Source organism: Scleropages formosus, chromosome 4 (genome assembly GCF_900964775.1).
Source record: "Scleropages formosus chromosome 4, fSclFor1.1, whole genome shotgun sequence".
NCBI classification, from domain to species: Eukaryota; Metazoa; Chordata; class Actinopteri; order Osteoglossiformes; family Osteoglossidae; genus Scleropages; species Scleropages formosus.
In genome coordinates, this window is record NC_041809.1 from 34,604,847 (window position 1) to 35,181,562 (window position 576,716).

Below are 576,716 nucleotides of genomic sequence, written 5' to 3' on the forward strand. Positions count from 1 at the left end.
TGGACCACAGTCCTGCTCTCCGGTGGGTCTGGGGTTCGAGTCCCGCTTGGGGTGCCTTGTGGCGGACTGGCGTCCCGTCCTGGGTGTGTCCCCTTCCCCCTCCGGCCTTACGCCCTGTGTTGCCGGGTAGGCTCCGGTTCCCCGTGACCCCGTATGGGACAAGCGGTTCTGAAAATGTGTGTGTGTGTGTGTATATTTATTCATTTGACTGATGCTTTTTTCCCCCCCGAAAGCAACTTATGATTATTTACCTGTTTATACAGTTGGGAAACTTTTCCGGGGAACAATTTTAGGGTAAGTGCTTTGCTCAGTGGTACTGCAGCCGGAGGTGGGAATAAAACCTACAACCTTTGAGTACAAAGGCAACATCTCTAACCATTACACTGACAGCTCTCCAAGCAACTAGGGTACATTCCTTTACTATTTAGCCTTTTCTTTACGGTTGTCTTTGTACAAAACATACCCAGCTGCTGCTAAATTAGGTATTTTCTAGAAGACTACTATTTCTTTACTCAAGGGCTAAAATATTAAGTAGCTGGTACCTTCACCCAGTGAGACTGAGCACTGGAGCCGGATCTACAGTAAGAAAGTGCGGGGAAAAAACTGTCCCAGGTGTTAAATTTAGACCGTAAGGGTGGGATGGATCTCTGCCAGGTGGTGCAGCTATAGAAAAGGGGGTGCGGGGGTCCTGTACCAAGTGCCAGTCTTGATGCAGTAACCCTGATCAGAGTACCCACTCTGAGTACTGCAAGAACACCGTGCTGCATAACTGGGCAAATGGCTGTAAAGTTGATCTAGATCTAGAACTAGAACTAGAACTGTCGGTCGCCGTGGGGGAAAGTGTCAGCCAAAAACAAAGGAGACCATAATACCAGAACATTGCAGTGCTTAGCTGCCCTGATGAACATGTGAGATGGTGGGATGTGGCCGTACAGGCTGCGGCGCGCTCTACGTGCGCGCTACCCGTCATTCAGGGCTGGGACCCAAGTGGCGAGGAGCTCGGGTGCGCAGTGGCGCGCAGGGAGCCGCGCAGGAGGACGGGAGCGCTCACTGGGACGAGGAAACGCGGTCGGGAAAGGGTGACCGGGACCGAAAAACAGGGAAATGATCGAGGTGGGTTCGGGGGGAGAAGGGACAACGCGGAACAATGTCAGCTTTGGTGCGTAAAGGTGTTTCCGCGCATTAGACGCGTCCTGGCTGGTGCCAGGGGGGCTCCTTCGCAGTAACGACGTCCATGTAGACGGGAGGGGCGCGAGCAGGGCGCGTGGCAATGGAGATGTCGGGCTCTCAGAATGAGTTTGGACAGTGATCACCCCGCGCGCTGGACAAATGGTTCTTCGGAACTGTCGGCGGACACCGGCGGCGTGTCGGGCTCGAGCTCCAACGGCTCCGGCACCGGGACGGGGGGCAGCCCGCTGGACCTCACCCGAGCGGTGCCCCTGGGGGTGGTCCTGGGCGCCTTCATCGTGTTCGCCGTCGTGGGGAACGTGCTGGTCATCCTCTCGGTGGTGTGCAACAAGCACCTGCGCGTCCCCACCAACTACTTCATCATCAACCTGGCCATCGCCGACCTGTTGCTGGGCACCACGGTGCTGCCCGTGTCGGCCACTCTCGAGGTGCTCGGCTACTGGGTCTTCGGGAGGATCTTCTGCGACATCTGGGCGGCGCTGGACGTGCTGTGCTGCACCGCATCCATCATGAGCCTGTGCGTGATCTCCATCGACCGCTACATCGGAGTGCGGTACCCGCTGCAGTACCCGAGCATCGTGACGGAGAGGAGGGCTCTCATGGCCATGCTGGGGGTGTGGGTGCTCGCCGTGGTCATCTCCATCGGACCCCTGCTTGGCTGGAAGGAGCCACCCTCCCCGGATGAGACGATCTGCCCCATAACCGAGGAGCCCTTTTACGCACTGTTCTCCTCCTTGGGCTCCTTCTACATACCCCTGGCTGTGATCTTGGCCATGTACTGCCGGGTGTACATAGTGGCCAAAAGGACCACGAGGAACCTGGAGGCGGGTGTGATGAAGGAGAGGATGGATTCGAACGAGCTCACCCTGAGGATCCACCACAAGAGCTCGCAGGCGCAGGAGGACGCAGCGCATCCAGCCAAAAGCTCCCTGGCCGTCAAACTCCTCAAGTTCTCCAGGGAGAAGAAGGCTGCCAAGACGCTGGGGGTCGTGGTGGGGATGTTCATCCTCTGCTGGCTGCCTTTCTTCCTCGTGCTCCCCATGGGTAGGTGGCGATCCCTCGTCCTTGGGTAGCCCACCCGCGAACACATGCCCACCGCACAAAGTTGCTAATTACCGGCTTTGCGCAATTTATAGATATATGATATTTGTTATATCTAAATATAACATTATATGTAACTAAATATATACCTGTCATATATAATATTTTTATGTACTATATATCATATTTTTCACACATACTATAAATCTAGACAAATATGTATATATATATAATTGCATTTTTGTCTTTAGGTTTGTAATATACCCGTTATATTTACTACATTCCCACTGAGAAGTATTTATAAACTTGCATAAAGTTCATCTGCTTAATCACTGTTCTCCGAGTTCATCCCGTTATTTATAATGAAGCGAAAAACTATGTTTTTGTGAAGAGTCGTGATGACTGACATTTTTCCCTGTTAAGGTTATATGAAGTCATCAGTGAGATAAATGCCTGAACATTTAAAACTCGACAGCTGAATCCAATCTAAGGATGAGAGAAATAATATTCCAGGAATGTAATAGAAAAGCACTTGGACTGGGGTGAATGAATCATTCTTATTTATAGATTAATTATGGCAGAGCAACAATTTATCTTCATTTTCTTGTCATGAACTCTGAGGTTCTTAAAAGTCCAGCTGAGAATGAAGTGCTTTTAGGATAAATATTCATAATCAATGAAGCTGCACTGCTGAACTGGTGTAAAAATGACAAGGCTGCCAGTGTAACTTTGTAAACACGGCCTGTTTAGTTGAGAAGGGGAAACACAGAGAGATAATGCAAGGGAAGGGACAACAGGTGGACTTCTCATTGGGCAAAACAAAGGTTCCTGTTTTAAATCCCCTGGAACGATACAGTAATAAAACACTGCTGTATAAATGGGTAAAACGGTGTAAAGGTGATTAACATTGTAAACTGCCTTCAGCAAAGGTGTCGGCTAAATAAGGTTAATAAAAAAGAAAAGCAATTAATAAAGACACAAAGGACATTGCCAACAGTGTATGGATAATATCAGAAATTCACTCTTTTTTTAATTTTATAACTGTTAAGAAAAAAAAAAAAAGGTAAAATGCATTAGAGCAAATTACAGCTTGTTTTGAACAAGGGCCTCAGACCCCCGGGCTGTGAGATGAGGCTTAAATCTGATGCACATTTAATCTGTGCAGAGCTTGCTTGTTCTCCCTCTGTTAGTTTGGGTTTGCTGCAAGTGCTCTGGTTTCCTCTCACAGTCCAATGATACTTGTTTCAGATAAAGTGGTGACTTTAAGATGTTCTCTCTGTGTGCACATGGTCCTGCAGTGGACTACCATATCACCCAGGGTGTACTCAGTGTAATAAGCACCCTATCTAGCACACACACAGTCTGGAACCAGTTGTCCCAAGTGCAGTCACAGCAAACCGGAGCATAACCCAGCAACACAGGTCATAGGGCTTGGGGGGGGGGGGACAACCAGGACAGGACGCCAGCCCATCACAAGGCACCCCAAGCAGGATTCAAACCCCAGACCCAGCAGAGAGCAGGACCCAGACAAACCCACTACACCACACCCCTTTCCTATCTTGCACCCTCACTTTACCCTTTCAGGATAGGCACCAGACCACTGCAACCCTGCACAGAACATGCAGTTTCCAATAGCTATTGAGTATTCCTACAACTTCATAGACCTTCTCAGACTTAAATATGACAGTGTAGTGGTCAGAAGTGCTACCTTTTGGCATAAAGGTCACAGGTTCAAATCCCACCTCCAGCTGTAGTACCTTTGACTAAGGTACTAACCCTAGAAAAAGTTCTTCACTGGAAATACCCAGCCTATAGAAACAGGTCAATAATGGTTAGTAGCTTAACATTGTAAGTTGCTTCGGAGAAAAGTGTCAGCTAAATTAATATACACACACACACACACACACATTTTCAGAACCGCTCATCCCATACGGGGTCACGGGGAACCGGAGCCTACCCGGCAACTCAGGGCGTAAGGCCGGAGGGGGAGGGGACACACCCAGGACGGGACGCCAGTCCGTCGCAAGGCACCCCAAGCGGGACTCGAACCCCAGACCCACTGGAGAGCAGGACCCGGTCCAACCCACTGCGCCACCGTGCCCCCCACCTAAATTAATATATTAAAGATCAAATTATAACATTAATGAGGTGGTTTTAACACTGTAAAAGAATTCGGTACAACAGAGTAGCAGGCAGCAATGTGACAAAGGCAAACACCTCCTCTAACTCTGCGTCTCGTGGTCCTGGATGCAGTTCTCATCCGGGCTGCAGACGGAGGGGCTGAAAAAGCACGAATGATGCTTTCATGGTGAACCAAGGGTCACATGGATGCTTCTTAAAGTTTTTATCTGGTCACACAAATTTTCACAGTGTAACAGAGTGGAATGCATTTTCTTTATTGCTTTGCAAGATTTATCGCCGAGCTGCTCTCACTCTGGCTGCAATCGCAATGCATCGCATCTTAGTCACTAAATGAACATATGCTAAATCACACGTCGGGTTAACAGATATTCTCTGTGTTAAACAATCTAGCTGTTTACCTGAACAGAACAAAAATATATCACTTCTAAATGACATTTTCACATCGCTATTCAGGTCAAGGGATTTTTTTTTTTTTTTTGCGGTTCATGTGCTAGTTGTAAACAAAGTGTTAGAAGAATAAATACTCGTAATCGGTGTTATCTCTGAGCTGCACTGCTGCAGTCTTTCAGCATAAGCTGTCATTCTGTATTTAGTATTTGAATATATTTTAATAGTTCTGTCTTACAGAATAGTAGATTACCTGGTGAATAGAGGGGCTTCTTAAGCCAGGAAGATAACATTCCCTCCACACTTTCTGGTAACCCTAACTTTGGAACATGACAATCACATTTTTTTTTTTTTTTTTAAATTTAGCTGACAGTTTTCTACAAAGAAACTTACAATTATTTACTCATTTCTATAGTTGGGCAATTTAGGGTAAAGACCTCATTTAAGGGTACTACAGCTGGAGGTGCAATTCAAACAAGCAACCTTTGGGTCCAAAGGGAGCAGCTCCAACCCCTACGCTACCAGCTGTACCAGATGATGGGACAGAATAGGGAGAGAGGACTCTGGCAAGAGAGGTGCAGGCCTGGCATTAACTGGATCTGGGTAGGAGTAGTGAGAGCAATGGACCATGTCCATTAGAGGAGTGGTGAGGATGCGTGAGGAGGTGGTGTCTCTGAAAATGTGTGACACGAAATTGCTGTTAAAAACATGTATTTGTCAAAACATCACTGTCGCATAACCGTAACACGTATAACCATAAGAGCGCACGCCAGTTTGTACTGCAAACTACCAATCTTTTCCAAAACTTCCCAAAATTTAAACATGCTTTTTAAGTCTCTGGCTCCAAATGTCTAAAAAAGTGTCCAGTTTATGGTCTTGCGTAAACCTGCTGGAGCTGATTTTTTTTTTTTGGAGGCTGAAGTTGGATGACCACAGACCCTCCCCAACCCTCCCCAACCCCCCACCTCGGTCAAGTTTCTCAACACTCATGTAAAACCAAACAAGTCAACAAAACACGAAGGCTGACAGGCTTTGAACATGAAGTCCCATATCTCATATCATACTCAGCAATCATTATAATTCACGTTTTGTTTGATAAGAAAGTCTTTTTTTTGTATTTCCTTGGACCGATGCCAAGAGATCAAGCTGCTTTTCCAATGATTCTTGGAACAGAGAATTACCACTGCAAGGGAGCTTTGATTGAATCCTTGTGATGATCATAATCTCAACGTCTCATGCCGGGAGACGGGCCTTTGGGCTCTAAGACCCAGACAGTCTCAGATGGAAGTACGGTCTCCCAGGGCTGGAGGTTGACCCTTTTCTAACTGAAGTTTTGAGTGGTTTTCTTCTTTTTTTTTTAAAGTTGAAACACGTGACCGTGGGGTGATGAGATCTGTGTTGACATGAGTACATCGCATCTCATGTCTTCTTCCTGGAGGACACCGCAGCGTACAAGTGTGCAGTGTGACATGTCACAGCGGGTCACCACCACACTGTAAAGTTAGAAACAGCCAAAAACAAGATGATCATGTTCAGATGGAGGGCAGCGTGCAAAAAAAATGCGTACGGGTTATTAAATCCGTCGGAACCGGTTTGCCTACAAAACCACGGAGAGCTTTGAATTATGGATGTCGGTGACCTTCCCGGGAGTCTGGGATGAGTGGGACGGAAGCAGGGAAAAATGCTGCTGCGAAAACACACTCCAGCAAAGAAGCTGTTATGGAGCGGATAACTTTAGTTATCAAATTCGGTGAATCCGAAAACAAAGACTTCTGAGCGGTACATTCGAGGAGTTCGGAACATCTGCTTGAAAGCACGTCGTGTGAAAAAACAAAGTAAACCTGTATCGGTTCTGTGGTTTTACATAATAGGATATAAATAACACTCATCCATTGATCACCAGGTCTCGACAGTAGATGTATCGCACCTCGTGTGACCAGAAACGCACCACAGATTTTACTTTGTCATTATTTATTCAACCAATAATAAGGTAAAGTTCACCTGGAAGTGGTTCGCGTGACAGGATGATGATCTGAAGCACCCTGGTTTTCTGCAGCTGGAAGAGAAAAGAAGGGGGGATTGGGGCACCTGGTAGTGAAGTGGTTCGAGCTGCTGCCTTTAGACCCTAAGGTTGCATGGTTGAATCCCACCTCCTGTTGTAGTACCCTTGAGCAAAGTACTTACCCTAAATTGCTCTGGTAAAATTACCCAGCTGTATAAATGGGGAAATAACTGTGAGTGACTTTGGACAAACATGTCAGAAGAAATAAATAAATGTAACGGGTCAGACCTGAACCCTGTTGAGATGTTGTGTTGGGACCTCGAGATTACTTCTTATAAACAAATCCCCAAAAAACATAACTGATCTGAAGCACTTTCAAAAAGAGGAAGGGGCCACAGTTCTTCCAGTGAGATGTAAGCAAGTGATAAACTTAAAACTTTGATGCTAAAGGGCACCAAATTATTATGGGGTAAACCGACTTTTCTTTTGCATGTTCATTTTTTCTTGATTGTTCTGTGTATAAATACATATGTACAGTGTATATACATATACTGTATATACAAGTCAACATGCAAACTTTAAAAAAATTAAATATTACACGCACGCACACATATATATATCTATCCATGTGTATGTATGTAATTTTTTTTTTTTTTTTGAAGCTCACATGTTGACCCCTGGCCAAATCTCTTGCTTCACAGTGTGTTAAAAAGCTGAGGATAGTGACACTAAAAGATGCTGCTCAGTTGCTCAGGCGTGTAAAGCTGACAAAATATATAGGTAACTTTAAGAAGGGCTATGAATATAAAGCAAAAATTTGACTCCCACGCACTCTCTTGCCCCAGTTAGTCCATTTAGTTCATTAAATTTATTAGCTATGCCTGAGAAACAATAACTGGAGACTATCTTTGCTCCACTCTTTCACCGGTGATGTTTTTAAGAAACAAGTTCTCAGCAAGAGGTGATGGTAACCATAAATGTTCATGCACTATAAATTTAAGATTATCCCAATCCTTTACGCAGCTGTAGATGTTTATATGTATCTCAAAAAAAAAAATTACTAGGAAGGTGATCGGGAATCGTCGATATTTTGAGTTTTACGCAGCTACTCCTGTGATGAACGTTGGTTCATATGGTGGAAAGAAACAAACTAACTGCACTTAAGAATCACACGTCTGCATCCAAGTGTCTCTTCCTTCTAATGTAATGAACACGTTGTATTTTCTATGAGATGTTCGTCGCTTTGGGGAAATGCGTCTGATAAATGAATACATGTAAATGTATGTAAATGTAACCAGGTAGAAGCACTTGGCTGGACTGCTGCACGGACCACCGTTGCGGCGCTGTGCTCAGACCGTGTCTGAGATGCTGTTCAAAGGTTTACAGGGAAAAGATGAAACCCTGTGTCCCTACAAGGCTGCTGCTGCGATGATGCGCTGAGACCTTAATTCTTGCCTTGGAAATTGTGGACGAAAGGATTCGGAAATATATATTCGCTCATCGGCAGGACAGAGCGCGCGGCAGTTTCTGGAAGCAAGCATAAACGCGAATGGTTACGTTTAATATCTCTACATCGTTTTCACGCGGGCCATTTCTTTTTACGACGTCCTGCTCGCATCAGGTGTGAGGTGAGCAGTTGCAGGCGAGCAGAAACACCTCTCGGCGTAGAAAGTGTTGCCATGTGTTGGACAGTACAATAAGCACGTGGATAAAGAGCGCTGTGCATTTTAACGCGGTGTTACTTCCCTTTGTTCCAGGGTCTTTCAACAGGAGTTTGCGCCCCCCGGACACTTGTTTCAAAGTGATCTTCTGGCTGGGCTATTTCAACAGCTGCCTGAATCCTATAATCTACCCCTGCTACAACAGGGAGTTCCATCAGGCCTTCGTCCGCATCCTAAGGTGCCAGTGTCGGCGAAGGAAGCGCCCGGACTGGGCCGCCTACGACCACCGCAGCCCCCGCCTGGCCCCCGCCAGCCGGCAGCACAAGGAGTCCCTGGACGAACACTCGGCCTGCCTCAACGGGAGCCAGCGGACCCTGTCCTCCGCCGAGGCCAGCCCCGGGTGCGCGAGCAACAGCCTGGAGCCGGGCTTTGAGGAAAGCGGGCTGCACAGCTGGCCGCCCTCCTCCCCCCTGCCTGGGAGCTCCATGGGGAGCCAATGGGACCCTTTCGGGGGCTCCTCGGATGAGAGCATTGATGAACACAGCGGGACAAGTTCGATTTTCCACGACGCATCCGAGTCGAGCTTCGCTCTTCCCAACGGCCAGGTCCACAGTGTAGGGGCTGAACACGGGTTGAACGGGACTGACTCCCAAGAAAAGAAAATGCGATACCTTCCTGCCTAATACAGATGGTATGGCAGCACAGCGAGTAGGGCTGTTGTCTCACAGTGCTTGGATGGTGCGGGAGGACATGGGTTCGATCCCTAATCAGTCTGTGTGGGTTTCCTCTGGATGCTCTGGTTTCTTCCCACAGTCCAAAGACATGCTGTTCAGGTTCCCCCATAGTGTATGAGTGACAGAGAGAGAGTGTGTGTTCCACTGATGGATGGATGAGTGACCCAGTGGAAGTAGTGTATCTAGCAGTGTAAGTCACCATGGTGAATAAGGTGTTTGGGCTGATAACACTACATAGAGTTTGTTGGAAGTTGCTTTGGACAAAAGTGTCTGTTACATAAATAAATGTAATAGAGCAGGGATCTTGGGTAATGGTGCTGCGGACATCACGTTTGATGTTTATGTGTGTTTTCCCTCTGCAAATGTTAAAGTTGTGAACTGTGTGCTTCCAGTTCCTGGTCACTTTCCTGGATAACACGTGGCGGGAGAGCAGAAGCCTCATCGCCATACTCTAGCTTTGTGTACTTGCTTAATTTCGTGGCTCAGATCAGTGTATCACAGCACACTTGACCTCCCGGGGCTGAATTTGCCGGTTAACATTCACAGATACCCTCAACAGAGATTTCAACTGACTGATTCATCGCTTCAAGGGACACAAATGGCTTTGACCATCTGGCCGCGATGCACCAAAACGCAGACGCGTTCGCCTTCCAGGGGGTGCGACCTTTACATTAATGAGAGCAGAAACATGTAAACCAGACAGCTTTTTCCTTATTTATTTATTTTGGTAATTTTGTGTACTTTAACGTGCGTTTCTTAAATTGTCACAGTGGACCTGGTTCATAGCTGTTGCATTCAATATTAATAAATAAAAATCTAGAGAAGAATCTGAAAGCTTTTCTGTTATTCTGCAACTTCTCATTGCACAACATCAATACTGTGCGACTGCAGCGTGTGTGTAACAACACGCTTGAGCAGAGCCTCACACTATCTGCACCGACAGCATATCCAGAACAATTTCCACGTGACAGTCACAGTAATGCTGTGAAGTAAAAAACAAAGTTAGAGCTGCTGCCTTTGGATCTAAAGGTTGCAAGTTTGATCCCCACTTGCAGCTGTAGTACCCTTGAGCAAGGTCCTTACTCTAAATTACTTGGGTAAATTGGGTAAATAACCGTAACCTTAATATTGTAAGCTGCTTTGGAGAAAAGTGTCAGATAAACTTATGACATCATAAATGTAAGATGTTTAGATAGAGGGGGTGTAGTGGCACAGTAGGTTGGACCAGGTCCTGCTCTCCAGTGGGTCTGGGGTTCGAGTCCTGCTTGGGGTGTCTTGTGATGGACTGGTGTCCCGTCCTGGGTGTGTCCTCTCCAGCCTTATGCACTGTATTGCCAGGTTAAGCTCTGGCTCCCCGTATGGGACAAGCGGTTCAGACAATGTGTGATGTTTAGATACTTTATTTCCTTATGGGAACATCAAAGTCAGCTTATTGTTTACAGCCATGAAATTATTGATATGATTCTTCCACAAGATGCTTCTCTCAGTCTTACATTTATTTTTTTTCCCCAAGGCAACTTAGAATGCAAAGGTTATAATTACAAGCTTACAATTATTTATCCATCTATGCAACTTTACTGGAGTAATTTAGGGTAAGTACCCTGCTCAAGGGTACTACAGCAGGAGCTGGGGATCAAACCTGTAACCTTTGGCTCCAAAGGCAGTAACTCCAACTACTACACCACCAGCTGTCCCATGTCCCACTCTGGCCTCGGAGCCAAATTCAGTAGAGCAGCATGTGAGTTAAAGAGAGAGACACTTAACCTGAACGTTGTGGATTCACATCCCAAGTGCGACCTTCCAGTTGTGTCCGTCAGCAAAACGCTTCCACCCTGAAACGGTACAGAAAGTCATGCAACACATTTAGCTGACACTTGTCTCTAAATCTACTTACTAATATTTAGACAGCTGGGCAGCTTTTTACCAGGGTAAGCACATTGTTTAAAGGTTCTACAACTGGAGAGAGGATTCAAACCTACAAGCTTTGGAGCCAAAGGCAACAGCACCAATCGAAGCACTACCAGCTGTCTCTGTAACAAGGTAAGCAGTGAAAAGTTGAGGTGCTTGGAATAATATTTCGATCAAACACTAACGTTTACAATAATAACTCAACGGAGGAAACCGGGGGCATCGTTTTTCTTAAGAGCCTGTTTTAGCCCATTTCCACCAATCAGGGAGCACATTTCTCTTTGCTAATTCCCCTAGGAAGAGCAGCACGCGGTTCCTTATCGGTACGCTTGGGTCATTTTTACTTGTTTACCATGGCAACATGCCGGGCAGTCGCAAAGGCTGTTTGGTCAATATGGCCTGTAATTATTTTCCATAAGGGCATTAAATGCTCAGTATGACTGAGTCAAGCAGCTGCGAAAATGAAAATAATTCTACTTTACTTTATGTTCATCGGCAGCGGTTGCATTTATTTTACTTGTTTCTCACAAATGAGTCAGCCAGGCACTCGCCAGCAAACTGCACAGTCTTACCGCATCGTGAGCCTGACCGGCTACCCGGCGAATATGCCCACGACGGCCCACGCGGGTCACATGTGTACCGCCGGCTCCCGGCACAGGGCCGCCCGGGGTTTGCACGTGGGGGCGGTGCTGTAATCAGCGTGAAATCACGGGGGCCCGTTTGCACGCTGCCCGCTTCCAGTGCCGGGCGCCCACACGAAGCTCAAATGCCCACGATGTACGTGAACAAAGTACAGGAAAATAGGCGTGTTTATGGTATTATGGGGCACATTCGTAATGCAGTGAACGCGTTAAGCGATAGGCTAATGAGTTACTAATTAGAGATCATTAATACATAAAAGCTGAGTCAGAAGAGGAAGTTGGCAACATGTAACGAACACGGCCCAAGTCGAGAAACGGACGAGAGCACGCCTGCTGCTGTTTGTCACGGTGAGACAGGCAGTAGCTCAGAAGATCAGCTTCTTCATTTATCTGAAACTTTCCTCTGAAGCCACTTAGAGCATTGAGGTACTTACCTATTAATAGAGCAGAGAAACTTTCCTGGAGTAATTTAGGGTAAGTACTTCACTCCAGAGTACTGTAGCTGGGATTCAAACCTGTGACCTTTGGGTTCAAAGGCAGAGGCATTAATCACTGCATTACTAGTTGCCCTTGATTAAAGCCCAGAAATAAGGCTGAAGGTGTTTGACGGTAAATAATTCGGTACAGGTGGTCCCCGATTTACGATGGTTCGACTTACGGTTTTTCGACTTTACGATGGCGAGCTGGTGATAGACATTTAGCAGAAACCGTGCTTCGAATTTCCATCTTTTCCCAGGCAAGCGATACGCGGAGCGATACTTTCTCGCGATGCTGGACAGAGGCAGCGATCCGCATCGCCCAGTCTGCCAAAGTGTGTATTAGGTGTATTGAATGCATTTTCGAATTACGATTTCGCGCAACGTAACCCCTTCGTAAATCGGGGACCACCTGTATTTGTAGCCTAGCTGTTGGGGTTCCAAGAGGGGTGGGCAGCGACTGGTACTTGGAACCCCAACAGGTTTAGGTTTTCTGCCCTTCTCTGTTGCTGGGAGCTTTTTGTTTTCCTCTCCTCAGCTGTCAGCTGGCTTGCTTCTCCAATGTTTGGGCATTATCGCTGCTTCCTGAGCCTTGGCTGTGGAAAGGATCATTCTGTGCACAACTCTACTCTATTTCACTCTGCTGGGAACAGGGCTCCATGTCTGCTATGCCAATAAAACTCAACTTGCAGACATATCTCTGTTCAAGATGGTTGGATGGATGTATCACAGAGTCAAGGCCAATTCATGGCAACCACATGCATGGCTTCCAAGGCAGGAGAAGGAGGAGAAGGGGTTTGTCAGCACCGCTTTCCATGCGTGTTTGGTTGGAAGGATGTTACTAGAGCTGAGCCAATGAGTTTATCCCCACTGGAGAACATTATCCAGTTTTCTGTGACTGGACGAGACGTTACATGTGCTAGTGGGTGTCCCGCAGCGCATTTCCAAATGCGTTCCGGTAAACGATTCACACGTCTGTACGCAAAATGAGATCCAGACCATAACTGGAGAGTGATTTGCGTCAAAATTAAACACAGCCAGAGATAAAGAGCAAAAGAAAGAGTTCTTATGTGGAAGCACATGGCTTTCCCCGTCCTGGTCGCTGAGCTCCTCGTGGAGGATTACCTCTGACACCCGATGAGTGCATGTCACTTATTCTGAAAGGAGGATGATTTTCCCAGCAATCTAACGGAGGACAACTTCAGCAACTGCACCGCGAGACATTGCAACAGCACGGCGATGAAGGTGTGCCTCCTGCTCGTGCTGGTGTTCATCGCTATCTCGGCAACGCTGGGAAACCTCCTCGCCGTGGTGCCCGTGGCGTATTTTCGCCCTCTGCACACGCCCACCAACGTCTTCATTGTCTCTCTGGCTGTGGCCGACTTCCTGGTGGGGGCGCTGGTGATACCGTTGAGCCTGGTGCGCTCGGTGGCCCACTGGATGCTCAGAAGACCCTTCCGCCCGGCTCACGTGCTGCTGGATGTCACATTTTGCTCTGCCTCCATCTTCAACCTGTGCTGCATCGCGTTGGACAGCTACTTGGCCGTGCGCAACCCGTTGCGCTACGTGATGGTGTCCGTCCTGGTCGTGACCCTGGGTCTGCGTGCCCACACCCTGTCGGAGAAACCGGGGGCACAAGCTCCCGCAACGTGCACCCTCATGGTGAACCCCCCCCCACTGCCAGGCTGCCCTTAACGCCGAGCTTTATCCTGCCCACATCCGTCATGGTCACCGCCTATTGGAAGATCTTCCGTGCGGCTCAGAAGCAGGCGCAGCGGATCAGCACCATGGAGAACCAAGTGCGCCAGATGGACCAAGATCAGAATCGCTCCGAAGCCCAAACGTCCCTCAGCGCAAGGTTGGAGATGAAAGCTGTTAAGACCCTAGGCATCATCATGGGAGCATATCTACTGTGCTGGCTGCCCTTCTTTAGCACCAACACGGTGTACCCGCTCCACGGATACCACGTCAGCTCCTGGACCATAGAGCTCGTCTTGTGGCTGGGCTACTCCAACTCTGCCCTCAATCCCATCCTGTACGTGTTTTTCAAAACAACCTTTCGCCGGGCCTTCGCCATCATCCTGGGTTGCGGAAGTCACGGACTGGAGCAGCAGAACAGCAATCTGTCCCCTTAAGGGAGCGGGGAGAGGGGCAGGGAGCAGTCGTGCCTGTCCTCCGGCCAAGAAACCTTGGCGTATCCGCAGAAACACAACCGGGAAAATAAAAACGGCCTCAGCTACTAATACAAGGAAGCCATTAAAATAATGTCATAAATTCTTCAAGGCATTAAACGTGGTTCAGGAATGGACATAGAACAATGAAGTGGAGATACCGGGCAGAGACCATGGGGGGGAGGTACCATGTAGCAATAAACCGAACGGAAATAACGAGAGGAACGGGAGCAATGAGAGCGTCCGGCGATTATGTCTGATAACCCTAACGAACATTTCTAAAAGCCATTTTTGTGTTTTAATGTCTATTAAGAACAAAACAAACAAGCACAATTTGGCGTATTCATGAGAAGTTCCTTATTTAATAACGCTGGCGCATACCTCAGTTAATGTGGTTTTACAAATGTGGTTATTGTGTGTCGATCTACGCCCGTTAAAGGGTAATTCGGTTTCGGCTGAAGGATAACTGCATTGTGACAGCAGTTAGACTCCTTCGGATTCAACAATAGCCAAAAATTATTGCGGCACTGGAGAAGAAACGCGAAGGGCGAAAGAGGGATCTTTGAAAATTCCCGAATGTTGCCACATTTTCCATGTTAACACATGCAATGTGGAAGTGTGTTATTTAAACAAGTCTCCCAAATTAGGGAAATAAAGAACTACTTGGGATTTCTGCAAAAATGTAGAAATAGTAGTCGTAAAATTTTCTTTACGCTGAAGCCCAACATGGAGAACTTGAGGTTTTCCTTCTCATTTATTCATTTACTGCTGTAACCTTTAGGGCCAAAGGCAGCAGCTTTAACCACCACCTCATTTTCATTATGGTTTGAAATGTTTTACAATTACCAGTAATTGCTTGTATTTACCAAGTAGTTACTTGCATGTACTTGTAACCAGCATTTCTGTTTCATGGGTTCATGAGCTACAGGTGAGAGAATTAATAATTATATCATCAAAACTGTATTCTTTACAGAGGAGATTCCTCTGCCACATTAACTCGTTTAGTTGACATTTTCTCCAAAACAACACATAACATTGATTTACGAGATGCTCTTCTCCAAAGCGGCTTCCAATGAACTCTATGTAGTGTTATCAGCCCACACACCTTATTCACCGCGGTGACTTACACTGCTTACACTGGGTCACTCATCCATACATCAGTGAAACACACACTCTCTCTGTCACTCACACACTATGGGTGAACTTGAAGAGGATGTATTTGAACTGTGGGAGGAAACCAGAGCACCCAGGGGAAACCCACAGAGACACAGGGAGAACATGCAAACTCCACACAGACTGATTAGGGATCGAACCCATGCCCTCTCACACTACCCAGGGGCTATGCACTGTTCTACCGTGCTGCACCATACCAACTAGACACTGTCGACCTATAGATATTTTCACATTTATACAGCAGGGCCGTTTTAGGAGTAAGTACTTTGCTCAAGGGTACTGGTAAGGTAGAAAACGAGCAGTGTCGACTATTAACAACTAATTTTTATAGCAGGTAATGTTTGCACTTTGTGCCTCTGTAGAAATAAAATTACTGAAAGTAGATGAACTGCTGGACAGCTCCTCCACATGGAGAAAAGACAGGTGGTTAAAAATGGATGGCAATTCTTGCAAGGTGCATTTTGTGGTTCATTTCTCATGTCTGTAATCACAGGTCAAATGTGGCACTGAAGCACAGAAAAATTCACGTAATGAAAACGCCGCCCTATGTCGTTTCTGACTGACCACGTATATACAATGTATAGTGCACAAAGCATGGAGGTTCTCGCTTCTGGCTCCGTTGTGATGGAACAGCCTTCCCCTCTCACTCAGAACTGCTGAATCTCTGTCACATTTCAAGGGTCTTAAAACTCACCTCTTCCAGACTCACTTTGCCCATCATCTCTTAAGTTCACGTAAGGTGTAAATGTTCATGCAGTATAAATTTAAGATGATGCCTGGATAAACCTTTACGCAGCTACTCCTGTAATGTAGCATAAATGTTTATATGTATCTCAAGAAATATATATATATTACTAAGAAGATGATCAGGAATAGTCGATATTCTGAGTTTTATACAGCTACTCGTGTGATGGACATCGGTTCATATGGTGGAAAGAAACACACCAACTGCACTTAAGAATCACATGTCTGCATCTAAGTGTCTCTTCCTGCTCATGTAATGAACACATTGTATTTTCTATGAGATGTACGTCACTTCGGAGAAAAGTGGCTGATAAATGAATATGTGTAAATGTAGCACCTTGCAAAACTATTCAGACCCCTGACCAAACCTAACGGGTGTGGATACTTTTGTTGAGAAATGTATAAAATCTAGATTGAATCTTTGTATTCTGGGATATTCCATGCAAATCAGGGGAAACTGGAGTAGTTTGCACAAGAAGAGTGGGCCAAACTGCCAGTCCAGAGGTGCAGGAAGCCCAAGTCATTGACTGCAGATATTTTCACCAAAGGCTGTGCTTCCAAAAATTGAGTTTGGGGTGTCAACATTTTTCCAGTGTCATTTCTTTTGATTTTCTGACTTAAAAGGATATGTAAAGTTCCAGGTCATAAGCAAAGGGTTGTTTATAAGAGGTTTGTTAATTTAAACATTTTAGAGAACATTGTATTTGCAAAAAAGTGCAAAGGTGCTAATATTTTTGGCAACAACTGCACATCATATTGGAGAAAAGCATCTGCTAAGTGAAACATTGTCAATGTAAAGTGCACAGCAGACTTTCTGGAAATGAAGCCACCCAGGGACAGTTAATGACCACCATCTGCTGGATATCCCCTGGAATGACTCTCCTTCCTCCTACCTTTTGTTTTTTATATTCCTCAAGTATTGTTGCTCAAACCAGAACAAGATTTTTATTTGCATTTCTAGACCTTTCAAAATATGCGCTCAGTTGAGGTTGAGTTTACTCATCCTGGGTACTTCCTTGTACAAGAACAGTCTTAACAAGTTTGTTAAAAGCTTGAATGGACCCTCCCCTTTACATTTACATTTATTTATTTATCAGACACTTTTCTCCAAAGCAACTTCCAATGAACTCTATGTAGTGTTATGAGCCCACACACCTTATTCACTGCGGTGATTTACACTGCTAGATACACTGGGTCACTCACCCATACATCAGTGGAACACACACACTCTCTGTCACTCACACACTATGGGGGAATCTGAACAGCATGTCTTTGGGGTGTGGGAGGAAACCAGAGCACCCAGAGGAAATTCACAGAGACACAGGGAGAACATGTAAACTCCACACAGACTGAGCAGGGATTGAACACATGTCCTCTCACAACCTTTCTTTCCAGTTTCTTTCATTCAGGAAATGACTGAAGGGTCACCAGCATTGTGCCATGGTCATTTCCTCGTCCTCGTTGAAATGACTCTATTATACACACACACACACACACACACATTTTCTGAACCACTTGTCCCATACGGGGTTGCGGGGAACCGGAGCCCAACCCGGCAACTGAGGGCGGAAGGCCGGAGGGGGAGGGGACACACCCAGGACAGGACGCCAGTCTGTTGCAAGGCATCCCAAGCAGGACTCGAACCCCAGACCCACCGGACAGCAGGACTCGGTCCAACCCACTGCCCACCGCACCCCCCGACTCTATTATAATATTATAATAATGACTCTAATAAACATTATTAAAACATTAAACGTAAAACATTATTATTCCTTGTAAAGTTCAAGGCTTCATCTCTAGAGATCGAAACGGGAAATGAGCGATACTCCGGAACCACTGTCTTCACATAAAGCAGAAAGAAAATGACTCAAAAAACAGACATTCGTGGGGGGGGGGCTGGGTAGTGGAGAAACGAGATGAGAAGATCAGGGGAGAGATGAGCATCATGAAGACAAAGAACAAAGTCGTGGAGTGGAAGAACACCAGGGTGTATTGGGAGCAGAGCTGGAGCAACAATGTGACGCAGGAGATGAATAATCATAGTTTCAGTTACAACTTTACCTGCACAACATCCTCACTGAGTGCTGTTTCACACACCTCCGTTAACTCGGACACTGTACGTTGGAGGTTTTGTCCCTTTTTTTTTGCAGTTACATTTTTGATTTAGCTGACACTTTTCTCCAAAGCAACTTACAATGTTAAGCTTACAATTATTTACCCTTTTATACAGCTGAGTAATTTTACTGGAGTGATTTCGGGAAACTACCTTGATCAAGGGTACTACAGCTGGGGATGGGATTCAAACCCACAACCATTGGGTGGGTTCGAATCCCATCCCCAAAAAAAGACAAATATTACACATTTGCGTGCTGTATTTTCATTGAAAACTCTCTATGGATACACACTTACAGCAGCTTTTAACTTTGCTCTCTTCACTTTCACAGCAGCCGATGGTGTTGAAATATTTTTGTAGCAAGACTCCATTTATCCAAATTATTTCAATGTTAAAGTGTTCCCATGCCAGGTGTAGCATGGCACAGTGGTTAATTATTATAATTATTATAATTATCACACATTATTATATATCCTTATATTATAATATTATACTGTTATACAGTATATGATTATACACACACACAGACACACATTTTCTGAACCGCTTGTCCCATACGGGGTCACGGGGAACCGGAGCCTACCCGGCAACACAGGGCGGAAGGCCAGAGGGGGAGGGGACACACCCAGGACGGGACACCAGTCCGTCGCAAGGCACCCCAAGCGGGACTCGAACCCCAGACCCACTGCAGAGCAGGACCTGGTCCAACCCACTACACCACTGCACCCCCCTATATAATTATAGTTTATCATTATTTCATTATTATTATTATTGTTGTTGTGCTAAGAACACTTTTCTAATCATCTAAAGGTTGTTGGTTTGAATCCCCCTCTGACTCCCTCACCCTGAGTTAATGCAGTAATAATATCCTGCTATGGAAATTTGTAAATTGTTATAAAGTTGATTATTTAACATTGTAAGTCACCTTGCTCAATAGTGCAAATCTGAATGAAGTGATTAATTAGTTAAGGCTTTGGAATGTCTTCTGGGAGCCAGTAGAGACACACACACACACTAACGCCAGCTGAAGAGATGCTCAGAACCCATTTTTAAAGACAGGAGACACAGTCAGTCCATAGTTCCGCATGTCTACAGCAGTGAGGGACTGTCGGTCCTTCCTCTTACCTCCCCTCCGTCTGCCAGCTTTCTCCTGACTCTCCTTTCCGTCTCAGAAGAACCGTTGGCTCCGTCCTGGCCAACACAGGGCAGTCACACACACATTCGAGGCCCCGTTTACACCTGACACAATGTATCCGGTTTTAAAATTCTCTTGGGCTAATCGGATCATTGTAGGATCAGTCGTAGGTACTGCTATTCACGTGTGCCGTTAACTAATGCGTTCATATTATGGTTGGAGTTCGGTTTCCCTCACTTTATGCAAATGAGGTAGCCTTCATGTTCCACTTGCTAAGTAACAGCAAAGGGAACTGCCTGAAATACATACCGTTTGTTCCCATTTCTCAGTTGGACGGGTGTCCTGCTGCTGATGAAATCCGTCCTTTTTCACCTTGGAAGCTGGACAACGGGGACTGATCTAAATCGGGTCGCGACGTGTTTATGTTGTGCGTGCAGCGCGCTGTGTGTTCTGTGACATTCAGAAGGAAACAGCCTCAAGGTGCTCTCAAGGCTGCTTCTGATTTACCTGCTTTTACAACGTTTTGTTCGACACATCATTTGAGGTATTTACCAAACAAAAAAAAATTGTTTTCTGGGCTGTATGGCACCTGGTAGCTGAGTGGTTAGAGCGCTTGCTTTTGTACCCCGAAGGTCACAGGTTCAAATCCCCCCTCCAGCTATATTACCCTTAAAGAAGGTAATTACTGTAAAATTATCCCACTGTATAAATGGGCAAATTATTGCAAGCTGCTTTCAAGAAAAATGTCAGTTAAATTAATAAATGCAATAGCAGGTATAAACAAGGTAACAGAGATAAAGTACAGTTCACTGATATATTAACAGTATGTATTTGTTGCGGCAGTGGTGTAGTGGGTTGGACCAGGTCCTGCCTTCCGGTGGGTCTGGGGTTCGAGTCCCACTCGGGGTGCTTGCGACGGACTGGCGTCCGTCCTGTCCTGGGTGTGTCCCCTCCCCCTCCAGCCTTGCGCTCTGTGTTGCCGGGTTGGGCTCCGGCTCCCCGTGACCCTGTATGGGACAAGCGGTTTCAGATGGTGTGTGTGCGAGAGGTGTATTTGTTGCTGTTGCTGTGTAGTCATCTAGTGTTAACACAGTAAGATTGTTACCATGGGGCACAGAGACTCTGAGGTCATTACTTTGAAAAGCCATTTGTGGAACTATTTCTTGCGGTGTAACGTGTGGGACGTGATCACACACCGCGCATTAACGGAGATCGTTGAAAAAAACAAACCACATTCAAAAGAAATGCAAAATTCAGGTTTACTGTTTTTTGTAAAGGTATACAGATAGAGAAACAAAAGGTTTCATGAGCGACCACTGAAAGTTTAGGCAGGAAACAGATTGTCCCGAAAAGCGTTCGTCTTCGACAGAGAGGGAGGGAGGGCCTGGCCAGCGGCGTCGCCGTGCCCCTCCCCCCACCCCCAGGCGTTGTCGCTCCCCTCGCTTCTCTCACCCGCCGCGCTGCGTCCGATGGCCTCGATCTCGCGCCGTCCTGCTTCCTGGTCTTTGGCCTCGGAGGGAACCACTGGGGACTCGTGTTGTTAAGCCGTGCGTCTTTCCCTGTGCAAGCCGTGTGTGTGTGTGTGTGTGTGTGTGTGCGTGTGTGTGTGTGAGACAGACAGAGAAAGAGCAGAAGCGCAACACTGTACACATGTGCTTAAATACACGCGTCTGTTGGAGAAAACCGGTTCGGGAAATGCTTTCAGCCCAGCAACAGTCAAGTCCCCCTGGGCTGCAGTCTGGAGAGGGAAGGAGGGAGGGGTCGGAACAAAGTCATCGTAAGGCTGTCTGGAGCTCAGAGACCATCTCAGCATCTCTGCATCAACAGGTGCACAAAGAAGGACGGCAACATTGGATTATTTCAAGACAACTTCACACCAAAGCCCTGTTATCTGTGACTGATTTGTTCTAGCATAGCACATGCAATATCAATTGCATCGAACGACAATTTTTCTTTTTTTATAAGTGGATTTCAAGATCACAGGAAAAACAGACAATTTTAAAAACCCTGCCATAAAACGACGTCCCGTAACGTGTTTTTTTTTTTTTTTGTTTTTTGTTTTCTTAAATCAATAGCTGTCAGAAGACCTTCCCCGTGTGCTTCTCAATATTGCAGGTGTCCCGTGGCAGTCAAACTGTCTCCGATCACATGCTTCAAACATGGATGCATACACAAGCCAGCACAAGTAAATGGTTTTCAGCATGGTGGAGGGGTACTTGAGAGGGAAGGAGGCTGGGTTTATTCCTTATAAATATATATAGTTCTTCCTCTTAAATAAAAAATAAGGATTCCGTTACTTCCGTGCCCTCGTCCCCGGATGGCTCTCCGCCAGTGGCAGTATTTGGATTCCGGAGCGATCAGCAGCCCTTCAGTGTTGCAGTGCTGTAAGAGAGCAGAGAACAGGGGGGAGGGGGGTGAGGACACAGTCACAGGTCGACGTGCCACCGCTTCCCACCGGATCCTCCACAGAAACTGTTTCTCGGCGCTCTCGGCTGCAAATACGAACGCAAGGAACAAGTGCAGGAGTGTAAGAATATTACGTTGTAAATGGAGCAAAGTTCTGGAGATCCGGGCAGAAGCGTCGATGGAGGAGATCACCTGCCTTCTCCAAGACTGCGTGTGCAACCCCTCGCTGCGCCGGCATTCCGCACAAGGTACAGCGGTGCTCGAGGCTACGAACGTGTAACCGCAACGTTGCCGGTTCAAGTCCCAGAAGACGCTTTGCTGTTACACCCTTGACAAAGGGCCTTTACTTTAAAGGCATAATAACGTGAACGAGATGCGTTGCCCGAAATGTCCGGGTACTACGCCATGGAACATTATTGCTAATATTTCTTGGCCCCCAGTACGTGGACAGGTTGCTACACCCCTGCAATTGTTTTCTTTGGTAAAATATCTAAACATAGAAATGAACGTTTATGACTCATGGATAAGAGAGGCAAGTTTCAGGGAAAAACTAACGGATGAAACTTTCCCAGCATTCACAGCACGATCTCACTGCACCAGATGTGAAGCGCCGGTACCTGTCAGTCAGGTGTTCGAAGCCACGCTTCAGCAGCTCCGCCATGTACCTCATGGACGCCTGCTGATCCTTAGAGCCGCGAGCTCCAGCAGGACCTTTGTTAGCTTGTACCGCTTCGAGACCACAAAGGTGCGGGCAGTTCCACCAAACCACCAGCACCAGGAGACGTCTGAATGAAAGGACCGTTTTTTTCCTCCCCATTTATTTTTTAAAATTTAGCTCCATTGCCTTCCTCATGCTCAAAATGTCAGGATAGTTCCCGGGGTCCTGCCCACACTCCCCCCCAACTTGGTCCACACGCACATTTAATATACTGTAGATATCCAACATTCACACTGTGGCTCTCACACAACACATAAAACTAACACAAGAGGTAGGAAAGGCCTCCAGTTTCCATCCAACGTGCACAACACGTTTACTTTCCCTCCTTATGCAGCAAGCAGCCTTAAATCATTTGCTCTCATCCCTCGTAACTTGTACTATCGGCCATTTCTCAACGTGACTTTTAAAGAATCATAGTAACCCAAGCGGCGGATTCATTTAACTGATGTCACTGCGCTGGTTATAGTAGAATATAGTCACTACATACTTAAAGTGTTTAGAAAACCCAACAATTTAAAAACTGGTTCTGAAGAAAAGATACTTTTTCCTCCAACTAAGAAAACTGGGACCAGAAACCTGTTCATAACACCATCTGTTCAAAAAAAAAAAAAAAAAAAAGTTTCAACACTAGCACAAGCAATAAAGGATTGTCTGTATCACTGTCCCTCAATTTATTCAGGGTTAGATTCTGCAAAAGTCTCAGATACAGCAATAAGGGATGCAAAACGTGTCCTAAGAGCTAATATACAAAGCAAGACAGAAGTCAGGCCTGTTAAATTCCACCCAGAGGACCAGCTTCAATCCCTGCTCCTACTGTAACACTTCTAAGGGGCCTAATTCGAATTGTTTCAGTACAAATAACCCAGCACGGCGAATATGAAAGTAACCGATAAATACAAAGCTAATTTTCAGCTGTCAGGTAAATGGATGTGTGTCATTTAAAAATAATAAACATGCCATCTTCAAACTCCTATTCAGTCCGTTATTGACCGATTCATCCCATAAACAGGAGCAGTGTTGAGTTACAATGATGAGCTCCGGTTGAGAGGCGCTACACTGAAACTAAACTTAGTCATGATGGTCTAACATGCATTGCCTGAGACACACTTAACACGTCACACACAGGAAAAACAACTGTGACAAAGATTTGTGTGGCATTTAAAATGTCTCATCTGGGGGAAATGAAAACTACAGAAAACAGCCAACATTTAATATCTGTTTGCAGGCAAGAGAAAAAGCTGTCCGATAAAATATTTTGATTAAATGGTTTCCTTTTCCCATTTCATAGTCCCTGCTGTGTCATGTTTGTTGCGCGTTACTTTTACTGGTATTGCGGGGACTACAGAGATGGGGTCTGAAGGTCTCACTCCGCAATGTGTCCCACCAACACAAAACCTTCAAACCGCTAGGCCCATCTTGTAATGTACTGCACTAGGACAGAGGATTTATTCAGTCCTATAATGAACTTATTTCTAAAAGGTAAGAATTAACTATCAGTCGTTCCCCCCAACCAAATTAAACTTCTCTAATTTTCAGAAGGATGTGTTAGGGTATAAATAATGACAACTAGGTCAGATTCTTGTAGTTAAGATTTTATTTACATAAACTTCAGCACATCAGAAAACATTTACACAATGTCTTCATTTGTCTTCCACCCCCAATAGTTTTATATTCATTATACAGCATTCTTTGATCTGCAAACAGATTCAGAGGACATCAAAATTTCACCAGAATCAGAGTTACCATTCACCGGCATTAATTCACACTTTGGAATTGACAACAATTTGTTCTACTGCCAAGATGTTTGTCTGGAGATTCTCATATATTCAACAGGCATGTGAGAGAGGGTATAACAGAAACAGACACTCTTTCCTCAGAGTCCTAAAAATAAAACTCCCTCAAATCTTACGAGTCTGGACAAGTGCAGCACTAACACTCAGGAGTGTAAATAAAATAAAAATAAAAAAAACCTGAGGTGCACGCAAGCAGAAAGTTAAAGATTATGCATACAAACACACATTTAAAAGGAGATATAGATGAGAGAAAAAAGCAAAAAAAAAAATACAATATTCAAACATTCTTCAGTGTGAGTGTTGCTGAACAAAGTGCTAGTTAACCTTATACAAAAAATAAATTTTAAAAAAAAAAAAAAAAAACCACACACACCAGAGTTGTCCGGTTTTAAAGAAAGGGGTTTGATGACGCATCTCCACTGAGACGCACACACACGACAGTTAGCCACAGTGAGTCGCCTGTCCACAGTACCTGAATTCAAGAGATATTTTATACAAAGCAGAAGCCGTTGTTCACGTTCAAGTTACAGTAAAACTAATCTTGAGCCCTTTTAGATACCAGTCGGGAGAAAGGTCCTGTGCCACCAGAGTGTGACTTACAAAACAGGCCTGAAGCATAGCATAGATAGAGTGAGCGATATGCCTCTTCTATCTCTCTCTCTCTCTCACACACACACACACACACACACACACACACTGAGCAGACTGCAGCGCGATGTTCCTCCTTCGCTGAAGCAGTTACGACATAACCGTACAAAACGGTGCCCAGAAGACTCCAGTTCGACGTGTCCAAAGAACACTTCAGTCCCAGTGCTATAGGTGGTGTAATAAAAACGTATGATTTAAATCAGGAACCATATTAAACAAACAGTCTCACTAGTCCTTATGGGCAGCCTCCCTTGGAGAAGATGCAAAGGGAAGGGGAAAGAAGAAAAAAAAATAAAATAAAAAATAAAGGTTGTGTTACATCGCCACACCAGCCCTGTACTGCAGGCTCTGTGCCGTTACGTGTGACAGAGTACGTCCACAACCGCTTGACTGGTGCGGAACGTGTCTTTACAGTTCAGTGTACTCGGATGATGCGGGGAAAAGAAAAACGGACGAAGGCGGGAAGATGCGGCAACTGCAGACGACCAATAAAACATTTACAACACATTTCAGTGCGAAAAGCAATGGAGATGTGATATGAACGTGAACCATTTTAGCTGTTCCGATTAAACTTATTTAATGATGGCTTTGTAATTATATTTAACGAACAAAATTCACAAAACCATGTTTTTTATTTCACGCTGCTAATATTCATTTACTTCTAAATCTAACATACTTTTGGCATAAAATGAATGTCAATTCATTTCAGCACATTCAGATGGGACAAAGCTATGTCGTTCAACATAAACTACAAAAACAAATGACAAAATAATGACATCAAAGCAAAGTTCACAGTACTGTACAATGTGTACATGGAGGGGTAGCTTTCTAGTTTTCTGTACACTGGTAGGTGACCTGGGACACAATGTGTGTGACAAGTGTGAGTTGGGACAATCATACACAGCACGTAACACGGGAGTGGTTTGAACATTGGGGATGGCAGAGGGCATGAAACATGGGAACATGCCAATAAGCCAGAAAGAGTAAAACAAGAGAGTGGAGGGAGAAAGGGGGAGGAAAAAAAAAAAAAAAAAAAAAAACAAACAACTCTTGGAGGTTATGGACATTTAGTCAACATCATGATGTCTCAGGCTTGATCAAGCACAGTAATCGTCACCGTAATGCTCCTTCGTTCACATAAGAGTCTGGTACTTGTACTTAACTTTGGTTTTAGTGACAGTGCTGCTATGGACGTTTGGTGTTCCCCGAACCTCTCCGAGCAGCCAAGAGCAATTCCATTGACGATCGCTACGACTACAGCCCCGTCAGTGACCCCATTCTGCATTTCCGCTCCAACGGAAATGTTGCCACCGTAAGGAAACTCTTTGCGTCTGGATGGAATTGCTCCGCTACCGGCCATCACTCCCTGCGCTAGAAAGCCCTGCCGCATAAAACACGGCATCAGAACCATATTTGCTCACTGAAGCATTTTGTACGGTCAGTCAAACAGAGCTCTCAGTAGTGCCTCTCATGAAATGAATGAAACAAAGTTACACGTTAAGGTTACCGTTAAATGGAAAATAACCGGAAATAAATTTAATAAAAAAAAAAAAAAAAAAAAAAAAAAAAAAAAAAAAAAAAAAAAAAAAAAAAAAAAAAAAAAAACTACAGGCTACCTGGTACCTGTATTTACAAACGGGTCCCAAAACCCTAAACGACAATACTGAGCCATTTCCCCCACAGCCTGCCATGATACAGTAAAATGCCGAAGAGAGCCTCTACCAAGAATAAAGTCTAAGAAATAAGACGTCCCCTCATCCTCATGTTCTCCACTAGTGTTATTGAGAGCTACAAGGAAAGGTAAAGAGGCGAGTTGTCCAGGTTGAGTCAAGTTCACGCAAGGGAGGTCCAAGCCCTACTTATATGTACATTTCCGGTTTTACAACTCACATGTTCAAGTAAAAAAGACAACAACTCTACCACCCTTATTGCAAACAAAAAAAAAAAAAAAAAAAAAAAAAATGCATATTCAAGTATTGGTTTCCAAAACCAACAGCAATTTCATTACTTTGACTTCAAATATCCTCTACAATTAATGCAAGAGATGCCAACAGCAGCAAGCAGTGTGCTTCGCCTCTTCTTCCCAACGTCTCATAGTGTTCTTTCCATCCCACTTGGAAAACAACAAGGCCACTCATTATTCTACGTTAAAGAAATTCCTGAAGTGGCCATGTTAACATTAATATTTCACTTGTCAAAATATTAATTTGAAATGTGAAACAATTATTTCACCCTGAACACAGTGCTCTAAAATAAGACTATTCCAAAAATGTGGGATATTTCAGTGAATTACAAAAAATAACTCCGCATTTTAGCACATTTTGTGTAACTTCCTGAAAGAATAAGCATGTGCAAATGCACGTACAAGGTCAGATAAATATAACAGCATTCCGCATCTGCCGTTGCACCGAGTCCCAATGACAGACTAGGCATCTGAACGCATCTCCCAAAAAAATGCGCCCACCCATGACATCCTCACTCGGCTCCAATGAGTCACGACTCTTTAAACATCGCTGTTTTTGAATCCAAGCGGTTAAAGCTGTACAGAAGGTGCGAAGACTGTACAGATGCTGTGCAGCAACACTAGAAACATTCTGCATGAGCAACCTGAATTTCTTCCATAGGACTTTTGGTTTCAATTTTGGTTCGGTTTGTTGAATTCGCTGGCTAGGCTCCGCATTGTATAAGGTACGCCAAATAAAAATAAAGTAGTAAATTTCACTGTTACGTTCATGCTAATCTGTTCATGGTATTGACAAACCAGTAAGTAGCTATAAAAACCATTTTCCACCCCACAGCTAGTCAGATAACATTAACTAACGCAGTAGCTAATTCTTTGGCTATCCAAATGCTGAATTAAAATAATTTAAAATAACTCAATTACAAAAATATTTACAAGCTAGTGTATAAAGAACTCCTGGTTTTCCCTCATTTGCTATATGAATATATATATTCAGACCAGATGTACTCTCAGAATATATAGTGTGACTGTATTTCCTATTTCCTCCTCCCACTTTTTGTGTTATTTTTATTAGCCATCGAGAAATCCACCAAATCCCCATGGTGACTATTTTATTCCAAACAGATGTTTATTCGTGCAAACTGCATGTATGAATGGAATAACATTTCATGCATGCAAACGCTCACTTGAGAATGCGAGCACATAGATTTAAGGATTCGGAATGAAAATGTATCTAATAAGATCAGCGTGTGAACCCGGCCATGAAGGAGGAGGTAAGTTTGCCATCATTACGTGGAATGGTAAAATGAGTAAATATGAGATAGCACTGTACTACAAAATTTGATTTTACAAGCATTTTAAACTCCTAACACGGAAAACTTTTCTTCCTTCGCCCGTGAAGAATGTGCTAAATTTTGGAACAGGAAAGCTGCGTCTTGATGGAAACACTGGTTGATGGGGCTGAGAAGGACGCGAGACTCAAGACAACAGCTATGCGTGTCTCCACAGAGGTAGGACACTTCTAACGGAGCATTAATGACAAAGGCTGATTCTACATATGTTCACTTTTCCCGTACTGAGAAAGATTAAGTTATTTGTTCCAACACCAGCAGCACGACAGACACCTCCTGCAACACAGATGAGAGCGGCTTAAAACTTTCAGAACCGGTTCAAACACCTGAAAAAGGTATCCAGAGAGCGTCACTCCATTGTTATTCATTCAGAGATAAATTCTTGCACTGGTACTAACCCGAAAGAAAATGAACAGAAAGACCGATCTAGAGAGGCACTACACGAACTTTATCGTCTTGGTTTTGTTTTTTTAAAAAAAGAAAAAAAAAAAAAAAAAAAAAACAAGTGATTTGTATTATTTGACAAGAACGAAAGGAACGGAGCGTAAGGAGTCGCCAAAGAGCACCAACGTAAAAGACCCGAGGTACGTTATTACAATGAATTGTCCTCGACCGCCTGACTGTCCACTTTATCCCTCCGTCGCCCAGAATCCTGAACTGCTCGCTCCTCTTCTCGCCCTCGCTGCAGCCCGTTACAGACGAGAGAACAGCAAGTAAAGTCGCGAAGACGCGCGCTCTCGCTTCACTTTCCCCTGCATTCTCTCCCTTGCTGGTGTTTCTGTCGAGGGGGGATGTAAAACTGCCTGGTTGTTAAGTTAGGGCTAAATTTCAACTCGAGGACTCAAGAATTCCTAGCTTTTGTTTCTTGCGAAAGAAGGCTCACGTCTCGAACTGCGTGAGCAGGCCACGCACTTCGGGGCTGAGCTGTTTGGCAGCCTTGGCTGCTTCAGCGATGGCTTTGCGGTACGGCCCCTTTCTTTTCTTGTCGAAGCGCGTCTGGAAGCTTTCTAAGAAAGGGGTGAGCTGAGATAGAGGCAGGCAAGAAGTGGTGGGCGAACCAAACCATGACACCCTGGCTTCCTGCGTTATTAATAGCCCGCTGTCCCTACGACTGACGGTAATGGAGAGGATGCGAGCCGGCCACCAAGGGAAGCCGCAAATTTTTGCCCAGACAATATCCCCAACGCAAACGGTCCTGCTATCGAGAGTGATGCACTTTGAAACGTTTTTGGAAAAGACTTTAGCTTTCAGGGACTTGTTACGCTTTTTGCCCTCCTTGGAAGCCGGCGAGGAGGTGGCAGCCGCAGCACAGGGGCTAGGGTGTGAGGACACCTGCAGGACACCGGGTGGAGCAAAGACAACCGTCTCGGTAGAACTACACTCCGAGTTGGAGGACTTCAAGTCATCTGCGCTATCGACACTGTAAATGGAGGCGTTAGAGGAGTCCAGCCGGTTAGGGTTTAGGCTCATGCAAACGGCGGCACCGCCAGGCTTTCTACCGCGCTTCCTGGGCCTTCCGCGCCTCCCCACACCCCCCTTCTGTTGCTCTGGTATTGCGCATGGGTCCCTGTGATCCTCAACAGTCTTAGGCTGGGGACTGGGCTCCAGTTCAGGAGGGGGTCGGGAACTGGAACGGCTGTCAGGTGTCGGGTCGGGTTCGAGCACTAAAGCGGGGCCCTCGATTTCAACGAGAGTGGCGGCCTCACCTGCGGAGCAGGAGGAAAAGGAGGAGGAGGACTGTGCAGAGGGGCAGCAGCTCAGAGGTGGATTAGGCTCTACTACACCTGCCAGCACGTTCTCTGCGCCTGCTGGCTTACATGTGGAAGGGTGGTTCTCCTCATTACGGTACCTTTGGGGCTTGATGCGGATGCGGGGCGGGAGTGGGTTGCCACCGCCTGGGCCTCCCCCACCGCTCCCACTGATCTGGTGCAGTCGCCGGGTGAAGTGGACCTTCTGGTGGGTGTCCCGAAGAGAAGCCCTTGTAGTCTTGCCATGGGCGCCGCTGGTTACCGTGTTGCGCTGCCTCTTCTGCGCTTTGGCCATCTTCAGCACCTCGCGTGCCTTGGAGTGGTCTACATTTTTGCTCTGAAGCACCTTCTTGGTGCCCAGCTGGACTCGGGACGTGCTGCTGGACATTGCCGACACCCCTCGGACGACACGGTTTCCAGCTGCTCCACCTTTCACCTGCCCAACTGCTGGCGCCTGGCGTTTGGGTGCCTCGGCACCCCGTCCCTTCTCTTCGGGCCGCGGCCGCTTGCCAGCGCTAGCCATGCTGTCATTGCGCCGGCGTTTGGCATCCTCCCCCCCGCAGGCTGACCCAGGGCCTCTCCTCACCTCACGCTTGTCGCTGGTCACCGCGCTTTTGCACTTATCACAGAGCACCTGGCGCGGCCGCAGCTTGATGGCATTCATGATAGATGTGGGCTCCTCCCGGTACAGCCTGCGCTTCGGCCGCTTGATCTTACGTGGAGGAGGCTGAGGTATTGACTGGTTGTAAGTGTCCCTGATAAACAATGGCGGTGGATAAGGTACCCCTTCCTGAAACAAGGGAGGGGGTTTTGAGGTCCACAAGTTGGGGCTGGAACTAGACAATTCAGGGGTTTGCTCAGGTTCCTTGGGGGTCATATCGGAGGAATCCTGCACTTCCCCCTTCTCCATCTCTAACTGGAATGGTTCTGTCTTTAGCTGCATAGAATCACACTTATCCCTGTAATCCCTCTTGGGAAATATGGTGACTGGAATTCCATAGGGTCCAAATCTGGAAAAAGAGAGGAAGTTAAAGTATGAAAACAAAAAAAGATGTAAAGATATTTTTCTATCATCTTTTGTTCCCAACAACATACTTCCAGGGCAAATAACTGGCAGTGTGCTTTCAGTTCATTCCATTACGCACGGCCATAAAAGAAAGCGTTAGTATTCAAAAAAAGCCCATGTTTTTCTGTAAAAAGACCAGGGAGCAGAAAGGCTGATTCAGTTAATATTTCAGGACCCGTAAAGTGCTCACACAATACATTAAATTCACCAAAAAGTGACTGCTTCATTAAGAATACATAGTACTAGAATTGAGAAACAGGGTTATTTTTTAAATAATGAATCTCATCAGCAAAGTTCTTAAACATTGTGTCTAGAGATGACAATTTTATGCTTGTGGCCATCCATGTAGCTAAATAAGCACTTCAAATTTATGGTGGCTCAATAGTAGTTCAAAGTAGTTTTAGGACACAGTATTTCAGTTATATTACCACATCATAAAACCCTGTTTCAACATTTAAGACCGACAATGAAAAACACTTTGCCACGGGAAGTGTCAATTTTTGATAAGGCCATCATGACGCACAGCTCCAGGTGGGGTTTCTGGGTGTTGGCAAATCCAGGTACCAGATGACCCCGAAACCCCAACCTGGGGCATATTGAGACGTTTACCGAAACGTGTCCAACAGCTCAGCGTGGAAACGGCGCTCTCACAGAACCGCTAGTCCCGTAGTACTGCAACACCTCACACAGTGCCCGAACCAAACCTTGCTACCATCAGGGGAGCAAGGGCACCTGCCCAACACCACTACTTACATCCCCATCATTAGAGTGCACTAAAGACAAGCTTTGTGAATCTCTTGAAAACCTGTCTCTGCTCAACACACCTCAAAAGGTTTTGCTTATTCCATGAGTCACTTAATAATCATTACAGACACCTCCACCACACCGTGATCTTACTGCACTCCTACCCCTTTGGCTGCATGGTGGTCCCACTCACAAGGGATCCAAAAAAAAAAAAAAAAAAAAAAAAAAAAAATCAAGTTGGTGAGTTCTAGGTTTTGGCTTTCATGTGATGCAATGAGTTGCTTTCCTCCTTCAGAAATGCTGAATCTCTTTCAACGTTCAAGAAGGACTTTAAAACACTCCTCTTTAAAACCCACGTCTCTTCCCATCTCCTAACAGCTCCATTAGTATCGAATCATCTGTCACAACCGCTTTTTCCATTTCCTATCAATTCTATAGGCAGTTACTGTGCATTACTAGACTAGATCTAACTGCACTTCCAGGCTTTGCCTGTTGTGCTCTTCCCATTGCTTCACATCACATTGGAGAAAAGCATCTGTTAAATTTACATCTATGCATTCTTCTAACCCCTTTCTCCAAACCAACTTACATTGTTAAGCTACCTCCACCTATTTAGCCATTTATAGAGCTGGGTAATTTTTATTAGACCAGTTTAGGGTAAGTACCTTACTCTAGGGAACTCCAGCTGGAGGTTGGATTCAAACCTACAACCTTTCTGTACAAAAGGCAGGAGCTCTTACCACTACGCTACCGGCAGCTACCTGGTAAAGTTTACCAAAATTCTGGTAAGCCACCAAAATGTCAACATCTAAATATAAGCGGGATGGTTTGAATAAATGTTTTAATTCGATGGGCTCATTTTCTCAAGACTGACCTTGTGAATGGTTGCTGTTACAGTCTAATAGGTTCACATGTCTGAACTAATACACCACAGCCCAGCTAAGATAAATTTGTCACCGCAGAGACCCTTGAACAGTGTGAAATGGACAGTGAGAAGTGGCAGTCCTTTGAGAATCTAACAGTAAAAGGCCAGTTTACGGAATCAGAATTTCATTACAATTACTTTCTCAAGAAGCTCAAGCGATCAAGTCAAACGTCCACATCCTGGCAATCCAGTTTCAAATAAAGTTTCCAGCTGTGTGCAATCTAAGTGACATTTTTATTGAACATGTACACTTTTCAGTAAGAGTGTGAACTGTGTTGGTAAAATGTCATTTTTTTAAATAAATATTTTCAAAAAAAGTTGTTTTCATTTGCTTTGTATGAATCATTATTACATCAGCTACTTGAAAGCAGCCACATTTCGAGCCTGAACCCCAACCACCACCCCGGCGCCTCTGCTACCACACCTACATGTGCTTTAACAACGCGAGTCAGCATGATGCTATGAACTCTGCTCAAAGCGGGGATTTTTTTCTGTTAAAGTACCCTTTTCCATTATTTTGGCCAAAAGACAAAAATAACATTGTCAAAAGCGTGTGATGAGCTCTCTAAGCCAGGGGTGCAACATTTGCAGTTGAGACTGTTGCCCCAAAAAAAAAAAAAAAAATAATAATCTTGTCTGAACATCTCTGGACATTTTTGTCCAAAAACCGCAGGGAAACGTAAGGGTGTTGCCAAGGTTTAAATGGCTAAAATACCAAAAGGATGATTACAAGCAAAAATAAAACATCTATAATATAAACTCTTAAACGCTACACAGTTGTATTAACTAATTACTGTAGTATTTTACATGACTATACACTCAAGCGGTTCACAAAAAAAATTAACCATAGCTGAACACTGATGCAAAAAGCACACAGTCCGCACTTAAAGTGGTGCAACATGAAAAGTGCCATTCACATCCGTTCGAAATGTTTCTAATTATAAAAAGATCTTGGGTCACATTAGTTGCCTAACAAGACACTGACTCGCACAATTTCACAGCAAAAATATACCAAGTTGCATTCTTTCACTTTTTAAAAAACAAATTTTGCAAAACTCAATTATTAAAAGAGGATAAATGTTTTGTTTGTTCAAAAACTGCACCAAATCAAGGGTTCAGAAAGTCTTCCTGATGTCTATAGATGTCACACAACTACTCCAAAACACTATGTATATATTCCCATAAAAGAAAAAACTGAAACAGCAGAAAATTCAGGCTGGAGACTTCAAAATCAACACAAATATTTCACACTGCATGAATCTGCCTGCAACCACACACCCGGCCTGGAAAGTACACACTGTTCTTTACCGGTCCCCCCTCCTTTCCCCTACAAAAACTATGGACCAGCAAACCGCTTATCTTGGGACTATCATTTATATTTATTCATTCATTCAGCTGATTCTTTTCTCCAAAGTGACTTACAACATTAAGGTGTTTAACAATTATTTACCCATCTATACAGCTGGGCAATTTTTACTGAAGCAATTTAGGGTAAGTACCTTGCTCAAGGGTACTACAGTTGGAGGTGGGAATCAAACCTGCAACCTTTGGGTGCAAAGGCTCTAAACACTACACTGCAAGCTGTCCCAGCCTATCAACAGATGAACAATGAGGAACAAATCATAATGTTGTGTTTGATCCAAAAGCGATACGGCCAACTGAAGGGCCTTGCCACCAAAGGTCAAAGGTGACTCGGAGACCATTGGCATTTCCCCAACTGCTGCCACGACACAGTGGATGCCAGTAAAGAGTAAACCGCTCAGAGAGAAGTGGTGCAGCAGAGTACGAGTCTCACGCTACTAATGTATTTTGAACTTCAGTTCTGCTAAATAAATGTAATGACCCTCCTAAGAACAGTACGTCCTTCTCTACTTTTTGTTGAGAATTATAGCTCTTACCACAAGGTCTCCCATTGTCATTTTAAAAAACACAAAGCATTGAGATTAAAACAAAATTGACCATGGATTAATAGCTATTTTGCAGGAAGTTGAAGATCCATGTGAAGAAAACACAGACAACAAAGGGAGCACACAGTGTCCAGGATAAGGACAATGTCTTGCGGCGTGAAGGATCCTAGTTTGAATCCCACTCATGCCGTAGTACCCTTGATTCGGGTACTTACCTTAAATTGTCACAGCAGAAATTATTCTGTTGCTTTATCTATCTTGCGTTTTATGCACCTACTCGAGCAACGTATGTCGGTGCTTCAAGCGGAAGGTAACAAACTAGGTTTACAAGAGTCACATGTCTGCAGCCATGTCTTTTTCTCTTAATGTAATGCACAAATTGTATTTTTGCTGAGGTGTACGTCGCTTTGGGCAAAAGCATCTGCTAAATGAATAAATGTAAGTGGATAAATTGCTGCAAAACTGGTTATTTAACACTGTGTGTTGCCTTGTTCAAAAGTGCCAGTTACATAACAGTCAATGATCATGATACGAATTTAGGGTTAAACCTCTGCTGGACACCAGGGCTGATTCAGTTCAGTACCCAGAGCGTCAGTTCACCTTGAAAAACCTCTTCGCCGATGATCCAACCTGAAGTTTTACCTACTGTAACTCAACCGAACACAGCAACACCAGTACATCTCTACAGTGACAATATACGCTAAGGTTCTGGGTTTAAAACCCACTTCTTCTGCAGTACCCTTGAATAAAGGTACTTAAGCAGCATTGATACAGTAACACCACCCTGTTGTAAAACTGATTACACTGTAAAAGGAGCTTAGACAAAGTGTCAGTTAAACAAAAGTTTAAAACAATAATAGGACGTGGACAGAAGTAAACAAAGAGAAAAGCCTAACCTTACTGATACAGATGTGTGGTGTATAAATACTACAGTACCGTGTAAGTCAAGTGTATACAGTACATACATTATATACTCTGTATATACACTGCATATACTATAGTAGGGAGAGAGGGAGGGAGGGAAATGGCCATGCTCATCTCCACCCTTCCCGTCCTGGATTGATCATATCCATAACGAGCAATGTGAACACGATGTCCAAACCCAGGCTGATCTCGCGCCAGTCTTCGGGCCCCGCGAGGTGCTCAGCCTAAGGTGGTGGGTGCGCGCGCACAGCTGCGCGCGGTTCACCGCGGTAAAGGCACAGGCGCTCAGCTCGACGTGACGGGCGGTACGGAACGCGGTACCTTTTGTTGAGGTCCATGAGGACCCCGGAGAAGACCTTCTCCCCCAGGTGGAAGGACACCACGAGCGCGTCGTCGATGATGTGGTCGAGGCACACGCGCACCTCGGACCCGGGCACGAGCTGCGCCACGGAGTCGGGCTCGCGCTCCACGACGTCCATCATGATCGCCGCCGGTTCCGAACGCGGCGCATCATCGGCGCTCGGCGGACGCGACTCGGTTGCCATGGAGTCCACGGGGAACGTCCGCTGCTGCGCCGCGGCGCGAGGCGCTCTTTCCTCCGGGGAGTCGCCGCAGGAGCCGTTCGCGGCGCTCCAGTTGTCCCGGCCCCTCCAAAGCGGGCTTGAACCCGGCTGCGAAAACGGCACGGCTCCGTCCTCCCGCGCAGCTTCGGAACTGTTCGGCACATCCGCTTCGGAAGGGGCGGCCCGGTGGAGCCGTCCGTACTGCTGAGCGGGTTCCGGCGGCGTCGCGCTCTGCGAAGAAGTCGGATCCCCTGTCGGATCCCCTGTCGGATTCCCGCCCCCCTCCTCGGGCGCTTCTGTTCCGCCAGCTCCGCTCGGGACGCGGCAGTCCGCAGCAGCAACCGCCGCCGAAGCACCTTCCGCAGTGAGGCAGCTCGCCAGCAGCGGTTCCGAGTCCCAGCCGGCGGAACCGGGCTGAGAAGAGAAGGCGCGGGGTGCCTCTGGACCGACCTCCTCCTCGTCCGGAGCCGCCGCCGCACTCAAACGGGCCTCCGCCGTGTGGCTCGACGCCTCTCGCAACTGGTGGCAGCTCGGTGCCTCCTCAGCTTCATCCTGCCCGGGACACGGCGCTCCCACGGACCCCGCAGCAGCAGTCGGGAGGGCTTCTCCCGCGGCTCGCGCGCCCGGCCTGTCCCGCTCCTCAGCCCGCAGCCGCAGCAGCCTGCGCTCCTCCTCCTCCTCCTCGGGCTCAGCTGCATCTTCACCCCACTCCGAGGGCACAAGGTCCGTTACCGACGAGCATTTTGTCGCATGCTCGCTCTCGGGTTGGACGCCCTCCGGAGCCGGCTCTGGTTCGAGTTCTGCTCCATCCCCCACTGTCGATGGTGCCCCAGCAGCTCTTGGCTCCGCAGCCACGGCCGCCATTTTCTTTGCAATTGGCAACCACTATCGGAGCTTGGCCTTCTCCTGCTGATAAGATATGAACCCGCCCACCACAACCAAAAGCACTTATAATTGGCTAGAATATCAAAATCTCGTAGTCGAGTGGTTCTCATTTCCGTCAATCACTAGATTGCGTTCTAAGAGCGTTCCTAATTGGCTGATTTTTTTTTCCTCAATAAACATCGACGTTCTGTAGAGGGCGCCACGAGGAGAGCGATACATTGTGTGTGGAAGTTTTACCTGTAAAATAACGAGGAATATTAGGTTTTGAGTTCAGACATTAAATAATAATGTTTACTATAATGTTTACACGTGTCTCTAGCTGTTTTCCTGTACTCACAGGCTCTGAAGGAAATACTGTAATAAAAATTAAAAATTCAGTCTCCAGTTGCATGTAACTTTGTTATATTTCTTATAACTGAAAGAAGAAAGCAATGCAGAGAGAGGCAGGTGGTTGCATTGTATAAGAGTATAGAGATAATTGGGTGTCTGCCCACTTCTGATTAATTGGACAGAACCAAAGGTTGCAGGTTCGAATCCCACCTCCAGCTACAGTACCCTTAATCAAGATACTCACCCTGAATTGCTTCAGTAAAAGTGCCCAGATATATAAATGGGTAAACAGTTGAAAGTAACTTAATATTGTAAGTTGCTTTGGAGAAAAAGAAGTGATGAAGTGAGTGAAGAGCGAGTAGAATGCAGGCAAATCAGAAATATGCCAAACGTAATATAGATTTTACCCATCTGGCCCTGTGCTTTGAAACTGCAGCAATGTATTTAATGCTTGAGCAGTGTGTCCTGACCCATCCATGCATGTAACAACAGTTTTCCCTGATCAACATCTGGTTTCGGTGGTCTGGAGCCTGGAAGCATGGGGTGAGAGGGAGCGTACACCCTGGACAGAACACCAGTCCATCGCAGCACAGTCATTCACGCTCTGTAAGGATTTAAAGTCACCAGTTCACCTGAAATGCATGCTTTTGGAGTGTGGGAAGAAACAAGAGCACAGAGGAAACCCACTGGAATACAGGGAGAATGTTACATTCTTCTAGCTGACACTTTTCTCTAAAGCAACTTACACTGCTAAGCTACCTACAGTTATTTATCCATTTATACAATTTGGCAGTTTCACTGGAGCAATTTATGATAAGCACCTTCCACAAGGGAACTACAGCTGGATGGGGGATTTGAACCTGTGACCTTTGGATCCAAAGGCAGCAGCTATAACTGCTACACTAACAGCTGCCCCACAGCTACTATACAGACTGAGCTGGATCCGAGCCTACATCGGATATCACAGCCCAGCGGAACCCACTGAGCGATCAGGCCTTCCCACGTTAAATTTAAATTTACATTATTTAAATTTCAAGATGTGTTTTGAATAGACAAAGTAACACAAGAACACAACATGTGGCCTGTTTTTCTATGAGTGTTTTTAGCTAACATGGACACACTTTCCTAATCAAAGGCTTCTTAGGAGAATTCACACTTGCAAGCAAATGTAATCTATACCATGAAATTTGAATAATCAGCTGTCAAGTCCCGCAGGAAAGGCAACAGGAGAGCAACATTAGAATGTAAAATAGACGCCATGGTGATGTCACCCCCTTGTCTCATCGGCAAAGTGGGTAGTAATGAGGTACATTTACTCCAGGACTTCAGAAAAATTCTACATTTCTGAAGAAAAAAATGTAGTTTAATCCATTACATTTCCGTCACCTTCTTTTCATAATTTTGGACTTTTTCACATTAATAGTTTTTCCCCTCTTTTCTTCGTTTAAAAAAAAAAAAAAAAACCTAATCTCATCAAAATGTACATACACACCGTCTGAAACCGCTTGTCCTATACGGGGTCGTGGGGAGCCGGAGCCTAACCGGGCAACACAGGGCGTAAGGCTGAAGGGGGAGGGGACACACCCAGGATGGGACGCCAGGCACCCCAAGCAGGACTCGAACCCCAGACCAACTGGAGAGCAGGAACCGGTCCAACCCACTGCACCACCGCACCCCCCTATTAAAATGTATCAAGTTGGTTTTATGGTGAAGCATGATGTCTTCTTGGCTTTCACAAGCTGTCATCTACTGTCATTCACAATCACATTTATGGCAAATCATTAACAATATAACTATGATTGAAATATGACTTTTGTGGCTTTCATTGGCCACGTCCACCGCTAGCAGCAAGGCCAGAGTTTAGAGTTGACCAATCAGAGCTAGAGGGGCGCTTCTCTGCACTTTGATTGACAGACAGTTCAGTCACTTCCAAAGACGTGAACCCAACAACTGAGTTTAAATGCGTTAAAAATGGCTTTTGCTACATTGTGAGAACTGAATAGTATAAAAGGGTCTTGTTTCCAATAAGATATTCCAATAGACAGAACATTAGGTGTGATTACAATAATAAGAATTATTGTGTGTTTAAAATTAGTGTTTAAAAGCAGCTTCTGAATTGCAGGAAGCATCTATTGCTTTACAATAACAAAGATATATGGCTTGCAGTTCTAAAGCAATTTATCATAAGTATCAGCATTTTAAAAAATACAAGAACAAAAGAACAAGAGAATCCATACATAGTTTGTCATGCAGTGTAATTGTTTATACATCGTTATGGTAAGGGGTGGGGGGGGCATTGCAACTTGTGATGAGGCCGTCAGAACGGAACCTCGTCCTAAGTCGAGAAGCCCCAGGAGATAGTATAAACTATATAGAAGTGCTGTCATTCGACTTACAAACTTCTGGAGTTACGAACCGACTGTCAGTTTTGACCAAGTTCCCCATCAAGCAAATAACTGCATATGATGATCAACCTCACCACAAGGTGGCACTGTACACCTATATTTGCATTATGTACATTTCTTCATAATGCAGGTGCAAAAATACTTTTTGGGAAGTTAACTTTCTCTTTGGTGAATTACTCATTTCCATTTACTGCGAAGGCTGCATCCAGATGTTCACTTCTGATGTCAAGATAATTATCTGAGTATCAATTCCATGAACCTCTGTGCCTGTGTGGAGTTTACGCGTTCTCCCCGTTTGCATGTCCGTGTCTCTCTGGGTTTCCTCCCACAGTCCAAAGCTATGTTTCAGGTGAACTGCTGAAAGATGTGCACTGTACAAATGGGTGGGTGTAGCTACGCTGCAATGGACTCGTGTCCCAGCCAGAGCGTGCCCTCCTCACCCTATAGTTTCTGGACTGCCACAACCCTCAATAAACTAAGTGTTGGCTGATAGTGCTAGAACCATTTAAAAATGACAGAATTAAGATTTATTAGTGTTCCAGTCATCACATCTTTATTTATGTGCCAGTTTCAGCCTATACTGATCTGTTCTGATACCTTTGGTCATCCTTCCCCACCTTGTACTGCAAGAGAAGGGTAATCCCATGGGGTGAGGGGGGAGGTAAGAATACCAAAAAAAAAAAAAAAAAAAGGTTATTTTTTGCATTTGCCAACACTGTGTGGCTTTGAGATGGATTCGTGGTTAATACTCTATTTGTCAGAGTTGGGGGAATTAAATTCACATTAAAAAAAAAAAAAAAAAAAAAAATCTGTAAAGCACATTCAAGAACCAAAACTATGACACTTTTCTTTGAGGAACACATAAGCAAATATATTTTCAACCAAAATCTATAAAGAATTCAGACTAAACTTAAACAATACTCTGAATTCACAAAAAAATATTGCACCTCAAGATTTCCTAAAAGGAAAAGTCTATTTCCATAAACAACTGTAGCAACCGAGGCCCAGTGTAACAAAAAAGTATAAATCTCAGACAGAACTAAATAGAAATGTACCACTCTACAAGAACAATATTAACATGAAGTGAGATGTACTGAAACACTAAATTATACTTAAATATACCTGGTATGAGAAACAGATGAAATACAGTAACATTTCAGCGATTTAGTAAAAAACAAAACCAAGCACAGTGAGGTAGTTCAAAAGAAGCCCTAATAGAAAGTCACTTGTCAGCAGATTGTGGAGTAAATGCTGATTGATGAGGTCAAATAAGTCTCTCCTGCAGATCCCTCACTGCCAAGATCCATCCCACCTGCCCATTAGTAGTAACTGTGTTAGTACATAGTACTCCAGGTGCTGAACACAATAGTATAGTCAATACACCCACACCCACACAAAAAGAAGTGTGTGATGAAAACATCACAACTGTCTACTGTGAGCACTACTGAGGCTCCCACTGAGACCCCAGAAGAGGTTTTCTCTTTTTTTAAAAAAAGAAAAGATTTCTTAATGTGCAGCCCATCCCACACCCCCACAGCAATGGCCAGAGTGGTTCTCTAGGAGCCCATCTAGGTACGAAAACAGCCACAAGCTTTCCCACAACTCTGCATGTGGGGGCAGAAGTGTCACAGGTGGAGGGATGAGCTGTCCAGTATTTTTAATTCTCATTGTACATGTTTCACATGTCAGCTCAGTATACAGCAGAGGGAACACAGTTCTACAGGTGGCCTGAAATTTATGGGTGGTGGTTATGTGTATACTGAACATGAAGGGAACACTTTATTAAAAAAAAAAAAAACTGATTTCATAGAAATCTACACATACTGTAAATTAAGGCCACATTTCAAGTAAGCTATTGAATAGTTCCCCCTCTGCGGAAATAGCAGGTTTCACAGCAGTATGGCTCCTCTGTTAGATTTCAGAGATGGATCCCCTGCCAGGTAAATCAGTTGGGAAGGATGCATTTACTCTTAAAAGTAGTACATCATGAAAAATTAAAACATGACAAAGAGCCAACAGTTCAATGTTAATGAATCAATTCAGTTTACAGTTTGGCAAAACTGATGACATCAGCAGGACCCAATTTAAAGGAAAAACTGATATTATGGAATGAGCAAGGTAGAAAAAAAAGGTCACTTCTTAAAACTAAATCCAGGCCAGAGGCTGAAGGAACTAGATGCACCATTCTACAGCCAGCATATACATGCTGTTACACAGAACAAAAAGCTTGAGAAATATACAAAATAAATTTTAAAAAAAAAAGGAAAGAGGTATGCAGTGGCATCTTCAAGTCACTTATCAGTCCCTGAAGTCATGTGATTTATGTAAATTGTACTATGTGAACCCACTTCTCATAGTAACAAAACTCTGCTCATGAGGCAGCAGCATTACAAAGTTTTAACAAACTGCTTTCCACAACCAGTGTCACTGCATCTTGGTTCGATGAGGGTCAAACTGAAACTCCAGGAGTCCTCATAGAAAAACAACGCTACGTTGTCAGCAAGATGGAATGTGGTACACAATGCACGAGTTTCCAACGTCAGGGCCCGACTTTGGTGTTGCTCCATTCTCCCATTTTTACCGTCAGCAGTTTCCCCACAACGTGAGACCAAGATATGACCTTCTCTCAGGAAAGGAAATAACGCCCCTCATCCATTCCACAGACGACACGTTGAACATGAGCACTGCTACAAAGTCTTAGCAAACCCTTTAGTCTTAGTGTCTACAATCTCAACCAATTCGTAAAATAGTGTTTTCTATACTTCAGAAATGGAGATAACAGAAATGTTTATTTGCTTTGGTTGTCACCAAATCTATGCTGATTACACATTTTGTTTTATGGCCACACAGTGGCCTGTGCTAAAAAGCAGGAGATACACGGTTTGGGAGAAGGTAGTTCTGGTCTGAGCTCTCAGTCACTTCACACTCTCTCTCTTAATGTCACCTGTCAAAGCAGCTTGCAGCAAAGCTGTGATGGGAGGACACATACCCTCCCCCATAGGTGACATCCAGGCAATGACGTGGCTCGGTCATGAGGGATACCTGCATAGATAGGGATCCCTGGGTAGACAGGGAATGCAGCCCTGAGCCCAATTCCGGATACGAGTGGAGGGCACTCCCAACAGCTGAGCTGGAGAACAGCCCAACCCGGTGAGACTGGAGGTAGTCTTCAGGCACCACAGGCCCCAGAACCTGTGTGTCAGTTATGTGCAGCTGAGATAAAGTCCCAGAGTGCTGTGACAGTTGAGAGTAACTGCCTGGGTGGAAGAGCAGGTGCTGGGAGTAGGTGGAGGAGGAAGAAGAAGAAGGGTTCGCAGATTGGTTTCTGGTTTGCAGTGTGGTTTGGTCCTGAAGAGGGGAGGATTTGGCTTTATTTCCCCCTTGCAAGTCATTGTCATGAGCACTGGGGGGGGGAAAAAAAAAAAAAAAAAAAGAAAACAAAATTTCAATGATGATGCAAATTTTTTTTGTTTAAATTAACCCTCCCCTCCCAAACATCATTAGCCAACTGGTCCAGTGCCAGGATGGTGTGGTCGAGAACCTCTCCTGAAAGTATAGGGTGTGTCACAGGACACACCCTGGACTGCACACCTGTCCATCACAGGGCAATCACACACTCATTCACAAGAAGATTTTAGAGTCACAAATTCATCTGAACCATGTCTTTGGACTATGGGAAGAAACCGGAGTGCCTGGAGAAAAGCCGCACAAAATGTGCAAACACCATGCAAAATGAGCCAGATTTTAACCCACTCCTGCAGACCAGGAGCCCTCTTTCAGACAAAAATATGGGATATACATGAACAACATTTATATCACAAATATGACACTTTGGACAAAAAACAGGCCCTTGTAAAGAGCCCACCTCTGCAGGTAAAGCTTACATGAGCATGAGCTCAACGCACTGAGCCAGGTGGTCCCAGGTGTAGCCAGTAAGCAGGTGCAGAGCAGCAGTCCATCCAGGGGAGATCTGCAGACAGATACGTGAGGCCGCCACGCAGGCTGCTGCTATCTGAGATGGCCGGAAGCTCAGGAATGTGTGATCTGGCAAAGGGACACGGAAACATGAAGCATTTACTCGCACAGTGGCTGCACAGCATCCCAAGAGTAAAGTGTGAGTGTACAACTCCACTCTACCCTCCTCCCAATCCCTGCCTCACCCTGCAAAGAGACCTCCAAGAAGTAGTTGCTGTACTTGTCCATGAAAGCCCGGGTCTTGGAGAGGGAGCAGAGGGGCCAGCCATTGTGCAGGTCACCCTCCTGCACAGAGACGCTGAGGTAGTAGTCGATGAAGTGGGCGGCTGTAGGGAGGCACAGGTTCCAGCCAAACGTCTCCAGCAGCAGCAGCTCCATTCGGATCAGGTCCTGTTTGTTGAGCACTAGGTTCAGGCTGCGCATGAAACCCAGGGCATTGAGCTGCTCCAACTTGGGCACATGGTCCTCTTTCTCCTCAAACTTACCTGGAGTAAGAAGAAAGTCCAACAGCTAGTGAGTAAAACACAAAATGCAAAGGTCATGTATAAAAGTTTATGTCCAAAAAAGAAGCATCTGGTTAGTAATTCTAGCATTTACATTTTGAATTTGCATTCTGAAATGTCAAAATTCTTGAAGGTCCCATCAGCTGGTTGAAATAACTGGTTCCGACAACACAAAGCAGAGGGGTGACAAAGCATTTCTGTCCTGGAAATTACTAGCTCTGAAAGCAGCACTTTGTCACCTTTTACAAATGTGATCATTCCACAGGACTTTTACTCTTTCATTAAATCAAGCAAGCATTTCATAATTCTATTTTAAGTTGACACAGAAGGCACATACCTTTATGTCAACAGTAAAAACATCTCTCCCCAGCATGATACTTGAGCAGTAAAGCAAAGGCTCAGCACGTAAGCTTTAATGCAGGCACTTGGATAACAAAGGACAAGGATTGCCAATACCTGCCAGCCAGAAACCTTTACATGTACATCAAACCTCCTTCTCACACCTCATTCAATGGACACTTTTCTCCAAAGCAACATACAGTTCACACTAAAAAGTGCATCACAACAGACAATGAGCTCTAGAAACAAACATGTTTGTCAAGGCAGGTTGTTTATAACAACCATTTTTTTTTCCAGCACACATGACAAGTAGCTGCCTATGGAAAATACCCAAAGTCCACAGGAGTGGGATTGACACTTCGAAACTTCAGACAACAAGAACTGAAGTCTGCAGACAATCGCACCACAAAGGAAACAGTCTTACATGGGTCTTCCAGGGCACCAGACCCCCGGTTGGCGTTCCGCAACTGGTATAACAGGCAAAGTTTGGGCAATGTATTCGGTGTTCACGCCTCCGCTACGGTCTACAGTGACCTACACACCACCCTTCCCCGTGCTCTAAAATACCCGCTCCCTTCCCGTGTGCGTCGTACACGCTCAGCAAACAGCACGCTCTCAGCTGTGTCAGGGCAGAGGCGGATGCCATCGAGACGGCGGCTCTCCGCTCATAGCTCTTCAGTTGTAGGCTTGCAGCCAGCTGGCACCACAACGGGACAGTGCCAGTCATTCTAGAAACAACACACTATTTTTGTCTGAGTCTCAAATCTGTCACACTGCTCTTTTTGTCCTGGCCATGAGACTAAAAATGCCAACAAGTTTATTTTTGTGCATTTAAAAATGGAAGGACCGACTATTTCAGTATATGGTCATCTGCAATTGGGATCATCTATTTACTTCAGCTTTTTCCATACCTAAAAATACTTCAAGACCTGGACATGTAGATATGTACTACAAAATGCATAAAGACTGTATATATCATGCAAGTATATGAGTATGGAAAGGATGGATGGCCTTTGACAAGAAACTGACCAACCATGAAACCCAGACACTGGCCAATTAAGGGGGAGAGAGGAAAAAATAAATAAATGACACTTTCTCCCAGATGTTATCCCTCAGCAACATCTGAGAATTGGACCAGTCCAAAAAAAACTTTCTAAACTGTACTCAAAACAATATTTGACCAATCTTTGCTTGAGGAAATGGACTGCGTTATCAATTTCTGACACTGGTAAAAAGACCTGTCATGCTGAAAGAGAAAAATCCACAGATGACCAAAAAAAAAAAAAAAAATTGAGCACGTTCTCAGCAAGTATAGTATGTGAACAGTGTGTGAATGCTACAAGGTTTTAAGCAGAAATAGTACTGGAGACTTTGGTCTGGAAAATACGGACCACACAATAGATGTTTGTATGCAGAACCAGTTTCCCTTATCTGCATATGGAAATGTCTTAATTTACTCCCACTGCACCTCCCAGCCTTCAAGGAAACCCAACCTATTCCAACTAACACTGAAAATCAACACAGGGTTCTGGGTCACTTTGCGTGGGATGTCAGTATTTCTTGTGAAACACCTGATCTGAGCAATTCAGGAGTAGATCATTCTAACAAGTGTGCAGGTAACCATCATGGAACAAGGCTTTCCAACAGATTTTAGGCATGAGAAAGGTGATCTATGCTCAGGTTTTAAGAAATTACATTTTCAGAGAACAGCAGTACTACCATGTTTAACACACACCATGGTTAAGCAACATTTATTTAAAGTAAAAAAAAAAAAAAAAAATAAAAAAAAAAATAAATTACTACTTCACACATGGAAGTCCCCACCCTGGGTGCAGAGCAATTCAATTACCTTCAGTTGCACTTACATTTTAAGTAAATTTATTTGTCCTTACTACAATTTACTACATACGTTTCATTCTGCTGTATAACTTTCATTCTTCATGTTAACTGCTTGAAGACAACATTTGCAGACACCTGCACGTTGACATGTTTAAAAAAAAAAAAAAACTGGTCAATCTATATTAATTTCAAACTATACACCACAAAAACAAGACAAACTAGTAATTTTTGCCCAACCACAAGCTATTACCATAAGCGTGGGAAGCAGGATTTTTTTTTTTTTTTTTTTGGCAGCACAGCAATTCTGATGCTGATAGAATCGGACACTACCTTTCAGGAAAAGTATAACAGCAGACATGAAGAAGTCGACAGGCTGATAGTAACAGACAGCTTTGCAGCCCACATAACTGTAGGACTTTGGCTTGTTTAGGAATGAAGTTGGCCAAGGATTGGGAGGGGGGGTTCCCACACCAAAAGGTCATGCAGAGGTGAAGGATCTGGGGTCCACCTCCCAGGTGTGCAGTTGGGACTCATCGATCCAACACATCGGGAACTAAACTGAAACCTGAGAGAACTCCTCCTGCACCCATGGAAGGAACTCCACTTGTTCTTCCATTTCATACTTTTAACATGGCTGGAAATGGATAGTTCTGGAATACTGTTCACTAGTAAAAAGAGCAGTATTGAGTAACAAACTCGGCTCTGAGTCACCTACAGGTTAAGACGACCCAAAACAAGGCAAAGCAGCCTCAAAATCCTCCAATTCATAAACTGTTCAGTAAAGTCAACAATAAGGAAGCTACTTGATATTTTTGCCTGTGACATACAGGGTACAATACATTGTAAGTTTCTTATGTCTGAACCCTTTTACACTAGTTAAACAGTACAAAATTCATTCTAAGGCAATACCCTCATGGTCTTTCAGACATGCTGGACACCACTAACTCCTCGTTTCTGCTGTCGGTACAACAGTCCTGTGACAATCCCTTTAAACCACAGCTCTCTATGGTCTTTAAGAAACCAGCTGAAGAAAATCTAACACATTCCTTTTCACTTCCCCTGGATTAGAGGCGAAAGCAGTGCACCGGGCTCCTGTGGAGTCAACCACTTCCTTTCATTTGTCTGCTCCCCTTTCAGCAGAAGTGTGAAATTGGTCACAGTTAAACTACTGGCCAAGTTGGAGGCCTCCACAATGCCAGTCCCCTGACCTCCGACCCACCATAAGACACGCTCGAGTGGTCGGGAAACATCTTCCGCAAGGCTACACCCGGATCAGTCGTCCCCTCAGGCCTCTGTTGATCACCTGGGATCTGCTTTCTTGCATTGCTACCCTGAATAACTATTTCGTACCTTCAGTGTCTATTTGAGCCCACAATTTCACAGATTACAAAATTAAGTCTAAGCAAACAATGTTACTGTGCAGTGGGTTACATTTCAGGAAATCCTCCACTTATGTCTCTCACATCTACAATACACACATCACACTCTCCACACACCCCCACTGTGTCTTGCACTGCTACTCCGGCAACTGGAGAAAAGTGTCAGCTGAAGGAACAAATATATTAAAGAGTCTGTAGATGTGGTCTCTGCTGCTCCAGTGGGGTAGGTGGGTAACAATCTCAAGGCCCTTCTATCACCCCCCTCGCTCCAACCCACAAGCAGAGGAGGCCGTCTGCTTCAATCGAGTGCGTTTGTTCAGCCTGGACACTGTGAACATATGGCAGATGCCACAGCGTACACAGCCCATCCTTCACCCAACCTTCCGCGCCACAGTGAAACGACACACCACACAACATGTCACACAGTAACCAGCAAAGCTCCTATGACAGAAACCATCTCTAAGTCCTGGAGAACCACTGTGTCCTCTGTGTGTTGTAGCTGTTGAGTCTTTGAGCGATAGATGTTACCGAAACATGGACTCTATTCTGTCCTCAGGATACATGTCCTCAGGTAACAAGTATACCCTTCCAAGAATCATATAGCAGCTTAACTTCAAATGTTAAGCTACTTACAATAATTTAGCCATTTATGCAGCTCAGTGACTTTTACTGTATCAATTCCATTGTACTTTGCTTCCCTGCAGCACAGCAGGAGGATCGATTTGCACCTGGGTCCTTTGAATACAAGGCAACATTAACCTACCCACAGCCCACAAAACAAAACAGAGCACGAGTGAACTGGGCCACAAGTGGGTTAACAGCAGAGTCTGGGGTAGTTAACACTCTCCTGCAAGCCTTGACCCATGTATAACAAAAGCTGAAACCATACAGGGTCCCACCTTCTCCAAAACATGTATGAACTCCTACATAAAAAAAAAATCTGATTACTTCAAGTACTATTAACCAATTGAAAGATTTCAAAATTGTAATAAACATCCTTGAGTCTCAAATTAGATCATAATTTTTAGGTAATCTTGTCTTCAATATTCAAGTCATAGTTCTGAGAATCACAGAATTATGCTAGCTGGTGAACATGAGTGGCAACTTAATGTAAAGCATGTTCAACACATAGTTCCAAAAAAAGAGGAAAAATTGCCCAAGTTTATCTGCTATTATAGCATATTTCCAACCACAGATGGCAACCATCATGTCAGCGAGCTGGCATGTAAAAATGATTTGTGAACACACAGATTACAAATGTATTCAACTTCCTGAAAAGTGTGACAATGACTACAAATACTTATGTTTTCATATACCAGCGGTAAGCCCTGCTGCAAAATTTTTCAAACTTAAATGTGACCCAGTGTGATGTGCAACAAGGACAATGTAAATTTCAGCTAAAAATAAATAAGAAAATTCTAAAACCATAAGTCCATTACTAGACAAACCAGTTGGACAGACACACCTCAGCCGCTCTGGCTCCTAACCCCCCCACCCCCCACAATTAGCACTGAGGGCTCTGGGGATGGGCCTTGTGCTGTAGTGCATTTGTGATAAGTTTCCTCACCCACAGACATTGAAGGGGTGGATACAGGAGAAGGCCTCCCGTATACTCAGCTGTTGGAGGAAATGACAAGCCAACCACACGCATGCCAATACACTCACAGAGAGCACAGCTTCAGTCAGATCTTGCCAACGTAAATGACAAAAAGATGCAGGCAGCATAGCGTCAGGACTAAACGTACAAGTGCTCACTTACTGGCCAAGAGCAGGCAGGACAGGGCGATGACATAGAGCTGCTTAAAAGCCACATCATAGTGGTCCATGAAGAGGTCCAGGAGGTACACTGCCAGGTGGCGTGCCGTGTGGCACAGCTGGCAGCGGTTACTGAGCATAGCGAGCAGGTCCGCAAAGTATCGCCGCATGCTGATCTGAGGGGAGTGGGCTCGGTATGCTGGCAATTTCAACTCCTAGACAATGTGGGGTGAAAAGAGAAAATGTTAGACATGTGCCTACTGAAAATGAAGATGCAAAAGCACAGTTACAAAAGGGCTGAAAGAGTTCTATTAAAAACATTAAAGATTCAAATGAATGAAATTCAGTGAAAAGACTGAACAGTTCATGGTTACAGAGTAAACTAATGACTCTTTGTGGTGGTATTGTGCATTAAGCGTAGCGAAGCATCTTTCATAACTTTATAACACTGTTGAAACAATAAGCAAATTTCATAATGTAACAAACTGACATTGGCAGCTAGCACAGTGTTCTCATGCAAAGGTCCTATTGTCTCACACAAACACGGCCATGTGAAGAGATGCATCTGGCCTGGGTTGGAGCCTGGAACGTGGACTACTCCAGAGACCACTTTCTGACATCTGCCACTGACTGAGGCCTTATCAGCTGTTCTCCAGTTACTTAAGTCCTTATACTATGACCACATATGCCTCTCTCACTAAATTTCTCAGTACGGACAAAAGACGATTACTGCAAAGATCTAACGACGGAGTGGTTGGTAGCTTGGAGGTTAGAGCTGCTGCAGATTTGAATCCCACCTCCAGCTGTAGTACCCCTGAGCAAGGTACTTGTCCTTACTTGCTCCGGTAAAGTTACCCAGCTGTGTAAATAATTGTGTTAGTTGTTTTGGAATAAAGTGTCAGTCAAATGCATGTAAATATAATTAAGTCAAATTACATTAAATTTCTGCTTTTTTATGGCTTCCTACTTCATATCATACCAAAATCTGTTTTTGGCTCTACTTTAATAAGCCAAAACTGAGAAGATTAGAAGGCTTGAGCTCCAGTGGAACAAAGTGGATCGCATCTAAATGTGCAGCCATCTGCACTCTTGGGGAATCCACAGCGAATACAAAGAGACAAGTCAATTAAACACTGAGGCAGCAGGACATTCCCAGTGACAAGGTTGACCTTTCCTGGGGGACACAGCTGCTCCCAGTGCCCGCCTACAGCCTCCCGACCCCCACAATTAGCAATGCATACACACTGCCAACCATTCACTGTAGTGGGTCTAGAATCAGACTAACATCTTCTTCAAAGACTTTAGGTTTGTGATTTTTTTCAAAAAAGTGTGACACTGTTCATCATCACATATACTAATAGATGGGTTTGCGTTGATTTTCCCTTCAATGCAACACATCTTAGCCCTGAAATTCAGAAGTTTCATAAACTGAGCAATGAATGAACAAAAACACACAGGTCAATAGCTGAAAAAAAAGATTTTTAATCTAAAATTCAACATACCAAAGATAACTCAAAAAGTAATGACTGATTATTTTTCAGGGCAGCCAGCCAATGATTATGTAATTTGTTCCATTCCCTGCATATTTCCTTACTTGCACATTGTGAGTATAATTCAACACAATTTTAACATTTTATTAGAAACACCATCACTGTTCATCAAAACAATTTTTCTATTGGTTAGAGTTGGAGCAAAAAAAAAAAATGAAAGTTCTCATCACAAAGACACAAGAATTATAAAATAGATGTAAAAAATAAAACTAGCACAAATCATTCCAGTGCCATGCCATATTTCAAAGTAAAATCAATGGTCTGTTTATATAAGCATAATAATTTCATGAACCTTTTTTAAAAAAAAAAAACTATTTACAAGTAAAAAGTGATTTAGACTAATACAGAAAGTGATTGAACAAGTTTACGAGTGACAAAAACAAAAAGCTATATTCGGGGGGGGGGTGTTACAAAAAACCTAATATTCAACAATGAAACTGCCATCACCCTACTTGACTGTTGAAGGTTCTTACTCTGAAATAACATACTGGGCCTTTGCCAGACTTTACAGGGCTCACATCATCCAAGAAGTTCTACTTTTGATTAATTAAACTACAGAACCCTCTTCCAGAAATCCTGAAAAACATCCAGGTGCTTTTCAGTGTTTCAGAGTGAGCAGTTGTTTGCACCTTGCCACTATCCCATACATCTCACTTCTGCAATGTCTCTTACAGTAGAGTGAGGAACACTGATTTGAGCTGAGGTAAGAAAGGCCTGGAGTTTCCTAGGGTTCTTTGAGCTCATTAATTATTTTACACCTTGCTCTTGGAGAGATTTTTGGTAGAATGGCCAGTCCTAAGAAAATGTACAACTCAACTGTTCCAATCTTTCTTAATTTGAAGAGTGTGGCTCTAACTGTGGTTTAGTTGAGGTTCAAAACCTTAAAAATGGCTGTGTAACCCTTTCCAAACTGACAGGCTTCAGTGACTTTTCTTCAGAGGTCTTAAAAAATGTCCTTTGTGCAAAGCATGATGTGCCTTTATGAACATGTTTTTTGACAACTTCTGTCAGTAAGGGTTTAAGTAGTAGAAAACTATACTGGACAAGGCTGGTTCTAATCAAACCCAATTATATTCAAATAGTGAATAATTACCATATTTGGATAATCTGATACTGGTGTAAATTTTTGTATTCAGGCTTCATAGCACTGATAAAATGGATCAAATTTAAAGTCAGAAAAGTGGAACAACAGAAAACTGGAAATAGACCACATATTTTTTTCAAAGGCTGCATCTAATACCTGAATGGAAACCGTGCATTTAAGCACCCAACTGTTGTAATAAGCGTTCTGAGATGTGGTCAGGTGTGATCAACAAACCAGACTGCCTTTAAATGAGAGGGGGACCCCGGCAAGAACGAAACAAACATTCAACGGAACATCAGCAACCACTCTGGGCCAACATCAAGCATCACTGGGAACTCTGCAAGGGACACATGTAAGACCTCATCCAAAAATTTCTCGGGGAGAGAGAGAGAGAAAGACTTATCTCACTACCTACAGAGCTACAGGACCAAGCAGGTGATTTTCCACGATACGACATTTATGTGCAGAACAAGACCGGGAGCCACACACCTTGACTCGAAGAGCCTGATGAATGTCTGCAGCCAGCTGGTCCTTCCACCATTCAGTCCATTGTCCTTCCACGTCCATGATGATGTTCCATCCGGAAACGAAACACGGAACCGATGATCCCAGCCCTGCGGACAAGAAGAAGAACATGCGATGGCACGGAGGACAAGGACGGAGGGCGACTGACCGAACTCGGTTCTGGTGGCTCTGACTCCTCTACTGATGGACCGAACCACCAACTGAGCTCAGAGGCGCCTTGTCCCTGGTACTCTTAGTAGTAAACTTTTGCAGAAGCGAGTTTATCCATCGAGGGGGCTCCTCTCTGCACAACTCTAAATTAGCAGACACATGATTATTATTATTATTATTATTATTATTATTATACATGACGATCAGTTAGTATAGTACCTCTCTCTTTCCACGCTGCCGCGAGCCGTACGGCTATACGGAGACAACTGAGGCGCGGTTTCACGTCAGCTAATAAGACATGATGATTAATAATTCAACGCCGCGGTTTCCTCCTACTACTACTAGTCTCCAAACTTGCGAAACATAAACATATGCAGTTGACTTGGTCGTAAATATTAGTTACTAACGCCTATTCATTGCGTCGTCAACTCGCCGGCAAAAAGCTGACGCGTGAGCCGGACTTACTCACACAGCCCGCCACACTACACTCTGTCTGTGTGGTCACTCACTGCTTCCTATTCCTAATGAGGCGTAACGACTATCCACTGGTTTACCTGTGTGTGGTAACCAGCAGTAGCTAGTACGTAGTGGTAATGACTGGTCTTACCGCTTCGGACCCCGGCGGCTTTTGTTCGCGAACTACATCCCCGAATTTATAATCCGACCATCCTGAGCCTGAGGACTCTCCGGAGTCTTTCCTCAGCAGCCGGTCAAACTGAAGGACCGCTGCGCTGGCGCTGTTGTTTCCCCTGCCAAACAATCAAACTTTTTAAGGAGAAATGTATTTTACCTTTTTTTATTTTATTTTTTTTTATTTATAATAATAATTAAAAAAAAGGCGTTTTCCCCCTCTTTCTCAACTCCGCTAGTTGCAGACCCGGAGCACGCTGTGCGCCAAAGGACGAGGTGGTCGAGTTTGTCTCCCGGGGCTGGAGCACGAGGCGCACACAAGTCGCTTTGCCTCTGGGATTTGTAGTCCTTAAAACGGCGGCCATCGACATCTGATCCGTTCACACATCGTCTGAACCGCTTGTCCTATGCGGGGTCGCGGGGAACCAGAGCTTAACCTGGCAACACAGGGCGTAAGGCTGAAGGGGGAGTGGACACACCCAGGACAGGACGCCAGTCCGCCGCAAGGCACCCAAGCAGGACTCGAACCCTAGACCCACCGGAGAGCAGGACCCGGCGGCTCAACCCCCTGCGCCACAGCGCCCCCCCCCCACCTGATCCGTACATAGCGAAAATTTACAGATCAGCCACAATACAGTACAACGGCTCCTGAACTTACGTACACGTGGAGGCCAGAAATCTCTTTGTATGCGTTTTGTTCGAAGTTTATTCGACCTCCAAAATCACCAGTCAATATAAAAACTTAATAACAAGTACACGGAAGGAACGAACGGTGCACGATACTGACACCTATCAGCTTGGCCCATAAAAACAGGTTCCGTTCCCTACGCTAATTTTAGAAACTAGAAGAAAAGATGCAGTTTCAACGAAATTAACATAATGAAACCGGGAAAAAGTTGGATGCGTCTAGAACGAATTAAATTAAAAAAAAAAAAAAAACCTACAATTAAACGTTGATATCCCATAAGCACGTGCGACTTGCAGTTTTTTCATTTCCTCTAGTTGCGGCGTCCTGTTGCCATGGATACCATAGTTACTGACGCTGTAACACTCGCAACGTGCTGGAAGTCCAGGCGCGCTGTGTAGGCTTTGTTGTGGAGGGAATCACACCGAATCGCACACATCAGTTTGAGCGCACTACACTGATACCAAACGTCACCATCGTCTTGCCCCATAAGTCGCTCTGCGTTCCCTACAACAACTTCAGAAACTTGAAGAAAATACACAGTTTTAATAAAATTAACATACATTTATTTCTGAAAGTTCATAAGGCCACACTTAGCCAGAAGAGTTATTTTAACTGTACCACCAGGGTACAAAAGTCTCTTTCATTCTAGTCCAATTTTCTGACTTAATTACCTTTGCTGTTTACATGTAAGTTAATACTGGGAAAAATACAGTTAGGTGTGGTCTTTTCTAAACACACTGAACAGGACAATCTGTTCTCACACACTAAGGCCATATAAGTACAAATATTTAAGCTGCAAAGTCATTCAACCAGGGCGCTATTTACTGTCCATCTCCTGGTGCTTGTAAGGGCAGTTTTGACAGCCTATATTTTCAATTCGAAATCATCCCAGCAATGAGCCTAAAGCTGCACATGTACCTTGCAAATTTGGCTGGAGTTAATGGAAATAGATTCTTTCTTCATTATTATTTCCACTTTAACAATGTTTGATCTCAGATTGTCCTGCCAGGGTTGAGATGATCCAAAGCCAATCCTATGAAGAGTTTGTCGCATGGTAGAGACTAAAGAGCACTGAGAGGGCAGCACTTTTTCTAAATGTGGAAGGAGACCAGAAAATGCATGAAGACTGAAACACACAACCCTGGAGACGTGATGTGACACAGACACCTTGTGGGCCATTATGCCTCAAACATTTCATTGTGATGCTGCGCTGATGACCTCAACTACTGAAGCGATTCGCTCTTTGAATTTCCCATTTGCTCCAGCAGGATGTGCACTTGTACCGTCGGGGTCGCATCGTCTAAATGGCGCTCAAAATTCATAACATAATAAGCCTATTTTATTCTTAGTCTCAAGAAAACCAATGGCAGCAATGACAAAAAAAAATCTCAGATATTTAACATTTAGTTTGGTCTTCCACTAGATGTCCACATGACAGTATAAACAAAAAGCTTTTTAAAAATGTTACTTATGAAAATATTTACTCATTTAGCTGACACTTTTCTCCAAAACAACTTACGCTGTTAAGCTACTTACAATTATTTACCCACTTTTACAGCTTGGTAATTTTACTTGAGAAATTTAGGGTAAGTACTTTGCTCAAGGGTACAACAGCTGGAAGTTGAATTCGAACAAGGCCGATCTGAACCTCCAAATCCAAAGGTAGCAGCGCTAACCACTATGCTCCCACTATACTAATAGTTTATGGGCCAACATGGTAACACAAATCTTTATAGTGCAAGTGCAGAAAACATAATCAAGAAGACATGAACTGGATTTTTCTTGCATGCAAATGTTTTTACTTTGCTGTTGGGTTTCTGCTTGAAATTCAGTCTTAGTTTTCATCTTTCGCTTTTATTCCCATAAAATGATGAGACTTGTTGTATCGGCCTTGCACCTGCAGATTAATACATTCCCATCAGATCACGCCGCGCTGTGTATTACTACCGAAAAATGCACCTACTGGATGAAATATAATTCTTATAATTCTTTTTGAATCCTTTTAAATGAAATACATTTCGTCCGTGTGAGGGGATTGTATCTGTATGTTGCACTGTTCCCGTCTTGGACTTCCTACAGTTCCTGGGTTCACTCTTGCAATGGCAGTGTGGTGTAGTGTTGAGGTTATATATAGCAGCTTTGCCTGCCAAGTCCCCAGTGGCATAGCACAGCACAGCTGGATCTGCACCTGCTGCTAACTGTAACATTGACCTCTTCCTCTCCAGCTCAGCCTGATCTGTCCTATCTGCTGCCAGGATTGTAATACTGCATTAATGCTGATCCTTTCCTGGGACTTGAAGGTGTCCTGCTAGTCCTCTTTTCACATGTTCCTGTGCAACATTCTCTGGCCTGCTTTCACCTTGGCTACGGGAACTAGAGGCGTTTTGATGCGGTAAATGGGGCTATCGCCAAACGGTCGCCAAACGGTTCAAAATAAGCTGGAGCAGCCATCGGCGCTGCTCAACTTTGCACCATGTTTACTTTCCTCCATGCCATCAGTCTGCGGTACTCAGCTGTATGTGCGTCCAAAAAAAACATAACGCTTAGGCAACCCTGAGAGGCCGACTGCACCTGCTTTTCTACAAGGCAGCTTACAGTTTTACACTGGACCCATTTGTCTGGCTATATATTCACTGAAGCAATTCGTGTTAAGAACCTCTGGTCAAGGGTCCAACGAGAGATCCTGCATTTTGACTAGACAAGGTGAAATTACGGTTAGCTACTGTGCTTTACGGCTACTGCAAGACTTGCTGCCTGCACACATCAGCTAGCGCTCCGGCAAGCGTCAAGGTTCGCTGTTAAACACCCAAAATGAATTTATAAAACCTTTAGCAAAAGTGTTGGAACATTAAACAAGGCAAAAAAAAATAAATCAGAGGTACAAGTGGGCCCTGTACCAGACAGTAGCTGGAAAAAGGGATGGAAAGTTTCCACAATTTCGGGGGAAAGCCCCCGTGGGCTACCCGGGTGACTAGGGGTATCGTGAGTGTGCGTGACAGCTGGGGAATGTGGGCTATGGCGCGGCCGCGGCGGGAGCTAGAGGGCAGAAAAAAAGCCCCGTGAGCCGTCAATCAGCACCACGAATAGAACTGCCCCCCTGCCAAAGGCGGCAGAGCATTCAAAAGCAAAAGAGCCAGAGCCAGGGATGCCAGCGGGGTTGTTGTTCAGGCCGTCTCCCCGCAACCCAGCAGCAACACCGGCAGCAGGAGCCGCTCACAACACAGGACCCACGGTATGAAAATGAAACGCGGTGGGAGAACAACAAAAGCGGACCCTTAGCAACAGCACGGGTGGTGCCACTCGGTACAAGCGACATCTCACGCAAGGACAGCAAGCCGGACAAGGCTGACACTGACTTTCAGGGAATCGCTGATCCAGGCTCCGAGCCTTTTTGCAACCTCTCAACTCTTTTTTTTTGCAACTGTCTCAACTTATATAGCCACAGCTCCATGTCTTCTACCTGTGTCTCCGAGCCTTTAGTGGAGAACACCTCCAGCGAATGGTCGGATTACCACGATCTGCACCACTCTTCACGAGCGGAGTCGTGCGAACGGGGCCAAGGGCTGGCAATGGACGGGGAAAGCACAGCGGGGTGTTTTGAGAGCGAGAGCTTCGTGTGCATTGACGTGGCGCTGGAGAGTTGGGAAGAAGCTGGGAAAGACACAAAGACGGTGCCCAAGAGACAGATCCAGCTGAAAAGGCACAGCGCTAAAGAACCGCAAGCCGATACCGAAAGCAATATCGATGTGGGGAGCATGTCTGCACGCAAACACATGAAGGATCTCTGCCTGCGTCAGCACAGTTCTCCAGCTGCCATCCAGGAAGCATCGTATAAGGCAGAGCTTCGGTGGGACAGCGGCGACAGGAAGCAGAAGCTTCAGAAGTCTCTTTCCCTTGACGAAACCTCGAGCAGGACCGAGATGGCCTCCTGCCTCATCAAGAGCGTTCTGTCCAAGAAGATGCAACACGAAAATGATCTTCAGCACTCGCAAGTACCAGAAGGAGACATCTGCCCTTTCAAGGTAAAGAGCAAACATTCAGAGAGTTCTAACTTCTTCCTTCTTAGAAAGGCTTCCAATGCTAAGGTCCCCAACGTGAATTCGAGCTTCGCCGTGCCCATAAACCATAGCGGTTCCTCACAGGAACTCCTAGTCCAAGCTAAGGCAGACCCCCTGGCTGACTCAACAAAGCAGTGTGGCAAAACAAAGTCTGGCGCAGGGAAGGCGAGGAGAGGGTCAAAACCTGGATGTATGACTACGGAAAAGCGTGATCCTGGAGAAGAGCAAACGCAGGTAGTCCCCGGTAACCAGGGAGTGAGGCCCTGCAGCGGTTTAGGAAAGGCTCGCTCAGGGAGCACACCCACCACTTCCACCCGAGCCCCAGGCATCCAGAGTGGAATGACAAACAAAGCCCTGGAATGCCACACGGGGCTGGAAAATCACGGACAACAAAGCACCGAGTGTTTCAAGCCCGAAATACCAAAAATAGCCCCCAAACATTGCACCACCAAAGAAAATAAAAGTACTTCCTTAAATGTTACTTTGTTGCTTGGACAGGAAACTCAAAGAGAGGTGAATCCAGAATTTCTCTCCACTGAAGCTACTGTAGAAAGTGGTCAACAGACAAAGGGTGGAGAACATAATGTGTTAGATCAGGCAGTTACAAGGGAGATGAGCGGGAAAAACAAAATAAAAGCCCCTACGCACAAAGTGAGAGATTTACGAAAGCTGGTTAAAAACTCCTACAATCTACAGTTCAAGGGTGCGGACACGCCAGGGCAAAACCACACGTTCCTCAACAAGCTGAGGGTCTTCGCTCAACCCACGGATGACGGACAATGTGTGAAAAAGGTGAAAAGACCAGAAGAAAGCAGACTCGATTCGGCGGCACCGCCCAACCACAAACTCAACCCTACAAAAGGAAGATGCTCGGTGTCTTTCTTCTCGAAGGAGAAGGGAAACCAGGCAGATATGAAGGCCCAGGCCATGGCCCTAGCCGTTCCTCCTCCCTCCAGTAAAATTACTCTGCCTTCCCCTGTCGCTCCCACCGCAGCCTTAAGGTGTGGATTCAATCCACAAGTCTACAGCACCTCTTCAACCCAGACCATTCAGCCGCCCGCTAAAGAGGCCCCAGCAAGAGCAAAAGATGGCACCGGCCAGTCACCGTGCACCATGGCCCTGGAGGCTCAACCACAGCACCCATCCAATTCACCGGGCTTGGCACCTTTGTTAAGCACCGAGTATGGAAATGAGGGCACCAGGATGAGCAGCCTGGTGTTTGAGCAGAGCCCCGGTCGTATGCTGCTGGATCCCACAACTGGGAAGTACTTCTACTTGAAGGTGCCCACGCAGCCACTGTGCAAGATGCTGTTTGACCCAGAGACCGGCCAGTACGTGACGGTACAGGTGCCTCAGCAGACACCGGTTTACCATGGGCTGTACTCTCCCTGCACCGCTGCCTACCCTTTTCTTCACTACCAGAGCCTCTATGCTCCTCATTTTCTGCCTTACTCTGCTGGATACTTTGGAGCCCCAGTTCCCGTAGAAAATCAACTGTAGGTCTTCCGGACCCAAGCGTGGGCCACCTACCAGATCAACATTGCTAGACAGTAGTGGATTAGAAATGGGGGAAAAAAAACCCCACTACGATACCAGTTTTGAGAGAAATAAATCTGTTTGATAGGGTGAGTAATTGAGTTACTTTGCAAACTTTTATTGCTTTTATTCCTACGATGAGAAGGATTTTCAGTATTATCACTTAAAATTACACATATATGTTTTCTCTCCTTCCAAGTTGTGTGCGTCAGTCAGGTTTCTTATTATTTTGTAGCTTTGTGGCACCTTTGTGAAAACATCATAAGCAACTTACAGTTATGATTATTTATACACTTAGATATTTTACCAGAGCAATTCAGTGTAAGTACCTTGTTCAAGGGTACTACAGCAGGGCCCCCTCCTGGGATATAAACTTGAAACCTTCGGGATACAGGTATGTCTTTTGTCACACAAAGTTAAAAAATATTTCCATGGCACTGGAATTTTTGTTGCCTTTCAGGACCACGCATTATACTACCTATTACATATACTTAGATATTACATAATTATTATTTCTCTGACAGGATTTGTACAAACGGACAATTAAAAAGAGAAAAGACCATTTAAATGACTAGTTTTTTTTTTTATTTTGTGCGCTTGCATGTATAAAAAAAGTTGTCACATGTATTTAAATAATGATTCAGCTCATTGATCTGACAAGCAAAGTTAAAATATGTTTAACTGGAAAATTAATCCTATAAAATGTGTTTCTAAGTATGTGTATGTCACAAAGCTGCTTTCTTAACATGAACTGCAAACGCTAATTTTTTTATAGTCCAAATAAAAACGTTCTATGTCTATTTAAAGCCAATAATGTCGAGTGACTTGTTTTTTTTCCCCCACATTAGAGGTACATTTACCCTAATATACAACCATTACAATGGCACAAGGGTGCAGAGGGCAATGCAGAAGCTCGTTGGGATGTAGATTCAAATAAAGCTCCGGGTGTGTGGAGTTTGCATGTTCTCCCAGGTTTTCAAATCCTGGAAGGGAGTGATGTTAAACCGCTTCCGTACCGCCCTTTACTGTGAAAACCACGCAGATGGTCGCTATGAGCTGAATTCGACTCAGTGGCGCTTACCTTAACCCTACAAACCTTACGCAGTTCGATATAACCCCTTTCTTCAGCGCTGCTCGTTCCACAGGAGGAGCAGGTAAACCGTAAAGGGCCACAAAGAGAACAGGACCAGCTAACACGACGACGTATAACGGTGAAGCTCGGCTGAGCTCTTGACCCCCCCTCCCCCCAATTGCGCTTTGCTCTCATCAGACGGAACTGATGTTATGTAAACCACTGAAGGTTATATTCAAGATTGTATAAAGTATTGTAAATATTTCTATCAATAAACTCTAGAATTATGTAAAAATTAGCATGAAAAAAATCCAGCTAAATTGAGAAGTGGGAAAAAAAAAAAAAAGGTGGTAGGATGATTAGTTTCTATACTTTGGTGCAGGAAACAGTGACTGAATCCTGCACCGTTGCGGCGTCTCCGTTGGATTTGGCCTCCTCCTCATTTAGCTCCACGTTCTCCTGTCTTTGGTGCGGGTGGAAGCCCTGGAAGGTGGGGCAGATGGGCAAGTAGCGCAAGAGGCGTACCCGGCTCACGCAGCCCATACCCACGGGAAAATCATAGGTGGTCAGGTCAACGTTAGACCCCCCGCGGGATGAGCCCTCCTCTGCCTTCCAGTCCAGCAGCCCCCTCTCCTTCTTGGTGCCTTCATCATCACATACAAGAGCACATAGACACAGTTACATCCTGCTTTCAACAACCAACAGGAAACACATTTGGGGTTTGCTGTCTTTGGTGTTACAAAAATAGATAAAAGTTTTTGTCTTCGTAATTTCGGCTCAATTTATGTCGGTAACGCTGTCCGAGCACACACCTGGGATGGTGTTATCCAGCACAAATGCCAGAAATCCTCCAACAAACATCTCCGTGGTCAGGAGCACTGTTATGATTTGGTCTAGCTCTGGAACCCCTGCAGAGATCATGACAAGCATTGTGGAGGCGCTATCAGCACCATCACCAGCACAACCATCGTCATGATGATGATTGCAAAGCTACTGTCATCCCTGCAGTCATTATCTTTCAACAGTAAGGACTTGAGACCGTTTTCCTCTCCAAAGGGCTGGAGAATCTGTTCCATGTACCTCAAAAGTCTGAACTCTTTATTGCTAGTATATTCCATACGCACCTGTACGGATGCTGCCTGGGTGAGTATCCAAGTAGTTGGGAAGCATAAGGCCAGAGAACATGGAGAATCCCAGAACAAAGAGGTTCCGAGAAGAGTTCAGGTCCACGCTCTGCAGGTTGGACAACCCCACGGCCGTGATCATTCCTACAGCGGACACGAGACACGATCAACAGGAAGAAGGTGTAGACCACGTTTACTTGGTGATGTCATTTGAGAAGAGTGACTCTTCAGTCCTGCCTTTTTCCCTGAATTTAACACAAGGGAAAATGCCAGTTGAGAACTGGACAACAACACATAACGATGATGATGAGACTTGTTTGAATTTGCAGTGAACGTATTATGGTATGATGGGATATGGGTTCTGGTAGATCACTGGTCCTACTCTGGGATTTTCTGATGTTACCGTGAGCCTTCGTGGGAGACAACCGTTTCCCTTACCAAATAAGGTGCAGAACATGCCACCTAATATGGGGTCAGGCAGAGAGGCAAACAGGGCAGTGAACTTTCCCACAGTGCCCAGCAGGAACATGATAGCAGCGCCATATTGGACCACCCTCCTGCTGCCCACCTGGGCAGGGAAACAGCGAGACTCAGCTAAAAAGCGCCACAGAACACGACACCGTCAAAGTAACCCAACAGAATACAAAACAACATGACACATGGTACAGTATGTTCAACATAAAGAAAGGGATCGCTTTGTTCATAAATGCAGTATATCTAGCAGGGGCAAAGTTACACAAAAGTTTATCGTTGTTAATGATCTCTTGGACTCAGCACACTACCTGCATTTAATACACTAAGCATTTCTTACAACACACACTGCGTCTCTGGCGATCCTCAAACTGCTCTGCATTCGGTCGCATGCAGCTATATTACATATTAATCAAGATGAGCTTGCAATGTCACCAACATATTTAGATTACATATATTTGGATCTCAGAGTCGGGTCGTTTTCAGGACCTTGATTATTTTAGATCCTTTTGCTGGACCAAGCAGTGTTTTGGTCACAAAGCCCTTCCCTTCACCAAAAGAATGCCTTCATCTGCTCAGTACTGTGCGGTCAGTGACCCCCAGCAGCTTCCTGCCTCGGCGGGTTCAGCATGCTTTACCTTAGTGATGCCCAGCACCCCAATGTTGGGGCTAGACGACGTGGAGCCGTTTCCAGTGCCAAGCAGCCCTGCGATGATGCAGCACACTCCTTCTGTGAAGATACCCCTGCAGGAACACGGACGCAATGAAGGCCTACAGACCCCACTCCTGAAAATCAACAGCCCGTCAACAGCGGTCAGCAAATACAGACCTGTTGATTGCATGGACAGGGGGTGGAGGTGCCCCGGCGAGGCGGGCGCAGGCGTAGTAATCCCCAATGGACTCCACAATACCTGCTAGCGTGGCACTGAACATGCCCAGCACACTGGCGATGGTCACTGTGGGCACCCCCCACTGACCTGGCAGGAAATGTAAAATTTAGAGTGCAAATTTTCCAAACTCTGTGATACTAAATTGTAACGCTTCGAGAGACATCTCAAAACACATTCCCCAGCGCAAAACAACAAAACGGCTCAAGGGTGTAAAGTACACAAACATGAAAAGAAGGCAGTTTACATTGATAATGTACCTTTTATTCATTGACGACAAATATAATTATGAATCGCAAAAAATGTCAAAGAAACACATGAACCAAAGGAAAGAACAGAAACGAAGGACGATGATGGTAAAATACTTTAAATTATGAACTAGAGAAAATGAATTGTTGAAGCAGTAGAGATAAATGATGTCATGAGCTGGGCTATCAATGGGCAGTAAGAGCAGGGTGGAGTGAAGTACTCAGGATTAGGGGGTCTTACAGGGGTAGGGCAAGCGGAACCAGGGAGACAGAGCCATGATGTCACCACGCGCGTCGGTGCGAGCCTTGTGCCCGTACTGAGTGGGGTCTTGGGGTAGCATGTCAGTCAGGGTCAAGATGTAGCAAATGAGCCACACCACCAGAATTGCCATAATGATCTGCGAAGAGTGGAAGGAGAGTGACCACGAAGGAATGAGACACGGTTCCACGCAGCCATGCAAAGCGTTACTCGAACCCGCGGGCGGGGGGTGGAAATCCCATATCAGTAACCTCACTCTTGGTCCTCGGAGGCAGAAAGCCCTCTATCTTTTCCATCTTTGCAATGTACAGGTGTCAGAAGATCCCAGAATGAGCCACCATAACCTCAGGTCCAGTTATTTTCTGAGAAGTGAGGGAGCCACCATTCCCACAGTGAGGGACTTATCTCCCTGGGTTTATCAGGAGAAGATCCTTCGCAGCTGCTGATGAAACTGCTTTATTATTGAGGTCAGACAGGTGTGTGAAACCTCAGCACAGACTGTTAAGTGTGTGCTGGTGCAGTAAAATGCAACCGGAAGCATCAGGGTTGTGAGGTCTGCTACCGTTATGAACAGGAAACGAGATTTGGCGGAAGACTGAGGGACGGTCCTGACCGGAAACATCTTGAAGATCTGGACCTTGGTGGTCGTGCAGCCCTTCTGCCTGGAGTAGATGGGAATTGGGAGAGACCAGTTCCTCAAGTACTGTGCAAATGCAACGATTAGAAAGATGCACCTGGAGAAAAGATGACGAAGCCATGAGATATTGACAGGAGCTCTGAGAGTTGCACGTCTTTGCGGAGCTCAAAGCAACGGGTCTAAAGGACAAAACGATGAAATTGTCGGAAAAGAAGACGAGGAAGGTGCAAAGAAGTGGGTGGAATAGAAGAGGGAGGCGGGGTTATGGAAGACAAAGGGAGGGAGTCTTACAGCAGGGACAGCCCCCAGTGTGTCCCCGCCCTGTCACCGGCGGTCTGGAACACGGACAGACCGATGAGCGACACCGTTGGTGTGACGGTGAGAGGCCCGATGTAGTTGAGAAGGAGCCCAGGTAGGCCGACCAGGCCAATGACCATCTCGATCAGGCTGGACACCATGATAGCACCCTGGATCTAGAGGACAGATATGAGACAAGACATCATGGCAGGTCACCATTCCAAAGACCAAGCAAAAAGATGGACACGCAGTCTGGAGGACAGGTACCTCTCTGATCCTCGGATGCCAGACGTGTGAGGTGTTGAGCGGAAGCGTCCAGTTCCCATAAATCTCCTCTACGGCACAGAAGTTGAACCACGTGCTCAGTTTGCAGAATCGCATTAAGTCCACCTATCAGCTACGACTTCGCTTCCTGTTATATATGAAACCCTGAAACAGTAGCAGCTGCCTTCTTGTCCAACATTTCCTGATTTACCTGTCACTTTCCTCCAAATATTATATACCTACAAATATTTCCCCTTCTATTATACACCTGGCTATTTCTTACCAGAGTAATTTCAGATAAGTACCTGGCTCAAGGCTCCTACAGCTGGAGATGGGATTCAAACCTGTAAGCTGCAAGTCCAAAGGCAGCAGTTCCAACCGCTTTGCTACCTACCGACCCCATAATAGAGCGTGTCCCCGACACCCTGGCTCGCCTCTAATGGAAGACCGCTACGGGATGGTCATAGGCTGAACGGTATCCCCTGACACGTACCTTCAGGGGGGCATTTCCACTTGTCGAGCCCCAGGATGGCCTGAGCGGGGACGAGGAAGGCGAACGCGCTGGCCTGGAAAAGAGGCAGCCTGGATTGGACCGACACACAAAGAGCAGGTTACCCACCCACGTGGTACACATCATATAGCGAACCCACTGAACAGGACGTCATCTCCCATCTCCAGATACACACAAGCACGCACCTGACCCCGAACGTGGTTTGTATGAGTGTGGTGATGCCCACGCAGGTGAAAATGGTTCCCACCAGTTGGCTGACGGCGTACTGGTCCCGACCCACACACATGGCGTCCGCAAGCAGGAAGGGCACGGCGATGGTGCCACTGAAACAGGTCAGGTAGTGCTGGGGACGAAGCGACAGGCCGTTCACATCCGTGCATTTTGAACAGTAACACACACTCACACTGGAGAGGATACAACGTGGAGCAACGGTAAAAAACAGGGCATTTACATGCCACCCAGAACACAGAGAAACCACACACTCCCAGAACCGTGCCTCTCTCCGGGGGCGGGGGGGTTTGGTTCGTCTTCTTCACACCAAGATGAAGAAAAGTCCTTCGTTTAGTTCACTAGAAGATATTTTTTATCCAAAACATGAACCACAGCTTAAGATTTCCCACTTTATTCAGTGAAACAGTTGGGGGGTTTCAGTGAAAGAGCTGAGATTGAACATCTAGCGCAGTGTCCCGGTAAGTCACTTCCCGATGAGAATGGAGCCGCTGACCTTTTGGTGTTAACTGCAGCGCTGCCCCTTGACCTGTCACATTACCCTCAGCTTCACTTCAGATTCTTAACTTAGCACCGTGTGCTCCAGTGCCTCGACTGCGATACTGTGACACCGATCTGGCAAATAGAAAAGCTTCGTGGTAAAAGTGTCTGTTGTGCCTGCAGTGTGTGTGTGACATGAGTGTGTGTACCTGGAGTCCCAGCAGGATGCACAGATACCAAGGTGGCACATCTTCTATCCTGTAGATCATGTCGAACCCCTCAGGCTGCTCGGCTGCGGATGGCTCCGCCTCTTCGGACGATGACCCCGCCCCCTGAGCGGGAAACGGAGGGAAGGAGAAAGGGGACACAGGGGTGTTACTGTCCCTCATGTGCCGAATCTCTCCTTTTACCTCTGTGACAATATCCATCCATTCACTTCCTCTGAATGGCTCACACTGCTAAACTTAATTCAGCCTCTCCTCCAAACTCTCTCTCTCACACACACACACACACACACACACACACACACAAGAAAATAGTTTTGAAAGCTTTTCCTCTCTTCAGGTGAACAACTTCTAGAGGAGCAGGATTATGCTACAAGTCAATGTCGCGAGTCCCATGGTTGCCATGGTAACCAGGGTCGCTTTTTTCCCCCTCTTTTTTTGGGACGCTACATCAGTGCAGGTCCTATGCGCCAGTCCCACTGGAAATGGGCTCCTGAAAGGTTCCTGGGGGGAAAGACCGGTGCAATTATTCCGTACAGGTACGCAGGGCGGCACATCCTGTTCGGAGCTCTGAAGGAATGTCCAAAGGTCCCGTACACCATATACCTCGGCGATGACATTACGGCGCAGGAGCGCCATCCGTGAGCAGGAAAAAGACACGAAAAGCTGAAGATTGCACTGAAGAAAAGCATCATGGCTCGAATGAAGCCTTCACACGACTTGCAGAACAAATTAACAGGTGTTCTTGGTAAGTAGCACAGAAAAAGCACACCTGAGCCACGCAGGTACCGAACAGCACAGCTGAGTGTTAAAACCATGACTCTCCACCGGTGTGAAAAACATGCACAGGAGTATAAGGGCATCCGCTGGAGAGGACTATTTGGAGCCGGCGAGCTCTGCATTGTTTATAGTGCACACAGTGAGATGATAAAGCTCGGCGGAGCAGGAAAATTATCTGGAGATCATTTATGGGATCAAAACTACAGTAACACGGTTACCTTGGAGTGCATTTGTCTGTCCTTGTGCTTCATGCGCGACGAACCCTGTAGCTCCGGTGGCCGGAGTGCGATCGAGCGTGGGTCTCCCAACTTCAGGACACGTGTGACATCATGGCGGCAGGAGCGGAGCCTGTTCTATTGGAAAAGAGGAGCCAGATCGGTCAGGTTAATCATCTCCCCCAAATGGACTTTACGCCGGGGCCGTGCTAATCAAGGAGTTAAAACTAAATGAGGAGATCAGAGGTCAGTTCTTCCTCCGAAAACAGCTTCATGTGGGGAGCGACGGCGGGGCGCGCTCATCGCACTTTGGAGAGGGAAGCGAAAGATAGCGTTTGATAGCGGGTTTAGGAGTTAACGCCTAATGCCATGCGGAAGCAGGGCTGTGGAGTCGGCACACAAAACCTTCGACTCCAGTAACCCAATAACCGCTTCTGACTCGACGACTCCGACTCCACGGAACTGCCCAAAAGTTGCACGTTATTTTGGGGTCGACTTATCCGGTGAATATAGGCCTAAACCTGTATTCCACCTCTAATTTTTGGCGGTCGATTTTTATGCCGGATCGACTTACACGGTACATTTAGTTGGGGTCGGTACATTTTTACCAACTCCGACTCCCTCTCCAGGAACCCAATAACTGCTTCCGACGCCGACACATTTTATGCCGAGGCGCCGCAAGCAGCAGCAACCAATGGTGCTGTGTCTTTACAGCCATACAGAGCTTTTATACAACGATAATAAACATGGAACGGAGTGGTTGGCCCTATTACCTTCGGATCCAAAGGTCGCAGGGTCAAATCCCACTTCCAGCTGTCGTACCATTGAGCAAAGTACTTAACCTAAGGTAAATAATCGTAAGCCTTTTAGAGCAAAGTATCAGATAAATGGGACAAAGAGAATGATACAGTGTACGGTAGATGTTTTTTTCTTAGATGAGATCAGTTGAGGAGAGCCCACACTCGTACCAAAATTTAATTCACATATTAACACTTAGCAGATGCTTTTCTCCGAAGCGACTTACAGTATTGAGGTTAAAATTATAGCCTATACCCTAAATTATATAATTTTAGGGTAAGTACCTTGCTCAAGGGTACTACAGCCAGAGGTGAGGCTCAAACCTACAACCTTTCAGGCCAAAGGCAGTAGCTCTAACCACTACACTACCAGCTGCCCCCTAACACGGGGCGGAATGTCAGACCATCAGCGAAGGAACTTCGGCAACAAATGAGCGGAAGCTGCGGTCAAACCTTCGGGTTTAGACCGACGGGTCGTCTTTCAAAGGCTGCGACCACAAGCATAAGGAGCAGTAAGTACTTTACTTTACCAATATTTATTTAGCAGGTGAACCCTCTTACCTTAATTGGTTGCCAGGGGTGTCATGACATCACACGTTGAACGTGAGCAGCAGAGCGACGATGTGCCTGGTTAGGCTGGAGACAGGGCTTTGAACCTACTGCAAACTGTTATTATTAGCCGGTGGAAAATGATGAAGAGGGTTTCGTTTTACACGATTGCTCTTCCAAAGTAAAATACAGCTTTGGTCTGCACTTTCACATGTCCAAACCGAGCATTTCTGACACGAGCAGTTCTGGTTGAGCACCTCGCCGAGGAGGGGGGCAACAGACACCAGACCTGCTGGGATGCGAACCAGCAATCTCTGGGTAAAAAGTTCATGTCACTCAGGCTACCTGCTGCTCCTGAACAAATGAATTACACGAGATCCCCCAGCGTGTGTCACATCAACCACTGGGTGGCAACAGGCTTCCAGGGTACGAGCAGCTTCCCGGACACCGATCGTGAGAATCGGACAAATTACGCAACACGCAGTTCCAGCTTCCTGTGAATTAACTTTTTTTCTTTTATTTCCTTTCAGGAAACTCCCATTGTTTGTCATGAAGAATCTGATCAACATTTAAAAAGATTGATTTCAAAAGTGCCAAAGTAATGCTATGTGGTCTGTACCGTTTGTAATAAAAGGAATTCATTATAAGGGGTTGATTTCATCTATACATCTTAAGGGATCAAGAAACTCCAAGTCGGCATCAAATCTACTGTATGTTCAGAATGTGAACACACTGCAAAGCAGAAGTTCTTGTTCTGGACACCTTTCTTTTTTCAAAATGTGACATTTATTCAATGCTTTTCTCCAAAGCAACGTACAATGCTAGTCTACCTACAATTATTTACCCATTTATACAGCTGGGTAATTTTACTGGAGCAACTTAAGGGAAGTATCTTACTTGGGGGGGGGGGGGGCTACAACTAGACGTGGGATTCAAACCGCCGCCCTTCGGATCCAATAGCAGCAGCTCTCACCACGACACTACTAACTACGCCAGCACACGTCCTGCGTTTTGTATCCAATGAGCTCCTAACAAATCGCACCTCACTTTCCATTTAATTCTCACCGTGACTAAACGCAGGTCTGGAGATGGAACATTTTCTTTCTAGAGTTGGCCATTTCTTTGGCAGAAGTTATTTTCGTGTTATTATATCCGTATTTAGCCTTTGTCCAATGTGACTCACAATGCTTGGTGCAAACACTTGTTCTATGCATTAATATGCAATCATTTCATAGCAAACCCACGAAATCCATGTTCGGCCGGTATGAAATCTTCACCGTGACCCTTGCGGTCGGAGGAACACGTGCAACGGGTGCGTTGCCAACTGTGACTTCACCTGGAGGAAGTAGCACAGACGACACATCCCATCGGAATGAGGGGGGTGATCATTTCACATTCACCGAACTGCCATTCCCTGGGGGGGGGGGGGGGGAAGGGGCACCCCGTTTGGAGTTCATCCGATGCCGATTGGTTGCGACGCCACCCCCTGCCTGGGCATACACTCGGACACGCGAACAGGCCCCTCCTCCCTCGAGGAAAATCCGCGCTCGCACCACAGTCCTGCACACAGAGCCGGGCTTTGTGCTGCCACAGGAAGTGCCGTCTGAAGGAAATGAGGAAGCTGGTCGGTGGGTCACTCTCCTCGCCTACGATTGAGGTCGCAACAGGAGCTTGAGAGCGAGCGCAGATAGCAGGGAGAGGGAACGTGGGACGGGGTGGGAGCCCCAGACTCAGACAGACACAGGCAGACAGGGTGGCGGTGCTGTTTGTGGGTGGAGTAGGCGAGCGCTCAAAGTTTACCACTCCTGCCAGCCATACGAGCGAGGGAGCGGAGCAAAAGGCGAAACCCAGACAGACAGATGCAGTTCACACTCAAGACACGAGGGACACGAGCTGATCTTTCGAACCAAGTTTATTTCTGTGTGCATGAACATTTGGTTAAGCAAAATAAATGGAAATAAGAGTCACGGCACCGTGGAGGGAAAGAGGCTGCCCCCTTTTCCAGGGTACTGGCACGGTTGACAAAAAAGCTCAACACAAGTGAGGGACATTCTCAGACTGGCAGGGAAACCTGGAGGAGTGTGAGATCGGTGAGTCAGTCTCCCGACATCACACACAAGCGACGCTTCACGCGGCGCTTGCTCTCGCGTGTTCCGTCTTCCGAAGCGCGAGGAGGTGTGTGGGCATATTTGCACACCTCTGACAGTGTGCTTAAAATATAACTTTGAATGTGTGTGTATGACAGTGTGTGTTCCTTATTGGGCCCTCCTGGACATGAGCATTTCTCTGATGTTGTCCTCTGCCTCCTTCACGCTTCGCTCCAGATAGGTCTTCTTTTGCTGAGAGGGAGGGAGAGAGAGAGAGAAAGAGAAATCAAAGCCAACATCAGATTCTCATGAAATATTCCCAAGAAAAAAGTTGCAAAAAGGCAAATCAGATAAAAATGTATCTGTTACTCGCAGACGCAGCGTATGGCTTTGTGCGAGCACACGCTTCACTGGGGGTGCGTTTCACTGTCTTCATGTGTGGAGAAGACAAGTCGTCTTTGACACAAGAAAGACTTCAACGTCTGAGAGGTAATCCACAATTTCCCAACTCGTACACCTCTAGAGTGGCACACACAGGTCACCCCCCAAAATAAAACAAGGGTGAGCTGAAGCAGGATGCCTCTGACATTTACGAATGTGTTTCTTACTGATGCTAAGCAAGAGCGAAGAGGTGACCGCCTTTTGCCACACATCCTTGGACATTTTGGAACTAGTCACACTGACAGGTGTTCTGACACCTCCACTTTTGCTCATTTCATCACCACGGTGATGAGCGCAGTCCCACCCCACTCTGTGACACTCTGTCATACTGTACATTCGCTTTATTGTGTCCAAATCATTTCCACCACAAAATACCTAAAACCTGTTACTCATCAGCTGTCTTGAATGTCATGCTCTTTATTGGCTTAACAGATTCTACATTTACATTTGTTCACTTAGCAGATGCTTTTGTCCAAAGCGACTTGCAACAGATACTACGTAGTGTTATGAGCCCCACATCTTATTCACCGCGGTGACTACACTACTAGATACACTACTTACAAGGGGTTACTCATCCATGCATCAGTGAAACACGTTCACTCTCTGACACACACACACTATGGGTGAACCATTCTATAGGTAAACTTAGCAGTATTCCCTTGTAAAATAAGCGCTTGCTTTACCAGAATTCTGACTCATAAGCAAATGTAATTTGTAGTTAAAAATTTGCAAAATGAACCATCAATTCAAAATAGAAGTACCTAGAAGAACAGAAATGTTCAATTCAAAATATGAGCCCAGCTCTCAAAAATCTCAAAATGTTCTACCGTGGTGTCAAACCACCAGTGTGGTTTTGGGGGGGGGTACAAGAGAGACAGAAGACAGAGCTACACACACAAACTATGGCACACACGCATTGTACTTGCGCACACCATGTACAATGTATCCTCTCCATAACAACGACATGCACACACATACTGTATACACAGCGTGCTCTCCAACACTGACACATGTGCAAACACCACATACAAAGTGTCCTCTCCCCATGGCGACGACAGGACCTATTATAAGAAGCCTTTTGTCCACAGCGAGGCAGCTTCCCACTAGAGTGACAGACGGACAGGGACTGGAGACCTTGAGTTCTGAAGTTTGTGACTCTGCCCGTTGTTCCGATTCCATTTCTCCCCAAGACGTCAACCAGCCTAAGAGTTCCAGAATAAAGCCCAATTGAACCCAGAAATCCTGAGTTGGTATCCTCTTATAAAGCGAACCAGGCAGCTTGTTGCAATCCTCTATCATAATAAGGAGCCCTAAAGCACAGGTTTTAAAGAAAGCACTAAAAAGAGGTTGAAAAGGCAAAGGAAAGCCTTACCTGTTTAAAACAAACACACAGAACTATCTTGAAAGGTATGGTCATTTGTCAATTATAGAGGCAGGTAGGCAGGCAGGCAGATTTTCAGGAACAAATTATACTCAATATTCAAGGGAAGTCTTCAATGTCCTATTTTTCAGACCTTTTGACCACAGGGGTGAGAGAGACAAAGCGGACAGTTTCGCTACAGCTTCCCTTTAACATGCGTGATTTGAGGTCAGAGAGGAATCCAGACAGACTCTGCGGAGCAGACGTGGTTTTACACAAAACACAGCAACACAAACTGAGTGGGTGGGTGGGGGAAGGGGGGCACCGCGGCTGCATCGAGATGCCCTGCAGCCTGGGGACACCCAATCTGATGATCAGGACAAGGTCCATTTCTCCGCACAACTGGGTATAATGCTTGTTCATTACAAACCCCTCCCTCACCACATGCCCACCACATAACATCCACGGTTTTCTTGAACTTGCCCAGATATAGGAAAGATACAAGAAGGACGAGAATAGACGCTAGAGCAGACAAACCACAGGCGAGGGAACTCCCTCCATTGCTCTAGGTCTCCATAAATCACTATTTAAAAAAGCTGATTTAGTGGAAGGAAAGAAGCAGGGCCACCGACACAGTCTAGACATGAGAAATATGGCAGATCAGCCATCAGCTACACATATGTCAGTGGAACATCTCAGTGGAACATCTCAGAAAATGTGTGCTCTTTGCACGCATGTTAAGTTTGGACCATCATTCTACAGCAGCAACACCAGTCAGACGTGTAACTGGACTTTGCCTCTTATTTGTTTAACGATTTAAGTTGCTTAAAATTTTCAAAGTGTCTTTCTTCTTAAGTTGGCATATTTTGAGAAACTTGCCGATTTAGATTTTTATATAAAAATCAAGTGTTCTGTCCACTGGAAACACATTTTTAATACTGCATTCATACTGCACTTAATGCATTGGACATTGGATTTTATGCTTCCAAAATATTCTGGAATAACAAGCTGACATTAGTAAGGACTAAAAAAAAAAGTGGCGTTTAACCAGAGGTACATTCCTTACAGTCTTAGAGTTACAAGGGGATTCCCCTTTTCTGCAGGCCATTATGCTCAAATTCCTAGTTTGATGTCCACAAAGCAGTAAAATGTACCACTAACGCTAAAGACCACATTAACGATCTCATTCTTGAGCGCACAGGTCAGGCAAATGGGTCTGCAGCACAGGGCACAATGCAGGGGGTCCTCAATGACAACCTGACATTCTGTTTGCCTCTCAGTGAACCCTTATCCTTTCCACACGCAATGTGCTCTTTGAAAGTCTTTACTCTGCCATTAGTTTCCTTTTCCAACACAAAGCTATGTTATGTGTTACTAGCTTTGTGAACAACAAACAGCACCCTCCAGCACCATACCACAGTAAAGCAATGTGATTCCTATCGATTTAAAATGCCATCAGATTATCGTGTTCGTTTTAATAAAGGGTTTCTATTTTTGGTACCTTTTCATCCACAATCGTCAGCAGAGGTAACACCCAACATGGGAGTCCTCATGCCTGAAAGACTATGAATTAAATTCCATGAGCACGCCAAGTCACAAGTGAAACTGAGCAAATGGACATGGTTTATGGCTGCGCAGGACAACTGGATGCGATGTGACGATTGAATATTTGATCAACACACTTTTACAGCAAGGCTGCAAGCAGCACAGTTCACACCCGTACTGTACGACAATCACAGATTTTGGTTGAGTGACACATTTCACGATTTTGTAGGTCGGCTGCAGCTTCAACGTTCAAAGCGAGTTGCTCGGTGTCTTCGGGAGAATGTCGCCGGGGCGTTTCCACCAGTGCAGGACAAACAGATGGGCTGGTTTATTTCAGTGAACGGAACATCAACATAAGGGTTGGGTTTAGCATTCTAAGCAGAGTTATTCTTCCCTCATCACTACACACCTGAGAAAAAATTACACTTTTCCATAATTGTTCGTAGCCTTTATTTTTTTTTTAATATGCGTTTCAGTGAAATTATTGGATTGTTTGGTTCACTGAGCAGAATTAAGATCCTCCTCATGCTTCATATTCCAAACTCAAGCCAAGGAAAGGAAAACCTCAAAAACTAAAGAACTCACTAAGCTCTATTAGTATGTTTTCTGTTACTTGTCTGGCACCTGACAACTTCTCAAAAACTACCATTTTTAAAATGCAGAGAAAAGCCAAAAAACTCTGAAGGCATGCTGCAATCTGGTCTACATTAACATAAATATTTTAAATAAAAGAAACATTACAGAACAAAGGAAAGAGTGAACGTGACCCAAGAAATCGAGAGCAGCAGGTAAACCACCACCTTACGTCATAAGCTCCAGCTTCCTAATGTGGTTCTCTTGATCATGGGACTTTCTCTGAATAAATAACCATATAAATTAGTATATAAACAATTTTAAATATCTTGATATACAGACCTAAAACTGTAGGCTGCTTTGGACAAAAGCAGCTATGAATAAATAATAATGACAAATGCTGGACATTGTTTGAATGGTGCTGTTTGTACAAGACTGCAGAGAGGAAGTGTGTTCAGACCCCCATCTATGCTGAAAAGTGGCAGTATGTAGTGAGGACGGTTTTGGGCCGGAGGCTGCATGCAGTGAACGCAGACACACAGAGCAGGTGGGGGCTGAGCGCTGTAGCCCGCGTGCTCCGCTCCCACGCAGGGCTGCAGATCGCTCTCGCCGTCTGCCGGCAGAACAAGCGGACCCATTCAGGAGGATGAGTCGGCGAGTCGGCTCTCCACGGCACTGCGCTCATCCTGCTGACCCCTAACTTCCCCGACTTGCCTGCCGCAGTGAAAAAGACACACCCTGACCACCGGGCAGATGTTTTACGGGAGAATCTGAGGACACTGATCACTCTGTGCAACTCAATCTCAAAAACCAGCTGCAAATGGGGAGGCTACAGGTCATGGTACTGGGGCCCGGGACCTCAGCTGGTTATGATCCCGCCGACCTGCTGGATGAGACGACAGCCACAGTGTTGCAAATATCATGCAGGTGGATCCAAGTGCTGCTTGGGTAGCCCTGAAAGATGCCATCCGGAGCACACAGAGGCGTGATGGGAGGCGCAAGGAGGAGCAGACCACTCCTGGAAATTATACCCATGAGAAGACAAAGAGATGTGGCATTTCCGCGGGTGAGTGTGAGGAACCCGGAGAGCAAAGGCTTCCATTGTCCAGCTGTGAATCGGTCCTCTCACGTACGCCGCAGCGCTGCCAAGCCTGGTCTCCGCCATCAGTGTGCCGATGATGAGGCAGATAAACGGCATGGAAAGTGGCCTCAAAAGGGGCCCTTGTCACTCCTCTTGCTGTATCAATATGAAATTAGCCTATTCTGAACTCTACGGCTGAATTCAGGACAATAGAAACTGCTGATGCACTGCTCTTGGTAAGAAGTCATTTAATGAGCTCATGACTACAAGAGTACAGTACTTGAATTCAAGTACTTACAATAGACAAACTACCATTGGACAATAGGTTAAAAAAAAAAGTTGTCTTTCATCCTCATTCAGACTCAGGCAGTTCAACTGTTTGCACAAAAGCACCCAAATAAAACACATATCCGGTATAATTCATAACCAATACATCACTGGGGGCATACACTAGAGAAAAATCAACTGTGTTGATTGAGCATGGAGGCACAGCGGGTAGTGCTGGTGCCTCGCAGCTCCTGAGCTGTGGGTTCAAGTCCAGCTCAGTTGACACAGCATGTTCTCCCTGTTTTGCACAGGTTTCTTCCCACAGTCCAAAAATGAAGGTGTGTGTTACATTGCTCTGGTGCAAAGATGGGTTAACAATTGTTAGCAAGTTTAGTGTAGTGTATTCAGCATCGTAAACTGTACTGGACAAAAGTGTAAATTAAATAAGAATCATTGCAAATGACTTTGGAGAAAAGCAATATTTGTAAATAAACAATCAGTGCTTCTGGGTTTGGCTGGTATGAGATGCCATCCAGGTCACATGCTGGAGATATGGCCACAATTAGCAGAGCATCAATCACCTCTATTGCAGGACCTCCCACTATCTGCTGCCAGCTAAAGGTAGCTTGGGAATGCGGTACGGCCGCTACGGATGACAGCAACTGTGGCAAGCGATGACTTCTGGCCACCTGTCGGAAATGCGCACCCAGGCATGGAGAAACATCTGGTGACGACTAAGTTAACAGGAAATGGGAATAAAGAATATGTCACAGCTCTTCAAGAAGGCTGGTCATTTCCGCATTATGCGCCCAAAATGCCTTTGTCTGGTGTGAGTCCCGTTCCTCATTTACAGTTATTTATGAAAGAAAAAAACAGAGCAGGCTGACAACAAATATTCTGTATTACATCCATCATCCACTACTCAACACTCTACAGTAGTGCAAAGATGTAAAAGAAACAGTCCGGACTCCGTCGGCACTTAAGAGAAAAGGAGTTAAACTGTTGTGTTGGACACACTTTCGGTCGCACTCTAAGTCAAATAAATCGACCGATGCTCAATTCATCAGCTGGAACACCGAAGACATCCGGTGTGAGAAAACTAGGACTGTTGGCCATTTCAAAACTCCTCCACTTAGAATACGGCAGCGGTGAAAAGAGAAGGAACTCAATGACGTGTTGGCAACCACAGTGACCACATCGTTGGGCAAGCTGCTCAAAATAAATCTGCTAAAACACGCACCGCGGAGCGGCTGCTCAAACTCCAAAGAGCGAGTGACGCACGGTATTTAAATTTACATTTACATTTCTGCATCATCTACATTTCCTCCTTATGTATTAGTGCTATTTGACACATTAGGAGAAGTGCAGTCGGATATTATTCATCAGCAAATATATCCAGAAATTACCAGTTTTGTGACAGTAGCATGGCTGAGGTGGGCCTTTCACCCCAGTACCTAACCTCGTTCTGTTTGTGCTTCAAAGTTACTGACAAGAGGAAATGACAGAACACACAAACAATGCAACTGTCTTCATGACCTCCTACTAGAAGGATAAGCTTAACTTCTTCCTTCCAAAATTAGAGAGCATGCCCCGTGATGCATTTCAGATTTAAATATAAAACGTTACTTTATCAGTTTAATTCCAAATCTATTTTGAGACATGATGAATGTCTTTACTTCTTCCCATCAACTTCTCTGTCCCGCAAATGCCACCTTGGTTGGACCTAACAATCCGAACAGCTCACCACAGCCTGCCGTTTGACACAGTGACACACCAACACCTGAGCCGATGTCGCTGTGGTGGACAGCATACGGCAACAGTGAAGTTTGGAGAGAACACAAAATTTAGAAAGAAGACACACTGCTGATAGCTCTGTAACCCTTTAGTCAAAGGAAAAAGTAATGAAACATTGAATGCAACTGCAGACTAGTTGGTGTTCCGTAGACGGAGACACTGAGGGGACCTCCAGACAGCCAGCTTTACGTCCAGCCTCTGGGGATGCTGCGGACAGGTTGAAAAACACTGCCATACAAACACCGTGAACACACTCACTATGGCACTTTGTACATACACTTTGTTTTGGTCTCTCATTACTAATGCTGTGCAAATGACAAACTGCAGCTGCACAGAGGTGGAACATGCCCTCGCCTGTCACAGACGTGAGGAAATGAAAACGCCTTTTAGGGGAAATTTTGCCTGCAGGCTCAGAAACCAAGAAATGCTTCAGGGAGGCAAACTCATCCTCTAACTCATTGAAAGCAAGAGGTTATTAAAAGCCCTGTTAGTAAACACTAAGCTGCTGCTGTTTAAAAGTGGGAACTGGCACGTTGTGAATGAACATAACCGCCAACCATGATCATCCGGCATGTTCTGAAGGCCAAACATTAGATGTTAAACGGTCATAATTATCACCCAAGTCATCATTCATGCATCGCACTTCAAGAAAGGAGAAAGGCCGCAGTGATTGGTAGCTTGCTGACCTCATGCTACCTAACAAACTGAACCCTCCGTAGCGATGAGGACACATCGGTCTGTGGAGTGATGAAATCATGCACTTATGTAGACCCGAGAAAGCAAGCAAGAGCTAAAAACAGCATGGGGAGAATGCCAGTTATGAGCCCACAGTGTGCTCAAGTGGTAAAAAAAGGATCCTCGAATAGCGACGCTCTCCTGAAGTGCACTGAGGGGTCTGCGCTCAAGGTCCAGCCCATCTCCCCCGGAAAACACCAACAAGTCCAGTGAAAAAGTCCTGCACACAAACCTTGTTGTACTGTGGGATAACACTGGCCTCAGCCTGGTCCCTCCTAGAAGCCATGATGGAGGCCCACAACAATCTCACACTCCTGGGCCCGTGCTGTTAATTATTCATTTAGAGTATGTTCTTCTGCAAAGCAATTTACAGCATTTGTATAGTATAACTAATCTACCCATTTATGCAGCTGGGTAATTGTACTGGAACAATTCGAGATAAACACCTTTCTCAGGGCACATGCAGCAGGTGATGAGACTCAAACCTTCGATTAGAAGACAATCATGGCTAAAACACATACAAAGCAATAACTACAGTAAGTGAGCAGTTGACTAACGTTCATTCTTAATGAACTACAGAGCACATGAACTAATGTTTGAATAAATAGATATAATGTCATTATTCGAAGGATTCACAAAGAGAAGAAATTTGTTTCAGCCCATGACATCACTGCTATGGACTCAGTCGCTGTGCGCTGGAGCAGTGCGCCATCATCACAGAGGATCAACAGAAACTGGCAGAGGAAAGTGAAACAGTCAGTAAATAAAACACCATCTGTTTGAAAAGGCTGTGTGGGGCTCTAAAGGTCACTGCAAGTCTCTCTGCCACGGTGGGAAGCCACATCACGACAACATCACCCGTGACATCATCTGCACCGTGTGCCGCTGAGCCGCCATGCACAGGTCTGCACAGGCTTGCGCTGCACGTTCGCACACATGGGGGGCAAAAACGCCCAGAGCGATTACCTGCATATGGGCTTGTCTGCCATCTCTCATCGCAGAACGTCAACCAGGCACAACCTTTGCGTTGGATGTTATCTTGTTTCTAACAAAAGGTTAAACAGGCTCTTCTGAACTTCAGGTGTTACCCCTTAATAATACCTTTGAGTTCATAGTCTTTCTGGAAAAGCTAGACAGACAAGACATGGGAACTATTTTTGTTCAACTGTCAGTGCTGTACATTTTCACTTATGGTTCATTCTGCAAGTGAAAATGATTTTTGTCTACAACAGTTGAACTCGGAGGAATTGATGTCTGCTGGAACTGTCAAGAATCACCCATTATTGGCATAAAGGAATACAGCCTGGTAGGATAATCTGATTTCAAAATTTATATCTGTAGTACAGTCAGCTGCATGGTATTGTCACAGGAAGAATTTTGGAAAAATGTAAAGTGTAACCATTTTTTACACCGGGTCAATTCTAGCTCATGGTGTGACAAACATCAGAGAATACCTTATTCAATATTTTGTATTGTTTATTTTCTGACATCTGAAATAAACTGGACTAAAACTATCCATATTTACAGCACAACTAAAATCTCAACATTATATTGACATTTATTCATTTAGCTGACACTTTTCTCCAAAGCGACTTGCACTATTAAGCTACTTACAATTATTTACCTATTTATACAACTGGGTAATTTTTACTGGAGCAAATTAGGGTATCTTGCTCAAGGGTACTACAGCTGAAGGCGTAAATTGAACCTGCGACCTTTGGGTCCAAAGGCAACAATTCTAACCACTACACTACCAGCTCTCTCAACGTTTCAAACTAAATTTTTTCAAATACCATAGAAAGATCTATTTACATCCATAATACTCGAAATCAAACCAAGAACAAGGAAATTTCTGTCAAAACCTTAGATGTGCACTGGACTTCAAGGAACAAAATTCTGGTCCATGAAGGCCCTTTCTGTCCCCAGTTATGCATTTGCATAACATCATTTCCTGAATTTGAAAAAAAAAAAAAGAAAATTAAGAAAGATGAGTAAATACATGCAAATAATTTCAGAAGAACCGCAACAAAATTTTCATTAAAACTATTAAGCCATGACAAGCAGTGACCTAAGTTTACATGGGATGCAAGACAAGTTTTGACCTCAATGGGGATTCTTTGGGGAGCAGCTGGAAGCTCAGTATTACTGTAGTACATTTTTTGTACATAGAATTGATGTTAAAACAATGACACATTGATACTTGCTCATATAATGAGAAGAGCTCAGATGTGCGGGGGGAAGGAAAAAAAAAAAAAAAAAAAAACACTTTTAATTATAACGTGAACAGCAGCAAATGCCTCCCGGATTTGAACCCACACTTGTGAGGTTACTAGTCCATCTCCTAGAAATTCAACTTGGGTTTAGAAATCTTGTGTTAGTGATGTCAATGTGTCCTGAGCACAGTTCTTCACGAATGACTACCTACTTGCTCATACACACCTTTTTTAGGGTGGGGTGGGATGCTGTAAGTCCCAGTACACTGCAGTGACAGATACACAGAACATTTACTAAATATGATCTGATGTAAATATGTTAATACCGGAGTAGCCAAACATTTACTAGCAACACAAGCGTATTTTGTTTAGTCTCCATGTGTGCATCCAAGTTCTCCTAGTCAACTTTAACCTAAGAGTCCTCATATCCTGTTCTATCATAGCATTATTATGCACATTTTTTTTTTTTTTTTTTTTTTTTTTAAACTAAACTTGATAAGCAGGTAGTGTAGTGATCAGAGCTGCTGCTTTTGAACCCAAAGGTCATAGGTTCAAATCACACCTCCAGCTGTAGTACCCTTGAGCAAGGTACTTTTCCTAAATTGCTCCAGTAAAATGACCCATCTGTATAAATGGGTAAATAACTCTAAGTAGCTTAACGTTGTAAGCAGCTTTGGAGTAAAGTGAATAAATATAAATGAAAGCCAAATCCTGTATTTAAAAAGTGTCTGCTGAAAAACATCACAATTGCAAGACGCTTCTTAAAGTGTTCAGGACTGTGATTAGATTCCTTTGTGGATTTTTAAGCAGGCCAACAGGATTAAACGCATACCGCTGCGGTAAGTATTTACAGAAATGTTTACCGATCCCCTGCATTACCCACATTCAGATTTACTGGTAAGAGACAATTAAAGTCGCAGTCTCACTGAAACCAGACTGAGTGACGTAAGGTGATGCTTTGTCCACAAAAAATTGTGCAAGAAATCCTCTCTCTAACATCCTGGGACAGACACAGGGAATCCTACCTCAACAGTGGTGCAATCCTCATTGAAGCATCTACACATTCCATGAGCTGAGCAATTCCATATATGCCAATTTACTATTTATGTGTTCAGAAATGTTTCTAAACCGCACCAGGAAGCTAATAACAGGGAACACCATTGACTCATCGCTTTGTCACACAATTCAGGTGGTATGATCTTCTTGTGTGAATGATACAGTACATAAGCACAATCTGTCATCCAAAGATCTGGAAGTGAAGTGTGTTAGCCTAATAATACATGTATGGCACAGCTCACAATACAAAAAGACCACTCCCCAATTCTGGGATCAAAAAAAAAAAAAAAAACCCTCATTTTGTGACAACTGTATCTGCCATCTGATGAAGGCCATTGAAAAGTTTTTTGCACTCAGAAATAAATGCTCGCTACACTGGAACTCAGGATGTTGCGATGATGTTCTCACATCCGTCTCTTGTGTTGTTGAGCAACAAGCATAAAAAACTTCTTTCACTGAAAACAATTTCAGAGTTTACACTGGAGAGCAGTACATTTCCATTACACAGATTGCTTTCACATACAGTAATGCACACAGTTCAATACTTGGAAACAGAATGATGATGACAAGGAGCAACATGAGGCATAAAGGGAGGACCCTAGAGACAGCTGGCGTCAACGCCCCTAGGGCCAGGAAACGCCAGGATGAACAACATGACCACTTCGGCCCAATGTTTCTGCACATCTGTACAGCAAAGAAAGAAAGCTGGGTGTGACTGGACTAAACCCCTCACCACAGGGGAGTTGCCCTTGCCACTGGTTGAGTATCAATCCTCTGTACACCTTCCCCAACTGTTGCGATAAGCACCTGGACCTTCTGTTCTAGTGTTTTCCTTTACACCCCACATCAATGAATATACAAAAAAATCACTGCCAAGCACTGAGGCTCCAGGTAAGTGACTTACCCCCATGAAAGAAAAAGGAGCCCTTTAAAGTCTTCCAAAGTGAGACCCAGTACAGCTGTGTCAGATGAGGTAGGACACAGGAACACAACACCTACGTGGCCTAGGGCCTGTGGTGCAACGGTTTGAAGATTTGATGGTGACTCACTGCCCACACTTCCATAATATCCCATGACCTCCTCAGAAGTTCTTCATGGACCTGCTTTTCAAAACAGTAGCTAAAGTCACACAACTTTACTTGCTAATACTACAGTTACAAAGTGGCAATGTGTACTGACGAAGTACCATCACACAGGCTTTTGAAGATGGAGGAAGAAGCAAATCAATTCTAACATGAATGGGACAAATACAGTTCATTACATAAAGACAGGAAGAAAGGAAAAAAATTAAGTGGGGAAAAACATTCAGGTTCCTTGGCCAAAAACAGTCTAATGTTCAGAATGATGAAAGCATGTACACACAAAGGCCCGTCCATAGATCTGCCACACACAGGAAGTGTGCCTCCAATTAGCACACAAATATAGGATCACATTCTCTGGGCAAGCTTTGAAATTGGGGAAAGCAGCTCGGTCTGAAAACTTTGGAAAGCATCTTGGGAAAGGAGCTCTGCGGGACTACAGACTCCCCCTGGCACTCAGTGCTGCTGAATATTCTTTCACGGGCTGGATAAGAGCCCTTGTGTTCTGATGGAAACACAAAAAGGTCCACGTTTGGGGGCCGGGTGTCATGAAATGCCAGTTGACTGGTTTTCTACCCAAGAATGACACATGGTCCTTCATAATGCTGCTCAGTTACTACTTTCCAGTGAACTGTGTACTTTTTAGTCTCCCTCCACTAAGTATAAAAACATCCATGCAAGATGATATACGCAAAACATGTCATACAACTTTAAAAACATCTTTATGTAACCTAAGTTGGCCGTGGGTCAAGAGTAAAACCGGCAGGGTTATAACTAATCAGAGGTCAAAGACCAGTAAATACTTTCATGGGTATTTTCCCTTGAGAAAAATGTTCAGTATGATGCTTCCTGCTAGAGATTTGTATGGCTGTCTGTGTGATAGAAGAGGGGTAATCATGACTAACTAAAGTTAAAAGCCCAAAGCACAGATCATACTGGCAAGGTTGCACCAGGGGAGCTTGCAACCCTTGCATCATAGGTCAGTGAAATTCCTGAGATATTTTAAAACCTGGTATAAAGACAGACAAAGCATCTGAACCCTTCAACACACTGAAGGTTGACCTGGAAGTTTTTGACAATTTGGTGCCAATATTGGGTGGGTAGAACTTTCTGGCCAAGGGATACTCCACTGAGCCTGCTTTAACATACCACTACCAAGACAGGCTTTCAACAACTCAACCAGGTCACCCCACAATCACTAGATCATACAAGGACAGTTGAAACCACTTGGAATGTTCATGTGAAAACAGTAGACAGGCTTCTCTCACCTAACAAGCCTAATGAGTTCCTGAAAATCTGCTCCTAAGGTGAATGATTGTTAGTCAATTATAATATCGACTGAAAAATAAATAACATGGTCCTAAACCTCTTTTTTCCCCCTCTGACACGTAAACTTCTGCCCTTATCTTTCAGACATGGAGAAAAATCTAATTCAAAACCAAGTCCAGAATGGAAGTGGAAAAAAGGGGGTTTTCTTCACAATTGAAAGTATTCTTCGGTCACCAACTTTCATGATCTTTTGTAGTCTACCAAGCCATTTGTTGCTGCTCAGCTCCCCAGTGAGGTCTTGCTCCTTAAAAATGTACCAAACTGTTGATTTTGACACATCAAAGCTTTTGTTTATGTCTCCGATGGACTTATGGTGATTTTTCAGCCTCATAATGGCCTTCTTTATTGGCACTGACACTTCGCATGTGGAGAGACAAAAGTAACAGATACCAAATGCAACATCTAGAATCAAGTACAAACATTTTTAAGTCTGTTGTGTATGAAGTAATGATGCAATGATGCACAGCTGTCCAAGAAAAAAACTGAGAACTCAGTCTAATTACTTTTGACCCCTTAAAATGGGGATTCCCTATATCTCTGTATTCTCTATGTAATTCATCCAATATAGATGTAAATACCCTTGAATTAAACCTGACAGTCTGCACATTACCCTCACATTGTTTAATTTCAAATCCACTGTGTCAAAATAATAAAAATTTGTCACTGTCCATATACTTACAGTCTGCATTATAATATAAATGTTTATTACACAAGGGAAACCTGTACTGGCTTTTCATTTTGAGACATATAAATACATGTGTCTTTCCACCTCCCTCAAACATTCAAGCAATTCCAGTTCCTAAACTGTTGTTTTGTTTAAGAACAATCTTGTTACCAACAGAACTGATGAAACACAGCAGAACCGCACTAAACTGGTACAAGACCTTCTAACCAACAGAGACGATGAAAGTCATTCTGAGCCCTACATTACATGCTTTGACCACAAATTCCATTTCCAGATCTTCCTCCAGCTGCACCCACAGTGGACTGGCTCACGACAGAGCAAGCGCCTAGGTGGCTTTATGACAACCTTCTTGAATGTCAGTGCTGAATGCAGCTTTTCTACTCTATCTTCCTTTTCCATTCTCCTTTCTCTGTATCCATCATTCTCCCTTTAAAAGGCACCATGTGCAGGGGGAGACAACGTGTCAAGGATCGGTCATGCCCATATCGTCACTATTTTCTTCTGAAACAGTTAACAAATCCAATAGCATCAGTCCTCTCATCCTCGCCGACCTCAAAAAAGAAAAAAAAAGTCACCAAAAATTCAGCTGGAGGTGGCTGTTTTGCCATCCATCTCTCCATCATTGTTCTCCAAATGTCAAGGCTGACATTTTACAAAATAGCTGTCACTGAGTTTGATCATTACATCCATAAATGCTCAAGCTACACATCCCAGTGCGCTATTCACAGAACCCATAAACAATTACTTTAGCTGGAGTTTAACATGTCCTTTGTTGCAGTACAGTACAACGTGTGATTGCACACAGAACCTCAGAGGGACCCTAGAAGAAAAGAGCATGTAGTGAAACGAGAAGAAAAAGGGGAGCCCTTGTTAGAGCTAGAATGGTATAAAAATGTAGTATTACTACAAGAATTACATTGCATTAATATGTTTCTATATATAATGTCACAGGTGCAGCATAATGCAACTGAGATAATAAAATTCCACATCACAATCATGTACAGCACATTAAAGAACTTCCAGTTAAAATGTTTTATTTCATGGAAATTATTATAAAAGTTATTTGTGTAATATTTCCATATTTTTGGAACCTAATTTAGGCAAATTATTGGTAGAAGGGTTCCCCGTGATTCCCCCTCAAGAACTTACTTTCAAAAATATCTTATTTTTCTGAAATTACTATGACCGAATAGTGCATAAAATAAATAGCTCAATTTTTGTTTGGTATCTCTATACGATGTAAACATTCAAATCTCCCCAGTTTTGTGGTAATTTGCCACGTGTGACAGTTGAAAAATGTGCTAAACCCTTTGTCAAAATACAAAGACTTCCACGTGAAGAAATGTGACAAGTCTATTCAGTTTTACAGATTTCATAACATTTACAGCAAAGTAGGATTATCATTTTAGGGGGAAAAAACCCTGAGATGAGTTTGGAGAGTAGTTGATTATCCAAGTCATACGCTGAACTGAGTACTCTATTCAAATAAGTAAAGACTTTTTGGGGTAAAAGAAACAACAAAGCAGAAGGAGGGAAATGGATAAAAGATGATAATCGAGTCACAAAATAAAAATGTGAGGCATTTGAGCTGTGGGGGATGTCAGAAACAACTGAAGGAAACCAAACATAATTCCATTATTCTCTGATCTCTCCATCCCACAAAGCTGAGCCCAGTTCCCAACAGAAACCTGGATGACCTGGAGTCACATGAAACAAATTCTTTCTGGCCGACCCCCTGAGGAAACCCAAGAGGACTCCACACAAGACTCATATACACAAGTCACACACCAGATTAATAATGACGTGAAGGTTTCTGTGATCACAGAAACTCTGGATTACAAAAGACTCTCAACACCTCTGATCGTAATGACTCAGAAAGCACAAAGAGCTGTGTGTGTGTCTGTGTGTGAGTATATGTGGTGTTTTATGACTTGGTGCCTTTTTTTGGTGAGAACCTGGCATCTAACCTCTAGTTCCTTGATCTTCTCATCTGCTGTCTTCTGTTTCTCTGTCAGTTGTGAGTTTATCTCACTTTTAGACTGCAGTATGAACCTGAGAGAGAGAGAATGGGAGCACAAGATTAGACACCTAGACAAAATTACTGGTACAATCAGGATAGGATTGGTACAGCCGTCATTGGCAGTAAGTGCCAGGTAGTTCAGAAGATGAGGTGTCTAACCAGGGTACAACCTGAATGGGTCACAGGTCTACTGAAAGGCAATCAAATGTGCATTCACTCACATTCTCACATACTAAGGACAAATTAGAGCAACCACTCACTGAAACATTTGTCTATGGAGTATGGGAGGAAACCCAGATTAACATAGTGAACATGAAAATTCCTCACAAGTGAAATGACACTCAACCAAAAACTGAAGTCCACAGCCCAATAGCTGATGAACACCAACACAACCTGTTACCAGGCCACCCTTCGAGAGCACTGGTGTGAACCAAAAGTATTTAATGATAACATTAATTAAATCAACATAAAATTATAGAAAAAGGAATATTAACATGAGGAGGGGAATTCATGGATTGAGAACGGTACTTCCCAAGCATTGAGAAGCTAAAACAATGACCTCGTTCACTGAGGGGGTGACAATACAGCAATAACAGCAAGTCAAAACAAAACAGGAAAAGACCATGGAAACAGGGCAGCAGGCAGGAGAGGTCCAAAGTGAAAATCAAAGACCTATAGCCCATCTAATGCTCCAAAAATTAATAGCCTGCATTGCCTCATTTTGTCAAAATGGCAAAAAAAAAAAAAAATTATATTCGCAAAGAGCTGAGACAGAAACAATTCCTCACAGTGTCATGCTAAACCTCATTCTGTTGGTTCACATCATTCACAGCATCAACCTGGATGACAGTCCTTTCCTGGCATTGCTGAAGCTGCACTGCATTTGTGCCAGTAATTCGTTTTTAAGATCAAGGCATCACCATAAACACTTCTGTTACAACAAATTTACTAATCTTTCAATGGAACCGTGCCTTTGCAACTGCTTTTTTTTTGTTAATAACGCAGAGCATATGATGCTGCTGAGCAGCTTGGACACCTCTACATGCAAGGGTCAGTCTACAGGTAACCTCAGCACTCACTGTCTGCTCAAGTGCCAAAGATTATGTCATTGCTCACATACTGGGAGAAAGAATTTTTCTGAAAGATATTGTTTTTCACAGGCAAACATAAACAGACCCACTAGATCTGGCTTAATTCACAATAAATGAAATACACTCACACATACTACGTGACTCACATTCAGCCATCAAAAAAATAAGACAGCAGCCTTATGCATAATGAAAAAAAAATTATTTAAAAAACTATGTTGAATACTAGCAGTTTAGAAATTCTGTCTGCTAATAAGTTTATTTTTCACTCTGCTTTAGAGATGTAAATTTCTTAGATTTTTACCTTTGAGTACAATAATTCATGACTTTCCCCTTACATAAAAATCATTGTGTCAAAGGACCATTGTCAACGTTGCAGATCTGACACAAAAAATATTCTGCGACTGCTGGTATTATTGCTTTTAATGATAGGGAACTAATTCCACAGATTATTTTGAAAAAATCTAATTGTAAAACTTCTCTTTGCATTCCTTTACAGTGGGAATGGAGTCCAGCTGCTGTACTATTCATCTAGACAAATGTGTGAAAAAAGTACAAAGGCTGGAAGTCAGCCACCTCATTTCTGACCACCAAGCTTGTGCAGCTTCTTCAACCATTACTGACTCTCTGAGACCACACAGAAGTCGGCAACCGGAAGAAAATGTCCATACACTCCCACCCGCTCTGGGAAATGTCAGCATGCCTTGGAGAGGTGTCAGCATGGGGTGCGGCAGGATGAACAAGGAGTCGAGAGGGGGTTTCCACCATCTCTGGAGGTGTTCCAGGTGCAGGAGTCCCATCGCTCAGATACCATTTCACTTAGGTTCATGGAGTCTTAACAAGTCAAGTCACATCCCCATTTTACAGACCAATACTGTGCAATTATACTGTTCTGCACTTCACCATCTGCTCATATCCTTCACTTTGCAAGGCCTTGCACAACCAAGAGTGTCTCACACAACCTAAGTGAGCATGGGTAAAAATGTGTGGTGTGATCAGGATATATAGGCAGTATCAGCCTCCTGATATGGAATCATGACTGATGAATCCATTGACAACACCCAAAAAAGAAGAGCAATATTGATTAATAATAATTTTTTTCTTTCACAAGCTGTATCCATTAGACTTCAGATTCACGTGCATTTTTGCTACACTTATGACGTTTGATCTTCATGTGCTGCAAAACTGAACTGCAAGTTCAAAAAGATAAAACTTCTACTCCAACCACCAAACCACAATGCATTTTTTGTTACTACTCTTTGCCTTGGTCCCGTACAGGGAAATTCTAGAGGAAAATCTGCCGCAGTCTGCAAGAGAACTGCAGCTTGGGAGAAGATTTGTTTTCTATCAAGACAATGACCTCAAATGCAAAGCAAAAGCTATAGAAAAATGGTTTCACAATTAAAATGAGAAAGTCCTGGAGTGGTCAAGTCAGAACGCAGACCTCAAACCAACTGAAATTTTTTGGCAAGACTTGAAAAATACAACTCACTCAGAGTCCCCATCTAATTTGACTGAACATAAGCAGTTTTATAAAGAGAAACTGGCAAAAAAAAAAAATGCAGTGTTGAGATATGTAAAGCTGATATAGATTTATCCAAATAGAAAAGGCTGTAATTTCAAAGCCTTTAAATGTTCTTCTACTAAATATTGACCAGAAGGTTAATATTTATTCACTGATTTTTTGTTTTATATTTGCTATTAGTTCAAAAGTGATTTGCAGAAATTTAGCATATTAAGGGAAGAACACATATCAAATGCATACTACTTCGGGAGGCTTTATTATGGACTATGTAAATATTGGTTCAAGAGTGTGCGATGACTTCAATACAAGCAGAAGTGGTACTCACATGCGCCCAACTCCCTCATACATGCGCGTGCTGTTAGGCAGCATGGCAATCTCAGCATGGGTCAGGTTGGCGTGCTTCTTGACGCGGGTCAGCTGCTCGATCTGCAGGTCTGCCAATTTCACCTTCTGCTGAGTGTCAATCATCTTGGCCTGCAGTTCTGCAAAAGCCTGGAACAAGCCATTTACTCGTCATACTAGGTCATCAGCAGAAAAAAAACGCTTGGGATGAATAAACAGGAAATATAGTAGTAAATCAAAACAAGCAAAAAAACATTATCCGAGATAGAGTAGCAAAATGCAAAGTGTTGTTCTGTCGAGACAATGTGGAAAAAATACTTCATATTTATCTTACCCTTATCTAATAATTACTGAATATGACAAATCAATTTAGAAAAAGGATGGAAACTTAAGTACAAAATACTGTTTTGTAAATTTTATAGTGCTGCATGTACATTATTGTAAAACAAAGAACTAAATGCAGCAATAGCAGACAATTACAAGAAGCGTCCCTTATTACCACAGGAAACAAAAAAAAAAAAAAAAACAGCACTGTTAAAAGACACAACCGCATAAAAACCTATTCTAAAATGTCCTTATTTGTTGAAAGTAAGTGCATTGTATTTTGAGGGGTTCTTGTCACTCGTTCAGGGAGGAGTAATCACATCTGAAAAGTTTGCATAGTGGTGCACCTGCCCATCGCATTGCAAACGATAGAATTACTAGATTTCGAAGATAAACACTTTTCGTCTCATAATCTATAATATCATCTATAACATCGTGTCATGCTTATAATATCGTGTCAAACACTTTTCATCTTAAAAAACTGAATATTTTCCTCACATTTCTATTGTTCAAAATTCAAAATTTCCATTTCAGAGGACATGTGAGCTGTTTTTAAGCAGTCAGATAGTTAACTGATAGTTAACTTTCTCCAAACCGACTTACAATGGATACTAAGTAGTGTTACTACCCCACACACCTTATTTACCAAGGTGACTTACACTGCTAGATACACTACTTACAATGAGTCATTCATCCATACATAAGTGAAATACACTCTCTCTATGACATTCGCACACTATGGGGGAACCTGAACAGCATGTCTTTGGACTGTGGGAGGAAACCAGAGTACCCGGAGGAAACCCACGCAGACATGAGGAGAACATGCAAACTCCACACAGACTGAGGGAGGATCGAAGCCACATTCTGTTGCACCACCCAGCCACTGTGAGACAGCAACGCTACTCGCTGTGCCACCGTGCTTCCTATTTAAACAATTAGCTGAAGTATTTTTTTTTACCATACTTGAACCTTCTTATCAATTTTAAGTTTCCCCCTCAGTGCCGAGACGGTTACAGCTGGAAAAAGACACACAAAAAGGCACATGAAAGGCATCTAACAATTTGGGTGTCTTAGCAAAGGACACTGACCTCTTAATAAAACGAGTTGTGGGTAACAGGTTTAGGATTCGCGCAAAGTATTTTAATCTGTGTATAAATGGGTAAATAATTATAAGTAGCTCAACACTGTAAGGCTCTTTGGAGAAAAGCATCAGCTAAAATAAATGTCAATGTCAAGTCGGAACTCACGTTCTTAACATAGTAAGTACGTGTGGTGCCCACATATTACACTGTTTCACTCATACTTCCCATTCATTCTCCCATTTCTGCTATAAAACACTTTCATCCCACAGATGTAACAAAAGTAAAAGTGTTCAAATATTTTTACTAGAAAATTACTGTATTTATATTACAGATCTCTACAGATGTGTTCTTGCCACATTAGAGCCACATCAGATACCTGTAATATAAATAATTGCAGACAACCAACCACTCCTGGAGGCCAAAGTGAAGTTATGAGCACAGCTGATGCGATGGCACTATCATCAGCTGTGCATATAATATTAACTTCACTTTGGCCCCCTTGGTAGCACCACAGCTCTTGAAAGGTATTAAAGGGTCATATTTACAGTCTCCAGTCAGTGAAAACGTAATGATAACAAATGATCGTGTTCCTGTCAGACAGGAGAGGGAGGGAAGCTGAAAGGGCTAAGGATACATTATACATTTTTTTATGCTAACGACGCCGGGAGGCTCAGCACGTTTCAACAAGCCAACAGATTTCTGAGTATACACACTAAGAAATTTAATATGTAAACGTAATTTAATATGTAAGTAAACTATACAAATCTTCCCAACAGGTAACACGCATTGATTGAGTGTCACAGTGTGACAAGACGACTCGAGTCGGGTCGGAGCCACGCTTCCAACGCACACTGCGCCGTCTATAACCCTGTTCTTCAGGGAAAAAAAATATTAATTTTACAGCATTCTAATTTAAAATGAACATATGCTTGGCGACCATGCGAATGAAGTGGTAAAACGTGTAAAAAAAAAAAGACAGTACAAAACGTCAATTACCTTCTTCAGCTCCAGATCAATGGGAGCCGCCATGTTGAGGTGGAACTGCGCATGCGCACTGCCGCCCCGCCGAGGATAGAGAGACCGGCTCGAGTGTGACGTCACGTAAGACGTCACCGCTCTACTATTTCTATATCTATAATATCGTGTCACGCTTTTTATTTCAACGACATATTTAATTTTAATTCAAATATTTTTTTACTTTTAAAAAATCAGTTTTTATGAAGTTTAACATATGCGGGCTGCTAAACTGATTCATCCAAGGCGATTTATTAGTGTTTCACAAGTTCATCGGATTCATTCAGTGTTTTACCGCAGTAATTCAGGTTAGTACCTCTTCTGAAAAAAGGAGTGAGGGGTTGAACCCTGGAACTCTTTTGTCTACGCAAGTCTGTGTCCTTTCCCTGAGATACTCAACTTTTATTATTTTGAATCAGCATTCACAGAATTATATTGCACTATGCAGAGCTGCAAAGAAGGCTCTAGAAATTGTGCTGAAGTGTTCAGAAGAATGAATTATGAAATGAAAATATGGATTTAAGAATTGGACACTGGAAAAAAAAAAAACAGGGCAGTAAAACATGGACTCCTTTGACCTATAGTGCTGGAGAAGACTTTTATGGATGCCATGGACAGCCAGGAAAAAGGAGGGAAATTGGATCAAATCAGGATAGAACTCCCACCTGAAAGAGAAATGTTGAGATTGAGGTTTTCATACATGGTTCAGGGTTGGAACTCTTGAAGGTAATGCCTGAAGAAGTTTAAGGCACAAGAACACCCAGCACCCAGATGGATAGACTCAGCCACATGAGAAATGTATAAAGCCGTTTTATCATTAAGGACACAAGTGGAGAGCAGAACATTCTGGAAATGCTCTAGTGACCAAGGGGGGGGTATGAACAACAAGCACTCTATCTGTAGAGTAAACTCTGCAACAGGAAGATCTTGGTCAAGAGAATGAGAGAAATGTCTTGTGGTGCAATGTTACCAGTGTAATTCTCCAAGTTTATTCCCTCACTAGGTATATTTGTACTGAATTTCCTTTTAAAACTGAGTGAACTGTAACATGATTATACCAGTATTTGCCTCTTTTCTAACTGCTGACATCTTGATTAGCCTTGAGCAGATACAGTTCAACTTGTAGTTGTGGATGTCCATGACACATGTACTGTGATAATGTCTGAACACCTCATCCCTCCCATACGTGGTTCTGAGTCTATTAAATTACACTTCAAAGTTTGAAAATTACATTTTCTCACTTTTCTCCAAAGCAACTTCCAGTGAGCTCTATGGAGTGTTATCAGCCCACACACCTTATTCACCAAGGTGACTTAGACCGCTAGATACACTACTTACACTGGGTCACTCATCCATACATCAGTGGAAAAGACACACACACACACACACTATGGGGGAACCTGAAGAGCATGTCTTTGTGGGAGGAAACCAGAGCACCCAGGGAAAACATCACACTCACTGTGCCATGCTGTCCTTCATTATAGTCCACTGTCAAGCTTAAGTTGTACAGTCACAGATTTGGGGTCATTAACCGAATATGACACCTTTGCCAAAGGACTTTTACCCTATTACATCTTGATGTCATTTACAAAAATTAACCAGTTTATACAGTTGACAGTTTTTACCTGAGCAGTACAGGGTGAGTACCCTGCATAAGCAAGAACAGGGTCTCACCCAGGTTCTTTGATTGGAAATCAAAGACCTCAACTTCTACACAAGCTGCTGCACCACAGCCTTCCTCATTTCACCACGCACATAAAAATAACATACAGACTACCGGTCATGCAGCTGCAGCGTGGTAAGGCAGGAAGTTCTTCCTGAGGAAGTGTCCCATCAGACATGGGATCACTATTGTGGCTGTCCTTACTATGGTACAGCGCAAAAGGGGATTTGTGCTCATATGCTACCGCAATGAGCATTAAAATTAACAGCAATGGCTCAACACCCATCTTCAGAAACTGCTCATCTAACTTGCTTCCCTCTCAAATGATCATACAAAAGCCATGTCAATATACAATTAGACTTTATTCAAAGCATTAAAAGTTGCATAAGGCAGAATTTCACATTTTGAGATTAGCCGAGTTAACATTGACGGGGCTATTTGTAGCGTCGAGACAACCTTGTGCCCAACAGTGGAACATTAAAACATCTTCCTGCACACATCTGCTTAATAGGTAGTTAATACAGACTAAGCCCTTGTATCACATAAGCAACTGTGGATGGAAGTAATGCAAGTATTAAATCAAGCAAAATATTGATAAATGAATTCTCTTCAAAACATTCAGACCAACAGGCTGTACATTTGCCTTTTGTTAAAAACTTAACATCTATATAAAATAGAGGACATACAAATCTGGTAGTGCATTTTTTGGACAAACCAAATCTAGCAGTACATAAATAAATAAATTAGACCATATAAATAGTTTAACTATAAACTGAAAACAATGACAAGTCAGGGTCGGGTGGAGGGGGGAATTTCTTCACACGGCATAAAGACCTTTCTAAAAAGGAAACCATTTTCCCGTCTCCCACATTTGCAGGAAACACAGCTGAGGAGCAGCACAGGACCACAACAGGACCTGGTCACTTGCATGACTCCACCTCCTAGCCTTCCAGGAGTCCACCACACAATGGGACAGAGACATCTTGCATGTTCTTCCCCCCCAAATCTAATGTGTTCACAGGATAGCAGTCACATGTGCTGCAGGCTCCATCTTCCCTTCTTCCAAATAAAGTTCTTGCTGGTCATTTTACTTCTCCATTTCGTTGAGGTAGAAATTCCATTTCCTTCACTAAAACAAAGGCAAGAACACGTCAAAGATCTTCGACTCATTCCACGACAGACCTTCTCAAAAGCAGTTCCTGCTTTTTATTTCCGCGATAGTGTCTTAACTGCAATTTTTAAGCCGACAGTGATCGTTCGACTTACCAGTCTCGCTTTCTCAGCCTCTCACATCTGTGTCCAGCTTCACCTTCTCCTCAGTCTCCACATTGTATTCGCCTTGTTTGTGACACCTGAAACCATGTCGTCAATGTTTGCATCCAAGAAAACCACAATGCTAATACCTTGTCTTTATGAATCCCTCCATATCTGAGGAGCTACATGCCGTTTCAAGACAGATCTACAAAAACCCTGGATATTGAAGCCCATCGTACATCCAGCTCCATTTCTGAGATCTACAAACCTGAGTGCCAGCAGGATGCCAATGATGATGAAACAAATGGTGGACAGAACAACCGCCATCACAGCCAGAGCTGTGGTCCTGTTGTAGCCACCTTTTTCAGTTACCACTGGCAGGGTGAAGAGATGGCACCGCTCTCCAGAGTAGCCAGCCATGCATCTGAGAAGGAGAAGAAACCCATCATCTTGAAGCCACAAAGATCTGCAAGGCTCACAATAAAGAGTAAAGCCAGCATAGGATGAGATCAAGTGCAGGTAATCCATCTATAAACACATGTCCAAAGGGTCATGGTGGTCCAGAGCCTGTCCCAGAAGCATCTTAAGGTACAAGGCAGGGTAAACACCCTAATCCAGTTTCCAGTGCTAAATGGAGAATGTTGACCGTATAGATCCTACTCCTAGCCTTGAGACCTGTGTGTAGCCAGGTCTTCTTGCACCTCACCTCAACAAGAGCATGTAGAATTAAGGACATCATTTCATGAAGGAAAGTTTGAGGAACATGTCACAGAACACATAGGGAACTGAGCAGCATATATTGTGCTGTTTTTTGGGGGGCAGCTCTATGGATGATACTCACATGCAGGATGGTGTCCTTAAGTCCTTCAGGTACCGGCAGACTCCATGAATACAGAAGTCTTTGTACTTTCTCTCACAAGGGTCCCTTTTCCTGCCCTTGCCCTTCTTGCCCTTCCTGCCCTTTCCTTTGCGCTCAGGGCTGAGCACCATAGACAGATCTTTGGGTTTGGTGGAAAAGGCCACTGGAAAGAACATTCATGCCTGTTAATCCCCATTTCCAACACACACTGACAAGCTCATCCCACAGCCAACCATTACCAGTTCTTCTTGAGTTTGATGTACAAGTTTTCCACCATCAAACCATTTAGTTGGTACCTTTGCTCAAGGCCCCTAGGAATGTTAATCAGCTCACAAGTTTACCCATTTAACTAATTATTACCAGTTCAGGGTAGTAATGGTCCTTCAGCAGGAGTTGAAATTTGAACCAACAGCCTTTATATGGTAAGGCAACAACCTTGAACGCATCACTGCCTTCAAGGAGAGCTAGTAAAGCTTAAAACTAAAGCAGTTACATCAGGGCCCAGAATGATTCAGTAGAAGTCACCAAGATGGGTGTGTATTAACACACACACACACACACACACACCTCTGGGCAGTCCGACGCCATAGTCTCCGGAGAGCTCATCATCATCATCATAGTACTCATCGTCTTGCTGTTGGAGCTCCACGGCCCCCGTATCCCCCGCTCCGTGTCCTCCCCGCGGGGACCACGACAGACCCACGGCGGCCGTTTGCTCCGGTGTCTCGCTCACGTGCCGCTCCAGGGAGGCGCCGGCGGCAAATCGGGACAGAACTGCTGGGGGGGGGAGAAGGGGGGAGGGTCAGTGTCCCGCAAACGACACGAAGCCACCTAGGCCAGGGTCCACTCTGAGCGGACAGTGGAGCTGGACGGCTTATTTGCGCTCAGAAGGACGGACACCTGCTGCTGAGCGCTGGCTGGAGTCCGCAAGTGACCCCCCGCGGCTAATGATACAACGACGTTCCTTTGATGTTTCGTGGCTAAAACGAGGACACGCGACTGGTGTGTGTGTGTGTGTGTGTGTGTGTGTGGGGCGACTTTCAACAACAGTCAACGATACACATGATGATGCAAAGACACTTGGTTACAGCAAAATCAGCTTTTAAGAAACTAGACGGTCTAGACGGCAGAGAGAAGCGCGACTGGTGTGTGCGTGTGCGCGCGCGCGCGCCGCTGCTCACCGAAGCCGTGCGCGATCAGAAGCACCAGTCTGAGGATCCTCATGGTCAGCAGCCAAAATACGAGGTTAAAAACAGCGTGAAAGAGAGTAAAAACGTGTGCAACTGTACTCCAAGGACAGGGTGGGGTCGAAGACGAGGTCCGCACAGTCTCCTCAGTCAGAAACGAGCCGTGTGTGGAGGGGTGTGTGCAAAAGTGAAGTCCCGCAGTTCCGTCCTCTCGCACGAGGAGTGTGTGAAGAATCCAGCAGCGCGCGGCCGCACATTTTATAGAGAGCGCGAGGCGGCCACACCTCGCCGACACCCTCCACACACTCATAGCCCCTCCTGCTTTTATCATCATCATCCACATTATTATTGTTATTGTTGATATTATTATTATGGAGCTAACCTCTTTGCCCAAGGTAACTTGCACTGTTAAATAGTTAACTTTACATTGAATGATTTACCCAGATATGTTTGTTCATACTGCGGCGGCACAGAAGGTAGCACTGGTGCCTCCTGGTCCTGCGCTCTGGTTTTGGACATGTCCTATTAGCATTTCACCATTAGGTGCAGAATATTGACTGCAAATGATTGTACATGATTGTCTCTGAATACCTTCGCTTTTTCGTTTTTTAGTTCACACCCAGTGAGAAGCTGCACCGAATCCCGCGATTTTACCGTTTTACTTAAACTTCTTTTAGCTACTAACGGTAAAAAAAAAAAAAAAGAAAAAAAAGAAAATGCAGTGGCCATTGACTGTTGAAAATGATCTTCATCCAGTAGATTTCATGAAAATATATTAAAATGCGTTCAAGTCAGAAAGAAAATGTTTATTTGGTATATTTTAATCAAGGCGATGACTTCATAAAACTACAACTGAGTAAATTATAGTACTATTCACTCAAATTCAGTGAATTTCGACACGTGCTTCTGTTTAAAACAACGTCGTCGTATTACTTAACGTAATTGAAGTCAGACATCTAAGTATGTTTATAGATTTGTACAAACTGGGACAAAGATAACTTTTTCACAGTAATTTTCTGAACGTTGATATAAAAAGTCAGTGTATGTCACAGTTAATGTAAATGTCAGTATAGCCAGTGGGTATTTGTGGTTAAGGTCGCAGCCTTGCAACTTGAAGCTTCACAGTTAAAGCTTTGATCTTACACCCCGGGGGAGCGCAAGGACGGCGGCTGGTATGTCCTCTAGCGTCCCCTAGTGGACTGAGTCACGTTTGCACTGCCCATGTGGGATCAGGTGAGGGAATGGATGTTGTACTTCATAAACTTCAAGACAAACAGCGTTTAGTGGAAGAAGTAGTAACGACCGACATAAGGTCACGCAAAAGAATTCGTGGCAGAAGGGGAGAAAACAAAATTCCAAAAATAACAGCTGTCCTTGTCTCAAATGCCATATTCCATTTGCATTCATTTATTTAGCAACGCTTTTCTCCAAAGCAACATCCAGTGAACTCTGTGCAGTGTTACTAGCCCACACACCTTATTCACCGCGGTGACTTACACTGGGTCACTCATCCATACATCAGTGGAACGAACACACACACACACACACACACACACACACACACACACACACACACACGATTAACCTGAACAGCATGTCTTCAGACTGTGGGAGGAAACCAGAGCACCCACAGAAAACCCACACAAAGGGAGAACATGCAAACCCTACACAGACTGAATAGGAATCAAGCCCCCGTCCTCTCGCAGCGCCGCTAATCATGTGCCATCATGCCGCCCGTATTAAAGCACTTTTTGAAATATTAACTATACTTCTCTTTGCAGAACTAGTAATGAGTTTAAAAAGAGCAATACATGCAAGTGTTGGCATAAAATATTTAAGGCAAAGATGGATCCTCAAACATGTGGACATATTCAGCAAAACCATGAATCCAGCCACATACAACAGGCTTGAGGATCATAGAGAATATTGGTGGTCTTCATAGGTCGGGTAGATGGTTGAGGCGTTCGGTTGTTTGCCGAGCTTGGCATTTAGGTTGCAAACGTTTCAAATCACACAACTTGCACACTGATGTCACCTCGACTGGTGATGAAACATTTGCAACCTAAATGCCAAGCTCGGCAAACAACCAGACATCTCAGAACAGGCTTGTTCAGTTTTTGATACCTACCAGTGACATTTAACCGATTGTAGGCTTTATAAGTTTTGTTTGAAAAACAGTATTCTGTGGGTCATTTATACAATAATTTGACAATCTTTTTGTTAGGACCTGACTCATTCTCTATTTAAAAGGTTAATTTCAGACAATACACAAACCCATGCATACACAGAAACAGTTTATTTACTGTGTGCGCAATACAAGAATCACAAAGTCATTTAGGAGGGATTAAAGCTTCCATTACAGAAGATACACGATTAGTTTGCGCTGCATCTCAGACATACCCTCACATCCAAATATCCTGTAAATTTATTAAAAAGGCAAATCTAACATGCTCTCACAATATAAAAAAAAAAAAAACTCATTTTCACACGAAGTTCAAGATTACTGACCTCAAGAGGGAAAAAAAACTGGACATTTTTTAACTCCAAAAACAACCATATTTACAAAAGAATATTTGGAGTAGTCTGATCTAAGTTTTTCTACTGAGAATAGAGGGTTCCAGAAAGACATATTCTAAGTCTCACCTTTTCTACCCCAATTTGCATCAGATGTACTTAATTAGATCCTACAAGCATCCTGACAGCTTTAGGTGCTGGAGCAAAAATGTGAGAATTGTGTGTGGCCCCTCCCTCTAATTTTCTCATATGTGGTAGAAAATTGCTTTTTGACAAATTTATATACAGAAACTCCACCCATCTCCTAATGCAAAGCCAAAAATAAAAATAAGAAAAACACAAAAAAAAAAAAGCAACACCACTGAGCAGCCACAGAGCCCTTTATCTTCAGTGCTGGCATCCCAGCACCACATCACTGCTGTTCCACTGTCCTACATGCCCCATCCTCCCCCCATGCCGTTCAAGCCATTCAAGCCCACAGATCCCCTGCTGCCACCACCGTAGTAACTGCTGTTCATTCCACTCTGATTACCTAACAGGAGACAGCAATAATAAAAAAATTTAGGAGCAACCAGTTCACCGAACATTTGGTGAATTTGTTCATTCTGAAGATACAAATTAAACTAGCAGAACTTCTCAAGCTACTTTTAATAATAATTGGTGTAAATTGTAGGGCTAGATACAAAATATTTCCCCCAAAATGTTAACCCTAGAGTTAACACTTACTATAGTCACTGTAGCCCCCCATACTGGTCTGGCTGCTGTAGCCCCCGCTGTAGCCAGTGTTCATTTGTTGGCTGCTGGGTCCATAAGTTGACTGATTTGCTGCAGGTAATAGAACAGGCAAAAAAAAAAAAAGAAAAAAAAAAACACAATGTAGTACATACATACAAGGTTCTTATTGATAAGGTATCTGAGCTGTACCACAAATCCAAAAAAACAATGTACAAATCAGGCAAAGCTGCAGAGACTCACCGATGGCACCCATCATTTGACTTCCATAGGCTCCATTGTTTCCTCCTGCAGTGGAATTCAGGAACAGCTCAACGTAACGGTGTTCTGGAATACGGAAACATGTTAGGTCATGAAACGATCCTTTCACAGACTATCACAAAAGACTGACAATTTAAAATAAAAATGCCTTGTCTGTAAACCACATGGACCGTTTATATAGGTCAAGGGGGAGTCAGTTCCTTGTACTCAATGAACCACAACCCACCGAACATTAACCAATCAAAACTCACGCATGTTGGCTTTGTCTTTTGACATGGCAGCCACAGCATCCTCATGAGTTGCAAACTCCACATCTGCCTCGCCAGTCACGCGCCCATCTGGGCCAATCTCAATGTGCACACGAACTGGATTCAGGGGAGAGAAGAACTAAAGAGGAGGGGGGGGGGGGATTATCTACATGAATCCAGACATCTTAACACATTTAGCGTAATGGTAGACACGGGCTTTTGACTCACACTGTAGATGTCAGTCTCTGTAGCTCGGTATGGGAGGCCCCTCATGTGCACACAGTGTCCAGTTGTGCTCTGGAAGCCAGAGCCCCCATCTCCATAGCGCCCATCAGACACACCTACACAAAGCAGAAAAAGGAGTGTTTACCACAATTACGTTCACACAAAATTAGAGGATATCCATTTTAAACACAGAAACATTAAAAGAATCTCAAATCAGGACAGAATTTAAAGTGTGTCCCAATTATTCAGTGGTAACTAAAGGCGCAAGGTCAGTCTTGCCTGCCTTCACTAAATTCAATGCAATCAGCGTAATAACAATGGCCCGAAGAACAAAGGGATCATGACATTGTTCAACACCTGCCTAACGTGTCCATTCTTCAGTCTGGCGCTTTTAACAAAAGCACCAACACACAGGACACTAAGCAAATTTTCAGGAAAAGATTCCACCAACACAGCAACCAAAATCAAAGCATATCATCCTCACTTCCGCCATAGCCTCCCCGTCGCATGCGGTCGAAGGAGCCTCCACGGCCCATGCTGTTGTATCCACGCCCTCCACCAGGCCGGTCATAAGGGCCAGGACGCTGCATGCCCATGGCTTTGCGTGGGGGCTCGTAATGTGTCCGCACCTCTGCACGGCTGCTCTTGAAAATCTCTATGTACCTGAGAGCATATTTAAAAGCATTAGACCCAGGACTCATAGCATGAGCAAGAAAGATTTTCTCCCAAAAAATTATTTCAAATTACTTCTACACCAATTGTGCTCTAGTTTTCATGTGGTTTAGCATTACTTAAGACTTAAAATCTCACATATGGTTTGTTTGCAAGCAGCATGTTGGTTTTGCTCCTTACAACCATGTATGAATCAGACTACGAATGTGACAAACCTGCCATATCAATGTGTATAATTTAATCCCAATATTGTACAAAAAAATGGAAGGTGCATTTTGCTATTGACCACATCTGAAGTAAATGCAAGTATGGTAAAATTAAACTTTTCTTATGGTTACCTGGAAGAACCTAAGAGCTACTCTGTGTCAATAGCATTTTCATCATGATGCAGTGGTATTCCTTTGGTACCAGACTGTTCACCTCAGAATTACCTGTGACTGCAGGATCCAGGTCCTGTTGCACCTCTGGGAGTATTTGCCTTGTATTTATCCTGTGTGCCTAAGGCTTAGTGTTGAGCGACTGCTATACCCTCTACATGCTTCAGGGAATTGGCACTGATGCAATAATGTATTGGATAGACTAAATTTCCTGGTCTCCAGTTTGACAATACTCAAATTTATCATACTGCGTGTTACCCGAAAGCTGAGATCCTAACAGACAAAATCTATATGAAGGTACGTGAAAGTCATCACGAAATACATGAGGCAACGAAGGAAGCAGGCGCTCAACACTAACTTGACCATTTGTATTCAGCATGTGTGAGTTTTAATTTAACCAAATAATGTGTTATTTGTGTACCGTTACGATTACCATGGCAGATGACTTGTAGCAGGTGTGTACCATAAGAAAAGCAATGTGTCCGTCCAACCATCCATCCCCACCTGTGCCCTATTCTTTCCTTGTGTTTCTTTAGAGCCTTTTCAGCTATATCCTGTGAAGCAAACTGCACGAAGGCCTCCCCCGTACTCCTCCCCTGGAAGTCCACCGGCAATGTTATCCCATTTGGCACGATTTCCAACCCTTCAACCCAAGGACAGATAACCCCAGCGGGGAACATTAAATCACATGCCTAATCACAATTTTCTGTCTATCTTCTTTAAATAAAAAAAGAGAAAAATATTAATGCATTATACATACCAGATGAGTTTCCTAATTGTGACAATTTAGTTTACCTTCTATTGACCTTAAATATATAAAAATGAAATATCGACATGGCTGAGCAAAACTTAAGGACCACACAACCTCACTATTATGATGAGGGAGAAATGTAGACTGAAGCTACTACACTTAGATTTTCAAATTGTTATCCACTGAGCAATTCTACAATAGCAACCCATTGCAGTGTCTCCATTAAGGTCCAACTATCTCAAACAGCTATCACAAATAAAACTGTCAGACCACAATGGACACTGAACTGTAGATCAAATTAAATCCACAGAAGAAAGTTAACAGCATATTTAGCTTTCAGTCAAGAAAATAGCCAGAATTTTAGAGGAGAAAAACAATCTGGATAAAAATTCAAACAATGCACAAGCTACATGCAATAAAATAAATCCTTCCACTCAATTTTGACACCATTCAATATTCCAACGAGTAACCTCAAAGAGCTGATTATGTGTTACAAACATACCTGAGAAGAACTGGACAATCTCCTCTTTGCTGCACCCAAAGGGCAGACCACGGAGCCGCACCAGGCCATCACCTTCTGTCTCTGGGCAGTTTGGACCCGTGTGCTTCATAACCCAGTCCATTTCCACATTATTGGACTTGAACACTGCAGTAGACATATATGGGCATGAGATGCAAGCAATGCCAGCAAAGCCCTCAAATAGCTGATTGTAAAGGTTAATTTAAACTATCGATTCTTTTCAATTTGTTCACTTAGCAAAGGATAAAAAACACACACCTTCCACGTATCTGTGGCCCATGGTTTCTCTGTCCTTCTTGACTGCGATTTTAAGGTCTTCCTCGGTCTCCAGTTCCACGAAAGCTTCGCCGCTGGGCCGTCCCTCACGAGTGTACGTGAAGTGAATGCTTGTGCCACCATTTGCAATTTTACAATCTACAGTGAAAGCAGTTGGAGTTCATTTGAGCACAATTTATAGAAGTACAGCAAACTTCTTTTTCCATTTAAACATTAATTACGAGCAATTTGCATCCAGGTAATAAGACGAGACAAAAATATCAAGCAGGAATGATACCCTGCAGACTGGAGTCCCACCACACATGCAGGTCCTAAGGTTTACCTGAGAAAAATCTCTGGACTTCATCCACAGAGCACGACCACGGGAGTCCCCGAATGCGTACCACATATCCTTCACCATCAGCCATTGTGAGCAGCTAGCTAGTTGCTTGCGTTTCCTTGGCTTGGCTGAAAAGAAGATGACATATCCCACAATTATAAAGTACATCTAAAAACACAACACACTAAGTTTCACCTAACTTTCACCAATACTTAATGATATTAAGTTATGAAACAGACATGAGGGGTTTATGGCCTTTGCAATCTGAAGCAGTTTGAAAGTGAAAGCCGCTCTTGTCTTGCACCAGTACCCGCCTTGGTTCAGGAATTCACCCTGAAAAGGTTTATCTATTCTCGGTGGCATAAACTTGAAAGTCATTCGGGACCTATGTGAAATACAACATAAGTAATAACTGAAAGAATAAATTAAATATGATTTTTGAATAATTCTTCAAAATACAAAAATCATCCTCTGGACCAGGTTCTGAATCATGTAAACTTACCCCCCCGCAAACAAATAGTAAATATAACCTATGCAGGAGGGCTTTTCTGACATTTCCAGAACAGTTATGAGGTGAGGGCTCGAGCGGCGCGCTCTTCGAGCACGCGAGCGGAGGACGCAGCGGTCCAGCGCCGCCATCTTTACTGAGATGGCATGGCGAGCGCGCGGACGGCCCGGGTTCTCCGGTTCTCGAGCAGCCGAACCCCTTCGCGCGCGCTTCACGACACAAGCGTCTCTAAAATCAAATGCGATCCGAATTATTTACGGTCGGTCAGTCAGTCAGTGGGGGAAAAAAAATTCAGCCGCAACATATATCATCTCCCGCTTTCAGCCTTTCTCAGTTTCTGTTTCTCCTGCCTGGCGTAGCTAGTCTAGACTAATCATAATGACAATGTTTTTGTCAAAACACAAATTTTCTGTTCGAGTCGATAGTGTTTAGGTTACTTTAAATGAACGCAGATTCCCAAGTGCCAATGAATGAGAACTAACGACCACGTCAGAAAATTTTAATATCTTTTACCCACATCGAACCATCCGCTCGAAAGACAAAGACTCGAGAGGCAGGCCTCACGAAGCACGACACAAAGACGCATTTTCTAATTGGAAACGGAAGAACATTAACAAGAAAAAAAAGAGTGTAATAAAACGTTCACATGATTGTACGCATAACATAATGACACAAAATTCCTCTAAAGTACTCCTCATAAAGTAAAAAAAAATAAAATAAAACGTTACCCTACTATTTTTGTGGCGTATTTAACGTTGCACCACTCCCCGACGGAAGCACCCTCGTCTTTTGCGCATGCGCAGTGCCGTGTTAATAACCCGCTTTTTCACTTTAACAATACGTGTTATTTCCACGCATGCGCTGATTTTGTTTGCGGGATGTACCTGAAAGTGGTGAAAATGTTATTCCTGTGGAAAGTGCACAAACCCTACATTTTACACACAGACAGACACACACACACTTTCTGAACCGCTCGTCCCATACGGGCTCGCGGGGAACCGAAGCCTGACCCGGCAACTCACACTGTGTCCCCTCCCCCTCCAGCCTTACGCCCTATGTTGCCAGGTTAGGCTCTGGCTCTCTGCGAAGCTGTATGGTATGAGTGGTTGAGACGTGTCTCGTGTAAACTGCGTTCATAGTCACATTTCATCTGCCAACCAATCCAGTTAAAATAACTGTGTGTGAGCCCAGATGGTTTATAAAGGCTGCATACTGAATTACTGACCCTGTGTGAAGCCACTTATATACTGCATTACGAAAATTAAATATATCTCGCGTTAAACGTTCCCATCTCTTATAGGTAATATTATTTCATTTAGCAAACGCCTTTCTCCAACGTGACTTCCAGCGAACACTATGTAGTGTTATCAGCCCACACTTTATTCACCGAAGGTGACTTAAACCGCTAGATACAATAAATCCTCCACATATCATTGAAACACTATGAGTGACTTTGTCACTAATCTACGATGAACAGCATAGCTTTGCACTAGTGTTAGAGGAAACCGGAGCACCCGAAAGAAACCAACGCAGACACTGGGAGAACATGCAAACTCCACACAGAGTGAACGAGGATCGAACCCCGCTATACAAATTATGTTTTGTATGTCAAACTAGGTTTCAGTATGAAAGAGAACAGATGACTGAATCTGAATAATTTCAATACGGGTATTAATAAGATGTCATTAATAAGGGGTGCATAACAAACATTATGCGAAAGAGCACTTCCTCTTCACTAAAGCTCCACCCCGGAAGTGACGACAGGAATACACTAACCGGGTGATTTGAAGCCTCGCTTCTGCCGTCAGTGGAGTAAAGGAACAAAACCGTACGGACATAAGTTTATATTAATGTCGTGGGGTTCTCTTTTTATTTTTTTATTTTTTATTTTTTATTTATTTAAAATCACAATGGCAACTCCTCCTAAGAGAATATGCTCGAGTCCAGTCTTTGACAACAGTTTTGAAAAGAGGACTAAGAAAATTTCCATCGAGGGCAATATTGGTGAGTAGAGTCGCGACAGTGAGTTACCGCACTCCTTCACAGGAAATTTCATAAACTTAAGACACCGTAACAAGCTGTCATTTGAAATGACATTTCTGTGGCAGTTATACTTAACTTAAAGTTTCTGAATTGTAGGATGGATGAATAAGCGAGTTATCGTACTACGTAGTGAGAGAGAGATCAATGAAAATTGGGCTGGTTGGCGCCAAATTCTTCTCTCTCTGTCTCTGCGTTTTCTGATAACAAATTTAAACTGTTAAGTATGGTTTCTAAGAAACTTTATTTTCTCGCCAGTGTTTTTTTTTCATATTTCATGATGAGTATACTTTTTTTTTTTTTTTTTTTTTTTTGGGCATTTAAACATGACATGATATCTGGGTTGTTGGCTTGGGCTTGGCGCCATTTTTGCCGCCGCGCGGCTCGTGATCTCATTTGCCGCTGACGCCGTGACGGCACGAGACACGACATCAAGTCAGCTTTCTACTTGAAGTCTGTCAGCGGTAACTACACTCCAAAATAACACGTTTTAATAATAAATAATTTACATTTGTCTTCGGACAGCTGCTGGAAAATCCACGCTTGTCCGTCTTCTGGAGAAATCCTCGGAGGAATGGGAGGTGATTCCAGAGCCCATCGGAAAGTGGTGCAACGTACAAACTACCGAAAATGAATACGAGGTGAAGGGCGGGCGCGTGCGTGCGTGTGTACATATATATATATATTTTATTACTAACTGTTCCTCTAGCTGTGTGCTATTAACAATACTCGCATGCTGCTTTCGTTATCCATCCGATTCCATCGACCCACAGACAGTAAATAATCTAGACGGTCACACACTCTTAGTGGTTCTTAACGTTTAGCAGGCCCGCCTTGAACCCCTTTTTGAAACCCTTTTTACTAGTTTTAGTTTTGAACACATTTTGGGAACCATCCAGAAAAAACCTTAATAAACAAAGAGAAGATATTGCCCTGGATGTGTTTTGCTGAATCCTGATTGCATCACATGCAACTGTTCTAGATATTAATAGAGTTACATCTTTATTTCAACTTCTATTTTATTTGAGTTACTTTAAATGCAAACAGTGGGAGTGTGGTGGTGCAGGGGGTTGGACTGGGTCCTGCTCTCAGGTGGATCTGGGGTTTGAGTCCTGCTTGGGGTGCCTTGCGACAGACTGGCGTCCTGTCCTGGGTGTGTCCCCTCCCCCTCCAGCCTTGCGCCCTGTGTTGCCTTGCTGTTGTTGTTAGGCTCCGGCTCCCCACGACCCCGAATGGGACAAGCGGTTCAGGTGTGTGTGTGTGTGTAAATGCAAGCATATTCTCTTTGGACCCTTGAAGCCCTTCCATAGACCTCCAAGGTGGTTCATGGATCTCAGGTTAAGAACCCTTTGCACCATGGGTTGATTTAGAGTCACTCGTCCAACTGAATCCTATCTTTGGGCTATGGGAGGAAATCTACGTGAATATGGGGTGAACACGCAAACTCCGAATGAAGCGTACTGGATTCAAACCCACATTGCTGCAGTTCTGAGGCACCAGCACTCCTTGCCACACTACTAGGCTGCTGTGCATACATATTTATTTAGTAAACATAAGTAGAAGAAATTTTGCTTTTTTTTCTTTTTCTTTCTTTATGCACTGATTCCTTCTGGTTTGTTTGAACTCCCCCAGGAACTTAGCACTTCTCAGAAGAGCGGAGGCAACTTACTGCAAATGTTGTACGACAAACCTAGTCGGTGGTCTTACACTTTCCAGAGCTACGCGTGCTTGAGTCGTGTGCGCTCACAGCTGCAACTACCCTCCATCAAACTACAGCAGGCAGAGAAACCTGTGCAGTTCCTGGAGCGCTCAGTCTACAGCGATCGGTGAGTGCAGTGCTTTCAGAAGTGAGTAAAACAGTATCCTTTCAAAGAGTCAGATGGTGATCAAATTTATAATCTGTTTTCTTTGAAGGTATGTGTTTGCTTCCAATCTGTTTGAGTCCGGGGACCTAAATGAGACAGAATGGACCATTTACCAGGACTGGCACAGCTGGCTTCTCTCCCAGTTTGAGTCGCAGATTGAGCTGGATGCTATGATTTATCTGAGAGCTGATCCACAGGTGACATTTAGTGCTCTTATTTAAAATCTTCTCAATAAAAGTGAAAAGTACTTATACTTTCCATCTGCTTAAACTGTATTTAGTTTGTATTTTATTCGATGGTAACAACTGATCATTAACACATTGTATTTATGTCTTTGCTGATGCTCCAGAGATGTATGCAACGACTGCATCTTCGAGGACGAGAGGAAGAACAGGGAATTCCTCTGGAATACCTAGAAAAACTGCATTATAAGCATGAGTGCTGGCTTTACCACCGTACAACCTAGTAAGTTCTCTCTTTTTAGACCAAATGGGTATCAGCATGACTGGAGCAGGAACTGACCACAGGGTAACAGATGGCTAATGTATTTAACCACTGTTTTCTGCAGCTTGGATTTTGAGTACCTGAAAGATCTTCCCGTTCTTGTCCTTGATGTGAATGAAGATTTCAAGTATGACAAAATTAAGCAAGTAGATGTCATAGACAAGGTGAGTATGAAATGGTGAAAAGGTACACAACATGAATGTTGGCAGTTAAGGGAGGGTAATGATACAGCATGTTAGGATGCTCTTTGGTGCAGTTATAGAAGCTGGGGGGTTGGAAGCTTTTTTTTTTTTTTTCCTCTTCCCCCCCCTTCTCTCCTTGGTCTCCTCCAGCAGTGGAGACACTTGTGACTTTTTGACTTTTGTGTGTTGAATTGGAGTCCAAGCTCTTCAATGATGTATCTTGAAGCTGCACACTAACTCCACTGCTGATGCATCAATAGACAGAGGAGTGTGGATGGCCTGCATCTTTCTGAAGTGAACAATTGCTTCCTTGGTCTTATTGACATTCAAAGCTTGTTGTCCTTACACTAGGCTACAAGACACTCTACCTCTAGGCTGATTCATCACTGATGGAGATGAGGTTCCTGTTGGTGTATTTTGTTACTGCTGTATTTGGCAACTTAGTTGCGGGTCAGCAGGGTAATGATTAGTGAGGTGACCACTCCCATCATATGAGTAACTACTGTAATGTAGTACTATCCCCTTGCTTACAACTCTATTTTTTCTAGCAATTAAGTCATTCAACACATTAATTATTCAACAGTCCTGTACGCTGTAATCAATGTTTACTCACTTTATACATATTAATTCCTTTTGGACACTATAAAATATGCACAAGTACAAACAAGTGGTTTTAAAGAAACTACTTTGACAAGACCTTTTCAGTGTTTCAAGAACTGTAAATTAAAACAAATTTAAGTTGGTGTCCTTTGCTGAACAGGTCATTATTGTGTATGTTGGGCTTCTAGCACTGGGATATTATTAAAATAAACTTAAGGTTGACAAATTATTCTCCATGTAAAAATCTGATTCAAATCTTTTTCTGAACTCTGCCCCCATTTTATATGTTTCTCATCAGTTCCTTTTATTTTAATGACAGTATGTTACTCTCTCACATTTCTTTGCAGGTAAAGGAGTTTCTGGACACCCTTTAACACCTGATCCCTATCTCAAGGGACAATGCTTAAAACTTTGAGTGATCCAGTCTCTTCAGATGGGATCTATAGAAGTGTGTGTATATACTGCAGAGAGTGGAATATCTCGTAAGATCTGCCTCTGAATACAGTTTTTTGCTGTTGTAGATAATGTTTTGTTAATACAGCTTTTTAAATGTAATTTATGTATAGGCTCTTAACTTTCAAAATTTTGAAATCATCAAATGTAAACTTTAAGGAGTTCTGGATTTGAGTAGAATGGCAGCTTGAATTTGAAAGTGTTACTCTTTTTACTTTCAGTGTTAAAGTATGTTGGAATATGACTCAATGCAGGGGGACAGACATGGATTTCAGAATCCTGAAAGAATTATTGCATATAAACTTGGAATGTAATATCTACTCATTAAATTGAGGTTTCTTTATACTGGGTTGTCTGCATGGTTTATTTAAATAAAATGCAACACTAAAATGTAGTTTTTCTTTATTTTTTAAAGTGTGTATCTGTAGAATCTCAGAGCATTCTGTTAAAATATGGAACAGACTTCAGAGGGCTAGAAAGAGTATATGATATATCAGGTGGACAGGGTTCCACTGCTTGTGAAATGTTCTTTCAGCGTGTAACTGTATACGCACGATATGGTGTATTTGTGCAACTAGGTAGCCATTGACACATCTGGGTAAGTTTGAAATGAGACTTGCTAGCTAAATAGTACTTTTATAATGGTGTCCTTGTAAATCACTTTGGACAAAAAGCATCAACTAACTAATGCTAAAATGACTAGAGAGATTAACAGAGGACTGCTGCTGTAATCATTCATATGCAAAGACACCTATCAGATATAATCTGGAATAAATTTATTGTGGGAGTGCAGTGGTGCCCTGTGTTTGGCTGGGGTTTGAGTTCTGCTTGGGGTGCTGTGTGGTGGACCGGTATACCATCCAAGGTGTGCTCCCCCCCCCTTCAGCCTTGCACCCTGTGTTACTGGGTTAGGTTCTGGCTTACCGTGGCCCCGCTTGGGACAAGCAGTTTTTGGTGTGAGTGTGTGTAAATGGACTGTCAGGCACATTGACTGTTCCGTTATTTGGCAGTAGGTGCAAGTTAAAATGTATCTCCTTTCTAGTGATCCACTGTTTCCAGAGTTGTAAAAATAAACATGTTAGAGACTAGTACTGTATCACCTGCCATGAACATAGACATTTAATACCAGTTAATATAGATCAGTAATACATCCTGGTGAGCCCTCACTGAAGGATGATATTTGACAGGGGATGTTTATCAAAGGAATTTTTCCTTACTTTTACATTTATTCATTTAGCAGTTGCTTTTTTCCAAAGAAACATGCTTGTGAGAAAACAATACAAAAAAGTGCATTGCACCAACAGAGGGAAAGGTCTAGATGCACAAACGTGAGCCTTCAAGTTAATTTGTCTCTTACCAATGTGTCCTATTTTGACCTTTCTGATCTTCTAAACTATGTGATGAATTAGTGATCTTCTACAAAAGAGACACTAAGAGGCTCTACTCCCTATATGTGTGAGACTTATGACAGATATGCCAATGTGAAATACCACGACTCGTAAAACTTACTTGCTACTGGTTTGATAAAATTGTCTTATATCTGAGGACAAAATTGTTTACTGCTTAAACCTTCGGCTATTCAGATTAGTCTGTGACAATAAAAGTGAACTGGCAGAAAAAGACATGAGTGGAACTTTAAAAATGAATCCTACCCAGGAATAAAAATGTTAGAGGATACATTTTAGAAACTGGATTGATTTTGAACTTTGATGTTTGACATTTTTTCCATTTTTAAATTCCCTAAACAGAACAAATGTAAACTTTTGCACCACGGAGAGCAGGGATCTTGACTTGGCTGCAGATAAATTTTATTTTAAGAGATCATGGTGACTTGTGATCCTGGCACCTCCCAGCTCAGCCTGTGCTGAGTTTGCATCTTCTTCCCATGTTTGCGTGGGTATCGTCCTACGGTCCAAAGACACCTCTTTCACGCTCTCCCTTTTCACGAAAACCATAAGAAGCAGCAATGAGCGAACATCAACACAACCCCAGACTTCTACATCACACCCATGTTTCTTAGATAGGCTCCTGATCACTGCAAGACTGCACTGGACAAGGGTTTATTGATAATGGATGGAGGGATGGATGCCTGAACCCTGGTGACAGTGTCTGACCACCTGCTCCTGTTGCTGTAGCTCCTCGTCTCCACTGATGATGTGACATAACTGAAAGAACACATTTGAAGTCTGCAAACTATGACAGGAGGGCGAAAGCCGACGCTCATACCTGGTTTTTACATTATGCGTGCAGATGGCGGTGAAGTGTGTAGCAGTGCCTTCTCGCAACATGCGGGTGGGGCGAGAGAACATGGGTTCGATCCCTGCTTGCTTTGTGTGGAGTTTGATGCTCTCCATGTGTCTGCATGGGCTTCCTCCCAAAGACATTCAGTTCAAGTGGATTGGTGACTCTAAACTGCCTGTAGTATGTGTGTGTGTGTGTGTGTGTGTGTGTGTGTGTGTGTGTGTGTGTGTGTGTGTGAGAGTGAGTCACTACCCTGCGATGGACTGGAGCCCTGTCCGGAATGTACCCCCTCTGTTGTACTTCCAGGATACGCTCCAGATCTCCTCAACACTGCTGAGGTCAAAGCAGTTATTGAAATGGGATGGATGGGTATAAAAACGGTGGATATTAAGTTAACATCACGGTAAACATTGTAACTAAACAGCAATCACTGGTCTCGATATTTATTACTGGACTCAATATTTCTAATATTTCACATAGTTAACAATCCTAATATATTATAGTTTCCGGGCCCAGTATTTAATACAGGATTCGACAGTCCTAACAAGTAATGATGTCCCAGTTAACCATTAACGCTTAGGTAGCTGTCAGTCCTGCTTAATATAAAGACAGTTAAGGAAAGGAGGATGGCTTGTAGATGAAATTTATCTCTGGCGCTATTGAAATGTCACAAGTCTGATTATTTTAAAAGAGCCTCCCTCCAGAATCAGTTTCCATCTGGCTGCGGTGATGCTGATGCTACGATGCCTGTGCAAAACGTTACTTTGCTGTCCCGCTGAGAACTTGAAATGAATTGGGAGGACCCGTGTCAACATCTTCCAGCACACATAAGTTCCGACTTTCTTTTCGAGGGATTTGAGATGGCAAGTAGGTGCTATACAGGTACAGGTGCTATGTAGAAAGTAACAGGATGCTGCCCTGTGCCCCCCCCCAGAACCAGCGTGACCAAGGTAAAAATATAAAGAACTGGACACCATTCCCTTCTCTTTGCAATTATGTTTACATTTTACAGTATTTATTATTATACTGTACAATATTGTATTTTATTGTATATACTATAATATGTCATAATATATTGTTTTACTGAAATATATCACAATATATTGTCTTTTATGTAGCACCATGGTCCTGGAGAAGCGTTGTTTCTTTTCACTGTACACTGTACCAGCTGTGTATGGTTGAAATGACAATAAAGCCACTTTGACTTTGATGTTATATAAAAAATAAATATGAAATATGTCAGTATTTTTGATGTGCTTTATTTATTTGCATATATAAATTTATATGACAAGTGTGAAAAGAAGAACCAATTTTTTTTTACTGCTAGAAAAAAGCTGTTTCTTGTTCTAGTCCAATAAATTAATTTTCAAACCATTTCTAAAGAATGGATTGTTTCCTGGGCTCAGAAAATCATATTTTACACCATACATCCATCATGATGACACCAAGTTCTAAAAGAATTTGTCTGAAATTACTTTACATGACTTATCAATCCAGGGGGTTGTGCTGAAAACCTAATTCAGTTTATGAGAGTTTGGGGTTACTGGCAAAGCTCAGATGCTCAGAGGAATGATGAATAGTCAGAATAAGAACATAAGTCATGTAAGTGTGGAGAAAACAGACAGACAGCAATACATTTCTTCTATTTTATGCATTTCAGGTAGCAAGACAAATACTCGTTAAGATTTACGATTCGGGTAGAAGTCATGCAGAAGTCATCCAGCAGGGGGCATAGTGGTCAGGGCTGTTGTCTTTCAATCTGAATGTCAAAGGTTCAGATTCAACTTTTGTCGATCAAGGAATTTATCCCGATTTGGAAAAGTAACAACATCCTGCTGTGTGAATGAGTAAATATTTGTAAACGTTTATTATCTGTCACTGAAAGTCACCTTGGAAAAAAGAGTCAGAGCTCAAATTTATAGTGATAATAACTGAGATGACAAGCATTCATGTCAAATAAGGACACTAACGTACACATGCCAACACTGTTGTTATATGATGTGACACTGTTGAGATTCTGGCATTTCAAAAATATTAAAACATAAAATTTAAGTACAATATTCAACCTCTATTGGGGAGTGTGGTGGCGCTGCAGGTTTGGCCGGGTCCTGCTCTCTGGTGGGTCTGGGGTTCGAGTCCTGCTTGGGGTACCTTGTGACAGACTGGCGTCCCATTTTGGGTGTGTCCCCTCCCCCTCCAGCCATACGTGCTGTGTTGCGGGGTTAGCCTCCGGCTTGGGACAAGTGGTTTTAGACAGTGTGTGTGTGTGTGTGTGTGTGTGTGTCTGTGTCTGTGTCTGTGTGTGTCTGTATTCAACCTCTCATTACAACAAGCTGCTCTTCCAGCATGCCTCAAATCCTCCATCATCATTCTAGTGCCCAAGAAACCAACTGTGAAGTGTTTGAATGACTATCGCCCAGTGGCCTTAACAGCCATAGTCATGAAGTGCTCTCACACATCAGAACCACCATCCCACCTGATGTGGATAAGCACCAGTTTGCCTACGGGGCAAACCTCTCTGCAGAGGAGTCCATCACAAAAGCTCTCCACACCACTGTGACACACTTAGAGGAGCCAAATAGTTATGTGAGGATGTTATTTGTGGACTTCAGCTCTGCATTTAACACTGTCATCCCTCACAATCTTGTCAGCAAACTGGACAGCCTGGGCCTTGGTTCTTCTCTGTGTTCATGGGTCATAGACTTCCTCACAAACCAACCACAGTACATCAGAACTGGCAACCACACCTCATCCACCTTCACCCTAAACACAGGAACCTCACAGGGATGTGTGCTGAGCCCCATGCTCTCCACACTCATCACCCAGGACTGCACCCCCCCTCCACACCTCAAACTCCATAATTAAATTTGCAGATGACACCACGATAGTTGGCTGATTTCAGACAATGAGTAGACGGCCTACAGGCTTGAGGTGGAACATCTGGCTAAGTGGTGTAAGGACAACAACCTGGTCCTTACATTTACATTTACATGTATTCATTTATCAGACGCTTTTCTCCAAAGCGACGAACATCTCATAGAAAATACAATGTGTTCATTACATGAGCAGGAAGAGACACTTGGATGCAGACATGTGATTCTAAAGTGCACTTAGTTTGTTTCTTTCCACCATATGAACCAATGTTCTTCACATGAGTAGCTGCATTAAACTTTATCCGAATATCGACGATTCCTGATTACCTTCCTACTATTTTTTTCCTTATAAACATTTACATTACATTACAGGAGTAGCTGTAAAGGTTTATCCAGCATCATATTAAAGTTATAGAGCATGAACATTTACAAAACCTTACATGAACTTAAGAGATGATGGGCAAAGTGAGTCTGAAAGAGTTGGGTTTTAAGACCCTTTTTAAATGCGGACAGAGATTCAGCAGTTCTGAGTGAGAAGGGTAGTTGCTTCCACCACAATGGAGCCAGAACCAAGAATCTCTGTGCTTTACCTTCGTACGTGGGACCAGAAAGAAGGCAGATGTGGAAGACCATAGCAGTCTGGTTGGGGTGTAGTGGATTATCAAGTTCTGTACATATTTGGGAGCAGTTCTACTGATGCATTTGTAGGCCATAACCAGAGTCTTAAATTTGATCTGGGCCGCTCCTTAACACCTCTAAGACAAAGTAGATAGTTCTGGACTTAGTGTCAACAAGGAGATAGTGTCATGGCTGGGTCTGGAAGGAAGCGGCGGACCCAAGTGCATAGCGGTAATCGTGGTGTCTTCGGGGAAATCCAAGAGAAGAGGTCAGAGAACAGGCAAATGGTCTTCGAGGTGTGAACGTCGTAACAGGGAGAATCCAAAAGGCGAGGTCGGTACACAGGCAAGAGGTCGATGATCATAAAGAGGCACAGGATCATGGTAACAAGGGATGGGATCGGGGAAGGCGTTCGGGAACAGGAAATGGCTAGAAGATCGCAAACGAGGAGGCTGAGCAAGGTTCCGCATCAGCTGCTGGTTTGACGCAGCCTTTTATGCTGCAGTCTGCGTTGCGTCCCAGGTGTTCCGTGTCGGCTCGGAGGTGTGGGCGTGGCAGACAGACCACCTCCCCCTCCACGTACATGGAGAAACAGTGTAAAGGGTGGAGAGCTTAAAGTTCTTAGGATTCTATGTGTCAGTGCAACTGACATGGACCTGCAACACCTCACAGCTGGTCATAAAAGCCCAACAAAGACTCTTCTTCCTCAGGAAGCTGAAACAGGACCAGCTCCCACAGAAACTCCTGCTTAACTTATGGGACCGTCACTGAGACCATCGTGACTAACTGCGCTGTTGGGTCGTGTGCCAGCCGTACAGCCGCCGAGGAAAAGGATCTGCGTCGCGTGGTGAAGGCGGCCCAGTGCATCGTTGGGATGGAGCTCCCCAACCTGGACACCGCCTATGCTAGTTGACTGTAGGAAGAAGGCTGGCAGTATCATCAAGGACACCACACACCCCGGTCACTCCCTGTTTGAACCGCTGCCGTCTGTCAAACGGTTCAGGACAATAAAATCCCACACCAACAGACTGAGGAGCAGCTTCTTTACCAGAGCTGTGGTCTCCATCACACCCTCCCTGCCCAACCAGAAGAAACTGATTAGAAAATCCAGCTGCCACCTCCATTAACCCTCCACATCCACCTTCCCTCCAAAGCCTGCTAAGAACTGAAGACTCCAAAGTTTCACTCTAATTCTTACTTATCCAATCCAATCAAATTTCTATAACCGCTTCTCTCGAGCGGGGACAAGGCTGAAGGGACGGAGGGGTACACCCTGGACAGGACGCCAGTCCATACCCACGCAGAGATGGGGAGAGCACGCAAACTCCACACAGCCTGAGGCGGGGCTCGAACCCACGTCCTCTCGCACCATCCGGGCGCTGTGCCACCGTGTCGCCCCTTATTTTTTTATTTATTTATTTATTTCAAGTATTCTTTCTGCTGCTGTTCTTATGAAGGTTGCCACACAAAATTACATTGTATTGCATACAATGAAAATAAAATATCTTATTTGTCAAACCCCCGCCCACAATTCCCATTAAAGTATTGGGGCTGTACAATGCTCGCTCCAAGGCCTTTGCCCCGGCCAGCAGCGCACTTAAATATTATATTACAGACTCTGACAGATTTAGTTGTTTTACACCCCTATCCATTTCTGAAGAATAAAGGTGTGTGAGCAACAGTCAAATTTCATTGTAATAAAGAGTTGCAATCTGACGGGTTGTAGTCTCTAGCACCCATGAAGTGAGTTAAGGAAAAGATGAACTTGCGATAATTCATGTTTTATGGTTAATACGCAACAGCGTCACACCCATGATTTATAAAGACTCATTAATAAGCCGAGCAGTGTATTATTAGCGCTCAAGTGTGAACCGCATACGAGCGAACTATGTGGGCGGGCACCGAGTGACGGACACTTTATTGTCCAATCACATACGAGATCTTCTGTTTCCTGGCGTTAATCGCAAAGCACCCCGAGAGATGCCGGTCAACCGAGCTTGACGTCGCGTGCTGCAGGTTGACAAACACCTCTGTGGCCCAATCGTAAGAGGGCTTGTTCCAGTCTTCGCTAATAATATTTATGATCTTGAAATTAAGGCGGGGTTTCCATAGAGACTGTACGTAGTTGTTAGGTTGTTAGAAAGTTAATGGCTGGGGGGAAAGGGATTCCGTTCTCGCTTCAGGAGAGTTTCTGGATTTTCCGAAGTGATACTTTAACAGAATAGAATCGCAACGCAAGTTTGATACAAATAACAACTCGGCCCAAATACATATTACTCAAAGAAGTATGCAGAATGCTGTAGCCGGGACGGCAATGCTGACGGACGGCTTCGAGGACGAGATTGACTCGGTGACTCCGCGCTCTCCTGCGGTAGGGATGGAGGTCGGAGCCACACCGGGGTCTGGACTCGGGGGCCTAGGCATCGGTGTTGGCGGAAAGAAAGTCCGCTTGTTCGGAGAGGCCGCGGCTGGGCCCGCTGCGGACAGACTGGATTTTAAGCTGGCCGCGGCCGCGGTGCTTTCCTCCGGCCCCGGCTCTGGCAGCGACGAGGACGAGGTTTCTGAGGTAAACTAGCCGAGTGGCTAGCTGTAGCTACACACACAGTCCGCCCTCCCTCTGTGTAATAACGATGAAAATAAACACCGTTTGTCCCCGGAAATGCTTCCTCTGAGGTAAAAATGTATATAAACTGTATAGTGTTTTGCGTCTTGGACGTATTATTTTAGGTGAACACACGGCGCGACGTGCGGCAACAGAGGCTGCGGTTCAGGCCTAGCCGGGCTCCAAGCGGCTGTCGTGTGCTCGAGTCTCCAACTTGTCCGCGGGTTCCGGCTGCTGGGCTGCGGCGCCGCGCTCACACAGACACAGCCACTCGCGGCACTGAACTCTCTCCTTCTACACTCTGGAAACATCATCATGTCACCTTCGAAAACGGCGCGGTCTCAAGTTCAGCACCTTCCCTTCCTTAGCCTAGCCGTACAGTTCATATATGGCATGCATTGTCTGATGTATTGCCCAACCCAACTATGTCTTTAGTTTAATTAAATTATGTGCAATCATGTATACTACTGGCAGAGTGTGTATGATCTCGGTTTGAGAGGATCACGAGAGAGCGTCCTAGGCTATATACGTTGTGGGTTTTATGTTATGCAGTCAGTCAGAGTGTCTGTTTTCACGCTGTAGGGCGACTCCAGTGTCTGTCCAGTGAGACAGATTCACATGTCATGTCCCATCTCCTCCTAATGGGTAGATGGGCCTGTTCTGCTAGTGTATTCTAGGCCGTTGGTGTCCTCTTATACACACACCCATTCCTTCACAGTCTTATTTGCACATTTATGAGTCTAGTGCAGCCCAACTTTGTTCTGGGTTCTGGTCTGCTGAACCTGTCGACGACCTTTTCGTGTAAATGTTAACCTTGGTATTTACAAAGAATGCAGTACTGTAATTTTTCTCCATACTGCAATAGGGCATTTGATTATATTGGATGAGTGCTTTGCAAGCATCACAAGTAAATAATTAATGTTTGTTTTTCAAAGGCCCATCATCAGTGAGGGCATTTTTTTTTTTTTTTTTTTTTTGACTGGCGTTTCCACCATCCACCTCAGGCCACCTCCAAGTCAGTGCCCCTCTTGTACTCCTAGGATTTCACACACTTACCAGAACTGACTCCATTCAGTCACTTCTGGGGCTCTCGCTATGATGAAAATGAGTCGTACTTAGCATATTCATATATTTGCATGTGCATGTATAAAAATGAACCCATGAAACTTTTAGCACACGCATTTCTCAAGAGTGACTTAAAATTGTGAGGGCACAAAAAGTGCATTCAGCAACAGACAAAAAGATCTGCAACAGACACATGACTGTCAGTGCAGTTTGTGTATTCTGCTTTAGTGTTCTTCTGGGTCTTATTGCAAATGTAATTGCTACTAAATGTAGTTAAGTACAGCTATAAATGCATGAACAACTTCATAAACCTATAATAAGATGCTGGCAAAATTGTTGTTGGAAAATTTGAGGGTTAAGACTTAAACCTTGTGACGGAGTGGTGGCTTTTGCTTAATTCTATGAGTACCATGTTTTCTAAAATATAAGATGTCAGTATGTATTGTGTGTGGCTTATGGCTTCTCACATTTCAGAAGCGAGACATCCAGGCATCCAAATGTCATATCACCAATGTTATGTACAAATTCAAGATTCAGAAACAAACTGGAGCTGGACTTCTTTTAGTTCACTTATGCTGTAGTGTTTTTCTTCTCCTGTATGGGCAGGACTGCACTATTTGCTGTTTATGGCACAGAAGGGATTCTGATCTTGTGTATACTGTTGTTTTTTTGTGGAATTTGAAGGAGCTCGTAAGGATGGACCCAGTGAGGTAATAGTCTCCAACTACTGTCCTCCTACCCTGAAATTTACACTCTGCCGAACATCCTTCAGTTTATACAGATTCCATGTGCCACTGACCTGGCAGAATAACTTACTGAGGTTCCATACATTTCTTCAATGTTTATTGAGAAGCTCGTACTATTAAATGTGCCATGTCTTTCAAAGAAGTAAGTTTTTTTTTTTTTTTTTTTTTTTTTTTTTTTTTTTTTTTTTTTTTTTTCTCTTCTTCCCCCCCCCCCCTTTTTTGTCATTTGGGTCTGGAGAGCTATGAATTGGTAGTTATTCATACCTTAAAATTACTTCTGAATCTGAGGTTTATGAACATAATAAAATAAGGTTTCTTATGAAGGAAATGTGTGTAATGATGAGTTCATTGTAGGCAAGTAGAAACTCTAATGCTGCAAAAATGTTTCATCCATTAATAATTGTTTGTCCAGTGCAGGGTTGTGATGGTCCTGAGATTTTCCTGAAATCAAAGAGATACATCCTGGAAGCAGCTTACATCCTTCACAGCGAAATGTCCCCCCCCTTTTCATTTATTAACCTCAAATTGTAGTAAAATTAAAACTTGTTTAAAATTACTGAATATAAAAATACCTTCTTAGAGAACCACCTATTCAGTCCTGTTTGCTGATTCATCACATTAGCATGTTCACTGTTATATCTATAACTTATAATACTGTAAATTGTTTTTATTAAGTTTGAACTACATTCAAAATAAAACTAACTTTATTGCCAAAAATAAAAAACCTTCTCTAGATATATGTACTTATACCCAACTTTTGACCAAAGTTTCCCACAAATGTACAGCGTTTTTCTTGTTGATCACCTACATCCATAGACACTAGAAATCATCCGTGTGCTCTAACAGCAAGTTTAATGAAGGCAGTCTTATATTGTTTTTTTGTGAGTTTTATGGCCAGCTAAATATTTGGATGCAAAACATTGTTTTGCTCCACAGCAAACAGAAATTGTAGAAAATAGAATGGTGAAGAAAATGTAATTAAAAATAAACTGAAAAAGGGTGGTACTGGAGTACAATTAGAAATGCTGGTGTCTCTCAGTGCTTGGGCAGTGTGAGAGGATGTAGATTCGGTCCCTGTTCGTTCATTGAAGACTTTGAACGTTCTCCCCGTGTTCACATGGCTTTCTTTTCAGTACACCGGTTTCCTCTGACAGTCCAAAAACCTTTTTGAAGTGAACTGGTGATTTTGAATTGCCTATAGTGCATGTGTTGCTCTGGTGTATAGATGAGTGATTCACTGTAGGTAGTGAGCTGTAGTATTTCAAGCACTGTAAGTCACCTTGGATGAAAGGTTTTGGTGAAATACTATATAGTGTTAATTTTAAGTTGCTTTGGAGAATAGCCTCTGCTAAAGATGTGTAAAAGTTCCCATTTTTCAATACTCATAACTTGGAAATTTGTAACATGTGGAGCAATTGTAACTTGGAGTTTTTCTTCAGGCCTTTAAGACCTGTAGAACGTTGGTTACCCTGTTTTTTAAATATCGATATTTGGCTGTTGTCTACTGCTAAGTTTCTGGTTGGTTGAGGCTGTGTTACGTGCACAAAAATATAGAATTTGACAGTTGCATGTATTTGTAGACTAATCTTTTTTTCAAGTTACATATGTGCCACCTTTAAATTTTGGTAAATCCTAATCTCTTATGACATTTGTGTGGCAGAGCATATGTACACCACCCAGTTATAGATATGGAACAGTTTCCATTTGTATGGAAATCAGTATGTTCAGTCATCAGGGAATTAACTAATGAGTAGATGCTTCACAGACAAATTTACATGAAACACAAAATGATGCAAAACCACTGGTTCCTACAATGGTGGAAGCTTTGTAGGGGTGCTTGGACTATTTGCACGCAGCATGTATAGTGGTGATGTTTAAGTTATGACTGTCACTCAATGCAGGAGATGGGACAAATGGTCAAGTTAATGTGTGAAAGTTCTGAATTGAAGGTTGAGTCAAGGACTTACTATTTTCAGATATGCGATCTCAGTACACCTGAGAATGTAATTTATTGGTACTTCTTCCAGCATGCCCTGAAATTTATTTTTAAAAATGTTTAATACATATATTCTATACAGCAGGCTAAGGTTTTTGTCTAATGAAGCAGTTCATGTGCAAACTCTTCCTATAGTGACAGGGCCAAGCCTCGCAAGTAGATGGTTGTTTGAAGATTTGTAAGGGTTGTTTCACTTGCATTAAGATCATGTTCATGTGTTTTTACAGGGGTGCAGGAGGAAGATTGAGCCTTTAGATGGCAATGTAAGAATTTACCTGCAGAACTGTACCTAAAGCTGTTATTTTTGGATCTGTCCATTTTTAAATTTTTCTAGTTCAAAAAAGTAACTTTAAACACCCCTGCCTATTTTATAAAACTGTAGGATAACAGGCGCATTTGTTGAAACTAATGGTGTCTAAGAAAAAAAAAAAAAAATCAGTAGTATTATTGTGCCTGGGTACACATGTGGTCACAGAGAGACGACGACTGATGCCATAGGTACAGTATGTTCTGCAAACAGGGAGGATCTAGATTTACAGGAATATTGCAGAATTAGCCAGTGAAAGTGTATCATTCATATGAGGTTTTGTTGAGGTGGGATTCACTATGACCAGAGCCAGTTCAAGAGTATGAATGTTTTTTCACAGATTATAGAGAATGGTAAATTTTGGTGCAGGAAAAACAGACGGTTTGATTAAATCCTAACATAGTTGTATTAATTTTGATGACAATGTGAATGAATGTATTTAATCCCATGAAAAATGGTCACCAATGAGTTGCAACCCTTTTGCTGCCACAGTGAGTTCCAGCCAGATGTTTTTTTAAATAATTTATTTTCTCTTTACAAGCTTCTTTTATAGTTCACTGTTCTATAGTTCTGTAGTTATAGTTCTGTATCACCCGTGTATTTGAGGGTGCTGTTCAGTTCATTGTTGCAGTATAATGAGGTCATTTTTTGAAGTTTTCACTCAGTAAACTGGTGGATTCTTGGCTTTACCATGACTCATGGCACTGTTCTGATACATACACATCCTAATGAAGATGTTGTACATGTTAATATTTCATATGCTTGGCCAAGTACAAATCCCCTTGTTTTGTGTATTTGAGCTTGTTTATACCTGTTCTTTTCTTGTCCATCAGCTTTGACCAAGTTTGAGCGTCCAGTGTGTTTATGCAACTTTCATGACTTTGTAGAACATTGGAATTTGCTGGATATGGCATTGCTATGTACACATGAGTGGTGATATGAACTAGGAAGATTGTTTTATTATTGTCTTCATGGTGAATGTAAGGATCTGCTGATTATTGCCAGTCTTCCTTCTGCTTTGTTTAAGGAGAAGGGGAAAAATTTGTCTGAGTGAAGGTTGTAGACAGGGTTAACTAGTTTTCAGTTCCTGCTTTAAGGGACATTTGACATGGACATTTTAGTTATTTTATATTTGAAATTTCCTGCAGGATCTCCAGCAGAAAGCATTTCAAGTACTTGGTTCAAGAGAGCCTGGGTTGTACAGGACTGCTATTGTTAATCTGTCACATTTCATTTTTTGTTTGGCAGATTAACGAAAATGGGGCTTCTTGGGGCAGTGTACAGGTACAGCCTTTATAGCATGCCATGTAAAAACACATAGCAGTATAGCGCAGTGCACTGTATAGCTTCTGGAACTTTTATTTGATGTTGTAAAAAACCTTTTTTCTCCCTTTTGAGAAAGTTGATCATGAACCTGTCCAGTACCTTACAGGACTTTGAAATACCCAGTTACCTTGCTCTGACACAAATTTCTCAGACTTTTCAGTCAACATGCACAAATTGTATTTCTCTGAGATGTACGTCGCTTTGGAGAACAGTCTGCTAAATGAGTAAATGTAAACATTTTCTGCACGGAAAGGACCTTGGCAATATCATCCAGTCATACTCGCGTCAAATTCAAAATATTTCAACACACCCAGCGCTTGGCCCTCATGATAAAGGTAGTGGTGTATCTGGCTCTTTTTCCACTGCTCTCAAAACTTTTTTTTGCATTCTTTATAAACAAAAAATACATGTTTCTGTTCAGTAGTCAGTTCAAGCGTTTTCACTTTTTACCCATTTTTGGGTCATTAAGCGCAAATACTGTACATGAAAGTGTTACACCACCATTATACCGCATTTGTATATGCAGACTAGGGTATTTAATTTTGTTTATTTGATTGTATGGAACATTTTTAATTGGCAAATTGAGTACTAAATACTAAGATTGGTATTCAAACTTTGGCAGAGCTAGTGGATGAATGAGTAGTTTTACAATGGGGATGAATTTGTTCTGTGCAATTTTGGCGGGTAGCACATTTTGCAGATTAATAAGATTAGACCTGTAGCTACTATGTTCTGGAGGACTGTAGTTCGTTCATGAACTATTGTGCTGTGTTAGATATTTAGTGTCCTCAAATACTTTAGATATCCACTCCTGTGCAACGTTCAGCTGGAAAGGCTTTTAAGGTCTTGCAATTTTACTTCTCAACATTTCAACCCTCAGCCACCATGTCTCACAAATGTTGGCAAAAGTTGATATTGCCGAAGTCTTTTTCCTCTTTCCTTTCATGCTAAAGGGACAGCTGGTACCGTAGTGGTTAGAGCTACTGCCTTTGAACCTGGTAGTTGGCTGTAGTACCCTTGAACAAGGTACTTTACCCCAAATTGCTCCAGTAAAATAACCCAGCTTTACAAATGAGTAAATATTGTAGGTAGACTAACATTGTAAGTTGCTTTGGAGAAAAGCATCAGCTAAATTAATAAATGTAAAGATTAAAATTTTCTGTATTGGGCCATTTGTTTAACAGTGCATTCATTGCTTTAATTTTTCTTCGTTTTGAGGTTGTTTCCAGGCAGCTCTTATTGCTGATCTTTCCTGAGGAGTGTTTCCCTTCTTCTTTGGTTTTTTTTTTTTTTTTTTTTTGTATTACTGGACCAGGGGACACTTGTGTAGCATAGACACCATGTTCACCGTGGCAGTGTTTGCAAGTGAGTTGGCACAGGTGCAAAAACCAGGAAAGCTGGTTTCTACACCATCATTAGGTATGGTGGTAAATAGCCAGACAAGAAAAAAGAAAGCCCCCTTGTTGGTGGTAATTAAGTAGAAAGGTTTTGTTGACGGAACTCGGACTTCAGTGGATGATACTGTCTTACATACTTATTCTCAAACAGAACCCATTGCTGCTCCTTTACATTAACAAATCTGTTATACTGTTTTTATTTCTTGAGCAGAATGTTTTCAGCATATGATTAAAAAAAAAAATGCTGCTCAATATAAATTTAGAGATGCTTACCCAATTTTAAAGGTTAATTTAAAGGACATACAAAGACATTTCTTGTGTAGTTGTTTTTCAGCTGTTACATTGTCACCCTAGTACTTAATATTTTTCTAACAATGTTTCCTGTTGTTCTTCACTTTTCATGGTTTATTAGTCATGTATCATTTGCCTTAAAAATCTAAATCAAATGACCCCCCATTGTATATTGTGAATTTAGCTTTATTTAGCGATGACTTTCTCCAAAGCGATGTACAACGAATATTATATAGTACTTGGCTAATATCTTTGTCCGGCATGCTATATATATAAGCATATTTGTATTTTATGGCCTACAATGGATCTACTTACATTTATATTTATTCATTTAGCAGACGATTCTCTCTAAAGTGACATGGATTGGCTTGAATCTGCTTCCCAGTATCTACAAGATCTGATCACTTGCTCTGCCCCAGCTAGCCTGCTGTACTCCTCTGCCTGCTTGATGGTCCCATGCACAAGAAATCCAAAATCAAAAGCATAGAGGTTTTTTGGTTCTGGCTCAGATATGGTGGAATGACCTCCCTCTCTCACTCAGAATTGCTGAATCTCTCTCAATGTTCAACAAGCATCTCAAAAGTCACCTCTTTCACTTCTCCTGTGGTCTTGTCTGTGCTCGATAATCGTGTATGTGCATGTTTTTAGTTTATTTACAAAAAACCTTATATGCAGCTACTTTTTTTAACATATACTGGTTTACATTGTAGAATATGACAAATGAAAACTACTCAAGAATGATCTGGATCCAGATCTCTCCTACTTTTGGTGTAATACACTTTTTGTATTGTTCTTGGAGATGTATGTTACTTTGGAGAAAAGCATGTAGTAAATGAATAAATGTAAACAGGCAAAGCAAGAATTGATTATGATGCACCAGCTCTGCCCACTCTGCCACTCTATCACCCTAAACTCAAAAACCCTTAGTGACTTGCTTGCCTTATATGGAGTAAGGTACACAGCTGTTGTTCAGTCATTTCCAAAAGGGTGTGAAAGTAACTCCTTGATCATTGTTTAGATTTCCCAATTGTTGATTGAGACTGATAACACTGAAATTAATATTTAATGATACTCTTTAATGGCTTCCATTTTAATAGCTATTGCAGTGTTAGTTAAATGTGATTGACGTCTGCACTATATTTGCAGTAGGCAGCATAGTGGTTAAAGCATCTGACTTTGGACTTGGAGCTCCCAGGTTCTAATCCTACCTCCTCCTGTAGTTATCCCTGAGCAAGGAACTTATTTTGAATTGTAATTAGTGTATCTAGCAGTGTAAGTCACCTTGGTGAATTAGGTGTGTGGGCTGATAACACTACGTAGAGTTCATTGGAAGTCACTTTGGAGAAAAGCGTCTGCTAAATAAATAAATGTTAATGAATTGCTCCAGTAAAGTTTACCCAGCTCTATAAATGGGCAAATCTTTGTGGCAAAAGCAATGGACAAAGACCGGTGATTCATGGCTACACAGATTTATCCCAGTGCCATCCTCTGAACCACCTGGAAGCCAGCTACATCGACACTGCTGGGAATGCCTAAACCGATTACGCACCGGGCACGGCCGGTTCAGGGCGCACACGTACAAAATGGGACTAGCAGACAGCCCTGGATGCCCATGCGGAGGACAGCAACAAACTGCAAAACATCTGCTGGATTACTGCCCCACACACACACGCCCTCACTAGTGGATTTGACGAACATCGATTATACAGATGTTAAACTTTGGCTACCTGAAGCCAATTTTACAGCTTAAAGCTTGCCCTATTTTGCTAAAGATTTGCTTTGGATCATATGATAAATAAATTGCAAATAGTGTAACATAAGTCACTTTTGAGAAAAGTAGCATGACAAATGTTAAATGAGAAAAAAAAATTGGTTTCATCAGCTTTCTGTAGTCTAACCTTCATTAGTGACTTCCTTCATTGTCTGTCCTTTCTGCCTCTGTTTTTTTTGCACTGCTGCAGCATCCTTTTTCTTAAAGACAGCTGGCATCTTTGAAAATATGGATGTACTTTCAGTTCAAATTGACATTTTTTCCTGCTATCTGGATTCACAGGTTTTGTCTTTTTATGTCAAGTTTTCATTTTTGAGGCATTTATTTGTATTGAAGTGCAATTTACTTGTAGCTTCTAAATGAAACAAACAAGTACAAGATAACTAGGTAATATGGACTTCTACAGACCGGACAAGTGTTGGGAGAAAAACTAAGAATCAGTGCACAACTTTTGTAGGTTCTTACTGCACCCATTACCATGTGCATCTTTTAGATTTTCTGAGGCTCTTAAACTTGGTTGTATGGATGGCATTATATTCTTTAGTGTTGCTCCGTGCTTGAAGACTGCAGACTGTATGTATGGCCACTGTCTTTTAGCCATTATTTGGTGAGCAAAGCTGTGTGCAGTCTGGATCTGTTCACCTTACATTAGCTGACCGTGGTCCAACTCCAGATAGCATATCCACTGGCAGCAAGGCAGGTGATCAGAGGTCAGTGTTGGAGGGTGCGGAAAGAGAGAAGTGCTGATTGGCTCGTTTTAGTGCTTACAGTAGACTTAATTCGACTGAAGCTCAGGGCCTAAGTGCTGAGCAGCTGTACAGCTTTTAGTCTTCAGGCCACAAGCCAATGATATTCTTGTGCAAAGTTACTTGGTGCTCTGGTGTCTGTGACAAGGTGTGGCTGCTTGAAGGCCCAAGAAGCATGTTTCTGTCACCCTTAGAGTATCATCACTGTTTAACGGGCAGCACAGCGAGTAGCGCTGCTGTCTCTCAGCGCGTGGGTGGTGCGAGAGAATGTGGGTTCAATCCCTGCTCAGTCTGTGTGGAGTTTGCATGTTCTCCCGTGTCTGCGTGGGTTTCCTCTGGGTGTCCTGGTTTCTTCCCAGCAGTATAAGTCACCTTGGTGAATAAGGTGTGTGGGCTAGTAACACTACATAGTATCCATTGTAAGCCGCTTTGGAGAAAAGCATTTGCTAAGTGAATAAACGTAAATGTAACTACATTATTACGTTGACGTGCTGAGGCTCTGCTGGACTATGTGTGATACTACCTTGTTGCCTTCGGATTTTTCTGAAACTTGCCTGTATCATGTGGTTTGCTGTTACTATAACAGTTACATGTTCACACTGTCAGGTATGTTTTTGGAAAGCTGATATTTTGACACCAAATGTATAGTTCCCTCCAGCTTAATCTTTCTGTTACAATTAACCACCTGCTTTCAGTTCATGTCTTTTTTTAAACTTAAAATTTTTCCAAATATGTGGTGTTGACTAATGTCCGAATGAATGCTCTTGTGCCTTCTCCAGGTGGAGTCTTTCATATTGGACCAGGAGGACCTGGACAATCCTATGCTAAAGACTGCATCAGAGCTGCTCCTGTCAAGTGCAGCTGATGGAGCAGACCTGAGAACGGTAGATCCAGAGACGCAGGCCAGGCTGGAGGCCTTGCTAGAAGCAGCAGGTATGTCTTGGGCTGTACTGTCTTTGCCATAAAGAATACTGTGTTATGCTGTTTTCATTAACTTTGTGTTATATTTGAGTCCATCACAGGGTATTGAAAGACTGAAGCAGACTGGCTTAACTGCCCTGCATAATACTCCAAATTCTGTTCCGATTTATTAATAATATTGACAGTTTTTCAGACCTTTTAATTATCAGTTGGACTGTGTGTTTAAATATGACACACAGTGATGTGATGTAAAATTTAATTTTCACTTTGTGACAATTTGGGTGAACACTGCATTAACTTGTCTTACTGGGGTTTTTGTAATGTTCATATCAATTTATATTATTTGTATATTTTCCATTTAGAACAGTTGGTATGTAAATAGTATGACACACAACTATTTTCTGTGGTTTACAAAATGTGCATTTGTCTGTGTTGTGAAGCAATTCAGGTTATGTACTTTGGTCACTAGTCCAGCTTCTTATAGCTCTCAACACTATACCTTATTAACATGAATTGTATTGTGGAGTTCACTTTCTGGAAGTACCCCTTTCTTTGCATTATATACCAGTGTATAATGTTCAGTCATCAATGGATGTGACAGAACACCCCTTGAGTGTGACTTCAGACCTTGTCTAAAGCTGTGGGCAGTATCTTGGTCAATGTCTTGGTGAACCAGCTCACTCACTCTCGCTACGGCTTTGCATCATCTTCTACTAGAAAATCATGCTGCTGTTTGGAGGCCCTACTGACACTCTTAAGAGCATTCAGCTATTTTTTACAGTTGGAACCAGCTGTGGTAGCAACTGTATTAAATTGTGCGTTTACCCACATCTTTCACACACACACACACACACACACACACATCATCTGAAGCCGCTTGTCCCGAGCGGGGTCGCAGCAAGCTGGAGCCTAACCTGGCAACATGGGGCGTAAGGCTGGGGGGGGGGCACACCTAGGACGAAACATGAGTCCCGTCACAAGGCACCCCAAGTGGGACTCGAACCCCAGACCTGCCAGAGAGTGGGACCTGACCAAGCCCACTGCACCCCCCCACGTGTCCAGATATGTATAAAATAGTTTCTCCTGAAACAGCGCTGCAATATTTGGGTAGTCATGGATCTGTCAAGAGCAGGGTGGACATTCAGTCGAAAAGGAAGTTTTTTGTTTTTAAATTATTTTTGTTTTTTGTATTTCTCCATCAGTAATATGGTGGCTTTTCTTTTGAATCCTTGCTTTGCCATGAAGTAATGAGATGTGAAATATACATTGAAATCCTTTAACTCTCAAACAATTCCAAAAAGTACAAATATAGATTTTTATCAGTATGTATTTGATCTTAGGTGATCAAAATGTCCCAACTTTGCACCAGCTCTGTAATTTTTGACTTTTAAGATAGTTCCTTGAGAAATGGTCTTTTAATACTGGAAAAATATGTAGTCTAAGTCCCAAGGAGTGGTCCATGTTTGTTGGGTGCCTTTGTACTTTATTCCTGGCTCATGTTCTGGAGAAAATTGTATCTTCAATATGGCAGAATGTCAGGTTAGCATTTGAAAAGGGAAGCTAACCTCAGTGTTATAGATGGAACTGGGGAGTGAGGCTGGTCGGGTCAGCAGAGTACTATGGGGAGATTAAGCGCCTGGACAGGAACAATAGATTTCCATACAGCAGCAGCTACTGTCATGACTCAGCACTGGTGCATAGCTTGTGTCTACAGTTTGTACGGTTGTTTGTGTGTGCGCATACACATGGTTTGCCTCTGCACAAGTTTGACTGCCAAGTTATCTTCAGGAATCAGTTTTTTTTTTTTTAAATAAAATTCTCTGTGTTTTTATTTTATGCAACTTTCATGAAATAATGTCAGTTTAACCTTTTACCGTTGTTTATGTAAACTTCTGTGTTTCATGGCTGTATGGAAGCTACTCGGGATTTATTGTATACCATATCTTGCTTTGAGTATACAGCGTAAGCTGTTCTTAAATAGCAGCAGGGACAGTTTTGAGGCACTATCTGAGCAGAATATATCTTAACTGTAACTGTTTCAGTAGGTGGCCAGCTTAATGAGTACTTGGTATGAACGCCATGAACACTCTGAAGTTAATGGGCCATCTCACTTATATTTATGCATCATGTATGTTTGATTACCTACAGTTCTGTACAAAAAATGAAACTAAGGGAGCCTCACATGTTTAAAACATTATTGTGAAAAACTGTACAGTCTTACTATACACTTCATGCAGTTCCATGTCTACCTTGCCAAACCATGAAGAACTCTATACAGTATAATTGCAAAACCTACTCTAAACAACTGGTTTGACTTGAACCAAATGGTTTTGTTAATTACTTGAACTTAAGTCTACTGTCCACTGATCAGTAGCTGCAACAAGCAAGTTGTGTGGTTAGGTCTTTCACTGTACTTTTATTAATTTGTGTTGGTGGCTATCTGCTTAGCTTCAAGAGAGTGTAAACTTTGTCCACACCTGCACCACTATAAGAAAACGTTTCAGTATATGCTTTCCTATTGTTGAAGAAATTATATAATTGACAGTATTAATAATTAACAAACCAGATTAATGTTTTTGCTTTATTTCCACAATGAGATCTCTCAAGTGTTTTTCCTTCTAGAAATAAACATTGTTATAGTTTTATGTTGCTATTATATAGTTTTATATCATCATTATATTCAAAGACTCAAAGTTGTACATAGCTGACATGCCCTGGTGGCATTACTGCAATGTTTGGTACACTACTGATAAGATAAGTTTGATGCAGTGTTCCCTATCCTGCACGTCTTTGTGTGTCGGACTAGGGTGCCTCTGCAGTATTTATACAGCTGTTTTATAAAACTAACAAGTGGCATGGTTTGAACACTAGTAAAACAAGCTGTTTTTTGTCTCTGTGTTTTGATGGGCTGGCACTAACTGCTTTCGTGTGGCTCGTGGTGTGGGACTGACCCTCCCTGATGTGCACTCTAACGCTGAAGGCATCGGTAAACTGTCCACTGCGGATGGTAAAGCATTCGCAGATCCCGAGGTGCTGCGCCGACTGACATCGTCGGTGAGCTGTGCGCTGGATGAGGCTGCTGCTGCCCTCACACGAATGAGGGCCGAGAATACGCTCAACGCCGGCCAGGCTGACAAGTATGTATCTCTTCTGTCCCCCCCCAGTACCTCCATGGTGTTGTTTAACTGCCTTTGCTATCAAATTTCTAACATGTTGAACCTTCTAGTAGAGCTTTCACGATATTTGAACACTTCTGTTTGCATGTTTCTGCTGCTTTATAAAATTCAACTGCACAGTCCCAGTAATTGTAGCAGTTTGGTTATTTTCAGCCGTAGCTTGGCAGAGGCCTGTTCAGATGGGGATGTCAACGCCGTGAGGAAGCTGTTAGACGAGGGCCGCAGTGTCAACGAGCACACGGAAGAAGGCGAGAGCCTGCTATGTCTTGCCTGTTCTGCGGGTTACTACGAACTTGCACAGGTATGAAGTGCAGCTTGTATTCTATCACTTATTGGTTCTCTAACAGCCTACCCTCTTGTGTTTCTGCTGAGGATTACTATAAATTCTCCGTTTCATCATGACTGCTACAGGTCCTGCTGGCCATGCATGCTAATGTTGAGGATCGGGGGATCAAGGGTGACATCACGCCCCTCATGGCAGCTGCTAGTGGTGGCTATGTGGACATAGTCAAGCTGCTGCTGGTACATGGAGCTGATGTCAATGCTCAGTCATCTACAGGTAAATGTTTTATACTATAGGTCTGCAGTGAGATTTGAATGAGTTCTACGAGTTTTATGGTGTAAAGAAACTGTACTTCACATGTCTGCATCTGTGTCTCTTTCTCCTAATGTAATGCACAAATTGTATTTCCTGTGATAGGAACCTTGCTTTGGAGAAAAGCATCTGCTAAATGAATGTCAGCTGTCTGACCCAAACACCAATGCCTTTTCCTGCAGGGAACACGGCGCTAACATATGCCTGTGCCGGTGGCTTTGTGGATGTAGTTAAGGTGTTGTTGAAGGAGGGAGCCAACATTGAGGACCATAATGAGAATGGCCACACGCCACTGATGGAGGCAGCCAGCGCAGGGCATGTGGAGGTAGCACGTGTGCTGTTGGAGTACGGTGCTGGCATCAACACTCACTCCAATGAGTTCAAGGAGAGTGCGCTGACATTAGCCTGCTATAAAGGTGTGTTGGCACAGCAGCTGGAAACATACATGACAGGCTTCAAATAGAGAGCTGTCATTTCTAGTTTCTGACATGTACCTTCAGGTCTCAGGCTTCCTTCTCACTTACACTGTCACTACTATGTACTCATCCTTATATTCTTTGTGTTACCTTTGTGTTGTGGCTTAGGTATAGGTCTCTTGGTCCAAGAACAAACTAGGTTTGCTTGAGACTTTCATGTCTGCAGCTATGTCTCCTTCTCTTAATGTAATGCATAAATTGTACTTTTGCTGAGATGTATGTCGCTTTGGACAAAAGTGTTTGCTAAATGAATAAATGTAAATGTAAGAACAGTGACATCAAAACTTGTCACATGGTCTATACATTCTATGCATTGCATATACTGTATGTATATTGTATATATAGTCTTTGCGTACTGTACATGCTCACTGATGAAGGCAACTTCCCGAACTACATCCATGCTATACAAACTAAAATATGTCTCACTAAGCTTGAATATGCTCTTCCATCTTTTCTCTAATGTTCTGTTATTGTTGTCCTTCTGTTGCTGCTTTTAGGACACCTGGAGATGGTGCGCTTCTTATTGGAGGCTGGTGCAGACCAGGAGCACAAGACAGATGAGATGCACACAGCGCTGATGGAGGCCTGCATGGTGAGACTGACAGGGGCATATTGTGGCCTCACTGACACATCTGTGCACGCAGTGCTCACCATTGCCTTGTCTCTCCACCTTTCCAGGATGGCCATGTGGAGGTGGCCCGGCTGCTACTGGACAGTGGGGCACAGGTGAACATGCCGGCAGACTCGTTTGAGTCTCCATTGACACTGGCAGCCTGTGGAGGCCATGTGGAACTGGCTGCCCTTTTGATTGAACGTGGAGCCAACCTGGAAGAGGTGAATGACGAGGGTTACACGCCATTGATGGAGGCAGCTCGTGAAGGCCATGAAGAGATGGTGGCACTGTTGCTGGCCCAGGGTGAGACTTGCTCCAAACTGTTTGACACTTGCAGGTTTGGTTCATTGATTTTCCATGAGACACTAGCATTGCCTCCATGTGGAGCAACACTTGTGTGGGTTGTAAAATCATATTCCTCAGTGTATGATTGGAGGTTTCTTTATTAATTGCATGCAAACCAAAAGAATTGTTGGAATACACTTAAGTGCATCGAATGTTACTGAGAATAAATGTTTATGCCAAATGGACAAATTTTTAGTTGTACACAATGGTCCTCTATAGAATGTAAACTTTATAGTACCTATGCTATAAAAACAGCTGCAAAAAAGTTCTCCAGCTTGGATTCTTGAGCTAAGATATGGGTTACTTGAGCAAAAGGCTTGTACTTGTCAGTTAACTTGAACAGTTTCATCTTAACCACTCTATTCCACTCTTACTCTTATCCTCTGTTGCCTCAAGGTGCGAACATTAATGCACAGACGGAAGAGACACAGGAGACTGCCCTGACGCTGGCCTGCTGTGGGGGCTTCTTGGAAGTGGCAGACTTCCTCATTAAAACTGGAGCAGATATAGAGCTGGGCTGTTCTACACCTCTCATGGAGGCTGCACAGGAAGGCCACCTGGAACTTGTCAAGTATCTGCTGGCTGCAGGTGAGCCTTGTGGTGGCAATTACAGTTGCTGGACTGTATTTAGAGGTCAGTTGAAAGGTGCCCCAAGAACTTCAAAGTGCTTGACCAAGTAATGCTCCTATTCCCAAACTTTTCCTGAACTATACATTTGGATTTTCATTGTTTAATACCTGCATTGTTAAATTGCCTTGTTACTGCTAGAATAGTTTTACTGATAGCTGTTTCATAGAGAAAAGTTGCTGTGAAAAATGTTACACCACTAACTGAACACTACTGTCCTTTAAATTTAAATTTATTTGCAGTTATTCATTTAGCAGATGCTTTTCTCCAAAGCAACTTACGATGAATTCTGTGTAGTATTAAGCTGACAGGTTTTCATCCAAGATGGGTTATAATACTAGATGCAATAGTGTCTCTCATCTGTACATAAAAGCAACACACTCTCTCACACTCAGACATACACATACAAAATATGCATTTTAGAGTCACAAATTAACTTCCCTATCTTTGGACTATGGGAGGAAACTGGAGCACCTGGTGGAAACTCTCACAAACATAAGGAGAATATGTAAATTCCACACAAACTGAGTGGGGAATGAACGTATAGCTACTCACATCTTCCAGGCACTATGAGACAACAGTGCTACTCACTGCTCCACCATGCCAAACACTGTTTAGCGAAGAAGGCTGCATAGATGCCTGAAACATGAATAGATATATCTTGGAGGAAACTGCACATAAATGCAACTTATTCAGCTTGTTACATGCAAAATGTGTGGTAGCAGTTGCATCATATTCCTTTGCTTTTGCCTCATATGTTCTGGTCAACATGACTAATACCCCTTTGGTTTACTTGCAGGGGCAAATGTCCATGCCACCACAGCAACGGGTGACACGGCATTGACGTATGCTTGTGAAAACGGACATACAGATGTGGCTGATGTACTGCTGCAAACGGGGGCTGACCTGGTACAACTGCTTCCCTCTCTTCTTACATGTGTACATCTAATCTCTGGCTCAGTCCAGTTGTTTTATGTGTACATTACCACCATAATTTATGGCAAATGCATGTAATGCAGAGAACAAAGGGAAATAAGCAAATGTATGTATAGAATTTGAGTGGCCTGAGGTTTTTTTTTTTTGGTCTTATCTTCCACAGGAACATGAGTCAGAGGGAGGTAGAACCCCATTAATGAAAGCAGCCAGAGCAGGACACCTGTGTACCGTACAGTTTTTAATCAGCAAAGGTGTGTGGGTGCTGAGTTTTTCATACTTGTATTGTTAAGAATATTATATCCAAGTTAACTAGTTACACAGGCTTGGGGATGAATTTGACACATTTGGAACAGCAAGTTAAAACAGTTGCGTTTATTTTTTAGCATTGTTTTAAACATGCTTTCCCCAAAATGCATAGAATACAGACAGTTTCCGACTTACGATAGGGTTACATTTTGATTAACACATTGTAAGTCTAAAATGCATTTAATATACCTAACCTATTGAACATCATCGCTTCTTATCGTTTAAGATGGTCAAGATTGTCGATTGCAAAAGTCCAAGTTCATGTGTAATGGCCATTACAGGCTTGCCGCCTTCATGCTTCGAATCTTGAGTTTCTCCTCAAAAGTAATTGCCTTCCTCCTCTTCTTACTAGTAGCAGGAGACACAGATGGGTCTTTCGTAGACATGATGGATGCACAAAACGCAATGTAGATACGGGAGGAGGGGTATCCAAAACAACGCTGGAAACACAGAACGTAGAGCATCGGTTATATACACTAGCGACCGTGTGGCAGACTGGGAGATGTGGATCACTGCTGCTGCTGTCATGACCATGCCTCCACCTCAGCAAGCAGCACCTAGCTCTGTTTATGCACCGGGCATTAATCAGAGCACTCTGCCACAAAAACACCTCTCGGCCTCTTCTCAGTTAGTAATCTCATTGAGACAACCTCCCCCTTTGCTCCAACGATACTCGCCGCATTCCATGTCCTGTTCTCCTTTGTTCTCGTATCCTGTTCTTCGATCCCTGGCTTCTGACCATTCGCCTCACCTCCCGACTTCGACTACTGATCTTTGCTCTCACCCTGACCGCTGATTGACTGACTCTTTGCCCGTCCTCGACAACGAGAACACATTTCCTCCCTTGGTTTAAAATAAACGATCCTGCATTTGGGTCCAGACTCCCCCGCATCTTCTGTTTGCCACGACAGCTGCCCAGCATCACGAGAGAGTATCGTACCGCATATCGCTTGCCCAGGAAAAAAAATTAAAATTGAAAGTATGGCTTTTACTGAATGCATATCACTGTTCCACCATTGTAAAGTTGAAAAATTTTAAGTTGGACCATCGTAACTCAGGGACTGTCTTTATAGCAACATTGCAAGTGGAATAGACTAACGCAGTTACACACTGAGACACTGGCAATGTATGGTTTTGGAAATTAATGTAGAAAAACCCATGAGGTAGAGATGAGAGGAATTCAATTTTCATCATAAATCCAGGAAGAGAAGAAACCAGATGCAGACAATTTGACATATAATTTGTTTGCTTCATCAAAGGCTGTGTGTTGCCTTTCCACCAGGTGCCAATGTGAATAGAGCCACAGCAAACAATGACCACACGGTGGTATCGCTGGCCTGTGCTGGCGGCCACTTGGCTGTAGTGGAGCTGCTGCTGGCCCATGGAGCTGACCCCACGCATCGGCTGAAGGTGTGCTCTCCTGTCCTTCATCCCCTTTCACCTTCTCTGGTGAAACTTATCAGAAATTTTTCCCATTTGCCTAAGATCTCTCAAGCTCATGTATGCTGTAATGTTCATGCACCATAACTTTATGATTATGCCCAGATAAGCCTTTACACGGCCACTACTCCTGTATTGTATGTAAATGTTTGTGTACCTTTAGAAAAAAAAATTGTAGGAAGGTCATCAGGAATCGTCTTGAGTTTTATGCAGCTACTCGTGCGATGAACATTGGTGCATAAAGTGGAAATAGACTGTTTACTTAAGACTCACATGTCTGCAGCTATGTTTCTCTTTCTCCTAATGTAATGCACAAATTATATTTCTCTGAGATGTACATCGCTTTGGAGAAAAGCATCTGCTAAATGAGTAAATGTAATGTGACTGCTCTGCTTTGCTACAGGATGGCTCAACCATGCTCATTGAAGCTGCTAAGGGTGGCCACACCAATGTGGTGTCCTATTTGCTTGACTACCCGAACAACATCCTCTCTGTCCCCGCGCCTGACCTGTCTCAGCTCACACCCCCTTCACATGATGCATCTCAGGTGAATGCTTCTGCCTTGATCAGACTCTTGTTATGATGTCTGTTTCTGTTTTCTGTGTCTTTGTTAAAGCTCAGTTCAAGGCATGGTGTGAATGGCTTTTCTCTTGGCCCCTTAACTGTGTGCACAGGTTCCCCGTGTTCCATTCCAGGCTCTGGCCATGGTTGTGCCCCCGCAGGAGCCCGATAGAGTACCCTCTGCCATCACAGCACCCCCTCAGGTCACCAGTAAAGGTAGGCCTTTTCTTGTAACTGCAAATACATGTTGTCCTCTTCATTAACGGGTAGGTTAAAAACCAAATAATGAGTTGGTTTCCACACCTGTGGTTTTTTTTAAAGTTGGATTTAGTTTTTCCCCCATTCTTATTCTTTAGTCATGGTTTCACCCAATACTGCTGAGCAGCTCTTTCATTTATTCATTCATTTAAACCTTTCTTTATTTGACTTTTCTACAACTTCCAACTTCTGGCCTTTTTGTCCCCTTTGCTTAGGTGCATCCAAGCAAAGGTCAAACCCCATGCAGACAAGCAGCGTCACTGCAGGTGGAACAGATGTGGATGTTTTGCCCCACTTCCACCCCTACCAGCCCCTAGAGTGCATCGTGGAAGAGACAGAGGGCAAGTTGAATGAGCTTGGCCAACGCATCAGTGCCATTGAAAAGGCACAACTGGAGTCATTGGAGCTCATCCAGGGCGAGCCCCTCACCAAAGACAAGATTGAGGAGCTGAAAAAGAGCCGTGAGGAACAGGTGCAGAAAAAGAAAAAAATCCTAAAGGAGCTACAAAAGGTGGAGCGCCAGCTGCAGCTCAAGACGCAGCAGCAGTTCACCAAAGAGTACATGGAGGCAAAGGGACTAAAGGAGGACTCAGGGCAGCCAGCTCAGGGGGCGGGGCTGTCATTGCCCGGCGCCGCCCTGCCCCTGCAATCATCGCAGCTGGGCTCTGATACAGATGGAGAGGGGAACCATGATGATGAAGACAACCAGCCAAACCCAACAGAAGATGATGATGATGATGATGAGGATGATGATGAAGATGATGATGAGGAGGATGATGAGGATGAAGAAGATGATGATGAGGAGGAGGAAGAGGACGATGATTTCGCTAAGCTGCCACAGGTGGACACTATCCTGTACAGAGAGATGCAGCAACCTCCACCACCACCCCCACCACAGACACCACCAACACAGACTGGCTTTGTGCCCATCCAGCCTTTGGCCACACAGCTGTCCACAGACTTCAGTGGTGCAGATTACTCTGGAAACACCTGTCCTGACCTTCAAAGGGCAATGGTGAATCCGCAGATGCTGGGCCAGCAGCTCCCAGGGCTTGGATCCAACCTCCTCAGCCAGGCACCTGAAGGTCTCATGGTGGCTACCCCTGCCCAGACACTCACGGAAACGTTGGATGATATCATGGCGGGTATGTTCTTATCTCTACCAGGTATTGCATGTTTGTTATTTGTCAGGTTTTTCCCCAGAATTGTCTTGTGCTTTTAATCACTATTATCACTGGTCATCCTCATTAGTGTCTTATACCAATGTGGTCTGCTTCACTGTAGGCTTTTCAGAGCACTGTGTTCCCCAGTTTTTGTGAACTTCTCTTGAAGTGCCCTGTAAACCCGAAATGGAATATATGTAACATACTTCTCTGACATCTAAAGCTACATAGAATGTTCAGTGGGGAGCTGGTTTTTGGTAATGACCCCCTTTTTTTCCCCCTATCATAGCAGTGGGCAGCAGAGTGCCTATGATGAGCACCACAGTCTCACCTACCTCTCAGCCCTCCATGCCAACACCAGGCAGTACTATCTCGCCCCCTTCTATGCTGCCATTGTACCCCTCTGTGGACATCGATGCCCATGTAAGCGCCTTGGTTTTTACTATGCTGCCCACTTAGCGTACCTCTTCAGGTAAATGGAGGATGATGTACTTTTTTACAGACGGAGAGCAACCATGACACAGCTTTAACACTGGCATGTGCTGGGGGCCATGAGGAGCTGGTGTCAGTGTTGATTGCACGTGGGGCCAACATTGAGCACCGGGATAAGAAGGGTAAGTGATCACCGGAGGCTTCATACCTATGATATAGTGAGCCAGAGAGACTGTTGAGATCATGATGTGAATTTGGTGAAAACACGAGCTGTCTCTCTTCTCATAGGCTTCACGCCGCTGATTCTAGCAGCAACGGCCGGTCATGTGGGTGTTGTGGAGATCCTTCTGGATAAAGGGGCTGATATTGAGGCCCAGTCTGAGAGAACCAAAGACACACCTCTCTCCTTGGCATGTTCTGGGGGCCGGCAAGAGGTACCTCACTGTCTCTAAAAACAAGGATATAAACTGTTGAAAGAATAAGAAAAAGTGAAATTGGAGAAAAACTGTTTAGCTCTGCATTTTGAGTGGTGCAAGATGTGGTTGTGACTCAGATGTGTTTCTTGTCTGAGGTGGTGGAACTGCTGCTGTTGCGTGGGGCCAACAAGGAGCACCGCAATGTCTCGGACTATACTCCTCTCAGTCTTGCTGCATCCGGGGGCTATGTCAACATCATCAAGATTCTTCTTAACGCTGGAGCTGAGATCAACTCCAGGTATAGATGGACCAGCTGCCTTTGAACATGCACACACCCCACTGTGCACCTCTTACCAGTTCATGTGTGTCTGCAGGACTGGCAGCAAGCTGGGAATCTCTCCCCTCATGTTAGCGGCCATGAACGGTCACGTCCCGGCAGTCAAACTGTTGCTGGACATGGGATCGGATATCAACGCCCAAATTGAGACAAACCGCAACACGGCGCTGACGCTAGCCTGCTTCCAGGGACGTGCTGAGGTGGTCAGTCTACTGCTGGACCGCAAGGCCAACGTGGAACATCGTGCTAAGGTGAGCAGAGTCAGGTGTCTAAGACAAACACGGCAGGAAGCAGAGCTGGTCTGGAAAGGGGTTTTGGCCTGTGTGGTATAAGGTACTTTAATTTTTTTAAATGATATTTAACTCTTCTGTCCTTGTTTTTCTCAGACTGGGCTCACTCCACTTATGGAGGCTGCGTCAGGAGGCTATGCTGAGGTGGGCCGTGTGCTTCTGGACAAAGGCGCCGATGTCAATGCCCCACCTGTGCCGTCCTCTCGGGACACTGCGCTCACCATTGCTGCAGACAAGGGTCATTACAAATTCTGTGAGCTCCTCATCAACAGGTGAATCCTCTTTTCACAGACTATCAGACCTGTTTTATGGTGTGTCTTTGTTTTACTGTTCCTTCTACCTCCTTCAAGTTCTTTCACTTGTTCTACTGGTGACACTGCTCTTTCCTCACAGGGTAGCCCACATTGATGTGCGCAATAAGAAAGGGAACACACCGCTGTGGCTGGCAGCCAACGGGGGCCATTTTGATGTGGTACAGCTGCTTGTGCAGGCGGGTGCGGATGTCGATGCTGCGGACAACCGCAAGATCACGCCCCTGATGGCTGCATTCCGCAAGGTAGGACTCTAGGTTCTGTATCATTGTGCCTTTCACTGCCCTCTTTTGTGCTGGTAAACACCAGTCAAATATCTGAAGAGTCTGCTATCTACAGTTAACTTTCAGTAAACCTTTTATCAAATCTCACTCCTCCCTGTGTACAGGGTCATGTGAAAGTGGTCCAGTATTTGGTGAAAGAAGTAAATCAGTTTCCCTCGGACATTGAGTGCATGCGATACATTGCCACCATTGCAGACAAGGTGAGACTTTGAGTTGATTGATAACCATTTTTTCCTTTCCTCATGAGCTTGACAATCCTATTAGGAGTGCTGGTTACATTTTTAGTGGGTGCAGCTGTGTGGCTGCTCAGTCTTTCTCAAAGTGTCTGGTGTATCTAGGAGTTGCTGAAGAAATGTCACCAGTGCATGGAGACAATTGTCAAAGCCAAAGATCAGCAGGCAGCAGAGGCGAACAAGAACGCCAGCATCTTGCTTAAGGAGCTTGATCTTGAGAAGGTGGGTAGGCCTGTTCCTGCAACTTACTGTCTTTTCCCATACATTCCTGGCAGTGTAGGATCCAGTGGATTTTAAGATGTACAAATTGTCCCTGGCAGTGTTCTGATGCGTGTTATGGGATTTTTGGTTTCACAGTCCCGAGAGGAAAGCAAGAAGCAGGCTCTGGCAGCCAAGCGGGAGAAGCGCAAGGAGAAGCGCAAGAAGAAGAAGGAGGAGCAAAAGAGGAAGTTGGAGGAAGAGGAGGCAAAAATCAAGGAGGAGTGCACAGAAATGCAGGACCAGGGGAAAGATTCAACAAAAGGTAGATCTTTGTCTGTGAGCGAGTATGTCTGCTTCATTATAAATGTATGTGCTTCCTGTGCTTAAATAAAGCTGATGTGTCTTAAGATTAAGCATTTGTTTTGCTTCCTTGCCTGCCTCTCCACAGAAGCTGAAGTCCCCATTGAGCCCCCAAGCGCCACCACCACCACCACCATTGGCATCTCTGCCACTTCTGTCACCTTCACAGCCGCTTTCAGTAAAAAGCGGGGCAACGTAGTGACAACACCTAGCACCAACCGCAAGAGTAAGAAGAACAAGACCAAAGAGGCACCAAGTGAGCCCATTATCTTGCAGGATCCCCAGGTGGCATTGGCACAACAGAAGGCTGACAAGAACAAGATCCACGGGGAGCCCCGTGGTGGTGGGGCACCCGGAGGGAACAGTGACTCCGACAACTTGGACAGCACTGACTGCAACAGTGAGAGCAGCAGTAGTGGTGGCAAGAGCCAGGAGCTCAGCTACTCACCAGACGTGGCTCCCTCCAGTCACACCCAGACCCCGCCTGCCCCGGAGAAGAGACAGTGCCCCTCCTCACATGGCTTACGTGACGAAAAGGTCACTGTGTCTGTCTCCAAAGCACAGCAGAAGTAAGTTTTCTCTGGTTGATGTATTGTGTTGCCATCACTTTGTACAGGTTCTGAAAGTAAATCAATATGTATTTACTATGTAATTGTTAAAAACTGGCAGTTTGCAAATGAATAAAGCAAAGTTGAAATTGATGAGCTCACTGTATGTATTTACTTCTCTCACCAGGGTACAAGAGTGCATCAGTGACTTGAATCCCAATCCTGTACCCTCCACTTTCAAGACTGTTTCATTGCCGGTGTCATCACCAAACAGTAAGATAAACCTTACCAGCCCTAAGAGGGGCCAGAAGAGAGAAGAAGGCTGGAAGGAGGTGGTCCGCAGGTAAACATCTTCAATAAGTAATGTTTACTTTTTGAGAACTGACCCATTAAATTGCCTGCAGGTGGGAATGAACTTTGCTAGAAATTTGACTTTGGATGTGACCCATCTATTGTTCAAAGCAAGTTTAGGCTACATTTGTTTTGTACTTGAGCTATTGGGTGTAAATGTAAATTTTAGGGATAAAGAGTAACTTGTGCTATAGCTTTATGCCTTGTGAATTCACATGTTAGTTTTCCAATTTTTTGTTCCTAGGTCTAAGAAGCTCTCAGTTCCAGCCTCTGTGGTATCACGAATTATGGGCAGGGGTGGCTGTAATATCACTGCCATTCAGGATGTGACGGGAGCACACATTGATGTGGACAAGCAAAAAGACAAGAATGGCGAGAGAATGATTACCATCAGGTTTTTATCTATTTCCACCATTTTCTTTTTCTTATGCTGTTCACTACTGATGTGGTCTAGGTAGCTTTTAAGTAACTTGTGTGTTAAGGACTCAGGAAAGTGTAAGAGTCATTCTGTCTCTGAGGGAGCTATTTTTTCCCCCCCTTTCTCAAGGGGAGGCACAGAGTCAACGCGACATGCTGTGCAGCTCATCAATGCGCTGATCCAGGACCCCGCAAAGGAGCTGGAGGACTTGATCCCCCGGAATCACATCCGTACTCCTGGAACAAACACCAAGATTGGTTCCACCTTTACCACGTCCACTGGAGCCACCAGCACCACCGCAGCTGGCTGCAAAGGCCCGGCATCTGTCGTGCCATCCTCCACTGTGTCTTTCCAGCCCTCTTCGCCTTCCCCATCACAGCAAGGGGGCAAGATGGGGAAAGGTCTGGCTCCTGGAGTCAGGCCCCCCTTTGTTTCACTTCCTCTGGCCTATGCCCACCCACAGCTGGCACTGCTGGCAGCCCAGACCATGCACCAGATCCGGCACCCACGCCTGCCCGTGGCTCAGTTTGGAGGTACCTTCTCTCCATCACCTAATACTTGGGGCCCCTTTCCGGTGCGGCCTGTGAGCCCCGGCAGCACTAATAGTTCTCCTAAACATAATGGAGGTGCCGCGACACGCCCGGGCACCTCTCAGGCAGAGTATGCAGCGGCTGTCTCCAACTCCACTCCTACCAGTACTACTGTTGCCTCACCCCCATCTACGGCTCCAGCTCTTGCCAGTTCGGGGACCCCATCCACTGTTCGCAAGCAGCTGTTCTCCGCCGAACCTAAGTCCAGCAGTGTGACCCCGGTGGCCAGCACAGCTAGCAACATAGGCCCAGCACGACCTTCCAGCTCTCCACCACCCCCGCTATCTGCTCCGTCTGCACAACCTAGCACCCCTCCCCCTCCTGCACCAATAGCCCCACCCACACAACTCCCACAGTCCAAACCAGAGCCTCTTACCTCTTGTATCGCTGGAAAGGAAAAACCCCCTGTGGAACATCCAGTCACGCCTGTTCTGGGTGGAGCTTCTGAAAACACCACTTCTGTTGGCGCATTGCCCTTTTCAGCTCCACCTACAACCTTGCCCTTGGTCCCACCTCACCAAGAGGGGCGACAGCAGCTGCCTATGCCCTTCACCTCCAGTGCAGAACCTGGTCCATCTGTAGCCTCGCCTTGTGTCAGCCTGCCCATCTCTCGCCCTGCCCCTGCCTGTGGCAGCACAGTCGCACACACCAGCAGCACTTTACCTCACTTTGCCGCTCCTGCACCCCGGGTGTCACCACGCATGCAGCCTGCTGCTCCATTTTACCCTCTCGCTCCAGGGGGAGCTTTGAATGAGCACCCATCTGTGTTCACATTGCAAGATCCTCTCAAGCAACAGCAGCAGCCGCCCGCACAGCAACAACAGCAGCACACGATGCCAACACCAGGCATGGCCCCACCGTCGCTTCCAATGTCATCTGCCATCAGCATGATGAATGGCTCCCAGATGCACATCCACGCTGGCAAGGCCCAGCTGCCCCCAAACTTTGGGCCCACTGCCCTCTTCAACCATTTCAGCAGTATCTTTGACAACAGCCAGGTGGGCAACAACCATGTGTGGGGCACGTGCCACTTGCCGACACGGACCCCACCTGAGCAGGCCTATAGTGCCCCGCCCACATACATGAGCAGTATGGGTCAGATGGAAAATGTACTACCACCTCCTGACAGCTCCAAGGCACCCGGTTACCGCTGTACCTCCCAGAGGATCGTATCCAGTCCCATCGGTGAGGAAAATCAGTTTTCACTACTATTCTGGTTCTACTTGCCAGTTCTAGCAGCCGTAATATTTCAGTCCCTATTGCTTTGGTGATGTGCAAGCAGTCTGACCAAGCAGTTTGGTTTAATTGGTCTTATATTTTTGTCCAGCACCTTTGCAACCTTTCCTGGCAGGTTAGAGACAAAAATCCAGGTAGCATTAGTGGTAATACACAGTCTAGTGCATGTCAAAGTGGCCCTTGTCCATATGATGGAGGAACTGGAATACTGAACTGAATTGTTGTATATGTTTATACCTTGGCTAAATGTAAATGTTTTATCATCTTTGTCTCCTGCATGTTTCAGGCATGCACTCGATGGACCCCTCAGGAAGCTCCCTTTCCTCTTCCACTGCGCTGACGAGCTTTGCCACCAGCATCTCTGGCAGTCCGGTGTTCCTGCCAGGCCCAGCCCCCATGGGGACACCCTCCTTCAGCCGGCAACACTTCTCCCCTCACCCTTGGAGCGCCTCAACTTCTTGTAAGGAAGGAGGAGGGAACGGGTGGTGCTGGTGACAAGGTCTTTTTACTACAGTACTAAGTTTGCAAACCTCTTTCCTAACCTCCCCTTTTTCGTGTCCTCCCCACTTCCAGGTGAGTCCCCAGTGCCCTCCGTATCTTCAGGTGCCTCTTCCCCGCTCTCGGCATCCACAGCAGCACCGGTCCAGTCCAAGCCCAGTAGCTCCAGTCAGCAGGACCGTAAAGTGCCCCCACCTATCGGCACCGAGCGCCTGGCCCGCATTCGGCAGACTGGCTCAGTCAACCCTACAATGCTCACTACCAGCTACACTGCACCTGTTGGGCAGGGTGGCATCTGGTCTTTTGGTGTGGGCAGAGCCTCTGGTAAGTGTTTGGGGAACAAGAGCAGGTGCTGGAGTAGGATGGATTTGGCAGTGAACTTTTTTCACTTGTTTTATTGGACCACTCAATAAATTTCAAGGTCTCCGATCAGAATGTGTGGAAGAAACACATTTCTACTTGTAAATGACAAGGTGGTGATGGTGTAATTTTTATCAGCTTTTCAGTGAAACATTTAAATTTTATCTCAAAATTTATATTTTTTAAAAAGATCAAGAGATCTACTTTAAGTAATTAAAAGAATGAGTTTGGAAGGTCTTGGAAGTTAAACAACCAAATGCACTTGGTCATTGTTATGAATGCTCGAGCTACAAATTTTAAAAGATGCAAACATTTTTAAATGAATTTATTTAAATTTTACCTGTTTTAAAAAATTTTTCTTTACGAACCGAAGGTTACCAGTGTTTCTGGGCACAGGTTTTAGTTGGAGGCAGAGTACATCCAAACAAAACAGTATTGTGAAACCAGATTAATTGTTAACTGCAGTGTTTACAGCTCATGTTTGCAGTTTGCCAGTGGTAATTAAGATGAGGAGGCTGTTGCATCTGTTAATGGAATCAATCATTTGAGTCAACATTGAATCGAGCTTTGTGACAATATTTGAGACAGTCTTATTTTCTGAATTTGTAATTTTAACATGGCTCAAAGTGAAGTCTTCCCACGTATTTATTATTGCCATATCCAAGACATTCACAGAACTTACCCAGTGAATAAACTGCCTTATTACGCTTTTATTGATTGTACAGAGAATATGCCAACCAAATTTGTCAACTATCGAATGCACTCTAAAATGCTTGTGGGAGGAACTGAATAGGAGATTAACTTTTTCCCCAGTAATTTTAAAAGGGACAATTTGAATGTTTCAGGTTAGAAGTATTGTGACTAACTTGTCCCATTTGTGGTGCACCCTAACATGTGTTTCCAGGATAGGCCTTGGAACAGTGACCATGCATAAGATGAAAATTTAGCTAAATTACCTAATTCTTTATTTATTATAGTTTTATTAGTTTTGTAAAAACTTTGAGTGATGTCAAAGTTTTTATTGATTGTGATCTTCCTTCTCGTGATTGTCGTGGTATATGACTCTGAATTCACAAACAAATCGAGTTACCAACAGCCTTATGGCACCAGCTGTCTTTGTAAGTTGAGCACCTAGTGTGCCCACATTGGTTACTTGCTAAGCAATATATTTAATTTTGTTTTAATACCGTTTGAGGGGTAGATATATGCCTGTGTTCCGTCTGGTGCATAGTCACAGTTAGCAGTTGGTAAGACTGCGTCCCTTTCATGTTAAGGGAGATGAGAGGGGAAAGGAGCAGTGGCAGATTGCTATTAACACTGTGTCCAAACTTTGCTGTCCACAGAGGCCATGTCTGGCTGGTCACAACCCCTGATGAGCAGTCACATCCTGCACCAGCAGCTGCCAGAGCCGTCAGCTTTTTCCCAGCACCAGCCAATGGAACGGGATGACACGGGCATCGTGGCCCCCTCCAATACTTTCCACCAGCCCGTGCCCAGCAACTTCATTGACTTCCCCAAGGTGGGTGCAGCAAGAAGCTGTAAGAGCATACGTTTTCTGTTAGGTCTGTTCACAGCTGTCGTAAAAATTAAATAATTTGCATTGCTGACCAATGATGATAAGATCCTTCTTCAACTGTACTTTTTGTGTGCTGTTGAAGGGGTTGCCAATGTCGATGTATGGCGGAACAATGATCCCTCCCCGCCCTCCACTGACTGAAGGGCCAGGGGGCCCCATGTACAATGGCCTCCACACTGCCGACCCTGCCTGGAACCCCATTCTCAAGGTTGTTCCCAATTCTGCAGAGAATTCAGACCCCCAACAGGTAAGGAAGGATGGTCTCTCTATTGCCGTTTTGGTCGCACTCATTGCTGTAGCTGACTGCAGCCCCTCTCTTTTCAGGTCTGGCCTGGTACTTGGGCTCCACATGCCGGGAATGTGCATCTGAACCACGTCAACTAGACAATGTGATGATCAACACATAGGACCAGTAATTTTTTTTTTTTTTGTTTTAGAACATTTACCATTTATGACTTTAACCTAGTAGTGTCCTACAAAGTAAAAATTGGAAGGATGGACACTATTTGATGTGCCTAACTAAAAAGATGGATTCAGTGTGGGCTTTAACTTGTTTACCACGGTCTATGAACAAATCGATTACCTGTCCAACAGGATACATTCTCTGCTTAGTATAGCCATTTTGACTTTAAAACCAACATGAAGCATTCTTGGTCTCCAGAGCTTTTTGGGACTGTGAGTTGTTCTCCACCAAGAGCTAGATGATTGCATAAAGAGAAATCAAACCTTTTAGAGTGGTAAATACATGTATAATTGTTTACATACTAAAAAGGGTTAAAATGAGAGTAAATTTCATGTCGTATAGTGGCTCTACTTTATGTAGCCTGTATTAATGTGAAATATTTACCTTAATATTCAATAAAAAGATGGAACTGTACTAGTTTCTTGTCCTTTTATGCTCAAGAATAACACCACACCACTCACCTGAATATCTTGACATCTTCATTTAATGTTGTGCTGAACTTGTCAGTATGTTCCATTTCGTACTTAATGCTCTTAGGCAGATCCATTCAAGACTGCTAAGAAGTCTGAGTCATCAGACAACAGATGTATAGATTAATACCAGTCTTTTTAAATTCCTGGATGGCAAAGTGTGATATGAAGAGCCACACAATGCTACTCAAAGGTTATTTCCTACCCTTGTGCGCTTTCAAGTTGCTGTTAACACGTACGGTTCTGTCTGGTGACATAGCTTCTGTTACAGTGGTCCCTGTCTTGGAAAAGATATGTCTAGAGCATAATGTTTTCTGATGAAACATTTGGACTTCATGAGCAAGACCACTGCTGGAGATGGTAAAGTGTTGAACTTTTTTTGAATACACAGAAATATGGTTGAATGCTCAGGAAAATCTGAAAAATAGAAATAGTAAAATGAAGAAAATGACAGCCTGAGCCAGCAGGTGGCATAGTGATTAGGACCATCACCTTCCTGGTTTAAATTTCACTCCTGCTGTAGTAACCTATTTAAATGTACTTACTGTGATACAGTAAGAATACTGTATAAATAGCTAAATTGTAATTCACCCTGGACAAGGTAACTTACGGTGTTTCTGAGAGGTGCTGTGTATGAATTAAAAGTTGTTTATTCATTTACCTGGTGCTTTTTCCCCCCAAAGCAACTTACAATGTTGATCCACCTACAATTATTTACCCTTTTATACAGCCAGGTAATTTTACTGGAGTAATTTAGGGTCAGAACCTTGCTCAAGGGTAGTACTGATAAAGGTGAGATTCGAATCTGCACCTTTTGGGTCCGAAGGCAGTAGTTCTAACTTTTTACGCTCCAACAAGGACCGGGGATGAAATCATCCGCTGCTGTAAAAATCTTAGTCTGTTCATCATGCTATTCATAATCTTAACAGTCATCCATTCTGTCCGAATAGAAGCTGAACAATATTCTCTTTCCTTCCAGCAGCCAGAAGTGCGGTAATTGAATGCACATGTGAAAATATGTATGTCATGCTGCTGTTTATTATATTTTTCAACAACATACACACCCATTTCATCTCGTAAGTGCTGGGGCGAGACAGAAGAAGCCCAGCTCCCCTCCTGCATTTCAGACATAGTGGAGACAGCAGTATATCTGCCAAAATAAGGAGACATGGGGGATGACCCTTTCTAAGAAAAGCCCATGGGAGGGGGAATATGCACTTAATGTCTTGTGTGTCTGAGGAAGGGGTGTTTTCCTTGTAACCTAGAAGAAAAGTTACTGATTACGAACAGAAATGTGAACGAGAGACACATCCAGCGCAGCAGATCCCCTTGAAAGCAGTTCAGCTGTGGGACGCGATCGGTACTAAGAGCTGTACGCCTTCTCTGTAGGGTCCTTGATCCTTTATAATAGAAAGTTCCTGTTATAATGCTAGGACTTGCTAGTTGTTTACACCGACCCCCCCAACACCATTGTCTGCCCCCGATCCCATGGTTGCTGTGCCAAACACTGCACCCCCAGGGACCTTACAGGTGAGAAATGAACAATCTCCTCTCACGTTCTTGAAGGACTCTTTTCACATAACAGCCTAATTCACCAAAACAGTTGGTAATGTTGTTAGAGCTGCTGCCTTTGGACCCAAAGGTTGCAGGTTCAATCCTTACCTCCAGCTGCAGTACCTTTGAGCAAGGTACTTACCATAAATTACCCAGCTGTATAAATGGCTAAATAATTGTAACTTAACACTAAGTTGCTTTGGAGAAAAGTGCCAGTTAAACAAGTAACTAATTCCCACTAGGGACCTTTGGTCACTTTATTAAAACAAATACCTGATGGATTATAGAGACCGAGTAACACACTATCATTGTAAAACCACATTCTGAAATTAATTCTGAATTTTGTCGCATGCCGGTCTTTTAGGAAATGCCTTTCTTCTTCTCTGCTTCAACACAGTAAAGTGTTTAAAGGGAATGACATTTGTACAGGGCCAACAGTCTTTCTTCGCATTTTCAGATGCACTCAGAGGCATTTGGAGAGGTGTCTGAGCTGCTTCACTAAGTGCACTTTGTGGTACCTTTGGTGAACCTTCCAGTGTTCTGTAGTTAACGTGGACCAGCTACATGAGGTCTTTTTAGGCTTAAAACCGCAAAAGTGAGACCTCTGCAGCCGAGGACAGTGAGTTTGTGATGGACATGAACCTGTGCCAGTTCTCAGTTCCTCTTTTCTCACACTTCCGGAGGACAATACTGACATCTCAGTGCTGTGGAACGGTGCATGTGGTCTTGCGCAAAAATCCCTTTGTAGCTTTAAATGTCTCCGTAACACATTTGCTCTTGCAGTTTTACAGCAAAAAACTGCAGGTCTTATTAATAGAAGATTCTTATTTAGTTATTATACTGGATCTGTTTTGAATGGGAAAAAATTATCAAAAATGTCCTACTTAAAAGTATCTGTCTGCCTTGTACAAATTTTTTAATACTCCTATTACACAATATTCCAATTGAATTATTTTTCCTGGATCAAAGTGTATGTTGTAGGGTTAATGATAAAGCACATAATTAGGTGTATTATGTGCATGAGATATGGAATAGATTGTACTGATACACATGGCCTACATTTTAAGGCATTTAAAGTGAAGGTATGAGTGACCCACTTTAATTCCATTTTAAAGATAAGCGTATTTTGTAGAATTAGCGGAATGTATAGAAGATTAGTGGTAACTGGGACAGCAAGGTGTTGTACTGGCAATACTGGACCAGCGGCGCTGACTGGAGAGACAGGAAATGAGCACGGAAGTGGAAATGCAGTTAGTAGTGTACTGCTTAGAGCGGCTGTGTTTAGACCCAAAGGTCACAGGTTTGAATCCCACCTCCAAGTGCAGTATCCCTGAGAAAGGTACTTACCCTAGAATTGCTTCGGTAAAATTACCCAGCTGTATAAATGGATAAATACTGGTAGGTACCTTAATGTTGCAAGTTGCTTTACAGAAAAGTGTCAGCTAAATAAATAAACGTAAAATGCTGTTACATGTAGTGAGAACAACTAACCTGAACAGGTGTGCTGTTTATCTGACTGGAGAGTTGCAGCATTTCTGGACAAAGCTATCTTTTAGATAAGTGTTTGCTGTAGGTCAACTAGAGCCAAAAATGTCTGGTGAAATGGCCTTGTTTTGCTGCTTAATTCACTCGAGTCTTGGTTCTACACCCCCCCCCAAATCTTGCTGTTTTCTACCAAAGCGAAATGCAATTTTAAATAAAAATCACACAGAATTTTGCCCCCTCCCTCTGTCAGATGTCAGCAGTTAACATTTGAGGCCCCCATCCAAGGCGAAACACAAATCTGTAATAAGACCCCCCACCCCTCCGGAGTTCCTTTACTGTACATCCAGGAGACTGGTACCTGGTGACCACAGAGTAAAAAGTAACGACTAAGGGTTGGAGTCATTCACACACTAGTAATGCACTCATATCAAATACAGCAGTGGTGATTTAACACACTTGGCTCTAATTAGAACAAGCTAGACTTAACCAAGGCTAAAAGTGTATAAATATCTGAAATGAACTCGGTTTACACATTAACAAATAAACTGAATGTCATTCCAAACCTATGGAAAAGACTCCTAATTTAAATATAAACATTTACTACTGGTGGGGGGTGGGGCAGCGGCACAGCGGGTTTGGCCGGGGCCTGCTCTCGGGTGGGTCTCGGATTCGAGTCTCGCTTGGGGTGCCTTGCGATGGACTGGCGTCCCATCCTGGGTGTGTCCCCTCCCCCTCCTGCCTCACGTCCTGTGTTGCCGGGTTAGGCTCTGGCTCCCCGCGACCTGCTTGGGATGAGCGGTTTCAAACAGCGGTGTGTGCGCATTTACTATTGCCTTGCTCACAGTAAATTATCTCAATATGTTTTTTTTTTGGCAGCATCTTCAAAATGTAAAAATTTATTCAAATTGATTACAATGGAAATAGGTCAGAGTAAATAAATTATGGTGCTGCATCAAGGCCCAGCAAATACAAAGAAATGTAACACAGTATGTAAAGTTACAATTGTTACAAAGGGTGGCACAATGGCGCAGCGGGTAGTACTGCTGCCACATAGGTCAATTTGGACGTGGGTTTGCATCCGGTTCAGTTAAGCAGTTTCTGCTGATGGATGGATGAAAAATGTCAAAGTATGTTGGCCATCTGGATGATGTGATGAGGTGCGAGTGTGTGAGAGAGAGATAGAGCGAGAGAGCGCCCCACACGCACACTCTATACGCGGACAAGCACTTCCGTGCCACCGCCCTTTAAGAGCGCCTCCTCTCCTTTAAGAGTCCATGTTGCCGGAAGTGGTCCACCGCAGTCGGCCAAACTCCGCCGAGACCCCCCAGAGTAGCGCTCCTTAGCTTAGGCAGGTGTTCGTGGTGCTGACCGCGCGAAGTGGGATGCCTGGATTTGCCTACACCGACATCGAGGTGAGAGAAGCAACAACGCACTCTCTCACAGCTCTTTGAAAATAAATAAAATAATAAAAAACAATAAAAAGAGAAACACCACTAGTTTCAGCTAACTAAAGTTGACCGACGGTTGGTGCCGTAATAATGGCGAAGGGCAGAGAGCTCGGCGAGCGACACTCCGTGGCCGGACCTTTGACACGCGTGAACTCCGGTGGCGCGGACCGATCCGAAACCTTGTGACCCGGTACCACATTTTAGTGCTGGCAGTTACGTAACTGTTGGGAGAATCTTCCAGACAGACTGACTGAGGGAAGGGCGAGCTACACTTGCGCGGCGGAGGTGGAGACGCTGCGAAACCGCAACCCCTGGCTGGCGCGCTCGCGCTCCCTGCCTGCGCCGCCAGGTTCACGCGCCCAACATGCTTTGCGATAATACGGCAGCGACAGGAAACAACGGTCGCGCTTCGGGAAGCGATAGTGTCGCACCACATAAACGATAAACAGAGGAGCGAACCAGTGCGGGTCCGCGGTCCGCTCTTGGGCTCCACGCAAATGGACGGCAGAGACGTGGAGCTGCGCATCCATTTCACCCCCGGACACGTAGAGCTGCTCCAGGTAACAGGAGGAGGTCATGATGAGTGCGCTCACGAAAAACAAACAAACATACACATGACATGCTGCTTCAGTGCTTGTTGTTGTGCGTGACAGCTGACTTGCACTTACTAGCTCCTCTTTCGGTGTGTGTTTGTTTTCGACTCGAAAAGCCTGTTGAATAATTTTACTGAACACGCCGGGACAGGACCGTGAGTCCGGCATCACAACAACAGCTCGGTTTTGTTATATTCTGTAACTAAATTGAAGTCAGACTCTTTCTTTCTTGCAATGTTGGCGACTTAAATTCAAAATTGCTTAAACACAGATTATGTGCGGCTTAAAAACACATAATTACGATTTCCGTTCCCCGAATCCGCAGGACCGCACCGTATCGGTGTTTGGTTCGTGGTGGTGGTGTTCTGGGAGAAGCGACTGGCAGTTTGTCCCGCGGCCCGAAAAGGTCTCGAGCAGTTCGCGTGACGTCACGACGTATGACGTCCTTGAACGTCCGGTATCACGTGCGTTGAGTCCGACTTGCAATTGGCCCGTTTGACTCACGAAGAGCCATTTCCTGGTAAACAGTTCCTCGATGTGAAACCGAGGCATCATAAAATTAAAGATGTTAAAAGCCACGTATAACGAAAATATAGAGCAATTAATTAGCCTCGATTGAGCTTTTGGTCCCTCTTAAGGTGCTGTAATCTTTGCTTGCTTACATATACTCTGGAGCCTATCTGATACTGGATTATTGAATATTATTATAATATTATCAAATCTGTATCAATCAGGCGGTGGAAAAATGAAGACACACGATTGAATAGCCTGTCAATAGATGTGAGGCTGATCCATTTCAGAGGACTTATCCATGAAAATTCCTACCTGACTGACAGGGACAGCTGGTTCTGTAGTGGTTAGAGCTGCTGTCTTTCAACCCAGAGGTTGCAGGTTCGAATCCCATCTCCAGCTAGTAGCCTTGAGGAAGGTACTTTACCCTAAAATTACACCAGCGAAGTTCCCTAGATTAAGTGGCTAATTCCTTGTAGGGTAGCTTAACATTGTAAGTTGCTTTTGGAGGAAAGTGTCAGATAAATGTACATTTCTGAATGTTATTATCATGGAATAGATGCAGGGAAAAGCCCTGGTACAGATGCTGAAGTTGTCAGGAGACTTGGGTTCTAGTGATAATTCTCATGTGTGTGCAGTTTTCATTAAATTATTGTTAAAATCATTCGTGACTTTGAGTCGACGATGTCCGTGGCTTGTAGGTGTAGAACTTGGGGAAGGGCATGGAAAGTTAGAGATGTTTGGCGCACCATTGTTTCACATCTGAAAAACCTGACCAAAAAAAAACTGGAATTATTAGGGATAAAATATTCTGCGTGTTTCTATATATTAAAAATATTGTGCACAGAGATTCCCATGGAATCTGCAGGCAAGTTTTGCGCAGCCTTAGGAGTTGGTTTGCAAGTTGCGTTTTTGGGCTTCTCTCCATTTCATCGTTTTATTATCAGCAAAGTTTAGCATTTGATAGAAAGAGCATCGATAACGTAACCCGAGACGGCTGGATTTCTATCCCAATTTAGGAGACGGTAGATGTGCCGTTTCGGCGCGTTCTGGTGACCGGTGCGACCGGGCTGCTCGGACGTGCGGTCTACAGGGAGTTTCAGAACAACTCGTGGCACATTTTGGGATGCGGCTACAGCCGGGCTCGTCCTCGATTCCTCCGATGCAACTTAATGGATGAGGATGCGGTTCGAGAAGTTATCCATAACTTCCAGGTAATCGCTGAGAGGAGGACGACAACCATTGTCATCAGTCCTGTCGCTGCAGTTTGTTTTGCTGATGGCGTGCAGTGTCGACACTGTTGTCCCCTGCGCTCTTACCCTCAGCCGCACGTGATCGTGCACTGTGCTGCCGAGAGAAGGCCAGATGTGGTTGAGCGCCACACGGAAGCAGCCATGAACCTGAACATCCACGCATCAGCAACTCTGGCCAAAGAGTCCGGTGGGAGGACGCTTCATCGCTTCTTTTTTGCGGTTTTCTTGTGTCATCGGCATTGCTGTAAAGTTGATTTCATGCGCTGTGGTGGTAATGAAGTCTCTTAACGGCTTTTGTCTGAAAGGAGTGTGAATTTGAGACTTCCTGTTTTACAACCTTTTCATTGTGCGCTTGCTCAAGCCTGAGGTTACCCCTGACCACCAGGAAATTCAAAATGTTTTTTTTTTTTTGGGTTATTTCTTATGTTATACATACAGTTTCTGTATAATATATTTTGAAAGCTTTGGAGACAACACAGTGCCTCTTGCTGATAGTTGCTAGGGTGTGTGTGTGTGTGTGTGTGTGTGTGCGTGTGCGCGTGCACGCTGTGTCTATTCATCGTCTTTTATGCAGCAACAGCTGGGACGTTCCTGATCTACATCAGCACAGACTATGTGTTTGATGGGCGCAACCCCCCCTATGGGGAGAATGATGCACCTAATCCTTTGAACCTGTATGGCAAGTCCAAGCTGGAGGGGGAGCGAGAGGTCCTGAGACATAACCCAGGTGTGCATCAGCATATTTGTATGTGTTGGTATATGAGTGTCACGGTCGTCTCCTTGTTCAGTGTTTTTAGCCCAGGTAACTGGCCAAACCATGTCTTCGCTCATCAGGTTGTAGCTTATGGTTTATACTTTAATTCATATTCAGTATACAAGAGGCTCTGCAGCTTAATGGCTTGCGGTGTCATTAATGACGTACGTAAAGTGTGTTCAGGAGTGCAATTGCGGGCCTGCCGTTTGCTCGCTCCCAGGAGCAGAAGTGTGATTGTCACTCCGCTCCCAGGTGCCGCCGTGTTGCGTGTGCCCGTCCTGTACGGGGAGGTGGAGCGTGTGGATGAGAGCGCAGTGACGGTGCTCTGGGACCGTGTGCAGGAGAGCTGCGAAAGCAGCACCGTGGACCACTGCCAGCAGCGCTTCCCCACCTACGTCAACGATGTAGCACGCCTGTGTCGACTGATGGCCGAGCGTAGGCTGCAGGTGAGCCCTCAGCGCGTGCTGCTGACCTAAATTACCCACGGGGCAATATAAACACAGATACGATAACTGAACAAACTTAAAAAGAATAACAACGGGCTGTATTTCAGATGCAGTGACATATACTCGTGATCGGTCGATCGTTGCATTTTAGGACAGATGATTAATTTTAGATACATGTAACTGGGACTGGCCAGAAGGTTAGATTTAAATTTTTTTTTTTTTTTTTTTTTTTTTTTTTTTAAAGGAAGGAATTTCAAAATTTCAACAATGTGGTAACATTGTCTGAAAAAGAAGGAAAAAGGAAGTTATCAAGTGTAACAAAAACTGGGTCCTAAAACGAGCTGGAATGTCATGTTACAGTGACTCTACTGTGTCTAACACCATGTCTGGAATCAGTCATATGCACTGTGTTAAGCTGGACAGCTGGCTGTCTGGGACCCCATCCCTGCACCAAAAAGTGGCTGGAATGGACTGTACATGCTTGAATTGAACAATGGAAATTGAACAAGCATATTCACAATAACTAGTACAGAAATCACTATGCTTTTTCTGAGCCCACAACCTACTGTTACTGTGCGTGTGCTCCTTTCAGGACTCATCCCTGCGAGGGATATTTCACTACTCTGGCAAGGAACAGATGACCAAGTATGAAATGGCCTGCGCCATTGCAGATGCCTTCAACTTGCCTAGCAGCCACCTAATTCCGGTGAGAGAGGGTGGGGGCACAGGGTGGTGGGGTGGGGTCGGGTGGGGTGAGAAAGAGAGAGATAGAGAGAGAGAGAGGACAGCTTGCAGCCTTATCATCCAGACAGCAGCAGCTTGGGATGGAGTGTTTGTGCTGCACCTTTGTATGCACCCAACTGATGGCGTAACGGTTAGAACTGTTGGCTTTGGATCCGAAGGTCGCAGGATCACATCTCGCGCACTGCTGTAATACCATTAGCAAGGTACTTTAGTGTAAATTGCTCCAGTAAAAAAAAAAAAAAAAACTCAGCTGTACAAATGGGGAGAGAAAAAATTTAGTAGCGTAACATGTTGCTTTAGAGAAAAGCATCAGCTAAATGAGCAAATGTAAATTTATTTACACTTAAACACTTTTTTTTTTGTATTGTGTGGCGTAACCATTGCACAGTACAGAATTCTGGTATTTTTGGCTTTTTAAGAAAATCATCTTCAGACTTGTCTTTAACCACCAAACCCTCACAAAGACAGAGATGATCAGTCAGCTGTCTGATGTAACCTGGAACTAACAGGTAAAACTGTGTATGATGGGTAACATTGAAAGTTCTGATTAAGTAAGTTGATTTAGTTAAGGATAAATAGCATTCATGTCTACACACACATGTATAGCGCTAACTAGCACCATTTTGCCATTAATCACTACTGTTTCACGTGATCTCCTGCTATTAGAGAACTGATATCAGGCTGTAACTGTGGTGTTACTCCTGATTTATACTAGTTGCTTGTTTTGGTAATTTTAACATTTAATACTTGTCATTAAATAGTGTGAATTGCTATCCCACAGTGTTGTATTAATTTTATCTGCAATTTTCCGCTTAAACGTAGGGGAGCGAGCAGAAGGTATATTTAATTTCTCGCTTTATTCCATGCTACGGTAAACAGCTCTTTGAACTCAACTCTTTATGGTAAAACTAATTTGTACCTCCACATTATGCTAATGCTTCAAGTCCATTAAAGTGGCACAAGAAGTGCACAGTGGTTGTATTGTACATGTGTACTGTATCTTGGCTCTCGTTAATCTGTAATGGTTTTCTAATGATCTTATGTTAAACTTAGTCTTACAGTAATTTTATCAGTGGTCTGATTGACTTCTGTGCCACTTATTGTATATGAGAGAGAACAGTTTCCTTAAGCTTTCTGCTGAGCTCCTGTTACATTGCAGTCCATCACTGTCTTCCTGCAAAGTTTTATTGAACTTTCATAGTAATATTATTGATGACGTACTTATGTGTAACTTGCACTGTCCAATGGATAATATTGTCGTGGTTTTAGGTTTGCTTTCTCTTGCAGCAGCATCAATAATACCCTCCCTGTGACTCTTCTTGGGTTTAACCCTGAAAAGCAGTAAAGTGATCCTTTGACCTTGACTCTGTGTATCAGTGATGTCACTGACACTGCTCTTCCCCTGCTTTCGCTGAACCTCCTCCTCACACAGCTGACCGAGCAGCCGGCGGGGGCGGGGGCTCAGCGTCCTCACAACTCCCAGCTGGAGTGTTCGCGCCTCGAGTCGCTGGGGCTCGGCGTGGAGCCCACGCCCTTCAAAGTCGCCGTACGCGACAGCCTCTGGCCTTTCCTGTACGACAAGCGCTGGCGGCAGACGGTCTTCCACTGACGATCAGGGTGGGAAAGTGCGACTCCCAACTGAGCTCGGTGTGATGGTTTAACATTAACCCGCTCTCTCCCTCAAATCATGTGGCTTTTTAAAAAATTTTTTTTTTTTTTCTTTTTTCTATGAACATGTTTTGTTTAATCATTCTCTGTGAACCAGATGTCTCACGTTCTCTTCCCTTTTGGCACTAGCACACAATACTTATGTCCGACCGAAATGTTTTTTCACTCCATTCCTCATTTCCATAGTTTCGGATCAACGGTATCTTTTGTCTGAGTTGATTCACTCCCTCCTCCTGTTTAGCTTTCTGTGCTGTATTTTTTTTTTTTTCTTCTTTCAGCTTTTTGGGTCCAGTTCATTTCTGTGTTGTACTGTTGTAATGTCTTGGACATAAATATGATCAGGATTATTAACAGACCAAGCTTTACTTGTTGTGGGAAAAACAATTTTTGCCACTTTAAAGTGTGATTATTGCAGAAAAATTAAGGAAATATTTTTTTGGGTGGTAGTTTGACCGCTTGCCCTTTGCAATCAGTGTAATTCTGTTTCCTGTCCACACCATGCATTGTTTTACATAGAGTAGTTTAACTGAAAGTCTAACAAAAAAGGGGTTAAAAGCACAAACGTGGTGACTTGTTTTACCGTCCAGAAAGCAGGCAAATAATGGCACTTCAAGCAAATGTGTCCTCCTTCGGTGTCAGCAAGGCAGCTCAGTGAAGAAGTGGATCAATTAAATAAATGTATAAAATGGTCCCAATGTGTAAAATTAGACCTTGAAGTTGTGTCACAGGTGCATTTGCTTATTGAAAGTGTACTTGTTTTAGTGTCATGCCACTATTATTTTCAGTCTCTTGTGTTAATGAGTAGGAAACACTGGAAGATTGTTTCTGTTGGTCAAAGACTTTTTTTTTTTTTTTTTTTTTTCTCCCCCCCTCCTTTTGTCTTTTAATGGACACTGTAGGGTCGAAAGCCTTTAGTTTGCGACAGGATCACTGATGTTGGTACCTGCTGCTGATCGAGCAGAGCGGCGCAGAGCAAATGTTTGGTAGGAGATGTGTAGAAACGTTCTGACCGATTGTGAGAAGGACGCAAAGCCGTTAAATAAAATTTTTTTTGCTGTTGCACAATGTTTTTGTGCCTCTTATTTGAACAGAATGCCACATGAATAGCAATGTTACCTATTAATGGAAGAATGAGCTTAAATAGACTTTTGAAATATGAGTTACACAAAGAACTACCTGAATCATCCCATAATTGGACACACCCTGTGGTTGAAAAGTCTGTTTCGCTGTTCCATTTTGCTGTTCCCTGCCTAATCCCACACCTGAAGTCAACCTTTCACCTTACAGGTGGTGCCTTCATGAGGTGGCTCCATGATGTCATTTCTGTCTGAGCCTGATGGGGTTGTGCGAATCGACCAATCACAAGGCACTCGCTGGCGAATGCCTCCCCCAGGCCTGGGTCCCGGTAGTGCAAATCTGGGCTCTTCGTTGCATTGTTTGTGTGTACTCATGAAGGTCTTAGTGGGTTTGCTGTGATACGCAAGCCCGGCAGTGATGCTCCGTTGATGGAGACTATGGGCACAAATGTCTGAAATGTGGTTTCTCCACAGGATTGCTGTGCTCGTTCTCCATGACAGGGTGAGGAGCTCTGCAAACCTCTGCAAAAGAGGCTTGGAGTCCCTGGTCCTCTAGATCGAAAGGAGACGGTTGAAGCGGTTCGGTCATATTGTCAGAATGCACCCTGGTCGGCTCCCGATGGAGCTACACTGGGCACATCCCTCTGGGGATTGAGAGCCTGACGCAGACCCTGGACACGTTGGATGGATTCTATTGCAGGCATGTGATTCTCCTGGAGATCGGCAGGAGCTGGAGACTTGTTGGGGAAAAGAAGGTCTGGGCACCACAGTAAACTGACTTGTATTTGAAGATGCAACTCTTCATTCTTACTGTGCTTTTATGGTGTGACCCAAACAAGATGAAGTGCTTCCTGTAGTAGGTCCTAACGCTGCTTTCGGCCTGCGTTTTGTTCCCACTTGTCGACTTGCCATTTTGCCTTCCCTTGCATTCTCTGTATTCTCCCCCCTGCCTGCGTTGTCGATGGCACGGCTGCAGATTCCCTTGCTCGTGGCTGTTGAGGAGCAACTCGACGCTGCAGGCTCCCAGGACCTCCCGTGACCTTCCGTCAGCGTGGGACTGGTGCTCGGTACACCATGTTGCCTTTTACGCAGGATGATGGGCGACCTTCTCGGCAGCTCCGCTTGAGTTCCGTTGGAGCTGCCGAGCTTGATCGTGCCGAAGACCACTCGATGGCTGCCGTCACGCTCGCGCGTCAGTGGCACGATTTACTTCACGGAAGGTTCGACAGCCTTGCACAAGCCCCCAGGTAGCGCCTTCCACCGTCCGCTTCCTTTTTTGCCGGGGCTGCCGCTGTGTCCCTTCCGTCTCGATCAGCACTCACGGCGTTTGCTTTTCTCCCAACTCCCGTTATCACATATCGCTGCTCAGCATATGCGGTTTATTTTCCGCTCGAGCGTGTTTCAGCCCAGCGGCACTCTGGGAGCTGTGTGCTTCACTAGCTTTTTATTTCTGGTTCTGGTTCTAGGTGCATGTTTCCTGCTCAAATTGCCATACAGGCAACCTATGGCACGCTGGTGGATGGAGCGTTACCGCTGCCCTTTTCCAACGTAATAACTGCCTTTCTGCCCCTCCGTGAACCGCCACCTTACCGTGGTGGAGGGGTTTGAGTACCTGAATGAGTCCAGGAGCTATGTTGTCTGGGGCTATATGCCCCTGGTAGGGTCTCCCATGGCAGACAGGTCCTGGATGACAGACGAGACAAAGCGCGGTTCAAAAACCCCTTATGAAGAAAAAATCAAGGCTTTCGTTTACCCCGCCCGGTATGGGGTCACCGGGGCCTCACCCTGGAGCCAGGCCTTGGGGGGGGGGGGGGGCTCGCTTGCATGCGAGCGCCTGGTGGCCAGGTCTATGCCCACGGGGCCTGGCCGGGCTCAGCCCGAAGCCATGACGTGGAGCCGTTCTTCGGTGGGCTCACCACCTGCCGGAGAAACCGTAAGGGGCCGGTGCATTGTGATTTGGGCGGTGGTCGGGGCCGAGTGCTCGGCCGACCCAAACCTCGGGGGCCAACTCTGGTTTTTGGGACTTGGAATGTCACCTCACTGGCGGGGAAGGAGCCTGAGCTGGTGCGGGAAGTTGAGAGATACCGTCTAGATATAGTCGGGCTCACTTCCACTTACAGCTTGGGTTCTGGAACCACTCTTCTCGATCAAGGGTGGACTCTCCGCTATTCTGGCGTTGCCCAAGGTGAGAGGCGGCGGGCGGGTGTGGGCTTATTAATAGCCCCCCAGTTCAGCCACCATGTGTTGGAGTCTACCCCGGTGAATGAGAGGGTCGTCTCCCTACGCCTTCGGGTCAGGGAACGGTCTCTCACTGTCGTTTGTGCTTATGCGCCTAGCAGCAGTGTAGAGTACCCGGCCTTTTTAGAGTCCCTGGGGGCGTGCTGGAAAGCGCTCCCACTGGGGACTCTGTCGTTCTACTGGGGGACTTTAACGCCCACGTGGGCAGTGACAGTGATACCTGGAGGGGCGTGACTGGGAGGAACGGTCTCCCTGATCTGAACCCGAGCGGTGAGTTGTTATTGGATTTCTGTGCTAGTCACGGTTTATCCATAACAAACACCATGTTCATGCATAAGGGTGTCCATCAGTGCACTTGGCACCAGGACACCCTATGTCGGAGGTCGATGATCAACTTTGTAGTCGTTTCTTCTGACCTTCGGCCATATGTCTTGGACACTCGGGTGAAGAGAGGGGCTGAGCTGTCAACTGATCACCACCTGGTGGTGAGCTGGATTCGATGGCGGGGGAAAGAGCTGGACAGACCTGGCAGGCCCAAACGCATAGTGAGGGTCTGTTGGGAACGTTTGGCGGAGGCCCCTGTCAGAGAGGTCTTCAACTCCCACCTCCGACAGAGCTTCAACCGGGTCCCGAGGGAGGTGGGGGACATCGAGTCTGAATGGACTATGTTCCGCGCCTCCATTGTTGGGGCGGCGGTTCGGAGCTGCGGCCATAAGGTCTCCGGCGCCTGTCGCGGCGGCAATCCCCGAACACGGTGGTGGACACCAGAAGTAAGGGATGCCGTCAAGCTGAAGAAGGAGTTCTATCGGGCCTGGCTGGCTCATGGGACTCCTGAAGCAGCTGACAGGTACCGACGGGCCAAACGGAGCGCGGCTCTGGCAGTCGCCGCGGCAAAAACTCGGGCTTGGGAGGAGTTCGGTGAGGCCATGGAGGAAGACTTTCGGTCGGCCTCAAAGAGATTCTGGCAAACCGTCCGGCGACTCAGAGGGGGGAAGCAGTGTTCCGCCAACACTGTTTACAGTGGAAGTGGTGCGCTGCTGACCTCAGCTGAGGATGTCCTTGGGCGGTGGAAGGAGTACTTTGAGGATCTCCTTAATCCCTCCGACACGCCTTCCGTAGAGGAAGCTGAGGCTGGGGACTTGGAGGGGGACTCGTCCATTACCCTGGCTGAAGTTGCTGAGGTGGTCAAAAAACTCCTCGGTGGCAAGGCTCCGGGGGTGGATGAGATCCGCCCCGAGTTTCTCAAGTCTCTGGATGTTGTGGGGCTGTCTTGGCTGACACGCCTCTGCAGCATCGCGTGGAGTTCGGGGACGGTGCCTTTGGACTGGCAGACCGGGGTGGTGGTCCCTCTTTTTAAGAAGGGGGACCGGAGATTGTGTTCCAACTACAGGGGGATCACACTCCTTAGCCTCCCTGGGAAAGTCTATGCCAGGGTACTGGAAAGGAGAATCCGCCCGATAGTCGAACCTCGGATTCAGGAGGAGCAATGCGGTTTTCGCCCTGGCCGTGGAACACTGGACCAGCTCTATACCCTCACTAGGGTGTTGGAGGGTTCGTGGGAGTTTGCCCAACCAGTCCATATGTGTTTTGTGGACCTGGAGAAGGCATTCGACCGTGTCCCTCGTGGCATCCTATGGGAGGTACTTCGGGATTATGGGGTTCGGGGCTCGTTGCTACGGGCTGTTCGTTCCCTGTATGACCGGAGCAGGAGCTTAGTTCGCATTGCCGGCAGTAAGTCAGACCTGTTCCCGGTGCATGTTTGACTCTGCCAGGGCTGCCCTTTGTCACCGATTCTGTTCATTATCTTCATGGACAGAATTTCTAGGCGCAGCCAGGGAACGGAGGGTGTCTGTTTTGGTGGCCGCGAGATCTCGTCTCTGCTTTTTGCGGACGATGTGGTCCTGTTGGCTTCATCAAGTCAAGACTTGCAGCGTGCACTGGGGAGCTTTGCAGCCGAGTGCGAAGCGGCGGGGATGAGAATCAGCACCTCCAAATCCGAGGCCATGGTTCTCAGTCGGAAAAAGGTGGATTTCCCCCTCCGGGTTAGGGGGGAGTTGCTCCCTCAAGTGGAGGAGTTCAAGTATCTCGGGGTCTTGTTCACGAGTGAGGGGAAAAATGGAGCGGCAGGTTGACAGACGGATCGGTGCGGCGTCCGCAGTAATGCGGTCATTGTACCGGTCTGTTGTGGTGAAGAGGGAGCTGAGTCGTAAGGCGAAGCTCTCAATTTACCGGTCGATCTACGTTCCTACCCTCACCTATGGTCATGAACTCTGGATCATGACCGAAAGAATGAGATTGCGGATACAAGCGGCAGAAATGAGTTTCCTCCGCAGAGTGGCTGGGCGCACCCTTAGGGATAGGGTGAGGAGCTCGGTCACCCGGGAGGAGCTCGGAGTAGAGCCGCTGCTCCTCCGCATCGAGAGGAGCCAGTTGAGGTGGCTCGGGCATCTGTTCCGGATGCCTCCTGGACGCCTCCCTGGGGAGGTGTTCCGGGCTTGTCCCGCTGGGAGGAGGCCTCGGGGCAGACCCAGGACACGTTGGAGAGACTATGTCTCCCGGCTGGCCTGGGAACGCCTTGGGGTTCCCCCAGAGGAACTGGAGGAGGTGTGTGAGGAGAGGGAAGTCTGGAGGACTCTGCTCGGACTGCTGCCCCCGCGACCCGGCCCCGGATAAAAGCGGAGGAAGATGGATGGATGGATAACTGCCTTTCTGATGGATGCTTCCTGAATCGATATTTTTACAGTTCTTTGTATATTTTCCGAAAAGGCCTTTCCGTACAGTCGATAAAAGGAAACGCTCGCTGGTGTACTTCCTTCAAGGTTTCTTGAAAACTAAGATGCACCGATAATTTCAATAACAAACGACTACAGGGTAGCGTTTCATGTTGTTTATTAGAAGTAAAGCGTTACACTTTATAGTAGTAATTGGCAACTATTGGTTTGGACATACCGTAGTAAACCAGTTCCTGTCAGAAATCAGTGCACAAAACTTTTTGAAAAATGTTCTACTGTGCAGTGTATAGATAGCGCTACACACTTTACATAACAGTTATATTTAGAAAAACAAGTTTCACAGTTTCAAAGACTTTATTGAAAGTATAAACAATTTAAAACACTTTACATTTTTTTTTTTTTTTTTGTCTGTGACTATAATTTGCTTGGCAGGAAATTAAACTTTTTAAAGAACAATTCATACCTTTCCAAAGAAAAATCCATCGATCTGGCTCTGTATATAAATTAAAATGAAATATTCCTCAGTGATTGTCTTAGAGTAATAAGAAAAAATAAATAACAGATAAGCAACATAAGATTAAAAATCTAAAAGGAATTTTAATTTCTCGATTCTTGATTGAGATTCTATTTCCTTATTAACCTGTGAACAAGTGTTCAAATACGAACAAAACAAAACTGACCTTATTCACCGGAATAAAATAATGTTGTTCTGCAAATATAGCCACAATTTTCTGTATTTCAGTTTAAAAAAATGTTTTTGCAATGAATTTCTTTTTAACGGACAGAAGTAGTTTACAAGTCGACAGAAGAGCAGTTAATGGTTTTAGGTCATTGGATGAGCAGCCTGAGATGAGATTTTTTTTTTTTTTTTATTATGATTGACTCTTCACACCATGTATTTGTAATGTTTCGTTTTCTTTTCATTCAAACCAAACCAGTTTTAATTCTTCTTATTTACGGTGTAACTGGCTGTTCCTGCAGACATACGGACCACAGTACTGGTGTGACGAAGCCGCTGGATACTGGATTGATTTATTGATTTATTACACCGCTGTCTTTTCCATCACTTTTTACACTGTAAACTCCAACCACTGGACTCTAGAAATGTGTGTGATTTTTTTTTTTCTTTTTTTTTTTTTTTTTAAACTGATGATGTCCCTTGGCGTTCCGTCACATGTTCTTTTAGACCAACTCAGAATTTTTCATGCTTTTGGTCCCATCCAGTTCAATGTTACATCCAGACTACACCGAAGCATCTGAGCGTCATCCACTGGTTCACAAGCCCCCAAAAAGGGTGAAAATATTTTATTTTTTTAAGAAAAAAAGGGCTTTTTTTTTCTTGTTTTTAACATTTTGTCTGAAAAAGTTTTGTTTTGTTTTCAACATTTCAGTGCTTCTCGAGTGCTTTGCCTGTAACAAAGCTTGTTAATTTTTTTGTTTTTTTTTTTTTTTTTTTTTTTTTTTTTTGCCAGTGGCAGTCAGTTATTTTTTTTCCTTTTCAGAAGTCCCTGCAGCTGTCACTGTGTGTCCCCATGTGTTCTCCTTAGGAGAGGAAAGTGCGCGGGAGCCTGGCATCTGTTACCTCCTGCCCATCTCATTCTGTCGCAGGAACTGGATGTTGGTGCTGCTGTCTGCCAGCTCGGGGTACTGCTCGGCGGGCAGCACATAGTACCCATCATAGCCCTGCACCCTCCCCGTGGAGAGCAGCTGCTGCCGCTCACTGTCGGTCCAGAGTCGCGTGCCCTCCCTGGCCTCCCGGGCGCGCTGCTGCTCTCGCATCCAGGCCTGCGACAACGCCCTCTGGCGAGCGAGCTCCAGGAGCCGCGTTCGCTCCCTGTCCTCCACGTCCGGCGCCTGCCCGTAGCGCACGCTAAGGGACAGTGCCGCGACACGGAACTCCACGGTGGCGCCGCGCCGCGACCGTCCGCTCACCGTCACGTTGACGCCGCTCTCCATCGTCCTGTGTCCGTTGGCCAGCCCCAGTGCCAGCAAGTCCCCGTCCGCAGAGCCCACTTTGACAAAGAAGTGGCAGTCGCGGCCGTCCTGCGTGTAGTGCGTGCCCTCCAGGTAGATGGCGTTGTTGAGCACCAGCGCCACTTTGCGGCCGTCCTCGCCGGCCATGCTGGTTACAGATGTCGTCACGACGCCGTCCTTCACCGCCAGCATGATGCCGCGCCCGACAATGGGGACGCCGGTGCCGTACCAGTGACCGGGTCGGTCCCGCTTGGCTCGGTGCTTTTTGTTCAGCAGCCGCCCCTCCAGTGCCATGAAGGCCTGGTTGTGTCGTTCCGCTGCCTGCTGCACCCCCGTCATCAGCTGCAGGGAGGTCACAGGATCAGGAAAAAGACACGGCCGGCGTTTGAGATCGCACAGCGCAATGTGGAACGGAACACAACCAAAGAGCTTTTGCTACAGACGTTTTAAAAAAATGGGGCAACTGGTAGCGTAGCGGTTAGAGCTGCTGCCTTTGGAGCCAAAAAGGTTGCCGCTCTGAATCCCACCTCCAGCTGTAGTAGCCTTGAACAAGGTACTTACCCAGAATTGCTCCAGTAAAATTACCCAGCTGTATAAATGGGCAAATAATTGAAAGGAGCTTAACGTTCCAAGTCGCTTTGGAGAAAAGCGCCAGATAAATGAATAAACGTAAATAATTGAATCTGTTACACCCATCAGAAATGTCCTGGGCGTATTTCACCTTTGACGCCGTCCGGCGATCACGCCTGCCGGACAGCGCGCTCGGTCGCTACGGCAGCAACTCACCTGTGAGTTCTCGCACTCCTGAGTGGCCAGCAGCTCGTAAGGAGGCTCCACGAAGTAGACGGAGTGCTTCGGGAATCCAGGTATGATGTTGCTGAGCTTGAATCCAAACATCACCAGCCAGCTCTTCACATCTGAGGATGACATTATGATGACAGTGAAACATCTTGACCTAAATTTATGATGTCACAATCGCTCACCGTTTATTCAGAATGGCAGTCGACGGGACAGCAGTTGTTACCCATGTCAAAGGTCATCGTTATCCCACGTCAGCCTGAGTCACGACACAGCATTCCGTGTCAAAAACATGGTACTGCTGCACGTGTCATGATCACAACGATGACTGGAAACACAGCAAGTTTTGTAATGAGCTCCTTTGTTAATATTGGGCCTCAAATATACTTATGAACAGATGCTGAGAACTCGGTGAGATCTGACTACATCACATACTGTGTATGTTGTCTGGGATACAAAGCCAATGCTGTTCAGGCCACTTTGCTCACTCTCAGTAGTGGTTAACTAAACGATAACAAAGAACTGCCCTTTACAGCAAACGCATATCTCTGGGAATTAATAGCATTCATAAAAAGAGAAGATGTAATTGGGGCAACCGAACAAAAAAAAAAATTAAAAACAGAACTTGGGTATGGCTGCCTGTAATGGCAGTTATTGGGTCTAGAATTTAAAAGGAACGGAAACAATGATAATCTTTTCATTTATATTTAATGATATCCTTGACAACACAGGTCTTCGCAATACGTTCTGGCAAATGACACTTATGTTTATGTTTGGGAATTAAATTATCTTAATTGGACAGCTTGCTGACGGTGGCGCGTACTGATTTGGTTTGACTTTGTCATTCAGAACTTGCGTTCCCTGAAATTTAATATTTCTGCTCCGGCGCTGCTGTCAGTAGCTCAACAACACGTTATGCTATCGGAAGAACGAGCCCGTTGTATAAAGCAAAACTCAAGAAATACATTGTTATGTCATGTGGGGGGAGAGCTGGTGCCTTTGGACTTGTGGGTTTGATCCCCACATTTTGCTGTAGTACCGTTGAACAAGGTACTTACCCTAAACTGCACCATTAAAAATTACCCAGCTGTATAAATGGGTAAATTAGTGTAGGCAGACTAACGTTGTAAGTCGCTTTGCAGAAAAGCATCAGCTAAATGACTAAATGTAAATGTGTGGTTGCTACATTGTTCGATTTCTACATCAAGAGCAGAGCAATAGGGGCTACAAATGTGACCATGTTGCCAAACTCATCTATGATTCCGTTGCTGTGTGAACCCTCCCGTCGTCGGTTTCACGGTACGACCTCGCCCCCGTACATCTCTCAGTACCTGTGACGTAGTTCTTGATGTCCAGCACGTCGCTCAAGGGGTTGTTGTTCTTGAACATGTACAGGTTGATGGGAGCTGGCTCTTTGCCGATCCTCCGCCAGAGGGTGTAGTCCGGCGCCGTCCAGCGGCCAGCCAGCACGTCGTAGTCCCGCTGGGTGAAGTGCACAAGCCTGGTGAGGGGGTCGTACAGCCCCCCGTGGAAGCCCACCACCAGCTGGAACTCAGGGTTGGAGTCGTGGTAGATTTCGCCGTAGGCCGTGTACTGCAGCTGCTTGACCATCTGCCCGTTGCTGCTGAAGATGGCGAGCGGCGTGCCGGTGTTGTCGGAGGCGATGTAGTACTCCTCCCCGCTGCTCACCTCCATGGCGAACAGGTGGCCTTGCAGGTCGTAGTAGAGTGAGGTGATCTCTGAGCTGGAATGGTTGAACACGTGGGTGACGCGCGTTGGATTGTTCAAGTCGGCGTAGAAGAACTGCAGGTGCTGGCCGAGGCTAGATTTGCTGGAGACGCGGCGGCCCAGGCCGTCGTAGTTGTATTGCACTTGCCACCCTCCGGGGGCGCGGCTGTAGGCACGCACCAGCAGGCCTTTGGAGTTGTAGTCGAAGAAGTCGGTGCCGCGCTGGCTGAGGAAGCCATCCTCGTCGAGGTGGTACTGCACATCGCCTAGGCGGGTGATGCGATCACGTAGGTCGTAGCGCAGGGGCAGCAGGCGAGCGCTGTTGCCCGGGTTCAGCAGGTGCAAGTTGCCGTTGAGGTCATAACTGTAGCGCCAGGCAGACCAGTTGTTAACCTTAACTCCGCTAAGCTGCCCGTCACCGTCATACTCATACCTGTACTGCGTTGTGTTGGCGTAAGGGCCGATTTTAAGCTCTCGTTTGATCACGCGGCCCACGCTGTCATACTGCACAGTCATCCAGTACATGAGAGAGCGGAAGATCTCGTACTGCACCTCCTTGATGCGCCCGTGTGTGTCAAAGTGCTTGGTGAGAGTCATCACCGCCGTGGTGATGATCTGGTTGATGTCGTAGTAGATGACGCCAAACTTTCCGAAGTGTTCCACCTTGCCCGAGATCTCGTCATAGCGGTACAAGTCCACGGGTAGCGGTGTCTCACTGATGACGGGTTTCATGCTGGCGATTCGGAAGCTGTTGTCGTGGTAGGTGTAGTCGAAGCGGGCGTTGACCATGCCTTCCTCAGAGAAGCGGTAGATCTGTTTGTCGACCAATGGGCCCATCTTGCGGTAGCGGATGGTACAGGAGTATCCACCGCTCTGCAAGCTGACCATCTTGAGAACGCCGGAGGTGTCATCGTACCCGAAGGTGACGGCCGTGCTGTCGTACAGGACCTCGGACAACTTGCCGAGCCTGCCGTACTTGTAGAGGACCCGTCTACCAGTGCCAAGAAAGAAGGTGGCGCGAGGGCGGCCGTCTTGGCTGAAGTCGTGGATGACGGAGGCGTTGCTCTCCGGTGGATTGTAAACGTTACGAATGTAGCCTATGGACACGTGGGTGGACATTGTGTGTCTTGCAACGCTGGGCATGGTGACAGCCGTGAGGAGGCCAGAGGTGTCAAACTCAAAGACGTACTGTCTCTGGGTCTGCAGGAGCAACACCATAGACTGCAAAAAAAGGAAATCTTGACAGCTGAGGTGCAAAAGTACAAGTGAGACATTACCAGCTTACTATAAATCTCTCTTTGGTTTTTGATTGACTCGTCTTTGAGGAGCCAACCCACCTTATCCAAGTAGCTGAAGCTCCACACCTTGCCATCCACAAAGGATCGAGTCAGGATGCGACCCAAGGAGTCGAACTCGATCTTCTCACTCATGCTGCCACGCTGCAGGCCCACCAGTTGACCGCTGGCAGCGTAGGACACGTTGACCACGGCCAGGCTGCTGCTAGGTAGCCACATGGCTGGGCGGCCCTGGGCGTCATACATGACGCGCAACATAAACTTGCGGTGGTCGTCGTAAATCTTTTCAGTGCGCGTGTTCCGGTCGAAGTCGATAGAGAGCAGGTTCCTGCCGTGGGCCTGCCGCATTATGAGGGGAATCAACGTTATCGATCTTTACCTTGCCATCTCGTTGACCCCTGTCCCACCCCGGCATGCTAACAAATGAGGCAAAGGGCTTCTGTTGTCGAGAACCCCTTAAAGTGAATGTACACATACACATTGGTGTGAGCGAGACACTTGATTCGCTTTGAAACCAACATTTTCAGGCGCGAAACATTAAGAAAAGTTGTTTCTGAAGTTCTCTCTCACAGCGTAAGGAGATGTGGCTCGAGTAGGCAGGTTGGAAAGGACAACGTGGCAACGAAAAACTCGGGTGCAGAGGTGAGAGCGCGACTGGACGGAGGTCTTTCTCACCCGCAGCTTCCGCCCGAAGACGGTGACCTTGCCCTTGTTCTGCTCCTTTCGGAGCCTCCACTCGATGGAGTTGAGGCTGTTGTCAGCGGGCAGCGTGATGTTGCGGCGCCCGATGGTGGGGCTCACCGCACCCACCAGGACGTGGGGCTCCGTGTGGAAACTCATGCCCATCCCGTTGGCGTACGTCACCTGCAGCGAGCCGTTGCTGCATAGCTGGTAGGTGTTCCGAACCTGGTCTGCAAACGGCACAACTTTACTTGACCGAAGAGTTACAAATGATGGTAAGACCACGACGGTCTGGCATTTGGAGAAAAGCGCCAAAACCACACGCTGCTTAGACGCAGCAGTTACAAACTCGAACTGCTCTCCATCGTCCCAATTTCACTGTCGATTAGAATAAATTCCTAGTAATTTGAGGTCCAGTTCAGCACAGTTAATTCGCTGCAGGAATCCCGAGTTATTGATAAAGGCGCCGAGTAAATTGCTTGCTTCTGAGTTTTATCCACTATTTCGTCTCTCTTGCAAGTTGCTTAGGTGGTTTTATAAATATTTCTACGCTTATTGTATTATTTTACTTATTTTATAAGAGTATAACTTATTTTCTATTTTATCATATTATAACTTACTCTACTATGTTGGGGCAGTTGGTAGAATAGTGATTAGAAATGCTGCCTTTGGCCCTGAAGGTTATAGGTTCAAATCCCACCGCCAGCTGTAGTACTGTTGAGCAAGGGACTGACCCTAGTTCAAGTTTGCGGTTTATTGCCATAAGTACAAAGTACTATGAGATTCTCGCATGAGTGCTTCTCCGCAGACTGTAGACAACACAATAGATAGTGCTACGCACAAAAAAACAATAAATAATGTCAATAACAATAAATAACCAGAATATTTAAAAGTGACAACGCAAGTGATGTGCTTGGAGGGATCAGTGCAAATTCTAGGTGCAATAGGTGGCACACTGGTGAGTGTTGAACTCTCTTACAGCAGTGGGGTAAAATTACTCCAGTAAAATTACTCAGCTGTATAAATGGGTAAATAGCTTAACAGTGGAAGATGTTTTGGAGGAGAAAGTATCAGCTAAGCGAGTAAATGCGACGTGATAGAGAGACGGAAAGGTGTGTTTTTCTCGCTATTTAAAATCTTTGTTTCCCACGTGTCGAGCAAAACACACCATCCAAAAGGACGCACTTAAATTTAAACACAACGTCAAATACCAAGTATTTAAAATACAGAGCAAACTGATCAAAGCGGTAATATTCTCAACCGCTATATATAAATATATATCATGCTCTGTTTCGTAATTCTCAAAGCCATTAAGATGCTTTGGTTCGGCGCCCATGTGCTTGAGCTACAGTCCATTGACAGCGAAGAACGAAATGAGCTGTTGGAAGCTGATGCCCTCGTTGCTATTCATTATGTGGCGACAGACAGTTATGTTCACCACCGACGGAGCTGTCAGCGAGTGAGATACCGTGGTGATGTAACGCACTCGCTCTATTGTTCTCTGAGATGTGCGTCGCGTTGGAGAAAAGCGTCTGCTGAACAAATTAATGTGAACGTAAACGGGGGCAGCTGGTAGCGTAGTGGTTCGAGCTGCTGCCTTTGGTTCGAATCCCACCTCCAGTTATAGTACCCATGAGCAAGGTACTCACCCTCAATCCCTCCATTAAAATTATTACCCAGCCTCTTTAAATGGGTAAAGACTCATACAAGTACCTTAACATTGTAAGTCACTTTGGAGAAAAGTGCCAGTGAGTAGTGCTGCTGTTTCACAGCACCTGGGTGATGTGAGAGGTCATGGGTTCGATCCCCGCTCAGTCTGTGTGGAGTTTGCATGGTCTCCCTGTGTCTGTGTGGGTTTCCTCTGGGTGCTCTGGTTTCCTACCACAGTCCAAAGACATGCTGCTCAGTTTCACCCATAGTGTATGAGTGACAGAGAGAGTGTGTGTGTTTGTTCCACTGATGTATGGATGAGTGACCCAATGTAAGTAGTGTATCTAGCAGTGTAAGTCACCGCGGTGAATAAGGGGTGTGGGCTCATAACACTACGTAGAGTTCGTTGCAAGATTCTTTGGAGAAAAGTGTCTGGCAAATAAATGTAAATGTGTTTGACGAAGGGACGCACTTACCCTGCACCACGGTATAGGAGGCCTCCACAGAGGACAGGTTGGTGACGATGCTGACATCGCCGTCTCTGTTTGAGCTCTCTACGTCGATGTTGATGGAGCGCTCGATTTCGTAGTGCAAGCTCACGACCACGCCGGTGGGGTACGTCACGTTGGTGAGACGGCCCTCGCTGTCGTACCTGCAGGAAGACGACACAGCGGTGGACGTTCTGCCGTGGGGGGGGGGCCGCGCAGGCCGGTGCTCTTCCTCGTGAAGAGCAGCCGACTGTCACGCGGTGTGACGGATCCTTTGCTCTCAGGATGCACAGTGAAACTGTCGGGAAACTTATAACGATGCGTCGGAGCGGAGATGAAACATTTGACGCAGCCGCGAAGGAGCAGCCGTGGAGAAAAAGGACACAAACTTACTAGTCTACAAACATGAAGTCAGGAATATTTATATGTCTTATATTTATAATTATTGGGTTCATCTAGTGCAAAATCTGGTTTAAAACGAATGGAATTTTTAACAAGTCCTCAATTGCCACGTTACCGAACTGTGTGGTTTGTTCAGTTTATAACTCGGGTACAAGCAATAAATTATGAGCTCAGTGTGAATAAAAAACAGAATTACAACGGGGGGGTCACTGGGGGAAGGAATGGGAGGCTCTGCAAAGAGCAGTAAATCTCAGTCATTTACTAGTATACTATACCTTCGTAGGGGCGTGCAGCATACTGTTTACTGGTGTACCGGAAATGTAAACGTGGTCCGAAGTACATCTACAGGGTGGCAACGAACAGCAGCGAGCGTAGTGGTTAGAGCTGCTGCCTTTAGGCCCAAAGGTCATAGGTTCAAATCTCACCTCTTCCTGTAGTACCCTTGAGCAAAGGTGCTTACCCTAAACTGCTCCAGTAAAATTATCCCGCTCTACAAATGGGTAAACAATTGTAAGGTACCGTGGTGAAAAGTGTCAGATAACTGAACGTTTTGGTCTAAAAGAAGAATCCTGACCTGAAACATGCGCCAGCATTTTAGACTGTGCCACATCCAGGATGTATGCGTCTGGTAGTACATCGGTTCGCACCCTCTTGTTCTTACCAACTCCCCCCCAACTTACTCGTAGAACGTGGTCCATCCTGTCTCGTCCGTCTTGGACGCCAGCAGGCCGGTGTTCCCGGCATAAGTCAGCAGCGCCACCTCCTGGTTGAGCGTGGAGATGGCGCGAAGCCTGCCAGCGGGGTCCAGTCCCAGAGTCACGACCTGGTTCTCGGGCAGCAGGACAAGGCGCAGCAGCCCGGCGCCCCCCTGGCCCACCCCGTCGCGTCGCACCCGCACCGTGTTGTTGCAGTTGTCTACGACCGCGACCAGCTCGCCGTCCGGCCCGTACGAGAAATTGTGAAGCGGTTCCCCGGTGATCAGGCTGACCGTCTGCACGTGGAGACCCTCCTCGTTGAACACGTAGAGCTCCTGCTCGCGGGGGGAGGCCACCTGGTACCGTCCGGCCGCCGCGGGCCTCGGCCGGTTGGCGCGCACCGCCCGGATGCGGATATTGTTGAGGTCGGCGACGAAGACGGTGCCGTCGGGCGACACGGCCAGCGAGGCGGGCGAGTTGAGGCCGGCGTCCGTGGCGTAGCCGTCGTCGCCCGCGAAGCAGTTGCAGTTCACGTCGTTTTTGCAATCGCACTCGGACGCGGCCCCCGCCAGCAGGGAGATCTCGCCGCTGGTGCTCACCTGTCGCACGCGGTTGATCTTCTTCTCATCTGTCTCGGCGATGTAGAGCACACCGGCGTGTGAGATGGCGATGGCGGTGGCGCTCTCCAGAGCCGAGTGGATGGCCAGCTTGCTGAGGGAGTAGTCGATACCAGGCACCTGGCAGTGCATGGGCCGGCCGGCGATGATGCTCACCTGGTGGTTCTCTGTGATACGCAGGATGACGTTGTTCTCCAGGACGTACAGAGAGTTGTCCATGGGATTTACCGCCAGATCGGTCGGCCACTCCAGGCGCACCTGAACGGCGGAACGCAGACCATCGCACGTCCGCCGCGTGACCCCGCCTCCCTCCCCCCAATTAATATAAAAGGTTTTACATTAATATTCCCCCGCGTGAGAGCAGCAGCTTACTTGGCTCACGTCCATGCTGGCGTCGCAGCTGAGCGGTCGCACCGCGGTAAGGTCGTTGGTTCTCAGCAACGTGGAGATGATGCCGTTCTGGTCCACTTTGCGGATCATGGTGGCGTCCACGAAGTACATGAGTCCATTTTTGTCCACCGCGATGCCTGAGCGAGGAAACAAAAGCACCAGTTACCTCCCTTACCACGCATGTACCGTGTATTACCATGTTACCTGTGCTTTTTTTTTTTTTTGGGAAAACCAATGAAAGAAGAAAACGGCGGATGCCACGACATTATCATGTAGTTTGTTTACAGCTACAAATCTGATATTACACACACACCATCTGAAAGTGCTTGTCCCATACAGGGTCATGGCGAGCCAGAGCCTAACCCGGCAACACGGGGCTGGAGGGGGAGGGGACGCGCTCAGGATGGGACGTCAGTCCGACATAAGGCACCCCAAGCGGGACTCGAACCCAGACCCACGGGAGAGCAGGACCCGTTCCAACCCGCTGCGCCACCGCGCCCCCCAATCTGATATTATTTACAGTAAATCTAATCTTGTTCGTAATCACAAATCTGATATTGTTTACAACTACAAATCTGATTTTGTTTATAACCACAAATCTAAATTTATTTACAGCTACAAAAGTAAAATAGCGACCCAGAGGGCGCCAGGAGGGTCCCGTTGCACACAAGTCGATGGCACCTACATCAGACATAGGGTCTCGAGTCGGAACATTCGAGCGGAACAAAGCGTGTAACCGTGGCGTATTTTTACCCCGTGGACTCATGAGGGTGGCCTCCACCGCCTTGCCCCCGTCCCCGCAGCGGGCCTCGTCGAAGGGCACGCACTGCTCCCCCGTCCCCGCCACCGCCTCCGAGTTGTCCGACAGCGGACGCGCCCCGGTCGGCGAGCGAACCCGGAAGATCTGCCTCGAGTTGGTGTCCGACAGGTAGAGCGCGCCGGACACCGGGTCCGTCGCCAGGAAGTACTTGTGTGCCGGGTTGTTGCTGCGGACAAAGCAAAGGGATGCGACCAGCGGTTTTTTTTCTATTCTCCACTCTACTTGCGCCTCTGAGCCAGAGCGTGACCCTCGAAGTCACATTAATTTTAAATTGTAGTAAATCTACAGGGCATCGACACAGAGGGACGAGTGCAATGTGGTTACGATGGCTAGATGATCCAATGCAGTGAAGAGAGAGACACACACACACACACACACACACACACACACACACACACACACACACACACACACACACAGACAGACAGACAGACACGGCCTGCTTGCCACATACCCGAATGGCACAAATGAGAGCTACGTTTTTACAAGCGCAGGTGATACGAGTGCGGAAAACACTCAGCCTGTGGAGAGTGTATTTTACCTGTGTCTGAAGTCCTTATTCCTTGAAGCAGGAACGAAAAAAAAACACGAGAAACGAAAGTGAGACAAAGGAGAAAAGAAAAGCCAGCGGTTCGAAGTACAAAATATGTGTCCCGGGTGACGTATGTACTGCTCCGGGGACTCGTACTGTATGTGACCAAGGGACGGCTGCTACCGTAGTGGTTACAGCTGCTGCTTTGGACACAAAGGTTGCAGGTTTGAATCCCACCTCTAGCTGTAGTACCCTTGAGCGAGGTACCTACCCCAAATTACTCCGGTAAAATTACCCTCCTGTATAAATGGGTAAATAATCGTAAGTAGCTTAACGCCGCAAGCTGCTTTGGCGAAAAGCATCAGCTAAATGTAACCTCAAAGTTACCGTGTTCGTGAGGCCAAGACACACGTGAGATAAACAACATGATGTGTGCTCATCTTCGTCACACGTGTCTAACTGAGGTCCCGCTTCCTTTCCGAGAGTACCGCGGCGGGCGAGGTGCTTCTCATTGTCGGCGAGCTGCCCTGCCCTCCCTGTTACTCCCGTAGTTCCACCCGCACCCCTCCGACCGCTCCTTCTGCCCACCTGAGCTCCAGGATGGCGGTGGTGTTGAGAGAGGGGTACACCCTGCGCACAAAGTTGAGGTCTCCCACGTAGAGGCTGCCGTCGACGCCCACCGCCAGCGCCACGGGGGCGAGCAGCTTGTTCCCGTCCGCCACGCCGTTGCAGCTGGGGCAGGAAATGCTGCGCCGGCGTCCGTTACCCATGACGCTTGTGATGACGGGCGGCTGCTGCGACACGAAGACGTTTTCGCCGCTGCCCTTGTGCAGGATCCCTGTAGGTGAGGGTATCGGGGGGCATATTTTACTGCGAACAGGAAACGATGACCATTCTGGATGCGCACCGAAGCGGTTAGGGGCGCTCGTTACTCACACCTCACTCATTACTGCGCTTTCCGGTAATTCGTTATCCCAACATCTGCATTCCCTTCATCGCTCCTGCCGTCATACTTGAAATGATATCGTGACCACATTCATTAAAATTAAAATCTAATATTGCCATGCCAGCTTTCTTTGGCAGCTGTCGAAGAAAGTTCATTCGGGAAGCGGGGAGAGGGTAGACCGAGGATGACCGTGGATGACTGAGGATGACCACAGCGGCCTCTGTTCAGACACCAAACCCACGAGTGTTGATTTTTCACTGCTTCTATTGCACCTCTTTGCCCTTCTTTTGATTCTCCATGTCGACTTGGAGGCAGGCAGTGTTCGGGATCAAGGCTTTTGATATTATTTAACACTCTATATATATATATATCTATATACGTATATGCAGTACTGTGCAAAAGTCTTAGGCACTTAGATGTTTCACAAAAATATTAGTTTTAGACAGTTATTTAATGTTTTCTGCATTACTGTCAATGGGAAAGAGCATATTTTAGACTTCCAAGCATTCCTTTTGCAAAAAGTTACAATATTACAGTAAGGGTTTTGTATGTTGTTAAAGAAAGAAAGCACACACACACACACACACACAGAGTCTGAAACCACTTATCCCAAGCGGGGTTGCAGCGAACCAGAGCCTAACCCAGCAAAACAGAGCGCAAGGCCGGAGGGGGAGGGGACACACCCCGGATGGGACGCCGGTCCATCGCAAGGCACCCCAAGCAGGAATCGAACCCCAGACCCGTCGGAGAGAGGGACCCCGCCAAACTTGCCACGACCCTGATTGGGATAAGCGCTTGTCGACGATGGATGGTTAACTGAGCTTTGTAGGAAGTTAATTAATTAACAGCATCATTTTTGGAAGCATTTTCAGTTTACAGCTTTTTCCCCCAAGTGCCTAAAACTTTTGCGCAGTACTGTATGTACACACACACACACACACACACACACACACACACACCGTGGGAAGTGAATAACACCATGAATGATGACGCTCTGTAGTAGGGTGGCATCCACCGCACTGTGAAATAACAATGTGAAAAATGGAGGCGCACTTGAGCGCAGGACTGTCTTCCGGCGCCCCGGGATACAGCTGTGCTGCTCGCAATATCTTTCAGGGGGAAAATGATTGGATTTTTAAATTGCAGCCCTACTTCCTCCCCACACCCTTCCCTTCCTTACACAGTTCAGTCAGAGTCCGAACACTTTTAATTCGGCCGCGATAACTTTAATGTTTACTCATCCCCGTTCCATCCGAAGGCGGCGAGAGGGCGTCGATGTTGGAACCGCGGCCCCCGGCGACTTGGGCGGGCGTTCGTACCGCTGCGGATGTTGAGGATGTGATGCTTGTCCAAGGACCAACCCCCCAGGTGCGCGGGGTCCAGCTCGTAGCCCTGTAGCACGACGGTCCTCTTCTCCCACAGGATCAGGCTGGGGCACGTCTCGTACTCGTAGCCTACGGACACTGGGGGGAAAACGACACACGGGTTGTTCTCCGCGCTACGAGGAGTTCGCGGTGAAATTCCCAACACCCGCTGCAGCAAAACTGAAAATCATGCGAAAGCTGTACAGATTCTCCTCGACTTACGATTTTTCGACTTTACGATGGTGTGATAGCGATGGACATTCAGTAGAAACCGTACTTCGAATTTTGAATTTCGATTTTTTTCGGGCGAGCGATACACGGTACGATACTCTCGTGATACTGCGCAGCGGCAGCGATCCTCATCTCCCGGTCTGCCAGGCAGTCGCTATACAGATACCCCCCTGTATCTACATTGTGTTTTGCGCATCCGTAATGTCTACGAAACACCCATCTGTGTCTCCTGCTACTGGTGAGAAGAAGAAGAGGAGGGCAATTACTCTTGAGGAAAAACTCTAATTAGTATGTTTATATCTATAGTATTTATTATTATATTGTAATATCTTCTGTTTTTTATTGTGTTTATTGTTTCTTGTTTACTAATTACTGTATCATCTTGTGCCGTTTTGCACGCGTATATCCTGGGTCTGGGCTCCTGCCCTACCAACCCCCGGTGAGGACCCTGGTGGGTAACCACACACACCTTCTCCCTTGATCAAGGCTGTTTCATTTGGCTGAGGTGCCTCTAAGTTGCCCACTGCTCTGCAGACCCCCGGCGGTGAGGCCCACGCAAGTGGACACGACAAAATTCTTTGCGTAGGAATCGCCCAACACACAAGTTTTAGTCTTCATGCAAATATTTGCGGATCGAATTTTGTGTAATATGTGAAAAAACAACATCTGTCGTTCCAGAACTGTTTCAAAGAGAAATTGCAAAGCTAACCAACAGCCTCCGCCAGGCCATAGACCCTCTGGCCATAGGCGTCAGTCTTGTCCCAGATGAATGTGTAGGCCAGGTTGGGGGATGAGTGGAACCACTTCTGGAAGAGGTGACCTTCCACCGCCACCATTAGGTGCACTTTGATGAGGCTGAGGGGCACGAGAGCCTGGGTCATGGTCACTTTCAGCAGGGACTTATAGCCTGATGCACGTGAGCTCAGGTAGCACAGCTTCAGGCTGGTTCCTGGGATCTCCACCTGCTCGTGAAGAACCTGCAGATATCCAGGAGAGGAAAAAGCAATGAGAAAGCTATGGAAGAGGGAGTTTGGTGGGAAGAGGAAAAAAGAGGAAACAAAACGATAGAGGAAGGAATCGTTTAAATGTCTTCGTTAACCTCTCGTCCACAGCGAGCTGCACTCATTACGCTTCTAATACAATGTGGTGGTAACTTCAGTGCACCTGGCACCTGAGCGGATCCCTTCAGGTTTCGGATCTTGCTCCCGAGCAGGATTTTCTCACGAAAAATCGCGCCGTAACGCTGCGCCTAAAACCACGAACTCATTTCCGAGGGCGAGGAAGGAGAAGGGCGGAGGGCAGAGCTCGGACCTTCGTACCTGAGTCTCGGGAACTATGGGCCTCTCTCCTGCGTGGGAGCTGAAGAAGGAGGAGAGGGGTGAGGCCACCGCCACGGGGTCGGGTCTTGCGAAGCCGCTCAGGTCGCAGCCGGGGATGGTGTTCTCCTCCGTCTTCAGCACCAGCGTGTCCATGGCGTAGAAGCTGTTCCAGGGCAACCACACGGTGCGCTCCTGGCTCAGGAATGGAGCGCGTTCGAAGTGCAGCGTCAACGAGGCCCCGCCATTGGCAATCAGGTCAAACCTGCACGAGACGAGCGGCAAACGACAGACGCGGGGCAACGTAAGTTCTATCTCACATGTTTTATTCACAAGCTCGCATCTTAAAAACAACATTTTCATCAATTTATTGGCATTCAGATGATCGATGGAAATTCGGCAGGTGCTCTTTTTAGTCCAGCACTTCCACGCAACACCGAAAAGAGTTCAGGTCAGGGTGCACGTCAAGCTTTGATAGATTACTAAACTGGATCAGATCCCCCCCTATGAAAACATCAGGCTTACTACATCACGCAAAAAAAAAAAAAAAATACCATTCATTAACTTTATTTTTGATTGATTCTTTTTCAAATGCCATGAACCATTTATCATACGATTAGCCGTTTGGCATGAAAGGTGAAGCTCTTAAAAAAGTTTCATTATTACTAAAATATTCAACATTAATCATATACGTACATGTATAATCCATAGCTGAACAAACAACATTAACCATCTAATGGCATCCACAGATGCATTAAGGGGAGTTACAATAAATGCAGCCATACATCACTTTGACTCGTCTGCCCATAAGTCATAAAGACAACTCATACATCACGCCGCTGATGTCACAGACAATATTTGCAAGACGTAGTTTCCAGCGAGTAAAGCTTTAAGCAAGAATACTAAAGAAAATCAATATTTAGGTTAATTCCATTCATTATTTTTAGGACTCGTCATTCTGCACAACCTTCTTTTCTGAATTACTCAGAAAAATTAAAGTTATTTGTTCTTTAAAATCGCTCACGTCAAAACATCTGTAAATGATGAGCTGTAGTTTAAATGACGAAGAGCACGCGAACCAGGCAACGTGTCCTGCAGGTGAAGACTCCTCGTCTAATAAATGTGCTGCTGAGCTCCGTTTTGCTGTATTACAGTAAATATGTTTGTTAGTGTGTCTGCACTGCTGTCTTGTTGCATTTATTACACTACAAACATCTTGAAAAAAACAAATAGGAATTGCTGACATTTATTCATTTAGTTGACACTTTTCCCCAAAGCGACTGACAGTGTTAAGATACAATTATTTACCCATTTATACAGCTGGAATATTTTACTTGAGCAATTTAGGGTAAGTACCTTGCTCAAGGCTACAACAGCTGGACGTGGGATTCGAACCTGCAACCTTTGGAAAAAAAACAGTAGTTCCAAGCACTACGCTACCAGCTACCCACGTTGTTTAGTTGGCTCTGACCCCTCACTGTCGATACCGAACCGGTATTTTCAGGGTGCACTTGAGTTACGTAGTTTGGACACTGGAGACCGGCAGACAGGAAGAGTCACTCACATCCCATCCTGTCTTGTGAGAGTGTAGCCATACTGGGGGTGTTTGACAAAGGACACGTTGACTCCCACGAGAGGCGTCCCATCTTTGGTGAGAACCTGGCCTCGGATCAAAGACGCCAGGCTGCGGAGACAGAGAAGGAGCATCCAGCCCGAACCACTCGCTCCTCTCATCAGCGCTATCTTTTAAACCCGACCAGTCGATCAGATCAGCCAGGTTACATATGAAGCCCCAGCAATTCATCGGTTCAATTTACCATCATCAAAAAATGCATCACATAATTGCTACAAAATCTACATAAATAATCCAGCGAAAAACAACAAAACAATCTGCTATAGGTATTATTTGTAAATTTCAGTTATGATGAAACTATTGAACAACAAACAACACACATCTCAAACAGCCCTTTGAAGATTTTATTTTTAAACCTTCCTCTGTTACTCTTGAGGTCTCCCTGCATGACAGGGGTCAGACCAGGACAACTCAGCAGAAACACATTGTTTATTTAAGGCAAACACAGAAAACTTTGTCTTACTGAAACTTCACCGTTGGTGCATTTTGAAGAGTAAGAGAGTAAGCGGCGAGTTGCGGTTCATTACCTGGCATTGAAGGGGTTGTCTGCCGGTACGGTGTGTGTGCCGTCCCTGCCCACCAGCATTTTGACCCTGTCGTAAAATGACCTCACTTTCTGAACGGGGGTCTGGTTCTGCTGGATGGTCTGCAGAGGGTCCCGGGAGCCCAGACACAATGGATTGGTCTGGCAGGGACCCTGGAGGCAGCAGTCGGGGTCCATGCAGTCTGTGAGCCCATCTGCAGGGTGGGACCAGCAGAACACGGCTGTCCAGTGAGACCCACAGACACCGCCCCCAACTGAAACATTTTTACTCATTGTCTTCATTTTGAACGATGAGAAGCATATTACGCATGTATAAACTATATTTTTTATTATTTAATCATATTTTCAGGTCTGTTTACCCCAATGGATTGTGATAAATGAAACTTCAGATAATTTTAGGTATAAAAAAAACCAACCAGAGAATGTAAATACGCACTACTGATAAAACGGCTCTCTTCTCTCATTCTCTCTTTCAAAGCTACGCTCTCCTGGAGCTATAATATGTTGTTGCTCTTGGAGATGAAGAGAAGCCGGTGTCAGACCCTCCTTTCAATTACAGAAAACTCATCCAAGTCAAATCAGGACATGAGGCAGAGCCTATGAATTTGTGTGCTTTTAATGTCTCTCCCCATGGACGCCTCCGCACTGACCCCCTGTCCACCACAAACCCCTCTCCCTGGTGGCAAAAACAAAAGAAGATGTGTTCAAGAAAGACGTTAAGAAAAAAATGAGAGAAACAACAATACACTTTTGAATTTGATCCAAGGCATTCTGCTGCTCAAGCTCAGACAGAACAAAACTTTTCAAATAAATGAGGAGATGCAGGGACAAAGACAGGAGAAAGGGTGAAACTTGACACACCGGAGATGCTGAAATGGGTAGCTGCTTAAAAGAGGTTGTTTCTTGGGAGGCGTGACTATTTATTGAACGCGTACATTGAAACCGACAGAAGCCTACGGCAATGTCACTCCATCCGCAATGTGTGGGATAGATGGCGGGAGCAGACAGGTGCTGCGCTGGTCAGCTGAGGATTGGCACCCGGTGCCAGACAGCAGCCTCCCTAGTGAGACAACATCTTTACTGCTCCGGCGGTGCCTGCCCCACTATGTCCATCCCCTCTCACCTTCTTCATTGTCCTTGTTGTCCGCGCAAGAGGTCTCCATGGCAACACTGCAGCCGGAGCCTCTCCATCCTGTCATGCACTCGCAGTGCCAGCTATTCTGTCCCAGGATGCACTGACCATTCCCGCTGCACAGGTTTGGACATCCGTCTGGACAGCAGGGAAAGGGAGACCAGTGGGGAATGGGACAGGGAGAATGGGGTGGGGAGACAGCAAGAAAAGGGAGGAGAAACAAGGAAAAAGGGGTGGAAAGAAAGTGAAAAGGGGAGGAGAAACAAGGAAAAAGGGGTGGAGAGAAGGTGAGAAAGGGGATGAGAAACAAGGAAAAAGGGGTGGAGAGAATGTGAAAAAGGGGAGGAGAAACAAAGAAAAAGGGGTGGAGAGAAAGTGAAAAAGGGGAGGAGAAACAAAGAAAAAGGGGTGGAGAGAGTGAAAAAGAGGAGGAGAAACAAGAAAAAAGCAGCGGAGAGAAAGTGAAAAGGGGAGGAGAAACAAGAAAAAGGGGTGGAGAGAATGTGAAAAAGGGGAGGAGAAACAAAGAAAAAGGGGTGGAGAGAAAGTGAAAAAGGGGAGGAGAAACAAGAAAAAAGGGGCGGAGAGAAAGTGAAAAGGGGAGGAGAAACAAAGAAAAAGGGGTGGAGAGAAAGTGAAAAAGGGGAGGAGAAACAAGAAAAAAGGGGCGGAGAGAAAGTGAAAAGGGGAGGAGAAACAAGGAAAAAGGGGTGGAGAGAATGTGAGAAAGGGGAGGAGAAACAAAGAAAAAGGGGTGGAGAGAAAGTGAAAAAGGGGAGGAGAAACAAGAAAAAGGGGCGGAGAGAAGGTGAGAAAGGGGATGGGAAACAGGAAAAAAGGGCGCAGAGAAGGTGAGAAAGGGGTGGAGAAACAAGGAAAAAGGGGTGGAGAGAAAGGGGAGGAGAAACAAAGAAAAAGGGGTGGAGAGAAAGTGAAAAAGGGGATGGGAATCAAGAAAAAAGGGGAGGAGAAAAAGTGAAAGGGGAGGAGAAACAAGGAAAAAGGGGTGGAGAGAATGTGAAAAAGGGGAGGAGAAACAAGAAAAGCAGCAGAGAGAAAGTGAAAAGGGGAGGAGAAACAAGGAAAAGGGGTGGAGAGAAAGTGAAAAAGGGGAGGAGAAACAAGAAAAAAGGGGCGGAGAGAAAGTGAAAAGGGGAGGAGAAACAAGGAAAAAGGGGTGGAGAGAAGGTGAAAAAGGGGAAGAGAAACAAAGAAAAAGGGGTGGAGAGAAAGTGAAAAAGGGGAGGAGAAACGAAAAAGGGGTGGAGAGAAAGTGAAAAGGGGAGGAGAAACAAGAAAAAAGGGGTGGAGAGAAAGTGAAAAGGGGAGGAGAAACAAGGAAAAAGGGGTGGAGAGAAAGTGAAAAAGGGAGGAGAAACGAAAAAGGGGTGGAGAGAAAGTGAAAAGGGGAGGAGAAACAAGAAAAAAGGGGTGGAGAGAAAGTGAAAAGGGGAGGAGAAACAAGGAAAAAGGGGTGGAGAGAAAGTGAAAAAGGGAGGAGAAACAAGAAAAAGGGGTGGAGAGAAAGTGAAAAAGGGGATGGGAAACAGGAAAAAAGGGGCGGAGAGAAGGTGAAAAGGGGAGGAGAAACAAGGAAAAGGGGTGGAGAGAAAGGGGAGGAGAAACAAGAAAAAGGGGCGGAGAGAAGGTGAAAAGGAGAGGAGAAACAAAAAAGGGGTGGAGAGAATGTGAGAAAGGGGAGGAGAAACAAAGAAAAAGGGGTGGAGAGAAAGTGAAAAAGGGGAGGAGATTTGGAGACGGGGTTGAGAAACAGGGAGAGGGGAATGAGTAAAAAGCTGATTTCATGGTTTTCAACGCTTCTTGGAAGAACAGACAGGATTAAAGTCATTGCGGGGCTGTAGGCACCGGCTCCTACGTACACCGAACCACGTGCTTCAGCAAACACATCTCTCAGCTCGTGCAACGCTGTCCTTGTCCTACAGCACACAGAGCGTTTCGTCAAGACAATCTGCAAGGTCAGCAATGGTTCGGTGCACCAATGGGCTCTGCTGCAGGTGCTAAAGCGACGTTTCAAAACTCATCTGCGGCAGAGTGTTTAATGGGGCGATGTACAAGGTGACGGACGATTCATTCGCGGCGGCCGGTTCGATTCCGAAAGCCGGGGCCTGGCGTTCCCCTGTGCGGGAATGCGGTTCGGTGGAGGTCAGGAGTCAAGAGGCACGCTGACACCTCCAGGGTGGAAAAGAGCAACAGGGAAGGTGCCGCAGGTCGGTCCACAGGGCAGATGACAGCTACAGGACGTAACGTTGCCCGAGCTGCATTCAACCAACCCCCGCGATCACAAGGAATCAGATAAATGAACATTATCAGCATACTGAATAAACTTTTTTCTGAAATGTTGAACAGCTGCGTCCAAACCTTCGACCCGACTTGTCTGATTTTGCTATACTCGCATTCTGCAATAGATAGATGTTAAGACGAAGGTTGTTTGTAACGAAATGCAATAATTTCATTAATTTATTTCATTAGGTGAAATAATTTGAATAATTTAAAATAACTTGTGATTTCCCAATCTAGTCTCTATTTTGCGTTGCCTGACGGAGTAAAGCTCCGTGGACGGCAGCCCGTACGGAATAGAAAATCAATTGAGCAATAACTGCTCCTCATCGGATATCCAGTTGAAGTTGAAAAATTCTCGCGAAGAATTTGTGCCCAAAATCCTCAGCACACAAAGAACGTTGTCCTTTGGGTCGGCCCGGGTGCCCCGATTTTGCGCCAGAGGCCACTCGGCTTTCTGTAGGCCGACTTGAATAAAGTGAGATTTCGGAAAAGTATTAAATCATCTCTCCGTGGCAATGTTTTCTCACTCAGTGGTAATCGCTTAAAAAAAGAGGGGAAAAACACTGCCGCAGGTGTCACACCGGCGGGGAGAATGCGCTCCCGAATTTACATTCAGCCGCACGCCCGAGCCGCACAGCAGGCTGCCGCGTCGACTCCACGGTTATTGGTCTTTTAGGGGAATAGCCACTTAAGAAGTCAATTTGGAAAACTGCAAGAGAAAATTATAGAGTCAAGAAGATAAAGTGTCCTGCAGGTAAATCTGACTGCCTCTTTCCAACATTTACTTCATCCAAGAAAAAAAACTTTTTCAAAAAGTTACTGCGTTTATTTGTGTATCAGACACGTTTCTCCAAAGTGACATCCAATGAACTCTGTGTAGTGTTATCAGCCCACACACCTTATTCACCGCGGTGACTTACACCGCTAGATACACTACTTACACCGGGTCACTCATCCATACATCAGTGGAACACACACACACTCTCTCTGTGACACTTACACACTATGGGTGAACCCGAACAGCATGTCTTTGGAATGTGGGAGGAAACCAGAGCACCTGGAGGAAACCCACACAGACATGGGGAGAACATGCAAACTCCACATAGATTGAGCGGGTATTGAACCCACATCTTCTTGCACCAAGTTATAATAGTATAGATAAAAATAAGTCACATGCTGCATATCTATATGTGTGTGTGTGTATGTGACCTATTTTTATCTATAAATATAAATATACAGGTGGTGGGGTGGTGGCACAGTAAGTAGCACTGCTGTCTTACAGCACCTGGATTGTGCGAGAGGGTGTGGGTTCACTCCCTGCACAGTCTGTGTGGAGTTTGCATGTTCTCCCCGTGTCTGTGTGGGTTTCCTCCGGTTGCTCTGGTTTCCTCCCATAGTCCAGAGACATGCTGTTCAGGTTCCCCATAGTGTGTGAGTGACAGAGAGAGAACGTGTGTGTGTTCCACTGATGTATGGATGAGTGACCCAGTGTAAGTAGTGTATGTAGCAGTGTAAGTCACCGCGGTGAATAAGGTGTGTGGGCTGATAACACTACATAGAGTTCACTGGAAATCTCTTTGGAGAAGAGTGTCTGATAAATAAATAAATACATGCAAATATATGTACAATATGTATATGTTCAAAGTGATTTCATATATATGGACATGTGTAAGTGGATTTGTACGTCATCATTTTCAGTGATTAAAATATAGTACTAATGTAGGAATTAATTAAATGAGGGAAATTAAAGGGTGAAATTTGCAATATTCTTACTATGTTTAAAACTCTTTGTATTTCACCTTTCCTTCCCGCAGCGACTGCACTGCTGCTCTTACAAGCATTCTGAGCTCTCTTCAGCCATACTGTACCTTACTGGGTCACCAAACACAGAGTCGCAGAAAAGAAGCACCGCGGTGATATAAAGGCTTAATTGTAAGAGCAGCGCCGGCGGCTCGGCCGGGACCGGCAGCCAACGCCGGGTATAATGACGTGGCTCAGCTCACGACGGTCTTTCGTGCAGAAAATTAAGACGTGCTGCCAAATTTGTTTGTATGCCCGAGAGTTCATAAATTGGAGGTTCATAAATCAAACGCTAAATACACACGCTGAAGCTCAAAACTGTATATCTATTGCTGGGTCCAGCAGGCAGAGCAGCGCACTTGTAACCTGGAGAACTTAGACTGTACAGCGACAGCAGAAATATCCAGAGGTACAAATAGGCCAAACGGTGTGAGACACTTTGGATGAAAGCAACTCGGCAAGAAAGTGAAAAAAATGTCGAAAAAATGTTGATTATTAACATGAGCAGTTACAAGTATTCCCCCCCCCCTCCCCTCCACCATGAAATTATGTATGAGAAATAATAAAATCAGACGCAAGTAATAAAGACGGTGAAATTTAAATAGAAAAACTTTGAATGTACAGCAGAATTTTTAAGGTAAATATTGCCAGTTGTTGGAATGTACATTCCATTAAATGTGTTCCTTAGTGTGCAACAGCAACACACACGCATCTCGTCAGTTATTAGCGAAGTCTGGAAATGTGCGTTTGCTCAGCGTGAATCTTGGTACCATTGCATAATAATTTAAAGAATTAAAAATTATAATAAGAGCAATATTTTTCTTTGCTTTTGCAACCTCAAAACAACAATTAACCTGTTTTTAACACACTGACCGGTGCAATTTGCCTTCATTTGTCTCACCGCAATCCAGATGGGTCGCTATATTTGCCATGCAAATCTGGGGAAAAGACTGCAGTCGCCAGCGGGTTTTGGATGTTAAATAACAGCGCAAACACACCTGCGCGCTGGCCACTGGCTTCAATAACTCTCGTCATTTCTGAATTTGCAAGCGTCGGCCCGTATTTTGCACAACCGGCAATTTCCACGTGTTATTTACACGGGCAAAAGTTCAAACGGCCATTAAACAAGGATCATTCGATCACATTTTGTACAAGTAGTTTTGCGGATTGCTAGCAAAAACAAGTCCGTGCAGAAATTATTTTAGGAACAGTACCTGGGACAAGCAGATTCAGACAGTGAGAGTGTGTGTGTGTGTGTGTGCGCCCTAGTATGACACCGAAATAATGATTCAGTATTGGTGTATAACTACAGGCAAATATTTTCCTGACACTCTTAATTTTCAACAGATTTTTTTTTTTAATACAAATTTTGAAATAAATTTTGAAATTTTTTTTTGAAATTTTGGAATTTTTCAATGGGGTGCAATGGCGTACTAGTTTGCTACTGCCTTTGGATCCAAAGGTCGCTGGTTTGAGCTCCAGCTGCAGTACCTTTGAGCCAGGGACTTACCCTAAACTGCTCCAGTGAAATTACACAGCTCTTCAAATGGGTAAATAATTGTACCCTTAACAATGTAAAAGTTGTTTTGGAGAAAAGCGCCGGATAAATGTAAATAGATCAGATTTTTTCCTATTAGAGGAAAAAGCTTGGCGGCGCAAGAAGGCGGCCAGCCCTCATGTCCTTGTGCCTCTACGGTGAAAACGAAATCCAAACGGCTTCTCGTGCGCTTTCATATTTTTTCTTTCCCCTGAGCCGACGACTCCCGATCGCCGGTGTTTTTCCTCCAGCTCTGCCAACCGAGACGGGATTGCGTCCGTTCTCCCTTCGAACTGCGTGCGGTCAAGGCAGCGCGATGGACGGCAGCGCGCGATAATCGTTAGTTCGTTCGCTGCAGAGGTGCGCGTGCATCCGACGGCGTGAGAAAAATCATCGGGCCTCCAGCCCTTAGGGCGACGGGGGCAATCGCAGCGCCGGGGATCAGGGCATCGGCGCTCAGGGAACACCTGTGGAATTGGGGTCCAAAATCTGCTCTCCCAAGTTGTATATAACTTGTATACACACACACGCACACGTGATCACACACACACACACACAACCCACAACATTATATACAACCTCTGCCTGGACCAAATCTGGTCTCTTGCTCTTTGGGAGGCTGCTGCAGAACAAAGGCCGTTCCCCGAATTTCCAGGTGCGGGAGACGGGAAACCGCAAGGAGGGTTACCCAGAATGCCGTGTTCATCGACACCGGGCTCGTCGGCACATCGAAACACAGGAACTAAGTACAAGCAGTCTAGCTACTGCGCACAGAACGGGACACTCCACAAATACCAGACCACAGCATCATCATCATCATCCACACTCTCGCCGTGACGGAGAGAAAGCGCACGGCGGGTGCCCGGCTGAGTCAAAACACAGAGCGAAACAAAGAGATACAGTACCTTTGTCAATCTTATCCAAATAGTCTGCATTAAAACAAAACACGCAGATTTTGAGAACACATTTTGCACAAAGAAGAGGAGGATGCAGGGGGCATTTATGCAAGTGCGGAAAGGCGGGTTCGGAAACACGGCGGCGAGTCCTATATGGGCGCCGTGCGAAGTTGGGGAGCCGCGTTCGCTCGACCCGGAGACGCCGTCCGGGGTCTTGGCGAAAACGGACGCGTCGTACCGGGAACCGACTCGACGTGCGCGGACGCCTCTCCGTGCGGCGGGAGGAAGAAATGGACGGGTGGAACCGCGAGGAGGCGAACGCGTCCGGCGGCCCGGAGCGCTCCACGCGCTCGGGAGTCCAACTCGAAAAGGTCGTGACACTTTTTCCGGATGTTCTGGCCTCCACCAACATGCAGACGCTTTTTTCCCTTCCTCCCAACCCACCTTCCTCCTGACCCCTTTTGCTCTCTATAGAGGACATCGCCGTTCCTCCAACCTGCCGAAAGTTCGCCGTGCTCGGCGGGGAAGGTGCCCCAGGAGCAGGCGGCGCCGTATTGCGAACGGTCACGACCGTTGGCTGTCGATTCAGCCCTTCATCTCCCGTGCCCCTTTGCTTTTACATTTATATTTTACATTTCAAAACATATTTTTAATTTAGAAAAAAAACCGCTTGCTGTTACGCGGTCAACATCCTTCCTAATTGAATAAGTCGCCCTTCGGCTTGATTCAACCACCACATTCTACCGCGCTTTTCAGGGCCGATGGTCGATGACGGCACAAGCCGCGCACCGCTGATATTTAAATAATTTGGAGGCGCTGCCTTTGATGTATAAATCATAACGCCAGCATGCACACATCTGATCACGTGCGAATGTAAAGAACTGCTCCTCTGCCTCTAATGCACGTAGGAACACGAGGAGCGTCTTCGACGTGAGCGGGGATTAAATTGTCTTTAAAGGGCTGCCACGCGGAGGAGCTCCTTCTCCTCATCGATAACGGATGTACGTTTACATACGTTTGCAATGTAGGAGCGGAACCGCGATCGAAACGGCCGAGCTTAACGGTAAACGTGCTCTAACTAGTTCGTTGCGTACAACCGCCACTGACTTGCTCTTGGGGCGATCGAGCGGTGGGCCGGAGCGCTACTTTATGGACTCGCTTCACACCGAAGACGATTTAGGTTCAGTCGCTTCAATTTAAATGAGAAATCTGGATCGATTTGAAAAAATACAGCATAATGAATTTCATTACAGGTGAAAAATAGGGCGGTGCCTTCGTTTATGGGGGCGACGGCGGTGGCGACCTCCCGTCCGGCCGTGCGCACAAACCGGCTGGGTGTGGAGTTGCGGTGGGTGTGGCGCGGAAAAGGGGCCTACCGATGGTGCAGTGCTCCCCGTTCCAGCCCCGCTCGCACTGGCACCGGCCATCTTTACAGGTGCCGTGCTTGACGCACTGCGGGTTGCAGACGCGCTGGTCGCAGGCCGCGCCCGTCCAGCCCTCCTCGCAGCGGCACGCCCCGCCCATGCACGCGCCGTGGCTGCCGCAGTCCACGGAGCACACCTCTGTGGAGTAACCGCACACGTAGAGGCTCTGAGAAGCACCGACTGACCAGAGGAAGACGAAGAGGCGAAGGACACGGCATGGCGAGACAATGAGGGACACCGGATGGGGGACACCACACCACATGGGGGACGCCACACGGGGACACCAGACAGGCCTTTCAGCCATGCGAGAATGAATCGGCCCAAGCGTGCGAGAGCGAAGCCGCGGCCACGTGCTCTCCGGGTGAAGGAGGCCGCCGTGCGGACGTGACGGACCGCTTGACGCCGAGACGTCCGAAATGCTTAGGGATGAATGAAGAAAACGGGATGACCTTGCGTGAGACGGCGGCAAAATACCGTGACTGAGAAGGTGCGTGGTAAATGGAGGTGGGCTCACGTCCGGTGGGTTGGGCGTGGAGGGGAAGGGGTGGGGTGGGGTGGGGTGGGGGTTGGCACAGATGGACGGACACCCACCCACAGAGCAGTCCGGGCCCATCCAGTTGGAGTCGCAGCTGCACGCGCCGGTGTCGGGGACGAAGGCGCCTCGGCCGTGGCACTGATCGGGACACTGGGACTGCGGGAGCTCGCAGAGGGCCCCCCCCCAGCCCGACTTGCAGTGGCATTCGCCGCTCACGCAGATCCCGTTCCCGGAGCAGGTGGGGTCTAGGCAATCCGCTGGGACAGGGAGGCACCGAACACGGTCAAACTACGGCAAAAGAAACGAGTCCTTCAGCAGCGACTTGCACAGCATTTGTAGGATTCTGGAAATGAGAGACTGGGGAAAAAAAAAAGCAGGTTTACACCCCTCGGAAGGTAAAAGGCCGCTCAGCCGGAGCCGCTGAAGGAATCCGGCACAGGAATCGATTCTGACCTCCGAAACGACAAGGGCATCTTCAGCCGCGTGTCGAAGAAAAACGACCGACCCCCCCTCCGGCCCCCGGCCCCCGGCCCGACTCCCTGTCCAGCACTCCTCGCTCACGCTGCGTTATCGGGCTCTGACAGAACACCCCCCGTGCCCCCCCGACCCCCACCCCCACACGCTTTCACAGCTGTCCACAGCAATGACTTCTGCTTACGCTGCAGAACCTGCGGATCGCAGGTATCGATTTTGGTGTCGCCGGCACTTCAGGTAAATTGGCTGAGTGACTCTGAGGTAATGAATATCGGGTTCGAAAAACTAGACATAGCAGGAAAAATAAATAGTGGGGGAAAAAAGTGCAGAGCCCAGATTTTTTTTGTTTCGCCCTCTACATTCCACCTCCTCTCCTTTCCCACCCTTTAGCCGCCCTTCACCTACGTCCGGAAAGCCTTTTTTTTCCGACGAGCCGAGCCGATCGCCAACACCGGCGGCGAATAAAATTTCTCGGGTTAATGAAATCGATAATTTAATTTACGGCGAATAATAAAATTTCTCAGCTGTTTTGCTGCGGTGCCATACTTCCCGCTCGGCGAAGACCTCCGATTCGCAGACTTACCGCACCGCCGTAAACACTACGGCAAAAGGTTCGAAATAAAGCGTCGCGCTTTACCTCCGGCTCGCTCGCCAGGGCCTCACCTTCGGCGCAGCTCTCTCCCTTGCGTCCCGCCGCGCACACGCAGGTGCCCTCGGCGCAGGTGCCGTGCCCGCTACACAGGGGGTCGGCGCACTGGCCCACGGACAGGTCGCATTCGGGCCCCTTCCAGCCACTGTAGCACAGGCAGACCCCCTTGTCGTATTGACCGTTTCCGCTGCACAGCACCGGGCAGGCCGCTGACGGAACAGGAGGGGTGCGGGGAGGGGGGGGGACAAAGAGAGGTGTAGCCCAACGGGGGACGGGGGACAGTGATGGGGGCAAGAAGAAAAGACGCAACGGGGTGATGGAGACAGAGGGAGTAACGGGGACAGATGGGATGAAATAAACGCCGCTGTGAGCGCAGGTGCTTTCCCACCTTTCGGGGGGGGGGGGGGAGGTGACGGTAACGGCGCATGTCGACGGCTCCGCCGGCAGGCTGTGCCAGACGCGGCTGTGCGGTTAAGCGTTTGAACGCCACTTTTAATGAGCGTGCGGAGACGGGCCGGCAGGCGTGCGGCGGGCTGTAAAAACGGGCCGGGAGGAGGCGTGTTCCGCGCTTTTATGTTTCAATAAAAATGAAATAGAGGAGCACACACTTGATGGCACTCCCCGATGGCCGGGGAAGCTCATTATGACAAGTGCAACGGGGGCTGCGGGACACGGGGATTTACATTCCCGCTCTGCCGCCGACGCTTAGGGTCGCGGTCCTGCGGAAGGGCCCGGACCTCAGACGGAGTCGCCGCGCCTTATTTTTTACCCTACGACGGCTATGACGCCGTATCATACGGCTGGGCGAGAACCGCACGCCGACGTCCGACAAAGTCTGAACTACGTGCGGGGCTCTTCTTGGGTACGTGCTGTAGCGTAGCGACGTGCGGCTCGGTTTGCGGACGTTCTTCTCTTTTCGGGCACCGAACCAGACTGTTTGCCCTTTGCAAAAAAGAACAACCGAAAGCCGCTTCTTCAGAGCTTTTAATCGATGCTTTCCCTCAAAGAGACTTATGTGAGTCAACCTACAACTATTTACCCATTTATACAGCTGTTTACCTATACTGCGGTAATTTCAGGGTAAGTACATTGCTCGGGGGCAATACAGCTAGAGATGAGGATTGAACCTGTGACCTTTGGGGCTAAAGGCAACAGCTGTAATCGCTACACTCCCAACCGTCCCCAGGTGTCAGGCTACTCATGTATGTCAGCTACCGTCATATTTGCTAGTTGCTCACTAACTGGGACAGCTGGTAACATAGTGGTTAGAAATACTGCCCTTGTACCCAAAGGTTGCAGGTTCCAGTCCCAACTCTAGTGTCTTTCAGCAAAGTACTTAGCCTAAACTGCTCTAGTAAAATTACCCAGCTGTATAAACGGGTAAATAATTGTAAGTAACTCAACGCTGTAAGCTGCTTTGAAGAAAAGCATCAGCTAAAGGTAACAGCATTGACTGGTTCATTTCAGTAAAAAATGTGTTATATAGCAATATTAAAAACTCACAATGCACGAGTGTGTGTATATAATATATATATATACACAGATAGTGTGTTACTGGACCACGTGCAGTTTGGTCAGTGCTCTACATATGTCCTATAGACTGTTTTGTATGGAACAATCCACACTGGGATTCAATCAGAGTGCTTCCGTTTGACCTTTCAGTGTCAGGTATCAGCTCGATGCTCAGCTCCATGCTGCTGCCCCCCCCCCCGCTGTATCCGTGTTCGAGCCTTCGCACACCTTGATCATGCTAAAAAGGTACGTTACTAATCACCAACAATTTTGGTCAACTGCAACCGATCCGCGAAACGGATTTTAGAATCACGGCGGAAAGAAAGAGATCAAGCCGCAGATCCCGTCAATGCGTAAAGAAACTGCACTGCGTGTTGGACTGTGCCCCCCCACGTCGGTAGAGCAAGCGCACCATCGGGCATGGTGGTCCCCCTCCCCCACCCGTCATCGTCGACCTCACCCTTTCTCCCCTTGCAGTCGTCAAGTACCTTTGGAGCAGTCCGTTCCATGAAAGCCCGGGAAGCAGTGACACTCGCCGGATATGCACTCCCCGTTGCCATGGCAATTTTGGGGGCATTCTTGCACGGAATCTGCAAATGCACAGCAAAAAAACGAGTCGGACAGTAACAACATGATTACTGTAGCTGGAAGACTGAGTAATTTGTTGTCGCCTCGAGCTACGATCCCATTTCTCCCTTATTTATTTGTCAGTTCTCCCTGTTCCCCCGTCACTCGTCACCCTTCCCGTTCTGGCAACTTCGCCCTCTTTTCCCTCCCAATTAAGACTGCAGTTTATTGAAATTTACAGCGCTCTTCATTCCGGGGCATTTCGCAAACCTCCCCAGTCGCACGCGAGGCCACTGTAAGGACCATCGACGCACCTGCATCACTTGGTTACAGGTTCGAATCCCACCTGCAGGTGTAGGACCCTTGAGCGAGACACTTACCCTGAATTGCTCCAGTAAAATTACCCAGCTGTATGAACGAGTAACTAATTCTGGGTAACTTGACATTTTAAGGCGCTTTGGAGAGCGGTGTCAGATAAATGTACGGGAAAGAGTTTACCTGTCTGTACAGGTAACGTGGTACTTTGTCGGAGTGTGACACCTCTCCCACTGCTGTTACGCAGTGATCTGGGGGTGCCTGACAAGCCCGCAGGAGATGCTTACACACCAACCGGTGCTTAGATAACCAGGATGACTCAAAGTGCCCCCTGTGCCAGACCGATGCCAATTATGTCGCAGGGACCTTGTACCGCGGCGGTACACCTCCACCCCCGGACTCCGACTCCCCGCGTGCCCCTTCGCCGCACCTTTCGAATGCGTTCTTGCGCCGCGGCCCCCCCGGCGACGCCGATCTCTGACCGCTGTCGGTTAGTGACCGAATATCCGAAAGCAGCGCCGCTACGAGCAGCGGGGAGCCGCGGAAGGTTCGAGAAGCAACAGGGCCGGGAAAAGCTTCCGAACCCTTGTTATTACTTTCTACGCTTCCTTTCAACGGAGCCTTTCTCGGACCCCGTTTTTTACAGCTGCGCGCGAACGGTTTCGTGTCGCACGTCGCACTTGGCTCTTCGCAACAGCTCCGTGACCACCAGAGGTGCGAAGGCAGCTGAGATTTACCGGCCGCTTCAAAACGCTGCCAACCCCAATTTCTTTTCGGAATCCGAACGACGTTGCACCGCGCGGGAGAGGGAAACCGCGCCATCGACACCGGGACCCAGCACCTCGCAGGGGCCGGCGGAGAGAGCGTGATGACCTCGGTGGGACGACGCCAATTTGTTCCGCTACCTACGGTGCCCCTCGTCACCGACGACGCGACCCAGCACCGAACCACGACCGGACTTGTGGAATGCGGTACACCCTCGGGTAAAGCGGAGACAGCTGTAGTGTAGTGGTTAGAGCTGATGCCTTTGGACTCCAAAGGTTGCAGGTTTGAATTTCACCTGCAGTTGTAGTACCCTTGAGCAAAGTACTTAGCCTAAACTGCTCCAGTTAAACTAACCTGCTGTACAAATGGGTAAATAATAGTTACTTGTACAATATTGTAGGTCACTTTAGAGGAAAGCATCAGCTAAACGAAGAAATGCAAATTTTGTGATGTTTAAAAAGCAGCGGAGGGGGAGCTGGGGAGAAGCAAAGAGCTTCGCGGCCGCCGACGTGAGCACGGCCAGAGGGGCGGAGAAGGACGCGTGGCCGGAGGACTGACCGAGCACGGCGGTGTTGAAGGAGACGATTTCCCTGTCCTTTCCGTCATTGTAGAAGGCCAGGTGCCAGCTGCCGGGGTCCAGGTGCTGCACGAAGACGGCCTCGTTGAGGACCACCGTCTGCACGCTGCGGCGCTCCCGAGGGGACTCCACCACGCTCCACTTCTCCTTCCCGTCCAGGCGCTCCATGTAGTCGTACTGCTCGGACAGAGAGAGGAGGAGATGCCGTCTTCCTGCACCGCCGCCCAGGCACAGAAGGTGAGACGCTGCTACCGGGACCGAGAGGGGTTACGTCTCAGGGCGAACGGGATCCGCTGACCGAGGGGTTGCGATTTACACCGGTGACGGTCTCTTGAAGGACAGAGGACTTCAGCTGTCACGTATGAGCTGGGCTGCGAAACTCATCACCTGCCCTTTGTACATATTAACCAATGTGTTCGGTTCAACTGGCGGACTTAGTGTTCCATTGGACGAAGCACCAAACATTTTATGATGTCAATTTTCTTTTGCATCTTCCATTCAGTTTTGTTAGATTTAATCGTAATTTTGCCGTTAATTTGTACTATATGTCAGTTTTTCGAAAAACATTCCACATTCTTGAAATTACAGAACTTTGGCGAATTTTGGCACCAAGTTCCAAACCACCGAATATTCCAGTACCTTTGAGGATCTGATGCTTTCTACAATGTTTTGGTACTTTCTAGAATGTTCTGGTGCCTTCGACAATCATCCAGTGACTGGAAGATTCTGTGGCTAAAAGTGACACTCTAGAAGAACTAGCGGTATTTTTATAATCACTAAACTTTAACTAATCTGGTGCTAATCATGTAATGTAATGTAAATGTAATCGAAATCACCAACGGAAAAACCGACATAGCTAAAAACTTTGAAATATTATATTACGTTGTGATCAGCCTTTGAGTGTTCAAAACCCTGTACAGGTTTCCCCCTCTATCCGAAAGCAGAACGTTCCCGCAGAACTTTTCGTAAGCCGAAATGGCGTAAAGCGAAGAAGCAATTACGATTAATTTCTATGGGAAAAATTTTCGAGCGTTTCCAGACCCAAACAATAACCTAGCGAATCATACCAAATAACACATAAAACCTAACAGCATGAATGGTGGACGCAGCGCAATGTCTATATTTCGTTCACCACGATCAAAAGGCTTAATTACGTCCAGTTTACGCTAAGCGTAACACCCTTACGAGCTCTCATAGGTTTTCCCGACGCCTTAGGACACATCTTGCCAACGGATCCACAAAATAAATCAAGATAAAGCAGAGATGCTCACAGATGCACACAGTTCAAAGCTCTGGCACATTGATGCCGAGATGCTGAACGTAGTTCCCGGGGAAGGAGCTCGGCGGTGCCGCTCTCGCTGCTCGGGGCTAGCTGCAAAACGAACGCTCGACGCTATTTTCGCCTTTTTTCGTAAAAGCGAAATCCTCTTCGGATTTCTTCGGTTACAGGTACTAATGTAGGTGTTTCGTACAAGCGAAGTGGAGTAAAGCGAACTTTCGAAAAGCCGGGGATACCTGTACTCTCTCAGCGCACAAACAAAAATAGCTAGAGATCACTTGAGGGAGCTCATGCAATTCCACCGCGGCACGAAGAGCTTGGAGCGAAACGTGCACGAGGTCCAGAGCGCAGGTTGATCCTGATAATCAAAGGAGGAAAACGATGGGGTCGGCAAGGATCGGTACCTGTGCGTGGGAAGGCGGCAGCCCCTTGCGGATGTAAACCCCGAACAGCGCATCTTTGCTCAGGGAGATGTTGAACTTGAGGAACTGCGACTCGCTGAGGTGCAGCAGGGACCTCCAGAAGACGCCCGGCGGGACCTCCTGGGTGATGCGCCGACCCACCTCCAATTCGCCCGTGTCGATACTAGTGTTCCGCAGCGGCCAGGGCCCTGGAGGAAGAGGTTATGGGACAAAGAGTGCCGTCTTAACGCAGAACATCCTCCGACAGCTGGAGAGCTGGCGACGTAGTGCTTCGAGTCAGTGCCTTCGCATGCACAGGTTGCAGGTTCGATCTTCACTCCTGGCTGTAGAACCCTTGAGCAGGGTACTTACCCTAAATTGCTCCAGTAAAAATTACCTAGCAGTATAAATGAGTGAATACCGGTAATTGTAAGCCGCGTTGGAGAAAAGTGTCGGATAAATGATCGGAAGGTTGGGTGACTCAGAAGGACTCGCCCAAATTTCAGCACCTTGTTTTCCTTTAATTGCACAACATCCCAGGCCACTTTCAGAACGGTTCATCATAAGCGATGATAAGACGCCTCGTAGGCAGCGTCACAGGAATCGCACGTCAGCAAGACCCGGCGCCAATCGGTAGCGTAAGTCTGTCGAGAGTCCGGCGGGGGCGCTGTGGGCTAAAGCGCAGCATCACGTGTCGGCCTCCTTCCGTGTGGGAGGTGGGACGTGAGACTCTTGGCGGAGGCCGTGGAATTCCCAGCAGGGCTGCCAACATAACAGCAGCGACACTATATATATATTCTGACTCTTTGACCCCTTCGCCCCGCAAAGGAACTTCTCTTTTATACGACTAGTGACGTACGTGGGGACTTTCTCAAGGGAGTTTCTTTTTTGCTTCTTTTACCTAATTACCCAGCAATCTTGCTGCCTTTTACCACGGTTGTCTTCACATGCTTATGAAAGTGCATGCGGTTGCATCATCGTACGGGGGGTTGCAAGGTTCCCGCTCCTATTTCTTACTGCTCTTCCTGGAGGAGAGAATGACAGTGAAGATGATGTCTCTGATAGGTCCCCAGTTACCGTGTTACGGTGACACTTTCCTTACGCTCCGATTTGGCCAGCGATGTGTCTCCAGTCTCTATATTGAGAGACCTTCTTTCTGACTCGCAGTCCTGTCTGTAACAACGGGCAACGGCCACTTCGTGCGGCAAAAAAAAACAACACGCTGACAACTTATCGTCATCAAATTTATTGACTCCCTTTTTGAAAAGTGGGACATTTACTTGTAAAAAACCAGCGAAAGCAGCGTGTTGAGTAGTATGACGCCCCAACTTCCGTAGAAGCTGATTCTACAGGAATTCTTCAGGTCCACGTTTACCCAGGAGACTGAACCTCGGGCAAAAAATGTGAAGACACCAAAAAACAAAAAAGTAGAAACTCATCTAAATACATGGCGAGATGAGTGGACACCCCATCACAGGACAGCCTGACTCCTCACCACTGTAATACATGGATACATGTACAATGCAAAGAATACAATACAACACACAATATGGAGTTTGCATGTTCTCCCCATGTCTGTGTGGGTTTCCTCCAGATGCTCTGGTTTCCTCCCACAGCCCAAAGACATGCTGTTCAGGTTCCCCCATAGTGTGTGAGTGACAGAGTTCACTGAAAGTCGCTTTGGAGAAAAGCATCTGCTAAATAAATACATGTGAATGTAATACGTGAAATTTGGTGCAGTGAAAAATAACGGGAGGAAATGCAGTGAAATGTCGTGTCGCCCTTAAATCAGAGTATATACCATTTGGCACTTGTTCCCAGCAGCGTATCGACTCGGTATGCTCTCAGCGGTCCGATCCTGTCATCGATGCCGTGACCAAACCCACCAAGCACCCTCTCTAATGTTCAGTACTTGGGATTATGAAACGTTATACTCTACAGCGCTAATACAAAATCCCCACATAATTCATTTAACAAAAGCTTTTCTTTGTCTTCCCTCCAAGTCGTGGAGATACAACACCTGCACCTGCGCTTCTCCTCTTTCTTCCTGCACGACTGACGGCGGTGAATTGCGTTGCTCTGTACTTTGCCACTGATTACACTGGTAAGTAGAGAGTTACCCTGTGTACAGTGAGCAGTTAACGGAATGACCCAGAACGACCAGCCCAGACGGTCTTCTGAGACTTCTGCGACGGGACGTACGAGCAACCACTTGCCGTTCTTACCTCTGCCCCCAGAGGGCAATGTTGCCACGTAGCTGTTGCCTGGCAACTGTGTGCTGAGCCTGTTGCTGATCAAATGGCCATCTGCGGGCTGCAGCCGCCAGTTGAGTCCGAGCAAGTTGATGGCTGGAAAGAAAGAGGAGACGTATTACTGCGCCGAAGCTCCAGAGAAGCTGCATTCTACCGCACGCTACCCTACTCGACCGCACTGTACCCCACTCTACCGCACTGCCGCTTCACAAGGCTCTACTACACCCTGTTTTTCTGTTCCAAGAGAGCTGCATCAACGAACCCATCGTCGCCTCTTGAGCGCCTTGGTTCCCCGACTCCGGAGGCGCAGTGGGGAATCAGCGGTTCGGTCTACGAGCGTCTGAGACGTGATGGCGCGCCGCGAGAAACGGGGCCTTCTCAGACAGGCAGAAACGGCGCCGCACGCCGATTCCCAGAGAGCCGGCGCTCGTTCCCTTTGCACAGGAAATTGTGTGCGGGCGATCGGGGAGTTGACCGCAGACGGAGACTGCGATTTACAGAGAGAGGTGGAAAAAGATGACACCTCCCTTCCTTTAGTAAGGAATTTGTAAGGGTTCCAAGTAGTGAATTAAGAGAAGTACGACAGAGACAGCATCAACTTCGAAAGCAAGGCATTGTAATTCTCACTTCCCATTTTCCTCACCGTAGGGACCGGAATAACACGTATCTGCTGCACGTACGGCAACTTGCCAGGGCGTTCTAGTGCCGTGGAGCGTGAGCGCCGAGTGGAAAATGTCCGAGCGCATAGAGCGCGGCGACGGAAACGTAGCAGCCGCTCAGATTGAAAAGAAGCAGAGAACTTGTAAAAAAAAAAAAATAAAAACCAGAGAGCCTGATTTACAGTAAAGTACCTGAGACATCCTGACAAGATACCTTCCCTTTAATAGAGATGAACTCTGAGCAAATGGGGTAAAGTTGAAAAGTGTGTGTGTGTGTGTGTGTGTGTGTGTGTCGCTTTGCGTTCGTCTCCCGTTTCCGTCCTCGCTTGTGGAACTGCTCAATCAAGCTGTTGTCTTGGAGGCCGTTGCTTACTTTTCACATGGCTTTTCTCCTCGGCTCTCTGTCAGCTGCTGCCAAGTACATTTTACTCTAACAGTGAAACAAGAGGAGAAGACAGACGATTTCTACAACTTCCTACAAAATAAGTGAGAAGGACACAACTTTTGCAGACAAAATCATGGCAGAAAGTGGCAGAGCCTCGAGACCTATAGGCTGCCGGTCCGGTTTAGGTTCCGAGGGGCCCTCTGTCAAATTTATGGACATGTGTTGCTTAACGACGGGGTACGTTCTGCAAAATGCATCGTTAGGCGATTTCGTCGTTGCGTGAATATCATAGAGTGTACTTATACACACCTAGATGGTATAGCCTCGAACACAGAGTGTACTTACACACACCTAGATGGTATAGCCTCGATCATAGAGCGTACTTATACACACCTAGATGGTATAGCCTCGATCATAGAGTGTACTTATACACACCTAGATGGTATAGCCTCGAACACAGAGTGTACTTACACACACCTAGATGGTATAGCCTCGATCATAGAGTGTACTTATACACACCTAGATGGTATAGCCTCGATCATAGAGTGTACTTACACACACCTAGATGGTATAGCCTCGATCATAGAGTGTACTTATACAAACCTAGCTGGTATAGCCTCGATCATAGAGTGTACTTATACACACCTAGATGATATAGCCTCAATGGAGTCAAGAGATGAAGTAAACACGAGATTTATGACGCTGCTGCCGGCGTAACACAACATTCAATTTTACAGTGAAGTTTTTTATAAGTAGAAAGAGTACACTGTAAAATATGGATAAAAAGTACAGTACAGTAAATACATAAACCAGTAACATAGGTGTTTATCATCATTATAAAGTATTATGTACTGTACATAATAATATGTGCTATACTTTTACATGACTGGCAGTGCAATACGTTTGTTTACAGCAGCACCACGAACATGTGAGGAACACGTTGAGCTACAACGTTACAATGGCTACGGCGTTGGTAGACAACAAGAATTTTTCAGCTCCATTATAATCGTATGGGACCGCCTTCGTATATGCGCACAGTCGTTAAGTGAAACGTCGTTAAGCGGCGCATGACTGTGCTTAGAATTCACTAGAATTTCTCCTCTGTACAAGTGTTCCAGTGAAAATATCCTCTCGTTTAAATGAGTAAGGTCCTAGTTCGTCAGGGTGACAATATTGACTAGGCGACGCAACCATGCTGCATATGGAGTGTGATATAACCTCCTACCATGTTACTACTGAAATGTGTGAGGCAGGAGGGGGCTGTGTGTGAATTTGGGAAAGGTGAGGCAAAGTCACCCAAGGGAGGCAGCCGCACAATGAAGAAAGTTTGACTTCGAAGAGTCAACTGGAGCAAACCTCTCGAGGGAGGTAAATCTGGGCTACGGTCCCGAAGAGGGCAAAGTCAACTTCATCGGATGAAGGAAAGCCCGAACTCCATGACACCGTTGCCTTTCTCAAATCCTTCACCATGAAAAAACACGCCGTTTGGCTTTTCGCCTCCTTCTGGAACCTTCTCCTCGATCGGGTCGCACTCGTCCTCCCAGTCTCATTGACCTCCCGCCCTGCTTCCAGCCCTGCGCTTCGCCCCTTCCCCTCCTTCCCTTTCCTCCCCCAGCTCGGTCCCGCACGCAGTCAAAGAGACAGAAGCGTGAAAGTAACACAAGGTAAGGTCGGCAGGCCATGAAATGTGAGCTGACATCGTTGTCAGATATACAGTGTAAGCGATAACCGAAAATTCCCAGCGTGCCCATAACGCAAGAAGACAGTGAGCAGCACAAGCTCCACCCTTAAGCACTAGATGGGGTACTTTCACTCGGCCCACGGCACATAAAAGGCCTTTATTCAGCCGCGGGCGTCTTCTCGTTGAGAGGAGCGGACGAAGCCTCCGCTCCCCGACAGCACCCTCCATCGCGTCTATTTCGGAGGACATCTCAACCCTTTCCGAATGGCTCTTCCAAAAGCTACCCACAGCAGGCCACTCGCCGAGGATCGAACTCTTTTTCGAGGGGGCGGGGCCTTCAGTTGTTCTGAAGAAGCCTCCGGATTCCTCGCTTTGCTCTCCTATTTTTGGAAGGGAACACAACACTCTGAAAGGTGGTCGTCACAGAAGCTCCAAATGCAGCCTCTCAGCTAAAGGTCCTTCCTCTCGTTGGAAGAGAGAAGGGACACTGTGCAGCGGGTTCGAGTCCCGCGACAACGAACAGCAACAGTCCGGGGCTCGGAACCGGACGGGGTCCTGATCCGCTAGGGATCCCCGAAATGGACCCGGTCCATTTGTGAAAGCAGCATGATGAAGGTCCATTACCTCACCGAACTAAAGCTGATTAATCAGTAATCTGTAGGACTCCTCCAAAAATTCATACTCAGGCCTGCATCAAACATGAATTATTAATTGAAAAGGTGTTAGATAAGAAATTCATGAGACAGCACATAACGCTTTATGTAATCTTTATGTATAATTTATCTTCTCAAAGTGAGGTATGATATTACCGACAAAACATCTGAAAGACGTCCACCTTCTTTAGTTATGCATGAAGGGACTTTGCGGCTAATGAACTCCCCAGCTCCAGCCGGACCACGCGGTGATTCCGACACTTTTTCACACCGTTAGTCGTTTTTATGCAGATGATGGGACGTTCTCAATTTGGCAAGACTGGAAGCTGCTGCGGTTAGGGACAGGTTAGCATGCATTTGTTCCACGGGAGCACCTGCGGAGGTACGCCCTCCGTGAGGCGAACCCTGATCCACCAGGAGCACCTGGAGACACCAGCTGTCCGCTTATGATGTTGCCAGTCTTTGTTCCAGACCTCCTGCTTGTGGTATACTGGGGTATGGTGGGGAGAGCTGGACAAGCTTCTGGGGGAGGAGAGAGCGAAAGGGACAGAAGTGTACAGAGCCGCATCACTCCGGCCCTTCTTGCTGCCTGAAAGGCACTGCCCCCAACCCCCCAGCTGGACCTTGTGGATGCTGGGCCCACATGGCCCCCCCACGTTGCCTTTTCGGGCTATGCCTGGCCGGGTTACATGGGCCGCCTGACCATCAGACGCTCGGCCTAGGAACACTACTCCTAGGCGTTGAGAGGAGCCAGTTGAGGTGGTTCGGGCATCTGGTAAGGATGCCCCCTGGGCGCCTCCCTTTGGAGGTATACCAGGTACAGCCAGCTGGGACGAGACCTCGAGGTCGGCTCAGGACCTGCTGGAAATATTATATCTCCCAGTTGGCCTGGGAGCGGTTGGGAATCCCTCGGGTTGAGCTGGAGGAAGTTGAGAGGGACAGAGACATCTGAGCCTCTCCGCTCTCCCTATTGCCACCGTGACCTTAGAAGGATAAGCAGGCAAAAAAATGGATGGACGGATGGACGGATGGATGGATGATTGGACAGATGGATGGACAAATGGATGGATGGATGGATGGATGGATGGATGGACAAATGGATGGATGGACGGATGGACGAATGGATGGATGGACGGATGGACGGATGGATGGATGATTGAACAGACGGATGGGCAAATGGACGGATGGATGGACAAATGGATTGATGGACGGATGGACGGATGGATGGTGGAATATTCTTTTAAGCACAACCGGTGTTATTCTGTGATGGACAGCTGCAGACACACCGCGAACAAATTTACCGAGCCCATTCTGGTCCAAGATGAAGGCCCTTGAACGCCGCACTCCTTACACACCTAATGATCTCAAGACAAACACTGGGAAAGGTTGCCAAGAGGCCAACGGCACTCGGTCCATCTCCCGTTGTACGTTCATAGGGAGGAATCCAGCTTTTTCAGTCTGCAAGAACATCTCCACGCTCATCGCCACCTCAAACTCTGCGAGCGCTTCCCGATGCCTTCCCTGTGAAACACACACGCTGTGCTCTTGCTGAGAACTTCCCACGCCTCATACCTATCACTTACCATGCTTTTACCCGACATTCTCACACCCACCTGCTGCAACACGGGCCAAACTCAAGGTGCTCACACATATATCAGCCAGCACCAGTGAGAAAAGTTCAAAGTGTGCTGGGGAGAAATGGCACACAGTTTGTTCTCACACAAAAAACACACAAATGTCAATATTTTCAGCTGCCGGTGCTGTATATTCCACCTCAAACTTTAGTTCCAGCTTACAGTTGTAGTGGTGAGATTTTTGCAGCACTAACTCTCTGTGTTTCCAGAAGGCGAGGCGGCGTATGCGAGTCAAAAAACAAGAGTAGTAATTCGAAAAAACCACCGACATTGGGACAACAAGACCTTGAAGTCCTTCATTTTACACCAAAATCCAACAAAGCAGAACAGAAACAGTTGAGTTACACACACACATTATCTGAAACCACTTGTCCCATGTAGAGTCATGGGAAGCGGGAGCCTAACCCAGCAGCACAAGGCTGGAGGGGACACACCCAGGACAGGACGCCAGTCTGCCACAAGGCACCCCAAGCGGGACTCAAACCCCAGACCCACCAGAGAGCAAGACCTGGTCAAACCCACCGCACCACCGCATCCCCCACGGTTGATTTATCTGACAGTTAATCTTTCATCGACGCATTTCCGGTTCTGGCTCCGTTGTGGTGGAACGACCTCCCCCTCTCACTCAGAACTGCTGAATCTCTGTCCACATTTAAAAAGGGTCTTAAAACTCACCTCTTCCAGACTCACTTTGCCCATCATCTCTTAAGTTCATGTAAGGTGTAAATGTTCATGCTCTATAACATCAAGATGATACCGGATAAACCTTTACACAGCTACTCCTGTAATTTAACATAAATGTTTACATGTATCTGTTTAAAAAAATAAATAAATACAAGGAAAGTGATCAGGAATCATTGATATTCGGATAAAGTTTTATGCAGCTACTTGTGTGATGAACGTTGGTTCATATGGTGGAAAGAAACGAACTGCACTGAAGAATCACACGTCTTCCTCCAAGTGTCTTTTCCTGCTCATGTAATGAACACCTTTTACTTTCTATGAGATGTTCGTCGCTTTGGGGAAATGCGTCTGATAAATGAATACATGTATATATATTAAAAGTATTCTTCATAAAGCTGTGCTCTCTTATACTACATGCAACCCCAGCTGTCCGAGTCGTCAGTCCTCAGGTAAATGGGATTGATTTATTGCGGGAATAATGTCATAGAATAGAAAATGTTCTCATTGGCATATAAAATTATGAAGAAAAAAATTATGTGGGACAGCTGGTAATGTACCTGTTAGTGCCTTTGGACCCAAAGGTTGCAGATTCAAATCCCACCTCCAGGTGTAGTACCCGGGAGCCAGGCACGTACCCTAAACTGCTCCAGTAAAATTACCCATCTCTACAAAATACAGATAAATAATTGTAAGGTACGGCAAGTCACTTTGGAGAAAAGTGTCTGCTAAATGAATAAATGTAAGAAGAAACAAATAGGAGGCGGTCATGTCCATCAATACTAATAACTGTAACACACACACTGTGAACATACGCGCTGCAAGAGGGAAAAAACTAAGAGCGAAAGCGGATCTTATTCCCACTGCGTTCGCTGTGCTCCAGCCCTCGGAGTCTATCAGCGAGACTGTCTAAGTGCCGGTTTCCCACCCAGGCGACGCCTTCACTAGAGAATCTCGGACTCGCGGCGGTGCTGTACAGCTCGCAGACGGCCAATATGGCCATTTAATGTGTGACACGGGGCCCCGTCACCCTCCCGCACTTTGCCAGCCAGACGCCGCCGCCGCCGCGCCCCCGTCATGACTCCCTGCCGGCTTTCCTATCATCAGAAGTGCAGACCTCCGCCTTTTCTCCTCCGCTGCAGTAACCTCGCTCCTGAGGAGCGCCAGACGCTTGCGCTAGATGAGGCGGGTCGATCGGCCGCCTCCGTCGCCCTACCCGCGTTTTTGGCGAACTTGAAGGGATTCGCTGCCGAGTCGAGGGGTCAGGGCAGAGGTTGATCGATGTGCCCAAAAAGATTTCGATATCTCTCCGTTTTTCCTTCCCGTACATTTACGTTTATTCATTTATGCGGTGGGTTCGGCTGGTGCCCGCTGTGTGGCGGGTCTGGGGTTCGAGCCCCACTTGGGGCGCCTTGCGATGGACTGGTGTCCTGTCCTGAGTGTGTCCCCTCCCCCTTTGGCCTTTGCAACTGTGTTGCCGGGTTAGGCTCTGGCTCGCCGTGACCCCACTCAGGATGTGCAGCTTCAGCCAGTGCGTGTGTGTGTGTGTATTCACTTTATTCATTTAGCAGATGCTTTTCTCCAAAGCGACATCCATCTCATAGAAAATAAAACGTGTTCATTACATGAGCAGGAAGAGATACTTAGATGCAGACGTGCGATTCTAAAGTGCAGTTATTTTGTTTCTTTCCACCATATGAACCAATGTTCATCATACGAGTAGCTGCATAAAACTCAAAATATCGATGATTCCTGATCAGCTTCCTAGCAATTTTTTTTGAGATATATAAACATTTACATTACATTACAGGAGTAGCTGCGTAAAGGTTTATCCGGCATCGTCTTAAAGTTATAGAGCATGAACATTTACAAAACCTTACATGAACTTAAGAGATGATGGGCGAAGTGAGTCTGGAAGAGGTGAGTTTTAAGACTCTTTTTAAATGTGGACAGAGATTCAGCAGTTCTGAGTGTGAGGGGGAGGTCGTTCCACCACAACGGACCCAGAACCGAGAACCTCTGTGCTTCACCTTTCGTACGTGGGACCGCCAAGCGGGCAGATGTGGAAGAGCAAAGCAGTCTAGTTGGGGTGTAGCGGTTCATCAAGTCTTGTAGATATCTGGGAGCAGTTCTAGTGATGCATTTGTAGGCCATAACCAGAGTCGTGAGCTGATCCCCTCATTAGCTCTCGGCGTGCTGCTTACGCCCTTCCATCGAAGAATGTGTGTAACAGCGTTAAACGTTCGCACCTGTCACCCAAGCTACTTCCTCTGCTTCATCGCTGCTCTCCGCAAGGCTGCTGAGGAGGAAGCCCTCCGCAACTACGCATCGCCGCACCGGCAGCTGGCTGCCAACCGGCGGTTACGCGCCGTGTTGCTCCACAGCCGTCAAACTCCACACAAAGGCCCGAACGGTGACTAAGGACGAGACATTATACAATCCAGTGCCTCCGCACAACAGAGGAAGCACAAAAACATTGATGAAAGTCCCTCAAAAGCCTTGTCTATTTTTAATCACGAACAGACTTTCTTTCTTCGGGATTGATGGCATTTTCTTTCTGCTTGAGCTCGAGCAGAGAAATGTCATGCGTCAATGACAAAGGGGACGGGGGACGGCGCTGATCAATAGAGGCGTGATAATCGCTCTGGCTGTACGGGAATCCGCAGGAAAATTCATCCTTGACGTTGAGACGTCGCCCCATTTCATTGGTCTCTTCATGTGCCAGGAGATTTCTAGGTCACACATCTCAGGATGAAAAGATCCAACGGAAGAAGGCAACACAATGGCGTCCAAGGTCTGGGCCTCCCGGTTCGAAGCGGGGCGATGACATATCAGGGAATGAAATTAACTCCGAATGAGAGAAGCTTTGAGGTGCAGCCGGCGGCGATTTTCAAAGTACGTTTCTTGCGAGGCCGCGTAACCACCTCGGTTAAAACAGCTGATAGCTGTCCTTCACGCAGAATACAGCGTGGTCGATAAAGCGATATGATCAAGATCTCTGGCTTGGGGAGATTAGTCATAGCCCAATTACAGCGAAGAGTACTTTATTATTTGAGAAAGAGGATGTCAGCGTAGAGTTAAATATCAACAAGCACAGCATTTACGCTCCAGACCCTCGTGCTTTTCGAGTCCCCCCAGTAGCGGAGATTTAAAATCCTAGGCTCAAATTTTCATCTTTCCTTCTCTCTTTGCCGTAGCCCCACCCTCACGAGCCACGCGCGCACCGGTGCGGCAACCTTAGCGAAACGGCGGGAGAGCGAATCGGTTGGAATTCGGAGCCGGGGGGGGGGTGGGGAGACACGACCGCGGCCCTGCGAGATGCTCGTCGTTCACCGTTCCCTTTCTTTGCGTCCCTTCAGTTAGGAGGAATGAGTCACGGTGTCCTTACAGGAGACGACCTGCGGGAGGACGGCGGGAAGGGGCACTTCATTCTTCGACACCGACGATGCCGGGCTCGCTACTCCTTGCATCAGGACCGCGCACCTGTATCCTAGCAACCAGGCTCCTCTCAGCCTGAAAACGCTCTTGGTCTGTGTCTCTCTGCAGAGTTAATGCTGGGCGAATGAAGGAATGGTTGTTTGAACCTTTCCCTGAGCGTTTCGAACCAGCTGGAAAACAGGCAAATTATTTCCCGAATATTCCCCTCTCCTCGCCGAATGCTCATCGTTCGCAAGAGTCGGTTCGCAGCTCAACGGACGCAGTTTAATAAAGCTATCCGGTTGTATTTAAAAAGAAAACAGCGGGTTGTAGAAACCTCGAACGCACCTGAACATGTGAGAGACAGTGCAAAAGCACATGAACGATGAGCCTCGTAACGTTCACCCGGAAAACGATGTTACAGCTCTTAATTTAGACATCTAAATGGAACCTCGATTTTTGAACAATACAATCAAATATTTTTACAATACAATAATACATTATTGTAATAACATATCCATTAAGAACTTCACATTTATCTATTCAGCAGACACTTTTCTCCAAAGTGACTTCCAATGGACTCTATGTAGTGTTATCAGCCCATACACCTTATTCACCGCGGTGACTTACACTGCTGGATACACTACTTGCACTGGGTCACTCATCCATACGTCAGTGGAACACACATACACTCTCTCTGTCACTCACACACTATGGGGGAACCTGAACAGCATGTCTCTGGACTGTGGGAGGAAACCAGAGCACCCAGAGAAAACATGCAAACGCCACACAGACTGAAGAGGGATCAAATCCACGTCCTCTGACACCACGCAGCTACTGTGAGACACACAGTGCTACTCCCTGTACTATCGTGCCTGTTCATGTTACTACTGCTGTTACTTCGTATCACTTATTACTTCACATTACTACAAAACAATATTTCCCCACTACGCAGCCTGGCACGAGTGCCCTGAATGCATTGACTTGACTCAAGGAAGGTTTCCTCAGCCGAATTGGTGCGTGCGTGCGTGCCTGTGTTTGCCCGTGACTTGTGTACAGACCTCGCTGGTGTGTGTCACCAGGGTCTCCGAGTGACCGATGCTCAAATTCCCGGAGCGATGGGGAAGGCTTCTATGCCCGGGTGTCACAAGCACCCAAAACTAGCGGCTACACCCTCCGCCGGGCCGAGTCGACAAACTAATTCTTTTCCCGGCCTTTAAAGGAGGACATGAAGAGGCAACAGATGATTTTTCTCAGAATATTAGAAAATCTCTGGGACAACAATGGCAAATTCTTAAACGAATCAGTTGTGAATTTTGGCAGCTTTTTATTTTTTTCATTTATTTATTTATTACCCTGCGATGGATCGGCTTCCTGTCCAGGGTGTACCCTCCCCTCCCCCCCACAACCTCAGCCTTGCGCCCGAGGCTCCGGTCCACCGCGACCGGATGAATGGATTTGCTCACTGCAACATCAATGACTATTAAGACGCTCAACCGTGAGCAGTAGGTAACAATGACACGATAAATTCCGAGCGCTCGACACACCGAACGAGGAATGTAAAGGACACTCCGGTGCCTTAACAACGCGAGCGTCTCAAGTGTAGTCCGACGCCACTATATTCACATAAAAATGCTGAACCAGCTACGTCGCGGCGCCTTTCTGGCGACCTTGGCCTTTAAAGTACGGCGAATTTCCCCGCTCATTATTGGCGCGCGAAAGCGTCCGGAGCCACCGAGCGCCACGTGTGGGCAACTATCATTTCTCCTGCTGGACTCGCACGGGCGCACATAGATGAACCGCTCGAGGGAAATCAGCTCGCAGAATGTTAACTGTACCCAAAAAGGATGCGAGCAGAACAAATGAAGTCTCTCGCAGCCGATTTCTCCGCGGCCACCCGGGCCGATGCCACCGTACCGAGAGCCGATGGCATTAAGGCAGGAAATGCGGCGGAGGGAGGGACCGCCGAGGCCTTTTCCCCCGAACGTGCCTCTGGGGAACCGTAGGGAGAAGAAGCACATGGCGGCGGCCGCCCGGAGGCGACAGCACACCCACCTACGAAGTAGGAGAGCAGGACGGCCAGCAGCGTGGCGGCGGCAATGGCGGAGACGGCGGCGCATTTCCAGCTGCAGTACTTGGACGGCTTCTTCAGCTTGAAGGAGCTGCGCGAGAAGGTGTTTCGCGACAGCAGCCGGGGCGGGGGAGAGTACACCGTTCCCGAGGTGAGCGGGTACCCCGGCGAGGAGCTGCTGAACAGCGGCGTGGTCCCCGAAGATGTTTTGAAGAGAAAGTGTCTGGAAGAGAGCGAACAACAGAGAGAGAGAGAGAAGGAGGGTCAGAAGAAGGCACACGTGCGGTGGCGTGAAGATGGCACCAAACGGGCACGCGCTCGGACGTCTCTGGGCTCCGGAGACCAGGAGAAGTCGCGCCTCGATCCGAGGCCCCCCCCCCCCCGCGAAGTCCGTCGTGCCCTGCGGCGGTAACCGCGGTCCGAGAGATGTGGCGTCAGACACGATGACGCCGCCCTACTTCTGAGGGTCGGCGGAGTGAAACCACAGAGGGAAACTCCCTTCTTTATTGCCCTGTCGCGAACGCTGCCCAGTCAGGCATCTTAACCCAGAGTGCAGCCGGAGCCGCTGCCGCACACCTCCCAGGCGGCTGATCCCAGATCGGCAGCGGCTCTTGGACCGAAGCTCTACGCATTCCATCTGACTGCTGGCAACTGATGACTCCTGTATACTTGGTAAGGAGCTACATAAAGGGGCAGCTGGTCATGTAGTGGGTAGAGCTGCTGCCTTTGGAAAGAAAGGTCATAGGTTCAAGTCTGAGCTCGAGCTGTAGTACCCTCGAGCAAGGTGCTTACCCTAAAATCACCCGGTTGTGTAAATGAGTGAAGAATAGTAAGTTTCTTTGAAGAGAAGATTCAACTAAATTAAAAACACACTTTAATTAATATATTTGAACGATGCCACAGGTTCCCTCTGAAAATATGTGGATGAGCGAAGTGTCTAAATTTCCTCCATTTGAAAAATAAGCATTTCATTTGCATAGCAATTCAAAGGAATTCTGCAATGTCTGCAGACCCTTCCGGAAGTTATTGAAAAGTGCTACGTGAGCACATCTACGATATGTTGGAACCTTTTGACCTTGAGCTCTTGCTATATGTAAGGGGAAATATGAGCAATTTCTTGAAGTATCCTCTCTACCTGCCCCATCTCTACCTGTATGTTGCTGTTACGTGAAAGTGATAATAATGAAAACCTGCCATTAACCCTATTTATACAATATATTTTAAGGTAATTAAAAAGAAACCTAAAGAACTGCCCACGTCATATGAAAAAAGTTTGTAGGAGGTTGCGGGAGCGGGGAGGGGGGGGGTAAGGTAACCGCATGCTAAAGAGAGCCAGGAGAGCGGTGGATCTCCCACGAGCCTCTGATTCCTCCTTCTCTCACGTCCCGATTTGGAGGCATTTTTGATGAGACCCCCCCGAGCCGTCAGCGGAGCACCAGCGTGTCGGAAAACCAGCGAGCCGCATCACGACGGTCACGTCCCAATTACACTCAGACTGGGCTTGTCTTACATGCAGCTCCCCGGGTTGAGAAAGACCTCACTTAACGGCGTCTAATTGTTTTTCCCCTCGTTTCCTCCTCCGCTTCCTGCCCGTGTCGGGCCGTCTGTCCGTGGTGCTCAAGAGCACGGTACACACCCGTCGAGCTGGTAGCTAATCTACACACCGTGCCCATACAGCGCCGTGCGGGACGGCTGGTACCGCAAGGAACTGCTACAGGTCCCAGTGCTGTGCTCGAGCTCCTGCAGATACATTTGCCTCTACTTTTACTCACTAACCCGATGCTCTTCTCCGAAGCGGCTGACCGACAATGAAGAGGTACCTATAGCTATTTACCCACAGCTGGGAAATTTCACTGGAGTAATGTAGGGTAAGTACCTTGTTCAAGGGTACTACAGCTGGAGGTGGGATTCGAACCGGCCCCTAACAAGTTTGCCGAAGGCACTAATGCAACGGCTAGCGGAAACCCCACCCCCCAACTCCACGCCGGCCCGAGTCAAAAGTTTTCACCTGCAGCAAAACAAGGCTTATGTTGCGCATCAGAGAACTCCAGGTCGAAGAGCACCCAGCCTCAAAGGCGACTCCTCTTCTTAAGGAGGGATCCTTAGCCGTTTTCACCGCAGGACTATTTGTGGTTTATGAAAGGTTCAGTTTCACAGCATTAGAAAATAACCACAATGTCAGCGTGAGGGCAGCGGGTGGTGTATGGTGGCACGACGTGTAGTATTGCTCACTCACAGTGTCTGGGTAGTGGAAGAGGATGTGGGTTTGATCCCCACTCAGCCTGTGTAGGGTTTGCATGTTTGCCCCTGTCTGTTTGAGTTTCCTCTCACAGTCCGAAGACATGCTGTTCAGGTTCCCCCACAGTGTGTGGATGACAGAGAGAGAGTGTGTGTGTGTGTTCCACTGATGTATGGATGAGTGACCCAGTGGAAGCAGTGTATCTAGCAGTGTAAGTCTTTGGGTGCTCTGGTTTCCTCCCACACTCCAAAGACATGCTGTTCAGGTTCCCCCACAGTGTGTGAGTGACACAGAGAGAGAGTGTGTGTGTGTTCCACTGATGTATGGATGAGTGAGCCAGTGTAAGTAGTGTATGTAGCAGTGTAAGTCTTTGGGTGCTCTGGTTTCCTCCCACACTCCAAAGACATGCTGTTCAGGTTCCCCCACAGTGTGTGAGTGACACAGAGAGAGAGAGTGTGTGTGTGTGTGTGTTCCACTGATGTATGGATGAGTGAGCCAGTGTAAGTAGTGTATCTAGCAGTGTAGTCTTTGGGTGCTCTGGTTTCCTCCCACAGTCCAAAGACATGCTGTTCAGGTTCACCCACAGTGTGTGAGTGACAGAGAGAGTGTGTGTGTTCCACTGATGTATGGATGAGTGAGCCAGTGTAAGTAGTGTATCTAGCAGTGTAAGTCACCCGTTGAATAAGGTGTGTGCGCTCATAACACTAAATAGAGTTCACTGGATGTTGCTTTGGACAAAAGAGTGTGATAAATAACATGTGTAGTAATGAGTGCTGCTCTCTTTGGATCTGAAGGTTGCTGGTTCACACCTCACCTACTGCTGCAGTACCCTTCAACAGGAGACTTAGCTAAATTCATCCAGTGAAATTGCCCAGCTGTATAAATGGATAAGGAGCTTCAGAGAAAAGCGTCCCCTAAACAAGTGTAACAACATTTCGTTCCAGGACAGAGGAAATAAAATCATGGATAGAAAATTCCAGCGGAAAGCAAGCAAATGATTAAGAATCTGTAACCCAGGACAGTGGAAACTTCCAGAAAAAAAAAAAAAAAAGATCGTGTAACTAAGGATAGAAGTGATTAATTTGTCACGTAAGACAAGGTGTCACCCTTTACTCGGATCCCAAGCAGCGCCTTGTTGGCACATCTGCTCAGCGACGGACACTCTGCTCGAAAACGGCATTAGACTGATTAATTCCATGGCTGATTCAGACAGCTATATTAGAGGCCTCAGTAATCCAACACTTTTGAAGAACATTCAGAGAAGCAAGCAGGAGATTAAAAAAAATCAATTTCTTTATAATAGTGCTAATTTCTCAGTGAAATTGTCACAGCACCGCTTGTACGTCACAAACAGAAATAACTGCAATAAATTACATTAAACTGCAGGATGTGCGCGAGCATAAAAGGCAGAGTAACTGGATATGATCATTGCCTTTCTTGTTGAAAAGCAAAAAAAAAAAAAAATTAAAAAGAAAAGCGAAAGAACGACGACTTTTTTAAAAACCCACAAGTTATTTTCGAGCACAAAATTTCACATGTATTTCATAGTATTTCATATGCGTGAATAGGGCAGCTGGTGATATAGTGCTGATAATGCTTTTGTAACCTTTGAAGTATCTCTAGTGAAATATCAAGTTCTATAACTTAATATATGGTTGTATACCTTCATACACAACTATTATATTTTTATTATAATAATAATAATAATAATAATAATAATTTTTTGCTACTAGTTAGTAGGGAGGTGCAGTGGGTTTGGCCATAGCCTGCTCTCCAGTGGGTCAGGGGTTCGAGTCCTGCTTGGGGTGCTTTGCGATGGACCAACGTGCTGTCCTGTGTCGTCCCCCCTCCCGCACCCCACATTTCCAAGTTAGGCTCTGGTTCACCGCAACCCTACTTGGGACAAGCACTTTCAGACTGTGTGTGTGTTAGTTAGTAGTCGGTCTGTGTGGAGTTGGCATGTTCTCCCCTCCCTGCCTACATCCTGTCCTGTAGATTTATTTACCCTCTTGTACTCCTGCTCTGTGGTGCACCAGGGTCTCCGGAGAAACAACATTTTGTTCCATTGTATTCACTGTATACAAGCGACATAGAGGAATGACAATAAAAACAACCTGAACTTGATAAGATATTGATTAGAATCTCTCGATATATTGACACTTATTTTAGGGGTAGCTGGTAGCACTGAGAGGGGGTGCGGTGGCGCAGTGGGTTGGACCGGGTCCTGCTCTCCCGTGGGTCTGGGGTTCAAGTCCCGCTTGGGGTGCCTTGCGACGGACTGGCGTCCCGTCCTGGGTGTGTCCCCTCCCCCTCCGGCCTTACGCCCTGTGTTGCCGGGTAGGCTCCGGTTCCCCGCGACCCCGTATGGGACAAGCGGTTCTGAAAATGTGTGTGTGTGTGTGTGTGTGGTAGCAGTGGTTAGAGCTGCTGCCTTTGAACCCCCAGCTTATAGGTTTGAATCCCACCTGCAGCTGTAGGACCATTGACCACCAACTTTACCCTGAATTGCTCCACTAAAAAGTATCCAGCTATAGAAATGGGTCAATAATTATAAGCTGCTTTAGAGAATTTAAATGTAATGTAGAGAGTGACAGAGTCAGAAGGACAATATTAACAGTATGTAATGTGGTTAAAGCATATTTCCTACATAAAAGATGACAAACATATTAAGGTTCAGCCTTGCAGCTTAACGAAGGAGCAGCAGGTTGGTGGTGGTGGTGGGGGGGGTATAAATGGGTAAAACTGTACTGAGGTTAAAAAAAAAAAGCATGAGTTCTGCAATATTTACATATTATTTACAAATGACCACATGTATGTGCATGGATACACGTGGATTGTTGGTTAAATGTGAAATTTCTTTTGTTTCATTTTTCATAAAATTATTAGCTTTTTCTTTTTTGGCATTCGTAGTAAATGTTAAAAAAAAAAAAACCGGCGTGGCTGATTCCTCAATAACAAAAGAGAAAATGTCAAAAACAAGAAATACTGTTCATCGCGCAAAAAAGTTCAAAAAGAGAACGAAAGAAGGTTGAAAAAGAGTGAGAAACGCCGGCGTTACGTAACGCTTTTAAAATCATGTTATATTCGTAGGAATTGTCCGGAAAGCCCCATATCATATCATATCATATCATATCATATCATATCTTCCGCATTCTTTTGATGGTTTTCGGAAAATTCGGAGTAAAACGCAGTTCGAAGGAAACGACTAATATTTAAATACACAAACTTTTCAAAGGTTTAAGCTGTAGTTTAGCGGATCCAAAGTGCATTAACTCAAAATATTGGGATTATTCATTTTTTCTGACTGAAATGTAGGGCAATCAAAGGATGTCAAAGCCAAACATTCGCAAGTGCGGTAAATATAATGATAATAGATGGAAAATATATGTCTTCTAAAGCGGAAAATCAGACCGGTGACTCAGGGCTCAGATGGAGAGTATTTGGAGCTGAGTCTCGTCACTCCTGACAGCTCCCATCGCACCCAGGCAGCACGGCTCGGCCCAGCCCAAATCCTTTGTGTGTGTGTGTGTGTGTGTGTGAGTGCGTAAATGTGTAGGAGGGATTTGTCTATGCATATTTAAATTATTCACATTAGCCTGTGTTGGTGTGCCGATGTTTATCCGCACGACGCAGTCGACGGCCACGAAGGAACAGCGCTGACCCGATCGGCACAGCAAAGCCACTGGAGGCAAATCCACGCGGATCCCGGGTCGTCGCGAGCCGCACGAGAAAAGCCGCACACGCTGACGCTCGGTCGGTGCGAAAGACACCGGGGATCTAATTGTACTAATTATCGAGCGCCTCCCTCTATCCCTCCTTCGCTTGCGCTCTCGACCCGCTCCACTCCTGCTGCAACTTTAATCGGGGAGGCGACCGAAATACGCAGTTCGTCACGGCACCAACCTCACGCACTTATTAATTGCCGCACCGTGGCTTCAGGAGCTCGTTATGATTACCTGTACCGCCGGTGCGCCCCGCTTTATCAGGCAGAGGCAAAATTCCCATTTTTTGCCGCATAGCCCTCGGTCTTATAATGATCAGAGCGTGCGGCTGAGAATATAAATGTGTCATATTGGAGCACAGAGCCCTGGCAACAGCTGAATGAAAGGAAGAGGACGCTCAGAGTCGTGCTTTTAACCGCCGTGCTCCCTTCTCCTCAATGTAGGGACACACTGCTTTTGCGCTTAATGAGTGAAAACAGCTTTCGCTGGATGGAGAGCGGGAACTACTCGAGGGTTCTGCCCCGTTCTGGGCGCCGTCAGACTATCAGGAATGATGTACTTGTGAAAGGTGAACCCAGCACCTACTTGTAGGGAGAGCAGCTCAGGCCCTTTGACACTGTGAGATACCACGGTAGAGAACGACACAGGGACTCAGAACGTAGTGGAACATTGGCATGGTGGAGTAACGCTGCGGTCTCACAGCGCCTGGGTGGTGCGAGAGGATGTGGGTTTGATCCCCACTCAGTCTGTGTGGAGTTTGCATGTTCCTCCTCTATCTGTGTGGGTTTCCTCTGGGTGCTCTGGTTTCTTCCCACACTCCAAAGACATGCTGTTCAGGTGTGTGTGTTCCACTGATGTATGGATGAGTGACCCAGTGTAAGTAGTGTATCTAGCAGTGTAAGTCACCGTGGTGAATAAGGTGTGTGTGGGCTCATAACACTGCATAAACTTCATTGGAAGTTGCTTTGGAGAAAAGTGTCTTATAAATAAAAGTAAATATGGTCCAGGAGGAGGTAGAATGACAGCATCTACAGTATGTGGTAGAGCTGAAATCTGAGACCAGTGCATCTGTTTGGTCTCCTCATGTTATTCAGCTTCCCACTGTCAGGCATGGGCTGAAATAGCGGAGTCATGGCAACCAGGTGTTTGTTTAGTGCAGGCAGGTGTATGTGTTAGGGAGGAGTGGTAGCCTGTGTTAGGTTTGCAAGCACTGTTGTGTGTTGGTGCGTGTAAGGCGCCCCCCCCCCCCCATACACACCGTCCCTGTTAGGGGTTTTTCAAACGTGTCGTCGGCACGGAAATGCGACCAAACCTCGAGGGCATCGCTAGCGGTCAGATGAATCAGGGCCTCGGTGTTGGGAACCACAGACAACCGCATGCAGCGCCCCCCGGAGGCCCGGCAGGAAACCGCAGAGGGGACTTTGCCCGCACGTCATCCGAGCCCCCGGTCCCGCTCACGCTGCTATTCCCTTGTTACGAGATGCCGCGTGCGTGTCGGCGGCCAGCATCCGAGGTCCCTGTCCAACACGGTCGTTCCGTCTCCCTCGCTCCTCCGACGGCACAAAAAACATCTCGGGGGGCATAAAGCAGTACAGCGTACTCTCTGAGCTAAGTGGATATAAAAAAAGTCACGGTAGGATTGCTGTGCATCCTTGGCAATCGTAACTCTCTGACGGCTAGAAGGGGAACGGGGTCCGGGTTAGGGGGACGGGACGGGAGCCAAGAAAGCTACGGGGCAGTGACGGTACGCAGCGAGGAAAGAGAAGTGCGGCTCTGAAGCCTGAGCGGAACCACCGGCGTTTGTGTGCCAATGCTGCCTGTTTATGAGTGTCTGTTAACCACCTTTCTTACCTGCCAACCCAACCCCCCCCCACGCCACCCTGCTGCTCCTGCACACATTGGACGATTGCTTGGATCGCCGTGGCATGCGCCCCGGCCAAATGTTCCCGTTTTATTTAATCAACAATCGAGGATGCGAGAGTCCTGCCAAGGAGGCAACTGTGCGCGCGCGCGCACGCACACACACACACACACACACACACACACACACACACACACACGCTCATTGAGATACAAATATGTACTTATAGACAAATAGATACACACACACACACCCATATTTTGCAATAAGATTCTGTCCTGTGGTGTTTTCTCCTCCCAGATTTAACCTGCTTCCACCGTTATTAGCTTCGCTGTTTTCCTCTGGCTCATTATCTCTGACCAGCGCCAGACACGGCTTTCGGGGACTTATTCATTAATAGGCAGAGCGGTGAACTCTGAGCCGCGATTCAGCACGCTGCCTTTGAGACAGGTGAACAAGTTGCCATTGTCAACGATGAAATTAAAGAGGAAAACTATTACAGCTGAATTTTCATATGCAAAATTTTAGGAGCAGAACGGCACCGCCGATAACAGTGATGCCTCATAACACCAGGGATGGTTTTTTTTTTTTTTTTTTGTTGTCAAGGGCAGCATATAAAACAGCGGTAGAGCCGCCGCTTTCAGACTCAGAGGTTCGAATCAACCTGCCGGATGCAGTGCCCTTGAGCAAGGTACTTGCCTTGAATTGCTCCAGTAAAAATTACCCAGCTGTATGGGTAAATGTAAGTAGTTTAGCATCGTCACTTTAGAGAAAAGCATCGGCTAAATGAGCAAATGTAATATAAATTCCGCATCACAACTGCCTGCAATATTAATCAGTGGCTTGAATGCTCCTTAAACCGAATATAACATTTCTATATCACACTTTTATGAGTTAAGTAAAAAGCTAAATTAGGCCAGTACATCCATTTGTGAAATATTAAATGCAATAAACGTTACTGCACTTGGATTCTTGTGAATTCCTTGGCATAATCACACACACAGTCTGAGACTGTATGTCCCGAGCGGGGTCGCGGCAAACCGAAGCCTAACCCGGCAACGCAGGACGCAGGGCTGGAGGGGACGCACCCAGGACGGGACGCCAGTCCATCACAAGGCACCCCAAGCGGGACTCGAACCCCAGACCCGCCAGAGAACAGGACTCGGCCAAACCCGCTGCGCCACCGCACCCCTACACTGCATTAAATAAAGAATTTGGTTAAAAACATTTCAGGAATAAGGAGTCACAATTTCCACCAGTGTGAAAGTCATAACTATTGGTTATTTACTTGTGCAAACAATGTATATCAGCTACCTGGTTTTGAACGTAGTTCTCTATTTCCCATGGTGTAATGACTTTATTTCCATAAAATGGAAATGAACTGATTGTTCCAACATACAGAGGGAATTTAACTATACAGGTTAAGAAAAATACAGGTATTGCCGAACAGTGCTGGAGTCGAAAGCAATTCTGGAGTTACTGGAGTCGGAGTTGGTAAAAATGTATCGACTCCAGCTAAATGTACCGTATATGTCGACCCCCAAAAACTAGAGGTGTAATATGGGTTCAGGCCTATGTTCGCCGGACAAGTGGACTCCCAAAATAACGTGCCACTTTCGGGCGGTGCTGTGGAGTCGGAAGCAATCGTTGGCTTGCTGGAGTCGGAGTCGAAGGTTTTGTGGCCGACTCCGCGGCCCTGATGCTCGGCGACGGGACGGAATTATCCAAATTAACACTTTCAATTAAGTACGTGAATTTAGCACGACGCATCCGTGCATCCCGAAGGTGCGTGTGAGCGAGCGTGTAAAACGCGGCGTGGAACGAGGGCATCCGCACGTCCGCGTGTGCGGCGCGTCAAAGACGCCGGGTGGTTTTGAACGTCGGCTCGGGTGTTGCGAGACGGGCGGGAGGGTCCGTGAACGCGGGACGCGGAGAGTGGGCGGACGAAACAACGGAAACGCCCACACGAAAAAAGCGGTTTAAATTTGTGCCGAATTACAATGACAAACGGAGCTGCAAAGGTGAGCCATAAGCGGTTGGCTGCCAATTAGCAGTGTGTGTGTGTGTGTGTGTGAGCCATAAAGAGGCCTGACAATTAGCACTTTGATATGGGAATTTTCAAAGCAACATTAGGCAACTAACAGAGTCCCAAAAAGGTCAAATGCTTGGTGCCCGAATTGCCGGTGCGTGACTCACGAAAATAAAAGGGTGAAGCTTTAGCCTCAAAAATGACCAGAGGACTGCACGTCGGTGACCCGGTCTCAACAAAGACCGCATGTCGTGAGCTTCGCGCGGCTGCCACGCAGAACCCGAGGCCGACGCGCGACGACGCAAATCCCGGCGTAAGGAGCGCACGGCCTGGAGCTCCGAGCGAAGCGAAAAACGCGACGTGGTCCGATGACCGACGTTTCACCCTGTTTTTCACATCCAGACAGGTTCACATTTGGAGAAAGCCTTCGACCGTCCGTTGCCAACTGTTAAACGCGGCGGGGGGTTCCGTAACGGTATTGGCAGCCACCTGGTGGGCGTCGTTAGGTCCGAGGGTCGCTCCGCGCGGTCGAACGAAGGCTGAGGAATACGAAGCTATTTCGGAGGACCGGGCGCACCCCACAGCGCGAACACCGTTCCCTCGTGAAGCTCCCACGTTCCACGTTAGCGACGTACCCATTCGCGCTACTAACTCGGATGCCTTCCACGGCCTCCCCGCTCACGAGACCTAAACATCGCCGAACGTTTACGGGAAGCTCCGGAGTGCCGAGCGCAAAGGAGATTCCGCCTCCTTCGTCCCCGAAGAGCCGAAGGCCGTTCTTCGTAAGCGACGGCGCGCTATCCTGCTGGAGACGAACGGGGACGTTACTGTAAGGCGGCGCTCCGAAGTGCGCCGAAGCTCTTCCGGAGACAAAGGGCGGCCCCGCTCCTCGTCGAGCTCTCCATACTGATGTGTCGTCGTGCATCGCTTCCATCGTTTCGTCCGCTCCCCGTAATCCTGCCTTGAGATTCTCAGCGCCGCGACACGGAAACGGGGTAAAACGGATCCTCGTGCGCAGCGCAGTCTTTTGCGTGAGGGCGGCAGTTCGCGGCACATTTTTACTCCGCACTCCTCCTTGGCCGTCACGTTATCATATAATTAAAAGCCTGTCTTGAGAGACAGTTGAGAGTGTAATCTATGTCCACTTTGAGCTGAAAAAAAAGGGTGCATTTTGAGCTTACCGTGGTGTGGGCATCAGGGTATTGGCTGCATACAATAGCTCTTTCTCTCTTCCCACAATGCCGCCTCGACCTTTTCTTTTCTTCCACATTTAATTTCGGAACTTTCCAGCAGGTATTGACCGCTAAAAGACGGCAATCAATCTGCTGGCTGAGTAAGAGCTCCGAGGCGAGCGTTCTCTAACAGGGCTGCAGGGAAAGGGCCGCCCCCACCCCCACCCCGCCAGACGTCCGGTCTGTCAGCCAGGCGGCCCGGAGAACCGGGCACGGGTTCAACACACCTCACCAGGTAATCCACTTTATTAAGGGAAAATGAATGAGATGTTGCCAGCGAGCATAAAAAAAATAAATAAAAATAAGCAAGTAATTCCCATGATAAGGAGCCTTCTGTTTTCATCGGCCGCTCTCTGGAGGGAAATATGCAGAGAGCCGGTCCATTCCTGGACCCGCATCAAGAGCCCCGACTGCATCCTAAACAGCATTTGCACTGAGAGAGCGACGATACTCGACCGACTTTCCTCACACACGGTCACTACCAGTACAGTACCGCGGCACGGTACCCCAGTCTTGTTCTAACAGCTGCAACTGGCAAGCAGTCCACTCTTACGGAAAATAAATATATTAAAAAGAAAAATTGAAATAGATATCATATATACATAAAACATAATTTGCTGTTTACTGAAATATGTTCTCTTTTGTACGGGATACAGTCACATGTCTCTGCTTATATGTCACTGATGGATGATACACATTATTATTATTATTATTATTATTATTATTATTTTTCATAAAATATTTCCATAATCAGTGTATAATGTTTTCTCAGAGGGCAGCACTGGTGAGGTGGTGCACGTCATGGAAATGGGTGGGAAGCAACTTTTGGGAAGCACCGAGATTAAACAAGTTCATAACTCAAACGTGTCGTCGAACATTTCCATGTAAAGCACTTTGCAAACAGCTTGGGGCCACGAGGAAGAACGCTGGATGTGACACAGGTCACGAACTGTGACAAAGACCCGTTTCCCGGAATTGTGTTCGCTGCCATATGGCGCTGCAGCTGACTTCACTGAAATTGTGCTGGAAGTTCCATGTCAGAGGGGGGTGCGGCGGTGTAGCGGGTCGGACCGAGTCGGACCGAGTGGGTCTAGGGTTCGAGTCCCGCTCGGGGTGCCTCGTGACGGACCGACGTCCCGTCCTGGGTGCGTCCCCTTCCCCTCCAGCCTTGTGCCCCGTGTTGCCGCCTTAGGCTCCAGCTCCCCGCGACCCCGTATGGGACAAGCAGTTCAGACAATGTCTTCCATGTCAGCTCTAGGACCTTAGAGTGTAAGTCATCGTAACAGCGCGGTAAAATCATGTACGATGTCTTACTCCTATTTACTATGATCATTTACATTCCGTTACTTGTGAAACGGAATGAGTGCTAGTGTAACACAGATTATCTGAAATGAACATGGAAAAGTATGAATGGAAATAAATTAAATATCAAAATATGGGATTCTGAAATTACATGGGCAGCACGGTGGCACAGCGAGTAGCACTGCTGTCTCGCAGCACCTCCATGGTATGAGAGGACGTGGGTTCGACCCCCGCTTAGTCTGTGTGGAGTTTACATGTTCTCCCCATGTCTGCTCGGGTTTCCTCCAGGTGCTCTGGTTTCTTCCCACACTCCAAAGACATGCTGTTCAGGTTCCCCCATAGTGTGTGAGTGACAGAGAGAGAGTGTGTGTGTGTTCCACTGATGTATGGATGAGTGACCCAGTGTAAGTGTTGTATCTAGCAGTGTAAGTCACTGTGGTGAACAAGGTGTGTGGCCTGATAACACTACATAGAGTTCATTGGAAGTCCCTTTGAAAAAAAGTGTCCGCTACATAAATAAATGTAGATATGATGAGATCAATGAGACCCTCTTTGGCACTAATGTCGATTTTACTCTAAAGCTTTAGTAGCAATTTGTAGCTTTAGAGCAGTTCTAATACTTAAAGCGCATATAACAAGACAGTTTGACAGCATAGTGATGAGCGCTGCTATATTTGGATGCAAAAGTTGCAGGTTTGAATCCCACCTCCAGCTATAGTACCCTTGAGCAAGGTACTTACGCTAAATTACTGCAGTAAAATTACCCAGCCGTATAAATGGGTAAATAATTGTAAGTAGCATAACATTGTGAGTCGCTTTGGAGAAAATTGTCAGATAAATGTAAGAAACCCAGATTACATGATGTTTAGGGGCTCTCAGCACACACACACACGCGCACACACACACACACACGATATTCCCTCTTCTGTTGCTTGGACTCAGCAGCTATGTGCCAAACAGTGACAGCAGAGACACAAAAGCCTTTCCCTCATCCCTGCAGAGCACAGCCATCGACCATCCGGCGGCGAGGTGATAAATGCGTCCCCGAGCAGCCGATCCGAGGGCAGGAAGAAGACGCCAACGAAGGGGTCAGGTGTCAAGTAGCTTATCAAAAAGCAAATGACGTGGCGTCACTCAGAGCAGCCTGATGGGCGCTATTTCGGAGAGGGAAGATTTACACCGCAACAAGCCGGATTCAGGCCGTAAATCCCACGGGTGTCGCCGAGCTTCGGAAATGCGGGAACGTCCCTTAACCGCGCGGCGACGCTGGTCCGTGAAACAGTTTATTAACACGTACGTGGGGCTCGGGATCTCTCTCGCTGTTCTTTCTTCATTACCATCGTCAAAGAGTAACTTTGTCACCGAGGTCACCTGAACGAGCGAGGGGTTACGTGGAAAAAGACAAATGGCAGAAACGCCGATGCACCACAACCAGTCTGAACCGGTCCGAGGAGCACGGAGACTGCCGGATCGGCGGCGGGGCAATTCGCACTGTATTTAGCGTCCCTGGAATTCCCTCGTGGTTCAGGCAGATCCGGCAAGACTAAGTGTTCGTACATCACGGATCTTCCCGGTTTGCGACGCCACCTGCACGTCTGCCGCACATCCAGCGATCGGACGCGTTTTTTTTTCCGGGACACGACGTCTGGGATGATGGTCGCAAGCTGCAAAACCTCATTTTATTCATATTATTATGGCAATTAAAAGCGTTTACGCTCGACGGAGCCGAGCGCGGGAACGTCGGCGTCATCCTGGCTTTCTCCGCGCTTGGATCTTGACCAAACGAAACAAAGCTCGTGAGCCAACGCTCGCTTAGCCGTTTTGAGGAGCACAGCTGGCTGCTTTTCCATCCTCCACCTCCTCCTCTCGGTGTTTCCATCTCCACTACTGGCAACACAGCTGGGCCTCTTATTTGGGCTCCTCCTGTTTATACAGTAGTGGATTGTGGGCTTTTCAGGGAAGGAGGGAAAAAGAGCGAAGCCAAACCCACGCAATCCCGCGCTCCCGCTCTTCCCTCGGACACGAGCGCCGTCTTTCCCTTTCTCTCGCCTTTTCGCTGGAAATTCTTAAGACGACGTCACGGCTGAGAAAACGGTAATGAATTGTAATATAACGTAAACCGTTATGAAGGTTAGCAAAAATGGCAGGAGCTGTCAGTCAGTAAAAGCACTGATTTAATGTGACACGGACCAACCCTTCCGACCAACGTTGGCGCGGTCGTCCGTGAGGTCCGACGGCGCACCGGCGTTTCGACAGCCCCGCCCGCTGTCCCGGTGAATAAAACATTTCAGCGGCGGTTTGTGGTCTCGTGCATGAATTGTGCATGCCGTACATTAAGAATGCGACGAGGAAACGGGAGGTGTGTGGGGGTGGAACCCGGCAGGAGCCTCAAAATCAGACTCGCCAAGAAATGGGGCGTCTTAGAGGGAAATCGACAAGGGCAGTCTTTCACACATTCTGAAGAGCAGCACATGGCATCAGTTTACACGCTACACGTTTCGGTCCGGATGTGCGTGCGAGCAAGCGCTATCGGCATGAACACAAGTGTTTTCTTCCTAGGGAAGTCACAGTGTTACGTGTCTTACAATTATTTACACAGCTGGGTAATTTCACGGGAGCAACTTAGGGTAAGTACCTTCCTCAAAGGTACTGCAGGCGGGATTTAAACCTACAACCTTCAGGTCCAAAGGCAGCAGCTCTAAGTGCTACGCTACCAGCTGCCTCAATTTTAGTGGTTCAGTAGATTTTCAGTTTTGCTGCATGTGTGTATACACTATAGTCAGATATGTTTAGGTAAGATTACACTATTACTGCATCTTTTTACACTGTCTTACATGTTTCCTTACATAAGTTCTATTCTCTGTGTGTGTGTGTGTATGCAAGTAAACCCACCTGGTTTCCAGTGGCACGCTGCTGTTGAGGGCCCAGCTGTCTTGGAGCTGCACTGACTCAGGTGTGGTGGGACCATCAGGGGGGGGAGGGACAGGTGCGTGGCTCCGTCGACCACTTAGGGAGTTGCGCCTCAGCGAGTTGCCAGTGGCGTTGTGGTGCGAAAGGGCCTGGTGGTTGTGGGAGGGAGGCAGTGGTGGGCGCAGGCTTGGCTGGTTGTGGTGGTTGGCAGGACCTGGAAGAACACGAGGGGGCAGACAGGAATTATTATTATTATAATAATTATTGTTATTATTATTGATAGTTTTACAGCCAGTTGTACCTCACTTTAAAGAAGTGTATGCTACAAGAATAAATGTAAAAAGTAAAATGTGGTAATAATAATAATAATAATAATAATAATAATAATAATAATAATATTTATTCATTTTACTGATTCTTGTCTCCAAAGAGACCTTGAATGTGAGGCTTGATTTCTTAGCTGCTTACAGTGATTTACGCATTTACAGCTGGGCAGTTTTCACCGGAGCCCTTCAAATCCGGGAGATTTTGAAGCCGACGGCTCAAACCGCTATAACACTGGGTGCCCCATTTAATCACACGGCCTGCACTTAGCAGGGCTCGGAACTTGTTCGGACAAATGGAGCGCGGTGCGGCCCGAACAACGCGGTCCAAACCAAACATCGCGCATTTTCCCCTGGCTCCTGTAGGTGTTTCTCCTCGTTGCTGTGTAGAAAGCTGACAATACAAGAAAGCATCTACTGACAAAACAAAAGGTTCGCAGAAAAAGCTTCTAGTGACAGCGGGTATTTGCGATTGCCATAATAAACGGCCTAAAAAGCGCAGGCGTATACAGAAGTGGCATTCAGCTCCACCGTACCGCAGTATTAACAAAAATACCACGCACGGCGGCCTTGCCAGTATTCTTGATCAGACAGCATTGATAATATAATTGCGCCGAGCGACTGTTTCAGGCTTCTCTAGCACCACAACACGCATGATATGTGGACCCCCGAACTGTCTCTGAGTACGACATGACTCTGCCACCACCAGGCAGCAGCAAAACAGCTTGTTTTTCTCCAAAACGACTCAGATCTGAGCACATCTGCATCTCCGCCGCAGCTGGAACTGATCCAGGCGTACAACCGATCCTAAGTGATTTGAACTAAAACGGTTGTGGGTTCCAGTTTCAGGAGGGGCCGCTCGGCCTGAATTGTTCCGGAAAATATCCAAATGGGTGAACTGAAGAAGCAGCGAGGGCAAAACTGTACAAAACCGTGTGCTAAGCAAATAAATAATGTAATAACAAAAATCAATTTCCCCGAAACTGGAAAGCGAAACAGAGCACTTTTCCCTCTGAAAATGCAGCTCATGATTCCGTCAAGAAGAATGATGGATAAGGAAGATTTCTGACCCCGAATATAGACTGGAATACAGAAGAGACGTGGCCCTCCTTCTCCGCCAAGAGAAGCTCACACTCCTGCTCTGGTTCACCAGTAAAAAAAAAAAAATCACAAAACAAAGTTTTTATCAGACTTGCTACAAATTTCTGTGTCGTGCTCAAATTGTTGAGATGGACACACCACCAAGTGAACGCGGAGCAGCGAACGTGGGAGGATCTTCCTTGTACCTGCGCGCGCGCGCACACACACACACTTTTTAACTCAACCTCACTGGTGCATGCAAGCACGTGTGTGTGTGTCCCTCGTACACTGGTGGAAACGAACACGTGCACCAAGGCATACTGTAACTGCAGAAACAGCAACACATGCAGAGAAACACTTTCTCTCACACACACACACACACAGGGAGCACAGAGCCCTGTCATCGTGGACGGGGAATACTGATGAGGAAGAACAAAGAGGTGCTCATTCTCCATTCCCCACTCAAACAGCCTTCCCTCCTCACCGCCAAGCTGAGCCCAGGGGTTGGGGGTGGGGGGTGAAATATGTGCAAGATTTTCCGTTTCAAGGCCTCAAATATTTTTACGGTGTCGCTGCTGGTGGTTACTGTACACCGCACATCCACCGACCCCCACTGCGGCTTTTCTCGTGGCCATTCGCTCGCTTCCCTCCGCGGCGTCGATGGAACCAAACCGACTGGAGAAAAAAAGAGGACGAGCCGCTCCTGAGCAACCCCCCCGACCCCTCCGAGTCATAAATTAAAAGTAAACGTGCGCAAACCTCATTACCAAGTTCTTCTGAATAATTAAGAGTCAGAATCCCAGAAATCAGGGGAAAAAAAAAAAAAAACAGTTACGTCACATCGTCTTCGTAATTTCTTGCATCTTTACAATGCTTTGCGTTGCAAGAGGTTACTTTCTTTGCACGTTCTTCACACACACAAACGCACACATGCACACGCTCGCTGGCAGTATGACGTTTAAATCGATTCTACTTTGTTAGCCGACACTTGTTTCGCTGCATTAAATGTGATTCCTCTTTGTGTTTCCAAGCACTGGCAGAAAAATGTTTCCATCACTTCATCCGTTCACTTTTCAAATATTGAGTAACTATTGAACACGAGGCTTCACATGACGACGACATTGATTAAAAGCTCATTAATAAATGACATGTGTTCTTTTAATGTAAAAAGGAGTAATTATGAGGAGAAGAGACTGAAAAACTGTTCTGCTGCTCTGCTCAAAGAGGATGTCAATCACATTAAAAACGATACAAATATATATCGCTATACAGGACTTACGCACTTCATCTACTAACTTCCACATAATATTTCTGCGTTGAGTTCTGTATTCCTTCCTATTTATTGATAGGAAATAAATTAGCAAATTAGTCCCGTTCTGAATTTTGAATAATTTACTTGAGCATATTACTCTGCTTAACTGGTTCATTTTCAAAGCATAAGCAATGTCCAGTTAAGTATAAGTGAATGTTTAATTATACATATTTTACTGTATGCACTTCTGTTCATTTTTTAAAACATTCTACTACTGAAGCTTTTTAAAACTAGATGCTGATTTCTCTTTTAATTTGATTTTGATTCCTTGTAAAAAAGCACAATTACTACCTTTGCACTAATTAATAAAGCAGAAAAAAATTCAAACGTTGATGATACAGATTTTCAAGGCCAAGATTTTGTCGAGGTTATTTAATCTCAGCGTTTTATAATTTTGCAATGTTTTTAGAATGCATATGTGTACACACACACACACGTTGGGTTCTGAACCTTTCGATGAGAACTGCAGGGAAAACATCACTCGCTATTGTAATTAAAATTATCGAAAGCACATTTAATGCATAGATGTGTTTCATTGTTTGCCCTCCTTCAGCATAATTCTTTGTATCTCCCTCTGTGAAAAGGAGCATTAACCCTGGTGTTTCATGCTAACATGTGAGTAATGTGTGCTGTAATACTGCAAAGCTCACATGAAACAGTCTCGCGTAAACAAAAAAAAAAAAAAAGAGAGAAAAAAGTAATCTCAAAGAAGACGGGCATGAAAGACGCCGGTCCCATACGCTGGGCCGTGTAATTGGCTGTGCCGAACTCGATCGGGATGTGAAATCGGCGCAGAATAAAGGCCAAACTTCCAAAAGATGGGCTGCGAGAGACGAGCACTGGGAACTCGGCGGGAATCCGGGCGCCACGGCAAAGCGGGACAAGCGGATTATACCTCTGACATGTTCGTCAGATGTCCCGCCACACCAACACTTTACGCCGCGCCGGCATTATGGGTAACGCGACGCGACGACCCCACCGCGGCTGCGGTCGAGAGGCCGGGGGCCCCCTTGTGCTCTTCGTCGCGAGCTGCCGCCGGGGAAATGAAAGTGACAGCCATGGCCGTCCGGGGGTCCCCGCCGCTAAATGGGCTTACGAAAGCAAACGCTTCGAAACAGCCTCGCCCCGACAAAGAGCGGCTACGCCGGGACGCGCTCTCGAACCCGCGGAACGGCCCGCTAGGGTCCTGCTTCGTGTCCCGAGAGACCGGCTAAGGCAACGTAGGGCGCGGCACCTGGTTAACACGGAGAGCGCCGGACTCCGGCGAGATGCGAGCAGGACGGGGAAAGTGGCCCTAACGCACAGATTAGAGGCGGTCGCCGCGCTCCTGCGGACCGAACCACACAATGACTTCGACACAAAGGTCTCTGCTCCGCGGTGCGCCCACCCCCCCGTTGCGTCTTCAAAGGGACAAGCTTGTCAACCTCCCAAAAGCCAGCTTCGCGGGAGCAAAAAGTTTAATATTGTTAGCAGACCGTTTTATTGGTCGCCGCAGGTCGCCTGGTTCCATCCGGCCGACTGGGGGGGGGTCGTCTGAGGCTGCGGGCGATGTGTCGCACTGAGCTTGGAATTCGGGGACGCGTGGAGCAAAGCACCTGGTCTGCGTTCCTGACGCTGAGCTCAGAGGGCCTCCGAAAGATCAGTTTTACCCGTCCGGTGCCTTCCCGTCGCACAGACACCTCCCCCGCCAAGAAACACACTGCGCCTTAAGGTGCGAACACACACCGAGGCTACGCACACAGACAAGCAGAGTCCCGCAAGGCGCATCGAAGGGGGAGGACCTTGACGCACGCAAAGACACAAACACACCTGCGCCGACGCAAACTGACGCGCGTCGCTGTGAGCGTACACACCTGCACGCACGGGCAGAGATGCGAGACTCGAGCACACACACGCAGAAAGAGAGGGACATGGACACACACACACAGCAAGAACTCGGAGGGAAATGAAAACTGTGCACATGGATGCATCCATGGATGCTTGCGCATGTGCACAGTTTTCATTTCTCTCCGAGTTCTTGCTGTGGGTGTGTGCGTGTGTGTGTGCGTGTGTGTGTGCGCGTGTGTGTGCGTGTGTGCGCGTGTGTGGGTGTGTGTCTGAAGTCCCATTTCCTCTGAACATTTCACTGGATGCGAGGGGAAAAAAGGCATGAAAAAGTGTGGGAAAAACAGCTCCAGAACGTCTAACACGACAACGAGTGATCGAGAAATGGTGTTTAATACACTTATTTAATTTATTCAGCCAAATAAAGTAATGAAGATAATCGGGCTTCTATAAACAGAAACGGCACAGAAACGGGGAAGTGTGACGGCGTGTGTCGGTGTTCTTTTATCCCAATCTTCTCACATTCTTACCAATTTATACAGCATATATATGTCTTTTTTAAAGTCATCCACAAAAGAGAAAAAGGAAAACATTAAAGTTATTAGTAAATGTTTCTTCCCTCCAATATGTCTTATCATGGGTGAGCAGAAGAGACTAAGAGCCATGTGAAGGAGCGCAGCGCTGCCATCGTCTTATCTCAGAGGAGCAACGTGCCGACAGCATCGCCACGAAACGGGCTCCTCTCCTCTTTCCTTTGAGCAAAAACGTTCTTTTAATGGGTGCAAATTAAAATTTCATATTCCTCAGCAATGACCTCTCCTGTGACATCTCAGGTCACGTGACCTTTCTGGGCTGCGAGTGAGTCAACAACAATAACCAGTATTTTTGTTCGGCCGTCAATTGTTATTTATTGGTTGCTGAGTGAAGTTGTTGCTTAAATTGACATGAGTATAAAAAGTCTATTTACTGTCTTCAAATGGCCTTTGCATACAGTACCTGTCTGCACACACACACACACAAACAAAACTCTGCAGTCACTTCTCCATCCTCAATAAATAGTATTAGGTATATTATGATACTGTAATGTTGGAACTTCCATCTGCTGAATAGCAGAAAAAATGAACAAAATATTTTTCAACCACACATTTCACATTCATTGTATTTTGCTAAAGATCCCGAGAATAAATACTTTTTTTCCATTCCGAGTAGAAAGCTGATATTTATCTAAGAGATGACAGATAAAAAGATAGAAACAATACATTTCTGGGACAGATAAAAACAATCTGTTCTGTATTTACCTTCTATGTCCAGCTGTACGATTTACAGATCTAGTTGTGTGAACAAAATCACATCCAGAAAAAACTGATTATTTTCTTTTGCCATCATTAGAAATGTTAAAGGAAGATTTAAATATTTTTTTCCGACAATATAATGTGAATACATAATAATTCTCCATTATAAACCATTTCCAAATAAAATATGTTTAGCGAAAAAATATAGCAGTAAAACAAAACTGACAAAATAAAAAGAACAAAAAAAAATAAAATAGATGATGGTGAAAATGCAAAAAAAAAAAAAAAATCTGAATGGAGCAGAAACACAGAGCATTTTTCCACAAAAATTTACAGTAGTTGCCAAAAAATTGAGGTAGCACTGCCAACTGCCAACTGTATTTAAGTGAAAATTAAGAGAAAGCCATTAAATGTCAAAAAAATGATGTTTTTGTGCCCAATATATCTTCCATTAAGATAGAGAGTACATAATTACATTATTGTATGAAAGTTAGAGGAAATCTACTATTTCACTTTACAATCTAGTTATTTCATGTAATTATTCTAAATCCAATCATTTCACTTCAAAAATGAACAAGGTTAACCGAAACGACTGTATTAGCGCTCTTGATAAAAACACCACAATAAATACCGCAAAAAATTGTTTTCCTTTTACAAAATATCTTCGTGTTCCTTTTGAGAAAGCAAAACTCAGATATTTAACACTTGAATATTTGTCAATGTGTAACAACAATACGAACAAAAACCCTGTAGAGCCTCAATGTCTCTCCATACCTTGCTAGCATTTCAATATTTTCAGCACTTTATGTACGCAATGGAAAGTGCGTTTTTTTCCCTCTTTTGCCTTCTTTCATTTGGAAAGAGCAAAACGAGCTCAGCACAGCATGCCTCGTTTTATTTGAACAACAAAGCGTCAACAAGAATTTCTCGCGCGACGCCAAAGAGCTCGTGCAGATTTTCGAAACCCGGATTTTAATTCCGCAAACCGTCGAACGGAGAATAGAAAAATGAGCAGAAAAACACAGAGAATGATTCGGAGTGGAAGAATAAAAGGTTTTTAAACAGGTTCGCCCTGGAAATACCGCAGAAGCCAGACTGCATTATTAGTTTATTATTACATGGAAATACTGAACGTAAATTTGAAGGACACATACGCTTTCCTTTCATAGTGTAAAGGGCCCTGTGATTTGCACGTGGTTCTAACGGCAGAAGATGTGTTAAAATGATGGGTGGGGGCACAGCGGCGGTACAGCGCTCCGCACGCAGCGCGGTCGACGCGCACGTCCGGCCCGGGTGCCGCTGGTACGCAACTGCGCCTACAAACACGCTTCTGCGGCACGAGCGATGAAACGATGAAACCCCCCCGCCTGCACGCCCGCCCGCCCGCCCGCCATAAAGCATCGCGGGTGACACCGTTAACAAAGCAGCGGTCCGTGGAGCCGGGGATGAATCCCCGAAACCTCCGAGAGAGGCGGGCGCCTCAACGGCGCGCGTTTTTCACGTTGGAGAAGAGCGCCGTAACTAGGCCACGGGACGTCAATCACGGCAACGCGACAAGCTCCGCTGCATTATTTATACGTTTGTCCACTAGGGTACAAATGCCCAGCAAGTCAAGATTACTGTGAATTATTCATGTACTGATAGAGGTATGTCGGACCTTTACCGTCGCCCCTAAATCATCAATAAACAACCCGTCTCGTAGAGGGATGCAGTCCGGCGGAGCCCGACACCTAAACGTACCGGTTTCTTTTGTCCCCTTGTTCTGTACGGACGGTATTAAAAGTCACGACTTCGCAGCCTGCTGGGTTGAGTGCTTTTAGTTACATTCATTCATTTAGCTGACGCTTTTCTCCAAAGCAACTTACAATTATTAACCCATTTATGCAGCAGGGTCATTTTACTGCAGCAATTTAGGGTAAGTACTTTGATCAAGGCTACTACAGCTGGAGGTGAGGCTCAACCCTGCAACCTTTGGGTCCAAAGGCAGTAGCTCCAAGCACTACGCTACCAGCTGTACTACATGTAGGACCTCCACCTCACACCAGGCTGGCTCCCCCCACCCCCCCAAAAAACAAGAGAACTGGAGGAGGGGCTAAGGGAGGACAAGCAATTGTCGGAGCGGAGATAGGACAAAGGGCGGATGACTTAGAGCTTGAGACACTGGGCTCGGGTCAGCCGGATACCTGCAGCGGTACGGCGACGAATGGAGAGGAACGGGGCCGGTGCGGTGGGGGCCGAACCCAGCGCGCACTCCGCGACGTGCGGTCGCGCCTTTTTCCAACGCACGCGGAAGACGAGACGTGCCGGAACGGTTGCCGCTTGAGCGCGCTCCGGGTTGGCGTCGGACCAGGCCCCGCATCCGCCCCCGGGGTGTCGCGACACGCCGATCTGAGGAATTCCGATCCGGGGGGACCCCCGGACGACGCCTCCCCGAAGGCTCCGATTCGAATCCTCCGCAAAGCGCCGCTTCGCCCCGGAAACGTGAAGCGGCGCACGGGCGACGCAAATCGCGGAAGCCATTGCCCTCAAAAAGTGATGCTCGGCGGGAGGAGGAACGGAGAAAAAAAGCGCGACGTTTCTTCCAGAGCCCCGCATGAGTAAACCCATTTATCGATAAATCTGCAAGTCACTGCAAGTACGGGGGGCTGGTTGGGGGAAGAAAGACCTGCACTTCATGCCAAACTGGATCAAGAGAATCTCTCCACCATAATCCTCTCTTTAAAGAAGCAGCAGTTGTGAGATAGCTGGAGGACACCTCAGTTCTGAGAGCTGCTACACTTGGTTCCCTTGATCTTTTCTCTTTGGAGATTTACTTAAATGCAGGACGGGGACAGACTGGAGGAAGATGCACACAGTAAAATACAATATAGCCCATATATAGGTTATACAGTATATATAGGTTATATATAGTCTCATTTTGTATATATTATACATATATAGGCTGATTTTAAAAATATATATAATTTGATAGATTTAGTATAGATTGTATAGTCTATATATGTATATACAGGCTGATATACTGTATTTTGAAAATATGCAGTCACGCATATAGATTATAAATATAAATATATATAGACTGTATAGTCTGATTATATGTGTATGCACATATATATATAGAACGAGAGAGAGAACGAGAAAGAGAAATCTGAAAACATAAAGGACACGACTTCTATGCTTGTATATTTTCACCTTTGTAGAGAGAAGGAAAAGTGACACTGGTTCTTGGATGTACATTTACAGAACACGCAAACACTCTTGCTACTAGTGAACCCCGTTGAATTGTGTCAGTGTGAGGTTAGCGACCGAGGACCGCGACAACTTCTGGAACCTTCCTTGGCAAGAATTCATAATGCGCAAAAACGGGAAGAATAGCAAATCGCGACATAAATAATTAAGCAACCCCGCTAAGAGCTCGGCTCTTTCGAGGAGGACGCAGCTCACGGAAAGTTCTGGAAAGACTGACGCATGCCCGACGAGCTGCTGCCAGAGACGGCCTCCCTCCCCGGGACTTCCAAGGAGCAATCCGCTTGAGGAGAGGTGAACTGTTTGAAGACCTGGGCCTGGATTAGTCCAGCATGACCGAGTCACAAGTAATGTGTGCCAGTGAGAGACACACACACACACACACACACACACACACACACACGAGCGTAGTAAACGGCACGGTGAAAGGCCAGGGTGGTGCAGTAATGAGGCGGAAAGTAGGATGGGGAGCTCGAGCTTCTCTGCCAACTCTCACTGGCTGCCCTTTGAGTGGCACAATATGTTACCAAAACAGTAACTCGACATACTGGGAAAAGACAATAGAATAAAAACATAAAATGTTTTGGGAACTTATAACACACAGGCCGGCTTTTATAGACATAATTAACGCTGCATTTTTCTACGTAAATATTTACAGTTATAGAGAGCCTGCCAACTGAAAACAGCAGCACTTATTGCAACAGACATGTATTAATAATATCCATCCATCCATCCATCCATCCATCCATCCATCCATTACCAATCTGCTCTACTGCAGAGCTGCGGAGTATTAATAACGCTATGTTTTTAATAATTAAATTTGCAAGAAGTTCTAAGATGCCACAAGATGTGTCTGGGATACGAGAAGGTCTTCATACGAGTTCCTTAAATAATGCTGGCACCCAGGGCGCTGCAGAGTCGGGACTATGGAGGTACAAGGCGTAGCTCACCACGTACCTGCCGTTCCCCTCACTGCTCCGCAAATGTTGCTCGTATTTATTTTCCACCCTGGGATAGAAAGCAAAAATGACTAATGCCTGCATGCATCTACTCTGCTCCAGCTAAACTGCCTTTTATGCTAATTACACATATTCACGACGATTAGGAATTAAAAACAACGGGTGTTTGTCATGTGCTGCATTTTGTACTATGAAATATGAATTAATAAGTGAATATATAAATTTTATTAAATGAACAAATAAGCCACTTTTACTTCAGCTAATGAGGAGGTGATTCAGCAAATAATGAAAAAAAAAAACATATTTATGGAAAAGGTCTCTCTCTGTCACTCTACTCATACATACACACACACACACACACACACACACACACACCTTCCCCTCCTGGCTGTGAAAGGTTTCTGATGTTGAAAAAGCACATCTATGCACATTTCTGGCTGCAACCCAGCAACATTCATTACGACAAAGGCTCTCTTGTTTATGTGCGCATTATTTCAGCGGTATGGCTGGTGAGGCTGAATATGAGTCACTGGGCAGATAAACGATACAGAATAATTATTTTTCATAATTTGGTTTGAATAATTACACAATTAACTCAACTGAATTTGGCTAGATTTTAATTTTAAAGCAGTTATCTACTCATCTTAATAGGTGCCCAATTATGATTTTATACTATGTATATTTTATTATATAACATACAGTTACATGGGAGTACAATAATTTTATCAATATATAAATTTACAGACAATATCTAAATATATGAAAACAGCAGTTTTTGCTGATTTTATGAGTGATTAGCACTGCGGTGTTAATGTTAGTTACCAAACAATCAAATCACATGGACACGCAGAAGTGTGTCCACGGGACCGCCTTTAGCTAGCTGGGGCCGTAATTTATGAGCACTGTAGCATGTTCTCTCCATTAAATTAATTAATGCCATAACCCTCACACAATTTTTCAAAATATGTAATGAATTTGAATAACTACCGCAATAAAAACTCTAACCTTTCATTGCCCCTTGATATTTAAGAAAAAAATGACCAGTCCTTCCAGATGTTGCCAGAGGTCTGGAATTTGCGTTATGGTGCATTTTCCTGCTTGTTTGCAGAAGGATCATAAGGAGCATTATTTCATAATCAGTATAAGAAAAACTTTAGTTAAAATGAAGCTGGGGTGGTGAGAAGGCCCAGGTCGCTGCTACCGTAGGAATTGATCAAAATTAATTAAATATTCAAAATAAAAATGAAGCAAAAGTGAGTGGAGTAAAGCATAAATCTGAAAAAAACTGATATACATTTATATTGTCATTCAAGCTTCTTGTGGCTAATTAACAAATAATATTTTAATAACATGACATTTTCTTTTCTAGCAAAATAATAACCCTAAAATAACACACGAAACTCTTAATATAATGATCAAACTGCATTTCTGAACAAAGACTTTGAGAGACAAAGTTCCGCTGAGCTGAAAAGACTGCAACTTAGAGACACGACACGGATCCAGATGCAGCTAAAAATCCGTGATTAGGAAACGGGACCAAAAGTTCACAAAAAGGCCAAGTTTTAATTGCACGCTGTATTTTGGAGCACAATTTACTCCTAATGAATTACACATATTTAACGCTACATGTTTAGAGGTGATGATCCCTCCTGTTACCTCCAGAAATAATTCACATCAACTAATTATGCCACTCAGGAAATTAACTATTTTATACTAAATTGCAAAAACGCCAGTAATGTCGACTTAAAAATTACCGTTCCAAAACCATGTTAAGAAAATGCATTTTAAATGACTGCAAATAAAAACGTTAAAGGTAGCTTTAAAATTAAGAATTAAAATTTGATGAGAAATGATCTTTTATATAACGTTATCTAAAGTCCTATATCCATACAAACACTGTACATAAGCAATAAAGCTGGCAATTTACCACAAAAATTCTGCTAATTTTTTATTTATTTACTAATGTATTGCCGTCGAGAATGTTTGTAACTTAAGTTTATTCTTTATTAGATGTAGTCTAATTTTTTTTTTTAATTAAAAAAAGGAAAATAATAATTATAATTGTTAGTGGTGTTTCTGAGACAGTTCTTTCACCGCACTGCTTTTTTGGGGGATTTCGGAGACTCACTTTAGCACACAAAAGTCCGGTTCAAAAGACACCAGTTCAAAAGGAACATGTGACAAACATGCAAATCCGTGTCAATCCGTCCCAAGAACCCAGAGTTCTGCATAGAGAAGCACGCCTGTCACACACGGTCACTGTCCATATGACTACAAAGGAGTGGAGAAAAACCGAAATGTTGGAAAATTATCTGCTCTGCGATAGGAAAAGGTGAATGAACATTTATAAAACTACAGGGGAAGCAATATCCATTAAAATATAACATATTACACTAATGATTATGTTTTTTCCCTGGACATTAGCTCAGTTTTTTTCAACGACTTCAATCCAAGGTGCATCCAAGCACCGCAGAAAATGGTATGGATTTCAAAATAAACATGCAAGATTAATAACGGACGTGGAGACACTTTAATTTCCATTTTAATTTCAATGGTTTCTTTGGCGTTCTTTTTCTGGAGCAATTACAGTGTCCATGTTGAAGCTGGAGACGGTTTTACTGTGCGGTTACTCTGTCTATGATTGATGTCGCTCTACCAAACAGTAAACCAATTACAACTGTGATGTGAAGTCATTTTAAAAGGGTCATAATCATGTTGCTTGCCAGCTTGGAACCATGATTAGCTCTAATAAAGATTTATAGAAGATTAAAGGAGCAGTTAATGGCATCAACAATAGATTGTATTCCAACAAAAATTCTATTATCTGATTATTTCAATCAGATTCTCTTTTACTAAATATAACTTCCATTTACTGAGGTACAGACGACCCAACTTAAGCAAAGGCTCCTCAACCGACGCCTTCATCGTTGCGTTTCGTTCTACATTCCCAAGGTCGATGCAGTTGACCTCAGTAATGAAATGCTTTGAAATCTGTGGTTTCAATGACAACCTACTGCACCTCACCCGAAACTCACGTCCACGGATGTATTTTCACCCGTACTGGGGAATCTGAGTGGCCCTGAGTGTGTGCGTACGTGTGAATGTGTGTGTTACATTGATTCGCTGTATGAAAGGTGGAATGACTGTAGGTACTCTACTTGCTTAGTACGTACAGCATTGCAAAACGGGACAAAAATAGTCAACGAAACATTTGTTTCCGGGACAGCTGGTAGTGTAGTGCTTAGAGCTGCTGCCTTTGGAGCCAAAGGTTGCAAGTTTGAATGCTGCCTCCAGCTGTTGTACCCTTGAGCAAAGTACTTATCCTGATTTGCTTCAGTAAGAAAAATTATCCAGCTGTATAAATAGGGAGGGGAGTGCGGTGGCGGAGCGGGTTTGGCTGGGTCCTGCTCTCTGGCACGTCTGGGGTTCGAGTCCTGCTTGGGGTGTCCTACGATGGACTGGAGTCCCGTCCTGGGTGTGTCCCCTCCAGCCTTGCGCCTTGTGATGCTGGGTTAGGCTCTGGCTTGTTGCGACCCCACTCAGGACAAGTGGTTTCAGACTCTGCGTGTGTGTATGAATAGGTGAGTAACTGTAGGTAGATTAACACCCTAAGGTACTTTGGAGAAAGCATCAGATAATTGAATAAATGTAAATTACACACACACACTGATTGAAACCACTTGTCCCAAGCAGGGTCACAGTGAGCCAGAGCCTAACTCGGCAACACAGGGCATGGGGGGGAGGGGACGCACCCCGGACAGGACACCAGTCCACCGCAGGGCACCCCAAGTAGGACTCGAACCCCAGAGCCACCAGAGAGCAAGCCCGAGCCAAACCCGCTGCACCACCGGACCCCTTAAGTGTAAATTAGTCAATAACAATTGTCCATCACTTCAGTAAGAAGAGAATGAAGACTCACATCAGTGCTTAGCATCTACAGGCCTTCTGTTGTGAGCACCAGGATAAAGGAGCCGACGAAAGGAACGCAGAATAACTGCAAAGGCCCTCTAAGCAACGCCAGCAAACGACAAATAAGTGGGCCATAAACATTTCACATCATGCTGCAAAACAGGCCCAAAACATTTATATTCTATATTCACTTACATTTTTCTGGAACAGCATCACCTAGAAGTAACATTAAAAAAAAAGTCATTACACAAAACCTTCCCCAGTTTTATAGCAAAAGCATATAATATTATTTTGTTGCTTAGCAAAGACTTTTATTGAAGGAGCTGTAGCTGTAGTATTCATTTTGTCCTTGGCTGGATCCTCCGAGCAGTTTGGGTAAAACACCTGACTCAACAAATAGCATGGGGGACGTGAATTTACAAAAAGTCAGCACAAAATTATTTAGAATCTGACGAAAATTTCATCATTTACCGTAGTTTTAGACAAAAAAAAAAAAAAAAATCTGAACATTACATATAAAGCTATGTAGTTTTTTTATGTAAATCATTTAAAACGATAAGTGTTACACACATTTCAGGAAAGATCATAAAAACTACGTGCCAGGAAAATGGAAAACCTTTTTAAAAATATCCCTAGGAACCAGTTTTTCAGTTATGTACCTATCTGTGTTGGTAAAATGTCACTTGAGTCTTATTTTTCCAAGTGAAATGATTGCTTCAGCTTACAATAGTTCACCATAGTCGTCCCTTAGTGCTCCTTTGCTCCCTGTAGTTTAGTTTTCATGAAAACAACAGCAAAAGACGGTAAAACATTGTTTGCACCAGATAGCTATGCACAAAAAAAATAGATTTTTTTAAATCTTTTATTCTAAATCACCAAAAAACCCCTTTTATAAATAAAAAATATCTAGAAACATTATAAACACAATGATATAATAAATATTATTTTTTGTAAATAAAAAAATAGTTTCATACCCTTTTAGACAAATAATTACTACATATTAATACAGAATTTCAAAATTACTTTAAACTGACATTACGAATTTCATTTTTAACGAGTTTGATTTCAAGGACATACATTATGTTAATTTGCTAATGTTAATACTGTTACTATAATTTCCCCAGGCAAAAAATTAACATTTATTATTAAAATGTGATCATACATAATAAAAAACAACACATTCAGAGTTATAATAAATAATGACAGTGGGGCAGCAGGTAGGGCAGTAGTTAGAGCTGCTGTCCTGCACTCAATGGACCAGGTTTGAATCCCACCTCCTACCGTAGTACTTAAATTACAGAGTAAAGATTAAACAGCTGTATAAAGGAGTAAATAATTGTATCTAAACAACGTAAGTCATTCTGGAGAAAACTGTCTGCTAAATGAATAAATATTGTTTAAGTGATAAAAGAAACACTTTGATTTAATGGAGTTTTATGTTATAAAAAGTAGAACTCAGGCAAATGAAAACAAAGTATTTTTGAAAGGTGCAAAACTTAAAAAAATGCGACAAATAAAGTCCGAAAACAGCTCATGAGGCACAAGAGGACGTTGCAGTTTCTCCTTTGTTACGAACAATCAGTCCAAACGGGACACAAGTGACACACAAGACCGCCTCTGGTCAAACCCCCGCACTTCTCCAGCAATTCACGATCGGACAAATAGCGCTCGTCCGACGGATGCGGGTTCACGACCCAGAGACACATCCCCACAAAAACAGAGGCGACAATGCAGATGCGTGACAGCGGTGCACAAACTCACTCACACACCTCTAGTATCTCTGTGGGATGGAGCACCTACTGAGGTATGGAGACCGTACCGGGGGGGGGGGGGGTGGGAGCAGTACAGCGTCCCCACAGGAGACTGTTGAGGGTTCGGAACCAATGGATGTGAGAGAGAGAGAGAGAGAGAGAGAGAGAGAGAGCACGAGTGGGCCGGTTGCTGAGGGCTCTTACCCGTTGAGGGCGACTGGGCAAAGGGGGTACAAGCCTGCAACAGATAGGAGTTGGGGGAGAACTCGTCGTCGGCGTGAGCCTCCAGCGTGGGGCGCGAGGAGCTGCTGTTGAGCAGGGGCACCTGGCACTCCCTGACGGCCGGGGGCGCGGGCTGGTGGGGGCCGGGGGGCGGAGGAGGGGCAGGCGGGAGAAGGCCGGACGCGGGAGCGGGTGGGAGGGGGCCACCTGGGAGGGGCGGACAGACAGAGGGGAGGGGGGGAAGCGCACGTTACAAGCTGAGGACAGGAGGCTGCAAAGGGAAACGTGCAAACACGCACGGCTCGGACACACACCCACAGGTACGCACACGCTCTCCCGTTGAGCGACAACGCGAGAAACACACGGTCGAGAGGCTCGATGTCCGCAGGGTCGAAGGAGGGGAAAAACGGTCCCGAACGCCGCGAGACGCTTACACACACGTCACACTCTTTGGTGACTGTCATCGACTGTGTTGCTGAGGCCAGAAAGCAGCTGAAACCGAAAGAGAAGTGAACCTTATGCCGCCAGCTGACAACATCCTTGCAGCTACAATATACTGAACTCCTTATTTATGAAACAGATTGATTGGAGGAAATTTTTGGATGATCCCCAATAAATATTGTATGACTAATAACGTTAAAGGGGTTTCATGCAAATGACTACTTATCCACCGAAGTCCCTTGTTGCGCAAAGACTGAAGACGAATATCGACGATCAATGTCCTTTTTGCGAAAGCTGCCCTGAAACCATTGAACGTTTACTTTGGTTGTGTCCCCTGGTAAAAACTCTGGGTTGAACTGGAATCTTATATTAAAGAAGAGGAAAACATTGATACTGATTTAAAAAAAAAACAGATGTGACAAACTTTAATTACATTGAAAATAACAGAAGAAAATTTGCTATTGACTCAATTCTCACAGTGGTACATGACTATATATGCAAAATGAAACGGTCAGGGAAGAGTCCAACCTTTAAGTTATATGTAAAAGCCTATTTTCAAGTAATTTTGAAAATATAAAAGTATGAAAGCGAGGTGGACTGTATCCCTCTTTACTGTTTAATCTCCTTTCATAATGTGTGTTTGTGTTGTAATATGTACCACTGATGGTGTCCTTTTCTTTTTTCGACACGGCTGTGCAGCGCTATTTGTGCTCTTGTTTGTATCGTGTTCTGTGTTACTGTTACTTGCTGCTTCAACGAAAGGAAGAAAAAAAAACGTGTGTAGAGTAGAAGTAGGTCAGAAAAGGTGGATGCTAGACTAGACAGGGTAAATGGAGCCATAAAGAGGGACAGAAGGGCTGTGGAGTTGCGGTGAGAGAAAATGCCCCTCTCTTGTCCCTTTGAGTGACGAATGTCACTTTTTCTGGAACAAAGCGCTGCTGAATAATAATGAGAGAAAAGTGACGTATGATGCGGTAAAAGGATCGCTCCGGGTCAAGGGTGCGTACAAGCCAAAGCTTTCAGTGTGTCGGAGACCCTTCCGTGCGGGGAGAGGTCAGCTGACAGCCCCCTCTGTGGCCGAGGGCTGATTGTCAGTGGGGGGGGGGGGGGGGGGCACCACGTTCTAAAAGTCACTTTAATTCACAAATGAGAACACAGTTACTCTGGGCCCTTTCCTCCTCTTACACTTCTTCTACTGCATCAATGGCAGAGTCCTGCGGTTGTCTTGACTTTCCATCGTCCCTCTTTTCCACAACAACCAGAACTCCCTCGGCACAGAGCATCAAAGCTGAAAGAAGCTCCTAGAAGCTTTGACCGCAAGGTAAAAGGGGGGCTTTTTCCACCGTGTCGCAATGTATGACCCAAGTAGTCAAACTGCATCCAGACCTACTCTTCTCGCTCTCTCACTTCTGTTAACCGCCTGTCCTTCTCGGGGTCCCCGTGGTCTGGAGCCCATCCCGAAATCCGAGGACACCAGGCTGGGGGCGAGGGGGGAGTACATGATGATCCAGGTTTGTAGCTGCTGCTAGCAGGAATGAATGAGAAGAAGCCTCTCGCTGCTCGGCCTGGGACCGACTACAGTGCTGCAGTCACACCTGTAGCCGCCGATGTTCTGTGGAGCTGCACGAGCACAAATGTGTTTAATGGTGTGAAACGTACCGTGTTCTCAGGTCCAAAGGAGGCCGGCGCGCGCGCACGCGCGCACTCCCCCGCCACTCAACACTCGACACGCCGGTGGCGAGAGAGCGGCCCCGGCATTTCTCCCCGCCCACGCGCACGCGGGAGCGACCGCGAGCGCGGGCACGCGCAGAGAGTGACGGGAGGGGGTTCTCGCCGCGGCGGGCGGGGCTCCTCTCGTGGGGGTCCCACGCCGCTCGTCCTGCTGCTCTCGCAGCCCGATCTCCCCGGGAAACGCAGAGCGCGCGCGTCCAGCGCTCGAGCCGCTAGGCAGTACAAAGAGAGACGGAAGATCAAAGCGCTCGGACGGAGCCCGAAAGTGTCGAAGTTCCGGTCACCGCTCCGTACTACTACTAGTTACCGACACAGCGAGTGACTCGTCCCTCACGGCGCCCGAGTTCGGAACTGCGTCCCAATTATCACTTGCAAACGGTTCCGAGTGGAGCGCTGTCTGAACTGACTGGACTGCTGGTCCCGCTGCGCGCCGTCAGTCCCGAGTCCGGTTCGGCTTCGGGTTCGGGTTCGGGTTCGACGGGGTAGCGGCGCAGACCGGGAGTAGTGACGCTCTCTGGTGGTGTCAGCTGGGGGGGCGCGACGAACGGAACCGGGAGCCCAGCTCGTTCGCGGCGACCTCGCTGAAGACTGAACTCCAGAATGAATCGGTGGCCCGAAGCGAAGAATTTGTTCAGAAAAAAATGTTAAAAATCTTGACATGTTCAAAAATGATCAAACTTTGATTTTTCAAAACCGTAATAACACACCTGTAGTGTAACATTGTTTTGCACCTGTTACAGTGTAAGATTGTTAAAAAAAAAAAAAATGCCGCAGACTGAAAGTGACACTTTCTGCATGTTAGAAAAGTGCTTTATTTTTTTTAACACATAAAAAACCCGCCTTTACCTTTTCGAGCCGAAAACAACGTTTTACCACCTCTAGTGCGGCTCAAGTAACTTGTGCGTCACGAGACACAACTGCGCTGCTTTTCCAATAGAAACTGAGAGCGGATGAAAGCAGATCATTTGCATTCTTTACCTCACTATTACAATGTGAAAAAATAAAGTGCAACAATACATTTAAATGTGTTAAAATATTTTACAGTTCATCTTTCATAATATTTAATCATATCTATCGCAAGAAAAAATAAGTTAAAAAGAAAATAATTTCAAGCTAAACGGACATATATTTTTGAATTTATTACCTCAACGTCCATACATGCTTTAAATACAAAATTTCTTATTTTTCCAATAAAATGAGTTTACCAATCATTTAACAGATATTCTAAGATGGAATAATTAAAAATAGTAAAATAAAAAATAATGGAGCTCTACCATTAATACTGTACTTTTTAAAGTTTAACGTTGAATTAAGTGTAAAGTGAATGTAGGTTGAAAGGATACATGTAGGACAATCACACACAAAAATAGCAAAACATAGACAAGGTCTGTTTTCACTGCTCCATTATTATGACCAGGATTTAAAAGTTTTTTTTTTTTAATTAAAAAAGGGGTTTTGATTTTATAAAAATATATCCTGGAAAAACAAAATATAATAAACACACTGTAAGGGGACTTCATTTAACACAGTGACTCATACAAGGAATCTGTTGTGTGCTTCCAATTAGCACTGTGTATCTGTGTGTGTGTGTGTGTGTGTGTGTGTGTGTGTGATTTCTCCTGGAGCCTTCAGTATATGTCTGATCATAATGATCATTCTTATTATTCTGTCACTCAAGTGACAGTTTAATTTATAAACAGCAAAATGTTTTACAGAAACAATTAATGACAAGTGTCTTGCTCGTGGGTCCTCGAGGGACGTGAAAAAGCTACGCTGAGGTCCCAAGTCCGTGCCCTCAATCTGCTCGACTCACTGAGGTGTTGTTTTTAAAGGCCGCCTTGTCCTTCTCCTCAGTGACTGTGTGGAAAACTCAACTAATCAAATAATGAAATAAAATCTCACTTGATACAGTCTGGGAACCTCCATGTGGGCTTTTTTTGGCTAGTGATGTGAAGGACACCGTCATTACTCTTAAACGATCACTCTTATTGTTTGCCGTTACGTAAAACTCTGCAGATCATCCTGCCCTTTGGTTCGATTTAAGCTGCCGATTTAAGCGGCTTTTCTCGTGAACACTGAGAAGTGTCCCTGCAGGGATGGTCCGAGTGATCTGTAAAAACCGCGACCAGAGACGCGCCACCGTAGGGCGCCGGCCCAGTCCCCTGATCTACTGGTCGTGTTTGCAGCCCAGCTGCATCATCATAGGGGTTTGGATGGCGGGGCCTGTCCAGGCGCTGCTATGAAACAAATGCGGAATCAAAGAGAATACAGGAGTGCGCACACGCACACACACACACACTGTCTGAAACTGCTTAACCCCAGTTGGGAGGGGGTTTCGTGGTGAACTGCAGCCTAACCCGGCAACACAGGGCACAAGGCTGGAGGGGGAGGGGATACACCCAGGACGGGATGCCAGTCCACTGCAAGGCACCCCAAGCAGGGCTCGAACCCTAGACCCACCAGAGAGCAGGACCCAGCCAAACCTGCTGCGCCGCCGTGCCCAGAATACATAAGCATTTTGGAAAAATATGCCGATCAAAGTGAAATTCCAAAAGTTATTCAAAAATGGAGAGAGCAGTAGCAGCAGCAGCAACAAGAACAAATCAGCGCCACATTGTGAACAAGGGTTCGTCCTGCCTTAGAGCCCTTAGAGTGACCTCACACAGCAGGAGCTTTCACTGCAGCGCTGGTCACTTCCACAGGCTCTTTAAATGGACATTTTTTTTTTTTTTTTTTTTTAAAAAGACACATTAAAAATAACAGCCTTGACATTTCAAGAGCTCCGGATCATTTGCCTTTCAGCCACAGCCAGACAGGCCACAGGGTGACATCTCCAAATTAGTGTCGCAGGGACGTCGCCTCTTGCCCACACCTCACCGAACCGCTCCAGGACTTTGCTTTGCCTGTGAGATTGCTGCTCGAACCCCGTGCCGCCTTCACACCACGATCCGCACCGTCTTACTGTGGTAAGACGTGAACGCCGGTACATGTGAACGCGGCTCCGATTCGCCGCATGACCCGACGAGAGGTCGGCCCTGTACCCGTGTCTCCGTTTACAGCGGTATTTCCTCAGCTCAGACGGGACGTTCTTTCTTTCCCTCCACCTCACTAATTATCTGCCCATCATCACCGCGCTGCTATTAAAACCTGGAGAGGCCGCTTGAGAAAGCGCTGACTTGGCTGTCTGCAACGAGACGCGGCACAGGATTACATTAGTGTTTGCATTGCTGCGCTCAGCTGTTGACTGCTGACAGATGGATAACACACACGGATATAATTATATTCCAATATCTGCCTTTGAAGTTTGCCGTTTTGTGCGAGAGCTATTTTTATCTTCTTGGGCAAAAAAAAAAAAATTCTACTGCCCTACTTTCTTCTTCCTGCTTTCTCTCCAGTGCCCCCCACCCCACACACACACACACACACACACACACACATACACACAGCCTGATCATCACTGCCACCCTCCCTCCACTCCCACAATTCCCCATCTGGAGCCTTTAGAACTCCTCACCCTCTCAGAAGATCAAAGTGCAGAGAAATTAAATTCCTTTCCAGACGGGCGAGAGCGCCGTTTCCCCTGACAACACACCCCGTATCAAGTCACAAACATTTCTTTGCTTCGCCTCCCCCAGAACCCGCGAAAGCGCATGCTCCGCCCCTTCCCTGGCTCCACCCCCCCACCCCCCACAGGAAGCCCAACCCCGCCCCCTCTTCCCAGCGCTACCTCGCCGGCGTCCCGGGGAAGGTGACCGCGCCGCTCCCCAGCCGACCGAGGTTGCGGTCGAGACACGGGCGGTTAGAGAGCCCGGCCGTTTCCTGCGGAGCGTGTGCCGTTTGGTGACGGACGCACCGCGTCGCTCGGCCTTTTCGAAGCAGGCCTCGGCGGTAATGAGTTTATGAGTCACCGGCCTCCGAGGAGAACCTCTTCTTCATCATCAGCGCGGCGACATTATTTATTCATGTCACACCCTGCTCTCCATCTATTTATCTCGAAAGCCTGAAAAAGGCCGTCATTGTGCTTATAGTCCCCGACTGGCAGAAAGTGGTGACAACCGCAAGAACGGCGGGGCAACACACAGGCGCACAAACCCCACACACACACGCGGAAATAGCAAATTACGAGTGGGGCGAAACATTCGCTGGGCCTCGTGTGCCGCGTTAAAGCGACACGCGGGGAGAAACACACACTCGTTATCGGCGTGTCGTGCTGTAAGCCCCGAGGGGCTGGGAGACGGGCTGTCAATCAGCTGTCGCGCGGCTGACGGGCTGCTCGCACGCGCTCCCGCAGCCCTGCGGGCCGCGTGACGGGAGGCGGAGCCTCGCTAACGAGCACGGAGCCGGCGGCCGCCGGCGGTGACATTTCCGTCCGCGTAGCCGCGCGTGGGGACTGCGGGCCGCGGGGCCGTCCTGGACAGCTGCCCTACAGACCCCGGGCGAGAGCGTGTGTGAATTAATACTCTGCAGTGAAGCCAGTTCTCCCAACACCTCCCATCATACACTAATACAGACAACAATGGATGCACACAAGTACAAGCAAAAGCACTGTTACATACAGACTCTGTGTGTGTGTGTGCGTGCATGCGTTTGCTAACTCCCCACAGTGGAGTTGCTGTCCCACCTCAGGTACACATATGTACCGCACATTGCTGTCCACAGCTTCCCTTTACTCCCACTGCACAAGTGGATTAGTGTGTGTGTGTGTGTGTGTGTGTGTGTGTGTGTGTTTATACAATGCAGACTAATGCACGTCTCCAAACAAACACGCAAAAACACATTCAGTGAGATGGATACTGCCGTTTCGGTGTACAAAGCGATGAGTTTTGAAGATATAAGAGAATAGAGTCCGTATTTATTTTCTTCTTTTAAAAGAAAAAAATTCTATGTTTTAAATTTGGTTGATTGTACTATTGCCTTTAGGACATTTTAGCACATAACACAAAAAGATGAGTTGCGAAGAGCTCCTCTCCCTACTAAGTTTACACGCGCACGTTGACAGCGTCACGGTGGCCTTGAACCTGTGCAGGGAAACCAGAGCACACAGCTTCCAGAAACCAGTCACAGCACATCTGCTCAAGTGATGCCAAAGTGGACGCATGACTGCGCAGAGGAGGAGGAGCAACAACAAGTGTGAAAAGCAGAAACGCAAACAAGTAGTGATCACTTACAAGTTTAGGAAAGGTGTTAATGACTGCAACAAGAAGAAAGTAACTGAAAGGGATATGTAAAGAACGGGGTTTAAAGATGAATGTGTAGATGATGTGTAGAGAAGGATCTTGGAAGAAGGATGTGTAGATGAAACATAAAGAAGGATGTGGGGATGACGTGTAAAGAACGAGGTTTAAAGATGGATGTGTAGGTGATGCATGAAGAAGGATGTATGAAAAAGGATGTGGGGATGATGAGTGGAGAATGAGGTTTAAAGATGGATGTGTAAAGAAAGATCTTTGGAGAAGGATGTGTAGATGAAATGTAAAAAAGGATGTGGGAATGATGTGTAAAGAACGAGGTTTAAAGATGGATGTGTAGATGATGTGTAAAGAAAGATGTGAAGGTGATACGTAAAGAAGGATGTGAAGGTGATGAAGAAGGATGTGTAGAAGAAGAAGGATCTTTGAAGAAGGGTGTGTAGATGAAACATAAAGAAGGATGTGGGGATGACGTGTAGAGAACGAGGTTTATTGATGGATGTGTAGGTGATGCATGAAGAAGGATGTATGAAAAAGGATGTGGGGATGATGACTGGAGAACGAGGTTTAAAGATGGATGTGCAAAGAAAGATCTTTGAAGAAGGATGTATAAAGACGTGTGAAGAACGATGCTTCGTGGAGACACCACATTGTTGTACCGTTGCTTAATCCACCAGTGACATTCATTTAGAAGCAATGGAATAATATTAGCTAATGATCACACTGCATCAGTCCTCAGACAACAGAGACCATCATCTGTGGACCACACCCCCCTCCCCCAATGAAAAGGTTAGCATTATTTATTCTGTCTGTGTGTAAAAACCAGGATTTGAAATACATAATATATATACATTATATGCTTCACTCTAGATGCTTATTACATTTTCTAAATTTCTATTTTCTTTCATATTGTTCTGTAAAATATTTACATGCAACACAGAAAAAATTTGAATTTTTTACTAATTACTAATACATTTAGTATTTTTGCTTCCTCAAATTTTTTTTTTCATGACGTTCAATCTTTTGTTCACAGGAGTCTGTGGAGCGCTTCTCCTGGGTCTACCGCTCATCGGCACCGACTGACACCGCGGAACCACAGAGCACATTCCTGCAACATGAATTCCTGCTCCCGTCTCCTGCGCCGTACAACACAATAAATAGCAAGTACGCGGCACACGTTAGACGCGAGGCCACGCAGCGGCGTGTCACCGAACTTTCCCCACGAGGACACGCGGAACCAGCGCGACATCTCGCTCTAAACAGGCCCTTCGGCTCCTGTGCTGCACGCACGGAGTCCGGCGGTGCTCCGGTCCCTTCCGAGGGGGATGGGGATCCTACCTGTCCTTCTCTCCATGCTGCGTGTGCTCCACGAAGCTCCACGGGAGGCGAGCCGCACGTCGACACGCCGCACGCCGCCTGGGTGCCACCAGGACTCCGGCTCCCCGGTCCCCCCCGGAGAAGCGGTGCTACGGAGACTATTTGGCGTGAGCTTGCACGCGCACGCACGCACGCAGATATGCAGCCCCTGCTCCTCTTCTCCTTCTCTCTCTCTCTCTCTCCCTCCCTCTCGCTCTCTCTTCCGCTGCTCTGCTCCTGCGCTAAGTGGCTGAAGGGGGCGGCGGAGCCACAGGGGGGCTCCGTGGGCGTCCAGCGGAAAGGCGTGCGCTCCGAGGTGACCGTGAGCTCATGGTCTGAGACATGGAGGCTCTGAGCTCAGCGCTCCAACGCTCTCCTACTCTCCCTCTCCCCCTATTCATCTCTCCCTCTCTCTCTCTCTCTCTCTCTCTCTCTCTCTCCCTTGCTCTCTCTCCATCTCCCCAATACACCCCCCACCCCCACTTCTCTCTCCTCTCTCCCCCCGTCCTGCTGCCTCGCAGCCGCCGGCCAAGAGTCTCCGAAGGACAAAGTAGGGTCTTCTACGTGTGCTCGGAGCAGGCCGGTCGCATCGTGTTTCTGACATTTCCCTCCGCACCCTGGGCTCTTTAAGACCCCGTCTTAATTATGGACACACACAGGTACGCACAAATACTCACACGCTCCTTCAATCCCTGGCCGCCCGTATAACGTGTGTTATCGCGGGCGATAAGAGTAATCGCCGGTTTGCACCGGCCAGCTTATCCCACCCTAATAATCGTTAAGGGATTTCGGAGGGAGACGCGGCGGGGTTAGGGTGGCGTCTCCGCCGCGCTGGACCGAGGTGAAGCGCGAGAGAACATGATGAAACACGGTTGAAAGGACTCAGGGAAAGTGTGTTTGATGTTGCTTATCCTCTCCTTAACAGACATGACCAGAGAATCCAATTCGCCGCCAACCTGGAATTTGCACAAAAACAGCAAAAACTCATATTTACTACTTTTAGGAAGTAAATTTCTACTTATATTTATCTGACACTTTTCTCCAAAGCAACTTACGCTGTTAAGTTACTTAGGAATATTTACCCGTTTACACAGCTGGGTAAATTTACTGGAGGAATTTAGGGTAAGTACCTCGCTTTAGGGTGCTACGGTTGGAGGGGGGGATTCGAACCTGCGATCTCTGGCTCCACACACAGCACTTACTGCTACGTTACCAGCTGTCCCCCGTCTTAAAAGCTTTAAATTCCGGAAACACCTGGAAGCATTTTACAGGCACAATTCACAGAAACATGCATCGCTTTTAGGCCTCTGAATATTAATATAATAAACCAAAGTTGAATAAAACCAATTGAATCTTTTTGTCTAATACGTAACATTTAGTTGCCAGGTATCATGTGCTGCGCTGTGATTTAAGTACTGTCTCAATTTAACTCCTCCAGAAAACTAAAAAATGAGGCCAGAGTGGAAAGGCAGAAAAATTAAAAGCATCTTACGCTGATATTCAGGAAATATTCAGAAAAGAATAATGCAGAACAAAACTCTCATGTTTTCATGGGTCCCTGCTTTTTTCGTGGTATGTTTTACAGGAGAATTTAGTCGAACTGCTGCAGCGTCTCACACGCTCGTTTTGGACAAGTTGCTGCAGTGAAAGGACACACACTGTAGAACACACACAGTGTCCTTGGCAAACTAATGTTTTCCCTAATTTCTGTGTCTTTTCACTTTATTCCACTTAATTAAATCCCACGGCACGGGACTCTTTTTTTTTTTTTTTTCTAACTGCTCCGTGTTCTGTGCGTGAGGATTACGCGTCAGGGTGCCAAATCTGCAGTTCCACTTTTCGGAAAACAAAGCTGTTGTTTTTAAAGATGCGAGTGATCTTAGTCCTCTTCACCCTCGCCTTTTCTTTTTATTCTCTTCGGAATTTAATAAGGTAGCAAAGTTCTTCCGACGAAAGAGGCCTCTTCAAACCCGCGGGAACACGAGTTAGTCTGGACGTCAACTTTTTATCGTTACAAGGACAAATCCCCTTTCTGATGATCGGATGTTACGCGACGCCCAGCTGCAGGAAACACGGTAATATGTCCAAATGCGGTACAGTGTGGCAGAAGTGATTTAATTAGCTCTAATTCAGAATGAAATGCCTCCTTCCTTGAGTACCGTTGTTACAGCGCAGCTGTATTTACCGCGCGGCAGCGCGGTGATTGCGCCGAGGAATCGCGTCGTAGGACGATAGCGCACGCTGTCGCTCGACGGCTCTTCATCCGAGTTGGCCGCAGCTGGTCTCGCCAGCCGGATCCCGCGAAGACCCCCCTGCAATCGCACGGGCGGAGCCGAGGGACGGATACCGATGAGCTCAGCGGAGTGTGTGTTCTCAAGTCACCGGAAATCCTCGGGACCACGTCTGCCGACAGCGTGCGTCCGCTCCGAGGTCGAGATGTCGGATTTTTTCTCCAAACCGCAGGGTAAAATCCAAGACGGCGATGCAACGGATACAACGGGCGACATACAGTGCTGTATCTGGCACCCGGAGCCTCGCTTCGCTCTGCGCCGCCCCACCAACGCACCGGGTCGACGGCGGCTCCGTGCTGGGTCGGGGGTGAGCCGGGAGTGAAAATGCGATGGGGGACGGGGATGGGGCTGCTGTGAAGCACTCTGCCGACACTCTTCTCACTTGTTACCGCAGGGATGTGGAGGCAACAAGGCATAATGTGTCCTTTGTACACGGAACCGCGACAAACCGGAAATGGAGTCATACTAAGCGAGCGGAGTGCGCAGCTGTGCGGGAGAGTGCGTCTGCTGTGGTGTAGCATAGTGTAAAAACTTACACCGATGTGCTGGAACGCAGTAATTACGAACGCACGGAACTGGCGGAGAGGTCTGCAGACAGTACAATGATCCTGATCCTTTTCTCCAAAGCAAAGTGCAGTGATTTACACATTTATACAGCTGGGAAATTTCACTGGAGCACTTGAGGGTAAATACCTTGCTCAAGGGTACTGCAGATGGAGGTGGAATTCAAGCCTGTGACCTTTGGGTGCAAAGGCAGCAGCTTTAATCAACAGCAACCACCTCGCTTCGCACTCCCGCCGCCACAGTCTTCACTCCGCACTCTTATGGGTTCCTACTCTTCCCAATAACAGCCCGCTTGACGGAGGGAGGATCCACCACAGAATGGCCTTCTGTGTCCCACGCAGCCGTGGACGGATTTGCTCGCGGGCCTCCGTCTCCTCTCGCCGGGCGCCTTCGGGAGCCAGCGGAAGCGGAGTCGAAACGCAGTCACAAGCGCTTAGCGTCCGGACGCCGCCCTCTACATACTAATGCCAGGCTATTCAGCTGCTGTCCCTCTCGGGAAAGCAAAGCAGAAAATTGCTTTGGACATCAAGATGCTGCAGAGACGTTCCTTGCGTTCGGTAACAGGCTGCAACGTTCGAAGGAGGAATTGAGGAACGGCGCTTTTCATTACGCGCCCCGGATGTCGCCGCTTTCCGAAATGACAGCACTTGTGCGAGGGGTCTGGCGAACCGCTGTTCGAGGCTTTACTCATATTCGATATTCGTTGTCACCCGATAACCATCGAATAGGGACAGCTGGTTGGGTTAGGGCTGGAGCTGCTACCTTTAGAGCCAAAAGTTGGAGGTTCGATTTCCACCTCTGGCTGCAGTGCCCTTGAGCAAGGTACTTACGCCAAAATTGCTCCAGTTTAAAAGAAAGAAAGAAAAAAAAAACTAGCTATAGAAATAATAAATAAACTCATAAATCACTTAACATTCCAACCGTCTTTGAAGAGAAGTGTCAGTTAACTAAATAAACAAAAATAAGTAAATAAACTAAAGCACAGAGACCATCTACTATGGAGCTACACTGCTTGGAGAACTGAGACCTGCTGCTTTTGTACCGAAAGGTCGCAGGTTTGAATCCCACCTCCAGCTGTAATACCCTTGAGCAAGGTACTTACCCCAAAATTGCTCAAATGGAAAAAAGCTAGTTATATAAAGACAGAAATAGTTTCAAGTAGCTTAACATCTTCGAAGAGAACCGTGAATAAATTTAAATGAAGCAAAAGCTAAGCACAGATGACCATTTGCCAGGGAGCTACACTGTTTGGGTAGCTTAGAGCTGCTGCTTTTGGACCCAGAGGTTGCAGGTTTGAATCCCAAACCCAGCTGTAGTACCTTTGAGCGAAGTACTTACATTTATTTATTTATTTATCACACAGGGGGGTGCAATGGAGCAGTGGGTTTGGCCTGTGTCTGCTCTCTGGTGGGTCTGGGGTTTAAGTCCCGCTTGGGGTGCCTTGTGCCTGGGTGTGTCCCCTCCCCCCTCCAGCCTTACGCCCAGTGTTGTCAGGGTAGGCTCCGGCTCACTGCGACCCCATTTCAGTCAATGTTTGTGTGTGTGTGTGTGTGTGTGTGTGTGTGTATTTATCAGACACTTTTGTCCAAAGCGACTTGCAATGAACTCTATGTAGCGTTATGAGCCCACACACCTTATTCACCGCGGTGACTTACACTGCTAGATACACTACTTACACTGGCTCACTCATCCATACATCAGTGGAACACACACACTCTCTCTGTCACTCACACACTGTGGGTGAACCTCAACAGCATGTCTCTGGACTGTGGGAGGAAACCAGAGCACCCAGAGAAAACATGCAAACTCCACACAGACTGAGTGGGGAGTGAACCCATGTCCTCTCACACCACCCAGGCGCTGTGCCGCTGTGCCACCATGCCGCCCCCTACCCCTAAATTGCTCCAGTAAAATTACCCAGCTGTATAAACAGGTAAGTCACTTTGGAGAAAAGCATCAGCTAAATGAATACATGTAAATAGGGTGTGAAGTAATGGCTTGTAGAACTTTCTATTCCAGCCACTGAAATGAACTGTTGCTGAACTTTTCAAAACTTTTTATTTTCACTTTAACTCTTTTAAATAATTAATCTGTTTTTAGACTTATGGAAAGGAAAAGCACACGACACAAAAATGCACACTGCACCGAGGCAGGGTGTGTGTGTGTGTGTGTGTGTGTGTGTGTGTGTGTGTGTGTGTGTGTGTGTGTTTGACAGTGTTGCTCCCCTCTCTGCAGACACCTTGTTGCCGTGCAACTGAAACTTTGTGGATCCAAAGGAAATGAAAAGATGAATTGATAAATCAATAGATTAAGTGCAAACGCAGCGACACCTCAGTACGTCTCCTCCCTGGAGGAAGCCTCTCGTACCGCCTCTCAGCACTCTGTCCGTCATGTCGCCGGAACGTTATGCGCGGGAGGCCTCTCAGCGCTGACCTAGGAGGGCGGTTGCGCATCGCCGCTGTCACGGAGATACGAGACGCACAAACGCCCGCACACGCACACACACGCGCACACACACACACACGCCACCACCCCGGTTCCCCAGCGACACATATCGTCCAGCAGCCTGTGTGCGTCCATGAGTGGTGACGTTCGCTGCTCTCTGAACCGGAGGGTCGAGGTGGAAGCGTGGCGTTCGCAGCTGGGCGCGTCCCGCATTTTTCACCACATTCTTCATTGACATGTCAAACGGCAACATTGTCATACGTGCAAAGTGCAAATGTCTTGCTGGTATCCCCCCGGTGTGTATGTATGTGTGTGTGTGTGTCTGTGTGTGAGACGGCTGCATCCTGAAACATGCATCTGAAAGTAGGGTCTGTAGGTGGATGCACGCAAAAACGTTTACGCTGTCGAAGGGGTGTGTGCGAAAAGGTACGTGTGTTTGGGACTAACGTATGTGTGAAAACCTGTACAATATGGCACAGGTGTGGTGTGGGGTTGGGACACCTGGTACCGTAGTGGTTAGAGCTCCTGCCTTCGGCCCCGAATCCCACCTCCAGCTGTAGTACCCTCGAGCAAGGTACTTACCCTAAATGACTCTGGTAAAATTACCCAGCTGTATAAATGGGGAAATAACTGAAAGTATCTTAACTTTGTAAGTCGCTTTGGAGAAAAGCGTCGATAAATGTAACGTAGGTGACCTCAGGTGTGGAGGGTGGATAATGTTCGGCTTGTTGCTGAGCAACTGGAAAGAGGAGGTTTAACCCGTGACAAGGACTGAATGGGATGAAGATAAGGAGCCGGCAGTAATTGGTTGAGCTCCTCTCTCCTGGACCTCCGCATCATCTCTAAGGTCGAGCCTCTTCCGAACCACGTCTGCTCTCAGCTCACGCACATGCCCAGTCGCACCCCGGAGATGGAGCTGCAGCCCCCCCCCCCCCCGCCCCCCCGATGCGCGTCGCCCTTCTCAGCGTGCGCCTGTCAAGCAGAACTGAAGGGCCAGAAGAAGAGTGAAGCCTTTGAGCATGTCAATAATTCATTTTCTCAATCTCTTTTTCCAGAGAACGAGGCAACGGAACGAAATAATAAAAAGTTGGCGTGTGGGCCCACATTCCTCCGAAACGCGTCCCCCGCAGGTTCGTCTGCCCGTTTTCGAATCGCAGCTCAGTGTCTCCGCCGTCTTTACGGGATGATTTGCCACGCTGTCTTTTTCGCGAGCTTGTTTGTTTCGCACGGAAACCTCCTGCGGCGTCAGACAAACTTCCTTGCTGTGAGCTGCTCCTGAAACAGAAGTCACCGAGATCTGTCCGCAGAGCGGCGTTTAAAACGAAACGTCTCCAAACAACTGCGTTACGCAAGTGGCCCTCATGCGTGCGTTTCCCTGTAGTTTTAGTCTGTGTGGGTTTCCTCCGGGTGCTCTGGTTTCCTCCCACACTCCATAGACGTGCTGTTCAGGTTCCCCCATAGTGTGTGAGTGACAGAGAGAGTATGTGTGTGTGTGTGTTCCACTGATGCATGGATGAGTGACCCCTTGTAAGTAGTGTATCTAGCAGTGTAAGTCACCGCGGTAAATAAGGTGTGTGGGCTGATGACACTACATAGAGCTCGTTGGAAGTCACTTCAGACAAAAGAACAGCAGGTAGAGTAGGGGTTAGTGTTGTTACCTTTGGACCCAAAAGGTCGCAGGTTCAACCCCTACCTCTGTCTCTAGTAGCTCTAAGCAAGGTCCGTCCGAACCACAGGGAACCGGAGCCAACCCGGCAACACAGGGCGTAGGGCCGGAGGGGGAGGGGACACACCCAGGACGGGACGCCAGTCCGTCGCAAGGCACACCAAGCGGGACTCGAACCCCAAACCCACCGAAGAGCAGGACCAGGACCAACCCACTGCACCACCGGACCCCCTTCTAAGGGAGGTACTTACCCTAAAAATTGCTCCAGTAGAATTACCCAACTGTATGAATGCGTAAGTAATTGTAGGGAGACTAACATTGTAAGACACTTTAGAGAAAAACGCCAGCTAGATAACTAAATATATAAGTGTACTAAAGGCAATCTTGAATAAATTATGAAAAAAAAACGCTAAAAGACTGCAGGGAGTTTTGGCAAAAACGGGATATCAAAGGCAACGCTGAGATAATCTTAGAGAAACAGATCCGCGTCCGAGTTTCTCACCGCGCTTCGGCTTCTGGAATAACATATTGTCCGTCCGCAGACTGCGCGTAGCCGAATTCGCACGACGCCGTCGCCGATAAACACGCAGCGCGCGGCGTCGTCGCACGTCGACTCGCGTTCCTCTCGCTCCGAGCGGCTCGGGAAACGCGGGCCTGGCGAGCGCCGACCGCGGAGCTACAAGTGTGATAGTCGGGGAGCCAAGAAATGCGGGCAATGCAGCCGCAACTCAAAGACAAAGAGACCCCCGACACACGGCGACACACACGCACAGACACGCACACGCACTCAGCACATCACTCCTCGCGCAATGACGGGGCCCCGTTCCAAATCCGTCCAACTGGGAACAAAACCGCTCCCCGGCCGGCGCAGAAGGAACGCGTCCGTGTTTCGCCCGCAGCCCGGGAACCGCTCCAACTTTCTCGCCCCCCCAGAAGACGGGGGAACGGATACCGCTTCCGCACCTCCCGCAAGACAAGAGGCGCCACCGTTAGCAGACTTGTTTGGCTTTAACGTGTTTCGCCGCGCGTGTCTTTGTGAAGATGCGCCCAAAGCGCTTTTTGTTAGCGGGCAACAAAAACGTTCCGCCGTCTGCCGCGGCGGGGAGGTAAAACGAACCCTCCGGGAGTCCAGTTGGACTAATGCCGCTGCGCACAGCTGCCGGGCGTCCCGGCGGACCGGGCCCCGAGGGCCACCGCATCGCCCGCCGTGCCCCAAATCTCGCCGTCACGTCGCATTAGAGCGTTTTCCGGAGACCCCCGTCCGTACCCAGCGTCCTCTTCCGGGGCTTGCGTTTCCGCACCGAACCCCCACAAAGCGGCCATCCCCCTTCGTTAGATTTCAATTAGCAGGCAAAGAGGCCCGGCGACGCGGAGCGAAGCGCTCTCGGCCGGCCGCCCGTGCGGAGCGGGCCGAAGCGGACCGTGGAGGAGGACCCGGCTCAAGTCCTGTCGCCATGGCTTTTGCGGGGAAGGGGAAAATTGAGGAATGACAGATGAGCGGAACGGGACAGAAAGTCGAACGGATGGAGACCTGTGACGCGAGCGAGCGAGCGAGGGAGCAATCAAAGCGCTCAGGTTGAGCGGAAATGAAAAAAGAAAGTGATAAAACCAACAGTTTAGACGGCAACCGCAGCAGAGCCTCTTCCTTTCTGTTATTGCGCCCCGTCTCAGCGAAACACGCACACGCTTCTTTTTTCTTTGCTCCGAGCACACCGAGGTTCCTGAGATGCTGGAAATCGTGGCAGAAAAGAGACCGACTGCAATTATAGGTGAGGCTGCGGAGGTGTCAGGGTGGCACAGCGAGTGGTGCTGCTGTGTCATAGCAGCTAGGTGGTATGAGAGGACATGGGTTTGATTCCCCCTCAGTCTGTGTGGAGTTTGCATGTTCCCTGTGTGGGCTTCCTCTGGGTGCTCTGGTTTCCTCCCACACTCCAAAGACATGCTGTTCAAGTTCACCCATAGTGTGTGAGTGACAGAGAGAGTGTGTGTGTTCCACTCATGTATGGATGAATGACCCAGTGTAAGTTGTGTATCTAGCAGTGTAAGTCACCGCGGTGAATAAGGTGTGTGGGCTGATAGTAACACTACATAGAGTTCATTGCAAGTTGCTTGGGAGAAAAGTGTCTGATAAATACAGTATAAATTTCGTAGGTTACCCTCATTTCTGGCAGCATGGTGGTGCGGTGGGTTGCACTGGTACCTCTCAGCTCCTGTTCTGTGAGTTCAGCTCTAGTTCACTGTGTGTGCTGATTGCATCCTCTCCCCATGTGTGTGAGGGGTTCACGTTGGTGCTCTGGTTTCCTCCCACAGTCTAAAAGACACGTTTCAGGTGTATTCGTGAGTGAACGAATGTGTGCGCGACCGCTCTGAGACGGACTGGTATAATGCCAAGGGCAGACAATGGGAACACACAGCTGGTAACACAGTGTCACATTTGAACCCTGAGGTTGCAGGTTTGAATCCCTCCTCCAGCTGCAGTCCCGTTGAGCAAGGTACTTACCTTAAATTCCTCTAGTAAAATTACCCCGGTAAATAACTGTAAGTAGCTTAACGCTGTAAGTCGCTTTGGAAGAAAGCGTCGCCGAAATGAACAAATGTAGATGCGGAACGGCTGCGGTGTACGATACTGCACCGGTCAGAACCGTTAGAATCAACACTACGTACAGTAAACATCACGGGAGCGTTCATAAACGAAGCTGCATTCGAGAGGAAATAACAAGCGCCAGAGCTGTCGGCTCAAAGGAACAGTTTATGAAAATATTTCCAATTTATGTAAAAATATGCACATGTGCCCCACATCTATAGGCAAATCTGAGCTGAATCCCAGCTAAACCATTAACTCATTTTCTTTCTTAAATACCACAGAAAGACAACTGTCCTTTTCCATCTCAGAAGTGTCGATTTCAATTAGTGTCTTCCGAAGATTTAACTGAACTTTTAAAGAACATTATTTTATTAATAGACAGCATGTGACTTCATCCGTCCTCCTTGGCCCAGTAAACCGAACACGCCGTCATCTCTACGCCTCTTCAAAAAAAACGGGACTAATGTTTGCAGAGGTCGTTCGAACAGTGAGGTAAAGACGTCGAGGACGACCACGGTAAACGCCGCAATATCCACCATGATCAGCAATGTGACGGCTAGAGAAAACTTGACCAGACCCACTCTGCAGCGCAACAGGTTGCAGCCTTGGGACGTGGACGCCTCCACCTCTGCTTTCGACGTCAACGGCGGGATGAGACACAATACACACCCGGTATGTTTATTACCATCATGCATTTATCCATTTACCTGACACCGAAGTGACTCAGTTATTTACCCATTTATACAGCTGGATCATTTTCCTGGAGCAATTTATGGTAAATAAAATTTATTCAAGTACTAGTATTGTTGATATTTAATATTTTTTAGTGTTGTTGTTTATTGAAAATGTTTTTTTGTTGTATTTCATTTTGTTTTTCTTTATTTATAGTGTGATTTTAACATGATATTTGTGGCAGATACCGAAGGTCATGAGCACTTTGTTTGAATCGCTGATATTGTGCAATTGTGCTTTTGAAAAGATCAGTCGTGGAATTTTTAGTCGGACAACGATCGCGGTGAACTGAAACAAAGTTGTCACGATCGGCATCTGATGTTTTAACTGGCGTTCAGTGTTTGTTTTGCGTTGAACGTTGTTCGTACCATCTTGTTTTTTTGAGCGTACTGAGTTGTGGTGGTATCGCGCTTGTTTTATTTGCAAATGTTCAGTGGTGTATTTCTATAGCCTTTCTATCTTTTAATTGGACTTCATAAAGGAAATTAAAAAAAAAAAAAATACGGGAAGCACCTCGTTCAAGGAGGTGGGATTCAAACCCGCAACCTTCGGCCCGGAAGGCAGCGCTTCTAACCGCAACACGGCCGATATCCAAGAGTCTATAATCATCACTCGGGATGTGTTGTTTCCAACCAGTATTTCTCACTGCACTTCGTCTCCCTCCTTCCACGCATTCATTTCCACTTAATGCCCCATTTAACCATGAGCTCCGCTCTTAAGGCTAGTTGGCCAACGCTCAGCGGCGTGTTGGGAGGAACACTTTTGCTCCAGAGCGCTTGGCCTCGTATTTGCGGCTCCCCGCTCATCCTCGGACGAGTCGCCGTGCCGCCACGACCGATTCCTGGAAACGCTCCTTTCATTCGGGCAGCGCGGACCTGGCGGACCCCTAGGAGGCGAAGATGCACGGCGGCTGCGGGGCCGCAGAGCTCCGGTCGCCGCTGAGCGGAGAGATCCGGATCCGCGCTCCCTGACAGCGGCAATTCTTTGGCTCATAAGAACCGGAAATAGTTTGGCCCGAAGCAGCAGCGGCTGCCCAATTAAAACCCGGAGAGAATAGGACTCATTAGGGGGAAAGTGACACCCGACGTTGGGGTGGACGGGGGTCCAAGAGCAACATGTAAACAAAACGGAGAGGAGGAAGCCGGAGCCGCGCAGGGACGCCATGGAAACGGCGGAACACAGCAGACCGGAGACAGAGATTTACTCCTAGCGCGGTAATCCAGTTGTTCACTACAGGGTATTAATGAGGATGTGCGACAGGCCTTGTTAGTGAGTAATGAGCCTGTTGCACTGCTGTTGCCTTCAAGTGCGAGAAAAGAGAATACATCTCCTGCAGCTAAAAGTCTGAGCTGCCCGGGTTTGTCGCCGCGTGCGAAAGGCGCCGTACCCGCAGGGTCCTGGGGGCGAAAAGGGGCCGGCAGCGTTTGTGCTGAGCGTCGGCGGACGGCTCCTAGTGCGTGCGTGCGTGCGTGCGTGCGTGCGTGTGTGTCCGCACCCCGTACTCTTCCGTCTTGCCATTCAAACACGGTCACGGCAGGATGTCTTGGCACAGCTGGTCAGGTGTGCCACTGTGACCGATAACGGTCCGCGCATGGCAACGGCTGCTTGCAAGGGGACTGCCCGCGCTGTCGAGCTACTATGGCAACAAGTAAACAATCCCCAGGTAGAAAGACACAAGCAAACAAACAAAAAACCGCACAACTGGTAGGAACAGGGAACCTGACTGTGGGCCCATTAAAAAAAAAAAAAACATGAATGAATGATACAAGTAATGAAACAATTTGAATAACAACGATACACAGGGACGGGGGCTTTTCCTTCCTGTTTGGTGTTGAATATTTATGCTAAGAAGTATTAATTTATATATTTAGCACTTGGGGGCGTGATGGTGCGGTGGGTAGGATGTGGGTCCTGCTCTCCGGTGGATCTGGGGTTCGAGTCCTGCTTGGGGTGCCTCGCAACAGACTGGTGTCCTGTCCTGGGTGCGTCCCCTCCCCCTCCAGCCTTATGCCCTGTGTTGCCAGGATTGGCTCTGGCTCCCTGCAACCCCAAATGGGACAAGCAGTTCAGAAAGTGTGTGTATTTAGCACTTTTCTGCAAAGTGATATCCAATGAACTCTATGTAGTGTTATGAGCCCACACACCTTATTCACCGCGGTGACTTACACTGCTAGATACACTACTTACACTGGGTCACTCATCCATACATCAGTGGAACACACACTCTCTCTTTGTCAATCATACACTATGGGTGAACCTCAACAGCATGTCTTCCGACTGTGGGAGGAAACCAGAGCACCCGGAGGAAACCCATGCAGACACAGGGAGGACATATAAACTCCACACAGAGTGAGCAGGGATCGAACCCACATCCTCTCACACCACCAGGTGCTGTGAAAGAGCAGCACTATTTGCTGTGCCGCTCGTACCCATCAACGCGTACTCGTAATGTGTCACTTGGACCAGTCCTACAGACACTTAAAGACAAGCACCTTTTCCTGTATTAATGTAACAACGTTATTACTGTTTTCGTTCTCATCATTTGTAACAGCAGGAGTCGAGGTAAGTAATACCCTGGATAAATACCGCGTGCTGCCGAAACTCCGGTAAATGTTTTATACCTCTGGCCACTCGCAGAACCTTTCAGAATGAGAGTAAATGAACTGCTGGGATTATTTATGGAGCGCATTTAGTGCCGCTCGTCCGCTGGGCTTGGTCCCAAAGCAAAAACTGAGCAGCTGCACAGAAATCCTATTACTGTAGGTCACTTTTAATACTTTAATGCTATATTTTCACGGGGGTGCGGCGGTGCGACGTTCTCTGGCAGGTCTGGGGTTCGAGTCCCGCTTGGGGTGCCTTGCTATGGACTGGTGTCCCGTCCTGGGTGTGTCCCCTCCACCTCCAGCCTCGCACCCTGTCTTGCCGGGTTAGGCTCCGGTTCGCTGCGACCCCCCTTGGGAAAAGTAGTTTCAGCCACTGTGTGTGTGTGTGTGTGTGTGCGTGTGTGTGTGTGTGTGTGTGCATTTTCATATCTGTCTGCGCATCCATTCAACAATGCTCCCCCGTCTTCTCCGCAGAGGGGGCACCGTAGGTCTGGCTTTTTTCCACCAGCATATTTTTATTTTTTAACAAGTTACTGTCACTGCGTCCACTATGGATTCTTTGCTGTTTTGCCTACTTTAAATCTATTTATATTTAGTTCACTCTACTGTTTATCCCCAAACACAACGGCAGCAAACAAAGAGGAATACCGCGCACAGATTTGCGTGTACTGATTTATTACCACATTTTACGTTTGTTTATTTTGCATTCAGTTCAGCAAACGTTACCAAATGCTTCGGTTCTTTTGATTGCGAACCATTAATATCTTCTCAAAATGTCATTAGCTGATGTGAGGTGTACACGTATTGTCGGGACACACGTTAGATGTGGTTCCAATCATTCTGTCAAATTGCCCAGTTTTCTTCCTAGACAGATGAAAAGCAACAAGGTTTTTTTTTTTTCTTTTTTTTTTTGCATAGAGTAAATCATTATATATTCATAGCGCATCTGCTATGCTGATTGCTTCGCTGTATGGAATAATGTAAGCGGCATGTGAAGATGGATTCTGACTTAAAAACGGCATCGATCCCATGAAAAGCTCATTGAGAAAATGACCCTTTTGAAGCCAGAGGAACCGATCGGGCTCCAAATGCTGCTTTCTCTCCCCAGGACAGGTCTAGTGTATAAAGCCTGTGGCTAAAGTACACTTTTTCAGAATCTGAATCAGAGTCCAATTAATTTGGCCAAGTATGCACACACACACACACACACACACACACAGGGAATTTGGCTTCGGTTCCCAATGGCTCATAGTGTAGAGTAGACCAAAAAAAAAAAAACCACGTTCACGATTTTCCCCGCCCGTCTCCTGACTCTGGAGGTGTACAGATTTTTAACGTGGAGCTTGCGAGGTTGTCACATTGTCACAGTACAATACAGTCATCGGTCCTCCTCATTTACCAGCTGCCCCCACAGAACGGCACAGCCGGGAGAACGGGTGCAGAGGCCCTCCTTCGAACCCGCAACGACACGAGCGCGCCGCGTCGTGAGCCCACGCGACGAAGCGCTTCATCCTTCAGCTGGATGGGGGTTCGGGGGGCGGGGGGCAGAAATGGCGCCGCTCGATTCAAGGGACCGAAAATGAAGACAAATGGGGAGAGACGTATGAAAAAAGACGACGACGTCACGCTGGGGCTTTGAAATGGAAGCTGCCCGCGCACTTTCCAAACTCGTGGTAGGCGGTGTGTGAGTAATAGCTGGCCCAAGGTTTTCAGTGTGGGACTAATCCCTGGTGTGCTCATTTAATTCCAGCCATTTAAACAGATGAACAAGCCCTGGAAATGTAGAGTGTAATGCGCAGCATCCCCAGCATTTGCTCATACCCCCTTGTGACAACGCTCCTTAGTTAAAACACTGGTAGAGTGTGACACGCTTCCTTAGGAGAGCGCAGGCAACAAATTCCGGGATCAAAGCAAAACAAGCCATTAATTTTCGACGAAAGCTCCCCGAGTCCCTCCTGAAACCAAACGGCGAAAACGTCAGAAAAACAAAAAACAATACTGCATGTTAAATTCATTTTCATGTCTTATTGTTATACATAATTGATGACATGACGGTAAAAGTCACGATAGCAGATTTAAAAATTAGAGTCACAAAAAGTGCAACCCCAAAACTCAGGGGCAGAGTTGGAGGAAATGTGATTCCTTTCCATTAACATTACATTTACATGTATGTATTTATCAGACACTTTTCTCCAAAGCAACTCCCAATGAACACTATGTAGTGTTACTATCAGCCCACACACCTTATTCACCGCGGTGACTTACACTGCTAGATACGCTACTTACACTGGGTCACTCATCCAGACATCAGTGGAACACACACACTCTCTGTGTCACTCGTACACTATGGGTGAACCTCAACAGCACGTCTTTGGACTGTGGGAGGAAACCAGAGCACCCAGAGGAAACCCATGCAGATACAGGGAGAACATGCAAACTCCACACAGGCTGAGCAGGGATCGAACCCATGTCCTCTCGCACCACCCAGGTGCTGAGACAGCAGCCGCTACTCGCTGCACCACATTAAAAGAGCGCACAGGGAACTTTACAAGTGCATAATGTAACATAGCGCTTTAAACTCCGGAGTGCTTTAAGTTTTACCCTGGGGTACAATACACCGCTGCCACATCCCCGTGCAAATTGCAGACGGACAGCGATAACACTCAACACCAACTCACCGTGTTCCCTTATCCTCTACAAATCATCCTGGTCCTAAACCAGTTAAATTATTCATTTTGCCATCTTTTAAAGGCAGTTCAATTGAATATTCAACTTACTTTAACTTAAAGTTAACTTTATATCAACTTGCCTTTATTTCTGGCACGAGGCTTCAGATAAAATAGCCACATCATCGCAATAATCAGAGCTCGAAGAAACTCCACGTACAATACTTACCGCAGATTAATCACATTAATGGCCCCCATCGCTCCGTCTCGCTACTGTGTTTGTTGCTAAGCGATACACGAGTGTACTGTGTAAAACGGAAGGCGGTAAGAGTGCTGTAAATGGGAGAACAGGAGACATGTAGTGTTCAAGTGATTGGAAGTTTCAGTTGTGCAGAGCTCAGTACGGCATGAAGTCTCAACAAATAAAATCCAGAATGCTAAGAAAGGAGCCACTGATTGTCGTTGTGCAGCTTTTCAGAGGAGCGCGATTTAAAGACAGACTGAAGAGCGAGAGTGTGGAATAGTGGCAGCAAAGGGCTGATCGTGTTCCAGTGAGTCTGGTCGCAGCTAGGGGCCCTCGGTATCCTAATTGGGTGGCACAGCGACTAGTGCTGCTGTCTTACAATGCATGGATGGTGCAAGTGGGCATGTGTTCAAACCCCACTTAGCCTCTGTGGAGTTTGCGTGTTCTCCCCGTGTCTGTGTGGGTTTCCTCTGGGTGCTCTGGTTTCCTCCCACAGTCCAAAGACGTGCTGTTGAGGTTCACCCATAGTGTACGAGTGACACAGAGAGTGTGTGTGTTCCACTGATGTCTGGATGAGTGACCCAGTGTAAGTAGTGTATCTAGCAGTGTAAGTCACCGCGGTGAATAAGGTGTGTGGGCTCATAACACTACATAGAGTTCATTGGATGTGTCTTTAGAGAAGAGCATCTGATAAATAAAAAAATGTATTTGTGTAGAAGGGGGTGCGGTGGCGCAGTGGGTTGGACCGGGTCCTGCTCTCCAGTGGGTCTGGGTTCGAGTCCCGCTTGGGGTGCCCTGCGATGGACTGGCGTCCCGTCCTGGGTGTGTCCCCTCCCCTTCCAGCCTTATGCCCTGAGTTGCCGGGTTAGGCTCCGGTTCCCCGCAACCCCGTATGGGACAAGCGGTTCAGAAAATGTGTGTGTGTGTGTATTTGTGTATTCTCCTTACACCCCAAGCAGGACACGAACCCCATACCCACCGGAGAGCAGGACTTGGTCCAACCCACTGCACCCCTACTCTCACAGTACTAGTTCAGTGAAAAACAATTCTTTCATTCCCCGCCCCAAACAGGCCACTACCAGATGGACAACACATTAGTTTGTACGAAGCAACCCTTTTCACGTGAAAAATTTAGCATTTTGCTTACGGTTGTTGCTAGAAGACAAATCAGTGTACCCACTTCTGGGATCTCATCTGAGGTCCAGTCCTGTAAACAGCATAGAACTTGCTACCCTGAGCTGTCCAGCTCTAGCGATCAGCAGCAGTTCCACAACATTTCAGCACTGCTCTTATTAGACAATGAGTGAAGTAGCTGTCACAAGCCACACCCACATTTCTTGGAAATATTTATTGAACCGATAGACAGTGCATGAGCCTAAACTTGATGACATGACACCAGTGTGGCTGCACAACTCAAACCGCTTCAGTACAAGGACACAAGCACAACATGGGATTATATGTCATATACATGTGTGTTCAGAGTCACACTTTTATTCAGGCCCAAGGATTCTATATTTATTTGACACTTCTCTCCAAAGCAATTCATATTATGTTATTGCTTTCAATTATTCACCCATTTCTACAGGTGGGCAATTTTACTGCAACATTCTAGGGTAAGCATCTTCCTTAAGGGTACTACAGGTGGAAACGGGATGTGAACCTGCAACCATCCGGTCTAAAGGCAGCAGCTCTAACAACTGTGCTACCACCTGTCTCCACATGCCATTCTATGGAGAAAATATTTAAGCGGACTGCTGTCCAGAGCTCTGGGACACCGGGACGCAAGTGATCGTCAGCAGTCGATGGACACCTCGTGTTTCCTACGTTCGTTTCCATGCGCATATTCATATTCCCAAAGCAGGGGGCATCACTCTCTGAAAAGTTGCACAATGTTGGCTATATTGTGTTCTAATATACTACACGCTGTTGGGTGAGAAATTACGTATTAATGATTTTCATTGCTTGGATGATTAAGAAGCCAGACGGGTGCTCATCAAACCTGATACGTCACACGGATTGAAAGAACAATGCTATTTATAATTTGATTCACACACACACACACACACACATTAATAGACTGCACATGATTTGTTGAACATACTAACTTCTTCCTTCCTTCATCCATCCATCCATATATACATATTATATGTATATATATATGTATATAGTTTATTATTAACCTGTGTTTCAGTGAGCACAAAAGTCATTACAATGGGTCCATACAGGGGAGAAATATGCACCCATCCCTACCATAACAGCGTTAATTTGAATCACGAAATCACCCCCATATGCAAGTTCCCGTTGTGAGGGGATCAAACTACCATTATTTCTATTTTCTACCAAAACAAATGGTACCCAGGCACAAAATATGATTTTTAATATCTTTTAATTTCCCCGGAGCCTTTTGCATATCTTTTCCACCTTTTCAGGACACACTTTGATAATTCGACCACAGATGTTTATGATATAGCCAAATAAAGTTGTGAAGATGAGCGCCTGTCATTGTGCAAAGAACACAGACGCTGTGCTGTCGGAGATGCCGTGTCGCGTTAATAAGAAATATTTGATGCCTGATGGTCTTCACTTAATTATGAGATTAAGGCTTTATTTGCACCAGTGGCCATTGTTTCCAGGGTAATTCGAAGGTTTATACACTGCATTCGGCCAGAAAACAGGCAGAATGATAACAGCGAGGGATGAAAACTGCGAGGGTTTGAGACACCAAGTGTCTGATACAGCAACGATACTGTTACTGAGAACAAAATACCCACTTTCGAAGTAAAATGAGCACGAAAGCAGGCAAAAATGGCATTGCACAGAAAAAAAAGCCTGTTGCATGGAAAAGGGTTTGTGTTGTAAAGGTTCTGTAGAGTTAAGCTGTCCAGCTTTGGTTGTATAGAGCTCCTGAGGTTGCACAGCAAGTAGTGCTGCTGTCTCACAACACCTGACTGGTGCAGGAGGATGTGGGTTTGATCCCCCAGTCAGTCTGGGTGGAGTTTGCATGTCTTCTCTATGGCTGTGTGGGTGCTCTGGTTTCCTCCCATAGTCCAAAGAGATGCTGTTCAGGTTCCCCCATAGTGTGTGAGTGACAGAGAGAGTGTGTGTGTGTGTGTGTGTGTTCCACTCATGTATGGATGAGTGACCCAGTGAAAGTAGTGTATCTAGCAGTGTAAATCTTTGGGTGCTCTGGTTTCCTCCCACACTCAAGACATGCTGTTCAGGTTCCCCATAGTGTTCGAGTTACAGAGAGAGTGTGTTCCACTGATGTATGGATGAGTGACCCATTGCAAGTAGTGTATCTAGCAGTGTAAGTCACCACGGTGAACAAGGTGTGTGGGCTGATAACACCACATGGAGTTCATTGGAAGTCACTTTGGAGAAAAGTGTCTGCTACATACATAAATGTAATATATAAGGAATGTGGGTATAGAAAAATAAGAAAATGCCTTTCGTTTACTCTGAATTGTACATTGCTTTGGAAAAAAAAAAAAAAGTCAAAAATGAATAAATGTAAAATGTAAATTGGGCCCCGAGTCCCGCTGCGAGCCTCCAAATGGGCTCATCGGCACGGTCTGCACTGTAGCCGTACTGGGGGTTCAGCATCGCCGGCGAACCCCTCCCCAACTGTTGATCCCCACCCAGATAGTGAGAGAGAACTCTTGTACCAGGGGACACATAGAGGGGGAAAAACAATGGAGGGAAAAAAAAAGCACAAAGCCCAGAATCAGATGACAAACTGCTGGCTATTTTCTGCAGTGGGGATTTATGTACTGTCAACATTACCGGCGCTGTTAGCGACAATCCAATTATTCTGTTTTAGGGGAGGAACGGCGGCACTCAGCTGCCAGGGACCAAGGACGATTTGTTTGCCTTCCCCCCAGAACCCCCCCACCACCACCACCACCACACCCACCAAAGAGAGAACATGTCACACTGGGACTCCCTGTTGATTTAATCACATCCACGTTTACATTAAGTGTCGCTCGGTTACGCGTAAGAACAAACAGTAACATCGAATCACTGAAACAGAAAAATGTAGGAAAGTTTCTTAAAAATTATCTTGATATATATCTACATTTGTTGATTTATCTCATGCTTTTTTCTAAGTGACTTATAATGTTAAGGTATTTACAGTTATTTACCCATGTATACAGCTGGGTAATTTTACCGCAGCAATTTAGGGTAAGTACCTTGTTCAAGGGTATAACAGCCGGAGGTGGGATTCGAACCTGTGGGTCCGAAGGCAACAGCCGAAGCCACTATGCTCCCAGCGGCTCCTATATATGTGCGTATCGTGTGTTTCACCATGGGCTGGGTCGCATCTGCTTCGTGAGGACAGGAAGAGAGTCTCGGTCCATGACCAGGGGACGGGGCGACACCCGACGCTCCCGAACGCGTCCACGGCTCCCTGCCGCCCGCAGTTCGCCGCAAGTGCGTAGCTAACAATGCAGACTGACGCCGAGACGGACCGGGGCTGAGAGCAAACACAATGGACTAAATTCGATAAGCTCTCGTCTCAAAGAAGGCTGGACCGCATCTAATTAAGCGGCACGACATACCCCAGCGTGGCTATGTGTGATAACAGGGGGTGGGCACATGCAAATTAACTACTCCCGTGTCTGTGTGTGTGTGTGTGTGTGTGTGTGTGTGTGTGTGTTTTTGTCTTCCCTTCCAGTTTTAAAGACAGGGCTGCAGGTGCCCTCCTCCTCCTCCTCGTCCTCCTCCTCCATATGGATTTCTATTCCTGAATCTTTCTTGCACGGTGTCGACCTCCGAGGACTCAGGAGCACTGATGCGAATGCAAACACCCAAGGCTGCAGAAACTCGCGGATGTGGACTCCGTACCAATGAGCTCCAGCTGAACATCAGCCCTCGGGGGGGGGGGGGGGGGGGGGAGCAGGACCGACACACAGCACCAGGGGCCTTCTGCACGCATCCTTACATAGCACGATTGACTGACGCTGGACATTGGGTCACGTCTCCAAATCGCCGCTTCCATTGACATTATTCTAATTGCAGCATTTTAGGAGGATCAGAGTCACGGCCGCTTTTATCCGCAGCACCGTAAACCTTACCGCTGTAAATTTCACAAGCACGCTTGCTGTTTCTCGGCCCATTCGAATGAACGAATCTTTTTATTTACAGCTGAAGGTAGAAACCTGGAGACTTTAGAAAGAAGACCGAATGTTTCTCAACCTCTCAAAATTTTTCACAAAATTTACTAAAATCTAACACGCGGCAAGTCAAAAACAACGAGCAGGGCAAGTCCTAAAACAGGTTTAAATTACGACATAAAAAAGTGGCGATATACTGTACTTTCATTGAATTATTCCTCAGTGTACAGATTGTACAGATTATTAGTGAACCGTTGATGGACTAAGACTGGAGACTGGAGATCTAGATCCACTAGTCCAGTCCATCAAGCGGTGGGATCACAGAAATTTAAAAGGAATGTTTTTTTTTGGGGGGGGGGGGGGGGGGAGTCCTGAAAGACAATTAATGAGAATAAATAAATATATTCATAATATAAAGGCAGTCCCTGGATTACGAACGAGTTCCGTTCCTAAATCTAATGGTATCCAATGTCAGTAAGTCTAATGTTTGACTTGGTATATCATGTACTGTGTACCTTTCTATGCATAAAAAACCTTAAAGAAACACTTCCGGATACAGTAAAACATCATTAATATAACAATACAGTAACAACAACAATAATACAATGTAATGATAATAACAGTAACGATAATAAATGTAACTACAGTATTTATAAGCGAGAAAGACATCAGAACGGAGCCGTTTACACGCTTTATTTTTTTATATTTGCACCATTATTTCGCTTTGTCCTTTAAAATCGCCCCGATCGTTGACCGACCGCAGCCCAACGCTTTTCCAAAGTTCGTTGGCATTTCGCCTTTTTCCGATCGCTGTATTTCCACTTTAGTTTCAATCATTTCCCTGTTATGATTACATTTATTCATTTAGCAGATGCTTTTCTCCAAGGTAAAATACATCTCAGAGAAATGTACTCACATTTACTATTCGGTGCCATGGTTAGGAGGGTAAAAACAAAAATAATTAAAGCCAAATACAGGAACACACGAGACACTGTTAACGGCGACGTGGTCCGACTGAAAAGAAGCAACTATTTGTCCAACCTTGCGCTCACGTGCCCACGGGCGGACGATCTGCTCTAAACGCACAACGTTTTGATGCGTGTTGCAAAGTAGCGCCGTTTGTTATTATGTATCGTTGTATGTAATTGGAACTTTGAATATAGTAGGCTTTACGGAGGGTGCTTCGTAACTACAAGTTGTATGTAAGCGGAACGTTCGTAACCCGGGGACCGCCCGTATGATGAAGAATACATTCGCTGGCCAGTCTTCTGCCCCTCAAATGTACTACAGTGATGAAAAGGCTGGTATTTCACTACGGTGAAAGTACACATTGGAAAGCAGGATTGTCCCAACATGTTGGAAAGAAGCATGAAACAGCTTAAAGCAACTTGCGAAGAAACCTCTTAACGTATCCAGGTAGGTTTTATTAAACTTTGTCTCATGCAAGAGGATAAAAACAGAGGCACGCACAGACACACACACACACACACACACACACACACGGACAACTACTTACAAACACAAACAGACATGTCATTAATGCCAACCGTGAGCGTTATTGAGAAAATCAATATATGCCAGATGGAGAGGTCTCCATTTATTTTAATTATTCTCTCCTGAGGCTTGTGATTTAGGGGCGTGGGGGCTTAAGGTGTGTGTGTGGGGGGGGGGGGGGGGGGGGGGGTTGCAACTGAAAGTGAGACAGGAACAAGTTTACGGAAGAGGGAACCTGGTAATCAGCGAAAAAACCTCGCTGCTTGTTATTCATCGTCCTAAATCAATACGGAAATTTCCATTTTATTAATCTTTGTTTCAAAGAAACTCTTTGAGAGCGCAGATGTATATTTTTAATAGAATATTGCAGAACGGCCAACGCGACGAAGCCCAAATATTCCTCGTCTCAGCATCTTCTCCCTGGTTTTGGCCTCTTTTTTATTTTGACACCAGGCCAGGTGTTTGGTGAGATTCTGGCAGAGTCAATATGCTGTAAAGGAGCCTGGGCTTGTCGATAGTAACTTTTCTAAAGGTTATATCCCTGAAGGAGCATTAAGAAGGATTCCTGAGCGTTAACCGTCACAATAAGGGAGCGGAGAGCCTTCCTCCTTTTTCCTGCCAACTCCGTGTAAATTGGTTCGAGCGCCGAGTAACACGGACGCTTCGGCGCGCCACTTGACGAACGCAAGAACATCAAAACCGACGTAATTGAAATTCCTTCCCGCCTAATTTGACCGCTGGCTGTCGGCGCAATTGAAAATTACCAATACGATTACAATTAAGCTGTTTTCTTGTTTTATGTGCGACGGAAACATGTGCAGAACAAATTATAGAGATTACTTTTTTTTATGGCTCAAAATGATAACGCTTTCTTCATCTGTCAGGGAAAACGTGCAAAGTGCATAACCACAGGTGGCTTGATAAATTAACTTATGACTTAATTTGCATCTTTACACAATAAAGCTGAGAAGCGCATATGCATAATGCAGAAGTGCGCGTGCACCAGGGCAAATGTGCAAAGGAACATTCCGCTACTAATCTATAAAATCGCTGCATCGATAATGCGCGTCAAAGCGGTTTTGCTTGCTTAGTAAATATGCACAGCTTACAACGGCAGTTTTGCAACTATCAGGCTTCCCGGGAGGACGGAGGTTTCGGTTTCTGGTTCAGCAGCATGAAAACCCAACTCTTCCTATTTTGCTCCGGTCTATATCAATTCTTCCTACACTTTCAACAGCTCACCATGTAGTTGACACCAACATCTCTGGGCCTCTCGGCCCGTTTGGCTCCTCCGCGATTCTCCCACGCAACAGTCTGCATTTCCACCCATCACGCGTGTTGCGATTTAAATGGACGCGAGGAAGGACGAGACAACTGTAACCGCTGGCCGGGTCACTGCCAAGAAGGTCAGGTTCTCTGGCGTCGCGTTCAGATCCAGCCGTGCTTTTTAATCGCATTCATGGTCCCAGTTTGTTTAAAATGGTTTACAGAAAAATTCTTATCGATAAGCATGCTAATGTTACCAGTAGGAGTTAAACGTATTCATTTATCTGACACTTTTCTCTAAAGTGACTAAGAAGGTTAAGCTACTTATGTAGCCATCTGGGTAATTTGAGCAGAGTAATTAAGAGTAAGTACCTTGCATAAGGGTACTGCAGTTAGAGGCGGAACTCGAACCCCCAACCTTCGGATCCCAAGACAGCCGCACTAATCACTACGCTACCAGCTGCCCTGGAGTGGAAGAAGAGCTCCACTACTGACCGGTATTTGGACAAATGAGGTATGAGCACTATTGTTGTCAGGTAACTATTTACTTTTCATGCTGGTAGTTACTTACCTTAAGAACACGGTAGCTCTGTAACTTCCATCGACTCGTTCGGCATACAGCAGCTGTGATTTATGATGATCGCAAGTTCAATAACTTTCCCTCGCTCTACGAACACCTTAACGGCGCGATTTCGGCGAACGGGCCCCGGGTGAGGCTCTCGCAGCGGGAAACGGCATCGTCCTCCCGTTCGCCGTGACCCGTCTGAAAGCGGCAGCCAAGTTCCTTCCCGTTCAGCGACGGCTGGGAAAAAGCTTTATGACGTTACGCCAGCAGTTAATGCCTCGTGAAAAAGACGCGCACGCGAGGTCCATTAGGTAACGCCAAGGTTGTCTTCGAGGAACGGCGCATCTCACGGGGGCTCCGGGAGATGTTCTCCGGCGCGCTCCTCCCGAACGAGCCGTTTAACGGCCTTGGAAGGCGGGTTCGCACAGAATGCTGGAACGGGGTCCTTCACCTCGCTTCATTTACTCTGTTCTCCGGGACACGCAAATGGACTTCAGGTACCTCCGTTCATTAATTATTGATTCACGGCGGCACATCTGTTCCTACACGGAGCGTAATGCTCATGGCGCTGATATCATGTGAGAGCGCTACAGTGCTGAGGAATAAACACATGCCGGACCGTACGATATCCACACGGAATTACACCGCTGCGGGTCCCCTTGCTGACTGTCGTTACTTGTATATCTTAGCAACAAATAGCATACCGTACAAATTGTTTTTCTCCATTCACAAAAAAGGAATAAAAGTTTAATCGCGCTGAATTTATTTTTGTATTTTAATATGAAAAGACTTATTAATATTCATATGTTAATTGATGAATTCATGTTAATGCGCATATGTATAGGGAATAGAGACCCATTTCTGCGTCGGTAAAACCACTTTATTGGACGGAGATATTAAAGTACTATTTAACGTTTGTTGACATGATATGAAACAAGACACAGAACTCTTAGGAAAAAATGACATGCTGGTTATTGTGAGGTATTTTGGCCTGAAGAGGGATGGGATACTGAAGAGTTCCTCTCTCTGTGCCACACACACACACACACACACACACACACACACACACACACACATACATATAACCTCCAGCCGTGCTTTCAAACAATTAGCACTAGAGAACTAAAACTGGCCCAGTGCAGGGATGCGGGAAATGGGAGCATTATTTTTGAGTGGGTAAGAAGAGCACTATAACTTGAGTGGACACGAACAAACACATGTGCAGAATTAAGAGCTGCATTCTGGACCTGGCAGCATCTGGCACGAAGAGGGTCCAGATTGCTGCTGGCCTGGTAGCCATCAATTGTAGGGGACCTCAGAATGTAAGAAGTGGCGCCCGGAGGACAGGCAGAAAAGCTCGTACGCGGCGCTCCGGCGACGCTCGGACCGCTTTCGCGACGCACCCGACGTCCCTTTTCCATTCCCCTTCACAACAACCGGTCCAGCGAGGAGGAGAAAGCCACTTAACCAGATCAGCACCGCGATGCGAATTCACTGTTGGAACTTGCATTTAATTCACATGTTCAGAACATGTCTCTACTTGTCCCTTTCTTTCTTTTTTAAACGATAGTGCGCTCGGAAAACATGGGGAAGGGGCTTACGTATTGTCGGTCATTTCGGGGCCTTAGTTGGCAAACATCGTACGCACCGAAGAAGGGAAATGCGATTCATGCTCACATTTACTTTTATTAATTTACTCGATGCTTTTCTCCAAAGCGACTTACAACATTAATCCACCTACAGTTATTTACCCATTTATACAGCTGGGCAATTTTACTGGTGCAATTCACAATAAGTGCCTTACTCAAGGGTGGAATAGATGGAGGAGGGATTCAAAACCACAACCTTTGGGTCTAAAGCAGCTCTTAGAACTACAAGCTACCTGTGACTGAATATTAGATGCACTCCCAAGTGGCATGACCAAAGTACTTTTATGATACCAAACCAATATAAAATAAAACCCTATAGGCAATATAGGGTGTTACGTCTAACTTGTCCAGTAGACTCAACCTCGCAGGTCTGTAAATATTTCTTTGGTTTATAATCGCAGGAAGTGAATTAACTGTGGACCATGCTTTGCTAACCCTGGCAAGAACATCGTTTTGCCATTATGTTGTCATTTTGCTGCTTTCTTCAGTGGAAAATGATGCCGTGAGCAGCCAGGTATCTGGGACAACCTGTGGTTTCCACTGTTTTTCCCCTAAAAGATGACCAAGAGTGTTAGAAGATGTCCGAAAATTAAACCTCTTCCTTGCGGAGGAGAGAGCAGACAGCCAGCAGTCTTTGCGAACAACTTTACTTTTACACTAAACCAACACTTGTATCGTCCGTATACTGCACAGCACATCACGTTTATTATAAAATGGTTTATCATAGCTACAGTTAAAAACGAGATACAAAGAAAACCACAGACACACATACACACTGATTTACGCACCTTCTGAGAGAGGGTGAAAGGACCGCCGTTACCAAAATAAACATATCTCATAGCCACAGACGTGCTTTGTTTCAGATACACTGCTATACAAAGAGGAAAGGTTGTTGAAATAGCCTGGGGTCCCTTAACCAATAGCGCATTCAAAATGTATAATTTGCCTCCATAATTTTTTCTCTCACCAAAGCGAGATGGAACATCAAATTCCTTCAAAGCCGAGCTACACGCGTACAAAGGCATCGATAAGATCCGTTTAATATTTCTTTCATTTATTGTTTGCACCACGACCAAAATTGGCAGTATGAGATTATATTACCTGAACCTTGATGAATTTAAAAAAAAAGGCAAGGATTTCATTTAAAATGTTTACCTGATTCTCGAGTGCCTTGTTTTCAGGGTTGGCTTCATATGCTTGCAACCCTTTCTGAATTACACATCACTGTTACAGAAATGGGCTCTAATTGAGATTTCTGAGGAAGAACCGACCCCTCGTGATCCCGTCACATTAATTTCCTGCTTCCGCCTTCTGCCGAGAATTAAAATAACGCTGGGCTCTGTGCTGCAAGGCATCAAAGCCAGAAAATGGCTTCAAGGGGTGTGAGCGCAGTGTTTCCGATGTCACCGCAAAAATGTGGCTCATAAGAAAATGCAACACGTCCTCGTAATAAACAATGGAGGGAAGACAATAAAGGTGGACATGGAGTAGAAATTGTAACAGTGAACCAGCTGTGATTTGTAGGACTGGCTGTACCGAGAGGTTTTCAACAAATTTGGCGTTTTCTTTCCGAAATCAGGTATCACTTACCCCATAGCAATTGAGGCCACATTTAGACAATGTTAAAATGTACAGTCCTGTGATAGCCACCAACAAGTCAGTCCTACGGGGTCATGCGGGGCAGCCAAGAGGAGGAACCCACATGCAATTCGATGTCTGACAGGTCTAAAGGAATCCGTTTTTTCAGCGGTGCTCCTTTCAGCCCTCTCTGGTGGAGCCATGAGGAGCCAAGGCTTGTTGTTGACCTCAAACCACTGTCCTCAACTTGGTGTGTGGAACAGAAGTCATACAAGAATCCAAAACGTTGAACTTTTTGGCTCAAGCATAGCGGTCAATCTTCGATTGGAAAAAATCGGAATTGGGACCCGTGGGTGTTATTACTATAACCATCATCATTGCTTTTATCGTCAAATAGCTTTGCGTTGTTGAAGCACAGAGTGTAACTCAGTGAAAAAAATCAATTTTTGAGCAAGTTTACTAGACACGACAGCGAAAATTTGCAATGCTCGTGCAGAAATGCGAGCCGCGATCGCTTTTGCGAAGCCATCACGTGGGCCGAGTATGACGCTCATGTCCGAAAGCAAGCATCCGTACAGATGATTGATTTAAAAGATGGATCGGAGAACAGCGTGCGGGTGGCGGTGGTGGTGGTGGTGTGTGGTGACTTTTTTATTATTTGTTTCGTTTATTTTTTTGTAAAGCAGAACTTAACAACAAAAATCGTAATTTCCGTTCTCAGTGTTGAAAATCGGAAAAATTCCAGGAAAACCGGAAGGCTCGTGCTATGCCGAAGGAACGGTACCGCTTGCACGCGATCCCAATCTCCACGCTAGACTCAGGGGTAACCGAAATGAGGACATCTCCACCGGGCCGGGTCACGCCCGTCACGAAAGCGAACCCGTGCTCGGCTCCTTCGGAAACGACCGACGGACCATCGCGTCGACGGGCTTTTCTGCCGCGTCTATGTAAGCGCGAGCAACAGACTGTGAAACGAGCTCCTTTCCGGAAAGCACGAGCTAATTGGGTACGGCCGAAACAATATAGGTCCCTACTGTACCATGAACACAAAGGCCCTCATTCCTGTTCGGCGGGAAGACAGAATATTCCGCATTCATCACTCCTCATTAACAGTGCCTTAAGCAATACTAGAAATGTTGCGTTCTTTGTTGTGCACTATCACAGCATTTATGTCACTGAAAAAACCTGTTTAACTTGCATGCTCACTATTAATTAAGCGGATAAATGAGCGCAGATGTTACGGTGCATATCCGGCTGCCTTCTTTCTTCCGCCTTCCTCTGACGCTCGCGCGGGAAACCGGCTCGGTGCGGAAAAGCCGGCGAAGTGGCGAAGCGCAATTTATTTACTGCACGGCCGTGTCGTTACGCAACTGAAAAAGCTCCGCAACGTCGCCCTTCCGTCAAACGACACCTTTCTTTTGTGACAAGCTTGTGCCAGTTTCTGTGTGAAAAAGCAGAATTTGTTCTGCTTTTCAGGTCTGTTGAAAATTTTGAAGCATTTTGAATGGATTGAGCAATTTTTCACTAAGCTGACACTTTTCTCTAAAGCAACTTTCAATGTTAATCTCACACACACACACACACACACACACACACACACACACACACACACACACACACACACACACACACACACACACAGAGAGTCTGAAACCGCTTGTCCCGAGTGGGGTCGCGACGAACCGGAGCCTAACGCAGCAACACAGGGCGCAAGGCTGGAGGGGGGCACACCCAGGACGGGATGCCAGTCCGTCGCAGGGCACCCCAAGCAGGACTCGAACCCCAAACCCACCAGAGAGCAGGACCCGGCCAAACCCGCTGCACCACCATACCCCCCTCAATATGAATCAACCTATAATTAATCACCCATTGATACAGGTGGGCAATTTTACTGGACCACTTTAAGGTAAAGTACCTTGGTCAAACCTACCACAGCCACAGGTGGAATTCAAACTTATGATCTTTTGGGTAACTCTAACCACTATCCTACAAGGTATCCTGGTGACTCTATTGCTTGTATTTTAAACATACTGTACTAATGATTATTTATTGCTGTACTGTCATTTATCGGTGTCCTGCAGTGATGGAGTGACTCTAAACTGGACTTGGGGTCATCGGACTACTTAACAGCAAGTGGCTGTGCGCTGCGACACTTATTACTGACACTTCATTACTTCTCTTCCAGAACCCTGCACATTACTACTCAGTGTTCACCGTTTACTACTTATTTACCCTTTATTGTACTTGTATTTATTTGTACCTGCCCTTTTATACCTGTTATTTGTACTGCCTTACGTATCGGCACATCCTCGCCTAAATACATGTTTGTTCATGTCTGTTCACGCCTATATGAGCCTCGTGACAAGCATTTCAGTGCCCGGTGTACCCAGTATAACTGTGCAAATGACAAATAAACGACTCTGACTTTTGCATTCATTACAATACATATTCATAAGTTTCAGCAGTTCCTCTGAAAAAATTAAATCAATTCAATTTATTCAATTCATTTTTATAGAGCGCTCTTCTCACGCAGTGACACGAAGCGCTTTAACACAGGCATAATGCAATAAAAACAGATACAAACAAAGAAGACAGTCAACTAATGGTTACCATAATGAAGTACTTTTATAGAGCTATAAGTATGCCTACTGGCCACTGGGGAAAGGAACAAAAAGTCCCAACTGAAAGTTGAGGGAGAAAAAAAAAAAAAAAAAAAAAAAAACCTCTGGGGGTCCACAGGCCAGTGGTTGCCCACCCCTCCTGGCCATTCTAGATTAAGTAACAATTGTAAGCTAGTTTAACAAGTAATAATGATATTGTTGCTAAATGGTATCTTGGATCCCCAGCTCAGCATGGAACGTCTTGTTCATCATGGCATGGGATTTGTCTGTCACCACCGGCCGGCCTCCTCAAGTCTTACGTAGCGAGACAAATCACGATACAGATATTAATGTTCTACACTTTTCAAGATACAAACATTTTCTCGATATATTAAATAATTCGGGCAACACGGTGGCACAGCGAGTAGTGCTGTTGCCTCACATCTCGTGGGTGGTGCAAGAAAATGTGGGTTTAGTTCCCCCCACCCCACCCCCCGCTCAGTCTGTTTAGAGTTTGCATGGTGTCCGTGCGGAACACAAGGATGCAACGTTCCTTCGCACGTATGAAACGCTAATATTGTACCGCGCTGACAGGCGCTGGAAATGAACAATCCACCCGCTCAAAGTATTTGCACATCTGCAGTGGGGCTTAATGGCATCGCAGAGCTGAACCAACTGAAAAAGAGGACTAATTCCGACTTTTAACGGCACGAGTCCATAGAAATGAAGAAGAAACAAAGGTACGGAAGTGCCCCATGGTGCCTCCACCTCGTCCCTTCCCTTGGTCTGCTCTCGTCTCCAGGCACCCGCAGATTTCTGGCCCCCGGCTCAGGCGAGAGCAAGTAAAGCGGAAGATTTGTCGAGGTATTTTGAGGAGCTTCAGAGCGTTTCCTTTCCTGACCCTCTTTCCCCCCTTCTTCTCTCAGTACCTAAACCCATGTACCTCCTCACTCTATCTGTGGTCACAAGTTTGCTTCTCCCTGCAGCATGCTGACGGCTTACCTTCAGACATTCACTCCTGTTATACCTTTTCTCAGCGATGTTTGTCTATTTTACTGATTTTTTTTTTTTTTCTTTTTTTCAAAATTCACATTCATTAGTGACCTGGGTCAAGATCCACTGCAGAAGTTAATACAACTTTTAAATTGGTTAAGTGTCCGAACACCTTTGAACAAAACCCTCAAAGCACCTTTTCACCAGCTTAAGGAATCCCAATACTTGCCTAAACTGAGCTCAAGCTCCTAGCACATGTGTTAAGTAGTTCTCGGCTGGCAGCACTCACTCATTTACCAACAGCTGGTTCGAGACTGCCTACAAATTGAAAGGCAATTGAAATGTTGTATCGCACTGCATATTGCCCAGGTAGGTGTTTTAATAAAGAATAATGTCTTACTTTACCTACCAGTATATTGCATTAGAGTATAGTTGTACCAGGACTGACTGCCGATGTAGACTGTTCATTTGCGCTTGAATTTTTTTTTTCTGCCCGGCAAACAATTAAACAGAAGCAAATGCACGAGAAATGAATTGTTGGACTGTCGCCTCGGTCTGAAAAGCGTCTCGTACATAAAAACGGAAAGAGATGCATAGGGCTGCAGCGCTGCAACGTTTTTAGTTTAGTAGGTAGTTGTTGTGAACTGTACTGTAGTAGAAAGAGTATATGTTGTAGAGGTGGTCCCCGACTTACAATAGGGTTACGTTCCGCGAAACCCATCGTAACTGGAAAATATCGTAAGTTGGAAATGTATTTAATACACCTAATACACACCTCTGCGTGGCAGACTGGGAGATGAGGATTGTTGTCGCTGCCCAGCATGGTGAGAAAGTGTCATACTGTGTATTGCTTGCCCGGGAAAAAAGTCAAAATTCGAAGCACGGTTTTTACAGAATGTCTTTCGCCAGCTCACCAGCGTAAAGTCGAAAAATCGCAAGTCGAACCATCGTAAATCGAGGAGCATCTGTATACGCTGTCCTCTGCGTCACACCGTGGTCCAGGAGAAACGCCGTTTCACTCCGATGTATGTTCTAAGCATAGCGTGGAACTGAGAATAAAGCTGACTTTGAACGTTCCGACATGTAGTACTACTGCGGGATCGATTCCTATTCCACCCCACCCCACCGGGACACTATCCTTCAGCACCGAAAGCCCAGGCATCACCTCATCTCCTCATCACATCGACTTTCACACCTGTGTGGAGTCGGGCCATTAACGCCCCTCCCCGACTCTTTTGCCTTCGTCACAGTCGGCCGCAGCTGCACCGAGAGCCCTTGTCCGACACAGCGTGACAGCCGGCTCGGCTCGGGTAATTAAAACCATTTATACAGCTGCCCAGGATCAATAGTGCCCTGAAAACCACGCCGGAGAGCTGATTTGGGTAAATGCGCAAAATTAGGAGCACGTGAGACAAAATGCGGAGCTTCCGCACAAGTGGACCGAGCGGACGAAGTTTTAAGAAGGCGGCCCATCTCTGACAAAGGCAGCACTCAGCCTCAACGAGACGGAGACAAGACGTGTTTTTGGCAGATCAAATATTCCCTGCCTCTACTATTCAGTCCTCAAGGCAAAAGACCTTCTAACTAACTGCTCTTGAAATAAGTGAGATGGAAGGGGACAAGAATGGCCCCTCCGTAAGCTCATTCGCTGCCCAGGATGGGTCCTGGATTGGCCCTATTCTGGCATCAGTGGGGTGCCAATGGTGTCAAGGCGAACAAGGCGGGCAGCAGGGTTTTTAGCACAAATTGCCCCTAATCCTTTTTTGCACACCCTATGGAGCCACGGTGGATTACGCCCAGCCCGTGTGCGCTCAGTGCCCACCGCTGCATCGCCACCCCCGAGTGTGCCCCCCCTGCCCTGCCACCTACGGACACTGTACAATGAAGAGAGTTCTGCTGGATCTAAAATCAAAGTATGAGTGGGCTAGCAGAGCAGGAGGGTGTTGCGGTTAAGGAGCGTAACTCTTGGCTGTCTATCTACCCCCTTGCCATCCACAATCTGCTGAAAGGGAATAATAGGGGATAAAAGGGAATAATAATAATAATAATAATAATGATAAAAATAATAATAATTGCCTGGAAAAAGGAGTTGTGATCTGTGTTCTCCAACACAAAACACAATTACCCAACCCAGTAAAACCAGTGAAGGAACCCAAAACGGATCCAAGCATCTCCGAAAACGGCAGTTACAGCAGTGTGCATTTAGTCTTTGCCGAAGGAGCCGCCAGATGCATAATTAACACTTACAGCAACAGTTTTGTCAACAATGCAGATGTGAGTTTTCTGGGCACCTGCAGCAGCTGGCACACGCATGGGGTCTGTTTTGCTCTGAGCTCTTTAAAGATGAAGCGATGCCAAGTAGACGAAAAAGCTGCTGGTTGAAGAAACCCGAGTCAAGTTCCTACCTGTGACACCGCTGACACGGATCCCTCTTCCACAGAAGAAACAACCAGGATCTTCATTCGCTCATGCGAAACTCCACCTTGAACGGCGGTGCTCGACCTCAGCGTGCCACTATTAAATCCATCCAACGACTGGAAATACCAAGAGTTCCACCTCATACTGGGTCATAATTTTGGCCACAGCTTTCTGCAAATTTCTGCAGCTTTTCTGCAGTCAAGCAGAATGAACCAGAACCAGAGCAAAATTAGTAAACTTGCAAACTTACGACTTACTTCTGAGTAATGCACTTGACAGCAAAATCTTTTCAAAGAAGTGTTCAGTACTGGGGGGGGCGTGGTGGTGCAGTTGGTTGGTCTGGTGGGTCTGGGGTTCGAGTCCTGCTTGGGGTGCCCTGTGATGCACTGGTGTCCTGTCCAGGGTGTGTCCCCTCCCCCTCCAGCCCTGCACCCCGTGTTGCCGGGTTAGGCTCTGGTTCGCTGTGACCCGGCTTAGGACAAGCGGTTTCAGTCAGTGTGTGTGAGTGTGTGTGTGTGTGTGTGTGTGTGTGTGTGTGTGTGTGTGTGTGTGTGTGTGAGAATTCTGTATGATGTGTGGTGTAAAAGAAGGGATCGCAAAGCTGTAGGTGAGCAACAGCACTCTGGTCGAGCCCTGAGCCATGGTTCTTCACTGGCTTTTCTTATTTACACAGTGCCCCAAATCCTCCTGCCTGGGAACTCAGAAAGCGAAGGTGCGTGCACAAGCTGTTCCTGCTCACCTGGACGGTTGGGCTGTCTTCCCCTCACCTTCCACAGTCTGCTCAGCGGGAGAGACAGTGTGAATAATCCCGCTGTTACCTCCCATCACACAGAGATGCCTGAGTTGTTCACATTCATTTAGCGCACACTTTTCTCCAAAGCAGTGTACAGCTCAGGAAACAGAAGTGTAGGAGATAGGGACACAGACATGTTATTCTCAAGGAACAGCTACAATGTCCAACACCACTATTGCTGCTGGCTCACATTTCACAGGTAGTTGAATAAAGAACCGATAACAAGCTTCTAACCTGCCCCATGTCAAATGAATTTTGAGCTTTTCAAGTAATGGACCAACTCCTGGTTCCAGTTTAAGTTGGGGACCAACGATACTGAAATGAACTGTGATGAAGAGCGAAGCCAAAAAGGGGGTCCGAGTCAACAGCACTGGCCAGATTTAGAGCCCCTCTCAAGGCAGAAGTAGTCCTGACAGCAACTGCTGTGCAATGTTCGTAATCTCAACAATGAAATAAAATGTGTTTTGTTTCTCCTTCTTTATTCTTCCTTCACAAACTTCGTCCTGGTGAGGCAAATCACACTGAAAGATTATGAATGAAACCACAAATCCTTCTGTCCATGAAGTTATGCAAAATTGAGCTTTTAGAACCATGAGCAACAAAGTCTTCTCATGTTCCTTACAGGCATGCAGGCATTAAATTATCATTCACGCAGTACTTAGAGTATGGTACTTTGTACAGGTACTTTATGTACGCATACACAGACATGCGTCGGTTAAAGACGGGGATACTTTCTGAGAAATGCGTTGTTAGGCAATTTCATCATTGTGCAAACATCATAAAGTATACTTATACACACCTAGATGGTATAGCCTCGAACATAGAGTGTACTTATACACACCTAGATGGTATAGCCTCGAACATAGAGTGTACTTATACAAACCTAGATGGTATAGCCTTGATCATAAAGTGTACTTATACAAACCTAGATGGTATAGCCTCGATCACAGAGTGTACTTATACACACCTAGATGGTATAGCCTCGATGCAGTCAAGACACATGGTAAACATGACATTCATGATGTTGCTGCTGGTGTAACACAGTATACTGTTTTACAGTAAGCAGTTTTTTATAAGTAGAAAGAGTACACTCTAAAATAACGATAAAAAGTACAGTACAGTAAATACATAGTCCAGTGTTTATTATCAAGTATTATGTGATGTATATAATTGTATGTGCTGTACTTTTATATGACTAGCAGTGCAGTTGGTTTGTTTACAGCAGCACCACGAACACGTGAAGAACACATTGAGGTATCACATTACGACGGCTACGGCATTGGTAGCCAATATGAATTTTTTAAGCTCCTTATAATCTTATGGGACCACCGTCGTACATGCGCTCAGTCATTAAACGAAACGCCATCAAGCGGCGCATGACTGTATTTATGTTGCTAAAGGCAACCTAATGGGTAATGACAAAGAGTTAGCTTGAAGGTTGTTCATGTTACATGATGGGTTCAGTTTTTTTCCATTGAGCACAGTTCAAAACCAGAACTGTTTCATTAAAACATGGAGGTCTTTAACAACTGCTAAAACTGCATGCTTGTAGCAGTAGTGCTGAGTTCATATGTGCTTCTGTGTGTGTGCTTAGCGGCCTTGTGATGGTCTATTTCAACTTTTCGGCTGATGGACTATTCGGTTTCTATTGTCTGTGGTGGAGCGGCCTTGAGTCGTGTGGATGGCTGCTGAGTGGTTTCAGCACTACAGAACGGGCCGTCTGCAGCAGCCCCGGTTGCCAGCTCTTTGGCAAATTACAACAGAGAGAGCAGGGCAGGTTCCTTCCCTTCTCCTTTCTTTTAATCTCTTCTGTTCTCTTCGTAGAAAAACAAGCTCAGGTTACTGCATGGCTTCATTTCATCAACAATCAGACGTCCCAGGGCAAACTCCTGGGCTATTATTTATTTTCCACACACACACACACACACACACACACACACACACACACACACACACACAACTACATCAATCAATACAGTGACATCAAGTAACTACTATGGAACTGGGGCCGTTATAAGAGCATCAGCCCTTGGAATGGATGGAAGGTACATGTCTTGAACTATATGGAGAGGGATAGCTGACAATAAGGGACCAAGAAGGAAAACCGTGATGCCTTTGAGGAATGAATGGAGTGGAAAGAAATCTGCTCCATACTCAACGTTCCGAACTTCCCATTAAGCCACATAAGTGTTTGTATCTGGCGAAAAAGCTGTGGAAGGTATTTGACTTCCTCTTGGTATCTGGAAACCGCTCTTTAATCCATTAAGCAGTCTTTAGCAGTGTTTATGGAGGTGTGATTGTCTGAAATATGGAAACATCATGATAAGAGTGCTATAGGGAGAACCTGGGTGCCTAAAATTGCATCGTATTATTTGGCAATTGCCTAACTATACAGAGAGATGTAACCCAACAACTCCAGTAAGATAACTGTTTATCTCATTACAGATCCATTACCATTTGTACTCCAGAGAATGATGCATTTTATCATTGGCATTGAATATAAGCAATTTCCAAAGCTTTTTTTTGTAAGCTCCTTTTTAAATTAAGAATTGCCCACTGGGGAATTAGTCTACATACTGTAATACAAACTTGTGGTATTTATCCTGTACAGTATTGTATAAGGTCAGAATGTGATGAATACTATCACAGGTAGGAAGCTTCAGGCAAACGTTCTTCATCAGCGAAACCAACAAGTGCAGCCCATGCCGTGTTATGCAGAACCTATTGTTTTCAACATACTGAAAACCAGCGTCCTGGGAAAAAACTCAGGTGCAGAAATCCATTACCTGTCATGTCATAAATGGCTCTATAAGATGATGTAAAAGTCAGCACAACTGAAGAGGCATGTGAACAACTCAACATATGTCATTTTAAGAAATGGGGCAGCCACACCGCAGATGCTCCTCTATTTGCGATTTTTCGAAGTTACGATGGTACGATAGCGATACGCGTTCGGTGGAATCCGTGCTTCAAATCTTGAATTTCCCGCGTTCCCACGCTTGCGATATGCGGTACGATACTTTCTCCAGAAGCTAGGCGATGGCAGTGAGCCGCAGCATCCACTCAACCACGCTCGCATTCTCTGTAGCGATCACTCCAATGAGTGTAAGCAACCACAAGTGTAAACAAGCGATACTGTGCTGAAAACGTTTTTTTTATTTTATGCTTCTGCATCCCATCATGTCTACTAAACGACCACGTGTGTCTCCTGCTTAAATTTGCCCAGCTGTAGGCTATGGTAAGTGTTCTGATCACGTTTAAGGTCGGCTAGGCCAGGCTGTGATGTTCGGCAGGTGCGGTACCGTGTTCTTTTTCCACTTACGATTTTTCCACTTACGACAGGTTTATGAGAACGGAACCCCATCGTTAGTCAAGGAGCATCTGTATTTTTATCAAAAAGATATGATCGAAACTGACACCTGAAGGTAGGTAGTTGTAACATGCATGTATAGCAGACAAAGAAAGTGTGAAATTTATGTCTTTTCTTGCTGTACGTGAATGTTATTTTTATTTAAAACTTCTAAGAAAAATTTGACAAATATTTTGTTTACATTTTAAATAAATAAATTTACTTTGACAATACTAATAAGGTGGCCGGTAACATAGTGGTTAGAGATTCCTCCTTCTATCTGAAGAACCAGTTTGAATCCCAAATCTTGCTATAGTCCCATTAGCAAGGTACTTATCCTAAATTGTTAGGTAAATAATTTTTGCTTAAAACGATAAGTTGCTTTGGAGAACATTGTCAGGAAATTCATATAATGTAAATGCAAACAAAGCGCAGTATACATTCAGTAACTGTATGATGTTGACCTCAATTATTATGAATGCCACTCTTTAGTGAAATTAATCAGAGACTAAGAGGACTAAAAATGTTTTAAAGCTTGAGGTGATTTTCAACGTAACTTTGATCAACCCAACACATACAGGTGTGTGTTGAGTGCTTACCTGGGTCAACCATGTCAGCCATGAGATTGCCTGCTCCTCATCGATCTGTTTGATACCCTGGATCCACAGGCTCTAACCTGCTGGTCAATGGCTTGAACGCTATTGCCATCCAAGCCCGGTGTTCCTCTAACAGACCAGCAGAAAACTGTCATCCGTCTTATATCCTCATTCCAACATCTCCACCGTCTATCATGGGTGACTGTGCTAAACCCCGTTAACCCCGACCCCCTATGATAAAAGAATCCAAGATACCAAACTCTGTGTGAACATGTAAGGACATACACAGTTAAAGTAGAATTTTGACAACAGTGCGTGCCAAGGACACTTAGTTGAGGAACTGTAATGGTATCGAAGTATCTCAATAATGTATTCAGAACAGGGTCCATCTGATAAATTATGTGTTACAAAACAACAGACGTTATGATCTATCTATCTGATGACCACCAAACTGGCCCATGTAATAGAAGGCAGACGGAAACCAGTATTGTATTCACATTGCTAACTGAATGCAACCCCTGCCCCCAGCCAGAATACATGCTGTTATTCAGAAGAGTTAAAGTACAGGCATCCCTCAATTTACGAACTCTCTCTCTCACAGACACACACACACACACACACACACACACACACAATGTCTAAAGCCACTTGTCCTGAGTGGGGTCGCGGCAAACCGGAGCCTGGCCTGGCAGCGCAGGGTGTGGGGCTGAAGGGGGAGGGGACGCTCCCAGGAGAGGACACCAGTCCATTGGAGGGCATCCCAAGCAGAACTCAAACCCCAGACCCACCACACAGCAGGCCCTGGCCAAAGCCGCTGCACCACCCCCTCTCCCGGACCATGAGCTCTATGTGAAGTTACAATATAACGGTTCATTATATAGCTTAATTCAATTCAATTCAATATATAGGTTATATATGTAGTACACAGTTATTTCGCAGTGCTCTAGTGAAATCTGGGAAAATTTGTCTGGGGTTTTCGGGTGGGCTGGGAACGCATTATTATTTTTCCCATTGAAAACAATGGGAATTAGCCTTTCAGCATCAGAAATTTTGATATCAGCATCATTTACAGGAACGGATTAATTCTGGAACTTGAGGGATGCCCATATTGTATGTGGTAAAATTTAAAGGTCATCTTTAAAGGTTATTATTTAACAAATAACAGAAAATTAACAACAACAAGAACAAAAGAGCTTCGCCCCCTTTGTTATAAGAGGCCGAAAGTAACAGAAATGCGGATGGACACGGCGGTAAATAGAACGGCCATTTCTTTACCAAACACAGACGATGTACATGTGGGCAAGAAGGAGATAAATACACGTTTTCGGCCAGATTGGGGGACATGGATGTACACCGCCGCTGTGTATATTGGCAGAAAAATCCTCTCTAAGTCCAAGTACCGCCCCAGGAGTCCTTTCGGCAGTCGCCCCCACTGGACCACGCTTTCGAAAACAAAGGAGACGTTACAGCTCCTCACCCATTTACACTGGTTCCTGTTCCACTTTAAGTCCCATTATGGGACAATTACAGTAAATCGCACCGCATTCCCACAAATGCACAACGGTTTGTGTCATCCGGCCGCGGTGACACGTCGCTTTCGAAACTGGCGCCTCCGAAAACCAGACAGTCCAAGCGCTGAAATTATTCCGCGAAGGCCAATTCGCTGTTCTATTTTCGGGGGACATTTTCAAAGCACGGCTTGCGGAGACGCGAAAAGCGGCGAATCCCGTGAAACGCGAAGGGGCCGCACCTTTTTCCCTGGCTAACAAGGGGGGATGCGAGCGAGCTTCCCCGCGCTCAACGGACAGCGGCAAGTCATTTTCACCCGCGCTCTCGCCAGTATCCCCGTCACGCTCGGCCGGTACTACCCGCGTGCCATAGAGACACGGTGTGCCGACGGTTGGGGGGGGGGGGGGGGATAGGGAGAGCGTGCCGAAATGCCCCGTGCCGATGAAACGGCTGAGCGGGCAGCCAGTCCACTCATGCGCGAAGCCTGGAGGAGAGCCAGACGCAGTCTACCCCCCCACCCCATGTTACCGCACACATAATTAATTTACTCATCCATCACAAGATGACAACCCAATGGAACACAAATGAGTAAATTACATTCACATGCAGCACGAACACACATACTGTACACACACAAATAGAGCACATCAGCGCACACATAATTCATGAGGAGAGCGACGGTGCCGCTCTAAGTGCCACAATGTTCTTCTAGTGACCACGAGCACATCCGCAGTTCAGCTGCTCTCAAATCCACGTCCGCCGCAAACCATCCGCAGAGCGCGTTCTGCGTTTTCGGTCGGCAGCGGCGCGGTAAGTCACGCTGTCTTTGAATCCGAAGGCTGCTGGTTCAAACCCCACCTGTTGCTGCAGTACCAGTGAGCAAAGTGCTTACTCTCCATTTACCTGATGCTCTTCTCCAAAGCAACTCACAGTGCTGGCCTACGCTTATTTACCCATTTATACAGCTGGGTTGCATTTTTACTGGAGCAATGCAGGGTAAGTACCTTGCTTAAGGGTACTGCGGCCAGAGATCAAACCCGCAACCTTCGGGTGTAAAGGGAACAGCTTGAAGCACTACGCTACCGGCTGTCCCAAATACTCTGGTAAATATTACCCAAATGTAGAAAGGGGTAAATGATCGTAAACCACTTAATATTACGAGTCGCTTCGGAGAAAAGCGTCAAGTAAATGGATAAATGTAAAAATTCTGTGAGAATCTGTGGGACTGAATTCAAGCAGGAACACGTGGTCTTATGATTCCATGCGACACCCAGATAAACGCTCTGCACGCGCAAATGAGTGCGAAAGCACATGCGCGCACACGTACACACGCTTGCACAAACGCAGAAACGCTCCGCCTGCATGCGCAAATAATCGGATTCGCACGCAAAGCGCTCCCATTAATTCATGGACACGCCGACGCCACACGTGCACAAATGCACACCAATACGCCACAGACACAGGCAGGCGCACGCACGCACACGCTGTACACAGAGTGAGGCTCGTGTGTGCGACAGTGCACTGCGAAGGTGCCCTTGAGCAAGGGTTTCCCCACAGGCTGCCGTGTTTTCCAACCTGAGCCCAGAGCGATCGGCACGGAGGGAGGAGGGCGAGCTAAAGGCCGCACGGGGACGTCGGGGCCGATCCATCGCGGTAACGGAGCCGGCGCAGCGGGCCGCCGCACTAGTCTGGGGACACGCTGGACGTGCTCATGGCCTTTGCATGGAATCAAGACTCGTGTAAGAGAACATCCCAAAAAACGTTTGAAAAAATCAATTACGTTTATTCACTTACAAGACACTTTCCTCCAAATCGACTTCCAATCAACTCTATGTAGTGTTATGAGCCCACACACCTTATTCACCGCGGTGACTTAAACTGCTAGATACACTACTTACACTGGCTCACTCATCCATACATCAGTGGAACACACTCTCTCTGTCACCCACACACTGTGGGGGAACCTGAACAGCATGTCTTTGAATTGTGAGAGGAAACCAGAGCACCCACCCAGACACAGGGAGAAAATGCAAGCTCTACACAGACTGAGTGGGAATCAAACCCATGTCCTCTCACAACACCCAGGTACTATGAGACAGCAGCACTACTTGCTGTGCCACTCACACACTTCAAAACACATATTCCAGGGTGTCACCTTGCAGGGCTGTAGCACACAACCTGTAACGGAGAACAGCCAACTGTCTCACCCCCCCCACCCATCTGTGGGGTTAGACACCGCATTCTTGCATCAGCCTTTCAAACTCGTGCATCACTCCACCAGCAACGACCAACGAAGCGCATTTCCCCGGGTATTACGGGTCACCGAGCGATTTACTTCGGCATCGCAATTCGGATTCACGACGCTTGTTTTAACATGAGAAAATCAGCTGCGAAAAACAAGCTGAGCTTTTGGGATAAGGAATTGTTTAACGTCGAGTAAAGAGCTCACGCAACACGGCTTATGGCGATAAACAGTATAATTTAATAACGGATTCGTTTGGTCAAAGACCAATATCGAGTCAAGTTGGAATTTCACGGGCGACCTTTTGATGAAATCTTAATTTTGAGCTGCAAAGCCTGTTTACATGCTGACCTACTTGCTGATACCTGCTTTTACCAGATACATGTCTGACTGAAAAATTACTGGGGATACACAGCAGGGGGATCTAGTGCCAAAACACACACACACACACACACACACACACACACACACACACACACACACACACACACACACACACATTTTCAGAACCGCTTGTCCCTTACAGGGTCACGGGGAACCGGAGCCTAACCTGGCAACACAGGGCGTAAGGCCGGAGGGGGAAGGGGACACACCCAGGACGGAACGCCAGTCCGTCGCAAGGCACCCCAAGCGGGACTCGAACCCCAGACCCACTGGACAGTAGGACTGCGGTCCAACCCACCGCGCCACCGCACCCCCATGTGCCAAAACATAGTTTTAAAATAAAAAACAACAATCAAAAGATGTACATTTTATGTGGTAAAATCTGCAGTCTTCAATCAGCGCTCGGAGTTATAATGGTCCCCACTTGGGGGTGCGGAATAAAATAACCACACGGGATTAAATGTCCTCCTGCATCCACTGCACTATTAACTGTCTCACTTTCTCAGAATCCCACCAGTTTCTTTACTCTCGTGGTGAAAAAACTGTAAAACTAAATGCAATAAAAGCAGTAAATCAAAGCGCTGTTCCTTTCCACTTCACATGTCATTTCATGGATGGTATGATGAGTAGCCCGGGCTTTGGGTTTGAATCTTACTCAATTTACATTGCCTTTGCATGGGTTTCCTCTGGGTGCTCTGGTTTCGCCCTGCAGTCCAAACAGCTGTGTTTTAGCTGATGTCAAAATGAGTGCGTGTGACTGCCCCGTCATGGACCGGCCTCCTGTTCGGGGTGTACCCTGTTGCATACCCCGTACTTCTGGGAGAGGCTCTAGACCACGATAACCTTGCGTTAGACAGTTGGTCATGGGAAATATGGAGGGGTAGATGTCATAGGAAAAGTCAGAACTGGAAAAATATCAGGAAGTGATTGCAGGCACAACTCACACACACACACACATGCACGCACATTGGGTGAATCTGCTCGTCCTAAGTGGGGTCGCGGCAAACCGGAGCCGAACCCGACAACACGGGGCGTAAGGTTGGAGTGGGAGGGGACACACCCGGGACGGGACGCCAGTCCGCAGCCACAACCCACGGTGACCAAACTCAAACACAGAGCCCGACAAACCCCATCTTTTTAAAATTTAGTCACAGCAGTGAGGGACCACGGGGTACAGATGATATACACACACACACACACTTTCTGAACCGCCTGTCCCATACGGGGGTCGCGGGGAGCCGGAGCATAACCCGGGAACACAGGGCGTAAGGCCGGAGGGGGAGGGGACGCACCCAGAACGGGACGCCAGTCTCTCACAAGGCACCCCAAGCGGGACTCAAACCCCAGACCCACCGGAGAGCAGGACCCGGTCCGACCTACTGTGCCACCGCTCCCCCACAACAGATGATATAGTTACCATTAGTCATTTAGCTGATGCTTTTCTCCACAGCATCTTACAATGTTAAAGTCACAGTTATTACAGTTACAAGCTTAAAATTATTTACCTATTTATACAACTGGGTAATTTTTACAGGAGCAATTTAGAGTAAGTACCTTGTTGAAGGGCACTACGGCCGAAAGTGGGGAGCAAACCTACGATGTTTGGGTCTAAAGGCAGTGACTCCAGCCACTACTGGACCAGCCCTCCGAATGAGTCACATCCCGTCAGAGGCAGAGCTGTGCGTTGCATTTGCTCTTCTGTGAACTAAGAAGACTGAAGCTCCATTAGAAAAATGTGCTTTCCCACACTAGGAAACCGCCAGAGCCTTCAGCGGGCTTCGTGGGCCTCAGACGGAGTCCACAAATCGACATGTGCGTTTAGAGGCGGTGCGGACAGGGATGACTCATCGAGCAGAATCGCACTCCTCCACTGTCTGGTAATAGGCGGCCTGCACTTCTCACACTGCCGTCCCCGCAGACGACGACGGGTCGGCCTTACGCTCGGTCTCTGCTCACCATCCCACCCGTGGCCACAAGAAGCTCCGAAGATGGGTGGCACAGTAAGTAGGGCTCTTGGCTCCCAGCACCTGGGTGGTGCAAGAGGATGTGGGTTCACTCCCTGTTCTCCCTGGGTCTGTGTGGGTTTCCTCCAGGTGCTCTGGTTTCCTCCCACACTCCAAAGACATGCTGTTCAGGTTCCCCCATAGTGTGTGAGTGACAGAGAGAGAGTGTGTGTGTTTGTTCCACTGATGTATGGATGAGTGACCCAGTGTAAGTAGGGTATCTAGCAGTGTAAGTCACTGCGGTGAATAAGGTGCGTGGGCTGGTAACACTACATAGAGTTCATTAGAAGTTGCTTTGGAGAAAAGTGTCTGCTAGATAAATGAACGTCAAGAAGTCTGTCTTTCTGCCCCAGTGTATACTGGGAAATCAGGAAATACTGAATATATACCTTGCAACTGCAGCTCCACATTTATTGCCTGTATTGCCCAGGTTGGGTGTCAGATGCGAGGGGACAGGAGCGCTAAATGAGAGAGAGAATTGGGCAGTAAGATCATATAGTATTAGTTACCCTATGGCTAAACACTGACACCGAAAAGAAAAAAAAAAAAAAAGGTTGGAAAACGGCTTGGTGATCCTTCAGTGACAGTGACATAAAAAGATTTCCACTTCACCTGCATTTTACCTTAAAGGCAGCACTGTTTCCGCGTGAGGAAATTAACAGGTCTCTCCTTCTTACCCCTCTATTTTCCCAAGGGGAAGAGGCGATATGATTACCACAAGATGGACCATTATCTTTCCGACAATTAAAACCATTAACTCGAAAGCAGGACAGCGGGTACTATAGTGGTGCCGCTGCCTTTGGCTCCAAAGGTCGCAGGTTCAAATTCCACTTCCAGCTATAGTACCCTTGAGTAAGGTACTGACCCTAAATTACTCTAGTAAAAATTATCCAGCGGCGTAAACAATTTTAAGTAGCTTAACATTGTCAGTTTCTTCGGAGAAAAGCATCGGCTACATGAATAAATGTAAACTTCAATTATCCGATTTCTTTGTCACACGTCTCGAAATTCAGGCTCGGTCCTCAGACACCGAAGGGGCAAAGGTGGTGAAAACGCCATTTATTTCTCCTTTTGAAAGCGCATCTCAAAAAGGTTTAAAGAAACGTTCGGGGCGGAACAGCAAACACCTCAAGTGACTGTATTGTGGAACATAAATAAAAAGAAGTATATCCTCTTCTAATATCGTATGACATCCGCTTGTTCTCCACTTCCCTCCATTTCCCTGTGAAATTTTTCCACCTATTCTTCAAAGAAAATGTGTTATAGAGCTGAGGGCTCCGTACCGTGACACACGAGCGAACGCTAAAAATATCACAGGACTAATCCGGAAACGGCTCCTCGACGTCAGTACCTCCGGCGGCCATCGGGGGGGGCCGGCGCACGAGGCAAGGCGCCGCGCGCCCGCTCGGCGGCTCGGCCTCGTCCTCAGGGCGCGACCGGAGACGAGAGGGACGCCGCGGACGGACCGAAACGCGCGCCGCTCCGCTTCCGAATCCGGCGAACCGTCATGCGGCCCTCGCACGCGGCCCTCGGAGCGCCATCCGCCTAATTAAACTCCGCGCTTTTGTACGCGTTTGTCGGGATGCTCGTTACCGGCGGAACGTCGACCACCTGCCGTTCACTCGCACCCTTGTCCTGCCCTTGTTCCTGCGTGACCTCGGCCCGGGAGCGATAAACACCTTCGCCGCCAGATCCGCCGGTTAAATAACATCCCCTCTGTCTTTGGTCTCAACAGCGGGACCGACTCTGATCAACACACCTACTAACAAGATGCCATTGAGAGAGTGAGTGAGTGAGTGAGTGAGTGAGTGAGTGTGTGTGTGTGTGTGTGTGTGTGCACGTGCGTTCTTCAGCGTCAATGCCTTGCTCCCCGTCTATCAGCTTTCCTACATTCCTTCTTCCCGTGCTGATTATACTGAAGAATTTTAGAAAAAAGGGGGAGAAAAAAAAAACAATTTAGAACCTGCAAATTATAAATTGTTACCCATTTAAAACAATAATAGAATTTCTTGTGTTCTTTAATTGTCTTCCCCTCTAATTAGATTTTCGCAAGTGGCCCTTGGCTGCAGGGTTAATGGAATCCATCGAGTTTTTCCCCGCCTGAAAAGGGGGCACGAGTGACTGTAATTGGGCCGCACTGTCATGGAGAGGCTTAGCGGACTGTGGAAAACAGAGGTGCTCCATTAACTCGTTCGAACCCGGGCGCGAAGGCGGATTAGACGACCGAGCCGAGGATTCATAACGAGGACGGGCGAGTCGCAGATTTAAAAGTACGCGATGCCACGCGGCGCGACGGCCGCCGGAATGTCGTGCGCCCTGAGCGGGAGAGGGACCCGCTCCTTTCGCCCGTGCGCAACGCACTGGAACTCCTGTCTCAGGTGTTCCTTAACCGTTTTCTGCCAGCGAGCCTAGCAGCGCTGGGCAAATTGAGCAGTTTGTTGCCGGTCACGTTTCGGTTTCGAACGGCCCTCCGGCGCCGGGATGCGCTGCTCGGGTTGCGGTTCTCCGCGTGCCCGTTCTCCCGGCAGGGTGACGTCCCGGAGGGTCCTCCGCTCTGCGCACGTGGGCTGATGGGTTGGACGTACATGACCTCTGACCCCTGTCAAATCAGCGGGGGCCAGAACGGCGTCTCGCAACGGCACCGCTCCGCCCGCCGTCTCTCCCGTCTCCGTCTTCTCCGCGGCATCGGTGCCTTTAGCGCAGCGGGAGAAAAGGAGAGAAGCGAGTGACTCTGCGCGTTTTTGTCTGACCGCCAGGCTGCGAGCATCTCGAAATCACCGCCATTATGTGATCCCCTTTGCGTCTTTGTGTGTGTGAGAGAGAGTGTAGGTGCGTGCTTCCCAGTCTCTCACACACACACACACACACACTGAAAGGATTCACTGGGACGAGAAAGTGGGTGTGGCATTTGCACAGAAATACGCGCACACACACAAACCAGTAGACGCACGCACGCACACACACACATCTTGCTTGAATGTCATTGACTGCGTGGTGCTCTGTGACAGACCAGTGTGTCTCCTGCTCTCTCCCGCTGTGTCTGTTCTTCCAGCCAGAACGGTACCGTGTGGGTGGTGCTTCACTGCAGTGACTCATGAAGATGTGACCCCCCCAGAGGGACAATTAATACACTGACCACCAAACTCCCCGCTCATTTAACCCCCCACACACACACACACCCATGTGCCGACTCTCCTGGAGTCGGCGCGTGGTCCTAGGGTTCGAGGCCAGCGACCGCGTCCGCTCAGACGGGGGCTCATTCTGTTGCCCCCCCTCCCCCCAACCCCGACGTTTGTTCCCATCCGCCACCCCCGTGACTCTCCGCGGGCATTGCCCGTGCTCTCGCTGTGCTCCTGCGCCGCCGCGCACATCGGCGTCAACACAGACGCATCTCCCCTGCAGCAGCGGGGCCAGGCAGCAGGAGCGAAGGGCCAAACGCGCACCATCATCCCGAACGCACACCATCCAGGGCTGCGTATCTTAAAGAGCCCGAGCTCGTAACGGCACAGCAAATGAAGACACTTGTAGTAAACAGCTGCGTGTGTCGCAGCACAGTGAGTGATCTAGGCACAGGTGAAGAGGTGCGTGGGTGAAAGGAGCGCATCGTATCTAGGTCTTCCGTCCTAAAAACGTCGTCGGACACAGACCGTGTGAAATTATTTCACATTTTTCCTCTTACAAAGATTACGAAAAGTACATTTCAATTACTTAATATATATTTAATAGCATTTTTACACACACCTCCTTAAAAAAAAAAACACTGAAATGTCTGTGTGTATTGATGCATCTTGAGGAATTTTGTGCCAGGTTTGAAAACTGCTTGACGTACAAAAGTGTCATTTTTCAGTGTTTCCCTTTTGGAAAACTTTATTTTTTTTTTTTAAACAAATACTTTCACATACGAACACCACGCAGAGAAAAACGAGGAAAAAATTCCTTAATAAACCAAATGAAAACGACTTTGGCACAACGCAAAACCAAGATTTAAATGTATATCTTGGAATGAAAAACGAGCCAAGTTCACATTATATATCCCCAGCATCGCGCCCGAGCGCCTGGCCGAATTAATTCCCGGCGTCACCCATTAACCTGGAGCGACATCACCTCTCCCCAAAACGCACAGACTCGTCATTGTGCACGTTTTGCTCCGCCGACGCTCCGAGCTTCTCTTTGCGGTCCGAGAGCCGCGAAGCCGTTAATGAGCAGAGGCTGCTGTCACCGCGACTATGTAAACAAGGTAGTGAGCGGTGCCCCCCGCGCGCCGCGTCTCGCTCGACCCCGGGGCAGCCCCGAGCGCGCTCCTCTCGCGCTCCTCTCGCGCTCCTCTCGTGCCGCCTCCCTCGCCTGCGCTGCCGGTGCTTACCTGGCTCACGAGCGAGCGCCTTCGCTCTGCTGGCGCTGGAGGGATGCATCGGTGCGCCCTGCGCTTCGCTGCTCTGGCTCCCCGACACACAAAATCCCCCAGCGGCACGCAGCCAGACGAGCGGCCAGAAGGAGTGAAGAAAAGCAAAAAAAAAAAAAAAAAGCAAAAAAAAAAAAATATATATATATATATATACAAATATATATATATATACAAATAAAAAACACAAAAGAGGAGAAGAGAAACCAAAGAGAGGGAAGAAAAAAAATGCACAGCTGCTCTCCGGCGGTTAACTTCAAATGAAGGAAGAGATCTTTCCTTTTCGATCTTAGTCCGGAGCCGAGGGGGCGAGTGAGAATTCGGAGGGAAGGGAAGTGCGCGAGGCTGAAAGGGGAGGAGGAGGAGGAGGAGGAGGAGAAGAAAGGCGGGATGGATGCTCGGAAAGAAAGAGCTCCTTTCAGCTTCTCGCCTCGAGTGAAGAGAAGGAGCGGTGAGCTCTGCGCTCCATCCTTGAGCCACACATGGCTCGTGGCACCAGCTGGGGGTGTGTGACTCTGTTTGTGTGTGTGTGTGTGTGTGTGTGTGTGTGTGTGTGTGTGTGTGTGTGTGTGTGTGTGTGGGGGGGGGGGGGGGCAAGTCACCAGAATGTGACAAAGCACTCTCATCACAGGGAAAGATGAGAGATGGACAACATAAGTGGGAGAGTTTGCTTCACCACGAGCTACTTGTCTGGCCGATGTTTACGCTTCACGGCGCCACCCGGAGACGGCCGGCTCACGTGCGGTGCTGTCGTTTCCTTCTGACAGTTGATACCACGGTTATGATGCTGCGCGACGACGGTAAACACTTTCACGTTTCCGGGGCTGTGGCGGCATGACGCGCCGATCGGGGCAGACCTGTGTTGGGGAGATAAGGGGGCGGTGCGGGAACGCCGCTGGCTCGTCCGTATGCCCCGGATTTGCCGGAGAGCGCCGGGGGGGGGGGGGGGACCGCGGGAGCACCGGCCACGTCTCCACCTCTCGTTACGGCCGCCCCCAGAACGGGGCCCGCGTCTCCCCTTCCTTGCTTTGAGACGGCACGCACCGGGTCCGACTATTTGCCCCGGCCAGAGCCCGGGCCTTATTATGCGGAGGTGGGCCGGAGGACCGGTAGGCCGGGAGCGAAGAGGACGGAACGAGAAGGCCCGATCTGCCCAACTCTGCCCAGCTCCAAGCCGCCCTTCTGGTGGTTTCGTGCTCGGGGGAGAACAGGTTTCCAAGTAAACACATGGACGGTCCCTCCTTTCCACCTGGGCCAGTTCTGAGTCCAAAAGCTCTGGACCCGAGATGGCATATGGGTCCCGTTCTATATTTAACAGTTCTGTCCTCGGTTTTGGATCCGACAAACTTGCTGAGCCCTCTTTTATATTTAACTCATTGTCTTCTGATCTATATTTAACTGGACAGCCTCGAGTATTAGACCTAAAGGAACTCATTAGGTTCTATTCTATATTTAACAGTAAAGGCTGGAGTTTTGGACTGGATCGAGCACGTTGGCTCGTGTTCTGTGACTAACAGCCCTGTTTGGTGCTTTGCACCTCAAACCAACTCTCAGGGTTCTCATTTATACTCAGATTCATAAAGGAAAAACAACAAGGTTTTGTTCTGAATCTCGGAGCCACGTCTACAAAGGCTTTTATTTGTTCATGTGAAATCTTAATCCAATCAACAGTAAATACAGTACACAGCTCCGGTGCCAAGAAGAGCAATTAGTAAATCGTTCGATGATATCATTTAAGGTTCAATTCATTTTCAAAACTAAAAGAAACTCCGGTTCGTTTTCCCGAACAAAACAAGAAAAAGACATTCTGTGCTTCTGTATTCTTTGTAGGTATGCTCTACAGTGGAGAACAGAGATCGGGCTTTCAACGGAGTTCTATAGTATTTTTATTCCTCTAGCTACAGCTAACGTTTTTTTGTTAGACTTTTAGAGAAATAGGCAGGAAACGTAGGCGTCTCCTTGGGTAAACACAATGCATTAAATCGACATAAAGGATCAAATAAACATGCTTTCTTTTAGATGTAACGAAGGTTATTTGAATGTAGCGACACTCCATTTGTTTGTTCCTCAGACAAAGTTTCTGGATATTGTCAAATTAAAGTTCGCAGCCCCCTCCTTCGACGTGTGGGTGGGTGTCCACGAAGGGACGGGAAGAATGGTCAATTACCCTCGGTACCCCGATCGACAAATACAACTATCAGCAACGGCTTACAAAGCTTGCACAATATTGTCTGAAATTGCTGGCAGTTACGTTGAACTTTATTTGACATTAGCTACTATTATCTGTTTTGCATTTACAAACTTTTTTTTTTTCAAAAATGTGTTTTATATGCATATGCAAATTCTGAATCGGGCACCGTGCAGCATTACTGTTTCTGAAAAGTTTAGTTGACTTACACTAGTAAAATGAGTGTCTCGGCTAATCGTTCCCGACAGACGCTGCAATTATTTTCTGAGAAAGGAAACAATTTATAGTTTTAATCCAAATGCGACAGAAAAAGATAAATTTGTCAGTGAATTTTGGTTTTCATCGAACGTTTTCTGTTTTTAAGAATGAACTCTGGTGACGATAAATGATCAGATAGAGGCCGGCTTTACCGAACGCCCCGCATTAACGGCCTCGCTTGTAACACGAAATAATTACGAAATAACGTTTTAGCGTGAAGGTTTAGCAGCTCCGAGTTAACGGCCCTAATAAGTTCCGAATATTGGCAGCCAAGAAGAGAGCGTGTCGTTCCGAGCTTCACATCCATGAACATTCCCGCAGACCCCCGGCGGCCTCTTTCACGTCACTTGTGACAAGCAGAGTCTCAGCAATCAGCCGAACAGCACGCAGCTGCCTTGGGCAGCCGTCACTCATCCGGCCAAGCTGTGGCTGTCAATTCGTTAGCCCCCCCGGAGGGGGTGGGCAAGGAGGCGGTAGGTGGTGGTGGTGGTGGTGGGGTGGGGGGAGGTGGGGTAGACAGCAGACCACCGCTGAAAGAATCAGACCTGAGCTGTGATAGCCAGTCTGCGCCAATTACGTGAGTGACGGGCGGCGCGCCTCGGATCGGGCCCCGGCGAACAGGCATTAAAATTCGTGCGCGATGAATCCCCCCGCCTCCCCCCCGCAAGGCCTCGTTTCGCAGCCCTCCAATTAGCCGTAAGGCTGGGGAAAACACACACTCCGGCCCCGCGAAGCCGCCTCGAGGTGGCTGCTCTCCCGTGCCGAGCTCGCCACCGGGCACCCGCTCGACCGCCTTCTTACGGCCCACGTAGGCTAATTAACCGGGGGAGCGTCGCTTTAATGCGCCGCTCGCCGTGCGCACGCATCGCCGGGCAGTTTTTCCGGGCGGCTGCCCACATCCTGTGAAATATCGCGGTGCATGTGAGAGTGATTAAATGGCACTTGATTGAGAATTAGTGTGTGCCTCATCTGAAAAGGTTCCGCCGCACAGAGTAAGTCAGAGAGATAAAATCCACCAGACACGATGATGAGCAGAGCTATACAAAGCAATGGGCACAAGCCTGCAGAAACAGTGTAAAGAACGATACCACACGGGCAAAAACAGATCTTTCATACAAGGATCAAGCCCTCTGTCCAGAAAAAATTCCAGTTGTATCAAAATCATGTAAAAAAAAAAAAAAAAAAAAAAAAATCACTGCTTTCAGTAAACACAAAACAATGAAGCCATAGCAACAACAACATTAATAATAATAATACAACAAGGTGGACAGTACCACTTCTTAGCCTGATTTCCTCATACATGTATAGCATATTTTTTACCACCCATTGACTAAGAAAAATAGAAGCAAGTGGGTCAGTTTGACATATCTGCCAGTTTAAAAAAAACACTCAAAAACAGAAAGTAAACAAGGTAAATGTACGACACCGCCGATGGGTACGGTCTTAATATTTCCTCAGTTATGGGTTTGAACGGGAATAGTGGGTCCCATCCTCAAGCACACGGCTACAGGGGTCCGGAAGACGATGCCAACGGCACGGAGCTCACAGGCCGGACTGTAGGCTGCCAGCGGAGAGAGCCAGAGAGCCAGGTGGGGAGGGGGACAAGAAACCAAAGGGAAAATGTGGGTGGGTGGGTGGGTGGTTGGCTGGCTGGCTGGGAGGGGAGGGGAGGAGAGGAGAGGAGAGGGGGTTCGTGTCGTAGGTTTCGGCAGTTTGGATTCCAGGTTGCCAACCATCTGTACATTTACAGACAGCCCATGCTAAACAGTTGAATTGAAATGATGCACATGAAACGAGAGATGCGGGAAGATAAGTAACTGGCAGCTGAAGCTCTTCGTGGACTCAAGGGAAAGCTCATGAATTGTATTGTCTCATCGACTGCTGGCTTCTTCTTCGAACTCCTGGATAAACTAAGACAATTACACATGCAGTGCTAATAAGCTTTATTAAAAGCCAGAGGGGCACAATGTGTACGTGGCTGAAAGGCTTTCAAACTAAAAATAAAGGCAACCTTTCTCTTACAGAAACGGACACGTGCACAAAGAAAACACAGTATCTGCGTCGCGCCACATCCTGCGCCGACGCCTCCTCTGCCGAAAACTTTAAATATCCTTTTGCTGAAAAGTAATTTGGCTTCACCTCTGGGAAGTGCGCTTTCTAAATTAAATGCAATTGAATGTCAGTAATTAAAGCTGCGCAACTGTGTCAATGGTGCCGTGCTTTTAAACGGCTGAAATAAAGCGGGATATAAAGCAGCCTCTTTCAAGTACGATCGCCGAGAAATGGCGGGAGATCAGGTGGAGAATTATTACGACCCGTGCGTTTGAGAATACGCGCATTCAGGCGGATGCGGTGTTGCGGCAGGTTTGGCTTGTGCCTGCTGCGTGAAAAGGCTGGGGTTCGAGTCCTGGTTAGGGTGCCTTCCGATGTACCGGCATCCCGTCCTGGGTACGTCCCCTTCGGACTTGCGCCCTATGTTGCCAGGTAATGCTCCGGCTTGCCTCGGGACAACTGGCTGGCTGGTTGGTGCTCGGGGGTGGGGGGTCCTTGCACACACCATAGCGAGCCCCGGCCCCATCGAACCCCTGGCCATCATGTCAGCAGCCAGCGAGAAAGGTGGCCGCCTACCTCCCCATTCCTGTCTTTTTCGCCATTTGCAACGGCTGCTCAGAGCGAAGCGTTGCGTAGTGCGGCCCCCTGCGTTCCCGTCGCTCTGTGCCATCCCGCCACACAGGCCCTCATCCCAAGAGTGATTAATCTTCTAACACTAATTAGATATTTGCTAATTAGCATCTGATGTGTGAAGAGAAGGGAAACATTTGCATGCTGATGTAGATGTAGATGGCTGCAGCAGTTAGCACTGGCTGAACCCCACAACTGCTCAGCGGTGACTAAGATGGAGATAGAGAGCGAGGGAGAGAGAGAGAGAGAGAGAGACACAAAGAGGAATAATATTAGCGTGAAGCACTGAAACGCGGATAGGAGTGTATTTATTAGAGCCGTGTACGCAAAGCTCTCGTTTTCAGAGGATGGTGTCACATCTTCTCATCCAAAACAGAACCACTGTAACCACAGCGCAAGAGACCGGACTTCTCCACATGCTCACGGGAGTTTTATTGGCTCAGCCAGATCCTCCCACCGAAAGTGTCACCGCAATATTCCGGGCTTATCGTTTCGTCGTCTTCTTGTTTTCTTACAACGCCCATCGATCGGTCCAATGTACCTACAGAGACGTAAACGGATGCAGGTCCCACGGTGCCCGTCTCGAGACCATCGTTCTCTCTGGGGCTGTAAGCGCTTACTCTAAATACTGGGAAAAAAAAAAAAGGCTACAGATGAGGGTGAGTCAAAAAGCATCCACAGTGGAAACTTTTTACAAACACTACTGCAGATCTTTTTTCACTTCTCCTCGTAGATTTCATTACGTGATGGCAGTCACCCAAAGTGTGAAGAAAAAGGTATTTACGTACACTGTTAAACACTGCAAAAACCGCAGGGTTGAAAAAAGTGTATTTCAACCGAGTAATGAAAATGTTGACAGTTGTGCAGAGGCTGTGATTTAATAGGTTTGGCTTCTCCTTCTAATAAGAATAACTAGTTAGTTATATTAACCCGTTTTACTTTTACAGCTGGGCAATTTCAGTGGTAGAACACAGGGTAAGTACCTTACTCAAGAATAGTACAGCTGGAGGTGGGATTTAAACCTGCAACCATTTTGAGTTCAAATGCAGCAGCTCTAACCACTACACTACCACTCACCCCTGTGACACATAATTTAGTCTAAGAAACATTAGCAAAAGAAACTACAGATGCTCCTCTACTTACGATGGTTCGACTTACCGATTTTTCGAAGTTACGACGGTACGACAGCGATATGCGTTCGGTAGAATCCGTACTTTGAATTTTGAATTTCGATCTGTTCCCATGCTCCGCTCTCCCGATGCTGGGTGATGGCAGCGAGCTTCAGCATCCACTCAACCGCGTTCGCAGTCAATCACGCCAACAAGTGTAAAGAACCGAAACTGTGCTGAAAGCGTTTTTTGATTTTGTGTTTTCGCATCCCATCATGTCTACTAAACGGCCATGTGTCTCTCCAGCTTAAATTTGTCCATCTGTAGGCTATGATAAGTGTTCTGACCACGTTTAAGGTCGGCTAGGCCAGGCTGTGATGTTCAGTAAGCGCGGTACCGTATTCTTTTTCGACTCACGATTTTTCCACTTACGATGGGTTTATCGGAACGTAACCCCATCGTTAGTCGTGGAGCATCAGTGTAACAAACCAGCGTTATTTTGCATGAATTTTGCCATATGCTAGTAGAGCCGCTGTGATGGAGAGCTCTAGTGTCAGTCCACCTCCCGTAGTGTGCGACAGTCAGCTGCCCCCCCACAACAACGTTAATACGGCCTTTTTAAACATCTCCGCTGACTGCGAATAGAGCTTACTTGTCTTGAGCAGGAGAACTCATCCATTTCATTTGCAAACTTGCTTGAAATCTTACCTTACATGTACAACACATTAATCTAATGAAATTTTTAAAACTTCATTTTATTTATTTCATCACACTGAACTGAAGATATAAGCAGTTTGTCTTTGGTGGATTTCCCAAGGTACCTTGGAGAACAGTTACAATGAGCCATGCTACCTACCTCATCCTGACAGCCCCATGACATCGAGACTACAAACAGAAATTAAAGCATTTTCACAACGACGGTAAATAAAGACAAAGGCTAAAACAGACGCTAGTCAGCATTCAAAAGGTGGACCAACACATCTGCTGCGTGCATGAATAGGTAATTAGTTGTTGCTTGATTCTAAGTCTATTGCATTCAAACGGAAATTATTCAGAATGAATAATGCATGAGCTTCGATTATGAACAATCCCGAAACACAATGTTATCCCAATAAAACGAATTAGCACTATAAACTTGGAAATTAAAGTTTTAACGATTCCGGTGCGGATGTGATGTATTGATCCTTTAGCCAAAATTTGGAGAAGGCCTTGCTTTTACACATTTCTACCAATACATCTTTATTTGATTGCTTTCAGGTATGCTGGGCTCCCTGCTCACGATATCTCGCCGAACTCCAGAGGTCTTAAGTGGAAAACGATAAATATCACCTTATTAGGTTGTACAGCAGGTTTGAGCCGAAACCCATGCCGTGTATAACGGTGAATCTCCGAGTCACCCGAGACATCAAATTCAGCTCTCGAGCCAATATTTGTGAGCGCATGCATAGCTTTTAAGCAGGGCTTCTTCACCTGCACATACATCATATACCAGGTCTTATTGGGCTCAGCGACACACAGCTTCAAATACATTGTTCGCACGGCGCATACTGTTCAAACACTAACGCGAACCTTATATCCGTCTCGGAGTGAACGGATTTTCTTTAATGATTTCTTTAACGCCATCCCGAATAAAAAGAAAATGGATATACAGACATCAACAATCAAAGAGGAGATCTACAGATGGGAGATCAGGGGAACAGAATGTGCGACATCATCAAAAATATTCTCTGAAGGCTATAATGTATTCATCCGGTGCCATGTAATTGTTCAGATCTTTATTATGATTTCAATAACTCGTCAGGAAAACTGGCGATGAATCTGTCGGGAAAGAGCTGAAAGTTTAAAGTTCATTCTTCTCAATTTCCATTTGTAGGGCGTTATTACAGGGGGAATTGCTTTGGCTGCCTTGTCAATAAACCTGCTTGGGGAGTTTGCTGAAAATATGCAGGGCCGCTTTTTCTTTTTTTCTCTCCCCGTGGAGCTTTCGGTGATGCATAGAAGCGTTTGCAGGAAATGAAGAATAACTGCACAAGTGTGTGAAATGTTTTGTTTCCCTTCTGTCCAAGAGATACAGCCACAGCCTGGTTGGTTCTAATTTATTTCGGCAAAGAAATGCAAATTACGCAGCTTATTTACACTGCTGCGTAACGTAATATGTAAACGGCGGCGGAGCACGCGACGGTTCGACTGGACTGTACTATTTGAACGGCTCTCTTCCGCAACAGAGCTCCGTCCCCCCAGAGAAGCCACAGCCCACCCCACCCGAATCCGACATGAACTTGGATCCCAAGGGAGACTTTTAACACCTGGGTGACCGATCTAAACTTGGAGATAAGGCAGTAAAGACGGTGCCAGAAATTAAATATATGAAGAAAATAAATGAAGGGCTAAATGAATAATTTCTCTGCATAGCGAGAAGCGTTAATGTGTACAGAGGTAAGGTGGGAACATCACACGTCACATTCAATCCTCTTCCCCAAGACGGCCAAGGTGGGTCTTCTTGCAGGGCCTGTCAAAGTGCACATCGATCCCGAGGCTATAATATACCCAGTTACTGCGAAAACTGCTAAAGTGACAGAGGGTCACGTGAGGCTGGGGCGAGCGGGACCGTAGTGGCACGATGGTACCGAGGAGGCCTGTCCGCGACCTGCGCTACAAGGTGGACGCTGAAAGCAGGGAAAAGGCCTGAGCGGTCCATTTAGCAGCCTTGGAGTTGCTGCTCCTTTGGGTGGAAAGGAGAGCGTAGCAGCGGATGGCTGGTAGTGTAGTGGTTAGACCTTCTGCTGTTGGACCCAGCTGTTACAGGTTCAAAGCCCACCTCCTGTGTCCTTACACGAGGTACTTACCCTCAATTGCTCCACTAAAACTATTCAACTGTATAAATGAATAAACAATTCTAAGTGGCTTTGGAGAAAAGCATTACCTAAATGAATAAATACAACGTAAAACATCTGACATCAAAGAAGCTACATTAGGAGTTACTTTAAGAAGAAAAACGAGCTGCAAACATGGCTTCGCAAACACCGACACGCTCATCGGTGTATATAGTTGATCCGATTCTCTCCTCACTTCTATCGTGCGATTGGTGACGCACGAATGACTTGAATCAGTAGAGATGTCTACACACCGCATGTCCTTCCCTTACAAAACATTTTTATATTTTTTCACAGAACTTCCTGCTCAGAGAACACCTGTCTGACAAGGTATATGTCCAAAAACATATATAGAATATACCTGAATATAAGGATATATACAGATGAACCTTTAGGCAGCTACTTGTGTGATGTAGACTGGTTTATACCGTAGTATGGAACAAATGAACTGTATTTCAGAATCATGTGCCTGCATCCAAATCTCTCCTGTTGATGTAATGCGCTCCTTGTACTTTTCTCTGAGACGTATGTCGCTTTGGAGAAGAGTGCCTGCTAAATGAATAAATGTGAATCTGTATATCAAAAAATATACATTTGTATACGCACACTAGTTCAAGTTCAAGTCTATTGTCATAGGTACAAGTACCATGTACAAGTATCATGAAATTCTCCCTGAATGCTTCTCCACGGACTACGGACAAAGACAGACAACAGAAATACTGCACAAACAAAACAATGACAATGACAGTGAGTAGTGCAACAGCAATAGCAATAAATAATGGTAACCGTAATAACGGTAATGCCAGCTGACAGCCGGAGAACTCAAAACGTGAGAGTGAGAATGCTTAAGTGACAGTGTAATTTACCAATGTGCCTGGGAGGAGCAGTCCAACTCTACTTACTAAAGGTGGCACACTGGTTAGTGTTGTATACTCTCAGCTGTTCCTGTACCTAGCTGTGTGGGTTCGAATAGACCTGAGCCACTTTGCAGAAGGCAGAGAAGAGAAAAGTGCCCGTGCGGGGTGACTATGATCTTTCATGATGCGCATCGTCTTTCTGAAGCAGCATGTGGCGTAGGTGTCCTCAACTGCTGGTAGCTGTGTGCCGATTATTCCGAGCCGTTTTGACCACCCTCTGTAGGGCTTTCTTGTCTTGTACAGAGCAGCTGCCACCCCAGGATGTAATGCACCCTGTGACGACGGACTCCACAGCACACCTGTAGAAAGTGGTGAGGACTGCAGCGGACATCCTGGCTTTCTTCAGACTCATGAGGAAGCGGAGGCGTCGATGGGCCTTTTTGATGGTCGATGCTGTGTGCTCAGTCCATGTGAGTTTGGCAGTGAGGGTGACCCCGAGGAATTTGAAGCTGTTGACCCTCTCTGCAATGTCCCCTCCTATGTAGATGGGTGCAGGAGCCGTATCCTGTTTCCTGAAGTCAATGACCAACTCCTTAGTTTTACTGACATTGAGAGACAGGTTGTTGTCCTGGCTCCACTCTGCCAGGAGCCTCACCTCCTCTCCGTAGGCCGTCTCATCGTTGTTGGTGATGAGACCCACAACGGTGGTATCGTCAGCAAACTTTATGATGGTGTTGGAGCTGTGACTGGCTACACAGTCATGTGTGAACAGGGAGTATAGCACCGGGCTCAGGACGCTTCCCTGTGGAGTGCCAGTGTTGACGGTCAGCGGGGAGGAGGTATTACTGCCGATCTGCACACGCTGGGGCCTGTTGGTGAGGAAATCCAGGATCCAATTGCACAATGCGGCACTCAGTCCCAGCCCTAGTAGTTTCTGGATCAGCTTGGTTGGGATGACAGCGTTAAATGCCGAGCTATATTGCATAGCAGTTTTTATTGTCCAGGTGAGCCAGAGTGGTGTGAAGGGTGTGTGATATTGCGTCTTCAGTGGATCTGTTGTGGCGGGAGGCAAACTGCAGTGGGTCCGGAGTGTCTGGGATGGTGTCCTTAATATGTCCCAGCACCAGCCTCTCGCGATAGTCATTAAGGCAGCTCACTTTGTTTTTCTTAGGAACGGGGATAATGGTGGTGTTTTTGAAACAGGTGGGTACAGCTGAGCTTTTTAAGGAGCTGTTAAATATGTCCGTGAACACAGCAGCCAGTTGTTCGCTGCATGTTTTTAAAACTCGCCCTGAAATTCCGTCCGGACCAGCAGCCTTGCAGATGTTGACACGGCTGAAAGTTTTTCTCACTATGTAGGTATACGTAATGTAACATACGCATGCACACTTTTGTCCCACTGCGACCCTGACGGATTGCAAAAGGGAGCGAGTGAGTGGGTGGGGGGGAACACAGCCGAGGCAAAAGTTAACTTTATGGATTCCATACACGAAAACTGCCTGCAGACACAGACTTCAAAGCACACAGAAGTACAACATGATAGAGGGATGGGCTTTCGAAGAAGCCCAGCGTGTGGCTTAAGTCCATATAGGACGACTGTCTCCGACTGTCGGATTTCCTTACAGGAAGGCTGTCTCCTAATTCCTGGATTTCGGAAGGCAAATGTGCACATCTGCAAATCGTGAGACCAACAACGTTGGTCAAAAGAGTATTTATCCTCTGTCTTACTTCAAGAGCTATGCTCAAATAGCACATGTTTTGGACAGGATGAGAGAGCGATATTGAAAAAAACAAACAAATAGTCATGTGGCAAGGGAGGATACAGAGATCCGCAACAACGGACGGAGAATGTTCTAGTATGTGAAGCTGCCTTGGAAGTAAGAAGGAAAAAAAAGAGTGGAATCCAAGTGCTCATAGTCATTAGTTTGTACAGATACACACAAAGGCGACTGGATGAGTGTTAGATGGAGTTCACAGAGCATGCCGTAGGTGCGTCCGAGTCTCCGTCCTAAGTACTGCCCCAGAGGAGATAAACTCCTGAGGCTGGAGCCCATGACACTCAACGGTCAGGGACCGAGAACCTGCGTGACCCACGGTACAGGTGTACGGGCCGCAAACTAATAAAGCTGGACAGAAAGAGTCGGACCTTCCTTGATGCAGGGCTGCCAGAAGAACGGTGGAACAAGACGAATAAACAGACTTCTCATTTCTCCATGGTATACAGACACCCCTCTACTTCCGTAAATCCGGATTTCCGTAAAAAATTCCCAGCATACGCATTATTTGAGTAGCGCTTTTATTTTTCGCAAAACGTCTGAAATACGTTACGCGGAAATCGGCGTAGCTATACAAGTCAGGAAACTGCATCTTCCCAGTACCTGCGTGTTTTGAGCCGTAAATGCATCTCCTCTCGTTAGCGTAGTGCTTTTTCCCATATTTTTTTACCGATTTCCTTATTCACAACGCCTGGTGGTAAACGTGCACTTGAAGGAAAATGAGAAGCGTCTTGTAAGCGTACAGCAATCGATTTGGAGTTGAAATTGAAAATAATAAGGAAGTATGAAGGTGGACAAAGATTACGGTCTACAGACGGGAACCAGGTTTGGCCGTATCGACTGCGAATACGATAGTGACGGATGCCGAACGTAAAAAGGAGCAGGGAAAGGAACAGCTAGCATGAAAACAACAATAATAATGAAGAAACGTCAAGGTGCAAGAACTGAGATGGAAAAATTATTAATGTTATATTGAAGGTGGAGGAGGATGGGGAATCCGACATACGTAACTTTTGACTTACGTAAGGGGTCGAAGAACGGTCTATTTGCGCAAGTCGAGGGCTGTCTGTATACGGAATCGTTAACTACGACGTCAACGAACAAGCGACCGCAGGACACTTCCCTCAAAGGCTTAATTCGGATCTGACAAAATGAATAAAGTAAAGCTGCAGAAGCTCCTACTTCAACGAGGAGACGATTCGCTGAGCCGCAGCTCGAAGGGGAAGCGAATTTTACACGCGCAAAGATCAACTGATGCGGATCCCTCTTGAGCTGAATTACCGCTCACCTTGCGTTCTGGGGCGTATCCAAAAACACTATATTTGGACCGCGAGAAAGGTCCACGGATCAGGTCACGTACACCGCGCTCAATCGCACGCTGAGGGGACTCGGGCGCCGCAGAGAATTTTCTCACTATATTTAGTCACTTAGCGGACGTCTCGCTCCAAATGGACTCGCGGAGCTTTCCGTTTTTACGCCTTTCGCAGCCGGAGGTTCACCGAAGCAAGCCGAGGTAAGTACCTTGCTCAGGGGCACGAGAGCAGTGCTCTACTGCCGTTAGGTCCGGATCCAGACAAAAGAGCTACGGAGGAAAAACAAACACCGCGCTGATTTTGCCTTCATGACAGGGGCTCACTGAGCATTTCTGAGCAACCGAGCGCTTCTTTTGGCTCCGTGTGGGCGCGAGCGTTTCTGCTCCACGGTTCACGTAAGTGAGCCGAGCGTAGCGATATAAAAGTTGCATCACGGTTTATTCCCAAACCTTGTAATGTGAAGATTCCTGGGGCTGCTGCGCGTATCCTTAAGCGAGGTGCTTCACCTGAATTTATCCGGTGAAACACAAACATTGTGTAAATGGTTAGAAGTAGAACATTTTCGGCAGCTGGCCGCGTAGGGCCCAAAAAGTTAGAATCCCAGCTCTAGGTGTAGTACCCATGAGCAAGGTACTTACCCCAAACTACTGCAGCGGTATAAACAGGTAACTAATATAAATAGCTGAACACTGTAACAGGGCTGTGGAGTCGGAACACAAAACCTTCCGCTCCAACTCCGTCCGTCCACACCGCCCACCGGAGCCTAACCCGGCACACAGGGCGTAAGGCCGGAGGGGACACACCCAGGACGGGATGCCAGTCCATCGCAAGGCACCCCAAAGCGGGACTCGAACCCCAAACCCACCCAAGAGCAGGAGAAGGACCAACCCACTGCGCCACCGCACCGCTCCAACTGCAGTAACCCAATAATTGCTTCCAACTTTGACCCCATGACTCCAACTCCGCAGCAATGCCCAAAAGTTGTACATTATTTTGGGGGTCGACTTATACGCAGCGATGACGTATACACCGGCATATACGGTACATTTAGTCGGAGTCAGTACATTAGTACAGACTCCAACTCCAGTAACCCACACATTGTTTCCGAACCCGACTCCACAGCACCGCGTTATAAGTTGCTTTGGAGAAAAGTGTCACATAAATATAAGACGCATTTATTGCGCCAATAATGGTACAAACCTATACTAAGTGCTGGACACTAAGAAGGTTATTTTGCCCCAAATTTATAAACACGAGCAAGAAAGTTCAGCTCTGAGGGACTTCGTGAGAGTTAAGAACATCAAATACCGCAGGCAGTTTGATACTAACTGCGGACACAAGGAAGAGGTCAAGGGAGCATCAGTCTGCACCACTTCCTCTACTTAATGGGATATTCATAGAGTCCCTGTCCTCCTGTAATTCTCCATTTGTTCCAAATATCCTCAAACTATTTTGCATGGCACTAATTATTTATATCGCTGCGAAGACGTGTTTGTCATCGGGAGACACCGTGGTGACGAACCGCAAACCTTCCGTGAATCGCGCCTAAGCGTCATACGGACGTTACCAGAGCACGGGCGCAGAATGAAGTCTATGAGCGGTGCCGGTTTGCAGCAGACATTGTTTTCTCCTCTGCTATGCAGCTACCTTGTAAGTGGTCTCTTCAGAAAGGCACTTTCCCCTTTAGTAACTTATCAGCATTTCCTTTAAGAGCCTCATTCTTATGCCAATGAAGGTGCCAAGCGCAGACTTTGAACGTCATCATGGAAGGAACTGACCTGTAAAATTTCATTCCGAGCAAACCGTGTCATAGGTCAATGTGCGCGCGCAGACACACACACACACACACACACACACACACACACTCCCAGACTGACCGCCTCCAGTTTCTGCACAGTCCAGGTGGTTAGAGGCACCTTTCTGTTCTCCATCTGACTGCACAGGCCATCAATACACCGATGTATCAATATTACTAGTGGAGGAGTGAAAGAGGTGTGTGTGTGTGTGTGGGGGGGGGGGGGGGGGTGTATTGATTTCTGTCACTTGCAACGGGGTGGCAGGGTATGTGTGTTGGGGGGGGGGGGGGGCACATTAACTGGCTCCGACCCGATCAGGGAATCGATGTCTATTTCCATTCCGGCTTCGCGAAGGGTTAGTTCCTCATCCACCGGACAGCAGGCAACCGCAACCCTGCGTTTTTCCTCTACCATATGAACGAGGAAGACCGTGCTTCTCTCGCAGCTGTTGGTAAACAGACAGCTGTCTGCAGATGCTACTGAATTCCAGCGGTCTGGATGGGGGTGGAATGGTGGGAGCTATAGCGAGCACTTCCCGAATTAGTACAAGTAGGGTAATTCAAGACAAACAAACAGAAGAACAGTCATGTATAATTTAAGGAATTTTAGTGGTTAGAGCTTCTGCGTTTGGACGGAAAATTCTCAGATCCAAATCGCACCCGCAGCACCCTTGAGCAAGGTGCTTACCCTAAACTGCTCCAGTAAAATTACTCAGCCGTATAAATGGCTGTAAATAATTAGGTAGCTTTAAGTAGCTTTAACAATGTAAGAATGTAAGTCGCTTTGGAAAAAAGTGGCAAGGAAATCAATAAATGTAATGTAAGAATTCAAAAGGGGGGCGCGGTGGGTTGAACCGGGTCCTGCTCTCCGGTGGGTCTGGGGTTCGAGTCCCGCTTGGGGTGCCTTGCGACGGACTGGCGTCCCGTCCTGGGTGTGTCCCCTCCCCCTCCGACCCTACGCTCTGTGTTGCCAGGTTAGGCTCTGGCTCCCCGCAGCCCTGTATGGACAAGCGGTTCAGACAGACAAGAATTTAAAAGGGTTAAGGTAAAAACTGCTTGTACCTTTGAAGACAACAAACCAATTTTTCACGAAAACACCGAAACCTGATACGTGAAGTGTTCCGTACGGGAAATGCATGCGTACCGTGGCCACGAGTCCCGAGCAGCATTACCTTCGGCGAGATGCAGGGCGCCCGAGGAGCTGAAGAAAGAGCTCACAGACCGTAGTACACTCCCCCCATGGGAATACTCCGCTCTGGAGTTTGCCTCGTCACTTAATCATCAATGAGTCGAGAGCAGGAGATATCAGCTCTTCCTGGAAAATGAGGGGGGGTTCGACTGTCAGCTTCCTGCTCCCGACAGTCAGCACCTTCAGCGGAATCAGATGCTGAGAGCTCATCGGTATGGAGAACCACGGCCTGCACCAAACAGCTGTTTCCCTGGGATGCGATGCAACAGAACGACACTGATTGCCCCTTGTGAAGTTTTAGCTGTATCCATGGAAACCAGGTGACATTTGATTCCACTTTGCTGGCTTTTTAGAATATTAGCGGCCGAGCGGAATGGGCGAGGGCACGCCAGAGCCGGGGATGCTGTCGCACCGACGAGCGCGGAGGGCCCCGTTCATTATGGAAATGCAAGAATGACGCCTCGATGGGGTGCGTCCGACGGTCCGAAATTAATCAGACACGCTGGAGTTGCTGTGGTGCCACACGATCACACCAACTATATTACACACTCATTGTACTAGTGGCACCTTTTGTGCGGGGCTTCACTGACAAGGCTATTTCGGGATGTTACATTATATAACAGATGCTCCTCTACTTATGATGGATCGACTTAACTGTCTTAGCAGAGGAGCATCACGTCTACTAAACCACCACGTGTGTCTCCTGCTTAAATTTGCCCAGCTGTAGGCTACGGTAAGCGTTCTGAGCACGTTTAAGGTCGGCTAGGGCAGGCAACGATGCTCGGTAGGTGCGATACCGTATCTTTTTCCACTTACGATTTGTCCACTTACGATAGGTTTATCGGAACGTAACCCCGTCATTAGCTGAGCAGCATCTGTATATATAATACGTAGAGTATATATACAGAGTAGACAAAGCATGGCCGGGTACCAGGGTACCAGGAGGCTCCGCACTGACACTTTGGACCTTTGGGCAACATAAGGCAGGTAGAAGTAACAGCATAATGGATTAAAGGAGAGAAATGGCTGAAGTCAGGCTTCCACAGGAAGGGTCTGGCCTACTAAACCACTCAGGTAAAGAGCTCCCACCACCACCGTCCCCTTTTCCCAACGAGCTTTCCAAAGTATGCAAAGCGATGGAGTGGTTCGAGTCACCGGTCAGCTCGCCTCTGCACCTCTCCACCACTTAGTAGCTATTTCCATCGACAAAATCAGAGTTAATTCCAGCTCAGGGGCCTCTTGAAATTATCATATAGTGCACATGACTGTATCTCTGTCTGGAATCTTCCCCTGCTGAGCGTGTTGGTTATAATGTCACTCCAATCAAGTAATTACGCCATGAGTGAAAAAGACACATGAACTGACTCAGCCAGGAATAAGATGGATGTGTTGCAGTGGGATTCCACCTTTGCCCTCCCTGACATGCTTACCCTTTTATTGCCACGGCCTCCCGTGGAGCAGGGAGCAGCTGAAAAGCAGCAGGTTTGGCGCGTACTTGTCATCGGCGCGATGGGGTGTTCGAGAGCCGAGGAGGGAACGCTGAGCACAAGACTTTGCGTACGGTGAAGGTTCGATAAACCACCCCAAGCAAGTGTCCCTTGACATACGTGACCGTGACCAGCAATACAGCTGTGTTTTTTGTGCCGTTCAAAACTGTTCCCTGTCTTATTACCAAGACGTTTATTAAGAGCTTACCATATTCATTAGGACAAAATACATTGTATCTGTACGATGACGCTGCAAAATACGATCGGTCAATGCCTTACGTTGTGCAGTAACGTTACGATAAAACAGAATTCTAATATTTTTTGATAAGTGAGCAGAGGCAGCTGGTAGAGTGTAGTGGTTTGAGCGGCTGCTGTTGGACCCAAAGGTTCTGGGTTCCAATTCCACCTCCAGCTGTAGAATCCTTGAGCAAGGTATTTACCCTACATTATACCAGCAAAATCACCCAGATGTATAAATGGTACATTACCACTATAAATTGGAGAAATGGGTTGGACAAATGTAAATAATTAAAATGGTCTGTGGGGTATTTTATCTTGAACCCACATACAGGATCAGGTACTCTGAAGAATATGAGGGCACGTCAGAATATTACTATGGTCTCAATTAGACTGAGTGTCTTATATTACATTGCCATGTGGGCATTAATCGCTAATAGCTAGACAGTCTTCATTTGTATCATTGCTGCCAGCTTCACTTTGCCTTTTACATCAGAAAACTGACACAACAACTGAAACAATCTATCTATTAGTGATTAATGCTTACATTCATATTAACGAATAGGTAAAGTGTATACGATGGACCACCAGTGGTTACTGTTAGTTTTAACAACTGTTTGTTCCAAGCAAGCTGCTATAATATTGATGATTTTGAAACGTTAAAGCTTAATTTTTTTCAGACAAAAGTTAGAAACCCCTCTAGCTCAACAGGAAGGAGCACAAATTACTCCCAGATGGATCTTGCTGCTAATCTTGGCAAAAAACTGCAAATCTTGGCTTCGCCTCATATGGAGCGGGAGAGTCCGTCTACCCATGCAGGACTGCCATACGATAAGTTTTATTAACTTGTTCGTACTCAAGCTTTTATGCTAAGTGACACACTGAGGTTATAGGTTTATAGGTTTACTCTCTGCCCATATACTGTATGCAGGTGAGCACTCAATTCAGCTCAAGGGTAAAAAAAGTAATATCAGTGCAGTGCACTTGAACTGGCTCCATGTTCCCATCAATAACATCTACATATTGCATTGCCAATATTATATGTCACTGCAATGTGCAACAAATGATCAGTTTAAGCATTGATTTTATGCAGTTTTCAATCAGCTGTAACATGTTCTTAGACATAGATTTTGGAAGAAATTCTGCATGGGTAGACAGGCATGTACAACAATAACAACGATGACAATAATAATGGGGGGGGGGGGCGTGTTGGTGTGGCGGGTTCAGCCAGCGCCTGCTGTGTTGCGGGCTTGGGGTTCGAGTCCCGCTTGGGGTGCCTTGCGATGGACTGGCGTCCCGTCCTGGGTGTCCCCCCTCCCCCTCCGGCCCTGCACCCCGCGTTGCCAGGCTAGGCTCCGGCTCGCCGCGACCCCCGCTCGGTGGATGGATAATAATAATTTCAGTATTAAAGAGTACAGAAAGTCTTCAAATAGCTACAATTGCAGTTGTAGCTCACGAAGGGCCTCTCACACGGATTCGCCTGAACTGTGATTGTGTCAGCGTGACGGCAATTGCTCTCCCATACTGCTTTAATAACCACACCGCTGAGGTAATTTTCCCGGTATTTATAAATCAGAGACATAAATCTTTTGGCACATCTTGTTCATTTTTGACCTTACTTTGTGATGGAAAAAAGTTTTTAATAGTCTGTGATTTTTTTTTAAACTTAAAAAGAATTGAATACACGGTCGATTTTCCACAAAGTTACTTCCTGAGAGTCTCCGCTTTTAACATCTCCTCTGCATACCGTTTATACCAGTTGTACTGTTTACACTGTTTACACTGTTTCCATACCATTACTGTTTCGGGGGCAGCTGGCAGCGTAGTGGCTAGTGCTGCTGTCTTCGGACCCAAAGGCCGCACGTTCAAATCCCAGCTATAGCACCCCTGAGCAAGGTATTTACCCTAAATTGCTCTAGTAAAATTACCCAACTGCATAAATGGGGTAAACAATTGCTAGAAGCTTTGGAGAAAAAGATGAGGTGAATGTCACTTACTGAACAAAATGAATATTTAAACTGAAGAATATTCAACAGTTTGAGAAGGGGTAAAAGAAGTGCAAGTATATAAAAACAACAACATTTAAATAAGGTGCCGTGCAGCAGCTTTTCGGAGGCCGTTCTTACAGCTTCGAGAAACGGCGTTCCGTCCCGAGGAGATGAGAGCGTTAATGGTTGTGTAATCTGTTGTATACTGTACGTCTTTTCTCTCTCCCTTGCCTTTTCCTTATAATCCCTGTCTGTTTAGTCAGAAGGCGTGTGCGTACTTGGCAGATGCATCAAACAGAGCTTTATGAAGCAGCATGAAAGAGAGACTGCTCTCTGTTTGATATGCAGGAACCCAGTTGGCTGAAGCTGTGCCATCTCTCTATCTCCAGCGCGCCACATTGCTGGTCGTCTGCGTAACATCCTTCGGAAGCCCGTTGGAGCGGGCCGGGTCCGTGCGTTCATTTATTTTTGTACGGTCTAAATAACGCAAAGATATGGCGGGGACAAGCCTGATCTACCTCGGATCGGCTCGGGAGAAGGTCCTCTTGCAACTCGCCGTCTCCGCTGTTCCCCTGCGATGTTTACAGATGAGCCGTACATATTATGCGGTGACAAATCAAAGTTCATCACTCCGGGGCACAGGAAAGTCCCGCTTGTGTTTTCGACCTGTTGTGTAATCCCGAGGAGGGACCTCATCTTGAGCAGGATTACGTTTAGCTGATACAGAACGCTGCTGCCCAACTTGTGTTTGACTTGCCAAAGCGTTCCAATGTATCTCCTCTACTCATTTCTGTGCGTCGGTTTCCTATAGCTGCCCGGATCAGATTTAAGACCCTGGTAATGGTCGACAAATGCATCAACAGAACTGCTCCCAGATATCTACAGGACGTGATCATCCGCTACATCCCAACCAGACTGCTACGCTCTTCCACATCTGCCCGCTTGATGGTCCCACGCACGAAAGGTAAAGCACGGAGGTTCTCGGTTCTGGCTCCCTTGTGGTGGAACGACCTCCCCCTCTCACTCAGAACTGCTGAATCTCTGCCCTACATTTAAAAAGGGTCTGAAAACTCACCTCTTCCAAACTCACTTTGCCCATCATCTCGTAAGCGCATGTAAAGTGTAAATGCCCGTAAGGTAAAAAAAAAAAATGTCCATGATAGTGCTCCTCAGGTCAATCCTTTACACAGCTACTCCTACAGTGTAACATAAATGTTTATATGTATCTCAAAAAAAATGACTAGGAGAGTGATCACGAATCACTGATATTTGGATAAAGTCTCGTGCAGCTACTCGTGTGATGAATGTTGGTTCATACGGTGGAAAGAAACAAACAAACTGCACTTAAGAATCACACGTCTGCATCCAAGTGTCTCTTCCTGCTCATATAATGAACACATTGTATTTTCGATGAGATGTGAGTCGCTTTGGAGAAAAGCGTCTGCTAAATGATGTATGTATAATTTCAAGAGCACCAACCTAAAATGATGCAAAATCATTTTTTTTCCCTCTACTTACTTCAACATTATATAGGCCTTCACAAATCATACGGATGCAGCTTAGATTGTTTGTTTCCCAGGTAGAACTCAGGTGGTGCTGCCAAGGCCAGTACGACACACAGGAGACTGCAGAGTGTTTCCTTCAGCCGTAAGAGCGGAGCGGCCAACGCAAACGTGTGTGGAGCAGCCAGAGCGAATGTTTGGAGAAAGCCTCCGTCAAACGGGCGCGCGATCTAATGAGGCTGCGTGGACGGGGTTCTTTTTAGAGTCTAAGTTCTAACGGGCTGACGTGCCTCCAGGTTTTCGGAGACACTGCTGCACAGTGGCCTGCCTGGCATCGCCTGAAAGGACGTCTAAAGAATGGACCCGAACGGCTCTTCGGGAGCCTCTCCATTTCCATCACAATGGCTGTCCATTCGCACGGCCGCTGCAGGAGTCATCGGACGAGGGTGCCGAGCGATCGGCTCCGTCATCCATGTTAGTCTGGCAGATGAGAAAACGGGCATTAGCGGGGATCCAAAAAGCCCCCGGCTGCGCCAGTCTTTCGCGATACGCTGCTTAAACCAACCCACCTCCCGCCCAACACATCCTCGGATTGCTCTCTAACATCTCCTGCCGACGGGATCATTAGGCCCCAATTTTCTAATTTGTCCCTTTAACCCGTCATTAGATCCCTCCTCCAGAGTGAGGAGCGATAAGAGAGTGTAACATTGGCAGAGGAGGCCCATCAATCATCGCCCCCGTCATGTGGAGGACTGCTCCCCGTCGCCCACCGAGCAGAGCTCCCAGGAGGGTGGGGGGTGGGAGGACGTCCAGCCACCAGACCTTTTCTAGTGCTCCTCAAACCTTAGCTTCGGTGTGACTGCATGGCGAATTCTGCAACCTCTGACCCGTGCCCCTCTCGTCTATATGCCTCGGAGGGGAGGGAGGGAGGGAGTGTGTGTGTGTGTGTGTGTGTGTGTAATCCATCCACTGCAGCATGAGTCTCTGCTACTTGCCTCTCAATAGGCGCTTAACAGTGAGTCAAGCACAAGCGCACTCACGAGCAATTAGACGTTTTTTTCACTACCTCATACATTTCTGTTGCCATCGCATCCCTGAGCAGTCTAAAACATGGGCTGCAAATGAAATGCCGGGGCACTAAAATAATGGAAAGGTTTAAAGCGGCTAAACGTGGTAATAACTCCGAGATATAAAGAGGACAAAAAGAGGCTTTTCCAGAAATAATGATTTCACGTTGGTTCCACAGTAAAATATTGTTGCTTTGCCAAGTGTAAATTAACGGGTCTACGCCGAAAATGTGCTTGCGTTCGTAAGCTTACGTGTTCTTTAGGCAGAATTTTGACTTTCTCTTTAAAAAAAAAAATCACTTACAAAGGAACTTGTAAGTGAAATATACAACAATCTCGGTAAGTTTTTATAAGTAAATGCACATACTGTAAATATGAATGATGTGATTGCTTAGGACAAGAGGCCAAATTGAAAAGGCCCCATTCAAAAGGTATTGATGAACGGTGAAAGACATCTTTCAAAGCCCATCCACACAGATTGCTTTGCCTATAATGAATTTTTCAAAACAAGTGACCACTTATTGCAGACTGACCTAGATTAGCCTCCTTTCCCCATGGAGCTGAAATGTGTTTTTTTTATCCACTCCCAATAAAGGTCTGGGTTAATATTTTTGGTAATGGAGCAGAAAACATATGGAACAATAAGAAAAGATTAGATATTAGAAACCATGTTAGCAGCTGCTATTTTAGCCCACAAGGACATAACGAGTAAATGATCTAAGTAAATCATGTGTTCACCTTGTAGGTTCAGTAAGGAAATGTTTATCATGGACAAGAAATTATGCTGTGAGTCTCATCTGCTAGTGATATTCTTGAATTGATTCTATAATACTGAGAAGACGCATGTAGGAGAAGACTGGTGTCTATTTACGGTTCAAAAGCAGAAATGTTCGACAAAAGTCCTGACCATAAATACAGCTGTAGATTTGTACCCAACTTGTAAAATGTGGCCTCAAAACATGGGACCCACAGTGCTTTAAATAGGTGTGTAACTGTATCCTAAAAAGACTTTTCAAAGCCTAGTAGCTATGGAGCGGAGTCATGGAGTTTCTCAAGATATTTCCCATTTAAATACCATCCTATACAGACATGTGTCACTTAACGACAGGGGTGCGTTCTGAGAAATGTGCTGTTAGGCGAATGTGCGAATATCATAGAGTGTACTTATACACACCTAGATGGTATAGCCTCGATCATAGAGTGTACTTATACACACCTAGATGGTATAGCCTTGATCATCAATTGTACTTACACAAACCTAGATGGTATAGCCTTGATCATCAAGTGTACTTACACAAACCTAGATGGTATAGCCTCGATGCAGTCAAGAGATGCGGTAAAGAGAACATTTATGATGCTGCTGCTAACATAACACAGCATACTGATTTACAGTAAATGTTTTTTATAAGTAGAAAGAGTAGACTGTAAAATAATGATAAAAAGTACAGTAAATACATAAACCGGTAACATAGGTGTTTATTATCATTATCAGGTATTATGTACTGTACATAATCGTATGTGCTATAATTTTACATGACTGGCAGTGCAGTAGGTTTGTTTATAGCAGCACCACCATGAACATGCAAGTAATACAACCTGCTGATATCTAAAACAAGAGTTTGAGTATCACACAGAAATGAACAACAAAATGCAGGTTCTCCCAAATTTTACTGGAAACACTTGAAGAACCGGGAAAAGAGCATCTTCAAAAATAACCCCGCTGTAACTATTTTAACCTCAGTTTTAACCGTTATTACAAGTATCCTACTGAGGAATAAAGAAGAACACAGAAGTGTTAAAGTAACTTCCATGTTTTTTCGCTGCCCGCACTTTATCTGTTTTAGTACATGGCTACAGCTGATCTTCAGTATCGAGCCCTTCCTGGTACTCGATCACCAAAATGCTTCCCCCAGCTTTCAGGAACAGACGACACATTTGCAAACGACATTACCAAGGGAGAAGAAAGCAAGCAGGAAATTTAATGTGGCCAAAAGCAGTCCCCGACTGCCTCTCTTCCCGCTGAGAGCCACCGGTACATTTAAATATAGAAAGGGCACCAACAGTGCGGTAAAAGGAAAGCCTGGGGAGGAGATATTGGTTTGAAAGTTGGCCACTCTGCTGTAGTCCATTGCCTTTAGCATGCCCTGGTCTGATTCCCCGTCTACCCGCGGTCTCAGATGTCACTTTGGAAATGCAGAAATTCTCCACAGTGCTTCACAGTCCATTATGGGGGTAATTTTATTGTGCCATGTAAAAATATTTTGATGAAACTGAAAAGTATCAAGATATGGCAGCAAAAATGCAGTCAAACTACATATTCGGTACAGGTGTGTCGTGCCACTGGAGCATTTAGAAGAAGCTCCCTCTGGGAAACCGCAGAATTGACCTGAAAATCAGTCAAGTCGGGCTTTCCGATACCTTGTTGAGCAGAGCATAATGTAAAACCAAACTGAACTGAAAATCTGCAAGGATTCTTTAAAGGAAATGGTGTTTTCAAGTGAATTGTAGCTGCGTAGTATTATCACGAAAACACTGTGGAGAAACACTCAAAATATGTTTATTTGCCAAACTGCACTGTCTGGGAAAGGAAGGAAAAAAAAAAAAAAAAAAAGAGGAACACAAGGAAGTTGTCCCATATGGTAACAGTAGACTGCAAATTACACTGATAGGTGGTACTTTCCCCTTAATACCATGGTGAGTGCTTTAAATGATGATGTGCCAAAAGAGTGTGCAGCCTCCCACGCATCCTTAAATTTTCAAAGAGCCGTTAGAGAATTGTTACAAGAGAGAGATGCACGTAGGGCTCTGAATGACAAGGAATGGAGGAGCCTTCCGGAATGTCAATGGTTCAGGGAGCCATAGACAATCAATTATGTGCTAGGAGAACTCGGAATATTAGATTAGCCTAGAAAACTTACTCTATGACCAAGCAGATGGGAAGTCCTCATTGTGCACACCCATTAAAATAAGACTTAGAAGACAGCAACGCGACCACTGCAACCCGCACAAAAGTGTATTTTCTGTTTAAAAATATCAGACGCGAGGAACATCTCACTGAGCTGCAGGTCTGTCCTTCAGACAAGAAGAGGTTTTAAAAAGTTCCTGTTCTCACCCTACTTTCTATACCACATTAGAACCTAAGGGCTTCCCCCAGCCCACAGCTCCAATCTGATGCACCGGAACGTCCCAACCCCAGGTCAAGGACCACTCCGAGACACACTGCACGCATGGCAAGGTGCCCCCGCCGTTTTACTAACAGACGGAGAAAGCGATGGGAAATAGTAGGGTTAAAAAGAGCACCTTTCACTCCTCCGTATGCCTCTTCTATCCACCGTAAATCTATACCGTGTTCCCTCCATCTCTCAACATTTCATCTGGCCTCCGTACCTCCTACTAATGTCTATTACCCAAGGTTTTCCACATGTCTTTGTCCATCTCCCGTTTTCTCCGTTTCTCTCACCTGCTTCTCCTCTTCTTCTCCCGGTTGGCTTTGTACGCTCACCGCCCCCCCCCCCCCCGGTCTTCATCTTCCATCTCTTCCCAAGTCCCTGTTCTATTCAGCCCTCTCCCCTCCACCCCAGCCTTGTCCTCCTCCCACCATGTCCTTCTGTCTGCAGCAATGCTTCAGAAGGCACTTAGCTACAGCCCGAGGCCTTTCTTGCTGTCAGGTTCAAAAGTAGGCCTGTTACGCATCCAGCCGGACTGTATTTCACAAATTTTGGGACTGTTTCTCAGTTACACACGACTGATCTATAGATATTTGCGTATATACGCTTAGAAACATAATCAGAACAACACCCATTAATGATTATGAAAGATTTTACCGGATTCTTCTCATAAATAACCTTCACATTTACATGTATTCATTTAGCAGATGCTTTTCTCCACAGCAACGTACATCTCAGTATTAATTAATATTAAATATTAAATATTATTAGTATTTGTGCATTGTATTAGGAGAAAGAGAAACAGTTGCAGACGTGTGATTCTTATGTAAACAGTTTCACTTTATATGATATTATGAAGGTGGGACAATTATACAGACCATTAAAATGATGCAAACGTAACGCAAGAAACGTATTCAAATGCAACTTTCTAAGGCTTAATTTGGAACACTTGGTCATAAAACCCTTACAGGACTTCATGAGTAAGCCGTAAATGGGTTATAGTTAAAATAAAGGGCGACATAGTGGCACAGCGAGTAGCGCTGCTGACTCACAGCACCTGGGTGGTGCGAGAGGATGTGGGTTTGACCCCTGATCGGTCTGTGTGGAGTTTGCTTATTCTCCTTGTGTCTGTGTGGGTTTCCTCCAGGTGCTCTGGTTTCCTCCCACACTCCAAAGGCATGCTGTACAGGTTCACCCATAGTGTGTGAGTGTCAGAGAGAGAGTGTGTGTGTGTGTGTGTGTGTTCCACTGATGTATGGATGAGTGAGCCAGTGTAAGCAGTGTATCTAGCAGTGTAAGTCACCGCGGTGAATAAGGTGTGTGGGCTCATAACACTACATAGAGTTCATCGGAAGTTGCTTTGGAGAAAAGCGTCTACTGAATAAATAAACAGATATCACAGTCTTATATAGGGCCCTTCACAGAAAGTTTTCCTACGAGGGTTTAATCCAAAACCTCTAAAACAAGCCCCGTTGTTAAATTCTCGCACCCGTCTGAGCATTCGCAGCATCTTTCCCCTCGAGCGCTTCTGCGACAAACTCGGGAACCTCGGAAGCATCAGCATTGCGATCACACCTGTTGTAAAAGGAATTCAAATTGGTCCCAGGCATTTTTGACTATTCTGTCTTTCATGATCAATGATAAGCTATGGCTGATAGGCGCACATTGACAGCGGTCTTCCATCTTGTCAGAATGTGCAAATGAAGTGTTTTTCAGAATGCTTCAAGTGAGAAGAAGTCTACCAGACAATTATTAAGTGTAAATAGGAAATGCCTTTCGAAGCAGCAGGCCTTCTGAAGTTAGCGGGGACCATTCCCCGATATTGGCCTCGATTTGCTCTCCGAAGAGCGATTGTAAAAAAAGAGATAATTTAACGCGCTTTTAACACGGGCACAAAATCCAGCACGTGTAAATGTCTGCTTCACTTTCACACGTTCCAAAGAGGCGGACTCCGAGTGTCTGACGTACCACAGCTCCCTGTTAGAACATTAAGAATGCGCTACGGGGGTGTTATTACCTCCGAAATTAAACGGCGCAATGCAATACGACAGCGATGACCAGAACCAGTCCTTGGGAGCGGCGGCTGTGTATTGTAGCTTTCGATTAATTAAAACATTTCATTTAAAATGTTTCAATTAGGGGGCGCAGTGGGTTGGACCGGGTCCTGCTTTCCGGTGGGACTGGGGTTCGAGTCCCGCTTGGGGTGCCTTGCGGCGGACTGGCGTCCCGTCCTGGGTGTGTCCCCTTACGCCCTGTGTTACCGGGTAGGCTCCGGTTCCCCGTGACCCCGTATGGGATGAGCGGTTCTGGAAATGTGTGTGTGTGTTTCAATTAGTGTCTGTTCTGCACCTGATACACAAGGTGAGATGTGTTCCCATCCAAATAATTACTATAATAAAGCAATTAAAAGCTGAGGTAGCCGAAAAACCGGCACCGGTGTCGGCCACTCGCCGATAACGCGCCTCGTTTTTGGAGAACGACAATTTAAAACGTCGTACGTGTAGCTAGGGCTACGTGAACAAACGGCACTATTTTTAAACACCTCTTTTTGGGCACAGCGATTGCTGGGCACGAGTCAGCGGAACGGGAGTTTGCCGAAAGCGAGTTCGCCGACCGCGGTTCGCGCGTTGGCCAGCCAGACGCGAGATCGCCCGACGCGAGTTTGCCAGAATGCAAAACAGCACTCTGAGCAAGCGGGAAGGAACAAAGCCAATCTGAAAGCACACTGATTGTAATTATCAGATTGCAGCATGTCATATTGCACTGTGCATTGTAATTCTCCGATCCCATATTGCATTGTACATTGTAATACTCTAAACACAAATTGCCATATTGTATTGCACATTCTAATTGTGGCGCTAATCAGCGGCCCTAACCCCGCGTGCATTTCACCTTTACGCTTTCCAGAAATTGTCGGTGCACCAAGAAATGGAGTTCAGAGCGTGCCGGGGGGTGAGGAGTGCCGCCGTTCGCTGGCACCCCGAAGCACGGCGCCGTCGGGGCGATAGCCGGGGCGAAGGCGCGGGCGCAGAGACGCGCGAACGCGTGTGGCCGCGAGCGGCTCGGGGAGGGCCGAAGCGCCTTCTGTGCGGCGCGGGAAGCCGAGCGGCGATCGATGCTGCCCGGCGGCCTGTTGATGGTGAGGATTACGATCCTGGCAGGGAGCGTGCCGGGGGCACTGTCAGCCTGGGGGGTGGCAGTGGGAAGAGGTCTCAAACACCAAGTGAGGCTGGCCTGTGGGTTTAGGAGGCGGGAAAAGAACACGCCTGTCGCGGGTAATGGGGAGTCGAGCCGACGCCATCCGCGCATTCGTCTCGCCTGCCGAGCCGGCGTACCGAGCTCACGCGCCGGCCGCTGGGCTACATGGGTGCCAAGGGTCCGCAGTACCGCGCTGAAAGCTGGATGTATCTGACCGTCACCGAGAGATTCGGCCCGAGACTTATTTGTAAATTACTAGCGATCGGCGGAAGCGTCACTGATCAATTCAACGGCTGCCAGGACGGATGTGAAGCATTGCCCTTGGATCGGAAGTATGAACCTGGTCTTAAAAAATACGAAAAGCGCTGATTTGTTTGTCCGGTGCCTGCCAGATGTTTCTGTTGCTTTCAGCCAGATGTCTGAAGAACCCCCTCTAGCAGCATACAACCAAGCATAGAAATTACTCTGTTAAACGATCCCTCTTTGGCACAGCAAAATCTGCATCGTGCGACGAGAAATCGAAATTGGGAACATGACGACGATGGATTATTTCAAAAACACTCGAGTAATTAAAATACGGTTTTCTGAGTATCTCGCCGAGGTTCTGTTTCGACTCGAGAGAGAAGCACTTACTATGTCTCGGGTAAAATATTTCCAGTAATTAACAGCGAGACAAGAGGAACAACGTGAACGGTGTCAAACATCTGTACTGCGGCCGGGAGTTGCACAGCAGTGGGAAATAATTGCTGCCGGTTTGCTGCCCGAGGCGCTTGTGCAAGTCGGTCAAAGCATCTCAACCGGCCGCGGCATTAGCATCTCCAACAGGCAGGTACACCTTTTCGCCGTCCGCCGAAACATGGATTCTAGTGATCGTGTTAGCGGGGAAAGAGCTGGAGTGACAACCGCTCCGCCTCTGATGAATGGGCTGCATCGTGGGGGGTGCAACGGACACCGGAGTCTGACGCCCCGGGATGGGCTAAACTAGCAGGATGGACGTGCGAGAAAAATAATAAAAATAAATTTCTAACCAGGAAGACAAACCAGCTGTTTAATTAGCTTCCCCACATTTTCGTCGCGATCCACCGGAACAACAGATTGACTAATAATTTCAAATTTGTGCTTAAATTGCAAGAAAGTACGTGCGCTGGTTAGAGCGGTTGCGTTGCGATCAAAGGACCTGGGTTCGAATCCTGCTGCCGCTGTAGTGCTCTTCAGCAAAGTACACCCTGACGAATAACGTAAAAAACACCCAGCTGTATACAGATGCTCCTCGACTTGCAACGGTTCGACTTACGATTTTTCGACCTTACGACGGCGCGATAGACATTCAGTAGAAACCGTACTTCAAATTTTGAATTTAGATTTTTTTTTCCCGAGCAAGCGATATGTGGTACGATACTCTCTTATGATGTAGCGGCAGTGATCCACATCTCCCAGACTGCCACGTGGTCGCTAGTGTATACAAGCGATACTCTACAGTGTTCACCGTTGCCAGCGTTTTTTTGGATACCTCCCCGTATCTACGTTGTGTTTTGTGCATCCGTAATGTCCCAGAAACACCCATCTGCGTCTCCTGCTAGTGGTGAGAAGAAGAAGAGGAGGGCAATTACTCTTGAGGAAAAACTCTAATTAGTATGTTTATATCTATAGTATTTATTATTATATTGTAACGTCTTCTGTTTTTTACTGTGTTTATTGTTTCTTGTTTGGTAATTACTGTACCATCTTGCACACGTGCACTTTATGTGGTCCTGTGCTGGTAGCTTTGTGTTTTATGTAGCACCATGGTCCTGGAGGAACGTCGTTTCGTTTCGCTGTATACTGTATCAGCTGTATATGGTTGAAGTGACGATGAAGCCACTTCGATGAAGGCGACAAGCCCGTAACGGCCATCGCACGTGAACTTGGACTTTCGCAATCGACGATCTCGACCATCTTAAAGGATGAGAAGCGATGAAGTTCAATAGGTTAGGTGTGCTAAATGCATCGTCGATTTACATATTTCTGATTAACGATGGATTTATCGGAATGTAACACCAGCGTAAGTCAGGGGTCGCCTGTAAATAGGTATGACCTTAAGATACAAATCCAGCCAAATGAATAACACCGTTATATACAGGATAAGAGAGACACTTTCTATAAGACAGCCACACCAGACATCCCCCGACAGTTACATTTTCCCAGCTTTACCTGGACTGATTTAAGCCTCCCAGCCCCTGCCAGGAAAGAAGAGACTGCCTCTGAAATCAATTAGTCCAAAAATGTATTGACATTTGTTATTAGATTACACGTAAACATGGGAAGGACACGCATGTGCTAAACTTAGCACGGAGAACAAATGAATATGTTTCACGTGAAACTGACTGGCACGCGGCGGAGGATGTTGTCAAAAAAATATCTCTACCAAATATCTGCAGAGCAAATAATAACACGAGATCTCATCGGCATTCCTTCGCATTACCCATTGCAATAATATTAAATCGAACTAATAAGCCTGTCACTGATTAGTTTCTCATAACTAACAAGAATAAAAGGATACGTCTCATATTATTCAAAACACAAAGCATGATCAAGGCTCACTTTTTCAAAGGTAATTGTTCAAATAATTGTTTAGTATCTATGATAAATGGACTCGAAAAACTAGCTGTTCCGAAACACTGAGACTAATTGGCTTTGAAGCTAAAAGGAATTGTGATTAATGAAGTTCATAAAGTGTGCTTTATGATGAAGAGAGCAATCTTCTTGCCTGCAACACAAGCTGTCAGCAGGGAGAAGGGGAAACAATCAATCAGCCTGGACAAGGCTGGATGGTAACCTTGGCCGCCAGACGACAGACTGCGCCGTACACCGGCTCGCCGAAACGGTCTGCACTGGCGTGCGGGGACGAGGAGCGCCCGGGTGGGCCCTGCTCTTTCCCGTTCCCACATTCCTGAGGAGCGAGCGCAACCTGAGGCGACAGTTCAAGCCTTGAATTCGGTGTGTTGGATATTTAGCTTAACTTGACATTTGTGCTCTTGGATACGCAAGGGTACATCCCGACATGACATTCTGAACACTTTGGACAAGACGTTCTGGCCTTAAAAGAGGGCTACTCTAAATCTAACCCAACCCTAACTCCATCCTTTCACCCCTACCCAGCCCTTATCCCAGCCCAACCTTAGCCCAAACCCAACTCTAGATCTAATACTAACCCTAACCCTACACTAACCCTAACAATACTCCTAACCTGAACCCAATCCTAACTCTATCCTTTACCCTAACCCTAACCTTAAATGTAACATTAACCATAACCCTAACTCTAACACAACTTTGACTCCATCCTTTACCCTTACCCAGCCCTTATCCTAACACAATCTTTACCCAAACCCAACTCAAACCCTAACTCTAGATCTAACCCTAACCCTAATAACCCTAGCCTTAACCCTAACCCAACCCCTTACCCTGGAAATTGCAGCAGCGAGCTTATCCTTGGTGTCGAAGGCAAAAACATCTACCACTGCAACTGTTGCTCAGTGATCTGCAGTAAAACTAGTTAAAACAGCAACGTGCAAAACGGTGTGCATTATTTTTACCGAATGCAATTTTAGCAGATCAGTGTAAAACCCTGTAATAGCAGAAAATCACTTTGTATTTGGTAATAGGCCGCTATGCGCTGTTTGCCTCTCGCTGCACATTTATTCTTTGTTACATGCTGGCTCTTCACAAAAAAGTCTCTGCTGAAGAATGCCAGCTGCTTAACGAAAGCATCGAAAGCAAAAACTCTTTTTTCCTGCTTAGAGCGGCTCCGTACATTAACGCCGGCCACCTTTTTCTTCAGTACTAATTGAAACAGATTCGTTCGAGTTTGAGAGGGAAACTAAGAGTAAAAAAAAAAAAAAAAAATTATTCTATTTCCTACCAAATCTACGGAGTCAACGAGTCCGAAATACAGGTTTCGCCTACTTAACGGACCTAATTCATTCTGTGAAATCGGCTGCGTGGGGGACTGTTGTGCCACGGTCGTACAACATTTATGTCTTAGAGCACAAAAACGATGCATTCACCATCCTGCAAAGTTACAACTAAAAGTCACTGAAATAAATTCATTACAAGCAATAACATGATCACATTACAATATTTTACCATACCGGGGACAATAACTATTCCCGAGCACCCACTTATTCTGATTTCAAACAATACAGCTAATGTACATACAAATATATATAGAAATTTGTTTGAATAGTGAAACAATCGCATCCCTTTGAGCACATATTCTGTGGTTTTAAAGTCAGGCGTAAAATTAAATGTTTCATTTGGCCAAACAAGATCAATCAGCGGTGTTTGCGACAAAATTCCTGATGTACCGAGTTATTTCAGGCCCAAGGCCCATTATGTGAGCCGAGGGGTTCCTATTTTCAAATACAGATGCTCCTCTACTTATGATGGTTCAACTTACGATTTTTCAAAGTCACAATGGTACGATAGCGATACGCATTCGGAAGAATCCGTGCTTGGAATTTCAAATTTCGATCCGTTCCCACGCTCGAGATATGAGGTATAATACTCTTTCCCGATGCTGGGCAATGGCAGTAAGCCGCAGCATCCGCCCAACCACTCTCGCAGTCTGTAGCGATCATGCTAACGAATATACAGAACCGCAAGAGTAAAAAACCGATACTGAGTTGAAAGCATTTTTTTTCATTTTGCGTCTTCGCATCCCGTTATGTCTACTAAACGGCCACGTGCGTCTCCTGCTTAAATTTGCCCAGCTGTAGGCTACGGTAAGTGTTCTGATCACATTTAAGGTAGGCTAGGCCAGGCGGTGATGTTCGGTAGGTGCGCTACCGTTTTCTTTTTCCACTTACGATTTTTCCACTTACGATGGGTTTAGCAGAACGTAACTTCATCGTTAGTCGAGCAGCATCTGTACCGCCGTGTAAAATTCTTGTTTTTTGGGACTCCGTTCAAGATGTGTGCATTTGTACTGAAAATTATTCCGGCGAAGCAATAAAACAGTCCATCAACAGAATATCGCGCACACACACACGACATAAACAAGAAAGGGCAGGAAATGAGAACGAATTTACTCGCAGGCATGTTCAAGGGGTGCTCTCTGAAGTAAAGCGGAACAGGAAACAAAAGCACACTTAACCCCTTCCCTAACAACACACGTCGAGCCACTGACGCCGGGGCCATTTCAACGGAAAAGATTAGACGCGGAGAGATACCGTTGGGCGTCACGTCTAGCGCCGGGCTAGTTTACTCATTTTTTTACTATATTCATTTATGCCTTCCACCCTTCCTGGAGAAAAGGCCACCAGCAAGGGCTCTCCAGGCATCGCCGTCCTCCGTTTTCTTCTCCATCTGGCTCCGGGTGCATCCCAGCATCCTGGTTTCAGCTTCGAGATCCCTACGCCAGGTGTTGCGCGGTCGTCCCCTTTTTCTCTACTTGACTAAAGCGATGTTGATTTATACCGGAGCTGACGCGCTACTCCGCACCGCGCCGATCAGAGCCCTGTCGAGCGAGGAGAGCAATATTCTATCCCGTATTATATGAAATAACACGATGCCTTGCCGCTTTCCTGGATGTTCACACATGCAGTCGGGGGGGGGGGAATTCATCACGACTCCAGGGGCTGCGCACCGTGGATCGCAACGCTTCGCGTTGAGGGAAGCCGAAGGGTCATATCTGCCGCCGCCGCCTTTTTCTCTTCAGCGCAGAGCCTGTATTGCAAAGGCATCCGCATGACACATTTGCGAAAGAAACGGAATATTTTCGAAACAGCTATTCTGTACACTTTCCCAGTTATTTACCATCAAGGACGACAATTATCCTCTTGGCCAATTCAGTAACGTGTTACCGTGCGGTAATCTTGCATGCGCTTTTTAATTGCGTGAGTCCACCTGAGTCTGTGGAACACCTGTCTGAGCGCGTAGCGTAAGAATAACATCTGAAAAGCAGCAAAAAAAAACCCTGAAAAGTATGTCAGCTATTGCTGAATGTCCTTCACGTGCAAAATGTTAATTACGGGGGCGGATAACTTGCGAGACACTATAGTACAGAACTGACAAAACGGTGCTTTTTCAACTACGGCATCCTCACCAGTCATTCTCTATTATGCGCTCGGTTCTGGCACTTTCTGTCTTGCAGTACAAAGAAGCACCTGTCTAAGGCAAGTGACACAGTGTTTCGGCAAATTACCGCACATCAGTCGCAAGGTAAACAACGCTGGCGATGACTCTGAAAAGTATCAGCCACCTGCGAATGTTCATAATGCATGTAGATGGACAAGAAAGTGTGGGGAACCACACACACACACACACACACACACACACACACACACGCTCAACTAGGGACGTCCCCTGGGCATGGCTACAAGGACTGAAGGGACACGGAAGGTACTAGAGAGAGCACTTACTGATAAGGATGTCGCTGTACGGGTCGTCGTCATCAAGGTATGCTTTACATGAGAAAAAGGAAAGAAAAAGAAACAAAAATAAAAATCTGAAAGAAGAACCTGTGAGAATCTTAAGACACATAAAGCACATGGAAGCTGTTCTTTCTGCGGGTCTCTGTCTCAACAGTCGGGGAGCTATTACCATATTCACAATCATACCGCAATTTCCATTAATATAAAGAAATCACATGTTCACATTTCTCCGAAGTAACACGAAATATTACACCACATACACCGATTCACCATTTAAAAAAGCAAGGTAAACTATGACGAGGGTAAATACCTTGCTCAAGGTCACGGCATCAGAGGGAAGGACTCAAACCAGCAAAAGCGCAGAGGCAGGGACTTCAATCACTACCCCACCTGTTACCTCACTTTTACTCTTTGCCACAAATCAACACTGAAAATTGATTTTTAAAGACACGGGCAACCTTTCGAGCTGCCTTACACCATTACTCTGTATTCAGTGTAATGCGACAGAATGCAAAGAACAGTAAATAGTATAGTAAACAATAAGTAAACGGTAAATTCTTGGGGAAACGGCTTTCATACTGTCACTTCCAGTCTCCAGTGACACTTCAGAATCGTATATGTTCTTCTAAACAATTAAACAGACTTATGAGACAGGTTGCTAATAAACAGAAATAAAATTATGCATAATTATTTTATTTACATTTATTTATCAGACACTTTCCTCCAAAGCGACTTCCAATGAAATCTATGTAGTGTTATGAGCCCACACACCTTATTCACCGCGGTGACTTACACTGCTAGATACACTACTTCCACTGGATCACTCATCCATACATCAGTGGAACACACACACTCTCCTTGTCACTCACACACTGTGGGGGGACCTGAACAGCATGTCTTTGGAGTGTGGGAGGAAACCAGAGCACCCAAAGACTTACACTGCTAGATACACTACTTACACTGGGTCATTCATCCATACATCAGTGGAACAGTGGAACACACACACACACTCTCTCTCTGTCACTCACACACTATGGAGGAACCTGAACAGCATGTCTTTTGACTGTGAGAGGAAACCAGAGCACCCAGGGGAAACCCACGCAGACACGGGGAGAACGTGCAAACTCCACACAGACTGAGCAGGCATTGAACCCACGCTCTCTCGCACCACCCAGGGGTTAAGAGACAGCAGCGATACTCACTGTGCCACCGTGTCACCCCATGTCGATCGCTCTGTCAGGCAGAACACTTTTTCGAATCTGTCTGAGTGACAAAGAAATCCTCCCTTCTGACAAAGTATTGTTGGGAAGAGTCAGACACATTCGAGGACGTGTGACGGAGCCCAGCGCTAGAGCTATTTGAGGAGGACAGATTCACAGGGGACAGCGGGCGACAAACCGGGGGCCGACCGCGCCGATGGTTTCTCGCCGACTTCCCCACACAATATTTTCAGCCCTTTGGTATAGTGATAGTGATGAATTACGTAACTTCTTTGAAATAGTAGGGATGAAGATGAAGACTTTTTCTTCTTTGCAGCAGCAGGGCTCTGATGCATCATGGCGCGCACCACAAACGGACCTCTGCCATTTCAGTTATCTATGTGCCATTTCCAGACATCGATGCGGATGCGCTGCTGCAGGACCGATATCATTTCCCCCGCCCACTATAGTCCCAGGTGGGCCGGCTGCGCGTCGTTCCGCCAGACCGTCGACCGGAGCCAATCGCTTGCGGTTCCCCCACGTCGGTTGTGAAGGTCAGGTGCGTTGTCTGCAGTGAGGGCTGGGAGTGGTGCGGAAGAGCAGGGGGGTAAACGAGAAGGCCATGAAGAAGCAGCCGGTGAAAGAGGCTGCAGAAGGAGAACATGCTGCAGAAGGAGACCGCCAGGACCGCGGGGTTACAGGTGCAGGGGAGATGCGATGGGAATCTATAACCGCTATGCTGCACTGACACGGGGTCGGGGTGGAGGGGAACGAAGGGGCGTCGATGGCTCTGGAGAGACGAGACACACTATTGAGAACAAAGGGGCTGACAGCCTGGGGCCGGGGAGGGAGGGGCTAAGCAGAGCCACTCGGATTCTGACATGAGGAACTCTCTCTCCGTCTATCTCGTAGCAGAATGTCCAGTTGGCACCATCTGCAGAGAGAGGTGGTGGTCACACTACACTCGAAAGCCGCAGAAGGATATGGACATGGACAGCAATTCCTCGGCCCTCTTTGTGCACAAAGCTCCCCTCGCTCCCGCACTTCCTAGCGTTAAGACCAAAGTCTCGGCAACCGCATCTGGAACGGTCTATAGTGGTGCGAGAGGACGTGGGTTCAATCCCCGTTCTGTCCGTGTGGAGTTTGCATGTTCTCCCCGTGTCTGTGTGGGTTTCCTTTGGGTGCTCTGGTTTCCTCCCACACTCCAAAGACATGCTGCTCAGGTTCACCCCCAGTGTGTGAGTGACAGAGAGAGAGAGAGAGTGTGTGTTCCACTGATGTATGGATGAGTGAGCCAGTGTAAGTAGTGTATCTAGCAGCGTAAGTCACCGCGGTGAAAAAGGTGTGTGGGCTCATAACACTGCATAGAGTTCATTGGAAGTCGATTTGGAGAAAAGCGTCTCCTAAATAAACAAATGCAATGTCTATGGAACGGTTCCAAAGAGCGGTCCGTGGAGCGTGACCGAGTCACGAGCTTGTGGGCAACGCAAGGAGAGCAGCGAATGGGGCCGTGCGGCGAACCACTCGTTCTGCGGGATGACTTGTAAACCGGAACTCGGCGGCGGTTCCCCGGCTTCCTCCGTCCCTGTCCTTCGCCACGTAACTAACGCCTGCAGACTTCATTAAGCGGTAAACTGCTGTCTCGCAAATTAGTCAAGCCGCATCAGCATTATGCAAGGGAACACGGGAGAAGCCATTATTGCGGAATCAATTCACAATTACCTCTGCGCTGTTCGCAGTCGCCGCGGCGAATAAACGCCGGGAGCTGTCGTGGTTATGGCCCCCGTGGAGGTAACCGTGGGGAGATTCACTGCCGACCGCTCAGCTGCTGTGCAAACACTCTCAGACAAAAACGAAAAACGGGTACGAGGAAAAAGAAAAAAAAAACACAGCACTACGGAAAGTGCTGGACTTGGACAAAGGACTCCTTAGTGATCGTCGCACCTGGACAGAAGCGGCACTAAAAACCCACCAACATCTGCAACCGCATGTCCTGAGCAGGGTTGCGGGGAGCCGGAGCCTGAGCCTAACGCGGGGCGCAGGGCCGAAGGGAGAGGGGAAACACCCAGGACGGGACGCCAGTCCACCGAAAGGCACCCCAAGCAGGGCTCGAACCACAGACCCCCCACCCAGCAGGCACCGGCCAAACCCACCACACTACCATGCCCCCCAGCACTAAAATGGTTCCGATTATGCAAAGTGTACATATTGCAAAAATAACGGTATCTGAAACAGTCCATCACTCCTAGTGTGAAAACACTCATTTCCCTCGCTTCGTCCCGTGGCGTTTACCATTACTGGGTTTCGACTTCACTCTGATGGTGAACTGCTATGAACAGGGCTCAGCATGGCACCGGTCTTATTTTTTGTTCTCGCTCATAATGCAGATGGGAAACATCCAAAAGGAGTCATTTTTAATGGCCAGAAGTGTGACGGCGAGGAGACGGCTAAATAAATAAATGTAAATGTATGTAAATGGAAGGGGGTGCGGCGGTGCAGCGGGTTGGACCGGGTCCTGCTTTCCAGTCAGTCTGGGGTTCGAGTCCCGCTTGGGGTGCCTTGCTGTGGACTGGCGTCCCGTCCTGGGTGTGTCCCCTCCCCCTCCGGCCTTACGCCCTGTGTTGCCGGGTAGGCTCCGGCTCCCCGCGACCTTGTATGGGAGAAGCGGTTCAGAAAATGTGTGTGTGTGTATGTGCTGTCAGAGCAAACAACGTGTAACGACTGGGAATACAGTATTGTCTCAAAACGGCGATAAGACCCACGGTTACACCCTAGTACCATGGTCTTTAGTGACATTTGGTCAAACCCACCTGCCCTTGCTAGTCTCCATTTTACATGAATATTGCATTGAGTGTCCATGACGGTATATACCGTACAGGTAGTCCCCGATTTACGACGGTTCGACTTATGATTTTTCAACTTTACGATGGTGAGCTGGCGATGGACATTCAGTAGAAACCGTACTTCGAATTTTGAATTTTGATTTTTTTCTCGAGCAACCGATAAGCGGTGCGATACTCTCTCATGATGCTGGGCAGAGGCAGTGATCCACATCTCCCAGTCTGTCACGCAGAGGTGTGTATTAGGTGTATTAAACGCATTTTCGAATTAACGGTATTTTCGACTTACGATGGGTTTCGCGGAACGTAACCCCATCCTAAGCTGGGGAACACCTGTATGTGCAAACAAAATATGGGCAGCATGGTGATACATCGAGAAGTGCTGCTGTCTCGCAGTGTCTGGGCGGGGCGAGAGGATGTGGGTTCAATCCCTGCTCGGTCTGTGTGGAGTTTGCATGTTCTCTTTGTGTCTGCATGGGTTTCCTGTGGATGCTCTGGTTTCCTCCCACACTCCAAAAACATGCTGTTCAGGTTCCCCCATAGTGTGTGAGTGACAGAGAGAGTGAGTGTGTGTTCCACTGATGTATGGATGAGTGACTCTTGGTAAGTAGTGTACCTAGCAGTGTAAGTCTTTGGGTGCTCTGGTTTCCTCCCACACTAGACATGCTATTGAGGTTCACCCCCAGTGTGTGAGTGACAGAGAGAGAGAGTGTGTGTTCCACTGATGTATGGATGAGTGACCCAGTGTAAGTAATGTATCTAGCAGTGTAAGTCACCGTGGCGAATAAGGTGTGTGGGCTCATAACACTACATAGAGTTCATTGGAAGTCGCTTTGGAGAAAAGTTTCTGATAGATAAATAAATAAATGCAAATGTAGGAGGGGGGGACCAGCTGAATGGTATAACTAGAAGGCTGAGCTCTTGTCTCCAAGCAAATTATTTCAGCTGTTCTACAGCTTGTCAGTAGAGGGTGATGCAGAGATATTGAATTAGCTACCACCATCATCATCTTTCCTGTTTCGGGTCAAGGGTGTCGCAAATATAGGCGTTACAGCGAAACACATTCAGCCCAAACATGAAATACTTCAACATTTGATGGGTCTCTTATTCAATGCACTGGAGAGCAAGCAGCCAAACTGAGATTTGCAGCATCGGAGTTGATTAATGGACCAGAAAATCTTTTCTTATTTATAAACTGAATATCAGAGAAAAAAAAGAAATAATTTACTATCCATTACATACAGTATATAAAAACGACAGGTGGAAATATATCAGGTACAATAAACTACCGCAGCTACGTCTGTGTTTCATGTCAAACGTAAAAGGTCTACAGATGTTGCTCATTCACGGTTGTTATATCTCCAACCCTAAACCTGGTGATGTGAGCTGGGCCGCCCATAAAGAAGAACAAAACGGCATTTCCAGAGGTTCGGGAACTTAAAATATCAAGGTGCAAAAATGATGTTTCGCATGAGCAAAATAAAGAAAGTCTGCAAGTGGGAACCACACAGCAGGTTCGTACAGGACAAAAATAGGCCCGATGGAAGACGACGCGTGCCTTAATAGTCCCGTTAATGGCGTGCAGGGAGCGCTGGTGTAAAGATGCATGCGGTCGGGCTCGAGGCGCTGGGGAATTACGACGGAGACGGCGGCCCTAGGAGCTGCGCGTTCCACCTTGTTCCGGATGTTTCCCACCGAGCAGTTCCTTGCAACGCCGATCCGCTCTTTCGGCCGAATCGCGGCAGGCCGCGAGACGCGTTAAAATATTTGCGCACGACACCTGCCGGCTGCCTCCACGGCGTCCGCGTTTCTCCCGCAATGCCGGCGACGCGTCTTTACGGGCCGAGCGCAACGGAATTCGCTCAAATTCGCTTACTTCCCTGTTCCCTTTGCCTGCCGTTGCCGCACAAAGGTGCGTTTCCCAGCACGTCGCTCCCAGGGCCTTGCGCCCACCTCGCGCTCCTTCTCTCATCCAGCTGGAGCCGAGCGGCCCGACCGCCGAGTCCCGCCGCTCCCGCATCTGCCGCTCCTCCAAGGTAACTTTTGTCACTCAGGGGGAAAAACGAATGTCCTAAATCAGGCCGAAAAGCCTTTTGGCTTTCAAATGAGCACATGCTAAATGAGGTAAATTCATATGGCTCGAGGGCTGTCGCAGTTGCTTTCCTGGGCAATTTGTCATCGCGCTCTAATTTCGTTACAGCGTTATGGAGGTCCTCGCACGGCATGCCGCGGCTACCTAACTCGATCAGCGGGAAAGGGCAAAAACGGGGCTCCCGCAGCAATCCGAGGCCTTCGCTCATCCCGTCGAGCCTCCGCCTCCCGTCGCCTTTCGGTTTCGCTCGTTTATTTCCTTCTGCTTCGCTCCGGCGTGCCGAGAATCCGCCGTCGCTCGGCTCGAATCCAGGAAGGACGTCGCCTCGGGGAAGCCGAACAGCCCCCCGCGTAGAGCGCGCTCGTGCCGCTTCGACGGCATCGCATCCCCACGAACGTCACAGGATCATCGCTTCGCCCAAATACCACCCAGACGCTCTACAGTCGTTAAAAGTCGAGATGAGAATTCACGTCGATCCGTAGACTTTCACCGAAAGCACTTCACCCCCTTTTACAGTTATTCGGAGAAGCTGATTGAAGACCCTCGCTCACGAGCACAACTGCTGCTCCCCGACGGGGATTCGAATCAGCAACCTTTTGCTCTTAAGCGCAGCCACTTCATTTGCAGATTGCTCGACTAGGACACCAACTCAAAGTCTGCTGAAAACACCGCAGTTTATAAAAGTGCACATAAATCTGTTGCTTCATGGACTCCAATAGTGAGGGAGGGAGAGAGAGAGAGAGAGAGAGTGTGTGTGTGTGAGACGGCAAAAGAAAACGCGCCTAATTGACCCACCTTTACCGTATTTAATTAAGGGATTAATGCATTTTGTCATACCAGTCAAAACACATCACGGATGATTTATTACCCTGTCTGCGGAACACATTCCGCACCGAGGAACCGAACGCAACGTCTAAACACGAAACAAAAAGTCTCATCGCAAAGTTTACAAAAGTGGGTGGCGGAACGCGGCACGTGTTCCCGCGCGCGCTCGATTAATTCTTTCGTTCGACGGATAACGGCCAGACGTCGTAGGAAAAGGACAAGTCTCACCGCAGTAATGGATAAACTCCACTAAAGCTGATCTTGGGGCGATCCGTTTCAATCGACGTCCACTCGTGCGCCTTATTTCCTCTTCGGGCACGTTTTAATAATTCTTCCCGCTGATTGATGCAACGCCTCTTTGGAATTCAATGTTTGCAGCTTCGACACAAATTTACAAGGGCTCTCCTCTCCCCTGCAGCCGGTACTGTACTGGCTGCTGGATGGTTTATGACTCGTAGCCTAACGTGACTGTATATCTGCATCAATGTACGGTCGCGTAACTGATAGCGGCCCTGCGCTTTTCTGTCTTCATCCGTCTGTGTTATTCTTTCATCGATATCAAATAGGGAAGAGGCGGGCGGGATGGTCCTCCGACACGACGCACCGGAGTAATTCCCTGAGATTTTAATTAGCCATCATGTACATTTATTTATCGGACACTTTTCTCCAAATCGACTTCCAATGAACTCTATGTAGTGTTATCAACACACTCTCTCTCTTTGTCACTCGCACACTATGGGTGAACCTGAACAGCATGTGGTTGGACTGTGGGAGGAAACCAGAGCACCCGGAGGAAAAAGCTGGAAGAAACCCACAATGACAGATGAAAAGCAGATCCGAGCGATCCCTGTGCAGAATCTTTAACGTGTTCCTGGTCCACATGGCGGGTGACAGGCCATCACTCAGGTCTGTCAGTAACGCCCCTCTGGGAATCATGTTACGCTCTTTTCGAGCAAGATATGCAGCCCTCGCCAAGAGAGGGAATAGTGTTTTGTATTGCTTGTACGTGCTTCTCCCTTCTTCCGACTCGCTGAAGAGCCACGGTCTCCGGAGCAACACCCTGGTTCTGCTTGTGCCACGAGAGTCAGTCGCACAGTAATGACATGTGCATCAGGAACACCCCAAACGCAGAAACTTGCCCTGTATTTGTCCCTGTGCCTCACAGAGCGCTATCTGGTATATTAATGTGGTTTCCGTTCACGTGCCGGGGTCTCCGGCTCCTCTCCGTTGCAGTCTCCGCGAGTGCACGTCCGCACCAGAAAGGAGGAGATCGGCTCAGGTGCCTCGGACAGGGATCGCGTCCACGTCCGTCCGCGCATCGCGGATTACGAGAGGATCCGGTTTCCCAACGTAGCCCATCGCACGTTTCGTAATTCCCAGCCAGGGCCGACCCCCAATACCGTGTCGGTTCACAGAAAAAAAAAGGACAGGTGGGCGAGTCACTCCGAGTGCAGCGGTGAAAATACGGTGCCATTCTATCCCACGCCCTCCACAGAGTCTGCGCGGTCCGCTGCATTGCGCTGCGACGGGAAGCCACCGAACGGACTGTGACATGTGGGGCTGCAAGTCAATTCCCTCTTTAATTAGCTCCTATGGTGAAAATACATTATTGATGGAGCCTTGCTGCGCATACATTTAATTCAATCTACACCAACTCTTTGTGTACCGATCCTTAACAAACACAATTGTGCTAAACGCGGAGAACAAGCGGCCGCTTGATGTTACATTCTGATTAGGCTCTAGAATTACCCCGCGGACAAGGCTTTTGAAAGATTTATTTTATTTTTTTCTTCTACGACTTTTCATTATTAATCACACAGAAGAGAAGAAGGTTATTTGGTTTCCACCACCAAGCTGCTGAAATGCATACTGATGCAGAGGAAAACAAAATGTCTGTTAGCGTTAAAAAAAAGAAAAAAAAAAAGAAAAAAAAAAAATCAGCGACGTGCTGCTCGCAGCATGAGGCCACAAACACTTTTCTTGGTATGAAGCGACGGGCGATGCCAACTGGGAGACCACAGAGAGCTTTGAAATGTCCACAGGCTCCAGATGAAACTCGGTGGGAGGGGGTCAACTCTAAAATATTACACTGAAACACTCAAGCAAATAAGCACACTGTTTACAATAATTGCCAACTGCAAAAAAAAAAACTGCAGAAACAAAAAAAAAAAAAAAAAAAAAAAACAAACATCTGCAGCACAATTCAGTCTGAAATATGGACCTCTGTGTCCAAGGAGGACTTACATGTACATTGTCTCATTTAGCTGATGCTTTTCTCTCAAGCGACTTACAATGTTAGGCTGCTTACAGTTACTGACCCATTTATACAGCTGGGTAATTTTACTGGGGCAATTTAGGGTAAGTACCTTGCTCAAGGGCATTAGCGCGAGAGGTGGGAACCGAATCCGTGACTTTCGACTGTAAAGGCAGTAGCTCTAACCACTGCACTACCAGCTGTCCCCGGGAGCAAAGGAGCAAACTCAAATGAGCTCATCGCCTTCCCAAGTGCAGCCCTGAGAAAAAGGTAACGACCAGTCGAAGTACCAGAATGGTTCTGTCAATTAGTTTCTTAGTAATGAGCTTTTAAGGCTTTAGAGGAGATTTTACAAATACGCACATACATTGTCTGAACTGCTTGTCCCATACGGGGACGCGGGGAGCCGGAACCTAACCCAACAACACAGGGCGCAAGGCTGGAGGGGACACACCCAGGACGGGACGCCAGTCCATCGCAAGGCACCCCAAGCGGGACTTGAGCCCCAGACCTACCGGAGAGCGGGACCCGGTCCAACCCACTGTGCCACCACGCCCCCCGTGACTTTACAAATATTGGAGGGTATTTGAGTGTATGCACCTGGGTGTCTCTGTGTGAGTTGGTACGGCAGTACAAGTTGGGCGAACAGTGGCACAGCGAGTAGTGCTGTTGTCTTACAGCACCTGAGTGCTGCGAGAGGACGTGAGTTTGATCCCCGCTCAGTCTGTGTGGAGTTTGCATGTTCTCCCCATGTCTGTGTGGGTTTCCCCTGGGTGCTCTGGTTTCCTCCCACACTCCAAAGATATGCTGTTCAGATTCACCCATAGTGTATGAGTGACGGAGAGAGTGTGTGTTCCACTGATGTATGGATGAGTGAGCCAGTGTAAGTAGTGTATCTAGCAGTGTAAGTCACCGCGGTGAATAAGGTGTGTGGGCTCATAACACTACATGGAGTTCATTGGAAGTTGCTTTGAAGAAAAGCACCAGCTAAATAAATAAATGTAAATTTATGTGTGTGAGCATGGCTAGAGGTCAGAGGCTACAGACAGATCAGGAGCAGGTGTAGCCGTCTCAGAAGGGTAGAAAGGTAAGCTCCGTCTGCGCCGGGACGGGTGACAGAATCATTGCACTAAGAGGAACTGCACCAATATACCCCAAAAAAAACCACGTCCACCTTGGTGCGGGAAGGGAAATTTGAAGAGAACTGTCCATGGAGCTGAACTAGTTTCACACCTGCCTGTATCAATGCATCAGCACAGCAGGAAGACCCAAAAATACACAAAACCAGTTTTGTAAAATTAAACCTAATATGTCAAAAGTAGCAACATTAACTTGGCGACGTCAGCAGAAACCCAGACTGCGTTCCTGTAAATGGTCCGACATAAAACATTTAGCTCAAAACGAGTTAGTTTAAACTGACACAGTAAAAGCAGTTTAAAATAGTACAATATAACATAAAATGAAACCATTTACACATTAGTAGGTGTTTACTCCTTACGATAAAAATGTATTGGGGCAAAATGTCTGTTAAAGCTTTATTATTTGCATTTATTAGGCATGATAAAAAAGAAAGAGATGCTGCAATTTCAGCTCTACGATTTAAACAGCACTGATAAAGATGACTAAATAAAAGAGATTTTCCTGGTGAAGTCTTTCAACTAAAAAGGGGGGTGGGGGGGGGGGTGCCCCTAGTCTAAGCCCATCACCCAAGGAGACTATTCATATTATTTAGAATTGTTTCCGTCTTTGTCTTAGTTGCAAAATAAGAAACCGTTAACAAGTTTCCTTCTATTTTTCTGTAGCCATTTAAGAAACTTATTGAAAAGAATGAATAAATGACAGCGATTACTTAAAGTAAAGCAAAGTAATAATCCTGCATCACAGCTGCATCCCTAAAACATTTGTCTGAATTACAGCAATCTGGCTTCTCCGCTGCCCTTTGTGAGACGCGACATGGGAACAGCCTCCTCCCGCAGCAGGGAGGGAGCGAGAGAGATGGGCGGAAGCTGCATCAAGCGCTCGCAGCCAAGAACAACGCACAGATTTACGATGGTCACAAAAAACGCAGTTTGTCGTTTTCTTTAAATCTGGCATCTGCTTCGTGCTGCTCGCAGAACTTTACATCGCGCATGCGTGTTTCTCAAAGGCGCGAGGAGGTTATGTAGGAAGCGTCGCAAATATCGTAGTGTCGTGACAAACTGCAGTGAAAAACTACAATAAAAATAAAAATCCAAGACGGCAGCGTCCACCGTACGACTGCAACGAGAGGTTGCCTACGGATTGCGCAGCGTCATGGCGTTCGTCTCCTACCGGATCACGCAAAGCCCTTCGACACATATGAAAACCCACTTGGTGCTCGTTTCAAGTCCTCGGTCCACTGCGAGCACGGAGTTCCAGTTCAGCGCCGCGAATGCCAGTTCAGCACCATGGACAGCTGCTAAGCCTCTGCAGCTCACATGCATTAGTCGAGCGTAGCGCCCTGTTGAAAGCTGCAGCCCATCTGTACACCAAATCTCAAGGCAGAGCAAGCCCAGCAGCATATATATATGTGTGTGCGTGTGTTCAACAAAATGTCTTTCAGATTCTTCCCTCTATTAACAAGATTAATATCAGAAACCGTGTGCTACACCCGTAGAAAGTGGCTTGGGTTTAAGTCCCTCATGTGCCTCTCAAGCCATCTGTGGAGAAGAGGCCCATGGAAGAAGAAAAAAAAAAAGCTGGCCCATGTTTCTTGGCTGTGCAGGACAGCTAGGGATAACACTCAGAGGAACATACAGGGAGAGCTAGGCACGCACGGAGCTGCAGGTGGAATGGGGAGAACGGAGCGTCACCTTTTGAAGTCTGAGATGCTACAGCGGACAGACGAGGGCTGCTCACGGTATCGCGTGACACGGTAAGGTGCACAAAAAAAGATCAGAACTCTTATGTTTCCATTATGACAACAGAATCACTATAATAATGTTATTATTGATTTAATGCTCATTTCAGGGCGGGAAAAACAACAAATGAACAACGGAGATTTCTTTTTCCAATGTTTGCCTAATAAAAATTGGGTTAAGACAACTGAAAACTGGAGGGAAGCCTTAGTTAATGGGCTCAATTCAAGCTTATTTGAATCCTCAAATTCGTCCAACAAACACCTGAAACGAGGCCAGCTGATTAAAAGCTGAGCTGTAACATAAGCCAGTAGAGCAGCTGGTTGGCCGGGACCCGGACCAGCAGATGCTGCTGCGGAAGACGATACTTAATGTCTCTGCTTGGTCCACAGTCCGTCGTCTCTTCCTCAAACATTATGTTTCTTTTACCGTTTTCAACTTCCTTCTCAGGTTTTGCCGGTGCAAGGTCATCAAGGTCATCAATCCCCAGGTGGTGCCATGGTACCCAAGACCCAGGTATTATATTATTTTATCTACGCAAAATGCAGCTTGATGTATATTCTGGAAGAGAGCACACCATTTCGCACCCGAAGGTGAACCGATCTGAGGCTGGAAGAGAGAAAACAACTTCAATCGTACCTAAAAATACAGCCAGATGCAGCCAAGCCAGATGCAGAAGGGATTCATATCAAACAGGTTCCGTGCAACATCACAACCTGCGCAAACGGGAAAAAATGTAACTCCTAATAACACTGCCGTATTGATATTTTGCGGTACAGAGCAACTTCGGTCCCTCATAAAACAGGCTGAAAGACAAAAAACAAACACCTACATCTCTCTCATGGGGGAAGCGGAGGCACTTTGAACTGAATCAGATTCCTGTCTGTTTTATTTCCATTTCGTAACCTGTGGCAGCACAACGCACTTAATAAACCCGTGTCCGAGTTGACCTATACACCGTCCCAGGAGCTGACGCTTCAAAGCACTTATTGTTTTTTATTAAAGCGACGGTGAACGGACAGACAAGGAAGCAAAGGAGAGCAAAACAGTAGAACCGTGGCCATCCTGGGGAAGAAGACGGGCTGGAAAACGAAACCAAGCCCAAAACAGTGACAATTTCCTCAAATTTCATTCTGGAAAATGTCTCTCGCTTTCCTTACCCCGTTGTCCACCAGCGAGGGACCGGTCACCCGGCGGCAGAATTCCACAGCAAAACACAGAGAATGTCGAGAGTAGCAACACGTTGCGGCATAATGCCATTCATTCGCCGCGCCAGTTGAGAGACACACATAGGAAGCTATAAAGGAGATGAATGTAGGAAACACCTGAGGAAATCAGGTAAATTAACAGTGTTCTTGTCCTCAACTGCTAGTCATAAATCAACTTAGATTACCTAGATGACCAGATCCATTTCTGCTTAGCAAAAGTAGACAAGCAATAATATGGTTCTGCTTTAAATAAATCTGATTTTGAAACATCTGCTGTTCTTCAGCGGTCTTATTACAGTCCTAGGAAAACATATAATGAAATTTACACAGTAATTGTAGATTTCTGTAATGCTTGTCCATACTGCTGTATTTTAACTGCACATTAGCATGCTGTAATTTATCAAAATATACCTACAAGTCAGTATAGCAAAGAAAATTACCTCCGGAAAGTACGCTAATAATAATGCAAAACAAGCATAAAACAATGCTAAACAAAGCGACATATTTTCTATCAAATGTATAATTTTCGGAGATTGTATAAAAAGGTCACTAATATCACGCTGAAAACGATAAAGCTAAAAGCGTCCATGTCATTTTCAGACCAGTTGCAATAATTTAGCAACACATCTGTTTACAACAGAAAAGATTTTTCCTTTATGCAAAATAAGCACGGTTTCATTCAAATAAAGCATGCTCTGAATTCCAGAGACAACTAATCGGCAGACAAACGCAAAGTGATTTATGCAAAAATGCGAAGGTGTTTCGAGATTCGAGGAACAAGCAAACGATATTCCGAATTAAAAGGCAAATGAAAAGATTTACGGAATTAAGACATAACGGCGCTGCATTATTTAAGCAATGATTATGCCACACTTGCATTTTGGCCGATTTTCGGCGGAGGGCCTTTCCCAGGTGACCGTCCTACCGCACCGCTAGCGAACGAGCGGCAGAAACCTCACCGTTCGAAAACAAGCAGAAAAAGGAAGAAAAATACGGCAAAAAGTACAACAGCAGGCTTAGCTACGTATAATCCGGCTTTGCGTCCGCTCCAGATTGAAGTACGCTCATCCAAGTTTACCTGCAGCTGAAAACAAAGAACACAGAGAACTAAAAATTAATCGACTCGTAAACTGATTAACGCAGCACGACTGCTTTCTTACGTAAGCTATTACACGCCCGCGATACTCGCGACGGGACGCAATTCTCGGAGATACACGAATGCTGGGCGAACGGTAAGGCGAACTTGTCGAATTGCGAAAAGGGCTCAGCTGAAATGCTCATTTCCGACACCGATAACCAGTGCTGTGGAGTCGGAGTCGTCGAGTCGGAGTCTGAGTCAATTACCGGGTTCCTGGAGTCGGAATCGGAGTCAAAGTCGGTAAAAATGTACCGACTCCGACTAAATGTACCGTATATGCTGGCGTATAAGTCGACCCCCGAGAATTAGAGGTATAACAGGGGTTTAGGCCAATATTCGTTGGATAAGTCGACCCCAAAATATCACGCAACTTTTGGGCAGCGCTGTGGAGTCGGAGTCGCGGATTCAGAAGCAATTACGCGGTTGCTGGAGTCGGAGTCGAAGGTTTTGCGTACGGACTCCGCAGCCCTGGGCCTGGCGATCGAGGAAAGGAACCCAAAAGCTGGCAACTCGTTTTTTATTTTTTCGTTCCGACCGCCCCGCGCATCGTGTCGGACAGAGATGTCGCTCGACAGCAAGGTGACCTCTTGGAACCGAATCAAAGTCTATCCCAGATTAAGGCCTGGTTGCTCTGTTGGAAATCGCCCCTTCCCCCGGTTACATAAGGTTATAAGCGCTATTTATTGGACGCGGTGTGAAATACCAAGCCGTAAGGGACGTGTCAAGTTGGGCCACGATTAAGAATCGGCGGAAGCTCTTTGGACGATACTGTATGTTTGTACCGCGCAGCTGTGACCTTTACTCACTTCGGCAACACTCTGCTTTGTGTTGCTTCCGCTATATAGTTGATATTCAAAGTCATTTCCCATTTAAAGCGAACACGTATCAGGTGTTGAATCAAACTTGAAAAGATTTATGAATTTGCCCTCAAACACCCGGTTTTAACTTTTTGATGTTATTCTGACGGTTTACTTCTCGGAGCCAAAAGAGTTTTAGAAGGAGCACTGTTTGTGTATTAATAATAATTCATTTTTCATTCAGGCTCTTCTGTACCTATCTGGGGGAGAACTGACAGTTGAAGCAGCTCAATTCAATTTTACAACTATGAATGTCAAAACTGCTGCGCTGAAACTGTCAGTTTAAAGGAAACTGCCAATTGTGATGAAAACGGTTAAGAAATACATCGCCACACTTCGTCTTTCTTATTACATTTAACTCGTCCAGAGAACGCATAGAGAAATTAACTAGAAAGCAGTAGGAAGGAAATAAAGAGGTGAATTAATATTACATAAATATTAATTCGCCTCTTAACTGCGAATTAATATGTCTAATATCCTTGATGGTTCTGCCACAATGCCATGTTACACCCACGTGGTAAACAGCAAGTGTAAACAGTCCTTTGTGTCACACGGTGAACGATGGGAATTTTCTTTATTTCACACAAATAAATGTTTTGTCTCTGATTATGTACTTGACTAATTACCGGTCAGTTCATGGAGCTGCTTCAGACTGACAAAAACATGGTACAAGCAGAGATAAACCCAGCAGTCTACTCAAGGAGGAGAGAGAACTCAAAGTTTGCAATGTAGGAGAGAGTGTGTGTGTGTGTGTGTGTGTGTGTGTGTGTGTGTGTGTGAGACTGTTGTTCCTTGCTCTCTCTCTCAACCCAGCGCTCCTACCTGACTCATTGTCGGACTTGCCGTCGTTGTCCGAGTCGGTGAGCGTAAGGACGGAGTTTTCCTGGCTCGAGAGCCCAGAGCTGCGGCGGGACTTGGTGTCGCGGCTGCTCCACAGCTGCACGGCTCGCTCCGGGGACACGGCCTCCTCGGCGTCGACGTCCGAGTCGGCGTCCGAAGCCACGCTCGGAGAATAGCCTCGCGGCGCCGGTCCCGCGTCGGCTTGGTACGGGGCCGAGCGCGCGGTCGCGTCGCGCACGCCCAGCTCTGCCAGCGTGAAGTTCCCTGCGTAGAGCGGTTAGGCGAGTTAGACCGTGCCGTACCCCTCCGGAGCACCGAGACGCGGAAACGAGAAGGGGGAGCGGTCGGGAGGCGGACGCGGAGGAAGGCGAGCGGGCCTACGGGTCACAAACCGGGTGTCAAACACGCAGAGAGGGATGTACGTAAACCGGTAACGCAAAGAGCGGAGCGATAGCGTCACTCGGTCAATTTACCCCACTTGTCACCGTGGTGCCCAAACCTTCCTTCCCCAACAACAGTCTCCAGCTCCTCCTGATCCCCAGGCCGTTCGCGCGTCTGGAACAGATCTCCTCCAACACGTCCAGGGTCTCCTCCCCGCGGGATGCGTCCGGTACAGCTCCGGCAGGAGCCGACCGGGAGGCATCCCGACACGAATGACCCCGGACCGCTTCCGTCAATTCGTTTAGCCGACACTTTTCTCCAAAGCAACTTACAGCGATGGGGTATTTACGATGATTGACCCGTTTATGCAAAGCAAGGTAATTAAACTTCATGCTAAGTAGTTTTAGTGGTGCAATTTAGGGTGAATACCTTGCTCAAAGGAGCTACAGTCAAAGGCGGGAATCAAACCGTAACGTAACGACGTGAGCGTTTCGATTCGATCCAGAAGCAGCATAGGTTAATAAAGTGATTTTACAGACCGAGTTTGAGCTGTGGCCAACGCGGCGTGTCTCGCTCGCGGCCGCAATACGGTGCGGCGCATCTGGGGAAAAGGTGCGCTCCACCGAGGAGGCGTTAGGGGACGCAGCCACGGTCAATGGTGCACGTAGTACGAGAACTTCTTCGGCGGCTTTGCGCGTCTCGCGAAAAAGCAGCTCCGATCCGGTCAAGAGTTAATGCTGCCTGCACTACCTCCGCGTATTTAGAGATGACAAACTGTGAACAAACCTTCGCTCTCTGGGGCAACAAAACCAAGCAACCTAATTAAGGATGTATTCATATGTCCTAGTGAATTGTTAGAATTTACCCAGAGATATAATTAAAGCACGAGCTGTCCACCGGCCTCCACGAAATAAGGACTGACGGAGGTACTCGGATGACTGTGATTAACATCATCGCCTAAGGGGAGCAACAAGAGGAGTAAACTCCCCCAAAGTCGGCAAAATTTATGGGAATATTACAAGCAAAAACACAACGTGATGATGTGACCCGAGGAGAAATCTGTCCTCAACCAGGAGAACGTGTCTCTCGCTCTCAGGAGGAGGCACCAATAAGCAAACACGGGTGGCACGGTAGCACAGCGAGTAGCGCTGCTGTCTCACAGGGCCTGGGTGGTGCAAGAGGATGTGGATTTAATCCCTGCTCAGTCTGGGTGGAGGTGGGTTTCCTTTGGGTGCTCTGGTTTCCTCCCACACTCCAAAGACATGCTGTTCAGGTTCACCCATAGTGTGTGAGTGACAGAGAGAGTGTGTGTGTTCCACTGGTGTATGGATGAGTGACCCCTTGTAAGTAGTGTATCTAGCAGTGTAAGTCACCCTAGTGAATAAGGTGTGTGGGCTCATAACACTACAGAGATTTCATTGGAAGTCACTTTGGAGAAAAGGCTCTGATAAATAAATACATGTAAATATTGTGGGATGGAAGATGAATGAGCAGCTACAACATCCCTGAGCTGTAGTGCAGCATTCAAATTCCAAAAGAATTACTCTGCTTTTTAAATAACCTCGTGTAGAATCCAGAAAGAAATCTTTTTTTTTTTTTTTTTTTTTAACTGAAACAAACAGAAATGTGAAACACACTCTTCCGTCTCAGGGCAGGTATATAGAGGCATTCGCAGTCCACCGCTTGGAACGACTCTCGCAGTCCGTACACGGATTAGCATAAATAGGACACCAGCGTCTGACCTAAATATGAAAAGGCTGTAAATGTGTCAAAACAGAGGCGAATGCAGATACAATGCAATTTACTGTGTAAACAGCAAAGCAGGGTGGCGATATTAAATGTTACTTAAAATATTTCCTCATGGTTATTTCAGTTTTATACACACACACACATTGTATAATTGTAGCTGGCCAGCCATCTCCCTTATCGCACTGTATATATAACACCATATATAACTATACCATTTATATATATAGTACATCTATAGTATATACAGTACACATGCAGTTACATATACATATATATAGTGAGTGTGTGCGCATATTATATATATTTGTATACTCTAAATATGTTATTTATTCTGTAATTCTGGGTCAGCTGTTTGTTTGTCTGTAAACACTGGAGGCATCTAGAATTACAGCAAATTCCTTGTGTGTGTCAGCACACTGGCCATTAAAACTTATTCTGATTCTCTCTCTCGACACACACACACACACACACACACACACACACACACACACTTTTTGTTGCTATAACCTCGTGTACATATTTTTTTGTTAACAAAAGCTTCCCAAGTATCACAAGTGGAGGCTGCTAAGTACAGATGCATGACCATTCGGGTACCTGGAAGACAGACGGATGACAATGCAGAGGACTGCGAAGGGGAAGGGTTGCAATATGTACCGGATCGATGTTCGCGTGTTTACGGCACTGAAATGCACAAGGGTGCACGGGAACGTACGGAGGGGTGGTCCAGTTGTGTATTTAGGGCTGTTTTTTAGGGCACAGATTAAGCTTAGTCTTGGTCTAAACTACACAGCGAACATAAAATCTCTGCCGAATATCCTCCCGCAGGTCCGAAAACCCACTCTTGCAGCGGAAGGGTGTCGTAACGTAATGGATGTCACACAACCTCACGACCCTCCGTTTAATGCATTAAACAACAAGGAAGCATGAAGAAGGAGAAAAAAAAAAAAAACAAACAATGGGGATAGTTTGTGGATAAAAATAAATATATAAAATAATGTAAATCAAACAATCAATGAAACGATTCAATTAAATTCAAGACGAGGAAAAGGCAATTAAAGAAAAATGCACACACAACCAATTTGTTTTCTGCCCTCATTAAAATAATGTTGTCGTGGCAATCTCTCGCAATCAGCCGAAAACAAGAAAGGGTCTAATTAATTAACATTTCCAAACAAAACTAACATTTAGGAACTATAAATTCATTTAGTAAAAACAACAAGAACAAATGCAATGGCAGATTAATTCTTTATTCGCGTGTGTATAAATGCAATGAAAATAGGAAACAAGAGCACAGTTTTCTTGGGTATTTGCACACCTGCACACAGAGCACGTGTTACATGTTGACTTCGTAATGACTGAAGCCTCGTAGCCTTCGTGCGTTTGTCGATGCCATTGGTATGGGATCCAAAGAGGAAACACACACACGCACACACGGAGTTACACAACAGCACAAATGCTAAGTACAGCACTTCACGCCCACTGCAGACACACACTTTTGAGAGACACCCACACCGTCCTCCCTCAGAGCAGAGGTGTCTCCGCATGGCGATATACGTGGGGGTGGGGGGTGCTGCGGCAGCCCCGCCTTTCCGCCCCAGTATATCCCGCCCACATACCTGTGTACTGCACACCTGAGATGATGTAGCTGATGCCAATGGGGGCCAGCTCCACGTAGGCTGGGTGAGCGGAAACACAGGACGGATGGGAACGTGACTCCCGTGTGACTCCCGCGTGACTCCCACACGCCTCCCGCATTCTCGACCTCGACCTCAACGCCAGTGACAGTTGACAAACCGCATAATTCGTGGGTGAACAACATGAAAACGAGCAGAGAACAAGACAGACCCCAAAAACATGCATACGTAAACATGAAAGCATGAAAATATGGAAGGAAAAAACATTAAAACAGCAGACATACACAAAGAGCACCATTAGCTAATACTCCATATGAGTATAACAAAACAAAAAAAAAAAAACAATGAAGATGACTAAAGCAAAGGGAGCTGATTAGTTTTATTCAATTAATGTTACTTACCACTCATCTATAAGTAACTCAGAGAGTTTACCATGGTTATTCAGACTACTTAACATGTTGCACTCAACAGGTAGAACGGGAGGGGCTTCCATACAGAGTTCAGGGAAAATTGTTCATATACTTCATCAGATAGTGTTTAACATTGTGAAATCTTCAGACGTTCCATACTACATGTCTGAAAGTTGTAAACAGTGTCCCCCGGTTTAACAGTAGGATAGCTGCTAGTGTAGCGTAGTGGTTAGTGCTGGTACCTTTAGACCTGAAGGGTGCAGGTTCAAGTCTTGCTTCCAGCTGTAGAACCCTTGATCAAGGTACTTACCCTAAATTGCTCCACTAAAATTACCCAGCTGTATAAACTGGTAAATAATTCTAAGATGCTTTGGAGAGAAGTGACAGAAAAATGTAATATGAATCATATAATGAAGAAAGGCAAAACATCATGACCAGCAAGCAACATCTGCATGAAGGTGTTGTGGCTGAGACACAGGTGCAAAAGGGAATGGAGAGGCCAAAGTGCCCCTAAAATCAATCCCAACACCCCCCCCCCCCCATGGCCTGATCTTCTGGGAGCTCCTAGGATCCATGGGGAGTTTTGGGGGAAACGATTCTAGCAAAACAATAGAGAGGGACCAGGAGATGCAAGATGGGATGACTGGTGAAATGAAGGAATGGGGTGCAGGGGGGGTTGTTCACTAACAGGTACAACAAGGCTGAACTGCTATTAAAGAGCGGGTTATTTCTCGGTGTTGATGCTACGGAAACAATTCCACCCCGTTTCATATCCTTAAGATGACAAGCAGGTGCTGACGGTACGGAAGAGCAGCCCCCATCGCATGTGCAGGTAGACCTGTGTCATTAGTGTCAATAATACTTTCCTGGCTGCAAAAATTTAAGGGGAGGTTATTCATTACAGGAGTTGTTACCATGGGAACACTTTTTTTTTTTTTTAAATATGCAGGTAGGTACACAAAAGAGACTAAATTCTAGGAGCAGAAATACTAGAATTACACGAAATCCCTTCAGCCTAGAAACCATTCCTTTCCAAAATACTTGACACTCAACTTAGGGGGTCCTGTGTGTGGTTTTAGAGTGACCTACGTAGCACAACGAGGATCACGAAGGCGTCCACCTGCCGCGCTCTCTTCCAGGTTCCAGCACATGGACATGATCGGAATCAAACACATTTCTTGAAGCTCTAAAGACACGATGTACATGTCTACATATGACCCATGCAAGAGTACAGCTGGAAGCGTAGTGATTAGCGCTTCTGCCTTTGGACCCAAAGGTTGTAGGTTTGAATCCCACCTGTAGCTATAGGACCCTTGAACAAGGTATTTAACCATAAATTTCTCCAGTAAAATCACCCAGCTGTATAAACAGGTAAATAACTGTAAGTTGCCCTGGAGGCAAGTGTCACATAAATGAAATGTATGCAAATAAAGAGCAATATTTCCACAGTAAAATTCAATAAACAGAATTAGAAAAGCAAACGTATATAAAACGTTGAGCGTAAATTAACGCCCGGATACTGAAGTGCCCACGAAAGGGTCAGTTGTATTACTTCCGATACCACAGACGTACCGGTCTCTAGGAAGCTTTTCATTCAATGCTTCGGGTTCCTAGTTGTACAGAAAACCTGGATTTACACGGATGTAACAAGGTGTCGCTCTCAAGATCGGAGCCTTTCTGACTGCGAACCGTCACACATCTGCGAGCCGGAAGCGAGAACGTTCACGAGGTGTTTCTCCTCACTTACACGTGGGCTGTGGGGCTCAGCGGTGCTCAGACAGTGTTCCATGTACCTCTGACCTGTAGGGGCTGTTTACCCGCATCGCCCCGAGTTACCGCGCTCACCTTCCCACCGCAGTCCTTCCAACATCTCGCACCAGTATAAAGGTAAGAGTGAGTTTGGTGGTGCAGATGAAGGTTCACGTGCAAACCACGAGTACATTCCCTGCCGCTGTTTCACTGCAATTCACCCTGGTAATGACGTGGGAAGTAGTTCTGGGTAAAACGTCACCTGCACAACTACTACTACTAGTTGTAGTACTATGGTTATTTCTGCTACTACTAGTACTATTACTGCTTCTGCTACCTTTACATTTATTCATTTAGCAGACGCTTTTGTCCAAAGCAACGTACATCTCGGCAAAAATACAATTTGTACATTACATTAAGAGAAAGAGACATGGCTGCAGATGGGTAAGTCTCAAGTAAACCTAGTTTGTTACCTACCACTTGCTGTGCCGAGGTTCACTATTAATACTACTATTACTACTACTAATACTACTACTATTATTACTGCTACTGCTGTTATTACTACAACTATATTACTACTATTACTATTGCTGCTGCTAAAAGTAGTACTATGGTTATTTCTGCTACTACTAGTACTATTACTACTAGCAGTAGTAGTACTAGTAGGAGTAACAGCAGCAGTATTAGTAGCAGTAGTAGTAGTATTAGTGTTAGCACAAATAACTGTAGTAGCAGTAGTATTAGTAGTAATACTACTACTGTTATTACAACAACTATACACACACACACACACACACACACACACACACACACACACACACACACACACATTATCTGAAACCGCTTGTCCCATACAGGGTCGCGGGGAACCGAAGCCTACCCGGCAACACAGGGCGGAAAGCTGGAGGGGGAGGGGACACACCCAGGACGGGACGCCAGTCCATCACAAGGCACCCCAAGCGAGACTTGAACCCCAGACCCACCAGAGGGCAGGACCCAGGCCAACCCACTGCGCCACCACGCCCCCCTATTACTACAACTACATTACTACTATTACTACTGTTACTAACAGTAGTACTATGGTTATTTCTGCGACTATTAGTACTATTACTACTACTACGAATACTACTGCTACTACGGTTATTTCTGCTAATACTATAACTACTACTACTGCTACTAATACCACTATTGCTATTGCTACTGCTACTCCTACTAGTAGTACTACTGCTGCTTTTCCTACCACCACCATCGCCATTGCTGCTACTACTAATAATGATACTTGCCAGTGTAACTGATGTGTAGAGATAGGACCAGGGCAGATTTACTCAGAGTCCCAGGGTTTGTGCAACACTGGCGGTTTGAATAGGCACATTTTATGGTGCGTCACAGTGAGACGAGAGAGAAGCTCAACCCGGCAGAGTTCTTTCTGCCGTCAAGGGAAAACGGTCCGTCTCCGTCTCCACCTCCCAGCTGCGGCCGTAAGTTTGCCATTTCAAAGCGATATCTCTAAATGTCAAGGAGCGATGCTTTCACGGCAGCCGGGTTAATGATGAATAACGATGAACGCCGGGCAGCGGCACAGAGAAAGGCTTTTGGCGACGGGGCCCAGGTGGAGTGCAGGGTGTTCCTATGCGGCTCTTCCAGAATTGGGGTCGCAGCACGTGCCGCAGCACAGCGGACGAAAGGGATTGCGGAGGTTCGCCTCCGGAGCCCGCAGGCGACGCGCCGCGAGAGCGTCGCTGGCGCACGGAGATTATCGAGACGTAATAACGCCGATAAATGCCACAGTGTGAAGCGCGGGAAGAAATAAGCAGCCAGGTGAGAGGGCCAGGTGCCGGCGACGGTCGCTGAGCGACGTGGCGATGGCGAGAAAGAGGCGGTAGTAGAGGTGTCCTCTCAGCCCTCGTACGATGGGGGCCCATGCAATGATAAACCGCCACAGTGGCTTATGGAAAATATGCACCCTTATTCATACCACTTATTATTCAGTACAATGGCATTTCTGCCCACTCACAAAGTCATTCTACTTCCACAAAGAGCATTTTATTCCGGACGATGGCTCATATCCGACACTTGTATGAGCCATTTTGGAGCAGAGATACACACTTGGTGTCTGAAACCCAAAGGGTTTTTGTCCCTCGGCGTCAGCACTCTGGCTATTTTCTGGAAAAATCTAGGGTAGCGACCTCAACGTTACCCTAGAAACAAAGACCGCTACCGTACAAGCGATCCTCAGATGGAGGCGGCTGGACTTTTCTCTTTCAACGATGGCCTTGAATGGAGACAAATATTCCTCCAAGTAGTTTATTAATATGCTCACGCTTCTCATCCTCAGCCGATCACATCGCTTAAGGTAAAATTAATATCTTAACCGAGTCGATGCTCATTTTTATTATTAACAAGAATTCATTATCTGCTTTTCCCCAGAGAAACCTAAACTCAAGGTTTTAAGATACTTAGTTACTTAACTATATGTACAGCTTTGTCATTTTACCGCACGGACTCATGGGAAATTACTGTGCTCAAGGGTACGACAGCAGGAACGAGGACCATTTGCTGGGAAAGCCACACTCGGATGGAGTAACGGCGTCCGTGAACCTCGCAATGCGAAAGACACTCTGATCTTGGGAGCTTTATTTCTTTGAATCATAAACATCTGTGAGTCAAATGATCAAAATATGTTCATCCAGGGTGAAAATGTCTCACAACCTAGGCTTCTTGGGTAGGCTCCGCACCTCCGTGACCCTCAGGTGGACAAGCGGTTATTGAATGAATAAAATATGACACATATCAAAAGAATATTGTTACAAATATTATAAAATGTGTTTGGATTATCACACATAAAATACCTTTTATTTTGAAAGTTTATTTACAGTTGACATTTTTTTTTGTCCACAAACTACTTTTCTCCCCCAAAAAAATAATGAATAATAAATAATTTCACCCCCCTCACACTGGGAATTTCCCTACCTGGGCGATTTCACTTAAATAAACCTTGGTTACATTGTTGAGGACATCTCTTCAAACCTTTTTCTTTAAGTATCTGCAGTGCACATTTACATCATGTATTCATTTATCACACTTTTCTCCAAAGTGACGAACATCTCATAGAAAATACAGTGTGTTCATTACATGAGCAGGAAGAGACACTTAGATGCAGACGTGTGATTCTAAAGTGCACTTAGTTTGTTTCTTTCCACCATATGAACCAACGTTCATCACACGAGTAGCTGCATAAAACTTCTTCCAAATATCGACGATTCCTGATCAGCTTCCTACTATTTTTTTTCTTATAAACATTTACGTTACATTACACGAGTAGCTGTGTAAAGGTTTATCTGGGGATGATCTTCAAGTTATAGAGCATGAACATTTACTCCTTACATGAACTTAAGAGATGATGGGCGAAGTGAGTCTGAAAGAGGTGAGTTTTAAGACCCTTTTAAAATGTGGACATGGATTCAGCAGTTTTGAGTGAGAGGGGGAGGTCGTTCCACCACAACGGAGCCAGTACCGAGAACCTCCGTGCTTTAACCTTTCGTACGTGGGACCGCCAAGCGGGCAGATGTGGAGGAGCACAGCAGTCTGGTTGGGGTGTAGCGGTTGATCAAGTCTTGTGGATATCTGGGAACAGTTCTATTGATGCATTCGTAGGCCATAAGCAGGGTCTTAAATTTGATAATGGCAGTGTAGACCAAAGATCCATGCTGTATAGAAATTATCTACATGATCTGAACCGCTGTGACACATTTTTTAAGAGCAAACAGGAGAGCACAATTGAGTTATTGTGACTTTGCATATTGTACTTTGCCCAGATTTTTTGCTTTAATGGATGAGAGCGTCTACTTAAGTAACTAACCAATAGAATAATAATAGTGTAATAAAAATGTGAACTTGATTTGATTTCTCCTCTCTTTCTTCTAAAGATTAAAATGATGCTCTTGTTTCGCCTAACAGGCTGTTCTGTTCATAGTAACACTTGGAGAAAAACCATCTTGTGTGTGACCTACATTACTATATAATGAAAAAATCCTCTATTATCAGTCGAAACCTCTTCAGTTATTCTGGACTGAAAGAGAACACATCCGATATTTATCATAAACTCTCCGGGAATGGTCAAACATTGCATGTAAATTTATTTCAAGTACCATTCTTAGGAAAAGCTTTGCAAAATGCGTTGTGTGTTAAAAATAAGAAAATTAGCTTAAATTACGAAAAAAAATACTTTGCATTTAATTTACAGTTGAATATTTAAAAGTGGTACTTAAGCAGATCGTTAGAAAAATACTCCACATATTTATCTGGCTAACTGGTGTAGCTTTTAAAACATAAATCCAACACAAATAAAAAATAAATAAAATAAAGATAAATACAAACACGCCCTTAATAGTTATCATAAGGAACACTAAGGGGAATCGTGTCTCTGTAAGCGAATGAACTCCTGCGTGTGGGATGTGAAGGAACGGACAACCTGCTACCAGTCTCCAAATACCCACAATCCCACTGCGATGCCCCCAAAGTCTTCCTTTCTGTATTTTGTATACTCTTCCCACCAGACCTCCTCTTCCCTAAATCCTGGACAGAGAGCATTTCCATCTGGTTACTCCACCATATAAAAACCACATCCAGTGTCACAGCTTCCTATAGTTGGCATTTCATTGCATTTTAACAAACACAACCTGCTCTGTCATCATGTGAGATACTCTGAAGATCCAGAGCTTTTATTAGAGCAAGCCGAAATTTTTAATTTCCATTAGAGTTCAATTTTATTCATTATTTCATCAAATTTTCCCAGCTCACAGAACCGTACGACCCAGAAGGGAGCCTAAAGGTCATTCCATCATCACCAAAATTCCAGTTTAAACTCTCAAAAACAAGAGGGAAAAACGTTAATCAACATCGGAGGAGCTCCTTATCCGCACACAGGGACCTGACACTTTTAACAAAGAGACGGAATTCAATCCGATCTCTTTATTATCCAAATCAACTAATCATTGTCGGATTCCGGTCGCGCCGCTCCGACCTCACAACTGCAGCTACGAAGCAGCTCCGTTTGTGACGGAGGAGAGGAAAGAGGTGCAAAACCCTGGCCGACAGGGGCGGAAATGCAATCGGGAGCATCGAGGGGGTGCGAAGCGTGGAGCGGCGGACCCGCGGGGTTGACGACCGATTAAACCGCGCGCCATTTGGCGGGAGGGCATCTCTTCGGGCGCTTACGCTCACGGATGCGAAACGACCAAGTGACGAGCGGCAGAGCAGGGTGCCGACAGCACGGCCTCCTCATTGCCGCCGAGGCTCCGCGAGGGGACGGAATCCAGAGCGTCGGAGAGCGCAGGTGTGACAGTCAGGCGAGGGCCCGGACCGGTGTTCGAGAAGCGCCGGTACGGATCAGCTACTCGGAACGACTTCCGGCTGGCCGAGAGTCTCGCTGTAAATTGTGCCACGAGAAAAAGTGCCACCGCAAACAGCAGCGAACGGGCACCGCCGAGCACACCGAGAACGTTACAATGACGAAACGAGCCGAGCGATAGTTTGACATACTTTAAGGTACTTTGGCCTAAGCTCCGACATCACTTCACCGCATGTGGCTCAAGGGCACCGACATCGGTTCTGTGCGCCATGCCGCTCCGTTCAACGGACCCCCTGGGATCTCACTAGTTTGAGATACAGTACTGACAGCGGACCAGGTCACTGGAAAAGTAATTCATAGAAATCCATACACCTCTACCAGCTCCCTCCTCTCTGATGATCATGGCCATGACTTATTGCAGTCCCAGAAAATACCACGATGGACAGACACACCGATATCATTTCAAAAGAGCGGGCATGGAAAATAGTCCACTAACTGATACTGTGCTGAAAGAGGGTGCAAGATAGGTGGCAAATTGCACCGGACAGCTAATAAAAATACTAAGATCGGGGAGGGGGGCGACGGCGTGGGGCAGCCGGTAGGGTAGTGTTTAGCGGAGTTCTCCGAGATGTACGTCGCTTTGGGAAAAAAGCGTCCGCTATATGAATAAATGTAAAAATAAATGCAGAGGATCTAAAGCACAAGGTTGTCACTTTGAATCCCACCTTCAGCTGTAGCATCCTTGAGCACGGAACTCACCCTAAACTGTTCCAGAAAAATTACCCAGCTGTAAAAATGAGTAAATAATTGTTATTCGATTTAAAGTTAAAAGAACACATGTACCGAACTTAGATACTGCAATTTATATGAAATTAATGTAAAATCTGAGCTAGTTCTAGAAATTAAAGAGTGTTTGGAATCATATTCATGCTCCATTTACTTCACCAATGGAGAAAGTTGCATTGCAGTCATGCATTTTATCAGTTTGTTTATTGCTTCTATACATTCGATCTTATTTAAAATTTTCCTGATACTTTAAATGCTGATTTAAAGCCCGATTTTGCTTTGATATGATACTAGATTCAGTCATATTCATTGTAACATTTTATTAAAACATACTAACCTCAGGATGTGTAACAAAAACACCTACGAGCAGTGATGGACCAATGCATTTTGTTTATAAAAAAAAAAAAAACACGCATATAAACACACCCTCCAAAAATGGGATTTTGTGAGATTTAAATAAAGAACGAAATAATGAAGTACCTGCAGCACAAAACAATTAATTACTGAAGTTTAACAAATTCCCTCAGGTATGTTTGCACTTTATTAACAAGACACACAAACAACATTAACAAAGACTTTGTGCTAATGATGATGCAAGTTCCCAGCAGTCCTTGCACCTGGAATCGTACCGGTCTAGGCTGTCTGGTCAGCGGGATAATCTGAGAACGCGACTCGATCCCGCCACAAACGCGCACGGCCCGGACCCCATCGGCGCAGGAGGATTGGGCTGGAGCGGAACCCGCGGACATGGAAACCGGTGGACGGGTGGACAGGACCACTTCCAGAGGACCACCACTCGAAAGCAATCTCAGCACGGAGGCACCGTTCGCAAGAAAGGTGGTACGGGAGCGAGCGCGAGCAGAACGATGGTCCACGAGAAGGAGAGGCATCTGTCTGAATGTACCGGAAGGGAGGAGGGACGGAGATCAAAGCTGTCTGGGTTTTTGTTATTATTTTTTTTTCTTCCAGCTGACGTCTGGCTGCGAAAGAGATTTTCGGATTGCAGCTCCATTAATGAAGTTACAAATCTTTACACAGCGTGCAATGAAGCTGCGCTCTTTCCGGTGTTGCAACATTAGGCTTTGAAATTGCTTTCTCTCAAAATCCCTTTGTGTGGTCTTCGCAGATAAATGGAAATATGCATACCTTTGAAATCCCCCCCCCCCGCCCCCAGGTCCGTGCTTAAAAAAAAGATGTATAAGGAAAGATTGTTGAGCGTGTGTAACGTGGGAATGGTGCCCTCCAGAGAACCTGTAGCTCCCTTAGCTACGTGAAGCACCAGCGAGTGCGGACCGTGCAGATGAGGCGTATGGCGCATATATGGTACCGCACCCTATTCTCCCGTCATCCCGAGCAGGAAAACAAGCCTCCGCGTTTGCGGGTGACGCGTCCGAGTCTGGAGCCGGATGTTCCGCCGAACCCTTTAACAGCCGAGCGTCAGCTTTTACTCCAGTGGTGCGACCCCGGGGTTGCCCCTTCCTCTTGCCACAAAGGTTGGCTCTTGAAACATTCAGAGATTAATCTTTATTCCAGCAGCCGAACAAGTGAACAAGATCAACCGCGAGTCTAGTTTGACCGAGAGGCCATTTCCGCCCTGAGACAGGTGAGCCAAAGGCCAGAGACGGAACAAAGGGTCAGAGACAGAGGTCGAACGATCTGGTATTCGCACAAAACCACGGGCACCTAAACACAGCCAAAGCAGCGGCGAAGATATTTAAGGAATTTTCCTTTTCATGGTTTCGAGTTTTTCTAACATTACTTTTAGATAACGCATTCATTTCAACTCAATTTAATTTATTTTTACAGAGCGCTTCTCGCACAGTGACAGAGAGCGCACTAACACAGGCATAAGGCAAGAAAAACAAATGCATCAAATGAAGAAACACAGAAGACAGTTGACTACCGACCATCACGATACGATGCTTTTATAGAGCTATAAGTATGCCTACTGGCCACGGAGGAAAGGAAGAAAAACTCCCAACTGAAAATCGAGGGAGGGGAAAAAAAAGAAGAAAAAAAAATTTAAAATTTAAAATTTATGCAGAAAAAATGCCAAGGTCAAACTACACCACAGTCATCGATATCTAATCTACAGCCACGGTCATCATTATCACATCATAACAACGAAATAAATTTTTATTTCTGAAAAGGCACACAGTTGCACTAGTATTGATATTTAGTACTTGATTTCTGAAAATACGTTTACATTTATCCATTTAGCAGATGCTTTTCTCTAAAGCAACACAACCTCGGGACAAACAAACGTGCATTTCACAACAATATTTAGATGCGGGCACGCAACTGTTGAAGCACGACGAGCCTGTCCGATACCACGGGCACACATTCGTATCGCCGTTTTTGCGGCCCACGTTGCAGAATAGCTGCCTATAGAACTGAGTCTGCCAGGAAATACAAAGGTGATTGTGACAGATGGTAAGATGCAAATATATGGAGCTGTTAAGAGATCAGGAAAGAAGTATGAATTTTCAGACCCTTCTTTAATGCCAAATAAGATCCGGCACTTCTGAGAGAGACAGCCGGCAGTACAGTGGTTAGCGCTGCTGCCTTTGGACCCAAAAAGCTCACCGGTTTGATGCCCACCTCCAGCTGTAGTGCCCTTGAGCAAAGTACTTACCCTAAATTACTCCGGTAAAATTACCCAGCCCTATTAAGGGGTAAGTAATTGACAGCACCCTAACATTGTAAATCGCTTTGGAGAAAAGTGTCAGATAAGTGAACAAACGTAAGGAAGATCGTTTCTCCACATCGGAGCCAAGGTTGAGAACCGACCGACCTTTGATTCCGGACCTCTTGTGAGCGGACTGGCCAAGTGAGCAGAGAAGTATTGAGGCGCTGCTAGGATGCTTGGAGTGTCGAGGCCCAGCAGATACTGGGGTGCAATCCTTCGACTGCCTCAACAGTCGTAACCGGAGAGTTGAATGCGATGCGGGCAGCTACAGCAACCGGCGGAGAGAAACGAGACGGGGAGATCCACGAGAGCACTCGGGCAAGACGAAGGCAACCTGAGCTTCAGCATTCTGGACAAGCCGGAGAGATGAAACGTAAGAGTCCAGAAGACCAGACGGGGATCAGATGTAAGTTTCCACCAGAGAAGGATTAGTAGATAAACAGTTCGCTCAGGGTTACTGCAGCTGGAGGTGATACACAAACCCACAACCTTTGGGTGCAAAGGCAGCAGCTGTAACCCTTATGCTACCAGCTGCCCTGTATTTACTGCAGCTACCAGTGAAGGTCGATCGCTGGCTTGTCTTTGAATAGAAAGTTCACCCTTTGAACATACTGATGCTACAAATGTCTTCCAGTTGCCTCCTTCCCAGCTGCAGATGGGCACAGTGTGTTGTAAGACATGGGAGGACAATAAAAAATGTTTTATTATTCTGTCAATTCAGAGATAATGCTTTAACTAATATTAAAACTACTGCAATCAGTAAAACGTGAGATTAACCGAAGAAGGGCTTTCCAGCACCACATTACTTTTGTAAATCGGGGTAATCACACTAGTATTAATGGGGAAGGGAAAAAAAAAAAAACAGATACATTCCCATTCAGATCTCTGAACATAATCAGGCATAGAGACAACAGCGATTAAATATGCCGAATCCCGTTGGAAGACAAAAGCGAATTATAAGCACGGTGGCATTTTAGGATGGTCATAAGCACGTACTAAAGCGATGTGCTGAGAGAATGAGAACAGCAAACTCCTCTGAGAAGCGATGACATGTAGCTCACTCTTCGGCGCGTCTTCAGCGAAATCGCGCTTACCCTCTCGGCACCGGTACGTACGCCAGTTCCTCGCTAGAAAATGCCAAATCTACTGCCCACTTACAACTAACCCCCTAAAGATCCCAGATACGGAGCTAAGAGCAAGAGATGGTTATTATTTCCATGTTTGAACTAGGTTTCCTGGTGTTCGGTAATGGCTGGTGCTGGGACTGCAGCACGTAACGCCAGATGCTGCCAGGAGATAAACTGCTCTTAAGAGGGAGGTTTCCGCTGCTTAAGTGCCCGAAGACGTCACGTTTCCTCATTACTACGGGACCACTTCGGGAAGCCTTTGGAGTCTCATATTCCCCCCGACATATGGCTTTACCAGGACCTACACAAGTGTTTTGTACCCATGAGCCCAAAGAACACCCGCGGCGCCGCACGAAGCAGGTGACGCATCACGGAGAACCGTTTTCATTAGTGCCGTCAGCGTTTAGCTGCTTCGCGAGCTATCCGTTATGAATCGAATTAATTAACATTTCTGTTGTAGTCGTTCAGCTACATTTGCGCGTGCCTGGAGTGCGAGCGACCACCATGCAGTTGCTCTCGGCAGCTAATTCAGGATGCAAGATATCTGCGGATTAATCAATTGTCAATCATGGAAGTGTGAATAAAGTAAATGTTTCTCCCATTTCTGACATTCTGTCATCAGGGCATGAACTGACACCTTATTGCCCTCAATAAATGACAATGGAGATGTCAAACATTCACGTATTTATCTGCCGCTTGTCGCCAAAGCGATCGACACTTATTGAACCAGTCGTACGGCTGAGTAACTTTTAGCGGAGCAAATCCGGGACTACAGCAAGAGGTGGGGTTTGAATCTCCCGAGTCCACAGAGAGCACCTCCGACCACTATAGCGGCTGCTGGAAGAACAGAGGCAGACATGCATTTACATTTATTCGTTTAGCCGACGCCTTCCCCCCCCCAGAGTGACAACAGTTATTTACCCCGTGATACAGCTGGGCAATTTTACCGGAGCAATCTTAGGATAAACACCTTGTTTGGGGGTAATGGGGCTGGAGGTGGGATTCAAATCTTCAAACTTTGGGTGTAAAGACAGCAGCTCGAACCCCTATGCTACCGGCTGCCCCTTATTTACTATAAGTACCAGCAAAGGCCTCGATCGCTAGCTTGTCTTCGAATAGAAAGTGCCCCCTTTGAACAGACTGCTGTTGCTACAAATATCTGCCAGTTGCCTCCATCCCAAGTGTTATTCGACATACAGTACACTTAATAAGATTTAAAGATCTGTACAACAGAAAGCGCATACTGTTTTCAACAGTAGCTCTCTTACATTAAATATGATCGCACTTAGTCCTTGTGCTGGAAAGTATTTGAATATTTATGCTGGCGTCTAACAATTTGCCGAAACGTTTTAATACCGTGTTCATATTATCGATACGGACACATCTGGAACTCCACACGCTGCCTTTTCCTCTCTGCAAAGGGTAAAATAAAAACACGATCTAGGAAGAGTAAAGGCTTTAAGCGAGTTGTTTTTTGCCAAAATCACAAGAATGATGCAGAAAGTCTACTAAGTTGAAGGCGTTTTGAATATATTATACAGGCTGCACACGTTTTCAGTTTTTGGGTTATCTGTGAGCGATGGTTATAACCTGAGATCACATCTATTAAACCAACTAATATTAATGGCCTGCTAGTTGCCTAGATTTTATTTGTCTGCTTCCCCGACCTGTGCTTTCAGCAAGCGTATGATTTAGACTTGGCCAAAAGAAAGAAGGTCACGCTGCCGAGGGAACGCCGGGCATTGGAAACGCGAGCGGGTCGATTCATTATCTGGCGAGACCCACGCTGCTCCCGTGAGCGGTTCAGACCGCAGCCTTGAAATGACCTCCGATGGAGCGGATACATGCTTCCCGGTGAGATACCTAGAATTTGGCAGGAGTCTCGCTTCCGAACAAGGCCCCGATCCTCTGCTCCGCAGCGGAGAGGGATTCCCCGCTTAGCGTGGTCTCGTCGTTCGGCTCCTGCCAAGACATCGCGGAGCCTTAGCTAATTAAACATCACTTCAGCCACATGGACAAAGGTGTACCTCGACTATACCTGCCTCTCTCGCTCTCCGTCACGGAGCAAACGTATCATGACGGACGGGGAACAAGCGGCTACAAGGAAAGCAGGAACGCGATCTTGGACCGACGAGACAAGGCACCTGGTCTTTGCTGCGGGGAGGCAAAACCCGTCTTTGCTAGGCATCACCATGGTGATTGGAGAAGAGCATCGCAAGTCAAAGAACATTTATTTTCAAACACTCGCCCCCCAGAAGTCTCATTGTTCCCTCTTTGATTTTCAGCTTCTGTGTCTATCTGTCCTCACACAGTAATCTAAACACAAAACAAGCCAGTGTCTGATCCGATACCAATTCTGTTTGAAATCAAAGGGGAGAGCTATGGAGGACAGAAAGCATGTGGGCTTTGTCTCCAAACTGTGGGACAGCCAAGCGAAGGGAAAATAAGCTCCTGTTTTAGAGGAAGCAATTGCGTGGGATATGTGCCTTGAAAGCCCAGCTTGTCCCCACAACAGCTGGGCTTCTTTGAACTGGCGCAAGAATGGAGCCGGAAGGGTGCGGAAGATACGCAGCTTGAGACGGTCGATGGAGTAGAGGGTCACTGCGTGAGCCTATCATCTCTGCTGGCAGCTCCTTGCCGAACAAATCCAGGCAGGTCTCGGATCAGAAAGGCCAGGAGGAGAGATGGAGTGGTGTCTCCATCCTGGATCGATCCATCCATGTCAGCTGTTCTAGAATTACATTTTTTTCTTTTTTTTTTTTTTTTTTTTTAAAAATATGGCCTTGGCATTATTTATAACGAAAAACAAACAACATAAGCAACACAGACCAAAGCAAGCGCTACGAAAAACAATATTCAATGTTAACACAAGAGGAGGTCTGTTGAATATCCATCTCTTTTTTTTTTTTGTTGTTTTTTTAACACATTTTTGGGTCGGATTTTTGCCACTAGTCCTGGAAGAGGGGGGAGCTGAGGTGTAAGCTCTGATGAAATGCGGCCGCTACGCTGCCCACAGCGCTCCTTCCGCCGTGGCTGGTAGCACCTCACCTCCAGGCTCCTGCCGTAGCCATGGAAATGAGGACCCGCCGCCGATCGTTAGCCCGGAGCCGAGACCTCGTGCCAAACGGCCGATCAATGCTTCCACGACAGACAAAGGTTCATTCGGATGCCCTCCCGAATCCCATTTTTCCGTCCTTTCAAAGCACACAGCAGCTTTGAATACGGTAAACGTCGTTGTGAGCAAACCATTTCGTAGACGGCACTTCATCACTTCATAGATGGCTTCGTTTCTCCCGCCTCTTCATTAACCGAAGCCTCACGCCGATGCGGCCGACACGTGCCGCCTCTTACAGTAATTGGCTAAGCTGAGGGCGCATAGATGTTTGGTCGATGGTACGTACCACCCTTCTCCCAGCGCAAACCATTAATGAGAGTGTAATTACATTAATCAAGTAAGTGAATCTGACAGATTTTGTGCACACCGCAACGCCGGCGCATTAGAGTAATCACAGCTTTTACGGCTCCACGAGAACATAAGCATCCAGCAGAGCCGGTGCAAGTCCACCGTGTTCCAATCTACACGGCTCACTTCTGCCGTTATTTTCATTCTAATGAAGCAAATTAGGTCTGAATTAAAGGTGCTAATTTTGCCCGTCCACGGGTAAAAAATATATGCAGTAACAGCCAATAATTTTGTTGTTTTTGACGCGTTCGGTTAAGGATCTTTCTTACATTGATTTCGAACTTGGTTCACGATGCTGTAGATACAGTTTGAAGGGAAATCTGTTAATGTTAACGAAATATGCCATAATATATCAGAACGCCACGCAATCTGTGATAATATTCTTTTTAAACCAATAAAATGAAGACATGCAGTTTTATTACGTTCGTAATGAAACCTAAGAAAAGCTTCATAAGGGTTTAACCAGGGAAAAGACAAGAACTATACGCAATTGTTCCTTTTCTGTCAAGTCAGAATGAAGCATCTAACCCTCTGAAATCATCCACAGAGTTATGTGCTGCAACATAATAAATCTGAGAACAAAAAACAACATTCTTGTTAATTGAGGCATCTTCATGATACCCCTTTATTAACTGGAGAAGAATATCGGAGTTTACATCTACATCACAGGCTAAGTTTAGAGGAAGCAAAATTTGATACCGTGGCCTAATTATTGAGTATAAAAGTAGCCTCGTCTCTGCTCAGTAAATACCATGAGAGAACTTGCAGGTCCTGAACACTGTACAAACACCTGGCCTTAATGTCAGCAGGATACGGCAAACATTCATTATAAGGGGTTTAAGGTCTAATCTGGTCTTCCAGTCTCAGTAGATACTCGCCTGTGATTGTATCTCTCTAAAGATATTCTCTTGCCTTTGTGTGCATAATGCCGGTATTCAATTTACGGATAATACTTTGATGAGAGAACCCAAGGAAAAGTACAACATATGAGCACCGCTATAGGCGGGCACAAGAAGAAAGCAGTGGAACAAGAGAAATAAACCTAAATCTAAATAAATAAATGGATGGATGGATGGAAATGCTTTGGGTTGCGATGTGCAGACGACCTCAGACAACCTCGGGTCGATCCCCGCTTGCTCGAGGCGCCGCTTTTCCTCCTCGCGGTTACTTCATGTCCGAAGTGTTGGACCGGCTACATCAATTCTCAACCGCCCCTCATTCAGAATATCGTGTGGCGGAAGGGAGAACGTAAATGAGGCGATGAGGGAATTAGCTGCATGTACAACATGGTCTGTTGTCATTGTCGTCTTTACAGCAGTGCTTAAATCAAATTCCCTGAGTAAGTTACTCTACACTATGGAGAGGATCATGTGCTGAGTTAGTAATAAAATAATGGAACAATCATTCTGATGTGTTTGCAGTTAATTCCTGCAATTCTACAGTTCTCCAAGAAGAAAAAAGACTGAAATAATTCAATTAAATCCATTCTTGGTTGGTATCCTTGCCAGCAGGCTGTGACACGCAAGGATTCGCATCACTCACTCACTCACTCACTCACTCACAGCCGCGGGGGTCCGGAGACAACCCTGCAGACTGCAAGCATGGGGTTAAGCAGCGTACACCCTAGATGCAATGCCAGTCAATTGTAGGCTTGCCAAGGACACTCATTCATCCACATGGTACAGGCAATTTGGAGTTTTCAACCCACCTATAAAATGTTTTTGGACTGCGGGAGAACAAGCAAACGTCGCAGAAATGAATTCGAAAGGATGCATAAACAGTCCAGGCACTGTGAGGCAGTACTGTTCACTGCGGCATTACTGTGATGCAAATATATACACGCACAGACACACACACACACACACACACACACACACACACACACACACACACACACACACACTGGCTGAAACCGCTCGTTCCAAGCAGAGGTCGCGGCGAACCGGAGCCTAACCCGACACACCCAGGACGGGACACCAGTCCGTTGCAAGGCATCCCAGGCGGGACTCGAACCCCAGATCCACCAGAGAGCAGGACCCGGCCAAACCCGCTGCGTCACCGCGCCCCCACCCTGCAAATACGTAGTAATAATGAAAAAGTGAATGTGAATAAAATGAAAGTGAATAAACATAAATCAAAATATAATAAGAGTGAAACTGTGTTAATTATCAGAGAGGCATTAACACATTCATGTATTAACATATTTTTGTAAGACCTTCATAACATACGATATAGTATTCTCTTGACAGGCAAATTTCTCCCAGGTGACCAACAAAAACAGGCAGAATAAGGAAAAAAAATTTACATATGTATACATTCATATTTTCATGTATTCATTTATTAGACGCTTTTCTCCAAAGTGACGTAGATCTCATAGATCAGCAGAACGGTACCGTGTGTCTTTTTTTTTTTTTTTTTTTTTTAAGGACCGAAATGGGTTGGACCACTCAACCCCGCAATGTGCGTTTTATTAGATACGTTCCGTCAGCTGTCAGGATAATGCGTAACGTCGAGTGCGCGTTCCTATGGATGTGTATAAGTGGCCACACACTGGGACCGCGGACTCCGTCGCAGCATCCTACAGCGCGCGCAGCAAGGACGGCTCAAATAAGAGCATAGAAAACATCACTTGTCAAGTACTTCCGATAAGCGTAGAGCTCGTGGCAATAGTGCGTCAGATGGGAAAACGCATTAACTCTTTCCGATTTACCAATTAGTCCTCGTGGCCGACGGTCTGGAGCAAAAGGACGGCAGCAGCGGCATTTAATTCCTGCCACGGCGATTCCTGGGTATCTGCTAGCAACAGGCCCGAACACTCCGAGGTTACATCCGGCGCTCACTGGTCATCAATTTACACGCAAAAGTTTGCCTGTTGTTGCACATAAGGTGCTCATTATTTTCCGAGAGGAAAGTTAGGAATGTTCTAGAAATTAATTCCTAATTGTCACGCTCCAGCGCATTCGGTAAAATGCTTCCCCCTGGGGCCAGAGTTTCTTATATTAATTCTTGCCTGGATTTGATTACGGGCAATGAAGTTTCTGCCGTCGTTGTCCATGCTGGTGCTAACAAGAATAAATCCTGGCAAGATGAGGCACTTAAGAACTTTATTTCAGTACGCAAAAAAAAAAAAAAAGTCACAATTTACGTCCAGCCATGTACCAGTGTTGCTTAAAAGAAACATTCTACAGTAGGTTACACACCTCAAGCTGATGGCTGCAGACTTGGTTTTGATCCAGACAGTTTTTGTTTTTTTTTTAAACGAAAAATTGGAATTATGTTTGAAAACAGCATAGCTACCGCACGAGAGAAATTCTCCATCCAAACTAGAGGGCACGAATGTCTTGTTCAAGAAGCACCTGGACGACACACTTGGGATATTCCATTTCGGGTTGGCCGTGTTCCCACGGATAATTTACTAGTCCAGGGAGTGTGGCATGGGGTATAACTCAAATTATATAAGCAGCGAGTTTTCAAAAGCAATGGAAATTCTGAAAGTACAGAAATGATAATTAGCTGTAGATTAAATTTCAGTTATTGCATTCTTACTTACTCATTTTGCTGACACTTCTGTCCAAGGCAAATTACGACGGGTTTCTGTACTGAGTAATTTAGCTATTTACTGATGTATACAACAGGGTCATTTTCACTGGAGCAAGTCAGGGTGAATACCGTGTTCCAGGGTGCTGCAGCAGGAGTGGGATTCAAACCCCGGTAGTTCGGGATCAGGGTGACAGCTTTAACTGCTGTGCCCCCTAAATCCACCATCGGGGAGGCGACTGGATCAATCCGTTTAATTTAGCACCTCTGAAACCTCTAGAAACAATTCCACTGTATTTGCAGGTCTCTGATGTGTGCACTATTTAGTACTTAAATCAGGTCTAGATACTTATTTGAAATACCAGACCTGATCTCTGCCTGTTTACAGAAACGGGGCTTAAACGTTCATATTTCGAGAATCAGCCTCATTTGAGTTTGCATTTTAATAGAAAGCAACAAATTTCGTGTACTAAAAAAGATCTGGGTGAATTTTAATGTACTGAAACCAAAACTGTTCTCTCACCAGTGTAAGAAAACCCACTGGAAAATACTGTCCGTTATTCCAGAAATGAAATTTCATTCACATATAACTATAGATTTGATACAGACAGTTCCCGGGTGGCGAACGTCTGAATTACGTACAATCCGTAGTTACGAACCACCAGCTGTAAATTCCATTATATTAAAAATTTGAGTTACGTGCAACGATTCGTAGTAACTAATGGGCGCCGCTGTGCGATGCTCATCAAAACATTGCGTGTCTACAGAGGTTCGTCGGCTCGCGATCCCGAGGTAGGACAAAGACTTCCTTCTTTTCAGTCGGACCACGTTACTGTTAACAGTGTCTAGTGTGTGACTTCATTTGGCTTTAATTTATTTATTTATTTTTTGCTTTTACCCTCCAAACCATGGCACCAAACAGTAAATGCGACGCAAGTGATGAATCAAAGAAAAGGAAAACGATCACGACCAAAACTGAAGCGGAAATAATATATCAGTCGGAAAAAATGTTACAGTCGGTCAAGGATCAGGACAATTTTAAAGGACAAAGAGAAAATAATGGAGCAGGTAAAAGGCTCCATCTCGATGTCTCCATCTCTTATAAATATTGTAGTTACATTATCATCATCATCATCATCATCATAATCATCATTATTATTGTATAATTACATTAAAGATGTTTTAGTGTATTTGGAAGTGTTTCTTTAACTTTTTTTATGCATAGAAAGGTACACGATACACTGTATACTAAAGACAAACATTTGACTAACCGACGTTGAGACAAACCGTACCGAAGTGTTCCGACTTACGTACAAATCCGACTTAAAGACAGATTTAGAAATGGAATTCATTCGTAATCCAGGGACTGCCTGTACTAACACTGATACATTGGGACAAATTAAATAAAAAAAAAAAAAAAAAAAAAAAAAAAAAAATACTCCATGGCTTTTCGATTCAGCGGGCTTTTAGGAACGTGTGACAATCACAAAACCATACACTACACTTATCTCTGTACGAACAAAATATTACCGTGACAACTGTAACTGCCAATTATTGCCAGCCCCCCCCCCCACAAAAATTGCCCACGGACAGAATTTAAAGACCAGGCACCTTAATGGTGTTCTTTCACAGCTCTGTAACTTAGAAAGGACCATATTTTACTTCTGATGTTAGTACTAATTAACTCACAGCACACTACAATACACTTGAAAGACAAGCCTTGAATGAAGAGGCTCTTGTGAAAAGTAACGTTCTCAGAACTGACAGACACCCTATTTGTTCACAAAACTTGCTAAGAAACTGGATGCGTAAACAAATCTGCGCGTCTTCCAGCACTGACATCATATGCCTGGAAAAACAGTTCTTACACTTTGCTGGTTATTACTCTAACCCAAGACGCATTTCTTTTCTAGTTCTGTCCCAAAACTGACCGACTACAAGTTAGATCTGAATATTAATATTAGAAGCAGTGATTTCCTAGATTTTTTTTTTTTTTTTTAAATAGAAAAAAATTAGGGAATCCATTTATATAATAAGTGCACAGTGTGTGTGTGTGTGTGTTCCACTGATGTATGGATGAGTGACCCAGTGTAAGTAGTGTATCTAGCAGGGTAAGTCACCACGGTGAATAAGGTGTGTGGGCTCATAACACTACATGGAGTTCACTGGAAGTGGCTTTGGAGAAAAGCATCTGCTAAAAAAACAAATGTAAATAAAATTTCTTTAAATAAACAGAATTCAGATCCAGAACCACGAATTAAGTGTAGAAAGGCACCGAGTTACTGTACCCTATGGGAACAATTCTCATGTCATTTCAGGATAGTTAAACAAAAAGTTCAAGAATTCAGAACTTCGCTATAGACGATTAACTTCTAATTACAATTACATGCTGGGTTCCGTCCATAGAAATCGGTTTCAGGATTTGCTAGTACTACTTACTGTGCCCATTCCTCACACGATTAAAGATCTTTATCGATGGCCTTCGTCTCCAGCTCGTGTGATTAAGGTGGCTCTACTGAAGAAGCATAACTTACATTGCAGTGCCCAAAAAAGTACAGGCCTGCCTCAGTTTTTTTATTTTAAAAAGTTCTTGAAAAGTAATAACCTTAAGACAAAAATATATGTACGGAAGTATTTGGAATATGTGGGGGGTGCGGTGGTGCAGTGGGTTGGACCGGGTCCTGCTCTCTGGTGGGTCTGGGGTTCGAGTCCCGCTTGGGGTACCTTGCGACGGACTGGCATCCCGTCCTGGGTGTGTCCCTTCCCCCTCCGGCCTTACGCCCCGAGTTGCCGGGTTAGGCTCCGGTTCCCCGCGACCCCATATGGGACAAGCGGGTCAGAAAGTGTATTTGGAATACACTAAACACATTTCTCTGTTTTCTCACACACACACACATTTTCGGAACCGCTTCTCCCATACGGGGTCGCGGGGAACCGGAGCCTACCCGGCAACACGGGGCGTAAGGCCGGAGGGGAAGGGGACACACCCAGGACGGGACGCCGGTCCGTCGCAAGGCACCCCGAGCGGGACTCGAACCCCAGACCCACTGGAGAGCAGGACCCGGTCCAACCCACTGCGCCACCGCGCCCCCCTCTCTGTTTTCTCATTTAAATTTATTTATTAAGCAGATGCTTTTCTCTTGTTTGCTCAAGGTGTTTCACAGGATGTGGGTTCAATTCCCACTAAGTCTGTGTGGAGTTTTCATGTTCTCCCCGTGTCTGCGTGGGTTTCCTCCGGGTGCTCTGGTTTCCTCCCACACTCCAAAGACATGTTGTTCAGGTTCACCCATAGTGTGTGAGTGTAAGTCACCGCGGTGAATAAGGTGTGTGGATGATAACACTACATAGAGTTCACTGGAAGCGGCTTTGGAGAAAAGTGTCTGCTAAATAAATGTGCATTTCTGTGTGTTCTGGAGATCCGATCGCAGCGTTTGCAAATTCCGTACAGTTTTCTGGAAAAAGGTGCCAAGGTGCAACAGAGCATGTGTTCCCAGAGCCCAGTCTCCCGAACCCGTTATTAATGGCACTATCTGGCCATTCCATAACCCTTTTCTTCTTCTTTTCGAGCCATTCTTTTGCGGATTTGCTTGAGTGTTTTGGGTCATTGTCTTGTTGCAGGGTCTACTTACGGTTCAGCTTTTTGACAAATGGCCCCACATTCTTCCCAAGTACTCTCTGCCACAATTTGAAATTCATGGCTGACTCTTTGACAGCAAGCACTGATGGGCCCTGAGGGAAAAAAGCAGTCCCAAACCTTAATGCCTCCACCACAACACTTTTCAGTTGGTATGAGGTTCTATCGGTCAAAGGCAGTTTTTGCCACACATTTTGTCCCATCTGTCCAGAACGCATTCCTTTAACGGTCCTCATCTTCACCTGGGTGTTATCTGGCAAACTTCAGTCACGCATCTACATTCTTTTCTGAGCACAGATGCTTCTCCCTTCCTAACCTCACATGAAGGGCAAAGTTGTGCAGTCGCTCTTAGATGGTTGATGCCCTTTGACATGGACCGAAGCAACACTTGCCTGCAAATCCCTTGATGTCATCCTGGAGTTCTTAGAGACTTCCCGCAGCATCTTTCCCTCCGCTTTCGGGCTGAATTTGGCAGGGCAGCCGGGTCTGGATAGATTGCCAGTGGTTTGAAATGTTCTCCATTCGGACAGTGGAGCGACTGACTACAAATTGCTTGGAAATGGCTTTAAAACCCATCCCAGACTCACAGACATCAACAATCTTTCTTCTGAGGGCCTCAGACAACTCTTTTCATCTTGGCATCATGTAGCCATACAGCTGAGTTTATAAGACCAAACCAGACCAGAGCCTTCTTTCATATAAGGCAATGTTCTCAAGTTACTCTCTAATGATGTTCATGCCCATTTCACCAGCTTTGGAGCACCTCATGCAGCAGTAAAAAAAAAAAAAAAAAATACGGGTAAATCAATTCTTTCTGCACAAGGAAACTGCATTTCTGTGGACTCAAACAGTACTAATGCAGCAAAATGTGATTTTTCTGTGTTATTCTGAAAAATTAGACAACCCTTTTCTCTCAGTACTAATGAAAATATAATCCAAATTTTTTTCATCCAAAAAATGTAAAGATGACAAACTTGCTCAAGTGTATACACGTGGTCCCCAATTTACGATGGCGTTATGTTCCACGAAACCCATCGTAAGTCGAAAATACATTTAATACACCTAATACACACCTCTGCGTGACGGACCGGGAGATGCGGATCGCTGCCGTGGCCCAGCATCGCGAGAGAGTATCGTACCACATATCGCGGTACGAAATCAAAATTCAAAGTACGGTTTCTACCGAACGTCTATCTCCAGCTCACCATCGAAAAGTCGAAAAATCCGTAAGTCCATCGTAAAATTCGAAAAACCATCGTAAATCGGGGGCCACCTGTACTAACTTTACACTTTTGTATGTACGGCCGCTCATCCAAAAGGCTCAGACAGAGGCACATAGTTAATTTTACTCTTATATTGAAACAACAAAATGCCACAGCAGTTTCCTTTAGATTAAAAACTGAATTAATGAAAAAGTGTCTGTACCTGGGAGAAACAGAAGCCTTACTGCATGGAGGAAATAAAATAGATAAGAGTTTATTACTATCAGCTTATTAACTCTGAGTTTAAACTAAAATTGCAGAATCAGCTTTGAGTACAGGCATCATTATTAACCATCTCTCCTTTAATACTCTGTCCTTTAACATGAATTCTCTATATAAGCTTTTTCCATTTTAGGAACACTGCAAAACGAAGACTTCATTTGGATCAGGACAGAAAATACAGAGACCTACATTCCTCTACAGCAGACTTTAACTAGTAAAGTGTTTTTCTCAGGCAGTCCGAACACCATTATTGGACAAACAACGTCTACAAAGGTGGGTCTTCAGTACGTTTCAACTTAGACAGATTCCCTAAAAGACTTCTATAGAAATCACCAAGGAAAACCATGGTAAACAGACACATCTCACAATGAGTCTGGTGTGACTGCAGCCTGCCAATCAATCCAAGAGTTATCAAATATTGACTGTACTTCTGTAGAAAATCCCATTTAGCGAAGCATTTAGCGTCGCAGTTCAGCACAGCCAAAAAGAAGTAAATATTTTTTGTTTGTGACGGGAGGGGTGTTTTTCCTCACACTGGAATTTGGGGCCCAGGGACTAAGAATCAGACTTAAGATTAAGAAGAATATTTGGTTGGGCTTGAAAGGTAAGGAATCAACCGCAGCGCTGCAAAAAAAAAAAAAAAAAAAAAAAAAAAAAAAAAAAAAAAAAAGAAAAACAACAGCTTGAATAAAGTCGTAAAACATGTTAGGACACGTTTCGAATGCAAGTACGAAAATTTTGACGACAAGAGCAAAGCTTGCTTCCCCCCCATGTTGTATTACACAGATATAAATTTAAATCAGATTTTATTCTGTACAGTGCCCTTTGCAATATGTCACCTCAGGCAATATACCAGAAAACAATTTAAGTAGAAACAGCACAGGTGGAGGGAAAATAAGCTCGGGAAAAAACAATCGAGGCAAATATTTTAAGACAAGTGTGGAATCGGAAGAGAGAGAACAACGTAAAAGAGCAAACGAAATTCCAAAGGCATTTAGAGGAGAATAAGGACCTTTCTGAGTCCAAGGCCAATTGACTTTCCACCCCGAACAGGCATAAATAGGACTGAGGGTGGAAGTAAGATCTTCTTCGTGAAATACAGGAGAGTCCCCATTTAAGATGATTCCACTTACGATTTTTCGACTTTATGATGGGGTGAAAGACATTCAGCACAAACTGTACTTCGAATTTTGAATTTTGATTTTTTTCCCGGGCAAGCGATATGTGGTGCGATACTCTCTCGATGCTGGGCAGTGGCGGCAACCCCGTGATGGCCATCGCATATGTGCTAGGCTATGACGTTCAGTAGGTTAGGTGTAATAAATGCATTCGACTTACCATATTTTCGACTTGCGATGGGTAACCAGCACTGTTTTTGTGAAATATTACTCATTGTTTGGTATCCAAGCACAAACCTTTGTTTTCCAACTGGGATTTGGGTCCAAAGTGTCAGACCATGTAATATATGGTTTTGTGTACTTGCAAATTTACATGCTTACCAACCGATGCTTCCTGTTTGACAGTTAGAAACCACAACCCTAAAGGACATCACTACAAATAATGATTGCTACATGTAAAGATGTACAGGCAGTAATCACAGTTTTTCAATGTTGGAAATAAAGATTTCACAGGAAATAAAGATTTTCCACTAATTTTCCGGTGCTTTATTGCAAAAACTAAAATTCGTAAAGTATAAAGAAAATACTTGCACTCATTATGAATTTAAGAAATTTAAATGCGCTTTTAAAGATTAAGATTGTGGAAATGAGACATGCACCTTGACATTAAAATAAGTCTCTGATATGAGTTCTGGATGGAGTCCACGGAGTACTCACATGATTACATTGTAGTTTTCTTAATGCAAGAGTCTAAAATAAACTGCTGTGTTGCCTTCGGATTCTCCGAACCAGTAAATGCAGTGGAACAAATTGGGAATGGATTAAATTTGAAGCGCATAAAAAGGGGGGGGGGGGGGGGTGAACTGGGAGGAGATATTTGACCACGTAAATAAGGGATTCTACGTTATACTGGATCTACAGGGCAGAGCTGTAGAATATTCACTTTCCCCTTTCAACACCCCACTAATACAGTTAAATAAAACTTTTAAAACGCACCTTTCCAAAGAAAACTTCAGACCTAAAGGCCACAAACAAAGTACGTAACAAAGGCCTTTGACTGATTCCACAGAACACATCAGCAGGACTCCAGAACCGGTGAACTGAATTTTAAATTCATAGGCAGAATTTAGAGAAATATGAGTATTAAGGAAAAGGGTTCAATACAAAGCACATTTATTTATTTAGCAGACACTTTTCTCCAAAGCAACTTCCGATGAACTCTACGTAGTGTTATCAGCCCACACACCTTATTCACTGCGGTGACTTACACTGCTAGATACACTACTTACACTGGGTCACTAATCCATACATCAGTGGAACACACGAACACACAAACAAACACACACACACACACACACACACACACTATGGGGGAACCTGAACAGCATGTCTTTGGAGTGTGGGAGGAAACCAGAGCACCCGGAGGAAACCCACACAGACACGGAGAGAACATGCAAACTCCATACAGACCGAGCAGGGATCGAACCCACGTCCTCTCACACCACCCAGGCGCTGTGAGACAGCAGAGCTACTCGCTGTTCCACCATGCCGGCTAATAGTGTACGGAATTACTGTTACTTCCGTGCACCGCACTTAACTGTGTAGCTGCGTGTAGCACCTGAAACAGGTATAATCACTGAGAAGGAGGAGGACGCTGAGGACGCTGAGGATATGGGTGATATTTCTCAAGGTAATGAAGTTTAGGTGCAGGTTCAAGCAAGGTTTGCTGAGACTGGTGAAGACAGATACACTTTCAATGACGCACAGATGAATGTATGTGAAGAAATCACACAGGTAACTAATAATGTGGACACTTACTGTGCCTGGTGAACTCCTCAGACTCCCGGTGCATGAGGTTGGCCACACAGCCCCCGTAATGCAGACGGGAATCGTGGTCGTAGGCCTTCAGAGTCTCGCTGGAGCTGTAGGACTTCTGGGTGGGGACGTGGCAGTCCTCGCTGTCCAGCGACGCGGAAGTGTAGTGGAACTCCTTCTCGTGACGGTTCTGAGTCAGCGAGTGGTGCCTCCTGTCTCTCATATCCATCACCGCCAGCGACGTGATCCGATCCGACTCTGGCTCAAAAAGCACCGACTTCTTAGAGGTTCCCCCCTCGTAGTTCAGGTTTGTTACCTGCAACCAGGGGAAAATTCACATCTGTGAACGGTGAATTCTGGTGTACTGCTTTAGTCCTGGTGGGCAGGTGAAAAATTACATGAGTATTAAGAGAGTCTAAGGAAGATGCACTGCAAATGCCCAAAGTAACGAGTTTAGCTTGACCAGCTGACAGTCGCGGGCACCAAATTACGGTGAAGACAAACATTCACCCAACATTACAGGAAAACAGTGCCCAGACAACAACAAATCATTGGATCCTTTGTTGGAAGCTTAAATAAGACACTCGGTGTGGCGTTTGCATGTTCTCCCTGTGTCTGTGTGGGTTTCCTCTGGGTGCTCTGGTTTCCTCCCACACTCCAAAGAGATGCTCTTCAGGTTCCCCTATAGTGTGTGAGTGACAGAGAGAGTGTGTGTGTGTTCCACTGAGGTATGGATGAGTGACCCAGTGTAAGTAGTGTATCTAGCAGTGTAAGTCACCGCGGTGAATAAGGTGTGTGGGCTGATAATACTACCGAGAGTTCACCGGAAGTCGCTTTGGAGAAAAGCATCTGCTAAATATACTAATATAAATAAGAATTAAAAAAAACCCCCCACTAATTACGTGTGTAATTGTGCACGGCCGTACACTTAATAATGCAAATGTGTGGGGAAATGAATCGGCCCAACTCTTTTGCTGCTGTTTTTTAACGGACCTCGAATCCGCTGCGCTTCTCAGAAGGGCGTCCAGCGAGTCATGAACCCAGCTTCTGAGGAGCGGCTTCTGCGAAAGGTTCCCGCCATCGTCACCTTCTAGCAAACCTCCCAGGACAAAGAGCTCACCTTTGTCTTCTCGGTCGAAGGTCTATCGGAAGTTCGCTCTGGTTTCCGCACCGTGCGTATTCCCACCAAGTCGGAGCCAATTACACGCAGCGGACGGGCTGCAAACGCGAATCGATACTTATAATAAGGATTTATTTGAAAAGTTTTGCAAGGTCAAAGCAAGCGTTTCGTCGCTGCGTAGGCTGATTAAAAGCTGAAATTAGCCCTCATAAAGGCCTCATTATGTGGAACCGTCACTTAACCAGACCATTAGCCGTTCAGCGTACGTGTTAGTAGTAATGTGGCGAAGAAAAGCAGCCGGAACGACAGCGACGCGGAGCAGGTGAGGACCGGGGAGACCGAACGAATCGACATCTTGAAAAGGTGCTCCGTTTCTGTCTCGCTGTTTGCGTTTATGGATGCGAGACACCTGAAATGCAAGGGGTTGGGGGTTGGGTGGGACGGAAGAAAAGCACAAGCCATCGCACGCAGCTGAGCTTCCTCCAAGCATATAAATAATGAATTCTGAGAAAAATAAGAAAAATCGATTTGCTGGCCTGACCTGGACCGACTGCGAGGGACCCGGGGAGAGCGGGGCTTTGGGACACTGCTGGACAGATCATACATCAAGCGCACATGCAAGTGTGCACCTCAAGGTTAAAGATTTCATCTGCTCTACATGCACACACCACCGCCCCACCACCACGTTTACACCGAAAACTGAAATTGACGGCACAACAGGTTGTATTCCCAACACTGAAAGAAAAAAAAACGTACTAATAAATTCTAAGATGCCTTGGATGAAATTATGGGCAGAATAAAGAACAACAATAAATAGCACTAACAGCAGCAACAAAAGATAATAATAATAACAGCTGATTTAGGCAGGTTCAAGCCAATTTAATTTTGGCTGAGAATAGAAAGTTATCTTGACCTGTAGTTATTTTGGACTTCTAGTGTTTCTTTTTTAAGGGAAACCCAAAATCTAAGTGGACAATACAGTCAGTACTCCAACAACAGACTGTATGGATGGAGGCAGTGAGTGTTGCTTCAAATATTCCCCATGCTTTGCATTTTTTTTAATATACACACATGCATATGAAAAAATGAAAATAAGAAAAACGAAATGGATATCAGGCGTACAGGTATGTGCATATGTACATTTCAATGTTTGCACATATGTATTTACACATTTTTAAAATATTTTTCATGCTTGTTCAGTGTCCTTTTTACATTTAGCTAAAAAAGTCATTATTTTTTCCATAAACAACTATACAGTATATATAATTTCTTTATGGAAAAAACAGTGTGCAAATATATACGTATAAATGGCAATATGCTATATATACAGTATTATTTATATAATGGACATTGTCCGTTTTTCGCAAAATCCATTGTTCCGTGGATGGACTTTGTATCTCATTTTCCAGTATAATTTCAGTGTTATTACTGTGCATGTTGTTATAAGAAACAAGCCAGGTGTAAAGGGAAAAGTACATGAGAGGAAGTCATGCCTTCATTATGAATGACTCCAGCAGTCTGGAACTTTCCTCTGTGCCCACTGGCTCATATCCCATAAGGACCGACTCCTACGGAACACTGCATCCCATCTCCTTTCTCTCTGTGCTCCGTTCCTATCCACGGCTCAGGGGTAACTTTCTTATTCAATCACAGTGGCGGAACGTGGCTACACCGACCACATTTTATAAACCATTATAAATAAATGGTTTCTTGTACAATGAGTATGTAGAATAACTGAGCAAAAAAAAAAAAAAAAAACTGTAATAAGGAACAGTCTTTACCTATTCTTTGAAAATTGGTGAGCAGGAGCTTAACCAGACATACAGACTCATATATAGTAGTTATATTCCTGTATTTACATTACATTTACATTTATTTATTTATAAGACACTTTTCTCCAAAGTGACTTCCAATGAACTCTATGTAGTGTTATCAGCCCACACACCTTATTCACCGCGGTGACTTACACTGCTAGATACACTACTTACACTGGGTCACTCATCCATACATCAGTGGAGCACACTCTCTCTGTCACTCACACACTATGGGGAACCTGAAGAGCATGTCTTTGGAGTGTGGGAGGAAACCAGAGCACCCAAAGACTTACACTGCTAGATACACTACTTACATTGGGTCACTCATCCATACATCCATATTCCTAAACAGCAATGGCACGGAGTGTCCCAGAATTCAACCTGGCCTCACCCGACAAGGTACTCATCACTTTACCTGGTATAAAATAAGAAACGGCAGCGAAAACAGTTCGTGCAAGAAAAACACGCACAACCCAACTGTCGCACTAAATCTCTGCACTGTGGTTCAAGGGTTGTGCAACTGAATGCCATTACTGGACTGACTCTGTGGAGTCAGTGGCACTCAGTCATTATATAGACAGCTGGTAGTATAGTGGTTAGAGCTGCTGCCATAAGAAGCAAAGGTTATAGGTTTAAAATAATGAAGCAATGATGCACACACACACACACACACACACACACATTTTTAAGAACCGCTGGTCCCATACGGGGTCGCGGGGACCTGGAGCCTAACCCCGCAACTCAGGGCATAGGGCCGGAGGGGGAGGGGACACACCCAGGACGGGACGCCAGTCCGTTGCAAGGCACCCCAAGCGGGACTCGAACCCCAGACCCACCGGAGAGCAGGACCAGGTCCAACCCACTGCGCCACCGCACCCCCCCTTGAAGCGATGATATTTCAACTCAAATTGAGTGTTTAACACACACACACACACACACACACACACACACACACACACACACACACACACACACACACACCAGTATTCATGCTAAAGCCACTGGCGGTGCAGAATCAGGTGGGTGTGGGTTTGATAGCTGCTCTACAGGAGGTAGTGTAATGGTTAGAGCTGCTACTTTTAGACCCAAAGGTTGCAGGTTTGAATCTCACTGCTGGCTCTAGGATCCTTGAGCAAGATACATACTGTTAAATTGCTCCAGTAAAATTACCTAGCTGTATAAATGGGTAAGCAACTATAGGTAGATTAACACTAAGCTGCACTGAAGAAAAGCATCAGCTAAATACCACTGTGTGCTTTCCAGCAGTTAGAGTCACTGTAGTGAAGGACAAACAGACACACACTGGCTGAAACTGCTTGTCCCAAGCAAGGTTGAGGCAAACTAGAGCCTAATGGGGCACAAGGCTGGAGGAGGAGGGCAAACACCCAGGACATGCCACCAGTCCATCAGAAGGCACCCCAAGTGGGACTTGAACCCCAGACCTGCCAGAGAGAAGGACCTGGCCAAACCCACTGCACCCCCACCCAAGTGAAGGGCAAGCTATGATATGCAATATTTATTCATAGCAACATCTCACAGAACTAATTTGAATTAAGACATGACTCCGCGTCACACGACCACATGGCTCATTTTGCATCGCGGGCACATTTGCATCGCAATTAAACACAACCACTATCTGCACTGCATCCAGTGACAGGGTGAGATGCTACTGGAGCCTAAAACATGAATGGTTCATCATGATTTATCCTTTACATTACACAATCCCCCCATTTTAATTGCAAAACAAGTCAGTACATGTGTATCATACAGCAGCATTTAATGGCATTTATTTATTTATATGTTTATGGGGCAATAATTTTAAAAAAGTTGTTCAGTTCCCGTTTTCCTTTTTTTTTTTGCATATTGACAATAGAGTTATACAGGTATTAACATCCAAAATGAATTAAAACAATAATAAATGACTTGATCCAAATGACCTGTTTATGTTAAATTTCAGAGAAAGCTGGTAATGTAGTGGTTAGAGCTACTGCCTTTGGACCCCCAAGTTGCAGGTTCGATCCCCACCTCCGGGTGTAGTACACTTGAACAAACTACTTATCCTAAATTGCTCCAGTAAAATTATCCAGCTGTATAAATGGGTAAAGGATTGTAAGCATGTAATAACTGTGACCTTAACATTATAAGTTACTTTGGAGAAAAGCATCAGATAAATGTAAATGGTTACAGCTACTACCTCTGGACCCGAAGGTCACAGATTCAATTCCTACTTCCAGCACTAGTATTCTTGAGCAAAGTACTTACCTTCAAAAAGTGCTCAAGCAAAACAACCCTGCTGTGCAAATAATTTTAAGTACCTAAACATTTTAAAGTTGCTTTGGAGAAAAGAGTGAGATAAATATACAAATTAAAATAATGTAAAATTGGCCACAGTTGTGTCTCACATGTAACAGCTGCTCTAGAATCGCCTCATAAAAAAGGATAAATGAAACACCTTAAATATTCATTCTCTACCAAACCTTAAAATCCTCAAGAATATTAGTCACCTTGGGAATATTTTATATATTCCCTTCTTCGTACAAGGATGACTATTTACTCATTCAGCTGATGCTTTTCTCTAAAGCAACTAACACTGTTAAGGTTACGATTATTTACCCATTTACACAGCTGGGTAATTTTACTGGAGTAATTCAGGGTAAGTACCTTGCTCAAGGGTACAAGAGCTGGAGGCAGGGATCAAACCTGCAGCCACTGGATCCAAAGAAAATAGCACTAACCACTACATCACCAGCTGTCCATACACACATGGGGACTACATAGAAATTTGTTGTACCAAACACTTGAGGGCGTCTGTTTCATGTTATTTAACAGATAAATGCCTTTTGGGGGAAAGTTCCTGCTTCATCAGCTTCCTTCAGCTTAGGGAATGTGCTGTAAATCAGGAGTAGCTCCACACACGCTACCGAGGACCTCTGCCAGGTATCACCACCCTGGCCCATGTTGAAACTTAGCACACTCAATCAAAGCCTTTTCGTCAAAACCACTTCTGGCCAAAGAACCGTTTCACCCCCGATATCTCGGTTGGCCTTTTCTTGTTGCCAATCCATTACAGACGCCATAAAGTGCCGTGTGAAATAAATGCATTTAAAGCAGAAAGAGGGAAACGGGCTTTTTTGTTTTTGACCGATTAGAAGAACACAAATAGGAGGCTCTGCAGTGATTTATGATATTAAAACCACTTATTTTCTGCCCGGGGCTGAAACGAAAATTGAAACTACACACTGAATCGGGAAGATAACCCAACTCAATCTCTCAGTCGCTGCTTTGTTGACTTTTTCTTGATGCCATTCAGTGTCGGCCACAGAAAAATGTCAGCCTAAGTACTCAAGCCTTTCAAACAAAGTGTACCGTACGTACATACAAAACAGTGCACCATATGTACATAACGGCACTCCGAGCCGTGAGCTGAAGGATATAGCTCTCTGAGAAGGAGAAGGAAATGTGCAGTGGAAAGAAGTCATGGGTTTAGCTGCAAAATAAAAACAACAGACTCGTTCAGGGTTTCAAATTTGTTTTGCCAAAATTATGCACGTACAGAAGGACCAGGGAGCTCAGCTGGTGTGCAGCCCAGGAGGACGTTTCAGAAGCTCACTCCAGAAGGCGAGCGGGGGCAAACCACTCCATTTACACGTCAGGCCGGGGCCAAGGACGAGCCAAAGACTCTAGTCAGGGGCCGGGGAGGGGACGAGGAGAAGATCAGAAGACGTGCCGAGGAGCGGCGACACCAGGAGGGACGCTGAAGACGGGGGCACGGGTTCGCTCGGCCCCCTCTCGTTCCGCGCGCTCTGCATGGTAATGAGCTAAGGCCCATCTGCCACTAGCAGGTTCACAATGAAGTGCAAGAAACCACACTGTTTATTAAAATAATCCCACAATCCCATGTTCGGCAGACCTCTCGAGCTCCTTAATCTGCCTCGAAACAAACGGAATAGAAAACGGCTGAGGTGCAACTTTGTGACGGATGCGGCACGGCAGACGGCGGAGACTGGAGCGGCAAAGCAAAGACACGTGTAGAATATTCATTGTTCCGCTGCTGATACTACTGACGGGTAAAGAGCCTGCGGAAAAGCAGCGAGGAGCCTATGATGAATCGGAACAAGATGAAGACTGCTTGCGGAGAGATAAATACACCCTCAACATGCAGTAAGAGACTATTACTGAGAGCCCAATGAAGGACATCCACTCAGTGAAGACATGAGCAAAGAGTGACACGGTGCTAAAGGACGTAGACTCAAGTCATCTGGGCCCTGAATCGACTACGTACGGAAGTCTGGGTCTAGTACCCTTCAGGAGGGTACTTAGGGTATGAGGCAGCTGGTAGCGTAGTACGTAGCGCTGCCACGGCCTTTGGATACAAAGGTTGCAGGTTTGAATCCTACTTCCAGCTGTAGTACCCTTGATCAAGATACTTACCCTGGAGTGCTCCAGTAAAACCACCCAAAAATGGGTAAAAAAAAAACTGTTAATCCATTAACGTTATAACTTGCTTTGGAAAAGAATGTCAGCGAAATGAGTAAATGTCACCAAGAACACCCACTTGTACATATTTCTACTGACTTACTATTATGATTATTATAGCAACAAAATGATGTGAGGCCGACTAGTTTGGCAGGTATCTGAGGGTGGACCTGGTATCATACTAACAACTCCCAGCATTGGAAGTGTCCAAAGAGAGTGTGCGGGACCACAGTTAAAAATACAAGTGAATATGACAAAACAGCAGGTCCAAGGAAATGGGAACAGAGCAGGCAGGCAGACACACACACACTTGTCCCAAGTGGAGTCGCAGCACAAGGCTGGGGAGTGGACGACACCCCAGACAGGACGTCAGGCTGCCGCAAGGCACCCCGAGCGGGACTCAAACCACAGACCTGCCACACAGCGGGACCTTGTCAAACCCGCTGCGCCACCGCGATTAGACAGGATAATACAACACAAGTATGAAAGAGACACAGCGCCTCACTGACCCCCGGTCAGCACTAGGCAGCAAGCAATGAGGACACCTTGCAGAGTAATGGGAACGCGCTGGCAACACAACACGCAGCCAACAAGACTGCTTTCCACTTGGGGGGGAAAGGGGTTATAGATTAATAAACCAGTGTCACGGCTTGACATTCCCACCATCTGCCGAATGAAATATTCATGTCAGGCGGTAGACATCACCGCCGCACCGACTATGACACTGTGAAACAAGCACCTTTACGCTGTGAAATTAACGGCATTACAAAAGGTAATTCGGGAAAACACCGGAGAGGACGAGACACGAGGGGCGCGGTGTCCCCGACACAGCCGTTCTGCCCCAGCACCTCCAAAGTAAATAACAAACAATGATTGAGATGCCTGGCCGCGGGATAGCACATAAATGCCAGAGAACACCGATATCCCCGGCTCAAATGTCAGCGCCCAAATAGTGGACAAAATGCCTCTTTCAGGACCTTATTAGAAGGGGCTTTTTCTTCCAGCACTGCACCTTCATTTCCTTCCAATACAGTCATGCGCCGCTTACTGGAGTTTCGCTTAACGACTGAGCGAATATACGACAGTGGTCCCATAAGATTATGATGGAGCTGAAAAACTCTTATCGACTAGCAGAGTCGTAGCGCAACGTGTTCCTCACATGTTCATGGTGCTGCTGTCAAGAAACCTACTGCGCTGCCAGTCGTATAAAAGTACAGCACATACAGTTATGTACAGTACAGAATACTGGATAATAATAAATACCTGTTACTGGTTTATGCATTTACTTTACTGTTCTTGTTATTTTACAGCATACTTTTCCACTTATAAAAAAAAAAAAAAACTTTATTGTAAAACAGTATGCTGTTACGCTAGCAGCAGTGCCATAAATCTCGTTTACCACGTCTCTTGACTGCATCAAGGCTATACCGTCTAGGTGTGTATAAGTACACACTATGATCGAGGCTATACCATCTAGATGTGTATAAGTACATTCTATGATCGAGGCTATACCGTCTAGGTGTGTATAAATACACTATGAAAGAGGCTATACCATCTAGATGTGTATAAGTACACTCTATGATGTTCGCACAACGACAAAATTGTCCAACGACCCATTTCTCAGAACATATCCCCGTCGTTAACTGACGCATGTCTGTGCTTGTGTTCCTGGCCCACATCTCATATTTTAGTTATAGTTCTGTATATTGCACTGAAGGCATATTCCTCCACCTTTTGATCATCAAGGAGAAACAATATTTGAACAGAAGCACAACAGGACGGCACCACACACTGAAAGGTCGTGGAAGAAAATTTTGCAATCACTACTGAACCGTAAACCACTATCTTTAACATTAGGGTTTGAAAAATGAAAACAGTTCGCTGTAGGTGACTATATAGTGACTATACGGGTGGTCGCCGATTTACAATGGTTCAGCTTCCGATTTTTCAACTTCACGATGGTGAGCTGGCGATAGACATTCAGTAGAAACCGTCCTTCGAATTTTGAATTCTGAATTTTTTCCCCTGGCAAGCGATACGCGGTGCAAAACTCTCTCGCGATGCTGTGCAGCGGCAGCAATCATCTCCCAGTCTGTCACACAGAGGCGTGCATTAGGTGTATTAAATGCATTTCCGACATACGATGGGTTTCGCGGAACGTAACCCCATCAAAAATCGGGGACCACCTGCATACAATATACAGGTAAGAGAAACTTACTGACTTTATTAACAAGGCCAAATGAAGCAGGAGTTCTTGTGAGCGCCGCTCTTCCCTGTCCACTGGCGCGCTCCGTCGGCCTGTTCGTCTGTCCATCCGTCCGTTCGTTCGTCAATTTAAGGCAACGCAAGCTGAGCCAGGGTCTTTTTGTTTTGTGGGCTGGATTTAAATTATCCGGGAGCGAAGGAAAGCCGTATCCAGGGCTGTTACGTATCGACGGCGCTGCTTCGCTCACGAGCAAGAGGACTTGGAGTGCGACACTTTGCTCCTCTTGATTCTGCAATTTATGGATCGTTATAGATTTGTTCCCTCTCGGCGGCGTGCGAGAGGTTTCTGCGTGGAGCATCCGAGAAAAGCGTGAAAGTGGTGGGAGTTTAGTGGCCGACTGAGAGGGCTGGGGTTGGGGGCGGCTCTGCACTCACAGCTGTGCCAGAGGACTGCGGCACAGAGCACTCCTCTCTCCGGCAGCTCCTGATGTATAATGAACGTGCTCCTCAAACGCATTACATTCCATATAAAATCCCCTCCATGGAGAACAAGGGCCTGCGCTCTCCGTGTATAAGCACTCTACAATTAGCATGCAAACAGCATGCGTGGCCATCTTTTCCTCCGTCTCCCTCACGGGCTACCGCGATTACCGGGAGGCTCTGCCCAAATTGTTTCATTTCGATTCTGTTCTTTCTGGGATTATCAGCAAGAAAGTTGAGTTTTGCATGTCGAGAAGGAACACGGAGATGCGCCTACAACTGAACTGAATGCCGAACGCTGCCCTCTGTAGAAAGCGCCACCGGCCGACGCAGCAATGGCACCAATCATATAGTTCACTGCCCCAATTAAGTGAGCTCCATTACAGTCATTAGCAAATCTGTGTTTCGGAAGGAGAATCATCCGGACGAAAAAAAAGCTGAGCAAGAGCGATTTTCTCCTCGGGGATGCTTGGCACCCATCCAGGCTTGGAGGCTTCCTGTTCCTGCTTGCTTACAGCATCTCCCATCCCCCTTCCCTGGGAGTTTAGACTCTCAGGAGAGCTCACAGTCAGAGTTTGCCAGTTGTTCTTCAACAACTCGGTTCTCTCATCCCTTCCTCGATCCGGTACGACTCCAGTGTTGAAAACATACGGTCACGAGAAGCTTGGAAAAAAATAATTCTGAACCTCTAAAGTGACGTTAACTCCACCATGGACTTGTCCCAAGCCCGGCTGAGAAAGGAGGAGGGTTGGGAGTGGGGTTGGCTATCCCACACCGTAAGACCCTTGCCAGCTACAGAAACGCCAACAAGGAAACGTCGTGACATCTCAGCTCTTAGGGACACCTGGAGAGCCCCTGATGGTGGCCTATGCCCCGAGAGGGCCGGAAGGCGTAAGAAGAAGAAAATGACGTTAAGTTGCTTGTGCCCAAGGTGAAAGTATTAGAAGATGTGTGATCTGCTTGAAGAAAACTGAGCAAATACTTGTGGCAGTGGCAAAAACTGGGAAAACGTTAATATTGACCTGTGCAACACTCATCAGTTCATATGCAGTAGCAGCAATTTACCCATTTACGTAGCTTTGGGTCCAAAGGTAGCAGCCCAAACCACTACACTATCAGTTGGCCCTTATTAAAGAAGAAATACTGCGGTAAAGCTGGTGACTGAGTTCCTGAGCTGCTCACTCGGTGTGGGGTTTGAGTCCAACTCATAGTTTGCCGAGATTACGCGTTTCTCGCTGTGTTTACACCCCACAGTCATACAAAAAGACCGCGGTAAACCACAGAAGTAGCTGCTATGAGTTGTGATAGACTTAATGGTAAATCCATCATCACATTTTAAAGCACAGGTTTTACTAATTGAAACTCATATTTAATCCTTAGCTACTAACAAACAACATGCTGCTCTGTTTTAGACAAATTAGCCTTGAATTAGTTCAGATAAACCCCTATGGTTTTACTAAGAGGTATAATAAATGTATACCATTCATTTTTGTGATTAATAATTATGAGCTACCGAATAATAAATTGCATGCTTGTTTTTAATCTGTGACTGAAGTGAGATTTTGTTTTCAATTATGTTTAGTCTGTATTTAATATTTTCACTGTTTTTATAGTCACTGGAATTATGGAAAGTACATTGAAACATTTTTCACACTCATTCAGCTCTGTTTGGCTGCTCCATGTCATCTAAATTAATGAGCTAAGAGTCTCGTCCAGATGGCGTTTTTGTTTCACTATAAAAAAATCTTTAAAATGACCCACTGACAGATATACAGAAGGAGAGAGGACATTATTCAGCACAGTAAAAGTACATTCAATACTTTCTAAACAACTGGCTCTAACACAGGCCACTCATTTGACTGAGCTGAACTGTTTCTATTTTTTAATTTAGCTTTCGTTTTGAGTTAATATTCGATTGAATTCCCAGCCTATTTTCATACATCTTGGCAGTTAAAAATCTCCGCATTTGATATTAACAAGGTCAGACTCACTGCCTTTTCTACTCGCTTTACAGTTGGAAGCACGGATGTCCTGAGAGTAGATTTAAACACTCATTGTATACAGAGTTTATCGGGTCGCTGTTCTCCAAGTACAATTCATGTAGCGTTGCTTTCATAAAGACGTAATGTCTGGGAATAAAAATCTGTAGTCTGCCAATGTTGACTATCTTGAACCCAATTGTTGCTGAGATTCTTCTTATCATCATCATTATTCTGCCAAATTTTGCAGTATCTCAAGGACCACTGGCTCAATCTTTCCAAAAATTGGCAGACTGCTAGATGGCCAACAGCTAGAAGACTGCACCAAAATTCATGCATATTGGACAAACAAAGCTGCCTGACATTTCAATGCCATTGAAGAAGAAAAAAAAAAACAAAAAAGAGGCTTTGCTGTCTTAAAAGACCCAAAATATTCAAAGACCTTCTGTATTCCCTTCTCACACTGAAACACGCCTTCTAGGACAACCTTACTGCCAGCTGCACGGTCGTAGACTGGACAGTCCTAGGACTGTGGTTTTGTACAAAAGTCATTAATTTCACAGTAGTCAATATTCAGCAAACACAAATTTCCAATACTAATGATCACTGAGGATAAAACCCAACCACCGTTGTAGAGCACTGAGGTCCAATGGGACCAAGACACTGGAACCGCCACGCTTTAAAAAAAGAAAAGGCTATTGCCGATAGCGCTGGGGTCTCGCAGCTCCTCGGCTGTGGATTCAGACATGGGTTCGAATCTGGCTCAGTACGCATGGAGTTTGCGCACCCTTCCTATGTTTGGATTTCTCCAGGTGTCTCCACTTTCCTTTCATACTCTGTGGACATGTGTCTCAGGTGAACTAATGACTGAAGTGCCCTAAGTGAGGGTATGTGTATGTGTGTGATACAGTGCTCTGCTGTGTGGATGGGAATGTTATAATACAAAGCCTACCATAGAGTATCTACCACTGTATGGAGGGTATAGCTGGTAGTGTAGTAGTTACAACTGCTGCCTTAGGACCCAGAGAGCACAAGTTTAATTCCAACCTTCAGCTACAGTACCCTTAAGCAAGGTACTTACCCTAAATTGCTCCAGTAAAATTGGCCTGATGTATAAATGGGTAAATAGCTGTAGGTAGACAATCACCGCAAGTATCAGCTAAATAAATAAATGTAAGTACTTTGCTCAAGGGTACAACAGATGGAGATGAGATTCGGAGTTGCAACCTTCAGGTCCGAAAGTAGCAGCTGTAAGCAGTACGCATCCAGCTGCCCCAGTAGGGTTTAATGTCAGACATCTCAGTATATACTATAAGATATGTGTGACTTTATACTTCACTGTTGTTACCGATGAGGTTCTCTTTATAGGCTATGATTTCAGCATCAGCTCAACGAATACATGCATATCAGCTAAATACAAAAGAAACTTTGTGGCAGGTTACAATAAGGTTGCGCTCTGCCGGTTCACTTTCTTACCATTCGTTCTGTTTTAATGCATTAATATCTACATACTTATAAAGGTGGGAGCAAGCAGAGTAATAGTTAAGAAGAAGCTCATAACCTGAAGCTTTCTGGTTCACGTCCCTGGAGCGCCTTCGCCGCAGAACTCCTGAGCAAGGTACTTAACCTGAATGATGCCAGTAAACATGAATTAGTAAAACTGTGTAATTTTGCTGGAAACAGATTGCTTTGGAAATTTCAAACAAAGCCCCTTCAAAGATGTCACATGAAAAGAACGCGAGGAGTTCCATTTGAATAGACGCCGAACGTTTATACGGTTACACGAGGTTTACGTCATTCGCTGTGATTCTAGTGTAACCCTTCTCACCGCAAAAGGTCTCCAGCCCTAATTCTCAGACACGCTGGGGTTTAAGGCCCGTCAAGGCGCAGCTCTCAGAACCGCTGATGCTGGGTCACAGGGGACTGTGAGAGAACCACAACTTCTCTTCTGTTCCTTCCTTTCTCCTCCTCCAGATGTGAGTTTTTGCTCCACATGTTCCAGATTTCTGCAACATCTGCCAGCTTGCAGTGCCTCTCCACCCACACAAACTGAAGTAGTCAACACATATTTGTACTCTAATTTTGTGGAAAAGTGTGCTTTTTGTTTTCACTCAAGACATACAGTTGTATCAAAGTGCGACTATAACAACTTTCCAAAGGGCGATTCGGAAATTTCCCTTCACCACTCAAGTAACTGCCAGTGTTTGCATGAAGTCTTCAGAATCTCAAGAACCTCCATCTGTAAAATAATTAATTATCACATCATCATTTGGTTGCTGGACAGATGCCCCTCCACGAGATTTAAGGCAGCTTACAGTTTGCACTGCATACACTGATTTATTGAGACTGAAATTTCTCTGACATTTTGGGTCAATTACCTTGTTTTACTTGGGACTAAAACCTGTGGTCACTACACTTCTTTACCAACTCTGCTACCTGCTGCCTGACCGAGGGAGTCTGAAACCAACAGTGACGACACTTGATGTACAGACGGTCCCTGAGTTACGATGGTCCGACTTACGATTTTTCAGTAGAAACCGCAATTCGAAATTTGAATTCCGATTTTTGTCTCGGGCAACAATATGGGGTACAAAACTCTCTTGCGATGCTGGGCAGCGGCAGTGTGCCCCGCGGTCGCTAGTGTATACAACCAATACTCTACAGCGTTCTGTGTTGCCAGCATTTTTTTGGATACCCCCTGTATCTACATTGTGTTTTGTGCATCCATCACGTCTACGAAACGTCCATCTGTCTGTCCTGCTACTGGTGAGAAGAAGAGGAGGAAGGCAATGACTTTTGAGGAGAAACTCAACATAATTGCCCAGCATGAAGGCGACAAGCCCGTAATGGCCATCACACGTGAACTTGCACTTTCGCAATCGATGATCTTGACCATCTTAAAGGATAAGAAGCGACAACTTTCGGTAGGTTAGGCGTATTAAATGTATTTTAGAATTATGATATTTTCAATTTATGATGGGATTATCGTAACATAACCCCATCGTAGGTCAGGAACCATCTGTACTTCCCATGAGTTCATCTACAGATAGACTGGTTTCTTGGAGAGAATGGTGATCCTTCCATTTTTGATGCCCAAAACACTACTATTAAAAATCGAGGAAATCAAAGAATCCGTTCAATTGAATAAAGGAAAAGAACCCCGTCCCCATTATTTTCTCCCTTTCTGAAGCATCAGATAAATCTTGTAATGTTTCTTTTTGACAATTAAACAGGTTCACAGATGGAGCAGAAACCTACTCAAAAAAGGCTTCATCACATCTGCAACTCAGTTTCATCTCTCTGTGATTTACCTCCTATTTCAAACCCTATTCCATCTTATCCTTGTTTCCTGCCATTTTCCGCCATATCATTTCTCTCCTCCAAACTGATCTGGCTACGGAACATACACCGTCCGCTTCACAGTATAGCATCGTGGTTCTAACCCTTAGACAACACCATCTTCTGATTTCATCACATCCATCTCTTCCATGGACTTCCAGCTTCCACTCTGTTCTTTCCCACCAGAATCCTGACGTGACCTGACAATCTTTACGATCCTCTCTTTCCTTCACTTTCCCCTTAGAAGTGGCGTGCGGGGAATGGCCGTTTCAGTGCGTTTCAGGAAACGTTCACGACATGTAGAGACAGAAATTCCAGTCCAGAGCAGATCCCAGAAGCAGTGGGTGTGAGGCAGGGTACACCCTGGACAGGATGCCTCTCCACTGCAGGACCGTCTCACACTCATTCACATGGGAAGAACACGGAAAATCTGGTGAGACTGAGCCAAATTTGAATGCACAACGGAGCCCACAGTCCAAGAGCTCAGAGGCACCAGCACCACTCTCTACACTTTCATGCTGCCCCAAACTGTAATTTTTTTTTTGCAATTGGTGAGAACGACTCTTGCGTGCTCTTATGTTAAGAAAATTCATTCTGCACAGGTGATAACTGACTACAATAATGGTGGTATTGAATGTAAGTCGTGTTTTTGTTAAATTAAATTGAATAACAGATTTTCAAAACCTTTTTTTTTTTTTCCCCCTTGAAAGCTGAAATGAAACAGGCTGCATCATAAAATAGGAGTCTAAAGATTTAGTGCTTTCTGCAAGCAAGCGTAGCATTATTCCATCAGTCATGCAAACTGAATGTTTACAAAGTAAACAAAATATCCATAAATGATGATTGCCAATTGCAAAAACATGCATTAAAAGGGATTATTCCTGAACAGCAATAACGTCCGTCATGGCCTGCCACAGCTCCTTAGAATAACCTTCGCTGTCTCTTGTTACACCTGACCTTTTGGTGTTCGACCGATCGGTCAAAGTGTTCTTTACTCTTCAATATCGAAACCCCATTGTCAGCTGTCGCCTCTTTATTGTTTTAATACTGGTCCTCTCAGGACAGAAAACAAAGACAAGATGTGGAAAAAAAATGTCAGAGAAAATGTCAAAGCCATTATCGATCTATCTGATTTACTGTTGTCCTTTAGCAGCGAATACAAGCAGTAGTTTGTACCAATTTTAACACGCACTAAAGTAACAAAGAAGTTGAGATATTGTATTATTACTTTAGTGCTTTGGTCTAGGTCAAAGATCTAGGGGTTGCGAGAGGTTTAAAGGGTTTATTGGATATGATTAATCATACGTTGGTCACAATGGCAACAAGCATAGTAAAAATTAAAAGAACAAAAATACAACGGAGGCGAGGGGGGCGACGGGTTTGGCCGACGCCCATTGTGTGGTGGGTCCGGGGTTCGAGCCCTGCTTGGAGTGCCTTGCGATGGTCTGGCGCCCCACGGTGGGCGTGTCCCATCCAGCCTTGCGCCCTGTGTTGCCGGGATAGGGTAGGGCTCCCCGCGAGCCTGCTCGGGACAAGCGGTTGTTGACGTCGGGTGGTTCGACAACGGAAACGTCCCATCGTAAAGCTCAGAAAAGGAAGATAATATGTTAAACTAAAAGAGAATCTCTGCAGAGTTCGAAATGGGTACCATAAAGGCTCCGTGGAGAAGAACACGTACCGGATCACGTAAAAGAACGGCTTCTTCACACTTTGCGTAGGAACAAAATTTCCACCTGTCAAGATCTGAGACGTTTGTTTTGGTTTTCCTCCAAGTGACTGCTGTGAGGCCACATTCAGTGTCCTCGCCTCATGGCAGGCTGCTCGGTGTCTGCTGCGAATGCGCAAGGAGCAGCAGCGCAAACGAATTACTGCAGATACCCAGGGAGTACGGGGATATGAAGGGGAATATAACCACATCTGAGAAGGAGTAATTACTTCAGCTTAAGGTTATCACTGACAAATCACTTGTAATACAAATGTCAGAAATGAATTATGTTGTTTGGATATCTAACACGTGGGTTCCAGGCTGTAGAAATTCAGATGGAGGAGGACTTACAGGGTGCCTCAAGTCAACTTCAGACCTCAGAGTCATTAACCTCAGTGAAACACAGGAGAAATATCATAAATTGTACTGAAGGGCCAACACTTGAGACACGTTGCAGTTCAGACTGAAGAGATACACGATGCTTCATGCAATTTCCTCACTTACCACAACAGAGTCATAAAGTGAACACTGGCGCTATAGGAAAAAGCTCAACAGATTAATGTACCTCTGAATGAATTTTACAGATTTTACCCTAATTATTTATCATTGTTCGAAGCATTAATACAACTTCAAGAATAATAAAAGAGAAAGAAAAAACCCGACATTTTTGATATCCTTACATTGCAATGTCTAGACTGGTGCATTTCCATTCTCTGGGTTTAATCTAGTAACTAAAGGCCTTTGTTATGCCAAGAACTAATCAAAACAGCTGCTCAAATAGAATTAAGACAGCTGCATAACTAGCTGAATTATTTCAGAATTTCCCAAAATGATAATTTGTACATATTTACTGCTCTCTCAATTATACTGGCTTATTGTTGTGATCTACATAAATTTAAATATTCACGGTGCAGACTGTTTTTGTGTCCTTGTGATTTTCAAAAAGTGAGGAAATTCTGCAGTTGTACCGGAAGTTATATCAAAACCCCTTTTGTTACTTTGTTCCCACAATCCATTGCCCATGTGAAGATAAGGCAGATGGCTCATCTCTCAATCTTGCATTAACCCTCTTTAGCATAAATCTTTTTTTTTTTTTAGAATTCCTTTCTGCAGGATCAATGGAAAACAGACTTGGCGTGTTTGTTGCTTGTTAAGGCTTGTTTGTCGCAGCTGTTTCTCACCAGGCTGTCGGAGGACTGAAACACAATGAATTAAACAGCAGAGGGAAGGCAAAGATAAAGAAGCACACAAACAAGCAATATATACATGCTTAACAGACAATTTTATGTTGCACTTGCTATCGTACAGTTTAGCCGTTTACACAGCTGGATCGTTGGACCGAAGCACCGCAGGCTACTCATTCGGTTACGTTCATCGCTACAACAGCCAGACTCTCTTCCGATTTCGAACGTGACCTTTATAGACTCAACTGCTCTCTGTCCTTGGACAACACTTCTGCAACTGGAGTCTTTCACTGCAACGTTGGAAAATCTCCTCAGCCAAAGGCAGCGGATTACATCTGAGATGGCAGCTAATAGAATAGTCCTGCACTGACTAAATGAAAGTACTGATTTCTTGAGACTACTCAGAATACATACTGCCAACAGGTCTTGTGCGTCCTGGTGTAAAGTACGTACTGCCGGTCCGCAACAAGGCATTGTATGATCTGAATGGAAGAAATTTAAATCATATAAAGACATGCATTGCTTAACGACATGGATACGTTCTCAGAAATGCGCCGTCAGGCAATTTCGTTGTTGTGCAAACATCATAGAGTGTACTTATACACGTCTAGATGGTATAGCCTCGATCACAGAGCGTACTTAACATTTACATTTATTCAGTTAGCCGACGCTTTTCTCCAAAGCGACATCTCATAGAAAATACAATTTGTATATTACATTAGGAGAAAGGGGTATACAAACCTAGATGTTATAGCCTCGATGCAGTCAAGAGACATGGTAAACACAAGATTTATGAGGCTGCTGCAGGCGTAACACAGCATACTATTTTACAGTAAAACTTTTTATAAGTAGAAAGAGTACACTGTAAAATAAGGATAAAAAGTACAGTAAATAAACGCCTGTCTTACTGGTTTATGTATCATCATTATCAAGTATTATATACTGTACATAATTGTATGTGTTATACTTTTATATGACAGGCAGCGCAGTAGATTCGTTTACAGCAGCACCACGAACACGTGAGGAACACGTTGCGCTACGACGTCCTGACGGCTGCAACACCGCTAGTCAATGAGAATTTTTCAGCTCCATATAATCTTACGGGACCACCGTCATACATGAGTGCAGAGGGGAAAAGGGACTTAAACCCATACAAAAGACCCTCCGACAAAGGTGCGCTCACTAGCGGTTGGTAGTTTTTCCCCGAAAATGGAAACATTGGGCACCACTGCTGTACAGGTAAGAAATCAGCAATATCAGGAATGTGAGAACATGATTAAATAAATTTTTAATACAAGAACTGATCAGAAGTGACAGGGCTTACTTTCCAGATCCTCCTGGACATGAATTTCTGGCATCTTGACCCAAATTAGCCAATACCTCTTGAATTAACTAAAGATGGTGTGGATGATGCAGAAAAAAAACAGAAAAAGAGAGAGCAAAACCTACAGACTGAGAGCCAGGATGCCAGTGCTAACTTTCTTTCCTCTGTTTTCCTTGATACAGCCGCATAAGAACTTCTGAGAAGAGACACAGAGGAAGCCCAAGCTGAGTAAGCGGCTCCTAGGTGTACAGAGGAAGAGGAAGAAGAAAAAAGAAACAGGGTTTAAAAGCAACCAAACGCATTCGGAAAAGAAGGAGGAAAATCTGGAGCGTTTATGAATCCTTTCACGGGAACTGAAAATGAAAGCAGTTACACCCATGTCAAAGATGTTTCGCTCATCACTTGTACTTTCTTCATCAAAACATGCACAGCTGTGCAATTTTATTTTACAGTGACTTCACTGTGCGCATTGTGAAAGATGAGCAGAAAGTCAAGTGTACCTTTGGGACAGCTGGTAGCGTAGTGGTTAGAGCTGCTTTGGAACTGAAGGTCACAGGTTTGATTCCCACCTCTGGTTATAGTACCCTCGAGCAAGGTACTTACCCTAAATTGCTCCAGTAAAATTACCCAGCTGTATAAAGGGGTAAATAATTGTAAGCTAAAAACCGGAACACCTGGTAGAGCAGTGTTAGAGATCCTGCCCTTGGCCCCAAAGGTCACAGGTTTGAGTCTCACCTTAAGCAAGAAACTCACCCTGAATTGCTTGAGTAAAACTACCCAGATTCATAAAGAGGTAAATAATCCTAATTACCTTAACATTGTAAATTGCTTTGGAGTAAAGCATCAGCTAAATGTACTTATCTATTTTTAAGAATCGCACATATGCATCTATGTCTCTCTTCTTGTTAAAGTAATGCACAAACTGTACTTTCTACGGCATGTACATCGCTTTGGAAAAAAGCGTCGGCTAAATGAACAAATGTAATGTGCATATAAAATAAGGGAACGAACTACGTAAACTGCGTTAATGAAATGACGACACTTACGTGCAACGTGAAATTATATTTGTTGGCAGGAGATCTAATCACAGGAACATCTCTTTTACATGTGCGAGGCCAAGTAATGATGAATACCGCCGGAAACGCGCAGAAGGCCTAAACATCATATTGCTGCGACACAAATATTTACTGAATTGACAGTACCTTGATCCCAAACAATATTGTGATCAGTCAAAATCAAAGGGAACTCATACATGTTTGTTCCAATGGGAAACATGTACATAATATAGCATGAACAAAAGCAGCACTGCATGGCACTGCCTTCAACAGCTCACATCCATCACTAAGCAGTTTTTTTTTTTTTTTTTCTTCTTCCCCTTTCTGTGAAAACAGCCAAGGGAATTAACATTTGCCTGCATCTGTCTGGATTGGTTTTTAAAGCTGGAGTCTGAGTAGGAGGTGTCAATGAGGACGGTTCCCTGATAACATCTCCATCACAGACAAATTTCAACCAGATTTACAAGAAATCCACTGTTGATTGATAAAGCCAGGAAAGTGATGTCTTCTCAGCTTAGGGATTAATGGGATTCAACAGCATTCGCTGATAAACATTAGGTGTTTCTGCGTGTAGAATTTGTATTTATATTATGTTGTATGTATTGTGCGTGTGCATGTGTGAGAAGCAAAGAGAGGTTGAGTATATTTCCTAGAAGAAATATATCAAGATGACAGCACAATTTAGAAAGAAGAGCATGAAGGAGGAACATTTTCAAAATTACATTCAACTTATATTACTGAGAGTATTTTCACAAATTTAAAAAAATTGTACAAGGTAGGGCCATTCTTCCAGGAACGAACACAAAGCCATTAAAATACACTAACATCCTAAAACTAGGTATTCCATCAAGTTGAAGGCAGATACTTTTCCTCCTAGGGGCATTTTACAGAATCATTTACAAAACAAAGCCTTTTCTCTGTAGCACTAATGTCAGGCACGACCAGTTTTAAGTGAAATGTCTATCATACCATATTACTCCTGACACTAAACATGTTCAGCTGACCTTGTTCAACAAATTAACTCGAGACAAGACAACTTTTACAAAACAGTAACGATGAAACCAACAGTTTATGCTGAACTGAAACTGACACCGTTACATTTTCCCTTTCCACTTCACTTACCTCGTTGGCAACACTTTTTGCAACCATTTCACCTCCATATTTTACGTAGTCTTTGGAAAGAATACCTCCAGCTGATTCCCCAAAAATCCCGTAAAATGTACTCAAACATATCAAACACCTTGGCTATAAAGTCCCAAAAAGTACTTTTCCAAGCCCACTATAATTAACACTCTTGCCATAAATGCAAATTACCCTTTTATAGACACCCAAAAGCCAGAAGTCATATGAAATTTGAAGTAAGAACATGAGGTAGGTGCAAATTTTAATAAAAGTAACAAATAGTAAGCGGCCGAGCTACTATAATGTATTTGGTTAAAAGTGTATAATGATTTACGAAACAAAATATTCGGACAAATATATTTGACTCAGACTTTCAGTTTTAAGGTTGTGGAGCAACAAATAATGTACAGTCATGTAAAAAAGAAAAAGTCCTCCTCCTTTCAATGCAAAGGTTTAACAGATGAGGGCATAAATCACTGCTTGGTCCTCACCACCTTCTATGAGCAGACAGATAAAGCCTCAGCAAACACAAAACAGAAGCCAAAATGCAGAAACCACGTGGTATAAATTAAGTACAACCTTACCGCTTCCGCAGGAATTAAGAAGGTAATTTTCAGCCCGGCGCTGCTAATGAAATGCACTTGAAAAGCTGATCATCGGGAAGTTTGACCAGCTGCATTAAAGCGGAACTTCTGGCATTTTGGTGGCCTCCTCACAAATAGCAGTAGCATGTTCCCCAAGTGCACCCTCAGGTGTGTACACACACCTCTACTTCCACTTTGTCACTGATCACTAAATGCAGCGAACCCCTGGACCTCCTCCAGTCCACTATCATCTCTTCTTTGAGTTTTGAGCTGCAGTTTGTTCTGTTTTTACCACTCTGTCCTTTACCAAGCCTCTGTATTCATCCTCCTGCTTCTCTGTGATACTCAAGATATTGGTTTATCATCTGAGAACTTCTGCTTCTCTCTCTCTCATTTCATCCCTGGTTGGGACATAAGGCCACAACAAATTGTTGCCATCTCGCCCTTTTACCTGCAACACGTTGTGCTTCGCCCCATGTAAGATTCATCGCCTTTAACTCAGATATTACAATCCTTCTCCAAGTAGTCCTTGGCAATACCTGTTTTCTCTTTCTCTTTCCTGCCGATGTCCATCTGAGGACAACCTTAGGGACACACTGCCGCTCCATTCTCAGTAGGTGCCAAAGCCATCTCAGTACCTGGTCTCTTGAACTACGCGATAGCACTGGGTTTTCTTATATGGTTCTTCATTAGGTATCTGTAGTGAAAACTTCTGTAGATGATATAAAACACATCATCACTGGATTATGCCCTCTTTCAAAGCCTGGCTCTGTATGTTCAGAAACAACAAACCATCGCTATCGTGTGCCAATGGGACCTGCAAGTCCTCATTCACATGGATGTGTGGTGGCCGTACATGTGATCTACAAATACACTGGTGTGCTTTTCTCTACTCTTTAACGTTCTGAACAGGCACAGGATAATCTCTGTGTGAATGACCCTCCTCTATATGGGGCCTGACACCGATAAATGTGTCAGAGGCAAAGACAATAAAAGGGAGGGCAGCACACTGACACCCATTTCTGGGTGACACAGATACCAGAAAGTCACATTTCTGAAATCCCATTAGAGAATAAGTAAAATACCAAACCTCTCTATAGTGATAATAAGCAGTCCCTCTGCCTGGCATAAAGGACGTGTGCATCCATCGTCTGTTTAAAGCGACACATTATAAAAGTATTTAATTAAGGTGAAACTGCAAAAGAGAATACATTTAATTACACAATTTTAATGCTAGAGACATTTAGCAAATTTATATCATCGAGATAGCATCTTATACTGTTCAGAAGGGCTTTTATAATTTTTCAGTTGAGCATCAGAAAGTCAATGCATGGTACGTACGGTAAGCGGAAGTGTGCACGGTATGGACATCCTGTGTCTTCACCACTGACCCAACGGTTGAGGACTGGGCCAATTCAACTCCCATCAAATTGTCTATTCGGCATGATACGCAGTAACGAAATTCTGTTATGTTATGGTAATGGGGAACATGCCAAACAGTGTGTGGTCACTTGGCAGCCCAGGAAACGCATGTTTTATGCTTTTCTCTTCAGCTTGCCCCAGACAAGCGCCCCGCATCTCTGCAAACTACTGCAGAAGAGCCGAGAACACCTGGCGACTCACTTCATGCTCAAAGTTTTCAACAAAATCCCTCGGAAAAAGAAAATTTGATTGCTGCTATATAAAGTGCATTAACTTCTGCTATTATGTCTGCTGGTTAGCCAACTGTTTATTGCAAAATATCTAAAATTGTTGCCATAAATTTGTTATAAGTTTATTTTTTATTGGAACATGCAATGTTTTCTACCTTGTCCGAAGATATTACAGCAGTAACCGTAAGTACTGGGTAGGGAACAGGTGCTATATGTGCTGCCCTACTATAATGATATTGCAATAGTTACACCCCCCACAGCTCCATCACTACTTCTCCTATATAAATTAAATAATTTCATTCCTTGGACTCAAAACAAGTCCCATCCGAGCAGAATTAGTTTTAAAATATTCATCATGTTTAAAAAAAGAAATCGCATAAAACAGACCCCAACAACTTTGTCGTCGACAGCCTTCTCTCTCCTCATGAATAATGAAGAAACAAATCCAGACTCTATGATTATCCTAGCAGAAGAATATTGCTCTCCGGTATTGATCAAATTCGATACTCTAAATAATTAAAGGCTTTTTGCGTGATGCAAATGAATAGACTACAGCAGTTTCTCAGCTGAGACTGATACTGACGCATCTACAGTTTGTTTCAAAGGGATATAATGAAAGCCTAAGGATCATAAAACTAAGAAAGACTGCGTAGAATATGGGGTCAAGTTTCCTCCTTGATGTGTCACACAACACTGTCACAAAAGCAAATCTTGTTTCCAATTTTAAAGGTGGGAGACTTGTGCAGCTAAGCAATAAGTGGTCTAAGCGCATCGTGACCTTCACCACATCATCTCCAGCACTGCAGGATGGTTTCGTGCAATGCGACAAACAAAAGGTTGAAGGTGCGCGGTCTTCACTTAGCAGGATCTTTAGAATTTATACGTTCTGCCACATTTTCACCGATTTATTCTGGGAGGGCAAATTAGAATAAGCAGTCCCAGCTTAACTTTTGGTTATCTGATCATTTTTAGTAAAAACATCAGGGTCACAAGACTGGAAAAACAATCGACTCGTTCTGTGGGACAATCCGATCTTTTGTTTACTAATAATTTGAAAAAACTCCCATTATAAGGGTCAAAACTGTAAAATAAATCCCATGATTTGTTTCAACAATGAATTTTTATCAATATGGTTATGAAAGTTGACCAGCTGCGGAGGGGATAACAGCATACTCGAGGGCTTTACAGGTATATTAAATCATTCATTCATTCGTCAATAAGTGCTCTTTAGGGCAGGGTCATGGCAGTCCGGTGCCCATCCCAGAAACATTGGCTGTGAGGCAGGGCACAGCCTGGATGGGATATCAAAAAAACCCATACAAACAGAACAAAATTTCAACAACTAATATGGATTTGAACCCAGGAGCTGTGAGGTACCACCGTACCGTGCGGTTCGACAGAAAGTGCTGCCAAAAAACAAACTCTCATAAGTTGAAGACATAACTGCAGATTTATTTTTAAGGGTAAATGTTTTAATGTGTCCCTTCGCTCCAAAGGTAACACCCATTTATGCTATATCACCAAATACTATTAAAATGGACACAGCTGTCATTGCAACAACGCAACGCAACAAAGCAGCTACATTTCATTACTATGTAATCAACAATATATTATTTTCATGTATTGATGCTTTAACGTAATGTCTAAGGATGAGCGCTCCATCTGCTTTATGATAACATTTTTAGGCTGCACTGCCGCTTTTCTTATTGACTCAGTTTGTCTATCAGCGATCACCTTTATTTACAAAAAGCTTCTGTTAAAATGTTTTGTGATTCAAGATTTTTTTTTTTTTAAACAACTAACAGGTGAAAATGTGAGTATTCTGGGTGCAGAAAAGAAAAAGCAAAAATTTAGAAATGAAAGTGAAACTGATTCTGTACTGTGTTTATACAGTGGTATTTCTTTTTTCTACAGTACCATTTTAACATGAACAATGTGCGGAACTAGTGGAGAAATAAAATCCTATTACACAACAGTTCTCATGCATGACAACTGTTTATATTTCCTTGTTGCTCACATAATACAGCACGAAGGGTTTTGCGATTTACAACGAAATTGACTAACGAGGTTGTGGGAGCGGAACATCGCCGTAACTCATGGACGAAGTACAAAATATCACCATTCGTGACATTGAAAGGAGCTACATAATTTCTCCGAGTACATCACGTACACAGCACATCCTTTCCTCTACACTGAGATGAACAACTGTCCTATAATTAGCAGAAGGTCAACTCATAGCGCAAGGTGTAAACATAGAGGAATTCACTAAATAAACATAAAATTCAGAATGTAATTGAGTTATGAAAAATCCTGTTTACCAAGCACTGAATCTCATTGAAATTGAATGTCTGGGTTTGCGGTTTACTATATCTATACCTGTTTGACCATGTGACACAGCACCGTGTGCACACTGAGCGTTTATTATCTCTGAAGGCGCGTGGTTTTTGTGCGTTGACCTTACAAAAGCAGTACATCGCAACTTTGATTATTTCGGCTGCATAGCTTGAAAATGCAGGAAAGATCTCCAGCATCTTTGGCATATATGTAACACGATGCACTAGTCACACATATAGTCTGTTTACCCCCTGACAAACATGTCTTATGCTCTGATAATTGATTTATTTTTCACAACCAGTATGGGGGGGGTTTACAGAAGTCCTAGTTCACCTGTTCAGTTTTTTTCTTCTTATTCCTCACTTATGCTTATATATTTAGTCTTCCACTCAGCATTTCCATGCACAGACAAACACAAACATGCACCATATGTAGACATTAATTTTCCCCTCCTTTAAATTCCTTCCTGGATTCTTGAAAGTGGTTGCATTAGACCACAATACATAAACATTGCAGTAATTACCACACAAAATCAAACATCACAACAAGACGGATCCATTGCTGGTTAAAATGTGGCCACAAAAGAGCCTTTTTATATTAACATCCTTTACTTTCACCACAGATGCTTATATAATCGGATTTAATTTTATTTTTCGGAACTGAGGAGCTCAGGTTATATACACGACACAGTAAATAACACATTGCTTTTGATCTATACCCACCGTGTTTTCATATAACAACATAACTGTTTTCTGTACTGACTGCTGTAGAATACAGGCTCATTGCTGAAATGCATGAAATTATGTATTTAGCTTTAATTTACAGTATTTAACTTTCAATATTAGTTATGTGAATAATTTGTGTATTGAGTACATATCGACATTAAAAAAAAAAAAAAAAAAAAACTTATTTCAAAGCAATTCAAATTGAAACACTGCATTTAATCTCTAGCAATCCTGATGTTCTTAACCATTATTCTTCCATTTCACCACAGTACCAAATTCACTACACCATACTGTGTTAGTTACAGGCTCCACAAATATTAGCTGGAGGCAATATGTAATCCTTTTGTGGACATTTTGCCTTGAAAATAAATTCCAAAAAACTTTCCCATTCAAATATAGGTTTTGTGTATTTTTACTGAAGTTTTCCAACCTTCGGGATTTCAGATGATAAACTACTGAGTACATGTAGTGTGTTTGCCGATTGGAGATCGCGTACACAAACAAACCCCCCCACCCAAAAAAAAGAAAAACACTTGAAATTGGTGAAAAATTAATTTTACAAGAAAGCTGGACTAGAAGGACCGTTGCGTTTTCCACCCGGTTACTGAATACAGGGTTAATTATAGCTTCGGTCCAAACGGTCCAGCAGCCCATTTGGGGGGGAATCTTTAAACAAACTCAAACTAGAGGAGGCATTGCTAGAAGCAAACAATGAAGGAGATTAGATAGACATGGCCAGACGAAAGGTCATCTGGGTCTTTGCTATACACATTTATATTAGAAATAAACAAAAGCGGCAGAGATTCTCACTTTATTCAGCCAATAACTCCGATTCAGATCATAGTAAGTGCATTATTTCCTTAAATTCAGTGCAGCTATGATCAGGAGACTACAAACGAGTGATTTTGCTTTACTTTTTCTGTTCTTGATGCGTGGCTGTTGTAGCTACTAACCCCGATGTCAACGCAGTTTACAGGAGCGTACGAGCTTCCAGAAAGATCCTCTATAAATACTAACATTCGTGGCACAATTGCAGGGATGCGACAGGGTAATTACGAGGACGCTCATGCGGACGACCGCAAGCCCCTCTTCCTTTCCTCGTGGCCCGAGACGGCCATCGGCATCGTTGCTATAAGGAGATGGAGGGTGGGGGTTGGTGCACGGGGTGCTGAAGAAGTGATCCTTTTCCCTTTACGTGATGGATACATTCAGTCACTCTACAACACATTTGACCACCGATCATTAGGCAAAGCGGATGCCATCGGGAACACAGAACCATTAAGGCATTAGGAATGATGCTGTTTAAAAACACAGCGTTGCCTAAAAAGACGTCAAAAGCTACATTACTTCTAGCAGACAGACAGGACAGAAATAACACAAAACTAAATGAGGAGGAAACTTTCAACGGATATAATGTGGGAAAGCTTCATTTTCCTTTCACATTAAAAACTCAGCCATACTGCCTACGAACAATAAACAAATGGTCCGAAACCAAGTCAAGTTCTATCTTTGAGCAAAAATAATAGAGGAAAAATATACCGTGGCTTTTTCTGGGATAGAGACGACAACATGGGGAGTACAGAGGTTTGTAATGGCAAGTTTTCCCAGTAAACTACTATGCTCCCTCTCAACGAAAGGCGGGGGAAAAAAAAAAAAAAAAAGGAGTTTGTAGGTTAGCTTTTGGGTTATTTGGCAAGGAGAGCATCTCCGCAGCAGTTATTCCAAGGCTTCGTCGTGTTAATAGTCTTCAGACAGATTCAGCCACTTATCCTTGTCTTGACTGTCTACCTAATAGCTGGAGGCTGGTCTTCATTACCCCGAAGGCTCAGTATGGGGTAGGCCCCTGGGAGCTGTCCATTAAGAGCAGACCGTGCCATGTTTCCTGCTCCCACCGCATTACAATAGATATTGTTTAACGAATATCTGCTGAAAAGTTATGATTCATTGCAGGATAACGCTTTCTCAGTCTGCACAATAATGATACAGATGGACATCTAGCTTCCGCTATTTTTGGAGCCTGTAACTGCTTGTTGAGAAATACAACTAAGATGAATCATTATAAGGGATGTTTCACTCAATCCCATTTCTCTGTACACAGTCAAGTGTCAATGAGCCATGTAAAGCAGCGACGGTGCTGACATTTGCACGGCCTTTATCCTCTTCCAGTGTTCATGGATTGCTGGATGGGGACAGGCAGCTCATGGCATTCAGCAGCTCTCAACCAAGTCAGCCAAGCTGACAGATGCAAACAAAACAGAAGCCGGCGTTAAAAAAAAAAAAAAAAAAAAAAAAAAAAAGGCGGGGGGGGGGACGGGACATGCTACATATCATTAGCTGATCGTGACCAGGAGTTCTTCGTAGTGCTGGGGTGTAATTGGCATCGTTCCGCCATCTCTGTCAGCCAGCGTATTTTGGCTGCCCGCTCCATCAGTGCCTCCTAGGGACTTGTCATCTGACAAAACTAGAGTTGACTAAGCAGGGATTTAAAAAAAAAAAAAAAAAAAAAAAAAGGGGGGGGGGGGGGGGGGAGACGACGACAAACCACAACGGTCGATATAAACACATGACTATGCTCATTATGTCGCTGACCATGTGAGTCATTACATACTGCACCTATGATATGTAAATAATTATTAATGTGCATCTCTTTCACCGCCTTTAACGTCTGTACTAATTAAGCTAATTGGACAGATTTTTTGTGTTAGTCTGAGCTGCTAATATTTTCCTATTTTAATATATAATAAGTTATTTTATTTGTTAATATTTATATTAAAATAGACCAGATGTCTTTGTCTTCATTTCTTTAAAAACCTCTTCATTTATTAGCAAGTTCTCACAAATACCTGTATTTCTGTAGACAGATTCCTATCTGAACGTGTGTATTTTTTTGACAAATAGTGTAGATGTTGTTTGAAAGAATGTTCCGCTTTCACCTTCAAGCAGCACAACACATTTCTGCATTACTACTTTATAATCTAGCGTTTTTATTAAAAATTAATGCTAGAGATATAATGACTGCCTTGAGTGGTACTTCTGTTAACTTTTTATGACAAACAGATTTTAATAAAAACAAACAATATATACCCGCGAACCTCCATTAATTACCCGTCTTCTATTATGACCATCATATATTGCTTCAGTTCCAATAATGAAAATAAAATACCTACTTACTAAAATACCTTACAGAAAAAAACTGCACACATTATACAGACTCATATTCACCTTTATGAGTAGGTGTCTTTCAACCAATACAATATTAACATTGTAGAAGACAAAAAGAAATGAAAGAACATGCAAACAGAAGTAATGTAACCGTTCCAAATGTTCATTACACAATGTATATTTCCTCTTATTTTCCTACTGCAAAGACCTTTGACATGAATTACAACTTTACAAAGTAACATGGAAATAATAATTTTGTTTTTCATAGAAATTACCATATTCTGCAGTCCTTTCTTCAAGTGACTGCTCCTAATGGAAGGGCAGTTTTTTTGGTTAATGGCTTCACATAATTATTGGATTACATTTTCTTTAATCAGAAAATAGAAATGAAAATGATTGTGATATTATGATACTCATGCAACGGCAGTACAGTTAACAAGAGACAGACATAGTAAAAGCAGTGCAATACAGCTTATGCACTAAAAATTTTCTAGAAAGGGAATGGCCACAAAAAAAAAAAAAAAAAAAAAAAGAAATTTTGCATCGATCTGTTGCTTTGGTCTTAAGAACAAACACCAGCAGAGATACTAAATTAAAATACTGTAATTACTGGTTCACCTTAATATGTTATTGAATAATCTCAGTAACAACAGATTAGATCTCCTTCAGCCGATTGTCATAATCCTCTTAACTGCAGACAATTTAGCACAAGAGACATTTTATTATTACTAGTTGTAAAAGTCATTGTTAAAACATCCACATTCATAACTGATGCAAATGTTTTGTGTACTAAAAGGTGCACACACCTGAACCCTTACACTGCTAAACTGGTCCCCACATTTTCCTAAGTACACAGTTCTATGTTTGAATACACTTCTTCTCGATGACATGTCAACTTGTCATACTTTGCGACTGGTGGTTTGAAATACGGGGAGTGCCCATAAATTTATAACATGGGCAAAACTTTTAGAATCAATAATTAAACCCGAGGAAAAGAGAGCGAATAAATACACACTTCAGAAAAGTATTTGTTCACGTGCTGAGACACCGTTCAGCAAGAAATCTTGTTCTGCCCACGAAATCAGATTCTCTCTAAAATTAAAGAACCCACCATCACTATAATACCTCTGGAACACGAGTTATTTCTACGCGGATTAATGTGTAGTTGTGACGAGAAAATCACCCAAGTACAGAAACCACATCAAACGGAGAAGCGGAGCAGTAGGGTCCAGATAAGGCTGACATTTTACCTTTAGGTTGATGTTAATTGCTCATCTACATACAGAACAGATTATCGGGAAGATTTAAATTAGGGCAAAATTGGTGAAATTCTTCAATACCGTCCCAAAAACTGTGAATCCTTATTAACCTCCCCAGCATGCAAACGATGCACTGAGAAGAGTCGAGTCAAACCGGGAGAGCATGACTTGGGTGAAATTGCTTGCTTTATGAGATCGTGAGGTCTGGTAATAAGATCTTCAACCTTTTAGAAGGAGAGGCACCGGGCGACTGCATGAATGTGAAATTCCCCTGCTGTGCTCGTTTCTTTTTCTACAGAGCTCTCCTTATCCAGATTTCTCTGCCTTGTGGATCTACTGCGCCGAAATCTTTCCAAGGCGTCACGAAGTCTACGTTTCAACATCGTTTCATACCTAAATCCACCTTGCCGGCACGCGTTGCCTTCGTTTCCCAACAATCCCGCAACGTTCAACGCAAATCCCACAACGAACGACCGAAACGCCCAGCTACGATACTTGTATGAGCAACAAACCTTTCAAGAGCATCAAGCCTACAGTCCAAAGACGCCATATTTTTATATTTGCATCCGTTTCTTTACTCCTCATTCCATCTGGGTGCGGGCAGAGACGTGCCAACATTACTTCCTACGGAAGGTGCAACTCCGAACGGGAAACGCAGCAAGTCCAGCTGGTCAAATCAGATCAACGAAATTCCACTCGGGCCGAGAGCCACTTTCGGGAGCGGCTGAGACCGTGGCCACTCAGACATGATACCGGTGTGCGCTGAGAGAGGAGTTATTCCAATGCCATTGTATTACCTACCTCATTTCACACCAATAAAGGATCCACAGGCTGAACAAAAACAAACCAGCCTTCGTTACACAGTGCTTTTCACTCACTCAGATTGCTAATGCTCACATTTGGAATAACGTGATTTCCAAACAATGGCTTCAGTACATTTCTGTGTTGGGGAAAAAAGAGCAACAATTTAAAGCAAACCAGATCTGAAAGAATGAAAATTAATAACCAATGTCCAATACATCAAAAGGCTCAGATGTAAAGAGGGATTTGCAGAAGAAAGATTGTGTTTTAAGCTTTCAGTTGCCTCCTTTTTCCAGGAACAGTTAAAAAAAAAAAACAGTACTTCACAAAAGTAACAACAACATCGATTTTTTTTTCTTTAAACTCTGAAGTCCGTCTATTACCCTGTTTTTATTTGAAACAAACATGGCACACACAAAGAACACATTCACAAGAAAATTGTAATAAACTCTTCGTACTGCAAAAACGAGGTTTGTACCACAGTTATACGCTACTGTTTCAATACAATACAAAGTTGTTTTTGTATTCAGAGATGAATTTTCATCCAGGGTTCACAAAGGCATTTTACTGTATTCTTTGATCCGAAGAGAACAGAGCGAACGACCGTTCTGGACGGCCTTGGAGAGGATGGAGAGTAAAATGACCCAGATGTCCAAAGGTTCACATTTCTGTCTGTTGATGATAATTCTGGTGCACGAGTTTTGTTATATTTAGAAGAAAAAGGTACACGTCCATTCCCTGTACACCACACCTTCATTTGGTATTTTCTTGAAACTTTTACAAGAAACTCTTTTCTGACAGATTCATACACACTTCACTGTATGTTTTCACTCATATAACATTAAGTACAAGTTAAATAATAGAGCGGTGTTTAGTCATCAAGCCGTAGTCTACCGTGCTGTTGTCTAAACAAATCAGTGCATTATCAACGCTCCGTCCTTCCAATCACTGCGAAAAGGTGAAGTCAACAGAGGCAAAGTGACGGAGAGAGAATTATAATTTACATAACGCCACTTATATGCATCACAGAGCACCCAGGAGCACAGGCAGAGCCCCAGTGTCGATTACGGTCTCAGAAAGCGGTCAAGATCTGTCATTCAGACCGTCATCCAAGTCATCCGAAAAAGAACAACATTCCTTACAACAACCCATTAGCGTCTTTGATTCTCCTCTGTCTCTCAACAAGCATTAGTCAGTCTATGTTAAATATTGATCACCGCAGATCTCGGTTGCAAATTGATTAGCATTTGTTGCAAATTAAATTCCTGAAACATTATCACTGTTCACTGACTGCAGCCTTCACTTGCTAATAACATGGTCAATATTCACATCCCGTGCTTCCTACATTTCTGTAGGTACAAATAAAAACAAATGTTTGACGAAACACACACCATTTGTCGATTCCACCCTAAATTAGGAAAATTGTACACATGAGCTGTACTTTGCCCCACTCACTGTACATTTACAATTTATTCATTTAGCTGACACTTTTCTCCAAAGCAACTTACAATGTTAAGCTACTTGCAATTTTTTCTTTTTTTTTTACCTGTTTATACAGCTGGGTCATTTTTACTAGGGTAATTTAGGGTAAGCGCCTTTCTCAAGGTGGGAATCGAACCTGTAACCTCAGGGTCCGAAGGCAGCAGCTCTGTCACCAGCGTGAATTACCAGTCAGAAGCTCTCCTTTACACCCACTCTGAACTGGTCCCACAATGACTCAGGAAATCAAGTGCCGAAATATTCAGAGCATCCATCTGATCAGAAGCGACTGTACTGGGAACAAAAACAACACTCTGTTCAATACACATGACCTCATTCTGTCATAATGTGCCAATAACTTCTTTAAAGAAGGCATCATACGTACCCCAATTAAATTTCTGCCACAAATCAATCAGCAGGGCCGTTCCCTAAAGAAATGTGACCTGGCTGAGGAAGTTGCGGGAACTCCACCTGCAGATCACCGGTTTACACAGTGTGACCAGTGTCTTGGGTCAAATCAGCCTTTATACAGCAACACACAAGGTAACAGGTGAAGACTACAAGAGCGTGAACCGTTAATATCCTACAGAGCTCATATACTGAACTGAATGACATGAAAATTCCACAAGTCCTTTTACATAAGAAGTACTTTTTAAATGAAGTCACATTTTTTTTTCCATGAAAAATGACATTTAGCAAAGTGTAATATATTAAACTTCGACCTAGCATGTGTGTATCTGTGATATGCGTGCGGGCTGTCACTCAGCTGCCGCTCATCAGTATGCCCACAGACAGGTAAAATTACTTCTCTATTACTGTACAGCACATTACCGCCCATGTAACAGCGAGGAATGACCGATACGGGAGTTTAGACAGCATCGTGTCAAGCAAGGCCTAATTTCAGAGAGCTAGAGGAGAAAACAAGTTTTTTTTTCTTTATTTAGCTGCACACTGGTAAATATCGTGCAAGGTTATTTGTTCCATAATTCATCCAATATTAAATGTGAAATATTGCTCGTAATCACAAATAAATTAAGACTAAAAAGCACAGCTGAAAAGGGTGAACTACCCTAAATCTAAATGCACTGACCAATCAAAACTCTGAGCCATTTCATCTACACTTGGAAAGAAGAGTGAAAGCAAAACAGCCCTAAAGACTCCTACGTCTCCGAATTGATGCAGAAGAGCTGGGATGAAATGCCAGCTCGTTTCCTGATGGAAGTGACCAAATAAATAAGCAAATGCCTGACTGGGGGAGAAAGGGAGGGGGAAAAAAAAAAAAAAACCCTTTCAGAACTATAATCAAACTTTTCACTGGTACTGCATATTTATTTTTAGACATCTAAATTTAAGGACGGAAACACAAATATGTTTAAGAATAAATAAAAGCACACCCACTGTATGTCAAAGATGAACGAAACGTAAAACATCACATGCTGTCGGGACTTTGCTTCCATCCCCCGGCCCCGCGGGCGGTGGGGAAGCCCCGAGAAGTCCCACGGATACAGCGCACCCATGTGTCACGCGCATATTCGACAGTTTCACAGCTACAGCGCGTGCAGGCCGGCGGACCATCTGGCTCTTAAAACTCGGCGTCGCAAACGGAGAAATTAAGTTTCGGGCTGCGCGCGGACCGAGGACGGCGCTTACCGCGCGTACGTCACAGAGAGGCAATTTTCGAGCGGAGACAAAGGCGAGAGACACAAATCAAAGGCACCGGGCCTGACGGTCAGTAAAAGACACAGACTAACACTTCGAGTACCAGGGTATGCTTTCGTACCGCATCCACGAGCAATGTGCTCCAATGAGCCGCACCAGTAAAACGCTCTGCATCTCGATGGGTAGAAAGTGACGTGCGGACAGGTGTGTAAGTCAAATCAAAGATGTTGCCTCCCTCTTGCAATATAAGCTCCCGGTCCAGCACGTGCGCTTCGAAACGAGAATTGCGACACTCCTTTCAGCTAGGGCTTCTTAGCAACCGTGAGCGAAGATGGTGCGATGCCCCTGAGGTTCAGCCATCTAGAACGTACGGAAAGCAGAATGACTCCGAGTACCTTTAAGACAAGAGTGTTTGTTCTGCAGGAGCTCAAAATAAAAAAAAAAAAAAACCCAGCATATTTTCCACATCTACTGGTCAAAAAGGTCTATGAATGTGTTTAGGGATTCCTCTCTCTCTCAGTCCCAACATAGCAGCATAGCATTAATGCCGGATGTCCTAAAACATCCGTTTGATGTTTCTGTGGTAACGCACGCTTAGGAATTTATAGAAAGAAAAGAGAAAAAAAAAAAAAAAAAAAAAAACAGTGCAAGAGTGTTCCGCACGAACAAACAAACCAACGGATGCACTTCAGAAGCACGTAAACAAGAGCTGTATAAATAGATATATAAATAAATAAATGGCCTTTTCCAAGGAGCCTATACCTGCGTAATGAGTTGAGATATTGTCTCGCAGGCCGCCACGCCTGAGCGGGCAGCCTTATTACTGCAGCTGATAAGGTGTCGGTTCCGCGCCGACACCTCCGGAGCCGAAACGCTTTGCTGCAGTTTTGTGACGCCCTGGGACGACGCGGCAGGAAAGAGCAGGCCACCACGGTACGCCGGGGCAGCCCCTGATGGCGGCACGCTGCCGGGATCCACATATAGTAAGAAGGAAGAGTTCAGCAGGGGGTGACGTGACGGGATGTAGGAGTCGGGGGGGGGGACCGAGGAGGATGAAGGGAAGGCAATGGGGTCAGAGGCACGGCCGCAACACAATTTCTCCAGACAGGTCGTCAGGACCTGCCACACGTTGGCTCATTTTGAATATCGCTAAGAAACATATAAGTATAACTTTTGCTGTGCTTGCTTTCATCTTCAACAATATTTCTGGCACAGCCCTCACTACACACAGCAAGTGGGGGATACGAAGAACAGCATTCCTCTTAAATGATGCACTAAAGTTTTATAAATAAACAGCTTTAAAAATTCGAAGGTTAAAAAAAAAAAGCTCACGACCTCTAAGGTAGTTATAGATGTGCGGTAGCGGTTTCTGTTTGTCATAGAAATGATTTGGAGTGTGGGTGTGAATTCAAAGAGCTGTGGGCAAGTGCTGAGTTTCACAGCACTGACAAAGGCTACAGCGTGGGTCACTTGGCTGAACGCGAGCCCTTGAAGGGAAAGACTATTCACGGTCACTTAGTGCCAGCATCCTACCGCAATCGCGGAGCGGAGCTGCCGGAAGCTACCTAGAGCAAATGCGGACAAAGCGCAAATAGCAGAAAGAGAGCGGCATACATGGAAGTGCACGGTTAACTGAGGTGTGCAAAGGAATGCTGTGTGTGAGTGTGTGTGTGTGTGTGTGGCAGAAGGGATGCAGCAGGGATTCATTAGAGACCCTGGACTCCGTGGGCTTCTGCGGAACGCTACCGGCTGAGCCGACACAATCAGCTATAAGATAAATCATTACTGCAGTCATATTATTAAATGTTAAATGTCCAACTGGGTTATTGTGAAATAATTACATTGATGCATGTGCAATTACATGATCCGCAGGCCCACATATCTATTATTGGAACACTTCAGACTACAACACATTTAAAGTCAACAACGCACGCTCAAAATAGGTGCTTCTAAGATGTTCAACGCAACGCAGTTGGGTCTCCAACTTCCGAACCGATTTAGCACCAAGAGTTGACTTGTTACTCAAAGTCTGATACAGTAATACCTCTCCCTACGTCGTTAATTGTTTCCAAAGGGCGAGATTTAAGTCAAAAAATGACGAAAATGGAAATAACCCCTAAAAAAATGATTTACACATCCTATAAACCCCTAACAGGCATTCCCCTTAAGTGTATACACTTCAATCAATGCCAAACTAAAGAAAAAGGGGGGGAAAAAATTTTTTTTAAAAATTTACGAGTGATGTCTACGTTGCTTTTCACCATTCTCATGACGTTTTATTATAGCCACTTTATCTTCCAATGATATAGCATGACGCTTACCACTAGCGCTGGGAACTATCTTCGTAGCCATGGGGGCAAATATTAAAGTCACAAATGCAACGAAAATGAGACACTGAATAGCTCAAACACAAAGAAGTTTGAATTGACTGGCGGCAAACAACAACGACGCCACGTGGCGGAACTCGACGTTATCGGCGCCGAACGGCAGGTAAATAAGACCATCTTTTTAAGCTTTTAACTGATTTTATAGATTACGATATGTTTTCTATATTTTAATGTTTATTTTTATTTGATTTTACACTTTTTAATTGTTTTAAGTGATTTTTAATTCTAACAATTTTTAATATTGTCGGTTGACCGACGTAAAGTCGCGTCAGCCGACTGAAGACGAATTCCATTTTTCCATAAATATATTTAACAAAAAACCGACGTAAAGTCGAAATCGACGCGACACAAAACGACGTGGTGCGAGGTATTACTGTGGTCGATTGTAAGGCAGAGTGGGCGAGGGGCTCGAAAGCAATACCACATGTAGCTAACGTGCATCAGCAAAAACCGCGCCACCGGACCAGGTGTCCATACTCGGGGAACCGTACGTCTGCAAGCGTACCTCTGTCCGTTGAGCAAATTAACCTCCGTTTACTCCGAGCTGTACTTTACTTTGCAGAAAAGCCTCTGTTAAAGGAATAAATGTAAATGTCAATAACCTGGACAGCTCCAGAGGGTGGAAGGCAACAGCACGTTTTTTTTTCTTAGCACATGAACTCCGGCTCATTAAGAAGACCGCAGAGACCAAAGAGAAGATAGCCCCTCATCCTGGTGGGCCAGGTCGGCTCACGAAGGGGCCTAGGCATTCCGAATCCCCAGGCAGGAGAATTTACGGCGCAACACGGCGCAAATAAGAAAGCCCAATAAAGAACTGCGGTGCCGAGCTAGAACGGGGCGTCGGTGTTCACCTGCAGCTCCTTGATCAATTCTTTTACCCCACGGCATATGAAATGCACCAATACCCCATACAAAACAAAACGCGAAAGCAGAACGGTAAGAAATTTAAAAGCCACTGCCAGCTGAACATTATTTATCCTGAAGCGCAGACAACTGTGCATCAACTTGAAGCCGGCGGTATTTAGACTGGAAGATGCAGAAGGCATAGGATCACGCAGAGATGTTCACCTTCGCTATCCTTCTGAAAAACGTCTGGCAGCGCTTACCGCGTTGCGATTACCGTTCGCGATTTCGGCCTCGGTACTTCTCAAAAAAGTTTGCGGCGGCGAAAAGTTCATTACTCGGAAGTTCTTAAGTCAGGGACCGACCGTACGCATAACCAGACTCCATCTCTGCTTCATGACATAACTTGGCGGAACAGACGCTTAAAATACGTTCGAAGACAAACCCAGAAACGTGAAAAGAACATTCGTTATGTAACCATAAAATTCATAGTGTAACTAAAATTGATAAATAATAGATGTGATGGTAAGAACAGTTTTTTGATAAAATTTCCAAGACTGCGAAAAATTTACATCGGAATAAATTAGGAAAGCAAAGTGCCCTCAATGCCCTTGGTTCGCAATGCTGCCACGTAACCCGAAGAAAAATTTAAAGCGTACATGGCGCTGCACGGAAAAGCTGCCATAACCCTTCATCTCTTCGCTCTCGCTACGCTTTCAAACAAAAAGGAAAATAAAAATTTAGAGCTGAAAGAGTAAACAGGAGGATGGACTGCGGGAAAAGAACAAAAACCTTACAGGTGATGGTCTTTCAAATGACTGCCAGGGCATCACGGTGCAGCGGGAGACAGGAGCCACAGACGGACCCCCGAGGGGAACTTCTGAATGGCCTGCATGAATTATTAATACAAATCAGACATCCTGTAGCCGGCTGGAGTACCGACAATTCGGAGCTCGGATGGTCCCCGCATGGCATGTATTTGTAGGATCCGCTGTCACCCGGATTTGAGAGCGAGCTGTAATTAGGGGTGATGGAAACGCCAAGTTCGGGCTTCAAGAAAGTCGTGGGAACTGTGGGAAACACGGAGGTTTGTTTGTCATCCGCCGAAGCCTGGCTGCCAGCAGTGTCCCCCGGCACAGCTGCCCACTCCGGAATGGCATCGGAGGACGAGGCGTCCTGACCTCGCTCCGCACTTGAGATGTTTCGTGAGATTTGTGCTGTCCTTCCTCTCATTTTTAAAGTTATTCCCTTATTACTATTATTATTCCGCTTTCTCAGTCCACGTCCTCCTTCACTTTTCCAAGCCCGCCATTCTAGGGAGGCAACTAAAGCTTGTTACGCATTACATTACGCTCATCCCTCAGCAGACACAAATCACTCCACAAAATACCTTCATTAAGCAGAATACCTATTAGCACTCACTTCAGTGGGGAAAACCATAATGCATTACTAAAACTTAAAAAAGCTCCCATTTTCACCCAGATTTTCACCAAAAAAAAAAAAAAAAGCCGCCAAATTAAACAGCAGGAATAACTGCAGGTTTTATTCAACTGTCTATACTTTCATTTCACCACTGGCCAGTTACCACCTACGTAAGACATCCCATTGAGATAAAAGATGAGGACGACTAGAGAGGAGCACAATGACAGCATTCTACCGCGTACACGCTGGCGCGGCGGCATCGACCGGCTCTCGCCCGTTCACGCTCGGTTCGTATTCCTCCGCGCGAGATGCTTCCTGCTGACTTTCGACGAGCCGGCCCCATCGTTTTCCTGCCAAACCGCAGCGTTTTGTGCCGAGAAGAAAAGCGGCTCCAAATTAGCACCGCGCACTCATCCGTCATCAACAACTTGTCAAAGTCAGGGGTCCGGAGGTTGCGCTGGAAACGACGCGTGAAGCAGGGACCACCCTGGATGAGATGCCAGCCCATTGCAGGGCGATCGCTCCCACGTACACACAGTACGAGCAATTTACGGTCACCAGTTCGACCGAAACACACGTCTTTGGACTGTGGGAGAAAACCAAGGCACCTGTAGGAAACGCACGCAAACACAGAGAGACCGTACTACACGCTATGCAAATCATGCCTCCCAACGCTGTCCGCTATTTCAAAACTGATACTCGAATGTCCACTTTTTAAAGTGTAGCAGTATATTTTGCAAAATGGAGAGGCTAAAAAAAAAAAAAAAAAAACAGTACTGTAAGAACTGATTTGTTACAATGTGACACCTGAAATTCAAATATCTTTCAAGCTTCTGTTTTCATTAATATGAAAGTTGCTGAATTAAGTATGGGCTTTAGGGTTAAACTGCAAAGCATGGCGTCATTATGTATATTTTACACCTCCTGTTGCAAGGCGCACTGCTGAAAATGGTTTTTGGCCTTTAATGCAGTCTCGGGAGAAATGAAAGAGAGAGCAGAATTTGTCGTCCCGCAGGATTATGCCTAATGCCCTCAGTACAAAGCTTAATGCTCTTGTCGTCCAGACCCAGAGGCTAAACAATAAACCCAGTGCTGGAGCTACAGGCTAAAAATACTTTTTGGTTGCTGTGTGTACTTGTTGTTTAGCAAGCGGACTGCACCCTACGAGTCCCTACTGTCTGGATGACACTGATAATAACAGTCATGCATTTAAATCTGGCAGATTCCCTCTGCTCCCTTGTCCCCTATAAATTTTCACTGCAGCTCCAGAATCCAAGATAATCCCTCCCTTAATTATTCTACATTCTCTCCTGAAGTATATATATATATATATATATATATATATATATATATATATATAAAAAATAGAATTAGATGACAAAGTTTTGCTCTGAAACGTGTTTTCTTAATTTGGAGGTTGGATTTTACTATTCAAGTCACACAGAAGACGACAGAGTAATCAGTACCTTTTTCCCCCAAAGATATCGATAAATTTAAGAACATTATCTATAATTAGCAAGTGTACATTGAGGGTGTCCGTACATAAGCGCTCGATAAACTTGTGTTTGTGTTTAATAATTTCTCATAACAATTTGTTTAATAATGATATAAGCCTATATACCAATACTTGTGTTGTCTACACTGGTCTATACCAGGTATGTGACAAATTGACAGTACTCAAAAATCACGTCACCGCATCCAAATCTGTTCTTCTGTTGATGTAATGCACTAATTTTATTGTTTTCTGAGATGTATGGGGCAGCTGGTTGTGTCCTGCTTAGAGCTGCTGCCTTCGGACCCAGCGGTCACAGGTTTAAATCCCACCTCCAGCTGCAGTACCTCCGAGCAAAGCATTTTCCCTATATTGCACCAGTATAATTTCCCAGTTTCTTATATGGGTAAATAATGGTAAATAGCTTAATATTGTAAGTCGCTTTGGAGAAAAGCATCAGCTAAATGAATAAATGTAAATGTACCGTAGAGATGGGCATGTCCGTTCCCCCACCCCCACATAAAATAATGGGAAAGGAGCTCCCTGGATTACAGGCTGCTTTCAGGAACAAATCGGATCTGTATAACGGGAGAAACCTGCATGTATATATAATAAATTTAAAAAAAAAATAAATAAATAAATAAATACATGCTTAACACTGGCACGGACCAGCACTAGACATACTGTGGTCTTCCTATAGATGACATTCTCTTCTGTCCCTTTCAAACGTAACACCGTGTTTATACAGCACATCATGGGATACATTTGACACCGGAACATGCCCTCGCACACAGATGTTGATTACTTTCCTCTAATCTGTCTGACAGCTGTAAATGTTACATTTGTATTATCAGGAAATAATTACGGCAGCATGGCGGAACAACAGATAGTGTTGCTATTCCTCCAAGAACCCCACAGCCCAAAAACAAGTGTTTCAGTTTTGTTTCATGTGTTGCTCTCAGAGGGTGGCTGTGTGTGGCTACTGTGATGGACTTGCATCCCGTCCAGGGTATACCATACCCATTGCAGTGTCCCGTGCTTCTGACGCACGCTCTCGACCTATTCTGCATTTCGTAAATTTGTCCAAGAAGACTTGCTGTACACAGGGGGCACGGCAGGTTCAGCCGGGGCATGCCGTGTGGCGGGTCTCGGGTTCGAGCCCTGCGGCGGACTGGCGTCCCATCTAGGGTGCGTCCCCTCCCCTTTCGGTCCTTGTGCCCTGTGTTGCCGGGTTAGGCTCCGGCGCTCCACGACCCCGTTCAGGACAAGCAGTTGGAGACATCGGAAGGTTGGGACTCGGTGTACAATTTTGTAGTCCTACTAGAGCAATTCATGGAAAACGCCTTGAATAAGGGTACTAGAGCAGGGGTGGATTTCAAACCAAGGACTTCCAGATTACAAGGCAATGCCTTTAAACAAGACAGTTCCTCTTGACCAGATGGGTGAAGAAGAGTGAAAGTGTGGAAGAAGCTGGATTAAGAGTCTGAACTGGATTAAGAGTCTGCTGGAGGTTGACTAATACACAACTCTAGGTGGCCAATATGCATACAATCAATACAAGGGACTCATGTCTACATAGCAGATGTAAAACCGATACTTGGTTTAATCCTTGCTCTGCTCCTCAGCACACACAAGCTCGATGCATCCCCCCCGTTCAAGGGCAACTAGTTATATCTGTAGGACGTGCCTAATGAATTTCAGTCCCACTTTAATAAATACCCACAAACTCGAGCCTGAATGCTGGCATTCGTCTACATTTCACCAGCTGCAGTGAGGATTCCTGCAAGTACGAGCAAACTTCTTCCACTGAGCGTAAAGCAAAAAATCATACATTTCCATTCGCAGTTTGTCTCTTTTTAGGTTCAGAGCCAAATTAGGGATGAACTCAAGACTGCTTCCTTTAGTAGTCTGGTTTCAGCGTCTCCTCCAGTACACAGCCACCGCACCATTCTAGGAAGACACACAAACACATCCTAAACACATCAACTGCACATAAACAGTACAATGAAAGCTAAATATTTGATAAACTGCCAGAGATACATTTTACATTTACATATTTAGCAGTTGCTAAAAAGCAACTCAGTGGTTTAAAAAAATATATATATATTGCCACACAGGCCAAAGAGAGACCCATAAAAAATTGAGCCATAAATAAGAAAACCCACGAAAAACAAGTCATTTTGTTTTTTTGTGTGTACTGAACTGTTACTATGGGGGTGCGGTGGCGCAGTGGGTTGGACCTGGTCCTGCTCTCCAGTGGGTGTGGGGTTCGAGTCCCGCTTGGGGTGCCTTGTGATGGACTGGTGTCCCGTCCTGGGTGTGTCCCCTCCCCCTCCGGCCTTACACCCTGTGCTGCTGGGTTAGGCTCTGGCTCACCGCAACCCTGTTTAGGACAAACAGCTTGTGTGTGTGTGTGTGTGTGTGTGTGAGAAAACTGTTACTACTGTATTTATGCTGTGTTCGCTTGAACTGGTTCAATTTGGAATACGGGAAATGGTAATATAAAACCATTCAAACCGGACGAGGCTCTCAGTAACGTAGAATATCAAACACACGTATGATCAGCACAGACAAAAAGAGAAAAGAGAAGAAGATAAAGGAACACTTGTCAGACCATATGGCACTCCACCACTGCTCAAGAGTCCGCTCCCCTCGCTCCTCGGATGACTGAGAAATTTATCGATTCGGCCAGGTTTTGACAGCAGCATGCGTGTAACAACTCAGTTGTGGTATCCAGGCACCAGACATCCTGCGCTTTCTCCCGATGATCCCATACAAACGCTGCTATGACAACAGACCAACGAAGACAGAGAGTCTTCTTTCGAACATCACCGCTAATTTGTTTTATTTGCAGCCCCATGCTGCATATTTGTCGTGCCAAATTTCAAAGTGTACTTCAGAAGGTCTGCTTCTATGAAGTCGACAAACTGATTCAACTGACTGGGCGATTCTGATGAGAAACAAGAGCGCAGAAAACAGCCCCTCTCATTCTGGGCCACAGATCAATATCTTGCATATTTAGCCGAAGAACCGCGCTGGCAAGGTACCGTGAAAACTGCGGAGAAAAGTTTTTCATGTAAAATGCATTCCCACGGGAGTCCCAGACATAATCAATCCTTTCTTAGCTCACGGAGTCATACGTGGCCAGATTCTCTCTTTAAAGATCTGACATTTGAGCAAAACCATCTGTCCCCACAGACCGTTTTCGAACCAGTATGAGCTGAAGACACTCCTCTCCGTTTTAACAAAACCGCAGAAACTCTGCAGCACCGGAGATGCCCGCTCTTCATTTCTAGTCCCCCTTCATTAACGTCTTGTCCGGTGCAGGACTACGGCAGGTTGGAGCTCATTCCAGAAGCATGCGGCCAAAGGTAGGGTACACCTTGGACAGGAGAGCAATGTAGCATAAAACAGCAGTGACTCACACTCACTCACACACACACACACACACACACACACACATCAATGGCTATTTAGAGTCATGGATTCACCTGAAACAAGCCTTTGGATGGTGGGAAGAGATAGGAGAAACCAGAAGAAACCCACAGAAACATAACGAGGACACGCAAACTCTACGTAGACCGAGATGGACTCGAAACCACACGGAAAGCCACAGCCCAGGGTAAGGTACCAAAACTTCGTGCTACGCGCCCGTGCCGCTCAGTCTTAATTTCATTATCGCTAATTTCTTTTCCCTCTTTCCTCAAGGGCCGGTTGCGAAAAACTTGACGGAAAACAGTAAACGTATTTTCTTCGAAACCGAACAATAACTTTTGCATGCAAATAGTGAGAAGCCAAGAGAGCGGATCACAGTCCCGGCTGGCGATTCTACCCGTACTCTATATCACCTACTGGACAGGGTCTATGAGGCATCTCAAAAACAACCAGGAAATATGCTCAGATGGATGATACTTAGCACAACACTTCACACATGTGGAAAGATTCATAACAAAGCAATATCGATGTGTAATAAATAACTATATAAGGTATTTCAGCAAGACCAGAGGAAATGTACGAGACGGCATGAGAGAAAATGATTTTTCAGGATGTTAATCTAGCAAGTGTGTGTGAGAGTGAAATATTATGTTACTGTTTCAGTCACTTTTATATTACGTTTTCACAAGGTATTTTAATACCGCTCTTTATTATGAGCCCTTCATATTTGGGACGGATGGAGAGGAGAGAAATGAAAAAGCGTTTTCCTGAGGGAACATTTAGAAGATCGAAAATTGAAACCTTTTGACAATATAACATAGCTCGCAGTACCGGATCGATAAGAGACTATGTAAGGAAACAAGAGGAGGCATCAGATCTATAAGGACAGTTCAGACAGCGAAGCCAGTGGAAGAACTGTGAGGAGTTCACAAGAGAAAGGCAGCCTCACTAAAATGCTTGAAGGGAACCTACCGGAAGCACTTGGGCTCCCTAAGCCGATGACCACATCTGCCTACAATCATCTTCGGTCTCGAGAAGATGAGCGATGAGAAGACATTCCTACACGTGCCCAGAATGCCATGTCAGAGAGCAAGCGCAGTCTACAAGCGAGTGAGAAACACTGCATTTGCCTTCTACATCCACGATGACGACGGAAGCTACCACCCCTGCGACGTTCCGCACCCGTGAAGCTCGGGGAGAGAAAAACAGAAGGAAACCCCTCCGACTCTCGTAGACTTCTGAGCGTAACGGGAAAGAAACCGAGAGGTTCCGAGGCACAACGTCCTTCTGGCGAAATTCGGTCAAGTCGCGAGGCAAAGCACGTGCGAGTTGGAGAAGTCGCCCCACCGTCGGGTGGGCTGGGGGGTTACGGCGGGCTGGCTCCGAAGTCGGAAGGTCTCCGCACCATGAAATCCGAACGAACCGACAACTACAGCTAATGCTTTACGGACAATAACCGCGAGCGGGTGAAAGAGGATGCGCTGTGATTTACCAGAGCAACAGATGAGTTTTTGCAGTCTGAAAGAAAGAGGTTTTTGGCACTTATTGTTGTACTAAGAAGAGTAAAGCACATCAAATAACAACTAATAGAGCAGCATTTCTAACTGATACTGAGGGATGGTGTTTGGTGGGCAGCAGCAGCATAATGTTTACCATACAAAGGTTCAAATCCCATCTCCTGCTGTAGGACCCCTGAGGAATATACACTGAATTGCTTGAGTTGTGAAAAATTTTTTTAAAAAATTAAATTCTCCAAGCTGTATAAATAATTATAGTTAGCCTCTTCTTTAGAAAAGTGTCAGATAAATGCACGAATCAAATACTATAGAGCACATTTTAATGAAATATAATATTTGGTCATAAAACTGAATCCAAATTTTTTCCCCTCTAATGTCAAAGGCGAATTTCTGCAATATACAAATATGTCCGCTGTGCACGGCTACTTATTTAACAGCGCGAGATGGATTTGCGACAATACTTCCCTGTAGATACCAAACGTAGCGCAGCACTTCGACGCAAATTCTGCGTACGAGTTAATTTAAGACAAAATGTCTTAACTACCGTGCGGGTCAGCTATTCATCACAGTATACATTTAACGAAGTCAAAATGACTCGGTAGCCTTTGACAGCTCACTGATTACTAACTGCAGGCGAGGAAAGAAAGTCAAGCTGATGAAATTAATTCAAAAGAAGCCTTGACTACTGAAGAAAGACTTGCCAAAGAATGCTAGGGACACGTTCGCCGAACGCACCGGATGAGCGCCATCAACAATTTTACAGCACCGTGGTCTCCGGAAATGCAAATGCGAAGACTCGAGGCTGTATTTCCGGCTTTGCCTCCGACAAGTTTACCCCCTTCCTCGCGCCAATCAAGCAGTGCGCAAATCCCATCTTACTCAGTTTCTACTGAGAAATAAATGGCGCTAATCCCCCCCGGCTCCCACCCCCACCCCTTTACCACACTGACTCCACCATGAAAGCTGCTCGGTGTCAACTGCGTGCGGTTAAGAGGACAGCAGAGCTGCATGACCCTGACAGAGGGGAAAGTCCACACTGGAAAGCGTGCCCGTGCGCGCCCACACACACACACACACACACACACACACACACACACACTGGAGAAGACAACCCATCCAACAGTGCTTAATTACACACCTGACATCCTCACAATCAAGCTTGCGCGAAATTAGAAGCGAGCTGATAATGTGATGAGCCAATCAAGCAGGGAGAGCCGCGGCGCAGCATCAGCGGCGCACCTGGCCCTTCCCCTTGGAGAGCCGACGAACTTTCTGCACGTCTCGAAGGGTCAGCTTTTCACGCGAAGGACGAGATCCACATCTCCGGCGCGGCTCCGGTTAATAAAGGTCTCCTGAAACCCAGATACTTGCGGAAAATGTAATGCGCTTACCGCTATGTGGAAACGCTACATTAAACGTGCCCTTGCGCACACACGCTGTCTGAAACCGCTCGTGGTGAACCGGAGCCTAACCCGGCAACACGGGGCGCAAGGCCAAAGCGGGGAGGGGACACACCCAGTACGGGATGCCGGTCCGTCGCAAGGCGCCCCAAGCGGGACTCGAACCCCAGGCCCACCAGAGAGCAGTATATACAGGACACAGAGGCACCCTTTTTTTGAAAGCTTAGCTAGTATAATGACTGGAATTGAAAGGCCCAGTGATGCAAAAAAAGGACAGAGCAGAATGTGACACTGAGCACATTCCTTTGAAATGAAAGGGGGCAGCAAATGGGACACTGGATACTTACTGAACAGTGTTGAGAGCTCAAACACCAGCTAAGCATCTCTCAACACGTTGGGATTGCTGAGTCTGTAGCGATGGCATACATGTATTTTGTGCCGAGTCACTTAAAAAAAAGTTGTGATTTCCAATTAATGAGTTAAATTCAACACACTGTGTTTTCTTCTAGACAACTGGTAGCGTAGTGGTTACAGCTGCTGCCTTCGGACCCAAAGGTTGCATGTTTGAATCTCAACTCTAGCTACGGTGCACTAGAGCAAGGTACTTACCCTGAATTGCTCCAGTAAAAATTACCCAGCTGTAGGAAGGATTGTTGGTAGATTAACATTCTAAGTCTCTCTGGAGAAAAGTGTCAATCAATGTAGATAAGGTAGTTGAGCAAGATGAGTACATGACCGCAACCCTCACAGCATTTACAGCCAAAGTGAAACTTTCATCTCGTTTCCTCACCCTGTCCTCCATCCTATTCGGGGAGTAAAGAAGTTCTGAAAAGAAGGGACGGAGAAACGGGAGAAATTCTTACGGGCAAACGGCCTAGAGCAACACTTCTGAAAGGGTCTGTTCTGCTTTTCTATGTTTTATGTAACAACTTTGCTAAAAGCGGCACAAAAACCAGTTTCAAAAGCTTTTACATAATTGCACGCTGTCCAGTCGGAGGAGAGACTCGATGAGAGCTACATGCTGCGGTTTTACCGCGACTGCGGCGGTAGCTGGACTCCCCCCGAATGCTACTGTGTGAAAGTAGTTCATGTCGCTTAATCGTATTTCAAGGTAAATGTCTCCCTCTTGACTTCTGGAAGAAGATCAGACCATTTTGAAGGATGAAAATATATGTGCATATAAAACACCTGTCATGGTGGGTAGCTAATTATTTTGGGATCAATCCTTGGAGCTACCCCCATCCTCCAATTTAACTACTTGACGCAAATGGGTGCTTTTTAAGCACGCACGATCATGAATAATGTAATTGACCGTCCTAGCCCGTGCCATCTCAGTCGCATCCGAGCGTGCACGTTTTGTCATTTGCATTCAGCTCAAGCGGGAAAGAAGGCAATAACAGGTGTAAGGTATCAAAGAATAAAGAGCGTTTACTGCCAAAAAGTAACGCTATGAAATTATTGGTATGAACACAAACACGTTTACTCGGTGAGACCGAACGGGTTTCCGATGCGTTTTTTTATATCCTTGGTTTTGTTTTTTTTTCTCCCTCCCAGTGAAGTCGTACATCGTAAAATGTTCCCAACAGAGATGGATCACATCACGCTAGCATGCGGCGTCGGCTCAATTAATCATCAGATCTGCCACCCGCTCCGGCACGATAGCTGGGGAACTCCTTGGCAAGACGAGGCCTGCTCGACACACCGCTGCACGAAGAGAACGGTGAGGACGGCGTCGCGGCGTCGCTCTCGACCTTGTGGAATGAAGGTCATCGCTGTTGAAAACATCCGTTTCCAACGTAAAATAACGTTCACGCTCAACTTTAACAACTTCGTTAAATATTTTTAAAATTAAAAAAAAAAAAAAAAAATCACTGCAGCAAATGCATCAAACTACAAACAAAATCTTTCGCCTTACTTGTAATAGCCTTTAGTATTATTGTGTACTCATACACCAAGAACCAAACATATAGGATATTGTGAAATAACTGACAGATTCACACGTGAAAAGTTTCAGCTTCATCTTCATTTAAACTCCAACGGTTCTAATTACAGGTGCAAGGTATACTAAAAATTAGAGGATTTATGGTGTTGAAAAGCATAACAGGGTGGCACACGGGGGGCAACAAGTAACACCGACGACTTCGAGCTCTAAGCTGTGGGCTCACGCTTGAGTTTGAATCTGGCTCCGTCCGTGTGCGTTTATATGTTCCTTCTGCGCTCGTGTGGGTTTCCACCTACAGTCCAAAGACATTTCAGGTGATCTGGTAACTCCCAGTGTGACTGGCCTGACATCCAGTGAAATGCTAGAGAATGTACTGAAAGGGTACAATACCCCAAAGAAAAATGTTGTCATAATTCACATCATTGATTTTTACACACATTAAGCCATTTTCCAGCAAAAATTAAAGCTTTGCCCAAAGCTCTTGATTACATCATCGCAAATCGGGTCAAAATGTGCAAATTTGTATACAGTGCACAAAATGTGGTTCATCTGAGATATTTCAGTCCTTTCAATGCGTGTCGTCGTATGCTTTTATCTCAACAAAGCTTGAGAGAGTTGTCCCAAATATTAAAATACTGGACAATTCAAATTGCAGATCAGTAATATAGTGTTTTTTTGACTTCATTGCTTCTTACTGCATAGTTAAAAACACATGATACCGCATCCTCATGCATTAAAAAAACACCCTAGATTCATGGTGAAAAGCTTGTAGGCAAAAGACACAATTGATGTACTGCACCCTTGAAATGTGAAGAAACCGGTTTTGAGATAAATTAGATGAGGACAGCAATTAGATCAGCATGTGACCTTCTCATACAATGGTACCGACACTTAGTGCAGAGTGGATACGGCGCTTATTTATTCTTGACAGGAATACAAAATTTAATTCTACTATGTGGCTCATTTAATTTCCTAATCATTGCAAAATGGCATTTAATAGTGACTGATGGCATTTATAATAATTTAACCCAGATATATTTATACTAGTTACGGCATGTTTCTTTTTCATTTTCCACTTTTATTAATTCTTTTTGCAACTTATTATGCGAAAATTACTGAAGGACAACAAGCAGCATTAACCCTGGACTCTGCCGTCTTTAAATGAACTGACATCTCTTTACTCAATTATTTCTATATATGGGAGGTGCCCGTTTCATATGACAATTACACATTTTATATACAAATAGTGCAGGATTAATCAACAGTGGCCCTCGAGACACACTACTTTAGCTCACAACTGCTTTATTAAAGTAATTATTTGAGTAGCATGTCAACACACCTTGGTTTTCGGGTGGAAATCAGGCACTAATTAACACTTATTCTCTAAACTGTCCTGCAACACAAAGCCTGCTGGTTTAAAGAACGAGGTTTATCCACCTCTGACACAGTTAATTCACAGAAGTAAATGAGGGTAGTACTTTGCTTCGGGGGGTGACAGCGCTGCCACTAAGAGTATTTAAAGCTGAAGTAATCTCTTCCTCTTTGATTTATAAAGTGAGGTCAATTTGATAATTAACCATTAATTAGGAGAACCTCCGTGACAGTTCTCCATTAAGAACGTCGGGTGTTTATCTCTCACTTTTGGGCTATTGCATGCTTGGAAAAATGTTTTTCTTTCTTCCTTTTTACGTAGCTCGAATTACAGGTTTGTCACAAACAACTTAATAGTTGACAAAGGCCCATTTGATCGCCAGCTTGTTAACTCGGTTAAGTTCGAACGTTGTTTTCTACCTTCACACCTACGAAAAGGAGTTGTAGGTGTAGCCACCCTGCAAGCAGCACCTAACAAGATGAATATCGCAAAGGTGAAAAACGGTCATCGATCCCTTGATGGTGATGATGTTACGAGGAGTGGCGGAAAAAGACCGACGTAATCACTCCCTCCACGTCGGAGCTCTGCCTTCTGCAAACTCCCACTGTCGGCTGGCAAACGATGTAAATCAGACCCGGAACGTGACCGTCGGGTGCCTTTGAAGTCGTACCACCGAATAACGTATAACCGACAGAGACAATAGCACTACTAGTCATTCTGACCATAATCAAGAATAGAAATATCACTGTAGCCCTATACGGCCTCATGTATTTAAAAAGAATTCTAACATACAGACATGTCTAAGGTCAGAACACGTAACATGTTACATATACATAACTTGACACCAGGAGCCAGCAGAAATACATGGCATGACAGACCCTTGCAATAACAGGGCTGCCTTTTGGTGCATTTGTGAAATTATATAAACCATATCCCTTAATCCCCTAATCTGCTGAACCTTGAAGTTCCCCCCTGCATCTGGCACACTGGGGGACAAAAGACCAGCGACGGTTAGCCTGTCCATAGCTGCTTGTTCTGGTAAACATGGATTTGTCATTACATTAAAAAATCTTGTGGGTCAATAGCATGCCAAAAAGTCATAAATGACAAATATCTGTGCACAGCTAGAACAGAGAGGAGAGAGGGAGGAGTGGAGGGGAAAAAAAAAAAATCAGTTCAACCAGTATAAGCAGATTTTTTTTTTTCCCACACAACAAAATCTGCCACTACTTAATACACCATATATGATGAATTAATTACTAATTACCACACATGTATTTTCTGTTGTTTTTTTCATAAATAATATGATCCAAATGTGAAGCAGCCAATATCATAGTGAGGGGAATTATTTCCCAACACCTGCCTGCAAGGTCAGAGTGATGTGATCTGCTTAGATCATGGCTACATTAACAGCGTGGCCGTTTTTAAAAAAAATTGCTTACGTCTTACTACTTTGAAGGAAATGTATTTAAACAATGTAACTACTCTGTGGCAGGGTACTATGCCTCATCTACTCAACTGACAGGCACATCAGGGGAGAAACAAAAATAAATGAGGCCATTATACTGGCAAGGAAATTCTGTTTGAAAGTGGTGTCCTGAGAGCAAGGAAGAAGAAATTTAGTAGTTTCCTGATCTATAATTGACATTAATATGTAACAACTCTGAGTTCTGTTGAGACCCAGCAGGACTTTTCCTTCCTTGAATCTGTGAATGCCTACGGTGACAGGCCAGTTTCTCTTCTTTAGTCGACGGAGTGTTGATTTGGGTTTTTTTTCCCCCCCCATTTTATTATGGCCTACTGTATATAAGTAACTATAATTATAATTCCACAGTTTGAAATTAACGCAATTTTTACTTCTGAAATGTCTGTATATTTATATATATATATATAGCTTTTATTTTATAAGCACATCCATGCTATTTCACAAAGTTAAAGGGCTAGAAAGTTTAAAAAAAAAATACACAGCAAAACATCTTTCTTGTTATTTCAGTTTATCCAGATAGAGTTTTCTTACAACTTAGTGCTAAAGTGTCAGACAGCCAATGTTTTAAGGGCTCAATTTAGTACAAGACTGCACAGTATTAGGGAGGAACATAAAAACTCGGTCCTCTTCCAGAAAGTCACAGTCATCTGTACACACGTAGTGGTTAGCGTGACTACCTTTGGACCCAAAGGTCACAGGTTTGATCCCCACCTCCAGCTGTAGTACCATGGCAAGGTACCAACCCTAAAACTGATGTAGTAGAACTTCTGCAGCTGAATACATTGGTAAATAATTATAAACAACTGAACACTAAGTTTCTTTTTGGAGAAAAGCATCAGCTAAATGAAATAATGTCAATGTGTTGTACCAATGGTATTTGCTAAAAGGTAGAAGGTTGGTGCTACGGTTTGGGCTCTTGCCTTGTACCCTGATGGCTGCTTGTTTGAATCCCACTCCTGTTGTGGTACCTTCAGTCAAGCTACTTATCCTGAACAGAAATAGTAAAAGCACCCTGCTTGAGTGTGAAAAGTGATGAGCGTAAAGTTGACGCAAACTGCAAGTTGCCTTTAACAGCGATGTCAACTAAATAACTGTTAAAAATGTTAAGTTACACACAAGAACTGATGTTGCACTTCCAGTAACAATTTTTATTTGCTTCATGTTTTTCTCCAAAGCAACTTATCTACCTTTTTCATTTTTTTTTTCTTACAGGAGCAATTCAAGGTAAGTACCTTGCTGTAAGGTACTACAGCTGGAGGTGGGAATCAAACCTGCGACCGTTGGGTACAAAAGATGGGTGGCGTGCTGGCACAGTGAGTAGTGCTGCTGTCTCACAGTGCTTGGGTGGTGTGAGAGAACATGGGTTCAATCCCTACTCAGTCTGTGTGGAGTTTGCATGTTCTCTCTGTGTCTGTGTGGGTTTCCCCTGGGTGCTCTGGTTTCCTCCCACACTCCAAAGACATTCTGTTTAGGTTCCCCATAGTGTGTGAGTGACAGAGAGAGAGAGTGTGTTCCACTGATGTATGGATGAGTGACCCTAAATGTATCTAGCAGTGTAAGTCACATTGGTGAATAAGGTGTGTGGGCTGATAACGCTACATAGTATCCATTATAAGTCGCTTTGGGCAAAAGCGTCTGCTAAGTGAATGAATGTAAAAGCAGCAGCACCAATCACTACGCTTCTTACTCACTGCCCTTAGGCATACTATGGAAAGACACCGTGTGAGGACCTAAGGTCTGAATGTCCTGCTCAGCGGGCTCCTGACGGCCCGTCCACGGTTCTCCGACCAGTACTGACCCGTGACCGCACAAACGCTGCCGCCACTCTCACATGACACGTAACACACGTCGCTCGCAAGAAGAATTCAAAGTCGAACTTTTTTTTTTTTTTTTTTTTTTTGCGCGGGACACCACGCGACCACGATCGGTGGCGTCAATTACACCGCGCTAAGTGGCGGCGCGCGCCACGGAGCGGGACTGCGGCGAGCGAGCGAGCGAGCGCGCGCGCGCGCGCCCCCCCGCCCTAGCGCGGCGACTGCAGTCAACCGAACGCAGACGAAAGCATCCCGCGCCAGGAGGCAAGGCTCGCGCGACGCAGGCCGCGCAGTCACGCGCCACACGAGTCGTCCGTGGAAGCGCTCTGCGTGCGAGGGTTCCTCTCCAAACGTTCGTGCGGGGCCATTAGACGGGGAAGCATCTCGATGATATGGCATGCCATTCCATTCGATTCGACGTTCTTCTCGCAGAGTGCTGTGCCTGCCTGTGTGCGTGCGTGCGTGTTTGCTCGGTCAGTGAGGGACGCTGCAGAATGCGCGAACGTCCGTTACCGCGAGCGGTTCTCGCGCACAGCGGAATGCAGCAGCAGCAGCAGCAGCGCGCGCCCAGCCGTCCGGCGGGAACGTGAGCGACCTGCTGCTACGCGGCGCTGTGCGTGGCGCTTCTCCGCTTGACACGCAGGCAAAGAAGCCGACAGTGTAACACACGACCACACGCGACGCGCTGCTCTTACCTGTTCCGAAGATATTTTTCTCCCTCCTCTTTGTATTATCCTTTCGCCGCGGAAACTTTTCCTTCCATGGAAATTTTTGACTGGTTTTGACTATTTGTTCTATTGACTAGAACACAGTGTTTGACTTTTTAAGCTGCGCAAAAGACAAAATGTGAATAAATAGTAATTAAACGGGGAAAAAAAAATGTGTTAAACGTTAAATGAAACTTAGGTCGGACGACTCGGTTCTCTCGCGTCCTCTCACTTGAACGACATCGCGTGGAAATCAAATCCCGCCGCTCGGCTGCAGTCTCTTTTCTTTTTTTTTTTCCCCCCTCCGTCCCCTAAACTCAGCTCGGGCTGGGAAGCGGTCCGCACGAGAGCTCCGCGCGCGATCCACGGGCGAGCACCGCGCGCCGCCGGAACGAGGCAGATTGGACGCTACCATTCGCGCGAGGGAGAGGCGGGTGTCCGCGCCGCTCTTCAAGGGCAGGAGCGCGTTTCGCGTTTCCTCGCAAATCCGATTCATAAAACATCATCATCGGAAATGTTAGAATGATATCCTTGACTGCGTGCGAGTGGTTTCTGATCGAGCAAATACCCACACATGCAGATGTACAATTCTCTGTGTATGTATGTTGCATGTTGACAAGTATCAATAATTATTTAAGATGAAAGGAATTAAAATGACTTGATACAAAGTAAGTTAAGAGGGATCAAATCAGTCATGATTTATTTAAGAAAAAAAAAATGTTGGTCAAAGGTATGCGGTATGGATGGTCAAAAATGCTGTCGGATCGCTAGATGTTGTCAGCTATTGAGAAACCAAAAATATGATCAATCAATGGTACTCAGAGGAATTATTTCCAAAAAAACTTTGGGGGGGGGGTCTCTCTGTCTTATTAAAACCCACATTTATATTTAACCAATAATTTTATCTAATAATTTTTTTTGACACTAAACTATATTGAATTATGTACTATTTGTGTAGGTGGGTAATTTTTCTGCAGCAGTTTAGAAGTACTTTGAACAAGGGTATTAGAGCAGGGGTTAGGATCTAAATCTCAGTCCTTCAAGTCCAAAATCAGCCGCTGTAACACCTACTTCGTCGCCTGGTGCCCCCACCCCACATAAACTGATCAGCAGTCATTTCACTTGTGGATTCTGACCAGTCAGCGCCAGCACTGCGGATAACATGTAGTGTCTTACCAAGCAAAGGAAACCATTGCGAGATCCATCATTTACATTTATGTATTTAGCCAACACACACACTTGCTGAAGCCACTTGTCCTAAGCACGGTTGCAGCGAGCCAGAGCCTAACCCGACAACACAGGGCGTAGGGCTGGAGAGGGAGGGGACACACCCAGGACAGGATGCCAGTCAGTCACAAGGAACCACAAGCAGGATTTGAGCCCCGCACCCATCAGAGAGCAGGACCTGTCCAACCCGCTGCACCACCACACCCCCTATTTAGCAAACACTTTTCTCCAAAGCGACTTCCAATGGACACTATGTAGTGTTATCAGCTCACACACCTTATTCACTGCTGAGATACACTACTTACACTGGGTCACTCATCCATACAGTGCTGTGAAAAACTATTTTCCCCATCCTGATTTCTTCTGTTTTTGTGTATATCTCATACTAAATTGTTTTAGAAATTAAAACACAATCTAATGTAAAACAAAGGCAACATGAGTAAACACAAAATACAGTTTTTAAATTGTAATGTTACTTAATGAAGCAAAAAAGTTATCCAGTACCAACTGGGCCTGTGTGAAAATGTATTTGCCCTGTAATAGATTTCCCCAAACCTATGAAACTGCTTTCATAATGGGGTTCAGCTGGACTAGATGCAACCAGGCCTGATTACTGGCAGCCCTGTTCAATCAAACCAACACTTAATAGGACTTTTGCAACAGTATGAAGTTGGTTTAAAGGCCTTACCAAGTAACACAGTTTGTGAAAGTCAGAAGAAATTCCAGACATGAGGAAGAAGGTGATTGAAATACAGTAGTCTGGGAAGAGTTACAAAGCATTTCAAAGGCTCTGAGATGCCCAAGAACCACACTGAGAGCTATTATCTCCAAATGGAAAAAAAACTTGGCACAGTATGAACCTTCCCAGAAGTGGCTGACCTTCCAAAATTCCACCAAGAGCACAGTGATAACTCATCCAGGAAGTCTCTAAAGAGCCAAGGACAACATCAAAGTAACCACAGGTCTCTATTGCATCCATAAAGGTCACTGTTCATGACTCCACTATCGAAAAGCCATGGATGCCATTTTTGCCTGCTGTAAGAGTGGCGAGGTGAAAACCACTGCTAACCCAAAACATTAAGGCTTGTCTGAATTTTGTAGAAACATACCTTAATGATCTTAAAACCTTTTGGGAGAATGTTCTGTGGACTGATGAGTTGAAACTGGAATTGTTTGAAAGACAGGGGTCCCGTTACGTCTGCTCTAAACCAAACACCGAATTCCAAAAAAAGAACATCATACCTAGGGTCAAGCATGGTGGTGGCAGTGTGATGGTGTGGGGATGCTTTGCTGCTTCAGGGCCTGGGCAACTTGCAATAATTAAGGGAAATATGAATTCTGCTCTCTACCAGAAAATGCTAAATGAGAATGTCTGGCCTTCAGTCCATAAAATGAAATTTCAGTGCAACTGGATTATGCAGCAAGACAATAATCTGAATCATAGGTGTATGAATGGCTGAAAAACAGCAAAATTAAAGTTTTGGAGTGGCCTAGTCAAAGTCCTGACTTGAACCCAATTGAGATGCAGTGGCAGGACCTTTAAATGGGCAGTTCATGCTTAAAAATCCTCCAATGTGGCTGAACTATAGCAGTTCTGCAAAAAAAAAGAAAAAAAAGAGTGGGCTAAAATTTCACCACAGTGCTGTGAAAGACTGATCTCTAGTTATTGGAAGCATTTGGTTGCAGTTATTGCTGCTAAAGGTGGCACAACCAGATTTTAAGTTTAATGGGGCAATTAGTTTTTCACATGGGTGATAGGTGTTGGATAATGTTTTCTACTTAAAAAAAAAAAAAAAAAATCATAACTGTCTTCTGTGTTTACTCAAGTTGCCTTTGTTCATGTTGTATTTAGTTTGAAGATCTAAAACTATTTAGTAGGGGATATACACAAAATCAGAAGAAACCAGGATGGGGGTAAACACTTCTCCAGAGCACTGTACATCAGTGAAACACTCTCTCTCACGCACTATGGGTGAACCTGAACAGCATGTCTTTGGACTGCGGGAAGAAAGTAGAGCAGTCAGAGGACAGCCACACAGACTTGGGGAGAACATGCAAACACCATGAAGACTGAATGGGGATCGAACCCACGTCCACTTGCATCACCCAGGTGCTGCGAGACAGAAGCGCTGTTCACTGTGCTGCCCGATATTCCTTGATGTGAAACTTATAAACTGATATGATTTTCCCAAAAATCATTCCGCCTTGTGTGTCATTTGTGTGTCTGTGTTGTGTGCTACTTGAACCACTACAGCTGGAATGGGCTACACACCTCATCAGACTGTGAATCTCAGTTGTACGCATTTCATGTAAAGGTTAAAAAAAAAAAAAAAAGTGCATTTCATTCCACTTCCCCAGCAGCCTTCACATGGATAGAAAAGACTTTGCTTTTGTTCTCCTTCTCCTACTGACATAAAACTATAATTTATAGTCTTCATTATGGACCTCAGTGATAAGCGAGTGTCGCAGAACCAGCATAGCTCTACGTCATTCCTCTGGCCATGGTTCTAAATTGAAAACACATTACAGGGTATTGCTACAGGATTTATATCCTCATGGCTCCTGGTTATAATTGGCTACATACCATGATTGTCGTCTTGGGTCTAAGGCTTCATGCAAAATGGGATGTAACGCAGGAGAGCCCTTTGTTTTATTGCTGTAGCGTTTGGGGGAGAATCCTATTGCGATTGCACGATCTGTACCAACCTATTAGTTTCACTATGTTAATGTGCGAGTGTCTCTTGCTTTTACCATGTATTAAAAATAACTTGGATGTTATGACTGAAATGCATGAGGTTATGAAGTTCTTTGAGATTTTAATCACTGTAGACAGTCCCACCTTTCTCCTCCGTGCCCCTGTAGATGTTAGCTCATGAGAGATGATAAAGCAGCATTTATGGTAGTTAATTTATTAATTTAGCTGACACTTGTCTCCAAAGCGACTTCGCAATTTCACTATTTATACAACAAGGTCATTTTTATTGGAGGAGTTAAGGTAAGTATCTTGCTCAAGGGTGCTACAGCTGGGATTCAAACCTGGGTCCTTCCGGTGAAATGAGGCCGCTCAAAACATCATGTCTCCTGCTGGTAGTACATTAAATGAAGCTGCCGCTTAGTCGTTTGGTTAGCAGGGGTATGTTTGTGTGGGAAAAGTGAGGGAATTTTGCAGGTAGACACGGCTAACCTCATCAGCTGATTGGTGGTGTGCATGTGTGCGTTGGGGGGGGTCGGCAGACATTCACCGAAAAGATGCGGATGAAAATGATCAATGAAGCAGAATACACTGGCGTACTACACCCCCCGTGCACGGCGGCGAACACGAAAAGCACTGATCTCCTGCTTATTCACAGCCTTTTAAAAATTTAGTTGAACCCCTCAGCGATGCTCCTCCAGCGGTTTGTACATCTCTGGATACTCAGTGGAAAAATGCACTCCCGCTACCGTCTTAAAAGGTGTTTGTGCTAAAACTAAACCAAAGTAAAGGTCAGAATTAGATGTCACATAAAAGCTCACCTGATTCTGAGTAATCAGATATAATTGGCTGATTTATGTGCTAAACTAAGGATACCGATAAGAAAAATACACACACACACACACACACACACACACACACACACACACACACACACACACACACACACACACACACACACACACTTTCTGAACCGCTTGTCCCATACGGGGTCACGGGGAACCGGAGCCTACCCGGCAACACAGGGCGTAAGGCCAGAGGGGGAGGGGACACACCCAGGACGGGACGCCAGTCCATTGCAAGACACCCCAAGCGGGACTCGAACCCCAGACCCACCGGAGAGCAGGACCCGGTCCAACCCACTGAGCCACCGCGCCCCCCCATAAGAAAAATAATTTATAAGAAAAAATAAATAAATGTTCTTTATACATTCCCATCAGCTCTGATATATCTGAGCAGCAGGAAGCATAATGGGGCACCAGATAGTGTAGATTATAGGGCTGTTGCCACTCAAGTCGAAGGTCCCCTGCTGTAGCAACTATGAACAAGGCACCTGCCCTGAATTGCTCCAGCAAGAATACCCTGCTGTACAAATAACAGAGTAAATTGTTGTTGCACAAACATTGTAAGTCACCTTGCACACAGACAGTGGCAAAAAAAAGAAAAACCCATTTCAATAATAATTGGATAATAGTATTGCCTCCCACACTGGGAGGACGGTTGTAGAACCTCAATAGGTTGGGATGTTTAGAGCAGTGAGGGAAGGCTCCAGGAGGTATGGGTCCAGCGTGCCTATCTCCGACCTCCACATGTCACTTCTCATCGTAATGGGCCACTGTCGCTAAGGTGATCCATAAATTCAGCATCGTTTTACCAGGCCACACTGTGACACCTCAAGCTGTGGCGGTCTGAGGAAGCCAGCTGCTTCTTTGATTCCGACACATTCCGCCTCAGATTCGGGTCGGGGGGAAAAAATGTGTTGAAACCTGAGCCGAAGCATGCCCGCTTCAAATCGCTTTTCCCGTGCTCAAATTCAGACCGTCCCTGGCGGGGATCCAAGGTGCTGCTGAAACCGTGGCGGACGAGAGCAGGGATTCAGAAATGAGAAGAAGGGATATCAAACTAGATCCACGGCAAAAGGGAAAATTTTTTTTTTTTTTGAAAAAAAAAAAAAAGAAAAAAAAGAGAAAAAATTATTACTGATGACACTTCCAGAAATTTCTGGGACATTTCAACCCAAAATGGACTTCAGAAAGCCTCGCAGGCTGAGGAGGACATGGTTTGGAAAGGCCCCAGAGATTCCCTGGAAGGAGAAACAGGAGCGGTAGTATCCAAACACATTCAGAATGAATGAATGAAAACGTGACAATTTAAGAAGACACCCAGGATAACATTGATTTTGCGAGGCTTCAAGATTTTTTCTCAGTATAATTATGAAATATATTGTCATGTTTTCAAGGATTCAACACCTTTTAACCACGGCTCTTTGTAAATTTCAGTAGAAGTAGTTTGTCTGTAACATTCTTCATGCTGTTGTTCTTTTTCTGGATGCCTTCTCATGTATAATTTTCAGGAAAATAATACAGGTCCACAATCCCTCATCCAAAACCGTTGGGGCCAGATGTGTCACCGCCGAGGCCAGGAGAGGTAGGGATTGGACCCAAGTGCAGGTGCGATTGCAGGGACAGGCAAAAACAGAGGTCGTGGACAGGCGTGGGTCTTCGAAGCGTCGACGTCGTTTCCGGGGCGAAGCAAAACTCGGTAACCAGGAGATGAAACAAGGGTCAGAAACCAGGAGAGTCAAAACACGAAACAGGGAACTGGGTACAGGGAAAAGAACGCTGAATGTCACGAAGTCACGTAAGGAGGTGTTTGCAAAATTCCGCACCCGGTACCAGGACGGCACTGCCTTTATACCTGGCCGGGCTGATTGGTACCAGGTGTAGCCGTTGCGCTCGCAGGTGTGGGCGTGACAAGATGTGTGTGAGAATTCAGATTTTTTTTGGATATAAGAACGGTTATACAGTGCATATGCCGTTTGTTACCCAGCTGCAGCAGCACCCCATAATCAAACACATTAATATTTCTACAGTAAAACTTTGACTCTTTACCTTAAATGGGATATAGAAAATAAATAGTATTATAGGTGATTGAGAGTTTATTTATGTAGTAATAAACAGGTAAATTAAATAGTGGGATAAAAATAGACTGTAAATATTATAATGTGTTTTATTTATAAGAAAAAGGTTCAATAAAACTCCAAACACACACAGGTTCAACTGAGCTAAGTAAAGTACATGTACATACTGTATACACACAATTAATGTTCATTAAATCTGACTGCTTGAGGATCTTAGAGAAGAGGGTACCTCAATGTCATGACCACCGCTATCATCACCATCATCATAAACAACATCAGGTTTTGTTTTTACAGGTTTGGCGCCAAAATGGAAAAACTGATGGTTTTCGTACATTTTTGGATTTCAGAATTCCAAACAAGGGATTTTTTTTTACAATGGAATTTTCCCCATTGCACCGAATTTACGATCCTGCTGCATGGTAAAAGGGTATGTATTTCCACAAGCCGTTACAGTGATTTTTCTTTGTACGGTACCCTGTTCTGCGAGAGTGCTCAGTGCAAAGGGTCATGTAAGCTCCACCGTGGCTGCTTTTGAAAATCATTTTAGAAGCACTTATTTTGCTTGAAAGTGTAACATTTTATGAATTTCTTTTACATGCACTGCAATCAAACAGAACGCTGAAAAAACTGCTTTGGTAAATTACTAAAACTTTTCCAAGAAAAGGCATCTAGTTATCTCCATCACTAACCAATGAGGTAGAGCCAGCACCATGATAAAAGACATGCATTTAAAGCTTGTCCATCCCGTGGCACAGATTTAGTTTGGCATAAACTCTGGTTGGCTATAAATCGATGGACATTACAAGAAACTCTGGAAGACTCTAAATGTCGAACTGCTCTATCACGGCCGTATTGTCGTTTAAGAGATACGAGTGAAACACATTCCCTAAATTGGAAAACGTGGACAATGCGCTGCATTTTTTTGTGTCATCAATCAAAGTTGTGGGAAGAAACATGTGTTTGTCAGCTTGTACCCTTGTTCTGCCATCTTTCATCCCCAGCAATTGGCCGGTCCTGGCTACGACAGAGACCAGTGGCGAAGTGTTGATTACTGGATTTTAAATGGATTCTGAAGAGAATGAACATCATCAATAATACACACACATACACAATCTGAAACTGCTTGTCCCTTACAGGGTTGCAGGGAGCCAGAGCCTAACACAGCAACACAGGGCATAAGGCTGGAGGGGGAGGGGATAGATCCAGGACAGGACACCAGTCCACCAGTGGGCAAACCCACTGTGCCACTGCACCACAGCACCCCCATCACTAATTTAATAAGTGAAAAAAAAAAAACGGTGACTGCACACCGAATTGCCAAGATTACAGTTTCCTGTAATGTAACAGAAATTTTATAATAGGGATTTTAAAAAAAATTCCATTCAGTTTTGTTAGATTAAACATACTTTTTTTTTGCGTTAGTTCGAACTATATGGCATTTGCAAAAATATTCCACATGCTTGAAATTAGTGAACTTTGGTGAGTTTTAGCACCGGTTTCCACACACACACACACACACACACACACACACACACACACACACACAGTCTTAAGCCACTTGTCCCACACAGGTTGGCAGCAAGCCAGAACCCAACCTGGCATCATAGGGTGCAAGGATGGAGGGGGAGAGGACATACCCAGGAGAGGTCTGTCACAAGGCATCCCAAGCAAGACTCGAACCCTAGACCCACCAGAGAACAGACCCTAGCCAAACCCCCCACACCTCCACACGCCCCTCACACCAGTTTCCAAGCATCAAATATTCAAGTACCTTTGAGGATCTGTTGATTTCTAAAATGTTTTGGCACTTTCTAGAGCGTTCTGATGCCTTCTAGAATCTTCCAATGGCTGGAAGATTATGTGGCTAAAAGTGACAATCTAGAAGAACTAGTGTTGTTTTTGCAATCACTAAATTTCAACTAAGCATAATCGACACAAAAATCAACATAATTTAGAAAAAAATGTTATATTGTGTTATGTATGGATAAAAGCACAATCTTCATATTCATTGTCTTTCAGAGCAATTTGTTCAGAGCAATTAATATCCATCTGCATTTTAGTAAAAAGTGGACATCGTTAGTCCTGCCAATAGACAGGACTTGACAAGTCTCACTTATGTTGCAAAAATATCATTACAGTAACATGTGATGTAACGTGTTTCTTGTAACAGCTTGATGTTCTCGGGAACTTAGTTTCATGGTCTCCAGCCTACTTGATTCAATTTTTTCACATGTGGCAAAATGATGGCCTGCATTTCTACCCAATTTTAATTTCATTCATAATCTTATTTAAGATCTCAGATGTTATCCGGACTTAGTCGCAAAAGCGCAACTGTCTTGTGCAACTGTTAGTAAGTCAGGCCATAAGATAGTTTGTCAGACCTAATCTGGACTTTTGGGAGCACAGTGTGTAGCGCTGCTGTCTCGCAGTGCCTGGGTAGTGTGAGACGATGTGGGTTTGACCTGCACTCTGTCGGTGTGAAGTTTGCATATTCTCACCGTATCTGTGTGGGGTTCCTGTGGGTGCTCTGGTTTCCTCTCACACTCCAGAGACATGCTGTTCAGGTTCCCCATAGTGTGTGAGTGACAGAGAGAGTGTATTCCACTGATGTATGGATGAGTGACCCAGTGTAAGCAGTGTATCTAGCAGTGTAAGTCACCGCAGTGAATAAGATGTGCAGGCTGTTAACACTGGAGTTTTTTGGAAGTCACTTTGGAGGAAAGCTTCTGCTAAATAAATGCAAATGTAGTGAAAGCTGCAGTTTCAATAGGGGTTTCCTTGAGCCCTTAAGAAAAGGGCTTGGATATTCTTTCAGTGAAATATTTGCATCTTAAATACATTCAGAATAATGCTGTATTCTGCAGCTAAAACTGTATTATTATTGTAGTAAGAAACGCTGTAGTTCCCAAGGACATTTTATGAAACATTAATTTGTAAATCATCTGCTCTGTCATGCTTCCCATGACCAGCTGCTCGGTGTTTATCTAAAACTCCTTCATTTGGGGGATTCTGTCTTAATGCATATTTACTTCTTCCTGTAGTACTATGCTCATGTAAGTAACTATGTGTAAATAAACATTGCTGTTTTGGGTTCTGCTGACTGTGAGCCACCGAACAGTTTATTTCGGCCTGAGCCAGGCCAACTCCCGGGCTCGCTGATACAGACACAGCTGCAGTGATATGACCGCACCAGAGAGTTAATGTGCTAGTGAACATTGGCAGAGGATGGGTAGTGTTATGTTACAGAGGAAGCCAATGTGGCGAAGAGGCCATTGAAATTTAAGTGCTGGCTGTGTGCAAACTCCGCCGCGACCTGATATTCTTGACAGGCAGAGTTTCCCCTGTTTAAGGTCTTCGCCGGATCAACCTTGACCGCCCTGTAAACAATAAAATCACGGGAAAATCTGCAAAACCAAAACACCCGACAGCATATGGATGGCAGAGCGTTGTCTTATTATTGTGCATATATAGTATCTGTTTAATATTTGCTCTGTGTTTTTTTATGCATGTAAAGTAAGAGCTGGCAGGGAGATGAGGGGGTGGGACAGGGGAGTCAGATGATTAGAGGGACGGAGGAAATGGGTGACAGGATGTTTGAGGAAGAGAAGAGAGAGGCAGAGATCCAGGGAGATACAGAGAGAGGGAGAGGTGCTCATTAGGAGAGGAGGGAAGAGCCTCTCTCGGGGTGCCAGCAGGCAGCCTGACCGACTGGAAAGAGCACTACTGTTGTCCTTGTGCTTCCCTTCCATGTCGAGCTCACTCCAATTACAGAGTAAAGGAAAAAACCTTGGGTAGGAAATAGATAGATAGATAGATAGATAGATAAGTACACTCTATGATCGAGGCTATACCATGTAGGTTTGTATAAGTACACTCTATGATCGAGGCTATACCATCTAGGTGTGTATAAGTACATTCCATGACATTCGCACAATAACAAAATTGCCTAACGACGCATTTCTCAGAACATATCCCCGCTGTTAAGTGACACATGTCTGTAGTTAGGTAGATAGATAGACAGAGACAGACAAACAAACAGATAAATTTACTTACAATTTATTTTTAAGTAATAAAGAAGATTTTTTTATCATTTTTAAATTTATATCTCTATCCCTATTTATTACTCATCGGTGGATTTTTATGCAACTGTTATGCAGTGAACACACAAATGTTAAAGCTATGTGCGAGCATCAGTGCCAAAGAACTTCCAGCCATTGGTTTTTGCCATCTGGGCAAATGTGGTCTTTTAGCAGAGAAAAATAGGGCATAACACACAGATTACATATAAAACTGGTGTAATGTCATTCTCATCAAGGTTATTACGCTGCAAGCGGCACAAAAAAACTGAAATATTTATTTCCATTGCAGAATGTCATGCAGTATTTAGTGTTTGCACATTTTCTCGTTGTTACAATGATGAAATGTCAAATATTTGAAGTATTGAAGTGATCATTTTTTTATTTCGTTCATTAATTTTCCGCAGTGGATCTGAGTGGACTATGAAAAAAATTTGTTATGACCCTTTTTGTGCTTCTATGGTGCATTGAATTCCACTGGGAGAGTAAGTAATATAAAGAGAAGCCCTTTGAAGATGTTTAGCTTGGTGAACTGTGAATAAAAGAAATATCTAAAAAAACATATGTATTATGTTTAGATATTTTCCTCCATTAGTACAACATTGACTTCTCACATCATGTGTTACTTCCCTGGATTCCACCTTAAAAAAGGGGAAATTTTTAATTCTTAACATCTATTCATTCAGTTAACACTTTACTCCAGAGCAAATTAGAGTGTTAAGCCACCTACAGCTATTTACAGGGCAATTTGGAGTAAATTTTATAGCCAGAGGTGAGATTCAGAACCGCGACCTCTGAGCCCAAAGGTGGCAGCTCTAACCACTACACCTCTCATGGAACTGACTGCAAAGAAAAAGAGACCTGAGCAGAGGAGTATCATTGTTCCCCAGCACTTTTTACATTTATTTCTCAGACACTTTTCTCCAAAGCAACTTCCAATGAACTCTATGGAGTGTTACTATCAGCCCACACACCTTATTCACCGTGGTGACTTACACTACTAGATACACTACTTACACTGGGTCACTCATCCATCCATCAGTGGAACACACACTCTCTCTCTGTCACTCACACACTATGGGTGAACCTGAAAAGCCTGTCTTTGGACTGTGGGAGGAAACCAGAGCACCTGGAGAAACCCACACAGACACAAGGAGAACATGCAAACTCCACGTAGATAGAGCAGGTATTGAACCCACATCTTCTCATACCACCCAGGCGCTGTGAGAGAGCAGCGCTACTCGCTGTGCCACCGTGCCACTTTTTCTTTCTGTCTCTTATCGCTCTGAAAAACAGAAGTGATTCTGACAGGTAAGGTGGGAAGGGTTAAAATAATAAATTAGTTTTTTGCTGCCAAGGCCAATTGGAGCATTAGCTCTGTTAGTTCTGGCATGTCTGTGATGCTGCTGGAAGGGGGTCCACCTCCCCAAGCGGCGGGTGTGTGCGGGGGGTCTGTGCTACAGCCAAGGGGAAGGCAGTGTAGTGATGTGGTGGGGGGGGACGTAGCACAGCTGGTTTCTAATTGAGTATTTTCTGCTGGGTCGTTTCCCAGCTGTACCGCCAAAAGGAATTAACGGGGAGGAATGAGCTCCCCCTCCCCGCTCCCAATAGCCCCTCTGTCTGGCTGCCCTGCAGACACAGCTGCACCAGATAAATTTCAGGACCACAGACAGTGGTCTCCTCTAGGACTCCCGCAAGATGCTGCCCGAGACTGGGAGTACGCTTTAAAGCTCCATCTTCTGAAGATTCTTCCTTGAGGAACTTCAGCGCATCGCTGCCTAATTTTATACATTTTCATTTCTTCACACACACCTACCTATAGCTATCTATTCATGAACGTGCAATTACATGAGAAAATAATGCGGCATGGTGGGTGCTCTGGTTTCCTCCCACACTCCAAAGACATGCTGTTCAGGTTCCCCCATAGTGTGTGAGTGACAGAGAGTGTGTGTGTTCCACTGATGTATGGATGAGTGATCCAGTGTAAGCAGTGTAAGTCACCGCGGTGAATAAGGTGTGTGGGCTGATAAGACTACACAGAGTTTATTGAAAGTCGCTTTTGAGAAAAGTGTCTGATACATAAATAAATGTAAATGTAATGCAAGATTCAGAGCAAATCTTGACATAACTGAAGTTACGGGATTCAACGCGGTTTGGAGCTGTTATGAAGAGCAGTGTGACTCTATACTGAGAAGCTGCACAGGTGATATATTCCCAAACGAAAAAGTGAAAAAACATTCCGAAACCGGACGTGGCCAATGGCCGACGTGTCACATGTGACTAGATCGCTAGAAGGGCTGACAAATACAGAAAAGCTACCAGGCACACAGTTATCAACAATATGTAAAGTTTTATTAAAGGTGACACAACAAATAAAACCATTTATCATCCTTTGCTCACATTTTAATTCGTACAGCTGTAGCTACACAGAAAGTGGGAAGCGAGCACATTCAGGATTAAATAAAAATTTAAATCAAGTCTGCATTTCGTTCTCTGGCTTTTTGAGCAATAAATTATACATAAAGGTTCAATGTTATTAAATTTGAGAAGACTTCAATGGATTTTCACCTTTTTTTTCTTTTGGACAAAGCTTTAATTTTGAATTTGTAATCTAATTAATTCATTTTTTTTTAAATCAAAGCTATTTTGTGAGACCACCTTTTAAAGGGGAAAAGCAACAAACAAGTTCACAAATAATTTCTTACTTGTAACTGCTTAGGTTCTGGCATTTTTCTCAAGCATTTCAGACTTTGCAAAGTCAGCGGTGTTATGTGATTTCATTTCGCACAGCAAAAGGAAGCCCAAGAGCCCCACAAAGTCACAGCAGTCCCACACAGCTGACACACGAGCGATGCCACCGAGTGCCGTGGATGCATTTTGCCCCCCGATCAAATGAATGTGTTTTTTAAACCCCAGAAAGCACATTCAAAGATCATTTTAACAGGACCGTGTTGTTCTCCCTGACAGGTGCCTGATGGACAATTAAGAAACATTGCGCTCATTGTTTCATAACATTTAAAACTCACAGAATCAATAACGATAAGAAACACACAAGCAATAACCTCCAAACCAAGGATGATTAAATTCAACTGAATGTTCACATATTCAATGTGTTCAGCAGGCTGTGGCTGATCCAGTGTGTTAACTTGTCAGAAAAATCAATGTCTTTTGTCTGGAAAAATTCCAGCGTAATCATTCTTGGACAGGGGCATTGCGTTCAAACTGTCTGATAATGTGAGACGCAAGCGGTGCGGGAGAGGGTACGGGCGCCGAGACGGGGTTTAGGGTCCTTGGCGCTATTCTGTGCATAATCTCCAAATGAAGCTCATATTTTTCCTGACAAGAAATTGATTTAGGGTCCCCTCTGGAAAAGCTCTGGGAATTGGAACGCTGTCATCAATAACTACGTTGGGCAGTCACGTACAGATCACCTTGTGCTCGAAATTCAGAGGAAGCCTCAGAAATTCACTGATGTCTGATACTTTCCTGCAGAACACCGACTCCGTTTCTTCAAGAAAAGTTCTGGGTATTGCATTATTATTTCACGTTAAAGGTATTATATTAGTGAAGCTGCACCAGCCTGGAGGGGGCGCGGCGGCGCAGCAGGTTTGGCTGGAGCCTGCTCTGTGGTGGGTCTGGGGTGCGAGTCCTGCTTGGGGTGCCTTGCGATGGACTGACGTCCTGTCCTGGGTGTGTCCCCTCCCCTCCCCTCCGGCCTTGCGCCCTGCATTGCCAGGTTAGGCTCCCGTTCCAGCCTGTTCATTCTGAATCTATGCGTCCATCCAATTTCTATTGCAGCTTGTCCCAAGCAGAGTCATGGTGAAACGGAGCCTATCCCAGAATCACTGGGCGCAAGACAGAGTTGGTGGAGTTCATTAGAAGTCACTTTAGGGAAAAAAACATCTGTTAAATACATGGCATGGCATAGTGGCACAGTAAGTAGCCCTGCTGTCTGATAGGGGACAAGGTGGGGACGTGGGTTTGATTCCTGCTTGCATTCTATAGAGTTTGTGTGTTCTCCCCATGTCTGTGTGGGTTTCCTTCCACAGTCCAAAGACATGCTGTTCAGGTTCCCCCATAGCGTGTGTGTGTGTGTGTGTGTGTGTGTGTGTGTGTGTGTGTGTGTGTGTGTGTGTGTGTTCCACTGATGTATGGATGAGTGACCCAGTGTAAGTAGTGTATCTAGCAGTGTAAGTCACCGCGGTGAATAAGGTGTATGGGCTGATAACACTATGTAAATGGCTCACAGTAAGCAGAACCTAAATATAAGATAGAGGAGGGGGATCCCTGAATGGGACTACATGCTGGCCACACACACAGACCCATTCACACACTATGGGCAGTTTACCAACCTACCAATTCCAATAACTGCTTCGCCTCCACAGGGTCACGGGGAGCCAGAGGTATCAGGCACCCCGGACAGGATGCCAGTCCATTGCAAGGCTGCAGCCAGGTAAAAGTACTGAAGCAACAGCAAGGCAAGTACCTTACTGAAGGGCACTACGACCGGAGGTGGAGATCGAACCTGAAACCTTGAGAGCCCCAGGCAGCTGCTCCAACCATAACACCACCAGCTGATGGGCAGTTTAACATCAGCAATTGGTCATAACAGTACATTTTTTTTCTATTGTTTTTGTTACTGAAAGATGTAACGTGAGTTAACAATGGTACAAATACTTTTTTCTCTTTTTTTAATGTTCCCTGTCCTCAAATTTTCATCTAACACATTTCTGTGAAATTCCTTCAAATCCGAGGACAGAGGTGGACAAACCTGTACAGTCCTAGACATGAGACTGTCAATCACAAATCAGTGACAGATTAAGTTCACAAAGAATCCTTGCTGTGCTAAGAAAAAGTTTTTGCTTCCTGTAATGATTCTGCATCATTGTCCTCTTGTGGTCTTGCAAAGCACTTGGGGATTATTAAGACGCAAATGGTAATTAAGTTTTTAACACGTTTCCCTTCATGCAGCTCTGAGGTCATCATTTCAAGAACACGCCTCCAATGTATGGCTTAAGTAATTCCTTCACTGTAACACACACACACACACACACACACACACACACACACACACTATGAAACCGCTTGTCCCAAGTGGGGTCGTGGTGTACCAGATCCTAACCCAGCAACACAGGACACACCCAGGATGGGACACCAGTCCATTGCAAGACACCCCAAGCAGGACTCGAACCCCAGACCAACCCAAGAGCAGGGCCTGCCCAAACCCACTGCGCCACTGCACCCCCCTTTTCACTGTAACACAGAAGCTGTAAGAAGCGCTGGAAAAACGATCAGACAAAAAAATAACAATGATGGCAGAATTTCAGATTTTGTCTTTTGAGTCCAGAAATCTCCAGTAATTAAAAACAGGGACCCTTTTAAACTAAAATTTTAAACCTCACGTCCCAGTGAGACAGTTTATAATAAGCTTGCGGCTTTCGTGCTCAAGGACAGGTGCAGATGGTGTCAGAGTCAAGTTGTGCACAGATTTCTAAATGGATTTTTATAGGTGGACTCCTTCAATAAGTGCAACCCAGACTGATATGCAAGCTGTGCGCAGAGTGACACGGGGACACAGTGAGTAGCGCTGTTGTCTCACAGCGTATGGGTGGTGTGAGAGGACATGGATTCAATCCCCACTCAGACTGTGTGAAGTTTGCATGTTCTCCTTGTATCAGCGTGGGTTTCCGACGGGTGCTCTGGTTTCCTCCCACAGTCCAAAGACATGCTGTTCAGGTTCACCCATAGTGTGTGAGTGACAGAGAGAGTGTGTGTGTGTGTGTGTGTGTTCCACTGATGTATGGATGAGTGAGTCAGTGTAAGTAGTGTATCTAGCAGTGTAAGTCACCGTGGTGAGTAAGGTGTGTGGGCTGATAACACTACATAGAGTTCATTGGAAGTTGCTTGGGAGAAAAGCATCTGCTAAGTAAATAAATGTCAGTCAGACCTGAAGGTTTTCCCCAGGGAGCCCAAAATTTCAAGTTTTTCTCTCCCTATCCACACTCATTTCCTTTATTTTCTGTTGGAATAAGAGAAAGAGTTGCTGTCTAGCAACCATGAGACGTCTCTTGAGGTCACATTACATTCATTGCAGTGACAAAAAAAGTCAGTGTAACTCCGCTTGTCAGACGAGACATTCCACCACATCTGCCTTCATGTCTGTGTAAAATTATGACAGAAATTTGCTGGAATAATTTATAAAAGAGGAAGCAACAAGCAGTCTGGGTCGCTTTATCACAGCCCACGGGTAAAAGGTGACAGTCCCTTCCTTGGAAAAATGACACCAGTCATGCTCTGTCATGGCATAAAAAACATAAAACTGAAATCATAGCATATAAAGAGAACCTCATCACCCACAACACACACACACACGCACACACACACACAGAGTGGCCGAAACTACTTGTCCCGAGCGGGGCTGTGGCAACCTGGAGCCTAACCAGGCAACAAAGGGCGCAGGGCTGGAGGGGGGAGGGGACACACCCAGGATGGGATGCCAGTCCATCTCAAGGCAGCCCAAGCAGGACTTGAACCCCAGACCCGCCAGAGAGCAGGTCACCCACAACAGTGAAGTCTAAAGTCACACATATATTATAGTATATACTGAGATGTTTGACATTAAACCCTACTGGGGCGGCTGGAAGCGTAGTGGTTAGAGCCACTACTTTCGAACCTAAAGGTTACAAATCTGAATCTCACCTCCATCTGTTGTACCATTGAGCAAGGTACTTACGTTTATTTATTTAGCTGACACTTACAGTGTTAGTCTAACTACAATTATTTACCCATTTATACAGCTGGGTGGGGGGGGCGCGGTGGCGCAGTGGGTTGGACCGGGTTCTGCTCTCCGGTGGGTCTGGGGTAGCGTCTGGGGTAGGCTCCGGTTCCCCGCGACCCCGTATGGGTCAGGCGGTTCAGAAACTCTGTGTGTGTGTGTGTGTGTGTGTGTGTGTGTGTGTGTGTGTGTGTGTGTGTGTGTGTGTGTGTGTACCTTGTACCTTGCTCAAGGGTACTGCAGCTGGAGGTGGGATTCAGACCTTCAACCTTTTTGGGTCCAGATTAATCCAGTAAAAATACCAACCTCTGTAATTTGGAAAAATAATTGTAAGTAACTAAACATTGTACGTTGCTTTGGAGAAAAGTGTCAGCTAATGAATGTCTGTGTTGCAGCATCTGAAGAAGGAAATTTGTGAAAAATTATTAAGGCTTGAACTTGCTGAAGAACGGTCTTTTTGCCTTAGTATTTAAGATATGTTTTGTACTACAAATGTGAAAACAGTCACAGTCTCCGTTCATGTGACCAACCCTGTACCGAACACAATCAGATGCTGGGAAACGTGAGCGCAGAGAGAATCTGAAAGCCTTTTTGAGCTGTACTCAAGACCTACACATCCGTACTCTTGTGCTCCCTCGGAGAATTGTTGGGCACACTTGTAACTGGGGTGACCTGTTTTGATCATTTTCTGCAAAAGTTTAACCTTTGTACACCAAACAGTTGGGTGGCACGGTGGCACAGCAAGTGGCGCATGGGTGGTATAAGAGGATGTGGATTTGATTCCCAGCTTAAATGGTGTGGAGTTTGCATGTTCTTCCCTTGTCTATGTGGATTAACTTTAGGTGCTCTGGTTTCCTCCCACAGTCCAAAGACATACTGTTCAAGTTCACCCATAGTGTGTTCCACTGATGTATGGATGAGTGACCCAGTGTAAGTAGAGTATCTAGCAGTGTAAGTCACCCCGGTGAATAAGGTGTGTGGGCTGATAACACTGCATAGAGCTCATTTGAAGTTGCTTTGGAGAAAAGCGTCTAATAAAACTAAATGACCTTTAACAGTTTGGTTGGTGGAATTAAGTCGAAACCATAGAAATCTCATTTTAAGGAAGAGCTGGGACTGTAGCGTAGTTAAAGCTACTGCCTTTGGACCCATAAGTTGCAAGTTTGATTCCCACCTTCAGCTGTAGTACTCTTGAGCAAGGTACTTACCCTAAAATTTCCCAGCTGTATATATGGGTGAATAATACTATTTGGGTAAATACACTAACACTGGAAGTTGCTTTGGAGAAAACAGTCAGATAAATGTTAGGTTGTTAGTATAAATTTTGGAGGATGCTGTTAGCCAGCAGGAGTCCATGAACTGCTTTAGTAAAATGTCTCATCATGTAATCTGAGCAAATCTGTTGTTTGATAATACTTTCCTATAAATGACTTAATAATAAATAATGAAAAAGTACGTTTTCATACTCCCTTAGAGGAAGACTGAAAGAGAGTTATCTCTGTGGCGTTAATATTGCTGTGCTGGACATTTGCCCAGGATTTAACAAATTTATTCCTTCTCATACTTTTTCATGAAGCTCACTGAAGCTGAACTCAAATTACAGTATATAGTGAGTGTGTCTTAAGGCTTTCTAATAATTTTCCACAGCGCAGTTCTTTTGATGATTTTTCTACTGTATATGGGCTGTGGTGACACAAAGAAAACAGTAAAAAAAAAAAAAAAAAAATGAAATGGTATATGAAAATATTTCCACCCACACTCTTCCACAGCAGTTGCATAATCTAAACCACAGGAGTGAAAATAATGCTCTTAACGCGACAACACTTTACTTGAACTAAACTAAAGCTGATGCTCTTTGGAGACGTTTAATCAGTTACGTTTTCACATTTATCAGACGCATTTCTCCAAAGCGACTTCCAGTGAACTCTATATAGCGTTACCAGCCCACACACCTTATTCACCGCGGTGACTTACACTGCTAGATACACTACTTACACTGGGTCACTCATCCATACACCAGTGGAACACACTCTCACACTATGGGTGTACCTGAACAGCATGTCTTTGGAGTGTGGGAGGAAACCAGAGCACCTGGAGGAAACCCACACAGACACTGGAAGAACATACAAAGTCCACACAGACTGAGTGGGGATTAAACCCACATCCTTCCGGACCGCCCAGGCTCTACTCGCTGTCCCACCGTACCACCCACTTAGAACACAAACACCTTTGCCGATCTAAGTGCCTTCGTTTTGTGATTAGCCTTTTGGGGATTACCCTTAGTTATGGTTTCGAGAAGTTGAAACCAAACAAGGCGAGCGGAGGGTGAGCCAACACAATTATCCAGCAGACCTGGCAGGTCCAAGAGTTAGAATCGGTCTGCCAGTGTTGTGAGACATAAAAAGAGCATTACCGTCAGAGCATCACACACACACACACACACACACACACACAGGCGCACACACACACACACACACACACACGCAGGCGCACACACACACACACACACGCAGGCGCACACACACACACACACACACACGCACAATGGGAGTCAAGCCAGTGCAGAAAGCACAGAAAAACCTCAAATAAACAAACAAACCCACAAACCCGTTGGCAGAGCCACGATCCCGGCTACAAAGACTGTCTGCCACAGAGCTGGATTACCAGCTAACCCTCTGTCACGTCCAGATTGAGTGTCACGTAGAGACCTCAGCTTCCACGGTACTCTAAAGCCTCGCTCAAATTGGCAGGGAACTCAAGGATGACTGACTACTAAAGCTGAGTTTTTTTTTTGGTTTCAAATGGGAGAGGAGGGCAGCTGGTGACGTCGTGGTTGGAGCGGCTGTCTTTGGCTCCCACCCTCGGGCTGTGGTGCCCTTGAGGAAGGTTCTCGCCCTGCAATTGCTCCAGTACCGTTGCCCAGCTGGGTGCCTGGCTACCCAGTTGTGGCCCTGCGATGGACTGGTGTCCTGTCCAGGGTGTGTGCACCCCCTCAGCCTTGTCCCTAATGTCTCTGGGATAGGCTCCAGCTCGCCATGACCCTGCTCAGGACAAGCGGTTATTGAAGTTGGTCGGTTTTTGCATAGAAGAAAACATTTTTAATTTTTCTCCTTTATCGACCAAATGTGTTAAGATGAACATTCAAAGATACATCTAATCGAAATTGCATGTACCATGCATGTCATCTGAACATGACTGTGACAGGTCATCACCTGAGCAGTCTGTCATATTTGTCCGAGGTGCAGAGAGTCGGGTACCGTAACCCTAGACAGCTCTGAACTTAACCCCTGAAATGAACACTCCTTGCATCTGGTTAACCTGCGTAGAAAAACTTGGCTGTGTGGAAGAAGGCTGTGTTCAGAAAACACACTCAGAAAATACCCAGGTGCAAGTTACACCTTTGTACCACCTTGCAGTCAAGATAATAGTAACAGAGCTTCGCTTCGCTCCCCATCATATTGCCTTCAGCACTGTATCAGTCAGTTATTTATGTCAATTTCCCTTAAGGTCTTTTTTTTCCCAAAGCAACTTGACTTTAACAGAGGCAAATGCTGAGGTTTTGGGTTTGCCTCTATCAGTGAATGGGTTGTGCACTTGAAGTTTTTTCGCAGTTTACATTAATTCATTTAGCTGTTGCTTTTCTCCAAAACAGCTTACACTGTTAAACTATCAACAACTATTTTAGACGGTAATTTGGCAGCATAAACGAATATTGGGCAGCATGGCAGCACAGCGAGTAGCACTGCTGTCTCACAGCACCTGGGTGGTGCGAGAGGATGTGGGTTTGATCCCTGCTCAGTCTGTGTGGAGTTTGCATGTTCCCCCTGTGTCTGTGTGGGTTTCCCCTGAGTGCTCTGGTTTCCTCCCACAGTCCAGAGACATGCTGTTCGGGTTCCCCCACAGTGTGTGAGTGACAGAGGGAGTGTGTGTGTTCCATTGATGTATGGATGAGTGAACCAGTGTAAGACACTGTGGTGAATAAGGTGTGTGGGTTGATAACACTACATAGAGTTCATTGGAAATTGCTTTGGACAAAAGTGTCTGCTAAATGTGTTTTCCCATTTATACAGCTGGTCAATTTTCCCAGAGCAATGTAGAGTTAATACTTTGCTCACAGCTCCAATAGCTCCAATAGCTGGAAGAGAGATTTGAAACTGAGACCTTTGGGTCCAACGGCAGCAGCCTTTACCACAATACTACCAACTGCTCCCCATACCATACGTTCTGACTTAAAATATTTTGCAGGGGAACTGGATCCTTCCTGCTGAAAATGTCTGAAAAAAGGGTTATAGATACGTTTAAAGCACATTTGTGATCCTGCTTTGATAATGACATAACATTTAAGTTAATATAAGTTTATATAAGAAATGTTAACCACCAAGTTCTGCTCTTCTCTCTTGGAGAGCTTGACACAGAAGGAACGGCACTAAATGGATTGAGTTCTACCTGTCTGGTAGATGTTATCAAGTGGTCTGGCAAAGCTCCCAGTTATCCCTTCAGCCACTCTTAGCTGGTGTTCCACAGGGCTCAGTGTTGGCCCCCTACTCGTGTCTGGCTACACCTCTTTCCTTGGACCTGTCAGCCTCCCACAGATTCTCCTTTCACTGCTACGCTGATGAAACCTCGCCATTGCTCTCTTTTCCCCTTGGAATTACAGATGTTTTGATGGCGTATCGCCACTTACCGCTTGGATGTCTGGTCAACACCTACAACTCATCCTCTACAAAACAGAGATCCCTCACCTCCCACGTGATCTGTCCTCCTATCAAGAACTCTCGATCAAACTGGACAACTCGCTCATTCCATCTACTTCCTGGGCCAAGAGCCTGGAAATAATGATTGACTCAAGCCCATCCTTCTCTAAGCAGACGCTGAATAACATCTGCAGGGTGTGCTCCTATGTCCCAATGGGCTCTGTGCACCTTCTGGTCCAGGCCTTAGTGATATCCCACCTGCAATTCTCTCCTGTCTGGTCTTCTGGGTTTTGTCATCAAACCTCTCCAGCTGATACAGAATGTTGTTACAAGAGTTATGTTTGACTTGCCAAAATTTTTCGACATATATCCCCTCCTCATCTCTTTCTCCTGGCTTCCTGTAGCTGCTAGCATCAAGTTCAAAACTGGTTATGGTCTACAAAACATCAATACCTCTGCTCCCCAATGTCTACAAGACTCGATGACTTGCTATGCCCCAACTAGACTGCTGCACTCTTCCGCCTGCTCTGTCTACCTAGTGGTCTCACGTACAAGAGATCTAAAAGCAAAAACACAAAGGCTTTCAGTTCTGGTGCCAATGTGGTGGAATGACCTCCTTGTTTCTGTAGTGCATGCTGGTTTGTGAGGTGAATTTTGATCTCTAGATATATATGCTGCACCTCTCCATCTGTTTCCACTTCTGTATTGTTTTCTGAGATTTTTCTCAGTAACACAGGAGACTGAGAGACCAAGAACCATGGTGGAACAAAAACGTTTTCACAACAGACGTCCACACAGTCTAGTGAGACTCTATGGCGGAGATGCATTCAAAAGGACATGTTTTTGATACAAACCATAGCATAACAAAGTAAAGTACACAGTATCTTAATTATTTGGTGCTTAATTAATTATTTCTTACACGCTAAGAAATACGGCAGACAGAAAAAGTTTCTTTATCAGTATGCACTTAAATTATTGAGCTTCCAACAAGGCACATTTCTGCAAAATTGAGTTTAGTAGTTATTCATGTTACATAAAGCTCTGTGAAAGAGCACTTGAGACCATGGGATTAAACCTGGTCAGTCAAGTTCCTTTGTTATAAAATGCCTAATACATTTATGGCCAGTTAAAATAACCTTGCTGCCATTATGTAAGTTTGATATTCTGTATTGTAACCTTTAAAAAACACAAAGCAAAATGTGCAAATGTGTAACAATTAAGACTCCAGCATATAAATAAGGCTCACAGAGAGAAAAAGTGAGAAGTGTGGGCATAATTGGCATAAAAAGGCATTACTGGAAAGCACCAAAAAGGCAGATATCACAAAGAAGAGGGGAAAAACTATTCACGATAGATATTCCTTATGCCTCAGTAAAAACTGTTGCTCTACAAATTCTGCTGTTATTCATTGTGCATGAAATTGTGCAGTTTTTCCAATGTATGGAGGTCAATACATTTCTGATGCTTGGATATTATAACATGTATGAAGAGGGAAGTCAAATATCTTGAGCATAAGAAGTAACTGGGACAGTGGGAAGCATAGTGGTTACTGCTTTTGCCTCTGGATTCAAAGGCTGCAGGTTTTAATCCCCCCCCAGCTCTAGTGCTCTTGAGCAAGGTACTTACCCCAAATTGTTGCAGTAAAAATATATATAAATGGGTAAATTATTGACAGTTGCTCTGGAAAAAAAATCGACAACTAAATGAATAAAGGGGTGCGGTGGCGCAGTGGGTTGGACCGCAGTCCTGCTCTCTGGTGGGTCTGGGGTTCGAGTCCCGCTTGGGGTGCCTTGCGATGGACTGGCGTCCCGTCCTGGGTGTGTCCCCTCCCCCTCCGGCCTTACGCCCTGTGTTACCGGGTAGGCTCCGGTTCCCCGTGACCCCGTAAGGGACAAGCGGTTCTGAAAATGTGTGTGTGTGTGTGTGTGTAAATGAATAAAACTTGCAATTACAAGTCTGGTGGAGACTGAAAGGACAAGTAAATAAGGAAGGTACTGCAGCGAATATAGCAGATATATATTCCACATTGGGTTGGATTCCTGGCTAGCGTCTGAAAATGGGGAAAAATCAGTGTACATCACATAACAGCAGCAAGCAGGCTGGTAGGTGTGTTAGCTGTCACACCAGCGCTTACTCCTCGTGATCCAAAAACGCACCAGAGACTTGAGTGTTCCTTGAAAAGTGCACACGCACACTGACTGAAACCACGTGTCCCAGGTCGGGTCGCGGCGAGCCGGAGCCTAACCAGATGTTTTTTTCCCTAAAGTGACTTCTAATGAACTCCACCAACTCTGTCTTGCGCCCAGTGATTCTGGGATAGGCTCCGTTTCACCATGACTCTGCTTGGGACAAGCTGCAATAGAAGTTGGATGGACGCATAGATTCAGAATGAACAGGCTGGAACAGGAGCCTAACCCGGCAATGCAGGGTGTAAGGCTGGAGGGGGAGAAGACACACCCAGGACAAGACGCCAGTCCATCACAAGGCACCCGAAGCGGGACTCGAACCTCAGACCTGCCAGAGAGCAAGACCCGGGTAAACCTGCTCCGCCACCGCACCCCCCTATTCTTGAAAAACAGGGGGCTATAATAATGAAAATAAAAAATATGCTTGAAGGGGTCACTCCTGTCGTGAAGAGGTGGCTCTTTATTTTGTGACAGTGTTCTCTGCGCCTCCAGGCCTAACGCAGTTTTTATCTATGGACAAAGGAGGACTAGAACGGTGCGACAAGCTAAACAAGTCCAATCGCTGTAAGCACCCCTCAGAGGTAGAGAAAGCAACTTCCAGACAAACAGTGCATGAAAAATTTGTCGCATTACCACCAATACAACTACAATATGTGGACTTTTCTCACAGCCATTAAGGGTCCCCACAGCCTGGAGAAAAATCAGCCACACTGGCCTACTGGGGCTTGAGACATGACACAGTAAGCAGGAGAAAATCAGTTTCCCTGAAAGAAGCTGTGCTTTAAATTTACCACTGACTGCAGTTGCAAGGTGTGAAAATATATATATGTTTTTTTTTTTTACAAAAAAAAAGAAAAAAGTCTGCACAGCTGGTTATTTACTAAGAATCCATACGGTATTACTCAGGAAACCTCACACTAATTTCAGTCTGACAGTTTATACACTTAGCAACCTCTTGTAAAATGCGAACATGTGCCCCTTGCTGATTTGTACACAGCAGGTTGTGTCCTCTTTCAGGACCAGATGCAGACTTAAGAGCTGAATCCTTTCTGGTTCTGGTATTGGACCCTTCATCTTAAACCAACTGAAACGGCATTTTACACACACACACACATTTTCTGAACCGCTTGTCCCATACAGGGTTGCGGGGAACTGGAGCCTACCCGGCAACTCAGGGCGTAAGGCCGGAGGGGGAGGCGACACACCCAGGACGTGACGCCAGTCCATCACAAGGCACCCCAAGCAGGACTCGAACCCCAGACCAAACCAGAGAGGAGGACCTGGTCCAACCCACCGCACCACTGCGCCCCCCCTTGAAACGGAATTACTCCAGTAAAATTTCCAGCTGCAGTAAAAGGTACAATTGGAAAAAAACATTTTGATTACATTTACTCTTACATTTACACTCGTGTGATGAAAATAGGTTCATATAGTGGAAAGAAACAAACGAACTGCACTTAAGAATCACACGTCTGCATCTAAGTGTCTCTTCCTGCTCATGTAATGAACACATTGTATTTTCTATGAGATGTACATCGCTTTGGAGAAAAGTGTCTGATAAACGAATACACGTAAATGTAAATTTACTTTTACATGTACATTTAACAAACACGTCTCCCCAAAACAATGTACAAACCAAAATTGCAGTTAACCAATCATCAAAGTAAAAAGAAAGTGATTTATGTATCAGCTAAGCAAGAAGACTATAATAAAAACACCCACTATAATAACATTTCCGGACAACTAATATTTGCATTTTTGCTGGGAATTTTGTGTAATACCACAGTTCAAAATCAAGTCCACAAAACAAATATAAAATTAAGGCGGTATGCAATTATGCAAATGCTCTGTTGTGGATATGCAAAGCCCAGCGAATCGTTTTGACTGGTCCTTTCAAATGGTGACTTTCTAGTAAGGTCAGTAGAGCACAATCACAGCCTCCTGCTGTTCCACTTAAAGTGCTTTCCGGAAAAGCATGTCAGGCCCGCTATAGTCTTTGCAGTTAAACATTAAGTATTATTTCTTTTTTCTTGCCGTACAATGGTGTCCCACTGACGCCTTGCGGCCATACGTCAGATGCATTAAAGTGTCTCCATTAGGCCGGTGGGGGTTCGCTCCTGTTTGACTACGCCTGTGGAAGTCTTGGTGACAGCGAGCCGTGGAAGATGGAACCCGTGCCGTTTGCATTAATACCGGACTGTGGGCTTGCTGTCGTCCTCCACTCCGGCATTTTGCCGAACCGCCGTCACTTTCAGAGTTCCACCCACCGTTGCTTGAGGACAACGAAAACCCGCTATTTTCTAATCGTGCAAACCTATAATTATTAAGAGATTTCTGTAGTATCAGAGGGATGACTTTCCAGTAAACAATGCGTGGCCGTTTGTCAAAATAACACTACTTAGACTGAGGCAGAGTACATACTCCAGTTTTAACATTATCCTTGAATGTGGACGGCTCGTGGAGGACTGTTAAAAGAAGGTATTAATAGATGGACCGTAGACAGGGGTGATAATGAACGAAAATTTTTGTTAAAAATTGTCTACCGAAATCTTATTTGCTTCACATGGAAATTTCACATGGATAAAAATAACAGAAAAAGGTCATGACAAAGTCATCGGGTTGTTTGTTCAAGGCTCAGAAAGAGACTTTGGAGTCTGCAGGTCTGCGTCAAAGGGAATCGTGTTCTTCGGTTCTTCAACGGCAGGGGTTTCGGATGAGTTCAACGTCACGCTGGCACTCGGCTGATCGCGGTGTGATGTAACGTGCAAAGTCACGATATATACAAAAAAACGAAGAATCCGAAGCATCGAAGTCAAGATCAGAATTAAGCGTAATGCATAAAATCTAAATCATTGGAAGAAATAGAGCCGGGTGCTGTGGGCTGTAGTATTAACTTCAGTTTTCACCTGTACCCCCCGTGATGTTCTGTCACCATTGATGAAGTAAGTGCGAGACACAAAAGCTCTATGAATATTTCCTGATTATCTGTAGAAGAGACCCGGTTAAAAAGCACAAGCCGCCCCATCTTTCTAGAACATTCTTAGCGTATCAGATTATTCGTACTCTTTAGTCATGGTACTTTACCTTTTTGTTCTGTAGCTTATTTGGGCCATTGAGATATTCACAGATACAAAAATTGATGAATGTAAAAGTTTTTCTTGTTTGGGGCATTTCTGGCAACAGTAATACCTGCTAACACGACAACACACAGCACGTTCTTCCAAACACATACATTTTTATCAACGCGCTGCTGTCGTTGGAACAGAAATGAGCCGAAAAGTTTCACTGACGAAAAAGTAATGAAAAACAAAACTTCAGATTATGTTCAGTTTTCAGTCGTCTTAATTTCGTCACCGAACACTATTATGAAACATAACGTTTCCCATGACAAAAAACACATTTTTTTTTACTTCTCTGTCTGACTTCAGGTTTTTGATAAATACTACTCGGAACAGCACTGAAATGATTAATTAAGTTTTTGCGACATATTGTGTCTAAGCCTACAAAAATATGTGAATATTAGATGCCAGTTATCCTGGATTAAACTAAGCAGCTTCTGCAATATACACTCGAGTGAAATCCATAATGGGGTTTTTCCAATCAATCCAGAGACAAGAATAAAGCATGGCCATTACTACTGTAAATGGAAATAATCACCAACCTAGAGTTGCCTGGAAAATTTATAGTTTTGTTATTACTCTTATTTTCCTATTTTTGTTAATGTGCAGTGCCTGCAGAACACATTTTACCCCCTTGGAATCCTTTACCTTCTGTACACCTTTGTTACACCTTTAAGTTACTTATATTTCATTTATCTTGTATATGTTCTGCTTTTGTGAAGAAACACCTCAATATTTCATGCCCGTTTTCCTATGCCTACCAACATAAAAACAGTAGTAAAAATATAAAACAATATAAAAAAGTCCGTGGAAGGTTTTATCAACACTCGGCCTCTGACGTTCTCATCTAAAATCTATTTGTCAAAGAAAGCCATGCAAACATTTCTAATGACAGTAGAGTAACCTTGTAGGTGTCCAAAAATATGAAGAGAAATTGAGTGGGTCAGAAGTAAAATATCACATTAAAGAAATGAAAGTCCTTGAATAAAACAGAAGGTGTCTCAAGGTAGCTGCTCCTTTCCACCTCATTACAAAATAACACATTCTGTATCTTTTCGCCGCACCAACAATTTGTCCATGTTCACAATATGACAGCGCAAGGCTTCTGACATGCTATCTGGGAAATACTGAAGCACGAGGTCCTGCAACATTACTTGAAAGACAGCCTTAATAAAACACCACAGAAAAATGCAAACTTACTGGATTTTAAGGAGGAAAAAAACAGTTACATTTAATTATTTATCAGATGCTTTTCTCCAAAGCGACTTCAAATGAACTCTATGTAGTGTTGCCAGCCCACACACCTTATTCACCGCGGTGACTTATACTGCTAGATACACTACTTACACTGGCTCACTCATCCATACATCAGTGGAACAAACACACACTCTCTCTGTCACTCACACACTATGGGGGAAGCTGAACAGCATGTCTTTGGAGTGTGGGAGGAAACCAGAGCACCCGGAGGAAACCCACACAGACAACGGGAGAACATGCAAACTCCACACAAACTGAACAGGGATCGAACCCACTTCCTCTCACACCACCCAGGCGCTGTGAGACAGCAGCAATAGTCGCTGTGACACTGTGCCATCTTATTTAATATAACAAATCAATCTCAGCACCTGAATACCAAAGTCAGACTATGGCGATGTGGAGCCAATCCTGGGAGCAACAGGGTGTAAAGTGGGATAGGACCTGTTGGATGTGTAGATTCATCTCGTGGCAATCTCACACTCATACACCCATTCACACGTCCACACGTTCACACGTTCACACATTCAGGGGGTCATCAGATCACCTGAACAGCATTCTGGGAAAGTGTGGAAGCACGCTGAGATGGGGAGGAGGCCACTCCTCTGCTCTGGAGCTGCGGGGCAACAGTACTTTTCACAGAGCTACTGTACTGCTCCCAAATGAGCCACAATTAAGAATTCATTATTACAGCACAGCGTAAACTCTGTGTTTCAAATGCATTGACATCATAAGAAATTATGATTTGCTGCACATTTTCACTGATTTGTGGACATGTGTAGTAAATTTGAAGAGGCCAGGATTTCCTTCTTAGCTACAATTTTACATTTATAGATCCTCCTTGACTTACGATGGTCCGACTTAAGATTTTTCGACTTTACGATGGTGAGCTGGTAAAAGAGATTAAGCAGAAACCGCACTTTGAATTTTCAATTTTGATTTTTTTCCCAGGCAAGTGATACACGGTACGATACTCTCTTGTGATGCTAGGCAGCGGCAGCGATCCTCATCTCCCAGTCTGCCAGGCAGTCGCTATACAGATACCCCCCTGTATCTACGTTGTGTTTTGTGCATCCATAATGTCTACGAAACACCCATCTGTGTCTCCTGCTACTGGTGAGAAGAAGAAGAGGAGGGTAATTACTTTTGAGGAGAAACTCAAGATAATTGCTCAGCATAAAGGCAACAAGCCTGTAATGGCCATCGCACGTGAATTTAGACTTTGACAATCAACGACCTCGACCATCTTAACGGATAAGAAGCGATTATGTTCGGTAGGTTAGGTATTAAATGGACTTTCGACTTACGATGAATTTCGGGGAGCGTAACCCCATTGTAAGTGGGGGCCCACCTGTATTAATTTTGCTGACACTTTTCTACGAAGAAACTTGCAATGTGAAGCTACCATTTACACCGGTGGATCAATTTTACTGTTGTATTTCAGAGTAAGCACCTCGCTCAAGGGTACAATGGCAGCAAGTGAGTTTTGGACCATTAACCTTTGGATTTAAATGCAGCACCACAAACACCTGTATTACCATCTTACCTCAGGTATATAAGAGAAATATTTCATCACTTTTTAAAGATGTAATAACAGCAACTGCGAATCTGACAGCGCAGAAATATACTGTGCTAAGTTTTTCATTGTGCACAATTTTAACGAAGAAAAACTGCACTGTGTTGTGTTGAAAGTTAAACTGCGGCAACAGCGTAAAACATTTTTCTTACTCAGTTTAAATAAATAACTTAAAAAAATGAACAAATTGGTGATGTGACCTGGAAAAAACTATTTTTATCCGATGAAAATTAGAGTAACTGTAATGTAAAGATGTGGTGTAATTCTTTTTCCTTTTAATTTGTTTTTATTTCCAAGCTGTCAAATACACGACCTATTATAACCAAGGATATGTGCCTGTATGCTGCAACTTTGGCTGTTATTTCCATTTTAAAATGTCGAAAAACGTTATCTTTACAGTTTGCACCTGACTGGATCAGACATTGTCTGCTGTGAAACCCTTTGAGATGCTAAACGTGAACAAATCCATTGGAAAAAAGTACATGAGGTGCTTAATGCCATGCTTTCACCATGTCTAAAAAACATCTGAAAAGAAACAACTGAAAGGTGAATATTAAAAGTTCAGTGTGAATTTAGGAAAGCACATAATACATTTTTGGAAACAAGCATCTGAATTCAAAAAATAGACTCAAGTTAAAACAGCTTCCTCTAGTCATCATATATAAATATGTACAGCATATGAGCAACTTGTATAGGATCAATCAACTTTACATTTATTTATTTATTTATCAGACACTTTTCTCCAAAGCAACTTCCAATGAACTCTATGTAGTGTTACCAGCCCACACACCTTATTCACCACAGTGACTTGCACTGCTAAATACACTACTTACAATGGATCACTTATCCATACATCAGTGGAACACACACACTATTGGGAAACAGCATGTCTTTGGAGTGTGGGAGGAAACCAGAGCACCCAGAGCAAACCAATGCAGACACAGGGAGTACATGCAAACTCCACATGGACTGAGTGGGGATTGAACCCATGTTCTCTGGCACCACCCAGGTGCTGTGTGACAGCAGTGCTACTCATTGTGCTACCATTAAAACCTGAACTTTGAGACTTTCCTCCTGTTCTTTGTTGACACAGACCTGACCTGACCTGACCTGACGATTCAAGATGAGAGTGACTGTAAAGAGAAGAGTAACTGTGCAGCACGAAATACACTGCAAGATGAAGGGATAGCAAAAGAAGTGAAACACTCTGTCCAAACTGATGTCGTTTCACATCTGCAACATTCACATGAACGTAGAAGAATTATCGTATAATGATAATTCACGAGGGGGGCGCGGGGGCGCGGGGGCGCAGTGGGTTGGACCGCAGTCCTGCTCTCCGGTGGGTCTGGGGTTCGAATCCCGCTTGGGGTGCCCTGCGATGGACTGGCGTCCTGTCCTGAGTGTGTCCCCTCCCCTTCCAGCCTTATGCCCTGAGTTGCCGGGTTAGGCTCCGGTTCCCCGTGACCCCGTATGGGACGAGCGGTTCTGAAAATGTGTGTGTGATAATTCACGAATGAGGGTACGTCCAAGCAGGGTTAATGACGAACAAAAGGGCTTCTCAACAACAGCACAGGACAAAGTTTTATATTTCTTATTCTATTTACAGATGCAGATCTGGGGCAAGTTGTTGATAATTTTGTGAGAAATCTTACTGTTGCAAAAAAGTCAGTAACACTGGTTAAAGTCAGGGACCACCAGCAGAGGAACACACAATTTGTACAAAAAAAGTGATGCTAATATTTTTCGGCTGGTAGCATTAGGGTTAAAGCTGCTGCCTTTTGGACCCAAAGGTTACAGGTTCAAATCCTACATTTAGTTGTTGTACCCTTGAGCAAGGTACTTACCCTAAATTGCTCCAGTAAAATTAACTGACTAACTAAATAACCTATAATTTTTTAAATAACTAAATGCTATATGTTGCTTTAGAGAAAAGCGTCAACTAACGTAGATATTAGATGCACCCACACCCTTAAAACCGCTTTTGATTTTCTGAAAATGAGTGTGATATAATTTATTTAAACTGCTATTAGTTTTATGCTGTGGAAAACGTTTAATTTTCGAGCCCCGGAGAACACCTCCGTGTGTCTTTGGGGCGCTAGCAAAGTGAGTGAGATTGCAGTGCAGTATTCGTTCGTTCCATTTATTCATTTAGCAGACGCTTTTCTCCAAAGTGACGTACATCTCAGAGAGTTATATCAGCAAACAGAGTAACGCTGCCCCTCCCAGGGATGCTGTGTGAACATGGTAGAGGCATGAACTCAGTGGAAATGTACTCAGGAAAGTGTGAGTCAGTGTGTTTAGGCCATCTTGCCATTTAACAATGTGGGGTAATTTTTTTTCACCCCTCTGGCACTTGTTGCCACAAAATTTTTAAAGCTTTGGAACTTTTAGGTATCTGTCCCTATTTTGGCTTTACTACCTTGCTGATATAAGGTCATGTGACTAAAATAATGACACATTTCCTCTAGGCCATTTTTGTTGTTATTATCTCTAAGATAATTTGCAACTCCGATGTGGTAGAATGACCTTCCCCTCTCACTCAGAACTGCTGAATCTCTGTCCACATTTAAAAAGTGTCTGAAAACTCACCTCTTCCACACTTATTTCACCCATCATCTCTTAAGTTCATGTAAGGTGTAAATGTTCATGCTCTATAACTTTAAGCTGATGCCGGATAAACCTTTACAGCTACTTCTGTAATGTAATGTAAATATTTATATGTATCTCAAAAAAATTATTACTAGGACGCTGATCAGGAATCACGGATATTGTGATAAAGTTTTATGCAGCTACTGGTGTGATGAACATTGGTTCATATGGTGGAAAGAAACAATCTAACTGCATTTAAGAATCACACATCTGCATCTAAGTGTCTCTTCCTGCTCATGTAATGAACACATTGTATTTTCTATGAGATGTTCGTCGCTTTGGAGAAAAGCGTCTGATAAATGAATAAATTCAAATGTAAATGTAAATTTCTTTTATAGGCGAGGAGGAGTCTGGATGACTATTTGCACAAAAAGGGCTTGAGAGTGAGGTTGTGATAAAAGACTAAGCAGGCAATGTGGACAAAACCACTTTATTTTCATTCCCAACAAAACACAAAATACAGCAATGGGCTGTACGGTATGATGATAGTGAGCAAGGGGGTCACTGGAAAATTGGGCTGTTTTCTTGCATTTTTCCAACTCTATTTGGAAAGAGACAAAGAGAGAGCAGCTGCCGACAATCGAATAAATCGAGTAAATAAGTGACCGAACCGCTGTTTCCGTTTCGCGCCTGTTTTCGAAAGCGTTTACAGGGATTCAGCTGTCAGAATCCCTCACTGGTGCTCCACGAGCGATTTTATTTCATGCAAGCGAGACAAATTGCCTTTGTGAGTGTTGCTAATAGAAAATACGCCTTTGTTCTTGTTTATCGCCGCTAAATTCGGAACATTCTTGACTGCCTTTCAACATTCAAACAAAAAACGTTTTCTGCTCCTCTAAAGGGCAAAATCAGTGGGTTGAACAGCCTTTAAAACAACGGCTTCCAAGGCTCCTCTTGATGAATGTATTTGCGTTAAGGGTTACCGTATTTTTAACGTACGTCCTCGTTCATTCATTACGTTTTTATTGGCCGAGCGGTTTGTTAGCTACCCCCCCAACCCCAACCCCAACCCCAACCCCAACGCCATCAAACATACCCTCTGGTCAGAGCTATTTGTTTTGCAAAACAGCAGACAGACTTGGAAGACAAAACGTCTGACAGGCCAGCCGCGACAAAGCATGTTTACTCCGGCAGATGAGTGTGACAGATTTTCTTTTTCACTTTTCATCTTTGCCACGCAGCAGTTTTACAGAAAACGGTGACAAGCTTGTAAAGATGCTTGTGAGTCAGAGCAGAGGGAATCATTTCGAGGTGCCTTGCGACGTGGCCTGGACTGTAGGGACGGTCAAACAGTCTTCCTAGGATGAGAACTGTATCACCTAGAGAAACACATGAGCTTTTTTACCTCTTCTACTCAGCAGTCCCAACATCACCTTTATTCATTTAGCTGTTGCTTTTCTCCAAAGCACCTTTACAGTGTTAGGATAACAATTATTTACCCAGTTATACAGCTGGGTAATTTTTACTAGATAAACTCAGGGTATGTACGTTGCTCAAGGGTACTACAGCCAGAAGTGGGGATCAAACCTTTAACTTTTGGATCCAAGAGCAGTAGTTCTAACCACTACACTACCAGCTGTCCCCATTATAAGGGCATCCACATTAGTGCCGAATGACCATTTTAACCAAGTAATTTACCAGGGTTAATACATATGACACTTTTTTTCTTTTTTTTTTTTTTAGAGCGTATCTCCCAAATATTACATACTGCAATTTTGAGTCCTGCAGTCCCTGCTCTCCGGTGGGTCTGGGGTTCGACTCCCGCTTGGGGTGCCTTGCGACGGACTGGCGTCCCGTCCTGGGTGTGTCCCCTCCCCCTCCGGCCTTACGCCCTGTGTTACCGGATAGGCTCCGGTTCCCCGTGACCCCATATGGGACAAGCGGTTCTGAAAATGTGTGTGTGTGTGTGTAATACATATGAATCATACAGTTGTTCATTTACAGAACAAGTGTAAATGGAAAAACAAAGCTGACTAATCTAGCTGCTTGGCTGCAGTTCCTTCTTTTCCAAAGAGCTGGTCCAAAATGTGGAATTTAAACCAAAACATGAAATTCTAAACAGAGATTTTTTTCAATTTCTACAAAAACCAATATAAAAGGTTCCCGAATGGGTTCAGTTAGTAGCTGAGAAATGTTTTTGAATTCTGTTTTTTACTGTATTATGACCTTACTTTGAGCTAATTCTGAGCATGACGTTTTGCTCTTATTTTAAAATGTGTTTTATTTGTTCGTACCTCCATTCATGCAAAAACCTCTGTGGAGTTCACTCTCACTGACTCAGTCGCTATTGATAATTGGTCATTTTATTTTTTTTTTTTAAAAAAAAACCTAAACTAGACTACATGGTTTCGGCAATTTTACGTTCTAGAGGCCAATAACCAAAATGTAAAAATCTGAGAAATAAATATTAAAAAACATGAATCTCCAATGTGTGAACATGCCAAAGAAAATTCCTTTTTACTTTTACTTATAGAATTCACACGCTGAGCCTTATAACATCTTAAAAGGAAAAGAGGGCTTCACAGAGATGAGCTGCACCTTGTGAAGGCGCCTGGAGCTTAGTGTGTCGCTCCTTATCTGGGTGGTGTGTCCAGCGAAGGAAGGGAGGAACAGGGGCCGCAGAATGGTACACCATATTTCCTAAATATACCCTTGTTTTGGGGCAGTTTACTCCTAGGATGCTAAAAAGCAGAAGGAAGGAATTACCTGGAGCCCATCGCCAAGGCAGCAGCCATGGGGGGGTCTTTTCAGAGAAGGACCGTCTTCCAGGCATGTCTGAAGTATCAACCAGATTTTTGTCATAGACTGTATCACTGAAATTTAAAGCATACAGGTGAAAGCAGTTACCACATACATCCATGTCCAGGGAGAAGCAAAGATTTCTGTCTCATAATTTATCTGTGCCATTTACCATCTCATTTCTCTCCACCGCAATCTGATAGGAGTTCATACTATTACTGATCCCTTCAGCTGACAGAGCCTGTCAGATTAAAAAAAAGGAGCCTCTGTGGCTGGAGGGAAAGATTTCAGGCACAGATTAAGTGGGAGAGCTCACCGTTCACGCCGAAGCTGGGTCACACGCCTGGGAACGGTTTGCTTCCCACAAGCCTCTTCTGCCAGATCGTATTCAGACAGCGGAATCGTGACACACACTCTGCTTGGATTCCTTTACATCTCCGCTCTTTTAATGAAATACCAGAGCTGTATATTAGAATAATAACGGTCACGCTGGTGAGAACTCTTTACAAGATGCTAAAAAATCCTGACATACCTACCTGCATCTTTAGCATAAGTCACTGAACTTTCACATTTATTTATTTGTCAGACGCTTTTTCTCCAGAGCAACTTCCACTGAACTCTATGTAGTGTTATGAGCCCACACACCTTATTCACCACGGTGACTTACACTGCTAGATACACTACTTACACTGAGTCACTCATCCATATATCAGTGGAACATACACACTCTCTCTCTGTCACTCACACACTATGGGTGAACCTGAGCGGCATGTCTTTGGAGTGTGGGTGGAAACCAGAGCACCCAGGGGAAACCCACACAGACACTGGAAGAACATGCAAACTCCACACAGACTGAGCGAGGATCAAACCCACTTCCTCTCGTACGACCCAGACGCTGTGAGACAGCAGCGCTACTTGCTGTACCGCAGTGCCCCTTTTCACCACTGCAGCCCTACCATAGTAAATCCCCAGACATGCCTGCTGACCTGAATGCAGCAAGTGAACGGATCTTAAGAACGCTTACTCTTCCCTTTCATGGTCAACTTACAGAACAGAGATCTGTCCCTCTGACAGGTCCACTTTCCGGTGGAGGTAATATCTTTGGTGTGATGTGTATGAGCGCCGTTCATTATTTATAGCAATATTCATTATTTCCCCGTTACTATATTAAGCACGAAAACTGAAATGGCGCAGTGACTTTTTCTGCTTTATGAAGCAAGGAACTGTGCATTACTTGCATTTAACCTCAGTTATGTCTTATTATATGAGATGATCATGTGTGAATTTCTGGAAGTTTCTGTGCGTTCTCATGTCTGCATGAGTGTGTGGAATTTGAAAGAATGAAATAAACAGGCCAGGAAGACTAGAGGGATTCTCCATGACACATTAATGCATGTATGCACGGACAGAGAAGCTAGCCTGACATCATGAGACAAAGCCATCGTGACACGTCTCCCGGCGCAGCAAACCTTCCGGTCTCGTAATGGTCTGAGGGTGTAAATTTCTAACACTAAATGGCACTGCGCTCAACTTCCAGTTGTTTGTTGCTTTACGTTTTAAGCCAAACATCAGTTAAACACAGCTGGCTGTACAGCGGTTAGAGCTGCTGCCTTTGGAGCCAGAAGGTCAGAGGTTTGAATACCATCTCCATGATGGTTAAAACTGTTGGGTTCATCGTATCTCATTGAGGTTCCACTCAACAGCAGATTCTGCTTCGTAAATCAAACATCCAGGTGCAGAGATGGAAAAGTCAAACTCTTGGAGGCCAGTGTGGGGTAATTTTTTTTACCCCTCTGACACTTGTTGCCACAAAATTTTTAAAGCTTTGGAACGTTTAGGTATCTGTCCCTGTTTTGGCTTTACTACCTTGCTGATATATGGTCATGTGACTAATATAATGACACATTTCCTCTTGACCATTTTTGCTGTTATTATCTCTAAGATAATTTGCAACTCTGATGTGGTAGAATGACCTCCCCCTCTCTCTCAGAACTGCTGAATCTCTGTCCACATTTAAAAAGGGTCTGAAAACTCACTTCTTCCAGACTCACTTCACCCATCATCTCTTAAGTTCATGTAAGGTGTAAATGTTCATGCTCTAGAACTTTAAGATGATGCCGGATAAACCTTTACGCAGCTACTCCTGTAATGTAATGTAAATTTTTATATGTATCTCAAAAAAATTATTACTAGGAAGGTGATCAGGGACTATTGGTGTTCAGATAAAGTTTTGTACAGCTACTGGTGTGATGAACGTTGGTTCATATGGTGGAAAGAAACAAACTAAGTGAACTTTAGAATCACACGTCTGCATCCAAGTGTCTCTTCCTGCTCATGTAATGAACACGTTGTATTTTCTATGAGATGTTCGTCGCTTTGGAGAAAAGCATCTGCTAAATGAATACATGCAAATGTAAATGTAAGATGGCAAGAAGGCTTTCTGCTGTAGAAGCTACAAGATTTTTACATAGTGACATTTAAAGTGTTGCGTTTCATATTAGTGATGTCCAAACTGGATTATTTAGAAAATTTATCTAGAAAAACAGATTATATGAGGACAGTGATTTTGCTGAAGAATTACCCATTGAGAATAGAGACTGCTATGTTCACCTGTGGTTCAAGAGAAACAAGATGATGCCTTTTTTCTAATTTTGTCAACAAAATAAATGGAGTAACTAAATGAAGTAACATGAAACCACTAAACGGCGTAAAATAGAACCACAGACACAAAAGAAAAGTTCAATTGCTGACATTGTCTAAAAACCTGCTGGCTGTGCTGCTGGAACAGAGCAACAAGATTGTAATCAGGATGACTGTGCTGACACTTGATCTTGTGCAGATCCAAAACGGAGAAAATTGATGCTCACCATTGTGCATTTACATTCGTTCCTTATTTGTTCAGTAACCCGGGGATTTAAAAATTCTGCCCATGTTATCTAGTACATGGTTTTGAAAATGGGGTTCGTGTCTGCCTTAAGATCATTCTGGATTGAATAGCCTCCTTAGTAATTTATTTATTTACATTAGCGGCAGGCGGATGTAGTGGGTACCATAGCTGCCTCACAGATTTGGTTTTCTGGCTGCTAATCTTGCCATCAGAGGACTTTGTATGTTCTCATCATTTACTCTGGCCTGGGGACTCAGGCATCTTCTTACTGTTTAGAGGCTTGGCCCTAGCTGAGCGCGAGCTTGTGCCCAGGGATGAGCTGGTGTCCCATTTATGATGTAGTCATGGCTTGAAAGAATATCTGCTGGAATGGAAAAGAAAGGACATGCGGTGACCCTTTATTTATGAAATCATTCATGAAAATGAATGTATAGAGGAACGCAGCTGTTCATGGTTAGAATCAGAGAGCTGATAACAAGAATGCTTTATGTTCTATTGCTGTGTTATGCATGATCCTCTTGCATTATTTGACATTCAGCTGCACTCATTTTTTGCTTTTGCTTTTTGAAGCATTAATCATAAGAGTCCAAAGGTTCCCCAATGAATATTATCCACTTGAGTTTGGAAGGTTAAAGTCCTTAAGTTTAAATGTGCTTCTTTTCATTTCATCAAAAAGTAGCAATAGTAATAACAGTACAATGTAATACCCATCATCCATACATTGTCAATGACACAATGTAACAGAAATTTTATTCTATCATTTTTTTTTGCATTTTCCATTAAGTTTTGTTAGAGTACACATTAGTTCGTACTATATGTCAGTTTTTAGAAAACTATTCCACGTTCTTGAAATTCGCAAATTTTGCCGAATTTTGGCACCAGGTTCCAAGCACCAAATATTCCAGTACCTTTTAGGATCTGATTAATGTTTAGTACTTTCTAGAATGTTCTGGAATCTTCCGATGACTGTTATGTTTCACTGCTTTTCTAGAATGTTCTAGTGCTTCTAGAATGTTCTGACACTTAGAATATCTTTGTATTTTTTTGTTAATAAATGGCATTTAAAATCTCTCAACATACAGGTGGTCCCTGATTTACGATGGTTCGACTTTTCGACTTTACAATGGTGAGCTGGCAATAGACATTCAGTAGCAACTGCAGTTTCAGTTTTGAATTTTGATATTTTCTCGGGCAAGCGATACACAATACGATACTCTCTCGCGATGCTGGGCAGAGGCACCGATCCTCATCTCCCAGGCTATCACGCAGAGGTGTGTATTAGGTATATTAACTGCATTTTCGACTTACAATATTTTCGACTTTTGATGGGTTTCGCGGAACGTCACCCCATTGTAAGTCGGGGACCACTTGTAATGTTCCTAATATGAGTGAGTAAGAATTCTGGTAAAATCTTGAAAAATTTCATTAAAAAAGTGAAAGCTAGATTCTGTGGCTAATACTGACATTGTAGAAGAACTAGTGGTATTTCTACAATCAGCAGACTTTAACAAATCATCATCACCGCAAAAATCAACACAACTAAGAACTTTTGTTGTGCTGTGTAACTGCTCATCCAGTGCAGGGTAGTGATTGGGGCCTATGCTTCCAGCACTGGGTGTGACACAAGGTACACCATGGCCAGGTCACCAGTTCAGCACATGGCAATCATGCACACACTCTACAGGAAACTCAGTCATGACTTCACACTGAGCACATGTGTTTGGGCTGTGAGATGAAACCAGAGCACCCAAGGGCAACCCACGCAAACTCAGGGAGAACTTCCAAGCCCCACTCAGTCTGAGTTTGGGTTGAGCTCACATCCTAGACACTGTGAGACACCAGCACTACTCACTGCACTGCCATGCCACCCAAGAACTGGAGGAGCAGGTAAACAAGCGGTAAGAGTTTCACCTTTGCAGTACAAGGACCCAGAGTCAAATCCAACTCCTGCTGTCGTATCACTGAGCACAGTACTCACCCTAAAAAATACACAGCTGTACAAACAGCTAAATAGCTGGTACCATAGTAATTAGAGCTGCTGTTTTTCGACAAAAACGTGACAGGTTTGAATCTCACCTCTGCTGTGCTATCCTTAAGCAATGTTCTTACCGTATATTGCTCCAGTAAAATTACTCAACGATATAAATAGATAAATAATTGTAAGCAGCTTTGGAGAACAGCATCGGCTAAATGAGTAAATTATAGTGAGTAGCTTTAGAAAAGCATCAGGTAAATAAACAACTGCACACATTAAATGTGTATGAACGGTGTAGATGGTAGTGTAGCGGGTGGAGCTGTTGCCTTTAAATGCAAAGGTCGAAGTTTTGAATCTCACCTACTGCTGTAGTACCCTTGAGGACGGTACTCAATCGAAATTGTTCCAGTAAAATTACCCAGCTGTATAAAAGGACAATCATTGTAAGCAGCCTAACATTATAAGTAATTTTGGAGAAAAGTGTCAGTTAAATAAGTGTAAATTTGAAAAGCCACAACAAAAATCTTTTTGTGAGGACCGAATGTACCACAATACTGGAGTCAGGCTGTTTGCTGATGCTTAAAACTCCAGATGTTATTTTCCAGCTGTAAACACAGTATGGCAGCTGGTACTAATGCGTCTTCATTATTGTCCTCCGAATACTATATACACCCTCATGTAAGATTACTGTGGTGGAAAAGCTATGTTGCAAAATATGCACTAATTTTGGGTTTTGCAGCGTTGTACTATCTGTGAATTCTGAAAACGGAAAAGTCTTCAGAAGACAAACTCGTTTAGCGGAACAGACATCTGGGAAAAAAAATCCCAACACCAACTGAGAAAATTGTAGCTGATCAGCACTTGTAGCTGATGTAACTGATCACCCTTTAAAACATATATGTCTATATGACAATTGGACTTGCTGTGTCTGCCTTCCCTGAATAAACAACCTTCAAAATAGAGAGAGCCCTCGACTTACACATATAGATCATTCTTCAACCCTTTACGTAAGTCAAGAGTTACGTATGTCGGATTCCCTCCATCCCCACCATTCAACATAATAACATTAATTTTTCCATCTCAGTTCTTGCACCTTGACGTTTCTTCATTATTATTATTATTGTTGTTTTCACACTAGCTGTTCCTTTCGCTGCTCCTTTATACGTTCGGCATCCGTCACTATCGTATTCGCAGTCGATACGGCCAAACCTGGTTCCCGTCTATAGACCGTAATCTTTGTCCACCTTCATACTTCCTTATTATTTTCAATTTCATCTCCGAATCGATTGCTGTACGCTTCCGAGACGGTTCTCGTTTTCCTTCAAGTGCACGTTTACCACCATCAGGTGTTGTGAATAGTGCAATGGGTGAAAAATATGGGAAAAAGCACTATACTAACGAGAGGAGATGTGTTCACGGCTCAAAACATGCGGAAACTGGGAAGATGGAGCTTCCTGACTTGTCTGGTTACGCTGACTTGTGCTTCACATATTTCAGATGTTTTGCGTAAATTAAAAGGGCTATTCGTAAATAATGTGTATGCTGGGAATTTTTTACGGAAATCTGGATTAACATAAATCAAATTTACGTAAGTAGAGGGGTGTCTGTATACTCTATTTCCAAGTCACTCGCCAGTTTCACAGTTTCTGTTTGGGAATGACTTTAATCGCAGACCAACACTGGACCTTCATATTCTTGGGAGCTTTAGAGCTCCAGTGTGTTGGAGTTGTAAACCTCTTCTGCATCCAGATCTTGCTTCACTTCGCAGCTGCATGTAACACAGCTGATCATCATTGTAACAGCTTTTCAGACAGGTGCCCTCCTGAGCTTGGTGATCGGACATCTCTACCCATCAGCTTTGTTGTCACTGCACCTATTTTCTCAAATTGTTGCTACACCAAGAACACCCAGCTGTCTTTTCTTCTCACTTCTCTGACTCACAGATTTATTCTTGGATAAAATGTGTGATTACGTAAAATAGCTCCAATCAGAAAAACAGATGGATTTATAATTATTATTTATGCATTGGGTAGCTTGAGGAGTGCAGTGGTGCAGTGGGTTTGGCCTGGGCCTGTTGTGTGGTGGGTTTGAGGTTCGAGCCCTACTTGGGGTGCCTTGTGGTGGACTGGTGTCTGGTCCGGGGTGTCCCCTTAGCCTTGCGCCCTGTGTTACCGGGTTAGGGTCCAGTTTGCCGTGCCCCGTGAGAAGTGGTTGTTGCTATTGTGACAATATACATACAGCAAGTAGTGCTGCTGTCTCAGAGCACCTGGAGGGTGTGAGAGGATGGGGGTTTGATCCCCACTTAGTTTGTGTGAGGTTTGCATGTTCTCTGTCTGGGGTGCTCTGGTTTCCTCCCACAGTCCAAAGGCTTGCTGTTGAGGTTCCCCCACAGTGTGCGAGTGACAGAGAGAGTGTGTTCCACTGATGTATGGATGAGGGATAAGTGACCCTTTGTAAGTAGTGTATCTAGCAGTGTAAGTCTTTGGGTGCTCTGGTTTCCTCCCACACTACAAAGACATGCTCTTCGAGTTCCCCCATAGTGCGTGACTGACAGAGAGTGTGTGTGTGTGTGTGTGTGTGTGTGTGTGTGTGTGTGTGTGTTCCACTGATGTATAGATGAGTGACCCAGTGCAAGCAGTGTATCTAGCAGTGTAAGTCACCGCAGTGAATAAGGTGTGTGGGCTCATAACACTACACAGAGTTCATTGGAAGCTGCTTTGGAGAAAAACGTCTGCTAAATAAATGTAATTAAAATTGGTGTTCGTTAGAATCGCTCTGATTGTACTCACAACCCGTCACAGAGCTTCTGTCTGCACTTTTATACGGAACGAATGTGGCTGTGAGTCATCCGTTCAATTAGTAACAAGCTCTCTTTTTTGACGAGCAGTACGGAACAGTCCCACACAGAGTCCTCGGTATTTCTGCAAAACCCAAAATGCGGAAAACAAAGTGTTCCGAACTGTGGCTGCAAGTGTCTGATATTGTGACAATCAACATACTTGGCTTTAGTTTCGACTCATGCAGCACGACATATTCAAATACGCAAGCATTGTTCCTGCCTGCTTCGGCAACTCGGTATCTTAAAAACCCACCACTTTTTGTGTAATAGTAGCATGTCATTTGTATTTTCATGGCAAAACTCAAAGCCTTTAAGAAAAATTGAGTAATTTACTTCAGAGAAATGTAATATGGGAACGAAATGCTAAATTGCAAATGCCTGAATTACATCTTTTGGAAAACACACATATTATGTTAATGTATGCAGTTTCTGTTTTTTGTTTAGAAGCCATTATCATTTGTTCTACTTGATGCAACGAGCTAATTGATGTTTGTGCCTGTAATGCAGAGTGTTTCATTAAGACATTAAAGAATACAGCTTTAATTGGAAATAACTTTAAATTCTCTCTACTGTTTCTTCAAACACCCCAAATAACAATTTAGTTTTAAAATACTGAATACAGGCTATTTATTTCCATATAAGGTGACGCCGGATTGCGCTTCTGTTCTGTCTGGGAATAAAAAGTATAGCTGCAAGATTTGCCTAATTGATCCACTGTTACTATTACCTTTCGATAGCAACGGTGCCAACAGGGTAAAGCTTACTGGAGGACCAGCTGTTACTTTAGATGATTTTTTTGAAGCATGTTACTAAAGATGGAATAAAAAAACTCCAAGATTCCTTACAATTTAAACTGGGCCCTAGTCTATATGTCGTAAACTCTGCGGACATTGCCCAAGAATGGCACAGGAGGGCGTTACCACAGTAAAACTTAAATACATACCACACACGTGCACCTTACTAGAACATGCATCAGAAGAAGGTCCACCCATAATGGGGGCAGAATCTCACTGAGACACTATGCTTGTCCTTGCGACCAGCCTTTTTCCTTATTCGTTGGATTATGAGCCTTGCTTTCGAACCACGACCCTTCTGATCACGACCTCCACGCTTTACACCCACGATCAATCGTCTTTCTGATTACACCCCTCGAACTCGACCTGTGTCTCGGACCTTCGACCTGCGCTTCAGATCTTAACCCGCTCTTTGGACCTCAGACCCGCATCTATCTCCTGTGTGCCATGCCCCACATCAGACGTTCTTAAGTCCCGTCTCGGATCCTTTCAAGGTATACCTCACACACAGCTTCAGTTCCCTGGTGCACCTATGCACTGTGTTACGAGAGGACCTTTGCACTTGAGTTCTGAGAAATACACACACACACACACACACACACACACACACACACACACACACACATATATTTTCTGAACCGCTTGTCCCATACGGGGTCACGGGGAACCGGAGCCTACCCAGCAACACAGGGCGGAAGGCTGGAGGGGGAGGGGACACACCCAGGGCAGGACGCCAGTCCGTTGCAAGGCACCCCAAGCGGGAATCGAACCCCAGACCCACCGGAGAGCAGGACCCGGTCCAACCCACTACGCCACCCCGCCCCCAATCTGAGAAATAATAAACGTAAATGATCTTCTTGCAAGTTTTTTATTCAGCAGATACTTTTCTCCAAAGTGACTGACAGTGAACTCTATGTAGTGTTATCAGCCCACACACCTTATTCACAGCAGTGACTTACACTCCTAGATACACTACTTACACTGGGTCACTCATCCATACATCAGTGGAACACACACACACTCTCTCTGTCACTCACACACTATGGGGGAACCTGAACAGCATGTCTTTGGACTGTGGGAGGAAACCAGAGCACCCAGAGAAAACCCACACAGACACAGAGAGAACAAGCAAACTCCACACAGACCGAGGAGGGATCAAATCCACTTCTTCTCGCCCCACCCAGGTGCTGTGACACAGCAGCGCTACTTGCTGTGCCACCGTGCCGCCATAACTGTAATGACGTTTCACACATGTGACACCGTGTTTTGCACAAAAGACTCACTGAGCAAAACTTACATCAGTCAGCCTCATCATGTTTTTCCAACATACTCAACAGTCAAATCGGGCAAATTCAGTCGTTGAAATATACTGTAAACACACCGTTCAGTGAACTGGAATATCATGTCATCTGTCACCCTACACAGACTCCACAGCACTTGTATTACTTGACATTACTGCATTACTCACTTGTTTACCTGCATTAATGAGCTAAGTGATGTAACAGCAGACTGTACCCTAAACTGTAGTTTGTGCTTTATTGTGCACTGTACACCATTTTTAAATCATCAATAGTTCTGACAAACTCAGCAGCTGTGTACGAAGCATCTTCTAAATTAAAACTTTAATTCACTGCTTTTGGCATCTAGGGTATTGTGAATTACAGTAAATGTAGTTCATGTGAGAGAATAAATGGTATGAAGCAAAACTGCTGTTCAACATTTGCTATGAGCTACTCATGCAAAATGCTAAATTAACCCCATGATAAGTTGTAATCTGCACCTTTAAGTTATAAATAATATAAATTATGTCCAGGAGACAGTACTTACCTAATATGAGATGATTTTCGTTCTGTCTTCATGCATGCGTTTATATCAAAACATATTCAATCATAATTCAGGAATCCCTTTGAATCAGTTGTTTCCATATTAGCTATCACCCAGAGCGTATTTGTACTAAAATAACATTTTCAATTATTCTGTTTAAGTTCCCCAAACAGTTTTTTCCCCGCATTACGATAACCATCCTTTATCTTTATCGTTGTTTTGCACAGCAGTACAATGACAATAAGGTCTTCAATTCAGTTCAGTTCATCTTGTATGTGGACATTAAGGCAAAATGTATTCACATATTTTAACAATTAATTTATACATAGAAATATATCCATACATACACACACACATATAGTAAACACATTGGAGTGCTGTTGGAAGTTTTTTCCTTTTTTGTTTTTTACATTTTTTTTAGATTATGTATGTATGTATGTATGTATGTCTGTATGTATGTCTCTCAGGGGGGGCGCAGTGGTGCAGTGGGTTGGACCGGGTCCTGCTTTCCGGTGGGTCTGGGGTTCGAGTCCCGCTTGGGGTGCCTTGCGCTGGACTGGCATCCCGTCCTGGGTGTGTCCCCTCCCCCTCCAGCCTTACGCCTTGTGTTGCCGGGTAGGCTCCGGCTCCCCGCGGCCCCGTATGGGACAAGCGGTTCAGATGATATGAGTGTGTGTGTGTGTGTGTGTGTCTCTTCTAATATGAGGCTAAACACATCCAGCAAGGCAGAAATCTTGTTTGCTGATAACCTCTTGAAATATGAATTAAGCAAGTAATTGTTTGAAATTTTAGTAATTTAGCCAGAATGACACCACCTCTGATGATAACAGTGATAGTCAGCAACGTTTTTTAGTTTTACATAAGCACTCTGAGGTTATCTTCTACTGTTTACTGTGTTCTATTGTATTGCACTGCACTGTATTGTATTGCATATACCGTATTGTCTGTTTTGGGGGATTACATCCAGACATGCCACAATGACTTTGCATTAATCTGACAGGTTGACCCTTAACATGACGTCTTTTAAGAATAAAGGTGAATTGGTACTGTGAAAGAAGTACTTTAACAGTTTAGTGAAGTGATATTATTAGATAATTACAGACCAAACATTTGAAAAACAAAAGTTTCACTACAAAAAGAAAAAAAATTAAGCATGAGAATTTTTGTTATGATTAAATTATGCCTTTAAGCAAATACATAGGTTAGAGGTCTGGCTTTTGAAAAATTTTTGATACTGGGAGAGACAGTATAAAAGCAGAAAGCTTTTAGAAAGCTTTGCTGGTTGCAAAGGCAAGATATAAAGACAGAGGCAGTCTTTGCCTTTAAACTGGTTGTTTGGATATATCCATTTCTGAAAAGCTATATTTTAAATCCCATGCAATCTGTACTTGATGAAAACAAAATTTAAGTTAAAAATATCTTCTAAACCAGTTTATTCACGATTAATCCTGCAAAAACAAAATTATTATACACAACGGCAACTTGACATTTAAGACCGTAACTCATCAAAAGCACCCAGAACAGGGGAAGGACACAGTATATCTTATGCTAACCTTTCAACAATATAAATGGCACCTCTCGTTTTATTATTCTTTTGTGGAGACAGTACAAAATCAAAAGCATTTCTTGCTCATCGTCAGTGTTAATTCCAACTATGGCAGAAGAAAAGACTCAAGATGACCTAAATAGTTAATGACAGTATAGGGACTGTTGTAGATTAATATGTGGTCACATTTGACTGAAATGTGCTTAAATACAAATAATAGATCACAGGTGTTTTTTCTTCAAATCTCTGACATCCGGCACATGATGAAAACAGAAATTTGAGATGTTACACACAGAAAACATCTTATAAACCATTCCGATGGTTGTCGTGACGAATTTATATCTTCAATTATATGTATTTATTCTCTATCCTGTTAAAGCGGACAGTTTTATTATGGTGAATTACATAATATACAATTCGAGCTGTAAGGAATCAGAGATGGATTCGGAATGTGAATCAGAGCCAATCCGTTTAACATCCCATAATGTAAAAAACTGCGGTGAGAGCAAGAGGTCTCTTAATGGATATGGTCTCTTGGTATCCTAAATGCTGGATTAATCAGATAGGCAGCACTGCTAAATGACTTCCCTTCCATCCATTTATTTTCAGTAACCTCTTAACCAATCAGTATCACCATGATCTGTAGGCTGTCTAGGAATCCTCTGAAGGTCTGAAGTAAGGCTGGCACAGCCGAGATGAACACCGATACGTTGTAGAGCACTCGCAGACACACACACGTACAGACATAGACACTCTTACTGAGGTAAACAAACATTTACCGCATTTCTGTGGCTGGTGGAAAGAAACCGGACTGCCAAAAAACACACACCACCTTTGAAATCCACAAAGACAGAAATGGGGCTGTGCTACTGCACTACCCTAGACATGGATATTAGCTGAAGAAACTGTAATAAAGCAAAAATGCATTAGAAAAAAATATTTTTTATTGATAGCTGTCTTCACTGTATCCTCTTAAATATTAAGAAATTTTAATATCTTCTTAAACATAGGTTGAGTTCTCTAAAAACATGATGTAAAGTTGTAATAAATAAAACATACCCTGTGACACTTTTAGAGTAGGACGCCAAACAAACCTCCGGCCGGGGCTGTGGAGTCGATACACGAAACTTTGGACTCCAACTCAAGTAACCCAATAATTGCTTGTGACTCCGATGCCACAGCACTGCCCAAAAGTTGTGCATTATTTTGGGGGTTGACTTATCCGGCAAGTATAGGCCTAAACCTATGTTACACCTGTAACTTTTGGGGGTCCACTTATACGCCGGATCGACTGATTCGCTGGCATACGGTACATTTAGTCGGAGTCGGTACATTTTTACCGACTTCAACTCCAACTCCAGTAACCCAATAATTGCTTCCCACTCCAAGTGCGACTCCACAGCACTGCCTCCACCCATCACGGTCAATGACTCTGACCATCTGCACACACCCTGACTGGAGAGGAGCACATTGAACAACGGACCGCTTATGAAGGAGGGAGACTGATCAACGTGACTTTGTTCCATCATCTTTGAATCTATGGTCAGTAACCACTCGCCCAGTGCAGAATCTAACCTAAACTGGGGAAGTATAGATAAATTGAGGGAAACTTGCATTATTAAGTCTTTATTAAATCTGACTTTGTGGCAAAAGAAACAAATCAAGGGGTGTGGCGACATGGCGGGTTACATCAGTGCCTGCTGTTTGGTGGGTCTGGGGCTTGAGTCCTGCTTGGGGTGCCTTGCGATGGACTGGCATCCCGTCCTGCGTGTGTCCCCTCCCCCTCCAGCCTTACGCCCTGTGTAAGCTCGCTGCGAACCCGCTTGGGACAAGCGATTTTTCACGATGGAGGGATGGATGGATGGAGGTAAAATACATTTAAAAACTACAAACAGCAACTCCTGCAAAAGCTGTATCACAGCAAAACATGTAAGATCAACAGCCTAATGAAAAAAGAAAATAGATTTTTATGTGCTAACAAGCTTTAATAATCAGCATTATATCTAAAAACGCATCCCTGATATCTGATTCTAATAATTTGCTTTGTATTGATTAGCATTGCTTTTGTGTATGTATTACAGAGCGCCACCGAACACTGTACATTACATTTATATATACATGTATTCATTCATCAGACGCTTTTCTCCAAAGTGACGAACATCTCATAGAAAATACAATGTGTTCATTACATGAACAGGAAGAGATGCTTAGATGCAGACGTGTGATTCTTAAGTGCAGTTAATTTCTTTCCACCATATGAATCAACGTTCATCACACGAGTAGCTGTATTAAACTTTATCAGAACACCAGTAGTCCCTGATTAACTTCCTAGAAATAATTTTTTACTTACGTTACATTACAGGAGTAGCTGTGTAAACGTTTATCCGGTATCATCTTAAAAGTTATGGTGCATGAACATTTACACATTACATGAACTTAAGAGATGATGGGTGAAGTGAGTCTGGAAGAGGTGAGTTTTCAGAACCTTTTTAAATGTGTACAGAGATTCAGCAGTTCTGAGTGTGAGGGGGAGGTCGTTCCACCACAATGGAGCCAGAACCGAGAACCTCCGTGCTTTACCTTTCGTATGTGGGACAACCAAGCGGGCAGCCGTGGAAGAGCGTAGCGGTCTGATTGGGCTGTAGCGGATGATCAAGTCTTGTAGATATCTGGGAGCAGTTGTACCGATGGATTTGCAGGCCATAACCAGGGTCTTAAATTTGGTCCGGGCAGCTATGGGAAGCCAATGCAGAGAGATGAGGACGGGGAGATACGTAGGAACACTTTGGCAAGTCAAACACAACTCAGACAGCAGTGTTCTGTATCACCTGTACAGCTTTCATGGCAGTAGCTGGAAGGCCGGACAGGAGAGGGTTGCAGTTGTCCAGATGGGACTTTACATGAACTCTGAATGAAACTATTGCAGACAGAGAGCAATACGGCTCCAGTGAAGAACACAAAGTGGATAAGACCGCTTCAGCCGGGTTGAACCACTGTGATATTTCATTCCACCATGAGGGGCTTTTTCCTACTACAGAGGAGGTCGACGCTGCTCATTTATTTCCAGTGTAATCCCCCAGCGGCTCCCGGTCAAGCCCCAGTCGGAGCAGTGTGAGAGTGCTTTTTTTTGTTGTCTGCTAAGCCTCAGCAAGATTAAAGCTGTTTACTAAAAAAAGGCCTCCAGTTTATCGGAACCAGCCATTGCATAATGTCCTGTTTAGCAAAGAATGAATTTGGAGATTTTGCATTAATACGCCCCTTGACCTTTCGGCGACATTTTCAGAGATTTAATTTCAGCTCGTCAATGATTTCAAATGTCTGATGCCTGCGGCATATATTTTACGTGTATTTGCTCTTACCAGTTCATTTTCATGTACTTAAGTAATACAGTAATACACAGGGTAAGATGTTAAACCCTTTGCTAAGATGATGGGGGCTGGACACAAACTGCTAACCAAACCACCAGTGCCTACTTCCTCAATCCACCAACCATTAATCTAACTAGTTATCCTTACTACCCAAACCTCTTCACAATACCTGTATACACCTGGACACCAGCACATATAGCCATGGAGGCTACCCACCTCACCGAGGCTCACCGCAAGAACCTCGTTGGGGTTGTCAAGTGGGCACCTTCCTTCATCGGTGTTGCATTGAATTGAACCTTCTGGAGGTGGCGTGGGCTCAGCAGTGAGATCTGGCATCCCAGACCCACTCCCCTCCATGCTCACAGTGCAGTCCCAGTGACTCAATCTGCCAGAAGCCTCAATCAACATACACTTCAATCCCCACTGCCACCCATTCCAAGCACCCACTGACCACCCTCCAACCAGCATTCAGCCAACCTACAACATAAGCATATGGAGGTGACAATAAGATCTAACATTCAACATTCACATAAGTGAAAACCCACAACGTTAGGTCTGCTCCCCCCCTGGCTAGATCTTTCTGCTGCCTCAGACAAGTGTTTTAATGCTGTCTTTAACGACCAACCCCTAAAACCGAATACCAACAACAGCTGATTTAGCAGCAAACTCATTACATTTTCCCATGTATCTCCTCTACTCATTTCTTTGCACTGGTTTCCTAAGACCCTGGTTATTGTCTGCAAATGCATCAATAGAACTGCCCTCAGCTATTCACAAGACTTGATCAACCGCTACACCCTAACTAGACCCCTTCGCTCGTCTACTTCTGCTTGCTTAGTGGTCCTGTGCATGGAAGGTAAAGCACGGAGGTTCTCGGTTCTGGCTCCGTTGTGGTTGAATAACCTCCTCCTAGGGGGTGCGGTGGCGCAGTGGGTTGGACCACAGTCCTACTCTCCGGTGGGTCTGGGGTTCGAGTCCTGCTTGGGGTGCCTTGCGGCAGACTGGCGTCCTGTCCTGGGTGTGTCCCCTTCCCCCTCTGGCCTTATGCCCTGTGTTGCTGGGTTAAGCTCCGGCTCCCCGTGACCCCCTATGGGACAAGTGGTTCTGAAAATGTGTGTGTGTGTGTGTAACCTCACTCAGAACTGCTGAAACTCTGTGTACATTCGAGAAAGGTCTGAGAACTCACCTTTTCCGGACTCACTTCGCCCAAGATCTTTCCTGCTCATTTATGGTGTAAATGTTCATGCACAGATAAGCCTTTACACTGCCGCTACTCCTGTATTGTATGTAAATGTATGTGTACCTTATAATAATTAAAAAAACGCTAGGAAGGTTACCAGGACTCATCTATCCTGCCTTTTATGCACCTACTCGAGCTATGAACATCGGTGCATCAAGTGGAAAGTAACAAACTAGTTAACTTAAGAATCACAAATCTATAGCCAAGTCTCTTTCTCTTAATGTAATGAACAAATCGTATTTTCGCTGAGATGTATGTCATTTTGGAGAAAAGCGTCTGCTAAATGAATAATGTAAGTGTACATTTTTCAATTACCGTAGTCGAATGTCAGTCAAGGACTAACTTGACCTCGTACGAATTGGAAAAATTCTGCTCTCAGATATCTTCCTTCGGTCACAATAGCATCCTGTTGCTGACTGTCTTCACTTCGGACTCTTTGTTCTTGAAGCTGCACTGACTTCTGTGCTCGCCTTTATCTCCAAACAATGCTTCCTATTAGCTTTCTTCCCCATTCTCTCAGCTCATCTCCTTTTCGCAAATCCTTGTTTTCTTCCCCTTTCTGAATCACGTCTTTCTTTTTTGGCTCCCCAGTGATGGGATGAAATACCCAACTACATCATCCCTTAAAGACAGACATGTTGATGCTAAACCTGTCAACTTCTTCATTGCATCAGTATGCAGACACTTTGAATTACAAACAGACCAAACTTATCCTCAGCAGGAGGGAGAATTTAAGTTCCAGGCCCCATATTTGCACTTTGGAAAGTGTCTCCCAATTGACAATGCTAACATTTTTTTTTTTTATGTATAACTCCACATTCATTCTTATAAACTGCTACTGACAAAAGCACTGCTGCAATAAAATATTTGTATATTATTGTATATTATTGCACTGCTGCAATAAAATATTTGATATTTGTTTTGTTTCAGCCCTTTATTTTCTATAGGCAAAATTCAAGATTGCAACATGAAGCTTCTTGAAGCTACCCCAGTTTCAATTTTTGAATTATTTTTGTAGTGGTCAGAGTGTTTTTTCCTGTAGCAGGCCTGGTATTTATTGATTGTTCAATTACATCACGTAAGTAATTAATACACAATGATATTTTACAATATTTAAAAAAGCATACAATCCACACTGCTCTTTGTTCAGAACATAATTTACATTTTTTTTTTCATTTAGCTGATGCTTTTCTCCAAAGGAACTAACAATGTTAAGCTACCTACAATTATTTGTCCATTTATACAACTGGAGCGAGAGAGAATTTGCCAATTCCACCCGACACCAAAACAGCTCAGGAGCTGTGTGCACCACCATATATTACTATTCTTTATTTACATTTTTCACTTAGCAGATGCTTCTGCTCAAAGTGACTTACAACAGATACTATGTAGTGTTACTAGCCCACACACATTATTCACCAAGGTGACTACATTGCTAGATACACTACTTACAAGGGGTTACTCATCCATGCATCAGTAAAACACACTCACTATGGGGGAACCTGAACAGCAAGTCTTTGGACTGTGGGAGGAAACCAGAGCACCTAGAGGAAACCCACACAGAATATGCAAACTCCACACAGACTGAGCAGGGATCAAACCCACGTTCGCTCGCACCACCCAGGAGCTGTGAGACAGCAGTGCTACTCGCTGTGCCACCACACCACCATACAAATAACTCTCTTACAACATTATTTCAATAAAACAAAGCAAAACACAGTTAAAACATGTTACCTGTACGTAGTGAGATGTGCATTCTGGGATCAGATTCAGGGTTTTCATAAAAGTGTAAACCCTACTGGTTTTTTAAAAGATTTAAAGAAGTGTAAAATATTTAAAGACACGTCAAAGAAAGAGGGGGTTGTTTCTGAATAAAACTTTAAAGATTTATATAGTAAAAATGTAATTAAAGCACAGGAAATTTCCTCACTCTGACCTATGTTTTAATCTTAACTGTCTGATCAAGGCATTTTTTGAAAAATCTCCCAAGACCTGGGTCTGCCAGTCTATAATTAATAAAGTATATAAGCCAACGTACTCATTATATCCTTCGCACTCTTTAATGTCTATGCAGATTTATCTCCCTAGAAACCAAGAATAAGAAGATTAATGTTACAGTTGCACTGATATATCCTATTTTAAGCAGTGATTATATAAACGTAGGAGGGACCTTATGTAAAAGTGGGTGTAATGGAAGGTGGGGCGAACAGGGACATCAAAATGTCTTTAGTTTTCCCTCTCGCAACTGTGGCTTTTGAGGATATGGATTGTGAGTCTGTTGCTGGACTGGTGACATTTGGGAATATTTTTACTGGTAGAATAGCATGCAAATGCTACTCAAAAAATGTGACAAGTCCATTGGGAATTTCCTACTATTCCGGTACTTTAATATCTCTGGATGTTTTGCTATTTCTAAAGTGAAAATCATCAATGGCTTATACTTTTATATTTCTGGGGCTTGTTTTTACAAAAAAATAATCTCAAATGAAAGAAAACTGAATAAAAAAATACCCTGGTCCCAAGAAAAGTTAATCCAGGACAATCACTAAACAACAGAAGCAAAAATAAAGAAATAATGGAGAAAAATAAATAAATGTTATGTAATGGAGCTGCTTTGAAGAAAAGCCTTTAGAACCCGGATGTAGTGGGATATCATAAGAAAAAAAAAAAAGACTTAAGCAGATTGCCCAGGGGTAGCCAGGAGATACAGGCTGGATTTCATGGGGAATTCACCGGGCACTGGGCTACAGGGAACTAGGAGAAAAGAAAACTGTAGAGATCCAGCCTGAGTCAAGGATACATTATCATTAAGGAGCGGGAGCTTTGAATAGACTAAATTTGAAAAAGATATTTATTTTTATTTGTTTCTTCTGCTTGTGTCCATAGGTCTCTAAGTATTTCCTCAGTATAATAGTGCTTGGCAAGATGCAGAAGAGTTCAGCTGCGGAGTTTAGTCTGGGAGTTATGGAATTCGCCTGAGATACCACAACCTGCAATGAATAGGACTGGGGCAAGGTAGCAGGGAAGTCTTCTAATAATGAAGTGAGAGTAAAAGTAGCACGCTGAAAAAGATCTGGCACAAGAAAGGACTTGCTGGAACCAAATTTGATCTGTAGATTTACATTTATTCATTTAGCTGATGATTTTCTCTAAAGTGACTAAAAATGTTAAGGTCACAATTATGCTTACAATCATTTATCCATTTCTACAGCTAGGGAATTTTACAGTAAGTACCGTGCTCAAGGGTACTGCAGTCAGAAGTGGAGGATAAAATCTGCGACCTTTGGATCCAAAGGCAGTAATACTAACCGCTACGCTACCAGCTGTCCCAGCTGTACATAGGTGCTGTTAGAAGAAATGAAATTATTAAGAAAGAAAAGTCACACCTACGAACAATTTGCAAAACTCCTGAAGATGTAACATGTTAACAGTGAAGTGTACATCTCTATAGAGAATTTTAGCTGTGATATATCCCTGGTGAGTAACTCAGCAGAGTACAACCCGTATTGGGGCCGCAAGATTGTTAGACAAAACTTTTGAGAAGAGCGGTGATTCAGATTCAGTTACAATAACCTTCTCCTCAGTGCTGTTCACTCAAAATTTTGGAGGAAACATCCAGAAAAGACCCTTCCAGATTGCTAGCTGGGTGGTACGGGAGCACAGCGAGGAGCACTGCTCTCTCACAGCACCTGGGTGGTATGAGAGGACATGGGTTCGATCCCCACTCAGTCTGTGTGGAGTTTGCATGCTTTCCCTGTGTCTGTGTGGGTTTCCCCTGGGTGCTCTGGTTTCCTCCCACACTCCAAAGACATGCTGTTCAGGTACACCCATAGTGTGAGAGTGTGTTCCACTGATGTATGGATGAGTGACCCAGTATAAGTAGTGTATCTAGCAGTGTAAGCCACCACGGTGAATAAGGTGTGATACCGCAACCTGCAATGAATAGGACTGGGGCAGGGTAGGTTGCTTTGGAGAAAAGCATCTGATAAATAAATTATTGTAAACGGTGAACTGACCTGTTACGAAATGGTGATCTACTGGTCACATGACTTTGATCTGGTTAATTGAAGACCCTCTGACAGAACTGTAAAAATTAATATCTAGCCTAGAAAACAGTCACAGACAGCTGTGCAGTGACGTTAAACAATTAAGAGCTTATCTGACTAGGTAACTTTAATAATTTACCATTGGTAACCGAGTGAAGAAACCAGAGCAGTAAAACATGGCAATCCTGAAGTATGCACTCCTTAAAATACTGAACCTCTGAATTCTAGGTGTGCTTAGTTAAGTTGTCTCCAGAAATCACCAGTTCCTATTATCTTATAACTGAGAAAATGTGCAAAAGCATTTTTATAATATGTCAGATGACATTACCCGACTAAACGTTAATTCTTCATACAGCATATCGAGTGCACGGACAGCACATAGACTCATCGTAAAGACAGCGCCTCCAGCAGATAGTCTTTGCTTTCATGCTTAAATGTGAGGTTAATTTTCACTGGAATAAGAAATAATTTTATATTTGTGTTATGAAACGCATCGCATTATTCCGGCTGAGCAAGCATAAAGCACACTCTGAAATCCCCTCTCCAAATTGTGGGCAAATGCAGGAGCCACTCTGGGCTGAATACAGCACTAAATCTTGTCCACGGTCTGTATTGTTATTGTGTGTATTTTTGCTTAGTGGACTGGTTTGGAGAATTATTAGGCCCATGATATATGTACTAAATCTCAAACACATTAAAGCAGTGAGAGATTTGGGAAATTTGTGCAGCTGTCAGCACGTTTGGCCCCAGAATGGTGTTTTCCGATGGGAATGTGCGAATGACGGTGGACTCGGACTTGTTAGTGCCTTATTTTCCCTCCTGCTTATATTTCAACTGTTTTAACATGACAGGGAAATGTGGCCTTCCCTAACTGCCCCGCCAATGATTGCAAAGTCATGGCAAAATAACTCAGAAGGAGAAGCAATGAGCATCCTCCTGTTGCAAAAAAAGAAAAAAATGCAAGCGAACAGATAACTGTAGCAACGAAATATACCGCAAAACATAATAACGGGGAATATGTAATTATTTCAGCTCCTGCTGGGCCTTGTTCTGCCACACAGGGGATTTCAAACCAAACCAAAGTGTAAATAAACCTTTTGATATGACACACTAATCATTTTAATTGGACGGCTTAACCCCTGGAATAGTGGGACGGCCTGCGCGTTTGCACCTGTTTAACCACTGAAAGACCGGAGAGAACGTTCTGGAATTTTCCTGTACGTGTGCTTATCAGTCTGTCAGCTTGCAGTTTCCATGGAGCATGTGATGAAGGCTCTGCCGATATCCCCCGGCTGGTTATTACCGCACACAATGAGCAGGCCGGTTGTCAGGAAGGCAGGCATCAACCGAGAGCTTCTCCCTCAGGTTTCGGTGCAGGAATATTTCTTTGTTAATATCTGCAATGTGTCTTTACAAGATCAACTGGCACATCTGCGAGATTGGACTACCCTCCGGAGACAAATTGAATCTGGCCATTGTTAAAAAAAACTGTTTCCCATCTGCCACACACGGAGACCCGGGGCACTCGGGGCCAGAGGCAATGCACAAAGCTAATATGATTTGGATTTATTGACGGCTGCTGAATTGGACAGGAGTTAAAAGGAATTAGCGCAAGTGCAGAACACGCACATCGGACTCTCGTGCAAAACTGCACTGTGATGACCGCTGGAGGAGGAAGCGGCGGCGACAGGAAGAGGGAGGCACCGCGTTAGAAGTACTGCAGTTGATAGCACACCATCGCTCATATCCCCACGCTGCAGCTCGCCGGAACTTTCTTTGTCAGCCCTAGTCGCACACCTGGATCTCAGTGGATACGAAAAAAATATTTGCAGACATTTCTGTAACACCTGGACCATAAGCTGCACGTTTTTCTAAACAATTGCCTCCGCCAGATCCTGCACATCGAGCGACCGGAACGAATTTCTAACCACGAGCTCTGGCAAAGGACAAAGCAACAGCCCATTGTTAATACAGACACTCCTCTAATTACGTATAGGGGGTGCGGTGGTGCAGTGGTGCAGTGGGTTGGACCGCAGTCCTGTTCTCCGGTGGGTCTGGGGTTCGATTCCCGCTTGGGGTGCCTTGCGATGGACTGGCGTCCCGTCCTGGGTGTGTCCCCTCCCCCTCTGGCCTTACGCCCTGTGTTACCGGGTAGGCTCCGGTTCCCTGTGACCCCGTATGGGACAAGCGGTTCTGAAAATGTGTGTGTGATTTATGTTAATCCGGATTTACGTGAAAAATTCCTGGCATACACATTATTTACAGATAGCGTTTTTGTTTTACGCAAAACACCTGAAATATGTTAAGAGCAAGTCGGCGTAGCCAGACAAGGCAGGAAGCTGCACCTTGCCACTTCCCACCAGTTTTGAGCTGTGAACACATCTCCTCTCTTTAGCATAGTGCTTTTTTCCCGTATTTTTTACCCTTTTCATTATTCACAAAGCCTGGTGGTAAACTTGCAATTGAAGGAAAACGAGAACCGTCTCGCAAGCGAACAGCAATCGATTTGGAGATGAAATTGAGAATAATAAGGAAATATGACGGCGGACAAAGATTACGGTCTATAGACGGGAACCAGATTTAGCCGTATCGACTATACATACGACAGCGAAGGATGCTGAACGTACGAAGGAGCACGTGATGATGTTGAATGGTGGGGGAGGAGGGGGAATCCGACATAAGCAACTTTTGAATTCCGTAAGGGCTTGAAGAACGGTCTTTTTGTGTAAGTCGAGGGCTGCCTGTACAATCAAGAGAAGAAAATGGGTCGGGGACACCTTGAGCAGACAAGAGACCAGCATTCCAAGGCAAGTCTCGGAACCCACAGGGTAAACAGAGAAGAGGAAGGCCACTCCTCACGTGGACAGGGTACCAGCCGGCTCAGTATTTTTACAGGTAGAGGTGGGATTCAAACCCACGACGTTTGGGTCCAAAGGCAGCAGCTCTATCCATGATGTCCCCTGATGTAGTTAAGGCTCCAGTTAAGACTCAATATTCGATGTACCTGCTGAGACTTGGATTGTGCTTCAGCAGAGTGCTGTTACTGCCATCTCTTCCGCAAACTGAAGCGACCATTTCAAGTCCACACGGCGCAGAAACTCTCGCGGTAAATACAACCATGTATTGGCTCCATTTAATAACACCTTGAATTTTGGCACATCTTCAAATGCGCACCAACCGAAACTCTTCGTTTTCACTGCCTGCGCATCAGCGGGGACAGAAGGCGGCTTTGCGGCGATGCCCAGTCGCAAGGAAAGGCGTCAAGCGCCGTCACAGCCGGACAGGATCCACGCGCAGAGTCAAAGAGGGGAAAGAAAGCAGGTGTTACATGCGGAACGCTGACAGTAGCCGTAACCCGGAGAGACACACGCATCGGAGGCAGGGTTCTGCGCAAGGCCCCGACATCTGACACCGCAGTTCATTGGTATTCAAGACACCTCGTTGCGGCCGTGTTGCTCCTAAATTACGACTGCATCCCAGGGCTCTTTACACGGATTGCTTCCTTGCTATTCAAATAAACGTCGTTGTTTTATTTAATGGACATTTTACAGCAAACGGCGGTCAATTTGCTTAATGAATTTATTTTCTTACATATTTAAATTTGCATGTTTATTTCACTTCATTATTTGTACGGAATCTCGTGTGCCATTAGATTTTAAAAAAAAGAAATAAATAAATAAAATAAAGACCGAATACAATGAAGATGCAAAAAGTCACAGATGGGAGCAAGGGACCGATTCTAATTACATCTGAAGCACGGCGACACGAAGTGCACTTATTAATACATCTTGCTAAAAAGGTGAGACCTGAAACACCAGTGCAATTAGCAAGTCTGCACGCCTGCTGAACCTGTGGGCAATTCATTATTACACCAGACGCACACACCTTGCTACATTTAAACACAAACAATGAAACACGCAAGCAGGAGAAAAAGTAATCTATGTAAACTTAAGTCATCATCCATGCATCAAATTATTACTTATTTAAAAGCACACATAAGATCACATTGTTTCTCTCTCTTGTTTAAATTTATTCTTTCTCCTTTCGCCCGGAACACGGTTTGGAAAAGCCGTCATCGCCGCCGTAGGGACAAAGTGACTACGTCACGATCAGAAAAGGATTGCCCCTGCAGATCTTAGGGAAGATTTCTGCTTATTATTTTGCCCCTTTTACATTAACTTCTTTAGTAGAACTATATACCTGTTTTATTAAGTTCATGTGATAATGTGGTTAAATTGTCAACTCAAAAGTCTTAATATTAATGTCTTTCAAATATGATGGTGATGTGATTAAATGTATAATAGTGTTATAGAATGATTGGAAAAACAGGTCAGTGAAAAATACCAGACCTTCTAAAATAAATTTTTTAAAAATTAACAATTTATTTTCTTTTTTGTCACAAATACCAACAGCAATACTACAGACATTTAATTGAGCTTTAATGTTTACAGTTGCTGCCTTTGGATTTGAAGTTCAAATCCCACTTCCATCTATAGTACTCTTGAGGAAGGTACTCACCCTTACTTGATCCAGTAAAAATTACCCAGTTGTGTAAATGGCTACATAATTTATAAAGCTTTACATTGTAATTTGCTTTGGAGAAACATGTCAGTTAAATGAATGGATATAACTCAAAGCAGTGATTGAGATAAAACTGATTTTTTTTTGTTTATTTTATACTCCTGTGTAAACATCGGGTGATAACATTTGTTTTGGAAAAGTCATGTTTGAACTCCGGAGGAATTCAAAATTCATAAGTGATGTTTCTCCAATCAAACTGTGTTCTAATGCATCTCCAGATCTTCTGCTAAACAGCAACAGAAATCAAAAATCAACTGCCTTTTGGAAGGGCAACCATTTTTCCAAATTTGTCTGAGGGATTTCAACATTTTAAAAAGCATGGCTAAAGTCCAGAAGATAGATTTCATCATATTAATATTTTTTCACAGAAGGACAACTTCACAAACCCATAAGCAGTGCAGTCCATGCTTTGCATGTATGTTGGAGCTCTATAAAGGAGCATGTGCTTTATTTCTCTGGTGTCAATGCACACAGTTGTTCTTTCACCTGTTCTACAGCTGATGCTATTGACCAAAAAAAAAAAAAACATTTTGTTATTTGAAAATGTCAGTGTACTGGACATAAAATAATTTTATTTTTTCTTTTTCCTAGATGGATAAAATATAGACTCATTTTTGGTGGAATGTAAGGCATTTGGGGTTGCTGATTTACATGTATTCATTTTTCAGACACTTTTCTTCTGACTAGGTAAAAGTATGAAAACAATTCTGATACATGACATTTATTCACTTAGCAGACACTTTTCTCTAAAGTGACTTACAATGGATACTATGTATTGTTACTAGCCCACACACCTTATTCACCGCGGTGACTTACACTGCTAGATACACTACTCACAATGGGTCATGCATCCATACATCAGTGGAACACGCTCTCTCTGTCACTCACACACTATGGGGGAACCTCAACAGCATGTCTTTTGACTGTGGGAGGAAACCAGAGCACCCAGAGGAAACCCATGCAGATACAGGGAGAACATGCAAACTCCACACAGACTGAGCAGGGTTTGAACACCTGCCCTCTCGCATCACCCAGGCACTGGGAGACCGCAGCGCTACTCATTGTACTACCATGCTGCCATGATAACATGATAACTTTTTTTTTCTTTGGGAGGTTTTGGTACCAGTCCAGGTCGAACGCTCTTTGTTACACTTGTTAGCAACAGTGTTTCTGAGACCAGCGGTGCTCCTCATCACTCCTCGTGGCACAGCAGCACCTCGCTACTCCCTGGGAGCCCCTGGAGGGCAAGGGGAAGCTGCTCTAATAGGAAAAGAGGGTCTTTGCAATAGACGGGTGGCGAAATGTCACTGGCTGCAACAGTAAGAGGACCAGATGTCATCCTGGTGCCACCTTAGGGAGGAGAGCGAAGACGGTTTCAGTGAATAAAGAGGCCAAGCCAAGCATTTGGGAACAAAAGATTTAAAGTATTTCTATTGAAGCATACAGTCCGGAGAAGCGACGTCCCACAAGGTGAACTCCTCCTTAATGAGATCCTTCCTAATGAGATCCACCTTTTATTTTGCATTCCTCTCCGGGAGGATAAGACTGTATGAAGTGTGGTTTTGCATTTGCTTCAAAGAGTTCTGCTCCTCAGAGTCCCTGGGTTCAACAATTAATGTTGACATTTACTCATTTAACTGACACTTTTCTCCAAAGCAAGTTACAGTGTTAAGCTACTTACAGTTATTTACCCATTCATACAGCTCTGTAATTTTACTGGTGCTATTTAGGGTAAGTATCTTGCTCAAGGCTACTACAGGTGGAAGGAAAACTCAACCCTGCAACCTTTCAGTCCAAAAACAGCAGCACCAACCTAAGCAGTTTGTAATAATATTAAGAAAAATGCAGTTCAGTCGCCCCCCCCCAATCTGCGGGGATATGGTCCAATACCCCCAGCGGATGCCTCTAACTGTAGATAGTACCGAAGCTTACACGTACTATGTTTTTTCCTATAGAGAAGAAGAAGAAAGGAAAATAAAGACCAATGCCAAGGTTCTCATAAGTCTTGATTTTTTTAAATAAAGTTCATTTAAAAAAAAAAAAAAAAAAAAAACGTTATTTGAACACAAACACTGCGATAGCATGATAGTCAATCTGATAATCGAGATGCTATTAAGTGACTAACGGGGATGAGTCACGTCCCGGGCGGTGCGGCGCGAGATTTTATCACACTCTTCAGAATGATACGCAATTTAAAAATTACGAATTGTTAATTTCTGGAATTTTCCATGTAATATTTTCGGAGCGCGGCTGACTAACTGAAACCACGGAAAGCTGTATATGATATTCTTTCTTCCTAAAACAATCCCAGTGGTGCCCTGGAATATTTTCCAGGGCCATCATCTTGTTTCCCAACTCACTGGAGGGTTTTGCTGAAGGGGAATAAATGTGAGATCCCTCATCATTCAGCAACACTGTTGTTCAAGCCTTGGGCCTCCGGTTTCTCAGCTGTGTGCTGCTTGTGATTTCTAAGATTAAACCTTGCACTAACGCTACATTTCACAAGCGCCAAGGTTAGCAAGTTTCGTAATGTGTCATCTACGTACGCGTGGTGTATCTGAAATGGGCGTATCTTCGAAATTCTTTTGGCACGGCGAAGGTGTCAGGAGGAACTGTCACATTGTACCGAGGCCCGCAGGCAACAGGTCTTAACAGGAGTGGGAGTGCAAGACTTGTTTGGACAACTAGTTTGTCTGTGATAGAAAAAAAAAGTCTGAAAGTGTTTTGTGGATGTGACTCAACTGAAATGTCAAAGTAAGAAAATGATGTAAGTTGCAATTATTGCAGTGAAAGAGAATTCTTCCGCACCATTCAAGACGGGCAGCTCAGTTCCCGCTGTTGGCGGCAAAGGGGTTCGTGGAATTACATCTCTAATACCAAGGCTATTCTTGGTGTTTGTGAATAACGGCTGAAGTGAAAATGTTAAAAGCGAGTATCACGTCCAAAAGGTCCTTGTTTCATTCAGCAGCGAAAGCAAGTAAGAATGGACATGAGTGGAAAGCGGAAGAAAGCGCTGAAATTTTCAGAAGGCTTACTGAACATAGTAATTTCTGAAGTCCTGCAGCAGCAAACTGCTGTTAAAGCTGCTGTCTTTGGCTCCAAAGGTCGTGTGTTCAACTCCCTCCTCCCACTGTCATATCCTTGAGCAAGGTGCTTACCCTCAGTTGGTCCAGTAATGTTACGCACCTATATAAATAGGTTAATTAGAGGTGGCTTAACATTGTGAGTCACTCTGGAGAAAAGCATCGGCTAACTGAATAAATGCAACATTATATATCCATTTCTGTCCGCCATGCAAATTTGATCAGCCATCAAAGAAGAAGGCGAAGGGCTCAGTTCCACATTAAAAAGGCACACAATCCATTACAGCACTGCACTAAGTGATGGATTTGTGTACCATTTCAGTTTGTCCCATTATTGTGAGAGGATGTTAATATTGCAGCAACCTAATTAAGACAAATTACTTATGTCTTCAGCACCAAAATGTATGCGAACAAGAAGAGCAAAAAGTGTTAATTTACCTCTTATGATAGTGGAAGCAGGAATATGTAAAACCTATTTACTAGTATTGGAAAACTAAACATATTTTAAATGGTGGCATCTGTAGTTGCCGAGCGTGGAACAGTTAAACTGAAATAATTTACGATCAAAACAAAACAAAAAAAAATCATAAACTGTTTACAGTTCTGTCATGAGATCATCTTGAAGCACAGTTGGGCAAATAATGGCACGGTATAAAATAAACTGCAAAGCAGGTCCTTGCGTGAGGAGCGTTTCCAGCAGAATCGATTCCAGAAAGCGCACGGGCTGTAAAAGCTACTGGGAATAGTGGACCTTGGCTTAGCGGCTACAGCCTTGACACTTCATGTGGTCATATGCAGCATTTCAAAAGTACACCTCATCTAGAGCTCATAGCAGATGCTTGCCTCTCAGTAGGCAAAGTAGGCCACTGACCTTTGTATGAATGTCACATTCATTAAGTCTGCCTACATCAACATGTTATCGGTGGGCTGCTGCTTTCCCATACTCCCCTGCATATTAAACACCGCCTAAAAATATTCCAAATCGCTCTAGCAACAGATACCGGGAAGTGATCCCTGATAATACCGCCAATGAAAAGCCCTAGCCCTCATTTTCACTGATTATTCTTATGTACATTTTTTTTTCGCTGCACTGACGCTTTTTCCAAAGCAGCTTATAACGTTCATCTACTTACAGTTATTGAGACATTTATAAAGTAGGGTAATTTTTACTCAAGCAATGATAGGGTGAATACCTTGCTCAAAAGTACTAGAGCTGGAACGGAGACTCAAACCTGCAACCTTTGGGTCCAAAGGCAGCAGGTCTAACTACTATACTAGCAGCTGCTCATATCACTGCAGTCTTATTCTTTAAATGAACAAAGGTGCTCAGTAGGTGATGAAATAAATAAATAAATAAATAAATAAAATAAATCCAGCACACAAACATAGGTATTGTGCATCCAAAAGTTTTCCATTACTCTAACTTTTTTTTTCCTGTGTGTAACTGTGTTAACGGTCGCATTCTGGCTTATAGCGCAGTATTAATCTCCCTCCCTGCTGTATCTGTCTTCATTAAGATAGCAGCAATCTGCTGTACATTATTTGCTGAGTGGATTTCCTTCCTCCTGAGGCATTGTGTTGACTGCATTAAGATACCTGGCTGCAGACTCACACTATTTTTCAGCATTAACTTCTGCGAGAAGCTAAAGCGGAAAGTAGAAAATACCACGCATCGGGAAAATGTACCAGTGTAACGCTTCCGCTGGCGTGCAATGCTGCTGCTGGGACGAAAAACGTGAAAAACGTTTTTACTAGATGGAGTGACAAATGGAGTGCAGCACAATAGTGATCTGTAATTTTTTTTTTTTTCTTTCTTAAATCTACACAAAAGCCAAAAAATACTGTCAAAAACATCAGCGTTGAACAGCAAACTGGCACTGAAGGTATGAAAGGTGACACCGTACCTGGGAAGTGTCCCAAGTAGGAACATCTCTGTGTGTTTACAGCCACTCAAATGTGGCAGGACCATTTTCATCTAATAATTCTCATAAATTCAATTCTTGGCAGCTAATCATAATGGAAAGACACGAGGTTATTCAGAAGATGCTTAGCAAGTAATTAAAATAAAGGGATTTTTACAAATGACAGAACATGATTTAATTATAAATGCTGTATCAATTACAGGCACAAATATTTTCCATGATGAGATATTACCATCATCAGCGGAATGAAAATAAATGATTCCCGTCCGATTCAGTCTGCCAAAGTACACAGCTTCTGCAGCCGATTGTTCTGCGAGGGCTGCTGTTTCAAAGTCGGCTTTACGTGGCGACACAGACACGCACGTACACATAATGTGGTGGGAGGGACTAGGCTTCCTTTTGCCCTGTTGTGATTATCATATGCAATACTCATATGTCAGTGGTGAGGATCTCTCCACTGGATTCCTTGAGAGATCTTAACAAATGGATCCAAACCCACAAATACTTTTAAAACTAGTTGACACTTTGATCCAAAGGAACTTACAATTACTTCCCCATTTATACAGCTGGGTAATTCTACTGCAGCAATTATAGGGTAAGGACCTCACTCAAGGGTCCTACAGCTAGAGGTGGGGGTCAAATCTGTGACCTTCAAATCCAGAAGCAGTAGTTCTAACCGCTGTGCTACCAGCTAATGCATAAAAAAAATGCCTCTGTGAATGCAACCAACAGCTGATCATATTAAACCCCTAAGTTTTGTCATTTTGAGTTTGATTCTTCATATCCCAAACACAACGAGCCACAGATTTGCTGCCATGTCCTACAGAACTCCAACTGAGACGTCCGATTCCGATGTAAAACCCTCGGCAACAGCGACCGACTTTTTTCTGTTGATAAAATGCTTCCTAGACAACCACTCATGGACAAAAGGACAGAACTGCAACATTTATGTCGTTGACAAATATACCGAGCTCTATAAATGGGTAAATAATTGTAAGTCGCTCAACACTTACAAGCTGCTTTGGAGAAAAGCGTCAGATAAATGAATAAATGAAAAAAAATATTAAGCTTTAAGTTTTCTCCAAAGCCCACAATTAAGGTATTATTTACAATGTTATTTACCCATTTATACAACTTTAATTTTCCTGGACTAATTCAGAGTAAACATCTTGTTCAAGGGTACTGCAGCTGGAGGTGGGATTTGACCACATCTCCTAAGGTTACTTCCATGACTTTTCTCCATGTCATCATAATTTCTGGAATGTGGGGCACTTCTGTTCATGAGGCCTTAGATGGCTTGTTTCATGGGTACAAATAGGTAAAGGACAGTGAGGGGTGTAAAGGACGATGAGGAGATGTGTGGTCAGGTGACCAGCTGCGATGACAAACTTCTTGTGAGATTTAGGCAGAATTGTAATAAACAATGTTTTAGTTTATCTGTGCCTTACTACAGAGACTCCAAACCTGAATTGTCTTTAAATTGAATTTATTTCTCAGACACTTTTCTCCAAAGCAACTTCCAATCAGCACTATGTAGTGTCATCAGCCCACACACCTTATTCACCGTGGTGACTTACACTGCTAGATACACTATTTAAACTGGGTCACTCATCCATACATCAGTGGAACACACACTCTCTCTGTCACTCACTCACACACTATGGGTGAAACTGAACAGCATGTCTTTGGACTGTGGGAGGAAACCAGAGCACCCAGACGAAACCCACACGGACACAGGGAGAACATGCAAACTCCACACACACTGAGCAGCGATCGAACCCATGTCCTCTCGCGTCAGCTAGACACTGCGAGAGAGCAGCGCCTGTCACTGTGCCACCCTGCCGCCTTTGAAAGCACAATCCCAACAAGTACGAGGCAGCAATAACTGCACTACCTGCTACACACTGTTTTGCACGGTCACTAAACATTTGCACAGCATCAAATTTGTTTGTTGGATTAAATTTCTGTATGTGTGCACAAAACTGAAAAAGTGGGAAGGCTGACAGCATGCAGCGTTTTTAACAAAGTGTATAAAGAACCCTTTTATTGAATAAGCCAACAGGAATTCAATGTGACATAAAGGGGGTTACGGCAAATAACCTTTTCATGTAGACGAGTGTTTTTATATTTCCGACTGAATTTGTACACCGAAACCAACAGCCTCGCTATTCACAATACATTGTGAATAGCACGTCTCTTACCACCTATTAAAAATGAGCAATTTTCGTCAACAATAATTACAGTTAAGTTTATTCTCCAGAAATTATTTTTGAATAATAATAATGCACTTTTCATTGATGTGTGATTTGTCCAAATTGGCGAAATGGTTATAGTTTCTGAAACAAATAATGTGAATATTCATACACCAATTCCGTTTTTATGGCCTGTCATTGAATTTAAACGTTATTACGTGATTCACAAGATGTTGACTTTAGAAGATAGAAAAATCAAAGCTGTCCCACCAACTGAGGCAGATGACAATGTAGTGATTAGACTGTGGCCTTTGGATGAAAAGGTTGCCGGTTCGAACCCCCCTGCCGGCTGTAGTACCCTTAAGCAAGGTATTTAACGTTCAATTCCTCCAGTAAAATTACCCACCTGTTTAGATGGGTAAATAGTTGGAAGCATCTTAACATTGTAAGTTGCTTTAGGGAGAAGTGTCAGATAAATGATATTTGACATTTATGTGCCATGCAAAATTTTTCAGGATATACATTCACTCAAATTAAAGTTGTCCATTCAGTTGACGTCTCCATGCACTGGGGCAGGTTGGAAGACTCTTCAGCTTTTTTAAAAATTCTTTTCTCATTTTTGTGAGGACAGAGAGGGCAAGGGGTCATAAGAGGCAGGCGTACACATGTCAACAGTTAAACATCAGACGGAAATGCAAGAACATTCAGGCAGGACATTGAACGATGATGCCACCATGTGGAGGAACGGTCCGGTGGACCATACGAACCACAACTCTACAAACATCTTGTACACGACAGAAAAAAATCATTTAAGAAAATGTAACACTGCGGTACAGGTGTACCGTACACCTCACACCTACTGGGTACAGGTGAGGTCCACAGCCTGGAATTTAGTTATTTATTTACCTGCCTATGTATTTCTATAGAATGATGCCTGTTTCGAAACTGTAAAGGAAATTGACCTGTGAGTTGAACGCTGGTTATTGAGGTTCGAAGAAGAGCTGCGCTACAGCCCTGCTGAATGAGGCAGTTATACCCAAATAGCTCCAATAAATCACCAGGCTGAAAAAAAAGGCAGAATTGAACCCTTGGATTAAAGCCTTGGTTGAGCAACGTAATAACAATAACACAGTGTTGCAAAGAGTTTCAAAGTTCTTAGTTATATAAATCGTTGCGCTGATTATGATAATGATTGATAATTGCGTATATATACATTACGTGAGGTACATATTGTCATTATAAATTATTTCTGTCACTTTTAGTTTGGTACGTTACACTATGAATATTCACATTATTTGTTTTAGAAATTATAACCATTTTACCAATTTGTACAAATCACACATCAATAAAAAGTGCATTATTATTATTATTCAAAAATACACACACACACACACACACATTTTCAGAACCGCTTGTCCCAAACGGGGTCGCGGGGAACTGGAGCCTACCCGGCAACACAGGGCGTAAGGCCGGAGGGGGAGGGGACACACCCAGGACGGGACGCCAGTCCATCGCAAGGCACCCCAAGCGGGACTCGAACCCCAGCCCCACTGGAGAGCAGGACTGTGGTCCAACCCACTGTACCACCGCACCCCCTTCCTGCTGGAAAATAATCATTATTAATTATTATGACTGATGATGAGAATATGTACCTCGCACATATATATGCATTGGGTGTAACATCATGTCCTGTGTATCTTGAATGCAGTGATTATAAAATTACCACTAGTTCTACTAGAGTGTCACTTTTAGTTTGGTACTTTACAGCCATTAGGAGATTCTAGAAGGAACCGGAATATTCTAGAAGGCATCAGATACTGAAAGGTACTGAAATATTCCATGCTGGGAACACAGTGCCAAAATTTTGCTAATTTCAAGAAAGTGGAAAATTTTTCAAAATGACAAATACAATCTAACACCAAAAGTATGGTTAATCTAACAAAACTGAATGGAAAATAACTGACATTATTAAATTTTTTTGTTACATTGTGCAATGTGTGTTTGTGGCCTTTTTCCTTAGCATTCATATTTCTACGTTGATAGGAAAAACATTCTCTTCCTCGCACTTATAAGCTACATGATTGGTGCTGCTGAACGGGAACTGACAGCGGACTTTCCTGCTGCCCTCTGGGATGTGCTGTCTAGTGATCAAATTCTCTTTATCCCATCATCTCTTACACAACATATGCAGTGCCAGGAGGCCCACATCACTTTCTGCAGGAAGGCTTTAATATTCCTCTCTTCGAAAAAACAAAATAGAATGTACCGGTATAATCATAACTTTGAAGTGGACCGAAAATGCAAAACACAGAAAATTTATCTGGAAATGCCTTAGAAATAAATTTTGAACATTTTACATCAGTTGTCAGGGAATCATCCATCTGTTACCAATAACCTCTTGTCCATGCAGGGTCTCAGTGGTCCAGAGCCTAGTGTGGAAGCATATGGTATGAGGCTGGGCACATCCTGGATGGGACACCCGTCCATTGCAGGGCAATCCGACACACACACACACACACACACACACACACACACACACACACATAGAAATGCTCATTCACACACTAAAGGTAGGCTGCAGTCAGTAGTGCCCCTGAAATGTAGGTCTTTGGACTGTGGGAGGAAACCAGAGCAGCCAGAGGAAACCCAGACGAACATAGACAGAACAGGCAAACAACATAAACAAGAGTCGGATTGAAGACCCCATCGAAACTCATAGTGTAGAAAGTTATTGGCATCTGCTATATAAAACCTTACTTTTTCCTTTTCGTTTTATCTTTCTCCGCCTTTTTGCAGACTTGTCACTGTTCCTTTGGGACTCTCTTTTCGCCCTCGAGGAGAAATTTTGATAATTTAGCTCACGGATGTTTCTGGTATAAAGCAATAAAGTTCACAAGATCACTGCCCATTTCTTTCACTCTGCAGCTTTACTAAAGAATGTCTGATGCCATAAACACCTTCATTTGTTCACAACATTGAGGCTTTATTGAGCTAAGCAGACACTGTTTCCAGGGTAATGTAGAGGTTAATATATTATATTTTGCTTGAAATTAGCCAGATTGTGAAGGACAAAAACCTTTTGGGTTTGAGACACCAAACGTGTGTCCCTGTACCAAAATGTCTGATTCAAGAACTGGATACCATCCGTGGTAGAGAAGCCCACGAAGTGTAAAGAAATGCTATATATTTTTATATATTTTCACCAGCCACTGTTGCAGTCTTGCGCTGTATGTGGAATTGTTTTTTTTTGTGTGTGTGTGTGTGTGTGTGTGTGTGTGTATGTATACAGATGCTCCTCGACTTACGATTTTTCAACTTTACAATGGTGTGCTAGCAATCGACAATCGGTAGAAACTGTACTTCGAATTTTGAATTTTTCCCGGGCAAGGGATATGTGGAGCAACACTCTCTCGTGATGCTGGGCAGTGGCAGCAAGCCCATAATGGCCATTGCATTGATGGAAGTTACACAATCGCACCGTTTTAAAGCAAACTCTTTCTACCCAGAGCAACTAATCCTACATTTCCCCACGCAAATGTTTTCCTTTCATTATGAGCACTTCAGCGTAACCCACCATATCCCGTGTAAACCCCTAAGTTTACATTTATTCATCTAACCGAGAACATCGTCTCAGAGAACAATACGAAGAGTGCATCGCATCAACAGAAGGAGAGATTTGGATGCAGACACGTGATTCATGAGGACAGTCCATTTGTCACATACCGCGGTATAAACCAGTACACATTACACAAGTAGCTACATTTTTTTTTTAAGCAGATAACATGGTACATGTTTGTTGAGCTCTTAAGAGATCAGGGGTTTCGATATAACGTATGAGCAACATTGTCCCAGAGATGTGGTGGGACCCTCCAAAGGTTACCGATATCGTCAAGATACAGAAACAAACAACAGTCTGAACAGTTTTGTCATGTGAACTGTATGCATATTTTGGTGTCTAAAAATAAAGTGTGAAATCAAGTGCACCTATTTCAGCAGGAACTAGGTGTTATACTGACAATGATGACTCACTTCATATGATTTTCATCACATTACTTTTCACTCCAGAAAGGAATGGCTGGAGAATACAAGTCAGGTATGTCTGGAACTGGAGCTCCGAAGATAAAGTGCTGTTAGAAAAGGACTGACTGTCCCCATTTATGAAATGAATTGCATCAGGACTATTGATATTGAAGATAAAGATAATTAAGACTTTTTTTTAAGTCACAGACTCTTTGTACCATATCATCTAAGATAGAATGACAGAATAGTTTTGATAGTGTCATGAAAATATATTAACTTTAGACACCAGTCAGAGTGATTTAGCATATTGCTAGAATTATGCAGTAATATGTTACCGTGCATGTGCTTCTCCCATTGATTCATTTGGGTCAGGGTTAGTGTAACAGTTGCAAACTGTACCCGTGTATGTTACCGCCTGACTTGACTCATACAGACGGTCCCCGACTTACGACGGGGTTACGTTCCGATAAAGCCATCGTAAATTGAAAATATCGTAAATCGAAAATGCATTTAGCACACCTAACCTACTGAACATCATTGCGTCTTATCCTTTAAGATGGTCGAGATCGTTGAACGCAAAAGTCCAAGTTTATGTGCAATGGCCATTACAGGCTTGTCGCCTTCATCAAAGTCAAAGTGGCTTCATTGCCATTTCAACCATATACAACTGGTACAACAGAGGGTGAAACGAAACAACGTTCCTCCAGCACCATGGTGCTACATAAAAAACACAAAGCTACCAGTAGTACAGGACTATATAAAGTGCACATGTGGTGTGCAAAACAGCACAAAACAGTACAGTAATTACGAAACAGTGAACAATAAACAGTAAAAAATGGAAGATATTACAATATAATAATAAATACTATAGATATAAACATACAAGATTTTCTCCTCAAGAGTAAGTTCCTTCCTCTTCTTCTTCTCACCAGTAACAGGAGACACAGATGGATGTTTCGTAGACATGATGGATGCGCAAAACACAACGTAGATACAGGGGGTTATCCAAAAAAACACTGGCAACACAGAACGCTGCAGCGTATCGATTGTATACACCAGCGACTGCGTGGCAGACTGGGATTGGATCACTGCCGCTGCCCAGCTGCCCAGCATCACAAGAGAGTATGGTACTGCACGTCGCTTGCTTGGGAAAAAAAAAATCTAAATTCAAAATTCGATGTACAGTTCCTACTGAATGTCTATTGCTATCGCACCATCGTAAAGTCGAAAAATCATAAGTCGAGCCATTGTAAGTCGAGCAGCATCTGTATAAGGAAAGAACAAAGACTTTAGGTGTGAAAGACACATTTGATTGTTCTAATTCTGTCCTCAGGGAAGATAATGATTGAACAAGTATTTGCCAAATTATTGTTTTGTTTCTAATAAAATTTTAAGTCTGTCTTTGGCAAATTGTCTTCATGTTAATTTTCCAGACAGTCGGGCCGGTTTAGATGGGTACCGTACCGCGTTCTCCTGCGTCCTCACTTCTTCATTCACTACTTTGACCAACACATCTCAAAAAACTTTGTAAATTGCTTGACAGGTCCATTTAACTTTTCATTTTTAAGTTGTTGAACCCCTGCTGGGATAAGGGCTGTTAGACAAGAAAATTTGAGTTGGAAATAATATGCTGCCTCAACAGAGTTAGAGCTGAATGGTATTTCTTTTCATGCACTGACAGTAGTAAGATAATTTTAAATATGCTTCAATGAAAAAAAAAATAATTGTTTCTTTCCTTCATGGCTATTTTCTTTTTTAACCCAAAAAAATCTAGTTTAACAAGAAGAATATCCCATGTTTACACATACAAGTGCAAAACATTTTTGATATGATGTACAGTATGTACATTTACAAAATAAAGGCAACGCCATTCCTGATGGTGAGAACTGAAGAGTTTCACCTACTGTGAATTAATCATTCTTGGGTGTGGCAAAGCCAGCAGGAGAGCCTGCATTTTTCCCCAGATTTTCACTACAGTTACTACGATGACTTGCCAAAATGTTGCTACTGAAGGTCTGATGTCTGATGTTTTCGTCACCCACTAGATCCCTACTTCTCTTTGGTCTATCAAAGAAAAAAGGGGGGGAAGATGATCCTTTAGTTTTGATCCAAACTTTTTCAAGTGTATAACTGTATAAATGTTCATGCTCTTTAACTTTAAGATGATGTCTGGATCAATCCTTTACGCAGGTACTCCTGTAATGTAGTGTAGATGTTTACATGTATCTCTTTAAAAAAAGAAATACGGGGAAGGTGATCAAGAATCGTCGATATTCGGAAGAAGTTTAATACAACTACGCGTGTGATGAACGTTGGTTCATATGGTGGAAAGAAACAAAGTAACTGCACTTAAGATTCACACGTCTGCATCTAAGTGTCTCTTCCTGCTCATGTAACGAACACATTGTGTTTTCTATGACACGTATGTTGCTTTGGAGAAAGGCATCTGAGAAATGAACGGATGTACATCTAAGTAAATGTAAGTGGTATATAATTACATCATTATAGCATTAATATTTATATTTTTTCCAGATCCCTTTTTCTCAATTTAGGAAAGTAGTAAATTTTTTCTAATTTTACGTTGTCCTGAATGTTCTTCGGTGCTAAATCCTCATGAAACTAAACAAAAGCTACTGGCTTCACAACTGAAAATTTTACGATTTATTGACTTGTATAATGTGCTGGATTAGCTATCTTGTGAAACGAACATGTTTTTTAGCTTCACACACCTGAAACATTTTGTCTTGCAGTTCTCACACAGGTTTATATTAGAGGCCTAGCTATCCAAAACCGCTCTTGTGACACTTTTCCTGGTAAAACCACGTTTCCGTGGGCAGTAGAAGATTGTGACAATTTCTCATGAAACTTGCTCTCCATCAGCAGAATACCCATGACACACCAACGGCAGAAACACCACGGTACGCTGACAGCGGCGCATTACAGAATGTGTTCACCAGGGAGTTTGCAGGATGATGCTGTAGTGGGATGTAGACTCTTCGAAATCACACAATGTCAACGATATATTGGCCAATTCCACACTCTTTTCTGTTGCCTTGTACTTCATAAAAAGAAACGCCTTGAGAAATTTTACTTTTGATCACAGCAAGATTCCAAAAAATGGAAATAATAGAAATCTGCAGCTTTTTAACCTTTAATTGCAAAATTCCAGCAGAGCAACACGTATTCTTTAACAAAGAAAAATCTAGTGTGAATAAAATAATCCACAGAGCCATAGTTCCTTAAGAAATCCCTCCAGTTTCCTTGATTCAACCCATCAGTCCTTAAAGTGTACAGTATTTCAGATTACACTATATTTAAAATTTGCATTTGCTCATTTAGCTGATATTTTTCTGCAAAGCGACTTACACATTAAGCTACTTACATACATATACATTTACCCATTTTGCAGACACTTTTCTCCAAAGCGACCTACATCTCAGTGAAAATACAATTTGTGCATTACATTAGGAGAAAGAGACATAGCTGCAGACATGTGATTCTTAAGTAAACCTAGTTTGTTTCTTTCCCCTTGATGCACCGATGTTCATTGCTTGTGTAGGTGTAAAAAAATGCAGGATAGATGAATCCTAATAACCTTCCCACAATTTTTTTTTTTTTTTAAAGGTACACAAACATTTACATTCAGTACAGGAGCAGTGGCTGTGTAAAGCATTATCTGTGGATGATCATAAAGTTATGGTGCATGAACATTTACATGAGCTTGAGAGATCATGGGCAAAGTGAGTCTGGAAAAGGTGAGTTTTCAGACCCTTCTTGAATGTAGACAGAGTTTCAGCAGTTCTGAGTGAGAGGGGGAGGTCATTCCACCACAACGGAGCCAGAACCGAGAACCTCCGTGCTTACTTTTCATGCGCGGGACCACCAAGCAAGCAGAAGTAGATGAGTGAAGGGGTCTAGTTGGAGTGTAGCAGTTGATCAAGTCTTGTAAATAGCTAGGAGCATTTCTACTGATGCATTTGTAGACAGTAACCAGGGTCTTGAATTTGATCCGGGCAGCTATAGGAAACCAGTGCAGAGAAATGAGCGGAGGAGATACATGACAACGCTTTGGCAAGTCAAACAACTCATGCAGCAGTGTTCTGTACTAGCTGTAGAGGTTTGATGGCAGTAATGGGAAGGCCACACAGGAGAGAGTTGCAGTATCCAGACAGGATGTCACCATGGCCTGGACAAGTAGTTGGGCAGAGTCAGTTGTACATATATACAGCTGGATAATTTTAGTAGAGAAATTTAGGGCAAGTTCCTTGCTCAAGGGTACTACAGATGGGATTCAAACCTGCAATCTTTTGGTCCAGAGGCAGCAGCGCTAACCACTATGCAACCAATAACCCCCTGAACATTAAAAAAAATAAGAAAATTTCTTTCAGATGAAAGTTCCATGAATTTAAATGTTAGCAGTATGAAAAGGGAAGCATTGGGGAAAAGAAGCTTTCTGACAATTAGGAAAATAAAAAGAGCAGCCAGGTCAACAGCACTCCCTCCTCACCGGATCTCCAAAAAAGTACGGCCACATTCTTACCTTTAAAAAAAGTTAATTAAATGTTAATTGCATTTTTAATTGCCTAACTGGCAAAGAATGTTTGAGTAGGGGCAGCTCTTCCATACTAAGTGGTGAGCATCATGGGGTCACCCAACCTGTGGGTTTAACACCAGCTTCACACAGACAAGGATCTGAACCGCGCTCTGGGCCGTTAGGGAGCCCGAGGCAGAAAATGCACAGTGCCGATGCTGATCACCCCCTTAGCTTCATGCATGCTGAAGAAGAGAAATTGTCCACTGAATGGACTACAGGGAGTAGCCATGCTTGTGAGACCAGGGACTGGGGAACACATGGTGGCTCTGGAAAACTGCCCAGGTTGCATCTGGCCAGTGAAGTGGAAATAAACCATTGACTTCATAGAGACAAGGTCCCTGCGTTTCGTTCGCCAAATTTGGGGGAAATGCATCTGCCATGCATGCGTATCACATCTTCAGTTTGTGATCAAACATACATTCCACCATCTTTCTGAGGTTAACTCAGTATTTTATTGTGTCCAATGTGTATAACACAAACATGCAGCGATACCTTGTTAGGTGCACCAAACTGATACATGATGTATATTCCTGATTTTTCAGCAAGCATCTCAGACCCTATCGATAAATTGCTTCATTTACCTAACACTTTTCTCCAGGACAACTTGTAATGTTAAACTACTTACAATTATTTATCCATTCAGACAGCTGGGTAATTTTACTGCCACAATTTAGGGTAAAGTACTTTGGTCAGCAGTACTACAGCTGGGATTTGAACCTGCAACCTTTTGGTCCAGAGGCAGCAGTGCTAAACAGCTATACCCACAATGCCAAGAGCTGCCTGCATTTGCATTGAATATGCATTGCCTGTAATCTTGTGTTTTTCATGGATAATAATCAAGTCAACCTCACAATGTAACAGTGTACGTTAACGTAAGTGCAGTAATAATACAACTGTACATCGAAACCTAACCCAAACCTAGCAGCGTTCTGAATACTTGCGCCGCTTAACGATGTTTCACTTAACAACTGACTGCATATACGACAGTCGTCCCATAACATAATAAGAGAGCTGAAAATTTTTAGCAGCGTCCTAATGTCGTAGCGCAACGTGTTTCTCACGTTTGTGGTGGTGCTCCTGTAAACAAACCTGCTGCGCTGCCACTCGTATAAAAGTATAGCACATACAGTTACGTACATTGCATAATACTTGATAATGATGATAAACACCTGTTATTGGTTTATGTATTTACTATACTATACTTTTTATCGTTATTTTACAGTGTACTCTTTCTACTTATAAAAAAGTTTACTGTAAAACAGTATGCTGTGTTATGCCGGCAGCAGGGTCACAAATCTGCTGTTTACCACATCTTTTGACTGCATCGAGGCTATACCATCTAGGTGTGTGTAAGTACACTCTTTGATCGAGGCTATACCAGCTAGGTTTGTATAAATACACTCTATGATCGAGGCTATACCAGCTAGGTGTGTATAAGTACACTCTATGATGTTTGCACAATGACGAAATCACCTAACGACGCACTTCTCAGAACGTATCCCCGTCGCTAAGCGACGCATGTCTGTACTGTAGAAAACACATATTCAGACGGTCAGCAGTGAGGGCCTACTGCACGATCCCCCACGCAGACCGATGCTGAGAATTGGGCTTCTTGTGCACATTACACCCACAACACATTACACCTGCAATCTTATTTCATACCGCAACAGAGTGGACCTGAAAAGCAGTATTAACGTTGCGAGGGTCTCTTCTGAGTCCGCTCCGGTGAGCTCGGACTCCTCGCTGAGTTTGACCAGTAAGTATGAGCAATAAAAGTTAGCCTGTGAATGACCTCCCACCACTTTCTCCCCGACACAAAACCACAGTGTTGATTTTCCTCTCGGAAACACCTCCAAAGTGCGCGATGCTCTGTTAATAGCAACGACGCCTCTCTGGCTCACATCCCGTCTCCCAGCTGATGTGCGACCTGGACCGCGAGCCTCCCAGCTGAGGCCCAGCTTGTTTTCCTCTCTCCCAGGAGGTCGTGTTCTTCACCACTATCTTGGCGTTTGATTAGATCTGTCTGGAGCCTCTTCTGCTCCCCCTGCGATGTGATAGCGAATGGAAGCACATATGCCCAGTGCTATAATTTATTTGGCTCAGAGGCTTCAATTTTTTTCTCCCTCCGCTTTAGATTTCCTAACAACACAGACTGCTCACATCCTGAAACAGAATTTTATCTGCCACTGACTGCAGGCATTAATGAAATATGTACCTAACGCTGGAGGCGCAAAAACATTACACACAGAGGCAAAGAGAAAGGAGGGCAAGACCTGCTCGGTGGCCGCGCGCTGAAAAAGGAGAGGTTTCATCAGCATGCAAATGAAGGAGAGTTTCAAAATCACACAAAGTAACCCGAATCAACATCGACAGCCTTGAACAGCAGGGCGGCCAGACTCGTCCGGCAAGGCGGCACACTGCTTGTATATTTTTAAGCCTTGTCAAGCGTGGAAGCGGAGATGTACAAGTGATAGCTTGCCACGAGGAACCTTCCAGACTTTTCATTACATTAGCACAATAGAGCTGACGACAGGGCTGCCCAATATGTGTCATATTTCCTTAAACTCGTTCTGGAGGGTAAAGATTTCCGTTACCTGTAAGGTGCAGAGCAGCCACTGCTATTTCCCGCCAATTCAAGTAAAGGAAATGCGCACATGTCAGCTGCCACGTTACCGTTTCAGCTTGTTCAAGCTGCGTTTGAAGAGTTTTAGGGTTTTACGTTTCTGTAAAGTAGCTGTTTATGGTAATTTAAACCCGTTTTGTTTTAAAACTTCCTATCGCTACACAATAGTTTTAGACTCGGTGTCGAGGGGCAGCTGGTAGCGTAGTGGTTCGAGCTGAAGGCTGCAGATCCGAATCTCACCTACCTCCGCAGTACCCTTGAGCAAGGTACTTACATTAAAATTACCCAGGTGTACAAATGGGTAATTAATTGTAGGTCACTCAACACTACTATCATCTTTCAAGAGATACCTGGTGCTCTTTTTTTTGATGACAGCAGTTTGAAACTGCAAAATCTCGCTCTTACTTTGAAATATTCTGGCCATTGATCACTTGTCTGACAAGACTTTTAGCTCCAGTTACATTAAACAAAATTATTTTGACTCCTTTCACTTTCACTGTATTGATTTTAAGAAATCCACTGTGGCCATGACTGACACCCTCTAGCTTTGAATAACAATGCAACCTTTATAGAAGCTTAAATTATACTAGGGATCAATAACACATTTTGCCTTATCAGTAGCCAAAGAAAATGCTTCAAACTAATGATTTTAATAGAAGACTTTGAAAGAGAAATATAAACCTAAATGTTAATTTAATATGTATCAGTTTGTTTTGACATAAAATTGGTGGTCAGATGGCCGTTTAACAGTGGCTTAAAGATAAAGGGCATAAAATACAAATGAAACAGCTATTAGAGAAAAAAATATTGTGATGTATCCAACAGAATTCCACTTTTTTGTAGAAGGTATGTCATCTCTAGGTTTAAAACCTTTTCCCTCTGCATATATATAGTAAACTATGCAACATGAAAGAAAAGGATTTGAGTACAGTTTTTGCGTGAAAATTTAACTTTTGTATGTTTAACTTTGGGAATATTATATGTGTTTTGAGCCGTGAAAAATGTCACATGGACAAGCATGTTTCTTGTATTTAAATGGAACCATAAACTTTTTTAAATGTCTATCTCTTCCATATAAAAGTAGTCAGACGTCTCATTGGTCTTTCATTGCCCTGGAGGCGTAAAAAGAAGTAATGTAATTCTTTTTAATTACACTTTGGATGGGCTACATATTTTTGGCTTAAAATTACTTTAAATGTAGATTTATCTACCTACTGTTTGCATATTCATATATGCAAATATTCCCAGCTCCCTGCAAATAACCCCTAACTCCCAACAGCAAGTAGTGCAAACAAGACCAACAAGTGACCACCACCTGAACCCAGCATGTAGCTTAGTTAAGGGTCCTGAAGTAGGAAGATCCCATCATAAAGACTGTCTGAATTGCTTCCTTAAAATTCCCAGATAGGTATATAGGGACAAAATTTTTTCGGGATTTCTGAAAATGTGATGGCCAAGCAACATAATAATAACCATAACCACTTCGCTCTGTTGATTTTTAAAATTTCTTCCACTGTTCCTACAGAGGTCAGCGGTATTATGCTGCCACTTACATGGAGGTATTATACAGAGGAAAAAAGTATTTATGTATTCTGAATAACACAAAAGGCATACAAACTGAACAAATCGGATTGCAATAATACTGCTTAGCTCCAAGGCGTATAAGAACAGCTAAACCAAACAAAGCCAGACAAAGCAGATGCCTAATTTACACGCTGGTCTGGGGAACCCTTTTAGTCCGTTTCCTGACGACACTGTGTACCTGGTCCATTTATCCTGGTCACCTACCAAAACAAAATACGGCGGGGAAATTTTTTAGACAAGGCTTGATGGTGCTAAAGTGCTGATATGGAACCAAAAAAAAAAGACAAAAAAATGACCTTGGCCTGACCACATCTTGACCTTTTCCCATGCCCTGCCACAGAATATCTCTTGAACCCCTGGTTAAAAATCTGTTAATATGATAGGTATAGCAAAAGCCACATCTATTGTTAAAGACCAGCGCTACATGCTACAGCTCAGAAAACTGAAAGGTAAATCTCAGTTTCACAGCTTTTTGCCCTTATGATGATTGATGAATAAGAACAATGTGCTTTAATTTCTCTAAAGTCAAGTGTTGACAGAGCTCATCCTTCTGTGATTGAAAAAACATATTTTATTGAAAGACCTGAAAGTACAAAAACACTGTACCCAGAACAATCCATCTGAACGCTGTCTGCAGACTTGGGGTTATGTAATGTTAATATAGAGCCACATACATTACGATAAATCAGGACAGATCAGTACAAAAATGTATCTGAAGGGACTGAAATTTGTAATTATATCTAAGATGATTCAAAAATTTATTTTAATGGTTTCTGCAAGGCAAAATATTTGCTGAATATATGGTATAAAATATTTAATTCTTCAGCTTCTGTGGTTCTACTTTGCTTTTGGGTGAAGAGTGCACCTTCTCAAATGACTGCTTGTATCTGTATTCCACCTAGCAGTGCACAGAATGGGCAGTCTGGCTTTTGAACTTCCTTTGCACCGTAACCCCGACCCCCCCACTGCCAAATCCAGGCTCATTAAAGTAGATGAATTCACAGATTCTGCAGTTTCTGTCATGCCTATATGCCCATATTTTCTTCTAGGGTAACCAGGGGATTTAAATTTTAAAATGAAAAATCAAGCACATTGCTCAACGTGTAAGCTCCTTCTTGAATATATAAAGTTAGAGTTAAAAAAAGCTTTCTTCTTTTTACATCTAACAGAAAATAACAAGTATTTCCATATTTTCACAACATCAAAAAACACTGGAAAATATATTACAGCTTAATATATTAAAATACTATACACCGATAAACACGCAAATACTTTGCGAAACAACACAAATATGTTGAATTTTTGAATTGACATAACTGATTCCTAAAAACCATACTCTTCAAAAAAATACTGTAAATATACATGGAACATATCTGATAAATTGTAACAGTAATACAAAGCAGTACAGAAGACTGGAAAATTATACAATAGTTGCTATTTATACATCTTATTATAAAATACACTACACATTTGAACACATAAAAATATTAAGTCTAATATATGGTCAAATAGAGGGGCAACAATAATAGAACCACCCAACAGTAGTAATGAGTACAGCAATTTATATTCAGCATCTATCTTCCGTGAATATTTTCATTTTAAAAAAAAAAAAAAGAACATTCTTTAATAAGTTAAGCCTCCAGCTCTGTGAAGGACACATGATGTGAAAACATGCAACCCACTCAGCGCTCCAGAAAACCCTCTATAGGCAAAGCAAAGGTAATATCTAATTTTTGTAGAGGCCACAGAAAATTTTTGACTCCATCTTGGTTCATAAACCACTCCTGAATCTATTTAGCACTGTGTAAGTGTGTGATGTCATCTGAGAATGGTAACATTGTAAGGAAGCAATAAAAATTTTGCATTAGACTTCACCCCATCAAGTAAATAACCGCAAATCCATCTACAGCTTCCTACGACCACGACGCAATCACTGCACATAATGGACCCTTGCGATGGCTGTCCACCAAGGTGCTCCGAAGACATCTGTTATGACCCCTTGAGTCATCCAAAAAAAAAAAAAAAAAAAAAAAGTTACAAGATGAATCAAAACACCTTATTGCTTTTTCCACAACTCAAGTTTTGTGTTCATTACTCAAAGCTACTCATTCATTGAACACAAGCCTTGTACACGACTGGCCTCCTAATGGCAGTTTAAGTATTTTGACAAGTTTTCTTTACTAGAGCTGCTGTTGAGACTGCATCACGAAACTGTTGATTCAGTTCTCTGGTCATTTCCAAGGGTGCTCCTTTGTGGTTTTTGGCAACTATTCTCTCGGCATATGCTGTCATGATTTCTGACATTTTCCCCTTTGCCACATGAAATCATTTTGCAGTTTTGTCACCAGTGCAGTAGCAATTCACTCACAGACTCTTTGGTCTCAGTCAACTCTACCAGCTGTCTAATGTTGCTCCAGCAAGTAATGGGCTAAAGCACTGATTTACAGACCTCTTCATAGCTATACATGTTAGTAACTGGTATTCCACTTAAAATTCTTTTTTACATTCCAGTCCTGTTTCATCCAGACTATTTATTACACAATGTAATACTTTTTTTCTAAGTTCTGTTATAGTCCTGTTGACTTTTGCGTTGCATTGCGTTTAGCGTTGACTTCACAATGGTGAGCTGGCAATAGACAGTAGAAACTGAAGTAGAAAACTACTTTGAATTTTGAATTTTTTTTTCCCAGGCAAGCGATATGCGGTGCGATACTTTCTCGCGATGCTGGACAGCGGCAGCAATCCACATCTCCCAGTCTGTCACGCAGAGGTGTGTATTAGGTGTATTAAATACATTCTTGACTTATGATTTTTTTCGACTTACGATGGGTTTTGCGGAACGTAACCCCATCGTAAGTTGAGGACCAGCTGCACGTAATATTCACGCTTTAACCTCGCGTATTTGGGGCTACAGGTTTCGAGGTTTAGAGACTGCGTGTTCTCCCTGCGTTTCCCTCCACAGTCCAAACACATCCATTTCAGCTAAATGTTTGACACTCTCTGTTAGCGTGTAAGTGTGTGATTGAAATACTGTGTGCAGTCGCCCTACAGTGAACTGGCATCTCCTCCTGGGTGTACCTTGCCTCGTGCCCTCTGCTTCTAACATGCTCTGGACAACCACAACCCTGCACTGGATAATCAGACAATAGTAACCGATGCGTGGATACTTTAACATACAGTACATACATAATATTCCTGTTAACACCATTAGTGTTTAGAGAAGGCAACTGGATAAGTCGTGTGTCTAAAAGCTATTGCAGAAGGTCATGGATAAATTATTTTTTGTACAATGGGTAACAGCAAGCAACTGAAAACGCACATGACTTGCCACTAAAGCCTGCCTGCACGGTTACAATAAATAACCCCATTCTTTATTTTGAATATTAAAAAATAATAAAATATTCAGCACTACGGCCGTGCTCAGTTAAGACTCTTTGACTCAGTAACGTCTGCTGAGTATCTTTTAATGTAAGAGGGACAGTAAGGAAAACATTTGCAGCTCATCACACTGCAGCTAACACTGGAAATGGAGAGAGGAGGATAATTTATTCTCTAAGTATGCAATCACTTAAAACTCCAAGCTGACTGAGTGAAGAAAGGTATATAAAAAGCTTGGTTACCTCAGCTCTAGTTCCAAGACACCTATTTGAATTACAATGGGATCGTAGGTCACCTCGCAGCTGAAATATTTGCCCCCTTTTCCTCGAAGAGAAAACACACTTTGAAGAAAACTCTTTACTGGAGACACCCCTCCTCGGTTCCAGTTGATAAATGCAGAAAACTCTCCATTTACCATCACATATTTTGTCATTGCAAATCTCTTGCCTCATTATTACCTACTTGTGCTTTACCCAGTTTTTCCGCTCTATATGTTTTTCTCATTTTCTGTTTTTCTTTTTCCAAGTGAGAGCAGAACACAGAGTCTGAGAGTTCTTTATAGCCCACTTCCTTTGCAGAGCAGCCTCTCCACATTTCGGATTATTCTCCTGCCATCTCCTTGGGAATATGCATGTAAATGAAATTGTTTTCTCACAGTCAAGGAGGAGGAGGAGGAAGCACACTGGTACTTGAGACCCAATAAACCGAAATCACAGAGATGAAGTTAATGTATGAGAAGCCGAATGCAAATGGCACAATCTCAAACCAGAGCTTCCGAGGCTGTTGTCAGAGAAACTGCAACATATCAAAATGTATCATTTTGCGACATTTATTATGTTTCCGAAACAAGGTTAAGTCACCAGACAAACATAAATTTGTATAATGTGTTCTTCTTTTCTTTCTTTCATTGTGCTTGAAAGACTACAAAATTAAATCACTAAGAGAAATACTATATGTCTGAATTAATATTTGTTGACATATCTGATTCTGTGAGGTGTCATGTATCTCTTCACCGTTTAGGAATTGATACAGTTAATAATGTTTTAATTACGTATGCTTTCTAAGTGTACTTTAAATACATTTTGAAACATGTCTTGAACATTTTGATGCTCACACCTAAAATCTACTCATCGACACTAATCCTGCGTGGTCCAGTCAATAACTTCTATGACTGGCTGATGTGCTGCAAGAATGAGTGCCCACATGGTGGTCAGTCTTAGAAATTATTTACTGTGCCATACATATCTAAGTCAGCGAAAGCTGAAGGCTTCTAAGAAACTAAATGTTATTGCCTTCCCTCTGAATGACAAACTCATTGGGTGCACTATGCTGAAGCAGAAAAGAAAAGACACAGTCAACAAGATGTCTCGCCGAGTTACTCTAGTCAATTTGATCTGCATTCTTTGCGCTACTGTTTTTGCACAATGCGGAGTACTGAAGGGTGCATTCTTTGTAGATGTAAAATGCCCTGTAGTAGCTTTATTTTGGTCATAAATATTTTGCCCCATATTTAATAGACACTTCAGTAGTCATCTTGCCTTAGGGGTAAATCTCAGCCATTTCAAATCAATTCAGTTCAATTCAATTTATTTTTATAGAGGGCTCTTTTCAACAGGGTAACACAGTGCACTGAACTTCGTTCCAAGGATCGGTAAAATAAAGAAAGGAATAGTGCAATGCAGATGTTTGCTTTCTAAGGTGTCAGACACAGATAACTACTTGGACAGGTCAACTGGCAACAGAAAAGAGGAAAACAAAAAAATCCCAGCTCTGAAGAAGTGGAATAAATAGACCTCTGGGGGTTGTGTACATTTAGTAAAGAGCACAGCACCCACCGAATCGCAACAGCGAGCCGAGCACTGACAGATGAGTCAGCGTCTGAGGGACAATGGAATTCTTATTTAATGCGATTTCCATCATGCTCTTATGTGTTGTGTGTCCTGTAATATATATTGCTTAGTTGCTGATACTGTTGATAATTTTACTAGCCTGAAATGTGTTACAAATAATGATTTGGTGTGGAAAGTCTGTGATTTAAAAGGGCACAAAGAATTTGATTTCTATTAGAGAGACAGAGAACTTGTTGGACTCGATGTGTCCTGATACTTTCATGGTGTCAAACACGGCGTTGGCCATTGCAGACCCAAGTACAGTTAACGAGAGGCTTGGTACCCCAGAATGTTCTCATGACATCTGGATTGCTATGAGGAGGAAGTCGGATAAAGTTAAGCTTCAGCCACAGGTACCCGATTCTGATTCTGCCATCCAAACCCAAAATGGATATTCAGTTCTTAGCAGTTCACCTGCTGAGCTTGAAAATAATAATAATAGTAATGCGCTTATTGTGGGAGAATACAGCAGAATGTTAAGGTTCAGGGGCTTGGGAATCAAAATGCAAAGTGAAGTGTTTCCCACACGCTTGTGTGTCTGACATCGAGGCCTGATAACAAGGTGTCCACTTCTTTACTGGTGCTTGTTGGCAGTAATGATATTCGTTGCCAGCAGCTGAGCTGTTTGAGCCGCTTCATTTGTGTGTAATAAAGCTATAAGGAAGAGTCGGAATGTAATAGTGCCCAGTCCTTTGCCAAGACTGTTTATGGCTCACATAGTCTACAGTAGACTGTGTCCTTTAAGGGGTGGTTGGAGACGTGGTGCTGTCCTAATCACATATCCTTTGTTAACAACTGGAATGATTTCTGGGAAAGGCCTGGGTTTTTCAGGTGTGATGGTGGACGCTTGAACTGGAGGGGTTCTTTTGTACTTTTCGATCCTGCAATTTGCAGGGTTGATTCATCTATAGATGATCTCCTTTAGTGTGTTTTCTTGATGGATCTCTTATTTTTTCTGGGAATAATAGACAGTTTCTGTTTGATGGGGTTTTGTTGTGCCTTGTTCTGTGTGGACCCTAGTACTGTAAATGAAAGTGGTAATTTTAGCCAAAAAAAACACTGACTATTATTAGACCACGGTGTTTAATTAGGCTTAGCAACAGGAGTGCTTACACCGGTAACCTAAGACATATTAAAATTAATAAACTCAACTCACCACCAATGCCAAGTAGTCTAAAATACTGCCCGTTAAATATCTGCACACTAACTAATGATGCTGCTTTGGTAAACAATTTAATACTAAGTTACAAGCCCGATCTCTTCTTTCTTACAGAGACTTGGCTCAGTGACTCCAATATGATTCCGCTGATTGAAGCCACTCCAGACTCCAGATTTAATTATTTCCATAGAAATAACCCCCAGAAATCTTGATAACTTTACAAGTTCTAGATCTCAGCTCTAAACTTAATATGATTATATTTCTTCTCTACTGTCCACCTGGGCTGTATTCATCTTTCCTTGACAAATTTAGTAACTTCACAGCCGATTTAGCCATCACTCGTGACAAAGTAATATTGATGGGTGATTTTGATTATATAGAAGTGTTGTCGGATACTCTTACTGAAAGTTTTGTCCCTTTTAAATTCGTCAGTTTTACTCAGGTTGTTATGGTCTTACACATCCCTGAAAACACACGTTCAACCTCGCCATGAGTTCTGGTGTAGATATTCATAATGTAACTGTTACTCCTTTAAACAAGGCTATTTCCGATCATTACTTGTTAACCTTTTATTTACACCTGCCACTGTCTCTTGTAATAAAACCAAAACTATACAATATCCTGATGAAAATAGTGCCACTAAATTTATTGATTTACATGAGCAAATCTTATTTTTTAATGAACATGGATATACATCAAATGGTTCTTGATCGGAATACCGTGGTAAAACTTACCTGTGGCTCTGCCTAAAACTGTTTCACCTAATTCCTGTTTGCTGTGCTGTTCTTTTCAGTATAAAACTTTCTGGATTGGTTATCCTGTCGGTTAGTAACCCTTTCTTTCTTGTTGAGCAGTGTTTCCCCACGATCGGACCCGAAGAAGCCGGTCTTTTTTCTAGAATGTCCAGGAGGGGTGGGCAGCCACTGGGACCTTAACCCCCAGAGATTTTTTCCTTCCTTGCCTTTCAGTTGGAAGTTTTTTGTTCCTTTCCTTTGTGACCAGTAGGCTTCCTTATTGTTTTAAATATTAATTTAATTATTGTTGTTATTTAATGTATAGCCACCGTTTTATTTATATTATGTCTCTGATCCTTTGTTCAGGGCTCTGCATTGCTGTGTGCGAAGAGCTTTATAAAAATAAATTGAATTGTATTGAATAGAATAAAGACCAAATGTCTATCAACGTAGAGATATAGACTAAGGTTGTTGTAGTTACTGTCAAGACCCAAGGTTGCTGATACTTTAGTTAGTGGAAGACAGTCATGAGCTCCTGACCACAGAACCCCATGGTCATTGTCAACAGTCATCAAGTTGCTGTAGGAGTTGCTGTAGTCAAGCCTGCTGGTAACGAAGACATGAACCAGCGTGTTGCGTGTTGGTGTCTGATCCAGAGAGGTGTCTACATTAATTTGGTGATATTCCATAGCTACAAAAAGAAGGTCTTCATAACTGGGTTGCTGTGGTATATTAAACCGTTCTGAGTCAAACAGAACTTTGAGATGCGTTGCAAGTGATGCAACGAAATAGTTCAAGTCCTTGAGGTCCAGCTGCAAGAGTTTGATGCTTGGAAGTTTGTGTCCCTGGAGTGAGTGTGTCTGAAGGCTTGAGGTAATACGTAGATTTGAGTATCATCAGTGTAGGAGTGGAAAATGACATTGTGTTTTCAAATAAAATAACCTAAGGGGTAGCATCAATAACAATAAGAACAATGGCCCCAGATCAAACTAAAATCTCTCATCCACAGTTATGCTATTAGTTTCAATGTGAGTCTGTTCTCCATCAATGTCAATATTCTATGACAACTTCAACCAAACCCTCCTCATCCCTCCAAAATGGGTTTTAACATGTTCTGTTACCAATCGAGTATCTCAGAAAATGAGGGTGGGTTACGAGAAGGTGATGCTTTCTGTGGACCTGTTTGGTGTACACATGTACTGTAGCTTTTCCAGTAGCTTTCACATACAGTACATCTAAGTATACCTGACAGGCTCAGCTGTCCCTTTCCATTTAAACACACAAAGAAGTAAATGTGTTCTGATGAGCGATGTCTTAGCGAGGTAGCCAGCAGAACAATCAAACCTTTTTAGTCATCATCCTATAGCAGCCCTAAAAGGGCTTCAGGACATGGCAAGTTTTGCAGGACCTGGCTGATTAGTCATCATGACAGGTCTCATATCCATCAGTCAGCTGGCATAAATATTGTTTTTATGCAGAAAAAAAATAATAAAAACCTGCACTTCAGTATCTAGATCGACACTATAGCAACAGTTACCATGGCTGCAGTAATGAAAGTGTCCTGCTCTTAGTCACACTCCTTCACATCCACTGCTCATTATTTTCCTCTACCTGCTTCTTTTGTCTCACTTTTCATTTCTTTTTTTCTCCGATGTCATCTCAGCGGTTATTCTGCTGAGATATATCCCACCTCAGAAACACATGCTTGGGCAGAATTATACACACAGTTTCTTCCATATGGATGGGTTTATGTCCAACTCTGTTTTGTCTTCCAGCAGCTAGCAGAGTACGGAGAAGGACCCTGTCTTACCCGAGCAAAGAATTTAATTACACTGAAAAATTGTGTGGATACACACTACTGATTTTACAGCACTCTGAAAGCTGATGTGTCTTCATATCCTGAAAACATTCTGTAATCCATTTTTTGAAGAGAACACTGCGATATCCTTCATCGCTTGGTTGTTATTTTGCTATTTGTTACCATCTGAATGACACTAGGAACTGGCAGTGAACCAGTAACACAATAACAAGAGCCTTGTACATGTATCTGAAGTGGTATCTACACATCCTAAACTTTACTTGTGAACACTCGTTCATGAGAAGAAATACAGAAGAAAAAAAAAAAAACGAATAATCTTTTCAGAACAAAAAAAAAGGGGTTTAGTTTGGAACGGTGCTCAAGAAACAGAAGCACATTTATTTTATTTATTTAACAGACACTTTTGTCCAAAGCAACTTCCGATGAACTCGGTGTAGTGTCATTAGCCCACACACCTTATTCACCGCGGTGACTTACCCTGCTAGATACACTACTTACACTGGGTCACTCATCCATACATCAGTGGAACACACACACACTCTCTCTGTCACTCACTCACCATGGGTGAACCTGAAAAGCATGTCTTTGGAGTAAATTTGAATCACTTAGGTGTCTAACTTAGTGGAGTCTACAGTTGTGAATATTTCATGAAATAAGACGACGGAAGCCGGGTCTGCTGTGAAATGAGAGCATTAACCACAATGCAGAACTTGAAGATGGGAGAAGAACACTGACACCTCTAGTGTCATCTTCAGTATGGGTCCAGACTAGGTCACTAAGCGCCCGCTGTCAGGAGAAGTGTAGGAGTGGTGAAGACAAAGAGGAGGTGGCAAAAATGATGAGAATGTCCAGAGGACAGGTCAGTCACTGTTAACAGAATCATGACGAATGTCGTCACAGCTCTCAAAAAGACGTATTTGCCTTTTATTTTTCTAACAAAAGGTAATTAGCTAATGGATATTTGAGAGGCAATGGCAATTTCAATGCACATTCAGCTTTATTTTACAAAGTAGCTATTTCATAGCTCGTTCAAAAAAGAAAAATCTGCAGAAATGGTTAAGAATATATACTTTTAATTTGAAGGTTGCTGATTCTAGTCCCACTCCAGCCAAACTGCTTGAGCAGCAATGAGCAATAATCTTACCATGAATTACACCAGTGAAATGTCTCAACTGTATAAACTAGTTGAATACAGCAAGTTGCTTTGGATAGTACTATGTCAAAAAGCAAATTAATAATCACCAAGTAAATGTATGCCATTTCCGGCAGCCTTAATTGTCTGCATATGAACTGCGGAGAAATAACAGTTAAAAAAAAAAAAGGAGAAAAAGAAAAAACAATACATTAAATCTACTAGTGGAACACAGTAAGCAGATTTTTAAAAAATCATTTAGAGATGCACTTTGACATTATGCTACAGTGCATTACTTAGAAGAGTCCAAGGATTTATTAAATATGAATGGTTTCCATTATCCATAAAAAAGATAATGCGGAGGACATTAAAGTAAAATGATTTGTGTGGCTTTACGTAGTGAACTGGGCCAAATTTTAAACAAATGAAAGCCAGTTCTGGATGCAGCTGCTGGACCGAACTGTCTGCATAACGTGACCCTGTGTTCTGTCGCTGGAATATGAGCTCTGTACTTCACTGCACCAAGCAGCGTTTTATTACCTTTGTTTTGCTGCTACAACGAAGATTGTATAGATACATATTGTACACACCCAGTGTGTATGGAAGTGCCAGACAATCAAACCCTTAATGAAGCAACATAATTGTAAAACTGACTCTTTCAGCGCAAGGGAGGAAGCGGGTTGCCAGTGCCTTTCTCTGTGCATGTCTTGGGTCTGAAAACACAAGTAGAAACATTCGAACCTCGTAGAGCCTGAGCTCAACTCAAGCCGCTGCAACCACCACACAGCTTAGGAGCTGTGAGGCACCAGCTTTACCCGCTGTGCCACTGTGCCCTGACATATACAGCACAGGTGAAAAACTGAGGTTAACTGTTAATTACTCAATTCCACCCCCATCCCTGATATGATATAGACTGTAAATTTGGCCAGATGCAATTCATATGTTTCCAAACATCCCCCCCCGCACACCCGATGATACCAAACTAACAGCCTCTCTTATAGTTATGTGCTCTTTGCTGCACACCTGGGGCTCTTTCAGGGACATGAAGAAAGGTGTGTGCCACCTTTGAGACAGCTAACATGGACTGCTTTCCCACGGAAACTCGTGACACGGGCAAGAAGGATCAAAGGCAACAAATTGAATTGTAGCCCTACACCGTTATTACTCTTACATCCAGTGCCGAGGTTCTCCGAGCTCAAAGGAAAATGAAACCCTGTTGATATCAAAGGAAAATGGCATTTTTAGTTATCTGTACAACATATAACTTATTTGCTACGAGGTGCTGGCCATGCAGTCTGCAACAATTTTCTTCATTTCAGTAAACTACAAACACAAGTCTCATCATAGACATAAATCCTATTTTATATAAGCTAGCATTACATGCCATTATGATATTTTTCAGTACCGTATACTGAATTGCTTTAGTCCTGGTCGTCTTGGTATTAAATGTCATACACCTCTGAGTTCCGTAATTATGTTAATTATGTTTTATTAATTCTTATTATTCACTATGTTTAATTGTTTTATTTAATTATTCTGTTAATTGTGTAGCTACATGTAGACCAGTAAAATCTGGTGGGTAGAATCAGAAAACAAAGCTTACCTATTATTTAGATGTCCTCTTTACTTGTTCTGGCTGGAAATTGTTGGAAATGGATATTTTTCTTTCTCTTTCTATTCTGAACAAATAAGTGTTGGATGAAGAAACTTGGCTGACAGAAAGGTTACATGTCAAATTATCTGAATTTAGGTATATAAATTGCATTACTTATTTATTTTGCATTTTATAAGGCGAACGAGCTATAGAATCCTTTGCTTATCTTTTTTCATTCAAAGGTTATTATATGACTAAAAAATAAACAATCAAATGAAATTAAAGTAGCAGAACTGAATCATGGCAACCATTCAATGAAAAGTTATATCAAAGCTTATTAACTGCAAGGTCTCAAGCAAAATCAATACACAGAAAGGTTCAGCAGAAGAAGAAAGAAGTTTGAGAAGGCCAGCCCCCCCCTCACCCCAATCAGTTCACAATAGGGTATGTTTGCAATGCAGGTGCAGATGCTTGCACATTTACTGGTTTTTCATATTTATCATTACATTTACTGATTGCATTTTTGACACAAACACAGAAACCTGACATACGCAAAATATGGGCAAAACATTTGAATGTTGAAGAAATGTCAGAAACGTTGAACAGATGGGATTTACAAGAGCTAAAAATGCAAACATATTACAATGTGTGTATAACAAAAAGGAAAATAAATGTTTATCTTCACCTGAAATATAGTGTAGAAATCTAGACGATGCATTCTGATATGCTATACAATTCACGAAAATAGCTTATTGTAACAACAAATTGCTTAGTCTTTGTTTTGTTTGTCTCTTTAATTATCTGGTTGCTCACATTAATATTTTCCTAGATCACATTACTCAGCCCTATTTGTAATGCATTAAAGCTGCATATGAAAAGAACCTGCTGTTGCATGTTATGCCATATAATGTGCTATTGTATGAATCAGTGATTCATTCTGGTTGCGGTATACTGCGTTTAATCAATGCATAGTACTTTTTCTATTACTTTTTAATTGCATATGGTCAAATTAATTTTCTCCAGCTTAGGTGGCCTTTATTAAAAAGGAGAAAGAAATAAATGAGTGCAGTTGCGAACACACTGTAGCTAACAAGCTGGCCACCTCTTTCACTTAAATAACTTAAAATGCTGGAGAAAAAAAATCAAAAAAAAAAAAAAAAAAATCAACCAACATTGAATTGAACTGCCCCTTAGGAGAGAACAATAATAATAAAAAAAAAGGTTCCCAGAATCAACTTGTCAAAATGTTTCACTACATTTAATTAGACTGCAGTTTAATTGGTTTCAGGGAGACGTGTTTTTTTTTTTTTTTGAGAAGAAGGTTCATTTTAACTCTGTAAACCCTCGAGTATTGTTCAAACTCAGCAATGTTTCACAAATTGTTACAGAGGCGGAAGATCTTAGGAAGATGGTAGAAGACAGTAAAACAGCCATAATTCTGGTTCACAATATAAGGGGTTATAACCCTGGGCCAAAACCACAACTGGGAATTGTGGAGAATTCCTGTCTGCACAAGGTTTTAGACGAGGGAGACGGACCCCTTTTTCCTAGCACACTCCTGAAACTGTTTTAGGTCACTCCTTGGCCTCCTGCCACTTTCTATCTGCCCATTTCCCTATTTGCACATCACGTCTATAGGGAGATGGTGTAATATGAACTCTGTGACAATATCGATATCGAAACAAACAAGCTGCGCTCCCATAATTTTGTGCATGTGCCTAAGCCACCAATGTAGTGGGATGCATTTTTATTTACTCTAGTTGTACGTTGCTTTGGAGAAAAGTATCTGTCAACAAGTGGAAATATGCACCAAGGACAATTCTTTGTCGGTCACTTAAAACAATGTCATACGAGGGAGGAAGCGAGAAAAGGACAGTGCTGGCTTCAAGGAGATGGTGACACAATGGTAAAGCAAGTAGTGCTGCTGTCTAACAGCACCTGGGTGGTGCGAGAGGACAGGGGTTCGATCCCCGCTCAGTCTGTGTGGAGTTTGCATGTTGTGTCTGTGTGGGTTTCCTCCTGCAGTCCAAAAACATGCTCTGAGTGCTCTGGTTTCCTCCCACAACATGTGTGGGCTGGTAACACTACATAGAGTTAATTTGAAGTCTCTTTGGAGAGAAGTGTCTGCTAAACACATAAGTGTAAGGAGAGAGAGACTGCTAATAGCTTTAAACACAATCATGTTATGTTACATAAAACAATCTCAAGGGCGGAATCTAGTGGTGTTCAGATTCGAATGTAGATTCGAATCCAGATTCGAATCCAGCTCAGTCTGTGTGAAGTTTGCATGTTCTCCCTGTGTCTCTGCTGCTTTCCTCCCACAGTCCAAATACATGCAGAGCCGATTCATTGGTGACTAAACTGCCACTTGTGTGTTAATGGGTTCGTGTGTGTGCGTGTGTGTGTGTGTGTGTGTGGTTACACTGCAATCGACTGGCATCCCATCCAGGGTGTAAACCCCTCAGTCATGCGCACAGTGATTCTTGGATAAGCTCCAGACCTCTGTGACCCCGACCAAGACGGACACTACATTAAACAGCTTCGAGGTTAAAACAGGAACATGATTTGCGTACGTCTGAGAAATCAGACATATTTGCTGGCCAACACTTTCTTCCTTGCAGAAGAAAACTTGTAACAGCATGCCAGCACTATAAAGACATCTGCAAAAGGACAAAAATGTGCAATCAGAGACTTTTTCTTTACAGTACTTGGGTTTAAGATACAGTCTCTCTCCCCAGAGCACAACAATGAGTGCACATATGCAAAAGGGATATACTGGAACTGGAGTTTCACATCCTTCCTAATTGGTTGTGAGCAGGAAACAGAAAAGCAGACCTCATGGAGAGTTTGCAAAGTCCTTGCTGCTATGTCAGATGCTGATTTCCTCATAAAAATGTGGGTACACCAAATCAAGAACTTGAATACTGAATTCAAATGAAACGAAAACTCTCCTGAAACTCATTACACATATATATCTCCGTAATGTATTCAGGTTCACATATATCTCACACCATTTCAGAGCACTAATAAATGTCTTGTGACCACTCTGCTGACAGCTGTAACAGATAAAGGCAATTTTATCTCTTTACCCTTAAGGCCTTTGACTCTTTTACCAGCCCAACAGATAGATGCTTGGAGAATATTGCCAAAATCATGTTTCTCCACAGCGTACTTGCTGGTGTGTCTAAAAAACACTTCATAGGTTTCCTGAATTCTCTCGAGTCCTGACCTGGATGAGGCTTAGATTGTCTTTTGCATCCATAAAGTTCATGGTGTTCATTAGTTACCTTGATACAAATGATACAGAAAATGCTATATGACTATGAATAAATTGTTTTTTATGTACTTAAATTTGCATTTATTGCTATTATTATTATAATATGCATTCATTTAGCAGACACTTTTCTCCAAAGCGACATAGAAAATACAAAGTGTTCGTTACAGGAGCAGGAAGAGACACTTACACGCAGACATGTGATTCTTAAGCGCAGTTGGTTTGTTTCTTTCCACCATTTGAACCAACGTTCATCACACGACTAGCTGTAGTAAACTTCTTCCGAATATCGACGATTCCTGATCACCTTCCTAGTAATATTTTTTTGAGATACACATTTATGTTACGTTGCAGGAGTAAGTGTGCAAAGGTTTATCCGGGCATGATCTTAAAGTTCTAGTGCATGAACATTTACACCTTACATGAACTTAAGAGATGATGGGTTAAGTGAGTCTGGAAGAGATGAGTTTTAAGACCCTTTTTAAATGTGGACAGAGATTCAGCAGTTCTGAGTGAGGAGGAGGAGGTCGTTCCACCAAAACGGAGCCAGAATCGAGAACCTTTGTACTTTATACTTATATAGCTATATAGATACACTTATTAGAATGACATTCACTCCTGGAGGGTGACAACACTTGTACCATCCAGTAAATTGAAATTATATTGCCTTGGCATAGAAACATTTGGTTACACATGTAACCCCCTCATCCTTGAAGAGCCAAAGGGAAACAGAGTTATAAACATGCAGGCAAGACTCCTCCAGCGATGACCCTGAAACCCAGGGAGAGACAGCCAGGCTGTTCCCACAGTGTTCAGATTCAGTGAACAGAAAACCACGACACCTGGTACAAAAACGTGACAATAGGGAGAATCGGGAAACATCTAATCCCTGCAAGCCCCTGTCATGGGTACTCTCCTTCGGGGGGCATTCTTGCCACTAAGGCACTTGTTAAAGGCTTCATAGGTCTTTTATACCACAGGTTACCACCAGCTCTATTTTTCTCTGTATTAAATATACTCGTTATGTTCACAAAAGTCCAAAGAAATACATGTATATGGGTGTGAAGAAAAAAATTCTCCCACTCTCCAGTGCCTTAGCATAAATACTAAGCAAAGCAACGAATGACTGAACAAATCCTCAACAGTATGTGTATTTTGCCCTTTATGGAATTTAATTTTTTATGTTGCTTTTCATACCACAAACTAGACCGGTTCAAATGGTTAGTGAAAATAACTGAAATGGAACATAGGATTTTACTTATTTATCAATATTTAGAGACATGTGCTCTCCCTGTCTGTCTTCTCTCTCTTTCTCACTCTCTCACCCAAACATAAATGTTAAGGCAACGTGGGCATGAATACTGCATGGATGTGATGGAATGTACTTGCAAATAAAACACATATGTGCAGATGCGTTTACATAGCATCTAAATGCTTTGAAATAACTTGCAGAGAACCTTATCACTGCCTCACGGTCGATGGTTTGAAGCAGCCGAGATGGATGAGTTGTATGCTAGTGAAAGGCACAGCCATGGGTGATGGCAACTCCCTCGTCGAGTACAAGCACCGCATGGAGTCACGACAGGAAACAAACCGGCGTGACGCTCCATCTGTAATCCACGCGAGCCAAGGCACAAGCTTCTCAAGTCATAGTCCTGCATGTTCCTTAACCCTCCGTTTTGGACCTGCTGTTAAATACACATATTGCAAAGCAGTGCTTGTAATAAATGTGTTACTGTTTATAAAATACATAATTCAACACATATGTTAAGAGAAATAAGCTTGAACAAGAGACCAAAGCAATTAAATTATTTGGCCTCAAAGAGCATTGATGTATTTATGTTGCCGTAGAAACTCATAAGAATGTTCGGTGCATGTTTCCTTACTTTGAGACAGTTGCTGTCCTCTCGACGAACTGAACACGTCGCAGTGGGTTTTGCTACGATTCGGAGCACTAGGAAATTTCAACTAATTTCTGATTATATGAGTTATGACAGTGCGTTGTTGAAACTGACATTTTATTTTCTTCTTAAAAAAAGGACACAAGGGCTTGAATTGCACAGCTGAACGTGGTGCTGCGACTGATGTACCAATTTTTGTACTACAGCTGTATGGTGGTTTTCCAAAACCTAGCAAAAATTTTGCAGTTTGCTGTGAAGTCAGATTTTTAAAAATATCAAGCTTTCAGGTTCCATACACAAGTTTTAGAAACTTCACAGCGGTGACACCTGAGTAAACACGGCATGTTGCCAAGCGATCCAAGACATTTGTTGGAGCAGAAATGGTACTGCATAATGATGCACGCCCAATGGGTCTGGTATCAGTGTGACTGTCAAACGTCAGTCTAACCGTACCGAGAGTGACACCGTTTCTTTTTTATTTTTGTCACTTTTGTCATTCTCCCTTTAATACATGTAAATAATTCTGTCAAAAAAGTGCTTTACTCTTAAATAAAAATGAAAATGTCAGTTTTGACGGTACTGTGTCCCTGGAAGCACTGAGTCATTTGTCTTCCTGATAGAACCTTCAATTTGTTTCTACACTTTAGACATTGCGTCGCAACATCCAAAATACACAAATATGTTCAGTCTCATATTCATCCTACGATCACTGCCACAGGAACAGAAGAGCGGCAGATTACATTACAGTACATTTTATTTAAACCAAGATGTGCATGTGCTGTAAGTCGCCAAGATTTTGAGCTAAAGTAATAAAACTAAACTAAGTTGGAAAAACTGAAAAAGTAGATAATTAAATCCCGCAATATCTCTCGTTGTGTTTTTCAAGTAAGAGGTGTTGGGAGGATAAAATAATATGGTTGTTTCACTTTCGTCAGTTGCCAAAAAAACAGCTCTCACAGTAATATCATATCCCAGAAGACCACAAGATAAAAACAAAACCTAACAGGCAGATTCCATGCATCAGACACCCTTTCTTATTTATACAACACATTTAGTAATAGAGCCCCTGCTGCATACAGCAGGCAATCGTAAAAGAAGACTAGCAGGAGTACTAATAAATGATAGGAAAAAATATTTGGAGCGCAGGCACTAGGCCTGTGTTGGAGGAACCCAAGAGATACACACTGGAGGCAGTAGGGCAGTATGAGGCCAGCAGGGCTTTTATTTTGTCTGCCAGAATAATCAAAAAAAAAAAAAAAAAAAGAAAAAAAGAAAGAAGGGTGAAAAAATAAATTAAATCCCCAGATCATTAGGTTCCAGCCATTTAGAAGTCCACCCACAAATTGGCCAACTCTCCAGGCCCACAAATATTGGAGGCACCTTCTTTGAAGACAATTGCAACATTAGTTAGGGAACTGTCACCATGCTGTAGTTGCCCTGCTAGGGACCGAGGCTGATGTGATCTGAGGTGCCTGCATGGTTTCATATCCCGGTCCATGTGAAAGAGAAAAGCAATCGTGTAACCTTGTAAAGGTTTACGGTAGGTTCGACTGAGCGGGGCGCTGTCCTTGGTCCTGAACTCCCTTAACACAGTCAACATGCTGGATGGAGAAGCGAGCACAGTTTCATGCTCTGTATCTTCACTGGCGACTATCCCTCACGATTAAGCATGTAACTGATTGATTTTTACTTGCTGTTTGAAGAAATAGTACAAAGTTACACCCACCCATGCAGTTTACTGTAAAATACAAGCATTTAAAGCTGGTTTTCTTATCTAGCTCACCCTACGTGAGGCCTCGGGGGGTGTGGTGGCACGGTGGGCTTCACCAGTGTCTCGCTGTGTGGTGGGTCTGGCGTTTGAGACCTGCTTGGGGTGTGCAGCAGCTCAGCGTGTCTCTCCTACACGTGCCTCCCCCCCTGACATCCGGAAGAAGGACCTGGTAACCCACCTCCGTTCCTCCCTTGCCTTGGAAACCATGCGAGTGGTTGCTAGGAGTCGGATTTGACTTGATGGCATCAGCAACAACAAGAAAGACGTCACTTTCTGAAAAATGAACATTTAAACGTTGAGCAAAAACAAATTTAAAACTTAATCTCATGGATGTTTCAATCACTGATGAGCTGCCAGCTGGTTGTGTTAAGAAATGCTGGCCTTCCTCAGTGCATGCTATAATATCTTTAGAGAGAAACAAAAGTTATTAATTTCTGACAGAGGCCCTCGGTACTTCCTGGCCGAATCAGGTGGGGAAGGGCTGAGTAAGAGGCACTGTGGACGAATGGTGGTCTTGCACCAGCTGAGTGTAAGAGTCATAATTGGAAAAGCTTACCCAAAGGATTAGAAAGAAAATAATCACCGTTTAATATTAATATTCGTTAATATCATAACTATTTTTTCCAGTTAATGGCTTACTGAGGGGATTAAGTCTCACCTGTATGCGTGAGGTTTTATTTCCAGGAAGTCTGTCTTCACATGTACCCCGCTGGGTTATTTCAACTGTTATTACTCATTATTTAATTTCCCACAATCCACAGGGTGTCAGGACTCCCACTGCTTCCATGCATGTTTCACCCTGCTTCATATCACTGGTACTGATTCATTCCTCAGGTGTCCCCCATATATATGAAGTTTCTCATGACTAGGAGCTTTATTAAAATGTACAGTCACTCCAATAAAAGAAAACCCAAAAGTACAAATTATGCCCATTTCCAGCCCTTGTTCTCCATCTCTGAATGTTTTAATACACCATCTAGCCAAAAAAAAAATGCAATAGATGGCTTTTAAACCATAATATACCTAAAATCAATTCTTAATTATTTTCACTCAAACAGTTTGTGTGCATAGTGTTGCTTTTCTCATGACTTCTAACCTTCTCCTCTTAAAGTATAAGGTCAGACATTTATTCATGTCAAGAAATGCCTGTGTCACATTATTTAATTTTTTTTGTATGCATTTTCCTGTCAAAATCTAACATCAAGGTCATAGCAGTGAAGTTTCAGAAACCTCAGAAGGAGATAAAAGGCATCTTCAGGCCATTTAAAATAGCAAATATTTTAGAAGGCAGAGTGAAAATCTGAAAGAAAAATGTAAGGAAGGAGGTCGTTGCTTCTTTCCACTTCAGATATTTTCAGAGTAGTAAGGCTAACATCCTGCAGATTTTAATTCCTCCTTTTTTATTGAACATTTTATAAGTGTATGGATAAATTTGGAAATTAGTTATAACTGTTTTCTGTTTAACTCCTCTAAAAAAAGCAGTAGCTGCAGGAATCATAAATGGTATAGATTCCATCATTATTCTTCTTCTGCAGAATCAGTCACTCTTGACTGAAACATCACCCTCTATCTTAGTGAACACAAAACTTGGCACCCAAACTGAAGTCAGGTTTTTGAATTTGTACAACACAACACAAATATGTCTATATTTTACTTTCATTCAGCAAATGCTTTCCTTCAAAGCGACGTCCAATGAACTCTATGTAGTGTTATGAGCCCACACACCTTATTCACCGCGGTGACTTACACTGCTAGATACAATACTTACACTGGGTCACTCATCCATACATTAGTGGAACACACACACTCTCTCTCTGTCACTCACACACTATGGGGGAACCTCAATAGCATGTCTGTACTGTGGGAGGAAACCAGAGCACCCGGAGGAAACACACCCAAAAAAGTTGAACAGTTTTGTGCTATAAACTGTTCATTTCTAGCAGAAACAGAAAAAAAGTCTGACAATGAGATTGTCTCTGGAGTTGTCTCTCACAGAGAAATTATAAGATTAGCAAGACTCTACGGCAAGGTTAAATGCCACCTATTCAAAGTCAAAGTCAGCTTCATTGTCACTTCCACAATATTTTTAGAACATACATCTGAGTGAAATACCATTCCTCCTGGATCACGGTGTGGGACAGAGGAAAACATACTATTATAGTACAATAACTAAGTACCACATTTATTATTTATTCATTTAGCTGATGCTTTTCTCCAGAGCAACTTATTCCCCATTTATACTGCAGGGTAATTTTTTTACTGGAGCAATTTGGGGTAAGTACTTTGCTCAAGGGTACTACAGCAGGAGGTGGGGATCAAACCTGCACCCTTTGGATCCAAAAGCAGTCGCTCTAACCACTATGATACCAGCGGTCCCTATACTCACTGCACTAAAAACTCTATGGAATAAAGTGCAGTGGTGTGGACGGGGGACCCTACCCCCCCCCGTATTTTCTGTCAAGGTCAATAAGTTAATGGCAATGCTTGTGAAATAAATATTGGCTTTATAATACAATGGCTTTTGTGAAAATCACAGATATAATATGCACTCTTCATCCTACTGGCCCAGACATCCTGCTCTATTTATTCTCATCCCATTGTTGCCCAGGCTCTGAAACATGAATGAGAATAAGAAATAATGCCTTGTTCCTTGAAACCAGATGAATCTGAATAAAGAAAAAAGGATTCATGATCTTTTTATGTTTTATTATTAAAATTTAAACAGAAAGTAACCTTTTTCAGAGAATAGCTGTGACTTTTGTTTCTTTCATATAAAAAGTAAAAAGTTAATCATTTTATTACTCTCAGAAAAACAATTTTTGTAGAAGTGATCCTTGTACCATGTTTTTATTACATCCAAAGGACTGTACACTCTTCTTAGCAACCAGAGTGACAGGTAGTGTAGTGGTCAAGGACAGAAGGTAACCTGAAACCACTAAACCTGGAGTTAAAAATTAAATTGATTTGCAAATGTGAAATCACAATTCTGCAAGACGTATCTTAGGGTTTCCATGGATATTTGAACATTTTAAATGTTATGACATTGCTTTATCACAATGCAGCTGATAATTATATAGTTCTAGCAGTTTCTCCAACCTGAACATGTCGCCCAAGTTCTGCACTACTATATAAGGCACATTCCCTAGGCGGATATTCTGTAATTTTCTTACAGTCAATTAACAGATCCCAGGCAAGGGCCCAGAATACTTTAAAAAAATGTATTTGCTGTTTTGTAGGCATAATTCTTACCTTTTCTTTAATTTCTTTAATCACTTTGAAACACTCTGAGGCTTCTTGACCTCTACTTAGTAGATACCAGTGGAAATGTTCTTTTAGGTACATTCATCATGCTTGATGAAATGTAATGAAATCCCAAGTGTATATGGATTTTTCATTTATTTAAAAAAATACAGTACCTGTAATATTGAATTTTTTCTATTACTGTATTTTTCAAGCTGTGGGGACTAATTAGGGGGCCATACAGTAGCATAGGCAAGGCAAGGGTAGCTTTCCTTCAGCTGAAGGATGTTTGGGGATCTAGACCTTTCCATCACAACCTTTTGATGGAACACTAATGTGAATTCAGTCTTACTCTATGCAGAGGAGACATGGGAGGACCACTGTTACCGTCATCATACCTTTATTAACACCTGTCTGAGAAGGTTCCTCTGGATTCACTGCCCTGACACCTTCAGCAACCAGGAGCTGTGGCAATATACAAGACAGACATTGGCAATGGATAGACCACACCCTTCAAAGACCAGTTTCCAGCACTACTAGTCAAGCCCTCACACGGAACCTCCAGAGGAAAATGAAAAGAAGTCATCCAAGAAACACTTGGTGCCATAACCTTGACAGCTGCCTCCAGAAGATGGGCCATACTTGGGGGCAGCTAGAGAGATTGTCTCAGGACAGAGACTCTTGGAAAGCTCTGTTTGGTGACCTATGCCCCAGGAAGGGGTAGTAGGAATAATTAGCCATTATGAAAAATTAGTATGTTGCAATATTTTTGCATAACACAACTATAAGTGACCAAAACAGAGTAAACATCTACATAAAACACTTGATATGTGATAGAAATCAGTCCAAATGCCAAAACTGAGATTTCCTCCATTTAGTCTATTTTACATTTCATTTCATGTGATCATATCTTTCGTATGCTCAAGTAATAAAGCATATGAATGTAACTTGAAGAGAGAAAGTGACACCTGAATTGTTTGTCATTTTCTTGATGAAAAAGATAATGAAGGGTACAGTAGCAAGTACACACACACACACACACACTTTCTGAACCGCTTGTCCCATATGGGGTCGCGGGGAACCAGAGCCTACCCGGCAACACAGGGTGTAAGGCCGGAGGGGGAGGGGACACACCCAGGACAGGACGCCAGCCCGTCGCAAGGCACCCCAAGCAGGACTCGAACCCCAGACCCACCAGAGAGCAGGACCTGGTCCAACCCACTGCACCACCACACCCTCTTCAGTAGCATATATAAAAAAGTAATTGCCTCTTAATCATTATGAACTTGGTTATAACCTTCAGCTGCAATAACTGCAACTAAGTGCTTCAAGTAGCTGTAAACCAGGCTCTCACATTGCTGTGGTGGGAATTCTGGCCAACTCCACTCTAAAGAAATTTTTCAACTCAGCAAAATTTGCAAGTTTTCAAGCATGGACTGGTTTTTTCCCCCATGTCTTGCCATAACATCTCAATCACACTCAGGTCAAGACTTTGACTAGTCCATTTCATAATGCATTTTTTTCCTTGTCTTTCCCGCATGTTTGAGATCATTGTCTTGCTCTATGACTCAACTGCACTTCAGCTCAGCTCACACACTAATGCCCTCACATTATCCTGTGGAACTTCGATACAAAGATTCATTTGTGGGTTTTTCCCATGACAGCAAGGCGCCAAGGCACTGTGGCAGCAAAACATCCCCAGACCATCACCCTGACACTACCATGACTGACTGTTAGTAGAAGAGTCTGACTGTGAAATGGAGTGTGTGGTTTTCACAACAGGGCCCCGTTGTTCAAAAAGTTATGTTTTTGGTACATCAGTCCACAGAACATTCCTATAGAAGTCTTGAGATATCCAGGTGCTTTTCAATGAACTGCAGACTTGCTTTCATGTTCTTTTTAGTAGTTTCCACCTTGCCACTTTCTCCTGCATCTGATTTTTGCACAGTGCCTTTATTATAGAAATATGAACACTGAGTGGAGGTGAGGCAAGAAAAGCCTGTAATTTCCTGGGGTTCTTTTTGAGCTCATTAACAATTTTATGCCTTGCTCATGGAGAGGTAACCCTTTCCAGACTGATTGACTTCAGTGATTTTTCATTTGAGGTCTTCAGAAAAGTCCTTTGCACATAGCATAGTGCGCCTCTGACCCTGCTTTGCCAACTTGACTTTGGTGAGGTTTTAAGTGGCTGAAAATTATATTGGACAGGGCTGGACAAATCAGGACTGACTGCATTCAAAGAGCAGAATGAATACCCTCTCGCTTTTATTACAGTTATGGAGTCGTTACATTTTTGCACCCATTGTATTTTTCATTATTGTCCACAAAAAGCAAATAACATAGAAACAGTAGTAGTGCCATTTTTAATGGCTTTGCCTGTATTCGTTCTACTGCCATAAAAAGAGATCTGATTAAATTTAAGGACATAAGTCACAGAAATTAGTAAAACTGGAAAGGATTGAAATGTTTCCGCACTATAATATTTCATTAAATTATAAATGTACATTGTCTTTCATATGAGGATGTGTCTTAGTACTATGATGTGTATTTTAGAAACTAGATTTCTTATATTATTCAGTTACTTAAAATTGTGTTTTTTAGTACTATGTTGTGTATTTTGTCTGTACACTCTGAAGTCATTAAGAAAGCAGTCACCCCACATTGTTTAGAAAACCTCACCAAGAATGGGTTCCTGCAACTCATGACATGTGAGATGACCACCTTAGTACTGAAGATATTAAGTTCTGCTCTGAAAAATATTACATGCAGTTTCAAAATGCTTGGATGTTGGGTTACAGATGTAACCCACAATATTTTTTATTTCACATCTCATGAAAATCTTGTGTAATGATTTGCCCTTGTGAATTGTTTTTCCTTTAAGATGGCCTTATTTTATTCTTTGTACACATTTTTGATACCGGTGTTATGTGATATGGTCCAAAAAAATTGACTATGCGACTGAATAGTAAAAACACGAGGTCAAGTCAAGGTTAATTTGGATTTAGATAGGATGAAGCACCTACAGCTACAAAAAGAAACTTCCACATGCATGGTTGCTCTAACGTCTCACTTGCATAGCTTAGTCTTGACAGGGTCAGTGGATAATAAATGGGTCTTTGCTTCATCATGCATTATTCATAGTATACACAACAGATCGACAAGGAAAATAGCTCCAGAAGCAGCCTAGTATTTAGTTTAACCTAAAGAGTTCACACTGAAGGTGCAAGGAAGGTTATCAGAGCAATCTCTGAAATGTAATGTTTCAGATGGGTAGTTTGTAAACCAAACCACAACAGAGATTCATTTGCTTGACAGATTACAAGTCTCTGCTCTGAAACAAAACATGACATGTTTTATCAAATTTAAATGTAAATTGGCAGAAATACACAAAAAAAAATTAACAGGAACAGGAATGATCATGATGTGATGGAAAAGTTGGAAGAATGATATGCACATCAAAGTGTTTCAGAAACATGGCTATAGAATTAGAAATGGATGAGAGTTTAACTAGGCAAACTCTTTGATTTCTTATAATCAATTTTGGATGATGCTGTTATGCAGCAAACATCTAACAATGTGTATACTGCCATAGATCAAAGACCATTTATAGGACTTGGACATGTTGCATAAGAAATTTGCAACTTGTGAGAAAATGTCAGTCTTAAGATTATACCCAACATGTTCAAACATGGCCTTCAAGCCAAGACTACTTGAAAAATTCAGGCTAAAGTAGGTGAGCGGAATTTGTTCATTTTTTTTTCCTCCTCCAAAACTTTTGATTTTTCCTTTTGTAATTGAGTATGTGTGATTAATTTTTGACAAATTGAGACCATGTTTTGAAGACTATTGAAATAGAGGAAAAATATTTAAAAAAAAAAAAAAAAACAAAAAGAAAAACCTACTAGAATTCCAATAGTAAAAACTTCTCAGTAATTAAAACTAAACACCTGGTATCTCTAACAGCATATATTTTGTTTTACACTGAGGGGTACCACACACATACACACACACACACACACACACACTTTCTGAACCGCTTGTCCCATAGTGGGTTGTGGGGAACCAGAGCCTAACCCAGCAGCTCAGGGCATAAAGGACACACCCAGGACGGGATGCCAGTCCATCACAAGGCACCCCCAGTGGGACTTGAACCCCAGACCCACCAGAGAGCAGGACCCAGTCCAACCCACTGCGCCACTGCACCACTGTGCTCCCCCCTTGAGGGGTACCATTCAGTTGCAAATCTGATTTTGGAACTGTTTACAAGTTTTAAAAACAGTCACCTAATGTTGCAGACTAAACATTAAAAATGTGAAAAACATTGTAGAAAGCCAACTTCTCCTCTCAACTGATGAACACAGGCAGTTGACTCATTCTCTCACTTTCAGTATCCAGTTTTCAGGGTTGTGGTGGTGCAGAGCCTATCCTGGAATCACCAAGGTGCTGGGCTAAGGGTACACCCTGGACAGGATGCCAGTCCATCTCAGGGTAACCACACATGCATGCACGCACACACAAACAGTACAGGAAATTTAATTTGCCATTCTTCACTATTTCACCTGACCCACGTGTCTTTGGACTGTAGGAGGTAGAGTACCCCGATGAAACCCAAGCAGATAAAGAGAATAGTTAAACTACCTTCAAACTTGGGCACTGCGAGGCACCAGAACTACCCCTGTGCCACCATGAGGAAGTTGACTAAACATTTTTTCTTTGCCATCATCTCTTCATGAATATTTCACTAGTAAGTATTTGTCTGTTAAAGAGGGATGAAAGAATCTAAATCATATGATATTATACATGCAGAATGTGCCAACTCTGCTCCTACTGAACAGGTTTTTCAGATGACGGTTGCTCAGTTTTCCAGTAGCTGTTCTTTTCCCACAATTCAGTCACAATCTGGCTCACTGCAGTGGCCCAGGGAGCACCAAGGGCCTCTGGAACAGTCTGCTTCCTTCTTTCCAGAGAAGGGGGGGCGGGGGGGAAGGTTTATTTCAATCTTCTCTTCTCCTCTTGGATGCAGAGAACATACCTCCCTCATTCACCAGTCAACAAGCACAGGCACAGAAGCTGGGCATCTCACATTCCTCCATCAAAAGTTCGACACCCAAACCAAGCTCAACATGGCTCAGTCTCAGCACTCTGTCAGGAAACCGTTGTACTCACGAGTGCTCAATGTCACTCTTCCGGAGTAACATACCAAACATGGTAAAAGAAAGAAAGTTCTGAGAATTAGTTATGTAGTAATTAATGCGAAGGCAGGGGGAAGAGCAGATGGTCATAGCCGCAGAAACAACACCTCAATACCCAGACCCACAAATACCAGAGACACCCCAGGCGATGTAACAGTCAGTCCTGTATTTCCTCCACCTCCTGTGGGTTAGAAAACATTAGCAGTACAAAAGCTCTGGTGGTGCAGCAATTTGCAAAACACTGTCTGACGTCACATTTCTCACATGCTGATAAAGAGGCAAGCAGCAGTTGTCTGCAGCCTTCAGGGCTGCATCACTGACGTGGGACTTGCCCAGTTGGCTCCTCTTGAGAAGTTAGAGGAGAACTCTTGGCCTCTGTGGAGGCAAGATCAAAATCAAGGGGATGGGCTTGGGGAGGCAGTTCTACATCCTGCTGTGATCAAGAGGCATAGATTAACTTCTGCTTTGTTAAGGTACCGGTCTCATTACCCAAGCTATGCAGTCAATAATTCCTTGAAAAATAAGACTGAACATCAGAGGAACTGAAGCTGATGTCACTGGCACATGCACCTTTTCCCTGGAATCTTGCGATTCCCTTTTTTGGCCAGTTGAATTCATCATTAGAAAGAAATTGTGACTGATTATATATTCAGTCACTTAATTCAAATGCCACAATCAATCCAATCACATACAAACACGCACAGCTACATTCTAATATCCTAAAACAGAGCAAAAAGACTTGCATTTAAGAGGCCATAAACAAAATTATACATCACTATAAAAAGTTGTATAAGTAATACAGATAATCAGTTTCAATTTAAGAAGTGTTTACATGTTAATAGTCAGGTTTTTATTACTGAAAGTTCACGTTTGGCCATTTGTCAGATGCAGTGATATCTTTCAGGAAGCACTACAGTCCACAGATTTTACAGCTTCATCATTCATCTAAATTTTTATCTGATATTCCAAAGGTGAATTTGACTTGCCATTGCTCTGTAATTTGTAGTGACGTGACAAAGCTTTCTTCTCTGACGTTCAAACATAAGAGTACTAACTCACTTGTATTGCTGTTTGTTTTATACCTTACGGAATATCCCTAATGTCTGTGTTGAGCTGGAAAAAACAAAAAGGGTATTCAAAATTCAGACTAACATGCACAAAAGTCACCTTCACTCTTTTGCCAACAGCTTGTCTTGGTCAGATTCCCGGTGGTCTGCAACCAAACGTGGAAGCACTGGGCGCAAGGCAGGGGGATACATTTCAACATAGAGATTACTTCTCTATGGTTTGTGTTAATTTAACAAAAAAAAAAAAAAAAGTGCGGTGGATATTCTTTCTGGACACAGCCACCCAGAAAGGTTGTAATTATACTATTGAAAATTACTAAATAATTTCTTGATATATTTCTGCTTAAAATTGATTTGCACAATTGAATTAAGAAAAGTCAAGTGCTTAAGCTACTTTAAGTTTATTGAAGTCAGACTTGTATAATGAAAATGGCCAGGTCTTGGGGACACAGAGGGGGGGAACCTTCCCAGCATTTCAAGGCTTATTTGAATTTAGCAAAATACCTTTTGGATTATGCAATGCATCTGCAACTTTTCAGGAACAGAGTTTTGTGGAAGTCTACAATTTTTTGCCTTTTTTTTTTTTTTTTTTTTTTTTTATAAATCTTCATCTCCCTTCCTATGTCCACGTATTGAAACCATTTCAATGGCAAGCATTACATGTATTACAGTTTAAGAATCAAAGGAGCCATATTTTACAGCTAACTTTACAGTACTTCAGTTCATAATTATTTCAAGGATGAAGTGATCCCCATAGAGATGACTGTCAGCATTGACTTCATAAAACGACAGTACAAGAACTTTGTTTCTGGTTCTGTCAAATAATGCTGCTTGTTCCTTAATGACATCTTTACTGAAATGATGTATTTCCCAATTTCCTGTTATGTCATTCTAATTGCTTTCAGTATGTCTTAGCCACACAATCAGTATATTTATTAATACAGCTGACAAAACATTATACTACTCAAATTTAAAAAAAAAAAAAAAAAAAACTGGCCTCCTTTCTGTTATCTGTGTACACAATAATACCGGTCACAACCTGTCACTTATTTTATGAACTGTACATAGCCATGTCTTGACATATGAATGCAAGCTGATGAAAACAGCCAAAATACAATATTGTGTGAAATGTATTCATTAAATCCAACAGCAGCGCTTCCCTTTCATTCCAAAAAGGAACTTATATATATATTTAAATATATATATATATATATATAATATTCACAGTATGAAAACTTGAGCAGAACCTTGTGAGAAAAGTTTACAACAGGTGGAACAAACTACACTTGTACTACAGATGAAATAGCAAAGAAATAACCTCCAGGGCCTATTGTATGAGTGCAAATGTATTTACAGTGAACTGACAAGAAATAAATGCAAAGACTGCCCCACTTTAGGAACATAAGCATTAGTGGTAAAAAGATGCCTTTAGTGTCATCCCTGGACTGCTCAGCTATTCATGCATCAAACGGTAATAATTAATTTGATGAGAATCTGACGCCATCTTTAATTAGAGTTTAAAAGTTAGATTTCTGGTTCAGTGAGGTGTGAAATAAAAAAATATTTTGTGTACCAAGTTCTGCAGCCCTCTACAAATAGCTTAGATCAATTATTCATTATCTACGCTCTGTAGGTAACTCTGCTCTTGGCAGAGTAATAAATCATTATTTTTTGTATATACATTGCACTGTTTAATCAATACATTAATCTGTGTTTATTTACAGTACAAATGTGTAAATTTATTCTGTCATTCCTGCAACAGATATGAACATATATTACTGACTGCAAAGCATAAGACATTCTCTTCTCCAGAACCAAATTTCCATAATTTAAGGAAAAAAAAATTTAAATAGCTATTTTTTTCCCAAAAAGGGGGTGCGGTGGCGCAGTGGGTTGGTCCGCAGTCCTGCTCTCCGGTGGGTCTGGGGTTCGAGTCCCGCTTGGGGTGCCTTGCTGTGGACTGGCGTCCCGTCCTGGGTGTGTCCCCTCCCATTCTGGCCTTACGCCCTGTGTTGCCGGGTAGGCTCCGGTTTCCCGTGACCCCGTATGGGATGAGCGGTTCTGAAAATGTGTGTGTGTATTTTTTTCCCTTTGCCTAAGAGTGGAACTGTAGTGTAGGAACTGCAGAATATTTTACAGTTGCTCTAATGACAGACCAGGTCAGGTGACCAACAGTCCAAATGCAAACTTGCACAACACTGGCCACTTGTTTTTAAGATTGGGATGTGAATGATGTTCTACAGCAAACTATTATAAATGTACAGTGCTGCCTGAAAGTATGCAAATCCCTTGTGTCCCTTAGTTTTACCATGAAATTTAATGAGAAACTTTCCTATGTGACAACAGGTGTCTAATGATCAATTTCATATGTTGCATTAGAGGAAAACCATGTTTCTAATACACATGAAGTAGTGCAGATGCAAAACTCAGCAAAGTTGGATTGGTTAAACCAAGTATGTTAGTAAGAATCACTTGTGTAAAATCATTTATTCTTTTTATAATAGTTAACACTTTAAAATGATATTTTATACAAGAATGATGATCATTCATATAGGCTTCACATACATTCAAGCACCACTGTGTTTTCCCACTTGGTAAGGAAGGGTTGCAACATATACACCTTAACGTCACCTATACATTCAGAAAAAGCATAATTATCAAAATTTATCACCATACATCATTGGACAGTCGAGAAGAACGTTTATAAAACAGACAATAAGGTGTGACTAATCTCAGGGTAAGGCTTATATTTAAGAATTGTGGTATGCTGAAATTCATTTAACAGCACTATAATTCAGAGCTACAGTTACTGAGCCCTGCCGCAGTTAAAACGTTAAGTTTAATATTTGAGTCTCGCCAAAACAAAGAAAAAAAAAAAAAATTGAAAACCAACCTTCAGCCTTTAAAGTTGGTTTTACATTTACTTATTTAGCAGATGCTTTTCTCTGAAGAATTTTTAATGAAGCAATTCTGGTTACTTTGCAATACCAGAAGGTAGTAGGTTGTGAACATGCAGGTTACAGGCCATTAACCATTGTATTACCTCATGTATGAATTTTTCCATCCATACATGTTGTCCACAAATGGACAACACATCAGCCTATTGTGATGTATTAGAATTTAAGAATTAGATCATTCTAACCCAGGATGAAATTTTGTGTTGCACCTGACTTGGGTCTAGACACACAATGGAGAAGAGCTAATGAATGCAAAAAAGCAATAAGTAATATCAACCCCAGGGGGTGCGGTGGCGCAGTGGGTTGGACCACAGTCCTGCTCTCTGGTGGGTCTGGGGTTCGAGTCCCGCTTGGGGTGCCTTGCGACGGACTGGCGTCCCGTCCTGGGTGTGTCCCCTCCCCCTCCAGCCTTACGCCCTGAGTTGCCGGGTTAGGCTCCGGTTCCCCGTGACCCCATATGGGACAAGCGGTTCTGAAAGTGTGTGTGTGTGTGTGTGTGTGTGTGTAATATCAACCCCCATTGGCGGGTTCAGCTGGTGCAGGCTGTGTGGTGGGTCTGGGGTTCGAGCCCTGCTTGGGGTGCAGCAGACAGGCATCCCATCCACGATGTGTCCCCTCTCCCCCTCTCGGCCTTACACCCTGTGTTGCCGGGTGAGGCTGCCACTCGCCACGACCCTGCTCGGGACAGGCGGTTGCCGACAATGGATGGATCCCCTGACCGCCCCCCCCCCCAGAATAGCACAGATCCAAGCCTGTAAGAGGTTCACTATGAAAATGGAGCAGTTAAAGAAAAAAAGATGTCTGCTGTACAATTCACGATGGATAAGACCACCTGCTCAGCAAAAAGATAATGCATAGACGCATCTTGATTCGCATTTCATTTTGTGCACAGATTTTAAACAAATTGATCTGAAGAGCTCAGTCTCACATTGCCCAGTGGTGCATTCTACAACAAAATATCTAATAACCTCAACTCTCAAAATTCTCACAGGTGGCCAAAAGTTGTAGGGGAGAAAACTAGAAGACGTGCACTGTGCGCCACTCAAGTCTTCAATAAAAAGCTTTCAGCACATGCAGTTTGATCAAAATGCGGTCTTTAAGCCACCCAAAAGAGAGATGAAACTACTAATCGAGCTTGTCAAGCTTTTAACAACCCAACTGTTTAATGAGGCTTCTGTCATTAAAAGGCAAACACTAGAGCACCTTTAATTTAATTGTGCCATCATCAAAAAGAAAAGGGAGAAACACTCTCACAGTTAAAGTACTGCATGTTTAGAGAGCATTAATGTCCACTTTGAACCCCTGGGTACTTATCTAGTTTCCAGTATTAGACTGTTAAATAACGAGAAATTCTCACAATTGAGGTGAGCCTCAGACGCCTGATCCAATCCCACTTTTTACTGCAAACACGGGTGTACAAAAAAAAAAAAAAAAAAAACTGTATATACATACAACAGAGCAGGTCTGCCACAATTAGGGGTAAGGAGAAATATTGCTCATTCATATGCAAACACTCAACACATACAAACACACAAGACACAAGCAGCTCTCCCCCATATGTCTGTTATAGATCTTATGTTTGTGTTTCACTAAAACACTACTTATGCAACAGTATTGCTTTCATGGCTGGCAAAAGACCTGCACAAAGTTTTAGGTGGCCTTAAATACTGGTTTTGTGGTGGCTCATGAAAATGGGGGGGGGGGGGGGGGGGGGGGAGTGCTACAGACATTTGTCATAAATTGAGGTACTTTAATAACTGCATGTTATGAAGATTACAAGGAGAAATGTAAGAGAAAGTGATATTTCTTGTGAGTAGAGTAGTAAGTTACTTTTGCTGAATCAATGTCCATCACTGTACCCCTTTTTCAGTTGAAATAGTTAAATCTTCCTTACAAGAGCAAAATTTGATGATTTAAAGGTCTTGTTCAAGGAAGGAGAGGTGTGTGTACACACACACACACACACACACACACACACACACACACACACACACACACACACACACAGCACTCTGGGTTCGGATGGGGTGAAGAAGGACACACGGACAGTGTTCATTACTGATGGTTATTAGAACACCAGCACGCAATGAAATGATGCCCTCGGTCCGAAGACCTCTCTTTCTCAAGGACCTGTCTCTCAAACCAACCTTCACAGCCTGCTTAGCATCCCTCAGGCTTCCTTCCCCTTTTCCACTAACAAACACAGTCACCCCTTTACAGTCCCAGTAAGTCCTCTCAGTGGTTGAACACTTAATTCCATTTTTCCCCACAATTCATCTATTTACAATCAACCGCTTTTTCCGCTCAAACTCCCGGTAACACAGATCAGTACAGCATATACACGATGTGTATTGCTGATTGGGCAAATGAAGAATATTGTGCACTTCTGTAAATATTGTATATAGTTTTTGTTTCTCACTTACCTGGGTACTTTAATAAACATTTTTTTTTTTTTTTTTTTTTTTTTAAAAAAAAGTTTGTTACTGCTTACCACTGTTTGAAGAAAAGAGCCAGAGGAAACACATTCACGCCACACCAAAATGCGAGGTGTGACAGCATATGTAGAAAGAGAAGCTTGACATGCTCATCATACTCCCAAATCAACCTGCTTAAACATGTTGTCCAGCTGTTAGTTATTTGTGACACACAAGAATGTTTCTGATCTGCAAAAACAGCTGGATATGAGGCCCCAATGGCTGCACTTACAGTTTATATTAATTGCATTAAGAAGCTGCACATCATTAATTAGTTAATACAGTGCAAACATTCAACTAAAGAAAATGTTCTTGTGGCTTCAGATGCTTAAAACACAAGGAAAGGAAAAGTTCTAGCAGATGTTAACAATCAGGACTCGTTATCTCTTGGTTGGGTTGGGTCAACTGAGTTGACTTGCTGGTGCTCATTTTTCTGAACAACCTCTGAACAGGTGCGGCTGTTCATCTCGAGGAGGCGGGTGTGGCTTTGGATACCGCCTGCCATACTATTACACACCTGTCGTCACAAAATTCTGCATATACTCGGTGAAAATAACAAGAGAGGGGGAAGAAAGACTGTTAAACTTGATTTAAACTAAGTGAGAGTTACATGAAGTGGCAAGACTTAGAAGTTGAATTATTTTAAAACTGGAAATAAATGGTGTTAAAAAATCAATCGTATTAACATTATTAAGATCCATCCATGCATGCATTCAATTTTAATAACCGCTGGTGCTGAGCAGGGTTGCGGTGATCCAGAACCTGTCCCAGGAGTACTGGGAGCAAGTCTAAGGGGTGTACACCCTGGATGGGATGCCAGTCCTTTGTATGGTAGCCACTCACATATGCAGTCACTCCCCTATTCATATGCGAAGGGAAATCACCAGTCCACCTGACCTGCATGTCTTTGGACTGTGGGAGGAAACCAGAGCACCCATAGGAAACCCTTGCAAACTCGGCACATGCTGAGTGGGGAGTGAATGTTGAATGTCGTCTCGCACCACGCAGGCACTGTAAGGTGGCAATGCTACCCGCTGTGCCACCATCCCGCTCTATTATTGTTATTATTTTTTATTGTTTTTAAAGTAAACACCCTTCAGCTTGTGTGCACTAATTCACTGGAAGCAGTGCCAAGAGACTGGGCATCCTGCCTTGTATTGACTACATCATTTTCTTGTGTAATGAAAGGTTTTGCTCCCCTTCGCTTTGCCCGTGGGCTGATGCTGATATTGGAGCCGACTGACAGGATCTCCAAAGGATGGTGTCAATGTATTCATTTTCCTGCCTGCTTTCATTAAGTTTCATTACTACTTATATCACAAAACAGCACTGGCATGTTAACATAAGTCATATATAATTAATGGCTGGAAAATAATGCTGCTGGAGTCCTGCACTTGAGGATATGATAAAGCATCCACATCCACATCCACAAGGCATATCACGCACACTTCACACCACTCTGGCTCACCTGGACAATAAAAACTGCTATGCAATATAGCTCGGCATTTAACGCTGTCATCCCAACCAAGCTGATCCAGAAACTACTAGGGCTGGGACTGAGTGCCGCATTGTGCAATTGGATCCTGGATTTCCTCACCAACAGGCCCCAGCGTGTGCAGATCGGCAGTAATACCTCCTCCCCGCTGACCGTCAACACTGGCACTCCACAGGGAAGCTTCCTGAGCCCGGTGCTGTATTCCTTGTTCACACATGACCGTGTGGCCAGTCACAGCTCCAACACCATCATAAAGTTTGCTGACGATACCACCGTTGTGGGTCTCATCACCAACAACGATGAGACGGCCTACAGAGAGGAGGTGAGGCTCCTGGCAGAGTGGAGCCAGGACAACAACCAGTCTCTCGATGTCAGTAAAACTAAGGAGCTGGTGACTGGCTTCAGGAAACAGGATACGGTTCAGGCGCCCATCTACGTAGGAGGGGATGTTGGAGAGAGGGTCAACAGCTTCAAATTTTTAGGGGTCATCCTCACTGCCAAACTCACATGGACTGAGCACACAGCATCGACCATCAAAAAGGCTCATCGACGCCTCCACTTCCTCATGAGTCTGAAGAAAGCCAGGATGTCCACTACAGTCCTCACCACTTTCTACAGGTGTGCTGTGGAGTCCATCCTCACAGAGTGTATTACATCCTGGGGTTGCAGCTGCTCCATACAGGACAAGAAAGCCCTACAGAGGGTGGTCAAAACGGCTCAGGGAATAATCGGCACACAGCTACCAGCAGTTGAGGACACCTACACCACACGCTGCTTCAGAAAGACGATGCGCATCATGAGAGACCATAGTCACCCTGCACGGGCACTTTTCTCTTTTCTGCCATCTGGAAAGCGGCTCAGTTCGAACCCACACTGCTATAGGTACAGGAACAGCTTTTACCCCGCCACTGTAAGAGTATACAACACTAACCAATGTGCTACCTTTAGCAAGTAGAGTTGGACTGCTCCTTCCAAGCACATTGGTAGATTACATTGTCACTTTAAGCATTCTCATGTTCTGAGTCCTCTGGCTGTCTACTGTTATCTATTGTTATTATTGTTACCGTTATTTATTGTTATTGTTTATTAGCAGTACTCATTGTCATTGTTATTGTTTTGTTGGTGCAGTATTTTTATTGTTTTTGTTCAATAGTCTGTGGAGAAGCGTTCAAGAAGAATTTCATGATACTTGTACACGGTACTTGTACCTATGACAGTAAACTTGAAACTTGAACTTGAAACTTGAACATGCATCATACCATGATTCATGCGATAACTTCATGTTGCAGTTTGCACTGAGCTTTAAAAGTACCCCGATGTGGCCTATAGAATAGACTTGACTATTGTGATTTCATCCAAGGTTGTCCCTCCCAATTAAGATGCTCAGACGTAATCCTCCCAGACTGCCCTCTGCAATCCCTCCCCAGCTTGCCTTAAAAATGAAAATACATTTCTCATCATGAACCATAACAAGCATCAGAAGTAACTTAATAGCTGGACCAGAGAGGAAATTCAAAGAAAATCTCTCTTGACGGGTGCAGTGCTGTTTTATTTAAAGAAAGTGACACGTGCAAATTGATGTTGATTAATGCTGGTCACCGGTGGAAGAAAAGCAGAATGGCTGTAGTAAAAAGAAAATATGGGCACCACTGCAAAAATGTTAATAAACAGTGTGGCCAACGCAATATTGCAGCCCAGCTTCAAACAGCAGTACAAATCTCTGTTTAGTGAAGGGTTTCAGAAAGTAAAAACACAGTGCATCTGTGAGATCATCTGCAAATTAGGTACAATTGTCAGATATAAAATACAATACAGACACCGCTCGACTTACGTAACTTTTGACTTACGTAAGAGGTTGAAGAACGGTCTATTTGCGTATCTCGGATTCCCCCTCCTCTCCACCATTCAACATAACAACATTAATAATTTTTCCATCTCAGTTATTGCACCTTGACGTTTTTTCGTTATTGTTGTTGTTTTCACACTAGCTGTTCCTTTCACTGCTCCTTCGTACGTTCAGTGTCCTTCACTATCGTATTTATAGTCGATGCGGCTAAACCTGGTTCCCGTCTATAGACCGTAATCTTTGTCCACCTTCATATTTCCTTATAAGTTTGAATTTCATCTCCAAAGTGATTGCTGTACACTTGCCAGACGGTTCCCGTTTTACTTCAGGCTTTTGTGAATAACAAAATGGGTAAAAAAGATACGGAAAAAGCTCTACAATAACGAGAGGAGATGCGTTCATGGCTTAAAACATGCAGGAACTGGGAAGATGCAGCTTCCTGCCTTGTCTGGTTACGCCGACTTGAGCTTAACGTATTTCAGATGTTTTGCGTAAACGCTATCCATAAATAATGTGTATGTCGGGAATTTTTTACGTAAATCCGGATTTATATAAGTAAAATTTACGTAAGTAGAGGGGCGTCTGTACTCCAAATATTTTAGTAGTGAAAAAAGAGCCTTTAAAGTACAGCGCATAGAAATAACAAGCCCATTGGCTCCTATCAACCACTTGTCATAAGTCCATATGGTAATGAGAGTCACCTACTCTGGATGCTACTATGACGTCAGACATTTCGATGCGTCACAAAACTTCCTGAAGACATGCGTTTCCAGGTCACTGACACACAGAAATCAGCCCATTGTTTGGGACAAACGACACTAATTACTATTGTCTGTGGCTTATTTTCGCCATAAAATCGATGGCTTCAGGTACAAAAGTAATTGATGGCAAACACCCTCATCACTGGCAGATAACTTGCTATTGTTGCTGTTATAAACAATGAAATCAATTAACACACTAGGGTTAGGTTTTCTGGCAAACTGTGACATTAAAAAAACAATGAATAAATAAATTGGGAGCTCATAAAGTGAAAAATAAAAACTTCTCTGTGACCTGGAGCGAAGCAGTCATCCAGGTTAAATTACTAAAATGGCTCTACTCTATCTTGGGAGGGTTTCGTACTCACAAATTGAATAAATTCTTTAATGAGCCCAGTGTTTTCTGTTTAAAGTTACTTTTTTCGGCATTTCTAGCTTTAGGGTAATGAAAAAATAATCTCCCATTAAAACAGATCGCCTCCTTAATTTCCCTAAAGGGCTGGGAGCAAAGAAGCAACATGAAGCTGTAAAAAAAGGGAATTGTTCTACACTGTAATTATTCTTTTACAATGCCTTTATTGTGTCCACTAATTTCATCTTAAATGTCTCAGAAATAATTAGTCGTTAAACCAGGAAGAAAATACATTAAAAAACATTCCTTGTCCAGGTTGTGAATTTGTGCTTTAGAAGTTATAACTTCTGAATTAAAAAGGAAAACTGAGGTTGAAACTGAGATTTTGGTTCAAAATTATTCGTTGGCAAATCTAGTGCTGTTTTCTTCACCATCTACACAGTGGATCTGGTTCATGAAGGGTTTCACTCTTTCTCCATTTTTACAGCGTGCCAGACATTTATTAAGTGCATAAAAAATTATTATGGTTAAGATATATTTAAACATGCACTGTTAACGCTGACACTGAATGAAGCAAGAATGTTGAGATACAGGCTTTGAAAAAGAAGCCCACATCTGGAAGCATTGCCTTTCTTGTACCTACATTTACTTACTTGTTTAGCAGACACTTTTGTCCAAAGCGACTTCCAGTGAACTCTATGTAGTGTTATCAGCCCACACACCTTATTCACCGCGGTGAATTACACTGCTAGATACATTAGTTACAATGGGTCACTCATCCATACATCAGTGGAACACAGACACTCTCTCTCTGTCACTCACACACTATGGGTTAACCTGAACACCATGTCTTTGGAGTGTGGGAGGAAACCAGAGCACTCAGAAGAAACCCACACAGACACGGGAGAACATGCAAACTCCACACAGACTGAGCAGGGTCGAACCCACGTCCTCTCGCACCATCCAGGCACTGTGAGACACCAGCACTACTCACTGTACCATCATGCCGCCCTGTGCTGTACCTTTACTCTTACTAAAAGGCGAAGGTATCAGGCCTGCCCCTCTTCGCTTCCATACTGGAACCCATGCGAGGTGACAGGTCCACTTTGGGGAGAGGTAGTAGCTGGCTCCCAGAACAGCATAGAGCCTGACGTCTGTCCGACCACGAACATCCCAGCATCCCGTCACTGAGAGTGACAGCGCTTCTGTTTATTTGCTCAGTGAATCAACATTCCAGGCCTTTCAGTGTGTCCTGCAAAGCATGTAGACTGCCAAGCGCATCTCTGTTTTGAATGGAGGTGTATCTGGAATACCTGAAGAAAACACGTATCGCAAACCCTCTGCAGACAAAGTCACCCTCATGGTGTTCACACTTTAAATTAAAGCCATAAAAGGCATATGTGGCAGAGACTGACCTTCAAAAACTCTTTCTCATTACAGAATGTTAACTGCACTACTGAAAACACAAATAAAACATGTTTCATGTGCAATATATCTCACACACACACACACGAATGGCAGGGAGTATGACAGGAAAAGATTATTTTCTGAACTGTATGTTTTAATGCAACTTGGGGAGATTTCTACATGTATTTCTCAAATCCATTTTTTCTTAGAATAAAATATTATTACTTTAACCAAAGACAGGAACTGGGATAAATGTTCCCATTTTGAAAATATTTTGCATATAAGTTGAAAGCAAACCAGGTCACTCGCCCCACCTTTCCCAAGGTAGGGACACAGCAGTCCAGAGGCTATCCCAGAAGCACAGGGTTTGAGGCACGGTGTGGACTCTAGGACAGGGCAGTCGAACAGACTGATTCACTCAAACATGCACATTAAAGGCAATTGGAAGCACAAAATCCACTGGAAATCCATGTCTTCGGACTGTGGGAGGAGACCAGAGTACCTGGCGGAAACACACGTGGACAAAGGAAAAACATGTAAAGTCCACATAGACCCAGCAGGGATCACACTTGCATCCCTCCCCGAGATCAGGCACAGTGAGAGATTCCTGCGATGTCCTGCACCAGTGCTCCACCTCAAAAATAACCACACGCGTATAAATGAGACAAGTACAATGACATTATATTTAACAGATATAACAATGATTAACACCATGAAACAAAGTATAATACATACGAGCCATGTATAGTTATTTGGTTGTTAAAATCGTTCTGTTTTCTGAAAATAACTGCAGAATATTCAAAATGGAATGATTATCAAATGACTTTTAGAAAGAGTGCTGAGATTCAAACAGTGTAAAAATGACAGTTTGGTGAGATGTTCCATCGAGAAATAATATGAAATTCAGAACAAGAGTCCAGCTGGGAGGGCAGAGGGAGACGCAAATTTTCTGGGTTTTGATGATTTGATCAGAAGGATAGAAAAGCCCTGGATCGACTTCCTTCTCGTTCCCTTTCTGACTGCTCCTGAGCTTCCTCTGCGTCCTCGTGGATTTCTGGAGCAGCGGCCTTCTGCGGCACACGCTCCGGAGACACCGCTGCTTTGATCCCCTAGAGAATGTAGCCGTGCCCCATCACTATGTGCACCATACAAAGGTCTATTTTAGGTAAAGCTCACCTGTACAGTGTTCCATTTTAGGACGGCTTAACCTTGGTTCTGCCCTGATGCTCTACAGTTTGAGCCTAAGAAGTACGGCTCACTGTGTACTTTCAGTTTTCTAAAGTTAATTTTATGGTACTTACTGTATTGTACACCGTATGATAATTGCACAATGTGACGGCTACTTTTACATTTACATGTGTTCATTTAGAGGGGGTGCAGTGGCGCAGTGGGTTAGACCGCAGTCCTGCTCTCCGGTGGGTCTGGGGTTTAAGTCCCGCTTGGGGTGCCTTGCGGCGGACTGGCGTCCCGTCCTGGGTGTGTCCCCTTCCCCCTCTGGCCTTACGGCCTGTGTTGCCGGGTAGGCTCCGGTTCCCCGTGACCCCGTAAGGGACAAGCGGTTCTGAAAATGTGTGTGTGTGTGTGTGTTCATTTACATTTATTCATTTAGCAGACGCTTTTGTCCAAAGCGACGTACATCTCAGCAAAAGTACAATTTATGCATTACAGTAAGAGAAAGAGACATGGCTGCAGACATGTGACTCAGGTAAACCTAATTTGTTACCTACCGCTTGCTGCACCGAGGTTCATCGTTCAAGCAGGTGCATAAAACACAGGATAGACAAATCCTGATACCTTCCTACCATTTTTTTTTCTCAAATCATTTTTTTATTAGATGCTCTACACCAAAACAACATATATCTCATAGAAAATACAATGTGTTCATTACATGAGCAGGAAGAGACACTTAGATGCAGACGTGTGATTCCAAAGTGCACTTAGTTTGTTTATTTCCACCACATGAGCCAATGTTCATCACACGAGTAGTTGTATACAATTTTATCAGAATAGCCATGATTCCTGATCACCCTCCTCGTTTTTATTCATTTATTTTTTAAACAGATACATGTAAACATTTATGTTACGTTACACGAGTAGCTGTGTAAAGGTTTATCTGGCATCATCTTAAAGTTATAGAGCATGAACATTTACACCTTATATGGATTTAAGAGATGATGGAGGAAAAGAGTCTGGAAAAGGTGAATTTTAAGACCCTTTTTAAATGTGGACAGAGATTCAGCAGTTCTGAGTGAGAGGGGGAGGTCGTTCCACCAAAAGAGAGCCAGAACCAAGAACCTCCGCACTTTACCTTTCATACACGGGACCACCAAGTGGGCAGATGTGGAAGAGCTACTTCTGTACTGTACATTGATGTACGTATAAATCCTTTATTCATTTAACTGGAGTGTTTCTCTGTAAAGACTTACAATGTTAAGCTTCCTACACTTATTTAGCAGTTTATACATGTGGGTTAATTTTCTTGCAGCAATGCTGACATTTACTTATTTATCAGACACTTTTCTCCAAAGTGACTTCCAACGAACTCTTTGTAGTGTTATCAGCCGACACACCTTATTCTTACACTGCTAGATACACTGCTTACACTGGGTCACTCATCCATACATCAATGGAACACACACACACTCTCTCTCTGTCACTCACACACTATGGGCGAACCTGAACAGCATGTCTTTGGACTGTGGGTGGAAACCAGATCAGACTCACACAGCCATGGGGAGAACATGCAAACTCCATGCATACATAATGAGTAGGCATCAAACCCATATCTTCTCACCCTGCACAGGCACTGTGAGACAGCAGCGCTGCTCACTGTGCCACTGTGCCACCCAGTGTAGGGCAAGTACTTTGTTCAAGTGTGATACAGCTGGAGATGGTGTTCAAACCCACAACCTTTGGGTTCAAAAGCAGCAGCTCCAAACACTATGCTGCCAACTTCCCCTTATAGCCCACTTTTGTATCTCACTATCGTGGATGCAATAATTCACTGCAGATTATTCGAGTAATAATTGCTTCTCCTAATAAACATTCTAAAACAAAGTGAAATTTAAAGGGTTGAAGTTTTTTTTTTTTTAAATCAATGGTAACTAATGGCATAATAGCTTGAGAATTACTGATTCTTTTATTGCATAGAATGCACGCAAATGCATTGCAGTACCAAATTAAATCTGGATCCTCAACTCTAACTGTACAACTCTTTGGTTTTGGATTTATTTGTGCTGTGAAGGAAGGTACCGTGTGCCTGACTGTGAAAAGGCACTGATTTGGTTCTAGGTGGATGTATTTTCATGCTGTGTCTATTTTGGAGGTTGTACTTTTCCCTTGTACTGTATACACAAAAATCAAATCCAAAAAAAAATCAAATCCTTTTCTAACTGATGTTAGAATATCCACAACTGCAGAAGGAAAGTGTCAAAGCACACAGACAGACACATTTAGCACCGTGGAGAATTTTTACAGCTGTCAAACATCTGGCAGTATGGAAGCAATTCATCCTCTGCCTTTAATGGCTCATGTATTTACAGCACCTAAAGATGGAAACATGGAAAACAGAGTACATTTGTATACTAACCCAGATGATAAGAACAGGTTTATGCATGTCAAGTAAAATATATTTTATTCATCAGAAATAACCTCTTTCTGGTTCTCCAGAGCCTATCCTGGAAAAATGATGTGTGAGCAAGTCCATTACAGTCACACTCCAACACTCATGCATGCATACAGTAAGGGCAAATTTGAGCGAGACGTCCACCGGAAGCATGTCTTTGGGCTGGACTTTGGACTTCTTTTGGGAGGGACCTGTGTGGACATGGGAAGAACATGTATGCTCCACGTGGATGAAGCAGGGCCCAAAGCCAAGGCCAAGGAGCTGTGAGGAACTAATGCTTCATGCTGTGCCACAGCACCAACCTCCCAAAATATATTCAGTTTGTTAATTAAATTACATGGCAAAGTATTGCAAATAGATATGGCATGTAACTGTTATCATGAAGACTCTTTAATGAAGAGACACGGGGCGTCTAGACTGATTACAGCTACATTCCAGTGCGATCCCTTCAGTAAATTAAGTTGTCCGTTATTGCAAGTGGTAGTAAAATATGGATTTTATGTTTATATGCTGCGTGAATAATGCATATCTTTAAATAAATTTAATGTAACAATGCAATGTATCATTACGGTACAGCCCTAAAAAAAAATCACTAGAAGCAAAAATTGAAATGCGTATGAAAATTCGAAAATGAATGGTGTCTTTTGCCAATCAAAAGAGCTTCATTGTGGGTCATATAATTTTTTTTACCCAACGCTTTAAAACGATTTTAGCATTTGAGCATCGTATGTCTTCATCTCTTTAGCTAAACGTTTATTAATTCTTCAACTTTCTTCCAGCGTAATTACTTTTGATGCAGTTGATATTAATCCTGTTCATGTAAAATTGAGAAAATAGTGTTAATATTGGTTTAACCTCTAATTAAATTCACAGACTAAAGTCAGCAATGGAGAAAATTGGAGCACAAGTACCAGCAATTTAATGTCCAAGTGTTCTCCTGGTAATACAGAGACACCTGGGAGTAGGAAATCAATTGACCTTAAAGCATCATTACAACAGGAAAAATGGTCTCCTTGCTAAATGTGTTTATCAGTGTGCCATTCGTCTACCTTGCAAATTACAGGATCCTGGAACAGTGACTATAATCTCAGGTTATATCTTGCATTAAATTATATTCAGCTGCATCTCTGAAGATGTAAAATTAATGTAATCTTTAATGTTACTGCAGAGGGTGGATGTGACGCTAGTGCTGTTACCACAAAATATGTCAGTAACCCAATCAAGTAACTCGCTCCATTTTGGTGATATGAGCATTGCCATTTATCAGCAGCTCTTCACTTAATTTTTGTCAAATATGTCTGAAATGGGTGCGGTAAAAGTGTTTTTTCTGGAAAATAAAATTGGCCAGATTTTTCCCTTTGACTGCCATGGCTATGGTTTCTATGGCAATATCCATGGTGATGGCTGAGTCCGAATCTTGCTGCCGTGAGAAAAGAAGAGTCAGTTGACTTTGGCCATGAAGTGTAAGGCCAGGTGCACTGGCATTCCATACAGGGACAATTTATTAATTTAAAAATCATGATCACGATCAAGATTATTACATGGACATTTATTTACATTTATTTATTTATCAGACACTTTGTCCAAAGCGACTTCCAATGAACTCTGTGTAGTGTTATGAGCCCACACACCTTATTCACTGCGGTGACTTACACTGCTAGATACATTACTTACAATGGGTCACTCGTCCATACATCAGTGGAATACAAGACAGACATCATTGTCGAAGCCATTGATTTTTGAAGAGTTGTGTGCAAAGGTTAATGTTTTTGGCTGTCCTTTTTCCATTTGATAATTTAATAAATAAATGAATAACTTAAAATGTGTTTAAAAAGAGAACAAAGGGTAGCATCCGAAAATGTCCTGTTTTATTAGGCCATGTATGTAAATATAGATCAAACCACTGCTGTCCAAAAACACCTTTACCGAATTCCCTTTCAAGGCAGGACTCTGGGAATAATTCTGAATCTTATATTTTCTTACTTTGAACATGTAACATTATGGCCGCTCTTGTGTAGTGTGTGAAAGCAGAGGTTTAAAAATCACTAATCCTGGACACTAAGTTACTCTGCTCTCATTTCCAGTGTCATGCTGGACCTCAGTGTCTCTCAATTACACGCTTATTCCTTTAGGGTATATTGATTGGATTTTAGACACAAATTAAGCTAGTTTTGGACTAAATAAAGGGATTTTCCAGCGAAAATCGTTTTAGTGTTCTGAGTTTGGGTCTGGAAAAAAAATATATATCCTAAGTAATCAGGATCTCTATTTCAAATCCTACATTTCATGTTTGATCACATATTTTATAAAAACGACATTAGTTTGAATTACCGTGTACTATAATTAAAAATAATATGATTTACTTTTGTTAAAATGAAAACCATCCATTTTAAGCTACAATTTCTGGCCTAATAAAATAAAGGAAACAAAAAATTAATTTTTTGGATAGAAATTGCATTCTTATTAAAGAAATTTTCTAATCAAAGCAAGCATCTGAAATGTTGAGTAGGTTGCTTTTAACACATAAACAAATCTTACTAATTAATATTTATGGGCTCATTAAAAAGTCATCTTAGTCTCAGGAAGTCGAAAACAGAAGATTATGCAGCTGGTCTTGTATAAGCATATGTGTAAGTATATATTTATAATGTTAATAAAGATTTCATCATGCTAATTCAGAGACAGGAAGAATAGAAGCATGAAATTTCATGCAGTAAAACACTCGTGGAGGATGGCCGTTTTACATTGCTTTGTCCTCTACTTGATTTGTCCTGGTTCCTCGGTGTTTACTTGTCTTGCTTCTGATCCTGAACGCATGAGCCAAACACCTGTCAGGTAAACAGTACATTCTGACACCTGGGTGACCCAGCCAAGCGTTTCATCTCACCACATCTAACATGTTCACTGGGGAGATGGATTGGTTTCCATTTTATATGACTCAGTGCTGGGCTTTTTGCTTCGTCTCACTAGGTTGAACAGTGCTTCAGGTGGAATGCAATAGCAGTCTGCAATCAATATTTCTGAAAAGGTCTGTGGTCCATTATTTTTTTGACTGAAAAGCAAAGAAGACGTTCAAGTTTTTTTTTTTTTGAAATTGTCCTTCACCTGTTGTCTCCTTTGAAACACTTAGATATCGAGAAAATGGTTTGAATCTTAATATCCATATTTTTCCTGTCCTGGGTGTGTCCCCTCTCCCCTCCAGCCGTATATCCTGTCTTGCCGGGTTAGACTCCGGCTCGCCGTGACCCCACTTGAGACAAGCAGCTCGAGCCAATGAGTGTGTGTATCCTTATTTTTCTGAATGATAAACTTTCCCTTAAAAGCTAAATTTCAATACCCGTCGATGCTTTCAGCACTGTTTCATGCTTTCCTGAAGTTTCCACTCACAAACTTAAGCTTGTCGTGGGTGGAGATGAGAAAATTTTGCCTGGAGGTTCTAAGCATCTGACTTCAGTCCTGGTAGTAACTCCTGACAAACCTACATCCATTGACGTCATATTAAAATTTTCCGGTTTGTCTCAATTTTACCAGCCACCTCATCTGGAATGCAGTTGTTCTGGTAAGGAGATCGAGTGGGAACACATCCATTTATCAGTCGATTGATTGTGCCTGTGGATGGATCTGTCTGAGGAACGGAAAGAGATGCAATGACCTTTGAAAACCAATGACAACCTAAGGCCTTGTAAACTACCAGTCGAATTCGATAAGCTTCCCCTATAAGCAACGTTGCCCCATTTCTGTACTTGACCTTTTTAAAGGCAGAGCTGTCAAAACAACAGATTAATTTCATGAAAGCGTGAAGTGAAATGCGGTATGTGGGTTCTAAGGCTGCAAAACAGATTACTTTTATAGCTTGATCATGGCTTCTTCGTGCCTTGTTCACCCATGTTTCTTTTCGTTTACAGACAACCACTTTGAAGAGATACACTTGCACACCATTATCCTTTGACTAATGTCTGATTTCTTCAATTGACTGTTGGACTTCCTTGTTTTTTCAAATGCTAATGGAAAGCAGAGGTATTCCTTGGCTTAAGGGAGTATGACTTACTCACTATCTTCTGTAATTTGATGAGGCAAAGCAAATGAACGGAAACATTTTCCAAGTTATTTAGTTTTCATTAAGACACATTTTCATTAAAAGACAAAATGTGTTTTTACTTTGAGACAAGCCACCAGGGGCAAAATACAAATATGAGTCTGAACTGGAGGTGAACTGAAAATATTGTGGTGAGCGGCGCTCTGGGTTTGGATGGGGCCCACCAGTCCCCTCAGTGGTTGCACGCTTTATTCACATTTTTCCCATAATCCAGTAATTTACAATAAACACATTCCCTGCTCGAACTCGCAGTGACGCGGGTCATTAGAATATGTTAAAAGGCTAACATGATGAGAATGAACATTGATGATGAGGTCTTTTAATGTCTACCCTTTGCATTTGGAAAAATTACTGTTAAGAATTAGCTTTAACCTGTGTTTTTCGGAAACATAAGTGTTAATGTGCAGTGTGATCTTCAGCTCCTCTATATGTATACACACACACACATTTTCAGAACCGCTTGTCCCATACAAGGTCACAGGGGAACCAGAGCCTACCCGGCAACACAGGGCGCAAGGCTGGAGGGGGAGGGGACACACCCAGGACGGGACGCCAGTCCGTCGCAAGGCACCCCAAGTGGGACTCAAACCCCAGACCCACTGGAGAGCAGGACTGTGGTCCAACCCACTGCGCCACTGCGCCACCGTGCCCCTGCTGTCTATATGTATATATAACTGAAATTAACTCAGCCAAATTGGTCTTTATTAGTGTAGCACAAAATGATAGAGACAAATAGTTCTGAAGCCATTGCATCAAGAAATAGTAGAATAAAACAGCAAAATAAAAACAATTATATGATAATAGGAAAATTATATAATAGGAAGATAAATAATGATGGGGGAAAGGTATAGAAAAGATGAAGGAAAGAAGAAAGGAAAGAAGGAAATGTGTTATGTGAAGGAAATTTTCAAAATATGGGTCTGAAATCTGGATTGTAAAGTATGCTGAGAAGATCTGATGGCCTGGGCTTGGTTTTAATTTGAATTTCTCTGTGTTTAAACCAAAGTCTGAAGTTTTGCAGCAGGGTGGACTGAGACTGACAGAATCAATCCCATCACAAACTCCATCACCCACAGTCCTCCTCATCCACAGCTGCAGAGTACACTTCTGGTTGTGGTCTTACAGGCGAACCTTCTGTGGTTTGGGTTGCAGAATCTGTTTTTCCCATTTCAATTAATGGTAACGAAGAGTTCTTTTTACAAGTGTTCATTTTACAGGCAGATCATACACAAAGTACGGAGGAACAAATTACGCTCATTACATGACAGAAGGCTAGAAATACTGCTCTGTTATTTACATTTCCTTATTTAGCAGATGCTTTTCTCCAAAGTGACTTCCAATTAACTCTTTGTAGTGTTATCAGCCCACACACCTTATTCACTGCAGTGACTTACACTGCTAGATACAGTACTTACACTGGGTCACTCATCCATACATCAGTGGAACACACTCGCTCTCTCTGTCACTCACACACTATGGAGGAACCTAAACAGCATGTCTTTGGACTGTGGGAGGAAACCAGAGCACCCGGAAGACACCCACAGAGACACGGGGAGAACATGGAAACTCCACACAGATTGATCCCATGTTCTCTGACACCACCCAGGCACTGTGAGACACCAGCGCTGCTTGTTGTGCCACCATGCCACTTATGTTACACCGAAGTCCAATGACAGCAATCTGTAGCAAAGAAACTAGTACACAACAATTGGAACAATAATCAAATCGATTGTACATTGTAGTGCATGTGGGAGATACTGTAAATGTCTGTGTGTGTTAGGCATTGATAAGGTACTTTAATTCTGCCTGCCAAATAATGATAACAGGACTTGCTCAAATTGCATTTTTGAAAAACAGCTTAATTTGTTTAAAACATCCAACACTCAAGCCTACTTACATTATTTCATCGGAACATCACATATGCCCATCCATTTGTTCATTTAGCTGATGTGTTTCTCTAAAGCAACTTACAATGTTACAAGCTTGTAATTATTTACTGATTTATACTGCTCAGTAATTTTCCTGGGGAAACTTAGGGTAAGTATCTTGTTCAGGGGTACTACAGCCAGAGGTGTGGATCAAACCTGTAACCGTGGGCTTCAAAGGCAGTAGCTCTAACCACTACACTACCCACTGTCCTTAAAACTCATTCTTCTCCTCTTTCCTATCATCAGTATCTTCCAACCCTTACCAGGAAAGGGGAGACGACCCAACCGTCACTGCCAGGTCTATGGCTCCTCAGTTTGGACAAGTCCAGCCCTTCATTGGCAAGGCTTTTGCTACACAAGTTTAATTCAAAGTCTTCTACAATAAATTCCAACAACAACAGGGCAGCTGGTAGTGTAGTGGTTAGTGCTGCTGTCTTGGGAACCAAAGGTTGTATGTTTGAATATCACCTTAAGCAAGGTACTTACCCTCAATTGATCCAATATAAATTACTCAGCTGTATAAATAGGTAAATAATTAAGCTGCTGTGGAGAAAAGCACCAGCTACCTGAATAAATGTAATTATTTCCACTGCTTTTAAGAATTCAAGTCTTAATATCTGAGTGTCGGAGATTAAGAGAATGAACAACTGTAATGGAAACCAAAGATGGAAGTTCTTTGCGGTGTAGGGAACCGGTTAAAGAGGTGTGACAGCTTTAGGATTTTCAACTAGATTAAGACACTGGAGAACACATGTGGGGAAATGATGCACAGTAGAGATGATAGGATTAGTTGTCTCAATGGTGTGCTTTATTGCTTAAGTCAACAAGGCAAGGGAACTTAACAACATATTTGTCCTGCTGGGCATAGAAATTAAATCAGAAGTCACGTTAAAGACACGGTGGTTTTAATTTGAAAGCGATGTTCTCTTCATTGCACCCTACTTCCTTAACCTGAATTTTAAAACTTAATTAGCTATAAGTCTAATACGAAAATTTTACTGTACCAATATAATACGGATGGTCACAAAAAGAATGATATGTACTATTCCTTTGTAATTTACAATCTTATTTGTAAAGTATTTATTTTTGCCAAATTGGAAGTTGATTTGACGTAAATGGGAGACGACTAAAAAAGTCCAAGACTAAGAAATATGAATGTTGGTGCATGAAATAGATATTGCACATGCTGAGTTTAAACTGAAGGTTTTCTAGATAGGTCTAGCTGTAGTCGAGTATTTAACCTTAGCTAGACATAGCTGATACTACGAATGAAACCACTAATCGGTGACATTATTTGGGACGCAAAGTCACGGACACTTTTTGCCCTGTAAACCTCTTTAATATCTTGCACTGTGCATTCAGAGAGTTTAGAGGTGTACCGAAACAGAACATGTTTGGTCATTGTTGAGCTGGTCCAAAAGTCTGAGAATGTATGGAAAACAGAAATGGACCTCGGGGTGGGAGGTCATTGCCCTGTGCCAGGAGAGGCTGCGTGACTCAGGGAGAAAGATGCCTTCGTTCCAGTGATCCTGCATCTTCAGCCTCTCTGCCCACGTGATGCAGCTGAGAAGAATAGAGAGTCACAAACACATCTCTCTGTCTTTTACTCTTCTGTAAAACTCCATCTCCATTGGGCTCCCAGTGGAAAACCGGAATACAGATTTAAACTATCGCTCTGCTCTCCCGGAAACAAGCAGGCTGAAATACTGAATTAAATGAAAGTGCAACGAACAGAGTTAAATTACTTTTCCTTCAACTCTCTTATCAGGAAGAGATACACCAAGGAAAGAACATGACAGGAATCCAAACAATTATGTAAATTTTAGGCTCATTCTTTCTAAGTCTCATCTGATCGTGAAATTCTCCCAGGATAGAAACAAGCAGTTTCTCAAATATGATACTAACTGGAAAGGTGAAATGACATTTGACATATTTCAGCTAGATAAAGCAATTACCTTCAAAGAAGTCATCTTCCGCTCCATATAGGAACTGCTCAACAGTCCATGAACGGTGTTTGTATATGATTTTCTAGCAAAGCCAATGTTCTTTAATACCAGGTGACCCTTTAAAAAAATGTTTCCTATGAAACTGGACTGCAACGTTTATCATCTCTGAACCATCTGTAACGCTGAAACCCTTTATTAAATCCAAGATGGTGAGATGAAGCAGGTAGTATGATGAACTCATATGGATGGAAACCATTTGTTTTTCTCTTTCTTTGTCAAATCCATAAAGTATGGGCCTTACAGCTTCCACAATGAACCGAAAGACAAATTGCAGCAATTTCCCTCTTTTGGCTATCTTTTAATCCATCACATCAGTTTTATGTAAATTCAAACAGAGAGCGTCACACCGGGGCACAAAACAGCTGTATTATTTAAAAGATTTTGATCATGTGTAATTTAGTTATGTTAAATTATTTGATACTGAAGGAGGGCAGTGGAAGACCATGCAATGTTCCCTTTAGATCCAAAAACCATTTCTTGAATATATGCAATTTATACACCCTGACTTTTATGAAGTATAGAAACTTACGCATTAAAATGAATATTATTTGTCATACATTTGTATTATATACTGTATTTAGTGAGATGAATAAGGTAAATATATTTACCATAGATACTCTATTCTCAGATGCAGAAATATGGATGTTATTGTGTCTGTGGAAACAGTTGATTCGTGACTTGCAGGACCAAAGAGTGGCTGAAATACTAAACTGGATGTTTCTTGCAAGTCACATCACGGAACAGCTGGGTGACTTTTACAAAAAGGAGAACGTACCACAATGACGGTACAATGTGCAAAGTGCCTTTGCTCCAGCTTTCAGTTTTGCCTGAGTACACAAGCTGCGCTACTGGTGTCCAAGTTAATCATCCCTGACAAAATGTCGCTGTGGGAAATGATGCGTTCCTATCAAATCGGAGGAGCGTCGGGCGCCTGTGATTTCCTTGTCAGGGTGCTCAGTCCTAATTAAAACAGGTAAATGGCGAGCAGGGCCAGAGTGTGTTCAAGGGTGGCTTTCACAAGCCCACCATCTGCATCCTGTTTATACTCAATTGCCCACCATTCAAACGTGTTGCCGGTAGCGTCACTAGGGTAGGTGTCACCCGGTGTGCTAACTCAAGGTGTCACCCCCCCCATGGAGCTCCTCCTGTACCAGACCGTACAGAATCCTTAGTAATGCTTTGTGTATTAATGTTACTCGCAAATCCTAATTCCCCTCTATCACTGAAAGTAATGGCAATACTAGTGACACAAACAAATAGCAAAATTAAAATGACACCTTTACGTTACAATATCACGCGCAGCCTAAATGTATTTACATTTATATAGTTTCATGTGGTTAAAGTAAAAAAATTCGGTAAGAAAAAAATGGAATTCGAAGTAAAAACATTTAAGAACAACATCAAAAACATGTTTGTTTAACGATATTAATGCAGGTTCACAAATAGTAACACAGTATTGTAGCTAAAACACCTGAAAGTGTGACAAAATCAGCAACTATGAAAACAGCAGTGGCGACAGAAAAAAGTGCGCATGGAGACAAAACCACGTGATTCGAAGCATCACTGTAATTGTAATTGTAATTGTAATTGGGTAATAATGAGAGCTCTGAGCGGAGCGCATTAGAAGGTTCTAAAAGTCAATGAGCACAAAGTTTTACCACTGCAGGCCTTCAGTAAGTTTTTAATTCAGTCAAGTTTCCTATTTTTGTTCCCCTTTGGTTACCATGTTTTCTTTGAAAAATAAGATTATTTTTTCTCTTTGTGCATGTCAATAGCAATGTAATAAAATGCAAAGAATGTTGATTTAAAGACATAACACAAAAATTCAACATCACACAATTCAACAAACACCCTTAGAAGTTTTTAGGTGCAATCCTGATTCCCTATGATGCTAACCATGAAGTATTTATCAAAATAAATACAAAATAAAAATTCAGTTTCTCAGCTTTGAAGAAGTGGTGTTGACCCATCTTAAATCAGTTTTGTTACTTATTGTATGAGGGTAAAAATGCCATGAGACGTGTTTCTTTTTATTGATGCTATAGATGAAGCTGAAAGAACTGATAATTTTATCCTGTAAAAAAGGGTTAGATATTTAATCAGAAGAACATTTTGAAAATCTTCATGCTTTCTATTTATTTGATTACATTTAATATGAGGAGAGTAAGAGGTGGCTACACTGACTGAGAAAATGAAAAGGCAAAGAACGAGTAAAACTGTTCTCATTTTATTACTTATTAAAAAGATGATTCAGTCAGAAAAACATAGACAAGCCGTTTCTATCAATAATGAGAGTGTTATGCAACGATAAGTAATTTGGTGATTCGCTGCGAGGCTCGATCAGTCAGTTTGAACGCAGCCTCAGCTTTGTGTGACACGTGGATGTTGTTCACAAGGTTGTGCATGACATTCAATTATATATTCTCTGATTAATTTTAAACATTCAGTGCTAAATGAAAACTTTAAACATACAGTGCTGCACAACTGAAAAGGAAATTAACAAAGAATTAATTAGGAAATTTTATTGTTTACTAAGCAACTGTGTAATAAGAACACATAAACATATGAAAGACACATGCAATACATTTACATTCATGCATTTAGCAGAGTTAAGAGTTTCTGAAAGAATCCAAAAAGCGCATTAAATCAACAGCAGGAAATATTCGGCTTCAAACGTGTGATTGTAGAGTATAGTCAATTTGTCACATACCATGGCATAAACCAGTGCACATCACACTAGAAGTTGCATATAGGGTCTCCCATTATGATTTAAATTGTTATTAAGAATTGCTAAACTTAAAGGTTGAGAAAGATTCGGCAGTTCTGAAGAGTGTGTGTCAGTGTGTGTGCATGGGGGGGGTGTCACTATTATTTTTAAATATAGGTGTGAGATGTGTAATGTGGAACCTGTCAGTGCAGAAGGAGAAGCTGAGACCTGAGAATGGACGTGAGAAGGAAAGGACTTGTCGGAGGTTGTTTTACAGGGTTTCACTTGCAGAGGACAGGTGGCTGGATGGTGGGACAGTTCAGAAGGTTTAAGGTTTTTAGGGACTGGAATGAAGGAAGAAAAACTCTTCTTGAAGGGTAGCGTAGCCTGTCAAACTATCCAACTCTGGCTGTTGATGGTGGAACGAAGTGGGATCGAAAGTCTTCCGTAGTAAGAGAGGAGGTAACGAAAGGGTCTGAAGAGAGGATGGGAGGTAGAAAACGTCTGAGAGTTATTAGCAACAGACTGGAAATATTTTGAAATTCAGTTTTTGGCATATTTTGGAAGAATATTACTTCTGCAAGAGACTGCTGACTAGGAAACAGAAAATCGGTTCTGCCAGGCTGCCAGGTTGGCTTTGGTTATAGATTCATGCCACTTCTAATCTGCCATGACCATCTCGGTTTTGTTAGCTCAGTATCTTGGTACCAAGGGCTGGGTAATGATCGTACTTGTCTGGAACTAAAAGAGCGATTACGTTGAAGTTGGCAGAAAAATACAGACATGCATCACTAAACGAAAGGGATACGTTCTGAGAAATGCATTGTTACACGATTTCGTTGTTGTGCGAACATCATAGAGTGTACTTAGACACACCTAGATGGTATAGCCTCGATCATAGAGTGTACTTATACACACCTAGATGGTATAGCCTCGATCATAGAGTGTACTTATACACACCTAGATGGTATAGCTTCGATCATAGAGTGTACTATCCATGGTATACCCTGAATGCAGCCAAGAGACATGGTAAACACAAGATTTATTATGCTGCTGCCAGCATAACTAACACACACACACACACACACACACACACACACACACACACACACACACACACACACACACACACACACACACACACATTTTCAGAACCGCTTGTCCCTTACAGGGTCACGGGGAACCGGAGCCTACCCGGCAACACAGGGCGTAAGGCCGGAGGGGGAAGGGGACACACCCAGGACGGGACGCCAGTCCGCCGCAAGGCACCCCAAGCGGGACTTGAACCCCAGACCCACCGGAGAGCAGGACTGCGGTCCAACCCGCTGCGCCACCGCACCCCCGCTCCAGCATAACACAGTATACTTTTATATGACTAGCAGCACATTAGGTTTATTTACAGCAGCACCACAAACACGTGAGGAACACATTGCTCTACGACAGGATGATGGTTAAGACGTTGCTAGTCGATAAGAATTTTTAAGTTCCATTATAATCTTATGGGACCAACATTGTATATGCGCTCAGTTGTTAAGCGGCGCATGACAGTAGGACAGTAGGAAGGAGATAGACTTTTTTTTTTTTCGAAAGCTGGAAATGAGGTCAACGGGATGGACAGAAGACATAATTACGAAGAACAGGGATTCAGTCGGAACCTCGGCTCTTTCCTGGTATAACACTGGCATAAGGTTCAAAATGAGTGATTACTCACTCTCTGCTGTGTACCGTGATTCCAAGCAATCCTCCACTGCAAAATTAAAAATCTCATCTCTTTCTGAAGGCGTTTTGAAAACACTGGGGCTTTGTAGGTGTGAGTAAATGTCATCCTGTGCAGACTGTAGGTCACGTAGCATCATACTAGTTTTGGACAAATCTGCAAGTAAAGTCAGACATTTTTCCTTCTCCAGCGTAGGAAGCAGAGTCATTATGGCGTTTTCACTGATCTCCTTTTCTCACTTCTCACCTGAGACAATCAGGATAATGAAGGGCAGCAAGACTAAGATCATGCTGCTTGGATAATAATAAAAGGCAGTAACCACCAGTACTCACACATGCATAATGAACCTCAGAATGGCACTACAGGCAGGGATACTTAGATGCACAAAAGATACTGAAGGTCCTCAACAACAAAAAAAAATTCCTTTAACGGTTAACATGTGCAAAATTCAACCATGATACATGAAAGCTCTCGCTTTTAACCACAAGACACTGAGAGGTCTTTT

At 44.6% G+C, this 576,716-nt stretch overlaps 11 protein-coding genes across 26 annotated transcripts; 4 read left to right on the top strand and 7 right to left on the bottom strand.

Annotated features, from left to right (window-relative positions):
* Positions 1 to 597: 597 nt before the first annotated feature.
* Positions 598 to 9,924, top strand: adra1ba (adrenoceptor alpha 1Ba). The gene is made up of 2 exons (XM_029250839.1): positions 598 to 2,232; positions 8,518 to 9,924. Exons 1-2 carry the CDS (start codon positions 1,293 to 1,295, stop codon positions 9,102 to 9,104), a joined length of 1,527 nt encoding a protein of 508 aa, XP_029106672.1. The 5' UTR covers positions 598 to 1,292; the 3' UTR covers positions 9,105 to 9,924.
* Positions 9,925 to 20,632: 10,708 nt separating this feature from the next.
* On the bottom strand, positions 20,633 to 37,423 carry LOC108934152 (PWWP domain-containing protein 2A-like). 2 transcript variants are annotated; one of them, XM_029251452.1, is made up of 3 exons: positions 36,029 to 37,423; positions 30,243 to 31,151; positions 20,633 to 21,898 (listed from the first exon to the last, which is right to left on the bottom strand). In XM_029251452.1, the coding sequence occupies exons 1-3, from the start codon at positions 37,132 to 37,134 to the stop codon at positions 21,874 to 21,876; spliced, it is 2,040 nt and encodes a 679-aa protein (XP_029107285.1). In that variant the 5' UTR covers positions 37,135 to 37,423; the 3' UTR covers positions 20,633 to 21,873. The 2 variants fall into 2 exon arrangements, with proteins under 2 accessions (XP_029107285.1, XP_029107284.1); XM_029251451.1 differs by lacking the exon at positions 20,633 to 21,898 and having other exon boundaries at positions 28,992 to 31,151.
* A 3,009-nt stretch (positions 37,424 to 40,432) lies between these two features.
* Positions 40,433 to 61,566, bottom strand: LOC108934425 (cyclin-J-like). 4 transcript variants are annotated; one of them, XM_018752228.2, is made up of 7 exons: positions 54,278 to 54,518; positions 53,597 to 54,056; positions 52,804 to 52,928; positions 49,685 to 49,895; positions 44,051 to 44,350; positions 43,775 to 43,934; positions 40,433 to 43,293 (listed from the first exon to the last, which is right to left on the bottom strand). In XM_018752228.2, exons 3-7 carry the CDS (start codon positions 52,879 to 52,881, stop codon positions 42,831 to 42,833), a joined length of 1,212 nt encoding a protein of 403 aa, XP_018607744.1. In that variant the 5' UTR covers positions 52,882 to 52,928; positions 53,597 to 54,056; positions 54,278 to 54,518; the 3' UTR covers positions 40,433 to 42,830. The 4 variants fall into 4 exon arrangements, with proteins under 4 accessions (XP_018607744.1, XP_018607747.1, XP_018607745.1 ...); XM_018752231.2 differs by lacking the exons at positions 53,597 to 54,056; positions 54,278 to 54,518 and adding an exon at positions 61,499 to 61,566; XM_018752229.2 differs by lacking the exon at positions 53,597 to 54,056 and having other exon boundaries at positions 54,282 to 54,518.
* On the bottom strand, positions 61,307 to 69,054 carry slc23a1 (solute carrier family 23 member 1). The gene is made up of 15 exons (XM_018752226.2): positions 68,957 to 69,054; positions 67,602 to 67,736; positions 66,589 to 66,711; positions 65,857 to 66,014; positions 65,654 to 65,742; positions 65,164 to 65,231; positions 64,891 to 65,072; positions 64,576 to 64,696; positions 63,945 to 64,101; positions 63,398 to 63,545; positions 63,207 to 63,312; positions 62,536 to 62,665; positions 62,098 to 62,241; positions 61,786 to 61,881; positions 61,307 to 61,617 (listed from the first exon to the last, which is right to left on the bottom strand). Exons 2-15 carry the CDS (start codon positions 67,632 to 67,634, stop codon positions 61,340 to 61,342), a joined length of 1,833 nt encoding a protein of 610 aa, XP_018607742.2. The 5' UTR covers positions 67,635 to 67,736; positions 68,957 to 69,054; the 3' UTR covers positions 61,307 to 61,339.
* A 1,813-nt stretch (positions 69,055 to 70,867) lies between these two features.
* On the bottom strand, positions 70,868 to 92,634 carry pfdn1 (prefoldin subunit 1). The gene is made up of 4 exons (XM_018751574.1): positions 92,567 to 92,634; positions 90,148 to 90,314; positions 87,157 to 87,241; positions 70,868 to 71,283 (listed from the first exon to the last, which is right to left on the bottom strand). Exons 1-4 carry the CDS (start codon positions 92,597 to 92,599, stop codon positions 71,200 to 71,202), a joined length of 369 nt encoding a protein of 122 aa, XP_018607090.1. The 5' UTR covers positions 92,600 to 92,634; the 3' UTR covers positions 70,868 to 71,199.
* A 2,009-nt stretch (positions 92,635 to 94,643) lies between these two features.
* Positions 94,644 to 97,762, bottom strand: LOC108934232 (proheparin-binding EGF-like growth factor). 2 transcript variants are annotated; one of them, XM_018751796.1, is made up of 6 exons: positions 97,542 to 97,762; positions 96,928 to 97,134; positions 96,343 to 96,523; positions 95,770 to 95,925; positions 95,514 to 95,599; positions 94,644 to 95,376 (listed from the first exon to the last, which is right to left on the bottom strand). In XM_018751796.1, the coding sequence occupies exons 1-5, from the start codon at positions 97,582 to 97,584 to the stop codon at positions 95,527 to 95,529; spliced, it is 660 nt and encodes a 219-aa protein (XP_018607312.1). In that variant the 5' UTR covers positions 97,585 to 97,762; the 3' UTR covers positions 94,644 to 95,376; positions 95,514 to 95,526. The 2 variants fall into 2 exon arrangements, with proteins under 2 accessions (XP_018607312.1, XP_018607311.1); XM_018751795.1 differs by having other exon boundaries at positions 96,928 to 97,137.
* Positions 97,763 to 99,824: 2,062 nt separating this feature from the next.
* On the bottom strand, positions 99,825 to 105,756 carry LOC108934469 (heterogeneous nuclear ribonucleoprotein H-like). Of its 5 annotated transcripts, none has more exons than XM_018752339.2 (11): positions 105,684 to 105,756; positions 104,446 to 104,570; positions 104,106 to 104,261; positions 103,830 to 103,973; positions 103,081 to 103,219; positions 102,012 to 102,190; positions 101,531 to 101,643; positions 101,306 to 101,441; positions 101,037 to 101,120; positions 100,788 to 100,886; positions 99,825 to 100,593 (listed from the first exon to the last, which is right to left on the bottom strand). In XM_018752339.2, exons 2-11 carry the CDS (start codon positions 104,528 to 104,530, stop codon positions 100,493 to 100,495), a joined length of 1,236 nt encoding a protein of 411 aa, XP_018607855.1. In that variant the 5' UTR covers positions 104,531 to 104,570; positions 105,684 to 105,756; the 3' UTR covers positions 99,825 to 100,492. The 5 variants fall into 5 exon arrangements, with proteins under 5 accessions (XP_018607855.1, XP_018607854.1, XP_018607856.1 ...); XM_018752338.2 differs by having other exon boundaries at positions 105,679 to 105,751; XM_018752340.2 differs by lacking the exon at positions 105,684 to 105,756 and adding an exon at positions 105,468 to 105,557.
* Positions 105,757 to 106,860: 1,104 nt separating this feature from the next.
* LOC108934264 (deoxycytidine kinase) lies at positions 106,861 to 110,852 on the top strand. Of its 2 annotated transcripts, none has more exons than XM_018751846.2 (7): positions 106,861 to 106,954; positions 107,516 to 107,631; positions 108,623 to 108,816; positions 108,905 to 109,052; positions 109,205 to 109,320; positions 109,424 to 109,523; positions 110,816 to 110,852. In XM_018751846.2, the coding sequence occupies exons 1-7, from the start codon at positions 106,861 to 106,863 to the stop codon at positions 110,819 to 110,821; spliced, it is 774 nt and encodes a 257-aa protein (XP_018607362.1). In that variant the 3' UTR covers positions 110,822 to 110,852. The 2 variants fall into 2 exon arrangements, with proteins under 2 accessions (XP_018607362.1, XP_018607361.1); XM_018751845.2 differs by having other exon boundaries at positions 110,489 to 110,849.
* Positions 110,853 to 118,456: 7,604 nt separating this feature from the next.
* On the top strand, positions 118,457 to 149,300 carry ankhd1 (ankyrin repeat and KH domain containing 1). 4 transcript variants are annotated; one of them, XM_018752086.2, is made up of 34 exons: positions 118,457 to 118,892; positions 129,353 to 129,506; positions 132,475 to 132,631; positions 132,809 to 132,971; positions 133,082 to 133,229; positions 133,448 to 133,681; positions 134,239 to 134,333; positions 134,420 to 134,657; positions 135,096 to 135,287; positions 136,126 to 136,235; positions 136,426 to 136,513; positions 137,851 to 137,978; positions 138,412 to 138,555; positions 138,683 to 138,785; positions 139,043 to 139,972; positions 140,280 to 140,413; positions 140,493 to 140,604; positions 140,711 to 140,856; positions 140,994 to 141,136; positions 141,213 to 141,426; positions 141,562 to 141,737; positions 141,859 to 142,021; positions 142,165 to 142,260; positions 142,399 to 142,515; positions 142,651 to 142,816; positions 142,943 to 143,423; positions 143,590 to 143,745; positions 143,998 to 144,147; positions 144,301 to 145,946; positions 146,284 to 146,457; positions 146,571 to 146,819; positions 148,199 to 148,374; positions 148,514 to 148,678; positions 148,756 to 149,300. In XM_018752086.2, exons 1-34 carry the CDS (start codon positions 118,614 to 118,616, stop codon positions 148,813 to 148,815), a joined length of 7,887 nt encoding a protein of 2,628 aa, XP_018607602.2. In that variant the 5' UTR covers positions 118,457 to 118,613; the 3' UTR covers positions 148,816 to 149,300. The 4 variants fall into 4 exon arrangements, with proteins under 4 accessions (XP_018607602.2, XP_018607603.2, XP_018607604.2 ...); XM_018752087.2 differs by having other exon boundaries at positions 132,824 to 132,971; XM_018752088.2 differs by having other exon boundaries at positions 132,508 to 132,631.
* Positions 149,301 to 153,236: 3,936 nt separating this feature from the next.
* On the top strand, positions 153,237 to 160,316 carry mat2b (methionine adenosyltransferase 2 non-catalytic beta subunit methionine). Of its 3 annotated transcripts, none has more exons than XM_029251513.1 (7): positions 153,237 to 153,815; positions 155,974 to 156,168; positions 156,280 to 156,394; positions 156,782 to 156,934; positions 157,214 to 157,407; positions 158,000 to 158,113; positions 159,584 to 160,316. In XM_029251513.1, the coding sequence occupies exons 1-7, from the start codon at positions 153,786 to 153,788 to the stop codon at positions 159,758 to 159,760; spliced, it is 978 nt and encodes a 325-aa protein (XP_029107346.1). In that variant the 5' UTR covers positions 153,237 to 153,785; the 3' UTR covers positions 159,761 to 160,316. The 3 variants fall into 3 exon arrangements, with proteins under 3 accessions (XP_029107346.1, XP_029107344.1, XP_029107345.1); XM_029251511.1 differs by lacking the exon at positions 153,237 to 153,815 and adding an exon at positions 153,828 to 154,411; XM_029251512.1 differs by lacking the exon at positions 153,237 to 153,815 and adding an exon at positions 153,828 to 154,411 and having other exon boundaries at positions 156,788 to 156,934.
* Positions 160,317 to 167,367: 7,051 nt separating this feature from the next.
* LOC108934151 (teneurin-2-like) lies at positions 167,368 to 440,023 on the bottom strand. The gene is made up of 30 exons (XM_029250894.1): positions 439,657 to 440,023; positions 384,397 to 384,709; positions 357,229 to 357,273; positions 353,450 to 353,731; positions 228,844 to 229,075; positions 213,551 to 213,789; positions 202,359 to 202,481; positions 200,137 to 200,342; positions 198,435 to 198,630; positions 196,718 to 196,819; positions 194,732 to 194,926; positions 193,651 to 193,851; positions 193,012 to 193,197; positions 185,093 to 185,239; positions 183,953 to 184,163; positions 183,357 to 183,476; positions 181,796 to 182,057; positions 181,186 to 181,453; positions 180,201 to 180,344; positions 178,524 to 178,773; positions 177,945 to 177,965; positions 177,337 to 177,569; positions 176,566 to 176,720; positions 175,562 to 176,451; positions 174,468 to 174,643; positions 172,336 to 172,571; positions 171,703 to 171,999; positions 169,969 to 171,586; positions 168,626 to 168,756; positions 167,368 to 168,181 (listed from the first exon to the last, which is right to left on the bottom strand). The coding sequence occupies exons 2-30, from the start codon at positions 384,620 to 384,622 to the stop codon at positions 167,444 to 167,446; spliced, it is 8,130 nt and encodes a 2,709-aa protein (XP_029106727.1). The 5' UTR covers positions 384,623 to 384,709; positions 439,657 to 440,023; the 3' UTR covers positions 167,368 to 167,443.
* Positions 440,024 to 576,716: the final 136,693 nt, after the last annotated feature.

Bases quoted from the DNA above. Each gene is read 5' to 3' on its own strand.
- LOC108934469 (XM_018752339.2), bottom strand. From the start codon at position 104,530: ATGGCTGATGGTGAAGGATATGTGGTACGCATTCGGGGACTCCCGTGG. The intron at 103,220-103,829 runs GTATGTTTGTAA...CTTGGGTTGAAG, and splicing joins GATTGTCCAGTTCTTCTCAG to GGTTGGAAATCGTGCCAAAT. The intron at 100,887-101,036 runs GTGAGTCTCTGC...TATTACCTGCAG, and splicing joins TCAAATGATGGGTGCCATCG to CAAATCAGTCAACTTATGGA.
- adra1ba (XM_029250839.1), top strand. From the start codon at position 1,293: ATGAGTTTGGACAGTGATCACCCCGCGCGCTGGACAAATGGTTCTTCG. The intron at 2,233-8,517 runs GTAGGTGGCGAT...CCTTTGTTCCAG, and splicing joins CTTCCTCGTGCTCCCCATGG to GGTCTTTCAACAGGAGTTTG.
- LOC108934232 (XM_018751795.1), bottom strand. From the start codon at position 97,584: ATGAGGATCCTCAGACTGGTGCTTCTGATCGCGCACGGCTTCG. The intron at 97,138-97,541 runs GTGAGCAGCGGC...TCCCCCCCCCAG, and splicing joins TCTGATCGCGCACGGCTTCG to CAGTTCTGTCCCGATTTGCC. The intron at 95,600-95,769 runs GTTTGTAGATCT...ACATGGTTTCAG, and splicing joins GGCATCCTGCTGGCACTCAG to GTGTCACAAACAAGGCGAAT.
- LOC108934152 (XM_029251451.1), bottom strand. From the start codon at position 37,134: ATGGCGGCCGTGGCTGCGGAGCCAAGAGCTGCTGGGGCACCATCGACA. The intron at 31,152-36,028 runs GTACCGCGTTCC...CTCTTTTTCCAG, and splicing joins CTCATGGACCTCAACAAAAG to ATTTGGACCCTATGGAATTC.
- LOC108934151 (XM_029250894.1), bottom strand. From the start codon at position 384,622: ATGGATATGAGAGACAGGAGGCACCACTCGCTGACTCAGAACCGTCAC. The intron at 172,572-174,467 runs GTAAGTGCGTCC...TGCCGTTTGCAG, and splicing joins CTCCTATACCGTGGTGCAGG to ACCAGGTTCGGAACACCTAC. The intron at 168,182-168,625 runs GTGAGTTGCTGC...ACCTCCCTGCAG, and splicing joins AGGAGTGCGAGAACTCACAG to CTGATGACGGGGGTGCAGCA.
- LOC108934264 (XM_018751845.2), top strand. From the start codon at position 106,861: ATGGCAACTCCTCCTAAGAGAATATGCTCGAGTCCAGTCTTTGACAAC. The intron at 109,321-109,423 runs GTAAGTTCTCTC...TGTTTTCTGCAG, and splicing joins CTTTACCACCGTACAACCTA to CTTGGATTTTGAGTACCTGA. The intron at 109,524-110,488 runs GTGAGTATGAAA...ATTTCTTTGCAG, and splicing joins AAGTAGATGTCATAGACAAG to GTAAAGGAGTTTCTGGACAC.
- LOC108934425 (XM_018752231.2), bottom strand. From the start codon at position 52,881: ATGGACGTGGAAGGACAATGGACTGAATGGTGGAAGGACCAGCTGGCT. The intron at 44,351-49,684 runs GTAAGTGAGCAC...TTCTTACTCCAG, and splicing joins GTCCTGCCTGCTCTTGGCCA to GTAAGTTTGAGGAGAAAGAG. The intron at 43,294-43,774 runs GTAAGCTTTACC...TCCCCCCCCCAG, and splicing joins TGCGTTGAGCTCATGCTCAT to TGCTCATGACAATGACTTGC.
- ankhd1 (XM_018752086.2), top strand. From the start codon at position 118,614: ATGCAGAATGCTGTAGCCGGGACGGCAATGCTGACGGACGGCTTCGAG. The intron at 134,334-134,419 runs GTGAGACTGACA...CCACCTTTCCAG, and splicing joins CGCTGATGGAGGCCTGCATG to GATGGCCATGTGGAGGTGGC. The intron at 138,556-138,682 runs GTGAATGCTTCT...CTGTGTGCACAG, and splicing joins CTTCACATGATGCATCTCAG to GTTCCCCGTGTTCCATTCCA.
- pfdn1 (XM_018751574.1), bottom strand. From the start codon at position 92,599: ATGGCGGCTCCCATTGATCTGGAGCTGAAGAAG. The intron at 90,315-92,566 runs GTAATTGACGTT...GGCTTGTTCCAG, and splicing joins TTGATCTGGAGCTGAAGAAG to GCTTTTGCAGAACTGCAGGC. The intron at 71,284-87,156 runs GTTAGATGCCAG...CCTCCCTCTCAG, and splicing joins AGAAGATCAAGGAACTAGAG to CAAAAGAAGACCTATCTGGA.
- slc23a1 (XM_018752226.2), bottom strand. From the start codon at position 67,634: ATGAAGCACAAGGACAGACAAATGCACTCCAAG. The intron at 66,712-67,601 runs GTAACCGTGTTA...TTTCCCGCTCAG, and splicing joins ACAGACAAATGCACTCCAAG to GGGGCGGGGTCATCGTCCGA. The intron at 66,015-66,588 runs GTACACACACTC...CTTCGTCCCCAG, and splicing joins GCATCCTGCTGGGACTCCAG to CACTACCTGACCTGTTTCAG.
- mat2b (XM_029251511.1), top strand. From the start codon at position 154,349: ATGGACGGCAGAGACGTGGAGCTGCGCATCCATTTCACCCCCGGACAC. The intron at 156,395-156,781 runs GTGGGAGGACGC...TCTTTTATGCAG, and splicing joins AACTCTGGCCAAAGAGTCCG to CAACAGCTGGGACGTTCCTG. The intron at 157,408-157,999 runs GTGAGCCCTCAG...TGCTCCTTTCAG, and splicing joins TGGCCGAGCGTAGGCTGCAG to GACTCATCCCTGCGAGGGAT.